At 39.9% G+C, this 576,716-nt stretch overlaps 27 protein-coding genes, 1 long non-coding RNA gene and 10 other non-coding genes across 62 annotated transcripts in view; 22 read left to right on the forward strand and 16 right to left on the reverse strand.

Moving 5' to 3' along the window:
• The first annotated feature begins 3,190 nt into the window (after window positions 1-3,190).
• eya (eya transcriptional coactivator and phosphatase 2) lies at window positions 3,191-34,330 on the forward strand. Of its 2 annotated transcripts, none has more exons than XM_030385958.2 (5): window positions 3,191-3,723; window positions 27,531-27,577; window positions 31,199-33,010; window positions 33,093-33,337; window positions 33,398-34,330. In XM_030385958.2, the coding sequence occupies exons 1-5, from the start codon at window positions 3,670-3,672 to the stop codon at window positions 33,577-33,579; spliced, it is 2,340 nt and encodes a 779-aa protein (XP_030241818.1). In that variant the 5' UTR covers window positions 3,191-3,669; the 3' UTR covers window positions 33,580-34,330. The 2 variants fall into 2 exon arrangements, with proteins under 2 accessions (XP_030241818.1, XP_030241817.1); XM_030385957.2 differs by lacking the exon at window positions 3,191-3,723 and adding an exon at window positions 21,190-21,523.
• Window positions 34,331-42,508: 8,178 nt separating this feature from the next.
• Window positions 42,509-46,005, forward strand: LOC108658811 (uncharacterized). The gene is made up of 2 exons (XM_030385959.2): window positions 42,509-43,265; window positions 43,317-46,005. Exons 1-2 carry the CDS (start codon window positions 42,610-42,612, stop codon window positions 45,010-45,012), a joined length of 2,352 nt encoding a protein of 783 aa, XP_030241819.1. The 5' UTR covers window positions 42,509-42,609; the 3' UTR covers window positions 45,013-46,005.
• A 1,485-nt stretch (window positions 46,006-47,490) lies between these two features.
• On the forward strand, window positions 47,491-94,024 carry LOC115563253 (uncharacterized). The gene is made up of 4 exons (XR_016196362.1): window positions 47,491-47,953; window positions 65,885-65,917; window positions 93,356-93,420; window positions 93,471-94,024. It is a non-coding gene; the product is annotated as an uncharacterized LOC115563253 (transcript).
• An 18,778-nt stretch (window positions 94,025-112,802) lies between these two features.
• Window positions 112,803-117,927, forward strand: LOC149091950 (uncharacterized). Its single transcript, XM_089257006.1, has 2 exons — window positions 112,803-113,498; window positions 114,936-117,927. The coding sequence occupies exons 1-2, from the start codon at window positions 113,073-113,075 to the stop codon at window positions 115,953-115,955; spliced, it is 1,446 nt and encodes a 481-aa protein (XP_089113132.1). The 5' UTR covers window positions 112,803-113,072; the 3' UTR covers window positions 115,956-117,927.
• A 1,452-nt stretch (window positions 117,928-119,379) lies between these two features.
• Hf (Helical Factor) lies at window positions 119,380-120,129 on the forward strand. Its single transcript, XM_018110618.3, has 2 exons — window positions 119,380-119,496; window positions 119,572-120,129. The coding sequence occupies exons 1-2, from the start codon at window positions 119,428-119,430 to the stop codon at window positions 120,112-120,114; spliced, it is 612 nt and encodes a 203-aa protein (XP_017966107.1). The 5' UTR covers window positions 119,380-119,427; the 3' UTR covers window positions 120,115-120,129.
• A 653-nt stretch (window positions 120,130-120,782) lies between these two features.
• Window positions 120,783-121,870, reverse strand: LOC108657959 (uncharacterized). 3 transcript variants are annotated; one of them, XM_018110620.3, is made up of 3 exons: window positions 121,725-121,870; window positions 121,264-121,662; window positions 120,783-121,188 (listed from the first exon to the last, which is right to left on the reverse strand). In XM_018110620.3, exons 1-3 carry the CDS (start codon window positions 121,797-121,799, stop codon window positions 121,141-121,143), a joined length of 522 nt encoding a protein of 173 aa, XP_017966109.1. In that variant the 5' UTR covers window positions 121,800-121,870; the 3' UTR covers window positions 120,783-121,140. The 3 variants fall into 3 exon arrangements, with proteins under 3 accessions (XP_017966109.1, XP_089114022.1, XP_017966110.1); XM_089257896.1 differs by having other exon boundaries at window positions 121,256-121,662; XM_018110621.3 differs by having other exon boundaries at window positions 120,783-121,662.
• Window positions 121,871-121,881: 11 nt separating this feature from the next.
• OS9 (Olfactory-specific 9) lies at window positions 121,882-123,898 on the forward strand. Its single transcript, XM_018110619.3, has 2 exons — window positions 121,882-122,011; window positions 123,310-123,898. Exons 1-2 carry the CDS (start codon window positions 121,970-121,972, stop codon window positions 123,847-123,849), a joined length of 582 nt encoding a protein of 193 aa, XP_017966108.1. The 5' UTR covers window positions 121,882-121,969; the 3' UTR covers window positions 123,850-123,898.
• A 1,670-nt stretch (window positions 123,899-125,568) lies between these two features.
• LOC115563255 (uncharacterized) lies at window positions 125,569-126,808 on the reverse strand. Its single transcript, XM_030385962.2, has 6 exons — window positions 126,690-126,808; window positions 126,573-126,599; window positions 126,333-126,464; window positions 126,094-126,240; window positions 125,896-126,033; window positions 125,569-125,834 (listed from the first exon to the last, which is right to left on the reverse strand). The coding sequence occupies exons 1-6, from the start codon at window positions 126,738-126,740 to the stop codon at window positions 125,634-125,636; spliced, it is 696 nt and encodes a 231-aa protein (XP_030241822.1). The 5' UTR covers window positions 126,741-126,808; the 3' UTR covers window positions 125,569-125,633.
• Window positions 126,809-127,865: 1,057 nt separating this feature from the next.
• On the reverse strand, window positions 127,866-129,119 carry LOC115563257 (uncharacterized). Its single transcript, XM_030385965.2, has 2 exons — window positions 128,835-129,119; window positions 127,866-128,776 (listed from the first exon to the last, which is right to left on the reverse strand). Exons 1-2 carry the CDS (start codon window positions 128,862-128,864, stop codon window positions 127,997-127,999), a joined length of 810 nt encoding a protein of 269 aa, XP_030241825.1. The 5' UTR covers window positions 128,865-129,119; the 3' UTR covers window positions 127,866-127,996.
• A 109-nt stretch (window positions 129,120-129,228) lies between these two features.
• On the forward strand, window positions 129,229-130,585 carry LOC115563256 (uncharacterized). Its single transcript, XM_030385964.2, has 2 exons — window positions 129,229-129,519; window positions 129,591-130,585. The coding sequence occupies exons 1-2, from the start codon at window positions 129,502-129,504 to the stop codon at window positions 130,110-130,112; spliced, it is 540 nt and encodes a 179-aa protein (XP_030241824.2). The 5' UTR covers window positions 129,229-129,501; the 3' UTR covers window positions 130,113-130,585.
• Window positions 130,586-131,359: 774 nt separating this feature from the next.
• COX4 (Cytochrome c oxidase subunit 4) lies at window positions 131,360-132,627 on the reverse strand. 3 transcript variants are annotated; one of them, XM_030385961.2, is made up of 3 exons: window positions 132,524-132,627; window positions 131,681-132,101; window positions 131,360-131,624 (listed from the first exon to the last, which is right to left on the reverse strand). In XM_030385961.2, exons 2-3 carry the CDS (start codon window positions 132,090-132,092, stop codon window positions 131,488-131,490), a joined length of 549 nt encoding a protein of 182 aa, XP_030241821.1. In that variant the 5' UTR covers window positions 132,093-132,101; window positions 132,524-132,627; the 3' UTR covers window positions 131,360-131,487. The 3 variants fall into 3 exon arrangements, with proteins under 3 accessions (XP_030241821.1, XP_089113133.1, XP_089113134.1); XM_089257007.1 differs by having other exon boundaries at window positions 132,445-132,570; XM_089257008.1 differs by having other exon boundaries at window positions 132,452-132,565.
• Window positions 132,628-133,344: 717 nt separating this feature from the next.
• Window positions 133,345-407,720, reverse strand: sick (sickie). Of its 11 annotated transcripts, none has more exons than XM_089258232.1 (17): window positions 407,209-407,720; window positions 389,233-389,478; window positions 278,182-278,352; window positions 236,660-237,039; window positions 207,689-207,819; window positions 206,097-206,202; window positions 204,441-206,015; window positions 182,960-183,558; window positions 182,756-182,900; window positions 181,611-181,913; window positions 181,434-181,460; window positions 175,321-175,724; window positions 175,000-175,151; window positions 135,436-137,378; window positions 135,104-135,359; window positions 134,404-134,883; window positions 133,345-134,342 (listed from the first exon to the last, which is right to left on the reverse strand). In XM_089258232.1, the coding sequence occupies exons 2-17, from the start codon at window positions 389,290-389,292 to the stop codon at window positions 134,223-134,225; spliced, it is 6,852 nt and encodes a 2,283-aa protein (XP_089114358.1). In that variant the 5' UTR covers window positions 389,293-389,478; window positions 407,209-407,720; the 3' UTR covers window positions 133,345-134,222. The 11 variants fall into 11 exon arrangements, with proteins under 11 accessions (XP_089114358.1, XP_089114354.1, XP_089114355.1 ...); XM_089258228.1 differs by lacking the exons at window positions 389,233-389,478; window positions 407,209-407,720 and adding exons at window positions 318,536-320,320; window positions 331,366-331,572; XM_089258229.1 differs by lacking the exons at window positions 389,233-389,478; window positions 407,209-407,720 and adding exons at window positions 318,536-320,345; window positions 331,366-331,572.
• Window positions 228,249-230,638, forward strand: LOC108649516 (solute carrier family 53 member 1). The gene is made up of 5 exons (XM_030385969.2): window positions 228,249-228,428; window positions 228,487-229,126; window positions 229,188-229,892; window positions 230,017-230,183; window positions 230,253-230,638. Exons 1-5 carry the CDS (start codon window positions 228,360-228,362, stop codon window positions 230,547-230,549), a joined length of 1,878 nt encoding a protein of 625 aa, XP_030241829.1. The 5' UTR covers window positions 228,249-228,359; the 3' UTR covers window positions 230,550-230,638.
• Window positions 230,846-233,578, forward strand: LOC115563259 (solute carrier family 53 member 1). The gene is made up of 5 exons (XM_030385968.2): window positions 230,846-231,008; window positions 231,082-231,739; window positions 232,059-232,766; window positions 232,824-232,990; window positions 233,054-233,578. Exons 1-5 carry the CDS (start codon window positions 230,940-230,942, stop codon window positions 233,396-233,398), a joined length of 1,947 nt encoding a protein of 648 aa, XP_030241828.1. The 5' UTR covers window positions 230,846-230,939; the 3' UTR covers window positions 233,399-233,578.
• Window positions 340,817-341,012, reverse strand: LOC149091951 (U2 spliceosomal RNA). The gene has a single exon (XR_016196620.1). It is a non-coding gene; the product is annotated as a U2 spliceosomal RNA (small nuclear RNA).
• On the forward strand, window positions 341,225-341,348 carry LOC149091952 (U5 spliceosomal RNA). Its single transcript, XR_016196619.1, has one exon. It is a non-coding gene; the product is annotated as a U5 spliceosomal RNA (small nuclear RNA).
• On the forward strand, window positions 342,782-343,147 carry LOC149091953 (uncharacterized). Its single transcript, XR_016196582.1, has 2 exons — window positions 342,782-342,888; window positions 342,949-343,147. It is a non-coding gene; the product is annotated as an uncharacterized LOC149091953 (long non-coding RNA).
• LOC149091954 (U2 spliceosomal RNA) lies at window positions 357,378-357,573 on the reverse strand. Its single transcript, XR_016196621.1, has one exon. It is a non-coding gene; the product is annotated as a U2 spliceosomal RNA (small nuclear RNA).
• Window positions 357,786-357,906, forward strand: LOC115563074 (U5 spliceosomal RNA). Its single transcript, XR_003980286.2, has one exon. It is a non-coding gene; the product is annotated as a U5 spliceosomal RNA (small nuclear RNA).
• Window positions 364,164-364,359, reverse strand: LOC149091955 (U2 spliceosomal RNA). The gene has a single exon (XR_016196622.1). It is a non-coding gene; the product is annotated as a U2 spliceosomal RNA (small nuclear RNA).
• Window positions 384,899-385,038, reverse strand: LOC149091956 (U4 spliceosomal RNA). The gene has a single exon (XR_016196623.1). It is a non-coding gene; the product is annotated as a U4 spliceosomal RNA (small nuclear RNA).
• On the forward strand, window positions 391,094-391,909 carry LOC115564605 (uncharacterized). Its single transcript, XM_089258533.1, has 2 exons — window positions 391,094-391,235; window positions 391,293-391,909. Exons 1-2 carry the CDS (start codon window positions 391,203-391,205, stop codon window positions 391,851-391,853), a joined length of 594 nt encoding a protein of 197 aa, XP_089114659.1. The 5' UTR covers window positions 391,094-391,202; the 3' UTR covers window positions 391,854-391,909.
• On the reverse strand, window positions 392,350-394,648 carry LOC115564604 (zinc finger BED domain-containing protein 4-like). The gene is made up of 3 exons (XM_030389141.2): window positions 394,520-394,648; window positions 392,654-394,464; window positions 392,350-392,596 (listed from the first exon to the last, which is right to left on the reverse strand). Exons 1-3 carry the CDS (start codon window positions 394,539-394,541, stop codon window positions 392,387-392,389), a joined length of 2,043 nt encoding a protein of 680 aa, XP_030245001.1. The 5' UTR covers window positions 394,542-394,648; the 3' UTR covers window positions 392,350-392,386.
• A 1,410-nt stretch (window positions 407,721-409,130) lies between the features above and the next one.
• Window positions 409,131-412,407, forward strand: fs(2)ltoPP43 (female sterile (2) ltoPP43). Of its 3 annotated transcripts, XM_030389142.2 has the most exons (4): window positions 409,131-409,449; window positions 409,530-409,978; window positions 411,768-411,943; window positions 412,010-412,407. In XM_030389142.2, the coding sequence occupies exons 1-4, from the start codon at window positions 409,261-409,263 to the stop codon at window positions 412,264-412,266; spliced, it is 1,071 nt and encodes a 356-aa protein (XP_030245002.1). In that variant the 5' UTR covers window positions 409,131-409,260; the 3' UTR covers window positions 412,267-412,407. The 3 variants fall into 3 exon arrangements, with proteins under 3 accessions (XP_030245002.1, XP_017966263.1, XP_089113111.1); XM_018110774.3 differs by lacking the exons at window positions 411,768-411,943; window positions 412,010-412,407 and adding an exon at window positions 410,272-410,731; XM_089256985.1 differs by lacking the exons at window positions 411,768-411,943; window positions 412,010-412,407 and having other exon boundaries at window positions 409,530-410,731.
• A 496-nt stretch (window positions 412,408-412,903) lies between these two features.
• Window positions 412,904-413,726, reverse strand: LOC108658222 (RNA-binding motif protein, X-linked 2). The gene has a single exon (XM_018110876.3). The coding sequence runs from the start codon at window positions 413,648-413,650 to the stop codon at window positions 413,099-413,101; it is 552 nt and encodes a 183-aa protein (XP_017966365.1). The 5' UTR covers window positions 413,651-413,726; the 3' UTR covers window positions 412,904-413,098.
• An 83-nt stretch (window positions 413,727-413,809) lies between these two features.
• Window positions 413,810-434,190, forward strand: CdGAPr (GTPase-activating protein CdGAPr). Its single transcript, XM_089256980.1, has 7 exons — window positions 413,810-413,992; window positions 427,082-427,499; window positions 427,560-428,848; window positions 428,927-430,600; window positions 430,662-430,935; window positions 431,013-433,042; window positions 433,352-434,190. The coding sequence occupies exons 2-7, from the start codon at window positions 427,116-427,118 to the stop codon at window positions 433,428-433,430; spliced, it is 5,730 nt and encodes a 1,909-aa protein (XP_089113106.1). The 5' UTR covers window positions 413,810-413,992; window positions 427,082-427,115; the 3' UTR covers window positions 433,431-434,190.
• A 2,702-nt stretch (window positions 434,191-436,892) lies between these two features.
• LOC115563196 (U5 spliceosomal RNA) lies at window positions 436,893-437,016 on the reverse strand. Its single transcript, XR_003980309.2, has one exon. It is a non-coding gene; the product is annotated as a U5 spliceosomal RNA (small nuclear RNA).
• A 212-nt stretch (window positions 437,017-437,228) lies between these two features.
• On the forward strand, window positions 437,229-437,424 carry LOC115563195 (U2 spliceosomal RNA). Its single transcript, XR_003980308.1, has one exon. It is a non-coding gene; the product is annotated as a U2 spliceosomal RNA (small nuclear RNA).
• A 10,416-nt stretch (window positions 437,425-447,840) lies between these two features.
• Window positions 447,841-451,771, forward strand: bsh (brain-specific homeobox). The gene is made up of 4 exons (XM_030385773.2): window positions 447,841-448,539; window positions 450,558-450,844; window positions 450,974-451,276; window positions 451,457-451,771. The coding sequence occupies exons 1-4, from the start codon at window positions 448,004-448,006 to the stop codon at window positions 451,705-451,707; spliced, it is 1,377 nt and encodes a 458-aa protein (XP_030241633.1). The 5' UTR covers window positions 447,841-448,003; the 3' UTR covers window positions 451,708-451,771.
• A 4,634-nt stretch (window positions 451,772-456,405) lies between these two features.
• fbp (fructose-1,6-bisphosphatase) lies at window positions 456,406-459,909 on the forward strand. Of its 2 annotated transcripts, XM_030385774.2 has the most exons (4): window positions 456,417-456,560; window positions 457,275-457,357; window positions 458,795-459,138; window positions 459,195-459,909. In XM_030385774.2, the coding sequence occupies exons 2-4, from the start codon at window positions 457,336-457,338 to the stop codon at window positions 459,858-459,860; spliced, it is 1,032 nt and encodes a 343-aa protein (XP_030241634.1). In that variant the 5' UTR covers window positions 456,417-456,560; window positions 457,275-457,335; the 3' UTR covers window positions 459,861-459,909. The 2 variants fall into 2 exon arrangements, with proteins under 2 accessions (XP_030241636.1, XP_030241634.1); XM_030385776.2 differs by lacking the exon at window positions 457,275-457,357 and having other exon boundaries at window positions 456,406-456,560.
• Window positions 459,910-460,342: 433 nt separating this feature from the next.
• On the reverse strand, window positions 460,343-462,576 carry Dus3 (Dihydrouridine synthase 3). The gene is made up of 4 exons (XM_018098576.3): window positions 462,432-462,576; window positions 462,207-462,369; window positions 461,853-462,153; window positions 460,343-461,792 (listed from the first exon to the last, which is right to left on the reverse strand). The coding sequence occupies exons 1-4, from the start codon at window positions 462,461-462,463 to the stop codon at window positions 460,444-460,446; spliced, it is 1,845 nt and encodes a 614-aa protein (XP_017954065.2). The 5' UTR covers window positions 462,464-462,576; the 3' UTR covers window positions 460,343-460,443.
• A 136-nt stretch (window positions 462,577-462,712) lies between these two features.
• On the forward strand, window positions 462,713-464,106 carry LOC108649610 (GTP-binding protein 10 homolog). Its single transcript, XM_018098580.3, has 3 exons — window positions 462,713-462,852; window positions 462,906-463,431; window positions 463,490-464,106. The coding sequence occupies exons 1-3, from the start codon at window positions 462,811-462,813 to the stop codon at window positions 464,074-464,076; spliced, it is 1,155 nt and encodes a 384-aa protein (XP_017954069.1). The 5' UTR covers window positions 462,713-462,810; the 3' UTR covers window positions 464,077-464,106.
• Window positions 464,107-464,374: 268 nt separating this feature from the next.
• Window positions 464,375-481,701, forward strand: LOC108649517 (uncharacterized). Of its 3 annotated transcripts, none has more exons than XM_089258391.1 (9): window positions 464,375-465,470; window positions 467,359-467,510; window positions 467,568-467,897; window positions 467,966-468,218; window positions 468,275-469,351; window positions 470,415-472,882; window positions 472,943-475,804; window positions 475,884-479,277; window positions 479,334-481,701. In XM_089258391.1, exons 1-9 carry the CDS (start codon window positions 464,816-464,818, stop codon window positions 479,753-479,755), a joined length of 11,613 nt encoding a protein of 3,870 aa, XP_089114517.1. In that variant the 5' UTR covers window positions 464,375-464,815; the 3' UTR covers window positions 479,756-481,701. The 3 variants fall into 3 exon arrangements, with proteins under 3 accessions (XP_089114517.1, XP_089114519.1, XP_089114518.1); XM_089258393.1 differs by lacking the exon at window positions 464,375-465,470 and adding an exon at window positions 466,017-466,035; XM_089258392.1 differs by lacking the exon at window positions 464,375-465,470 and adding an exon at window positions 466,051-466,150.
• On the reverse strand, window positions 481,563-483,037 carry Nf-YB (nuclear factor Y-box B). The gene is made up of 3 exons (XM_030385779.2): window positions 482,760-483,037; window positions 482,393-482,703; window positions 481,563-482,319 (listed from the first exon to the last, which is right to left on the reverse strand). The coding sequence occupies exons 1-3, from the start codon at window positions 482,830-482,832 to the stop codon at window positions 482,239-482,241; spliced, it is 465 nt and encodes a 154-aa protein (XP_030241639.1). The 5' UTR covers window positions 482,833-483,037; the 3' UTR covers window positions 481,563-482,238.
• Window positions 483,038-483,135: 98 nt separating this feature from the next.
• LOC108649519 (uncharacterized) lies at window positions 483,136-487,011 on the forward strand. The gene is made up of 7 exons (XM_089258394.1): window positions 483,136-483,333; window positions 483,505-483,629; window positions 483,695-483,916; window positions 484,450-484,936; window positions 485,009-485,767; window positions 485,827-486,278; window positions 486,489-487,011. The coding sequence occupies exons 1-7, from the start codon at window positions 483,231-483,233 to the stop codon at window positions 486,813-486,815; spliced, it is 2,475 nt and encodes an 824-aa protein (XP_089114520.1). The 5' UTR covers window positions 483,136-483,230; the 3' UTR covers window positions 486,816-487,011.
• Window positions 487,012-489,020: 2,009 nt separating this feature from the next.
• Window positions 489,021-576,716, reverse strand: part of Lar (tyrosine-protein phosphatase Lar) — a 160,548-nt gene continuing 72,852 nt past the window's right edge. Inside the window, exons 5-22 of one of the 5 annotated variants that reach the window (XM_030385766.2) lie at window positions 570,760-570,801; window positions 569,591-569,722; window positions 569,354-569,515; window positions 527,910-528,089; window positions 514,364-514,600; window positions 514,151-514,297; window positions 513,697-513,972; window positions 513,399-513,422; window positions 508,156-508,256; window positions 507,168-507,360; window positions 505,287-505,437; window positions 505,071-505,207; window positions 501,944-502,240; window positions 494,879-495,018; window positions 491,482-494,820; window positions 491,312-491,422; window positions 490,938-491,243; window positions 489,021-490,835 (exon numbers count right to left, since the gene is read on the reverse strand). In XM_030385766.2, the coding sequence (XP_030241626.1) occupies window positions 490,767-490,835; window positions 490,938-491,243; window positions 491,312-491,422; window positions 491,482-494,820; window positions 494,879-495,018; window positions 501,944-502,240; window positions 505,071-505,207; window positions 505,287-505,437; window positions 507,168-507,360; window positions 508,156-508,256; window positions 513,399-513,422; window positions 513,697-513,972; window positions 514,151-514,297; window positions 514,364-514,600; window positions 527,910-528,089; window positions 569,354-569,515; window positions 569,591-569,722; window positions 570,760-570,801 (6,044 nt within the window). In that variant the 3' untranslated portion in view covers window positions 489,021-490,766. Of the gene's footprint in view, window positions 490,836-490,937; window positions 491,244-491,311; window positions 491,423-491,481; window positions 494,821-494,878; window positions 495,019-501,943; window positions 502,241-505,070; window positions 505,208-505,286; window positions 505,438-507,167; window positions 507,361-508,155; window positions 508,257-513,398; window positions 513,423-513,687; window positions 513,973-514,150; window positions 514,298-514,363; window positions 514,601-527,909; window positions 528,090-569,353; window positions 569,516-569,590; window positions 569,723-570,759; window positions 570,802-576,716 lie in introns of all 5 variants that reach the window. The other 4 variants (XM_030385768.2, XM_030385769.2, XM_030385767.2 and 1 more) reach the window with 4 other exon arrangements.
• On the forward strand, window positions 514,776-516,135 carry scw (screw). The gene has a single exon (XM_018098579.2). The coding sequence runs from the start codon at window positions 514,841-514,843 to the stop codon at window positions 516,041-516,043; it is 1,203 nt and encodes a 400-aa protein (XP_017954068.1). The 5' UTR covers window positions 514,776-514,840; the 3' UTR covers window positions 516,044-516,135.
• LOC115563194 (U1 spliceosomal RNA) lies at window positions 531,097-531,262 on the reverse strand. The gene has a single exon (XR_003980307.1). It is a non-coding gene; the product is annotated as a U1 spliceosomal RNA (small nuclear RNA).

A 576,716-nucleotide genomic window follows, 5' to 3' on the forward strand; every position in this document is an offset into this window, starting at 1 on the left:
TCATAATTGTAACTTGTCAATAAATATATGAAATACTAAAAACCTCCTAAAAATAAATCTATCAAATCATATATTTTCAATGTAGATTTCCATAATCTATCCAATAGTTCCTCAATTCAGTTGTTGTTCTGTATAGTCTAGATATATATATTTTCAAAATTGTGATTCATTTCTCTTTTAATTCTCGCTCATTTCCTGCTTATACACTGAGCGAGTATTAACCAGTCTATCACACTCCACTCTGCTTTCATATTTGTTTTCCTTCTTTGGTATTTTGGTTAATAAAGTTATTGATTTGTGTTTAAGTGGCGTGGGTGAAACGCTCGGCCGGCTATGCTGTGGGTCCCCCTTTTGCGCCCTATAAGGAAGGTGCCTCAGACCCAAACAGAAACCTCGAGAACAACAACAACAACAGCAAGAAGTAGAAATTAATGTGCCGCATTTGTGGGCAATCTCTCTCGCATTTATCAGTTTATTTGTTTTATTAAATGCTGAGCTGCATTTTTGTGGAGGGCCTTAAGCTGACGTCTGTCAATTGCGACATGAGCAAGTCACGTAGGAAGGCCCCAGGCCACAGCCACCCAAACCAGCCTCTCTGCGCCCCTTTGCCCGCCCGATTTGGGGCGTGGGCGGGCGGCGCGTTTAAGTAGCTTAAACAGACGCGGTGGTCCGAGGCATAACTTTGTCTAATGACTCGGAAATCCGTCACTAATAATAAAAGCCAAGGCTATAAAAGGCAGCGAGCATTTGAGACGTCAGTGCTCGATTCTCGTTCTCCACCTCTCTCTGTCTCTCTCTGCCTCCATTTCGCTCTCCTTCTCTCTGGCTCTGGCCAGTTGCAGCAGTTGCTGATGCATTGGAGAGGGGGCTGACAGGGGCCCAGCTCAGCTCGACATTGAGCACGTGTGTCTCATAATCCTATTACCGCGAGAGCAGTTGTCGATTGTCGTTTCTCGATTTTATGAATGAACAACAACACTCGCTGCCAGCGCAGCACAGTCAGTACGAAAAGTGTGCGACTTACGAGCTGCAATGAATCAACTCAATCCACTTGGGGGCAGCACAAATATCCCTCAAGTGGAAATCGAGTCAAAAATTGAATTTGAATGTAGCTTAAACAGAGCTACTTAAGGATTACTTTCAAAATCAACTTTTTATATAAATTATTAAATATATAGGTATTTAAATATGTTCTCAAGATTTCTATAAATTATACTTTTTGCACATTTACATACATACTTCACGTGTTTGAAAATATCAAATTTATGTACTAATGTTGAGTGTAGTAAAGTAGAAAAGAATAATGTACTCTAAAATGAAAAACAATATGCAACACTACAGTTTTGTCTACCGTCAATTATTCAGAAATAAAGTGTCCTAAAAAAATAAATAAATAGATTATGAACCCTTTAATAAAAATGTAAAGCAAAAAAACTAAATTAAAATTGTGTTGTGTTCATAGCGAAAATATCAAAATAGACTTTAATATATATTTTAATTCTTTCTTAGCGCATTTCTCTTTTTTAGTTTAAGAAATTATAAATTTGAAACTATATTTTATTAATACTATACAAATAGAATATTATTGTATTATATTTACTATCTAATTAAATTATTCTTGTAGTTTAATTTTAAAAACTAATTGAAACTATTTCAAAAGCAAAATTTAATATAAATAAAAAAATAAAGCCAAAATTCCTATAAAAGCATCAGCATAGTTGCCGGTAAACAGTTAGTTCTTGATCAAAGCTTACATAGTCGTTAAATTAAAGCAATTCAATACAGCAGTTTTGCAATAAACAGAACTAGCTGCCGTTATTCATTTAAAATGAACTTAAAACTCACTTTGCAATTTTTGTTCTATGCTATATTTTCAAAAATCAACACATTGCATTACGTTAATACTAAAAAGGTAATTGCAATATCTAAATATTAGCTCGATAGCCAAAATTGAACTCTTCTCAATTTCAGTTAGGTTCATGAACTAGTTCGAAATTGCTTTCTAGAGCAATCGCACTAATTACATCAACTTTAAATTGCTTTTTATTTGAACTTTAAATTCAATTCGATTAGCGCCTGCAAGGAGTTGGGCACGCCCACACACACACACACTTTGAGTGCAACTCAATTCTTTTTTTTTATATTTGCTGCTCGCTCGTCATCTCCTTTTTATACGATTGCCTTTCGGGGGTGACCCCACGCATGCGCCTCGCCTCGCCCGCATCGCTGCTGCGGGGGTTGCAGGAGTGGTGTCTTGTTGATGGTGTTGTTGCAGTTGTTGGTTTTGTTAGTATTATTTTTTCAAAATGGCTGCTCAAATATTTGATTATCGTCTGGGCCCGATGTTGGCGCTGTTGTTAAGCCTAACTGTTACTGTCGCAATTCATTGAATTTGCAGGGCTAATTAAACACGTTAACAACTGTCGCGATGCGTTGAAGCGTGCAGGGATAACTTTTAGCCATTTGGGACGCCAGACGCCAGCAAAAAGAGCAATAAGCGCACAAAGAACAAGAAACAGAACTTTGCACAGTCTGTTGCCCTGGTTCCGTTTCATCCGTTTGCCCAGGGCTAAAGACCAGCGGCTTGGTAACTGTCTACATATTGAAACTCCTATCTGCAATATGCCGCATCGTTTGCCTAATGTGAGTGGACAGTTTGCCTGGCGCCCAATCAAGTGTTTTCAAATTGGGTTAAGCGAATGCCCCAAAAATGTATGAAACCAAGAAGAAGAAGAAAAACGAACGAACGAACAGCAGCAGCAGTCCCTTCTGCAAGCACCGTTCGTGGAAGCGAGAGGCGCTTCCTGGAAGCCGCGTTGAGTAGTGCTGCCCACTTGCTGCACAATTGCAAATGCCGTTAAGGCGATGCTAGCAGCAAGCGAGCGCAAGCAGCTGTCCTGGCGCCGCCCTAAACCAACAACAATAGCAACGCAGACAACAACAAAATGCGCTCAATTCAATTCACTCAAATGCTCACGTGCAAGAGCGAGAACGTGCGCATCAAAGGGCAAGCGAGCGGGACAACAACAAGTTTTGAGTGCATTGAAGCTTCTTACATTGTTGTTGCTGTTGCTGTAGTTGTAGTTGTTATTGTCGTTCTCGTCTGCCTCTCTCTCGCTGTTCGCCTCGTTTTCGTCGGAGTCGTCGTTGTCGTCGTTTGTTGGCTGCGCCGCAGCCGACGCTTTCCAATGGGCGATTGGGCAAATTCAGTTGACACTCAGCTTTATGTGACAATTCGTCGGGCGAGCGGATGACAGCTGAAACAATAAAACGGTAAAAGCTTTGTGCCGACGGCTATATAAAGAGGGAGAAGTAAAGTAGAAAAAGAAAGAGAAGCATAATATAAAAAATAATAATAAATTCGCAGCGTTCAAATTAATTTGGCACAAATTAATTCGCCTAACGGAACTGCTCAATTAGCACTGGCGAAAAATGTATGATTAAACGACACGCGTGCAATAAAAATTATTGAAAGAAATTAACAAAATAATTATGCACACAAATTTGTTACGTTAATCAACACTTGTTCCGTTTTATATGCATTTGTTAACACTCATTAAGTTTTAATTAATTGCCCGATTAAACGATCGTCATGTTTGCGCAAACGCAGCGGGCTTGATAAGCAACAACAACAACAACGATAACAACAAAACCAGCAACACTTGGAATATGTTGTATAATGTGCCGTGTTATCAAAACTTTTCAACGCTGGATTACTACAAGGTGAGGAACGGATTCGATTCGCTGTTTTTTTTTTATTATTAATTTGGAGTTGCTTCTCCTTTCCCTTCCTCCTTCTCAGTCGAATGGGCAACGGATTATGTTTATCTGAGTTCCTCATCTGCTTATGTCACTTATCATTACAGAATACCATTTAATAGGGTTCTACGTACACTCTTTAGATCCTTTTAGTTTAAGAGACAGAATTGATTTGTTTGCTTGTCAAGAAATAAGTTTTTTTTTCTTTATAATTTTTTTTTCTCATTTTGTTTATTGAATTTATTGAATTGTTCTCAAAAACATCAAATATATATAGTTTTGTTCATCATCCAAACTATGGAATGGATCGGACTATTGAGAAAGATTAAATACTGAATATAATTGTTGATGTATTATATAATTATTACATTCCAAATATTGCAGAAGATCTTATTTATAATATTGTATATACATTGATATATATCTCTCTGAATTTTTTATTTTTATTATTTCGAATTTCGAATAGCTTAGAAGCTTGGCTAGAATTGGCCTAAAAGGGTTTGTAATGCTTACAATATTTATATTTAACTCTAATATCAAAATGCTAATCAATATTCTCAATATTTGGCAATTTCAAGTCGAGTATTTAATTTTCTTAGACCACACATATTGCATAATGCACAGCTCTTCAGCTGTTAAGACTAACTTTTCAACTTTCCAACTTTTGCTTTAAGCCTCCAGTAATTCTGAAATTTTAATATCTTTTTTCCACATGAACTGCTCTTAATTACAAGCCTTTAAACCAAACCCTAGATCGAGTTCTAGATGCGAGAGAGATAGCCTTCAGTGAGCTGTAAGAAATCAAAAACAAAAAGGGAAAAAGGCAGAGCAGAACTGCAAATCTTTGGCTACTGAACTGAACCCAAAAGAATTGAGCCTTTAAATACTTGGGCCAGACAAAGGGCCAAGAGACAGTAGTCAAAAGGGAATTTTCAGCTTAAAAAGGGCTCACAACAAAATAAAAGGATCCTGTCGATCGAGTGAATCATTTGACCAGAAATAAAACCACAAAGGGCCAAACAAAACGAATTCGAATATGAGCGTGAATATGTGAGTGTGGATGTGAATGTGAAGACAAATACCAGAAGGCACTAGGTCAAACCGGAGCTGCAGATATGTAGATAGATGTATAGATCTGTGTAGAAATCTTTGCTGCGTTGTTGATTCATTTTTTGATTGACAGTTATTATGTGTACGCTCTCTCTCTATCTTTCTCTTTCTCTTTTTTTTTGTCTTTTGGTTTGCTATCCCTGTCAGTTGGTTGCCCGGACAGCCAGTCTCATTACTGTTAGCTTGTGCCACACCCCCAGCCACCGCCTGTAGCTGGCGTAACTTGAGCGGAGTTGTTGGAGCAAAGCAATTTGCGCTGTTGTCGCTGTTGCTGTTGTTGCTGTTGTTATTGCTATTGTTGTTGCTGTTACTGTTGGTGTTGCCAGGCGAAACAAGCAAATAGCAAAAATACACTGAGAAAATTCTCATTTAAACATGCATAAAATTGAATATCCTTTGTTTTGCAATTGTTCATAAGAAAAACTAAAATATCAATCGTTAGGTATTTATTTTACCTGCGCCGCTGCTATTCAATTATAATTTATTATATACATGACTATGTAATAATAATAATTCAGATATTCGAATGAGTTCAGTTCAAATAACATTATTCACAATTTGGGTATTCCATATCTTTCCCCATATATCAATGCAATAATAAATTTATTTCAGTTTAGTTTCTCCATAGTCCCCCTAAAATTATTTACTGTGTATATTTGGAGCAGCAACAAAATGGCGTACATCGATGGGATTTTTTGGGGCGAAGCTGGCAATGCTACCTCTGCCTCTGCGTCTGCCAGCTACGCCATTTTGTTTGTCTATTTGTCAATCTCATAAATGCAAATGCCGGAGCAACGCGAACGACGAGCTCTGCGGGCTGAGCACTCGTCCAGGCTGCTGCTGCTGCTGCTCCTGCTCCTGCTCCTGTTGAAGCCATTAGCAAATAATTTCAGCGAAATTTTTATTCAGCATTGTTGTGCTCAGACACACACTCATACATGCACACACACAGACAGACAAATGCCGTCAGGATAATTTCATTGAAATTTGAGTCGCAAAAGGAGCAGCGGCAGCAGCAGCAGAGCAACGAGGCGAAATGTACAAAAGGACGCCCTGCAGATGCCTTGCGCTTTTCGTTTTTCGCTTTTCGTTGTTGTGCGCTACGGGCTCGCCATTATAACAACAAACAATACAAACAGCAGCAGCAGTAGCAGCAGCAGTAGCAGCAGCAGGAGCAGGAGTCGTGGTCAGGGGAGTAGTGGTACGAGGAGAGTGGGGGACAGGCATATATAGCTATATCTATAGCTATAGCTGTTGTTGCCCCCGCAGCACTTGAACACTGCGGGTTTTTTAATTATACCCTGCAAGCACTCAAATTTATTTAAAAATGGGTATGTTGCGGTTGGGCAAGTGTGTGTAGTGAGCAGAAGATGCTGTAGAAGAACTGGAAAGGTATACATATCGATTTTAGATTTTGTATTGTGATATTTTATATGATTTCACTATAATCGGAAGTTATTTGAAGACGATCTCCGGTATCCATATGTCGATATATTTGGCAATCAGCAATCTCTGGCTAATGTTATCTGATAGATATTCCATTATATTCATTAGTAACGCAGCCTTTCCGATAAATATCGAACTACAATCGAATTGCAAAATTTCTCAGAACTTGTATGTTTCGGCCAACTTTAACTATATTATCTATATCAGATATTAAGCATACATATTTCTAATATATATTTACAGGGTATCTAACATCTGTACAGGATATCTACTAGTCTAATGGTAACAATTAAATTGCATTCGCTTGTTAATTCCTTATGCGTTTCTCTCTGCCCTTCGCTGCCAGCACTCTCCATTACAGCCACGCCCCTTTCGCACAGCATATAAATGTTAGTTTTATTTTTTATTTTGTTTGTGTTGGCTGGGGGAGAGAGAAGGAGAAGGAGCAGGAGAGCGTAATTATGGCAGGCTCGGCTTAATGTCCTGCGACAGTTTTACAGCATAATCTGCAATCTTTGCGCTCTTAAGCCGCTTTTTGTGCCTGGCATCGGGTCAGGGGTCGGCTTAAATGGCAAATGGTCTCGATGCTCTGCCGCTCATCGATGTATTTGCCGGGCGTGGCACAGGAAGTGTAGCCAGAGGCACGAGATGGAATCTTTGTACTTTGCACTACCTGTACTTCTTCAGCGAAAGAGATAGCAACAGAGGAAGCGACAGAGCGAAAGCGAGGGAGAGTGAGTTGGTCCCTCAAATGAACTTGTTTGTTTGTTTACACGGCTCTAACTGTGTTTGTTTTCCGCATTGAAACTGATTTCAGCAGTAGCAATAACAAAACTCTTAAATAAATAAATAATATGTGGGGCCAAAGCTCGGCAAAGACCGTCGTCATATGGGCACGGGCTGCGACTACAAATGTCTGAGGATCGAGTTTACGTCCAATGTCATTTGACGGACTTGAGATCGTGTAAAGCGCTCTCTCAGCTGTTTCAAACTACGTTGATTCTGCAAGTCTAGGTGTACAATTAGAAAATTGCTCAATCTGCAAATAATCTGTTTAAAGATGTAGAAAAGAAAAGATATTTTGATCAGATTATTGTTTTGCTGCGAATAGAAACCTTCTGTTTGTATTTATAACCTGAACCCATTGAAAATGAGGTAACATGAATGGTTTTCAATATTTAATGGGTGTTTTTTTTTTTTTAATTTATTTTAAATATTATTCATCTATTAATTACATATACAGAAACATTACCCATGTTTTCGCTATCTGAATTTATTTTCTGAAATTAATCTTGTCATTTCGTTTTGTTTTCTAGTTTATAAAGCATATAAATACTTATAAATGATATGCATAATAAGAAAATGTTCAAAATGTTCATTCTGGTATTCCGAGAAAGTATTTATGCAATTTATGAGATCAATCCAAATTTATTAGAATAAACACTTAAATACTTAGTCAACTATATTTCGATTTTAAAGTATATAAGGCATATTCGAATTTTTTAGAAACAATTAATATTAAAGGAAATATAATTTTATAATCTAGGTTAAATTGATCTTCTTCCCATCAATGCATAAATGTCGTTAACTACTATTAGTAAACGAACTTTTTAAAAGGCTTATTTCGGGTAATGGAAGAAACATTTCAAACATGTATATATACATATACATATGTATGTACATATCTCGATAAGAACATTTGTAAATTATTATTAAATCTTGCTAATATTCAGAAACTTCTTGCTTTTTCTCTAACTATATTCATATTGTCAGCTATAAAAACTATTTTTATACAGTTGTATACATATTATTTAGTATTAAATTTCCTAATATCCTATTCATATTTCATAAATTAAATTGAACGAATGTTTTTGAAAATAATTTAATAAATCACTTCTTTTTCAATTTTACTTTGCACCCTCATTTGCTACTTGTTTTGTGCAAATCGCATCCCCTACTTGCGACATTATACGGCTTATCAGACGTGAGCTGACGTCATGTTTGCTTTAAGGAAAACCACAAAATATATGCAATAAATTAGCATGCGAGTTACTTGGATTACACGAAATGCAATGTGACAGCCACTCAAATGCCACTCATTCGTCGCCAGGGAGAGCTCCTGCCGCTCATGCCCATATACTTGTGTATATGTTATAAGGACCTTCCGCATGGAGGCATTTGCATTGTGCGTTCCATTGTCCTGGTGCTGTGGCACGTAATCCGGTCGAGCTTAGCCCATCATCCTGCTTTATGTCGCCTGTCAGGCGTGCCAGGCCGAAGAAATTAGAGCAACCTGCCCGGATGCTGCATCTGCATCTACACCTGAGTGGTTTGTTTTCGTTAGATTTTAGCCCTAATGCCCGCTAATGATTGCAAATATTTGGTCAGTCGAGGATTTGCGTACCTCTGACTCATCCGGCAGTTGTTCTAAATTTAAAAGACAGCCCCGAAAATAGACCAGATCGAGAATGGAATAGACCATTAGACAAGTCGTGTCGCGGGTCTGCACGAAATCAATTGTCACATTCGACAGCATATTTTGAGCTGTACCTGTGAGATCTATAGATAGCTGCGATGGCCGCTATTTTTATATACTTTCCGGATTTTCATTTAAATCATTCAAAATAGATCTGGCTGAAAGTGTCCGATAACGCAACAGCTAGACCAGACACTAATGGGTATTTCATTGATGAAAGTTTTTGCTGAGTGTTTCAAAATATCCGAAAGAGTCCATTCAATACTCAGAACCACGGCAGAAAAGTTTCGGCTTGTCTTTCGTTGAAGAAACCTATTCCTATTCCTATTCCATTTCGTTGGATAAATTAAAAAGTATTGCAGTATTCGAAATGGCGGACTTGCAAATATAATGAGCTTCTTACTTATTACTTTGAGCATGAGTATGTTGCTTTTCTTGAAGTCCTTCCAATTTTTTAGATTCTAAAGACTTGAAAGTTAATAGAAATCCAAGAGCTTTAATTTATTATCCGAAAAACTAAGAGTTGTTTTTGTTATTTAATAATTAATATTGTGGAGTGATAGATATAGTCGCCTCCATTATAATACTATATTATGATAAATAGCACTATAATAATAATATCCTATTATTTTGAAGGAAAAGCAATCTGTGCTTTATATCACAATAAAAGTTCTCCTACTCTCGTTTGTATTTCATGTAGACAATCAAACGAATTACTTGCTTTTATAATAGACTCTACTTTTCCTACTTAAAACATTTATTTTTTTAGTCAGTTACCAATATATGTATTTTCCTATAGGTATATGCTCGTCTATTATATATAGTCTATGTAGTAGAAGAATCTATGGTTCTCCTCAAGGAACGCATCTATCTGGCTTTTGATCGACACGCCGCGATACGCAACTGTCACATCAAAAGGGCGCATATTTACAACGCACCGATAATTGGTGCTTGGTCAGGGAAGGGGCTTGACTGGTGAACAGATAGGTGTGGTGTATCGAACGGTGGGGTCGGGGGCTGCCTCTCCGTTTACAGCAATTCTCGTTAAAGCGGAACAACAGAAAAAACTATATATACGAGAGAATATATAGAATATGGGAACTAAACAAATGAGCTAAAGTACGACGAAATGAACTTGTCATAATTATTTGACAGTTTGCTTGCTGATGATGATTCGGATGATCATGATGGGGGTGATGATGATGAAGCTGCTGCTGCTGGCTGTTGGCTGTTGGGTATATAATTCCAGTTGCCTTCTTGGAAAACATGGTGCGGCACTTTGCTCGCAATTGATGTAAAACATTTTGTTGCCAAGTCAAGAATTTGACATGCGCATGCCACCCGGCCAAGGGGTATATCTACCCCATTTGGCCCCATATCTACCCCGTATAATGGTGTCTCCGCGGATCGGCACTTTGATTTTGCTCGACAGTGTCGCGGTGCGGGGCAACGAGGTCAAGTGGAGAGCAGATTGTGAAAACAAAACGCATTCGACATTTGTGCCTCATTTCCGGTTCAATCAGGTAGAGTTGTGGTACGCCGATCACGGATCCAGTTCAATAGTTCAGAGACTGGAGACTGAGGCGTTCTGTTAAGTATTATTGGACGTGTGGAGTATTATAGAATAGTGAGCTATAGAAGCTACTATTAGAAGTAAAATGAACGAGTCTAGGAGTCACAATGGACAAATCGTAGAATATAAGAGCTAACTGACTCATTGAAAAATGTTTCAATAAAAGGAGTTGATTAAAAAATATTTTTTAAATGAACTGAGACTGAGACTGAATGAATGATATAGCCAAATAAAAGCCGATTCGGAACAAGAAACATAGCAAAACAGCAAAGAAAAGTTCAATTGAACTAGTGTCTAAACTATTTATTGCATTGAAGCACCAGGAAGATGAGTTATCTCTGGGCTTACTTAGGTGTGGCTGATGTCAGTCAAAAGGCGCAGACAGGCTGTCAGGCCAGCTGGTGCGCGAGTGGAGCGACATGCAACCCTTCCGCCTTGCCAGCTCTTCCCCCTCTCTGGCTCCCTCCACTGCTGCTTGCAATTAAGCGGCTCGCGAGTTTTTCGAGACAAATTTGTCGGCAATCAGCGTGCGACCTTTGACTTGTCTGCGATCGCATTGCTCGTTAGCAGTCGTGACAGTTTATCTTAAATTCTATTTCTCCTGTTTTTTTTTTTCTTTCTGTTTTTCATAATAATTTTTACCACGAAATGGCCGACTGCCTGCCCCTACGTCGTTTTTCCGGACACTCCGCATAAAATATCAAATTTCGTGCTGCACATTTTTCCTTCGAGGCTTCGCTCGCCCTGGGAAACGGAAAAACTGCATCACGAGTCGCACAATTGGCAGCCAAAATGCCAGCAACAACAGCAAATCATTTACAGCACTCGCATTTTGCTGCCCATTGATTGGCGCGGAGGCTGAAACCCGAAATTCGATAGTACTTCGATCGCTCCCTGAAATTCTATAAAAAGGCATTTCTATATACGTTATGCATGTATGAAATCTGCGCACCTGTTCACGCCGCAAAAACTTAGGCTGGCTTGGAAAACTTGTGCTAGCCAGCAACAGTTGAGTTATGCTCATTAAATACTCTGTGCTCCGCTGTAAAGGGTATTTGCGGTTCGATATATAGTATAACTATTTTCCTAATATCGATTATTATCAATTTTTGTTACCTAGGATTATTACATAGATCTTTCTGCAATTTCTTTCAGCAAACCAATCAGCACAGGTTACTGAATTGATTTTTTGTTTCAATTCTCTGATTGCTTAAATACATGATATTACAACATATATTTACTCATTGATATGTTCCATACATCTACTAATTAACATTTATAATTATCATATATGTATATAATATATTACATTCCTGAGTCCATTAATGATGATTAGATTTGATATATGAAAGTCGATTCGCTCCCATCACTTGGTTTTTTAAATTGATTTAAACTCGATAAAAGAGTATGATTTTGTAGGTATTACTAAAATTTTAATATAATTCAGTTTTATACATTAAGCGTTCATATTCATAATTTAGTATTAAATAAAAAAATTACATATTCATACAGCATATCTCCAAGTCGTGCATGCCCACCTGCTTTCTGCCGCTGTCCTTTTTTTGGCATACTTGTAATGGGATATGGGATGGCCCAACAGCGGCCTTGCGATTTAAGTAATTAAGTCTAACGGAAATGATCAACTATTTCTATTTCTATTTTATACCTATTTATATATACATACATATATATATATCTATATATATATGTAGTGTATTCTTGCGGCACAGCCCGAGTTAATGTGGCCAAGGTCTGTGCTGAAACCGATCCCACGAATCGCTAGGGTTGCCTCGAGAGTCGTGTAATTGATAGCGACGACGACGACCATTTGTGGTATTAGATTGCCAATTCGAGTTGGCACAGTTTGTGCTACAGTTTGCTTTCAATAAAGAGAATCACATGTGACGAATGGAAGCAACTTGCTCTGCTCCAATCTGCCAACAGCAGAAATAAAGAATCCATCTATTAGCTATGCCAGGTGTATCTACGATACGCACTTAAAGGGAATAAGAAGAGCTATTGCACTAGCGATAGCCCTTGAATGATTCTCAGAATAGATGTTAGCATAATGCAGAGGGAGCCGTTACGGAGTTTCCGATTCTAATATACCGTCATCACTCACAATGAGCACAAAAACTTCAAGTATTATTTTCGATATATTTTCTATATTATATTTCTGCATAAGATATATTACTGAAATAATTGCAATCGAATAGAATTTATTTATTTTAGTATACATATGTTAATTGGTGAACTCGGCTTAGCTCTTGTTATATAATTATTGATAATAATTAATCAGCAAATATAGTATAGTATATACATATACATATGTAGTATATAAACTGCAAACTTTATTAGTTAGAATTAATCGTAAATTCAATTGGCCTTCATCTTTAGTTTTCCACAGTGTTTTAATTACCTAGACTTTTTTTTTTTTTTATTTTTTAAGCATATGATCCTTGAGTTTTCTTGCTCATTGTTTAGTTGATTACATAACTGCAAGAACGCAATTTCTTTTTCACCTTGTTTTCCCCTATTTTACAAGAAAACATTTTCAATATTTCCCTGATTATGCCTTCACATCCCACAAAGGGTTAGGACTTGCGTGCAAAGGGTTTACAATATGTTAAGAGTCATATCCAAGGGTTGTTCTCCACTTTGCCAATCAAATTTTTAATTAGCAAACAAAGAATCCGATTTCATACAATAATTTATAAAAATATATTGATTTTTTTACAAAAAAATAATGTAAGAAATATTTGCGCAATGAACCTTGACCGTGACATCTTGAGAATAGGTCAACATTGTTGTTTAATTAGTGGACAATAGCTGTCAATGGCTTGTCGGGAAAGCGGGCGCGCTCTCACGGGGGGTTGAATAACGACATAAGGCTAGATTGTGTCTGAGTGCCAGCTGTGAGCTTGAAGAAAAAGTGAGCTAAAGAACTTAAAAATTGTTTTCTACTTAATAAATAACATATATCATTTTCCGAGTTCTATATTGCCAAATGTAAGTTGCCAGGGGCGTTTCCTCCTCCTGCTTAAACTTGAACTTATTGAATGCGGTATTTTTCAAGGCTACCGTCCTTCTGGTTAACTTTAAGTATGTAGCCATTAATATGTATGTATTTTGAGATCAAGAGCATCTAAGTTATAACTAGTCTAAGCATATGTATTAAAAAATTTCATTAGTTTTTCGAAAAATTTTGAATTCAAATCAGATAGATTGTTAGCTAATATAGTTCAATGGCTCACGATTTATTTCTATTGAACAATTATGAACTCTCTCGGTAGCTCAATTGAATATGTCGGTTTAAAAGAACAACTCCTCCATGTACATTGTAAAAAACGAATCAAACACGAGTCACGAATCGTGGCTTATTAGCTGACTGAGCGGAACTATTATTGTACCATAAGAGTTCAGAAGTTCCTTTTCACGTTAACTTATTGTTAACAATAGAGTCCAACGCATAGCAAAATATCTATGTACACAAATCTTATCGCAGTCAATCTTAATGACTACTTAAAGCCACTCCGCCCCCTCAGAGAGTGCGCCCTGAACCAACAGGGGCTGAAGTGCGATTGAAGCAGCTGTTGGCACTTGGACTTTAATTGAGGCCCAGGGGTGCCATCTATATAAAAACCTCAACATTAATAAGTGTTAATAATTGTGTGTGTCGAGTGTTGAGTGTGTTTTTGTCGTAGGCTGTTTGTGACCTGACACGCCCCACCGCCTTACCGCGTCCTCCTCAGCCAATGTTCGGCTACAATTTCAGTATACTTTTGCGAAAGTCAGCGCGTAACATGGCTAGGATTACCACACAACATCCACAAATACCCCCTGGGATGACGGACTCCGGACTCCGGACTCCGGTCCCTGGACTCTGGACCCTTCTTCACTGAGCCCACAAAAAATGATTTGTTGTTGTAACTGGGCAACTTTACAAATTCAATTTGTCAGCGATGCTCGCAACGAGTCGCAGCGCGTCGCGTCGAGGGGTTGTTTTCTCTCCAGCTTTTTTCCAGTGCGCGCTGGCAAATTAAATTTCATAGGCCTAGCAACAGCTTAACAACAACAACAATAACAACAGCAGGGAGTGAAAACATATGCTGCCTACTTGCGGGCGGTGGCGCCCGGAGCTGGTGTTCACTGTACAGTGTACACACGCGCAGGGCTGCATTTGATTAGACTCGCTCGCCCAGGCGTGACTATTTAATTTGCTGCTGCTGTTGTTGTTGTTGTTGTTGCGTGTTTGACACGCGCAAGTCGAGAGCGCATAATTAAATTAATTAGAGAGTCGTTCCCACAGGTAAAACCAACCTGCCATGGATATGCAGCCAGACATTACAAATACCCTGTAATTAAGCTGTCAATATGCATTGTTTTAGTAATAGAACTATAAGGCATATTACAAATCTAAATATTGACTCGTTTCGATTGCATCTTTTCTCTATGCAAAATTCCTGATGTATTAATCTGGACTTCATTTATAATATTTAACTTATAGAAGTAGGAAAAGTATGTCGACAGGTTGAAAGCTTACACTGCCTCAGCAATCTATATAAAATCTATGTATAATGTATATAACTATAGTCGAAGAATTCACTAAGGTCAAGAATATCTACTTACATATGATACGACTATTAATGTTTTCAGCGAAATGAACTCTTAATTACTATTACATAAAGATACATATAATGTATGTATCTAATAGCTTATTAAATACATGATATTATGTTTATCATTTTTATTAGTAATAAGTCTCTGAGCTTAACATTTTAATAGACTTTAGTCGGAATCGCAGTTGGAATGATTTTTCTTAAGTAGTTAAATAGTTAAATAAAATAAAATGACGAAGCCTTGATCCCATGTGATTTAAAGTGGACCTAAGCTATTATTTTTTATTATTTATGATATTATTTTAGTTAAATCGTAAGACAGTCCTTCTTATAGTAAAATTTTTAATCATATAAACTTCTCGCTTTTCTACAGCTTTTTGTCTTAGAACTATTTCATTTGACTGATTTCACCCTCTCTTAGTATTATTTTCTCACACATTTAATCTACCCGCCTTACCAATTCCGTGCAGGGTATAGCAACCTGCTTGGTTCACCTTCCCCCCTCGGTGGGCTTTGGCATTATGCGGCGGGCGTGTTCATCGGTTTTGATGTCTATGCCAAGTGACAGCTGACACACTTCGCTGCCGAGCTCTCCAGTTCTTTGGCTCTTCAGCTCTACGGCTCGCGTTCTCTCGGGCTCTACGTGGGTGGCAAGTTGTCCGGGCAACTGGGCATCCGGGTGGCTGTTGTGTCCGTGGCGGCTTTTAATGAAAATTCCTGACCAATGTTTGTGTTTCTCTGAGGTCACCATGGCAATGCAACTCTTCACTCTCTCCTCCTCTCCCCACTCCGCTCTCTTGCGCTGTCTCTTAGCTTTGTCCCCTGCCTCTCCGCCGTAGCGGTTGCAGTTGCCGATTGGCGCGTGCCTCAAACACAAACACGGGTTCCGCATAATTTTCAGCGGAATGAAAGCATAAACGAGGCGTTCCACTGGCAACCCCGGTGGTCATTCATTCCATAGAGACTCGCAAGTGTGAATCTCGGCTCCCCTTTAGCCCGAACCCCAGCTGTGGGGTCGTCGTCTCTCTGATAAAGCGCAAATGCAATTTCTGGCACGGTTTATTTTCGGTACGTCTCAGAGGGTCCGCGCAAATAGTCCAAGTCATTGTTTCGCTTCCATTTGATTCATAAAAAAAGAACTACTGGCACATTAATATTTTGTTTTTTTATTATTTATGCACTTCCAGTTCAGCAGCCTCAAGATCTGCTTTTATAGCATATTAAGCTATACGAGTTTCTGCTTTGAAATCGTACAACAAAAATAGTTTGTTTTTCTTCTCTTGAATATATCAAAGACGCAACTGCAGCTCCCCTTCATAATGGGGAAAGAGTTAAGGAGGTCCATTAGAAATATAACTTTTATATGTATACGATTTTTATGAGCAATATAAGCATTTAAATTATTTGTCCCATATCTAGTCTCAATTTACATTGGGTTTTTGGAATCCCAAACGCTATATCAGATATATTTTAGAAGTATTAATAAATGGTATTTTATGATCTGCCTTGGAATGTCACACTTGTCTTTTATTCGAATATAAAAGCTGTAGCAAAACGCAGGATTATTAATATCATCTACATTATTATCTATCATTATCATTGTCTAAAATATATCTTCTTGTTAAGGTTTAATAATAATACTAAATTATATTGCATTTTACCTAAATTCATGTGCTTATCTTCCGCTAACCAACTTTAAGATCGCACTACTATATCAATGTATCTGCATATATATTTTTGTAATAAATTCCATTTGTGCACAAACAAAAAATTTAGCCAAATTTTTGGTGCAGTTTGTTAATTTTTATGGAAAATTAATTTATTTATTTTTAGAAATTTTCTTGCTAATTTTAAAGGCAACGTTTTATTTCTATTGCGCTAATATGCAAGCATTTATGAAAATCAGTTTTGCGATTTTCTTTTGGCTTTGCTTCTTGGCATGAAAAACGTTCAGGAATTAGCCAATTAGGCGATTGCGGTTAACAAATTCGATTTCCATGAGAAATTGTGCAAACAAAATATTGCAATTTGTTTGGGTTGTTGTTGTTGCTGCCGTTGCTAGCGCTGTTGTTGTTCTTGTTGTTGTTGTTAGCGGAAGTGCATGACACACTTCGTCGGACGTAGCGCACTTTTAACCCAACGATGGGCCGCCGGGCTTACTTTTAGTTGCTCGATTGCTGACTCGGCGCGAATGGAATCGATTCGAGTCGGGCATTAAATATGCCTTAATCGGTTTAGCACGATCGTGAGACAACATGTCGTCAATTATATCTGCGCGCGATCATCAGCCAGCGAGAGTCGAGAGGCTGGGGAGTTGGGAGTCGAGGGATGAGGGACTAGGGACGAGAGTAGCACCAAGTGCTTTCTGGCTGTCTGTAAACAAATCTGCGCACAATTTACAATTTCGCTGCGTTCGCAGATATTTTCGCTTCTTCTTTTCGCGAAGCTGCGGCCAGTCGCTGCCTCTCCTGCATGTTTGCTGAGTCGCGCACATTTGTTTGGAGCTGGACTTGGAGTTGGAGTTGCAGTTGGAGTTGGGGCCGACTCGTTCGTCGTCCGCTGTGAACGTGCTGATCGTGCGCTCGAGAGCAGGCGAGGAGGCCATGCAGCAGGCGGATGTGAAGGGGCAGGCAGCACAAAGTGTTTAAGATTTACGTTCAGTTTTGATCGGGCTGGACCTCCCCGGTGCTGTATTAATTTAATGCAGCCAGGCAGAGGTGGACCTGGGGGTCTTGGACCTGGGCGCCATTTTGCAGCGTTCAAGCGGGTTCAACACCTGAGCCACCTCACCTCTCTCGCTCTCTCTCGCTGTTTCTCGCTGTCTCTCTCTCATTTTCACTCGCACCCAAGGCGTTGCTCAACGCATTTTTACAACTTGATCTGAAGTTTGGCCTGACTCCAGCATCTAGATAAGCTCTCTCAGCCTGGGTAAAAACACAGCCAATTGCTCGTCGTTGTTGTTGTGGCTCGTTGTCATTTGTCGTTGTTTGTTTGTTTGTTGCTTGTCGTGTTAGCTCGACACTCGCGAAGAACATTGGCGATGCGTCATGCCAAGCCGAGTTTTGGCCTACAATTGGGTCAAGACGTATTCTGCTGATACACGATTATCGACGAGAGTCGCGAGTGGCGAATGTAGAGTGTGGAGTGGAGGGGAGGGGCTTTCTTCAAATGTCGCTGTCAGCGCATGCCAAAGGTCTGATTCGCAAAGGCATTTTTCAAGCTGATATAGACATCGTGCCACACGATCCTCGCCCCTTCACTCCCTTCACTCCCATCACTCCCATCACAAGCAGCCTGCACTATTCTATGCCAATTTCAGAGAAAAACCGCTGAGGCATGCGCTTCACACTACAACCAATTGCACTAACCACAAAGTCCGCACATCAAATAGAAGAGCCCAGTCGAGCCACATAGCCCAAAGGAGCCCTCTGGAATGCAACATGTCTGCACGAAGTGTAAAGTTCGCTATATTCTAGCCGTTAACATAGTTTACACAAACAAATGAATAAATTACGAAATGTGCCAGACAAGCAAATGCAGTTCCATTCAAAAAATTACAATTTATTCTGAATTGCAGTTCAGAAGGCAAGAGCGTGAGATAGAGTGAGAGCGAGAGAGACAGCCAGCTAGATAAATAATTAATAAATAGCTGATTAATGGGAGCTGTAGACGAATTGCAGTTACATAAAAAGCTAGAAACTGACTTTTGTAAGTAACTTGAATGAAATTCAAAATACTTGTCATTAAAAAAATTATGAAACTTGCATAATAATAAATATATAGTTAACTATAGCTAATTTAATAAAATATTTGTTTGCATAAGTGTGTATATGATATGTGCTAGATAATATACTGTATGTACGAATTCTTATACAGCAATCTTTCATTTTCATAGCTCATTCTACTCTGATTTACAATTTTCAATTGAATGATAATATGCGGACCATGATCATATGTGAATATATATTGTATATATCAGACTAGCTTGTTTTGAATATTTAAAAACTGAAAGCCTATATAGATATTTAATCCGTGCTCTACTATATTTGATCTTTAATCTATAAAAGTCTATATAGTTCTATGTCAATGTTTTATTAACGTTTGGTCATGAAGATGTTCAGCAACTAGAACTTCGCCAAGTGTATGTTCTTCTACAACTTTAATTCTTTAAAAGCCTTTCAACGGATTTGTCTTTGGCATTCGAACTATTTTGCTTAAAAATAATCAATAATTATGTAATAAATATATTTTATTTGTCTTGTGTGCCAGATTAAATTACCTGAGGGGCAACACGTATATACACACACACACATTATACAATATATATCTATATATGTATATTCTGTTGCGTATTGCCCCACACCCACCCACACAGGTGCTGTCTGGCATCTGTGTGGGTAAGCAGGAGAGGTAGTATGGGGGGTATGGGGGAAGTGGATTTATTAGTTAGAATTCCAGGGCATATGAATCGATTGGTCCGTCTGTGTGTGTGTGTATGTGTGTGTGTGTGAGTTCTCTGATTTTATTTATTGTCTCGTGTTGTTGTTGCTGCTGTTATTATTGTTATTATTATGAGCCTGCTTTGTTTACGTGTAATTCCATATGGCCGATAAGACAGAGTCGCCCCAACACTCGAAAGTTTACTTAGACGTTTTCATAAAATTAAGCGTTAAATAAATAAAATGGTTTATAAAATGGTTATGACTGTTTGGTCTCAGAGGCACTTTCCATCAGCTGTTCCAAACAGATTACAAAACTAAAAATAAATAAATAAATACATAATATACATATACAAGCAAGAGGCATATAAACGGCAAAGGGAATTTATTTTTAAGGAAAATTGTGTCTGCAATTACAACACCTGGTCGATTCGAACGAACTACGATATATAGACTCGAATTATTTATAAATAGATTATTAAATTACATAGTTAAGTGTATTTGTAAATAGTATTTGACTCTTACTTGGCTTACATTAGTCCAAATCGGATATGCAGGTGTTGGGTTTATACTTGGAGTTACTTCAACCCACAGTAGATATTGTAATTGAATTTGATACAAGCTATTCAATATTTTATTTCCGAATACTTTTGTATTTGATGATGAAAACCTTTATGCTTTTTATGTCACATGTGAATAGTCCATTGAAATATTTATTTTTCTAATAATCAAAATTATATGAAGTTTAAAAATTTATTTGATTTATAAAATAATTTAATATATAAAAATATCAAAATCAAAATGCAGCAAAATATAAATTGAGGAGCTAAAATATGTTTCTAAAAGTTTATACAATATTACAAATTTATTTTTAAAAAATCTTTAAATGTTATTCAAATTAAACAAATCAAATTTGAGAACGTACAGACCTACTTTTTGCCATTTATAAATCTTAAATTTCTCCTCAGTTTTACTTTTTCTTCAAATCTTTAAATTGTCGATTTTTATTCGGTATTAATCATTTGGAATCACGTGTTTGATTGCTATGAAAATTAGCAAACTTCGACCACTTATACTGGCAGAGAATTAAACTGGAATACTTAAGCACCCGCATCATTATTCTTGAACTGATTTATTCAATAAACAATATAATTTGCATAGAGATATCTATTGGTGTGCGGCTATGCTTGAAGATATTTAGATATGTATATACAGTTTGATCCAATTACGCTAATCATCGTGTTTATGAATTAAATAACATGTGTATTCAAATGCGCGTGGACCTGGACATGGCTTATAGGTAGAGCCGAGTAACTGGACAGACTTGTGCGAATTAATTTAAAATTATTTGATTAATTAATGCGCATTAATTAGATTTTTCATTTTGAAATGCCAAAAAAATATTTGATTGACATAAGCATTTGTTTTGCACTCTCATTCTTCTCTCCTTCGTTTGTTTTTGGGTAGCAATATTTTTGAATAGAAATAAAATAGATAGATGGGTACGAGCCACCCCGACTGCTTGGCTGGGCGGGGCCAAAAGGTGCGCGCACCATTGCAAAGCGTGCGAGCGAGATGGCACGCTGGTCGTGTCGCATGCCGCGTCGCTCTGGTGCACACGCTCAGGAGGAACTCGTCTCGAGCGTCGTGTGCGCTCTCTCTCTCTCTCTCTCCCTCTCCCTCTCATTCGCTCGCCCATTGCTGAGATTTTCACTCAGAATCGAAAAAACCGAACTCTTGAAGTTCACTCGAACAGTCGCCGAGCCGCTGCTTAGTTCAGTCTACTCGAGCTACTCAAGGCGTACGCAACAGAGCGCGCCGAGCGGAAGCTAATACAAAAGAAAAGAAAACTATATACAATATCTTCCATATAATACGCGCGTGCGTGTGTGTGTATGTGTGCGAGTGCTAGTGTGCGTAATATAGTACGCTTATCAAATGACAACGCATTCGATTTCAAAACAGACTTCATAAAACAAGCGACAAAAGTTCAGCACTTGCCAAATAGCTGTGAAGAAATCCTCGCAAAATGGTCACCCTAATGCCGTACAACTATGCAGCGCCCCGTTGCGGATTAATTGATAAAATGATTGAGCCAAAGGTAATCAATAAGCACTAAGCAAACAACAATAATTATGGCCTAAGCCAAATCATGCGAAGCATTCGAGAAGCTTCAAAAGTGCTGCGGTTTACGGTTAGTTTCTTCAACCCAAACTCTCAGCTCTTCGAAAATCATGCAACTTTTACGTCGAGTCTGCGGCTTTTCCGTCGGTTAACTTTATTGTTTTTTTTTTTTGTGGTTTATCTGTGGGGCTTCTCCATACACGGAGACAGTGTGACAAAGTCTAAATAGAGTTCAGGATTGGTTCAGTTTGGGGGCGAACGTACAGGAAGATGATCGGATTTGAGCCAAAAATTATACCCAACTATAAAAATATTTAATAATAAATAACAGTTATTAGAGTCGAGGAAGAAAATGATTGCTTAAGAATGGAATTGATCAGTATAATACTAAAATATTAAGCAATGGCGACTTTAGTAGTAGTAGAGAAGCCCCCTTTTGAAATATGAACTAAAAACACCTTTGGTTAGGAAAGATGTACTCAAACAATGGAATATGTACATATGTGTATGTAAAACATTATACGAATCTAGAGTATGTCTGAAACGTATTTCTAATCGAAGAATGTTGTATATACACAAATTAAATTTATTGCAGTACTCCAGTGTCAAGTATAAAGATTGTAAAGTGGATTTTATCAGACAGTTTTAATAAGAACTACATAGGTTCAAGTATATACATATATTATAATTATAATAATTTAGTGTCTTGGTAATAAAAAATTCTAGTAAACATTGAGTAACTATTAGAGTCGTAATAACACTTGCCTATATACCAACACTTGCAGTGGGACTTGTAAGGAAATTGATCTTAGAATCCGATATCTGATTCATATTAAGTAATTTTTGAAGAGTATTTTCGTTAAAGGTCCATTACTAGTTTCACAAAATATAAAATATTTGTATGCATATACATATATATGTATGGGCTTTATTCATAAACATTTTGAATTTTTAATACCGTCAGGAAGTTTCATAAGAATAATTCCGATTCCTTTACCTAATGTGAGAACATTAAGTTGAGTGGACAAATGTTAAGTTGAGTGTTCACACACGTAGCTTCGAGTTTACTTTTACCGAATTTACAGTTCGTAACTATATTTAATTTATATACAAGAAAATTCTTCAGAATTCAACAAAATTCTAACCTCAAAGTATTTTTTTATTTGTTAAAATAATTAACAAATAATTAACTATTACGCCGTTATGCACAAGAGTTCTGTTATAAATAGAATCTGTATCAAAGTCCGTAATTCATATAATATGAGCTGTATAAGATCCCATGTCCATAAATACGAGTTCCTTTCGTTGGTTAATTAGAGCAATTCGAATCTTTCATTTGACTCCCTTTAATTGAATCAATTTATTCCAATAATATGAGTAATTTCGAAGGAGCAGACTGTAGGGCAGTAAAGCTAAGCTCCAGCCTTCCCTTGACGGGACCCCAGATTTAATAGAGCCACAGACTAGCCTCAAAAGTCGAAAAGTTTTTTTATGGGTGACTCTGCGCACTTGGCTAAAACAAAGTCGAGGCAATAGCCAGGCGAGACATTGGGCCCAAGAATTTCTGCCGCAGCGTCACGAACCGCTGGAGCCAATGAGTGGGGCAAACGGGCCTTAAGACGAAATATTAATAGAGCATAAATTACGGCACTGAGCGCTGGAGTTGAGCAGCTGAACAGTTGACCAATCGAGCAGTTGATGCTGGAGCTGGTGCCTTTTCTCTTAGTGGGTTTACGACAATTTAAGGAGCTTGGCCCATACAGAAAAGGCAAACAAAAGCGAAAACAAAAGCAAAACCAAACAGAAATGATGAAGCAAAAGGCCAAAACGTGTTTGGCGACATTAATCACATTTTAATTAAGTTTAAGCCGTAATCGTAAAAATTAACACGCCATAATTCAACTGCGACAATGCGCTGCATGTAATTTATGTGCCACCAGCAAGAAAGCCAGAGAGAAAGAAAGAAAGAAAGAAAGAATCCCCTCAGATCCATCTGAGCCACTCAGCCACTCAGCCACTCAACCACTGAGCAAGCAGTCAAAATATTGATTATGGCCGCAGCGATTGACACTTGGCGATTGTCGATTGTCCCACGTAATTAACGTGCCAAAGTGTTAAGGCGCATAGGTCGTGGCCCCACAGACAACGCAGCGCACAACAACAGCAATAACAAGTAAGAAGACTCTAGTCGAGACTGTTCGACTAGGAGATACCCTGAACCCTCCAAGCTGATATTCTTATCATTCTACACTTCTTTTATGCACGCACACATACATACACATGCATCCACCCTCACGCGCCCGCGCTCTGCTAACTGCGCAGTAAGCAGCGACTGCGCTTGGGCTGCGCTGCAGTGTGGGCAATAGTATGAGAATTTATTTGATAAATAACTTTTTTTGTAGACATGCAATCTTAATGAAATTTTCAGAGCGTAATCATATGGTCAAAATGTGTGTACATTCTAAAGCACAAGTCTCTAGTACTTGAAATACGTTTTTTGCAAATTGGGGGCGGAGGGGGCGTGGTATCAAAAATCTATTGATTACAAAATGTTTGTATTCATCATATATATATACACAGTAAATCTGAAGTCTCTATGTCTAATAGTATTCCAATGAGGCTCAAAAAACAAAATCAATTTTTCGATTATTCTCGATAAGAAAGTTATCGGATGAGTTATCGAAAAAATAAAGCAAACTCGTACTGCGTATGGTATACACGAGTATGCACAAAAAATTTCAGCTCTCTAGCTCTTATATCTTCTGAGATCTCGGCGTTCATACGGACGGACGGACGGACGGACGGACGGACGGACAGACGGACAGGGCTATATCGACTCAGCTCATCGTGCTGATCAAGAATATATATACTTTGTGGGGTCTGCGATGATTCCTTCTGCCTGTTACATACTTTTACACAAAAACATTATACCCTGATTTCCCATTTTCAATGGGTTCAGGGTATAAAAACAAGTAAGAGTTGCTACAGGCCCACAGAGTGAACTGCTAGTCAATACCCTGTACCGTTGTAATAGAAACTTTGAGTCTCCGAGTCTCTCATTCAAGTAAATTTAATCGAAGATATGGGCACCCTCACTTCTATAAAATCTATAACATATTTTTTAATCGAAATAAGATGAAAAAACAGTTTATGTTTTGCTAAATATGGGTATCGATATTAATCGATGGCGATAACATTTGACGGTAGCATTTTATCGACATTATCAATGACAAATGATCATTCATAGCTAAAAATATATTTTGTGGTGCGAGTTCATAGATCGGTTTATCGATACTTATCAGTCGAAAATATACGTTCGATTGCCACAGTATCTAATGTGATTAGTTATAGGTGTATTCTAAATGAAATGAAATGCTTAACAAATATTTATCGATTGCACAAAAAACATACGTTATCTATAATAAAAAGGCATTTACAATTAATAATTCGATATATATCGGTTAGTCTAGCATTGTTATTGATAACAACTTATCAGATAAAATGAATAATATATTAAGCATAAACTGTTATTCACCTGTCGCATTTCTAGCTCCTATGACTGGGCACCCTACGTCAGTTATTGTTAATCAATACAGGGTATATCAACAATAACAATAACAACAACAATCGAAATACAAATGACAACAACGCGAGGGAGCTACAAATTTTTGTTGTTTATTTCGATGTTTATCGGTTAGGGGCTTAGTAGGGTCCGAGCCAAAGAGCCACAGAGCCATAGCCACAACTCGGGTCCAAGCGAGCGTTGCAGGCGGGCAAGTTAATAAAAAATTTGTCGCCGTCTTCGTCGTCTGTGTATGTGCGAGTGTGTGTGCATGTGTAAGCGTGTGTGTGTGTGTGGTTTGTCTGTTTTAATCTTCTTCTAAAGCAGCAGAGAGACAAAAGATTACGATCACAGGAATTTCGTTAAAGATGCTCAAAACAGGTCTTTATATAGTAACTGCCTCCTTCTCTAACAGTCTCGCTCGTCCTATAGCCCTCTCTCTCTCTCTCCCTCTCTGGCTGCCCTGTGATGAGCAGGCAGCCTCCTTGTCTCTGTGTTAATGTTTACGTTGTCAGCTTGTGCCATAAATTAGTTTAGTAAAAGGTTGCGTTGCATTCGGTTTTGCATTCGTGTCTCTCGGATTCAGTTGCTGCCTGCTCCCAAAACTAAAACCAAAGCCAGAACACAGCATCGTGCAGCACGCAAGCCCAGCCCCTACCCGTACCCATGCCCGCACCTTCAGTACCTTCAGCAGCCCCCCTGAAGAAATATGCAGCTGTGCCGCATCGCGAACGCGTCATTAAACGCTACCGTTGAAAGTCCGCTGAGAATAAATTTGCCAAAATGCAAAGCGTAAGCCTCCAAAATATGATGGACAGTGCGATCGGCGTGCGTGCGCTCTTGTGTGGCCAATGGAAGCTGCGCCCCAAAAACTGAGAAAAAAGTAAAATGAAAAATCACAAGCGGCTCACGAATGCCCCATCAAAGTCAAGATTCCAGCAGCTTTGCCTGCTGTAGGTAAGCCATCATCAGGGCAGAGCTAGTGAAGCCCTCATCCGGCTTCCGTTTCACTCTACAACTTTCCTCTGTTCGAGCATCCATGGCATTCCTCAACTTTAGTCGTGCTTTAGCTTTTCAATGATAACAAACGTTCGTTCTTCGTGTCTATTTTACTTTTGTAGACTCACGATAGTCCGCATCCTGCTTCCGTTTCATTCAAAATGTTCGATTTAATTTCTTATTCACTTTCTATAGATATTCTTTTATTTTCATTTCTACTTCTACTTTTTGTGCTTTGATAAATTTCTTCTAGCCGTCTAAAAAAATATATATAAATGCTCTTTTACTTAGAGCAATAGCAAATTATATGTGTATTTATTCTTGTTGCTATGTTTTCTCTTACTTCTCATTATCTCTTGGCATCATATATATCCCACTCTATGTCTCCACTCTATGGAATTTTTATATTTAAAGTATACCGTTATATGCACCTTTGTGAAATTTTCCAAAATTCCACTCCTTTCCTTCTGGGAAATAGGTTGGCAATAATGGTTGGAGAGTTTAATTCATGGGTATAAATACTGTTCGTGTAAAGCTTCTTTATTCCTTATATTTAAATTATGTATTCCTTTAATTTCTAATTATGTATTTAACTTTTTCATTTGAATTTTTTTGGACTGTCTTATCAACTTTCATCATCCTTAACGCAATCTGTCGTTAAGTATAGAAATCTATGAGCTCTTTCAGTGCTGTCTTTATCGGTTATCCCTTCTGGGTCTAGCTACTTATACTAATTTGGCCCACATTGTATCTATGTTCACTTCTATATACGAATACACATTTTCCTTACCTCTGTCATCATCTGTTGCCTAATGTTATTCCTTGGCCTGTCTCAATTAACTGGCATTTCGTTCGTCGGCTTAGCTTGCCTTCTGCCGCTTCTATCGTTGGGTCGCTGGAGCCATTGGGGGCCACCTGCTGGGCGCACCCTCCGAGGCAATTTGTTGGCCATTCGTCACATGGCCCCCAATGGGGCGATTGGGCAATGGCGCCGAGATTGGGAGTGTTGTCAGGCCATCGAAAACCCGGTCAAAAATATTCCCACGCACGTTAAATTCGCTGGCGCAGCTCATGCTGAATGCAAATTATGTAAAATGTGCTGTTTTTTCCCCTGTTTAGTTTTTATTATTTTTGTTATTTCATTTTTTCCTAAACTTTTTTTGTCTTGCTCTGCTTGCATTGCGTCGCAAAAGCGAGCTTTGGGCAATAAAAGTGCCCACCTCAGCGGAACCAGCGCAGCGAGGTGTTGGAGCGATCGGCATTGTTTATAAACAACAACGAAATCGCTCGAGGCTCTTGTATAATACAATACAATAATGTAAAGCCAGTGCGGATAATCCTTCTGCCAGCTTTGGCACATATATCTTTTATATATTTTATTTCATTTGCATCTTTCTGTCTCCCTCTCTCTCTCTCTTTATAGGTTAAACGTCCCAAAACAGAGCACACGGACACACATGAACGCAATCGGTAAGCTTAAATCCAGATACCTAATTGAGTAATTGACAGGATAGCACGAACTAAAGAACTAAGCTTTAGATAGAAATGGGGAATCGGGTGAAAGTTGTTTGCAATTGCAACATTTAACAAGAGGTTTTATTTAAATCAAACAACTTTAAAGTTTCTATAAGAAACCTTTGGCGAAGAGCAGTTTGAGTAAATGAGTTATCAATTGACGAATTCAAGGACTGACTAAGTAATACAAGAGTTATGCGAGTATCTTTTATTGCTTAACTCTTTATAATTATTTGATGACACTCAAACTGTGATTGACAATTCAATTTAATTTTTTACGTTGATATTTATGTCCGATTTGATGCGGACATGATATGTCAGAGAGAACCAGAGATATGGAGCATAGTATCCAAGCTCTAAATTCGGCACTAGCCCTAACTCTAATATCGAAGAGTGGTACTTGGCTTAATAGATCAGCGTTGTATGAGGGTTATATTTGTATATAAATTGCGAAAGTTTGAAACGTGAAACGTGAAAATCCATCTAGCTCACCAGGAATAATAGGTTGAAAACTCTTAGTTTTCATTCGAATTTTTTACAATCAAATGACGAATACATATATATAGCCTTTTCATAGTTTCTTCAAGCTCTTTCTTGGACTTCATTCATACTATTTCGAAGAAATCTGTTTATTTGTATATATTCAATGCAAATATCTAAAACTTCCTCAAGTCCGATTGTCTCAATTAAATGTTTTATTAGTGCTTAAGCTTAATTTTTTGTCCTAATTTATTTATTTTCTAAACATTTATTTATTCAAATACTAACTAGTATTGATCATACAATATTTATTCTTATATCAAATCTTTCACAAGCAGTTACAAAACGGATTTATTTATTTGAATTTCCTAACTATTGTGTCTAGTATAATCTTCCTCAAGTAGATACAAAATAGATACTTTTATTGAACTTCAAACTTTACTATATGCCTTAGTTTTCTATATAAAATCTTGAAATGTAAGACAAACATCGAGCTGAGATCCATTTAGTGCCTGCTGGTCCAGCTAGCACATGTTAAGGGCACTTGTTGCAGCTGCAAGCGTAGACAATTTGTTACAGTTATCTGCCACGTTTTGGGCTGAGAGCTCTCTTCACACTTGCCGCTCGCTCAACAAGTGTCCACGAAATGCGACAAATTTCAATTGCCTCGCATTTTGCCTGTGACCCTCAAGAGATCTTCAAGATCGCCCTCATCCGCCTCACATGCGCCGCTCGGAAACTGCGCAAGAATTCAAGGAATTTCTCGCATGCCTGAATCGAGCAATATATGTATATATGTATGAGAGAGACGAAGAGTGTCAGAGCACTTAACACTTGGCTGGCAGCAAAAGGGGGCGAGGGAAGCGAACCATGCCCAACTACTTAAGGGGCTTAAGGCGGCTTAGCTGGCTGCTCTTAGGGCCTATTAAATGCAGCTCCTTTTGTTGTGGCAACTGCTTAGCCACATTTTCATTTCAATTTCCATTTTCAATTTTCCATTTGCCCAAAAAGAAAAGACTTTAAATACAAATAATTTTGTATAAATATTATGGGCTGCCTGCTGCAGCGCACGCGACGCTGCTCTGCTCCCCGTTCATATTGGGCCCCCTATTTTTGGATGCTCCATGTTTTTTGGTGTCAAATTCTCGTGGAAATTGGGCACTTCATTTTACCTATCTAGTTGGAAAATTATAGGGACAAATTACGACAAATTTGATGGGAGCACATAAAATATGAAAAATGACGATGAGAAAAATAATAACGAGAAAAAATCTAAAAGGGGAAAGTTGGAAAAAGTATGATGTTCTCCATTTAAAGTAAATCTAATGTAATCCGATGCCTTATTTTTAAGCGGAGCAATTATTTCTCTTCTTGTTCGACCTTTTTATTATGATTATAATAGAAAAATTAAGATAAATTTGTGTGAGATATTGAGAGAGGACAGGACATTCTGAATTAGAGAATAGTTTTTACTATTATTACTTTTATTTATTTGTATTAAATTGCGCAAAATGCATGACTTTAAATTGAATAAGTATTTTAATGAAGAACCATTTTCCCATTAATTGCCAATCGAAATTTTGATTTTGTTTAAATACAAAATAGAAATTAATTTTGAAAAGTTCTTTAAACTAACAATTATCTAACCAGGAATTCGATTAAAATTAAACAATATGAGATCTAATAAAATACACACAGGATAGTTCAATTAACAGAGAGAGAGAGAGAGAGTCTAGATACTTGGCGTAGGCGTTCGAACAATTTGATTTAATTGCCACTGGGGCTGAAGGATTGAATTACCGAACCAAAAAAGAACTTGTATTTAAATGATTTTAGATTTTTCATTGCTTTCAATTTGATTTATTTGATTTGAATCTCAATTGGAGTTTTGTTTTTATTGAGCTCGTCTCGTACCGTCTCTCTCTCTCTCTCTCTCTCTCTCTCTCTCTCTCTCGCTTTCGGAATTAGTTTACTTAATGGGTTTGGTAATTGTTGAGCTGCAGTTGAAGAGGAGGAAGAGCAAGAAGAGGAAGAAGCTGAAGTTGTACTCAAAGTCAAAGTGGAAGCAAAGGCAGAGGCAACATTTGTGGCACACATGCTAACGCCTAAACGGGACTTTTGTTGCACGCACATGCTGCCATTGGAATGGGTTTGGGAATGGCAACTGGAATGGGAATGGGAATCGGATTTGGAATTGGGCATTATTTGTATGACGGACCAGCCACTCAAGTGGCTACGCGAAGGCCTTTCAAATGATTTCCTTCTTTTTTTTTTATTTCTGTTTAACGTAGAAAAATATTTATAACACTTGACAAGATTTTTTTTTTGAAGAGCGCGCAGGCGACACACTTGACTTTTTTTTTTTGGTTTTGGTTTTTCGTGTCGGGGGCTTCCAAGCAGACGACGACAATAACAACGACAACGTGCCGTTAATTTTATGGTTGTTTAAAGATTATTGGAAATTATTTTATGAGTTTACTTAACGAGCAAAACGTTTATGTTTCGCCCTCTCTCTTTCGGGCTCTCTGTTTTGTTCTCGCCTGAGCTCCAGTCGGTGGTTGGCTCAAGGATAAGGCAGAGGCAGGCATTAATGAAACATGCTAACCCCTTGCTTCTGCTTCTTATTCTTCTTCTTTTGACCATCGAATAGAAAGCAAGAGTAAAGGCTTCAGATGAGCATTGAAGGCAAGTCCAAGGGGCAGCGTAAGGTGCTTTCAAATTTTGTTCCGCACTTGTTAATGATGTAATCGTTGTTGTTGACTCTTAAGTCTTATCATATTGAGAAGGAGATGGTTCATTCATGATCAATCATTGAATCTATGAATCATGCTATAATAAACTAAAGTTTTATGAATAATAATTTGATATATATTGCTCATATATTGAGTAGTAAATTAGACTTCAGTCACTCAATCGTTCGGTTGCTTATCCTATCTGCGTACAAAACCAGTGAAAATTGTCTATCGATAACTGATATGCATTAGGCATTAGTTTCCACTACACTGTTCAATCAATACATCAGTCAATGTCATCAATCTTTTATGGTTTGCTTTGGAGAACTTTAACTAACTCTAGTATTATTTTGATTACTTTCAGTCTCTGCCAAAGTCAGCAGCAACAACAACAACAGCAGCAACATCAGCATCAACAACAACAACATCAGCAGCAGCAACAACAACAGCAACAACAGCAGCAACAACAACAACAAACACACTCAAACGCCGTGTTGGCCACCAGCAATGGGCCCAGCAGTGCCGGCGCCAGCGTGGGCGTTGGCATTAGCGTGGGCGTGGGCGTGGCGGGTCAGTGCAGTCCCCTAGGTATTCTGCCGCCTCAAATCCAGCCGCTGCAGCCAACAATCGGCCACTACGGCACCAGCACCAGCAGCAGCAGCAACAACAACAACAGCAACAATAGCAACAACAACAATAATCCAAATTCAAACTCTAATTCGAATCCAAATTCAAATCCAAATCCGAGCAGCTGCAGCCTCGCCTCCAGCTTCGCCCAGTCGGCCAGCAGCAGCTTCTCCACATATCAACAGCCCGCGGGCGAGGAGGTGGGCGTGGTGGGCATGTCCCACTGGACGCACGAGTCGGCGCCCGTCAAGTCCGAGTCGCGCAGCCCCAACCAGCTCCACTCGCTGGACAGCGGCCAGTCGGCGGCTGCTGCTGCCGCCGCCGCCGCCGCTGCCGCTGCCAATCTGTACGGCTGTGCCGAGAGCAGCGCCGCAGCAGCGGCGGCCGCCGTGAACAGCTCGGCGGCAGCAGCGGCCGCAGCCGCCGTCTACGACAGCAAACACGACTACTACTACTACAACAGCATGCAGCAGTACACGCCGCCGCCGTTCTACTCCGGCTACGGCACGCCGTATGCGGCGGCCAGCACGGCGGCGGCGGCTGCGCGCGGCGCCAAGATGGAGCCGAGCGCGGCGGCTGCGGCGGCAGCGGCGGCCTACCTGACGCCCAGCTATGCGAGCGCCGCCAACGGAGGCCAGGCCAGCAACAATGCGCAGCTCTACAGCAATCCGTATGCGGGCTACAACAACTTCGGGCAGCAGGACTACGGCGGATACTACAACGAGCAGTACGGCAACTACTACAATCCGGCCAACTACTCGCCGTATGCGGTCAGCTCGCCCAGCTCGAGCGCCAGCCACGGCTTCCACGTGGCCACCGCCTCGTCCAATCTGTCGGAGAGTCCCACCGACACGCACTCGACGACGCCCGTGCACGTGGCCAACCAGTCGCCGCACTCCCCGCTGCCCATCTCAATGTCGCCCAACGCGGGCGTGGGCGTCGGTGTGGGCGTGGGCGTGGCTGGAGGACCGTCCGCTGCTGTGGCCGCCACGCTCAACTCCAGCGGCGGCAGCAGCGTCGGCTCCGCATCCGCACCCAAGTCCACGCCCACGGGTAAGACGGGTCGAGCGCGCGGGCGGCGCCACCAGCAGCCGAGTCCGACGAGGAGCACGGCCTCGGACACGGGCAACAGCGAGGCTGCGAAGCCGCCGGAGCGCGTCTTCATCTGGGATCTGGACGAGACGCTGATCATCTTCCACACGCTGCTCTCGGGCAGCTACGCGAACCGCTACACCAAAGACCACAGCACGCTGATGACCATTGCGTTCCGCATGGAGGAGATGGTGTTCAACATGGCGGACACGCACTTCTTCTTCAACGAGATCGAGGAGTGCGACCAGGTGCACATCGACGACGTCAGCTCCGATGACAACGGGCAGGACTTGAGCAGCTACAACTTTGCCACCGATGGCTTCCACACCGGCACCCCGCCCGGCGCCCCGCCCAATCTCTGCCTGCCCACGGGCGTGCGCGGCGGCGTCGACTGGATGCGCAAGCTGGCCTTCCGCTACCGCAAGATCAAGGACATCTACAACAGCTACAGGGGCAAGTGAGTAACAGCGGAAGGGAAACTTCTCCGAGCGACTCTTACTGATTCGATTCTCCTCTTCCTCTTCCTCTTCCTCTTACAGTGTGGGCACTCTTCTGGGCCCGGGCAAGCGGGAGGCCTGGCTGCAGATCCGCTCGGAGATCGAGGTGGCCACCGACAACTGGGCCACGCTCGCCCTGAAGTGTCTCAGCATGATCGCCCAGCGGGAGAACTGCATCAATGTCCTCGTCACCTCCACGCAGCTGGCGCCGGCGCTGGCCAAGGTGCTGCTCTTCAACCTGGGCAGCATATTCAACATCGAGAACATCTACAGCGCACACAAGATCGGTAAGTCCCCCAGATATACGCAGGTAATCCCTCGACTCACGCTCCAACTCACTTTTCTAGGCCAGGAAACCTGCTACGAGCGCATCGTGACGCGCTTCGGCAGGAAGAGCACCTACGTGGTCATTGGGGACGGCGCCGAGGAGGAGTCCGCTGCCAAGGCCATGAACTTCCCCTTCTGGCGCATCTCCTCCCACAGCGATATTCGTGCTCTCTACACGGCCCTCGACATGGGCTTCTTATGAAAGGCTTATGGCGTTTGCAAACGCGCACAAATCGCTAGCGTTTCGCGTGCGTTTCTCGCGCAGTTTTGAGTACAAAGGAAAAAAAGGCAAAGGAAAAGTACGTTTATTTGTTGCGTTCAGAATCGAAAAAAAAAAAAAAAAAAAAAACAAAATCGAAATCGAAATCGAAATCGAAAATTAAATGAAAAGTACTTTAATTTATTTATGTATATGTGTGTGAGACAAAACTGTAAACCAGCGCAAAATAATTTAATTATTTTGTTAACAAACCAATTATTCATTAATGCCAAGACTTTATTGTATTATATAGATTCTTTAAATTTAACCAACGCAACAATTTTTCAAGCAGCAGCAAGCGGGAAATTGTTTAATTTAATAATTGATTGTATTGTAAATTAATGATTAACTTTGTCCAGACGACAAAATACCCTATGAATAACTATAAATATATACGTATCTAGCACATTAGCGTAGACAAACAATGGAATGGCAGAGAAGAGGAGGTGGGATGAAGGAGTGCGGACGGTCAGTAGATCGAAAGTAAGCGGGAGGAGATCAAAAACCGGAGCAAGCACAGCAAGAGCAAAAGCGTTGTCTAACGGTTTTTTAGTTTAAAATCAAAGAAAACAACTTAAATTTAAACAACGTAGTATTCAAATTTCAAATAACTATTATAGCTGCATATATTAAAATTATATTTAAAATATAAAAACAAATAAAAGCAACAACGCACTGTATTAAAAACAACAAATGGTATATATCTGTTTAATTTCATTGTGACTCAATTCTAATTTTTATGATTTCAAATGTACGCGCGCCGTTGATGTACTTTCGTAGCAGTCAGCTTTCGTCTAGTCTCAGTGTGCACTGCTTGACCTGCTTTGTTGGTTCGAAACCCAACTATGATCTAAATGCAGGCGCAGTCAAATTCAACTCAGTTCATATACGTTTGAATTACAATTGTCGTTAAAATACACAATATTTAGAAATAGATTTAATTTGTGAGTGTACTGCAGTAGCAGCTCTAAAATTACACCAAGAGTTATCTCAGAAATAAGTATGCAAAGTTTTTGGTTCACTTAAGCAGCAAGCAAATGGTTGAAAAATTACTAACAAAAGGAATACAGCTCAAAATTAGTTTACGCCATTTTGTGTGTAATTGAATTGATGAAGTAGCAAATGCATTGGCAATAAATCAAAGTAAATCAATAAATAAATATTGATATAAATATGTTTGGCGTTACTAATTAATGTTGTAGTAAATTTTAATGTTAAGTAGAGGAATTAAACATCTACAGTATGGTGGGATCAATCTAATACTGTTGGATTTAAAATTTTGAGCTGTTGTACGGTTAAATGAATTTGTCCTGTATCTTTCGTTGATTTTAAAAAAATTCAAAGTATATTGAATAAATGAACATGAATGAATTGTAAACTGTTGATGTGGACGAATATGTTTTTGATATTAAATACCATAAAGATTGCTTCCTGGCATTCTCTGCGCGTCACTTACCCACGCTTTTCAAAAAAATGAAGTGCAGAAAAAAAGGACAGGGACGACCCTAAATGCACTTCAAACTGAAAAGGCAATTTTCCTAGGCTCAGCCCCGCCCAATTACTAATTGGAACCTCACAGCTCAATTAGCTAGCCTCACATGGTGCCGAGGAACTTGTTGCAAGGTGTGAAAAAAAAAACAACTCGAAAGAGTTTAATTGAAAATCGTTGCAGCCCCTTCGTCCCAGCCTGTGTCTTAAATCTCTAGGCCTCAGCCTGACGAAATCTCTGGCCGAGTCGTGCGTCCAGCCGAAGAAGTCGTTAACTATGATTTGTAATCTGTGCAAAAGGCACAGCCGCTGGGGTGGGGCGCTCGCAGCTATAAATGAGGATGCGCTCGTGTTGGATAATGATAAATTTCGCATGACGCGTTCTGTTGTAAAATTTTATCGCCATCGCTCAAATCAATTTTTATTATTTTATCGTCGACGCCTGCTGAAAGCAGCTAAAAAAAACAACAACAAGAAGACAACATCTTGTATGGCCTGCGTGGAGAACCCATTGAGTCCCATCTCATAACTAAGCTCCACTGACGAGGCAATCCATTGGACAGGACTTGGCCAAGCAGGCCCAATTCTCATGCTCATCCGCATTCCGTGGCGGGGTCCTTCATAGTTCTGCCCTCCCAAGCCAGGCCAGAACAATAGACCGCAGCGTTAACAATGCACAAATCATTATCAGTAATTATGCATTGTTCGCGGCGCAGGAGGCAGGACTGTGGCGAGTCGGTGGCTATTGCATAAAGGGTTAAAGGCAAACCTTGGCTGGACTGCCTTTTGATTGATTGCTTGATTACAGTTGGTCTTGAACTGCCCTCAATCTGTATGCACATATCTCTCCATATATATGGTATTTAAGCTGCTCTCACTTAAACAATATTTGTATTCTTTGTGTACTGACTGGAAACTCTTAAATTTGCTCTCCTTTGCTTACATTGATTTTGTATTCATTACATTTTATCACCAACACCCAAATCATTGTGCTTGAGTTCTCCGAATTTTCCCATTAGTTTGCGCAATTAAATTGCTGCTAATGCAATTTGTAGATATATATATATATAATTTAGCAGAAAATCTGAAGGAGTCTAAAGGAAAGTGAACTGCAGTATTTACGAGGAAATTTACAAATTAACTGTTAGACATCCAATTCAAGGAAAGCCAAGCATACACATACATAAATCACTTGGAAATCTCTTGAGGAGAGGGACAGGGGCGGAGTGAGGTGTGCATGCAAACGGATTTTCCATTTTGATGCAATAGTTTTAGCAAGGAGCAACAAGCCAGTGGAGTTTCCCTTGAAAACTGCATACGAAAATAAATAGATGTGAAATTAATATTGAGTGAATGAACTACTAACTCTAGCAGAATGGGAAATATAATAAGAAGGAGTGATTCACTCCACTTCCATGCCCAACTGGGGAATATAAACTCTATTTACTGCGCATTGTTATACCCATTGAACCCATTGAAAATGGGAAATCAGGGCATAATTGTTTTGTTAAAATGTATGTAACAGGCAGAAGGAGGCGTGGCAGACCCCACAAAGTATATATATTCCCTATCGATTTAGCCTTGTCCGTCTGATTGTCCGTCCATCTGTCCACTTGCCCTTTTACCTAAAACAATTTTAATCTTACAAAAAATATTTTAATTTGTATGTATTTTTGAGAATTAAATATTATTATACATTGATATATTAATGAGAGCTGTCTAATGATAAGGGATGAGCTATTCGGCAATAATGAGGTATTTTTCAAATCTTTTACAGAGCCCCAGAGTAGAATTCATTTTCTGAAATATTAAAACAATTAGCGTTTCATTTAGAATATATATTCAATGAGGAGGTATCACAACTTGCGGAGCTGCCCTCGCTGTGGGGGCATTGCAATGCTCAGCGCAGTACAAGTTGCTGGCGTTGGGTCATAAATTAAACTGCATTTGGCTATTTTTGTGGTCATTAGGCGCGGCTGCAGTTTGTCTGGTTGCTGTGTTCTCTGTCAGTTGGTCCTGCTTCCTTTTGGACTACAACAACAACAACAAGAACAGCAACAGCAACAGCAACTAAGACAAAATGCAGCGCAAGTCTTAATGAAGCCTAGCTTTAAGTTCTAGCTGAGTTATGTCCGGGCTGACTTGAGAGTTCATACGGAAATGGCATTATGAGTTATGCCTGTTGCCTGTTGCTTTGCTATAGGATATGCGCCCACTCTCACTCTCTCTCTTACAATAACTCCTCTCTCTCTCTCCCCAACTCTTTGTCTTGGTCTGTCTCGTTCTGAGCGTGAGCTACAGTTCAATTAACATAATTAATGTGCGTGTCTTTCAGGCCAAGAGCGCTTTGATGCCGCTGTTTCTGGTCTTGCTGTTGTTGTTATCGCTGTTGTTGTTGTTGTTGTTGTTGTGGGCAAGTCATTCTTGCATTTAGGGCCTGCTGTCAACATGTTGCGCGTGTTATTACAAACTACACTGTTAACTGCTAAGAAGCATCACTAAAACTGTAATTATGAGGTGTAAAACACAAATTCTTACAGTGTGCAGCGTTATTGCTTTACACTACCGTTAAATTATGCAAAAACTTAATTAAAATCAGCAATTAAAATTAGCATAATTTTGAATTTGTATTAGTGCTGTCTTAGCTCTAATAATATTTTTTCGTTTATATAAATGTTTAATAATTTTGAAGCCTTATTAAAACTCGCAAAAAATTTTCCTTATTTTATAAGGGTTTGCCTGATTTCGTTTTTGTTTTAATTTTTAGTTTGAATATTTTTTAATTTTAATTAAATTTAACTTTACATAATATATTGAATGTTGTTGTTTGCATGAAGCATTCATTCACTGTGTACTTTCCTTTTTTATTTAGTGCTTCAATAAATTCATATATATAAACTTATATTTTAGTAAATTAATTTTATATATTTTTTTTTAAAGGTTAACTGAAATTTTCTTTAATTTTGATTTTCGTTGTATTTTCTATTCTCATAATATATATTTTATTTATCATATATTTATATTTTTATAATGTTCGAATTAAAAAATGTTTCTCTTTATACATGCAAATACTCATATATATATATATATATATATATATATATATATATATATATATTTATAAATACAATATTTATAATTTGAATTTAAAATCACTTCATTTTCCGATTTGGTTCATTTTAAACTAAATTTTTCTTCATAAATGTATTGTTTGTCGTATAGACAGTTGGATTTCTATTTTGATAGTTATTTACATCGATTTTTGAATATGATATATAGATAGAAATTTACCCTTTGCAATTTCCCGCAGTGCAAATTTCGCTTTTCACTCCGACAATTTGCGTTGGTTCAGTTGGTGCCACAGTTTGCACCTAAACACTACTCACGCTATGGACAATTAGCCAACACTAGACGGTATGTATAATGTCTGTATATGTATAGCATCTTCAGCCTCACTCGAGAGTGTGTAACTCTTTCGCTCATTTAACAACCGGTCCAATTGCTTGCCTGCTTAATGATTTGGCCCCAATTACAGACCAATTGTCTGGCCAGCTCGCTGGCTGGAGCATTTCTGTGTTCTTGGGAAAGCTTCGTTTGCACCAATTATGTTGGTTATGACTTCGTTTCAAGGCCAACTTGGCTCAGGTTGGCCTAATCGCACATGACACAACTGTTGCGTAACTCTTGAGCTGCTTTTCGAGGTTATATTTAAAAGGCATGCTGTAAACTCATGTTGTTAACATTTTTGTAAATTATAAAATACTAATATTTACTTTTTATTTTCAGTACAGACCAGAAGCATCAATTTAAGCTAACTGGGAAAATAATATATAAGAATTGAAGAACATATATAGTATTATATGGGAAATCAGTTTATTCACTTAATGTATAGTTTGACAACAAAATATTAATACCGATTATAAATATGAATTTTCTAATGTATAAAATGTTTATATTGCCTTAAAATACTTTACAATAAATTAGTTAAGAACTTTCTTCATTAATGTTAAATCGGCATATAAATATAAAATAAATTCACTATAGTCTATATTTGAATACCTGCCAGGCATTTATGTATTTCTTCCATTTAATTTTCCATTTGGTACTCGCCAGATATAATCTAAATTGACATCTTCATGTTACATCAGCTGATAAATATACATATTTGCTCGGGAGACATTATTTAAACTCCCAACTTCATGTTAAACCAGTTGATAAATATGCGACTGTTTTGCAAGCAGCTGACAGTAACTTATATCATTCCTTCAACTTATTCGCCTGCTCCTGTGCGCATCTGCATTGAGGTACTTATACAGTTTAATGTGTTTTCCCAAGCCACTTTACATACAGCTGGTAAGGCATAGAATTTGTGGCCACCTACTTAGGGAAGTTATTGTGGCACATGGTAAAGTTTATCCGCCGAGAGTTGTTCGAAAGTTTTGATTGAGACAGTTTAGCACTTATTTATTTACCATTTGATGACTGAGCTGCATGCAACTGGGAAAGTTTTGGTGCGGGGAATGGTTGGTGCACGAGTGCAGCAGGCACTAGAGTCTAGAGGCTACACTTGAATGCTCGAAGGCGACAATGGCAGCAGCTGAGGTGTTGACAGCTTAAGCAGCGAGCAGCCAGCAGCGAGCGGCAGAGGCATGTGTGTGAAATATGATATGCTCATTAAGGGCTGCCCTCTGCAAGTGATCCAGCCCCGCTCCCAGGCCCAAGCCCAGGGCGCTCTTTGCAATTGCCCTGGGGGTGGGAGGCAGAGTGGGGGCGCGGCTGGCAAGTCAAGTGCATAAATAAATGGTTGGCGCTCCTGCTCGCTCTCTTCCCTTTATAAGAGAGACAGAGACAGAGAGAGAGGGAGAGAGATGATGATGATTATGGCATTGCAGCGTTAAGCGGCTCGAAAACTGGCGCACAGCTGCGTCCCCGCCATCTGTGATATATCATTTTAAGGCTCGGCGTCTCTTATACCTGCGCCCCGGCGAGGACGCATGCAGCTGGCGAACGAGTGGAGGCGAGCGCAGAGTGAGAAAGTGTCGCCCAGCCGCCCACCCAGTGGCAATCAAAAGGCCACAAACCGAGCGAGAAATTAAAGCAGTAGGGCAAATGGGCAACGTGAAGCAGCTCAAAGCGAAACAAGTTAAGACGTCGCACATTCAACTAGTTTCGTTTTTGTTTTATGCAGGTCTGGCTCGTATCACTTTATGCTGCAATATCATGTTTATACACTGCCATGAGCTACTCACTTGCATGCTAAAGTCAGCAGCCAGGCTGTAAGTGCAAGAGGTGCGTTATTAAACCAGCTATTCAGCTCTATTGGTTGGACTTAAGTGCACTTCAGGTCTACATAAAACTCAAATGGGCCTATCCTAATTGAGTGGCTTACACAGCTCCAAGAGCTGGGTAATTGCATATTTCATTTGCAACCACGTTGTAAGTACTAGAAGTATCTGTTCAGCTGACTTTATGAGCATAGTTAATAGTCCACATATATTTATGTTTGGCCTACAGCTGGAATGTTTATACGCTGTTGAGTGCAACTAACACCCATGTGAAATTTGCAGCCAACTTTGAAATGAAGGCAGAATTATTAATATCTTAACACTCGATTCGGCTGTTAAGTTGTTAAATAATCTTGTTATCCTATCTTGAATATTACTGTTAGCACGGTCATCTAGTGCCTGGTTGAGCATATTGAATTTGCCATGAGTATATAAAAATAGTGCGTAATACTTGTAGCACAATACCCAAGGAAATCATATAAGATTTATACCTATATATCTTATATCATTTACTTGTACTACAATCTTTACTCAAGTACATTTCAAATGTTATCCTCTGATTGTAAATGTACCCCTAAGCCATACAAAGACATTCGTAAATATTAAGTTTATTTTTCTAATAGCACTTTAATAAATAATTGCGTTTGTTTTAAAGATAAAATGTTGGCTAAATAAAATTTTAAAATTTAGTATTTCAATGCCACAATCGCTGAAGTATAAAAAAATCGAGTCTACAACTAAATATATTGGAATATTCACAGTTAATTATCATTATTTTTAGATCGATTATTTGTATCATAAATTTCATAGAGTTCTTAGAGCATTTGCGATTCGTTGCAGCGCAGATCGTCTATGATCTCTGAAGTCTTTTTATTTATTTTGTTAAACCCGTTTGTTTTTATAGTGCGTGTCCAAGCGGCATAATAAATCACTATAACGCCCACCTATGCGAAACTCAGATCAACGATTAAGTCATCATCATCAACTGCATTCGAGCAAAGAAAGAGAGAACGAGCGAGAGATAGAGAGAGAGAGAGAGGGAGCGAGGGAGTGGGAGAGAGCCCTGGCCACGAGCCAGTGTTGGAAACAATGCGTCGTTGTCGTCGTCGTCGTTATGTTGATGTTAATAATGTTGTTGTTTTTGCTTAAGGCTAACTCGAGGTCAGCCTTGAGTTTGGGTTCGGGCTTAGGCGCCAAGCGCCATGGGGCCGAATCATTTAAAATCCAATAAAGATGTTATCTGCCAGACCAAGCAATGAAGTCATTTACAATGTAAGATTTTGTAATGTTAAGAACAGGAACCCCACTTCATTCTGCTGTGAGCTTTAAAGAAGGGAAACGCGACTGTCGGTTGCCTGGAAAACTGCAGAGAATGGAATTAATATGGAAAATGTTCAAGAGCTTATCTTCAAACAATTTTAGAATTTTCATATTATATTGAATAATGGAGGATCCATGATCCAAAAGTAATACCTTTTTTTCTTTCATTTAACGCAGATTTATAGATACACATAAAAAACTTTTTAACATAGTATATTCTGTCCACTTACAACACTGGTGTGATTACTGTGTTGGTGGATGAAGTATGATATTCGTATGCGGTGGTGAGTGAGGAAATTCATCGACATTCATGATAGATAACAGTTTATCTATATGTGAGTAAAATATGAAATTAGTATTGGGACTAGTGTGGAATAGACGAAGTCTAAATGACGTAAATCTACTACATTATTATTATGTAATGAAGTTTATGTAGCTGACTCTATGAACGTGGTCATCTAATGGGTAATGAAGGGTTGTGTAATTCATGTAGATATTGTCTTTTCGGTCTTATGGATGAGTGGTTAGTGTCAAGAGAACGGGGTTGAGCGTATGGGTTGGAGTGAGTGTCGTGCCTAATGTTTTTTGTTTAATTGAAGTGCCTTGAATGATGTTTTTGACGTGTTCCATATTGAAGTTCCCTCATTCCTGACATAGGGGTACCCTCCTACGGTTCTTCATTCAGTAAATTGCATTTTTTTATGAGCTTGCTGATGCTGTTTTGCAGAAGGACAAGGTATAATACTTTTCGAACGGGTTCAGCTTTGAGCTAAACATCAATTAGTCTTAAAAATGAGTCTTAAAAATTAATTTAACTTCACTCAAACAGAATCAGTCATTTGCCTGAAAAAATTAACGCCAAGCACAAACCAACACGAAAATGGATGATGAGGACGAAGGGGACTTCTTGCCACCGGCAAACACTAATACTTTTGCCGTACCCAGGGAGCCGGAACTACTAGTGGAATATGCGCTGTACAATCCCTCGATGGCCACCCGGCGGCTGCACAGCGAGCGTAATCGGCTGATCTACACGGAGGCCTTCATCGAGAACGAGCGCCTGGGCACGCTGTCCGATCTGTGTGTGCGAGCGCTGGCCAAACTGGGCTGTCGCTATATTCCGCCGGAAGTGCGGCGGAATCCGTTGAAGATGCGCATTTTCTACGATGCATTGGATATTAATATGCCGCTTCAGGACTGCTACTTCGTAGAGGACTTACGTTTCTGGCGTCGCGTCGTGCTCGCTAAGAGCTCGAACAAGTCGCTGCCGCTAAAGAAGATCGACGAATACGACTGGAAGGGCAATGGAGTGAGCCTCAAGTACGTGGAATTGGTTGAGGCCTGTCCGGCTGCCTATTGGCCGGAGCAGAAGATGGCGAGCCTGGGCCAGTTGGTGCGGCCCTATATGCGAACCCTGCACATCAAGCATCTGCAATCGCTTACGGACGACGCCTTCCAGCACTTCGTGGAAAGCGAATCGGAGCTGGACGTGACGTCCGAGGAGTCCGGCATGTCCGAGATATCCAGCGATGAGAGGTAAGTCGATGCCTGAGCCAAGTTGGGTTGTGTGCTAAGCATTCGCTCTAGGGACACTCCGGAGGAGGGCGAGGAGGAGGGTGAGGAGGAGGAGCAGGTGATGCCGGCACAGCCTCCAAGTAAGGCTCCAAAAGCAACTGGCTCCTCAGTGCGCATCGCTGAGAACTTCAAGGTGGCGATGATCGAGCCGAAAGACTCGTCGACTCAGGTTGGCCTCCAACAGAGGTCGCCCTCGACCATCGAGTTGGATCTGAAGCGCAAGCAAGCGCGCGCGGCACGCAATGCAGCGCGGCAGCAGCTGCGCGAGCTGCGGGCGGAGAAGCGAGCTGAGCACGAGCGGCGCAAGCGGCAGCGTTCGTTATTGCGCAAAAAGCCCGAGCCGGAGCCGAAGCCGAAGAAGAAAAAGAAGAAGGCCAAGGCAGGGCCCGTCGATGATGTCTTCAACATGGATGTGCCGCCAGAGCCGCCCGACGGCGAGGATAAAAAGCAAGATGGACGCAACATTGAGAAGCTGCTGCGACGCATGAAGCGCTACGACTACCCAGCCAAGCATTGCCATCACATTGACCTCAGCTTCGTGCGCTACTTCGATCAACTCGTCTCGCTGACCATCGAGTTCCTCGGTCCCGAGATGGGGCGCCACTACCACAAGCGGCACATGAACTTCTCCTACGACGACATGGTCCACCTGGGCAAGGGACTGCAGCAGTTGCCCCAGCTGAAAGTGTTTCGGCTGAGGAACAGTCGCATGGATCACATTAAGCTGTTGATACTGGCGCGAGTCCTCAAACAGCTGGACACGCTGGAGGTGGTGGACTTTGGCTACGATCAGCTCACCGACCAGAGTAAAGTGGCCATCGAAATGCTGCTGGAGCGGACGCACATGCTCAAGGCGCTTGAGCTGGAGTACAACAGGCTGGAGCGCACTGCCATAGTCTCTATCGGCCAGGCGCTCAAGTACCATGCTATTCAGAATCCCGATGCCGCTCCCCTGGAGTATCTGGGCCTGGCCCACAATCCGCTCAATGAGAACGGCTTCTCCTCGCTGGTCAACGACATCATCGGCACCAAGCACGTGCAGGAGCTGAACATAAATGGCATCGACACCGTTGCCGTCCGGCTGGCACCGATCATCAGCACTCTGCTGCGCAAGCACAGTCCCCTGCGTAGCCTGGACATGGCGGCCATTAAGCTCAACTCGGATGCGGGACACATTGTGATCTGCGGCCTGCAGACGAACCACAAGGTCACGCACTTCGACTGTCGCGCCTGCTGCATGGACGAGGAGCAGGAGTACGAGGCGGACATCATAGTGCGGCGCAACAACTTCGAGCTGCAGCATACGTACTTGGGCGATGAGACGCAAACGGAGGAGAGCATGCTGAAGTTTGTGGCCGGACTGCGGCATCCCATTTTAATGAAGATTGACTACGAGATGGCGAGGCGCGAAGAGTGCATCATGAATCGACGCTGTGAAACGTCCAGTGAGAAAGTCGCCACTGAAGAGCAGGGGGAGGAGCAGGTGCAGGAGGATTTCGATATTTGGACCATGTTCGGTGTCCAGAAAACTAGTGTCCACGAGAACCTCGACACCCAATCCGAGACATTCTCGAATCGCAGCGATCGCACATTCGTCTACAACTCGAATGCGTTCAATCTGCAGCAGATCCGCGAGCATCTGTATTTGCCGGGTCCCGAGAATCGATACTTCTACTTCCAAAAGCAGAAGGAAATGTTTAACAATTAGTGGAGATAGATGTGAATCGGCTATATATGGAGGTATTTAGATTTATTTAGATTTCAATATGTAGAGTCTTATGACAATATAAAGGGTCTACAGAGGGTAGAGTAGAGTAATATGACAAAATTAAGGGTGGGTTGTACAAAATTGGGATACGTATATTTCTGTAAGGGTATATAAAATATACCATGAGGAAATATAGGATCTAAATGGAATATGAAATATATATCTTGAGAATGGTATATAAAATACAGCATATAAAATATACACAAATAGCAAGTTTAATGGCAAAAGATGGTGTATGGAGTTGGGTTATGCGAGCCATAAAAATATCAATAATATATTCCCCAGATTTATCATCAAATTTCTGGCAACTAATTTTTTATTGTCGTTGAATAGGCATATCCGTTATTATAATCTTTCGGGGACAAGTCGACGTTAGATGAAGTTTCCGGACCTTCATTGGTTATAAATTATTTAACTCAACCTAACCGAATTACTGCCTGATTTGATCCACAGAGAAGGTAAGGGCGCCCTCTCTATCCCGCCTCTCTCTGCATGCTTTCTGATTACAGCTTACTCCAAGTGGTTGACAGCTCTAAGCAGCCATGACTAGGCACTTCTCGCTGGACACACCTGTTGTCGCCAGCAATCTAAGCGTGCAGTGAGCCAACATATTTGCCATATAGACTTTCCTTTGAGCCACGTTTGTCGCACTGTTTTTGAAGTGCTTCCGCTTTTGGTGATATGCGAAATCAATTGAAAATACAAATACACAAGCAAAGCAAACATAATGAGAAAGAGTAGATAGTATATACCAAATAATATATAATAGTAATAGTAATAGTAGTCGTCGTCGTAGTCAGGCAGGAAGCACCGTTAGCATACACCCACAGGCTAGACTTGCCCAAGATCGTGTGAATTTATTGCTTAATCATGCGCCTTTTAAGCCTCACTATTCGAAATGTAAATAAATGCAAACGCTGCTGCAGCTTTAAAGTCTCTGCGCTCAATGTTTCCGATTCTCGGTTCCTCGTTTCAGCCTCCAGGTTCCAGACGTGTGCTGTGGCTTTGCCCAACTGGACACATTCACTGCATGTGCGTGTATGTATGTGTGTGTGGCGGTTCGCCAGGTAGGCGTTCTCAAACTACAACTACAACTAACACCACAACTACGACTGCAACTGCGACTGCATCTCCGAGTAGCTGTTGGGCAAGTGGGTCGAAAACACAGCGAAAAATGGGGAACAACATCAAATAAATTTGAGCCAAATTTTAACATTTCTCTTATTTTCACTTTCAGCGCCTGCCTGCGTTCGAAAAAAAACTTAAAAGCTTATGGGATCCAGTTCTATATACCATATCGTATATTCATTTTCTTACCATGCATATGTAAATATTTTTAAAACCTTTTATTTATTTATTTTTAGTTCCAAATTATGTATATTATTTCAATACAGATTTAGTTTTTTATTTATCTATAATCTTAATTTTAATGAGTTTTGTAATGTCTCCTCGAAATTGAATTTTCTAAATTTCATTCGATTGCTCGAAAGTTTTCACTGTGAGCTGATGGAACTTTTGCTGTTTGTTTTAGTTGCTGCGTGGGCGGCCTTACTAGTGAAGCACTGCAATTAATACGAGACACATGCAACAGCAGCAGCAGCGGCAGCAGCAGCGGCAGCAGCAGCAACAGCTTGCTGCCACCCACCCACACGGTGGCAATAAAACCCGTTGGCAGGCATTAACTAATCCGAATTGTGCTTGGCAGATATTTCTCAATTTTGTATTTTTATTCTGCGAATGCAGCAAAGTGGAAGTGCATTTTATTAAATATATCGCACAACTGTAATGTGATTATGTTTATAATTGAATTATTCCGGAGAACTCTTCGACTCAGTTTCCTACCTGTGAAGCTCAAGGGCTGCAGTTCAACAATCACCAACGCAACTTGTTCGAAGCTTAACAGCGGCTGCTGTTAACAAGGCAAACAGCTGTTATGATAACAGTGCGGTTCTGAATGCTCATCTAGTGTGCTATTTATTCAACTAATTGGCTATTTAGAAAGAAAAGTATATATTTTGTACATTTATTATTTCAGTTTATTTAATTTCATATAAATATTTAATAATCTAATTATAATTTGATTATATATCAGTACATGTACTATAACATTTATTTGATAAGAATCTTCTTGATTAATACTATTATTGAAGTCTGGTTTGTTTTTAAATATTTATTTACATATATACATATGTTTCTTAGTCACTTTTAAATTGTAAGTAACTATTTGCTCATTCATTTGATTCTTATTGCATTCCTCGCGAGTATAGTATACAAATTCATGGTCCGATTTGAATTTACTTTCAACGAAAGCGGTTTGGCTGCCACCCCCGCTCAATTGTTAACTTGTTTTGTTGTTGTTTTGAATCGAACCGTTCGGTATGGCCTGTTCAGCTAGCCGTCTCGAGCTCTTCGAGCAGGTTGCCAGCGTGTTCGTCAGTCAACAAACGAGTCTCGACGCGCGCGGTTCACGAATCGCTTGCTCACAACTTGGCTAAAACCGAGCTGACAGCCAAAACTTGGTTCTCTGTGTTTATTTGCTGCGCTGTATTGAGTAATGCTCAAGATAATCATATAAAAATTAAAAACAAATCGTTAGTTAACATAAGAAAAGAAGTTAAGTTAAATTTTGTACTGCAAATATCTGTGCGGAAAATAAATATATATGTGTATGTGTTCGATGGGCCTATACTGAGATCGGGTGTAAGATTGCAGTGCAGTGTAAAGTGAAGTCGAAGGCGGAGTGGAAGTGGAGTGCGCTCCACATCGTTTATAGAACGTGCCAAGCGCAAACAGTTCAACAAATTCATTTGCTATAGGCCACGAAATCAACATGAATTTCCAGCTGTTGTTCAGCATGCTAATGGAGTTGTAAAAGAGAAAAGTACGTACAAATCACATGAGACTGCCCAATATACTCGTTATACGCTATGAACAGATAAAGAGAGAGCTCGACTTTATACAAATGAGGGTATTGCACAATCTACATTAATAGGAAAGTTCTTAAATATATAACTAGATTCGATTCTCTTTCAAAGTTCAAACCAATATACTCGTTTTTCAATCGTAAACAGCGTGCATAAGAGCTGTGGCAAACTGTGATAAGTCCCTGCTTAGGGTTGGAGCTTAACTCTAAGCAGATTTCATTTTCACTTGAGCCAAGAGGTGTTAAAATCTTGTGACTGCACACTTGAATGCATATGCTGCATATCTATGTATATGTACATACATATATGTACATATGTATAATGTATACTCGAATTTGAAGATTCATTCATGGATGCTAATTAATCGATTAAATATTAGCTTACTATGTTATGTGTGCATAAGTGGGTCACAAAATAATTAGCTGCAAAACTGAATGAATTCGATTTGTTTGCCAGATGCATTTAACGAGCAACAGCTGGCAAAAGTTTTGCAAGTGCTACTCCTCTTCTTCTTCTAGTTTTTTTCTTCTTCTGTGTGCATTTTTATATAGTTTTTGCAAATTTCAGCACTTAAGGTAAACACTTGAATGTTTACGAGTTTAGATTGTTTTTGCATTTTAAAGATCTGCAATTTCGACTTGATTTATGTCGAGGAGTGCGGGGTGAAAATGAGTAACGCGAGGAAATACGCTCTGAATATTCAAGATGCATAAACTGTAATGCAAGCTAAGTTATTGAACTAAATTATTGGATATTGGATCAATTGACTAATCGATGGCAAAGCTAAGCCAACTGAATTTGCATTAGATATAAAAACTTTGAAAAACGAATCTTAAATTTTCTATTTTTGCTATTAGTTGTTAGAAACTTGGAAAACTGGGAAACAGCTGTACAAGTACTTTAATTTCGAATGTAATTCGAAGTATTCATAGCCATAAAGAGAAGTTTCAAGGAATACTTTCAACATATAACTTTGTATATTTTGTAGGGTAGCCTACGTTCGATAATCCCTTTCATAATGAATTTACTGTATGCTATTCTCGGCTTCTATTTGTTTCAACGAGTCCTGCTGACTTTGTTATTTGGTATTTCGATTTTCTCTGCTGCTGCCAATGCCAATTTTCTCCTTGCTGCATTCGTGAACGGGCACAGATTTGTAATTTGTGTTTATAATTAAAAAGTTTGCTTACGTAAAAGTGTACTGGCCGCAAATGCAACAAGTTCGTTTGCTAACAACAGTTCTCTCACATCAGTCAAAAATAGTTATTACCCGCAGTGGGGCCATAAAGCTTACTACTTTATGGAGGAAGCATAGCAGCTCGGAGGCGTTGGCTGCACAGTAAACAAAAATTCGGATTTGTGGGAACAAAATCATAAAAAATATGTGAGCGATAAAAGCGAATGTTTAACTATCGTTTACATTTAAGGACTCTCAAAAAGTGTGCTAAAAAGCAGATAAATCTTCAAATGTAAAAAAAACTTTCGGAAATTGTCTCTAGCTTTTGCTTTCTTGCTCCGAGATACAGTGGGCTAGACGATTCAGCAGTTCTTTTGGAATATCAGTATTGATTTTATACTGAAGTATTTTAGAGTCGCAGAATTTGTTTACAATATGCATTTTATTTTTTTATTTTATTATTTCCAAATCTACATTCCAGCAATAATTTGACTTTAATGTAAGAAAATTTCTGTAGTTTAAATTAGTTACTTTTAGAATCAGAACTATATTATATATAATTTATAAAACCAAATTAAATTTTATTCATTATACTGGTAAATTATAAAATGAATGAGAGAAGAAGATATTATTTGTACTAATAACATTTATGAATATTATTAAAAACTATTTTCAAATTCAAATAAAATATTTTCAATTTTTTTTTCGTACTCTTTGAAATGTTTACATAATTTGCTTTCTGTTTGGGGTATTTAATATTTATTGCTATGAAATGATATTCAATAGTTTATTTTCTATTTCTATTGAATTTCGAGTGTGTATACAAATTGTTTACAGTGCATTTGTAGTTGGTTGAATTATTTATGCAACCACTGCACATTTCACACCTCTGGCTGTCTAATGCGCTCTGCGGTCAGGTTGTCAACGGTGCACCGTTCAAATTAGCCATGCAATTTGTACTTAACAATTTGCCACATTGCTGCAACAGTTGCAAGAGTTGCAGCAGGCCAGGCGGAACGCTTCTAGCCAGACTCTGGCGTGTGTGCAGAGGCGTTTTGCACGTCCGGGGCTAATAATAAAATGTACAAGGACTTAAACCCACAACAAGCCTAGCCAGACCCAGGCCCAGACGCAGGCTCAGACTCTGATGCAGATGCAGACGCAGCTGAAGACAAGCGACAAGTTTATCACTTGTTAAGCCAGAGCTGCAGACACGCAGCCAAAAGCCGCACCACGCACGAGGCATTGGCCAGAGCCAAAGCCCAGCCTACGTCTTGGATGCAGTCCGACATGCTGGCAGGCAGGCAGGCGCAGATGGGTGAGCCAGATAGTGCTGACAGCGCTGCCACAATTTGCATGGCAGCAGAGTTCAAATCGAAGCACACAACCATCAGCAGCAGCAGCTTCCACGTTAACCCTTTGAGGCCCACTGTGCTGCCAGCTGGCATAGAATCCAAATGGAGAAGCGCTGCGAAGAACATGCCGGCTGAGTGGGCGCCCACACACGTCGACTGTTAAATAATGTCTGTCAATTGTAGGCGTGACAAAGAAGCCAGGCTAAGAGTGTGACAGATGTGCAGTGGAGGAGATACCCTGTAAACAGGGAATGAACCCCAATGATGCCCTGTATCGGCTTATCAATAAGGAGATACAAAGCACCCTGTAGAAGCGAATCTCGAAGTGGGTCTGGCACGGGCCAGGAAACAAATGTCAGACCGAATGTCAACACACAAAATATTACGTATACGCAGCGTGATGTGCATCGACACAAGAGAGTTCGATTCGCTTTTGCTTTCGCTTCCGCATCATTTCAACTGGCTGTCTGCTCAATTGTTGTCTTCGATTTCGCGATGGCTCATTCAATTTCAATATGTTGCCTCAGCTGTGGCTGCTGCTGCTGCTGTTGCTGCTGCGACAGCTGCTGGCAGCTTTAAACGTCATTTCATTCGTTTTACATTTTATGACTTTAATGGCTGATGACAATTTCAATTACATAAGTGCCACTGTAGGCACAGCTGTCGCCCCCTCCCCCTTTCGGTATTTTTCAGTTTGTTGCTGTTCATTTTTGTGACAGAACTCAGCTAATTGATTTAATCTGCACTCAATGTCAGACAAGCTTCTGCCCTGATGAAGTTAGCCTGCAAATTATCTCTGTAACAGGATTTAAATGGGGATTCGTCGGGGTAATTATCTGTTGATTGTGTGTGCAAGCAGAGGCAGGTGCTTGATAGAGTTAATAATGAATTGATTAATCGATGAGGTAATAAATATTATAGATCGCCAGCCAATCGTATCGAGTCCTCGCATACCCCGCCCAGCAGCCTACTTACAGGGCATAAAAGCAATTACTTACGCTGCCTCGTGGTCTTCCCCAGTGTTTCCACATAATCGCCTTCACCAACTTAACACTGATATCTGGGAGCCAACAGCTACCAGCTTCGTACCTCGTGAATTATGTATTTAGTTGTGCAAACAAATCAGCCATCGCTCTATTGCCTCCCTCCGAATGATATGGGGCGATGTCTATCGGCTGTAGTCAACATGTGTGTTACGAGACGCCCGGCATCAGCTAATTGGCAGCAAAGGTCGCAAGGCAGCGAAGAGCGAGTAGAATGAAGTAGATGCTGCGTGCATCAATTTATTGCTCCAATTAGCCAGGGCCCGGGGCTAAGATATAAAATTCAGCGGCGAAACAGTAATTAACATTATTGAAGCACAGCGAATTGTGGAATACGTACAACCCGCTGACACACCTTGCCCACCTGCTGGGCACTTTGATTTGCAGAAAGTATCTGCCAGACACAAATGCAAAAGCTCTGCTTATAACGTTACTTTAATTAGCAAGACAAACAGCCAGCCCCCGCTTGCCACCCTGTCGAGTAAAATACTGTCGTCCTTCGCACCGCTGGACATTAGAACCAGCAGCAAAGAGAAAAGAGTGGAGCGACCAGCAGATACTCTGTATTGATTGATTTAAATGAATACTCTTATATTCCTGCTGTACATTTATAGATTAAAAATCTTATTTACAATTATTAATTATAAAGAGAATGTGCTCCTCACACAGAATGATGTAGAGTTGAGCTAAAGTAAAGGCTAAACTATACGGCTATAAATTGAATATGCTAATAACAATCGATGAACTATCGTCAACAACTTTCTGATTTACTCTCTAGTATCTACTTAAATACTTGTAATATACCCAATTTAACGTGTTTGTTCATTGTTACAGGGTATCCTGCGTTTTATGTATTAATATTTTACTAAAATTTCACAGGAGAATCAGAATATGTATAACTGGAATATACCCGATATGACGCTGCTAAAAAATACAGGGTATTATTGGCCGTAAAGAACTGTTTTGTGATGACAGATTGATTATTGTCAATTGAATCTACTAATTGGAATATACCCTATTTAACATACTTGCTCATGGCTACAGGGTATTCTTAACTGTGTTTGACAGCCGCAGCGCAAAAACAAAATTGTTCACGTACTTTTAAAAATGAATTCTAAGACTACAAATTTAATTAACATTTTTTTTGCGGGGCATTCCTAAAAGCTTCAAAGCTCAAGGATCAAAAACCATTCAATCGATAGCATAAAAAAAATATGAATTTTCGCCTCCTCAGGCATATGCTGCGTATGCGTAATTTTTGCACTAGACAGCAGCCCTTGTGTGTGTGCTTGAGTGTGTGCGTTTCATTTGAACAAAATATTTTGAGCAGCTGCTAATTGAATCTGCTTCGCTTGAAGCGACCTCAGGGCAACATCTGCCCTATCTGAAAAACTCTTTGGCCCTGCCCTGGTCTGGCCTGGCCTACCCTGGCCCAAGGACCCTCTGCTGCTGACATCCTGTGGCTGAGCCTTTTTGCACGTGTCAGGCAAATTGATAAGCCATAAATTTTCGTTATGGCCGAAGCAACAGTTGTGCCGCTTCAAGCCACATAAAAGGGCTGGCCATTCAACCGCCCAGCCTTGCCCACCCTCTCTCCCCCTGCCTGTCTGCTGCCAAGCTGCTCTAACTCTCCCCGCTACCCGCTCCTCGCTCTCCTGTTCTCCATATCTCTGTTGTATCTGTGTCTGCAACTCAAACAAAGTAGCCGAAAGTTGTCTGCTTGTACAATTCCTTGTTATGCTTCATTAATTTAATTTGGTTTCCACTTCGTTCTCCCACTTTGTTTTTCGTTTTGCTCTGCTTCGGCAAACAAAAGAACTTTTGGACACGCTTATGCTAATCCGAGGCCTTTGCATTTTTCATAAGTCCCGAGCTCTCCGTTGGCAACTGACAGAAACGTTTTCGTTGGCTTAGGGACAGGGAAGTGCTCATGCAATAGAAGGATGATCTATTTTATTGAAAACTAAATATTGTGAATTCGATAAAAGGTTTATAAGTGGTCGAAAGGGAGAGGGGATTCAAAAAGCTTTTGATTACACTTTATTATTAAAGGTTAACCTATAAAGAATTGACAAAAAGCAACAATAATACTATTTCACATTTCAGTTTTTAAGTTATTTATAAAGCATTTATATGTTTATGTCAATTGCGCAGTCGGCAGTGCGCGAGTTCTTCGAAAGGTTTAGGGAATCGAGTAGCTTAGCAGCATCGATTAGAGCGCGTTTTCTTCTTTTTTAGTTGTAATTCTAAAATTAGACTATTTAGTAATACAATGTTTTGGTTTATGTAAAGGATATTACAATAAAGTATTTAAATTTTGGTACACCACATTTAAAGTTTATTAAAAATTCATTTCAAAGAACTGTCAAATACTGCTAAGAGTCCCGGCAATAATAGCGCAAAGCATTGGCTAATGGTTCGTTTGTGGTGCTATTAGCAAATCTGCTTCTGTTGCATTTATGTTAGCTTCTTAAGTACTTTCACTCGGCTCAGCTCCTGCTGAGCCAGCCATTGAAATGGCAGCAACAGCCCATTGCACTTGCTGGCAAAAGCAAATGAAATGTGTTGGGTTAAACGACGTTGTCAAAGAAAACAAACATTGAGCACGTTGCGCTGAGCTGCTTAAAAATTTATCGAATGTACGCCAGTGAAAGAGTATTTATGCACACATACACTAATACATTTACACGCACACATACACACACACATTCACAAACAGCACTTTATTGACATAGGGCCGTGAGGTCAAACAAAGTTCTCATAGCCGAAGCAGAAGTCACGCTTTGATTGCCGCCTGTCTGTGCCTCGACTGGCTGACTATTGGTGACTGGCTTCTCGGCGGGCATTGAAGATGTTGGGACTACCAAAGGATCTATCAATTTCGTTACTTAGCTGAGCCACCTGACAGCTAGCAGCGGAATAAATATGCGACTGGCGGATACTCTATGAATAATATGAAGTGGACGGAGTTCTTTAAAATGTTTCTTATTCTTATTGTACTTGTGATGTGTGTAATGATTGACTACTGATTCATTGACTAAATGATTGCTAGACTAGATTTGAGTATGTGTCTACTTATTTAGTAAAGCACAGATTGATTGACTCAGTCATTGATTGATTGTGGATTGACTTACCTGACAATCTCAGACTTATCATTCTTTGTTCAACGACGAACTTCATTGATTGACTGAAGAAGCTGATTGAGTGATTGAATATATTCTAGAATAATATATGTATATATATATTTTCTTAACGCATTTTCAGTAGTTTTCTTCATAGTCAATCAACTCAGTCAAGCGCCAATCATTCTTTGCAGAGTGCTTTGGCAACTCGTGAGCGAGCGCTAACAAAGCTGAGTGCCTGCACTTGCAGTTCATTTGGCCAAAAGATGCGATTGCTGCCGCTGCTGCTGCTGCTGCTTGTTGGCAACGTCCAAACAATTACCCAGCAACTACAACTACAGCAACAGCAACAGCAATAGCAACAGTCAAAACTCAAATACAAAACATAGTTGGACTCTATTTTTGTCGGTTGTTATTGTTGCTGTTTGCTGTTGTATTTGTAGCTGTTGGCCAAGAACCTTTCTCCCAATGCCCATTTGGCAGATAAAAGTGCAGTCGTGCCCGTTGCCGCTCACACGTCTCGTTTAAGCCCTGGGACTGTCTGAATTACCAACTTGCAACTGGCAACTGGCAACTGGTATCTGGTATCTGGCAATGGGTCTGGGCCTGGGCCTGGGCCTGGGCACTCTAGCGGAACTGTGTGTCGCATTATGCCGTGTTGGTTGTCGTGGCTACATGGCCTACACATGTTGTTAACAATTGCTTTTCCAGCATTTGTCTCGTTTTATTTTTTGTGTGTATATGCTCATGCATAAATACAAATACACTGGAAGAAAGTGCAACTCATTACTAGCGACAATTACAAATTAAATTTAAAAAAATAAATTTATACAAACACATTGATAAAAAAAACCTTTAATTGAGTTTTCTTTATATCAAATTAAATATTAGAGCAGATAAATATAATTAAATTGAATTAAATGATAAAATTAAATGAAATGAAACATAAACGTACGTATATAAACAATCTGAAAATAAGACAATATTTTATTAATTTACAGTCTCAAAATCATGCTCCCCATACACAAATCTCAACGTGTCCAGCTACCCGCTTAAGAAATCTTCATAATACTCCATTTCATAGCTTTCACCATTCTATATTCACATTCATCTTTTATAACATCCGTCTCACTCACTTTCTTATTATCATCGTTAATTTTAACCTTTAAGAGATCTCGCATTTCTATTTTAAATGAGACCCATGTTAATTTAGTCAAAGTATATTTGTATAACTATTAATTGTCTCTTCGTTTCTCTCAGTGCATCGGGTGCAGTGGGTTCAGCTCAATGTTCTATATGGCAATGGCTCTCATTATGTTTTGTTTGCGCTTGGCTGAAGTTGCATCCACCCCCTGCTGCCCCTGCCACACCTGCTGTGCCACTACGCAGCAGGCAACCCCTGCTGCTTCTGCTGCTGCCGCTGTTCCTGCTGGTGGTTTTAATTATTTGCATGTCTTTTTTGCTTTTTATCAATAATAGATATGTTTCAATTGGCTTTTACATGTTTCATTTTTAATAGATATAAATTGCGCCCCATAATGCATACACATGCTGGTAATTCTCCATCGAATTACAGGGAATTTACAATGTGCTCAAGTAATTGACTAGATTAACCGGATTATAGCAAACTTCCATGACTGCCGTTTGCCTCTACAAATTCATATTTTATGCTGTTAACTAAGTGCTTTTTGCAAGTTATGCAAGAGTTCATTGCGGACTCGAGTTTGTTGTTGCTGTTGAGCTCTTGTAACTAATCCGCGCCTGATTAAGTTGGGCCCAATGTTGACCCACAAATATGAAGCATAGAGCAAAGTTCTTCCAGCTCTTCTCATCGAACTTTTTCAAGAATGCGCAGCCGGCATCAACTAGAAAAAGTTTGAGCCGAGTCTGAAAGTCCTCAAAGAGTCCGAGGGATTCCATGCAAGTTGAGCAACAGTTGGACTACGCTGCAACTACAAGTATATATATATATATATATATATATATGTAAATGTATACATGTATATGTGTATATATATCTCCATTCTTATCTGCCTCTGTCTCTTTTTCTATGCTAAGGTAATTGGAGACCTGACATTATATCTATTATTTTGAGCGAGGTCACATGCCTCGGGCAATTAAATGTCAAAGATTGCATTAACCGTGCTCATTAAAATAATCCAAATTTTCATTTATTAATTACAGCTAAAAGGCAACAAAAATTATCTTAGACAACTATCAAGTTCAAGGCCTCTACACATGCACACGCGCACATTTACACTCGCGTCTATGATATTGGGCAACGTTATAAAATAAAGAGCTCTGTTATGGTTAATAAAATCTATTATAATTTACCGGACTCACTGCGGGCAAGCTTAATATATTGTTGAGGCTTAGTTTATTATTTAATATATTATTTTTCGAATGATAGCTGCCAGTTGAGTGACCAGTAGTAAAATGGGTATTCACTTTTATCAGAGTCTTTCGCATTACACATTGAACAGTCAATAAATCAGTAAATTTCTTTGCTGTTCCATCAAAATATTTTTTGATCCTCAAACATCAATCGATTCTTCTCAGTCAGTCAATCAGTCAGTTAATAAGATTAAAGAGTTTGTTAAGAACTAACCTATTTGGATTTGCTAGATATTTACCATTCTATCTAGCTTCCTTTCATATGTATGTATGTATGTTAGTCCTCAATCAGTTAATCAAAGAATCTGCTGGTCAATCAGTGTGTCAATCAGATTTAAAGATCTCGTTCCATCTAAATGGCTTTCTGTATGTCGATTCTCACCGTTCACCACCGTTTTATTTCTCAAGCTAACCATCTTGTTCTGTTCTAAACTCTGATATTCTATCAGTCATTCAGTCAATCAGTTTATCAATCAATCTGATGGCAAAGATCTAGATTGCAAATATTACCTAATGTTCTATATATAATTTTTATCTGCGCCTAGGTTCACAGTGAATCCATCAATAAGTCAGTCAGGTCGAACAGGTAGTTTCTTTATTAGTTACCTGACCTTGACTATGGCCTACCTGAAGAGCTGTAAATGCTAATGCCCACGACAAACATTATAAAACTTTAACGTGTTTTTTCATGGCTCAACTGAAAAGCTCGATAATAAAATAACTTGATCGCATGGCGGTGGAGGTGTTTGTCTAAATAGGGGTAGAGCGAGACAGTCCACAAAAAAAAAAAAAAAAAAAAAAAAAAAAAAACAGCAACAGCAAAAAACTGAGAGACAGACAATCATAAATTGATGAATGAATCGTGGCCGGTGGCAGGTGCCATCCTCTGCTGGTGTGTGGCATGAAAACCTGCCCAGCTTTTATTTGGGTTAATCAAATTTGCCGCTGCCGGTGCCGCTGCCTCTGCCTCTGCCTCCGCCTCTGTAGTTGTGGTCGTTATCTTTAGCGTCATAAAACTCATGTCATGTCCATGTCGAGGGGGAGGGGAGCAATGAGCCCAGACCATTAGCCAGGCACTCAGGCACTCAGGCGGGCCGGCAGCCACCTGTGTACGCTTCTGCCTTGTATCTTGTATCTTATGGATACATTTCACATGTGTCGCGCGTAATGCTCATTAAGAGCTGGGGCTAAGCAGCGCTCTCTGTTGGCCAGACCGCTCTAACAGTAACTGTGTTGTATACCTCTCTCTCTCTCTCTCTCTTCTTTGTCTGTGTGTGTGTGTGTGTGTGTGTATCTGTATCTGTAAGGTACGCATTTCATGTTAATTACATGTCGCCGCCATGTCAGCTTTGTAATTATTTTGACAGCGCATTTTCTGTTGTTTCAGCATTTGTGAATCAACAAAGGCAACAAACACAGTTACATTCGCCAGATTTGCGTTGATATTTTTGCATAATGATGTGTGTCGATCCTGTTGCAGCAACGCGACGCTCCCCTCCTCTGGCTGTCAGTTAGGCCATCAGACAGTTCAGTTAGACTTTCAGTCAGTCAACGGCAACGTTTTGTTTAATGAGCTTTTTACGAGCGTCGCGCTCTGCGATATGAGCTACTGTGATATGAGCCAGCTATTGAGCTAAAAGCGAGTTGTGTCCTCCATCCCCCTCCGCATCCGCCTTCGCATCCACGTCCATGTCCTCGCTTATCGCAACGAAAAACAGTTAGTGTGCAGAGGCCCGGCGGCCATGCGAGAGTTGTCTTACCGGCTGAGAGGCAATTACAATTGATTTAATGATAAGTAAACAAACGAATGGAAGATGTCAATGGGGCGGGGCAGCTATCATTGAAAAGCTGTCAGATCAGATAAATGAGTCGTAATCATAAAAGAGATGTCATAATGAAGTTTAATTAATTAGTAAAGTATTCAAACTGTGCGATCTGATAAAAAACCATGAATGAAGTGATGCTAAAATCAACAGATTGAGTATTGCAATTGTAAAGAGAATAAACTGATTGATGATTAGAAAGAATAAAGAAAGATAAAGAGAAAAAAAATAAAGTAAATTATATATTTGAAAAGCTGTCATATCTGATTTATAATTGTAAATGAATTGAGAGAAGTAAAAAGATGTGATGTTAGAACAGATTAAGAATTATAAAGGACCTAAAAGGAAACTGATTAACTGTTTAAGTAAGTAAAAGTCTAATTTAACTACCAAATTTTATTTAATAAAAACTAAAATATCTTTTCGCTTTACCACTATCTAATATCAACATTTTGAGCAACTCTCGCTGGGAACTTATTTCCCTACTTCCATCCATTGCCTGCAGCGCCTCAGTGAAACAATTGCATCGATTTCGGGGCTCCGCTTCGAATTGGGTTTAGCTGGCGATCCGGTTGACCGCTGAGCTGATATGCCCGGAGCAAGAACCGCAAACAAAACAGCAACAGCTCCGGGCAGTGCGAATGCTGATGATGACAGCTGAAGCTGAGCTGAAGCAGATGTTGATGTCAGTGTTAATGCTGATGTTGGCCATGTTTGATTGACTGTTCGACTAACTTACCATGCGATAGAGCGGGCCCTCTTCCCATCGTGTTGCGACGGCTGCATCTGTTGAAATACATTTTCGCTTTCGGCAGATAAGTTTGGTTAACAGTTGCTTCGCTTTGCCGGTTTGCAATGCGTCGCATAAATACATAAAACGAGTTGAGTTATTCGAATATTTGTAAACGATTTGCATAAGCAAAGGCAACAATCCAGCAATACGAGCTATTGAAGCGTACACTTGAAGAAAGAACTAGTGCATTCTAGTGTGACAGAATTTCAATTTTAAATTCAGAATTTTCATACTCTGAATAAGAATCAGACAGAAGTCAGAGGCTTAACTTAAATATCTCGTTTCTTTTTCTGGGACTGCATCTGTGAGATATGTACTTTCAGCTTTTGTATCTATGCATGGCTCTGCACAGTAGTAGAAGATTGCTGTCTGTCTGTCTGTCTGTCTACCCGTAAGCCTTACTCTGTGTGCCATTGTACTTTGAGGTTGTTGGCATTGCGCGGAGCTGTTATGATTGCTCTTAACGCTTCGCTACGTCTTACATATCAATGCTATCGTAACCAGGCAGCAATGGATATGCTTGCAGTCGCAGACATCGATACAGCTCGCAGGGCAAAGCAACAGATAAACAGATACCGATTTTACTAGCTACATAGATGCAGATACAAATACAGATACTAGTGTACATGGAGATATTTTTAATATGAAAATGAATATCTTACAATATGGCAATACGGATAGGTGTTACGACATCTGTAGCCTTTAAAAAGTAAAATAAAATAAATATTTAAAAAACTTAATGGAAAAAAAAATAAACAAAACTAAATTATATGTATTTAAATCAAAATGTAAATAAACAATTGGGTTTCGGAGTTCAGATACATTTTAATATAATTGTTAATTAAAGTGATTAATGAAGTTTAAGTTTCTTGTCGAATATATACGCCTAATTAAACTGTAAAAGTCTTAACAAAAATACATATGTATATGTATATGTATATGTATATGTATAAATGTTTAATAAATTTATTTCAATTAGATGAACAATAGCGTGATGTGTGTTGTATAATTAGATAACTCGAGCTTCCTTGTACAGAAATGCTATTAAGTTCAATAGATTATATTATTAAATAATATAATTTACTCTTAACTTAATGAATGCTCTTAGATAAATATCAAATCAAATTAAGAGTGAAATATTCTAATTACTGTAATTAAATTTATTACATATTTCAAAATTCATAAATTAAGTTAAGAGTGAAATATATTAAAAATATATCCATTAAATAACTGACATATTTTGTAGTTGAATTTCATATTTCAATTATTAATTCGACGGTGCACCTCTTTCTCTTGCTCGTGCTCTCTCTGTCACTCTCTCTATGTGCCTCTATCTCTCCCATCGCTTAAATTCTTTGTCCACACCTCGCTCACGTAACGTGTTACTTTTCAATTTATATGTGCTTCACTCGCAGAGCTCGCGCTAGTTGCATTTCCACATTAAATATGAAAAATCAATTTCAGATTGCAAGCAACATCTAACCGCAGAATCATCGCTTCATAGCCACACACACACAAATACACCGCACTCACACACACAGAGAGACAGAGAGAGAGAGAGAGAGAGAGATTCCCGCTTAAGGGACCAACACATGGCAGTTAGCATATCCAGGGCACTTGCAGATTGCAATTGCAATGCAGCAGCCCTCGCCACATAACAGTTTATTGTCGGTGGGCAATGCTTACATACATACATACATATACCTACACATACATGCTGAATAAATGCATATGCAGAGTGATTCGATGGCAGGAGCAAATGCTAATGCTCGGTTCGGTACGACCTGCTCAATTCACATGACTATATTAGCGCTGAGGGCAGCATCGGCGAGTTTTTCTTTCTGCCGGACTTCGGGACGTCGGGGGCATTTGCATAAAATATTGTTGCGGTTCTCGAGCTGCCCTGAACATGCATCCACACAAGCTGACTACTGACTGATTGATGATTACTTTCGGAGAAATGGGCTGGCAATACTATGAAGAGTTCACAGCGAAAACATAGCTTGAATGAGTATCTATATAAATGAGAAACCAGAATTTTCAACTCATTTAAATATAATTAGATTTCAACTAACTATTCGGAAAGTCTCAGTCTGAGTGTGAGTGTGTCTTTAGGGTATGTTATCGTGCTTACTTATTATTCACCATTTTTTACTCCATTTCCAATTTCACAATTTCTTATCCAGTCATGTTTTCCTTTCTCTATTTACTTTTCAACTATCAGTCAGTTCTGTCAGTCGATGCAGATTTTCTTTAGTTTATATAGGGTATATTTGTTGGCTCACTTTGGTATTTATGACCCTTTTTTGTTAGCCTTACGCAGGCATTTTTAATGGGTTTTATTTTAGCGCCGGGGCCAAAGACGGAGTCAAATGCTGAAAGTTGGCGGCAAATTAATGAAGTTTTCTCTGGCATATGATTAAAACTTTGCTCTCAGCTGCATATGGATTTTTTTGTCTTAGTTTAATTTTATTTCCATGCATTGTACACGGTGGGTGGGTGTATAAGTGGAGGCGTGGCATTCATGGCAAAGACATTCGCTAAAGTGAGCCGCAAAACTTTTTGCCCGTTACATTTTCATTTCCATTTTCATTTGCATTTCTCTCTCTCTCTCTCTCTCTCTCCCTCTCTCTCTCTCTCTCTCTCTCTCTCTCTCTCTCTCTCTCTCTCTCTCTCTTTCTCTTGTGCTGCTGCTAAGTTCTATTACAATAAAGTCTTTTGGTTACATTTTGTGCTGGGCACACTCCATTCCATGCGCCGGCATCAAGCACAGATTTGACCCAGTTATAAAGCCCAGATCACGATTCTTTTACTTTACGATTTTACCTAGCTTTGGGCTCTTATTTTATTTTGTTGACTCCGTTTGCGTCTCTTTTAATTGTCTTTGCATGGCTTTGACTGCCCTGTGTGAGGGAAGTATTTTTCTGGCTTGAAAACAGCTAGATGAACAGCCGGATGAGCAGCCAGCGGCTGAATATATTTAAATTGTTATGTTTACTCATAATTTATTTAAAGTCATCCAGACAGCTGTTCAGCGGGGCCTTTTTTTGTAGCTTTTTTTTCATTTTGCGTTCATCCATTGTTCAGTCGTAATACTTATTTACTTTCTATTGTTGTACAAAGCGGGAGCTCACTGTGGGCATGGTTTTTATGTATGTATGTATTCAAGAGTCGAGTATTAGACCCGCAAAAGCCATCACGTGAGCTTCAAATGTGTGTGGGAATTGAATAAAAAGTTGTTCGTTAATTAATGACGGAGATTAAGGATTTATATGAATGAACCTTCCTCCACTTTGGACATCTCGGCTTCTAGCTTGTTCGTAGTTTTAATTTTAGTCGACCACGACATCAGTACAGCATACAAATATTCTTCAATATTCAATTGCCCCGTTTCTCTGTATGAATGTGTAACATTTATAATATTGAATCTAGAGCCTGTAAAATTGAAATACATATTTATGTACACATATGTATGTATGTATATGTATATAAACATATACTTATAATTTTAAGAAATGTTTACATTGTATGAGAAATTCGTGACTTCCGTCTCTTAAATGGCTCGACATACTTAGTGCATTTCTTTGCCAAGCTGTCGTGACGGTTCTAATGCCTGTACACAATAACTATTTCTTTTCTTATATAGCCCTTTATTAAATAAACAGTTAAGGGACATTATATTAAAAGGAATTAAAGGCAAAGTTTGATTTACAAAATATATTATATATTTTGAGGTCAAGCTTGCGACTAAAATACTGCATTTCTCATTTAAAATAAAACGACTTCATTTTTTAAGTAATTGCGAACGAAAAAGATTGTTATCACTTTAAAATTAATTAGGCTCATTACTTAAATTAATATCAGAGTTCACATGAGATCAGTTTTAAATGCATCTGCCGTATGAAACAATAAAATTTCATCTGAATTTTTAGGAGATTTCAAACATAGCTTAATATGAACAAGAGACTTTGAACTTACCTTCCAGATTACCAGCGAAGCAATGAAATCAGGTTAATTCTTTCATCAATTTAGTAAATGGGGCAATATCAATATCGAACAAAGGTTTCACGAGTTTTTATCGATACTATTAATGACTAATGCAGTTCTAATATGGCTAATGCATTGCTGAACATAAGCTACGAAGTGCTGCAGCTGAACCAAACTTAACTATTTTTGGAGCAACGAAATTTCGCAAGTCAATCAATCAATTACTATTTTCTTCCACCGCTACCCATTAGGTAGATCACCGTTTCCAAGGCCCACCGGTTGATAATTAATAAATATCGGTATTTTTAGAAGCATTTTCCCTTTTATTTCTTAATTCGATATTCATTCAGTGGCTGCAAATCTGTCAAAATCAGAGTGCAATTAGAGGAAATTTTAAATGAATATCTATAAAAAGTTTTGCCATGTCACTGATTTCCCTTGGCCTTTTTTGGCTTTGGCTACCCATGGGGTTCGTCCTGGGCTTATTTGCCATTTGAGTTGCAGTCGATAGTCGGATTTCTATTCAATGTATAAATCCGATTCTGGTCGCTTTGACAGCACTTTTACCGTAATTGCAATACCATTTACAGCTAATTCAGTTAATTCGCACTTGGGAAATGCATTTTCCTCGTTCATTTAACTCTGTTTTAACCGTTTTTTCAATCCAACTGGCAACAAATCGTGTCAGGCAGGCTCTGGCTCAGGGCCCGGGCCAGTCGAGACGACGGCTTTTTAATTAACAGGCTGCAAGAGAGGGCTACAAGAGAAAGAGAGAGAGGGAGAGAGAGCGAGAGCTGTGAAGCGTGGGAGGGCCCAGAGCAACAGCAACAGAAACAGCCATGGGCGATGGGAACTGGGGGAAAAAGGTCAGGCCAGGTAAAGCTAAAGGTAGAAGGGAGAAAGGAGAAGCGCAAAAAATGACTGAAAGGTCTTTCAGACAGCTGTGAGCTGGCTGCATTGGCTAACTGGCAGCTGGGCTGTTGCCTTTATGAGAGGGGGCGGCACGGGAGGGGACGATTGACTTGATTAAAGATTTCACACTTGATTAAACATTAGCTGTTGTTGTTGTTGTTGTTGCCACACAGCTCCAATTGCAAGTTTCAAGTTCGTTGCAGCAATTGATGAACGAAATTTAATTTTGTGTTTTGTTCGTTTTTCGGTTTTAATTTCCGAGGTTGGCAGCTGTGCGAGTTGGCTTTTTATGGCAGTCGCTTCATTGTCGACAATAGCATTGGCAAAAACAACAGCAACAGCAGAAGCAGAAGCAACAACAAACAAAACAAAGGCAACAGTTAGTTTTTTGTGGAGCGAAATACAGTCAGACGAAGACGATTAATGCGCACAGCCAAGCAAATAAATGTGTAGTAAGGAGCGACATAAAAAGGAAATGTGTGAAGTGAACATTGGCATTGACATTGACTTTGACATGAGGATAAATGTAAAGTTGAGCGTTCGGTTAGTGGGGAAAATTCGGTTGATAATTGCATTTTTAAGCATTTGAGTAATTAAGGAAAAACTCATAGCTATAGCTAGAAACATTAATTGATTGACTGACTGACTGATTGTTATTTATAAACTAATGTAACAATTTGAGCTTTTTGACATCATTTGATAATTCGTTTATGAGTTATATCTAAGTCAATCTGTTGACTATTGACTGCAAAACTGATTTATTGACTGATACATTTTGTGATTAATTGATTGAACATTATGTAAAAATTGAAGTTATATACAAAAGTTCTGTTGAAATTTGATAGACTGAACTACGTAGTAAGCATTAGTAAAGCTGTACTGATTGATTGAGAAGTATTGGTGAACTAGCTGCAAAGCATTTTTCGAAATTCGCCTTACATTGATTGATTAATGGACCTATAGGTGAAACAAAACCTGAAACTTAAAACTAAATTGTCAAATCCAACAACCGAAAGTAAAATCATTTATGAGTCTAAGTTTTTAGCATCTTTAATAATAGCCCGATTGATGCGCTAAACAGCGATACTAAAAGCACAGCTCAAGCGGCAAATCCAAAATAATAAATATTAAATATTCATAACAAATATGAATCACAAATGTTATTCATGAGCTTAATTTCATCATAATGGTTAAATGTAGCCTACCTCGATCCTTTTATAACATAAACAATCAGTTTTTACTGCAAATTTTTAATGACTCACATTTTTCGTTTGTTTTACAGCTGCTGTTCATTACTCGAATGCCATATTAAGAGGTAAGTGTATCTAGAGCTCACACTCGTTCGCCTTCCCCTCCTCTTTCCCCTTCCCCTTCCTCGTCTACTAGCTCTACGCATCACAAACGCCATTCAGCTATGGTTTTTCCCTGGGGCTCATCGTATCAATCTTAATTTATAACAAATTTAATATGGTTGGGACTCATTTTTTATCGGGACGTGGGGCAGAAGCAGCAACTGGAAATGGTGAGCGTATTCTCCCAGGACTTATCCAACATGACGCCTACGCGCATGGATGGAGGCCCTACCGCACATGCAAATGTGCAATATGTTCTCGAATGCGGACATGGCTTGGCTTGGTATTTGGTTACGGCCTGTGCTGTGCTCGTGTTCTCATTTTATCATACGTGGCACAGCGAATTCCTTCTGACCTTGCTGCAAGCGAATGTTGCGTATCCCATGTTGCGTGGAGGCTCGTAAATATGCTACGGTAAAAATCCACAAAAAAGGAGGTGCAGAGCACAGAGAACAGAAAACGTGTACAGCAAAACACACTTAAGTGATTTTATGGCGCCATTTAAATGGTTTTCAAATCTGCCAAACGTAGAACCTAAAGGAATATGTTAGCTCCTGCATGGCATGCCAAAGAAAGGGGACTAAGCCATAAATTTTCAGCCTGGCTTCGCCACCCAAATGTGCGCAATTCGCAGCGGATCTCAAATGTATGCAACACATCGCAGAGTGTGTTGAATAGCCTAGGTGAGTGAGTGTGTGGATGTGGGGCTGTGGTGGTTGGGTGCTTATATTCCGTTGTCTGCATATGTATGTGTCGTCAGCAACAAGTCGACGAAACACAAATATTTTGTCAGCAATCGGAAAACCTGAATAGAGCTAGATTCGAATTGGAAGATATCCTATAGTCTGATTTAAAAATGTATTGCAAATATTATATTATATATGTAAAATATTACATATTCTATATATCTTCATCATCACAACTATATAAATTCAAAAGATTATGTGAACTTACAGTTTGTAAATAGAGTTGTATGACGGCGAATAGCCTGTTAATTCAGCTTGATGACATATTAGTGACGTAAGTACAATACAACCTATTTCAAATCTGTTTGACTGGGTATGGATTGCTTCTAGACATAGAGACAAATTGGAAAGAGAGGTATACGACTAGAACATACCCTGCAGTTAATCAAAAGATTATTCTAGCAGGTAATTAAATCTAATTTTTAAACATTTCAAGGTCCTCAAATACACTGAGACAAATAATCCCTCTACTCCAGCTCAAACTGAATTCCTGTGTAGTTCAGTTTCCCTGTGTTGAGAGTCCTGTCTGCAGCTTATCAAAAACTGTCGATTCGCTGAGACTGCCTATTGAAAGGGCGGCTGATTGAACGCTTGATTGACTGCTTCTGTCAGGTGATTGAGCAGCGAGGGGTGAACGACTTTATCTCTGTTGAAGTTGGGCGCTGGGCGAACATTTTGATTGCGTTGCCTTAGATAAATTATAACGCTTAGTCGAATGAGTTGCAGAACAACATGTGATTCAGCAATATGAAGTACACCCAAATTTAATGTCTGTCTTTATTTAACCGACTCGCAGATTGATGAGCCACTTTTAGTTAGGATTTGAATAGCAGTCGACGGCTTAAAGGGAATATTTATTAAATTGCTATTTGAAAATTTTATAAAATTTATTTACAAGCATCTACCGAATGGCAAGCTGTTGATCAAACAACAGTGCGAGAGGCGACTAACATTTAGCAGCTCTTGAGTCGAGCTCCTTCAATTGTACTCATTGTGTGTTGCGTATACGCAATGTGCGCCCAGAGAATTGCTTTGTTTGCTTAGGCTTTTGACTGCTTGCCGTTGGCTGGCGGCGGCAGCAAAGGCGCTTGTCAATATTTACGCTACCAAAATAATGTATAAATAATTGCATGTCACTCGGTAACAAACAAACTCACATTTATTATAAAAATACATACAGACAAGAAAGATACGTATATAAATATGTGTATGTATGCTCCCTTTTGAGCGTTTTATTTGGCTGTTGACAGCTCTCAACACCGCAAGCTAATCGGCTGGCTCAGCTGTCAGATTCGACATTAGCATAATGACAGCCAAGTGGGCGTGGCACAGTGCTACAATGTCACACGCAATAATTACAGTTATTTACGAATATGAAAGAAGAGGAAGAGAGAGAGAGAGAGAGAGAGAGAGAGACAGAGATAGAGAAAAACTCTCAACAGACAATTTATGACATATCCCAACATGAACATGAATCTATATATGACAAAGCAATATGTCACACCCCAAATATCAACACTGTTGTGACACGTGTGTGGGCGTGGCATAAGGCATCGTGACATCGATGCGAAATTGCAGTTGACAGTGTCTCTTTAATTATGCAAGAGCTAAAAAAAAAAACAAAATAAAATAAAATAAAATATATATATTTCAATGCTTATACATATACAAATATATATGTGTGAATGTTAAAGCAGACAGCAATTACCCAAGAGTCGGTTTATTAATTAAGTGACCAGCAATTGGCAGCTCAGACAGCGGTCGTCGATGTTGGTCTCTGCGGATGCGGTGTCCGGGGACTACGAGCCCCGCCTCCTCTGGGAAATGACCCTCCATTAGGACTGCCCAGCCGACACTTATTGATATTGACAAGGGTTTAGAGCGAGCTTTTTGACACCTAAGGCATGGATTTTAACCTTTGGCTAGCAATCTGAGTGGAGCTGGGCGAGCGAATACGCTTTAAAACTTTATTTAAAAAAAAAAAAAAAAGAAGACTTCTTATATATATAGCTGATTATATAGATTAAATAGTGTATATACATCTTGACTGCACTTTAATATATATAAGAATTTTGTAGCTTATTAGAGCTGAGTATATAGAAAACATGGATATTACCTTCTATGAAAAATGAAAAATATTGTAAATTTTCTTATTAAACTTATAAGATTGTGAAAAATAAAAAATATTGTAAATTTTCTTATTAAACTTATAAGATTGTCAGTGCTTAAATTTGAAGTTATTTAATTTCATATTTCTCTATTCTATTATATATAAATAATAAGATACAGTGGCTAGCATTTATTTTTATATGTTGGTCGAGTCAACGTTAAAATACCTTGAAAACCTTAAAAAATACATTAATGAGTAAGAAGTCGAAAATTAGAGTTAGATCCATTAGATATATTTAAATAGGCAACTTCAAAAATATTTGTCACTTTTTGCCCATAAGTCTTTCAATCAGCCATGGTTCCAGTTTTGCTCGCTCTTAACTTTTTTGAATGTTTTATATTTTTAATATTTAGTCCAGAGCCCTTTAGGTTTAATCACAATGCGCTTAGGCCATCTCTCCACCAAATTTTCAACATGGGCATGAGGAAATTTGTCTCTTCATGCACCCGACACCAAAGTTCATCCATCTCTATCGTTGGGGTATTATACTTTACTTTGACGGCCCTTTTTACTTTTCACTCCACTCCATGACCATACATTTTTGAATTTCGATCCATTTCTTGACGACTTTCGCTTTGTGTTGGGTTCATTGTCCTGTTGAAACACAAGTTCTTCCACAAAATACGGACTATTCTCTAAAGATTCGGTAGATGCGTCAAGAGCTAAATGATAAACAAGTTTTTTTTTTACTATACTAGATTATTGAAAGAAATCAAGAGCTCATTACAAAAAGTGGACTTTTCTGGATAAATGCCTATATAGTCCACAGTCCATAAATTTGATTTGCAAAAATGGAAAAGTTTTAAAGAAAACTCATCCGCTGTCCCACCTTCCATGAAATCGAACAAGTTATTGGGAAATATTTTGAAATATTAAATTATAGTTGAAAACCTCGCTTAAGACAAAGATATTTGATCTGCAATCCAGGAGCTAATCATTGTAGGCATATTAGCGCAGGCAAAGCAAACTTAGCTCTAAGTTAAACACGCGTTTCCATGAAGGTTTGCTTAAGCAGCCACTCGATGGAAGCCCTCAACTTGGCTAACCCACATGCTTGCCAAACACTCCTATGTGTGCGTGGATGTGTGTGTGTGTGTGTGTGTGTGTGTGTGTGTGTGTGTGTGTGTGTGTGTGTGTGTGTGTGTGTGTGTGTGTGTGTGTGTGTGTGTGTGTGTGTGTGTGTGTGTGTGTGACATGTTGCGGTGAAATGTGAATTTTGTCGCTGTGTTGATTGTTATTGCTGTTGTTGCTGCTGCTGTTGGTTTTGCGGCTCATAAATCACACAAATTTGCGCGTGCAAAATTATTATATATAAAAGAGAATCAAAATAAAAAGTCTGATATGAAGCTGAACTCCAAGCCAAAAGCAAAACGCAATAAAAAGTTTTTGATTTTGGGTCTTTTTATTTGTGAATGTGTGTGTGTGTGCGCCCGGGTGAGCAAACAAAATTACAAAAGCCAGACGAACAGACGACGAGTTGGACATGCCAAAAAGGTGGTTGCCAGAGGGGGGCTGGGGCGGGTGTGGTCAACAGCCAGACAGCGGCGGAAACGGAAGTGCGTAATGCCATACGTGGTCAGAGTCGTGTGGCTCTTTATTTTGCAGTTCAGCGAAGGTGCAAACTGTATTTTGATTAATTGCAGACGTGAAATGGCAAAGAACCACAACGACAACAACAACAACAACGAGAACAACAAGGAGAACAACAACGAGAAGAGGTATACAGGTATATTATTGTGATTCCGCTCGGGCTGTGGCTGACTTCTTTTGTTGTTGAGCCATGAAACAAAAGCCACAGGCCGCACTAAATATAAATCTAGGCAGCCATAAAACTGCAATAAAGAAAAAAAGGTGTTTTACACTTGTATTACATTTTAATACCCACACACACAGAAACACACACGCATACACATGCACAGACTCCAAAAAGGGGTTTTTGGCCACACAATAAAAAAGCTGACTTGTTATATTTTGATAAGACGCAAAGTTCATTTGGCAGTTTGTCAAGCTTGGACTTTAGATATAAATAAATAATGGCGATTTGCGTTGGCCGGAAAATCCATTGAGTAAATATATAATGTATAGCAAGTAGGCAGCACTGAAACTACTTTTTCACGGTACAAAAACAATTTAACCCATTTATAACCTGAACCCATTGAAAATGGAAAGTCGGGCTATAATGATTTTGTGAATATATATGGAAAAGGCAGAAAGGGGCGTGGCAGACCCTACAAGTATACATAATGATGTATGGTCAGCTGATCCGATCTAGCCATATCCGGCAGTATGAACGGATATATTCGTAAATATCATACACAGTAAGAGTTTTTAATATTTTTTTCCGATGTCTCAAACCCCTATCCTTACTATAGGTAATAATCAATGTTTTGTCTGTTTGAGATAGATTATTATTATGATGTAATTACTTATGCAGATAAACATATAAACACAGATCCAGATAAAATAAATATCTTTATATCTGCATAGTACTTTTAAAATTTGAAAACAAAATAATCTCTTTTAATATATTAAAAGCCAATCATAATTTAAGTGTTGTAGACCCCACAGGCACAATTAATATTCTCTAATATCTAAATTGCTATTAGCCAAGGTTACGCAATGGCCGATTCTTTTCGGTGCGAACAACCTTTTCTGATGATAATAAATGATTATGCCAGAGATTGACCAGAAGAGCTCTCGTATACTATGTATTCATTTTTGTTTTACGAGCGAGCGTAGAGAGTTTTAATTAAAATTAATTAGAGCGGCTAAGCATTTTGAGGCTGAGCAAAGAGTTCAGCATGCGCTCATATAATTAGGAGTGTGTGCTTTTCTTTCGTTACTAAACTGACGTAATTGACCAGATGAGGGCAGAGGCAGGGGCAAGTGGGCCGAGTGAGGCGACTGCTGCAAATGTGAAAGCAGCAGTTGGCCAAATGTGCGAAAATTGCCAGCAAATTGGCGTAGAGACAGCCACGGGCTTAGAGATTTGCATACACGAGCTGAAAGTAAGGCACATTCGAATCAATTATGCCTCCCCTCGATGTCGAGCCCCCCTCAAACGATGCGCATGCCAATCAGCTAGTCATAGACTCAGTCAGCCAGAAAGTCAGAGAGTCGAAGAGTCACAGAGTCTGTGGGGCAGCTAGCATTTCATTCTCTGAGTAAGTCAGCTAGTCAATCAGCGGAAGTTTGTCTCGTCACTGAGTACATAACAATGGCAACGCACAGCTGCTCCAGTCGCAACTGCAGATACCCTGTAAACACTTAGGCAATTGAAGGATTTCCATATCATTGTTTATACATAATGAAAGAGTTGTGCATTACAGATAAGACATATAGCAACAATCAATATTCAAATTTTTTTTTCATTCATAAAAGTAAAAATAGTTTTCTATTACAATTTTTAATAGTTATACACAGCATATTCTGTACTAAGTAATTCATATTAAAAAACTCTTTTTTTGTAAATAAAAAAATAATAATAATAGTAATTAATTAATATTATTATACACACAAGAAATCGCATATATATATATATTTTTTTTCACTATTAGCTTATATACCCAAAATGCACGCTGCATATGATTACAGGGTATCATAACAATAGATCTCTGCTATTCGCTTCTCAGGTTCTACTTTCCTGACGGCCTATTGCCCTGCTGCAACAGCAACAGCAACAGCTGCTGCTGCTGCAACTCTTTCTCGCCTCACTCTGGAAGCGTCCGGCTCCCAGCTTCCCAGCTGGCTGTCTGTCTGGCTGGCAATTTTCGTGGCCAAAGTAACTGTACTTGATGTGCGGCAATTTCATTATGCAGATCGACAGCTGCGGCTGCAGCAACAGCAACAGCAGCAGCAGCAGATGAGCCTTCCAGTTAAGGCCGTCTGCGGCAGCCCTTGGTCATGGATAGCTCATGGGTAAATGTATTTTCTCTTCTGTCAGCCACACAGTTGGCTGCTTTAAGCCTTGCTTTGGTTGCCAGCCACCAGCCTCCTGCTGCCTGCTGCCTTCTGGTCTTAGCCATCTTTTTCAATTGTTTTCCATTCTTTTTTTTTTTGCGTTTGCCAAGTTTGGGTCATAAAAGCGGCGACAGCACAAAACAATTAACTTTACAAAGGACTTTTGTCTTTGGCCAGCAGCACTTGGGCATGTAATATATATATATATAAGCACAAGAACGGGCAACCAATTTCACATTCTATGCTAATTTATAATGATATCAAAAAATAATTAGGGTGCAATAAAATATGATAATTCAAGTTTCTTAATAATGTAATTAGTTAAAACAGCTTTACTTTCTGCTGGCATTATAAATTCAAGCTTTTGCTTCAGAATTTAAAAGAAGAAAATGATTAAAAACTACAAAAATTCATTAAAAAAAAAAATAATAATAATAATCAAATATATATTTCCACATTTCAATAATTTCTATATCTGATTCAATTAATTATAAACAACAAATTATTATTCACTAAATAATATTTCAGATCAGCATATGTTGTCCTTTATTTTGGTAAAACAAACAAGAAAATTTGTAAACAATTTTCGAATATACCTGGAAATTGTTTTTGTTAATTACGCGATGACTGCGCAAAGTTTAGTCGACTGCTTTCCTTTATTTTCCATGGGATTGCTTTTCTTTTCTTTTTTTTTTTTCTTCAGCTGGCATTGGGGATGGGAAATGGAGGATGGAGGATGGAGTATGGCGGATGGGCAAGTTGGTTCCAGCAATTAACGCCATTGCGTGTTGTTGGCGTGTTTTGTGTCCTCTCGGCCAACTGTTGGGCTGCCCTTGGTCGTGCCTTGTTATAAATTTGGCCAATTTGAGCGGGTCGGCTGTGTAATGGCCACACAATGCCAAATAGCATGGCAAAAATTAATTAAATTCCAAAATATATATGCATATACATATATAGAAAATATATATGTATGTATTGTATATTGTTTATGCTGCCGATATCTATCGAGCGGAGGTGTTTCCCACGCCAACACGCACCCACATCGGCCGCAAACGCACACGCAGACGCATTTCCCACAGTCCAAACCAGCAGAGGTTTCTTCTCAGTCTTCGTCCCAGTCTCAGTCCCAATCTCTACCTTCAGTCAACTGTCGCGACTATCTGGCTCTCGTTCGTGTCGCCAGCTTGGCTGCAAAACTGTTTACGAGCAAAGCCAAAGCCAAAGCCAAAGCCAAAAACCAAGACAGGAAGCCATCAGAGGCCACCCGGGCTCCACAAAAGAAGTGGGGCTCTTTTTATGGCCCCCGGCTAAGACTCATTTTTTGTTTTTAATTTTTGTTCGTCTCTTTGTCTCTGGCTCATGCAAATTGGCCTTTAAAATGCGTTGCTTTTACTTCTGCTTTTTTGTTATACATACAAATATATTTTTTTCGTTTTCATTGTTTTTCTTTTATATTTTTTTATGATTTTATTATGACTTTTTCATTGGCATAATCAAGTTGTTGCCTCTGCGCGAAAATTATGTGCGAAAAATTGTGCCTGGCAATTAAATTATTGATTAAATTATTTTTAATACGAGCCTACAGGATAATTTTTGGCCTTTTTTTGCAACCGCGAAAGGTTTCAGAGCTGGACTTTATAATAATATATTTTTATATATATATTTTTCATAATATAATATTTGTGAGTTTTCGTTTGAGAAATGTTAAATAGATACTAGGGCAAAGTATAATCACTTAAAAAATATTTTTGTTTTTTGAGGATTGAATTTTTGCAACGAATATTCTAGTTTCCTAAATTTATTAAATTTACAATATACTGAATAATAATATTAAATAATAGATTCTTTTTGAATTTTGTTATAAATTTTTAGATTTTCTTAAAGGTTCCTAGACAGTTTAATCTTTAGTAAGCTTTAGTCAATAGCAAAGTTAGTAGAATGCATGTATTATTTAAAATGAAGCAAGATAATTTCTGTTTGTTAGCCTTCTTAGTTCGGGCACTCCGATATATGAAACACAGAGACAGAAATACAAAGTGGATTGGTGTTTTATATATACTAAAGCCGAAACTACTAAACAATTTATAGTTCGTGTCAATTGACTGCCATGTCATGAGGAGACTCTGCTAGAAACCGCACATAAAAATAGAAGTGAGTAGAAGATCGGAGCTGGTTGGGTGCGCGGTCTGCTCTTGGGCAGAGAGTCAAGTGGGTTAGAAAATTCTGTCAGCATTTTGTTGAGCTGAGAGTGACGGGGCGATTGAGGGGATAGGGAGTGGCGAGCAGAGCGTGGTTGGTTTCCAATTTATTGGATTGGTGCTGCAGCATCATCTAATATGCGATTAAATTGAACGTGCCCGAGACCAGAATCGCCCAGAATCCCCCAGAATCGTGGCCCCGGTCGTGATGTAGCGGCTTAACCTGCAGACGCCCAGCTTGTTAACCCAGTTGCAGCTCACCAGCTCCAGCTGGAGCAGCAGGTCCACATGGAGGGTTTCATTTCATCAAAACGGGCAACAGGCGTTGCTCTTTTCAGTGGTTGCCCCAGAGCTGCAAAATGGATTATTATGTTAATTACTGTCATGTCACGTAACGTGAAGCTGCTCCTGGCCCATGGGGAGGGGGCGGATGGCCAGGTGGAGAGCCGCATAGCTTTGGGCGATGTCATGGCTACTCAAGGCAATGCAACGCGATGGTGCTGCATTAAAGCGCCATTCAACTGCAAATTAGCACACAAAATATGAGCCGTAGTGCAGCAACCGTAGTGTGGCAACCGCCACACCCGAGTACCCATCTCTGGCAAGTTGCTCGCTGCGTATACATAATGCACGGCTCCGCGTTATTTGGCCGGCATAATAAATTTAAATTATTTCCATTGGCACGTGCACAGCATCAGCAGCAGGAGCAGGAGCAGGAAAAGCAATTGCGCAGCGGCTTAACAATGTTGCTAAAATAATATAAATAAATAACAGTAAGTAACGGTACGCAGCGCCCATTTTAAATAGTATTTTGATTGCAGCCAGAAAATATATACAATTTAAATGAAACAATTCAATTTATCCAAATTTAATGACAGAAAAATATAAATTTAAATTTAGTTTAAAAAATTTTTATTTAAATAAATTATAAATTAACTATTAATTATTAATTATCATGAACATATATGATAGAATGAACAATTTTATTTAAAAAGAAACCAAAACAAAAATTAAAGTAAATATAAATTAATCAACGTACAAATATAGTAACATTTTACTCCAATTTTAAAAATTACAGAAATTTATTTCTACGTATATTTTTAAGATTTAACATAAAAACATAAAAAATGCTGCAGTATTTCTTTTTATTACAAAAAAATAAGTATTTCTACAAACAAAATAAAGTTAGGAAGTCTATTAACCTACAAGTCTAGTGTAATATAATAATATAACATATATAATATAATATGGTACAATATAAAAGATTATATATTATATATCTTTATAATATAATATAATAAAATCTAATATAATTTTATATGTAAACCATGTTAATGTTATCTGCTTTTATTTATTGACCGCCGATTCGATTCCTAATAAAGTCATTCGCTTCCTCAACAGAAACAAGCAATATTCTAATTTCAGCTTCATTGAGTTGAATAAAGCGGGAATTAGTTAGCATGCAAACAGCTTTGCTGAATCAAAGCCTATTGATGATTGCCTCCACACGCCCACTCATAACTTATTGAATTTTATAATACAATCAAATGTTTTTTTTTTTTTTTTTTTTTTTTTTTTTTTTTTTTGATAATTTGATAGAATATTCTAAAAAAAAAAAAAAGTTAAATTTACTGCTTGATTTAACTTTTTTTTTTTAAGCGGACATTGAAACCAAAAGTTAAACATATTAAGTAACTTGTAGATTTGCTCGTTATTAAATTAGAATTCGCGAGAAGAACAAGAAGAAGAACAGATAACAAAGCGGCGAATGAGCCAGTTTCTCTCTGGTATTTTTGTTTTATTTTTTGGCTACGTTTCTGGCGCATGGCCAAGAGCCAAGAGCCAAGAGTAAAAGCTAATGCCATAGACGTAATGGTGGCAGCCGGTTTTAATGCCCATTGAATAATGAACCAAGCGGGCATATTGAAATTGTGATATCTAAGTAAATGGCACTAAGGGAAAGCAATTATGATTCAGTGAATTTACTTTACATGAATAGACCTGACAATTTTCCAGCCATTCAAGATTAAATTAATTTTTGTTTTATATATTATGAAGAGTTCTATAGACTTGAATTTTAAGCTGAGTCCTTAGTACTCCTTAGATTATTGACAAAGTCGTATATAGATCTTCTTAATACTGATTATATTTTCCATATGGATGGTATAGTTTATTTATGAACTAATCAAATACTAATATGGTTAATTATAATTTGTATAAGTATAAATATAAATCATCGCTTGCATATTAAAGATCTCTGTATATTAGCTCCCATTCTCAGTAGAGGGTATGTTGAAGTCAAAGACTTATTGGATTTCGCCTCTGGCAAGCGTGGTTTGGTACGACGTCAAAATGTGACGTGCGCTTATCGCCGCGAGCCAAACAAGGCGCAAACAATAATCATAATACTCATGAACATAATAATAATAATAATAATCATATGAAATAATATAAAAAATTATGTAAATCGCCGCCCCGTAAAAGGTAAAAACTGGCCAAACAAGAAGTTTTTCCTTTTCAGCTTGCGTAATGCAGCTCGTGACGAAAGCCCAGGCTAAGATTTATTTAATTAGCTGCCCGACGGAGCACAGTGAGACTTGACGCGCGAACCCGCATCATAGGTCGGACTACCTTTTTCTTCTTCTTGCGCTCGTCTCTCTTCAATGAAATATGATTTCGAGCAATTTTTTAGCTTCCAGCAAAAGTATTTTCCTAATTAATTCCACTTCTTACCCGCTGTCAACTTACAAAAACTTTTCGCGCTGCTCCACTCCACCAACTGCGTTAATATGTAATTAGAATTAGAATGAGAATTTATGACCATGTTCACGCTCTAATAAGTTGTCATCCAGCTAGCTAGCGGCGCAAAACTTCGCTGCTGCAATATCTAATTAAGTATACTCTACGAAGGGCATTACAATAAATGAATGCAACTTGAGTTTATATGAATATCATTAATATCTGGAAAGCTATTTAATTCAGTTAAGTGCAACTCACATTGAAACATCAGGTATATCATTATATTTGTTCATTAATATATTAATAAGTATCAATACATCAATATACTATAATACTATATCATATATAAATGCATCCATTTATATAGAGAAAGAATTTAATATATTTAATTTTTTGAACCATAAGTTCTGCTTCCCAGTTTTATGAATGTGTGAAGAGACTAGACAAAGTCAAGAGCAGTGCGAAATATCTGCTTATTGTATAGCTTAGCTGGCTTAACTACCTCTCTTAATTACTTCCACGAATGCTTATGGGTTCTATATAATAATGCTTTCCCACGATCTGTTTAATGTGTACTTCAACTATGCACTTGTGCTCTTGATTGCCCGCTGACTTAGCAGAGCTTTTGGATCAGGCTAAGCCTTAAAATATAATAAAGTCAAGAGCGTGTCTTTGTGGAGCTGAGTAAATAGTTGATAAATATAATAATAATGATGGGGATGACGAAACGATGCGACTGTAAGGCGAGCCGAAGGCACCTACGCCAAGCATTGCGAAAATCTGGTGGAAGGGAGGGGGAGTGGAAACTGCTAAGCTTAACGTTTACGTAAAATGCATTGCAAAAAGTTTCGACAAAGAAAAACCCCAATGCCAAGTTGTTATTATCAATTATGTTTGCTAATTGCAGAGGATGGCACAACAAGACATAAATATATATATAAATAAACATATATATTCGAATAAGCCTTTATTCATGTTGCCTATTTGTGGTTAACGCATTGGCCAATTGCAACGACCGCAGTTGACAAAGGGCCACCTACCAAAACAGGTGTGCAGTAGGTGTGCGTGCAATTGTTAAAACTATTATTTATGTGTGTATTACTGCTATTGCAAAGACAACTTTTTATTTTTGTGGCTCTTATGAATTTGTGTGCGATTTGGCTTCATTTTAATGAGCCGCAAAAATTGTTGTTATTGTTGTTGTTGTTGATGTTGCGTGCTCAAGAAAGTGTTGAAAGAAATTGTCGCCAAGGCAAGTGTGTTTGTTTTGCATACCCTATCGGAAGTGGGGTAATCTAAAACAGTTTACTAAGTAAAAACGCTTTAATTCTGGAATATAATCGTATGAAATCGATAGCTGCCGGATTAGGCATACAATAGATATGCTAGAATTATAACAGAATCGATTAATACAATCGATATACAAGAATTATAACACATTTGATATTCAAATAAGATTTTATGGGAGCTATATGAAATTAAAAAGTAGCTGGTATAAATTCTTTGTAATGTTTCATTACATCCCATCTCATTCATTATTGATTAAGGTGATGTGATATGCAGATATAGGTAGTCTCTATATATGGAGATTTTGGACCTAAGTAAATATGTATATTACTAATTTCAGTCACTTTCATTCAGAGTATCAAAAATTTCCAAACACCATCCACAGGGTATCCACTAGTCTGGCTGGCTATAACTTGCTTTTTGTCCAACAATTTGTAAACTTGTGCATTGTTGAGTGTTTAATAAGCGGAAAGACCACAAGACATGACTTTGATAATGCAGCCACAGTGCGTGGAAAGTTTGCACCCAATTGTGACAGAGCCAACAAAAAGCAAAGCCAACAGCAAATCTTATTTTTGTTTTCTTTTGTAATTTGGCTTTTTTACGTTTCGTTTTCATTGTCAACGCAATTAACAGTTTATTTTGTTTTCATTTGGGTGATGTATACGGTATACCTGATGCGTGTTACGTGTCTAAAATATTTGATATAGATCTGGGGATAAATTATGAGCAGGTCTCTCTAAAAAGAACTGTAATATAATTGCTGAAGTTTTCGCCCTGCTAGCATGAAATGCGATTTTTGCTCGTCTTTGTCTCTTTCTCTCTTTCTGTCTTTCTCTGCGTTTTTTCTCTGTTCTAATTACCTGGCCAAGATGAATTCATTTTCCGTTTGCCTTCGTTCCATTGTGTGCGTTAATGAGGCAATTAGGAGCAGTTGATTGCTCACAGTGACTGGGCAGATATATTTCCTATGAATAGTGAAAGTTTCTCCCATTTAAAAATTCTTGAACTTTTTTGCCACCGACAACAAAAAGTAAGTTTTATGCTTGGCTGCTTTCCAAACACAGCTTCGCAAATTTTACGATGTCCGACAGAAATATCTGGAAGTTCTAAGTTTTCATTATAGTACTTATATGCGCCATTGAAGTTAGGCAGGGATTATTGCAATTCTGATAATTTGGATATTAATGAAAGTTGTTGAAGGATTTCAGAGAATCCCTATGCCAAGGCTATTCTGCTGCTTAATTCTAATGTTCTTAAACTAAAATAATTCCATAAGAAACTCAATAATTGGATATGTGTGTTTGTAGCTTTTTGAAATTTGTATTGTACCATATGGTTGGAAAAACTAATTGAAAATTTGAATTAGCAAATGTTAAAGCTTGAATCTGGCTCCATCTCAAGTATTTTTCAATTATTTTTAAAGTAGACAAGTTTCACTTGGGTGGGGCAGGGGCTGCTGCATTCGCGACTTTTTGTTGCAAGACTGTTGCGAGTGACATTATCGGGCCACTTCCCTCCGTGCCACTTCTCTCGTGTCATATAAATCAGAGAACGCACTTAGCACAAATTGTGAAAGTTGCAAAAGTTGATGCCACAAAAAGTGGCAGCAGCAACAGCCACAGCGTCGCAGACAGCCCTAGAATTTTCTTCTGCCGCCTTCTGCATTGGACAAACTGAGGCAAATTAAAAGATAAAAAACCACAGCCAACTGAGAGGCACAACATGGCCCAAAGGCGGCCTCCACTGACGGTTTTCCTTAGCCATTTGAGAGACCGGCTGATGGGGCCGCTGATTGCGGACGCACGCACTCGCCACACGCTGCGGCGGCCACGCAAAAGAAACAAAAAAGTTGCAGCAGCAGCAAACGAGTTCTTTTTTTGCATTTTTTTTATAGCCTTTGCCGTTTCTTGCTTTTAGGCAAAGTTAAATGTAACGTGCCGTAAAATTACGGGACAAGAAAATACAGCGGAAAAGTGAGAGAAAGAGAGCTAAGAGCAGCTAAGGCGAATACAGCATACCCTGTCAAAAACAGAAAGACACTAGTCAATACACATATTTATTTGTATTCGCATCACACATACCCACTATTCACAATGAAAACGTCAGCAGTTTTTAATACGTATTCTAATGAAACGGATGTGGAAGAGAAACATACAATGAACAATAAAGATTACAATAGTTAATAACACCACAAGCAAGTTATATGTAATTATACATGCACTTAAATATATTATATTATTATACTATATACTATTTTTTCGTTATTGTTTTACCACTTCACTCAACTGACTGGCATAGTCCAGATACCCTATGAATTGCACTTCAATTGGCATAATTATTGCGCGCTGTCGTTAGCAAACGAACCGAGGGCAGTGGGTTAACGTGCGTGGCGCCCCCTGGCGGCAGCGGCCGCAATGTCTGCAGCTGCAATACAATTGAAGTTTTGCTTCATTTCAGTTATATATTTGATTGCTTTTATTTGCCGAAAACGAGACAAAAAGCAACAGTAACAACGGCGAAGATGGAGAGAGAGGCAGAGAGGCAGAGACGCAGATGAAGATAGAGATGGAAAACCGGTTGCGTTTGCCTCTGTTTTTGTGGGTGTATTTTTGGACGTATTATGGTTGTTGTTGCTATTGCTGTAGTTGTATTTTTGTGGCGGTTATGCAATGCGTCGTGTCGCCGCTCCAAAAGCAAAATCCAAATACAAATAAGTCACAGTTGTGCAAACTTACAGTGGGACACAAAATGAAACGGCTGCTGCGCTTTGTGTTTTTGCAATGTAATTGTAGGACACCCTCTTGCTGAGACCCACACACACACACACACATACATACATGCAATCAGAAAATCACACACACATCGACTTACCTACGCAATCTGTTCTCTCTAATCAGCTAACAAATTTGTTGACATACTGGGCAAACGACTAGAAAAACAACAACAACTTACACACTTACACACACGTTTACACACATACACATACTGCGAGCACACACACACATGCAATGCGAAACCAAAACAGAAGCAGAAACAAACGCAAACCAAGTAGTAAGCAGCTTTGGCTTGACTTTGCTTTGCTCTCTGCTTTGTGCTGCGCCTACTTAACTGTTGCTGTTGTTTGTTGCCGTTGTTGTCGCTTTTGCTTTTAATGCTACGGCTTTAACAGGCTGTCTTTTGGTTTGCTCATTTTCTGCTATATATAGAGTAGAGGGCGGTGGGGAGGAATTAACGAAATGAAGAGCCAAAACGCGTCTCCTTAAGTTGCTCTGAGCTTGACCCTTTTAGCAGCCCATGAAAGTGCTGCTCGCACAGACAAAAATAGAGGTGGATGCAAAACGCATAGAAAGAGAGGAGAGAGAGAGAGAGAGAGAGAGAGAGAGAGAGAGAGAAAACAAAAAGCAAGCAAGAAAATCTTAACTTAAATTTAAGCTTTAATAAAGGACCGCATGAAAAAAAAGATATTTATATAAAAGATCATTTATTATCAATTAGCTTAAAAAAATTAAATTAAAAACATGTAAAGTTTAATGCACTTAAGTATCAACTGATTAATACGATATTATTATAGAGCTAAATTATATTACAAATAATTATCAAAGATTATTATTTAAATTATGCACTTCTGCAATTAATTGTCTCAAACTGATCTAGAAGCAATTAAATTTATATCCGTTCATCTATCAAACCAGCTGCGACTCCATCCGCAGCGATATATTGTAGAAATGTGACCTAGTTTTTGTTCTTTAATTAAAGAACTCTTGTGTCATGTCAATTAATGGACAATTGTCTGATGCAATCCCTTAAATGTACTAAACATTTTATAGCGGTAATTCGCGACACATTGCCGCAACTCCTCAATCTCCCCTCCCCCGGTTATCGTCTGCAGCTCACCTACTTACAAGCAAAATGCGCCCGAAACCTTTTTGCGCACGTCAAAGCGGCTTAGCTTCGGCTTGAGTGCACAGCGGGTGTGAAAGAGAGCGCATACGCACATCCGTTATGGGCATAACGAGCCCATTGGCATTACTCAAGCGTCTGTCTAAAAGTTACTCTGACCGCCCTCCTTCCGCTCCACTCCCCGGCTTATAGCGTACAACATACATACATACATATGTACGTAATCCCAGTGCACTTTTGACTCGTCTCGTCTGCTGCTCCATATAAAAGACAGAATCTTATTGCTTCCGCTGCTGCTGTTGTTGACATACCCTACAATTGATGACAATAGGTGAGGTATACTGGACGTGGAGTACAAATCTGTGTTGAAGAATTGTGTATACATTATCAAGTGGAACTCGGCACATATGAAAATAGAGAATTGATTTCAGATAAGAAAAATATATAAAGAAGATATTTTTCAGCTTTGCTCTCTTAACTTTGTTGTTGTATTGGGAGCTAAGTCTATCCGATTACGTGTTGCTCAGCTATTTACAGGATATTCTCTAGCCAAGCTTGTCCCTAACTTGTTTTCTACTATGCTGCTGCTGTTATCGTTATAACAGAGTCGGCTGGCTGTTGTTGCTGTTACCTGTTGCCGATGCCGGTTGCCACTGGTAGCCCCATTTCCTATGAGTGCATTAGAAGTCAAGTGAATAAACAGCAGCTGAAGCAGCTGAAGCAGCAGAAGCAACAACAACACAACAACAACAAATGACATGTTGTGGCTGGAAACCGTTGCTCGCAAGTTGCTTGACTTTTTGGTCTTGGCCTTAAAAAGCGAACCAAGCTAACTTGTTGCGCAACACACAAGAAGAAGAAGATGTTGCGAGAGTGCGGGGACCGGCAAGAGTTCCCCGGTTCGAAGAAGAAGCAGCAGCTGAATCAACGCACCCAGCAGACAACAGTCGGGGCTGGAGCTGGATATGGAGCCCGACACTGTGGCACTTGGTCGAGTGCAACGAGTTTACTTTGTTGTTGTTTTGTCTTGTTTGCTAATACCCTCAATCCATTTGATATAGCCAAGTTAAGGCATAATGGATTGCTCCACACGCTTGCAACAATCATTAAGGGAGTAAGGGATGTTATCTAGACCTTAGGTTATATAAGGTTTGGATTGAAATCAAACTTGAAATTGCGACTTGATTACTTTATTTTCATTATATCAAATTGAAAGCTAAGACTTATGCATTATCTTTTCTAATATGAAATGGAACTTAATATATTCTAATTCTAATTTGGAATATTATAAAATTTAGTAAAAATTATTATTTTTTAAGATTTACATTTTAATTGAAGTAATCCCATTATTCAAAATTAACTTCTCCATTTGTAGGGTATTTGCAAGTTCCACGCTCCCATCTAAGGCACTCTTACTTGGCTTTGGTGTGGCTTGTTGTTTTGGGGTTTAGGCAGCAGCTGTTGCCAAATGTCTTGTTGTTGCTGCTGTTCTCTTGGCCCGTTTATCGAGCCGGCTGCCTGTTGCACTTGTTCTCGTTCCCGCTCTCATTCCCGGTCTAGCTCGGCCTCCGGCTCCGACTCGGACTCGGACTCGGACTCTTGTTCTTGTTCTGCTTCTGGTTCTGGTTCGTTGAATGAGTTTTGGGCTGGTTCAGCTTAGTTGGTTTGCAAGTTTGTTTATTGTTTTATTTTTGTATTCATATGCAAATTATGTTGCTCGCCATGTACGCATCTAATACAAGTATAAAGGCAAATACCCATAAAACATCTGTGTCTGTATCATAGAATACATATGCATTTATTTGTTAGCATTTGCTAACACAGAATAGGTCGCTGATGACGTGTGTTTTTGATTAACATATAATTCAAAGTGAAGCCCCACATCTAATTATTCCATGTTAAATGACAATATAAATGGCTGAAAGAAATTTGGTCTAAGAGTCGCTCAAAATTTATTATTATTATTTAGTTTACAAATCTCACTGTCACAAAATAATGTTTCAATAGGAATATAATACTCTTTTATATAATAATTCTTTGATTCGGACAATATTTATGTAATTCTTGTATATCTGGTATCTTATTTAATACTTGAATGACAAATAATGGTGGAGGGAAAGAGTAATGAATTGTTTATATAATTTGTGATACATAATTAAAATAGAAATATTTAGGTCAAATTAGTTTAGTGACAACCTTAAAATAAATGCAAATCAAATCAAGTCAATATATATATATAAAGGTAATCTATTCAAATTTAATATGGAAAAAATATTTAGGAACATCTATATTTATAATGATAATTATGTATAATTATTGTGGGAAACCGGAAGGTGGAATATCAAATACTTATATGAACCCTGACAAACCCTCGCCTGAAAATAAATAAATATCCTTTGCAAGTTTATTTTAATATATATACATATATTCATGTTAACTGGCGTAGCTGGCGTTAATTTGTTTATTGGTATAAATATAAGCGCGTGATGAGTTCAGAAACACCCTAAGCTAGACAGTGAACACGCAGACTGAAAATACTATTCAATGTACAATTTTACAGCTTAAATCAAAACATTTATGACATAAATGCCATTGCCAGGTCATTGGGCCGTGGCGCAAATTTCGGAAATTCAATCAATACTGGGCAAATATTTGCGGCCTTTTTGTTCCACTAATTGTAGAATATTAGTAATATGTTCATTTATTGTACATTAATTATATATGTATATGCTTTCTAGAGTTTGTAGATAATTATTTGCTGCTGTATATTTTCATTTGTATATAGAACTATGGCAAATTATGAAGCAAAATTTAATTAAAGTTCACTTCATTAGATTTCAATTATTTCATCACTGTAATACATCTGGGATGAAAGTCATTCACGAAATAATTTAATAAACGTCTCTCTATCTCTCGAGTAAAACTCTCGCACTTACTCCCCCCTCGCTTCCGCTCCTCCTCCCTCGCACATCGTTAGCTCAAAAGTTCTTTAGCCGGTGTCAGTTTCGGCATCGAAAATCTTGTTCAGCAACAATTGCAGGTTGAATGAACTGTGAATATACAACAATAGCAGCTGCCCTGTACTTAATCGCAAGGTTCACAGTAGTCAAAAATCTTTAAAGTAAGAGGCAGAGAGTAAGAGATGGGGAGAGACATAGAGGGGGGGCAACAAAGTCCAACCACAAAATGTGCGATGCGATCTGTCTGGGAACCTTCTCAACAGTTCATTATTTCATTATTTCCATTTATACTCACGCAACACTCATTTATAGTTATTCATATTCACGCATTCGCATTCACATTCAGATTCTTTTCCATATTCATATTCGTATTCGTATTTATTCAATGGCTGTTGCACACGCTCTTGTTTCGTTTAGTTCTTTTTTATTGCCTTTGCCTTAATCGAAATTCTGGGCTTTTTCACCTGCTCATTCTTACCTGGTTCGTGTGTGTGTTTTTGTCACCTGTTTAAGCGACTCTTTAAAGCGGATTTCAGTTAACATTTATTTAGTAATTTCATGTGTTTTGTTATTGCCGCAGGCGTGTTTCTTAATTATTATTTTCAAGCCCTTAAAATGAAAGAGGAAAAAATGTTGGAAAACTATTTACAGATCTGGTCAAAGTTTTTAATTGCATAACTCGGTTGCCAGGGGCGTAGCCAAGGCGTTAGCTATAAAGGGAAACGGCGAGAGGCGTGGCTGCAGCCAGGTATGTTGGCCGACTTAAAAAAATAAGGAAACGAAACAAACTCTTTCAAAATAAAACAAGCTTAAGCTGGACACACTTAAGGCTTAAAGTAAATGTTTGCAAGCAAGTAAATAAATAATGAGATTTAGTCAGTCATTTAACCAACTATAACAACCGAAAATATAAATAAAAGAGAGGATGAACTTATTAATATGTTTTACATTTTCTCTAATTTTTCATGCTATTGCAGAGTAGTCAATCCTTTAAGTCCGAAACTTGAGAGCACTTAATCAAAGAAATATAAATAGTTTAGTAATTTGTTAAAGTCATGTGCTCGCCGACAACAATTGAGAAAACTAATGAGACTCTCAGTGAAGCAAAAGGGCATTCGAATAAAGCAAACTAAACAAATTCGTGTTTTGGTACGTGCCAAATGAAAATGAAACACGAGAGCGCACAAATTTAATAAATATTAAATGAGTTTGTCATAAGCACACACTCAGACACACTCAGACACACGCACACACGCACGCACACAGACTCACTCAGATACACTCGGATGCGAGAAACCCTTGTTCCCATTACAAGCATACCGGGGTTTTGGCTGCTGCAGCGCTTCGATAAGGTGCCGAAAAAGAAAATACCTCTAAGCCAGGCCCGCAAAAGCCACTGCCACAGCGCGGCCAAGCAAATAAACACGCACTTACAGGCTTACAGCTCCTCGAATACCGCAACCCCCTACCGCTTACCGCTCACCGCTCACCGACCTGCCCCAATCCCATCCCAACTATTTGCTCCAAGTCCGTCCTAGGCATTCCGGCGACATAAATAACATGTGACAAAATAAATGCCACTAAAGTAAAAGGGCCCAAAAGTCAACTCAAAGGGAAGGCACGCAAGGAACAGGTGGCCGGGTGGGCTGCGAGGGGGGCGAGGGAAGGCAACGGTAAGGTATGCGTGTCCTTGTGGCATGCAACAAATGTCGAACAAATCGATGCCGAGTAGCGACAAATACCGAAAAAAAATGTGATTATAAGCACATAAAACTGCCTGTGAAGCCTTCGTCTGCCCCTCTCCGCCGTCGCCCTCATCGCGCTCTCGCCCTGAAGGTCCTACCATTTGGTGCGTGTCGCCAAGTCCTAGTTTGGCCGTTCGCAGCGGAACTTGTTGAATAAATAAGGAAATGAAAAGCAGCCAAACACATAGAGAACTGTCACAAAGTCTCAGCTCGATTGCTACGCAGGATATCCTCTGCCACGCCCGCTGCACTGTTGCCCAGCTGGCCGCCCCTTGTTAGCTCGTCCCATTAATAGAGCCCGCATAGCGTGAAATGCCCGAATCGTAGTTATGTTCGCCCAGGGACCAGCCAGACATCTGTAATTGGTGAAAATGGACGACAGGATGCGTCGGCAGGATGACCTGTGCCGGGCCAACGATGCTGCGTCCTCCAGTTTAGATTCGCATCTCTTAAATAGCGCCAAAACTGTGCTAGCTTATATTATTATCATGTCATACTAATAATGAAGATGATGCCCATTAAGGGAGCGAGTGCAAACTTCATTAACGACTTAGAGCCAGTTCTGGACATATTGGGTTTGCTTTCTCATTGAAATCCAATTGGATTTTCGAGGAGTCAAGTTGTAGGCGAAGTGTGTTTTTATTGCTCTCCAATTGTGGATACGTATTTAGAAGGGAACTGGATGGCTTGATGAGTTAGTTTTGTACTTAGATTTAAAATTAATTGGTAATTGATTCATTCTTATTAGTTGTAGACTTTTTCAAATTACAAGTAGTATTATTATAAACGTCGACTATTTTATGATAACTTTCATTTCAATTATTATTTTTAATTACGTTTAGCATTCTACTAACACAATTCCTAATCTACATATTTACAAGAAGTAAGTCATAAAAATTTAATTACAGTTTTTAAATAAATTTAAGATATAAAAACTATCTAGAATTTTTCAAATTCAGTTCAAAACGTCGAATATACTTACATAGTATGTAATTTTATATACTCATTTCCACTTCATGTCTTATACCTTTTTAATGACACTTAACGCTCTATTAAAATGAGCTCTTAATCTATAAATTTTCCAAGAAGTAAATTCCATTTCTTTTAAATTAAATAGATATCCAATTAGCTGTCATTTTTTCGTACAGTCCCACGGCGATTAGGCAATATTTGCTTTTACAGTAAAGTAGTTGAATGCCATGGGAACTTGACGAATAATAAACGAATACGATTTTTATTTACTCAACATTCACACGATTCAAAGCGTTGGGCAAACAGCCCAAATTTGTTGGGTATGTGGATAAACAGTTCTCAACGATTCTGTTTGTACAATCTAATGGCAAATATTCACTTCACAGCTGCCAATAGAATCTAATTCTGGTGCTCATTGTGTGTGTGTGTGTGTGTTTGTGTATGCGTGTAAGTGTGTTTGTGTGTGCTAGGGAATATGCACACCTTTCGTTTGGCCCGACTTCTGGCCATAATTGGCTGCCAAACTAGGGGCTGGCCAGCAGTGTGAACGAAACGTGCTGCCATGTTTCCATAAAGTTTTATCTCCTACCTATTTACCTGCTGTATCACGGGACTTATTCTATACGCTTTAGCTGAAACTTTTTATAAGAATTCAGATGGGGTGTCAGCAGTTGTGTCCGTAAGAGATTGTACAACTTGTTCAACTGCTGTGAGGCTTGATCTACAAAGTTAGCCTAGTTAAGCTCGAATTTCAGTTTCATAACATAAGTTATCGATAAAATGATTAATAAACCCTGAATATATTTTAATATGAGGCTGAATAAACATGTAAATTTATGCCAATAAGAATAATATTTACTGTTATCTATTAAGATATGAGTATGAATGATTTGCTAACTGCTCTAATTTTTTATAATCATAAATTTGTTCCTTGTTTTTTAAACATATTTTCCATTCCGATGTAAACGCCCATGATTTGAGGTCCATAAAGACACAATAATTAAATGTTATCTGTTGCCATATTTTATAGGGCATTTCCTCTTTAACATATCTCAATCTAAGCCACTCTCACTTGTTTGCTTTCAATTTGTACACAAATTGGACACAAACAAGTAAAAATGTTACAGTCGGTCGTTCCCGACTGCATAACACTCATTCACTCATTCATTTTGAAAATTTCCCTTGCTTTAAAAGCGTCGTCATACAGACAGACGGATGGATGGACTGACATTGCACGAAACTAATATACTCATTAAACTTTCGTGAGTGAGTATTAAATGTTCTGGCTCGTTGCGTATACGCCACATTGCACGCTGTTGCGCCGTGACCCGGCATACTCCATCTGAGTTGTCATTCTTTTTTTTTGGCCAAGCTGTGCGTGCCATGTTATTATGACTGTTATTAAGTATTATTGTAGTGTCAGGTTTTGTTGTTGATATTATTTCGCTCATATTTCAATAAGTTTGCCGTTAGTCATTCTCCGTTCCGTGTTCATATCCCGGCGGAATTGCTTTTCCGTCAGCAGCAGTAACCTTGCCATAGCTGCAGCCGGTGCTCAACCCTGGCCTTAGCCTCTAAGCTTGGTTCAGCCTCAGTTCACGTCCTCGTACGCGTCCTCGTCCTCGTGTCGTTGCGTCTAGCTAGTATCCTTGAAATATGGTCGCAGGCCTCCAATTGTCCTTGCAGCTCGGCAAAAATCTTTTGTTCTTCTGCATTGAGTGCGGCTTGGCCACACAGTTGCAACTATTCCTAGATCTCTAAAGTGAACAATGCAATTGAAAGGAACACCGACAGGCGATAATCTGAAGTGCCCACCGAAAGATATCCTGTACATGTTTCTCATGATATATTATGTTTATGTTTTTGATTGAAATTAGAGAGAGATTATGGGAGCTCGAAGTGGCTTAGTTCGAGGTATTTGCAGCAGCGTATTTCGCTGAGTTCTTTATATGAGAAAAATGTCTACCGCCTCCGCTTAATAAAATTGCATTTCTCAAACCTCTTTGTACTTTGAACTGTAATCGAATATGCGTACCATGCCTTCCTCATCGATTCGCGTTTATTACAGGGTATTTGCATTTTAATACCGTTGCATACTTTGTTGCGCTGTTTGGGAATCGCTGTCGCCCGGTCTCAGTCTCAGTGGCTTATTGTGCTCGATATTTCTCGCTTGCTGCTCCATCAACTGGCGTCCCGGGCTCTACAGATTCTATTGGAATATATATTGGCTGTCCCCAAATGCATTTGCATGCTGATTGCTTTTGCTTTAGCTTTTGTCCCCCGGCTGGGCTGCCGGGATATGCAATAACTTTGATCCTGTTGCAGCGACACATAAAACTTTCGCCCAAGTGCCAAACTCTCGAAGTGGACAAGCTGGCAACTGAATTGCTTTTGACCTACGCACTCCCCACTCCGGCCTCAATGTGACGATGTCCCAGCGCTAAAAGCTTACAAATGTTGCGCAATTTGTTAGCCGTAAAGCCGGCAAACCATTGAATAACAACAACTGCCAAGTTCATGGAATTAGATTACGGGTTCTGTGTGCACTATCAAAAGAGACCGAAAGAGAGTGCGAGGCAAAGGGAAGGGGAGCGAGAGGCTGCAGAAGGAAATGCAGGACTCGTTGCCTAGACAACAGGTTTCACACGGCTGCTGGCGTGTTGCTTATGTGGAGCACCGTGTTGCATAAGGCAAAAAATATCTGTGCCCCGTCAACGCGAGTGCATGTCGCTTATGTATGCATCTATTATATGAGTAGGGATTTGTAATTCCGAAAAAGAAACAAAAGTATTTAACTACAGGTAGCCGATTTCCTGTAATATAATAGAAGCCAAGTACTATTTTTAGATTATTGTTTGTACTTTACTCATTCTAAGTTATATATTTCGACAGTCACTACTATTTCTCACTCAGTGCAGCAACTACTATCTGTACCATTTAATGGTTTTTAGTAGTAAATTACTGCTACTAAAATGTATCATTATTTTCCTTTATCCTGCATTTATAGTATGACTACTACTTCTACTATACTTTTCGTTCCTTTCTACTTCCTTTACACTAACTTTTATTACTACAGTTGCATTACTTCGCAACTTATACTATTACCACAGTTCTACTTTTACTACTACTGTTCTACTTTTACTTACTATATTTATATTACTACTATATTTTTACTACTACTACTACTACTATTATTACAGCTCTACTTTCACTACTCCTGCTACCACTAATTTACATTAACTGCAATTATAGCTAAACTTGCACTTGTACTACCACTCTTATTGCTACTACTTTATAGGAAATATAATACTATTATTACTACATCTTCTCTACTTTTACAACTTCACTACTATTACTACTATCAGTAGTAATTCCATTAATTACGATTACTATCGACAGTAATAACGCCTTTAATATGCTTTCTTATACTACTACTAAAACGAGTTTCAATACTTATTCTACAACAACTTGCACTGCGATTGATGCTAATCTACTGCTAATTAAAAATTACCAAAATTGCTTGTATATATGTATCTACTGCTACATCTGCCGAACGCATCTTCTTTCAACTATCTATCAGCTTTTATCAACTGCGACATGCCTCAATCAGTTTAATGCGAATGTCAATGCTCGAAAATGTGATTTGCCTGCAGGATACATGCAGCCATCAATACCCGATAGCATGCACTGACGAGAAATTCATGTGTTGCGCATCTCTTTTGGTTGCCATAGGATCCTTTCAATTGGCCCACACACACAAAGAGAGCTTAACAGCATTGTCCTGGGCAGAAGTAGAGACAAAACCTAATCAGATTGTTGGCTGCATTGTTGGGAGCCAGCGCCTGGGCTCGGCCCATAAATTACTTTCGGTGTCTGTTGCTGCCTCGGCACCGGCATCGACATCGGCATCGGGTCTCTGGCCAGGAAATACGCCTTTTAACTAAGTTGCGAACCGGACCCAAAAGCTGCCAGACTGCGACTGCGACTGCGAGTGCTCTGCCCTGCCCAACAGCAAGGAGCAGTTCGCAATAAATCACGAAAATTGTCGCAGCCTGTTGTTTGTTATTGCTCTTGCTCTTGCTGTTGTTGTTGTGGCTGCTGTTTGCAGTTTACTGGGAGATTTTTCATTTTATGGCAACTGGCATTGTTGTGACACTCGTTTGTTGGCGCTGTTGCCGTGGCTGTTGCTGTTTCGCTTCTGGGCAACGTCCTCCGCAAATCCTGTCATGCAAATTATGTTGAGCCTTTTGTCCAAATGCAATGGCCTGGCACATATTTTCTTTTATATTGTGCAGCCCGCTACGCATTATTATATTATTTATGTTTATTTACAGACGCCCGCGCTCGTTCGTGCTTACTGAATATGAAAAATAAATACAGCTTGCGCAAAAAATGTAAAATGAAATAAAATAATAAACTCAGAGAAATAAATATTTTTGACGCCCTGTTTGCTCAGTCTGAATTGGCAAATGAAGTGTGCTTAATCAGTGCTTAAATATTAAAAATTACATTCAACAAGCTCTATTATGACAGCAAATATTATTCTACAAATTTATGTGGCTAGAGAAACAATATACTCAAAGCTTTTTGTATTATTTCACTCCAATATTCAAGTATCACACCTGCGCTTACCTTTTGACTGCATTTAACACTCAATCAATGTGATAGCACAGCAAATTGCGTTATGCTTATACAATTTGGTTTCTTCTTTGCATTTACAGAACTTTCTTGGGGAGGCAGCTTCGCAAGCAGGAGGTGGAATCTGAGTCGACACCAAATTGAAATTGTAAGTGAACCGTTTTTATAAATCTACATTAAATTGTGCTCTGTCGCCAGCAAAGACTCAGTGGCAAAGTGCGTGTGAAATGACTTCAAGCGCGTTTTGGCGCAGCGTTAACGGTGCGTATGATTGATATGCGAACCGTTACCGCGCGCGTGCGAATCCTGTGGCTGGCTGCGAATTTAATTTGATGCCGCGGTGTTAAATAGCGCATAACTAGCCCTGAAATGTGACACGTCGCCACACAAACCCAGTGCCCAGCCCAGCCCAGCCGCCCTAACAATCCAAATACCTGACTTGAATCGCAGCTCCTGGAAAACATTTCGAATTGCAAAATTTGTGAAGTGTGGGTGAATGCTTATGGACTTCAGTTTCACATTGTCAGAGCTTGAATTATGCTAAGTTTAATTGTATTCATTCTCAGAAGGAGTTGAGCTCAGAGAAAAGGCATCTTAATTATGCTGCAAAGCAGAGATAATGAAATTGAAAACATTTTGTGACAGCGGAAAATTCTCTACACATTTTCTGCATATTTAGAAACTGGAAATATGTATTTATTTTGAAGTAAGTTCCTCATTGCTTTCTGAATTGCGATTGCCGAAATTTTTTACTACGGAATTTCGTATATATAAAGTATCAAAAATCATAGTTTACATATACAAATTGTATTTTAAGATCCTTGTAAAATATTTATGAACCATTAACTAAACCAAAATTCGTCATTCATGCAGTTTTTGCCTCTCACGAGTCCATTCAAAAGTTTTTGCAAAATAGGCTTTATCCTCTACAATGGGGACATACGTTTTAGTCGATTTCCACACCTTCCGTCCCCTCATTCTCTCAGTGTACATACATCTAACAGCATGCTGAATGCAGTTTTAATTACAAGGCCCACATCGAAATGTTTTGTCTGCATAGAACCAAACACGTACAATGCGCCGAGGCTCTACAATGGCTTATATAAGCGTCTATTGATAAGCTGGACAGAACAGAGGGTGTGGTAGATAAAGGGAAGGAAGTGACGGAGAGAGAGAGAGAGATAGGCAGATAGGCAGAGAGAGAGAGAGAGAGAGAGAGAGAGAGAGAGAGAGAAAGAGGGCGTGTGTGTGAGAGAGTTACAAGGACACAGTTTCTGTGGCTTTTGAGTTTGTACATGCTTGGAGTGCCTGTGGCTCGGCCAGGTTTAAGGGCAAAGCATTGCTGATGGCAATTGTTCTGAGAGGGCTTAATTAAGACCATGAGCAGCTAAATTGCACAATTCTACGTTGCGAATTCAGAGATTATTGGAAGCAAGGCAAGCCCAACTTAGCTCGAACAGCGAGCAAAAATATTCTGTCATTCTTTGAGCTAACTCAATATTTACCTAATTCCCTAGAAAACTATAAGCGCTTACTCACATGCTGTGCGCTCCGTTATATCCTCTTATGTTTCACATTCGCTGCGAGCTAACAACAATATTTTGTTTGATGCAACTGCGTCGAGCAATGGCTAGGGTGCTGCATCGTGTAGAACATATCACGCATACGCCCTGCTGAGCGCAAGCGAACTTCTAATTCGGTTATGTCGCTCGAGGGGCACAAGGGGCGTGGCTGCATAGACGTAGACACGTGCCAAATGCTTGAATATGTCGAGCCACCGCAGAGAATGTCAGCTACACTCTTTGACGTGTATGTGTGTGTGCGAGCTGGTGCGAACTTCGATTGACAAAGCGAATGAATTATGCAAGTTGCAAGCACTCGAAATGCGGCGTGTAGCGTGTGGTATGTGGCATGTGGCATGTGGCTGAAATCGAATTTATGCGCAGGAAACGTTTTCATTTTGTGCTCAAAGTGTTGCCTCGACTTTCAATTCAAGTGCCACATCTACGACTCGAGAGGCAGTTGCGAGAACTTCTGGGTGCGCGCCCGTCTCGCGCGCCGTCTCTAATTGTGAAAGGCCGTTGGCGGTTTAAATATTTAATATCTAGCATTGTGGGCCGCACACCACTTGTCTGCTCGACTCCGTCGCTCAAATGGTGGCCCGGAGGTCCTGTCAAATGGCCAGGGGCTGATAAAATGGCGGCCGTGCCAACTCATTTGACGCCCGACCGGGCAAAACGTGGCCCATTTCCGCAAATGTCTTTTTGCCAAGCCGAGCGAAACGTGAGAAATAAATTTTAAATGTAAAGGCACATAGCCCGCATGCCCATATAGAAACTTGAGCGGGGATGAAATACCCTGTAATCGACCACTAAAGGAAGCGAGAAGCGAGCTGCAATATAATAAAGATACGCTTTGTGAACTGCTAGGAAACGAGCTATAGAAGTGAAGTAATTCGAGTCAGCTGCAAAGAAATATATAGAAAAATTAAAATGACATCCATTGGTAGAAATTAAATTGATATATAATAATTTCTTTGATGGAATATTGACTGAATAAATTAATTTATATGAATATATTTAATTTTGATATGATCATGAAATAATTATATTACTATTAATATTGTAAATGTTATTACAACATATTTATTGCAAATACAAATGGAAAACCTTATAAAACGTGAATAAAACTTCATTTGAGAAAGAGAATATCATATCAATATATATCAATATATATCATATATTTTATTTGTCAATTAAATATTCTCTACACATCATAGCCACAAGTGCAGGGTATTTTCATAGTTAGGCTTTGAAGTTGACGCAATATAACTTGTTGAATTTGCCTGAGCTGCGTTCAAGGTAAAACATGCGAAGGACATGGACACCGAAACACGAGGCGCCACCTACGAAAAGACTGCATAAAAATCCATGACAAAATGTTACAGATTGGCCAGTGTAGGGCCAGAGCTGTGGTGTAGCCATGGCCGTAACCGTAGCCGTAGACGCAGCTGGAGACGGAGACTTAGCCAGGGCCGAGCTAGAGGCGGGCGAGGCTGTTAAACGAGCCCCGGGCAAAGCTCGTCAAGAGAGCGAACCAGCTATAAAAGCGATGAAGAGAGAGAAAGAGAGAAGATATGCACGAACGTTGATTGTTCAAATACAGAGAGAGAGAGAAAGCAAGAGAGAGGGAGAGAGACAGAAAGAGAAAGAGAGAGAATTGCATAGCCAGGCACGCCTGCATATTTAATCCTGTTGATTTTTATTTGTTTCCGTGTTGATGCTGTGGCATCAACAACAACAACAACAACAACAACAACAACAGCAACAACAGCTATAACAGTGACAGCAGCAGAAACATCTACTGCTGCAGCTACATGTTGTTCTATTTTTATGGCTTTTTATCTACCTGATGATTTTACATGCTCTTTGTTGGCAAACAGCAGCTCAGCCCTGCCTCCTGCTCAGAGCTCTCGCCGAGGCAGCACCTGGAGAGTTTTACATGTTTTGTTTGGTGTGAAGGTCGTACCGCTGCCGAGCTATCTGATTACCATACAGTATGAGCTCGCTAAAACGTACGATAAAGATAAAAGAAGTAGATAATGTATTCATAAGATAAATATTCAGAGGCAAACGTGAAAGAAATGGGGAAAATTAATATAGTTCGATGTAAAAAAATCAGATATGTATATGCATATACTGCAGATTTTTTCGGTTTTCCTTTTAAATTCACAAATATGAAGAGAGTGTTTCCTACTCCGTTCGAATTCCATAGTAATTTCTTAGCAAACTTTTGCATGTTTTAGGCATGCCGTTCATTAGTCGGGATTTCACTGTACGAATTTCTTTTTGTGTGCCGCTGTTGTGTTGTGCCAATGCAAATGATTCTGGCATCCGCACGCCCCCACAGCGTCAGCCGAATCGTCTAAATAACTTACACAGCTATTTACCATGTTTTTATTTTTGCATTATTTTCAAAAAGTATATAAAAGTGAAAAACAGACAGCGGGCGACACAGAAAGACAAATGTAGTCCCTGCGACAAGGATGACTTTTGCATCTGGGCAATGCCCAAGTTAAGTCGAAGGTTAAAGGCTTACCTGTCATTGAGAATTGATTTCTATATATATTTATATTGGATATTTATATTATTTTAGACCTAATTGGAGTACACTAAAAACTGAAATAGTTCATGAACAATTATTAGAATATAGAATATAGAATAAAGAATAGAATAGAATATAGAATATAGAATAAAAAATGTAGAATATAGAATATAGAATATAGAATATAGAATATAGAATATATAATATATAATATAGAATATAGATAATAGAATATAGAATATAGAATATTGAATATAGAAAATAGAATATAGAATATAGAATATAGAATATAGAATATAAAATATAGAATATAGAATATAGAATATAGAATATAGAATATAGAATAATATAGAATATAGAATATAGAATATAGAATATAGATATAGAATATAGAATATAGAATATAGAATATAGAATATAGAATATAGAATATAGAATATAGAATATAGAATATAGAATATAGAATATAGAATATAGAATATAGAATATAGAATATAAAATATAGAATATAGAATATAGAATATAGGACATAAATATATAATACTAAAAATATGTTTACTCTACTTAGTTAACAAAACATGTTAAATACATAAATTCATATGAGGATGACATCAGAACATATTCGAAATGGTCGTTGAGCGGCGCAAGGTCGAGTAGGGGAATAATAAAGTAAAACAAATAAACAAATAAATGAAATTCATAAACAAATGTGGCAACATTCACACAATTTTAATTCCAATGCCGCAATAAAGTAAACCTATGCTAAATAAATCAAATTACCCCTGCCCGGAGCTTCCATCAAATGGAGCTTTCGAAACTGGAACAGCAATTTGAGTGAGGGCTCATTAAAAATCAAATAGCGTAAGCACAGACAACGATTCAACCAAACAGAAGCGTGGGAATTGTTAGAGGTGTTAGCAGCGGCAAGAGGAGAGAGCAGGAAATGTTTAGAGAGCTGGGCAGGAGGCGCCGAATTGTTGACCAGAATATGGATGGCCACGCAACGAGCTAAGCGCATCAAATCGACTCGTGTGGAGTGCGCCAAACAAGCCATCAATCAAACAATCAATCAATCAGTAAGTTAATCAGATAACGTTTAAAACTGATTGATTTACTCGTGTAGTCGCTGTCATAGTGGGGCGTGCAATAAAGAGAAAAGCCAGAAAGTAGGAAGAAAGCAATAAAAAAGTACATAATACATTGCAGGCAGAGCCGAACTCTTGAGGTATTCTTACCGAATCTGACTTGTATAGCTAGCGCATTTTTTGTATTTCATAGATATAGAAGAAGTCTCTACATTAAATATTCAGTTTTCCGAAGCACACGTTGATGGAAGTTGTCGATGTTTTTGGTAACTCAGACTTAATGAATTAACAAAAGTTGAACTAAGTGATTTAGTTATAATACTATATATTAGAAGCATATTGACGCAAGGACTGGCCATAAAATGTGATATTGTTATCGTGATAACATACACATAAAGGCAAAAAAAGATGTTATACCTGTTACATGCATAATACATAAAAACATAAATATCTATTATATATGTACATACATATGTAGGTTTGCTTATCTTCTTTTTCATTTTTCTTTGTTTAAGTCTGATAGTATACAAAAAGAGGGAAAGTAAAAAAAATTAAATAAAGATTAATTATTAGGTGTACAAGTCTTACGGTATAGCGTATAATACAATTTTTGCAGTTTGCATTTTGTGCGACACTGCTGGTCATGATGATGTCGGTGAGAGTGCTGATGTGAATGTATTGTGGTTTTGTTAAATAAATATAACAACCAGGATGACCCCAGAAAGTATGTATATTTTTGACCAAGGCAACGAACTGAGTCGTTATAGCTATGTCAGTGTGGATATAAGAGTCTTAGCATGATTAAAAGGCTCGGGGGATCTCCTAGTCAAGCAATTTCAGCTCTTACATTATATTGTCTAGAATCCTTTAATATTTATTTCAATAACCATTGTATGTTTAATATATTTAACATAGATTCTGTTAACATTCTGTCAACAATATAAAAGGCAAAGTTGAGTCACTTTGTCAGCGTTTATAATTAAATGAATATACAAGTTGATGTACAATTTATTAAGGGCAGTCGGGCTCGCTAGAAAGCTGAATTAAACCAAGGATTTATTCAATTGAAACCTTACGAGTTTCAATCTAAAAAACTGAACAAGATTTATTTCGATTTGAATGTTCACGGGGGACGCATATATCCATGCGTCCTTTATTTTTATTTTTAATTAATAGAAGTTGTTAACAATAACTCAGTTATCAGGCTTTGCTCTTTTAGCTGCACAGCTACACCAATTAGTGTAGCTGCACATGCGATACATATATACGGAGATTGTACAAGTTTTCTTTTTCGAATTCAAATGCTGATTTTAGGCAGCAATAAAATAAAAAATATACATAGAACAGATCGCTATATACCGATAACATATAGTATTTTATAGAATGCTACATTCAAGAGTTTTAATAAATTCCAACTAGTCAGAGAGCGGACTGAATGTATACTGATACATACTCATATATAAATATTTGCTGCACAACGTCGTTTTTAAATAGTTAAAATATTTAAATATTTAGCTAAATTTAAAGCTTTTTAAGTGCCCACAGCTTACTCACTGAACTATTTAAGCCCCAAGCGAAACTGCAATAGGGGACTTCCCAAAGTTGGCGTCATCATCAGCATCATGATCATCATCCGCATCAGCATCAACGTAATCATTGTAGGTATCATCATGAGCATGTTAGTTAATAAAAATGCCATTTACAGCTTCAGCTTCGTCCGCTTTGAGTGCTGCAAAATAAACTTGAAAATTGTTATAGCAGTTTGTGGTGCTCTCACCCTCTCTCTCTCTCTCTCCTATTTAGCTCTCTTTTTCTTTTGCATTCTCAATTTCTTTGGTGTTCCCCTCTTGAGCAAATCGGCTTAAAGATTTTGTTTTCATGTCGACGTGATGCTTTTTCTTTCATTTAGCTGCATATTGTTTTTTTTTTTTTCTAAAATTTCATTTTGCCCTTTCTATTGCTTGTCGACTCTGTCGTTGCGGTAGAATTCTATAAATTGCTTGACCGCAACAAAACCGCAAAAATTGTGCCAGCTTGTTTTCTCGGCTCTGAGCAAACTCGCTTTTACCTAATCAGCCGAAAGCGTGGCCAACTTTTGCCATCGCGTATACGCCCTGTATGACGGCGCACAAAACTGATTCGCAATGCGGGGGTAGTGTGAACTCGCTGGCTAACTGAAATATTGTTAGCTACTTCCAAAGCAGCTGGGAGTAATCACCTGAATTAAGGTGCCAAAAGGAATCGCTTCCGCAGCAGGATGAAAGACGAAGAGGATGAAGCAGAAGAGGCCAAAGTTGAAATGTGTATCGTCATCCATAGATAAAAACAAGATGATGATGCCAATTGAGAGCCTTCAGCTGCCTACACAGAAAACAATTTTGGCGGCTTACTTTGAAAACTATGGCAACATTTGCTGATAAATATACACCTGAATGGAATGATTTTCTTTAGAAAGCTAAATATAACATATAAATAAATATTTTACATCAAATATATATATATGTAACATGTATTTAGAACTTCAATATCTTATTAGAATTAGATCCCAAATTGATATTCGCTTCCAAATATGTGTTACTCTAATTTGTCTACAAAGCAGCATAGCCTTAACTAAAATAATTTAAAATAATCAGCCGATAAAAGAATTAGTTTAGCTGTAGGTATATACATTTTGGTTATGCTCTTGAATATGCCAGCAGCAAGCTTTAAGTGTGAATAAATAATAACACATCAAAGGACATCGGCAAATGTGGTTAGCAAAAAAGGCAGCTTAAAAGGATTTCGAGCTCGGGCTAGAAAACTTTTCAGTTAATTGAAACTCAGCCAGCATCCATGAAGGCGCCTTTAGAGCTTTTCCGTTCCATTTTATTTGACGACTCGCAGCCACAAACTAAATTCAAATTTACTGCAGCAGCAGCAGCAGCAGCAAAAACATTTCCTCAACTCTGCCACCGTTTTTTTCTTTTCCTTCTTTTTTTTCTTCTTCTGTATTTTATCGATGCACTTTGTATTTCTTTTTTGGTCGTATATTTGCTTTTACTTTCCATTGATTGTTTGTGTTTTTTCTCGTTGTGGGGCACAATGAAAATGCAGTTCAATCCAAGAGCTAAGAGCTGAGTTATATGGCGAATCCAGCGTGGCTTAGATTTGCTGCCATTTAGCGGGAATGGCAGCCGCTTAAGAGTTAGGCGCGCGTAGGCGTGGCCGAGGAGTGGCCGTGCCAGGTAAGCCACTAGCCAGCTGCAGCTGCACAGTGGCCACCAAACGTATGCACACAGATAAAGACCACATGGCTGTCAAGCTGAGCCCCATTATTCGTGGCCAGTCTCGTTCCCTCGCCTTTCGAGCAGCCCCTGGTTCATGGCTTTCACGTAGCTTCGGCATTACATCGATTGACTTTTGATGGGTTCGATGGGGCTACTGGCTAAATAGTTCAGCTACCAGCCGACCAATCGGCCAGCTGACGAGCCGACCCCTCAGCTCTCAGCGTGAATGCCATGTGAAAATATCGCTCATACGCCCCCAGGCACGGCACATTCACATTTTGTAGGGCACTCACGTAAATACTTTGATCACTTTTGTAATTGTATTGTTATGGGCACAGCCATCAAATATTCATGGTCAATTAGAGCCGCAAAAAGCCGAGCACAAACTTACAAAACTATATAATAAGCGCACTCGAGGCAGGTCATATCAAAAGAATTTATTAACTTATGAGCTGAAAATCGATTCAAATTCTGCCACTCAATACTGACTGATTGAGTGATTGATTATGCACACATGTGCCGGTCTGAATAAAAAACTTTAGCGAAAAAATGAATTTAAGTGCATGCTTACCTTATTATAAACCAAAATATTTTCATAACACTGAACCAGAGATTGACTGGCTGACGAGTTGAGTGATTGATGATAGTTTGAGGAGTAAGTTGTAGAGCTCAAATCTGTTCCATATGCTTTATAATGATTATGAACTCAAAGCAAGTTGAAGCGAAGCTAATAATAATTGAATTTCAGAATTGCCAAGTTTCAAGAGGCTAACCAAATACTTAACAATAATAAATTATTCAGTAGTATATAAGAAACATTATTTATCTCTGAAAAAACTGAATTTGTAGCACAAATAAATATTTTGACGGTATTTGCAAGAACGTTTGAGACTTTTAACGATATCCTACAAATATAAATTTAAGACAACTTTTATAACACTTCCGATTGGTTCGATGCAGCTGTCTACTGGCCATTATGGAATAAATATTCATTGCTCGTTTCCTGCTCGTTTCTTTGATTGGACATCCTGTCAATCGAGTAGCGGATCCGATTTGTTCAATTGTCAATTAAGTATGCAATGCAATGCCCGAGGAAGAGGAGTGATTCGATTAGCTGTCCTTTAATTGCATCATAAATAGTTAGTACAGCCATTAGCAGAGACATGTTGGCAATTTATGCAATTAAATTGCGGCACAGAGAGCTGACTGACAGGCAGGAACTGCAGGACTCTGGCCAGGACTCGGTCGCAGGCGATGACCCAGTTCTGGCAAAGACTTTGACTGACTCTGGGTAGGTAAGCACGGAAGGAGAGAAGTACATGTATATATTTAAGTATTTATATTAAACTTAGACCATCTTTTGGGCCACGCAGTAGTATAGTTGGGCAGCGTCTAATCAAGCCTCCTCCAAGTCCACTTTAGGGCCAATTTGGGGCACATTGTGTCTGCCCATTCAGCTGCTCGTCACGTAAAGGGCAGGTGGAACGACGGAGCGAAAGAATGACGGAGGCAGCAGACAATATCTACACAGGGCGCAATCGTTTACTCAAGCTGTTTGCGTTTTCCTGTTCTGTTGTTGCACGTGCAACCAGCTGCGGCAAGGATAAGATTTGAAGTTGATGTTGATGTTGCTTTTTCTGCTGCTGTTGCTGGAAATAACTGTATTGATAAGCTTTTTGTTAGTCGCTTTGGACATGGGCAAGGTTTTGGCAAGAGATGTGAGCCAACTGTGAGTCGCGAGCAGAGCTTCAGCAAAACACTTTAAACTTACAGCAAATCATGCAATGTAAGAAATAAAGATGTTAGCTAACACTAATATCAAGTGTGGTCCTGACGAGGTTGCCAGTTGGTTGCGAAGGATGTAATTGAACGTGCTAGTGAAAAATCAGACAGTTGATTAGCAAGAGGAAGAAGGGCAACAGTGAAGGAACAAGCTGCACTCCACAAAATAGTCTAATCTGCAGAAATATCCGACATATATATTATGTAAAACTTGTGTGAATCCACATAACTCAATGCGTTCGGATACCTTAAACATCTTATTATTGCCTATTTTATGAGAGCTCAGCAATTTTGTATTTTTCTAATATTTTCTCATTACATTTTTTATTTTTGTGAATACTTTGAATGTGGAAGATAATTCGTAAGTTTTTATCTTTCTAATATTTTTAATTTAATTTATTTTAATTTTTTAATCATATATGTATATAATTATAGTTTAAGCAATATATAGATAAAAAAAAAAAAAAAGATTCAAGTACATACTTTGAATATCTAAAGAATTAAGATTTATTCAAATTCAATATATACACTTACGTGCAGTCTGAATAAATTTTAGACTAGAAGTAGACTACTTAAAGATAAGTTAATCAAATTAGTCATAAATGCGGACATTAACTTCTCTCTTGGCTCTGATCATAAGTAAATTCACTTTATGGAGATAACTTAGATATAATATTCCTCACATAAAATATATAGTAATCTCAAACATAATGTATTTTATATAAGTTTTATTTATAAGCTTCAATCCAGAAAAATGTTTCTGCTCCATTTATTAATTTTGTTATCGCTCAATTGCTTTAAGTGCTGTCCAACTAATAAATTTTGTATTCAATTCATTTATCGCTAGTTTTCAATTGTCAGCAACTAAAATTGAATCGCGCTTTAAAAAAAGAAAAGTAAAAATCCATGAAATTTTTAGTATACTCTCCGGGCATTCCTCTATTAGCCATGTAGTTAGCAGTTTTAACGTCACACGCGACAATTTCGCAACAATAAATAAACTTTTGCATGCATGTTTCTGGCATATAAAACGGCAAAAGCCATTTAGCTGTCTATATAGCTATATAGTATATGCGTATATTCGTATATAAAGCGCGGGAAATGCTAGAGCTGATATTTTTAGATATTACGAATGGCCAGATATGTTAGGTTGACAGCCGCGGTTGTGGTCAAAATCCTGGAGGGGTTTTTGTGTTTTTCGGTCTCGCAAGTGCTTGAAAGTTGTATGAGCTCTGGTCACAGCTGTGCCACCCAAACTGTGCGTCTGCTTAATTAACGAGGTGCATGTGTTTGTCCGGTCGCCTCTCCCCCTCTCTCTTGTGTTGTGGCTCGCCTTGATGTCTGTTGGTAGTCTGCTTTTAGGCACTTGTCTGCTGCAGAGCCACGCATTGGTATTTGTGCGTTAAACGTGATTTTTACACTGTTTTTTCATGCAGATAAAACAAACCGCAAGCAGACAAATACGAGTAATGTATGAGGGCAAATGAGCCCCAGCCCCAGCCCCAGTCACAGTCACAGTCACAGCCACGCCCTTTTACACCACCTGCACACCTGAACCTTTTGGTCGTCCGCTTGAAAACACGTGCATGGCGCTGACCCAGGGGCATTTGGGGCTCCAGCTCTGGCAACATGTTTGTTTACCTTGGCCAACACCAAAACACGAAAGGACACGTTTAAATGCTGTTGAATTTCAGCTATGTTTTTTTCTTTTCGTTTTTGGGCTTTTGGGGTGGACATACATCAGGCCGAAAACGCTGGCCGAGTCTCATGAATCATAAATGAGATAGCCTTGAAATTTGTGCAGCCATCCACTGCCATTCAGCTGTTGCTGTGCCTTTGCCATACCTCGGCTGGGTTCGCCAGCTGTTTAGACGCTTGGCAGGTGAAGCGATTACCAGCTCGTCTGAATCTTTGGCTGGCGTTGAACTAAAAGAACAATGAGTGGATTATCTGTCAAGTGGACAGTGCGAAAGCGTGTCAAAATGCAAATACAGACTCTAAGCTCTGCTTACTTATGTAGCATTACGGTAGTCCACTTTGCTTGAATTTACGGATAACAAGTTCAAGTTGCCATAAGCTGGAGTCACTGAGCTGGCGAAGAATTTTTCTCGTCAGCACTGGCGAGCAGTAGAGGTTTCTTAACTGAAAGCAATTTATTGTAGACTGAATTTCTAGTATCAATCAAAAGAGTTTCTATGTAATCACAGATATTAATTTATTTGTCAAGTCTTCGTACCGTCCCCAATTATCCTAGGCAATTCGATTAAAATCATAAGTTATTATTCAACTTCAACTTTCTAAAATCTATATGTACATCTCAATTTTGAACGCATGAATTCATGTTTAATCGAGAATTTTACATACAATTCGAAGCATTGTATTGCAGCTATATATACATATTAATTCTGCTGAGCTACAACATCCTCGAGATCAGTTTACCTTTGTTCCATTGAAGGACTAGACCTTTGCCAAGATTTCTTGAGGGGCTTGAAGAGCTTCTCCACTGGGTTATTTCAACGGTCAAGTACATCATTAGTTTCCTTGGTGTTTTTGACATGAAACTTTTTATCCACCATAGTAGAATTAAAATTATCCTTATGGCATTTTAATGCCACGCTAAGGCAACAGCTTTGCTAAACTAAATGAATTTCATTCGCCTTCTGACTAACATTGTTTGCATATATTTTCCGAGTATTATTGTCCAGTGGAAACACAATAGCACCAGCTGAGAGGCTTTCCTCTCCTCCACTCCTCTACTATCTGTCGGCCCGGCGAGGGGCTAAGAGGTGTGTCTCTGTATAGGTTTATGCAAAGCGCGCCTGCTCTTAGCTTTTATTGGCAGAACGTGACCGTAATAAGCCGCTTCATACGCAAAATATATGTACGAAAGTGCATTAAATATTTACTCAATCAATAACACACATATTTCTCCCATAGTGTAGCAGGTGGGGGCGGGTGTCGTGCCCCGTTTTCAATTACCTGCGTCTCGCTTCTGCTTATTATTTGACAACCTGAGCATTACTTTGTTTACCTTACAAATTTCGTATACTCGGCAACAGATTCCTTTAAAGGACACCCCCAGCTCCCCGGCAGCCCCAGCCCCTCGAGCAACCGGTATTTTTGAATAATTTATTAGATCTCTGGCAGGCAGCGCCTCGCCTCGCCCCGCCGCGGATCTCATTTCATCTCCGTCAAGGATTCTTTATATGCATCTATATATATATATATATATTTATATGTATGTATATATATAAAAATGTATTGTATACAGACAGCTGTTGTTGTTTGTTTGTTTGTAAAATTATGCGTGAGTAGCCGCATTTGATTTGATTTCGCCTGAGCCAGGAGCACTTGTTGGGCCTGTGGCATCAATAATATTTTTGCCTCTTGAAAATTAGTCGACAAGCTGAGATTGTGGGCCCCTTAAAGCCTTAAGCCAATATACTTAAGTATTTCGGCAAACGCAACAGCAAATTATCTAAATTCCCCCCAAGACGTGTTGAAACACTTGAAAAGTTTCTCTCAGACTGTGAATAGATAATGCATATTGTAATTAACCCCCTAGTTGGGTCTACATTAAGCTGATGGATCTTGGCAGCCTCCACAGTCTGACAAGAATATGAGCACTCCACACAGGCTTCCATAATTCGTTTTGCTCCCATAGTTTATATCTCTCCCACAATATGTAATTCATTTCAAGCTTGTCCCCGAACAGTTGCCAGCTTGAGTAAGGAGCAAAATTCATTATGAACCGCAACGAAATGGCCAGGCGCCAGGCGAGTTGAGTGGGGAACTCAAGAGACACAACAGCTGTTCATGTTATGGGCCCTGAAAGGACACAACATTGGGGCAAGCTACCCAGCAGCAATTTGCAATGAAAAGGGTATTACAGGCATCAAAGGTCGTCAACCTCTGCAGAGCCCATGCATAAGCAATAATGTGTAATAAATGAAAAGCATAAAAGTTCCCTAATATACTTGACTTCATGCACTATTCAACTAAAGCAATTCGACATTCGCATGAGTTTCGCGATCGCACTTGATTTGAATGTGCGATCGTATATATCCTAAAAGTAGAATACAAATTCATAATTAGAGACGGAAAAAGAATATTGAAAATTAAAGAACATTTTCTTAATGTTAAATAAGAATCGGAATCTTACAATGATTTCATAATTCAGTTCAGGTGTTTCTATACGAGAGGCAATTAGTGTAGTGACTGAATGTATTTCAATATATCAGCGTTTAACTGTGGGACTAGGGCATTATCAACTCTACCTAAAAATATTAAAAGTTTCTAGGCAAAACTTCATTTATTTAGACTTAAATAACTTGAGAAAATTAAATTCGATTTATTTCATATTTACTGCACTTTCTTAAATAATTTTGTTTGTATTATATTTATATTTAGGGAATCCTTAAAATCGAGTTTTGATCTTTGCATCTATGACTTCAGCTAAGTTGTAATGGCTAATTAACTTGTGCTAATTATGTTTTGCCTACCTGTAGACCATCTAATTAATTTAGGCTCCCGCTTCCATAGTTATATACGGAATGGTGTGCATCAGAAAGAGCAAGATATCTAAACTAAATGAAAAGTGGTTTAGGTTATATATATATATATATATATATATATATATATATATATATTATTAGGTTATATATATATAGGTATATATATATATATATATATATATATATATAGTGAAGTTGAAGCGAATTTAATTCAATTGGCTATAACAAAGCTTTTGAGAGCTGAAAACCCTTGATTGCTTAATATGCTTCAACAGTTCCCACAGCTCTCCTCCTTGCAGGGTATTTCGGATTCGGCATAGGCAGTGCTGTATTTCATCTGCTCTCATTATTAGGGGCGTGGTCGCTGTTGTTATGCAACGGCGCACAGCAAGGTGTTAAATTATATCATTAGGCTCGCTGTGAATAATTTAATTAAACTGGCCAAAGGCTCGCCCGCTTGTACTTCCCCTGCCATTGAAGCTGATCCTGTTCTTGTTCTTGCTGCTGTTTTTGTTGCTGTTGCTCGCTGAACGTTGATTGTTTTTGTCGCTGTCTGTTGGCATTGTTATTAAAATTTAATTAAAACGCTATCAAAAGCAACAGTTTGCTGAGCGACGATGGCTGGCGAAGCATTTAACGCAAAATTGATTGTCCAGCCACTTGACAATCAGTTTAATACGCACTCAATCTCCCACATAATTCCACTCATGCACAGGCATATATGTACATATGTATGTACTTGTATATATGTATGTATATATATGCATTATGCCTCGAAGTCACTTAGCTTTGACTGCATACTAGTTGGAGAGAACCAACTGCACAATATTCGCCCATCATACAAGAGAAGCTATGATAACAATTATTCGACATATGACAATAATATATAATACAGTATAATTCGACTTTTAGCGAAGGCCCCCTAAGTGGTTATCCGGGTATAACGACGCTCAAATACATATAAAATAATATATAATGCTTAAGCGTGAAAACTGTGGAAGATATAATTTAACACGATTTTATATAGTATTATGCGGTTTCCCAATATTGAATAGACTAAGAAAATAGCCTTTTAAACGACCTAGGGACGTTACCTATAAAATGTATCTCTCTTCGCATTGTGAGCGAGTATATGCCACAGCACACACATACGCGCATCCGGTGTTGTCCTTCAAAGTGCAACACGATGCAGTCCAAACTCCGGAACAGTTTAATTAATGTCAAGCATTAGGCGTGATTACGTCAAGTGGAAAAGCTGGCAAAGGCAACAGCAAAAGCAGCAACAGCTGAGCTGTTTAGGTAAGAGCTTTACACTAATTAGAGACCAAGAAGAAAAGCCAACTAGTTGTATAACAGTTGAGCTAATGCATAATCCGTAATCTGGAATCTGGCGTCAGTCAGTTGTCAGTTGGGAACAAACTGCGTGCCTGCTAATTGAGTGAAATTGAATTGTTGAGTGTAATTAAAAAAATCTTGTTAATGCAAGAGAACTTGGTCTGAGCTAAGCCAACTGCAATTTGATTGCAAAAGCCAAGTCTTCCTTTGTTTGGCAAGCAAGCGACAAGAAGCACTTCTGGGCAAAGCCGGCGAAGCAGCTCAAGCGAGGCAAACGCAGGGCAACATTTTTAACATTTTCATTTGTGATGACTCTTGGCCTTAATTTGTGCAATTCATCAGCAAGGGCGGCCACAGGCTGAGAGCCAGAGGAAGAATGGCTAAAGAGCTTCCGTTTCGATCATCACACACTAATAATGACAGCAAAGAATGCGCGGCTGGGGCAACTGGGGAATGCTGCACGAAATTGAAAACAATTAACAAATATGTTCTGGCCATGGCCAAGAGTCACGCACGAAACAGCGCGGCCTGCTCACTGTAATCACAATTGTCCGGCTGTCGCATCAAATGAAAATTGTTGAGTCTGAGCCAGCGTCTGTCCGTCCGTCTGTCTGTTTGTCGGCGCAACGATCTGCGTCGAATCCAATTGGCAACATCTTCTGCTCAATTGCCAACTCATTCATCATTTTTAATTATGACAATCGCCTCGGCTTCTAGCATGCAGCCTGGGAAAGATGTGTGCAGCCCGCTAGGAAAAGCCTGGGAGAATCATGCAGCTCACGTGCCTATTAGCTGCTAATGGCATTTGCCCACAGTTCAATGAGCAGGTCTTCTTCCTAGCTCCAAGGGCCACTCGATTGTTATGGCACCGCATTAGGAACTTGGATTTATTGCCGGCTGTCCAACGGGTTGTTTAACGCCCAATAACATTAAATGCGTTGTCTCAATTAAGTTGCCTGCGAAATCTCATTCGTGCCACGCCCTCGCAAACTAACAAACACAAAACAACGTCAAATGTGGGCGTGGGGCATTTACATATATGTAAATTTATCAGTTATATATTTATCAGTTTTCATAAGGCACAAATGAGATCACTTATATTCAAATAATTCTTATTATTTCAGAATATATCAGATTAACAATTGTGATGAACTTAACAAGTCAAATTATCAATCTTTATTAATTTAATTAATTTATAAATTGTCTCTAATCAAAGCAACCAAAGAGTATTTTGTATCAATTAGAATTTATGTATGAATTAATTTTTAATATCATACCAATTTTAAGTTGACATTAGTATTTCCATATTAATAATAGTTTTTGAAAATAATTTTAACTAGATATTATAAAGATAAAATGAATTAGTTTAATATACAAATTCTTATTTAACATTAATTTAATAATAGGTGTTATCAATTGATGAGGATTTATTTATAAGTCTAAATATATATAATTAGGTTCAAATTAATTATTTTAATAAGCAATATTGTGTAATTGTAATTTTCCTTTGATAATTCTTAATTTTTAATAGCCACGAATTAATTCGTTTTTTTTTTTTTTAAATAGTTTGAGATAGCTTATTAAAAATATACCATAAAATATACCATATAGCTTCAAAAATCGAAATGTTATTTATGTATTTATTATTTACCTTTGCTAATCGAAAGCTTTAGATAGCATTGGCTGCCCTTAAAGCGAATTAAAAAACATGAAAAAAGGAAATCAATATTAATAATTATTATTTTATGTATGTCTCTCTAGACAGAATAACTTTTATATCTAAGCAAAAGCAAAAGTTTATTTGCCTTTTGCGATTTTCCTATACTGAACTATAGGCATACCTATGTTAGATATTTGACAACGGTCTGACTGCTATAAGTGACACCTTAACAGTTATCGCACCTTTAATTTTCACATTACTTGACAATATTCCTGCTCATTGCACGGGCGTCGAGTCGCTGCGCTAATCTTCTAATCAGGCAAAGCCAAAAGTAATAAACCCCTAAATGACCGCAGAGCAACGAGCCATAAAATAGTAATGGACGTCCTTGTCGGGCCTATATCCGAATTGAAATTAGAATATGCCACACCTGAGTAAATGTGTGCCGCATTGCGTGAATGTGGGCGGGGGCGAGGATGGAAGCGGAAGTAATTAAATCATAGCGCATATAAATGAATAATTTTAATTATAATTATGATTTCCAGAAGCGGCCGACAATGCATTTAATTTGCTGAATGGCGCTTAAACGCGAATTGAACTTATGTACTACGGCCGGAGTATGCAAATAATTACCCCCGCTTTGCATAATATCGCATTTTCAGCTCTCGCTTTCGGCCAAATGTAATTTGCATGACAGCTGGCGCACGCGGCGTATGCGCAATATTTATGCCGCCATCTCACCGCATTTTAATGCGCAACACGAGCCACTGCCACGCAGCTACACAGAAATAATTACTTCAACCTGACTTCAATTCTGAGCACATTGTCCTGCTGGAAGTTAAGGTGTGCCACTGGTCTATTCTAGGTGAGTGGGCGAGGCACTGTAAGAGTGACCCATGCTGGCAGCCCTGACAAATGTGAAGAGTCGAGTCGAAGTCCGGGCACTCAAATGCAAACATGCGACGTGGCTAACTGTCAGACAGAGCTAAAACTGGTTGATTATGTACTATGACTTCCAGTATTCCAACGCACGAGTGTGGGGAATAACAATAATCAATAGCTGTGAATACTCCCGCATTAAAGTAAGAATTGAATATGATTGCTAGATTGAGCGAGATTGACCAACTCTAAAACTAACATTCAAACAAGATTGTACAACACTAAGTCTTTGCTATACTGCTTACACCAGTTTATAGGTTTGGTGAAAAGTTCGCCTTGCGTCTTAAGATCTATCAGTCAGAATGCAATCTTTTCGCAGCTGTTGAATCTAATCACTTGAAATTTGGAACATTTACTCGTACTTACCCTAGAATAATAAAGTATCAAGTTGTTCCGGTCTGTTGATTCTAGTGATTTCTAAGATATATTTTTACACTATTGAACACAACATATTATTATTTTTCCAGTCCTAGAGTTTTGACTTTTCTGTCGTTTTTACTCAGAATCATTCATTAAAATTATATTCACTGGGCTCTGCATTCGAAATAAGGAAAATAAGTTCGATTCAAAAAACATCTTCAAACTTAAAATAAATATATTTTCAACATATTTTTGTTACGTGAATTAACCATATTGACCCGAATTCGATTGGCATAATCTAGAGTTGGAGTATATATGCAGTGCCAGACTTTATATTCAAACCTAGTTAGTTGTACAGCTGTTCAAAGGTTCTCTTCTCTCCCTTGTGTCACGCATAACTACAGCTCGTTTGTCATTTTGTTGAGCTGTTGCGAACCCATTAAAAGCTTAGCTCTTTATCAATCAATTACTATTTTAACACTTGCTCAACTCCATCGATATGCGCTGCACAGAGCTGAAACACAGTCTCTGCCATAATTGAATATCCACGCAAATGTTCGCCAATCAATAAATATATAAATAATTTTTTTTTTTTTTTCATTGCAGCAGGACAACTCGTCGGATAACAATCCAGCTGCAGTCGTTGGGGCGCATGCTGGCCGTCTAGCGGTTCGCTGCCCACAGCTTACAGCCTACAACCCAGAGCTCATAGCCTTACACCCACAACAGCTCCTTGATTTTCTGCCCCGGGCCCAATGTATGCCGGCCGGGCCACGCAATTCGCAAAGAGCATCGGCAGCATGGCCTGCAGCATACAAAAACAGCCCACTCAGCCAGCGTCCACGGCTACCATGACCATGACGGCTACGACCGTGGGCATTGCAGGAGTGAGCGGAGCGACCGGAGGGGGTGGCGCCACTGTGCCCTCCACACCCAAGTCCAACAAGTCGGCGGCACAGCCGCGCGGCTCGCTGCCTACGGATGTGCATCAGCCGCCCCTAGAGTTTCAATGGCCGCCTCCGTTGCCGGTTTCCAGTCACACGAGCAACTTGCGCCTCAATATGATGAATCAGGATCCAAAGGACTTGCACACAGCACGAGCTATTATTGAAGAACTTCGCTCAAAAGTGCGCTTCCAGACGGAGCACATAATGAAGTGGCGCAAGGCGTATGCCATGCAGGTAAGCCCATGTTAATCAGGGTAAAGCGGGCTCGACCCCAAATACCAAGCTTCATATCCTTATATCTTCTACGAGTCCTCATATCGTGCTCTAAGCAAGCTCATATGCTCAAAATGGAAAATCAGAGTATAATGTTTTTGTGAAAAAGTATGTAACAGGCAGACGGAATCATCGCAGACAAGTTTGTCTTATTTTTTCGATAAACCATCCGATAACTTTTTATGGAGAACAATTGAAAAAGTGATTTAGTTTTTTCTGCCTCTCTTGAATACTATTAGACCTGGAGACTACAGATTTACTGAGTATATACATATTTATTTTAAGTATTAGAGGCTTGTGCTTCGGAACGTATATACATTTGAACAGGGTATCTTTTAGTCATTCATTGAGTCTGAACAATATCTAAAGTCATAATAGGTTAAGGGGTACAAATATTTCCAAAGACTTAAAACAAAAGAAAAATATATTATTTTAAGCTCTATTTTCCGGAAGATTTTTGAGGTTTTATTTTTTTTCATATTTTAGATTAAAGTAATTTAACAAGTAAGAAAGCTCTAGTCGAGACTGCTCGACTACGAGATTCCCTGAACCCTACAAGCAACTGATATTTCAATAATAATTGGCACACACGCACGCATACAAACAAACACACGCACACACACACACATACAAACAAACACACGCATACACACACTCACATATACAGGCAATTGCGCTTGGGTTGCGCTGTAGTGTTGGCGATATTATGAGAACTTATTTGTGGAATAATTTGATTTCTAGAGGTACGATCGTAATGATACTTTTAGAACGTAATCATAATGTTTAAATGTATGTGTATACTAAAGCACAAGTCTCCAGTATTTGATATACAACTTTTACAAAGATGATGGTGAGGGGGTGGATTTAGGGGTGGAAGGTAAATTTTAACAAAAACCGAAATTGTATAAAATTCATCTTAATATACATTTTGGAGACTCTAGCTTGAAAGATGTAGGAGATATAATTTTTTAAGTGATCTTCGATAAGGTTTTTTATCGATAAAAAAGTATCGGAATGAGTTATCGTTTTTTAGTGATATACTCGATATGCGCGATATGTCCGTATATAGCGGACATTTAAAAAAAAGTTCTTCTGAAATCGACGCGTTCATACATACGGACAGGGCCAAATCGACTCAGCTGGTCGCCCTGATCAAGAATATATACACTTTGTGGGGTCTGCCACGCCTCTTTCCCCACCTGTTACATACTTTTAACAAAACCATTTTCAATTGGTACAGGGTATAATAATAATATATACATATATTCTCCGCATCTTTCCGCATTTGTTTTTGCAGGTAACCAAGAATTTATTGTGGGGATAGTGGAAGATGATAGAAATAGAAACTCTAAGGAATTGCATTCACATCACTAACGTCACTTTCTCTTCTTGACACAGGTGCAGCAACACTATCGCTATCAGAAGGAGAAATCGGATCAGATGAATTCGCTGACGTCTCAGCTGCTGCTGCTGGAGGCGCGGCTTAAGCGCAAGCAGAAGCAAATCGCGAGTCTGTTGAGCCATCGGGAGCTGACCATACAGCGCCAGCAGAAGATCATAGATACGCTATCCACGCGCCTGGTGGACCACGGCTTGGAGAGCATCGAGGCGAGCTATGCCAATGAGCTGGACTCTCTAAACGACTCCGACTCGGCCGTGGTGCTAGAGGACATTGACTCGGACAGCAACATGACTCTGGGCACGCGTCGCAGGAGCAGCGGAGGCGGCGGACTGGGTGGCGTGCTAGCTAGTGACGGCATCACCATCGTGCGCTCCATATCGGATGCCATTGAGACGAATCTGAATAAGTATGGAGCGGCCAGGCGCAACAATTGCTATCTGCGTCGTCCGGACATACTGGAGACGGTGTACTCCGTGGAGGAGGATCCGGAGCCGACCACAGACGTGGCCGAGAAGCGCGACAAGTTCAAGAATCGATCGGACAAAGCACTCAGCTCAAGCTCCACCGAGGGACAGATCGACGGAGCGTCGGATGCCACGGACAGCAAAGCCAAAGATACTTCCATGACGGCGGCCATGGCCGTGCCGCGTCGCCAGCTGGGCGCACTGAAACGCTCACCCAGCCACGATGCCACGCCCTGCACAACACTGAGCATGAAGGTACCACAACTGCAACCCCAAAGCCCAAGCCCGAGCTCGAGCCCAATCCCAAGCACCAGCCAACTTCCGGAGCAGGTGAACGGCAAGTCGCAGGTGACGACCTACAATCGTGTCATGTCCAACCATCGATCCGTGACCAAGCCCAAGGACGTGAAGTACAAGCGCATCAACAAAGCCAAGTCCAAGAGTCTCGAGGAGCTACGCGGCCGGCTCAAGAACCTGGTGGAGCAGAGACCTGGCCTCGATGCCGGCTACACAGCCGGCATGATGCCCCAAACAGCGCAGTCGTATGCGTGACACACGGAGCAGCTCGACGACAGGCCGGTGCCATTAGCGGAGGTAGAGCCGGCAGCGGCCCTAACTGCCCAGGCCAGCTTATCTGCCGGCCATACACCGGATCAGACGACGCCGCAACGGCACAGCTGTCCCAAGCGCTCGTTGACGCTGCCTCGCATCCTGGTGCCGCAATCTGTGCTGGGGGCGTCGCACTCCGGCAGTGGGGGCGGCACTGGGCGTGGCGGTTTCTAGCAATTAAAGAAATTTTTCATACGCAATTGTGATAAAAAGTAAAATTGTTCTCTTGCATTTCTCTCTCTACCCTCTTTTCCAATCTAACTTAAAGGTACACTCAGAGAAAAAGTTAATTAATCAATTAAATTTGTGAATTTAATTAAATGAAACAGCAATGAAGCATACCTATTTTATTATTACTATAGAACATTTTGCTTCTGCACTGATTAAATATAATTCTTGTTTCTCTGAGTGTAGTTTTCTTTTGTAACATTTGTTTCCTGCGCTGTTTTTGTGTGACACTGACACTGAGATATGGCATTTAATTTAATTTAGTTTTACGCTTACTTTTATGTTCAAATGTCCTTTATAATATAATTTCACATGAATAAATACATAACGAAGCATACATCAACTCATATTCTTTTTTTTTATACTTTAAATAGCCATAAAGCTCCGATTGAATTTCAAGGAATATCAAAGCTTCAGCTGGAGCTCATAGCCGGATGATCTACACTAAAATACTTTATTTGATTGTTTTTTCTTATATATCAGACTATTACTTTCACAAGAAGCGTATGAAAAATTTCCAATAGACTACGAATGGAACAGGATCTGTGAGACATTTGCGACTTCGACGACAATACGAGAAAAGGCCGAAAAAAGTTCAAAGGGCGTGTGTTAGATGTTCTTTATTTTTGAGTATGCTGAAGAGAATTGTAGGGTATCTGGGTGAAATATAAATTTAGGTTAGGAAATTTACAAACACTTGGACTTCAGCTGTACATCAATGTATATGCCATGGACATCAAATAATATATTCTCCAAAATTGCGAATTCCTATGGCCAGTTGATTTTCCATGCTAGATATGTGTACTCGGCTTTTGCAATTTAAATACAAATCTAGTTAACTAAGATGCAAAAAATTAAATGAGAAATAATGTAACGTCATAAAAATCTAAGAGAAAATGTTGCACCTTAGGGCTGCAGATAGAATAAATACCCTTGCAAACATATACTGGTTAAATTTAAAATGATCACTAAAGCTTGTGTTAATTTCAGCGGTTTGACAGCTTAATATTAGCTAGGAATCTACGACAAGTACCATGAAGATCTACTCAACACTTGGTAGCTTTTCCCTATGGACAAAGCAGAGTCCACAGTATACTTATGTTTGTAAATAAACTATATTTTTTATTCCTTGCTCGTTCTCTGCAAGGGTATGATCAAAGAGACCCGTCTTTAAGAGCTTCAAAAATTGGTACCACTTCTCTTATATTTTTCCTTTGCCTAGCAATGGTTTATTATGCATACTTATAGATCCTCCTAGGTGTAAGCTCTACCTGATGGTATTTTGTCTACCATATCCCACAATCTATTTTCATACTAATTTACCTAAGCTATATAATCCGTGTTTCACACTCGAGATCCCTTTAGCCGTAAGCTCTACTCAATGGACTGTCTTCTAGATAACAGAATTTAGGTGCAAGAAAGCTGTACTAAGTAAACTAAATATATGGATGTATATTTTCTTACTTCAATTTGCAGCAAACTATTTTTACAAATTATAATCATAAAATTACATTAATTAGATTATACAAATGTTAAATATGGTAGAAACCTAAACTAAGAGAGTTTATTTTTGCGTTCAATTATTCCCAATTGTTTTGAAAAATTGTTAAAACAAAAAACTTTGAAGCCATGCGCTTTATAAAGTTGAAATGTCATGTGTACCTTGCAGTGATTAAGATTTAATGATTATATATACATATATATATATATATTAAAGTTAATAAAAATCACACATATATATGTAAATATGTGTGTATGTTTCGTGTTATTTAAAACTAGATATAGCTATGTATTACAAATCCTCAAATCTCAACTAAATACAACTAAAAGTACAATGCTCAAACGGCGTCAATATATAAGAATTTCAATATAGCCAGATATACATACATCTACATGAATATAAATAAATGGTATATTAACCCAGTTTCAATAAAAAGTACCTAACTAAATGATTGTTGTACCTAAAGCAAAACCTTCTCTACTCTCTATAGACATTACGCAATCAATTTCGAACAATTATGTACAATATTCAACACTTGAGATACGTAATATCAAGTCAAATCGGCTTAAGCAAATCCAATCAATTTACTAGTCAATTTGATTCGTCAGCTCGATGAGTGCAAAGGCATTCTGAATGTATTTAATGTACTCGGATATAAAGCGTATTATTCTGAATATATGTATAAGAAAAGTGCTTACAATTAATGTGAATCGTTGAGTAAATTTTAGATTAAGTATGAATATTTACAATATACATATATGATCTGCATAACTTAAGTATTTGAATGTTCAGCATATTGATTTAGATGTACGACGATATTAATTCTGCATTTTCATAGGACTTTAAGATGGGAGTAGGATTAAAAACAATTCCCAAAACTTTTTTTTTTTACTATTATTATTCTTCAAGTTTCGAAGCAGTTTTTATATAATCTCTGTGACATATGAAACTGAGAAAAATAAATGAATACATATATATTTATATAAATGTTAGTACAAAATATTCTCCATCTTCGTGCTAACTGAACTTAGCATATTATAAATAAATAAATAAATAAATAATGCTAAATATATAGACATAAATATATTTACAAGAGCATACGCTGTGCGGCTTATGCATGAACGTATATGGTATATTACAATTAATAAGAGTATTGTATTTAATATTCAACATATATGTATATGTATATATGGCAAATAATTCACTAAGCTCTTTTTCTAGTTAGCTTGATTAACTAATTAACTATTTATAAAAATAAGAACCGCAATTACTTTTGAAAATTTGCTCATTTTACAATTTTGAACTAATCAATGTAAATTGTCATTTGATTTTCTGCCTTTGCTAAAATGCCTAATAAAAGCTAAAATTTCACTAGCTCGCGGTTTCGTTATTTAGCAAAAGTCAGTTGAATTTATATATATATATATATATATATATATATATATATATATATATATATATATATATATATATATATATATATAGCTCTGCCTTGCTGAAGGTATTTGATTTTATTACCTAGCTTATAATGATATATATATATATATATATATATATATGTATATATATATATCATTATAAGCTAGGTAATAAAAATCAAATACCTTCAGCAAGGCAGAGCTATTTGCTTAATCTGTTTTCAAAATTTACTCAGCTTTGCAGCGCAGTTTCAATCTGAAGCTAAACATGAACGGCAGCATTTCAATATCTCGCCGACTGAGAGCGCTAATCTGCCTCGGGCTGCTTATCAGTGGGGTAAGTCGAGTCAAATTCCACACGCTACCTATATATTTGTATATACATATATATCATATTCGATTTCATTGTCAGAGCGCAGCTGATTTGAGTAAGGACAACGCGGCAGCCGATTTGTCTGTGAGGGAGATCGAGAGGCTCTACAATGAGGTGCTAGACTCGAGCATAAATAACTTCCGGCAGAGGATGCGTAGCACGAAGAGCAACAGCTCAATTGATAAGCAATATTTCGAGATGTTAGACAAAGCCACGAATGAGAGTTACTATAGCACGGCATACCTCATATTCTCCCTCATTCACGACGACTGGCTCAAGGGGCGCCAATCAGACGAGGTGCTACAGCAGCTGCTGCCCGAGGAGAAAGTCTCCATTCGCGCCTTCTTCTCCAAGGCCCGATGGGAGTTGGTAAAGTACTTCGAAGCCACGCACACGACGAACGAGAAGATACTGCAGTATGTTTCCCGTTGGCAGATCGAAACCGCAGATAGCATCATCGAGGCCTACATGGAATTTCCCAGCAAGCTACGAGAGACGGTGCCAGAGCTGCAGCTAATGGACTACATGGCCCAGGGGAGAATTATTATAGAGGCCGTTGCCCGAGCATTTGCCCGAGCATAAAAAATTTATATGAATTATATACTATGGAATTTGCATACATTTTCACGTATATATTTAGATATTTATTGTTCTTATATATTAACACCTGCGGTATGAAAAAGTAGTAGTAAGACATAAGAGACCTAAAAATTAAGACAATACTTGAAAACAAATTGAAACGAATATTAAAATTAATTAATTTATATGTCGATATTGATCTACCTTAGCTCTACATTTCTGAACCAATTGAAAATGGGAAATCAGGGTATACTGTTTTTGTGAAAAAGTATGTAACAGGCAGAAGTAATCATCGCAGACCCGATAAAGTATATATATTCTTGATCAGCACGACGAGCTCAGTCGATATAGCCCAGTGCGTGGTCCGTTGTCCGTCCGTCCGTCTGTCTGTATGAACGTCGAGATCTCAGAAGATATAAGAGCTACAGAGCTGAAATTTTGTGTGCAAACTCGTGTATACCATACGCAGTACGAGCTTATCATAGTTTTCGATAACTCATCCGATAACTTTTTTATCGAGAATGATCGAAAATTTGGTTTTTCTTTTTTTAGCCTCATTGGAATACCTGGAGACTGTGTATATACATATAATGAATACAAACATTTGAGGTTTTGGATACCACGCCCCTTCGCCGTCAATTTAAAAAAGAATTACTTCAAATACTAGAGAGTTGTGCTTTGGAATGTACATACATTTTCACCATATGTTTACGCTCTAAAAGTTTCGTTAAGATTGTATGTCTACAAAAGAAATTAATCAACAAATATATAGCATACTATTGCCTTATGCGTGAGTGTGGATGCATATGTATGCATGCATAAAAGAAGTGCAGAATAATTGGAATATCAGCTTGTGGGGTTCAGGGCATCTCCTAGTCGAGCAGTCTCGACTAGAGCCTTCTTACTTGTTATATTCATATTCATATTCATGAAAACGCAAAGCTATTCATATAATCTTCGGCGAGTCGAAGTCGAAGTCGACTGTCTTTACATATGTGACTGTACAAATTTTCTATCTGAGCACAGTAATTATTTATAAGTATATCTCTCAGCTGGGAGCTTTTCGATCGCGTGAATCTGCCACGAGAGAGTGTAATTACTATACAGTTATGTATTCAGTTTTTACAGCAGGAGTCGGGTCTACTGGTTCACCAATTTGTAGGCCTCTGTGTTGATCAGCCTCATGAAGTCCTCGTATTGGTGCAGCACCTCTCTCACAGCCCGCAATGCGGGCAGCAGGAGCACTTCCTCGCTGATCTTGCCCACGTAGCTGATCTCAAGGGTCTCCAACTGGGCGCGCAGGTTACTGTGGCTGCGTCTCAGCGAGCGCAAGCGGCGCTGCACATGCCGCTGTCCGCAGCGAGTGCCCTGTGGACGGCACTGATTCACGAATGCAGCCAGGTCTTGACCCAGTTGCTCCAGGGCCTGGAGCCATGAGTTGAGGTCCTCGTTGAACTGCTGCTCCTTGAGCTGTTGCTCGTCCTGTTGCTGCTGTCTGAGCAGCTTACGCAACTCCTGGAAGCTCGCTCTGCCAGGCAGCGCCACAGTCAGCTATTAAATAAACCCGACAAGTTATCAACCAAGCAAACAGGCGTGCCACATAAACAACCTACACCCATTAGCATCAGCAGCAGCAGCAGCAGCATCAGAAGCAGCGGAGCTTTGATGAATAATCGCGCACTCATCATTTCATTAGCGGAACGTTGTTATCACGTCAAGCGAATCGTATTAACTGATTATAGAGTAGCGAATATTTCACCGATCCCACGATCCTCCCATTGTGTGCGTGCCTATAAGAGGCTACGTTAGCTACGTTAGAACAATACAGTCTTCCGAGTAACGCACAACCGGTGGCAGCATGTGGCGTATCGTGCTCCTCTTCGCAGTCCTGCACTCAGCGGTAAGCCAAGCCAATCGGACAGGAGATAGTTGTTGAGTCCACTTGATCCAAGATTCAGTTGTCTAATAAACTAAACTAAATCTTTGTCTATCTAACTATCTATCTGGATTTATACCAATTAAAAGTAAACGTAACTACAACTTTTTATATTCATTCTCGAAAGTGAAATTGTCCGTCCGTCTGTCCGCAAGAACGCAGTATATTTCGGCGCTATTGAAGCTAGAGACTTGAGATTTGGATATGCCGGAAATAATGTTAGTTGAAAAAAAGCTGAAATTTGGTTTATTTAGGCATTATTGATGCTGAAATTTGGTATATATAGGCAGGTTGACCTCCCAAGTCCAACGAGCAAAAGTTTATATCTTCTACAGCTGAAGCTTCAAATTTGGATAGTTAAGTTACTATTAACCTCCTCTATCGATTCTCCAATTAATATTGATACGTCTCTTTAGGGCGTGGCTTATCGAAAAATACCCTGTAATTTTCACATTTAGGTGAAGTGAACTTTCTACGGTATTAGAGCTAAACTTGGCTACTAAATTGCTTATGGGGTGTGAATGAGTATTCCGCAGTCGGTAACGCCCGGCAACGTTTTTACTTGTTATATATAAAAGTATGTAACAGGCAGAATGAATTATCGCAGACCCCATAAAGTATATATATACGTGATCATGACGAGCTGAGTCGATATAGCTCTGTCCATTGTCCGTCCGTCTGTCTGTATGAACGCCGAGATCTCAGAAGATATCACAGCTAGAGAGCTGAAATTTTGTATGCAAACTCGTGTATACCATACGCAGTACGAGCTTATCATAGTTTTTCGATAACTCATCCGACAACTTTTTTAGCCTCATTGGAATACTATTAGACCTGGCGACTTCAGATTTACTATGTATATACATATGATGATTACAAACATTTATTTTAAGAACGTATTTCAAGTACTAGAGACTTGTGCTTTGGAATGTATACACATTTTAACCATATAATTACGCTCTCATTACGATTGTATGTCTACAAAAGAAGTTATTCGTCAAATAAATTCTCATACTATTGCCCACACTGCAGTGCAGCCCAAGCGCAGTTGCTGCTTACTGCGCAGTTAGCAGAGTGCGGGCGCGTGAGGGTGGATGCATGTGTGTATATGTATATGTGCATAAAAGTAGTGCAGAATGATTAGTATATCAGCTTGGAAGGTTCAGGGTATCTCCTAGCCGAGTAGCCTCAACTAGAGCCTTCTTACTTATTTTTTATCTTCTTTTTAAATCTAATATTGAACTCGAATTTTTTTTATGCAGTACACAAACCCAATTACATCCTGTGAAAAACTGGAGTCAAGTCTAGTGCGTGAGGCCACGACTTTCGGAAAGCGGGCATTGATCGAGTCGGTTGAGGTACTTCAGCGCATTATCGATGCTGCCGAGCGACTGGACCCCAACGAGATGGATCGGATTATATTTGATGAAATTGCCACATTCATTGAACGGGCCAGCCACAAAGTTGACTTTGAGGAGCTAAATGACTTGTTGATATGGCTAATGGATCTATTAGATCTATATTATGAAGAGCAGGAAGATGATGGCTTGGAGATAAACGGATCCGAGAGTCTTGTGGACAAGCTAATGCGTCAGTTTGGCTTCGACACATTCGAGCAGAGCCTGGAAAGGCAACTTTTCACCTTCCTGGAACGAACTGAAGATCACATTGAGGCTTATCTAAGAAGACAGAACATCAAGGACTCGGAGCTGCCAAACTGGTTTACGGCCTTCAAAGACGAAAGTGATATTGAAATTAAGTATTTGATGTTAGAAGACATTATTGAAGACTTAGAATGCTAACCTACTTCATAGAATGGTTAACTAAAATATTTTAGTTTGAGTTTCCATTAGATAAGCATGACAAGGACATATCTATTTATGATTAAGTTATATTGTTGAATACTTAATGTACTTAATTTACTTTTAATAATATATGTATGTAAAATATTTCGATGAACATATCAGCTTCAGCATATAACAAGTAAGAAGACTCTGGTCGAGACTGCTCGACTAGGAGACACACTGAACCCTCCAATCTGATATTCTAATCATTCTGTACTCTTATGCACATACACATGCACGTATAAAACGAGCTCTGCTAACTGCGCAGTAAGCAGCGACTGCGCTTGGACTGCGCTGCAATGTGGGCAATATTATGAGAATTTATTTGTTGACTAATTTTATTTCTAGACGTATGTACATCCCTAAGCATTTCTCTAGTATTTGAAATGCGTTTTTTACAAATTGGGGACGAAGGGGGCGTGGTATCCAAAATCTGTAAATTACAAAATGTTTGTACTCATCATATGTATATACACAGTAAATCTGAAGTCTTCAGCTATAATAGTGTTCAAATTAGGTTGAAAAAACAATATCAATTTTTCGATTATTCTCGATAAAAAGTTATCGGATGATTTATCGAAAAAAATAAAGCAAAGTCGTACTGCTATGGTAAACACGAGTTTGCATACAAAATTTCAGCTCTCTAGCTCTTATATCTTCTGAGATCTCGGCGATCATACGGATAGACGGACAGGCGAACAACGGACAGGGCTATATCGACTCAGCTCGTCGTGCTGATCAAGAATATAATTACTTTGTGGGGTCTGCCACACCTCCTTCTGCCTGTTACATACTTTTTACAAAACCATTATAGCTTGATTTCCCATTTTCAATGGGTTCAAGATATAATAAGTTTAATTTCTTTTGAAGATAATTTTGTCGGTATATCCTTTAGCGTATCTCTAATACTATTCTCTAATATTCAATAATGAAAATTTGGTTATAATGGATACATACCATAACTAGAACTAGAGATTTCAGACTTACCGCGTACATCTGTATACTTATTATAGAGATAATACATATTTTTGTTGAGACATGGAAGCTATAAAACTGAATAACAATACTCTAAAATGAATAGTAGAAGCTGAACGCTACGAAAAATAACCAAGGCAACTTGTATGTCAAAATGAAACTATATCCAACTTGGCAAAAGCTGAATGTTATGAAATAAAATTATATAATCTGATTGCTGTTTATCTTAAAAAAAAAATCGAATGTTATGAGAATTGTTATAAGAACAAGGCAAGGCTCACCAAAATAAGACTTTGTTTCATAATAATTATGAAACTAAACAGTAAAAGCTCAGTGTTAGAGCACTGGGCCAGTTGAATGACAAGAGCTGAATAAAGAAAAGTTTTAAGCAAAGCGATCGTATGCCAAAACCTAAATTGACAATGATAACATAAGACAAGTTGTATGAAACTAAATGGCAGATAATGTGTGTTATAGAACTGCATGAGAACAGCTAAATATTATGAAACTCTACCTAACTAATAACTTGGCAAAGTTGATAAGTTGGATCGAATTCGAAGTATTAAAATCCTAAACTATATGAATTTACTATTTTTGTCGAAGTGCGTACTTAATTTGTGCATTTCTGTGTACTTAATTTAAATAATTTATTTAATTTTGGATTTGCGCAGTCAGTATATGTGGAAATATTTTTTTAACGACTTTGAAAATATACAGCTTTTCAGTTTATTATTGAGTATTTTTAGTTATTTGATTAGAAATCTTAGTTAAAACTTCCGATTTATCATGCCGTTTCCTAGGCGACTGTCGAATACGCTTTGCTGAATGTGTGGCGGACCATTGCCATCTGAGTTGTAGCTATAAGATTCTGAGCGATAGAAATTATTGGGAAAGCCACCACCAAAGCCGGACTCTTCGAAGTTGTTAATGGGAGTAAAAAATCCATTACTCGTCGATATGCGTGGACCCTATGAAAGTATTTCGCAGCTTGATCAACTGATGAAGAAAAATTGTAGTAAGTTAACATACCATCTGCGTGCTCAAAGGCATGGGGCCAGTGAAACCAGTTTCGCCAAACACTGTTTGACCTAAACGCGAAGGACCACTGATTCTGCGACTATTAACGAAAGGGCCAGTAATCGTGCCCAATGTGGTGTCAAAATTGGGCTTTTGAAAACATATAGGAAGGAATAGGTTAAGCTATTTTTTTAGAATTCGATTTTATACCGTATTAAATCCAGCCGAAGAAGAGGGCAGGGGTGCTGGACGACTAAAGCGACTTTGTTTTGAGAATGTCGGAGCGGATGGCCATGAGCTATCCTCACGATTTCCTTCCGAGGATCCGAATCTTGGATGGGCTTCGGCCGTAGAATGCTGCAAGGATGCAACAATATAAATTTACAAATATAGATAGCTTGTATATTTATGGCGCTTAATTTGTACAGCCATGCACTTTTAATACTGACCTCTTGAAATGTGGAACGATAATTAGTGCCGTTGTTTACGGGGGGGAGACTCTCTTTAACATTGGTTGATGAAGGCTGAAGAGGCTTAAACTTGTCCGATGGTATATCACGTGTGTCCCTTTTAGTGCGTACCTAAGTATACATATAATAGAAACAAACGATGTTGAGATGATAGTGACAGAAAGACAAAGAGAGAAGGAAAGAAAGAGGAGGAACCAACTTAGCTGGGAATACGCTTACCCAATCAACTGAAGCACTTTGACAGAACTGTAAAATTTTCATAAATTCAATAAATTAGTTTATACAATAATATGTATAAATATATCTGTATATAATTATGTGTAAATATAGTATTACCACTAATCCGATGAATAGGCATCCGACAATATTACAGAGGTGACTGAACATTTTCGATGCTTCGCGCTCTCTAGCCGACTGACAACTAAACGACCTATTGATTGAGCTTCTATAGAACTGAGTAACACGTTTGACTACATTAGTACGAGGTGAGAGATGTTGAATGAGAGTATTGCTGATCAGCTATCAGGGTTATCTGCGTTACAGGCGGGAAAAGCCACGATTTGCAATGAATAGGCATTAAATACTATATAGCATGCACGCACACTCTTCATATTTCTAGTTTAGTTGCATCTCACTCATAAGAAGTCATGCATGGGGTCACCTGATTTCTTTGCTACAGATGTGACGCTTACAAAATACAATTTATATACATAACACATTCCTGATCTACACAATTAAAAAGATCTTACTACACATCATAAATTCAATAAGTCAGAACTCTTCCGCTTAGAGCAGCCTCATTTATTTATATGTCATATACATAGCTACATTACACTCACCATATTGTAAAGTTCAGACATAGAAAAAAAAGATCAATCGTGGACTCTGAAATCCCCTGAACCCTTCGAAGAATTGATATTTCACAATAATTCTTGACGTCTTTTTGCCTGTACAAAAAACACAGAAACATTGAATTGGCGCAATGTGGGCTTACCACGGAAACTTAAATGATTAATAACTTTTCTTGCTGATGGCCGTGTATTGGCCGAAGCCAAAAGTGAGGATGAGGGGTAAAGTACAACAAAAATCAAAATTATATAAAATACATTCTTATGTAGACTCTTGTCTACATTTAAATTTTGGTGACTAATGGTGTAGGAGATATAATTAAATAACTAGCTTTCGATAAGGTTTTTAATCGATAATAAAATAACTGGACGATTTTTGAGATAAACTTGATATACACGCTATATAAACGGACATTAAAAAAAATTGTCTCTAGCTCTTATATCTCCTCAGAACGACGCGCTTATACATACGGACGGACAAATAGACGGAGAGGACTAAATCGACTCAGCTCGTCGCCCTGATCAAGAATATATGTATATACTTTGTGGGGTCTGTCATGCCTCCTTCTGCCTGTTACATACTTTTAACAAAACCATTATACCCTGATTTCCCATTGAAAATGGGTTCAGGGTATACAAATATTATGTTGAATCTATAATGTGATTCATGTGAATATTCAAATGCAAGGGTATAATAAGTGCTTTGCTAAGGTAACTATAATAAATTGCTGTATTTTAATTTATTAAACACGATTCAATAAATTCAATGAAACAACACTTCATCAACAGTTCTAACTAGCGCCCGTAGCCATAGGGCGAACCAAAGCCTCCAATGTTTCTCGGATATGGATAGCTGGCTAGAAATGGTCGTCTTACCACATATACCGGGGGATAGCCAAAGTTGGGAGCTTCGGCGGTGGGCTTGCGCGCCTGTGGAGCGACCTTTGTCTTCTCCTCCTTGTTCATTTCAGAATCGACCGAATCGTCTGACTTGGGTTTGTCGGAGTTGACGGGTTTACCGTAATCGATGCCAGGTGGGAAGCCTGGGATAAAAGGTAATCGACCAGGTTGTGGATAAGGTAAGCCATATGGAGAAAAGTTGGGATACGGGTAGCCTGGGTTGTCCGGGTAATTAGCTGCGCCGGAGGGTGTCTCTGTGGACTTCCCTGGGGCGGGCTTTATCTCAGGTCTGAGATTTGGCTGGGGATAAATAAATCCATACCCGTACGGATGTGTCTGTGGATAAGCAAGGGGATTATAAGACGGGCGAAGAGGTAGGTATGGTTCCACTTGTGGATAAGCCAGTGGATGATACGGAAGAGGAGGAGACAAGTTTTCTTCCTTGTCAGCGGCAATGGTAGTCTCTGTTGTCAATGTCGTTGTAGGATTTGTCGTGTCCGGCAAGGCTGTTTCCATGGTGATCAGGGTCTCACCATCATTCGCCTTCTGCAGCCCCTCGGCCGCAAGTGGTGTTGCACTCTCTTCAGCCGTTGTTGTCGTCTCTGGCTGCTGCACATCGTCCAGTGTCTGATTGTCCTCGAAAGCCCAAGCCTTGGTGTTGGCGATCGCCAATAGCTGCTCGAAACGAAGCCTTATCACCGAGCTCGATTAGCACCTAAATATATTCACCTACCTGGGCGATCAGGAGAAGCTTCAAATGCATCTTAGATGATCTCTTACCGAGTGCTTAGCGCAGACTGCTGGTTACAGACGAGCTGGTGCTGTGTTTATATAGTCCAGAGGTGCATTGAGCAGAGGTAGGTATATATTTAAATGATTAATATTATTGGCACTGCACTACAAGAAATCTGAGTTGTTGATTTAAGAGTCATATGACATTAATCAAATAATGAAATAAAAATTAATGCAATTGAAAGATTATATTATATTGACTATGTTGATTATATTGTTAATAATTATTTTAAAATAATAACAATGACGATACTAGATGGTAAGACTTTATGGTATTTTCAAAAAATATTTAGTTTATTATGAATTTGATTAATAAAAACCTAGCTGCACAATGTAGTCGATGAACAAAGCTGTAATTATTTAATATAGATGTAAAGATTTCTCTTTTTAGAGCAACGAGAATCGGAAACTGAGAACTAGGAACAGCCCTAGCAGCGTTCTATAGGCTATTGAATGGGGAAAGGTTGGGCACAGTCATGCTCAATATTAGTTATGGCCATAAAACCCGGAAACTGTGCGAATCAATTATCAATTCGCCACTATAAAGAGGGCGAAGCTCTCTGGCGTACGATTTCTTCACAGACGACCCTTCTAGGCGAATCATTGACATGGTCAAAACCAAGCTGGTAAGATGACGGCACCCAGTGTACGGCTTAATCAGAAGAGGTTGCCTTCACATAGGGCTCGATCTTTACAGCTGTCGCTGCTCTTGCTGCTGATTGCACTCCCGCAAAGGATACAGGGGGAAAAGGACATAGATAATACATCTGAGGCGTCACAATCTTCCACAAAAAATCTAGAGATAACAACTATAAAGAACATAGAGAATACATCTGAGGCATCACAAACCGTCACAAAAAATCCAGAGATAACAACTATAAAGAACATAGAGAATACATCCGAGGCATCATCAACCGTTGCAAAGATTCCACAGACAACAACTATGGCGAACATAGAGAATGCATCCGAGACATTACCAACCACCACAAGCGTCCCCAATCATATTTCTACGGATTTAATTGATTTGATCACGTACAAGCCCTCCGAGGAGGAGATAGTGGAGAATGGCGGCCACCAAATTTCATTACCGGGTGGTAAGAATCAAGGCATCCGGCATGTACATGCCCACGATGGCTTCCACAATGTAAAGCGCGAGCGTCATTGGGCTAACTGGAACAATGCTCTCAAGAGCAAGAAGACAACGGAGCCAAGTATTTAAATACCTCGAATTACATTCAATAAAGACACCCTGTATTTTTCAACCGGCAGCGTGCAATTGTTGATTAGGCGCTCCAGGCCAAGACAAATGCAATTAGTGGGGTGGATCAAGGTAGGCCAAGCTGTGGTTATCCGGTACAGTTCTTGTGTGTGGGTGCTCGAAGTGAAAGCTGAAAGCTGAAAAATACATACGTATCTTTTTATATATTTCATTATGTGTTCGCTGGTACTGTTCTTAATAATGTCTGCCTGCTTGGCACTCGTCAGAGTCGAGGCGAAGCATTATGTGTTACGCGCCCACGACGGCTTCCATAATGTCAAGAAAGATTTGCATTGGATAAAGATACAGTCGTTGTCGTAACAAGTGCTAAAAGGGCCAGACTGGACGCATCGCCTGCACTTTTCACCCACTTCAAATTCCTATTATGTATATTCAATGAAATATATCCCACGATTTACAGAAACAATTCATAACCTATTGCTACATGGCAATAGAGGGCCGGACGTTTTGCGTTCACTTGACAACTCACAATTTTCACATATTAAATTGCCAGTAATTCAGGTCTCCTTACTTTTTACTCTCTTTTTCCAATTCTGTTATTTTTGTTCAAACTGAATGTCTTCGGGCACTGTTACTGCGCCATCTAGAGAATAAGATATTTTGCCACTGTGGTATCACTGCCACTCAACTGTTGAGTAACAGCTTTTGGTTTGTGAACCAACGAAAGCTTAATGGGAGCGCAGTCAACTTCACGCGGGTTCGAATTTATCCGCGTAACTAAATGTTGCATGCTTGTTAGTACGAATGGAACATTACTGTATAGAATTAATTAGGCGGCTAATAAACGGTTTATTTGCGCCTACTGCTATTCAAACTAAGCCCACAAGCTAATGGCTAAAAAGACGGCTCATACTGCGCACTGGTAAACTGACAACTAGGCATTACCAACTCCGCAATGCTGTTACTAAAGATATTACTGCTGTTGGTTGCTGGACATTTCTATTTCCACTGTAATGCATCAAGGAAAAGGTATGTGAGCGGCGATCGACCGTGGCATGTGCGAGCCCACAATATGCATCGACCTGCCTCTGAGTACACTAACACACCATAATTGAAAAGGACCCCTTGAATTTATGTGGAAATAAAAGCATCTGCTATGTATCCTATATCTATATTCATTTATATAATTCGAGCCTTTCAGGAGAGTTGTCTTGTGGTGTTTGTCTCGTACGGAAATGAAGTTTGCGTTGTCTTTTTTTAGGTTTGGCAGCGGCCATTATTTAATTTCAACTATTCTTTTTGTTTCTGGCCGCTTAAAAATACATAGCGCCCCTGACTTTATGCTTAATTACTTTTAAGTTGGAATTGTTTGCATTTAGTTCTTCCACTTGTTGTTCTCGTAGTCCCACTTGGAGGATAGGCCGGTGACGGGGTTTATCTCCAAGTCGATCATGCGCTTCAATTGCGCCTTCTGGTGCTCCTCATCGAAAGTGACGGGTAGTTCATCGTACACTACAAAAAGGGAATAGATTTCTCATACGATCTCTAGCAGCAAATGCAATGCTTACCGAACAGATTCATCAGCACGGCGATCCAGATGGCGGCGGCGGTAAAGATCAGGCCAACGCCCAGGTGCATTTTCCACTCGCCAGTGCCAGCTTGGACCTCAGCGATCGTCTGGCAGAAGCTGGCACGGTACAAAGCCTTGATCTCCTGTGGGCTCAGCTTCTTCCAGTCGCCCTGCTCCTTCGTGCGCAGCGCGGTGATTTCATTGTTGGCCTCGCGGAAACGCACAGCGGGCATCGGGTAATCGGCACGATCCGCATAGCATGCTGTGCCGTTCCAGCCAAAGCCGACAATCTCGCGCTTGCCGATCTTGTCCAGAGTGTGAACTGAGGCAACGCTGCCCACCTGGGCGTTGTGTGGCAACTGGGCGGCCAGCTGGCGGCGCAGAGCACTGTTGATTAGTCTAAGAGCCATAGTTCAGAGCTGCAACGACAGAGGGAGCCATGTTAGGATTGCTTGTGCTAAGTGTGAGTATCTAAAGGGGGTGCGGGTGTGACGCATCACAGGTTATGTAACAGCAGCACGGACTACGTGCATAACGAATCATATAGTTTAGCAAACATTTGCATCTCCTGCTGCAGCTGGAGTAATTTAAGAAACAGCTATATTCATTTGCAGCCTACTGCGCAAAATTTACTCTTCTTTTTTTGCTAGCGCTCGCCGTGTGGTAGCTGTTGTGTAATCTAAAACTTTTCACGGAATTTGTAATGGAGAGCGAGGCTTCAATTTAAACAGTAGTTGTATAGGGCAGTCAAAGCTTAATCACATTTTACCAACGAAATCAAAAAGGTAAAAGCAAATGCACAATAGCAACCTTTCAGTTTAAAAACTATATCACAAATTACCAATTCTGTTTTCGGCCACGGATTGTTCCCAGTAGAGTCTGTTATCGGTTTTTATGAGTTAGTCACTACCATTGAACCGAAGAGGCTAGTTCATTAGCTCACAAATAGATATCGATATATCGGCTTTAACTATCGTGTTCAAGTGCTTAAGCACATATGTATATTTGTAATATAAGTACATTATTTGGGTGACACAAAATAACAGATTCCAAGTATATTCAAATTATGTAAAAATTGTAACAATTGAATTTGTTTGGCAAGTGATGTTTGAATTGTATGGAATAAACTGAATCTACTGGTTCATTTGGGTATTTATGTACATTTCGTGACATGCCATTCTGCAGACAATCACTAGGTGGCGCTATTTAAATTTGAAATGTCTGTGTTGAGCTTCGGCTCCTCAACAATAGATGGTGCTAAAAGCATATACAGTTTGGAGACGACTCTCCTCGAGTGTTGTATCGTATTAAAACAATTAAATGAATATCGTTTATTATTATATAGTTTATTTGATTTTGATTTGAGTTCACATCTCATGAATGTACACATTTAAATTAGACAGACTGGACATATAATTTTTATTTGATATATATAAATGTATTTTAGTTCTGTTAGTGTTCTTGCTGTATTTTCTTATTATTGTTGTTTCATTAGGAGTTGTGCTTGTTAAATTTGCTATTTGTTTAGGGGATCTTTTTGGGGTCATTACGTATTTGATTTCATTTATGAGCGCATTTATGATGCTGGTGCGGCCAAGCGCTGTATATGGCATATTAATATGGTTTAAATAGTTCATCTTCTCCTGCTTCTTCTTCTCTTACTTTGTTTTTCGTTTTATAAATATGCAATATGTTTGTAACAATATTTAATGATAATTACGCAAATAATTAAACTAAAGTGAAAGCTTTTTCCATTAAATGTACATCTTGTAAATATTGGTAGTAGCAAAAACTTAGGGCTACATTTACAATAGGTTCTTCCTTTCGTTTTCCGATATCAAATTATGTTAGGGTATAAAATGGTGATACCATTGTAGAAATTGTCACTTAAATATAGTTGGGGCTGTTTTTTGGTTGTCTATGTACAAAAGAGTTTTAGTTCTTCATAGCGATTCTTTAACATTTTATGTTGGGATTTCCGTTTTGTTGTTTTCTTTTGGTATTTCATTTTTTTTTCGCTTGCGCTGAGTTTTACAAATGCCATTTATTTATGAATATTTAGTGTAATGAGCTATAGAATTCTAAATTATTATTTTTTGTTTTTATTTTGGGAAACTTGCATTTTTAACAAGTGCGCTAAAAAGTGCAATTCTACATTTTGTGGTTCTTGAAGATAGATAGATAGATAGAGAGAGAGAGAGAAAGAGAGAGGGATTAGAGGGAGGTAGTGAAAGAGTTGGATACCATGATGATACACTCTGAGAAACCCGGTGAGTGATGCGGGGCTTGGCACCAATTGTTTTCTCTTAGCTCGTCCCCATTTCTCTGAGTGTACATAAACAGTTTATTGGCTTGGTGCAAATGGAAAACTCTTGGAACTGCTTTAGAACTTGTACGCGAAAGTAGTACAAGAATATTCCTTTGTGGTGTGCGTGGATGATGGTTGTGATAGGGACTTTTAGTTACAGCGCAAGCAAAAAATGTGAAACATTTAATTTGGCATGTTAGAAGTTACGATCTGTGAGTGGAGTGGAGTCGATCTACTCGGCGCCCGCTGAGCTGTCGGGCGTCACGTTTGAGTCCAGGCTGGCGCAGTCGGATTCCTGCTCCTGTGTCTCCGAGTAGTTGGCCGCCTCCTGCAGGCGCATAAGCATGTTCAGCTGAAAGAAAGGCGCAATTAGGAATCTATATTGAAGAGGAGCAACAGTCCGAGCCGCTTACCAATGGATCCTGTTGCTCGCCGTTGCTGAGAGCCACGCCCTCTAGGCCCACATCCTCGGCATTGATCTGACGCAGCGGGGGCACCGAGTCCGGTCCGTAGGGCCAGGGATATGAGTTGCGTATAAAGGCCGACGGATCGTTCCAGGCGCCGCCCCTTCGACCATAGAGTTGCACGCCCTCGCGCACCGCCTCGATCAGGTAGGGCGACAGATGGTAGTTCCAGATGTCGGTGAACCACACCTGCGAGTCCTTCAAGTCCAGCGGGCAGGAGAGGAATAGCCGTGGTCCTATGGTCACGTCACTGGAGCTGTGCACCTCCAAGAACCGATTGATGTGCTGCCAAACGGAAGGCAGCCAGGCGAGCACCGCCGCTAGCTCAGGCTGTGCCTGCTGCGTCTGCAGCTCCAGCTGGAACTGGCGACGACGCAAGAAGCGACCCAGGAAACCCTTGACAGGCTCCATATGATTGGCTGTGAGCACCTGTCAAACGGAAGAGATTGAATGAGTGGATGACAGGACAATTGAGAACGTTTCAGTCGGGCCCCACCGACTGAACAATACTCATTTGGGGTCAAAACTCTAACCGACTTGTTTTCTTATACCCGTGCCTCCAATTTCGAGTTGGCATTCACACGGACGGAAACTGCATAGACTCATTTCACTTTGTGAAAGAGTATTGAAATATGTACGCTCGACCTACCCAGCGGAAATTGTGATGGAGTTGCAGATTGGTCGTGTTGCAGGTGGCCTGCGACATGGTGCCGATGATGCAGGGCAGCTTGGTGGCCGGCCCGGCGCTGAGCAGACAGGAGAAGACATCGCCCAGGGCGGAGGCGTGGTGCAGGTTGTCCAATATGATCACAGATGGCAGCTCCGAGGCACCGTTCGCTATGGCCGCCTGCTCGGCAATGTGGCCCAGATATTGTCGCAGATCCTTGGAGGTCTTGTGATCGACGCTAATCAGAGAGAGAGAGAGAAAGAGAGGTTGTTTAGCATGTGCCTTGCAGAGGAAAATTAGAGAGGACTACTCACTTGAATGTGGCAATGGCCTCTGAGGGATTGCCGCGGCCGGCCCGTGCCACCAGGAACTCGGCCAGGCGTCGCGCCAAATAGGACTTGCCCGTGCCGCTGGGGCCGCACAGGATCAGGCGTCGGTGCTCGGTGAGCAAACTAATGTAGCGATGCACGATGCTGCGTGGAATGAGACTGTCGAAGGCCAAGCTGCCGACGCCCTGCAGGCAGATGTAGAGGGTCTTCACGTTGCCCACGATGTAGCCGCAGGGCAGGAGCTCCGGGAAGCCCATCTCGGGGCCGCGCTTCGCCTCGCCCAGATGGTACGATGTAATGGAGTCCGTGTTCAGGCCCAGATTGGTGCCGGGATCGATGCGAGCCACGTAATCCTTGAAGGTCTTGCGCACAATGTAGTCCAGGTTCTGCCAGGTCGTCTTGCCCGAGATGTAGGTGCAGGCGATGACGAACTCATTGCCCTGACGCTCGCCCTGCTGCAGCTGCCCCGGCCCCTGCGCCTGGCCCTGGCCGTGGGCCTGCTCCGCCTCGTGGCTGGCAATGATGGCCCCGTTGGCATAGAAGTCGTCCAGCTCCAGCATCTCCTCGCAGTACTTGGCAAAGGACTCGGGCTGGCCCAGGTAGCAGGCGATGGCTATCTTCTTGCCGTCGCACACATCGGGCAGCTCCTCCACGGCGCCACAGCTGGCCATGTGCACCGGGCTGCTCAGCTGGCCAGCTTCCAGCGCTGGCGGCGGTGGCGTCAAGTCGATGTGAGTATTCGGACTCAGGGGCGCTGCGCCGTTCGGGGCGCAGGGCGCTGGCGGTGGTGGTGGCTCTGGGGCCGGTGCTGGTGGCATGCACTCCTCCTCCAGCTCCTCGCTCAGACGGGGCGGCAGCTCCATGGGAGGCCGTGCATTGCCATCCGCCAGCGAGTAGCGCCGCGAAGCGTCCGAGCCGCCGGCACCGCCTCCGAGCGAACCGTTCGGGCTGATTGCCTGGCCGAGGCTGGCCTCGGAGCCGGCGAGGGAGCGACTGGTGACCAGCTTCTGGAGCCGCTCGTTGTTCTGCTTGAGCGACATCATTTCCGCCCGCATCTTGTTCATCATGTCCTTGAGGCTCTCCAGCTGCGAGGCCGAGCTCAGCGCCTCGAGCCGTATGTCCGTCAGCACCAGGTCCTTCTCGCGCAGCTGCTTCTTCAGATCCTCCACCACGTGGTGCTCCTCCCCGTCGATGGCGTCGATGGGCTTCGCATTGTCGATCAGGGTCACCGTCTTGGCCGGGCTGCTCTGCTTGCTGGATGCATTCGCCGCGGGCAGCGGCGGCGCCGGCTGCGTGGCCAAGGCCGCCAAGCCCAAAGGCTCCCCATGGCCATGGCCATGTCCGTGTCCGTGTCCGTGCCCATTGAGCACTGATGCCTTGCTGGAGCCGTGCTCGTGCTGGTGCTGCTGATGGTGCTGGCCCGCATGGCGACTCGTCTTCGAGATCTTGGCGTTGCGGGAGAAAGCCTTGGTGAAGCTGCTGCGCAGCCAGCCCTTCTTCTTGTTGGCTTTGTTCTTGTCCTGCGCCGCCGAGCAGCCCGAGCTGATGGAGTTCAGCGAGCACATCGAGTCGGTGCTGTGTTGGCGCTGCATGCCCAATCCCGATCCCAATCCCAGTCCTAGGCCATTGCCATTGCTAGTTCCATTGCCATTTGCATTCGCATTGCCTCCGCGGCTATTCGCTGCGGGCGCCTGCGGCGGCTTCTGCTGCAGCATCAGCTCGTTCTGGGTCTGGCCCTGGGTCTGCACGCCCATGCTCTGCATGTGCGCCGTGGTCAGGCCCGCCTGAATGGACTGCTTGCGCAGCAGCTCAATCGTCTGCCGCATATCCGTCAGCTCTCCGTCCTTGCGCTCCGCCGTGGCCGTCAGCTGCTGCAGCCGATTCGTCATGTTCGTGAGCGACTGCTCGAACGCAGACACCACATGGGCCTGAGGAACACAAGAGAGAAGGAATACATTCAGTTTATGTTCTCAATTGCTTACAATTATTTAATCTGTGTTGGTAATTACTGAATGGACAAATATACTGGTAAAATAGAAAATATTCCATTTAGGCTTCAATTAGAAATTTGTTCATTATTAAAATTAAAATCATTATGAAAAATTATATCATTATGGAAATTTTGAAACGGCAAATGGTATTTAAACAAGCTCATATTACTATGACTGATGATTTGGGTAAGATTGATCGATTTTGCATATGGTCAATATGGATGTGTTGCTTTAAGTATATAAAATGCAAACCGAATGAAAATATAAATTTTCTGTTCATAAATTTAAGAGGAACACTATTTGCTGAACATTAAATTATTTTATTTAAATAAATAAACATATAAATCAGTAAATAAATAAATAAATAATTAATGAATTAATAAATGAAAAGAAAAAGGCCCTACTATTTTTATCATCTTTATCAAACCCTGAACTACACATGTTCTTAAAGTTAATAGAAGCAAAATCTGTAAATCGATTTGAATATCTTGAATTTTTCATTAAATTCTGTTGTCAGCGCTAAGTTGCAATTACATAACTGGATGATTTAATATGACATCATCATTTATAATAATATTGTGAAATATTTTAATATGAATGTTAATTTATTATTCTAATTAATATTTAGTTATTTGAAATCTCTTATTACACTACAAGTAATTATTATAGTCAGAGTAGGCTTTCAGATTAGACCTGGGCACATCACTTTTATATGAGGCTGGATTATTTAGTACGCTCAACAAATTAATAATTAATGAATGATTAATACAGCTGCCAGTTAATGGATTTAAGTTGACTTTGCGCAATGTGCAACTGGTTACAGTTGAAGGCATCAGCAAAACAACTGCGAATGAGACAGAGCTGGACTGCTAAGTGTTTGATGATCATTGATTTAATTATTTGTACGTTCAACGCATTCGCCTTGGATTTGATATAGACTGATGTCAAGCCCCAATCGTGAGTGACTCGAATGGCGATGGTCTTAGCACTCAATCAACTCAATCAACTCAGGCAAAGGTAGAGAATATGGGAATAGAGACAATGATTGCCTGCAATTTATAGTAACAATATATTTATATTATTAGACTCAGCTCTGCCAAATTATTGGGCGACTCAGACAGCCAGACAACTCTGACAAGGACTGCACAAATTATATTTATTGCCAAAGTTCAGTTAGCTTGTAGCCAAAATTTGTTTGGCCGTGTGGCAAGTGGTTGGGCTGGTAGTTGGGCTTGCGGGACATTGAGTGCTTGTTGCATCGATAATTCATCATCGCAATTGAGTGGCCCCGTCCCGGGTCCCTTAGCACTGCAACTATGCAGCCCGCACGTCACAATCGTGCATCGCATTTTAAGCCCTGATTGATATGCAAGTGGTTTCGCAGCAACAAAAGCCACAGCAACAGCAATAGCAACAACTGATGTCTGAGGACAGGGATGACTCATGTTGCATGACTCCTACTGTCTGAGCCTCTAAGCGCAGCTTTAAAAACTTCTTTCAAAACTTCTTCTTTCTTCTCTCCTGCGCCGCCTTCACAGCCCACCCCCGCTGAACGTCTCGACAGACACCTGTGTCATAAACTAGCATTAGAAGCAATGCTCCTCAGCTCCTCCAACTCCTCGTACTTCACTCAGTTGGCTGCTTTGTTGCCTGGCCACAAGTTCATGAAATATTTTTTATGATGCGACGTGACCGAGGCGCTCTCCACGGCTCTCGGCGTTGGCGGCGAGGTCACTTTGTCAGCGAAATGCAGCAACAGCTTTGAGCACATTAATTCAAGCAGAGAGAAGCTCAGAGAAGTGCAGCGTGCAGAGTGAAGAGTGAAGAGTGAAGAGGGAAGAACGAGTAGAGAAGCGCAGCAATGAGACCTTAACGACATCAACCTAATGAGCTCTAATAGTGCTGCAAAGGCAAGTCAGAAATTAGTAAACCAAAAGCTGACTGCTTAGTTCCCTCTTTCACTCTCTCTCTCTCTCTCTCTCTCTCTCTCTCAAGGGCAGAGTAGTAAAATATACTTGCAGTTATACTTTCAGTGCTTTGCAATTTAAGGAAACTTTTAGACTTTTGAGGTAACTTTGATCTGTGCTATATATCATATTATATTAAAGTCTCTCGATTCATTTGCTAAACTGATATTCCCGTTCTGCACATTCTAAGCAGAGTATAAAGTGTTTGTATGAAATGACTCAGCGCGGAAGTTGTAATTGCGATTTGCCGTCGAAGGGTAGACGATAAAAGGGAGAAAAGAGCAAAAGCAGACAGCGGGAGGAGACGGCAGGAGGAGACAACAGCAGCTAATGCTGGAGTGGCATCAATAGCTACCGAGGGAGCGAGCAAATGAATCACTGAATGGATGAGCTGAGGGAAATGCATAATGAAGCCAACTAATGACAGCCGGCTGCATCTGTAGCCTTCGACTTATTAAGTAATTGAGTTAGGGAAACAAGCTAAATGTCTTTATGCATTAGCTTCGATTGTCGCTGCAGAGATTATTTATGAAGAGTAAACAAAAGAAAGTTTCACCCAGACAAAGGCGAGTAAATGAGAGGCACTTGAGTGGTTTAAACTTCCTTAGCTAAGTTAGCCTTAGACTTGAGCCGTTTAATTTGACAGCGAGTTGATCAAGTTTCAGTTCTTCTCTATATAGATTTTCCAATAAAAACAAGAAAGCTTGAGCTGAATCTTTTCTTTGCACAAAACTGTTCCTATGAAGCTATCAACAATTTGTGACTAAGTTCGTAGATCTCTTCTAGCTGCTCTCGCGTGCAAATTTAGCTGGCTGTTAATTGACCAACATTAGCATTGGCATGTGGCTAATTCATAGGAAATTCATAATCCACGCTGCTTGCATGATATCATCGAGTCTGAGCCAACCTTTCAACTATCTGTACAGAGCTACGCCCCGCTTAGTTAATTGACTCTGTGAGCAAATCGGAATACGTTGAAGCGCAAGTGAAGCTGACTAAACGCTATCGCAGTTAGTTATTAACCAAAAGCGACTTCTGTATCGCATCGCCGCCTGCCCCCTTAACGGCTACGTGCCCATGTTTCGTTTATTGATAAGCATCTAACACGTTTCACATTTTAATTTGCGTGTCGCTTATGCAAATCGAGGCGAGTCGACACGCTCAAGCACGGCGCAAAAAAAAGCTTCTTATATAGTATAAATCAGTTAATGAAAAGCTAGAGCCGAAGCCAGAGCCAACTGAGCTCTGGGCCACTTCTCGAGCTCAGCTTGTTTACAGAGTTCAAGGACGGCGCCTAAACCGCTCGAGCTGAGCTCATTCTTAATAGTTTTTATTGCTGTTTGCTTTGCCTCGGACTCTTCCCTGCGCAGCTATCGATCCATTTTTAAAAACTGTTTGATAATTCACTTTAATTGCTTTTGCCCAGGCACAAAGCGAAATTCGGCACGAATCGCCAGCTATTGTAGAATGATATGCCATAAAATTCCATTGGAGTGTGGAGAGCTTAACTCACACAGCCAGATATGCTTATAGAGGCATATATACTCTTATAGAGCTGTGATATATCCCGTTAGGCGTCTCGTTTGTGGCCTGTGGGGCATTGTAGCGTGTCCTTGGTGGCATTACGCATACGCACCGTAATCAATTTTTATGTTTCGCCCGCATACGTGAGTCGGCTGAGTAAATGTGCAAAGTTTTTGAGCTCATGGAAGGGTTATCTAGGATGCTGTTTGGAGTCGAGTACGTGGCTTTTCAATTCAGAGCTGTTGATTGTTACGTGGGGCTGGAGGTTGGAGGCACGTTTATCGCAGAGCGTAAAGCATAATTTAATTAGTCTGGCAGCATTACTGCTAGGAACAGGATCTCCCTTTTTCCACCACGAAATGGCCCGCATACTAATTATTTTGATTATTATGTCAGCTATATGGAGCAGTGAAATGAAGGCAGAGAGTTTAAAGCTCAAGGGGCAAGTTAAAGGCGACCTCATAAGTACAACAACGATCTGGCAACCTTTCGACTCGCTGGTCACTCTTAGAAAGTTTAAAGCAATCGAAAAAATTATAAATAATTTGTGAGACAAGAGAAACGTTCGCAATTGACAATGAAAAACTACAACCGGAAGGGCATCAAATTAAGCTGAACAACAGCATTAGCAGCAGCAGCAGCAGCAGCAGCAGCAGCATCAACAGCAACGAAGAGAGACCTCTTTCAGCAACTGTTGCTGCTCAACAACATTTATATGAAGTTGCTTCCAAACTGTGCGGTTTTGTATGCAATGTTGCGATTGTTGTTTGTTGCTAATGTTGCAGTTGTAGTTGCACTTTCAGCTGTAGCTGCTTCTGGTGCTGCTGCAGTTGTTGCTGTTGTTGTTGTTGCAGCACTTCATTAGCACAACGATGGCAACGAAGCGTAAAGAAACGCGTTACGCCTCGACGGGCAATGTTAGCCAAAAAGGGAGAGGGTGACTGAGAGAGACACATAGAGAGTGGAAGAGAGAGAGAGAGAGAGAGAGAGAGAGTGAATGGCAGGCATATGGAAAGTCAGTTGTGCAGGGCACCCTCCATATGCTAAACAAGTTCAACAACAACAAACAATTGTTGCCAACTTTAATTTGGCTGTGCAAGTTGCTGGCAAGGGAGTTGCTGTTGCTGTTGCTGTTGCTGTTGCTGTTGTTGTTGTTGCAATGTTTAATTTATTGCTTGCAATTTGCAGACAGCACAACACAAAGTTCAAGTTCAATGGCAACAGCAACAATAAAAACAACAACTTGTCAACTTTGTTCTCTCTCTTTTCTCTTTTTGGTCAGCAAGTTTTCAGCTAACTAACTGCGACAAGTCGCCGGTGCTGATAGCCTTCGTATCGGCCATAGATAGCAGGCGACTTGTGATAAGCCGCAAAGTTAGTGTAGCTGCTTAAGTGGGTCGCCGGCAACAGCAACTGTTTGGTGTTGCTGGCGTGCATAAATCATGTTCATGTTGCTAGCAGCCAGCTGAGACAACCACTTGACAATTGCTGCAGACATCCGGCGAGCATGTGTTGTGCCTCACTGACAGCAACATGCCACGTAGGCGTGCGCCCTTTGACCTTTTCAAATGATTTATGCCTGGTTGAAGCAGCAGCAGTAGCAGCAACAACAATTGTAGCAGCATTAACAGCAACTGCAACTGCAACTGCAACTACACTTGACATTTGTTTGCCCAAGAACTGTAACAGTTTTCCGCTTTTCGCATGTATTATGCATGGGGCGTGGCACTGAAAATTCGCCAAGTGAAAGTTTGACGGCAAAAGTTTTCATAATTAATGATAAATGAAGGTCATCGGCTCAAGCCAAACTCTTTCCCTATTCACAGGGGGTCTAATCACTTTGACCTTGCGTCAAAGATAAAGACATCTAGCTAGTGGCTCATTTGATTGATTTCTGTTGTGAATTGTGTGCGGGAAATTGGAAAACTCTTGGACTCGAGTCTGAGAAAAATGTTCGTAAATTTATATGTGGTTTTTTTTTTTATAGGTTTACTAAAAGCGAGTTCCGTTAGATAAGTGCAGGCAGTTAATCTATAAATATATATGCATTATACACATATATGTACTTGTATCGCAATAATTATCGTGTCGCAACTGCATTAGATTAGATAAGATATTTGCGGGGCCCTAACTGATGCCTATTTAGACTTTGAGATCTTAGCACTGCATTTAGCGAATGAGAAGTGTTTTAAATACTCAAAACGATCGACAGACAGAGCTCTGAGTTCCAAGCGAGGGCGGCTTAAACGGGTTGGAATACTAGGGCGTATATTTCTTGTATTTCCAGCAAGTCAAATGGAATGGTTATGGAATAAAATGATAGACTCATATAGCTACCATCAATTTTTTTTTTTTTTTTTTTTTTTTTTTTTCAAAATATCAAAAATTTTTTAGTTATGGCAGAATCTCAAAAAAAAATTTGGTGTACCTATTATTTTCATCATGAGTATATGTATTTCGAATTTCAAGTTTCTGGCTTCTGCGGTTTACGAGATAGACGGAGAGATGGACATGGCTATATCGACTCAACTCAATGTCCGGGTGCAGAATATTTATATCGTATGGGATCAATAGCGCCTGCTTCTGACTTCATTTAAATTTTTGCAAAACCAATTCTATTTTCAAGAACTTGAGGGTATAATATAAAAATCTGATATCAAAATATATCTCTATTTTGGGGTTTCAACAAATTTAAAAACTATGTTACATTTATATGTCGGCTAATCTGCTGCTATCTTCACGTCGTCAATTTTTCAGAAACTGCCACGCAACGATATAATAATTCTGAGCTGCCTTTAATTAATATTTCATGCACTTTTGATTTGCAGATATGTAAATTGCGCGATGCTCATATCTCAATTTGTGAATTTCGCATTGATTCGCTTTGCCATTTGCCGCTCGACTTCATTTATTTGGCATTTGGGCAACGCCTCAAAAACTGTTTGCCTTTGGCTGAGCTGTCCTGACTGCCTGGGTGCCCCGCTGCTCCCCTGTCCATCTTGCCATCTGCCTGTGTGCCGGTCACGGCCAACTCAAGAGCTGATCACAACACAGTTGCCGCCACATAATAAACTGATTAACAAACTAATCCAACGCGATTGTTTACGACTGAGCTGCCGACTGTGGTCGATGCTGGGGCGACATGCGCATCGCTTCCACTTGGACGAGCCCGGCGAATCGAAGCCTTTAGCCACAGAGAGCGGGTAGAAATAGCAAATCATCATTAAGATCTTGTCCGCTGCGGTGCAGCTGAGTTCGGCGTCGGAGTTCGAGTTGGAGTTGGATTATGCTCAAAGTGAGAGAAACGGCACCACAGACACCAAGCTGGACCACAGTCGCAGTCGCAGTCGCAGTCGCAGAGGCAATCTCAGGCTCTGGCTTTGATCTCGAGCCGAACAGACGTTGGCTGGTGAAAGACTAAGATTGCAGCATCCATTATTTGCACAAGGCTTCTTCTGTGCCGTTCTCTTCGAGTCTCCACTCTCCACTCTCCATTCTCATTCCTCATTTTAGCAATTTCGTGGCTCGCTTGGCATTAGATAAATTTGCCATCTGGCTAATGCCCAACAGCAACAACTACTTACGATACCCCCAAGTGTGGCTCAAATCGATGCTGGGTCGAGACTTACCTGTAAAGATAAAGCAGAGGAGAAGCGATTGTGAGTTAATGCTGCATTTAATGCTATTTAGACATTCAATATGCATAATTTATGGCCATTTGGGGATTGGTCTTGCATCATAGATTAGATGTGCTAATGGACAATTAATAGGATAACAGAGACTGGGAATTCCATAGGATTGGAATTCCTAAAGTGTTTTCCGTAGATGCGCCTCGATAAGTATCTCTTGCAATTGACCACAAAATCTAATTCGAGAGCTCGCATGCTGGATTTCATTAACTTTCAAGTGAGTTTCGCATGTATCGTAGAGGCACCAGAAAAACAGAAATGTTTCCATTTATATTCCATATTCGGCTGCATCGTAAAATGCCCAATTTAGCCCTAATACCTGCACTCGACTCGCAGACCCCTCCATTCATTAATATACGAACTCTTCAGTTTTCCCCCTCATATTTTCCTCTTGTACGACTCTGTGCCCTTTTTCCCCCCTTTCAACCTCTGGCATGACTCGACTGTTTTTCTGTGACACGATCAATGTCCATTGAAGAGCGCGTTGTTCAGATTTCTTTAGTTTTCTGCCTGCTTTTGTTTTTCTTTTATTGATTATTCGATTTCAAGACCGGAAGCCACAAAAGACACACGTTCAGGATTACAGCCAGACGTGTGTAGGTCTCTGCATGAGTGTGTACATGCCTGTGTGTGTGTGTGCTTTAAAATGAAGATACATACTGAAACCTCGAAGAACACTCCACTGAACTGCGCCCCGCGACCAGTTTTCAATGCGTAGTTTTTTACGCCGGTTCTCGAATCGAATAAAACTTTACTCCTCTGCTTGGCAGAGGGCACCGAGCAGGAGGCGGAGCTCATTCGGTGTCTTCTGTTTGTCCATTGTTGTTTGTTTTCTGTTTTGATTCTGGCTCTTGTTGTTCTGCTTGCTCGTCTGCCTGAGTTTGCTTTCGCTTGCGCTGATTTCCTTGGGGAGGCCACCAAAGCGAGTGCGTCCTGTGGCCTGGGCAGCGCAGCCCGAACAGCTTCATCAGGCGCGCTGTCTGTCGGATCTCTGTCTCTATTAGCAGCTCAAATGAAACGAGTTTCAGCTGCTCTGCAAACAGGTTTTCGTCCAAAAACAAAAAACCAAAAGTAAATAAGCTAAGACACCTGTGAGCTGCAAAGGCGGCTCACGTGGCCCCGTTTGGTGCGCTGTTCGAAATAAATATTTATGAATTAAGCAGCTACAAATTGCATTTGTCATAAATTAAAAGGCTGCCACTGCGCCAAGGCGAAGAATTCAGAAACCATGTTCAGATAGCCAAATGCCAGAATGCAGATACCGAACGAAAAAACAGCGCATAGATCAGGTGTTGCTGTCATGTTGCCTTTGACAAAAACAAGCCGCCGAAACTAGGGGCCCAGAAAGAGAAAGAGAGGGAGAGAGAGAGAGAGAGAGAGAGGGAGATGCAGGCAGGCAGTAAGTCATTCAGTCAGTCAGTACGTCAATCACTGAGTGCTCAGCGCTCAGCGGGTTGCTTTGTGGCAATTATAACGACTATCCAAGACATACAAATGACATATATGTTCATAAAGATATATATGTACACCTTTTCACGTTGCATGTGTAGACAGGCTGTCCACAATCGCCAGATCTCGTTGATCAAGCGTTTGCTTTAATAAGCGATGCCAAGAGATAAAAGCTAACGAGTTACTTAAGCCAAGCGAGGAACTCAGCTATAAACTGGCCAATTTGTTGCTCAAAGTTCTGTTTATTAATTATGCATGCTGTTATTTCTGCGATACGATTCGAGCAACCGGAGCACCATCAGCCTGAGAAGGAAGAGCCGCCAGCAGAGCTCGACAGTTGGCTGGCAGCTTTACTGAGTCTTACAGCTAGCCTCATGCATCCGCTTCAAGGTGAACCTCATAATTAAATTTGCCAAAATAGATATCTTAGTTATAATTAATTGAGTGCGTTTTGGTTGCCTATACTCACACAAGTTGTATATGGTTCAGCTGGAAATCGACCCCCAGGCAACTCGTACTTAGTTCATATGAAACTTGTATGCCTAAAGAACTCAATGCTATACCAAGAGGCAAATGTTATTAATTAACTTTCTATACAATCTATATATCTTATTATTTAATATTATTATATTATATATATATATTATTATAGTAATTATTGCCTTATTATTCATTTGTTTTCACCCTGGGTGTTTGGGTATTTAATATCATGACAATATATATCTTTGCATATTAATGAAAGTGAAAATATATAAGTTTATTCTCAAGCACTTAAGACATATGTAGATGCCCTTTCTTTGTCGTGCATTTACATCATTCGGCATTCTTATACCCCTTTCTCCTGCACGCGCTGTCACCTAGATTTAAGTGAGATATTTAGTCAATTGATGGCGCAGTTTGTGCCTATGTATAACATGATTGATTGACCCATTGTGACCCATCCATCGATCAATCAAAATCGCATAAATCAGCTGTAGGATTCAACTTCGATGTTGGCAGACGTCAGGCTGCTAATAATTGCCAAATATGTTAATTTCTCTCTATCAATTAGCAGCAATCAACGCGTGACCTTCAACTTGAGCCAATTGAACTGCTGAACTGATCAAGCTCTGCCTGGGCGTGTGTGTGGCACAGTGCAGCTCAAACTGTAACTGCAGTCAGGCTACTGTGACGGCGATCGTTTCACACGCCCGCCGGCAATCTGGCCAGGCTATCAAGCTACCAATTTCACTTTTCATTTAAGCCAAAGCCAAAGACTCGGCTCTTCTCGTCTCGTCTCGAGTTACCAGCTCGATTGGCAGCTGTTGAGTCTCGTCGAGCGCCGCTCATAAATAAACATGAAACACTCTCCAAAAAACTGGCTAAGCCTAAAAAAACGGCATTAAAAACGCGCCAAATCAAAGGCAGCAAAATCGAAAGATATCTATATTTATTATTGGCAGCTTTATTTGCTTTTAGAGTTGACATTGATTGGACCCGCAATTGGCGATAGACATTGATATTGTTGTTGTACTTTGAGCACAATTAAAATTGGTAAAATGGGGTACATAATCGGTAATCATCGTTGCGACAGTAGCTCAGCATTATATAAAAAACTAATTCATGTTCAGCTACTGCAATAGTATGTATATAGATAAGTTACAAATGACAATATTCATTATACGCCACTAGATCTAGGGTCCATCTTGACGAAGTGCACTTTGTTTTTCAACTCTTTAGAATCAGCTTTGATTTAAAAAATATATATATATTTGCTGCCACTGCACGGAGACTCTGGGCCAAGCTCAAATATCCCATATGCTGCGCAGCTCGTTAGAAAGAGACAGCAAGCGAGACTGGGGCAGCTGCAGCTTATTTCAGCTTGGACAACATATCAATTGCGTGTTCTGCGAATCAGGTCAACAGATTTGGACATGGCCAACAGATGTTGGTTGCTGCCAGAGCCTGATCCAGAGCCAGAGCCATAGCCAGAACCAGAGCGGAAGCAGGATTAAAATCAGCAGGCCCAGTGCTGGCCAAACTGTTCGTCTGCCATGGATGTGGCCAACGTCTTGGCTCATTTATTTAATATGCTGAAGTGCTCTCTCGTCGCGCCCAAAGGCAGGCAGCAAGAAGCGCGCAGCGAGCGAGGCTCATGCAACTTTTATTAAATCAATCAGTGGGCAACGCGTCTAACGGCAACTGACAAGACAGCTGGACAGACCTGTGGACAGCCGTACAAGTGGACGTTGGCCACTCGCATAGCTTACCTTATGCGCCACTGCCTGCATTCGTAATGCCAAAGCCGGACGAGCTATGCCTGCTGCATTTCGCAAAAGAAGGAACAAGGAACAGGCCACATGGCCAAACCGTTGCCAAGTTGATGCCAACTGCGTTTCTCTTCGCCAGCCAGTCAGCCAGCTAGCTGCAGCAGTATCCATAGCCGATGCATAGCTGGCATTGTTCGAATGCAACAAATAATATGACAATCGAGTTTGAGAGCCAACGCATCTATCTTGCAAGCTAATGCGATGAACTCAATGAGACATTTCATGCACTCACGAATGGCAAAAGGTTCCTCAAGGCTTTCGAAAGCGAACGAGTGATTGAATAGAAAATATATGTGTCTGTATCTATTGTATCAATGGAATGATTAAACAAGTCAGTAAATCGCTAGAGATGCGGTTTCCCTCTGCTGTTGCTCAAATGTTCTTTTGAGATATGAGACAAATGTACATATGGAAGCAAATGTGACTACAAATAGGTATATTTTTTCTTAAGTAAAAATTGATGGATATTCATTGAAAAAGAAGAGACATTTCTCCTAATGCTTCTTATAATGCCAAGAAATTGCTCGCAACATCTATTGATGCATCACATATATTCGATGACTATCGATCAATATCAGTTTTGCTACGAACAATAAATACACTACCTTTATATTAAGGATAATACTCTAAATGATGTATGATAGTATGGTATTCTAGGCGTTATTAAAGAAGAAGAACATAGTCAATAAATCGCCAAAAAAATGCTATCGACAGACATTGATTTGGTAACAGTTATCGATCATTATTAAGGATGAACTTTAAATAGTGATATTTACTTTTCCTTAACGCTAAAATGATACATCTTAAATCTTAATATTAATTCGATACCATTTATCGATCATAGCCACATCCAATCATATTCAAATTGATCTGATATAAAGTTAGCTAGTTATGAATAATTCGAAATATTCATAGCTCTTACTCATGTTCTTCGGCTGATTTCAATTGTTAATAATCTAAGAAATATTTGTATTGATCATTAACCTCTATATGATTGGTCAGACTTGAAACTGTTATATTCGTTTCCTGCGGGTGTAAATAACGTTTTCGTTTTCTCATATCAATCATTTCAATGATCGATAGTTTTATTCACCTGATCATTCAGCTGCGGGGATGTGGGCAACGTCAGGGACGCGCCCATGGGCGGGCAGGACTGCCGCTTAAAGTCGCGCCGTATAGCTAGCTCGTACCATGGTATCAGCGGCCTGCTGCGCAGCGTCGTCTGGCAGCCGATCTTGAAGTCCAGCGGATCCATGTACTCGGGAGCCATGCGATTCAGATCGCTGACAGCCGCATCCGCGGAGGCGTAGATGTTGCCCGCCGACTTGTGGTTGCCCGGAGGCGCGGGCCAGCCGGAGTTGATGTCGTGGGTGTCCATGCTGCGGTGCAGGCCAGCCGCCATGCTCTTCACGCGCATGTGGCCGAGCGTGTGGTAGCGGCGGTCCACGGCGCTGGGCAGCATGGGCATGGCCGTGGGCACCACCAGCAGCTCGTCCTGGTCGATGGTGGCCAGGCTCTGGCTGGTGTAGGAGCGCTCCAACAGGTGGTCGGTGCTGCTGCTGCGCTGCGTCACAATGGGCAGCTCGTACAGGTTCAGCCGCTTCGTGGTGGGCGGCCGCGTGGGCGTGGCATAGATCTTTGGCTTGGCATAGAGGCTCTCGCGGCGCACGGGCGCAGGCGGCGGCAGTCCCGTGGGCGAGCCACAGCCGGACGCCTCAGTCAGCGACAGCGTCATGGGCCTCAGCCGAGCGCTGCCCGCAGAGCCCACCGAGTTGTGGCGCAGCGCGGCTCGCTGCTGCTGCTGATGCTGCTGCTGCTGGCGGCCGTCCCGCTCCTGCATGTCGAAGCTGATCTTGGGCAGCGGCGAGTAGCAGACGCGCTCCGAGCTGTCGTACGAGCTGCGCAGCCCACTGTCCAGCCGGCGCTTGGGGCTCGCCGGCGCCGTGTAGAGGAAGATGTGCTCCTCCTCGCCGGCCGTGTTGTAGTCGGGCGTCTTGGGCGTGGCGCTGCTCTGCAACGAGTCGAGCGAGAAGCGCGAGTTCTTCTTAACGCTCTGATAGTCGCAGGGCATGGAGCCGCCGCCGGAGGAGCTCGACGCATCCGAGAGAGGCCGGAAACCCGCTGCAGTTGTGGCTGCTGCTGCTGCCGATGCTGCTGCTGTTGCTGTAGCTGTGGCACTCGCATAGATCGGCTCCAGGTCCCCGATGATGGGCGTGCGCACAGGCTTGGCCCTCGCGTAGATCTCCTCCACCCCGTTGCCGCTCAGCGAGGAGCTGCGACTGTAGTTGCTCCTCAGCGAGACGGTGCGCTTGCGCTCCAGCTGCAGCTCGTGCGGCTGAGCAGCGGCCGCCGCCTCGGTGGCTTCTGCGGCGCGTATGGAGCGGGAGCGGCTGAGCCCGCGGGCCCGTATCGTGGCATAGCCATCGTAGAGGGGCGTCGAGAGCGGCGAGGAAGGTGGGCGGTTGCTGGTACTAGCCGCGGACATTGCGGGGCTCAGCTCTCGATTGGACTTTGGGCTTGTTCGAGTTGGCACTGATTTCTGTTTTCATTGGATTTTCATGTTTGTCTTCGATTTAGTCTTTCACTCGGGGCGCATTGATTAATCGAAGTTCACTTTATTTCTGTTCAGTTCGTTTCTTATGTATGTGTTTATACTGCGGCTGGGGGGTCTCATTGCTGGGGGTCGATAGAAGAGACTAAAGCTGCATCAATCATGCTTAATTGATGCCACGCATCGAGCAGCGTGCATTGAACCTGCTTCAGCTGTCACGCCCACATAATGGGCTAAGTGCAGCTCAGCTCTAAAGTCGGCTAAATACTCTTATTTTTATCGTTTCAGTTTTACGGCTTAAGCTTTTCATTAACGCCCAATTAGCATCCATTTCACATGACTGAATGCCACAGGCCTTTGATTGACGGACAGATACAAAATTACATATATATATATATATATATATATATATATATACATATACATATATGAGCGTATGTATATATGTACTTTAACAATGGAGCGTATCTAATGGATTCGAAGAGTTGTCGGATTTTGAATGGCCTGCTGAAAGCATTTCGAGCCAACACACGAAAAGGGCCAAAAGCGCGTGCTAAGAGCGTCTCAAGGCAATGTGAGTGTCAATTGTTTAACGAGGAAATAAACTAAAGCAACGAACTATTGAGCAATGGATTTATGCAAGACTTGGGAGTAGGCCCTACACTAGATATTGCTAAAGCTCCAGTTTTACTAGGTCTTAAGTGTACTCTTTATGGCCTGTTTGACATACTAAATGAGCTAACAAATGAACCTTTTTATGTGGAACTGAGTTCTTTTGAAACAAACCTGTAATGATGTGTAAAGGGCCAGTTGACTAAGTTGTACTTAGGGCATTGAAATAACAGAGATTCACATACATATACAATTCTCTCTCTATGCCTACATCAGAGGAAACTGACAAACCCAATTGCGTATTAAGAATATTACATCAATTCTAATATATATCAAGTCTATATTCGAATAATTATCAGACGAACAAATAACAAGCCTATCTTCAAGTGGAAAACATAAGTAAAAGAGAAATATCTATGGATATGCCTGAATATATTGGTCGTTCACTAATTAATTTCTTTTAATAAATACATCTGATCATATTGAATATATGTTGAATTTATATTCTGTTAAAGATCAGATAAAAAGACAAATGTATCCCCAATTGGAAACCAAAAGCAAAGCTATCAATAAATATAAATATGTAAAAAAAAAAAATCTATAAATCTTTCTTTGGATAGTAGTCTCAATTTATAAATAAAGATGGTTATATGCGAAAGCAACTTTTACTAGAGAAATAAACTTACTATATAAAAATATATCTGTAACTCTCTTCTTGAAAATTTAATCATTGTGAATCGAAGTTTAATTGGGCCTACCCCACAGATCAAGATCGTATATCGATATCGAATCTATATTGCAAGAGGAAATTGTCTTTAGCCCGTATTTCTTCTGTTCTGTTTCACTGCTCGTCTCTCAACTCTAGTATAATAACAGTCTTTGAATTATGAACCACTGCAGTTAAGGTTGTCGGAATAGTTTTTTTTTTTTTTTTTAATAACTCCATCAATGTAGAACAATTACAGCATTGGCAAAGCTGATGTATCTAACAGCAGCAACAATTAAAATAGCTCTTTATTAAAGAGAGGCAGACAGAGGTGAAGGCTGCAGGAAAGAGAGAGCAAGAGGTAAAGACAGGGAGATAAAGAGTACGAGCGAGAGAGATAGAGAGAGCGCTGTGTGAAGAACATGCAATGAACTGCAATCAAAACAATTACAGCCAATTCACGCAGTGCTAAAAAGCAACAGCAACAACAAAGGCTGGCTGGAGAGAAAAGCAATAGAAAGAGACACCCAGACAGAGAGAGAGAGAGAGAGATAGCAAGGCAATAGACTTCTGCTTATGTTGATGACATTAGAACATTGTTATTTATTGCAATTGCCAGTTGCTATTATTATTGTGGTTGTTGCTGCTGTTGATGTTGCTGTTGCTGCTGCTGCTATTGCACAACGACAACAACATGACTCGAGCCATGTCTGTCAGCAGAGTCCGCAAGTTGCGAAAGAGCCAGAACTAGAAACCGAAGCGAAGCGAAGCGAACTCGAACCCAACTGAACTGAAGCTCCCTTTCAAGTGTCAACGACTGCAGTCAAACTAACAAACCAATTGACAACAGCATGACCAGCAGCAGCAAAAGCAACAGCAGCAGCAACAACAACAAGTGGTGGGCATGTGGCATGGAATTGCGGTGCCGCCGCAGCAAAGCAGCCGCCACATGGCATCCACATTCACACAGAGACAGCGGCCGACAGAATCGTACTTATAGATACATTTTAAGTGCCTGTTCTGCCAGTCCAAGTGTCAAATGGTTGATAAAAAAAATTGAAAAAAAAAAAAAACTGAAACTCATAAAGTTGGCATACGCGATATGCGGGCTGCACTCGGGCAGAACCAGGAAGCGATTAAACCACGAGCTAGGCTCAAGGCAAAGAGAAAGCGGACTGTGCTTTACAGAGCGGCCTTGATAGCTGCTGGAGAAATCCGACTTATATAGAAGTTAGTTAGAAAATGAAAAAATTGAATGAAAAATAAAGAATATTAATATCTTATTACACTCGTTCATAGTATGAATAGAGTACGTAGGGTTGGGGAAGTATGCACATTGATGTAAATCTCTAAAGGAAGTCAAAGTATTGAGGAGCATCTACAGAGCTCATTATTTGATTTCTTAAAGGATTGCTCAAACTTAACCGTAGAATAGTTATTATTAATTTTAGTAAATCCTAAAATGTGAAAATATATTTAGTCGTTTGTGAGCGAGCATCGTGCAGTCACTTCGTATTTATTCTTGTGACTGTAGAATAGAAAACGGAATAAGTTCAATTGAGTTGTTCATTCGAAAAAACTTGTTCAGTGATGCAGTTCAATTGCAAATCAACAAAGCTCTTTACTGAGTTAATCAGTTGTTCATGAACGTTTCATTTGATTGAACTGTCCAATATGACTCTCTTACGAACGAGTAAATTGTTCATGAGCTACCAGACTGAATAAACTTGAAAATAATATAAATAATAGAGTTTGTAAATTGCAAAAAATCAACAAAAAGCCTCAACAGGGTTGGGTACAATTTGTGACCCGCAGTTTTACATGAACTTTGTCGCATTACGCTTTAGCTGCAACAGAAGATTGAGCCTTGGCAAAGCCAAGACAGCAAAGCAGAAAGAAAGAGATCTCCGCCATTATTATGTGAATCGAATAGAACAGCGCAGTGCATGCCAAACTGCGACGTGGCTAAAAATGCGCAAATGGATCAAATTAATTCTGAGCTGTCAATAGTCAAACCAACTCAAGGCCTGCCCAAATCGAAGGCGAATCTGGCATTTCGAAGCCGAGTTTATTCGACGGCTGCGAAGTCACGTAGGCGTCTAAGTGTTTTGCATTTGCATTGCGAATATTTTCGGGCAGGGTTCACTGTTTATTGTTTTATTGTGTAATGTGCACTGGCATTTAATAGCTGCTCCATTGGCATGCCTGTCTATTGTGTGGCCTGGTAAATGTCAGCTCCAAAGCGAACGAAATGAATGCAATTTCCTGCGCAGCTTCCCAATCGACAAAACTTTCGCTAACGAGTTGCAGTTTGACAGCCACTGGCCTAGGGGGCAGGGCCCGGCAGTGCTACGGCTTATCGCCGACGTCTGTCTCTAGGTTTCTCTGTGGGCCGCAGCAAAAAGAGTCTCTAGTCTAGACGTGGCAGCTTATCAGCTGCGCCAAATCTCACAAGGAAATTGCCACAAAAAGAAAAAAAGCTGAGGAAAAATGGGAAAATAAGAGCAAAAAAAGTTAAAAACAAAAACAAAATCGGCCAACGCATAAAATGACAGCGAAATGTATTCAGGAAATGAAATGAATTATGAGTTGCGACACGATTAAAGCGCTCGCCACTTCAGACTTGAGATCCGCAGACAACATGTGGCTCTAGCCGAGAAACTACAGCATTTAAGTAAGCCCCGGGCTATTTGCTGCGGCTCTTAAGCGCCTCGGCCTGTCAAATTGCTGACAAAACTCTGACGAAAACACCATCGCAAATTGATGGCAAAACAAAATGAAATTCTAAATATTCAATGTCAAAACTGGTTGAGAATTAAAGCACAACAAATGCGCAAAAATAATCAAAGCGAGGCTGTCAACTGCATTGCCAAGTAGCTTCATGTCAGATCCGCCGGGGAGGGCATCGCGCGACGCGCGGGGCAGCGCCAGCGGCATTACGAGGGAATTACGCAGGGGTTTTTATGTCTCTGACAGCTAGCCCCACTCAAGGCTGTGTCGCACTGCTTCAAGTTTCGATTCATAAAGTATGCAGCCAGAACATGACAAATGTGTTTTTATTGTATTTCAAAAACAAAACAAATCAAAAATGTATACAGAAAATGTTTTTGCACAACCTCTTATCAAGCAGATTCGCAAATATGTTAGGAGGTATGGGTATATTTTGGATGGAAATTAGTATTAGCATCTGGCATGTTCAAGTCTCTAAATTGTTGAGCCCTTTGAAAAGATTATAATATATAATTATTTTTATAGATTAAGCAAAGTCGGTGATTAATCTTAGTTATGATATTTATATTCATTATCATATATGCATGAATATAAAACATTTTGCAGAATAAATGTGAGACCTTTCGGAACTCAGTTACATTCCTTGATAAGGCATGCTTTTAAGAAAGTATTCATACGATATTTTGTCCTATTTCAAGCTAACATATTCTCAATAAAAAAAATTTCAAAATAATTATTGAAGATCTTTATCAATCTGTGATATTATAAATTCTTTCTCATATTAGTGAAGCCCTCTATAATTTACCTCTAGTTAGCTGCGTCTGCTTTGTACGAGCTCTATTAGTCCGACACAGGCGATTCTAAGCCTAATTATAACTTCGACTAGTTATTAATAACAATTGCTACTCTAATGCATTAGTTCTGTCTTATGTCTTTTGAGACAATCAATATTCTGCTTCTCAAAAGCTCAGTCAATGAGTTTCGTGTCTAAGAATAATGCTGCCTTGCTCCAATGAAGTCATTGGAAGCCACATTCGACAGCTAAAAAACAATTCTAGACAGGAACAGAAAAAAGCACTTGTAATACGTTTAGTTTTGTAGTCATTAGAGTCGTCTTGAAGACAATTTAATTGGGTCGAGTTGTTGTTTCGATTTGAATGCGTGAGTTTTTTGCTGCTGCTGCTGAAGAAGGCGCACTCAGAGCTAATGTTAATATAATTGATGTCGACTCGAGGTGTGTGCCAAGATCTCATATAAATGTAACACACACACACACACTCTAGCACATTTGTATTAGTTTACAAAGGAAAACACATTAGATGACATCATGTTAAAATAATAATAAACATTTCATGCACGTCATCAAATATATATATACTCGTAAAATCTAAATGACAATGATTTAATGTTTGTTTATAGATGAAGCTTTGGATTTTTTCGTGCTTATCAGCGAGCCTCGATCGTCGCAGAATGATGCATGAAAATATGTGTATATATATATATATTAATATTTATGTATTATGCAAAAATTCAATAAAAAGTGAAGCCAAAAGGGCGCGACTGCGACCCAAAAACTATCGAGTTTATTTTTTTTATTTTTGTGGAACTGCATTAATTAGACACGAAACCTGCTGTGAGGCGCTGCTGTTAAGCCGCTCGATCTATAGTATTTCTCTGAATTCAGCGGGTGGATGCTTTGGCAACAAAGTCAACTCGACGTAGACCCAACCAGTTTCTTAATAAAATCCAAATTGAGATCGAGATCGAGTGCGAGTGCGAGACGAAGGCTGAGGCTGATGCTGACTCTGATGCTGGGCACTTCCTTGAGTGGAAGACGAGTCGAAGTGCTGCTTGACAGCCACTGAGAATTATAAACAATTGAGTCTAATTTAGGCTTAAAGCTTGCCGCAGCAGCATTAGCTGTGCAACGTGAGCGGACGGTGCCAAGTGAATGCAACTACATCAGCGCATCACATAAAGCAGCCTTAATGCATTCAATTAAAAGGCCCAGCCCCAGTCCCAGCCCCAGCCCCAGGCCAGCTCTGTGTGGCAGTTGGAATTGAATTGCGCTCTAAATGCATCTTAAAGATTGCCAACCGGGCAGCTGGGCAATAAAAAATACGCTGCTGAAATGATATGAGGCCGCAGTTGAGTGAATGAGCGCTGGCATTTGATACACAACAAAAAACAACGGAGGACAATAAAAAACTATTGCACAACACAATTTAAATGGGGCTTCTTACTGCAAAGATATAAGTGCTTTAATGTCAGCTTCTAGTTTTTACAAACTTTGCACTGATACAGGTGAATTTCGATGTAGAAATGAGAGACGTGGATGGATAAGATACCTAATATAAATGTTTGAGTTGTTAGATATGAAGTAGCAGAAATATTTTATGGTATCGTAATATGCTAATCCCCAATATCTGACCGTGTGCATCTTCAGCTTATCTTAAAGTACTTTAGCCTTGAGCACTTAAGCCCCGTTGGTAAGCTGTTTAATGATAATAAAACATTATCGAAAATAAACTTACTTTCAGCTTATGGCAAATATCTAAGTATTATCTATCTTTTTCACACATTTTTCATACTTTTATCGTAAAGAAGAATTCGAGGAATTCATGGCATAAACAGTTTTACAAATAACTAAAAAAAAAAATCCAATTAGATTTCACACTTCTTTCTGTACAAACTTTGACTAGTTGTTCTACTTAGTCCATTGAATTTCTAGAGCGATTCTTGATCATCCATCAAACGGACAATCGATTTTCGACTTTATACGCACGCTCTACTTTACCATCAAATTTCGTTTCAGAAACAAGTCAGTTTTTGATTTACTCGAAGGAAAAATGCATTGGAAATCGCAGCACAGATATCGAGATATCAGCACATACATCAATCTATCTGTCTGCCAGGGTGTCTGCTGTGTGTGTCGGACAGCGTGTTAATCGTGTAGAAAGCATCTATCGGGTTTAAATAAACATGTGAAAAGCGACTTTGCTTTCGTTTTGCGGCGAACATAAATTTGCATATACTGAGCAGTGGCCTGGCCCCGGGCTGGCTTCGATTTGGATTGGGTCACACATATGTAAAGCAAATGGGCTAGAAATCTAATCGAAGAAGAGCCAGATCGAATTGTAATGAATCGTATCGCAGCGTATCAGAGCGGTCAGCACACAAATCACGTCAAGAAACAATTTATCAAGCTCTCGGCGCGTTGTCTCGAATGTCCACTGAATGCTTGAGATAATGAACGCAGCTGATGAACCTTTGCCCAGCTGGCCACATGTGATGCATCGAGAGGGGACAGTCCTCGAAGAGAGTCTGAACTAATTGCAGCTGCACATACCCAAATATATGCTATATAGATATTTACATTTGGACTCATCAAAGACTGCTCATCCACTTGACGGACAACAATCACAATTATTATTTCATGTCCGCCTGTGAATTTGTATATGTATGTACATATGTATAGTCTATGCAACTGCAGGCCGACTCGTCAGCAGCGCTCTCAACGTGCTGTCAGGCAGCAATCACTCGAATCTTGCGCATGTTGCATGCAACATTGCCTCAGCACAGCCTGTCACCCCCGCCAGCTCTGCAGTGCTTTGTTGATTATGCTGATGAGTTTTTGGGTCGTCTCCAGCCATGGGTCGCCCCCATATCAGCAGCCCCCCATCTCGTAACGTGGGCAATAATAATAATGAAAAACTTTTTCTCTTCTCTTTCTCCTTTTCTCTTTTTGCTGCTTTTTTCCGTTTTTATTTTGGGTAAGTGCTTAAGCCCGGCATGGGGCTAAGTGTAGGGTTAGCGGGTCGCTCGTTCGCTGTTTATGTTTCTTTAACATGCGCCTTGCATTGGGCACTGGGCACTAATAGCAAACAATGAAGGAAACAACAAGTAAAATAACAGCTGGTGTTGGCATTGTCTAATGCTTAACAACACTGGCTCCACTAAGTGTTGCATCGCTCTTAACGAGCACATGGTGCGATGAGAGTTTGACGAAATTGTAAAGCATCAAAGTGAAGCGGAAGGAAAATTAAATGAGAATCAGTTAAGTAATTGAGAGTCGTATGTAAACATTTACTTCAGATTCATGTCTGGTTTACCAACACTGGCTGGCTATATGTAGGAAAATATGAATAAGTAAACTGAAGTTACACTAAAAGAAGGACTAAAAAGGCACCATTAGTATTTCCCTTCAGAATCTATTCAATATCAGAAAGAAGGTAAGAAGAATTTTCCAATATATTTTGCATACATTATTTTACTACGTAGTATTACTATTTATAAAATCGAAGATAAAACTCTTGCCTTGCGCATATACTCCTATATACATGTATCTATGTACCGATAAGTGTCGTAAATTTCTGTAAATTAATCAACGTCAGGCTGGCGAGCAGCCGAACGAATCTAGAATCTCGAGCAGATAATATGGCATAATGATAATTAAATTTTCGAGGCGCAACCGAAGCAGCGTTTGTCTTCCACGGAAACTGAGACACTAAATGGAAGGCACGTAGATAAGAGCCGAGGCCTGTTTGTCCGCCTGACATTTTCCCAGAACTGGCGGGGAAAACGAAAATGGAGCCCAAGAAAAGTCATTAGAATGCAAGAGGGAAACTGAAGAACTGAAGAGCTGAGGAGCTGGGGAGCTGAGGAGGGGCGCCTGCAGATGCTGGAATGAAGGGCTAGCAGCTGCGCTTTCAAGTGCAACCAGTTGGCGTAATTGTCGCAGCTCAGTCAAAATATTTGCTGCAGCTGATTTGCGGCCAGGGGCACGTCTGCAATCAGCTGCGTCGATTTCCTAAACGGCGAGCCTGGCCCATTTTTTTCCTTCTTTTCGTTTTATTTAAAGGTGCGACCGCGCACATTCTATAAAGGTGAAGTGAGGAGAGTCGCTGATAATGGCTGTTTATTGAGTGGCAAAGTGAGCAGACGTCCCGGCAGCAGCTGCAGCGGCAACATGTTGCAAGCCGAAGCGCGTGGCTGAGCAGGCAGCCCATTAGTCAAACTGCAACCCTGCGCAGGTAAAATGCCAACCTTGAGACGTTTGTCGAGCTAATTAGTGTAATGCAACAGCAGGAGGCATGCACACACACACGCGCACACACACATACACACTTCGGCTCAGACACGAACGGGTTGCAGGTTTAATGTAATTATCATATCAACTCTTGAGTGCACGCCACTCATGCCTCAGCCCGGGAATTATGCACATTATCATATTGCTGGAAGACCTGTTCTGACAGCTGTTATTCATTTTCGCTAAAAGACTTCAATTGGGAGAGTTGCAAAAGAGTGTTTAGAGTAAAAGGTAATCTACTTGTAGAGAGTGAATGAATTAGTCCCTACAATTATCTTTCGTTCTTCAGCATCCTCAGAATATATATGTATATAGAGAGAGGTAAAATTGCAAAACAGTATTTAGAGTATAGGGTTATCAAGTTATAAAGAGTAAAAGAAACATTTTCTTTCTTCTAGTGCCTATCTTCTATTCCTATCTTTTCTTCTCAGCAGAATGTATACAAGGAGAGGTAAATAATCTAGTTATAGAGAGGGAATGAAACCTTTTCTTTCTTCTAGTCCTTATAAATATCTCTCTATTCTCCACCATCCTCATTAATGTATGTATGTAATATGGACAGGGAGCAAAAATGATTTATACATTCAAATTAAATTCCCTATGAGTATGAAATCGTTTTCTTCTCCTAGCTTCTCTTATATTCCTCCAGCTTCCCAGTGAAAGAGTGCAGAGACCCTTGTACTCCTCTCGCTGTATACATACTTATAATAATAGTAAATTTATCGGCCTTTTCCATTTTCCCTTTTCCTCCATCATTAGCTGCTCCATTATGCTTGCTTCTTTCTTTAACCCTAGTATTTTGCCTTGTTAATTAACATTTCATTGCATTTCATTTCATTCACTTCCTTTGGCAGACCGAGAAGAATATTGAAATATTGTTTGGGCTCTCGCCTGTTGCCGGGTTTACCTCAATTAAACACGGCCCGAAGAGGCTGCCACAGAGTTTTCCCAGCCTCAACCCAGTGCCAATCAGGTAAGAGCTGCTCTGTCGATTCGACTTCGATTTGTCGCTGGGCTTTCGGGTCATTAGCCTACGTCCGGGGCGGAGTCCAGACGGGCTCGATATGATTTTGGGACACAAAGCAATTGAGCCCCAGTGTTAAATTTGCCTATTAATTAAGTCTGCTGCCGCTTGGGCATTTCCACAGCGAAATGTGCGCGCAGGGTGCTCGCTGTTGGCTCTGGCCAAATATTTACATGTAATCTATGCAAACACACGCAGCAATGCCAAATACATGCGCTGAGCAAAGAACTCGCCCAGACAGTTGGGCTCCACTTTGAGGGGGTTTCAGTATGGAAGAGTGGGCAATCGCAGTTGACATGCAATCGAGATGTTTTCATTCCCCCTCTATATACACTCGCGTCTCTTTCTCTGCCCTTTTCTCTCACTCTGCAGCTCTTGAGCACTGCCTCATGGCAAATAAATGCTGTAAACGACAGTCGAGCAAAGTCAATCAGTGGAAAATGTTTGGGAAAAAAAAAAACAGAGAAAGCACGACTGCATTTACGAAGCAAGCTGAATACCCTAACAGCCAAATTGAAGCTTAACATTTGCTTCTCATTTATGAAATTCCTAAGTAAGCTTAGCTTAGGGACTAGATCATTGCAGATCGGATTGAGAAGAATATAAACAATTTGTAAACATTTAAATACTTTGCCCATTTACCAGTTTAAAAAAATATATAATTCAATAATTATTTTATAGTATATCTTGTCATATCTTATAAAAGTTATCTTCTCCCTGCAAACACAACGCACCACAAACCCAAAAAGCCTATGGTATTGTAAGTACTCCATTGGCAGGGTACTCCGCTTGCAGTGCCAGGGGAGCGGCACTTTAAGCGCAATTGATTTAAATGTCTGTATTTTGGGCCATAAGGAAGTGGGCTCTGCAATTTGCAAAAGGCCTTTTGTCAGCGATGCATTCGAGGAAATTGGCCGTCAAGTCTTTTGGACAGCCAGTTCAAAGCGAAAACTCATGAAAATGGCTAAACTTCAAACGCGAATTTTCTTTCGCTGGCGCAGCGACAACTTCGATTAGCTGCGCTCACACATTTAAAATTTCCATGAGGTGAAAAGCTGCGAAAGCAAAATCAATCTTCATCAAGGCGCAACGTAAAATGAGGGGGGAACAAATTAAAAATAAAAAGAAAATTAATTGCAATTTTTTCAATTAAAATACTTCAGTAAACGGTCTCCGCCTCCCTATGCACATCCCACTCGAATTTCTCACTTCAAATATTATTTATAATCCAAAAACAGTTTGGAGGCTCATAAATCTTTGCATCTCGCATCTCTCCGCATGCCTGGACGTTGTCGAGGCGCCTAACTCTAATAAGAATTTATCACAAAAGCATATTCGTTGTGAGGGTAGCTTAGGGTAGGGCAGGAGAGGGTGTGGGTAGACTGGGACGACACAGCACGGTAGGGTAGCGTAGGGTAGGGCAGCCCTCAAAATTCACACTGAGAACTTTCAGTTTTCACTTAATTGATCTGCCACTGAGGCTGAGGCTGAGGCTGAGGGTGAGACGGTAGATGAAAGCGAGCTGCTTCCGCGGAGGGTGACATTCAGGCAACACCTCCATATAGGCACAGGAACTCTCTCTCTCTCACACACACACACACACACACGGCTGTCGGTGTGGGCACACATGTGCGCAGTCTGTGAGGGTGCTGGGCATTCTGTTTCGGATTCAGTTTGTCGTTTTTTTTTTTTCCTGTACAGTCAGACCTAATTTGATTATTTCCTTTTATTTGATTCGCTTGCTGCTCTCCGTGATATATTGGCTTGTCTGCCAGAGTTTGAGCCATTAGCGAATAAAAGAGAAACAAATAAATGCCAAGCCAAAACAAAAACAAAATGCAGCTAATCGAGGAGCAACGGCGCAGAGACACATACGAACTTAGCGAATGTTGTCTATAAAGCAGGTAGCATCCATTGGGAACACAAAAAACCCGAACATCCAGGAAACAATGGAACAGCGCAGACAATTCCTTGCAGTTGAGGTGTGCACACATATACACATCTAGAGAGAAGTCAGCTCTACAATAGAGAAGGTCCGAGACTGCCATTGAGTGGACTGATACGATCGTAAAGATACGGCTTTATGGCTTGGTTAGACTCAGAGCGTTATAAACGGTGTGTACGTCCGAGTTGGTCATCCCAGAAAACAAAACACTTAAAAACACCATATAACAATGGTAAACAGATACGATCTTAACTACTTGGAGGTTTTGAGAATTATGTAATAATTTTATATCAATATTATGTTTGTCCCTGTGGGCTCGACAACTCCCTTATACGCAAGACTCTTCTATGTGAAGCCATTTCGGTTACACGATATATAACTTTGAATATATGTATATGTATGTACCGATATTTTTTGCCCCCTTTTGTCCTATATTAGCTTCTTATTTTGGAGTCTACCTCATGCCAGCTGCATTTTCGTTTTCATGGCACTTAACTTTCTTTTGTCATCTTATAAACAACTCTCATTAATGTAGCCCCCTCTTTAAGGGCGACGCCTCTGACTTATTGCACCCTTTTTTGGCAACAATTTGCGCTGCTCATTTCGACATGCTCCATTAAACAATTTGCCATTGTTGCACTTTTTCATATATTGTTGTCTGACCCCCTCTGCGACTCGGCAGCCCTCCACCTCCACCTCTGTCTGCTCGGCTTGATGGAAAACAATAACTGCGTTTCATTATGACAGCCGCATCGCTTTTCCCCTGCGCCGTTTTCAGAGCTGATGTTGCAGATTTCTACCCCGTCCCCTGGTTCATATACAATACGTATGTATTGCACCACTGTAGTCTGCAGCCCGCTGATTGTGCAAGTCGTGTGTAACTTTAGTCGAGTCACTGCCGATATATCGAATAGCCCAGCAATGGGTCCGCACTGAGGCCGTTTATTGGTTCACTTAGTTGTTAATGCACTTTGTTTGTATTTTGCTCCACTGTGCGTCGCACAGCTTCCGCATCGCCAATGTTGCGGCAACATGTTTGTTTATTTGCCTTTGATTTTATCTTATTTATCTGAAGCTTTTTCGTGGCTAATTTAAACAGTTGCTGGCAACTTTGTCGTTATCTTTCTGTGTCACATACGAGGCAGATAATTTATTTTTTGTGTTTAATTTGGGGCGGCGCTTTGCTGTTGCCTGAACTGACCAGCCGAACTTTACACCCAAAAGAACGTTTGCTGGGCGACCGGTTTGGCATTAAGTATTTACACAAAACACGTTTCCAGCCAGAGGGCTTTGATTTATTTATAGATTTAAGCTGTGCAAACACAGCAACAACAATAGGAAAAATATGCTCAATGAACCTTTCTTCACAAATCACAATCGCGGCAACACTTCGACCACGCACTCCGCCAATCAGTTGAGTAAATAAACAACACCAGGCACGATCACGCACGTAGTCGTGTATACTCTCACGTTTGGCGCGGCGAGCTAAGATACTCCGCGGCAGATACGAGCGAACGATCGACTCGAACTCGAAGTCGAAATCGAATAAAATGCGGCGCGCACGTCCACCTCACTAAGCAGTTGACGCAGTACTAACAACATGTTGAGCCAGATCAGTGGTGAGAGCCAAACGGTAATGCGAAACGGTTCAAGCGAGAGAGCGTGAGAGCGAGAGAGGGTGCTTACGATCAACGGCAAGTGAAGTGTGCTGGCAACATGTTGCTAAGCTCAGCTGCTGCTGGTATTGCGTGCGTGCCGTCGACTGCCGCATCAAACGCGGAACTGAATGTGACGCACGAATCGAAAAGAAATCCTTTGGCAGGCAACCAACAGCAGCTGCAGGCGGCCAAACGGCGACGACGGAGACGTCGACGTCTGCGTCAGCGTTGGCGGCTTGACGGCGGCGACGGCGACGGCGACGGCGACAAAACAAATAACAGCATCCACAACGGAACAAACATCGTTTTAGGGAGGGGGAGGTCGGGCAATCGAGACAAACTGTGCGGAGTCATATGGCATCAAGGATACGCTATAAATATTTTCGATTGCGTCTCAAGGATATTTATAGAGGCGACGTATATAACAGTAATATGAGAAATATATGCGACATATGTGAAGGATGTGCCAGAAAAGATTGTAAATAAGGAATTTAATGGATGCATTTAAGGCGTTATTTGTCTAAATAATGTACTGCTACCTTTAATAGGTAGATCGACGGTAATATAATAGGTGTTTAGAATTAAGTTATGATGTGCTAATTGCCAATTAACGACTTAAATGATTAGTATATTTCTAATACTTATCTGATCAATAAATTCTAGCTATCCATCAAATCAATATATCGATTGCAAATATCATTTATGGCATATTTTCCATATCTATCATTGCTAACACATCCATCATTTCTACCATAAGTGTGATACCAGGCATGTATTATAATATCTGCCATATCTATTATCTATTCACATCCCATTATATCATATCATACCTAACAGATTCGTTCCCTTTCCGTTCAACTCACTATACTAGATTTTTTGTCTAGTGCCTCAGTTTTTGAGTTCTCAAATTTCACAATAAAAGCGCCCGAAAATCTAACCCAATGCCCTACAGGGCATCACAAAGGATGCATAGCCGATTGGGTCGACGGGTCGATTGTTGCCACAGGAGCTCAGCTCTGCCGCAGACTGGCGCCAAATTGGCGGCGTTGTCGCCGTCGTCGTCGTCGTCTGCCCCAACTATTCATGGAGAGGGCGTAAAAAAAGACAGAGGCAGCTTCCTGTGTGGAAAGGACGAAACAGGATGGCGGCGATGAAGTTGCGCAGTAAAGTAACAAAAAATTGCAAATTTGTGTTTCGTAGTTAGTCCAAGGGGCACCAGCAGCAGATGCGGGCAGAGGGGAGCGCAAAGCCTGAGCAGAGAGTGGACAGAGCGGGCAGGCGGCGCTGCAGCATGTCCTGCCACTTTATGTCCTGGCGTCATTTATTTTTAGCGCGAGACGCTGCGGCGCCAAAGTCAGCGACAAAGTCCTCCCGCCAGACCGAAAATCGCAATGGAGCCAGGCAGCCACATGGGTGTGGAGAAGGGGGCAGGAGGCGGACATCAGAGCATCAACATAATAAAGTTGTAAAAAGTTTTGGGGGTTTGTTTAACGAGTCGCGGGAAGGAAGAGTGAGCGATTGAGTGGGGCAACTAAAAAATGATTGATTATCTCAAATTGAGACGCAGTTGGCCAATGGCCTGACCTGGCTGACGAAGAGGGGCTGGGCGGGGCACATGGTCTGGCTAACCAGCTTGGCCTCGACATTTGCCAAGGCAAAAAAGAAAAGATTTCACTTCGTATTTTTATTTGGCAAACGATTTGCTTTGACTTATGGAACTGTTTTTGCCGAGTCAGGCGATAGGCGAGGATTGGATGGGGATGAGGTGGGTGGGGCCAAAGGGACCCACAGCCAGTAGGGGTAAGCTTTGAGAGTCATTGACTGGCATAAGTTGAGCGCTTGAGTCGACTTATTGGCATACATATAAACGATATGGGTTATTAGCAACTGGCAGCATATCAATTGATTCCCTGATGCGGCAAAGGCTTTCAGGAATTACGAATTCAGATGGAGGATCAAGAGCTTCCTCCCACAATTTGTGCACAAAGTATTTACTTAAAGCCAAATGTTGTTCTTTGTTAACTTGCTGAGATTGTAGATGAATAAGAATTGCTTTTGGCATTATAGATATTGTTGCACGAGGTTTACACTAAGAGTTTGTCGAATGAGCAATTAGAAATTTAAAATTATTTTAGAGATTTCAGCTATTTGAGAAATTCTGAGATATATTTTAACTTATTAGATCTTTCATTATCGTTTCTATATGTATTAATCATATGTGTAACATCTATTATTCTGTATTCATTTGCATTTGTACTATTTCTAGAATATTGGATAAAAAACAATATTAAAAAAACATTTTATAAAAGCCCCACTATCACTGCCCGGGAGATATAAATCATATACAATATGAGGAAATGCTTGTGCGCAGTACATACTATATATGTATTATTCTATAAATAAGTTGCTTAAATTATTTTCTATTCCCTTCTATATGTACTTGTTTAACTAAATAAGAATAGAAGAGCAAGGTTACTTAGCGTAATCCCCACCCGCACAGGTGCCTCGAATAAATTTAAATTTAAATGCAAGAAATTTACCTTTAGGCCAGACCCATTCTCAAGTTGCCCATTTCGAGCAACACTCAGTGGATAGTCATAAGAGTACTTACCTAAAAAGAGAGAAAAGAGCAGCAGAATGGGTTTCATTAGTAAGACAATAGACAATAGTTGAACTAATTGATGATTTATAGCACACACAGTCCACACAGAGACAGACAGACGCACGTTCGGCCAGCCACTTCCCATTCGCCATTCACAACAGCTCAGCCATTTAAGAGACCATTATATCATTATTTGTATAGTTGAGCTACGCAAACGACATAAACAAATGGAATAGAATATCTCGTACGGGAATTCTTCTGTGTGCTGGGCACATGGCTGGCTTTCTGTGAAGCCAGAATCGGAGATTCGTCTAGCTCAACCCTTTTCATATTTCAAGTCGGTAAGTGTCAGCAAATATTGACAGGCGAATTGTCTTTAATCCCAAATCAATTAAAATCAACTACCATAAGTCGACCTCGTCCGTCTCTTTCCCTTGTCTTTCGTTCTCTTTCGCTGTCTTTTGCTTCGCTGTTTGCGAATCATTTGCCCAAAGACTCGGCGCGTGAGCTTCGATCCACAAAGAGTGACGAGTCTTTGTCTTATCGCTTGCCGAGGCGTGTGTAGAAGTTTACAGACTGATGAGAAGGGAGGGGCTTTGGGGGAGGGGACTTCTATCAACGGTCACTCGGGTCAATTCGGAGTGCGTGATAAATGGGCGCGTTGCGTGGCTCGAGACACGATTCAGTTGGATTTAGTGAAGTGCCTTGGTTTGTGGTTGTGGTGTGTCTAATACATACATGTCACTCATACATACATACACACACACACACGTTTATATAATATTTATGGCTCGCGATAAGATTGTGCAATTGAGGTTTCGGTCGCTCTCTCAAAAGTTGATGTAGGTTGGGAGTTTCGTAACCTCTTGGCTTTGCCTTTATTTTTAGCTATTTTGGCAAGAGTGCATCATAAGCTGCCATAAAGCTTAGCCTGATAACGGACAGAACGAGAGTGCTACGGGCGGAGTGGAAGGGTGCGAAAAAGTTTGGGGAATTATTTATGAGCTGGGGGCGTAAGCCCAGAGATTGGCGAGAATTAAATGCAACTGGAGCATAAATTAAACTATCTTCAGCAAGTTGAGGATTAAACACACGTATGTACATACTATTATATATATGTATGGGTCTATCTATATATAATAAATAATGAATACATTTACATATATGCATGTATTTGTGTACAATAAATAATAATACATTTCCTTCATATTCGACTAAGTTTGAAATATGTGATGAATTGGTTTGTTCAGTTTTTGCTCTTTATTATTTGATTTATGTAGACGCGTGAAGAAAGCAATATGTGGAATATATATTTTATATAAAATAATAAATAAAATCATCTATCTGTGAATGGGTGCCCAAAAACATGTGTATGCTATCAGATATATTTTGCAATAAATCTCAACTATCTGCTTTACCATACATCACACACAAAAGAAGTTTGAGGAATCGCAGTGTTTTAAGACTGTTTAAGTTGAATCATTATATTTTAGTACTCATTTCATTTAAGAATACCCTCTTAATTATGATACACACAATTATAATTATAATAATTGTTATATGTATTGTTAATATTATAATTCCATCATAATTTTATCCCTTTACTAGTCGTACCATCATTTAATGTTTTTCTTAAAATCAACCAAATAATTCCTTCTTTATAGTAAACAAAAATTAAATGAATAAAAATATGAATGAATAGACTCATATCTGTCGTATATTTTTTCGAGCTTCTCTCCCCTCTGTCACACTGCCACTCCCCCACTTGGGGCTTCCATCACAGACACGCAGGCATTTATCTAATGCGTCTATAACTCTTTAAGCTGCATCTGACGCCAGAGAAGACCATAAAAAACTGACAAAACGAGTGCAGATGGGCGACTGTGGCCGTTAGGGGAAAGGGTAGGGGGCTAGGGCACACTATTGTGTGAGGGGGGTGGCACCAACTATTGTGACCGCAAAGTGAAATTGCAAAGATGTCTGTCAATAAAAAAAGAAGCCAATAGCAAATAATATACTGCACAAACGTTGAATGCGGACGGTAGACAGACAGACAGAGAGGAGGGGCGGGTGAGGGGCGGTATGGAACTATGACTATGTGGCAGACGATTGGCATTTATGACGTTTATTACTCATAGCAGAAATTAATTAAGCGCCAGCACAATTGAGCCACAGACTTGACTCGACTTGACTGCGAGGCTGCGTGGCTATCATTAGGCAATTAAAAAGCTTCTCTTTTTTCTTGTTGCCTCCACCCATAGGCAGTGGGCGTGGCAGTTGTGATTGCATTAAAAACAATCAGTATTTGATGCTGACTTTTCAAGTCTGGTCGGGGGAATCTGCGTCTTGGCAAAAGTTGCAATTGTGCAACACTTGAAGTTTTCCATGCGGCAATTGGCCAAGCTAACAAAGTTGGCCAGAAGTTTGAGCAGCTGCCAAAGCCATTTGAGGGCTTAATTAAATGGATTCGAAAGAGCATTCGCCTGCATTTGAACCTACACTAGCAGAATTTTATGTCAATTTTATGTGTCAACTTAAGTTTCCTGCACTTTTCAGTTTGTGGCCATAAAAATATTCACGGGCTAAGCAAACAAGTTTTAAGCGATTAGCGCGAAAAGAAGCACAGTTCGTGCTGGCTCTGAATAGGGTAGAGGAAAGGAAAAGTTTTTTCATTTCGAATATAAACCGAAGCCGATGATGAAAGCTGCCGAAAAAATAAACATTCATTCATTTAAGTTTATTATACCCTGAACCCATTGAAAATGGGAAATTAGGGTATAATTGTTTTGTGTAAAAGTATGTAACAGGCAGAAGGAACATCGAGAACCCCACAAAGTATATATTTAACTTGATCGCACGATGAAGCTGAGTCGAATAGCCCTGTCGTCTGTCCGTCCGTCCGTACGCCGTCAGCTCCGCCGTCTGTCCGTATGAACTCGAGATCTCAGAAGATATTGAAAGCTAGAGAGCTGAAATTTTGTGTGCATACTCGTGTATACCATACGCAGTACGAGTTTGCTTTATTTTTTCGATAACTCATCCGATAACTTTTTTATCGAGAATAATCGAAAAATTGATTTTGTTTTTTGAGCCTCATTGAAGTACTATTAGATGTAGAGACTTCAGATTTACTGTGTATATATATATGATGAATACAAACATTTTGTAATCAACAGATTTTGGATACCACGCCCCCTTCGCCCCCAATTTGTAAAAAACGTATTTCAAGTACTAGAGACTTGTGCTTTGGAATGTACACATATTTTGACCATATAATTACGCCCTAAATTATTATTTCATTAAGATCGTATGTTTACAAAAGAAGTTATTCACCAAGTAAATTCTCATACTATTGTCCACACTGCAGTGCACTGCAGCGCAGCCCAAGCGCAGTCGCTGCTTACTGCGCAGTTAGCAGAGCGCGGGCGTGTGAGGGTGGATGCATGTAAATGTATGTGTGCGTGCATAAAAGAAGTGCAGAATGATAAGAATATCAGCTTGGAGGGTTCAGGGTATCTCCTAGTCGAGCAGTCTCGACTAGAGTCTTCTTACTTGTTTTACTTTGTCGTTAGGTTGGGAGCTATTCAAACCGCCCTCGAATAAATTAACTTACTAATTTTACAAGATTGAAATGAGGTATTTCAAAGTTAAATGAAGTCTGAATTACTAGTTCAGTTGATTAGTTAGACACTTTATTTAAGTTTGAAGAACTAGTTCATCAGTTACACACTTTATTTAAGTTTGTAGAACTAGTTCAGTGGATCCGTTACACACTTTAAGCCGAAGTTAAGTTTGTATAACTACTTCATTTAATTAGCTTGACTTTTTAGTTAGGAACTAGTTCAAGAGCTACTTCAGAGGATCATTAGTGATTTTTCATCGGATGAGGCCATTTCATTCATAAAGTTTAACAAAGACCCAGTTCATAGGTTCATTTGTGCCTCTCGAAATGTACCTTTGACACACTGGTATAGTTAAATTATCAGTTTATCGATGGGACATACTAGTTTATGACTTCTCAAACTATAGCTAAAACAAAAAAAAAAAAACCTATTTAAACTAAATGGTTAATTATGATTGGACCTATTAGTTCATTCTACAATACTGTACTATAGATTTCTAAGTAGTACATTCTAATATATTATATTATGTGGTTTATCGATTTCCGATTAGGATCAGTACTTTATTCTACGATACTAAACTTTTTGAATACCGTTCTCTCGAACTATGCTTCTACTTATATTAAGGACGATTACGATCTTAAGTCTGCTCGCATGATCATTTTTTATTTATTTATTAGAGATTTGAATTAATCCAAAATAAATACTAACTTAAGAATTAAGCTTTGGCAACTGAATTAGGCTTTCGGCTTAAAAAATATAAATTATATAAAATTGTACTCCACATTAGAGTGCCTTCTAGGGTTTCACCTAAGCGTTACGCACTCTTTAGCCAGTCTTCAAGTCAACTCTTTCTCAGGCTGCAGCAGAGTCGACCCACTTCGACGCAACCCACATAAATTCTCAGCTATGCACATATCATTGGCTCATCAAGCAGGCCCCCTGCCCCTTATCTCTCCCCTCTCAATGCCATAAAAGCGCAAACGCCGTACAGACATAACTCCGTTGCAATTTATTCTTCTCTTCTCGCTGACTTTGTCTCAGGCAACAAACGAACGGCGAAACGCATTTCATTGCCATTCTCTGCCTCGCATGCTCAGCTAAGTAGAACCAGTTGCTCCCGCTGCCGCCTGCTCAGATATTCTGGAGGCGTGGCAGCCTTTTCATGTTTTCCAAGATCGAATGCAGAGCTGAAGCTTTGTCGCATTTATCGATTCGCGCGTGCCGTAAATTAAGCGAGTAAGACTCTGGACGAGATACCCTGTAATTGCATATCTGTGTTTCCCTTCAATGAACTGACAAATGCCTGAAAACCCTTTCGAGCAATTTGTAGTTCAATAAAAAGACTCATTTCATATTGAGAAGCCGTCAGAGCCGTCAGGGTATCAATTTGCACGTACGCCTCGACCTTGACACTAGCTAGCCCCACCACCCCCAGCCCAATGCAATAGCTAAAGTCATGCTGCGACAGATTTATGTTGTCTGGAAAAATGTCTAATAGATGTCTGGCCCACTCTCAGTCTGTCTGGCTGGCCTCGATAAATTTGATAGCTGCGAGGTTTGGGCCCATAAAAGAATTTACGACGTAACAACACGTAAAGTAACATAAAAATCGTTGACTAACTCTTCCCCCCTCCCCCCGTCCATTGCCCACTGCTTGATGAAATGCAATTTAAAGTTTATTTCATTTGTGAGCCAAAAAATTGTTGACGAGCTATTCGAGATATGAGCGCATCCAGCAGGAGACGCAGCCAACAACAACAATGAAATCAACTGGCGCTCGGTCATATGGAGAACATTTTTCCACTGACTGAAAGTAGGCAAAACTTTTCATAAGTACTCCCCCCAACACGACGCGTCGCGAGGGCTTCTGAAGCGCAGCTCCTTGCTTGCAGTCCATTTGTCTCAGCGCCTGGGAAGTTTATCAGACTTTTGCGTGACTTTCGTTGACAACTTGAGACACAGCAACGGGCAGGGGGGGGGGGGGGGGGATGTGCGTTTGGTCTGTGGGGCGTGGCAGGCAGTGCAGACATCCTAGTTGGGAATATGATGCGAAGGCAACGTGCCGTAAAAGTTGCGCTGACAAAAATGCGACTCGACGGCGACGCCGATAAGCGTACCGAATCAACGCTGAAGTGAGCCAACATTCTCAGCAGTCGAGAGCGAAAGAGAAAGAGACAAGCAGAGGGAGAGAGGGAGCACCAGCTATGCGGCAGCAATTTAACTACCTTGCAGCAGCCGCAACATTGTTACGCAGCCCTGTTCGAGCGCATTCTTGAGGCGCGCCCCAAAGCAGGCAATGGAAATGCGGAAAATGTTGCAACAGCTGCCGCCAAGTGTTGCAGCCTTTTTACGACTGCTGCGGCAGTGGCAGCGCCAGCGGCAGCAGATGAATGTGTCCCCTGGCAATTGGCCAAGTTTGCGACAGTGTTGTAAAGGACTTGTAAAATATATGCCGATCAATTATTTATGGCCAAGCAATGAGCGTTTAAGAAAGGACTTTGGCTACCTGAGCTGCTCTAAAGGCGAGGAAAGAATGTTTTCCTTCATACTTAGTTTACAATGCCCAACTCAAGTTCGGAAATGTGAAGAAGGCAAAGATTTCCTTATGTTTGCACTCATTTATGGGTGGACCGTATACAGGACCGTATAAAATTGTTTTGGAAACCGGAGGCCTTAGTATACAGAACATGAATTTAGTCGTATATTTATAAACAAATAAAAATTCAAATATATTTGGAGAGATTCAAGTGACTTTGACTTTCTTAGGGAGGGCAAGAGAAAACATTTCATAGATTATTGAATCATGTGATTCATTTGAGCTACACGATAATTCAAATTAAAACAAGTAAGAAAGCTCTAGTCGAGACAGCTCGACTACGAGATCCCCTGAACCCTACAAGCAACTGATATTTCAATAATAATTAGCACACACGCATACAAACAAACACACGCACACACACGCATACAAAGAAACACACGCATATACACACACTCATATACAGGCGATTGCGCTTGGGTTGCGCTGCAGTGGCAATATAATGACAACTTATTTGTTGAATAATTTAATTTCTAGACGTACGATCGTAATGAAACTTTCAGAACGTAATCATAATGTTAAAATGTATGTGTATACCGAATCACAAGTCTCTAGTATTTGATATACGACTTTTACAAAGATGAGGGTGAGGGGGTGGATTTAGGGGTGGGGGGTAAATTTTAACAAAAACCGAAATTGTATAAAATATATCTTAATATACATTTTAAATTTGGAGACTCTAGCTTGAAAGATGTAGGAGATATAATTTTTAAAGTGATCTTCGATAAGGTTTTTTATCGATAAAAAAGTATCGGAATGAGTTATCATTTTTTAGTGATAAACTCGATAAGCGCGTGATATGTACGGACATTTAAAAAAAAGTTTAAGTCTCTAGCTCTTATATCTTCTGAGATCGACGCGTTCATACATACGGACGGACGGACGGACAGACAGACGGACAGGGCTAAATCGACTCAGCTTGTCGCCCTGATCAAGAATATATATACTTTGTGGGGTCTGCCACGCCTCCTTCTGCCTGTTACATACTTTTAACAAAACCATTATACCCTGATTTCCCATTTTCAATGGGTTCAGGGTATAAAAATTAATCGATGAAAAATGGTGGATTGGCTATTAATAATTTATTGTTGGAATAATCGATTTTGGTTTCAATTTTGTGATATAATTATGTGTATCATACGAATCGTCGTGCCTTTATCAATGATTCTAAAAGATAAATAAGTGTTGACTGCATTGAATGCAATTGAAACAACTTAACAATACAAGTACGACAAACTTATTGTTCTATAGGACTTTTCTCCGTTATATACCCATAATTGAGGCACGCTTTCGTATTGAGACAAAGACCTACGCAGCTAGCATTCAAAATATAATTTCCTCCTGGTCCACCTTAAAAACTTTTATGTTGTGAGGAAAACTTTATCGCATATCCCTGCATCTTTCGCAGGTTTAGCTAACGACAGTCGAGAGGCACTCAACCGTATTCGAATTTAATAGCCAAGCTTGGCAGTTGCGCTACTCACATTGGTTGACAGCTGGCTGCTCAGGCTGAGCACCTGTTCCCGTGCATCCTGCAGTTCGCGCTTCAATCGCCGTATTTCGTGCGCCTGCCGCTCCTCCGCCGAGCCATACAACGAGCTGCCGCCGGATAACAGCGAGGCGGCGCTGCCATGAACTGAAAGAGGTATAAGGAGAGGGCAGTTTAGCATTTATCCGTAGCATAAGTACAGTGAGCACTCTGTCAACGAACAGTAATCATACAAAAGCAATGCATATATCGCTGATCTCTTTTGTTCTTCTCTGTTCCTCTTAGCGAGGTCTCACTGTGGCTGCCCATAACTCACCTTCATCATTCTTTTTGGGATATGTTAGACGATGTGATGCATTGCTGCCGCCATGTCCGGCTCCTGCTGCCGCAGCTGCCACCGCTGCCAGCGCCGCTGCCGCTGTGCCATGTGTGGGCGACAGCGCACTCGCCGCCGAGGCGAAGGGGCCTCGGTTGAGGGGCGTGGGCGAGGTGGGCTGACTCCAGGCGACGGCTGCAGCTGCCGCTGTCGCAGCGCCGCCCACGCCGCTGCCCCCTTGCGACTGGGCATGAGCCTGTGCCTGAGCCTGGGCCACTGCGGCGGCCATTTGGGCGCTGAGGACTCCATTGGTGGCGCCCACCGGCAGGCAGTAGTACGGCTCTATTTCGACCTCGCCGCCGCGACTCAGCATCGAGGGATACATTTTCTCTGATTTTGTGGATCTGCGGGTAATTGCAAAAGGCCAAATCGAAATATTTGATTAGTTTTCAGATCTTGTTATGGCTGTGTGTGTGTGTGTGTGTGTGTGTGTATGGGTGGCTATTAATATGACAGAATTGCGTACGGCTCGGACATCCACATTTATAAATTTGACAACCAAATTGTGTTTACGCATAACCAAGAAGAACAGTGAAACAATACAGTTAAACAGTTAAGTTTTTGGAGAACTAGCTTAAATAAAAGACTATATATATTCTAGGATTAAAAAGTATATCCCGTGAGCCGTCATAATTAATAATGGAAGTTAATTGAATAGCATCAAGTCTTTTCAAGTGTTTAAAATTAAATATAAATATATAGAATATCGGTAAACAAAATAGATTTAAAATATTTTAAAGATTTTTTCTTTCTTCATTTTTCATCTTTCATCTCTCTTAACTCTAACAAGTAAGAAAGCTCTAGTCGAGACTGCTCGACTACGAGATCCCCTGAACCCTACAAGCAACTGATATTTCAATAATAATTAGCACCCACACACGCACTCATGCAAACAAATACACGCACACACACACACTCACATATACAGGCGATTGCGCTTGGGTTGCGCTGCAGTGTTGGCAATATTAGGAGAACTTATTTGTTGAATAATTTAATTTCTAGACGTGCGATCGTAATGAAACTTTCAGAACGTATTCATATTGTTTAAATGTATGTGTATACCGAAGCACAAGTCTCTAGTATTTGATATACGACTTTTACAAAGATGAGGGTGAGGGGGTGGATTTGGGGGTGGGGGGTAAATTTAAACAAAAACCGAAATTGTATGACATGCGTCTTAATATACATTTTAAATTTGGAGACTCTAGCTTGAAAGATGTAGGAGATATAATTTTTAAACTGATCTTCGATAAGGTTTTTTATCGATAAAAAAGTATCGGAATGAGTTATCGTTTTTTAGTGATAAACTCGATATCCGCGTGATATATACGGACATTTTAAAAAAAAGTTGAAGTCTCTAGCTCTTGTATCTTCTGAAATCGACGCGTTCAAACATACGGACGGACGGACGGACGGACGGACGGACGGACGGACGGACGGACAGACAGACGGACAGGGCTAAATCGACTCAGCTCGTCGCCCTGATCAAGAATATATATACTTTGTGGGGTCTGCCACGCCTCCTTCTGCCTGTTACATACATTTTAACAAAACCATTATACCCTGATTTCCCATTTTCAATGGGTTCAGGGTATAAAAATTTCTGCTACAGCTTAGCTAGTCCTTGCAAGAATTTAAAGAAATCATATTTAATGAATGAGTTAAATTAAATAAAATTTATTATAAATTTATTGACCCCAAAATCGTCTTTGTCATAACTGATTCGTTTTAATGAACAATAATATTTGCCTAATTGAAATTAGTCACATTAAAATCTGGAGGCTCATCTAAAATCTGCTCTAACGATTGTCGAACTGAAATTGAAGGAGTCAATACCGTTTTATCGTAATAATTTTAATGTAAATACCAAATATCAAAAAATGCTCATGTATATGTAGTTATTCATATATATAGCTCTAACAAGAATTAACATTCTTTACATTTACTGTTCAAAACAAAGACATAGCTGAGCAACTACCTTTAAAATTACGCATCATTATTTATATTTGTCGTTTCCATCTCTCAAGCTATTTACTCTTGATATGTATGTATTTATAGAATATTCCCAGTATATTGTAATATGATTAGGAAATTAATTAAATTTTCCATCAATATAGTTTGATGCATAGTTAGCAAGCCATTTCTGCCTGTGGGCCATTAACAATTTATTGTAATATAAGAAAATACAAGCAAAACAAATTATATACTAAAAAAATAATGTGCATGCATAATTGATGTTCATAGTTGAGTAATGTAGTAAGCATTAAACATGGGCTGATGACAAAAAGTTCACTTAATATGTTTAAGCACTTCAAAGGCTTTCAACATGCCATGGCAGTTTGAAGGCCGTAAAAAGTTAATAAATGGCATGCGAATAGCTCGTAATTGTAAATCAAATATAATTCAAGCTGGAATCATTGCTTTAATGAGTTCTACTCGGCTCAAGCCATGCATTGTTAATTTCCTGTATGCCAACGAGCCTTAATGCAGCTTCTTCTGCACTTGCGGTGCCGAACGCTCGCTGCTCCGATTGCCCAAAATATTTTGGCCGACACAGTTGACCACAAGATTGTTGCTATGTTCAGTGGTGTTTGGGTGTGTGTGTGTGTATGTGATCAGGTGGTTGTTGTGGCGTGTGTGTGTGTGTGTGTGTGCTTGCCAGACATTTGCAAATTTCCGTTGCGGTCTGTGCAGTTTATTAGGCCAATCTGCACGCAATCAGAGCCGCTGCATATTTTCATACTCGTCGCAAATTTCCGTTTAATTTTCGCCGGCGACAAATTGACGTGAGTTAACGAGTGTGCGTGTCTGTGTGTGTGTGTGAGTGCTGATAAGGGCATAAGTGAGACAGACACATGCCGCTCACATACAAAATCCCTCGACAAATTGTCATATAATACGTTACACTCGCCGAAAAAAAAGGGTATGGTTGTATGTGCACACAGAGAAAAATATGTAACTGCTGCCAAAATCAATTTTAATTTAAGCTACTTTTTAAACGAGTTCTATCTCCATAAAAATATATTGCACAATAATATTGTATAATAATAATTATTTTATTATAATATTTTAATATAAATATAAATAAAGTATATTATTTGCTTAAAAAATACAAAATTTAATTTGAAGAAATATTCCGAATGTGCATTTAAAGATATGTCCAACATAGCATTTCACACCTTCAGCTTTTCGCTAAGTGTACTCATAAATCTGAGGCGAATGACCACAGAATTCACACTGGACTACAAAAAAGGGATAGCTGCTGCAGCGGGCCGCAGGGCGGGCACAAGGCTGGACAAATCTGTGCTGTCCGATTTACTGGCTCAGCTTCTCTATGCCACTGCCATTGCCACTGCCACTCCTATTGCCACTGGCAGTGCTGCCCCTCTGTGCTGTGTGCTGTTAGCTGGCATTAATGGCATTTTGTCATTTCGCATGCAAATCTAATATTACGTATACGTCATGTGTGCTCGCCTGAGCTCCTCCCTGCCTGTCCGCCTGTCCTTCTGCCTGCCCTCTGTATGCTTGTTTGTTTGTTAGGGGTTTTTCTACGCTTCAGGGCGTTTACTTAACGCTCTGGGGCTTTTGGCCAACAGTTTCTGTGTGTTGGCCACGTCCTCTGCTCTGCTCTGCTCTGCTCGACTGTGGTGTAAAATTTGATAACAAACCACCAAACTGGTTGCTGCTGCTCTAGTTGCCGTCGCTGCTGCTGTTTCCACTTGCCATTTCCTCCTGCATAATTGATGCATTGAAAGCAAGAGTTCACTCCTCAACGGCTGGCATATAGTTGCCTTGGCAAACAGCAAGCCCAGCTGTGGGCGGAGTGTGAAAGAGCTGTTTCAGCAGATACTAGTCAAAGGATTGGGACATGGAGTGCGGTCCAGCGATAAAGCATTTTTCGGTTTTGCTAAATGTAACTTCATTTTTCTTCTGCCTTATATTCCCTATCAGGACTGCATCAGATGATTTAAATGTATAAATTAAACTAGTTTCACATGTGTCCAGATTATGTGGACAAATAACTAGTTTTGCAACCGACTATCAAGAAGTAAGCACTGGGAATGTGAACAACATTTCGATCAGAATAAAATTGAAAGCGAGTAAAATGAAAATATGAATCTATAGAAGATGCCTCGCCAAGCAAAATCAGATGAAAATTGCTTTAGTTTTTACAATATCAATTAAGTACGGAAGTAAGGATGTGAGTGGGAGGAGAAAGATGACAAGAAAAAAAACTTAAGATTTCACTCAAATTTATGCGAATACTATAATAAGAATAGAGCAAATCTTAAAAGTTATATTATAATAAATCATATATTATGATTCAACTCTCTCAAAATTATTCGAATTTTAGTGTTTAGGAATTGAACTAAGTACTTTGACACTCTAAAAACTTAAATTGATTAAATTCAATGTTTTTTTGTTTATTAATTTAATTAATTTTTTGTTTTCTTTTCTTCTTTTCTTTATAGGACTCGAGTGCTGCTAGCTTTTTGGAAACTTAATTTAAACAGAAGTGAATGAAATATTTTAATCTCGCTTTCGAATCTATTTGAAGTCCAGTTAAATTTGCTTTTTTCATCTCTATCTTTACCTCGTCGCATTACAACGTTGTATTTACCCTTGCTGCTTTGGAAAACTTGCTTGTTTGTTAGTTGTTGTTTTTTATCACCTTTTGCTGGGAAACAATTTTTAATGAAGCACTCGAGAGCCAACACCCAGCTGAAGGGACGACTCTCGACTCGTCGACTGCGAATTGCTGATGTGGCCAGAATAAAGTTGAAAATATTAACAACAGCTACAGCAACATCGACAACAACAACAACAACAACAACACTCAACATCGACAACGAAATGGCAGCCCCCAGGCACAACTTCAGTTCAGCTGCGGCTGTGGCCGTGGCTGTTGCATGGAAAAGTCAAAGGTTCACAAACCTATTGACATGTCAAATAATAATCTCTTTTGCCCTCTTTCCTTCCCTCTGCGACTGTCCTACGTTGTTATTTACACTTATGTGTCGGGCTTTGCCCATTTCCACTATTTCGTTTTCCATTTCGTGTTTCGTTTTCATTTTTTGCACACTTTGCAGTTTCACCCAACTTTCAAATTGTCTGTTTGCCTGCTGTGGATGCCAGCGCTTGAAGCGTTCTCCCTTTAACTAGCTGAGCGCACGGGCTGTCGCCTTTCGCTGGGCCTCACTGTAGCTTTAAAATATGCAACGCGAGACACGGCAACAGCCAGCACATGTCGAGTGCCCGTAAAAGCTAAACTATTGCAAATTGTTTGCATACTTGCAGGCGCGCACGTGAAGAACAAGCTCATTAAGCACACACACACACACACACACGAGCAAAAGTACTTACACACGCACACATACACACACGTCGGTATGCAAACTGACAGCAAAGAAATGTGCGAGAATTCAAACAAGTAGCTGAACATGTTTGTTTGTGTACTCTTTAAGGCTAGACTATATGCGATTTATAAAAAAAGCGAAAATTAAATAGGAAATTGAAGGCAATTAAGAAAATTTGTATTGAAAGGTTTCATGCATTGTATATCCCATGATTTCCCTCCTGTAACACATGATCAATTTATGTAATTATTCCACACAATATAAAGACTTAATTCCATCAGATGTGATTTCTTCCTTACCTTAAACACAAAACTAGATTAAGTAATATAATAAAGACTATATAGACAAGAAGAGTATATCGACTATACCGCCTTCGATTACTAGATCACATGGTATGGACCACATACCCGACCATATGTTAGGTTATTGGGAACCCCACGTCTGAAGCCAAACGTCTGCTACTCACAACACACACACACACACACATAGTCATCACAATCGTCCTTTTTTGGCGAAGCTGTAAAGTGTGCAAGATGCAAATGTAAATTGCAAGCGGCAAAGGCTTTTAAAGTGCGAGACAAGTGCGCCGAGTGCCGACTGAAGCTGATTGTTTGCGACGTTAATAATGGGCGTGGCACACACACAAATACACATGCATATACATAGAAGAGTGTGGATATTGTGAGGCAAAGTCACCTTGGATATGTCCGCTCTTTCAGATAGCTTTTAAAAGGAATTTAAAAGGTTTAGCAAAAAATGGAAGTTGGAAGAAAGTTAAACAGAGATAGATAAAAGACAGAGGGAAAGAGATAGAGAGAGGGCGCTAATACATGCTTCAATCAAATGCAAATTATGCTCGAAGGGGAGACTCACCTAATGCTGTTGCTGCGATTCATGCGCGGGCTCTGCACGTAGGGCGATTCGTTGCCCTGCACTGGCATTTGCCCCACTGTGCCCGAGCCGCGGTTGTGCAGCATCTTGTGTCCGTGCCGAGTCATTGCCGGCGAGCCAATCTGCATCTGGTCGATTGAGTCGCCGTCGGAGAGGCGGCTGCCCGCCGTATTGCTATGCTTCAGCCACATGGCGTACGAGCTGTACTCGGGCTTCACCTCGGCGTAGGTCTGGGTATCAGAGAGCGAGCCATCGTGACGAGTGCCGCCGCCACGAGTCGAGATTCTATGGGGTGGAGGGAAGAGCAAATAATATCATGTAAGTAAAGACATTTCACTGTTAGGATTGCATTTGATACATTGATTGACATGGATTGATGTCGGTAATAGAGAACCATTATTGACCACTACAGATATTTAAAAAATATTTGACTGTTTTATTGTTTATTCAGTCAATATGACTGAATGCCTCATAGAGTGCTCAATAGATTATTTGATTAAGAACTGAGTTTTAGATTGAATACCGTATTGACTAACTGGCTAATTGATTGACTTCTTTGAGTATTCTTCTCATTCATTAACTAGATGATTGATGCTGCATATACGTTAATTTCGTAATACTATATTTTTTCTATATATATTTACTTTATATACAATATGACTGAATTATTGATTGATGATATAAGTAGATGTAATAATATCTAGATAGTACATATTATAATTTCTGTAATTGACTGTTGGATATAATGATAGAGTAATGCATTGATTGAAGAGGTGAATTATGATTTAGTATGAATATTTAAGTGAAAGACTAACAGCATGTTCGCTCAATATCTAATTGACGGACTATATTTGTGATTGAAGATTCTACTGACTGATTTATCTATTGATTACCTGTTTTAATGATTTACTGACTGACTGCATATTGACTCAATTGAAGTAATCTTAAAGTGATTAACATAAGTGAAAAGTGTGACTGTCTGGGTGTTGATTGATTGAGTTATTGACAGTCTATATAGAGTGATGAATACTAGCTACTAAACAAGCTAACGGATTGTAAGGCGAGCCTTATCGATTTATTTCTTATACTTCCTTATACACCCTGATATACTTTCCCAACAATCTTACCTGTGCTGAAAGACGTGCAAATCGCTGCCTGGCTTGGGCAGACTGTGCGAGCCCGTGGCAAGGCGCTCCCGTATGGACTGGCTCAGCTGTGTGGCCGTCGGACCCGTCAGCGAGAAGCTGCGATGCTGCGTGTTCGGGGGCAGCTCTGAAAGGGAAAAACTCAGATGAATAAATGGGACCAAGGGGGGGCGGCTGTCCACTCACTGTTCATGTCATTGGGCAGAGTTTGAGTGCCGCCTGTCACCTTGCGGCCGCTGGCAGTGCGCGGCACCGCAGACACGTGGGCGGTGCGGCCGCAGGGCAGGCCGTTGACCATGCCCTGGCCACCGCCCACGGCCATCAGCATGGCTATGTTCTGCTGCTCCGCCGTGGAGGCGATGCTGCCATTCGCGCGCTTCACATAGCCAAAGCTGGGCGGCACGCCCTTGGTGCGCGACGAGGACGCCGACGGCGAGCTCTGCTTGGAGGAGTTGCCGCTGCCGCCGCCCATGCTGCGACGCGACGGCGACGACTTCTCCGACTTGTCCGCCTTGTGCCCGTTGAGCGGCTCTGGCATTTTGGTCCAGTTGTCGCGTCCGTTTCGTGAGCCCGGGCGGTGATGTGGACTGCCGTCCATTTTGCTGCTGCTGCTGCCGTTGTTGTTGTTGTTGTTATTATTGTTATTGTTGTTGTTGTTGATGTTGCTGCTGTTGCTGTTGCTGTGATTGGTGCTGGAGCCGCCGCTGGAGCTGGCCTGGCTGGCCGCCGAGCTGCCGTTGGCAGCAGTGCCAATGCTATCAAGCGAGCCGCGACTGCTGCGAATGCTGCACAAGAGAAAAGAGGAGAGAGAGAGAGAGAGAGAGAGAAAGAGAGTAAATTAGAGGTGTGGTGGCAGTTGGCAAGGTAAATAGGTAGATATGCTAATTTACGTATAATAATGCTCATCAATGAATTCTCTCAAAGTCTATTCCGTCAGGAAGAGGGACACAAATGATTATTGATTTTATATTGCTTATCTCAATGGTGATATTGACATACCCCATACAAATTCATGAAAACTTACTTATAATATCATGAGCATTTACTCCAAATGCCAAACTTTTTTTTTAATATTTAATTTTTGTCTCTACGCTCTAAGCGAAGTCATAACCGGATTCCACTGTATTTATATATGCATAAGGGGTTACGAAGTCAGTACTCAGTCGATCATGGCCCACAATGGCCCACTCCCATGTTCATTTACCATTTCAACTGATTCTCAGTTATATTACACGCTCGTAATGGACTCATGAATTAGGGTCAGCTGTTTCGAAAGGACTCTCAACTACAGAGGCCTAATTGTCTTGCTAAAAGAGCTGACCTCAGCTCAGCTCACACCCCAGGCCTGTGCATGTGGATGGCTGTCAATTAAAAGCGGCAATTACACAAATATGTTGGCCACGTCTGACTGCCAACAGTGCTGGCAATAAGTATGTTCCCCGCCCACCGAACACGTGCTGCGAGCCACTGCATAAATTAGTGACTAAATTAAAAATTATACAACAACAATTTTAAATAGCTCGACACGAACGCTAACAAACACCTAAAAAACAAAAATAAGCTAAAACACGCTAAAGCGCACCGCGGGCCATTTGTTTATGGCCCTTTGCAGCTCTCGTCGCCGTTGTTGTTGTTCGACCGGCCAACCAAATTACGTTCTGTGCATGAAATTAGTTTACCATTGGTCCAACTGCCGACTCGAGAGCTTTGGCCAAAACAGTAAAGGCCAACTGAACCGAAAGCCCGCCTCGAGCCGGACATGCATGGAATTTGCTGCTGCCACAGAAAAATATATTACGAATGCGTTCCTGCCAGCAGGATAATATAGTAGGACCCGAGCTGGTACTGCTCGAGGTAATGTAGAGTAAACTACTCTTAAACACAAAAGGCATAGACAGGCGAATAAAATATGGCGAAGGGTTACTGGAGCGTTCACTGAAACAGAGTGTAACCTCAATAGAATTAGTTATTCTGTTCAGCTAAAGTAAAGCCTCGCTATAAACTTGACTTTATAATGTCAATATTTGTGTATGTTTGAATGCGAGCTGCTGCATCTTATTACCTCTTTTTGTGCTCGAGCAACATATTGATCACATTTCATATCAGACATAAATATATATATAAATAAGTACATTTATATGTAAAGTGAATAATACATTTGTATACCGTGTAAATATATATAATTTAATTATTTAGTCAAGATATTTAATTATTTAAAGCTTCCTCTAAATGTGTTTTATTTCTGTTATGGCTACCGTCTGCTTTCTCCTAGCCTTCTTAACGTTTATTAATGGCATATCCCTTGCCCGCCTCCTGCTGCCTCTGATGACGTCTTCTGCTGTTTTTTCGACAGCTTTTCCAAATTTATGCGCCATTTTCTTTTTGCGTTTCGTTTTCCGCTGGGAATGGCAATTGGAATGGTCAGCTGTTAGGTTTTTGTATTGCATTTCAAATGAATTGCAGCTTAAGAGTTCAGGCGAGTTCACGCGCAAAGCCATATACATATGCGATATAGGTATGTGTGGTACACTTGGAGAAAAGCTCGAGTCTATCATAAATAATAATAGAAACTTTTGAGGCACTTCCTCATTTTACCAGAATATACCAATTGACAATATGAACTCATTTCAGTTTGTAGAAATTCTGGTTCATACGTCTTCTTCCTCAAAGTGTACATATGTTGCATATAGAAATTAATATATGTATTTGCTTTTGTTTCAATTTTCCTTTTTTCCGCTGGCAGTTGTCTGTCATCGTTTGAAAGCCATTTGGGTTGGGGCACATGTGGGTCATTTGCCAGCGCCACCAACTGACGTGGCAATCGTTATTGATTTTACCGACCTACAGCCCCCGCCTGCCCCCACCCCAACCCCTGTCTCTACACCCCTCCCTTAGCCCTTCCCTTTGCATATTGAGTGTGCGACAATTTATGAGCTTTATGTGTCACTTCTGACGCTCACTTTCACTCTCCTACACACAGATACACTCCCACACACACACACGTTAAGCAGACAGTCACGCATATTTCCAAGGGCTGCCCCTCATCCTACTCGGCTTTTGAGCACCCTTCCTGGAGTGGACGTCTCAGTTACAGCTCGTTTCTCTTTTTTTCTGTGCTGCTTCTTGTTCGCTGTTATTGCTGTGTGGTTCACCCACTCCACCGCCACTCCACTGCCGCCTCACAGAGAGCTGGCATATCTAAACGGTAATTGCTTGCCAGGGCGTAGTTGCGTTTTATGGCCCAGACAGCTGTTTTTCAGCACCCTCCGCATACCGGAGGATTCATTCACGCGCTTAAATCATAGCACACTATTCAGCGGAAATTGCAGAGCTCTTAAAGCCGCCGAGCCACCTACCACAATTATCTAATTTATCAGCCTGCCCAGTGCAATTGAATCAAAAGCGCATAGATCTAATCTCTCTCTCTCTCTCTCTCTCTCTCTCTCTCTCTCTCTCTCTCTCTCTCTCTGTCTGGAACAGGGACTGCTTTAAATTGCCTTTATTAAATTTTATGGCGAATGGTGAAAGCAAAATAACCAAGAAGAAAAGCCAAAAAAATCTGTGAGCATTTGCAGTTGGCGATTCGCGGTTTTCGCTTTTTGCATTTCGCGTGCTTGGCCAAATCAAATTTCATGGGGCAATTGAGAATATGAAACCCCATTCAACACAGCCAAATGAAGTGAAAATACTGTTGGCACTAGCAAAATAATGGAACAACAAAACACTTTGGAGCAATGCGCGAAAACTCGATTGAACAAAATCGAAATGAAAGTCTTTAAAAAATTTAATTTTTATAGAATTGAATGTGAATTCACAAATTCTATAGAGAGTTGCTCTATATTCCTTTATTTTTATGTCACAGATAAGATCGTAAATTTAAGCGAATCGATAGATATGGCATGTCAGTCACAAATTTATGCGCTGGATAATTTGGCGCACCTATCCTTTTACCAGCTCTTCCAACTCGTTCTGCTTTCTCATAATTTATTAAGCATTTGCCGAAGAGCATATTTGCCGCTCGAGGGGCCGCTGGGCCGAAGGGATGTGGATATTCAAATAAATTGTATTATTTATTATGAGAATTGGCTGGAAGGCCGACACGCCCAATTAGTTTTGATATATGGCCATTGAGAATGTTGCAGTAAGCTGCTTAGACATGAAGTTTGATTGCTGACTCAGAGCCCATTCAATACAATCCTTTTGCCTCCCTAGCTGCTGGCTCTTTGGCACTGTTGTGCTCGTCTTTTGTCATTTTAATTGAAAACGTTGCCCATTCACTTAGTCGCCCACGCCTTTGTTACGCGTGAAGAGTTGAAGCAATTGTAGTCGCTGCTTTTGGCTGGTTTATTTGGGCAACGTCTAAGCCTCTATCGGTTGGCTCCATTGTGTGTCAATTCTCAGTCTGTCTTTTTGCCTTGCTGCCCTTCAGTCGCTTTGCTCTTCTTCTTCTTCTTCTTGCTCTTCTTTTTCTCAATTGCACGCCTGTTTGCACATTCAAGATGTGCCTAGAGCCTGAAGCTTTACACTTGGCTGCCCATCTGTGTGGCACCTCACAGCTACACACAGAAACGGAACACTTATTTCTATATGTTCGCATCTACGAATTATATAACTAGGCGACAGCATCGACTGAACGACTGGCATAAATTATTTCTGCAATTAACGCCAAATAAAAACAAGTAAGAAGACTCTAGTCGAGACTGCTCGACTAGGAGATACCCTGAACCCTCCAAGCTGATATTCTTATCATTCTACACTTCTTTTATGCACGCACACATACATACACATGCATCCACCCTCACGTGCCCGCGCTCTGCTAACTGCGCAGTAAGCAGCAACTGCGCTTGGGCTGCGCTACGGTGTGGGCAATAGTATGAGAATTTACTTGGTGAATAACTTCGTTTGTAAGCATACGATCTTAATGAAATTTTCAGGGCGTAATCATATGGTCAAAATGTGTGTACATTCTAAAGCACAAGTCTCTAGTATTTGAAATACGTTTTTTGCAAATTGGGGGCGGAGGGGGCGTGGTATCCAAAATCTGTTGATTACAAAATGTTTGTATTCATCATATATATATACACAGTAAATCTGAAGTCTCTATGTCTAATAGTATTCCAATGAGGCTCAAAAAACAAAATCAATTTTTCGATTATTCTCGATAAAAAAGTTATCGGATGAGTTATCGAAAAAATAAAGCAAACTCGTACTGCGTATGGTATACACGAGTATGCACAAAAAATTTCAGCTCTCTAGCTCTTATATCTTCTGAGATCTCGGCGTTCATACGGACGGACGGACGGACGGACGAACGGACGGACGGACGGACGGACGGACAGACGGACAGGGCTATATCGACTCAGCTCATCGTGCTGATCAAGAATATATATACTTTGTGGGGTCTGCGATGATTCCTTCTGCCTGTTACATACTTTTACACAAAAACATTATACCCTGATTTCCCATTTTCAATGGGTTCAGGGTATAACAAGTAAGAAAGCTCTAGTCGAGACTGCTCGACTACGAGATCCCCTGAACCCTACAAGCAACTGATATTTCAAAAATAGTTAGCACACACACACGCACACACACACACGCATACAAACACATGCACACACACACACACACACACACACACACACACGCATACATACAAATACACGCACACACACACGCATACAAACAAACACACGCATACACACACTCACATATACAGGCGATTGCGCTTGGGTTGCGCTGCAGTGTTGGCAATATAATGAAAACTTATTTGTTGAATAATTTAATTTCTAGACGTACGATCGTGATGAAACTTTCAGAACGTAATCATGATGTTTAAATGTATGTGTATACCGAATCACAAGTCTCTAGTATTTGATATACGACTTTTTCAAAGATGAGGGTGAGGGGGTGGATTTAGGGGTGGGGGGTAAATTTTAACAAAAACCGAAATTGTATAAAATACATCTTAATATACATTTTAAATTTGGAGACTCTAGCTTGAAAGATGTAGGAGATATAATTTTTTAAGTGATCTTCGATAAGGTTTTTTATTGGTTAAAAAAATATCGGAATGAGTTATCGTTTTTTAGTAATAAACTCGATCTGCGCGTGATATATACGGACATTTTAAAAAAAAGTTGAAGTCTCTAGCTCTTGTATCTTCTGAAATCGACGCGTTCATACATACGGACGGACGGACGGACGGACGGACGGACGGACGGACGGACAGACAGACGGACAGGGCCAAATCGACTCAGCTTGTCGTCCTGATCAAGAATATATATACTTTGTGGGGTCTGCCACGCCTCCTTCTGCCTGTTACATACTTTTAACAAAACCATTATACCCTGATTTCCCATTTTCAATGGGTTCAGGGTATAATGAAGCACCGGCGCACGTGGCGTATGCGCAATATCCACAGCAACATTTTACTTCTCTGCTTCCTCTTCTTCTTCTTCGTGATGTTGTTGTTGTTGCTTTTAATGTGCTGTAATTAGCGCCCAGCTGACCAAGCCAAAGCCAGCGTCAGATTGCATCCATCATAACGCCAACATTTCGTTATGCCAGAAACAATTTGTCTCGCAAGTTGTTGAACTTAAGTTGATGTCAGAGTGACAGTGTTTCATAAATATTTAAAGCCAGTCGGAGGATTTATTCGGATAAAGTGGATCTGCAATCTGTTATAGATTACTTTCTTCTCGGAAAAAAATAAATAATCAAAAGAACCTTCAAAATATAAAAAAAAGTAAACGCTTCGAAAAATTTCGCTTGAATATGACAAGGCTATCAGAATACCCTTATTAGCATTTTGAATGGATGCGAAGCGTGTAAAATTACTGGAAAGCAAAGCCCAAGCAGAAATAAACATGCAACAACTTTTTGTTTTTTTCCTTTAGCAATTTCTAAAAGCTTTAAATGCTGCAGATGCGACTACTTTCTCTAAACTATATAGTATATTTTAAGTTGTCCTGTATGTATGTTGTATGCGCGCAATGAGAATTCTAGATTAAGAACTAAGAATTTGATCAGCGTTTATATATTTTGAGACCACTACGAATGATTAATGTTTTAATTATTTACATATGTGCATTACAATAGCTTATGATTGTGAAGCGAGTAATGTTTAAAGGGTATCCGAAGTGCAGTCTACTTTGAGCACCAGATCTTGTTACTCATTTCGTTTGCACTGCATAAGGCGATTTCGATTAACAAAGGCAGCTGCACTTCCGCATTTGATGGCCTACATGCCGCAGCGCCAGCCCGCCCTTGCGGTTGGCCAGTGTTGGTAAATGGCCGCCGCATTTCATTTATTTAAACTGTCAACAGGCGTTAAAGTAGGCTGACTTATCAGCAGCAAGGCCGGAAGCACGCACACACACAGCTAGGTGCCCGCACACGTCGCATAGCCCGACGCCTAGGCTGCTTTGTGTGCCTGATAAAATGTTATGAATGGAATTCCGACAGCTCTGTGTGTTAGGCACATTAATAAAAGTGTCGAAGCTCAGCTGGGGGTGGGAAGATGGCGAGCTGTGAACGGTACACGGAGTCTCCCACGCACGCAACCTTCAGCAGCGAGTGCTTGTCGACGCGATGTTTGGCCTTGCAACGGCCAAGCCTGAAAGCGTGCAACATGGGATAACAACAGCTTGTAGCCTTTTGGGCAACATATTTGCCACATTTGCAACACTTGCCTGCTGACTGTGTCAAGGACCGTGTCGATGGGTAGACAAGCGAGCCACCGAACGAGCGAGCGAGCGGCAGAGCGGCTAAAGATGCAGGGCTCATAATTGCGGAAAAGAATAACAATTAAGCATGCTCAACTAGCAGATACCCTGTAAGTCGGGAGGTAGGGATTGAAAGAGGCGGAGTAGAAAACTAGAGGCGCCTGTAATGATATATCACTATTGTCTACATATAAATATATGTGTGGAGGACATACAATAGCTATTGACACTAAGTTCAATTGTTGGCTAACTACAAGACATCAAGAACTATAGAGCCTGTAGATCGAGAGTGAGATTGTAAATTCAGATAGATATCATGAAATTGCAGATCAGTTCTTAAGGATTGAGAGAAAATATAAAACTCTATAGGAGATATAATTGTGATACAAAGATGATCTGTCCAGCTAAGCGATAATCTAGAAATAAGGTAAGCAAATCGAAATATATAGTATATATTTATATATATTATATTCATGAAATTGTTGACAAGAACTATAGAATTATTCTTCTGCCAGTATGATCCCTTTTTCTAATCCTCAATATACTAAATATCATTTTTACCAAAGTAAGATATGTCAGAAAAGAAATACAAAAATATAAAAGGAACTACGCGTTTATTGATAAATATACTTTTTAAAAATATTTATATAAACCTATAGCATATGTATTTGATTGCACAAAAAAAAGCAAATGTACACCGAGAGTATAAATATTTATACGAAAACAATATGCTCTCATGCAGGTATATTCAATGGGGAATGTAAAGGAAATATAAAAACTCGAATCGAGGGAAAAACAATTGGTAGAGTGAGTGAGGTATGTTTGTAGGCGCACATCAATTATACAAGTGCCGAATGAACGAGCGGCAGGACGGTGGCGAGAAGTCCTTTGGCTGCTGTCTTGTCGCAATTGTTTGCCTTTTACGACTTCCCAGCAGCCATTGACAGTGGCAATAAATTATGGTTTGGGCATAACAATGAAGCTGAAATTTTTGTCCTTCGTTTCAGCACTCTTTTATATTTCTTCTTTTTTCGTTTCGGGTGAATCGTGTGAGCAAAGTAGCCATAGAGCCATAGACAAAGCTGCAAAAGCATCTCAAATACTTGACTTAAAGCCTATAGTCAAGTCAGATACGCTGCAGCAAATACTCGACGCTCTCGCTTCAACCATTCGCGCTCTCTTTCTTTTGCTCGTGGACGCCTCCAACTTTCTGTAAAAGTTTTTCGAAATGAAAATTCCAAGATAGACAGCGTGGCATCCACTCTTTGAGCAGTCGCAAATGCAAATTAAATTAAACACCAAACTTTGCTAATATGCTAAGCCAAACTTTAGAGCAGCCCTTAACACGTAAAAACAAAAACAAATAAAACCAAAGAAAAAAAAGGTTTACCCTAATGACTAAGAGTTGCGTTTAGCACATTTAATTGAACAAGGTACAAATTACATGAAACATGAAAGCAAAGTTTCGCCAAAGCACTCGAGCAGCCAAGCTATTCGCTTGCCACTAGCGTAGAGTATGTAAAGTATCGATGCCTAAGAGTTACGTCATTACGTATTAACGTCGAATTAAAGCTCTTCAAATTTCTGTTTATAATGAGCGCGTATTAAGACAAGTAAGATAGTCTAGATATATGTATCTTTATACTCCACACATTCGTTTCACGAAAGACTGCGACAATTTGGGTATCTTGTTATAATTCCAAAAGGATTCTTAGTCCCGATAGAGGAGGGTTGTATAAGGAACTGAAATTAATTAATTAATAGCTTATGATTAATAAGGATATTTAAGGAAGAAGAGAATATGTGAGAGCTTGTGAAGGTTTTAAGATATCTGTTTAATAACTATACTGGGAATATCCTTTCAATAATTTTTTTAATGAATTTAAGCTAAGTCTAAGTCCAAGCTATGACATTTATTTAAGAATGAAATTTAAACTCATTTTCGATTTCTGAATATTGGACCTCTATCATCCAATTGTCCCAAACTTAGTTTGGGAGGTTGAGACAAGTACTTCAACAAGAGTCTGAAAAGTAAGTATTAAACTGGTAACAACGTAGTAGTGACAGAGTAGTAGAGCAGAATGGTAGATATATTGGAATAATAAAACAATAATATTAAGATACTTAAAAATTAGAACTAGAAAAATATATGATTCTGTACAATTCTAAATCTGCATGTATTGGATCTCCAATAGTACTGAAAACAGATACAGTTATTTACTCTTCTAGAATCTCCTATTGGAACGTCCCTTATGTTATTGCACAAGCAATTCAGACCTTGAGTAAATATGGTAACATTGTACTACAGTTCTATGAAACATCAAACAAGTATTTAAACTGTAAATCAACTGGATAGAAGAGGTTCCAAGTTTTTGTCTTGAATTTCGATCTATTGAAAAGTCAGGCCTCATTAGCAGTTGGAAAGTGTCGCAATATCCAGCTATAAATTGCAAAGGAGATTGCATATTGTGTTTCGTTTTAGAGTTCATTAAAGTGCAATGAACTTGTTACGTGACAAGGCTGAAGACTCGTTGGAATCGGGCATGGCCATGGCTGTGGGTTATACTCAAAGAGGGTGCACATTTTGGGGTCAGTCAGCTAGCGAGCCAGCCACCCTCTGGCTAGGTAAATGGCACTTAATTTAATGTTGAATTTATGGGAGACAGTCCGTGGCTAATAAAAACGCCTCACAACATAAAACGTCCATATATACATATATGTATGTATACAATATATGTATGTATATCGAATGAGAGATTCACACAGGACAACAGGAAAATAAACAGGCTAGAAATGGGTTAAACGAGTTGGCCCAAAAACATAAAAGTTTGCCGCAGTTGAAAGCGCCGCAGCGTAAACACTTTGCATGATTTCTGGCCATAGAAGGATTGCAATATGGAGTAGACTATATACATATATACAGACTTGTCTGGCGACTCCTTTCGGATGACTCACATACTCTACGAAGGAAGAAAGAGAGATCCGACTGCAAGCACTCTTCACACTCGAAACTCAAGACGAAAATCGATGGCGAAATGTGATTACCTAGCAGAATCGCAGAGAGAGGCGTTAGGGGGGCCTTGCGTGACGCCTTCAAAGGCGAAGCGTCGTGTGTACAAACGAGCTAAGCAACCTCTAACAAATGAGTTTATTAATGAAAAGCACAAGCAGCTGCTCCACTGCTCAGCCAGAGGTGAGACGCATGCCAGAGAGTGGGCGGCACTCATGTTGGGTTAGGGGCTTAACTAGGATAGTTCAGGCTGCAGTTTGATGAGGACATGTTAATTATACGCTCCTCGTACTCAATATGGGCTAAGCTTTTCGAATGCTCCTTAGGCATATTCTCCTTCTCTTCTAAGGAAGTGGAATTGGGTGCCCAAGCAAACTTTGTTTCAAATCGTATTATAATTACTATTTTCGGTATTTCATTAATATCACAAAGCTAAAAACTTTTAGTTCAACTTTTTTGTAAGATATGAGCAAGTATCCATACAATCTATTTTTAGTGTTCAAGTGTCTGAGAAAAGCCTCAAGTATCATCATATATGTATATCTTGATATCCTTTACAATGTGAAAATGAAAACTTTAGCACCACTAATAAAACACATGACTTTGTAAGTAGAATTCTATTTGGGACGATAGCCGAAACAATAAATATTTTGGAATATCCCAAGATAAAATTTCTGCGTTAGCTTAAGCTAAAAGTTTCACGGAGAGTTGAACTATAATGCATTCTAGATTGATCTACCAAATTTCAGCAGTTGATTATATTATTATATTAATCTTATTATATATTTGGATTCAGGTTCCCAAATCTCAGCTTGTTTCCATACTTGAATCCCGAATCATGTTTTAAGCGGTAATTACTTGGCTTAGAGTCTATTCACAAAGCGAGGAAAGCGGCTCGTGCCATGGGGCAACTTGCACCACATGCTGCCCTGTGGCGCCACAAAGGCTTAGCCCGCTTAGCCTCAGTTACATGTTGCTTACCAACTTCTCCCCTCTGACTTTCTCTCTCTCTCTCTCACTCTTTGTGTGTCACACACTCCGCTATCAACTCTCTCGCTCGCACTTGAGCAGCGAGGCGTGCGCTTAAAGCCGCTTAGCTCATTGTGAATTCAACTAAAGCTGAGCAGCGAAACAATTTAGCTAAAACCCGGCCGGAAGAGCTCCACGGCTATAGCAGGGAGACAGTCGCAATCGAGAGTTTGCAGTTGGCAGTTGGCAGTTGGCAGTTGGCAGTTGTTAACCCACCTATGACTCAGCTCCGGTCTATAAAACTGCTCTAAAATATGCACAAAATGTTGGGCACCTTCCCTCCAGCTCGACTGCCTCCGCCTGCTGTCTGCTGCCTGTTGCCTGTTGCTGGTTTATGGCAAATGTTTCCCATTTCTCGTCGTTTTCTCTTTCTCTGCTTTCTTTTTTATATGGCCACAGGACTTGACAGGCTGACAAGCACATATATGTTTAGGTGTGTGTGTGAGTGCAGGTAAAAAGATTTATGGTCAGTTCGCTTTAAAATTTGAAGCTAAGTAAAAGCATAACTGAAGAACACACTACTTAATATTATTTGTGCAATGACACAAGTAAATATATGTATATAAAAAAAAAAGAGATATTTGATGGAAATATTAGTTATTTTTCAAACTGAAATCGCAGTTACTTTAGTCAAGGCAGCCTATGGACGACCTTTCCCTATCAGGCCGTGAGCCTATGTCACCTAGCGCTGATGCATGGCACAGATGAGTGGACTGCTCTCGGATTTGTGTTTGCACGGACAGCCCTTTTGGCCCCTTGGACTGCTGTTGGCCAGCAAGCCTTTGTAAACAGCAGCTGTTGGCAGTGCAAACACAAATGTTGGCGCAAACAAAAGGCTCGGACCGGGAGTTTAATGGCCTGCAGCAGTCATTGACACAGCTCCATTTGGCGGCCATTCGAGCGGGCATCAAGTCAATGCCGAGATGCAGCTGATTGAGTTCGATTGATTACCTTTTTGCCAGTCCTAGAGCATGTTGATCACCTGCATGCCACAAAGCGCCTCAAAGTATGCCACACAAAGCACGAGCCAGAGCCAGAGCAAGAGTAAAAACAATGAGCGCGGATATCACAAAATAAATTTGAATCTTAAATTATTTATATTAATTTAAATAGTTCTTCAAGCACACAAATGATTCACTAAGCACATAAACATATTAAAAAATGTTATTATAAATTTTTTTTAAATTGAAAATGTTAAAATATTTCATTAATTTATATGTAATTAATTTAATTATATTAACATTAATAATTTTATATATGTTTCATATTCGAATTTACTTGTAGTAATTATTGCACCATTCCTTTATTATTATATATTTTATTATTTATTTATTTATAAGTATGATAAGTATTTTGTTGATTCACGCCCGCAACATTTTCTTTACTTTAGGCAGCAACCGCACCGCCCGAGCGTTGAAATGCGTTTTCTGGGGTTGCGTCGTAGACTGAAACTGAAAACGCAAGAGACGAACGAAAATGCCAGTTCGAAAAACTCGTTGAAGAGAGCGAACCAGTTCGAAAACTGAACAGCAGAGCGCGCCCCAGTCAAGAGAGGGCGTTGCAAAGAGAGCCGAACACATGGCCAAGTCGCATGCTGAAAGTAAAAGCCCGTCTGGCCTCAGGGAAACGCGAAGCCAGGAAGACGAAGCCACTGAGACAGCTGCCCACCTGGTTGGCTGTCTAGCAGCCCACCTGCCCACCTGCCCACCTGTGCGCTCGCATTGAATGAACAGAAAGAAAACTAGCTGATAGGCTCTGTTTTATTCGCAAGTCTTTGGGCGTTTTAGCCTTGTTTGTGCGGCGAGCGAGGCCTGGGCCAGGGAGAGGCACACTCGCCCAGAGCACGACTCAAATTTGAAGGAGTTCACAAAGGAGAAACATAAACTGAAACAGACACTGAAACAGAGAACTGCACTTTGTGTCTAGTTTATGAATGGAACGGTGTCTGAGAGTAGCCTCGGCAAGGTAAGTAATGTGCATCAAAACATTAACGTATTGTGTAGTAAAATGTTAGTTAAAAACTCTGGAAGGTAAATGATAACAAAGGTTCCTAAACGGAAAGTTGGCTTTAGGGAATGGGCGCTCTCCTTGTTTGGGTATAAGCGGAATTGAGGCGAGGAGAACAGGAATGGGCAAATGAAACATGGAAATACTTGTAGTTGAATTGTAAAAGAAAAGACCCTTGAGCTAAATTAATTTACTTTGGTAAAAATGGCTAAAGTCAGGGAATAGCTGCGCTTCTGTTGCTGATAGTTTTGCTTCAAGATAAGATTTTAAAGGAATGGACTAGGTGGAGTTTTGAATTAATAATATATAATAAACTTCTATATATTTTCTTAGATTATTGTTGATAAATAAAAACATAAATTATAAGCTCAAAACAGTTGTGGATTAATAAAGATATTTTTAACATTTGCTATAGGATTTTCGTAAATGGAGTAGATTTGCTGAATGCTTCGTGTATTGTCTTATATATTACAAAATTATTATCAGTTTAAGTATTAATTTTAATATTACTATTATTTGATTATGGGAATTGTTTTAGTTTAGGTTAAGTTTTTATGGTTTTAAATTTAATATTAGTATTTAATCAAATTCATTTTATGAAATTATTTATTTATTTACATAGATAGCAAATTTTTTTATTATATTATGTTTAAACTTTTTATATATTCAGTTAATGTTTTTCTTTTAGTTAAGTTTCAGTTTTGATCAATACAGCAATTTTGCTGAAATATTGTTGTATTTAATGAAATCATATATGAACATATATGTATATATGTAGCTAATATTTTTTACTAGCTTCACCCCTATCAGCAAAACAATAAGATTGTTTTAAGATTGTAAGGAAATATGCTTTACTTTGATGTATGTATGAGACTCAATTTTTAATTTATTTCAAATAGTGTGTAAGCTATTCGTGTGACTAATATCTTGATTACCGTCATTTTAATTACTATTAGTCAAAAAGAAACTGTTTAATTTGTATTTTATATTTTGCCAATATCTTTTATTAGCCTCTTCCTATCAGCTCGATTCGCATTTTAGCAGTTTTTATGTTTCGCATTTAGATTTGTGGCAACTACTTCCGCTGCCTGACAAGGCAACAATACTTATCCGGCAAATGTCGAACGTGCCCCACCCACCCACGCACGTACGCCCAACCCGCCCAGCCGTATCTCTTGCTGTGGCTGACAAGAGTTTTGTGGTGGTGGTTCCACCCAAGCAAAAGCAACAAATGGCTTTTTAAGAGAGCCAGCGCAAGGGCGTGAGTGTATTTGTGTGTGTGTGTGAGAGAGAAAGGGAGAGACTAAAGAAAGAGATGTAAACAAGTTAAGAGCGTTTCGCAATTTCGAAAAAGCGAGTAAAAAGATATTCTCTTCTGATTGCAGTCGTTCAAACTTGTTTCATGTTCGACAGCTTTTCAATTGAACGCCAAAAAGCAAACAAACAGAAAAAACAACAACAACAACATGTAGAAAAATCCAACCAAAAATTGAACCAAGGGCGGGCTCGTTCCGTCTGTGTGCTGCAATTTTCCAAAAAACTGCACGCAAGAAAATGTTTTTCGTGAGCGCCGCAATGAAAAGCGAAACTGGCCGATAACAAGTGGCACTCAGCATTGTTGTTGTTGCTGTTGTTGTTGTTGTTCTGGTTGTGGCTATTGCTGTGGTTGATTGGCCGAGCTGTTTGGCAACCCAACTAATTGGAGCCGCTTGCCAGCCACATGTGCCCCACGCGTACTGAGTAAGCGAGAGAGAGAGAGAGAGAGATCGAAACAGAGAGAGAGGGGGATACAGAAACACGCCCGTTTCTTGGCTAGCTTTAAACTCATTAATCTTAAAGGCAGCGGCACTCAATCAACGAGCAATCGAATCGCATTCCATCAAAGAAGAATCACAGATGGCACAAACTGTGCACCAACTGCAGGAAAAAAGAGATTAGCAAAGTTTTTACGTGATTTACAATAACAATTCCACATGAGTTGGCATCAAATTTAAGTTTTATGGGGCGAGGTACGAAGGGAAAACTTTAATATGAGCATAATCATCAGATATAACTTTAAGACTAAATATAATAGAATAATAAATATAAATACATATATATATATATAATATTCATTGTCTTCCATATACATTTCACATTGGCCAGTGGCCAATTTCAAGCATGGATAGTTTTTTTTTTGCTGACACTTAAATATGCCTGCTCACCTTTACAGTTCATATTAATTAACATTTTTGCAAGCTTAAATAGAAATAACTTGCGGCAAATACAAAGTTTTTGAAAAACGATTAAACAAAAATGTAGCCAAAGACATTTTGTCATGGCTCACGTCTAACGCTTGTCTATTATGTGTGTGTGTGTGTGTGTGGGCGTTGGAGCATGTCTGAGTGTTTGAGTGTGTGAGGCGTATGGCGTGTGGCATGTGGCAGCTTGTGGAAAAGGTCAGTTTTGGCTTAGAGGCTTACATTGTATGCGCGTCACATGCTTTGAGCCGCTTTTAATCGGCCCGCAATGTGGCTGCAGGTCCAGGAAATGCGGCACGCGTGGGCGGGTGTTTGGGATGGGCAGCTGCTGGCATTTATCAATTGCAATTGCAATTGCAATCGTCATTGCAGCGACTTGCATGCATCGAGATATGACTAAACAGCAACTGGTTTCTGATAAGTCAAAAACACAACTGTTGCAATTTTAATTATGGCATATGCAGAAATCCATAATAGACATTATATATTATTTTAAAAGTATATTATACTGCGAATTTCCATATATTATAATAAAATTGAAAATTCCGTTTTTTTTTTCACTGCGAGTTACGAAGCAATAAACTCTCATGTTGCTATAAAAAGCTCTTGTCCAGGTTGTGTGTCTTGGCTAAATGTGTACAAGCTAAGCTATAAAACGTACTGCAACTGCCGAGCTTTCTACATGTAAGAAAAGCTTTCTGCGATGGAAAGCTGTGCTTTTACGTGAGTTTAGAATGTTAACTTAAATCAATCTTCAAATATAAAATTATTAATTTTTTGTTTTTTGTTATAGACAATTTTAGTGAGCTCTTTTTTAATGATAAAATATTATTTATCATTAACCAGATTATTTTTAGCCAGATTTAATGGTTTAAAGACTTTTTGTACGTAAACTTCTAGAACTAATATATGTACATCTATTTTAAGCCTATCCTATAAACATTTCTTTTTTCACTTTACCTCAGTTTTCTCACTTCACGGAACACAAAACAAGGCTAATGCAATTATTGGCTTAAAACAGATTGTGTATTAAGTAAAATGAATTGAAAGTGCTTCAATTTTTACGAATCTAAGACGCTTGGCTTAAACCATTTCCTTTCGATCTCACTTTAAATCATTTTCTCATACGATTAATTCCCTCAATAAACGAAATAAGCTTTCCACTTACTCCACTCAGTCCTCAGCCATGAGGGAGGGCTGAGAGGCAGCTGCTGAGGCTGCCAGCTTAAATAAAGAATATGTTTTTAATGTGACAAGCGCAAAACAAATCAATGAATCAATTTTACGCAAAAAACGAAAGAGAAAATATTCTACCCAACGAAAAGTTTCCGCTTCATTTAATCATCGTTTGGCACTTCACTTGAAGGGGACCCTAAAAAAAAGAGGAAAATAAAAAGCGAGAAAGTGTTTCTTCAGCATGCCGAAAATTGAATACTCTTAAGTTTTGGGAGCGTGTTTAATAAATTGAATAAAGAAAACAAATAAAGCGGAGGAATAGTTAACCTCATCTTATAAAAGTTTTAGTAAACAGAAGTATTGATGATCAATTTCTGAAAAGTATACCATTTATTTAAAGTATACCATTTATCTTAACAATAATCTTATCTTCAATGATGAATTGATCAATAATCTTGATTATTATTATGGATAGTACGACTTTAATGAAAAGGTTATATATAGTTGAAAAACTGCAATAATATATATATTTTTCAGTCATTAAAATTTCCTATGCTCCTTTTATTATATCAGAGTGCGTCATCAGTCAGTACAATCATGATTGAACGACTTTATTGTTTACTCTACCTCTGAGGAATTTCGTGACGAAACGTCAAATACCCTTCGCAAGAGTATCAATATAATTGGAAAATGTGGCAAAGCTGCGTGGAAAGCTGCCGTTGGGACATCACGTAATTGAGCATTCGAACGGACAGCCGCCTTTAAATAGGTAAACTGAGGCGTCGACAGGTGGCAGGTAGAGTGAACCGCACATTATTTTGGGTCTGCAGGCAGGTTCAGTGAATTTGATAAAATTAATAAAAACAATTTGTATTTGTTATGTCGGGTCGGTTGGGTGCGAAATTTATTTTCAATTTGCCGGCGCACTGCCAATCAGAGCTGCCCACTTAGCTCCTATTTGCTTGGAAAATGAAGGTTAATAGATAATGGTATTTTGAGAATTTGAAATACTTGAATTAGAATGCGAAAATTATTTCTAATTGGTTTTTCTCATATATTATAGCGAGCTTTTTAATAAGGATTATATAATTTAAAATTGTAAGCTTTTGTAGTAAGTTAATGAATACTTTAGAGTTGTATTTGCTAGAATTCGACTTTATCGAAAAGTGCTGAAACGGCAGCGAATTCTCTAGATGCTCCTAGTCGAAGAGAATCCTCATTTATTCGATATTTTATTTATTTAGTCTTTTATTGCCTTACAAAATATTATATACAAATATACAATATACAGTCAATAGAGGTTCTTGGTACGGTTGTCGGTTTTAAATAACAGCGATTCCATATCTTCACTTTATTTACTTTTATATGCGTACAATAGCTGAATAGATGATGTATACCTCACTAAATTACTCAACAATACTACGATATTCACAGCTTTACTTATTGTGTTCTATCCACTGATATTTAGCTATTTCCCTCTAAAGCTGGCCGATTTGAGGCCAGCACTAGGGCCAACTGTTTGCCTGGTTTGCCTGGTTTGCCAGCTTGTTGAAATATGCGCCCTGCTGCATTTTGATTTACTTTTATGGCTAGACAACTGGCAGGCAGACCCAACACCAGACAGAGCTTAACGAGAGGGCAGGAGAAGTGCAGGGCAGATACAGAGAGAGGGAGGGAGAGAGAGTGGAGGAAGGATGCCAGGACATGGGCACTTGTTGGGCTTCAAGCTGATGTCCTGCAGGTGTCGGCGCCGCAGCTGATTAGCTTCAGCTTGACGCTAATGCGACGAAGGGGTCGTCGACGTCGTGCATTAAAATTCAATTACAAAACATATTTTGCAGCTGCAATACGTGACCATGGCTCAAGAGTCACAATCAAGGTTCAGCCACGGGGCCAACTAAACGACGACGATGACGACAACATCTGCTGCCGCTTCTCCTGCTGTCTATTTATGGAGCACTCGCATGGAGAGCTCCCATTTCAGCGCCTCATGGCATTGCATTAATTTCACAGATCAAAAGCGCTGATGGACCGAAGCTAATGAAAATGTGGACTCCCTCACTTGGCCCTTCCCTGCCCTCCCTGCCTTCCCAGCACTCACTCCCAAAGCCCATAAGCGCTTTTTAATGAAATGCGTGGTGAAATGTGGGCGGGAGTTTTCCCTCGACAAGTGTTTCATAAAATACACAAAATTATGATATACCACACTTCATTCTGGCAGCTGCCAAAAAAAAGCGATTTTCTCTATTTACGCCAAACAAATGGTTGGCAAATAGAGCGGCAAGAACGAAACCTAATTATAGATATTTAATGCGCCCCAGTTTGGGCGCTTATGTGTTACAAAGCAGAAAATTAGTAGATTCTCTGCTTTGTAGAAGTTTACTAAAATTTTTGTTGAGAAAATGTGTTTGAGATACATCAACATTTAATTACATACAAAAATATATTTGCTAGGATTTAATATTTAATGTATTTCCAGTCTACTGTAATGTTAACAACAATCAAATTGAAAGGTAAATACCAATTCACGATGGCTTAACTAAACCTGTTTAGTATTCTTTGGCACAAAGTTAGTTCCCAGAAACATTTACAAGAGGAAAATACTAAAAAAAAAAAGTAAAAAGCTTTAAAACAATTACTCTATAGGCATTTCAAGTCGCCAAGCCTTGCTTTGTCATAAGCTATAAACTTTCTTTCAATACTGGACCTGAAGAGGCAACTGCTTAAGGGCTTCATGTAATAAAATACCAGTTAGCCACATTTAAAGGGTTTTAATAGCTCCTATACCTTCTGCGGCACAGTTTGTATTTTATTGGCCACAAATTGGGTGCTTATTTGATAAGCAACGCCACACTCAACAAGTTTAAAGCTATGAATGCCAAGGGAAACCCATAAATCGAATATATGAACAAGCATCTATGCTCAAACATCGGATGACTCTGCAGCCCGAAAATGGAAATCTGTTTGGGTCATAGCCTCTGTGTCGCTCCTGTGCACACGTCAAATTCGCTTGTTAACAGCAATATTATTTCCATAGATACCTTTGTTAACTGAAGTGCCAAAATGGCAAGTAGCTCGGTTGGGCCCGTCGCCATGCGGAACTGCGTGGATGTATCTCAATATCCCTAGAACGGCATTTGCATGGTGCGAGAGAGAGGGGCAGAAATTGGACTGGGCAGGTGCTTTGACAGGTGAGCATTGTCAATTGTCAATTGTCAAGCTGTCGTCGCCGTCGTCTGTTTGGCTGCTGTTGACAATTTGCAAATGACATTTGACAAGCCGCCGGGGAGTGTGGAGAGCAGGAGGAGCTCACAGCCTGAAGCTGAGCCTGCTGAAGTCAGCATCGAGTGGATTTTATGCAAATTGGCAATTCGAGCGTTGGGGCATTTGATTCTCAAGAGCCAGGCGGAAGTTGTTAGGGAGCTCAAGTGGCTGCCATGACAATTAACTGCTTCAAATGATGAGTGCCTCCCTCTCTACCTTTCTCTCCCTCTCTTCATCTCTCTGTCTACTTCTTCGCGCGTCGCTGACACCAAAAGCGTGGCCAAATTGCGCGTGGTAAGCAGAGATGCAGTCAGGCCTAAAGCCCAAGTCAAAGGGAACGCCAAAGCCGGCGGTTTAAGTGCCGTTTTATGGACACCTCACAACAGGCGACAAACTTCTTGGAACCCAACGCGATATCCAAGCCCCAGTTAAATGAAACGATACGAAACGCTACTCTTCGTTGACTCATTGGTGTCAGCTGTTGGACGAGTCGCTCAGGAATGACTCACGCATTAGCAAAATACTTGGCAATGAAGGCGAACGCATTTGTATATCGCAACTGTACTCAATTTATTAAATTTATTAAAGCAACAAAGTTAAATATTCATGAGTGAAGAAAAATGTGGATCTTCTCTTGCTAAGCTGCTCACGTTAGCTTAGTATATTTCAAGATTTAAAAAATTTATATATAAAATTAATCAGTTTTAGATTAATGAGCAAAAGCAGAACTTGCTCTTAATATGAGTCTAAAAAGAGATTTTTCCAGGATGCAGGAGGCTTGGGCTATCAATTATAGATTTCATAATCTCTCAATTCTATTAAAAGGAAAGGGACAAAGGTGTTTTGATATTTATCAATAATTATCTACGTATATATGTATGAGATGAATATCCTAACATGTTGGCTTTTCCACTTTCATCGTTTTTCTATTACTAACTCGATACATCAATCAATCAGATTGATGTTCTGAGTAAAATTCTTATCGATGCTAGATGCTAGATTTTAAAATCGATTCTAGATTCCATTACATATTGAATTTCTGATATACTTTCTCTGAAGAACTTTTCAATTTAAAGAGCATTTTGTTTAGTAATAAAAGTATATGAAATGTACATATATCATATGATATGAATAATGCAGCACTTGTGTTTATATTCATTACTGTATAGTAAATATATTTGAGCTGAGTCTTTATATGTTTATATGTTCACACTTACCGCTCCTCGATGGTTGTCGGCAGCTGGGTGCGGGCCCGCATCATGCTGAGAAAGTGCTTGCCGTGCGAGACGCCGCCCGATGAGCCGGCGCCGCTGAGGCCGCTGCTGCCCTCGGAGAGGTAGCCGTTGTCGATGTCGTGATAGCGACTGGCCGAGGCTGAGCTGCCCACGCGCAGGGCATCGCCGTCGCTGCAGTAGCCCTGCCCGATGTCCGACTCGCAGAAGTCCAGGTAGGACTGATGGGGATGATGCTGCTGGCCACCGCGCGCGCCACGCGTTGGCAGCGTTACGTGCGAATTGTAGCCGCGCAGCAACGGACGCATGGGCAGCACCGAGGAGGCGGCGGAGGAGGAGCCGCCGCCAGCCGAGGAGGCGCCTGCAGTCGAGGAGGCCAGCTGCTCCTCCTTGGACTCGTATATGGTGCCCACGATCTTCGACGGAATCGTGTGGAACTTGCTGGGCGAGGCGGTGGGCGTGTTCGGCGCGGAGTTGTGCATCGGGCGCTGCATGGGCGACCGCTGCGTGGCCAGAATATGCGGGCCTGCATTGTACTCCAGCTTGCGGGGAGTGCTCAGAGCCGACTTGGGCGGCGGGAGGCGGCTGTTGCTGCCGTAGATGCCGCCGGGCTGTGGGGTGGTCGGTTCGCTCAGGTAGCCAGAGCCGGAGTGGGAGCCGTTGCCGGAGTAAATAGCTGATATGTGATTCGAGGATGTCGGCGCATTGGCGTAATAAGGGGGCGGTGGGCTCGAGGGCAGCGCCTTGAGGATATGTTGAGCAGAGCCAAGAGAGGAAGGCAGCTGCTGCTGCGGCTGCTGTTGGTGCTGGTCGTGGGATATGTTGCTGGATATGTCGCTTGTTTCACGTTTGTAGAGCTCACTGGGGCCAGGTGCTCCGCCCAGTTGGGGCAGCTTGCTGGTGCCTTTGATGGCCGCAATGGGTTTCGTCAGGCTGGGACTCTGCAGCTGCGATTGCTGCTGCTGCTGCTGCTGGCTCTTGGGCGAGCCCTTGGCATCGGACTTGGAGTGCAGCGAGGTCTTGGAAGACGTCTTCAGGGTGTTCTTCTCGGCAGAGCCGCGAGCAAGGGAGTTTTTGCCCGCTCGCCCCATCGTCGAGCTGCGCGACTCGTTGCCCGAGAGCGTGGACTCCTCCTTGTTCAGCGATCGAGCGGGACTCTTCTCCTTCTTGTCCAGCTTGCTAGGCTTGCATTGGTCCTTCTTCTGCTGGGCGGCCAGCAGCTTGGACTGCTTGGTGTTGTGCTTCTGCTGGCTCTTCTGGGCGCTGACGCTGATGCTGGGCGGCTTCAGCTGCGAGTTGTGGCCGTCGTTGAGGCTCAGGCTGGAGTCGGAGCGTTCAGAGCGGGCCGAGCTGAAGCCCGAGGAGGAGGAGGTGCGCTTTGATTGGAGTTGCGTTTGTTTGTTGGATGCAACTGCCGCGGCGGCTGCATTGGCCGCATTCTGTTGCTTCTCCTTGTTGAAGAGCTTCAGCTTGTCCAGCATCGAGTGCTTCTGCGGAGCCGTGGGCGCATTCAGGCTGCTCGGCGAGGGAATGCCGCTCTTCACACTGGGCGGACGCAGGCTGCCAAAGAGTCGAAACGGAGCAGGAGACTGAGATTAGTCACAGTTCGTTTGGACAACTTGCAGCCGGATGGCGACTTACCTGTTGTTGTTGCTCTTCAGGCTCTGGATGGTGTGATTGCTGGTGGGCGGACTGTTTGGACGGCTTGTGTTGAAGTCACTGCCGCTCTTGCCCAGACCCGGTATGGCTGTGGAGCAAGCGAAAAGAAGAAGAAGAAGAAGAAGAGTAAGTCAAAGCCAACTGCACTGTCAGTTCATTAATTCTGCGGGCTCCCACTTGAAGTTGTCCCCGTGGCTGTCAGCTATAAGCGAAGATGCCCGTCGAACAGAGGCGCAGCCAATAAATCAATGCAAGAGGCCAAACGGACAGTAAACCTAATTAATTGCTGTGGGGGGAGCTGGGACTGCAGCAGGGGGCGGCAGCGACAGCCAAGCAGCCCCACAGACACACACATGTGTGTGTGTGTGTCTGTGTGTGTGTGACTCTCACGCACTGTCACATAAATCTTGAAAAAATCAACTGCAGCTGCCAAAACATGATGAAGATGAAGAAGTGAAACGAAGACAGAGCAGGAGTTGCATTTCGACTACAGATCAACAATAAATCAAGAATACTTGTGGTGATCTGCATAGGTTCAGGTGGACTTGTATGTAAATTTACAAAAAACATTCTATTCGCAGTTGATGAAGGATTTCACATATTGTAAGATAGTGTCGATGAAATGGGACTTGATAGTTGATTTGATGACTTCTAATTTAACAATTGTAGTCATGCAGTCATTGAACAATTAAAACTGTGAAATAAGTAAATCTGATTTTTAAGAATATATATTATTTATGGGCCTTTGGCAAACATTTTACTTCCCCCTTGTATTTTACATATTTCATGTCAAAGAAGAAATTCCAAATATTCGAGATTCCCCAAAAATAAAATATATCCCAATTATTACCTACTCTAGTAGATAACTATTATTATCAAAATTCTGTCTAATCTGAAATATTAAGAATCCCCACTAAATACGTTGAGTACAGCAAAAATGTCATATATCATCTATGTAAGTGCATTAAGAGGATTATGTTAATATTCATCTTCATAAACTTGAAATATCATTTAAGATATCTAGTAATCTTTCTCTTACAAAGAGATTGTTGGGCACGCAGCCACTTGGTTGGGTTTCAGCTCCAGTTAACGTGCGCTTCATGACCGATTCCCCAAGGGCGGATGGCGTCCAGCGCGGGCCCATTTAAAACCCCAATCTCAGCCGCACGCATTAATTACTGATTGTTCGAGCTGCAAACAAATCAACTGCAACGAGGCGGTGCTTGAGTGGATAGCGCTCCACTCAAAGCCCCACAAATGTATTCCTAGGCGTGCTTTGATGATGCTCACCGAGGGGGATTGGGACACGAGCCACGTCTAGATGGCCAAACCCCTTTTAGCGACAAATCTCGGCCAGAAAGGCCAGTCGCTGGCTAAGTGCATGGCAATGCCCCGCTGGGGGTTGTTTGCCGCGCTGCGGACCCAAAAATTTGTTTGTCTCTAGTAAACAACGCAGTACAGCACGCTGAAAAAAATAAAAAGCTGTCCCCGTGAAGCCCCGGGGTAGGTTTTCCTCTGTTTGAAAAGCATTTTTAATAAATTTCCCAAACCAGCTGAGAATTTATTTCACTTACATGGCGTATGATTGGGCGTGGGAGGCAGCGGGCGCACCTTGTCCGGGGGGCAGCGACGCTGAACCATGACCGTCGCAGGGAGGGGAATGGCTGTGCCGCCATTGACCTTCGCGTAGGCGGGCGCGATTTGTCTGTAATGAGCGAGAAGTTGTTTTTTGGTACATTAATAAAGCCCTTAAAAATCGTGGAGCCACAGGCTCATCATACATGCACTTCTAAATATATACTTTATGGGGGTTCATTTATATTTTTATGCTCTTTCTTGTTTTTACGACGCACGCCCACGCGACAGCCGCGTTTACAGCTTGTCTGCGTCGTGATTTGCATGAGTTGCGGTCACAGTTTCTGTCAGTTGCATATTGCCTTGCACTTATCTTTAACAATTTATACAAACTGCAACATAAAAGCATTTCTGCGCTCGCCTGCGACGCTGATAAATGAATAAATGCACTGGACCCCTTGTCCTGGTCCTAACCGCAGAACTTGCCAATTGCAGTAAATATTTTAACAACAGTTTTACGATGCGATTGCGCGAAATCAAATAAAAGAACGAAGCGTGCCCATAAATACGCATGTCGTTGCGAAAAGATACTTTTGTATCTTTTATACATATGTATATACGTGGGCTCGTTAACGGCGTAGCTGAGTAGCTGAACAGCTGAACAGCTGAACAGCTGAGGAGTCTCCAGCTTTTTCTCTTGATTAGCCGTCAATGCGATTTCGTGCAATTAAATAAACCGCTTGCATTTTTATAGAGTCAATTAAATTTCATTAGCAATTTAATGGCATTTAAATTGGCTTTCAAACTGTTTATAAGAAATCAAAACTAATTGAACTTGATTACAAACAGTTCAATGATAATTAAACCATTGGGATTTATTAATTGTCTGACTAAATGATGCAAGATATGCATACACAAATTTAAAATATATTTATATCTTTACTAATTTTTTTGACTTTCTATTGAGATTTTAAATTTTGTAGAATTTTATAAATTGATTTAAAAAATATATATTTAGTTAATAATAATAATTATAATAAAAAAGACAAATTTTGTTTTAATATTATTAATTCCACAGTATTGAAATACTTTTACCCATTTATAAATTTAATTATATCCTCAATGAATGAAATAATTGGCAAAATAATTAGTTATGATAAGGTAAGACTTCATTAAATGAGATTTTAATAAGGAATGATGAAGTTTTGCTACATAAGGGAAACTAGAAGAATATTAATCTTTTTTCATTTCTTTTCATATAATAAAAAGTTTTTATGCAAGTAAGTATTTCCTTAATATATGCAAATCATACTACAGCTAAGCTGCTACCCAACACACACTCCCACACACACACACACACACCCATAGAGCAAGGCAAATGGCTTTTCCATTTCTTAGTCAACTTCGCTTTTTTTTGCAATTACTCCAAACGCTGATTAAAAACGCAAATAAAGTAATAAAAGAGACCGAGGTAAACTTTTAATAAGTCGCGCGCATAAAGCTTAGCAGGGGGCGCAGACAAAGCGCGGGCCGAAAGATACAATTGTGTCTTATTGTTGTTGGCCATTAATAAGACAGGCTAAGTGAAATAAAAATGAAAGAAAAACTGCGCGCAGCAATTGTATTAAAACAGCTCATAAAAAACAGCAGCCAAGCGCGACGCAGACAAATGAAGTTGGCAGCTGCGTTGACGTCGACTCTGACATTGACTCGTCTCCGGGCTCCTTCTGCCAGGATGCTTTGGGTCCTTTTTGGCTCGACAGCTCGACTGCAAATTAAATACAGCAAGACTCCGGCTAGAATCGGAGATGTTTCGGATGCTTTCATCGGGCGTCTGAAGAATTTCTCCCAAATTACTTTTCATATAATTTTATTTGCTGTTTGCATTTTATTGTTGCGACTCGCTTTGCCGCCAACTGTTTTGGCCATGTTCCACGCTGCTTGCCAAAGCAGTCGAGTTAAAAGCCAAAGCCGTATGTCTGCTGAGCTTTATTCGCTTCGACAGGGATGTCGATTGTCTGTCTGCATATGGAAAAAGCTACAAGTTCCTACAATGTGTCTATGCAAGCGTCATATGTGCACGGGCTGCTCGAAAAGTATCGAAGCGAAAGGATTTAGTAGCAAAAAGTAGTGCTAGAGCTTGAAAAGACTTTATTTCAATAGATTTTTAAATTATTAATATAAGTCAGCTGGCAGAATGTTCTAGAGCCTTTGCCTTGATTTGACTGTACTGAAAGATACACTAGTTAAACTGTCTAACAAGTAATTTATTAAATGGTTTCCAGTGAAGTGCTTCTTCTAATATTTACTTGAAAGTATATATCTATACTGTCAATAGATTTACATCCGACTTGTTACATCTCTAATCCCATTTAGATACGTCTTCTAGGAAACAGAACTTCTGTGGCGACTCTCGCTGCATGGCTAGCTGCTTGGAGCAACATCTGAGCTTGTTAACTGGCAAAATGTATTCAGAGTATCAGCAGCTTTGCATCTCCCAGTTTCAGGTGTCGCTTGCTGTCGAATGCTCTTGCAACGCTTTGTTTCTGTTGTTGTTGTTGTAGTTGTTGTTGGAGTGGCTGCTGCTGCTGTTTCTGTTTCAGTTTGCATAGAGCGCAAATTGAATTTTGCGTCTTTATTACGCATTTTTGATTTGTAGCTGTGCGCGGATTTCAATTTGTTGTGCACTGGGAAATGTCTTTGACCTTTGAGGGAGCGAGTGTGTGTGTGCGTGTATGTGTATGTGTATGTGTGTGTGCGAGGCTCATAATAGCCTGACTGCTGTTCCTGATGGCATTCACCTGTGTGGCACGGCCCACGCAGCAGTTGCCGCAGACCAGTTACTGAGAGAGGGGAGCCAACTATAAAGCGCGTCGTTGACGGCATTTGCTTGTATAAATATGAAAGAGTCGCCCCGCTCGCACTCGCACCCGCTGGGGCGCCTCCACTGGCTGCCCATTAGTTGCATTTGCGTTGCATTGGTGTTGCTTTTGTTGCCGCACAATGCGACACTCGAGTTGCATTTGTCATGCCAGCAGCAGCAGTAGCTTCTAAGAGCCAGCCACCAAATGCGTGGCAGGATCTGGCTACGGGGCCGGCCGGGGACACGGGACACGGGACTCGGGACTCGGGACTTGGGACCCGGAACCTGGTACTTGGGACCTGGAGCCTGACCATTTCGGGCTATTGCCAGTTGCCTTATTTGAGCAGCGGACAAGTTGCAACTCTTTCGCTTTTATTATGCTCCCAACATATTTACGATTTGTTGCCAACGCCGTTTATTGCTAGAAGCGGTTTCTTCTCCGCTGGGCCCTTGGCTGGGCTGCAGTTGCCTGCAGTATCTCTGGCTTTATTTGTCTTACACGCGATAAAGATTGACAGGCGATAGGAGCAAAACAAATATACCAAACGCTAGCAGAATGACGGATTTCTCTATATTTATTTTATAAAGAGCTCCGATCTAATTTAAAGGTACTTTATGATATCGAACACTTCTCCTTCTGTTCTTTAGATTATATTATACTCTGCCTTTCATTACGATTATGCTTTAAGCATGACTTCTAGTAGTTTTAAAATTTACATTTAAGATGTGAAACTTCGAAATATTGATGCGAAGCTCAAGAGATGATTGCAAGGTGAGAGCTAACAAGGAAAAAATAATGAAACCAATTTTTAATTATTAATTCTTACCATTTTATTTTTAAGAGACTTGTTTTTTTAATGAAAATTTATGTATAATATATTTCATATCTATAATTTAGAGATTCTCTTGAGCTAATTAATTCCCATCTCAAGGAAGTCTTTAGAAATCTAAAAGATAGTTCACAGCTAAGAAATATGTCTTTTCTTTCTAGAATAGTCTCTACTTTGCGCAATTCGAAATGTGGATTCGTTCATGCACTCGTGCCTTATGACATACTATATTTAGAATTTGCAATCTGGGAAAGTTTATTCGTTTTTGGTCAGCTCACTTTCACTCGTTCGGGTGTTATTTAAGCCGCGCACAGCTTAGACTGAGGTGAGTGCATTAGATAGCCAGCGAGCACCTCCAGCCACCGGCCAAAGCAATTTCCCGTCTATTGCTAACCCAAAAACCTTTTGAACCCGGCCCCAGCCGTGGTTGAGATGCAGTTTATGCCGTTAAGCTGAGAATAAATGTGTATATATTCATAAATTTAGCCACAGCGATTTTTTCAGGCTACTGCGAACGAGTCGAACGAGCTGTCAGCCGCAATAGCAAGAGACAAGAGCTGGCAGGAGCCAAGAAATTTATGTGAGGCGAAAACATGGCCGAGTCATGAGCTGACTGGCTTGGCTCGCTGGCCCAGCTTACTGGCCTAACTGCTGGCTGAAGAGTTTTCGTGAGCATTTTGAGTAGGTGTTGAATGGTTGATAATAAGCGTAATTATGTGCCATTGATATGCCCACAGGAGTGGCCAAGCAGTTGAAGATCGCTCTGGAGACAGACAAACTCAACAGCAGACATCTGCTGCTCAGGGGACTGACGGACGAGCATCAGACGTGCAGTTAGAAAAGCGCCATAAACCTGTTCGACTTCAAGAACAGACTGACATATATAAATATATATGAGCTCTGGAAGCAGAAAGATGTTGGCTAGGAGCAGGAAATTTAACTGCCAACAGAACTTGATAGGTCAATTGTATATTCTGCTCATATTTCTAGCTGAACGTTTAGCTATAAGTTTTTATACACAAGATCGGACAGGTGGTTTATTATTATTATTATTTTCACAGAAGACAAAGGATAAACCTTAATCTATAAGATGGCTAAAATCGAGTCTTCATCTCGATTTCAGTCTGCATATTTATAGTCAACAATTTCGAGTAGTTCTTATTGCTTACAGTTCGCGAGTTGGGCACGATTCTTGAATGGAAAGCAATCTTTTAGCCTGCAAGTTTGACAGCTTTGTTCACAACAACGAGCCATGTCATTAGAAATTGTAATGCGACACGCTGGCAAACGTGTTCATCTTGAAAGTCGTGTAGCCCCTCCTCTGACTCTGAGCGCGACTCCAACTTCAACTCTAATTCCTCTGTGCCAGGCACCAAGACTCGCACTCAGTCATCAGATACACACGCACACTCATACGAAACGGCTTGAGATACTTTACTAGCTGCAGCTTTGGGTATTATATTCGACTCGCATGCACATATACATATACATATACATATACATATACATATACATATTTCTTATTCCTGGCTGGCTGCTACTGCGGCTTCAAGTGCGGCATATAGTCACGATTTTCAGTTATTAGACGGGCTAAAGTTGTGGCCCCAACTTTGGCACTTCAGCTGCAGCTCAAAACAGTTGTTTCTGGCTGCTTCTGTCTGACTTTTGTCTGACTTGTGGGACGCATTCTCTCAGCTGCTGCAAGAAACAATTAATAGCGTCTGCCAACACATTCACCGCCCATGTGCCACGCCCCGCGCAAACACACGTGCAAGATGTTCCTGCTAATGGTCGTCACCGCTGTTGACAGAGGCAGAGTCAGGGACAGGGAGAGGGCTGAGAGCTGAGGGGCTAGGCAGCTGGCTAGGAGCTATGAGCTTGTCGACGACATCTTTAAATATGCAGCAGGTTGCTCCATGCCTGGCCAGAGAGCAGTAAACAACAAGCCACAGCCGCAAATGGAGAGTAGCCAAACAAACAGCAAAATAAACAAACAAAGCGGCTAAAAACAAAAACAAAGCCACATACTTTGTTGCAGCTGCTGTTTATACATCAAGTGGGCAGCTCTGGCGCTGGCAACTCGAGTAGCTGAATTCCGTTTTCAAGCTTTTAGCTGGATTACGTTTCACGCCAATACGCGAGATGAACGCGAGTAAGCTGCCAGAAGTGTGAAAGCAAAGAAAGTGCTGAGTGCAGAACACTAAACATTAGGAAGCCAGACAAAGAAAGGAGGATCTTAAGAGATCTATTGTGTATGTATATAGAAACGCCATCATATATGCTGAATATCCGCATATATTATTGAGTAATCTAGGAAATTATTATTTATATAGTAAAAGGTTGTCTATCTTCGATTGAAAATCCATCCATTCTGTATTAACATTTTGAGATTCTTTCATCTTTCTTACTCAACCTGACTTTCATTATTATTTCATATACAAATAATGTTTAAATATTTATGTCAGAAATTTCCACATTCAAAAGACTTTCAGATGTTTCTTTGCTTTGTGACAAAATGAAAGAGTGTTACAGAGTCCTTGAGCATACTTTAGATGTGGTCATATCATTATGAACAGACACTCATCTCTAAAAGCAGAAAAGTCACCCGCCCACTTTATGGGAATCGCGCTTTCCTTTAGCCTAGATATGACAGTTTGGCTTAGATCACACACACACACACACACATACATTCACTATACAGACACACGCAGAGTCTTCTTTTCACACCCAGCAGCTGACAACATTTTGCGTGTGTGTTTGTATAGTCGCAGCTCTGTGGGGGTTGGACAAATGCTCGTAAATAAGCAGGCCGGGCTGCATATTTCGGTAGTCCTGTATTGAACAAACAGAGGCGAGGGTTGACTGATAAGTAGCAGCTAGGCAGCGCGACAGCTAGGCGGGCAGCAGATTCCCAGCGAATGGATTTTCAATTATGCAACTGGGCAAATGTTTTATTTATTGACTCTGCGCGCATTTCCATCATAACTGAAAGGCTTTTAGATATGGTGGTTGATTTCAAAGCGACAAAAAACAATGCTCCAGGGGTAGTTCTTACCCAAACACATATCATAATTTCACTCTAAAGGAAACTCTACATAGAGAGAGAGAGAGAGAGAGAGACAGAGGGGGACAGAGAGTCTGGGTGGATGTAAGTTGATCACTCGATTATGAAATGAAACGGTGCAACAAACTTAGCAGCTCTGTCAGTCCCACGCGGCTCCAGTAAATTAAACTTGGCCCCAGACTGGCTGGCAGCCAACTGTGGATCTTCGGCCAAGAATTGGACGAGGCCAAGTACCCAGACCCAAAAGACGGAAGTCGATCAACAAACGCCACTCGCGTGTTTGCTCAATGTGTCGCTTTCGGCACCTAAGCACCTTGCCTGACTGACTGCAGAGGGCCAGGAGCAGAGGCAGAGAGGGAGAAATGCATTAATTATGATGCGCTTTATACGGCTAATCCAATGAAAGACTGGGAAACTTCACACTAGCCAGCCATACAGTGAGCAAAGTTGCGAAAGAAGAACAAAAATTAATTAATATACGAATATTTGAGTGTGAATAAATACTTAAAGGGCTTTTAAATTATTCGAATTACACGTTTAGTGAATAATTACTCTTAATTGAGAAATCTCTCCTCCCCCCCCTTCTCTCTCTGTGGAGACCATGTTACACTTAATGGACAGAAAACAAATACCGAGAGTAGCTAAGTAATTTATGAATAATAATAGATCAGACTGGAATCCCAAGATATATTTTAATAATATTAAATTTATAATGTAATGAAATATTACAAAAATTATCAATTAGTCTGCAAAGCCCTCCGCAATTTCTCACAGTGCACACAGTGCTCTTTCAGTAAATAATTCTGAAATTTGTTTAAGAGAAACGTAAACGCAACCACAAAATGTCATTTCCATTAGCCGCCAACTTGTTTTCATTTGCCTAAAAATAACTGCAATAGCCACTGGAGTGGGCCCGGAGAGTGCTGCTGCTCCTGCTGCTGTTGCTGCTGTACTTTAAATAGATCTCCAGTTTCTTGGGAAGATGTATCGTTGATTTCAGCAAATTCAGCTGGGCAACATTTTCGGGGTCTGATTTATTGTGCTGACATTTGGCTTCATTCAGCCATTGGCTTTTTGTATTGTTTAAAATATAATAATGGGTCTCATTAGTGACTGCTGGAAAAGCCGTCACCATTTTCCACAGAAAAACCTCCCAGTCTATATATGTATATATAGGTTACCTTCTGACATCCGGCGAGTTGGGCAGGCTGCGACATTTGCGTGAGCTTTTGCTGCCAGCGTTGCCATGTGACGAGGATGAAGCGTTGCCCATTTTGTATACTTATACTTTCACTCAAATTAACGTGTTGAGATGATAATGATAATGGTGATGATGATAATAATAGAACTTGGTTTAATTTGGCATTCGAATGCAGCTTTGGCACGTTTTAGCTGTTCATTTCAGCACTATTTGAATTCATAATTCTTCATTAAAATTTTACGCAGCTTTTACAACAATCTCTGCATTTTAGCATTTGTTGACATGTTTTTGGACTTTACAGATAATTTGGATATTGTATAAATTGGTCAAAACTGTAATAAAATTATTCGTTTTTTATATAATTTGTATTATATTGTATTACAATTTTATTTTTATTATTTTGTACCATTTATTAAAATTTTATTTTATTTTATACTTAAGAATATAACGTTTAAATTAAAGTTGAAAATTGACAAAAAGTGTTATTAAAATACTATTATATTTCTATATTAATATTATTATTTTGTATTATTACTTTAACTGTATTATATATAATATTTTTTTAAATTTTATATTGAAGTATTTTATTAAATGGTTTTATATATTTAGTTATTTTATTTTATTACTTATTTTTCATTATCTGACTGCATTCTGACTGCAAATTTGAGTCCGAGTATTTGGGAATAGTTTTAGCTTTATGTAGAAGCGAATTTCGGCTGACGAATGCTATTACAGGCTTTTAAGCCCCATTAAACGCCTTTTATGGCAACTTCTCTTTTGTTATTCCTGATCTAATTTTCGCACTCATTAAAGGCTCAGGGGCAAATCGTCCGCCCCTTGAAAATATTGTTTGCTGTGTGTAATTACTTTGTAATTAAGTGTCCTGGACCCGCCGTGACAGACGCTAAAAATTGCAGCTAATCAAACAAATGTCTGCTGCCCCAAAATACGCCCCAAGGCGAATGCCAACAAAAAGGGAAAATCTAAAGGAAAACGCCAAGGGATGACCAAAAATGTTTGCGCAGCACTTTGATCTGAAATACCGAACGCAGGAGGGCCAGTTGTTGTACCGAAAACTTAATGCAATTAAGTGAACATATTTGCAACTTCCGTGCCGCCCACACAAGAAAAGCCAGAGGACCAGAAAAACAGACATTTTTGATGTATGACTGCTGCTGCTGCTGGTGATGCGGCTAATCTGGCGAGGAACAGGACGCAGCACAGGGTGACTCGGGCAACTAACATGGGGATGCACGGTAAGTTCGAGGAAAAGGTTTCTCAGCGCAAAATCAATATCAGTTGCTTCAATTACAGAGATGCAAAGCCCTTTGGCAACACGAAAAAGCACAGTCGAAGGAAAAGAATGGCGTGTAAATAATAAACGCACGTGCGTGTGACACGTGATTGGGACTGGGACTGGAGCTGGAACTGGCACTGGTAGAACCCATGGAACGGGGCATGAGTGTGCCTTGTAGCCCACATTTTGAAGTGCCTGCTAAATGCTCTCAAAGTGGTCATATTTTTGCGTGAAACGCAGCCAAACGAGCGCGAAGGGTGCGAAGTTTATGCTTAATCAATTTGTCGTAAAAATTAATGCCATGTACTTTTATTTTTTGGGCACTGCCGAGCACTGGCTGTCCGCTGTAAGGGTTGATCAGGTCGTGCTGCTCCAGCCTCCGCGATAAATGTTGCGAGATTTTGTTCCTCTCTCGCAACACGTGGCGCAACGCGGGTGGGCTGAGACTGCGAGTGGGGTAAAAAGTCGCACTGCTCTCCTTTCTTGACTTAGGCGCAAGTTTGTCTGATTTATTACAGTGTACACGTTCTGCACTGCCTCTCGCAATTGTTTGCTTGGCGTCAGTTGCGTAATCAAACTGTCACAGCAGCAATTACCACAGCCCAGAGTCAGAGTCACTCGACTTCGATTCTGACTGCGTCTCGCCTGACTGCATAATTTTCATAAATTGTTGCAAATTGTTGTTGTCGTCTCGTTTGTCACTCGCGAACATGGAGCTGGAGCTGGAACTGGAGCTGAAGCATAATAAATGAACAGACAGTCTATGGCGAATGGCTCAAGTTGAAATGCCTGACAGATTGCTGACAATCTCTTGGCATAAGGAAACGCTTTTCCAAGAAATCTAGGAAGTGTGACTAAATCCCAGCAAAATCATTGAATAATTGATCTGGATCATACAGGAAGCAGCAGAAATTGCAATAAGAAGTCAAGACCCTTAGTGAATTTAGCAGAGTCAAGTATTATTTGATGCACTTGACTTCAACTAGTTCTATTATCAACAAAGAGAAATTCGCATAAGTGAACTATTATATTCAAGCTAGCTTTTTGCATACCCCAACTAGAACTTAGTGCAGCACCATGAACCATGACTACATGGGAAGATGTAGCTCACAAGTAGTGTAACTGGAATTTCTTGAAGAAAACTATTATTTTGTTTTTTGAGCTAGATAATTTTTCACATTAAATCATTGCAGAGCTTTAGTAAATTTTTCACTTAGATCAGCGAACGAGACAATTAAGTTCATTGAACTACCTCAAAACTGTTTTTTGTTCACATTTCATATATGTAAGTAACTCTTCTAGATTATTATTATTTTCCATACTTGGGACCTAAACACTCTCAAGCACTTCAGGCTTCAAGAATTGTGTTTTAAGAAAAGATCAAGCCCAAGCATATATTGCACAAGATAATTGTTGAAAGGTTCCCTGGAAATGTATGCAAATTGTATGCAAATTGCCGACAGAAATTACAGCCAATGTGCTCTGACTTTATTGCTGGAATGAACTGAATCAAATTTTGCTTAAAACTATTTATAAACCATTGTTGCTGTAGCAGTAAATATACGTCTTTGTTCGGCTAACAAATCGAGTGGCATTGAATAAACACTTTGTTCGACATTTAGTATTATTTTGAATACCAGCGTTTGAGAGTTTCCCATGTCCACATGCATAAACAATGAATCGTTTACTTTTTACTGTATTACATCATTTAATACATTCTATGTTTTGTGCCTAGCATCAGTGAGTCAATCAATCAATCCGTATATAAAGTAGCTTTACAATACACACAAATATCTTTAAAAAAAAAAGCTGTAAGCTCTCTAGATCATAGAGGCTATGCTGGGATCCCCTCATCAATCAATCAATTATACAATCGGGAACTACTCAACACCTTTACAGACTTCATACTTTACTTTACTCTTCAGTAACACTTTCATTGTGAGCTTTAAATTTGACTGACTAAAGCAAGTCAATCACTCAAGCTTTCAATCATTCCATCAGAGCGGCAGCTGTATAGTCCCATGCATACAATGGGCAAACAGTTGCGAATTAATGTTAAATATTGATAATACGCATTTCAATTACACAAAGCGTTGGGCTACATCAAAGCTATCTGCCGATTATGAAATATGTACATACATATATACATATTTTGTACATGTGACTGATGTCTGCGTGACTGGGGCGCACCTATCATAACCAATCTACGAGTCGAGTTTTCCATTAATTGGCTGCACACTGAAAAGGCAGATAAATAACAAGGCAAATCTAAGACTTGAAAGGGCACAGCAAAATGTCAACTTTTTTTTTTGGGCTAAGATATTTTATCTGTCTGTTTTTGTTGTATTCTGTAATTTTTGTGCGCTGTAACTCGCCGCTAAAATGCCGTGACAAATTGCTGATTTGCTTGACATATAAATAAAAGACTTTTGTCTAAAGTTTGTCGCGCTATTTCTGTTGTCTATGCGCCTTCGCCCCCCGCTCGCTTTTAAGCGGAAGCTAAAAGAGTCTTTCAAGTTGATTTCTGCTCCATAAACTTGTCTATTTTTGTATTGTATGCTGCTCACTGGAGCGCAGCGTTGTCCGGACTCTGGACCTACTGTGCGCGAGCCCACCCTTCTCGCCGATTCTCAGCTGCCTGTTCTCTGCTCGAATATTTGGAGCAGCACGTGCATTTGCACGTTTCTACCTTTATCTGTCTTATTTTGAATGGGGTATTCTCATTTCTTGATTAAATATGTAAGGTGTACGAGGAAGAACATATTTATTTTCTAAGATATTTGTTATGATCATTATAAATGTTTGTAAATTCAATAATTCGATTTGTATTATTCTTTATTTCAATCCGACAATCTATGTAATAAATTATTGTAGGTATTGCTTAAGAAAAATTCAATTTGCTTTTCTAAAGACATAAGACGGGAGACAAGAAAAACAAAGCAATTGAAAAAATTAAATTGTTCTATGTTAATATAACGTTTATAAAGACTTTATATATAGTATATACAGCCAGTTTTTGCGGTTTCCTATATAGGAGCCAAGCTTTAAAAGACCATAATTTTCATAAAACTTCCATAAATATTCACAAGGGTATATTAGCTTCGTCACGTCGTAGATAACTTTTTCTTTTCTCTTGCTGCTTCCCGGTATCCATTGTTTTCAGTGGCTGTCTTTCGTTTGTTTATATTTAGATGGAAGTATTTTCTTTATGTCAGTTTTACGGCGCATTAAAAGCCAACTTAAGAACCGGCTAAGCGAGGGGGCGTGGCAGGGGCAGGCTGTTAGAACACTAACTGAAACGGAGCTGCAACATAAATCTTGACACAAATTTATTTGCTAAACTTTCAAGCCAAAGTTCTTCTTTTTAATCTTTGTTTTCTTCGTCTTGGACTTGGACTTGCCAGGCATTTGATATGCATTGCATGTGCCCAGGCGCCCGGTGAGTAGGCGTGGCATTGTGATTGAGGCGCTGCATTGCTAGATTTACGAACATTCAACCAGGGCTCAGACATTGATCTACAGCCCGAACCTGATTGTCTAACAGCAGAAGCAAAAGAGTCCAGGCGAATCAATATTCCGTGAATTTCCTGTCAAAAACTAAAATTGCTTTTTGAAAAACTGCAAGAAATAAAGTAAAGGCGTCTCCAGCATATGCTACGTCGCATCGTATCCCCTTCTGCCCCTTCAGCTGTCCCCTTGGGCCACTTCCTTCCTGCTCCTTCTGGCTATTATCGGCACATTCTTGACTTTAACAACTCTTTGCCACTTCTGCACATTAAATAATTTTCCTTTAAGCCAACGTACGTGACTAAACGTCAATTTCCAGTTATCAGGCCCCGCTTCCTCTTGTCTGCTCGCATCGCTCGGCCCTATGCAAACTGCATTCCCGCAACGATTTTCATAAATTTTGCACAAAGTGGCCTCGGGCCTTGTGCGGCGGCATAGATAAGAGCCCCGGCAAAAGTTGCTTCTTGGGCAAAAAGTGCAATGTTCTGATAAGAACAACTCTTAACAGAGCCCAACCACACTGCTCTGAGCTGAACTGTGTGCGAAAGGCCCAGCGGCGGCTAACTGTGTCAAAAACTTTGCGGTTCAATCGACGTACGTGATATTCCATGAATTGTCCAATTAGTAAGGGCGGCGAGAGAGAGAGAGAAAGAGAGAGTGAGGGTGAGGGCTCCGAAGCGGTTCTCAAGTGAGAATTATTTTATATGCTAAGAGGCCCTCCACAGTCACTTACGAGCAGATTAATAACAGCACTTGGTCTACTCTATAATCCGATCATACAGAGCCCTATCGAAGCTAATCTTGTTTACATAGCATGGAGCACGTTATAGTGTATTCAGGAACTAGTTCAATTGAATAAGTCACTACAAAACCAGCCATTTGCATTGCCAACTTATGAAAAAGTACTAGTTCAACAACATTAATATTACTCCAACCCGATGATTTTAAAAAGTGTCAAAATTCATGTTTGTTGTATAAATTTATTAATCATTTTCTACAAGAACTAGTTCGCATTACGAATATCAACAAATGCCAAAATCTGCATGAGTTGGATTTTGGATTGAATTGAACCAGTGCAAGTAAATCAGCTCTAAATCGAATATCAATTTACATTTAATTCAGTTCGGCCTATGCATTAGCATTAGAACAAAAGACCGCGAACTAGTTCCAATTGTTCTTGCTTACAACCCTAGCGAATATTTCACATTTTTCATTGAGCTTCCACATTAACATTAACACGAAAGCCCCATAACCGTGAACCGAAACTAATAATTATCAAGAGACCCTTAGACGTATGCATAGCTGGATAGCTCGATGGCTGACACCCTATGGCCATAATATCATATTATCATAATTAAATCATTAGGTTGACGCTTCTGCTACTTATGTGAGCATAATCCGCGCTCCCTCATTCACACGCGGGACGACTGACAGACAGGCAGACAGACAGACCGACAGACAGGGGCCCCTATGAATGCTATCATTAGTCAAAGTTCGTCTCGGCTGTTACCTACGGTAAGTACTCGAATACGACCCGCTCATTTGCCCATAATCCCCTCACCCACTCCTCTCCCCTACCCCACACTCCTACTGTGCACCGCAATTGATTTTTCATTTGGCCTGTCGCTTGTTTGGTATTTTGACAGCTCGCTTTTTGATATCTCAAATTTCTGTCGTGGGCTTTGATTTGCTGCCGGGCAGGGGGCAGGGGGCAGGGGTTGCTGAACGGTTCAATGCACCCCCAGAAAGCAGATGAAGAAGAAGAAGATGATGGTGATTCTGACAGCTTGTCAGTTGCCAGGGACAGGCAGACTTGCAATTATACTTACTTTAAATTGTGAACTGAGCCGTAGTTGGTTCAGCTCGCAATTCAACTTTCCCTTGGCCGACTCACAATTAGTCAGCCCCTCAAGGATCTGATTGTAAATCCTTTTATTTGGGGCACCAGCTGCCACTTGAATAAAATTAGATTAGAAAATTCAGCTGCGGAACTCAAGCGCGAGTCAGAAATGGAGATTAATTGGAGACACACGCCGCTCGGAGTGGCTCAGAAACCGGTTAGACTTATCAGCCGCACATCTTGAGGTAGGCAAACATTGTCCAAAGAGCTGATGAGACTGCAGATTAACGCCTGGCCTCAAAGTAAGCTATGCCTAATGGGGCGGATAGTTCTAATTGCCAATGTCTGTGCTCTGTGCCTGCTTGATTAACTTGTGGCTTCCATTTAACTTTGCTGTAAACTGTCGACGCCGAGGAAGCCAGTCAAATGGAAAGTGAAAAGATCTAGGGGGCAAGGAAAATGAGTACATGAAGCAAGTCTGCACACTCCACTCCACTCTCAATAAGACCTTGATAAGAATCGAGAGTTAATAATTAACGAATTACTTAGAATGTTCTTAGCAAAACCAAATGGAAATTTTTTAATCAAACAGTCGGTAAATAAATAAAAATTAAAATAATTTAAATAAAATTTATCATTAAAGAGAACATTATTATTTTTTTATATGCTCCGAAAGTTTTAGATTCTCTGCTTTCAAATAGACCAAAATAAAGTTTTAAAAAGTTTCCAACTGAGCGACTTTTTTTTATAAACTAACAAATCCCTCAGCTACACCGCAAAACAATTTCGCTGGATTTCAACTTTGGAGGAGTATAAATAAAATACGCGCTTATCTAAAATGGAATTTGTCTGGCGGTTTGGTCCATTGAGGATGTCTGCAAAGAGTTGGCAATACATTTGGCCATGTTGCTGTTGTTGTTTGTGTCTGTATTTAAGCCTTTTAATTTGTGTGCAATGCGATAAGGCGTTAATTATGCGGAAAATCAGGAAAAAAGGAGTCAGACACAGACAGAGACAGCAGATAGTGTGGCGGAAAGGGGAGGGAGAGCTGTAGAACAGCTGCAATTCCATATAAGTGCAACATTCGCAGACACTTAATTTAAGACATTTAATATTTGCTCGAGTTTTTATTTCATTGCTTTTATATGCAAGTCTAAATGATATTATTATTGTTTAACATTTATTTAATTTAAATAATTTTTTTATACAAATATTTAATTTGTATAAGAAAATTCATTTTTTGCAGTACAGCTTAAGTAATTATATATTAATATTTTGTTTCGCTATAAAGAATATATAATTTGATAATATATTTACTAATTTTATTATTATTATTATTTTTTTTTTTTTTTTGTGTTTTGTTTGCTTGTTTTTGACTATTTGATATGTATATTTACTTGATGTATTCTATTTTAAATTGTTATTATTTTTTTATATGCATTTTGTTTTTAATTTATTATAGTTAAATATTTAGTTATTTATAAATAATTTATTATGTTATTTTTCTGTTTTTGTTGCTATTTAGTCAAACAAAAGTCAAATTTACAATTTCTTTTATTTAATGAAGACTTGTTTGCTCATATATTTATATTAATTATGATTTGATTTGCTTCATTAATTTGTTTTCATTTAATATTTGTATTTATTTTTAACAACTCAACACACTTGGCATTTTTGGCACATCTGAGAAATCGCTTCACACAGTAATTTTGTTTAACATTTTGCCGCCTATTCCGGGCACGCTTTTATTTTGAAAACAAACAAAATGAACTTAAGAATCGCCGGCGAAACACGCGCGCATTTCTCTCACACGTTCCGCACTCGACGCGTTGCGTTCGCGAACTGAATTGAGCCGAGTGCAACATGTTGGCAGCTCGGCTCTTCGAGCATGTTCGATGCGCACAGCTGGCTGTCATATGCTCGGGTGGGGGTGGGTGGTGCAACTTGTCTGTGTTGTCATTTGTGCCGGCTATAAATAGTCGCTGCACTAACTAACCTCCCTCCCTTCAATCCGGCAATCTGTTGCAGCTGAAGTTCAATGCTCAGTCGTGGGGTCAACAACAACAACAAAAACAACCACAAAAGCAACAACAGCGAAGCCAACATCAGCTACAATTAAGTTAGCCAAAAGTTATTGGCCAAACAAATCGCTATAATTGAACCACAGTTTGCTGCTCCATGGCAATTATCTCAAATTATTTGCCACTTTTTTCTGCTTCTTCCATAATATGAATTAAGAAATGTCGCCAAGGAGACGTTGCAGCAACAACAACAACAACAACAACAACAGCTGGAAAATTGTTTAATAATTGCAACTTAAGTTTCTAATGGGGCATAACTCCACTTGATTGGTTCGAAACTCGTTTAGTTTGTGTTTTCATCTGATACCCTGTACTTGCTGAAAGCCATTAGAAATCTGGGTTTACTGCATATGTGGAAAATTATAAAGAAAGGGTATATTAGAATTGTGAATTGATATGAAACTGGCAGAAGAAAGCTGAATTTTATATAAAAAACGAAGACCAATGAAGTCCAATAGCGCTGAGACTGAGACTTGATTTTATGTTTGTTGATGTATTAACGTATATTTTGCACTAATGTTTTATCAAATCTAATGTAGGTGTTTTCCGATTGAAAAATGCATCAGTATTACTTTAGTGTATTAGATTTTAGTTCGCGCACAGGGTATTTGCTAGTCCAACTTGCTTAGCTTGTCTGCTCCAACTCGATTTAAGCCGCTTTACTTGAAACGCGCGCCAGCTCGCTCGCTGGCGATTTCTTTGCACTTGCCCGATTTACTAGTTTATGGAGCTGTTTTTTTGAAGTTTATTGCCGCCTGTCGAAATATGAGTCCAATTTACGTGATAGGCAATTGGAATTAGACAAACTAGTTGTAGGCTTACACTTTATAAACTAGGCTGAAGCCTCTTGAAGGCGCGCATGGGTGGTAATGAAAGTTGCTATATCGTAGATATAGCTATGAATACATATATACTTGGTTCCAAGAAAATTAAAACTAAAACCTCAAATACTAAAATCAATTTGTAAAGTAAATCAAAATTTATCAGAAAAACTTCCAGAACCTTAAGCTAAAGTTCGCGTCCCTCATTCGCACCAACAAATCGCAGTTCATTCAGCTTCAATAGACCACGAAATACAATTACAGAATATAAGCATGAATAAGAAACAAAAATTCCAAATTTATGTGAAATTCAATTATTGTCAAGAAATAAAACAGCTTTCGTCCCTCGACAGAGTACTTTAAGGTCCGTTAAAGAGCACATTCCCGAAAAAAAGACTGGAACTAGACCCAATAAATCTTTGTTTATACAAATCCAAAAAGCATGAAAGGCTTCCGAGCTCGAGCCATTCACATGCCACAGACGCATAAAAAAAGAAAGAAGGCAAAACAAATGCTAGACGGACGGACACACATGTAACTCTCCAGCTTGCGCTGGACCGCATCTATTGCCCGGCAACTACACAAACTACTAATGCCATTAAGCACACGCTCCCGCTCCCGCTCCCGCACTCCAGCCCAACTCCAACCCCTTCAGGCAACCCTCGCACAGTGCACAGCACTAAGCATGCATTTTATTGCCTTTTGTCGTACTGGCAGCCGGCGCACTTTATCATTTCAATGGCAGAGAATGTTGCTATGTTTACTTTTCATTTTATGCAGCTCCAGCTGACACGCCCACCGCCCACTACCCACTACCCACTGCCCACTGCCCACTTTGGCTGGCAATCTACACCCGGCTGTTCACTTGGCCGCTAGTCTATCCAATTGTCCAACAGATTGTCTATGCAAATATTTTTATTTGCTTCTTTCTTTATGCTACTAAAACACACAATAGCATCCGCTGTGAGTTGAGAGTTGATGCTTAGCTAATACCCTGTAAATGGGCAAAAATAATGACTCTTTGTTGAACCATCTTAGACTTGTGACTGACACCCTATGTAGGTTCTACATTTGCGTTATGCGATACAATTATTCATTGCAATAAAAGTCATTCAATGCGTTTTGCATTTTTTAAGCAAACTTTAAAGATTGAAACTCTCTACAGAGAGACATATATATTTTTGAGGAACTATAGAGTTTGTATTTATCTTTGATATAACTCTATTGTAGTTTCTGTTGAGATAGAGGATTATTTCTCGGCTTATTACATTTGACGAACTTTTGGTATACCCTTTGCAATCACTCCCATAACTACAGGGTATCAAAATGGTTCCAGCATAGCTGACAGCAGCACGTTTTTATCCAAGCGGAAATTAAATGTAGTCGGAGTTTTATGCGCATATTGTGCACATGTTGCCAATTTTTGTCGCCCACTGCCTGTGCCAGTCAATGGCTTAAATACTGATGGGGCTCAGTCAACAGTTTAATCAGCATCTAACAGTTCTTGAAAAGCCCATCCCAGGGGAGTTAATTACTAGAGTACTTAGCATATAATTATGAAACTGTTTCACCTGGCTTTCTCGTTCCCTCTTCTCAGCTCCTTCTCGTTCTCTCTCTTTCCCTCTCTCTCTGCATCCCTTCTATGCTGGCCTAAAGCAAATGCTAACCAGGGCCAGGGAAAACTTTTACCAATTCAATTTTCCTTTACGACCATTTTTCCAGCCACAACAACAACAACAACAAATTGGAGCGGGGAAAAGTAATCATCGTTGCAATTGTTTCACATTTTTCACGTTAGTCGAGATGAATGTTCGCTTTGATGATGAGGTAGAAATCAAGCCCCTCTGGCATGCCTGTAGACGACATTTTCGCCCCTTGTTAACCACTCGAATGCCATTTTCTTTGTTTGCCACTAGAAAAATATGACTAACTGCTGCCAACTGAAATCGAATGGCGAAGCTCTGCGCGTTGATTGAGCATTCTAAGGTTTTCCTTAAAGAGTTCTTGCTTTTGGGGGCTGGATATCTCAGCAACCCTTAGTTCCCGCTCAACGCGGTTTAAAGCTCCCCTTTGCAAATTTTTCAGGAGCCAACGCACAAAATATAATGTAGCTCTACATCCACTTCAGGAGAATGCGAAAAAATGTGTATTAAAGCCCGCGACGAGGCAGGATGAAAACCAAAACCCGGAAGCGAGCGACTGTCCGCAAAAACAAAAGCGAAAATGTCAAGCAGCGGGAAATATACAAATCTGGATACTGACTGTCTAATACTCTGCTCCAGCTGGGCAAGCAACACTTTATAATCGAACTGAATTCATGGACAGAATGAAATATTTTACCGTGTGACCATTCTCTTGCTCTTGCAAACAAAAGACCTTGGAATATTTTATAAAATTTAGATAAAAAGTAAATTTCGTAATTTTTGAGCAGTGTATCAAGGAAACGACCTCGCTAAACTGCAGTCCATACAGTTGGACCAGAATGATATCGAGAGACGGGCAAGCTGACAAGAGATGGAATGAGATGCATGTGCCTGAAACTGGGGATGTATTTCGAAATCAGGGCGGGTCTTAAGTGGGCTGACGCAACAGCGCGAGCAGTTGAAGGCCATTTATGGAGTCTTATTGAAAATATGTAATATATACTAAATAGAAAATAATATAAAATCAAGATAAAAACAAAAATACCAAGGATCTAATATCTGATATGCAAATGGAAAATTGCAAAAAAAACAAAAAGAATGCATATTAAGTGTTTTTAAAAGAATTTTTACTGTTTAATTTTGGTTTAGAATCCATTTATTTAGTAATGAATTAGGTGAGTATTATATAATGTTCAGTAAATGTAAATTCTTGTGTATTATTTTATAACAACATAATTGCACAAGACACTTGGAAATAGTACCGCATTTTGTTGTAAAAACAGCAATTGAATTAAGAAATATATAACATTTTAATTTTTACAGTGGCTCGAGGTTCTTTTAACTCTTATACCATAAACAAATTCAATTCTGAATTCGAGATTATTTTTAACTGTCAATATCTTAGGTTGCTCGTCGAACAAAATAATCTCATCAGAGTAGGTGTTTAGCAAGGGAGATTTGTGTAAATTGTGTTTAAGGGAATATAATCGTAACTTTCTTAGAATTCACTGTAGAAGGACATTATGAAGTTTGGAAAGACATTTGAGAGCCATTTGACACACGAATGGCGCCAGCAATACATGGACTATGCGGTGAGCTATCTACATCAATATTGCGTATCATCTGGATATAATTATCACCCCTATATAGGAGCTAGACGCCATGATACGCGACGCGGTGGTCAACGCGCCCGATAGGCAGGTTGCACGGGGCACCAGATATGTACGCGAGCAGGATTCTTCTGTTGATCCGGCAGTTGCGGAATACTACGAAAATTTCCAGCGCAATTTCTTTGCCGTTTGCCATCAAGAGCTGAGCCGCGTTGAGGACTTTTTCGCCCAGAAGTTGGCCGAGGCGCGTCGCAAGCTGGACGAGATCAAGATCCAGCTGACCGCAGTTATACGCACCTACAATGCGCGCCACATGGGCTATGTGTGCAGCGAGTTCTACTTGAGCCTGATCATGCTCCAGAACTTCCAGAGCCTCAACTACACGGCCTTTCGCAAAATATGCAAAAAGTACGACAAGCACATCAAGTCTGACAGAGGAGCGGCCTGGTTCAAGGAGTACGTCAGCCAGGCGCCCTTCAGCAAGGAAGAGGAACTGATGAAGATGATCACCGACGTAGAGAATCTCTACACGACCCATCTGACGCACGGAGACCGCACCAAGGCCATGGAAAAGCTGCGAGTGCCACCGTTGCGCCAGGTCTCGCCGCCCGCAAGGGTATTCATGGCCGGCATGATGCTGGGCCTGTTTGTAGTCAGCGCCATCGTTGTGCTCCTCTCGAGTAGGTCCGCCCAGACATCCAGCCCCTGTACCTAACCACCTCTCTCCCCCATCTCCCGCAGTGATCTATGCGACCAACAGCACGCTGCTCTACACGTTTGGCCGCATGTACCGGGGCCTGATCACCTGGGTGCTCTGCTGCTTCTACTTGGTAATCAATGTGTACGTTTGGCAGCGGGTGGGCATCAACCATGTGCTGATCTTTGAGCTGGACGCGCGCAAGCGAGTGCTGCCGGCGACGTTTCTGGAGCTGGCCAGCGCCATCGGTTACATCTGCACTCTGTCCATGCTCATGTTTCTGCACCACAAGGAGTTCGGCGTAGACGTTCCATACCACTTCCCCTTGATCCCTTTAGGGCTGCCGTTGCTGCTACTGATCAATCCAATACCCATGCTCCACTTGAAAGCGCGAATGTGGATCTTGCGCTGCTTTGGCAGAATCCTAGCTGCTCCCTTCTTCCATGTGCAGTTCGCCGACTTCTGGATCGCCGATCAACTCCTTTCGCTGGTTCAGTGTATTGTGGACAACTACCACCTGGTGCGTTTCTATTTTCGCTACTACATGAAATTGCCCAATGCTTTCGACTTCGAGCCGGACTTTATGGTTCCGATCATATGTTGCCTGCCGCCCTGGTTCCGCTTAGCCCAGTGCCTGAGACGATATTATGATAAGCACTATAAGCCGCATTTATGTTTCCTGAATGCTTGCAAATATTTCAGTAGCATCATTGTGGTCATCTTTTCCACAGTTGTAATGGAAACGAGTGGTACGTATATCCCTGCAAAATGTCCTGTACACGATGCATGAGGGTAAGGTGGTTTTTGCCAATGATGTACAGGGTATTTCGCAGTTGTTCATTCACTTAATTCATCAATCTCTTTTCATTGCAGATGAATATAGTAGCATGTTTGATAATCCGTGGATATGGCCGTATCTACTCTCGTCTCTCGTATCCGCCATCTATTTCTCAGTCTGGGATGTGATTTATGACTTTGGTCTGTTTCAAGTTTGGAAAGGTGAAAACATATTTCTGCGCAAGCATCTCGTGTATCGTAAGGTATAGATACAGCTTTCAAGAGTCGTCCTCACCTTAAGCTAACCAACATGATCCTAACAATATCCCCAGAGCTTTTACTACTTTGCCATCATAACGAACGTTCTGATTCGTTTCATCTGGGTCCTGGAGATATGTTTTATTTACTATAACGTTCTGTTGCCCCACGATTGCAAGACGATCGCCAGTTTCCTGGAGGTGAGCAGACGATTCATCTGGAACTATTTGCGCCTGGAGAACGAGCACTTGTTCAATGTGGGCAATTTCCGTGCTCACCGTGACATTTACCTACAGCCCATCGGAAAGTTCACTGAGGAGGACTCCAGAATCGACAAGAGCGTACAGACCGGCAAGCAATCGAGTTTCTAAGGCAACATCGCAAAATCAGCTACAATGTCCAAATTTGATTTCCTTTAAACTGATTGCTTGAATATTAGCTATGTTCTATTCAGCAACGAAATAAAATATAAATATGAAATATATTTGAAACATAATTGCTTTTTAATATGCCTTCAGCAACGTTATTGCAGTGGATCTCTTTCCTTCAGTCTTCCGGTTATAGATGAATAAAGTTAATCGAACAAACTGATGGTCTCAAATGACATCTCTTAGTTTGTCAGCAAATCTTCACTATAAACTGAATTACTTACTAGTGGTCTGCGACAAGTACTTCGATAGAATATTTCTCTTTGATGTCGCATCCTTCTACAGTTGAGTTATCACTCATCACAGAAACTACGAAATACAAGTTAAATCGATATGAAGCTCGACAAAACTTTTGAGAGTCATTTAACAAGTGAATGGCGTCAGCAATATGTCAACTATGAGGTTAGTACGCAACAGCAGGACCAGCGATTAAATGATCCGATCCGTAGTTAAATGATCCGATCTGACCACACAGGAGCTGAAGGACTTCTTGCACACCGCATTGGAAAATGCGCCGAACCCAAGGGACAAGGACGCATTTGATGTCTATTGTCAAAACTTTAATGACGAGTTCTATGCAAAGCTGACCACCGAGCTGAAGCGGGTGAATGAGTTCTTCGAATACAAAATGGCTGAGGCAAGGCGTAAGCATGCCACTCTGAAGGTGAAGCTGCTCTATATAAAGGGTAGAAGCGAAGCGAATGTTACGGGTGCCGTCAAAGGGCTTCCTCCGCTGGCCGATCAACCACGAAATCTGCGCAAACTGGATCGCGCCTATGCCGAGTTCTACTTCAGTCTGGTGTTACTCAACAATTACCAGCAGCTCAATTATGCGTGCTTTTTCAAACTGAGCCAAAAGTGCAGGAAGTACTTCCCTACCTCCAATGTACCTAGGTGGGTTCAGAACACTTTGGATGTCACGCCCTTAAATATCGACGGAGTTGAGTTGCGTGAAATGATTTCCGAAGTTGAGGACCTCTTCACCCAATACATAACAGACGGTGATCGTGGCAAGGCAATGGAAAAGCTTCGAGTTCCGCCCTTGGGTCAAACCACATCGACAGGCTACGTGTTCTCAGCGGGCGTATTCATGGGTCTCTTTATAGTCTCGATTGTAGTTTGTGTTATTTCTGGTAAGAAATCAGCCCTTTGAAGTTGCACCCATCTGCTGATTGACTGATGAACTTTTGTACTGAGTGTCGGTCTGCATCAGTCCTCATCTGACTACATTTCTCATGACTGGTAGATTTTCCTTAAAGCACTAGAAAGTCCTGGTTATCCTAGTTAATAGACATGAGTCTGGTAGACTAGAAAGTTGATTAACTGACGGAGGGATTGCTTTTCCTTCATGACTGATAGCTCGATCCAAGGACCAATTGACTTTCTATAGATTCATTGAGATGAAAACATGTTTAATCTTATATTATTTACCATACTTAAACTCGTTTACAGCTTATATCTTATTTAGCAACTCGAAACAGTTTTTCATCTTTACTCGGTTGTTTCGCGGCTCGTTCATCTTGATGCTCTATGGCTTCAGCGTGGTGGCAAACGTCTATGTGTGGCAGAGTGTGGGCATTAATCACGTGCTTATCTTCGATCTGAATCCTCGCAATCAGACAGAGTGTCTCAAGCTACTCAGCACAGCCAGCTTCTTTGGGTACGTCTGTGTGCTGGCCATGCTGCTATTCATCCACCACAAGGAGTTTGGCGTGAAGGATCCTTTCTATATTCCGCTAATTGGACTGGTGCTACCCCTGGCGCTGCTCATAAATCCAGTGCATATTATGAATTTTCCGACTCGTATGTGGATCTTGCAGTGTTTCGGACGCATTTTGGCAGCTCCGTTCTGTTATGTGCATTTTGCGGACTTTTGGATAGCCGATCAGCTGGGATCCCTGGTGCAGTGCTCAGTGGACTACTATGAGTTGATTCGCTTCTATGTGCGTTACTCGATGGGTAGAGAGGATACGTTCGATTTCGAGCCAGACGCTATGGTGTCCGTGCTGCGCTGCCTGCCCTCCTGGTTCCGGATGGCCCAATGCATAAAGCGCTACTGCGATAGTCCACTTCGGCCAGCTTCATACTTGGTCAATGCTTTCGCCTACGGCTCTACACTGCTCGTTGGCATCATCTCAACCGTTCAAATGGAGACGAGCGGTAAGTGGCCCAGCCATGCTCTCAGCAGAACTTTATTATTATTATCTCCCCATGCAGACAAGTACCAAAGCATCTTTGCGAATCCCTGGACTTGGGGCTACTTAGCTAGCACCCTCGTGTCGACCATATACTGTACGGCCTGGGACTTGCTGCAAGACTACGGCCTGTTCAAGATCTGGAGGGGCAAAAATATATTCCTTCGAAAACGCTTAATTTACCCCAAGGTAGGCTCGACTTGACTGCTCTGGCAATGCGCGCTTATTCTCGTCTTTGTTTACTTGCTGTAGTGGTTTTACTACTATGCCATCCTTGCGGATCTCTCGATACGTTTCTTCTGGGCGTTCGAGGTGTACTTGGTGTACAATGATCTTCTGCTGCCCAACAATATAAAGACGTTGTACAGCATTTGTGAGATCAAGCGACGTTTCATTTGGAACATTCTTCGATTGGAGAACGAGCACTTGTATAACTGCGGCAATTTCCGAGCAACGCGCGACATATACGTCTCGGCTCTGAGCTCGCGAGATGAATTGCTAGTCAAGAAGCTTTTGGATGAGTCGAAGCGTAATTCGGAAGCGCGTCGGGATAGTAATGCGACTAAAGTGACCCACAGTGACAGTCCTCCCAGTTAATTACTGTTCGCTCTGCCACGCCCACTTTGCCAATTCCGCCTCGTTTTCGAGCGCATTGACAATTGGGAGTCAATGAAGCGTGCAACGAGTCTGGGCGTCTAACAATGCGAATACTCTGTTTTCTTTCAACCCCCGCATAGCAAATTGAATAAAATTAATCTCACATTTACGAAATTAAAACCACAAATGGAATTATAAATTCAGCATGCAGGACGTGCTCTCCGCTGCGGAAAGACCAGAGGATGCTCGCACAGACAAATACCCTGTAGACGTATACTTGATATACTAGAAAAGTGACATGCAGTGAGATACCCCACTTGGTGTTTTCAGGGCAGCGATAAACTGAAGCCCGCAGGGCAACAAAAGTTAAGCCAGACAACAAGCGGGCGTACAAGGACACAGCTTTTTGGCCAAAACGAGCTGACAACTTGTGGTGTGGCTGGTCTGTCGTGAGAAGGAGCGAGAGATCCCTTTGTAGCCAGGACAACTGCAACAGCTAACTCCCTGATGGACCGCCCCCTGCCAGACGGGTTGCCTGCTTGCGTGCCTGTTGCCAGGTTTGATTTTTGTTTGGTTTGCGTCCTGTGCCTGGTCACGCATAAATGCATGCGAATTAGAGAGAACGCACGCACGTGGGAGCTTTACCTACCCCCCATTGCCATGGGTGAGGAGGGGAGGTCACCCCTTGGTAGCAGTGGAGTTAGTCCTTCGGCTTGGCTTGAGCTTAGCTCCTTGAACGTATGCATTGGAATTCACGCCCTCAGCTGCCGCATGTCAATTATGTGACCTCCCACGTCCCGTAGCATCGGGGGTTATTTTGAAGCCATTAAACTCCCCAGCCTCTCGACCCAGAGATCCTTCTTGGCTCCGTTACAAATGTTATAAATACATTTGGGAGCACATATTGTTGCAATGTCTGGCTCGCAATTTGCAGTTATAAATGGCAGCTTTCCGGCTCTAGCTCCCGCTCCTGCTCCAGCTACGGGGTGGAAATGTCATCAGCTGTTGCTGAAGTCTTCCGCCTCGAGAACGAGTCAAACAGCTTGCTTTCTCGCAATTTTTAGTTTAATTATATGCAACATGTTGCCCTGCTGGTGGCTGGCGGCTGGTGGCAAGTGCGGAAGGCAAATCAGTGCCAGCTACAGAAAACTTGCAAACTGTTGGCACAAAGTCGTGCGCGAGGCAGCTTTATAAAACGCCGTGCACCAGCTGCTCGACTTGTCGCTTGCCGTTAAAAATGCTTTTGAATTTCAGAAGTACATAGCTTCTCCCTCCACTAGATGAGCCCCCCTCTTGAGGGGTCCCATTGCCATTCGCTAATGGTTGGCTTGACATTTTTGGGGGTTGCTTTGGTACAGCTGAAACTTCCGCAGCAAGCTGGACAGCCCAGTGTTTCAGTGTCTAGGTCGCCAGACCGCAGACATTATAAACAACGCACAATGTATTCGGGAGCAGGAGCCGAATATTACCTATGGCCGAATATTAAATACACTTGCAAGTTGTGTTTGTACAAAGTGTGTGGCTTTGAGAGATATTTCGATTCGATTGTGCTAGCCCTATTTCTCATCTCTAACTATTCCTGATTATGATGCATATGATAATCTATCTCCCCTCTCAGCTTACCAATTGTTAATTTTATTGTGCCATTGTTAGGGTATTCACAGACCACGTTCAATCCCCTTTGCAGTGAAAGTTTTATGGCATTTGGAACTTTAAATGAACTTGCCGCATTGTTGTCATCGTCCTGCCGTCCTGTCCTGTGTCCTGTAGCCCCGCTCGTGTTTTTCCCTGTTGCCTACCACAAACTAGGCGCAAGGACGACCATAAAAATCCAGTGTAATTTATTTGTCTGCTAGTCAACGCGCCCCTCAACCAAAAAATAACACTGCCAACATTTCCGTTACGCATTTAAATTTCATAGTCAGTGAAAGTCATCAACACATGGCGGCACAGAGTGGGAAGTATGGAGGCCGATTGCCAGACCTCGAAACGAGAGTTAAACGGCGAATGGTCCGTCCCCATTTCTCTATCCGCATTTTTGGTAGCACAACAAAAGCTTCCGTTTCCTGTCTGCTCTGCTGGGATTTCCCCGAGGGTTGCAAACACAAGAAAACTCCCGAGACGCAGACGACGGCAACTCTCTCTCTCTCTCTTTCTTTCTCGCACTCTCGCTTCACATGGGGCTTTCCTCGACCAAATATAAAGTTTTCTAATTTTCCATTCTCGTGTTTTGAATTTTTCAGCTTTTCAAGAGCTCATACACTCGCACACAGATTGTCCTCTTATAGTATGCCAATTTTGTTTGCTTAGTGTCTCTGCCTCGGAACGGAATTCGAAGCATGGGGCTCCTTTTTTACGACTTGGGGACAGATGTTGGCGGAGGGAGTGAGCTGAATCGCCTGTAATTTCCGGCAAACAAACCAATAAATCATATTAAACTTGCTTGGAATTTATTTTTTACCAGGTGAAGTCTTGCCGGAAGTCTTATGGCGGTGTAAGCCAAATACATCGGAAATCTGCGACATTTCCATTTGATATGAGTTCGCTTTGAGGTCGAACTACGACCAAGGATGAGCTCGCCACTGCGCGGGCAAAATGATGTTTGGCATTTCAGCAAATCCGCTATAACGGATGCACAGCTGGGGGGAATGCTATTTAATACACATATATATAATGGCATATACATATATAAGCCTAAAAGTTCAGAATTCCGTGTTTTATTGAGATTCCTTAGAATCTACGAGTTAATTTTGGCTCAAATTCGAGTATTATTCATCAGAGCCAGCATATGTATGTAAAGATATCACAGCAACGAACGCTAGGAACGGAGGCTTATCATATGTTAAGTTAGCATATGTAAAGCTTGCATAGTTTAACATTGTCTCAAATCTGTTCCAAATTTGCTGTTAAAATGTAGACAATCGACTATTTTACATAAACTAGTGAGTCCAAAAAATTTCTATTTGAAATTCCTCTCTGTAATCTTAGCAGAGCTGCTGTTAACTCAGCATTCGTTAACAGGTGGAGCAATCTTCGTTAAGTTGATAGTTGAGACACCAACCAGATGCGCTAACACTTTCGTCGAGTAGTCAACTCATTTAGCGAAGACGCAAACCGTAGCGTCGAAGCCAGACAAATACTGACTGCTATGTGGCACACTGTTAACACTGGCTGTTACATTTTGAATTTCAAACTCATAAAAATGTTACCAAAAACCAAAAATATATTAAATATGTACATATATTTATTTGCTGCACTTACCGATTCACCATCTCATTGCCGTTCTCTAAGGATTGAGCCAGCTGCTGTGGCGTTTGTTGTTGCTTGTTTTGCTGCTGCTGCTCCTGCTGTTGTTTCCTGTCCAGCGAATTGTTGGCAGTCGCTGCTCTCAGACTGCCGCCCAGGCCAATGCCCAGTACAGAGCCTCCACCAATTGAGCCAGCTGCACCACTTGCACCAACTGCGCAGCCAACACCAATGGACTTCGTCTGCTTCGCCTGCTGCTTATACCGGCTCAATGCAAAGAACAGCGCAAGGACAGCCTTGAGGCGACCCGCGCAGATGTCGTTCGTCGTGATGTTGTCCAAGCCGCCCACCGATTGACTCCGCAGCACGTGCAGGCACGAATTCACGTTGTCGTACTGCAAGCAGAGACCAAACACAAATGAGTTCAGAAGCGCCTTGAGTGGCTGCATTTAAAGCGTAAATGCAAGCGATCAACTACACTGAGAGAAATCAATTGAGCGATTCATAGACTTATAACAGATGGAAAATAAAACACAAACTAAAAGATTGCAAATAAAATATAATTAAAAAATATATATATATATACGAATATACATACGTTTATTTGCAGAAATATTTAAATATTCAGTTAACAGAAACGAATTCATTTCATTATTTCAAATGCTACAGCAATTATATATCAATTCATTATAGTCCCTGACCTCAAGTATTTGGTGCCAAACTTTGCCTCAATTGAAAAACGCTCAGTTATATTAGATTACAAGTATAATTTGAATATTAAAATTTACTTGGGTAAGAAATTTTCATTTTCTTGGAGCAATTAAATGAACCTAATTCTAGATTGATCTCTGTTTGATCGCTTTGCCTTTCGCATCCCGCTCAACTCGAAGACTGTTTTTCCCAGTGCATTTAATCCGCGCTGCAATTCGATGAGTCACAGGGCCCGCCTAAGCCCGTCTAATATATATGTAAATGCTAGTAAATCCTAGCGCCAGTTTATCTCGCTCAGCTCAGCTCTAAGCGCCATTAACGCAACGATGTCGTGATTTTTTGACAGCTCTAAACGTGGCCCGAACTTGACTTACAAATGGCTGTTTTATTGTTAATTTGCTTGAACGTCGTTTTAACTGCTTCACGCACAGCACAGCACGCACCAAGCGGAGGGACCAAACGGACCGCCCAACTCGAAGGCCGCCATCTAGTAGAACCCGAAACCCCGAACCCAAGCAGGGAACGGAAAGAATTGACATTAAGATAAAGTGCTCAGACGTCAACGACTGTAAAACTCTATGGCGCAGCTCGTGTGTCAAACCGAAAGCATGCGAAGCCAATCAAAAGTAGCGGAAGGCAATGCGCTCCCAGATGCTCTACCTAATAGATAACATGGGAAGCTGCACTCAAACGGTGTATCCATACGTAATATATGCAGAGACTTTGGTAGTTTCCAGATCAGTGTTACGGCTATGCGTTTCTGGTTGCTGTTAACTCAACAAATGATAAATAAATAACGTGGGTTGTTTTTAGTAGGGATCAGAGTTTGCAAATGAGAACACATTCATGACAGCTTCTCTTAGGAAATATTTAAGAGTGCAGATTGATTTGCCAGTCTAAGCGATAGAGATTAAACTAAGCAACTAAGTAAAATATTAAAACACAATACATTCTCCATTCAACAGTAAAATTTGACTAAAAGTGAGTATGAAACGATCACTTATTTCAGTTTACATTCATAAAATAATTTAGTAATTAATGTAACTATTATTTAGAGCTAATTCCTGTGCTATTTCAAAGCTAATATACCCCATTCACGAATTGCACATGTAGAGCATAGAAAAATCTATAAAAAATTGTCAGCACGCTCTCGCAGAGTGCACAATTTGTCTTTTGTTTGTTTTTTAGCATTTTATTATATATATATATATATGTACATATATTATTATTTATTTTGTTTTTATTTTCGTAGTCCGTCGCATTTCTTGTTGTTGTTGTTGTGGACTGCTGTCGTCGTGGACGTCGTCATAGCAGTTGTTACAATTTAAAATAACCATAAAAAAAGCAAGCAGCAGCAGCAACAAGAACAATAAGAAGTCGAAAAATCAAACTGACAACTGACATGACAGCAGACAAATGACAAACGTCTGCCCGCCTGTGTGCACTCAATTTGTTCGGCTGCATTTGCGAACTCTGCTCGAAATTCGAGTGCCCATCGAGCGGAAAAGCAGAGAAAAACTAGGAAACTTCAAGTTGGACTTAGATGACGGCAAACTTTATAATAACTATTCGCATAGATACAATTGCGAATCGGCAAAACTTTTGACTTTTGCCGATACCGTAGCCAAAGCCAAAGCCAAGTTCAAGTTCAATTTGAAGGGGGCCACCCTGAAGTGGGCGTGGCACAGCTGACAGACACATTGAACTATGCGAGCGAATGCTGTCAACGTTTATTTTTGGCAAACGCTCAATTTGCAGCATTATAAATTGAGACAATAAATTTAAATTAATTTCGTGCGGCGCGCGCGCTGCCTCCAAAGAAAGTTTTTCTGAATGGGGTCCAAAATTGTAAGGAACAAAGGAAGGGGGGAGACGACTTGTGGCAGAGTCTTGCAGTTGGCCAACAAGTTGCCAGCACACACAATCGATAGATAAATGCTGTCGAGTGCACGTTTAACAGCTGCACTGAGCGAAAACTGCAGTAAGAAAACAAAGAACTTGAAGAAATCTTGTAAATTTTTGATATAGCACTAAACTGATTTTCAGCTACAGAATAACGATTCTTCATTCATTAGCAGCATAAATACAATTTTATTGTTCTATCAATAGGAATTCTTAATGGCTTCCATAAAAGCCAAAAGACAGCGAACGTGCGGCAAACCTTTTCATATACGTAGATAAGGTGGAATCGTAGTTGCCGTTGGCTTTTCAGCAGCTAAACGCTCGGGAAGCAGCTCTTGAATGATTCTCATCAATCATTCTAAGTGTACTGAGCATTCCCACTTGACCTGGCTGAAGTTCAAATGCGTTACAAGTGTAGCTTATTATAGATAAGCGCAAAGATGGTAGAGAGATGGAAGAAAATGGAAAAAATGCTTTAAAAATAAAAAATAGTTTTCAATTAAGGTCAGCTCTGAGACTAAGGCTGAGATCTGGATATATTGTACATATAAATACACAAAGATAATATGAACAATAGATAAAGATACCCTGCTCATACATAATTTCAAATATTTATTGCTCATTAAAATTATTAACCAATAAATCTGATTTCACTTTGAATTTAATAGCGATAATGTATGAATGCCAAATATTTGCAGTAAATATACCCTGAGATTACAATTCCAACTTAGTTCAGCTATCTATATGATTAACCAAAATTATAACAATCTTCAGATTTATGGTAAGCGTATCAATACTCTTTCCACACAGTTGTTTTTGTGTATTCCTGTTTCATATTCATATTTTATTCAATGTATTTTTGGAACAAACTCCTTAGTCATGATGTATTATGCAACGCATTTGAAACTGGAAACGTTCACGACAGTGCATAATGCACGACAATTCAAGATAATGGACAAAGCCCAATCATGCATGAGCTCCAATAACCAATGAGAATATTGATTAAAGAAAAGGATACCTCGATGTGATGTGCTATGAGTGCCAAAGAAACTATCAAAAACTTATGTTTGATTATAAGCAAACATATTATTATTATATTCCTTCCGATCTATGATCATAAATCGAAGCGACAGTAGTTCACTGCGAACGAATTCGCCTAGATCGTAGTAGCAATACGATCACTAAATTACACGGAAAATGTTTCAAAGTAAGGGAAAATAATTACATTTACTTTCTTATTTGTTATTTAGTTTATTTTACTTGCATTTATTTAGTTATTATTATGTCCAGTACCTAATGCCTTCGACTTCTTTTTTGTGCTTTTGTTATTTTATGCGCATTTATTGTTGTATTAATACACACTAAACTTATTGCTCTCTTCTCTTTGAGCACCTGACTCCGTAGCTGATTGATCTCTCCGTGTTTTGTCAGCTGCTTCCAATGCAAACTGATCAAATCATTAACCTCAGTGTGTGTTGCATTCAAAATGTTTGTTTTGGCCCAGTTAATCACCCTTCTTCCCCCCACACACACTCACTCACACACACACACAGTCGATCAATCAGTGCCGCGCTGACAGCTGCAAGTGTCAAACGGAGCGCTGCACTTCATTCCCAATTCGAAAACTACACAGAGTCAACTCACACAGACATTGCAGACATTGCATTGAGCAATTGCAGTCACAACCTCCAATCACTCGGAAGAGACTGGAACAAAGAGAGAGAGAGAGAGAGAGGCAGGCTGGGAGGGTTGGGGACCATTTCGGCAAGAGCTGCGCTTACGTAATGCACAAAAGTCAAGCGGGCCACAATAGACGTCAGCCACGAGTTGCCACATATGGCACAAGACGCAAATATACAAAGCTACCAAGATACACAGATATGCAGTGACGGCGATATCAAGACACTCAGATACTCAGATACTCGCCCGCAGATACATTTGCCCAGCACTTGCGGCTCGACTTGACTCGACTCGCCTTGACTCGGCTCGAAGCGCAGCTGTTGCATCCACAGGAGCTGCGGCAACCGCAAGCCGTAAAGCGATACCAGCCGAAAAGATGCCACCAAAGCGCAAGTGAATAAATGTAACTGAATGAGGCGAAAGAAAGAAGCGCATAAGTTAATCAATTTGTATAGTTAAAAAAAAAAAAAAAAACATAAATAGTATAATATATAAATTTATATTTTTTTGATTTTTCGAATTCACTTTTAAAACAATAAATTGTATTCACATTCTAGTTTTTTATCCACCTCTATCACACGGTTCTCTAGTTGCATAATACCCTTTCTTATACAGGGAATATAGAGCATTTTCCATAGAGCAAAAGTGAAGGCTGCCAAAAATAAATATGAATTGTGAAAATAAATGCAAATAGCGTTGTTCGCTTTAACGATGTCAATTGCAATGCGAGCGCATCTTATCAATACAAGCTGCGAACAGTGTGCACAGTGGTCATACAATCGAAAGCAAACATTAAATGACCTCAATCTAAGAAATTCTTTGCATAATAATCCAAATAACTCAAATTAAGTATAACACATACCTGCGGGGGAGTAGCTAAGATTTCAAGCAAAATATTTAATATAAAGAGAAATATTATTTGATCTAGTTAGGAGTTTCCTATGAAGAATTCCTGATTGAATCTATCTATTATTCAAAATATTCAGTAATTGGGAGAGCATGATAAGGACGTTCATAATTAATTTCGAGTCTGTAGCTTTTATTGTCTAAAAGTTATCCCACATTTAAGCACTGCTGCATAAATGGAATTTCAAATCTCTGGCTTATGAGATGGAAAAGTTCATACGAACAGGCAGGCGGAGTCTGCATTCTCGGCTCAGCGCCACGCCCCAACTACCTAATACATTATGAAAAAACCCTTAGATCATGAGCTTTCATTGTGAATGAGTTTCATCTACAATAAGAAATAATATCCTGCTTTCTTTTGGCCCAGGGTTTCATTGTATTTTTAACCACGGTAACATTATGACAGCGAGCACAGGCGATTCCCACGCTCTCAGCACGAAATGAAGATAGCAAACAGCAACCGACGTTTGCAGGACACTCACAGATACACACACATGCATACACCCTATCCTTGGGGACAAGCGTAGGATGGAGCTGTGGCGCTGACGTCTCTGTCGACGTCACTGCCTTTATTGACATTCTTGTGCGAATCGCTTCGATTTTCTATCATTGTGTTTGTGTGCCAAGCGCACAGAATTTCCGAATGCTCAGCGCATTGTTGGTGGTCAGTCAGCATCCATGGCAACTGCTACACCTTACACAGCCACCCCCTTCACCCTCTTCTCCCCCTCCCCTCTTTCCATTGATGACCATTCTCATACAGGTTCTTCCATTCAGTTTAATGCGCTGCAAATTTATCGCAAATGCATTGCGCTCTCTCGTTCTGCGGCTTTTGTGCAGTGCTCGCCCCTCCCAGCGACGCCTCTGGCAGCCCGTAGGATTAAGTGCGGTCAAACAAAGAAGGCATCGAAGGACACACACGGCACACAAGGCACACGACCGAAGCTTTTGTTAATGCTGCTAAAGAGTTGACCGTGCGATCTTAGCGCATCGCCCTGGCCACATATGACATTTTATTTATGCAATGCGCTCTATATATAAATACATGTATATATATATGTGTATGCGTATATATTATTGTATATCAATTTAATTTCGTTTGATTTATAGACACTTTAAAGCAACGCCCATAAATCAACGTAGGCGTCGTCTCACCATACTTATTTTTTTGTATCGGTGTCTGGGCCAGAACCTGTGCCAAGCCTCTTTTTAATTAACCGCTGGCAGCACACCAACATAAAAGTATGATAAGAATTAAATATTTTTCGTTATTTATAAATGCGCTGCTTCAATCAGTGACAAATGCAGGTATTTATGCTCTTTTTCTGGCTCTGCGGCATGGCAGGTGTGTGAACATGAAAATTGAGACATTTTGGAATTTAAATATTAAAGATTCCTAATTATCTAACTGTTTTTTAAAAGACTTGTGATTGCCTATCTTATTATCAGCATGATTTCAATATCTTGCTGATCTCGTTGACTCACATCCCAAATAGTTCATTAAACACTTTTAAAGATCCTGAGATAAGGGAACATTTCTATACATTCATATTTTATAATTAGAGGTTTACTTTTATTATTTTTAAACTTTATTAATATTTTTTATCAAACCTTTTCAGTTATAATGTGTTATTACTATTATTATTTATTATTGTTGGTTTCTTAATTTATATTATATATTGATATTATTTAACCTTATGAAAGTTTCACAATTTTTAACATTGTAGTAAAATATAATTCAATTAATGATAAATTTCTAAAATATTTATATATTTTACATTAATTTTTTATTATTATTTACGACTTGAGGCATCTATTGCTAAGATCAATTCTTGAGAGCGCCAGATATTGGCTTTCTACGCTTCAAATGACTCTTCACATTGTTCGCATTGTGAGACGTTACCCTGGGCAACTTTTACTCTTCGCTCTTAATTAAAGGCACACGTCTGATGCATTCTCCAACAAATTAGCAACTAATTAAAAGCTCAAACCCAGACGTATGTGGGGCAGCGCAGGCAGGAGGCGAGCAAGACTCCGGCAGAGACAAGAGGCACTCACAGATGCCCTCAAGTTGTGCCTTTGAGTTTTCGCATTCGACGTGCCATTTGAAAATCAATAACCAAAATCCACAAATTCTTCAAATCACTCAAAATGAGAAAATTCCAGGGCGATAATCACAGACGAGTGCAGCAGACGTGCACAAAGGGCCAGTACTGAGGCGCATGGCAGGAAAGGCGAGTGAGCGGGAGGAGCGGCGGGAGGACCCCAACGAAATGGCAAAACAATTTCAATAATTTCAAGTGTCCTCTCGTGGCCGTGTCCGGCAGGAGCAAGTCAGTCACACAGCCAGACAATCGTCGATTGGCGAGTCACGATAAGAAATTGAAAATGCAATTGCCAAAGTCCGATTCGCAGCTCGGATGGCAATTATTAGAGAAGCGGTGCGGTAGAGCGGTGCCTGTAAATTCAATTTACGAATGGCTGCAAGTGCAACACGCGCGCTGCCCAGGCGAAAATAAAGTTGCTCCAGCAGGGCCCCAAAGAGCGGAAAAGAAACTGAAATAAGTAGAAGGAAATCGGATTTGATTGAAGCGAGGAAATGTAATTGAAAGCCTTGAGCATATGTGTGGCTAACAAGTGGAGGGAATGTCAAAAGTTTTTCAAAGAGTCCGCTCAGGCGTCAAATGGAAATATCCCGTTTGAGCACACTTTAGGTTGGAATAAGTGTCAATAGAGATATAGCCCTCCGAGCACCATATACAAAACAATTACCGTTGTACAAGTATTTCGAATCGAGAACGAAACTAAACCTGGAATGCGAAAAGTTTCTCAATGAATCCACTCGAATAGAGCGTATTGAAAGCGTATTGAAGTGTCAACTGTGAAATGAACAGTCGGAATAAACAGCTAACACTCCAAGAGTATTTATAATATTCTACTGTGTCAAATTCCTTCACATTGAATAAGTGTTGATATACATATGAATGAATAGTTAAGCAATCTATAAATCAACTTTACAATTCAATTGTTTTATGTATCTTCTGATACAACTAAGCATTCGACTGCATTTTTGACAGCTAGATTAATACAATAGAAGCTCTACAAAATTATGTTCACTTTAAAATGAAACCTTAAAGATTTCTAAAACACTAAAGATCTAAGGAATCGGCAAGAAAGTCATTTTCATTTAGTTACAAAAAAAAGCAGCCGTAAATCAAGTTTCCTGGGATGGCTTTTTGCTTTTTATTCACTCGATAAACTCAATCAATACAGGGATTGTCTGCTGCTTTACTATAGCTTCGCAGCCAGCCTATGCGCCCGCCCCCTCCGAGTGCCATTCAGATGTCGTTTCTCAGCTCTACTTTGTACTTTGTGCTACGCCGTGTCGAAATATTTAGTAAGATTTCTGCGCACACTTTGTGCTCGTAATTGTAGCTACTTTTGCAGGGGCTTCCCCGCCCTCCGCCCACTCAGGCCCTCTCGGTTGCTTTGGCAACATCCATTGGCAAAGTGCGTGCGCCGCGACGCATTAAATTGATTGCTATCAAAATTTTATTGAACGTCTTGAGGCAGACCCCAAAGCTAATGCACAATATGAAGACTTAGTTTGAGAGAGAAATGGCCCCTCCTCTTCCTCTCTCTCTCTCTCTCTCTCTCTCTCGCCCTCTCTGTGACTCTTAACTATAGCAACGGAAAGACTTATAAATACAGCAAATGAAAAGCTATAGAGAGAAATATTGATAAGGCTCCAGGGAGAGCGCCCAGTGGAAGCTCGCTGAATGGGAAGCTGCAGGGAGTCCTAATAAAAAATGCAGGCAACGACAACAGCCAGCAACAGGAGATGGCTATCAATGGCACAGGAAACGCAGTGCAGCCACGGCAAAGGGAACGGAAAAGCGCAAACACACACTCACGCACATACATACACTCACACTCGCACACACCAATGGCAATTTAAATATGTACGTATTATTATTATTATTATTTACGGGCAGAAATACCAAATGCATATAGACAGGCATTGAGCGGCAACTTAAGGTGGAAGCACTGGAGTAAAGAGGGATGTGGGGGCCCAGACTTGAACTGCACGCAGCGCCAAGTGGCTCGCTTTGCCTCCCTCTCCACAGTGCCTCCACCTAGCTTCGATTAGCTGAAGAGATAGGCAAAGGTGCCGCCGCCTTTATTATTGCCTTTGCTGTTGTTGCTGCCGTTGCCCCTTCAGCGGCGGCTGCTGCTGCTGCTGCTGCTGCTGCTCCACCTTCTGCGCCCACAGCTGCTGGGCGTGGCAGCCGAAGAAAGTGCCAAAGCAAATGCATGCCAGCAAACGTGCCATTGCCAATAATGCACTGAGCGAAAATGCCGAGTACATGGAGTTAAGCTAAAAATGAATCCCTGTATCAAAAGAAAAACCTGCATTCGTTTCAAAAGTTTCTTGAGAAAAATCTTGTACATACATATATGGTTAGTTCAAAACCATAAAACTGATTCGATTCATTTATTATAAACGAATTCTTGAGCACTCGGCATCCATGGATGCCGCTCAAGTCTAAAGCCTAAATGGCCTGCGTTAGTTCTAAAGTTGTCGAAGGAATTCGAATCTGATGCAAACAATAACTATTTCATTCTGAGTGTTCCATTGAATCAAAATTGAGCTTGATTTCGATTTCCATTTCGATTAAGCTACAGTCTCACTACATGCATAAGCAATATAGATTGAGCAATTCAGATAGATTCAATAACAAATTGATTAGTTACATCTATAAAAGTTAAACTATATATAATATAACCTCATCAAAGCTTCTCTGTGCATCTCTTAATACTCCGCATTTTCACTTACTAAAACTTCCCATTTGAGTTCATCGTAAATTAAATTTATTACACTCATAAACCTAATTTCATCTTTAAAATGCATTCTAGCCATGCCCTCGCCTCGCCCTAGCAAACCTCGACAAGCCTCAACCTATTTGCATGCACTTTTTACGTGCTGCAATCAGCTTTAAGCTGGAAATTTAATTAGCCTAAGCTGCACTTTGATTTCTTACAGTGTATTTGTGTCTCTGCGCTGGCTGCTCTTGCACACAATTGGGTTCTCTGGGCTGCCAGCATCGTTGTCGTTGTCGTTGTCGTTGCTTTAGTCACGCCTTAAGTTATGCAGTGCAAGACTCGCCCACTTTTGCCGCCCCGCTACCCTACAACATGCACTCCCGCACCCCCCACTCTCTCTCTCTATCACTATCCCTCTGCTGGCTCTAGGCTGCCCTAAGCTGTTTTCATTTTTATCCTTTGCCCCGCGATGCGAATGTTTAGATTAGGAGAAATTGCATGTTGCATCAAAATATTTGCGCCACTGCCAGAGCGCAAGCTAATATTGCGGAATGAGAGGGAGAAAGAGAGCGAGCAAATAAAATGCCAGAAATTATGGCAGCAGCGTTGCCAAACTTCGTTAGCCAAATGCAGCGTATTGAATTGAATATAAATACAAACAGAAATTAATTATAAATACACGCATGAGCCAGAACTGATTGCTCGACAGACGGACAGCCGGACAGCCGGACAGCCGGTCAGCCTGCTTGCCCAGCCAGGTCGATAAATATTTAGCACACTAATTGGCCATTGTAATCGCGGCCTCGCACAAATATTCGCATGCATCGGAAATTCCGTCTAATTAATAAGTGCATCATTTATTTTGCAGGCACTGTTGTCGCCAGTTCGCCAGGCAAATTAAATTACTGAGAGTTGTTGTTGCTGTTTTCGCACCGCTGCAATGTTTGCTTTAAGCTCGAATACAAACAATTTCAATTGTTGCTGTTTGCTTTTTAAATCACATTTTTCACATTTTTACCATGTTTCTTTTGTCTTCGTTAACGCACACTCACCTGCAATGAGAATGAGAGGGAGAGAGAGAGAGAAGGCATCAGCATATTTGTTATGTCAAAAAGGTATTTTTATTATTTTTACATATGCATAAAAGTAAATAATTGCAAATGTTTACAAAATGTAACCAGATGACAATGAAATGATATATGCTAACGAGCAGAGCGCACTCGTATCGATGACAGTCCTGACTGCGAATGAATTACAGTCGAGGGCGACTGTGTAGAAACCGATCTCAGACATTCATACATATAATTCAAGTCATATACTAGCAAAGTATTGCAGACCTATTTCTCCTAAGGTTTATGAACAATTATGTATGTTTACATAAGTAAATAGAGTATAATGAGTATCTAATTTATAACGTGTCTATGCAGTATATAAATAGAGTCACATCGAGAGAAGATTTTCTACATGTATATAAGGTACCTTTTATTAGTTCCAATGTGTATTAAATAATACACAGTAATAAGTTCTGCTTCTCTTATAGTTTGTAAACAATTCTGTATGAAACCCTTTTACAACTAATTTTAATACCATTTTCATACTAATAATTATTTTGCTTTAAAATAATTATATATTTAATAATACACTAACCAAAAATTAAACATTTGTAACTAATATAATGGAATTCTTTTCATTCACGACTATTTGATTCGAACTTCTAAGTTTTTTCGGTTCTTTGAATTCTCCGAAATTTGATAAAAAAAAATCACATTCATTTTTGCAAACTACCTGAACTTTTTGCTGCGTGTACCCATTCACAGCTCTCGATGCATTTCCAATACATAAATTCTCCGTCTATCCCATTCATCATCTATTATTTTGCCATTTCTTTTGCAGACTTGCCATAACTCTCCCACCTAAATAGCATTGAATACTGTTACTTTGCGCTTTTTTTGGGGGTATATATGTATATCTAGGCAGTCCCAACTGTTTCTTAAATTCATATCCTATACAAATTGTACAAAATATATCAACCCATTTTGCTTTGCTTCATTTTTACTGCAATGCATTTTTCAATTATTTCCTCTTCGTCCTTTTCTGTGCATTTTATTTCGATATATATACATATGTATATAGAGAGAGAGAGATATGTATAATATATATAGTTTATCATGTTCAGCCCGTTCGCACGCTTTGCACCTCCGGCTGCACACTGAGTCTCATAAGTTTACGTTCGTTTTTGGCGTTTGTTGTAACACGAAATTGATATTTTATGGCTCTGCTCATCTGCAGCTGAGCACAGAGGGAATACACTGAAGCTGAAGGGCTCTAGGCGAGGGCGGGCGGGATGGCAGCAGCTCGGCAATGAGCATACGCTTTTCGTAGTTTATGGCCCGTATATCTGTTAGATACGCTATTGTACATGCCAATTTTTTGCGTATACCCTGTAGACACGCAAAAGTGTGTGAAAATTGTATATGATGGACAAGCAAACTAAAGAGGTATCAGAAAGAAATCGTTGACTTTGTTAACATGGCTTTGTTGAACTAAATATTTCCAGAAATAATCAAAATCTCTATGAGTATTATCAGAACAGTCATTAAGTAAATAGGGTGATACTGCGTTGACTGACTACTCACAGAACTAGCCGTGATCTATACACATATCGCATATGCAAATATAGGGCATCTGTCAGTTTGTCAGCCGTCAAAGTAAACATTTTTTTCTGGTATCCGTTGTTTGAGCTTCGCCGGCTTTGTAGTTATTTATGCATTGGGTATTGTTTAAGCCACACTAACACTAAGGCTCACACATGCAAGTCTACACACACACAGTCTCACACACACAAACATTGTTTGCATGCATTTAGATGCTGCGTAGCTTTGATTTGCTCATAACGGTATCTCTATTTTTTTCTCTCTTTTCATTGTAGCATCTGCATTTTGTTGCTCCACTTTGAGCATCTGTAAAAACAGCTAAAATGGCTAAAAACTGCCATTTTTGGCCATTAGCAGAACACTATACAATAGCACATACTCTCAGGCACCGATATAGATTCCGCTGCAGGCAGAAAACATACGAAAAACGTTATTCGGCTGGGTTTATTTTATGGATTCAAATTGCTTTTCAATTGTAAATACAATGCAATAATTGAATATTCAATTTTAATTTAATTGGAAATGGCCCTAACTCTTTTTATTTAGTCAAAAACAAGTTAGGCCAAGGATATGTATGCTATATACAGTGTTAGTAGGTTATAAAGGCTACATAAGGTACTTTATAGAGTAAAGTATCTATGATTACATAGAATATATAATGTATGTATGATTATTTAGAGTGTATAGAATATAGAGACTATAGAGAGCATATACAGCACGATCATAGTATATGGCGTACAGAGATTATATCGATTATATATATAGTATAACGAGTACAGATTATATATAGAGAGATGTAAGCTGTGAATAAATGCTTAGACTTTGCTGAATATTTTCTACTCTGTTATGCGGAATATGTTTTCCTATTGTTTTTTAGTGTGTAAGAAATTGTGTTCAAGCATATCTTCTGACAATCGTAGCCGAATTGGCCATTAAGAAAACTAAACAGTTCCATGAAGCAATTCCAAGTACTGTTTTATGGCTTAAGAGATTCTCAGTTAACTTCAGCAGAAAACAGAGCTTACTTCATTGTAAAATTCAAGCTTAGGTCAAGTTATTGCACGCTTAAGTAATTAGAGGCGGAGATTATTTGGCTTTGAGCTTTACTCGCCTCTCAAGACCGGCTACCTGTACCTGTATTTTCGCGTATAGGCAAGGTTGTTGCACGGCCAATTGGCCTGACGGGCTGACAAATGAAGAGAACACGTGCCATTTGTCAGCAGGCAGCTCGTTTGACGGCTGGGTTTGTCAAAAAGATAATCATAAGCCAGAATCCGAGACGAGACTTTGTGCATGTACTTAAAATGTACTAAAGAATTCTTTCTTCCATATATTTATGATGCTCATAAATAAAGTGGCACCAACACACAAATGCCTGCGGAACGTGTGAGGCATAAAATTGGAAGAGCCCCGAAAACAGAATAAACACGCTCAAGAAAAATTTCGCTCACGTATCGCTACGCAGACAGGTAAGAATGAGGAGGAGAAGAACCCAAATGATATTTGACAAGCTATATTTGAGAATTTGATATTTCTATTAATTTATATTTGGTCTGCTGACTGCGAATGTCATTTGCGAGTGCCCATCCGTTCCCAGCGATTTTTGCTGGAAAAGCAGCCGGGCGTGAAGCGTGAATTTTGAATTTTCGCGTTGCTGGAAAATAAAACAAACAACAACAAGAACAACAACAACTGACACAGCAACGGCTACAACAACAGCAAAAAAAATAAAGTAAATAATCAAATGGACTGTGCAAGCAAATGAAATATTGAAACTAAACAAGCTGCGGAACAGGTGTCACAGTCAAAGGCAAAGGCAATGCAAGAGAGTGCTGGCGAGAGCGAGAGCGGGGGGGGACAGGGACAAGGATAGCGAAAGCGACAGCGAGTCAGGAGTCAACATTTCAACGAGGTTTCAGGTGACAAACTGAATCGTTGGGCCACACTTTATTTGCATTTCATTTAGCTCGGTTAACTGTTTGTTTTTCTGGCTGCTCGCCATACCCTGTAGAAACTGAGTGGGTATATTCTCGTGTGACAACGTTTTTATTGTTAAATGTTAAAATTATCTATAATTAGGAAATCTATATATATAGAAATATAGGAATATAGGAATTTATTTCGATTTTAATAATGTTTAAATATACACATCGATAGGGTAAAATATTTAAACTAACATTCACAGCATAATCTACAACAGATATTTATGTAATATTCGTTGCAAAGGCGCAAAGCCCTATTTGACTCCTTCTCTATATGGAATATATACAGTTAGCACTGCGACGAATATTTATTTTATAATATACAAAAATTATTATTATATTGTATGTATTTATATGTATATGTACAGGGTATTCGCTTGCTCATCACTCTCTTTAGAAGCAACTTAAAGTGTTTCTTTTTTCGGTTTTTACTCATTCTTCTCTTCTCTTTACGGTCAGCCGCAGGTGCTGCTGGCCATCAATTAGCATTCGAAATCAATCAGCAAATGGAAATGCGCAACTATTTCAATTGTTTTCAGCTTGAACTTGACACTCGCTGAGCAGCCCCTGCCACGCCCACAGCCCCCCGTTGACCAAATCGTCGTTGGTGTTGACTATAAACGAAATGCGGCTTTGATCAGCTGCGCTCGCTCCGCTCTGATGTGCATTTAAGCCCAGTTAATTAGCTGCTAATGGCAGAAGCGGAAGTCGTCATAAGGCCAGAGAAATGAAAGCTTCGCATTGAGGAAGCACTTTGCTCAAGTAGATGGGCACAGAGATTAGAAACGGTACCTGCTTAGAAGTCTAATTAGATGCCTGAACCAGTTAGCCAGCCAGAACGCAGGCCTAAATGTCCACTAACCGGGTCAACAGCTTGACGGCTGACAGCTAGAGGAAAAAGCTGAGAAGAACTTAAAATTCTAGGAATCGCTTGATACTCGATTGAAGAGTATCTACATCAGTTGTCAACTAGCTATACAAGACTTACATTGTAAATGAAAAGTACCTGAATATAAGATACAATAAATATCTAAAATAAATATAAATCAATACGTTCTAAAATATATAGATATATAATATAAAAGGTGTAGTGCGATTGCTAAAAGAAAATTTCAAGTTCATTATGTATTTTGCAATATTATTTTTAAAATACTTTTAGAAATGTATCAAAGCATATTTAAAGGTATTCCTGCTTAGTCTAGAGAAAATCTCAGTTAAGGGAGCTGAGTAGTAATGGAGCACTTTATGAATTAGTCTTACACTATAACTTCAAGTGCATTTAAGCTCTCACTAGATATACTCTAGTCTGAGACTCAAAGAGTTATACATAGTTTATCTTTAATTTATTTGATCAATAATGAATGGAACTAATAAATATCTCAATGAAATGCAATCCAAATGTTAGCTAAACTTAGCTAACTTTTTGGCAGATTCAGCTTTACTTTGACAGCCCTAGCTAAATAGCCTTGGGGCATGCGAGATCTTGAGCAGAATTGCAAACTGGGTCAACTCCTATTATTGGCTAATCAAAGGTTTTCCATCGACTCGGCTGTTGGGGGCTTCTGGTGGCAGTTGCAATCGCAATTGTGAAATAAGTGCATTGCATTTGCATTTTGAGGCGCCGCAAGCGTTGCATTCATTTTGGCACGCCAACAGTTCACGCGGCAAGACAATTTCAGCTGCTGGAGAAGGGTGTGTCAGCCAAAAGCTGGCTGGAGGCGCACGATAGAGAAACCTCTATAGATATGGCCGTGTAGCTATTTTTGGCTATATGCGGCGATCTGGATATGGATACGATGACATTTGCACAGCTCATAATTGCGCTGTCAGAGCGCGTTAGGCGTTGCCTCGGGCACCTTTAACGCCCCCTCGGAAAGAACGCCCCCTCCACGGCAACGTATTTAATTACAGGCAACATTAAACAGTGACTTTGTTGTTGTTGTTGTTGTTATGCATAATAAACTTACGCATACAAAATTAATAAAATTTACCACGCATCGCGCACAGCACAAATTTCATTTGCTTGATAGAATTTTAAAATAATCTGATTTTTTCGTTTCGTTTAACTCCAGCGCGTTTCAAAATGGAAACTGTCATAAATGCAATTTGCATAATTTAAAATTTTTGTGCAAATACAGTCATGTATACGAGCGAATTATTGTCGGATGATATTTATTTAATGCTGCAATTACGTGTGTGTGTAAAAATTTGATTAACATTTGATTAGTCGAGGTGTTTGTGCGGCTGGGCCCAAAACTCATTTACGGCCTCGAACTAATTAGAGCCAAATTGGCAAATGTGTGTCTGATAATCATAAACGGGACAAGCGTTGTGCCGAAAACAAAATGAGTGCGCAGATTTCACTAATTCCAGCAGCGTTTGCCAAGCGACTTGACTCGGAGATTAAATAATCAAAGGGAAGATTCATTTAAATTAAGTCTTGTAGAAAGAAACTTCACTGTGAAGGTGAAATGTTAAAGTTAATGGAAAAACAAAAATATTGTTTCAGTGTTTTCTGCTTAACATTGATAGTGAAAGAAGAAATAAGAATTATAAATAAATATCATAAATAAAATAGAAATAATTTAAAAACAATTTAGAAATAACTGGAAGTTATATTATAAGAAAACTTGAATACATTCCTTGTTTCTACTCATTTCTAGAATTTTATTTATCTATATTTTCTGTGTGACATCTGCCGAACAAATATCCTTTAACTATTTATTTGATTATCTCTATTTATTATTTACACTGAATAATTTAAATTTTCTATCAAAGATACTAAAAAACTTTGATAGAGTAATTAATAACAAAACCAATATACTCATTTCACTTTCATGAATGAGTCTAAGAATCTGTACACATTTACGCCGTTCATATTGATTAAAAATGGGAATTACTGTCAAACATGCTAGCGAATTTCATTACCAAGTCTATTAATCCTAAATTTCATTCCATTCATTCATTCAAACTACACTTTGCAGTAATTGTTAGTTAACTGTAGTCCTCAGTCAAGCCAATGCTCTATTAGACATCGATTCTTAAGCTCCCACGCCCCGTTTTAAAAGTGCATTAACTCGATTCGTTCATTCATTTAAATGCGATACCTCTCCTTTCATTATCTCTGTCCCTTAGTCTCTGACTGTCTCCGTCTTCCTCTCTCTCTCTCTCTCGCTCTCGTTCTGCAACTCTTCTAGTCTAGCATATTCCCAAGCCATATGTCATGGCCGAACGCATTGGATGCATCCTTGAAGCTTACATTTCTCAACTGTCAACATTTAACTTGGCTCTCTACCTTTTTTGCATATTGACTTTGACACTTGGCAGTCTGTCGTTATTGTTGTTGCTGTTGTTGTTGCTGTTGCTGCTGCTGTTAACATGTCCAACTGTCGCTCCGTCTGTCTGAGCAACGGACCCAGACCCGGACCCTGGACAATGCGGCTGGGCTTTCCTCTTGAACACACAACAGCAAAAACGCAATGTGCAATTGTCAGTGTCAAGAGTGTGGCAGCAACTGCAACGAAGCTGCTGGATCTACGTACACATGCACATACATGTATGTATATAAATTGCATGTGTGTAAGATGTGTATTCAGCTCTATATATCTGAATTATATCTGCATTCTTGCCACACATTTTACAATTTTTGGCGTGTTTTTAAAGCGGAGCAGCTCCTGCGGCCGCGTGGGCGTTGCAATTTAATGGAACTGCACGCGGGGCATATTAGCTTTGAGGTGGGACGAGACAAAATAAATGAGAGATCTGAAGATATAACGAATAAAAGAGTAAAATGAAATTTCATATTTCCAATAATATCCAGATAAAGAGCTTATTTAAGAATTTCTGATTGAATTAAAAGAATATTTTGCGACTTCTATTGACAATAACTTAATGAAATTGATAGTTAAGAAGGACTTGAGATTAAATATATGGAAAATGTAAATAATATTAAAGGCAAGTCCTTTGGATGACATTTGAAAGCAGTTTATAACCATTTACATTGATATAATTTCAAGTTGGTTAGCTGATTATGCTTCCACCAATTTATTGGCTAGCAACAAAGACTAAGCAACAACTAAGCCATTGGCAAATGCCTTTCAGAGTATCTAAAGACCACGACGATTTCTCATTCCAATTTGCAGCTTGTTATGGCAACGATTTGACAATTTTGTCTTTTTTTTCTGCTAGCTGCCAGATCGCAGCGACAAGCCTACAAATTGAGTGATGTCCCAAGTTGTTGCTGTTGCTATTGTGATGGAGTACATGACAATCTGATGTACTGAGTGAAGGACGCAGCAGCTGTCACGGACAACTTTGCACAAATTGAGAAGTTTCTGTCCAGTTGAGTTGAGTTAAACGAGGAAACAAAAACAGTGGAGCTGGCAAAAGCAGACGGAAAATTAAACAAAAATCTGTACACAATTCTTGATTTGAAAGTATTTCGTTATTTCGGCTGCTGCAATCTTTGACCGGTCACGTTGGGCATCCGATTCAAGCCTTGCCCTCTGAGCCGGAGCAAATCAGTGAGCTTCGTAAAAATTGTGCTACACGTTTCTCTGGCCATGTTGACAACTGGCAAATGCAATTAACAATTGTTCCAGCCAGTAGCTGTCCACCGCACACACACACAGCTCTCGTAGTTGTGCCGTTAGATGCGCTCTGCTATGGCTGGTGTCCTTTGGCACCTGTCGTCAACGTAATCATTGGAGAGTCGTGTGTAAATTTTGCATAGTTTGTCGTCTCACAGCCAAATTAGCCATTGTTACCGTTATCATAGTTGTTGTTGTTGTTGCTGCTGCTGCTACAGCTGCTGTTAGCCAGACCAACAACAATTTAACTGCATTATTTGCACGTAACTTCCCCGTCCCTCTCGCTCGGCATGAAACCTCTGCTGCCATTAATGCATAATTTTGCCAAACTATTGTGAGGTTTGTTTGCCTGGCAGCCAAACCGCAGTAGCTTCCTAACCGACTGTCAGTACGTCAGTACTAGCCCCTTGCCACCGCCTGCCCACCTGCTCGCCCGCCCCTTTGGCTTGCAATCCAGTAGGCCAATTTATTTGTCATGTCAATATGAACAACGTATAGTCGGAGCTGCAGTAAGAGAAGTCCTCAAGCAGACATCGACAGGCTACCTCTCTCGCTCTCTCTATTGTCTATACTCCTCTGCCCTCCCACACACATGCCTTGCGGTTTTTGGTGCTGTCAATTTGCCAACTGACAAATATTTGCTAAACATAAGAGTGGAAATTTCAGGCAAATGCTGAAAACTGAATACTGAAAATTGCCATGTAAATTTAATTAGAATTTATTGCAGAGCTTCCCAGTTCCGGATTCTGGACCTCAAGCTAATGCAGTCAACTAATTTCCATTAAAACAAATGTAGTGCTATGCAGAGCATGCAAAACCTGTTTGTGTGGCGAGTCGAGTGGAGTGGAGAGTGTGCTGGAATTATGGCAGCAATTTCTGTGAAGATATTTTATTATTCCAGCTGCTTGAATGTTATCGATAGCATAATTTTCAATTTATGCAATGCATTTGTGTGTTTTACATATGGTCAAACTGTTTTCAGCCGTTGTTAGCTATCGACATGCAAAATAAATGGGTGTGACACCAAAGCGAAGCATATACATACAAAGTTATCGAATTATCGATAACACAGAAATTACTTAAAGAACGCTCTCTCGAAAGCGCTTAAGCACTGTGAGGCATTAATATTCTCATTTTGTTCTTTATGGCTTTATTCCATGAAGTATACAGCTCTGAATAATATTTACTGTCAGATTCAGAAGAACTCAATTTATTCTAGGTTTAAACTACATAAATATTAATTTCAGCATGCATTCACTGCAATTAAACAATTAGTCAAAATTAGCTAGAAAATGTAGCGCAGCTTGTAGTTTCATATTTCGACAACTTTGAAGACAATATTGTTGCAGTCGTAGTACCCAGAAGTACGTCTCAATTAGCTGAGAATCACAAGTCAATCAGTGTACAAGGCCTCAAATCATAGTTTATGATTTCCTGTCAATCTTAATGGACGTCTCTAACTGCACTACATTCGAGTGTGATGAATGGAGGGGCTACCCCTAATAATCATAACAACAGCAACTGATTTGTCGGCAATGAAGCGTGGCTAATTGCGTAGAGTCTTGGCTGCTAATGAAGTCATGAGCGCGGCCTCTGCAGCCACGGCCAAAGCGTCACTCACTGAGCAGAGGCTAAAGGAGCCCAAAGCCCTGCCATAACAATGGCCAGGCCACGTCTTGACAACAACAGCAAAGAACCCAGCCCAAACCATGAGTCCAGGCGACTCAGCTCGTTGCCACAAACTGAGGCGCAGTCGCAACTGCTGCCATTCCTCATACGATTTTTCAACGCCTCGGCAACAAGATTTATGAACACCGAATGCGTGACTGCCCACAGAGTGGATCGCTGTGCTGGAGCTTCGAGCTTGGCACATCGCAGTTGGCACTTGGTTGGCAGTTGGCGCTGGGGCTTCTATATTTTGTATTTTGTATTACTGCGAATCGCACGCATGCGCCCAACGACTTTCTTCCTTGTACATTTCATGCGAATCGGCCATATTCCCAAGCCAGCAGAATACAATGCGGCCAATTCTCATGTTAAATGTGTTCAATCAACATTTCGATTATGCGCTATTCATTTTAATGCGCTCCTACGTGTTGCCACACCAAATGAGGCATATTAATCAGAGGGAGAGGAAGAGGGAAGGGCACAGAGGGGGAGCGACATATATGTAGTGTGAACGATTAAGCCATTGAGCGTGTAAAAGGTGGAAAGTATTGCATTTGGTATGCTTGTGCGATGCGATTGCTTATGGAGATAATTCGAATTTGATTGAAAGATGTAGATAGTTGGAGACAATTTATAAAATAGTTTGTCATCGCTGTCTATGCGAACTATTTCTTGGGCGAGAGTTCTACAACTTGAGATTGTTTCTGTATATTGATCTAAGCATGCAAAATATATTTTATTACTGTGATACAGTTCTGTTCAAGCGATTAACTCTTAAGAAACTCGGGAATGCTTTGATGGAAGAAGAATAGTCTCAAGATCTTCTTCTCTTTCAGAATATTTACATTGAATTTGAGACGGATTTTATCATTTTGGTGAGGAATTCCTAAATCGATTTATGAGTTCGTATACAAGTTATCACATCCTAAGTAATTAGTGCATATAAGGTATAAGTAATTTAAGGGTACATATTGAAGTAGTTTTTGGTTTGAAATTCTTCAAGCTCTATGAAAAGAATCTTAGTCAAGTCTTTTATTTATCATCCTACTCCGCCCTGTTTACTTCTATCTCACTCTCTTGGTATATACTCTGCATTCCACAAAAAAGATAATAACAAATCAAAACTTTACAGCAATTCGAGAACTGAGATTCCATTTTCAGCTTTTGCTATTCTCGTCTGTCTCCATCAGCTTTTACTATTCTCTTCTGCTTTCCCCCTTTCCCACTCAGAGCCTTTAATTGCTTAGCCCCATTCATTATGGTATTAAGATGATTGTTGAATGTCTCTCAAGTTCTCTGCTAAACGATTGCAAACAGCTCTCAGCTCAGACTGCTCAGCTGGCAGTCCACTCAATCAGTTTGAGTACTCGATTGCTTTCGTGGCCTCTGCAGGGAGGGGAGCTCTTCATGGCGCTCGCTAACATTAATGTTAAGTTAATGTTATATGCGGTGCTTGCTGCAGTTGCTTTGCTGATTGCTCAATGGTCATTCAGAGCGAGTTTCTCATTCATTAAACTCGCATTGACAGCCGGCCAATGGAGGCGGCTGCCGGGTGGCGGGTGGCTGAAGGCGGTGGGCGTGTCAACAAGACAGCAGGCCAACAAGCACAGCTGCAATCTGTGCAACGTGCCTTATCTTTTATCGCCTTGACTTGCTTTTTTATTGTCTGGCACTTTGGTGCGCAATGTCCGGCTGCGCTTTCTGCAAAACTCTTTCGTATATTATTCATAAAATTCGCATTCGTATTTACTTTTATTTTGGCTACGTGATGTACATTTCTCGTCGCGCTTGTCTGTTTGTGATTGAAGAGCAGCGAGACGGCGGAAATGTCAAGCAACAGCATAAACACAAACATAAATCTCAATGATCATGATGAAGAGCTTATGATAATGACGATCACAATGACGATGACGATGACGCAGACGAGGCCGCAGACGCAGACGTAGACACAAATACAGATGCAGATGCAGATGCATATGCAGTTGCAGTTGCAGTTGCAATTCCCATTGCAGCCACCCACATGCAAAGCGCAGCTGCGCGTCTCACTTTTCGCATGCATTGCAAAAGCACAAGAAATAGAGAATACGACAAAGCAAATTCTGCATTTGACAAAATGCAACGCCCACCTAAGCATAAATTGTAGATTTCGTTTCATCTATGTGGGCTTGAAATTCCCTGACTAATTGTTGAGCTGTGTCTGTGCCTGCGCCTGGGTCTCTTGTTTTTGGCTCTGTGCCCATTGAACGAGCGAGAGAAATCTTGGAATCGAGACAAAATCTGTACTAATTATGAACAATCCATTCTAGTTCTAAAGTGAATAACTGAGGGGATAACTCATTACAACATCAAAGAACAGTTTATATATAAGCAAACCAATATACATATTTATTGTGTGGTTTTTATCTTTAAGTATATGACAATCAAATGAGAATTGAGTTATTAAGAAATAAACCTATAATATATGTGTAAAGGCACCTCTCTCTTATATATATATTTAAATGTAAGTACTATCTATCAAAATTAAGCAGAGCCAAGTTCTTGTCCATGACCCCTCCGACACTCTAAGGCTGATCTAACTATATCGGCTTCTTCTCCTTAGCCCACCCCAACGGCATTCCCTTTTAAGCAATACTTTTAAATCACTTTCGATTATCCACCTCTACGCCTTTCCTCTTCATCATCTCACCTACCGTCTGTCTATTGCCCATCTTTAACTTAATGAGCCCTCCTAAGCCTTTTATAATAATACCTAATTATGCTCCAATTAATCACTTCCAAAAATCTATTGCTTCACTCCCTAGAATCACACTCGAACCATGCTACCTTTTCAAGCCTTTTGTTGCTGCTTCGCTGGAAAATCGAAACCAAAAATTCGAACAGCTACCGCTTCGATTAAATGGACTTTGATTGCCCGTTAGTTCTAGCTACCCTATAATTTATTTAGATATAATAAATTTCGCTCACGAAACTTGCGTAAATTCCTAAATGGACCGCGAGCTGCCCTTGCAGAAAAAAAATCCAACTTTTTAGTGAAGTTTGCCGCCAACAAGCCGCAAACCGCAGGCGGCAAACAAATGAAATCAAATAATTTGTTTACTTTGGTAAGAAATGTACACCACACACACACTGACACACACACACACACACACATACACTGACAAAGCAGTAAAAAATAAAGCCACAGAGCAACCAAAACTGTTTCACACAATGCAATACAAGCGAGAAGTGGACAGCGGAGCGAGCCTCGAAGTTCGCTAATTTGTAGCGCCCATTTCCGTTCTTTATGAGGCTTTCGGCTGGGCTCTGCGGATGGTGTGTGGTCCGGCGGGTGGCAGCTCCTTTGACGCCTTATTGATGCCCCACAATTAGCGGGCATCGTAAACAAAGCTTAAGCCCTAACCACACAGCGTGGACAGACGCAAAATTCGCAAACCGCAGCCAATAAACTGACCTTGAATGCAGTCCACGCAGAGTGCGGTGGCTGGGCGGCCGCGCGAAACCGGTTAAGCATTTGGCCGGCGAGTTCAAAAACCCTCGGCTGAATCTGTGATGAATTTATTTGTGTTTAATACGGTCGCGCTTCGCAGAGCCAAGAGCGCGTGCCATTGGCGTTTACATTTTCGAGAATTTACAGTGCGGCAGGACAGTTGGATTTATTATGGGCCAATCGAGGACAAAGACACAGTTGCCGCCACTCTCTGGTGCCACTTAATTATGAGATAGTATGCATGCCAGACAGTTCCCGAGAAACCCGATGGCGACGACGAGATATGCGCGCCTATCTATATAGGCCAGATCTTGTGGACATTTAATGTGGGAACTCGAAAAGTAGCTTAGATTGAGAATTTTGTCATGGGGTTTTAAGGAAATTATACAAAACTTGAAATAAATCAGGGTAAGCCATAAAGATCTATAAATACATATGTGTGTATATAGTATATAGATAACTGTGAAAATATAGAAGCTGTTGGTTGAGAAATTATTTGAAATAGGTTATGAACTAAGCCAAGAGAAGGCAAATTAAAGACAATTTCAGGTTGCTTTGACAAAGAGACATTTAATTCATTTTTACGATTATATGCAGCTTAACTTGGTTAAAGAATCTCAAATATATGTATATTTAATAACCCAAATTGTCTTATTTAAACAAGTAAGAAAGCTCTAGTCGAGACTGCTCGACTACGAGATCCCCTGAACCCTACAAGCAACTGATATTTCAATAATAAATAGCACACACACGAATACAAAAAAACAAACGCACACACATACACATACAAATAAACACACGCATACACACACACTCACATATACAGGCGATTGCGCTTGGGTTGCGGTGCAGTGTTGGCAATATTTGGAGAACTTATTTGTTGAATAATTTAATTTCTCGACGTACGATCGTAGTGAAACTTTCAGAAAGTAATCATGATGTTTAAATGTATGTGTATACCGAAGTACAAGTTTCTAGTATTTGATATACGACTTTTACAAAGATGAGGGCGAGGTGTGAATTTAGGGGTGGGGGGTAAATTTTAACAAAAACCGAAATTGTCTAAAATACATCTTAATATGCGTTTTAAATTTGGAGACTCTAGCTTGAAAGATGTAGGATATATAATTATTTAAGTGATCTTCGATAAGGTTTTTTATCGATAAAAAAGTATCGGAATAAGTTATCATTTTTTAGTGATAAACTCGATATGCGCGCTGTATTTACGGACATTTTAAAAAAAAGTTGAAGTCTCTAGCTCTTATATCTTCTGAAATCGACGCGTTCAAACATACGGACGGACGGACGGACAGACAGACGGACAGGGCTAAATCGACTCAGCTCGTCGCCCTGATCAAGAATATATATACTTTGTGGGGTCTGCCACGCCTCCTTCTACCTGTTACATACATTTCAACAAAACCATTATACCCTGATTTCCCATTTTCAATGGGCTCAGGGTATAAAAAAAGAGCAAATTAATTTTTCAAGAAGGTGCCTATCATTAGGATTAGAAGGAGTATTTCTGCTGATTATTATTCTCTCTGGTTATTTAATTCTGTAAAAATATCTTGCTGATTCGTTTTCTTAAGAATTTGAATATGCATTGGGTAAATATATTAAAATTGGATTCCTTAGAAAGGCAGAGGAAAATTTTCTTGAAATAGGAGTTTGTAAGAGAACTTTTTGCACAGTTAAAGCTCACTCTACATAAATTTATAAAGTCAGTTGAAAGAAAATAATAAATAAACAGTTAGCTACTAGCTAATATTTTAAGGGTACTCTAATTGCTTCTTAAAAGAAACAAAAATCAAGAAACTTTGTGCAGCTCGAGCTTAAAGTCTTTGGTAGCTCTCTCTAATCAAACCGCAATTCGAAAGGTAAACATTATGCTCTGGCCAAGTTGAGCTGGGCCCTGCTAATTGAGTCGACGGACGGCAACCCTACTAATTGGCAACAGAATTTATGGCATTGGGAAACACTTTCCACACCTTTTGGCGCACATGCCAAAAATAATTGGGCACAATTGAGCATTGAAAATGTTTTGTTTGCAAATTGGGCAAATGTGTTGAGGAAGTTGTTAGACAGACTGCAAAGAGAGCGAGAGGGGGAGGGAGATTGTGAAAGAAAGGAAGGGAAGACAATGCAAGAGTAGAGACAAATACCGTTGCCATTTGTCGTGCACAAATCGATTCGAAAGCCATGCAGAAAGCTTGACCAACTTTTGCCTTTGGCTTTAATGTGCGACGCAAACAGACAAATTCGCCTGGCTGATTAACAGCCGAACTAATGGAGGGATATAGAGGCAACGGCAACCATATACTGCTGAAAATGTGGGCTCTTTACAAGCTCGAATAAATGGAGTCTGATAAGATTTGGTCTGGAAATGAGAAATTGCAACTCTTTATTTTGCTTCAGCTCAGACACAGAATAAATGGAAATCGAAATGATTTAATGTGAAATTGAGATTGGAACCGTTTCAGTTCAGCTAAGACAAAGCCTTATAGACGAGAAATAAGTTAAATATCTTCAGCTAATATACCTAATAAACTACAACAGATTTTCCCCAATCATTTTACTCTCCTTCTGCTTCTAGTTCAGCTTTGGTTTACATGATATATGAATTTGATTATTGTCTACCAAAAATGTGAATTCTGAATAGACGTGGTAAACTATTAGGTAGGGCCACATCGTACTATCGTTGATTGAGCAATATCAACTCAGCCTACTATCGATGGTACCCCGCTATCTATCGTTGGCATCTAATTCTGAGTCGGAAAAGGATTCCATTTTATTTGCTTATCTCTACAAGTTAATCTGGGAATCTGGATGGAACACATTACCTAAAATTGATTTTATAGTTTCAATTAAAGCAAATAATTCTTTAAAATCATCTTGTTTTAGCCAATTAAAACCCTGCTAAGCAATGCTGTATAGGTGCATAGCATTAGACCTCATTCTGTTTACGCCACATCTTTGTCATGCTTTTCATTTTCATTTGAGGCAACAACCTTACTCAGCGCTCGCATGCCACACTCACACATCGACACACACAGCTACACCTTGTACACACAGACAGATGAGCGCACTCGAAGTCGTGACTCATCATCCACTGCAGTGGCAGCTCAATGTGCAGCAGGCGGCAAACACGGCTCGAGGCCAAAGTCCAATAACCGTTGCAACAGTCGTTCGCCCGCTTCTCGTTTCTTGCTTCTTGCTTCTCGCTTCTTGCTTGCTGCAGTTGGCTCGACGGTTGCCTGTTGGCCATATCAGCGTTTATCTGGCTAGACAAAAAGCCCAATTCTGTCTGGCCAACAGCTGACAGCTGCTGCACACCGGCAGCCCGACCCAATCCTGCCCAGCCGTCGCCGTCCGCTGAGCTACTCATCGCGGCGTTTGGCTTTGTTTGAATTAGCCAAGAAATTAAATTTAATGTGGCTCTGTGGATCTGGTGACTGGCCGCCCGCCCAGCAGCCCGACGACTGCCCGGTTGTTAAATTAATAAACAGCTAAGCTCTTTGGCAGTCGAAGTCAAGCTAAGTTTGATGCTCAATTTGCTGGAGCTGCGCTTAGCCCGACTCCCGATGCCCCTCAAGCCCCCAAGCCCCAGCCACTCGCTGTCATTGATAAATAAAAGCTCATTAGCCGCCTTGTGCAGCTGGCCTAAACGCTCGGCTTTGGCCAACTGACTGATGACCGGCTTCCAGCAGCTCAGCGGGTGAACCCCTGAACTCTCAGCTTCACAATAAACACACACACACATATGTGGATATAGCCACAGCTACTGCTCAGTTGCGAATATGGCTCAAACGCCACACAAAGTTGGCTGTGTGTGTGGCGCGGCTTATTAAGATTTGACAAGGCGTTGATAACAATGCCGCTCACAACAGGGCGCACAGTGGCCAACGGCCAACGGCTAGCGGGCATAATAATAATAATGCTAATAATAATTGTAATTATGTAATTTTGTATTTAGAGTGAGGCATTTGATCGCTTCTATCGCATGCTGGTCCATTCTCCGGGCCAACAATGGCATAAAGCGACCATAAACTGGGCACAAAGAAATCAAATGTAACGAACGGTGCACAGGCGGCTGAAATATGAAAGCCAGGGACGTAGGCGACACTCGTCAGAAAGGGGCTCATTGTGTGTGAGAGGGAGAAGTGTTGGAATAAATTTATAAGAGAAAATAGAACATCGGAATGGTCTAATATGCTAAGCTTGTCTTTTACTTAGTATTTTTGAAATATCTGAATATATAGTATAACTATTATCTAATATATAATTGAAATATAAAACATTATATATGATCTGATATAATATAATGTATTTATACACATATTATTCAGCAGATCCCTTTAGTAAGCCAGTGAGAAATTTTATATTTAATTCTATATAATATCTAACATTTCATAAATAGATTTGTATCAAATATATTATTCAACATTTCAAATTTTCTCCCTTGAACCCCCTTTGAGCTACGCCTATGTCCCTGCACAGCTGTGCTACGATTTTAACTGGAATATGGGCACGTACTTCTTTTCTTTTCTTGTTTTTTTTTTTTTTTTTTTTTTTGCCACACACACACGCCACAAAAGGCCAAGTTATGAATTGTAGGTGAGGCAAAAGGTTGACGAGGGGACAGGGTTCATTTATGAATGCCCAGGCAGGGCAGGGCAGAGCAGGGCTGGGCAACAGTGAAAGTCATGAAACAGGACATAAACACACGCACACGCCATACACACACACAAATGAAGATGTGAGGGGGGCGTGGCATATCAGTTGGACAGTTGGTGTCATGATAATTAGCCGCGACCCGCTGCCACGTCGAGGGTCTAATTTCTGTTGGCATGCGTGTTGACTTCTTTTTTATGACTCGGCCATTGTTTATGTTGATTTGATGTTAATTTCTGGCATTTTATTTGACGGAAAATTGATAAACATCTAACAGCGGCCACCAACATTTTCATTTACCTCAATTCAAGTGTTGCCACGACGTTGTTTTGTTTTACTTCGTTGGCCAAGATGGGCTACTTGACCCGCTTGTGAAGCGGCTGGAGTGCCTCCAATTGGCGCAAGGCAACTTTTTGTACAATTTCTTTTAATTGATATAATGCCTGATGAAATCAGCAGCATTTAAGGCAATCAACGCGCACAATTAAAAAAGCACAATTTTTGTTTGATATATGTACATATGTATCTCCATATGTATTATTGTGTTTGCATACAATATGTTTTCCTCCTCTTCTTTGGAATATTCTCATATGCTATTTAAGACAATTTCGCAGTCTGACGATTTGAATTGATCAATTTGCACGCAATTTCGTTTGCTTATAGCACACACACACACAGAGAGAGAATATTTGCCATCAGCTGCTTTTAATTAGCCATCAATTTTGTAAGCCAATTGTTTGCAGGCCAAACAACACGATCACGTCAAAACGCTCGCGATTTAAAACGCGCACGAAACGCGCACTCTCTACTTATGACCGACAGCAGCAACAGTTGGTTGCCGACTGAACTGAGATCGTGAACGATCGTCGTAAGAGTCACAAATGTTGATTGCCGATTGGCGACAATCATGTTCGATCGTGTTGTTGTTGTTGTTGTTGCTGTTGCTCTTGCTGCTGCTGTTCGACCAGCTGTTGGCGGGGGTGTGTTGCTGGCTAAACAGGTTTGCGTTTATGTTGCAGATGCTTTTTAGCAACATGTTGCTAAGCATTTGGCGGGATGATGACTGTAGCTAGAAACGGCTAATATAGTAGCTTTTTAATAGAGATGAATGCTTTGAAATTCTTTAGCCTTAATTTAGCTAGTAAAAGAGTAGCGAACGTAGCTCAATAGCATTTACCCGTCTTTCTAGAACATTCTTTACCAAACAAACTTTTACACAGAAAATCATATTGTTAGTAATTCCCGAGTCTTATTCCCTTGATGAACTCATGCTACGCATCTCTAGCCGCTGATGTTGCTAGACTTGAATGCTCTTTTGTTTAATTTTCCAGGTCATGTGGCTGAGCAGCACAAGATGTTTCTGGGGACAAATGTTGCTCGGTCTTGAGTGTTGCCAAAAATTGAATGTTGCTAGACTTGAGTTAATCTCTTTTTGTCTTCTCTTTTGTTTGGTTTCTTTTTTGTTTTGCTTGTTGCTTCTTCTTGTCTCAGACATAAACACAGCCGAAGTTCAATTCAGATTTTTATTTTCTTGACAGTTGATCGCACAATCTTGTGGGTGTGCATCTGATTCTGTGTGCGTGTGTGTGTGCGAGTGTGTGTGCTCTGTCTGCTGCGTCGTTCTGGGCAATGAGTAAACAATTTTTAAATGGAATTTTCAATAAGTCATCAGCCAGAAGAGGCCAGCAGCAGCCTCCGTAAGATCGTTTCTTTCTTTCTTTCATTATTTTGGATGGACTCGTAAATTGACTGACTGAAGAGTTGACAGCCCCCTGACGATCAATAAATCCCCAGCATAAATATTCATTCATTCAAAATTGGCGAGTTCAATAGTTTCATATAAATTTTAATTGCAAAAACGTGCGCCAATTACGAAATGAGATATAGAGAGGAGACAGCCGAAAGTAGGCCAAGTCTTCGTACTCTTTTGTTTTACCAGTTTGTATTTTTACAGTTGCTTACAAATGTGATTTACGGCGTGCATAAATCCAATTGGAAGATCATCTTGTCTGCCGCACAACAGCATTATGAATCTCATTATGGTGAACAGTTCATATACTCAATACGCAGTTGACATGGGGATCACGAAGTTGTTCTGCGCCAAAAGTGAAACAAAAATTCATTAAAGGAATAATATATTCCGTGGAGTCACTATCAGATACTCTATTCGGCTATTTATTGAATCAATTTTTCATAACATAAATCTGAGAAAGAAAATCCGACTTGCCTGAATGCTGATCATCAATCACTGTCATTTTGTAAATAGTAAAGTAGTTTTGATTTGATTTATACAAACTATTTTCAATATTCCATTAGTTATGAGATCATAATCATAGTAATAATTAAGTAAAGCAATTAGCGCTTTTATTTATTCATTCCAGGCGCTTTTACTTGTGCGAGTGATTCGATCCATATAAATTAAAACCGTTTTTTAATATCCTTGCAACTCAATTAGGTATTGGAGTATTTCACTTTAGCCTACAAAATTTTTGCGATCTGGCAGCCCCATCATTGTTATTTATGAGGATGACATGGAATGCGATAATCCTCATCTGATGACAAATTGCATTGAACTCTTCCAAGCAGTTGGCCTTCAGCCGCTATGCAAAACCCATAAATCTAAAAAACAAAATGTCGACCGGAGCTCAACCTGTGCACAGGGGGAACAAGTGTACACTGACTCTATATAAATATATCTATACGCTTCTATATACACACATCTAAATGTGCTCGTTGTAAAAGACTTGGGTCTGTCTAAATTTAGCGGAACATCTTGCGGGGAAGCCAAAATGAGGTCGACTGCTGGCTGTGGCGCGTGGCGCGTTTGAAGTCTTCGCCAGGTTCATTCGACTAGGTAGTCAGTAGTCATTCCGTCATTCAGTCATTCTTTCAGTCAGTCAGTCAGTGCTTTTCAGCTGCAGGCAGCTGCAATTAGAGCTGCTTCATACAATTCGATTCTGCGTACGCGTCTAATTAAGTGCGTGAATCTTGGCGCAGACTCTTCAAAAACCAAAATAGAAATTCATTTCAACACAATCGTGTTTTTCTCCTCCTTCTTCTTCTATGTGTGTGTGCCGACCAAACTTGTGCAGCTTAGTGTAATGCACTTCCGCTGTGCACCATCAACCAAAAACAACAACAACAACAGCAACAGCTACCTCATTTCTGGCTAGTTATCTGCTGCTAATACCCAGCTCTGGGTCTTTTGGCTGCCCGCTGCTGCCTTGCCCAGCATTGACAATTATCGCAGACTGTCCGGCACTTTCTGCCGCAAGCTCTAACTAGCTCCCAGTTGCGCACAAATAATCACAAACACAGACACATACACGTACACACATACACGTACACATGGGTCCTAGTTTCGTGTGGGGATTTACATTTGTAATTAGAAAGCTTTGCAAAAGTTTGACGAATGCGCAACGAGGCGGGCGAAAACGGCAACAAAAACAACAAGAAGAACAAACAACGAAAAACTGTCAAAACCTAGTGAAATGTCTGATATCCTCGACTTTGTTCCTGACAACCCATAATCTGATATCGATAAGTATCTTAAACTTTATCGATAAATTATCATTTACACTTTTTATACAACTCAAATATTTCTATATATTTTATTATATTATATAATAAATTATCCAATATTTATCGGTCAAAGCCATAGAAATCCTTATCCAATAATCTACATAATATTTAAAATATAGTAAAGCGTTTTAAATTCGAATAAATGTAAGTGAATGAGTAAGCTTGAATTAATTCAAAATAAATTAATCCAATACAATTCCACAATATTAGAAAACATTAAAAATTTAATAAAAACAATTAAAGCACTGGCAAGCTTATTTGATATGTTTTTATTATATGTAAATTAGAATTTTTCCATTCAATTTACTTTTATGAAGCTTTGTCGTTTTAATAAATATTAAATTACTTCATAAAAAATGCCTTTATATATCTCTACATAATAGCTCTAAAACGCAATATTATTTACAATAATAGAATGGTCTATGTCTCCCACTGTGGGTGGCCGTGTCATAGACAAAAAATCAGTTTGTTTTTCAGTTTTTAGAACATATTAAATTAATTAATATATGATGCAACAAAGGGAAACATCAACACTATATTATGTAATCCACAACGTATTTATTTATATTCCAAATGAGTTCTGTAACACATATACTCGCATATATCTCACCTAGTTCACAGTCCAAAGAGTAGAATGTGTAAATAATTCAGTTTTTCTGCTTGGGAATTTGTTGGTTTCTGACTATGCTGGGCATACGTGGCGGATGATTAACAAACTTAGCAATGCCCGCAACAGGAACTGCAATCGCAGCCATAAATGTGTGAACAACAGTTTTTGATACCCGCTTGCTTAGTTGGCAAATTTCGTAATTGAAAAATTGCAGCGGAAACGGAAACGGAAGCTAAACTTTAATGCGGTAACTGTACTTGAGAGTTTTGCGGGCGAGTTGCCGCTGCGGGGGCTGCACCTACTCCGGAGCTCCTACTCCTCCTGCTGCTGCTCACGTGCAACGGTTAATTTATGCAACTTGTGGCACGGCCATTGATTGGCTGCCTACCGCCCCTTTCCTCCCACGCCCTCAGAAGCCTTAATTTGTGCGCGGAATTTATGGGCACAGCACGTGCAAAAGGCCGCCCGAAAGTTTTTATCGCCTGATTTGTGGTTACAAAACTTTTTTCACGCTGCCTCCACAATTGCAACACAGCAGTTCTCTTTCTTGCTTTCCATCTTTCCCTCTGCCTTTTGTTTTTCCCGTTCTTGTGTGGCAGCTTGTGCAAGTCGAAGTCCAAGTGGCAGCAGAAATCGACTAAATTTAGCCCTAAATTGAAATGTAAACAAGCAAAAGCTCCGTTCCACTTGTAACAATGCCCGTGCAACAGTAAACTTTAATGCGGCCGTAAAAAATACGCCGTACTTATTGTTTGTGCAATTAAAATCGGCCAGAGATAACAAGCAAACGATGCTGTCGGAGGGTATAATAATGAACTGAGAGATGCCCTGCTGATGAAATAATGATATCTATATTTTCATTCCGCAGAGCCAAAGAAGAAGAGTTCGAGTTAGAATATTGAAATTTTTATTAGAAATTCTTATATAGTATCTATTTTCATCGATATGTAAGTAATAAACGATGATTACATTTTATAATATCTATATATTGTATGTCGTCTCCTTTGTCCTTCAGATTGTGTATGTATATATTATATATTTTTAAATTTTACTGCGCTATATACCCCATTTGTTGCTTCACGCCCAAAGTGTAAAACTATGTAAATTCTCAGTTGTGGTTGTTGTGTAAAAATAGCTGAGGAAACTGTTGCATTAATGAACTTCAATGTGGGCCACATGGGGCAGCTGCCCAGCTGGCCCTGCCGCAGGGCCCAAGCAGGTGGATGGGGGAGTGTGAGTGCGATTGGGTGTGTGTGTGGGGGCGGAAGGGGAAGAGTTAGTTCCATGTAAGCATAGTCTGCCTTACTGCCTGCTCTTTGCTACCTAAGCAGATTTCATTTTAGATAAAGCCAACGTCAGCTTCTGCAGCGCATATCGAACATTGCAAATGGCTGACAGGCGATAGTCCTGAGAGGAGTATCGAAAGGAAGAGAGAGAGAGAGAGAGAGAGAGAGACAGGGGGAGAGGGGGAGAGGTCTATTGTGCGATATATTATGCATGCCCCAAAGCCTCATACCAATCGCAATGAACTGAAGCTGTGCCGAGATTGCCTGCACTTGCTATGGATTGAAAATATGCAAAGGTGCCTTCATTGATAAAAACAACAAATTGAAAATTAATGGAAAGTGCAAGGAGAAGAGCCAAAGCAAACTAGAAGATTAGGGTAAAACTAAAATGTGAACAGAGGACCTAAAGCAACAAATAGTTCTTAGCTAAAAATTAAGTTAATATAATAAACATTTAATTAAAACTATTTTTTAAAAAATTGTATAAAAACTGTATATATTGTTGATACCAATTAAAAGTTATATTCACACATTTCTTAAGACATTTTAGTATTTATGAAAAAAATTAAATAAAACACTCATATCTACGGACAGACAAAAAAAAAAAAAAGAAAGACAGACGGTCAGGTCCAAATCGACACAGCTCGTCGCCCTGATCAAGTTTATCACATTTTATTCAAAAACTCATCCGATTTGATTAAAATATCAGCTGTCAGCTGGGCTAGAGCGCTTTTACTTGGTAACTAGCTACAAAAAATTTCTCTGTACTTCCATTTACCGCAAAATATATTTTAAGCATTGTGTCAATTCAAACTTTATTTTCGCTCAAAATTAAATTGATAAACTTTTTGCCTTCAGTTTGTTAACCCAGCTTCAAACTTAAGACAGCCTTTATGCTCCATCTATAGTTTGGGCCAGGCCAAAACAAGAAACGAAATAGTCTATTCAACCATGCTGAAATAACAAAACTATGGCATTCTATGGGCAAAGCACTTGAGCGCATTTAATCTGGATATTGTTTTACTTTAATTACATAATAATTGACTTGTTGTTGTTGTTCTAGTTGATTGTTTTGTTGTTGCTAATAACTGCAAACAGCTTATGGACAAAACAAGTAAAGTCCTCAATGCACAAAACAAGCAAAAGCAACAGCAACAGCGACAAAAGGCAAACGATGCAATAACCAATTTATATAAAGAACGATACACAGAGAAAAATTATTGAGTGCTTTCTTGTGATTTTTATAAAAAAAAAAAAACGAAACTGACATACAGACAGAGAGAGATGCAAATATAAGAGTATGAGGGAGAGAGAGAGTAAAGATTGAAGAGAAAGTTAGAGAAGATAGAGATAGACATAGTGATATGAGGGAAAGATAAAAGTATAAGTAGAGTAAGGGGAACGAAGCTGAAACGAGGCCGACATGCAGATAGGCAATCACAGAGAACTAGACAATCATGAGACAAAGTGAAGGAGGCATATTTTAATATAAAGAGAGAGGGAGAGAGAAAGAATGACAAATAAACAAAAAAAGGAAGATAAAGAGTTATTTATAGTTATAGATCAATGAAAGTCGTCTTTGTAACATTTTACATTAATAAATATTAATTTAAAGGTTTTATACGGCTGGGTTGCGTATTAAAACTCCATAAAATTCATTTAATTTATAATTTCAACTCCTGTTTTTGTCACTGTGCAAATGTATTTGCCTTGCAAATATCAACCTAGGGCGATAGCCTTTGCAATAGTAAATCGGGGAACAAAAGGAGCTGCCTGCAACAGAAGCAACCGACTCAAGCGGAAGAGTGGGGCAAGGCAGCTCTTCGACTCGGTTAGTTCAAGATGGCCAATTATATAAGACGCAGCCGGAGCTTATTTTGATTTAATTTCCCTTTTAAGATTTTACCTTTACTTGTGCGTTATTTACATATTTGATTGGAAAACTCTGCACATGTGTGCGTATGCGCATTTGCCAAGGCTTTCGCATTGGCTTGCCAGCACTCAAATGCTCTTTAGACATAGACAAAGGGATAGCAACAAAAAGACAGAAAATAATAGAATAGAGACATGGAGATAGAGGATGACGTAAATTGAAAGAAGGGTAGGTAGGCGTGGCAGTGGTTGTTGCCCAGGCGAAATCAAATTAGTACCGTAGTAAATTTCAATGTGAAATTTGCACAAATTGCCTTTTGTCATAGCAGCAAGGCTGGCTAATTTACCATGGACTTTGAAAGCAGGATAAATACACTTTAGAGAAATATTTCAAAAAATGCCAAAACAGATTTAGTATATATAGAATTGCAGCAAAGACTTTTACTTTACTGATTAAATATATATGTATAATTAATTAGGTCTATATTGGAGCAATATTAATATAAAAACTTTTTCTTAGCTGCATCCTAATCTATTAACTAACTTTTATGATGTCAAATTGACATTTAATTTATATGAATAATATTCAAATTAATATATTTTTTAAATTATAAATAGGTAAATACAAAATAATAATAATTGCGCTCATTATGCTAAATCCAAGGAATCATTTTGCTATATATATTCTAGCTTATGAAAAATGTGCTGAAAAATAATTATAAATGTATTTATAAATATTTGATTATTTTATACAAAGCAAGAAAGAGTATCTGCTTTGTCGCATAATAAACTAGATCAAGTAGCCATAGTTTTCTAGTTTTTCTTATAATATATTCCAAAACTATTTGGTATCTGGATATTGCCATGGCTTTTGCTTTTACTCTACGCTTTAACCAAGTGCAACCCTGACCTGGGAAGGCACTTTCCAACTCCATTTTAAAGGCCATGCACTGGGACTCTTTAATTTTGTGCGGGTCCTTTGGCAGGCATTGCCAAGTGCTGCTTTCAAAGTTGACTTTGAACACTTTTACGTTTCGCTGATTTTTCAAGAGTTGCACTTTTTTCTGCCTTTTGCCAGCCTGCTTTGGCATACGAGTTGCCATCTTGTGTGTGTGTGTGTGTGTGATTTCTTGCCCCCATTCGAGAACGGAGCTAGCTTTTTCCCATTTCTTCTTCACTCATTAGAAAAACGTTACGAAAGTGGTAAAAAATTGCACTACGTGTTGCGAAGGGGACTTTTCTCCACGAAAATAAAAACTGCATGTAAAGTTTGCTCCAAAGTAGCAAAAAAATGTGAAAAAGGAAATATAAAAGGCAAAGCTGAGCAAAAAGTTTATTACAAACTTCGTGGAGTGAAACACGCGCCAAAGAGGGAAAACGAAAACTAAGTAAAAGTTTAATATTTGATTTAAAAGTTGATCAAATTTACTTTACTCCACACTCAAACTTGGCGCTCTGCGTGCTATTTGTTTTTATTGAATTTATTTGAATGTTTCTTGCAGCATGGCCGCAGCTCCCGCTCCACTCCTATGGACGAGAGGAATGGCTTGGTTTGTGTCTCGGCTAACGCGTTGATTTTTCATTTCGTCGTGCAAATATGAAAAACAAACTGAACACCGAGCGCAACAATGGGCTCACAGCATAAAAACAAGAGCAGAAGCAGAAACCGAGGCAGAAGCTGAAGCAATAGCAAAAGGAAAAAACTGCATCACGAAAATGGGAAAATTTTCCAAATGCCTTTGTTTGTTTGCGCTGAAATGGAAAACGCGGCCAACTGCAGCAGCAGGAAAATCATTCGCCATTGTTTATAAGCCCGGCTAAAGGCTATGCAAGAGAGCATACTAATTTGGATATGAAGCATGCCCGAGCAGCAGGCGTCACAAAACATAAAAGCAAAGTTCAGACCTCAGACGGTTGACTGCTAAGCAAAGATGAAATTGGATCGCTAGAGGAAACTGCGTAATTGAATTGAATAGAGAATGTATTTATAAGAGAATTTACTATATAAATGAAGCCTTATATGAACCTGTTTCCTTTCCTTTTATTTAAATTATTCTTGGAGGTCTTTAGATTTAATCCTTCTTTCTTGTTGGCAAAGTTTAATTCTATTTTGATTTTCGGTTTAAGTATATCTATGGATAATACTTTCCTTAGCTGATAGCACACATTCTTTGAATATAGCTTTCAGCTTGAAAATCAATTTCTTGTTTTTGAAAATGGATTGCAGTAAATAGTAAAATTTAATTTTTTTCTAGAAATAACTCAGATCGCTTATAGATTTTTGGTTGGCCCAGTTGAGTAATAGAGCATTAGTATAGTCTTCATAAAAAAAAGAACATAAACCTTTGCTTACTTTTCACTCTGAAATTTCAGCTGATATTATCGCTAGTCAGAAAAACCCCTGCAGATATTTGTAAATATTCATAGAGCCTCGGGAATTATATTTGCCCCCCCCCCACACACACACACCCGCACTCGCACGCACATTGACAGACCCACACAGATCACATGCCGTTCCAGCGCGATGAAATTTGAACAAAAACATTTCGCATGCTTCCGTCTAATTTTGGCTGCAAAATTCCTCCGCAGCTATTGCCAAATTGAGTTTGCGCTTGGAGTGGCTGCCACTGAGCCCCATTACCAGAGGGCGACTCTGGCCCATTGCGCCCACCAACGCCGCTTGCTAAAATGCAGCTCAGTGCAGTGGAGCTAACTCAATTTGGCGCCCATGTCACATACGTCAACGCGTGCCACGCCCACAAAGTGGGTCGCACTGCCAATTTGTCAGGATTTGCTGCAGCACGTGCCACATCGCACGTTTAGCTTAGCTTATCATTTTCTCAAAGCGCGACTCTGCTATTCTTTCTCTCTCTCTCGCTCTCTCTCTCACTCTCTCTCTCTCTCTGTCTGTCTCTGTCTCGCTCTCGGTCTGAGTTGCTTTCCTAGACCGGGCTATTTAATATGCAAAACGTCAGTTGCCGAAAAAACTGACAAAGTTGAAATAAATTTTTATTTCATGGACTCTGTTTGCACTCCTAAATCGGCAATGAACTTGCCGCAGAGAGAAAAAAAGAAAAGCGCCTAGAGAACAGGACGAATGAGCGGCTCACACGATATCCTGTTAAGAACTGAATCTATAGCGAGGTTTATTTATTTATCGTCGGTAAATATTAGTTCTAATAATTTTTATACATTTTGAGACATATTTCCCAACACAAATCAAAGACCTCCACCAGTATATAATTTTAGCTGCACGACTTCCGTCGAATATGAACAGAAGACAAAGCCTTGCTTTTAAAGAGCTGCCTAACGTTTATTTTTCCAACTTGATAATCTTCATTGCTACTTGATCAATTTCTGACAAACAAGGCTTTGTTTATTACCAAACTTAACTCAACTCCAATATACCCTGCTCTGCTCTGTAAATTTCGTCCCTCTGCTGGGTACAAAAATATGCCAAGGCAGCAGTCGCAGCCACAGCCATCGTCCTTTCGTCTGTGTTTGTGCTCCTAACTAGGCTCGGGGCTCATGGCTATAAGACACAAGAGAGAATCAAATACATATCTATAATAAATATACACGACATATATACATATTGATAGTGTAGTTCTGTGCGTTGTCTGTGCGACTGCTTTAAAGGCCGCTCACGTAGCAGACGAAAGAAAAACGCAACGCAATTGCAGACGAGCCGAGAAAGAAAAGCCGAAAAAAGAAAGAAATTTCGCGTTTGAACGTTAATTTAAAAACGATGCACAGGCAGCTGGAAAAGTTTTTAATTTTAATTTCATAAATGCAATGAAGTGCAGCTGCGCTCGAATCCGCAAATCCTCAGCCAAATCGAATCAGCGAGAAGCAGGTGGCGTATGCTTAGTGCGCCGGAAATCATTTACGGACGTAACGCCTAAACGAATTTCCAAACGCTCTGCATAAAGTTTGTCATACGCCACGTGGTACAAGCGGGCCAAAGAGGCGAAAACAAAAATGTGTGGCCACGGCTGTGTCTGTGCTGTGCATTTAGCGTGAACTGAGCTAGACTTAGCTATTAAAAAAAATTGAAAATATGGAACTTTCTTTCCGCTGAGAGTGTCTATTTATAAACTTACAGTTGCAATTTAGCTTCTTTGGTAGCTAAAATCTAGCTTTATTTCTGCTTCTCAAAGAGTGCCAACGCTGTTTTAACCAGTCAGTCAGTCAGTCATTCACGCAGTCATTCAGCCAGTCAGTTAGGCAGTTGTACGGCTCGAGTTGACGAATGCACGAAAAACCACGTAATGACACACACAACCAAATGTGTGGCTGCTTTTCACACACACACATACAATGCGAACATATTTTCACGTTCGGATCGCATTTACATGAATCCGCCTGAAAAACAATTAACGCATTTCCCACAAAAAAGGAGTGACTCATGCGATGTTAGCTGAAAATTCAAGCGATAGAGTTTCCCACGTGCACGAATGCTTGGAAATTTTTACCTCGCACAAAATGCGGTGGTTGAAGGTGTGTTTGGGGCAAAAGTGCAGGGGTCAAACGGGAGCGTTTTAAGTCAAAGGTGAAGGCAAAGGCAATTGCAAATAGCACAAAAACTGAGCCGACAATGAGACAGGACAAACCGTTTGGGGCCGTTTGGAATAATTTAATGAAGTCAGCCAATGATATCATGCGAATCACATCATAGAGATAGGTCTGATAAAAAAAAACTACTTTAATCTGAATGCGAAAGGTTATCTAAACTCATTATAACTTGCAATTTTGTCGATTACTTTGTTCTAGGTATTGATATCTTTAAGGTTGATATCTCTCATACAGTGAGTTCTATTCAAATTTAATTGATATTTTCAAATTTTTTTTATTGTCTATCACACATTTCTTAAATTTATAAATTCATTAATTTGTAGTATTATTATTATTGACTATGAAAAAATCAAAAATGATTCTCATGACATCCAGTCGATTATTAATCTAAATTTTAGTTTTAATTTTAGAGAGAATTTTTTTTTATAAAATGCCACCTGTCTCATTTTTATTCGTTTAAGTTTAATTAAGGAAATGGAAATTAATTTCCTAAAATATTTTATATATTATACCATATTACATTTTTGAGACTTACCATTTGTTGCTGATTCTTTGGTTTCTTGACTAGATCGGGCACCTTGAAGCTGGTTACGGCCTCGATGACCTCGGCGAGGAGCAGGCCATCCCGACAGTCGGCCGAGAGATCTGTGACCTTCCGCTTCGACTTGGCACGCTCCAGATAGTAGTTCGCCCAGTCCGTGTAGATCTGCAATCGAATTAAAGTGAAGTCGAGGGCATTAAAAACGGCTTTCCAAAGATTGGACAACATTCTGCATGGCCATTGGCTGCAGCAATTAGGAATTTCAGCAATACTTTTCGCCAGCTGCAGCCAGTGCAAGGCATTCATTGGGCTGCACTGCACTCCTCGGTCTGGGCTATCAGGAAATCATTAGCAGCATAATCTCTCAGCCAGACACCATATGCCCAGAATACAAACATTTTTGACAGCCTGCAGTTGGCTATGCAAACAAATTAAACTCCGGCCATTTAGTGGCTGAAAGTATCCTTCGAAGCGAAAGTCGTTAAGGAAATCTGTGCGACAGATTTTTGCTAACCATCTGTCCGTGTTTGTATTTGTGTATGTGTGTGTGTGTATGCATAGTTATGTATGTATGTACGAGTGCCTGTATGCATATTATACAGTTCTATAGTGTAATTATAACGACAAGACTTTTGTGATTTGATAGGAGTGTGAGTGTGTGCTTAAAAGGATATGTTACGATACTTCAGCTCATGCAAGGCATGATGGTTTGGTTTAATATGAAAGATCAATATACCCTGTAGTTAGTGACTGATGCATGGTACATTGGTAGCTAAGGGAAACTGTAATACTCGAGAATAAAATCTCTGTTTGTCATAAATTTACTCGATATAGTCATCTCTGATAGGTGCGATAAATGCGAGTTAGATAAACTTGCCTGAATTATTGATATTTTTATATATTTCAATATGGTAAAAGTACTTAATTAGTTTTATAGGTGCAGAACATATAATTTTTAAATGGAATAAACTGTACCGATAAGGAAATGCGTTCGCCACAGATTTTTGTATAGACATATAAGACGAATATCTTAATAAAATAAATCAACGAAGAATATTACTTTTTCGATTAAAGCACAAGGTATCCTTAATTAAGGCATTCACTTTGCCCAGAAAAAAATTGAGATGTATCAAAATCGGTAGATCCTCGCCATAGATTGTTAGAAACGATTTTTAGTATATCGTATAGACTAGATGGGTCAATTTTCTGATTTTGTGAAGGTAAACAGGCAGGCCCTTTAACTATTTGCTAGCCAAGCTTTTCCCTCTTAAAATATTCTCTCTTCGTTTCTCTATCTTTGCAAGTTGAATTATTTAAATTATTTAAAAAATATCCAGATATTAAATTTGAGCAGACATACTTGGAATATGTTTTGTTCTTTATATTCGTAATATATTTGGTTCTTTAAATTCGTTATATCCCTAAATTCCTTATATATATATATATATTAATGTACCCATGATTTAATGCGTACTGCGAGCAAGCCGAATTAAATTATTATTGTTTTTGTTCTGCCACAAAGTAGGAAAGTTGCTTCAGTTACTGTTTGCTCGACATTGCATTTGGGGTCTGTCGCACTGTTGCTCCTGGGTAGAGCTCTTGCCGTTTGTGCACGTCGTTAGCCGCATCCTTGCGTAGTTTTTATTATAGCTCATCCTGCTAATTCTGTAGCATTGCCATTTTCCCTTTGCCAGCTTCCAGCTCTGTTCTCCATATGCATGCGACACATTTTATGTGCGCCTTGCTTGGCAATAAAAATAGCTGGCATTGTACTTTGCGTTTGGCCCGTCTGTTTGTCTATCTTTTCCTTCTTTCCGTACGACCGTACGACCGTGCGTCCGTTTGCCCATTCGCCCGTTCGTCTAGCTCTCTATTTTACGCCCAAGTTACGAGTGAGCTTTGCAGTTGCCGCGGAGGATGGAGTATATACTACTTATCAAAGGCCGGGCCTAGACTTTGGCTTGTGCATTTTTTCCTCTCTGTGTGTGTTCAGTTGTTGGCTGCAAAGGTTTTAGGCTCGGGCCTGGACTTTGGATTTGGCTTTGACTTTGGACAAAATAAAGTGAAAACTTTCCACTGCAAAATAACTGAGCAAATGCAATCGCACTGCCAGTGGCAATGGCATTCGCAATGGCAATGGCAATGGCAATGACAATGACAATGCGAGCTGTAACTGTCGCTGTCAGTGGCATTGGCTCCGGTTGCTGTTGCTGTTTCCATTTCTATGTGTGGGTCTGTTTCTGTTACTGTTTCTGGTTTTAACAACTGGCAAAAAGCCGGCTAAGCCAATGCCGCAAATATGCTGCCTGGGGTCTAACCGAATGAATGAAGGTTCACCCACAATAAATACGGCAGAGCAATCGACTGCTTGTGTGCTCGGCTCGGTCTCGTTCCCGTTCCCCGTTCTCCTTCACGTTCTGGTCCAGCTTTGTTTTTCCTCCTGCCTTGACAGTAGCCAAACAACAATAAACTGATGCAGTTGTCTTGTCTTTATAGAGCTAGCTACCAGCTGCCCAGACATACATACATATATGTATATATATAGTGCGTGTGACCACCTCTCTCTCTCTCTCTCTGTTGGTCTCTCTCTCTCTCTCCACATACACTTTATGACAGCCACTATCAAAGGCAAAATGTAACTAAAATTCAGTTAGTTCTGCAAAGCGTAAAGTGCATGCCGTCTAACAGTGTTAAACAATTTCCATTGACTAATCAATTTTACAGCTATTAATTTGCTCTCTTCTTCTTCATCTCCTCCATCTCTGTGCCATACACACCTTTGCATAGTCGCTCGTCAATATGCCGTTGATGTTATCGCAGGAGCCCTGGTAACTAACGCACCGACCCAACATCCTTGTTCCAGGATGTCAATGAAATGCAACTTGCAAATTTGCAATTTGATGAGAGAATTTAAAAGTTTTTTGCTGCTTTTTAATTGATTCACATTTTAATTTTCATTTTTTACTAATGTATATTTTCTTGCAATAAAATATTTATCTAGAATTTTTTTATAAAATTTGTTATTTTTCTATTTTTTAAATGTGTAGATTTCTATTAGTTAATTGAATATAATTAATCTAATATTTTTTTATCTTCATCTATATATTATATGCATTTATTTTCATGTATTTTTATAGAGCAATTTCTTCATAGACATAAAGTCTACGTTTATATTTATTTATTTTTTATTTTATTTATTTCACTCCTTATTGCATTACAAATTAGTGTGAATAGTATTATTTTGTCTTTATTAATGTATATATGATGCAACCTATTATTGTAATAATTCATTTATTAGTTACATTTTGTAATTTTTTGTTAATCCACTGTTTTTTAATATATTTTGTTTATTATGCTTTATTTTCCCTTAATTTATAATTTAATTGTTTCGCCAATGTTACGTTTAATATTTATTTAATTATAAACAAATACATTGTTGGTGTTTATGTGCTGAAGAATTATTTTTAGTTTAATAAATTCATTAATCGAAATTTTAAAAGATTTTTTCCTTCCATTAGACATAAGAAAATGCATTTCTTTTTTGCCCTTAATTCTATATACATATAAAGGGGGTCTTATCTGCTCAGTCTATATGAAACAGAAAAGAATTGTGTTCTTGAATAGAGCCCATTTCTTTCCTATGGAAAGAGGACTTCAGTCTCTATGCCGGAATGGAGCCCATTTCTTTTCTTATATGCTTTGCATCAGTTTAATATTATATAATATACTTTACAGCAATACTTTCGCAGCTTTAGCCATTTTCTTAGCAGCCCATTAGACAGCAATTCCTGCCCTTTACCATCCGCACCCTGGCACACACAGTTATCACATATTATGCACCTTTGTTGCTCTCATATTTACGAGGCTCTGGGCGCTTTTTAAGCCCGCATCCACAGCTAGAGCTACAGCTACATAAATATAAAATTACAACTTAAAGCGCCGGCAAGTATGCAACATTTCGCGCTCGTTTTTGTATATTTTTTTGGCAGCACCATTAAAATGTCAATTATGATAAAGTTTTATTGAAACACCGCAGCACATTACGGCTTATCAGCGGGGCCAGGCGGAGCCCCCTCCCCCGAAAAGTAGGCAATAATAATAATAAACATTAAGCGGCAGGCGGTGCTACTTTTTACCCTTTTCAACGCCAAGCACAGCTCCGGCCGGAACGTAGCCGGCCCATTTCGTGTTGTGGGTTTCGGAGGCGTTGAGCATTCGCACGCCCACTCTTTCGGGGCGAAAACTAATTGAAAATGAAAGTGAAAGCTCGAGGAGTCCAATACAACAGGTTGCGAGACCCAGCGCCCACTTCTCTCGCACTCCTTGCCCATGGATAATTGGCGTCGACACCCTTGTCAGCAAGCAGTCCGGTGCAGATTTTTGGATACATAAACAAAATTGGTTGGCCCGATAAATTCTAGTTTTGTTGGCCAACCTTCTGCGCGCTCTCAAAAGGGGTTGACAAATCGTGTTGGAAATCAATTTGGTTGTCTCTAGTAGGCGAAAAGGTCAAATGCCATTTGGTAAATGAAAAAGCGCTTGGCAAACAAAACTCTACGAGCTCAGCCACGCCCACCAACCCACAGTTCAACACCCACCGCCCACCGCCCATCGCCCAACGTTTTGCTCTTATCTCGCCCGAACGCTGGCTCTGTCTGGGGGTCTGTTTTTCTTTGGGCGTTCGCCCGCCCGAAATGTCAGTAAAATGTCAAAATAAAAGTAATGCTGATAAAAATTTTATAGCTTGTCAGAAATGCTAACGAAAAGAGAAGCTGGAAGACGGGGGCAGGGACAAAGTGCCGCAGGGGCGTTTGTTTCTCATCTGTGTTCCTTATCAAATGTCGCGACTTGGGCACTTTAGTTTATTGGAATTTGCATGAGACAGCCATCGAAAGGTGGCAAAGTAACGCGAGTTCTTAACACAACAAAATTTATGTTAAATCGAACGACAGCCAGCAGTTAAAATAAAAAGGGAAATGTCGATATTTGTATGGATGTGTATGTGCATTTGTAGGTGTATGTGTTTTATCTCTTGGTTTCCAGTTACTTAAAGCAGCTTTACAGCTTTGCAGCTTTAGATACTTTGTGCCTTAAAGCCTATTCAGGTGTGCTTAATGCAACACAGCGCAACAAACTTTGGGAAGCTATCAATCAGCGGCAATAAATTATACAGCAGATAAAATTGAAGGGATATAAACGGCTTGCAGAGTGTAAAAAGCTATTTATACATTTAACTGCAGTCTGGCCTTATGTGATGGAAAATATAGAATATAGGGAATGTGAGAGAGTAACCAATAAATAATTGTATATCAATATGTTTACATACATAGCGAAAATATGTAAATTGATATTAAAACAAACTTAAACAAATATTTTGGTGTATAATATTAAAACGATTTAAAATTATAATACAATCTGTATTGCACTGTCGATTTTATTTACATTTTATGTTATCAATCAATACAAATTATTTATATTTGATACCTTTAAATAAATAGTATATTTTTAGTCTTTTATTTGATTTATTTTCGAATTATTTAGTCCATAATAATATTTCTATAATCGATATAGTCAAACTTTCATCTTTTCTTCTTCTTCATTTCAAAGATGATTTGCAGTCGAGTGTAATCGATAAGCTTAGCGAAAGCCATTGACAACCTGTTGGGTCTGAGCCCAAAAATTTGCTTTGATGGGTTTACACAGAGTGTAAATTCACCCTCCCACATAGCTGGGCGCTACTCTCCGGGCAAGCTCATTAAATTTGATTGCATTAAAGACTTTTATCGCATTTGACCAAACGTCTCAATTCGATTTGCCTCCAGTCAAGTCAAGTCAAGTCGAGTCAGGCACAGAGCCGAGCAGCAAAATCTCAGTCAATTGACATTTGAAAGTAATGTCAAAACAATCTCTGTCACCTTTTTGCTCCATGTCTTTGATTTCATTAGGGAGCCAAGTGTGTGGACTGGCAGCAGATGGGATGGTTTGCTTTGATGCTGGGCCCGGCTGATTGGCAACGTGTTGATGTGCGCATTCAGCCAGCCCGATTGCCTCGTGCTCGTCCACTCTAGGGTGGCGATTGTCAACTGTCAACTGTCTGTGTCCCCAGCAACAACAACAACAACAACAACAACAATAATGTAGTATCAGGGGAATGTGACAAAATTCCGGCTATATCTTTGCTATAAAAGTGCTATAAAACTGAATGGATTGTATGTAAACATTCGCCCACACACCCAATGGACTATAAAAACTATTCAAAAACTTATTAAGATGTTTTCTAGATAATCCCAAAACGAAAGTTTTGCACAGAGATTCATTTTGTTTTTCATGATACATGTATTTCAAGTCTATATACAGAAATGTAGTGTATTTGCAGTGCTTTTTTAAGTAAGAAAAATCAATGAGTCTTTTAAAATCGAGCAGTTCTTTTGGAGAGTTCTTTAATATACTCTTACCATAATACTCTCCATAGTACCCTAAATGTAGTTGCATAATAATTTCAATCAATTTCAGTAAATCTAAGTGGACTTTAGCTTTAACAGTTTCAGTCTTAAAATAAAATTTATTTATCAATTTATCTCCCAACTTATTTGAATGTTGTTCCCTTTAATAAAAGATTCTTATGCCTCCCCAACTCTATCAGCAACAGATGCCATAAACTAGAGCCCAACTATAGACCCCTATTTCAGGGGCTAACCGGCGTCTGCTCCACTGGCCTTACGTAGGTGTGTCAAGTGGACAAAATGGACTAATTTATTGGTGGCACTTCAGACGCCCACAACGGCAAGTGTTGATAGTCGTCGGGAAAGGAACGAAAAGCAGAGCGAGGAGGAAAGCTCATGCGTTCGTTGTCTATTCTATTCGTTGTCTATTTCATTAATTGATAACAATTTTTGTCACAATTAATGGCAGCCACTCGTTACGCCTCATTTCGCTGAGTGCGCCATGAAGACCAGGCCCAAGTCGGGGCAGACAGCGAAAGAAAAATCTAAACGAATAATAAGCGTTGAGGGCAGGAACAAAAATTTGATATATAAATGTATATAAATAATTGTAGCTGATAAGGCTGCGAGCACACTGTCATATAAATAAAATATATAAATATACACATTTACCGTAGGCAAAAAGTTTTCCAGCCCCGCCCCCAACAGTTGCCATGACAGCCAAGTGGAGCGCGGCCCGTTTGTCGCATTTAATAATGACAACTCATCAATAATGTATATGACCTACTACTAGCTCGCCTCATCAAAGATGCCAAAACCAGGAAAAAAACCCCAAACGGAAGGAGAACTTGTTGTTGGGGGATGGCAAAATAAAACAAAAATATAGCAAAGCGAACCCAAAACACTGATCCCAGACCAAAGCGAGGCGAGAGTTGAGAAAACTTTTTCGTTCGAGCCGTTGCCGCTGGCACTTTATGGCATTTGGATAGTCCTCGGTGGGCTGTTAAAACGTTCAGGCCCAGCTGAGGCTAAGTGCTCAAATTAGTGGCGGGGCTGAGGGACAGGACTCTGAATAATTGAATCCAGCAAGCCAAAAAATCCCAACAAATAAACTAGTTCGTACACACATACACATGTAAAGAGCATTCTATAAAAATAAATAGTTCAATTTAATAAATTATACACAAGAAATGACATTGGAATTGAGCTATTTATTATATAGCTAATAATTTTAATAGTTTTGTTCAATTTTATATTTTCTCTTATCCATGTAACTCTGTGTCTGCCCCTACTGTCCACATATTAAACTTTCCTTTGCTGAACTATTGTAAAGAGTATATTCACATGATTCTATTGGGGCAGCCTCTCATATTTCTGATTCGAATAGCTTTACCGGCAATTAGAAGCTGTCATTGCCAAAGAGTCGAACGACTCTCTTTGCGTGTTTCTTTACCGCTCGCATGAATGAAGTCCTTCGACCGAGTTATTCCTATATCCTTTCAGGCTTTTAGCCTGTTGCTGCATGGGACTAATTGCCCAACGCATCAGTGGCCTGACTAATTTTGCATAAAATGTGCAGGGCAGAAAAAAAGAGGAGGCAAACCAGTTGACCAACTGACCAAAAGCCCATCGAGGCTGACCACAGGACACAGAGGACAGTTGGTCAGTGTATGTGTGTGTGTGTGTGTGTGTGTGTGTGGCCAAGTCAATGGCCGCATGGGCAATTGAGCACAGCTGCTGCCCTCGGTACGTGCGTGTGTGTGGGTGCGGGGGTCCCTGTCGTAGCAGCCTGTGCCCAGCATAATATTGAACAATTACCAGGCATAAAAGCCAGTATTTGACCGCAGCTCGTGCCAAATCGATAAGACGGCCAAAAATAGCCGGAAACCGGTCAAATTCAATTTGGGTGAAAATGAGAAAATTGACACCGAAATGCGCACGGTGGTTGGGTCAGTCAGGCATTAAATTTTCAATCAACATAGCTACAAAGGGAAAGAAACTGAAAACTGGAGCTGAAGAACAGCCAAAAGCTGAGCTTCAAACGCTGCTTGGCTAAGACCTTGCACTTTTATTTCTTCTTTGTTTCCCGAATTTTGTTTTTAATTATGTTTTCAATTAATTATGCGGCAACACATTTTCAGTCAAAAAGTTTTTAAGCGGGCCGCTCGCGCGTTTATTTAATTACCACCAAGAAATCAGGGGACGAGCGGCCTTCCATGCCGGCTTGGCCTGGTTTCAGCTCGACTTATTGTTATGCCGCACGAATGGCAGCCCGTTAACAGCTGTTAACGCTGTTTGCGTGTTTCGGCCAAGTTAACTGCCTCGTGAGTCACCTGCAATTGACGTGATGTAAGAAAGCACGAGAGTGAGAGAGAAGGGGGTGGGCACGGAGAGGGAGCGGAGAAATGAAACAATTGGCAAATGCAACCCTTTTGATGTAGGCATTACGCATACGCAATGTGCGCCGAAAGCAAAAGCAAGCTGCTCGAAACGGTTGGAAGCAATCAAAGTTTGCCACAGGCTCTTTAGTGGGCGGGACAATGGGGCGGAACTGCCGAGTTGGCGCCCTTTTTACGCAGCTTTTTTCTCGCTGTTTTATGTACTTTTTCCACGGCTCCACCTGCAAATTTATAGCGAAAAATCAAATACAAGACACAACGTGATAAAAGCTTTAAAAGGCGGAGCTGGCAAAGAAATGGGAGAGCCACCCTCTCGTCTAATGGCTTCATTTGTAGTGCTAAGTACGAAGGGGCTGGGGGTGCGAAAAAAAGGGTTTTTGGCGCCTGCTCGTGTCGCTCGTAAATTGCCACATTATGCGGCTTATATAAGAGAAATCATAAATAATTAGAGCCCGGGGCCTAAGTGAGATTTGTTGTTCAGTGCACTGGGAAAAGCCGGAAGCTCGACTCTGACCTTGAAGCTGGAGCAAAAGTGTGGCAGAAAAGGGGAGAAAAGAACAAGTAAGAAAGCTCTAGTCGAGACTGCTCGACTACGAGATCCCCTGAACCCTTCGAGCAACTGATATTTCAATAATAATTCGCACAGACACACGCGCACACACACACACACACACACACGCATACAAACAAACACACGCACACACACACACACACACACACACACGCATATACAGGCGATTGAGCTTGGGTTGCGCTGCAGTGTTGGCGATATTATGAGAACTTATTTGTGGAATAATTTAATTTCTAGACGTGCGATCGTAATGAAACTTCCAGAACGTAATCATGATGTATAAATGTATGTGTATACCGAAGCTCAAGTCTCTAGTATTTGATATACGACTTATACAAAGATGATGGTGAGGGGGTGAATTTGGGGGTGGGGGGTAAATTTTAACAAAAACCGAAATTTATAAAATACATCTTTATATACATTTTAAATTTGGAGACTTTAGCTTGAAAGATGTAGGAGATATAATTTTTTAAGTGATCTTCGATAAGGTTTTTTATCGATAAAAAAGTATCGGAATGAGTTATCGTTTTTTAGTGATAAACTCGATATGCGCGCGATATATACGGACATTTAAAAAAAAAAATTGAGGTTTCTAGCTCTTATATCTTCTGAGATCGACGCGTTCATACATACGGACAGACGGACGGACGGACGGACGGACGGACGGACGGACGGACGGACAGACAGACAGACGGACAGGGCCAAATCGACTCAGCTCGTCGTGCTGATCAAGAATATATATACTTTGTGGGGTCTGCCACGCCTCCTTCTGCCTGTTACATACATTTCAACAAAACCATTATACCCTGATTTCCCATTTTCAATGGGTTCAGGGTATAAAAAGGCAAAAAGTAATAAAATAAGAAATAAAATATAATTTATTTAATGTATTTCCACGTCTCAGAGAAATGCAAATCAAGTAGCTGCCGACTTTCAGTTAAATTTAAGAATTACATAAAACTAAATATTACATTTTGTATATTGTATATAGCTTGTGGCCAATATATATTGTAATTGACTATACTAATATAGTTCATATAATCAATATTCAAATTCATATAACTCTATATCCATATCAAGAGCTTTGACTATGTCTACCTAATGATTAGCTCCTTTTATTAAATTCTACTCTCTTTCCTCGTTATTCTTGTATATTTGACTTATCACCTCTTTCCATAATACTCAACTCTATTTCTCAGTTATACTCGCATATTATTGAATAATTTAAATTTCAATGTATGCAAATATTTTACTGAAATATCTTCATTCAATTTTGGTTAACTTTATTCAGGGCTAAAACTGCATTGAATTCTTAATTGTTTATATTGTTTAAATTGAGTATTTGCCATCACTGACTGCTAATAGTAATTAATATTATTCACAATAGAGGTTATCATTATAGCCGCGCCCGCTCTTTTGGCCCGGTCTATTAGCCCTTCCACTTGTCAGCCGCACATTCTGAATTGAATTTAATAAACACTCTATTCGTTTAACGTGATTTATTAATGACCGCAAATGCGATTTATCTCAGCATAAATTTCATTTCATATATTTTATTTATATATGTATATTTTTTTTTTTTACTTTTCATGCTTCATTTCAGCTGTTGACAAGGGTCACTGGGCGAAAAGAGAAGGGGAGGGAGAGGGGGCAGAATTGCAAGCAGCACGAAAACATTTTCAATTTTTGTGCTTGGTATTTACACTTAATTAACTGCACTTTTGAAGCACATAAATTCCACTTGATTAAACCATTGGCTGCACTATAATTTCTGCCTTTTAGATAGCGCGCAGCACGGGAACAACACAAACAAAAAGCGAAGCAATTAATTCATTAAAAGGCAATGGAAACGACGACCACGCGCATTTCTATGAACCGAACGCGCGCACACGCGATGCTGCCACAGACGGGGGCGCGCAGTGGGGCAAGCGGCAGGCGTATGTAGCACGCTTTTCTATTTTCCCATTTTCTATACGAAATGCGTACTCCCGCGTTTTCACTTGAAAAAGTCTCGACGAGCGCGCGATCAGCCACAGACTGAGCGAAGAAAATAAACTCAAGACTTTTCCTGCAGCTGCTGGCGCAGATCGCTCTCTCTCACTCTCTCGATTGCTCACTCTCCCTCTCACTCCCACTCTCTTTCTCTCTGCGTGTGCTCCTTCGGCTGATCTATTTTTGGCTAAAAATGCTTGGCAACATTTTCGATCTGGCGGGCAACATTTGCCGAGTGGACAGCCCCCAAGTCGTCTTGACTTGGCTCACTGCAAATGTTGCTGCAAATACATTTAAATAAATTAAACTGGAAATCCTGCTCGCTCATAAAGCAATGCTAGATTTTCAATTACCCAAACCCATATGGACTCTACGAAATCTGTACACAAAAAATATTTAAATTACAAAATCAACAATTAGATTTTGAAAGGGGAGCTCAACGTCTGCCAGATGCCAGCGGCAGCAACAGAGAGAAAAAAACGAAGCCCCCAAAATGAAAATAATAGAAAACAAACCCGAAACAATAAAAGGAAAGTCATGAGGAAAGCATTAACATTTACAACGGCAACCAGAACCAGAAGAAGAAGAAGCAGCAGCAGCAGCAGTAGCAGCAGCACAATGCATAGTTGTAGCGAAGAAAATGTTCTTCATATGGTGGTGCGTGGGTGGTTGGGCTGGGTGGTTGCATCTACTAAAAAAGGGGGCAGCGCACAATGGCCAACAGCAATGGCAATGGCAATGGCAACGGCATCAGCTAAATGTGAAATACAATATCAGAGTCAGTCGACGTGAAAAGTTTTCTGTTTCAGACGCAATGCAAATACGTCTTCCAAATTTAATTTACATTAAACAAAAAATAAAATACTAACTATGGACTGAGAGACAAATGGCAAGAAGTTAATGGAAATTTGAAAACTGTAGAGGGGTTGATTGATGGACTATGTACACTCTATGTATATATCATACATATAGATTGCGATTTGTTTATTGTGAATGCTCCACGCTTAAAAAATACGAAATTAAATAGAAAGTTTAACGAAAATGTTTGATAACAAATTCAGAATCCATTCATCAATATTTGGTTAGCTGCAAAAACCGAGCCGAACTTAGTTTACAATAACGGGTTTTGTGAGAGGCGGAGGGGTTCAAAGAGCCGTGGCTAACGTGGCCTGGCACTCGAATCGATACCTGAATTAAGATACTGGCTCAAATGACAAAGGCTAAACTTTCTCGCCTCTAGAACCTTCCACTGCAGCGGTGTTCCAGTCAGGTTTAAAACAGTTTTAAAGCGCCCAACTTGACCCCACACGACCCACTCGGTCAGCCCCGCTCCCTGCTGGCTCAGTCAACTGTCAAGCCAGTGTAAAATTAGCGTTGTAACCATTAGAAGTAAATATAAGGAAACAAACTCCGAGTCCAACCGAGCGACAACCACGTGCAACAATTTGCTGGCAACATGCAAAGTCATAGCAAACAGTGCAGTCGAAAATATTAGGCATGGCCTTTCAGAGGCAGGCGAACAAAAGGGGTCTAAGAATAATTATGCAATAAATCATTTATAGTTGAACCTTATAAACTTTAACCTCTTTATAAATGATATTGTTCGCCCTAAGAATATTAAAGTCTTTCCTTCTTCATCTCGAACTTTACCTGGAACTTGTTTATCTTTCTGTGGCGTCTTTCTAAGGGTATTTGTGCTCTTGTCTACACGTGCCTGGTGGAGCATGCTTGAGCTGGCTTCAAGACCAACTCGATTTGGCTGACAACTAATCCACACTGACAAGAAATGTCCATCTAGATGTATTGACTGGCAGCGCTGTCGCCCCCCTCTCGGGCTCTGCCTCTGGCTCTGCGACTAGACCAGACGCATCTACTATATCTAAATATATGCAGTGTGTTTCACAACTCCAACTAGGTTGCTATTGTTGTTGTTGTTGTTGTTGCTGATGTTGTTGCTGATGTTGTTTTATGCTATTGCCACACGCTATTTTTACAAACAATTTTGCCAGTTGACAGGCGACGGCGTCAAGCAGCTAGCCCCCCCTTTTTACCCAGACTGCGGCTGGGACGACATTGAACCACAGGAGGAGTTGCTGCGCTGAACGGACGACATGGCAACTAAGTGGCCTGAATGTCAATGTGGATGTGGATGTGGATGTGGACGTGGATGTGGCTGAAGTTCATTTTGAAGTGGTTCTGCAGGCGGAGGAGGACGATGGTTGGCATGGTCTGCGCCAGGGCTTGTTAGCTGATGATGTTTTTTTGCAATAGTTGCTTTCTTTTCACAGCTCATTTTTGTACCCTCTATGATGGGAATTTTCAGAGGGAGTTCTAGTATACTTGAACACTGCAGTGTACTAAGTGTATGTGTGTCAAGGGTACATGCTAGTCAGTCATTTTTAGTCTCTTACTATTTTTTAGTCAATGCCCAAGCAAATTGCAATTTTCTGTTGCACTTGCTGCTGTTTCTGTTGTTGTTGTTGTTGTCACGTTGACCTGATGAAGACTAATTGCAGTTAATGTGGCGTGGCAGCAGCGCCATCTAGTGCACAAAGACTGCACTATGACTATGGAGTATACAAGATAATTGCATATTACACCAAATGCTCGCCCAACCCCCGAAAACTACCCCGCAGGCATAAACAAAAGTCGGCCTGGCGCAGTTCACGCTTAATTAAGTAAACTACTCATGTTAATTAACAGCAACACAAAAGCCAAACAATATTATTTCACACAGCAAACGCGGCTCCAAAAATGAGTCGAAAGGGGGGCAGGCCTATTTATAGAGGACACCCGAAGAGGCTCTTGAGAAATTTGAAATGAATTTTGAAATAAACATCCAGCGTCTGCATTAGAAGTCAACAAACTTCAGACTAAACGAAACGGCGCAGCTATTGAAAAAGCTGAGCTAATAAACTATAAAGGGGAATTGGTGACGAAGGGCAAAGGGAGTGAAGTGAGTGAGAGAAATATAAATATAAATATGAATTTAACGACATCATTCTGGTATAATTACTCATTCTTTCAGCTAGCTTTTTTACAATTCCGCCTTATGCATATATTGTATAATTGAGTGTAAATTCTCACTCATTTCAAGCCAAGAAACTATTTCTGTTCCACCTTGAACTTTAGCTAGAAATACGCCAGAGTTTCGGGTATTCCCTGGCGGCATATTAAGGAGATGACTGTTCAAGAGTAGGCCTATACGAAAGTATATATTTATAAACAAATATGTTGTAGGGCACATGTGCGATGGCACCCAACTAGGCGTGTCTGCGGCTGTTGCTGCCTCCGCATCTTTTCACAAAATAAATTGCGTCAAGTTCAACGCCGCCAAATGTCGAATACAAAATAGGGAACATGCAACTCGCAACTCGCAACTCGCAGCTCGCAGCTCGTGACTCGCAGTGGCACTAAAAATAAATTATAAAAATTAACTTAAAAAAAATACATAGCGACAAGTTGTGCGGCACGAAAAATGTCAACGTGCCTCATAATTAATTGCAACGCGGTGTGGGCGAGGGAGAAAGTAAGGCCGAAGCGGAAAATAGAGGAAAACTCGTGGCTGATCACATGCGGAAGGAAACAGGAAAACTGTCGTGACATCAGGCAGCTACGCAAGGGAGGGTGCGCACGTAATAAACAGTCGCTCATTAGGAGTTCTTTATGATTATTTTTTTAGAGCTTTAAGGAGTCTAAAAATATGTGGAATTATAAATGAAGATATTATCTTAATTTCATATATTTATTTATTTTGAATGTTAGGGAAAACTGGTGATCTGATATCCACAGACTTTCAGCTTGCTAAAACGATATGAAAATACAAAACGAGAGAGAATGTAAGATGAAGAAAATCAAGAAGGAATAAAAGAAATTGACAATATTTAAATATTAAAAAAAAAAAATTATATATAGAACAAAACCCATAAGAAATGTTGTTCTTAATATGTATACATATATTATTATTATTCGAGTTTTTCATTCTGGCCATCAAACAAAATAAATGCTTCATTTTATCGATTAGTTTTCATTTCAGGCATTTATACCCAAGCATGAAAGTGTCGATTTCTTATGTGGTTCGCAGAAACAACGCTCAGAGATTTGTATCTTGAGTGCCAAGCACAAATCGAATGGTTATTAAATCGTTCCGGGAACACCAATAAAACACACGTTCCCGACATGGATTCAAAGTCGCAGACATCATGGAAGATTTTATCATGTCGTTAGCAACATTGTTGCCATTGATGAGAAGATGCGCGTTGACAGCAAGTCCCCAGCACCCGGGCACTCCATGACCCCAGCGGTAACCCAACTGGCGTTGCTTGTGCTTTTGGCTGTGCATATTTTAAGAGACATACAGACGTACGTACGTATATGCAGATGGATGTTCGCTTTTTATGCTCGTTTTTAACACGAACCACGCTGCATGTCACATAATTATGAGCCTCATCATGCAGCTTCGTCTGCAGCATTATTAAAGCCTTTATGCGTGAGCATGCATCAGGCATATTTCTTGTTGTTATTGTTGTTGCTGTGGTTGCTGTTGCATTTTATGATCCGCTAAGTAGGGTAGAATGTTGCCGCTTGGCGCCTGCAGCTCGACCGCTGTCTGTGCGCTGCTCATAAAGTCAATTAAATATGTATAAATTTAATGAGCATCACAGTCGAGTTTAATGGATCGCTCATATTTATAGAGATGAATCAGGTGCAAAACTCGTACAGAAAAGCCTAGCATAGCTCAAGGCGTTATATAAACATGGAAACTTATTTACGGAAGCGTATCTATTATCAGAAGGTTATATAATAAATGAATTCCTCTTACATATATTGTACTTCATCACTCAACATCTACTTAGTAGACACAACATCTATAGAAAACAAGCTCAGCATACATTGAAGGCAGAGCTATAGGGTGTAACTATTAGAGATACGATTCTGGGGGGAATTTCATAGATTTCTATGTCAAGATAGATTTAATGTCTAGTGCAGGAGCTTCATTATATTTGGGGTACATGGCTTATAGACCTAGCCAGAGTTCCGTTTAAGAGATACCTCAAATGTCTTCTATTTACTTTAATAAAAATGAAAACAATAAGTAAACAAGGAAAAAGTAAAAATTAATAAATAAACAATTATATATATATAATTCATTTTAACAAAACAAAAAATCAAAGAATAGAATAATTGAGCAAGAATAGTTGCACATAAAATGTCTTTTATATAAAAGCATCATCTGTTCATAATGGACTAGGTAAATATTGAAATTTCCAATAAGCACATTGGATTATTATTATTCCATTCACAGCAATTACTGGAGAACGCATTAAACTTGAAGTACTCTCTGGCTGAGCGCTAAGCTACTTACGACCTTATCTGAATCGCAAAGACACCACTCGATAGTTCAATGGACAAGGAAATCGTCTCGAAATCGGCTTACCTGCAATCAAAGAGAAAGAGAGAGAGAGATGAGGCATGAGGTAAAGCACATTAATATTAGATTTATGCAAACGCGGTTCGAGTACATACAAAAGCCAATTAATATTCAGCTGAATATAAAAAATAAGCTAATTAGCGAGTGAGCGAGAAATTCGAGCCACGAGCCTTTAAGTTAACAGCCCAATAAGTTAAGGGCGCTTTAGCCGGGGGCAAATATAAACAGCAATTAGCCAAAAGTTGATGGTGCTGGCCGCCTAATTGACTTAGCCAAAGTTTATTCGAGAAGCCCGAACTATATTAAGGAAAATACTTTGCATTTTATATGATAAATCTGCTTAGACAACTTAGACGTCCAGCGTGCTTGAAAATAACCTTTGTATGGGAGAGGAGAGAAATAAAAAAAACAAGCTGCAGTTGAGACTGTTATATAGATATCCTGTAAAAAGTATCGATTATGTATATACTTCTATCAATATATAATAATATCCAATAATCTTTAAAACATAACTTATGTATTATACCCCGATACCAAACATCCTATCCAGATTATCTATATTCAATTTAAAAATATCCTATACAATATCATAGGTGTGGTATATAGTGTACCCATCACTGGGTCCACTTCTATGGCTACAGGGTATCTGTTAAAAAAAAAGTCATCTGCGTGGAATGCTGGAATGGGAGTAAACCATGTCACACAGCATCCTGTCTAATACTCTAATATCCGTTTTGCTCGTTATCCTTTTGCATTTGACATGTGTAAGTGGCTGTCAAGCGTTTTAGAATGATATTTTTCCGGCTGCCATTGTTGCTGTTGTTGCTTTTGTTGTACGCTCGGCACCTTCTGCTTTTTGTCCTCTGTGTGTGTGTGTGTGTATGTCCTGCCTGGGGCTTGTCCTTTTCTTCGTTGCCATCCGCTGTTGATTTTATTTACATTTTTAGCATTTTCAACGTGACCCAAGATCTCGGCTCCGGCCACTTATGCTAATATTTTGTTGGGGCCATGTGTGCGCCCCTCTAAGGTCAGCAGGAAAAACCCAGATATTTGTTTGCATAGGACCCCAGCAAAAAGATAAAGGGAGAAAAAATGGAAATCCTAGCTGTAGGCCAACAAATTGCTAAAAACTGGCAACAAATTGCCCAAATGCCTACCTGGCTTAGGCCCCAGGCCTTGCCCACTCTTCAGATTTATCTGCTGTTAAATGCAGACAGAAAACTGATTGCCAAGTCTTTGCGAGCTAAGTCCGGAATCAGTTTAAGATGTCTCTTAACAAACTGTTGAAAGTCTTAGTTAAAGCACATTTAGCTTTGTCCCATTGTGTCTGCATATGCCTAGTCCACCACACGTGTGGGGCATGCGTCTGTTAGTCTTACCTATTCTCGCTGCTTTGCAACACTGGCCGAGAGCAAACGTCGGACTAAGCCCAAAATGCTTGAGTAAGCACAGCGATTATGGCCAAAGTTGCATTCAGTTTGGCCACAACAATAGCAGCAACTCGTGAAAGCCCGCAAATGCATTCATCTTTAAGTCTACTTGGCTCAAGAGCTGGCTTAACAAAATGTACATTATTTTCGACTAATTCTTTTTCCTTTCCTTTCTTTTTTTTGGCAAGTTTTGCATGTGGCTGGACGAAAGCCAATGGGAGGTTGCATAAACAAAAGTTTCTCATTAAAATGAAACTTTGTTGCATTACACAAAAGTTGTTTGGCTGCTGTAGTTATACCCTGTACGAAGCAAATGGAGGGGTATATCATCTGCAGTAGAAGGAAGTTAACACCTAAAGCCATTGCAAGCTGAGAAGATAACGGGAGAAATGAAAGCTTTTACTCGACTATAATAATTTACACATTTTAGCAGCAGATACAATATATATCTATGATGTCAGGTATTACATATGCACATACAATATTATAAATACACAAAACACTATGCCATTTGTGAAGATGTGGCAAGAACTGGAAGATGCTTGCATTTGAAAGGGTATTTTTTAGTTAACCCCTCTTCCCCAGACTCTTGCTGTAATTGTTGTTTGTATGGTCGCCATACACACACACTCACACACACATGTCTGGTTGCTCGCAAGTTTGCCCCCAGCGGAGCTGCGAGTGGCCTTAAACTGATAATTGGATTTAATTTTTGAGCAGCCGGAAGCAGCAGCTGAGAAGGTCCTGCAAACACCCTGTTCGGGATCCAGGCAGCCCATTCGAAATTGCATTCGCTCTCATGTGGCCATTAGAGCGTGAGCTGATAGTCACACCTAGCCCCACGCAAGGGACAAGCTCCAGCTAAGCTCGTGTCTGGCGAATCTCCTTTTGATCTGGCTGGCGGCAACCCGAACTTGTGGATGGGTCGCATGTTATGAAAATTTTGACATGTGCTTGTTATATAACAATGCCCAGCTCGGGGCTGGGCGCTCGCCCAGCTCGCACAGGCTGGAGTCCGTGGGGTAAATGTCGCATAAATATTCATTTTCTTGACTTTAACCTAAGGGGTTGGCCGCCCATCAAATGCGTGTTACATAATCCCCTCACAGCTGCCGGGGCTAATTTTTAATTTTTATGGCTCACATGCTGGAACTCTGCAGTCCCCTCAGCGAAGCTCATAAAATGAATAATTGCCACTTTTTGGCTCCAGTTGCTTTTCGGACGCTAATAAAGCGACAGCAGCGACGACGACGACGACGTCGACGGCCCTTCAACAAATGGAGATTAATTTTATTATAATGTTCGCCGGCAACGGGAGCCGCCCACAAGTCCCTCATATGAGTGGAGCTGGAGTGGATTTTGGTTAGTCCTGGCGTAACCCCACTTGAGCGTTAAATTAATTTCGGTACGGAAACAGCGAATATTTTGTTTGACCAACGATCGGCGCCAGAGTGGATACTTGATTACATCGAATGGGTACGCATATTACGTGGACGTGCAGAGCCCATTCCCGCTTCATATATTTTTGGACGCATAAACGGTACGCTTTACGTACTTGATGGCCCGGATTAACATGGGCAGCTAATCAAAGGGCTTATTATTAAATGGAACTGGATTTGCAGCTAAAGTCCTTTGGATTGGGTGTTTGATTAGGTTTGAGGATTTTTGGCAGAGAAAAGCAGCAATCGGAGATGTGGAACAATTAATTGTAGATGGAATGTATATATATGTACATACATACATATATATGTATATGCATAATTGTATATGTCAAACTGTTTGATCTTGGGCTATTGTCCTTTCTATCAGGAGTCAATTTGCATTCAGATATGAGAAGGTGAATAACATGTGAGTTGATTGAAATCGAAAGAATAATTATTTACATGAATAGATTGATTTGTAACGCTCTATAATTTAGTCTAACTGTAACATGTAGTGTTCTGCAGAACTCTCTACATATAACATAATTTCATTGTCCTTATATGACGTTCATCTTCAACCACGAAAACGCTTTATGATCTTAATCGATATAAAACTATACAATAATTAAAATAATCAAGAATATATACGCAATCTCTTGGACTCAGAATTGTCATAATAAATAAATTTCAATTTGTCTTAAAAATATCCTTTAGGTATTATATTTATCAATCTGTGGCCTATTCCGAAATTAATTCAGAATTCAACCAGCCACATATGTAAAATATATAATGTCTTGATTTAGATATAACTTTATTCTTCATAAAGTTTTCTTTAAGTGAAAGCCTGGCTAAAATCTGTGATGTAATTAAATATGCCCACAAAATATTCGCAAATACTTTTCGCACGTCAAAAAAATAAAATAAAAACAAGAAAGAAAGCTCTAGTCGAGACTGCTCGACTACGAGATCCCCTGAACCCTACAAGCAACTGATATTTCAATAATAAATAGCACACACACACACACACACACGAATACAAACAAACAAACGCACACACATACACATACAAATAAACACACGCATACACACACACTCACATATACAGGCGATTGCGCTTGGGTTGCGCTGCAGTGTGGCAATATTATGAGAGCTTATTTGTTGAATAATTTAATTTCTAGACGTACGATCGTAATGAAACTTTCAGATCGTAATCATAATGTTAAAATGTATGTGTATACCGAAGCACAAGTCTCTAGTATTTGATATACGACTTTTACAAAGATGAGGGTGAGGGGGTGGATTTAGGGGTGGGGGGTAAATTTTAACAAAAACCGAAATTGTATAAAATACATCCTAATATACATTTTAAATTTGGAGACTCTAGCTTGAAAGATGTAGGAGATATAATTTTTTAAGTGATCTTCGATAAGGTTTTTTATCGATAAAAAAGTATCGGAATGAGTTATCGTTTTTTAGTGATAAACTCGATATGCGCGTGATATATACGGACATTTTAAAAAAAAGTTGAAGTCTCTAGCTCTTATATCTTCTGAAATCGACGCGTTCATACATACGGACGGACGGACGGACGGACGGACGGACAGACAGACGGACAGGGCCAAATCGACTCAGCTTGTCGCCCTGATCAAGAATATATATACTTTGTGGGGTCTGCCTCGCCTCCTTCTGCCTGTTACATACTTTTAACAAAACCATTATACCCTGATTTCCCATTTTCAATGGGTTCAGGGTATAAAAAATAAATGGAAATGAAAACGAAAAACATCACTCTGGATTTTTATTGAAACTCATTTTTCTTTCTCCATGCGGCTACAATATTGCTGTTTATTAGAATTTCGAATATATCAATTCAGCATTTGTTTATTCAAATCAGCACTGGAAATAGCTCGGAAAGCACTTCATATGAAAATCTATTTCAATGCGCCCCCACTAAGACCCATAAATCCAGGCACTCCAAAACAATCATACGCCTGAGTCAACAGCTACATGGAGCTGTGGTCCAAAGCTTCTCTTCTTCCTCTCTCTCTCTACGTCCCCCACTCTCGCTCTCTATGCGTCTGTCTCTGTGACAGGTCCTTTGGTTAGGCTGGGTGTTTCTGTTGCATAAATCACTTTCACTTGTTTACACAAATAGGCGCTGGCAGAGAGGATGTACCCAAAATACACACTGTCCAACCTGCCGCCGCATTGAGCTTTACGAAATTTTCAGTTTTTCTTTTTTTCCGGCTTGGGCCAGAGCAGCAAAGAGCAATGGGAAAACACGCAGAGATATCGAGGAAGCAGCACTGCGATTGCACAGGATATGCCACGGTAATGGGTCAGCAGGCGGGACAATGGCAGCCAGACGGACGGATGGACGAGCGGGCAGGTTCAATTTGCCCACACGCCCACACAAATATTGAAAGGGAATAATAACAACAGTTAAACAAACAATGTGCCGCCCGTTCGGGTCACGTTCCGGGGCTTAACCCAAACGAAGAAGCAGAAGGAGAGGAAGAAGAGAGAGAGAGAGAGAGAGAAAGAGACCAATATACATATTCTCCTCTCCAGCTACTCGCAGCACATTGTCAGGTTGTATAAACAATTTAAGCGATACTCTTATTTATTATTATTTTTATGCCTGCGCCGCAAAATGTAAAATTAATATCAAAGCCTCTGCCTCTGCCTCTGCCTCATTCTCTGTCTCTGCCAACGTTGACGCACCGACTGTCTGCTGTTTGCTCACGTAGTCAATTGGCGGGCAGCACAAGAATATATTTCGCTGCATACTTGGAGGGCGAGCCCGGACGGAGTTTATAAGCCGCTTTATGCGACACACGAGCTGGGCAAATAATTAACTTCCGTATCGGGGCGAAACTTAGGCCTGCGGCCAATTATGCTGATGGCCCAATAACACATTTGGCTCAATTAAATCAACACACGAGCGTTTGCATTGAAATAAATAAACAATGAACAAATAACAAAATCAACAAAGCCAAAGGCACACCAAAAAAAAAAAATCACAACAAAAGTTTTGGGCCTCACGCAGAAAAGAAAAAACTTTGCCCAAAGTTTTCCAACTCAAACTTTTGGCTGCTATTAGCAGCGGGCGGCGCAGAAAGCCGTCAAATTATCTGGGGAAATTATTTTTCAACACGCACCAAAAACAAAGCGACAAATAGGCAAATTGTAGGCGACTCTCTGGGACTTTGAACTGATGCTTTATATTTGTTTTTCTTATTTTTTTTTTTTTTCATTTTCCCACAGTTTGCATGAGGGCATCAAGTATTTAATGGGAACTCTGGCAGAAGTTCTATTAGGGAATCACTTAGAAACTGTTTACGCTCTGCATAATTGTTGTTTAGAAAGTCGTGAGGGACTGCCCAGACTATTTGTGAAGGCATTAGTTTGTATTTTTATTGGACAAAGTTTAAAGCTGCTCAGAATGTTAGATTACATAGCACATTACAGATGGGCATGCCATAAATCTGCCTCATTTATATTGTTAAAGTGTATAGCTAACTTTTTAGCAATGCCGATATATCTGAAATCTAGTCTATATTGCATATATTCTTTACAGTATGCTTTTGTCAGTGTTCTTTATACTTATACTACTAGCGTGTCATTCTTATACCATCACTAATGCTAAAATTAAGTATCCCAACAATAATATTAAATGTTCAGAATTGAGGAACATCGCAAGTGCAAAGCAAACCTCTATAATTTATATTCTCTTCTAAAGGAAATGATCAGCTTAATAAATACTAGATTAAGCATCGCTCTCTGTCTCTTTCTCTCTCTCTCTCAGACATACTTCCTCCTTCTCTCTTCTTCCTTAGCTTTCTATTTTTCCTTCCGACAACTGTTGCTGTTAACTGGAAGCGCCATTTGCTAGAGCCGCCTTATCTAAATAGCCAAAACTTAAACATGCCAAGGCGTAACGAAAATGTTTATTTGAATAGGCATTGCCTGCCACTCGCAGAGGTGGCGAGCGAGTGGAATACCGAAAATTGTTGACTATTTGCCGTTAATTAACTAAGCCAAGGCAAGGCAAAGCAAGCCGAGTTTTTAAGTGGAGTACAGAAATATTTGCACAACAATTCGGCGGGCCGAGCAGAAACAAAGAAAGCAACGCGAGTTGGCGTTTCTCTTGGCCACAAATCAAGGCGAGCCACATAAATAGCCGACTTAAGTCGCATTTCTCGGTGACTCTTTCATAAGTTTGAGCAGTTGTTGTTGCTGCTGCTCCTGTTGCAGTAGTAGTTGGCACGCGAGGTAATTTTTCAATTTGATGCCACGCTGATGGGCATTGCACGATTTCCTGCCGACTTGACAAATCGTGCCAAAATGAAATGTAAGCCTATAAGGAAAGTTTTCTCTTTTTGCCTGTTTCTGTGTGTAGCAGGAATTACGTGCGCGTGTTAGCAACAAAGCTGAGCCGACTGAGCTGAGCCGCTAACCGGAATGGAAACGGGCACGGCAGTGAGCGCAGGAATTGGTTCATGATGATGCGGCATAAGCCGGCGACCAGTCGGCGCCCACGGGGAGCTGCACACACCTAATATGTTTAGGGTTTGCGCTTGCACTTAAGTGAAATCAACGTAAATTTAGCTGTACAAGAAACTAGAAACAGGACACACCAAACTCAGTCAAGCCGAATGCCAAATGAACTGCAAATGCTTAAAGGAGATATAAATAACCATTGCATATAATGTATTATAGTATAGTATAAAATATTATAGTAAAGTATAGGCAGTATCGAATGATTTAACATTCTCCAGAATTATTATTTACATTACAAATTCAATGAACTTTCATCATTGCATATAATCATATCTTATATAATAAGGCAATATATCGCCGTAATTCAATCATCTAAGTTCACTTTTCTCTCTCATCCATCTAGTTCTTCGAGCCGACATAAAACAAAATTCAAGAAAAACTAAATTTTTAACTTAGTTTTTTTTTCTTTTTCTTGGGAAAACATTATTTCTTTAATAGCATTCATTGCTTTTCAACTTTATCGTAACAATATTATTGAGAAATTAGTTCTGATAAATGATTTCCTTATAATGTTATATCATTGCTCGCTTAGAAGCTCCGAGGGTGACCCATACACGTGTCTTTGAATTAAACTCCATATGAAACGAGAGCAAATCTAATTTGACAGCCAACGAAGTTAAGGGCGAAACCAACCCCTGCTGAAATGGACTCAGCAGAGTTTTTAAAAACTGGAATCAAGATAGAGCAACATAATTTTAAAGAAATCTTTCACTTGGGGTTGACTGCAGTAAGATGAATCTTCAGTATTTATATTATTAAGGGGAAATAAGAAATATGAACGAATTCATGAACAGATTTGTTATATCTGAAACCGAGAACTGGCTCGCACAAGGCACTTTAGAACACTTACAGTCCGTTCATACGTAATATATGTAATGCCTTTATGCTCAGTGCCATAGCTTATGTACTGCTAGCTAAACGTACTCTTAATCGTAATCTAAAATAATGCGGCGTAGCAAGAAATCACAGCAAAAGGGCTGCCATGCACACCAATGGGCCATTCATCACGGAACGAAACCCGTGCCCCATGTGGAATGCCCTGCCCTGCGAAGGCGAAGGTGGCACCCGTAGCAGTTTTTGGCCCTTGGGTCTGAAAAAGATGAATGACTTGACAAATGCGCTGGTCATGAATCAAATATCAATTTGACAAGCGGCAAACGAAGTTTTAGCTCAGGTGCTGCGTAATTCGCCAGGATTTGCTTTGCCACTGCTTCATCATCTGCTTCTTCTGCTTCTGCTTCTGCTTCCTCTTCGACTTTGACTTTTGTATTTCAGTGCTGCCAACTTAATTCAATTTAATTGTGGCCAGCGTGTAAATGACGTTCAGTCGCCGACATTTTGATAAGCTCAAAGTTGAAGTTTTTGGCCGGGGCAAAGATTAATGAAAACTTTCCGCCGGAGCCGTTGCACTTGCAATCTAGTCCGGGTGTCGGGCTCGGTTTATTGAGTTTAGCTGCAACTTAGATTGCCTTTCAACGAGTCTGCAATTTTTGGGCGCGCTGTCACAAACTTGACGACGTTTCATTAGCAGCCCCAGCCAGGCCAGGCCAAGCCTAGCCAAGCCAGTCAGCCAGCCAGATAGACGACTCCAGGGTCGCGTCTGTATGGGATTTGCATCGTGAAGCGACGCACCCGCAGCGTGCTCCACATTAATTATAAACAAGACAGCAAGTCCTGGCTGTCTCCCAACGGGCCTCGGCACACACACTCCCGCAGTCTCTCCACCGCCCTCCCGCTAGCCCGCTGCCTCTCTAGCTGGCTGATTAATAGTTCTCAGAGATCTTCGTGTCACTGTTCACAGTTGAGCAAAAAAACGAAAACAAACAAACAATTTAGTATACAAAGCCTCACCTGCCGCTTAATACCCTGAAAAATTCCCATCCCTTGCCCTGTTTCTCTATCAATGGACGCGCAGACCCTCCAGTTCTCGGTCTAACTCATGCAAATAGTCCACTTCCTGTCTGTCACTGAACGACGCCGTCGTTCATTTTTATTACCACTGACCAAAAACGGAAGTTTCGGGCGCCGCGCCTTGCCTCGCCACTGCAATATGTTGCAAGTCGATAGCAGCTGCTGCTGCCACATCACTATCTCCCTCTCTCTCCCCTTCTCTCTCTAGGCTCTTTCTTATTGCCATGCAAATCTATGCCAAATGCAGCAACATTTATGCAATGCAAATGCCACACACACTCACACACACACACACGACTGTAATACCTTTTGACTAGTTTTTTTTATACCCTGAACCCATTGAAAATGGGAAATCAGAGTATAATGTTTTTGTGTAAAAGTATGTAACAGGCAGAAGGAATCAACGCAGACCCCATAAAGTATATATATTCTTGATCAGCACGACGAGCTGAGTCGATATAGCCCTGTCCGTCTGTCCGCCCGTCCGTTCGTCCGTCCGTCTGTCCGTATGAACGCCGAGATCTCAGAAGATATAAGAGCTAGAGAGCTGAAATTTGTGCATACTCGTGTATACCATACGCAGTACGAGTTTGCTTTATTTTTTCGATAACTCATCCGATAACTTTTTTATCGAGAATAATCGAAAAATTGATTTTGTTTTTTGAGCCTCATCGGAGTACTATTAGACGTGGATACTTCAGATTTACTGTGTATATACATATGATGAATACAAACATTTTGTAATCAACAGATTTTGGATACCACGCCCCCTTCGCCCGTAATTTGTAAAAAACGTATTTCAAGTACTAGAGACTTGTGCTTTCCATATAATTACGCCCTAAAAATTTCATTAAGATCGTATGCTTACAAACGAAGTTATTCACCAAGTAAATTCTCATACTATTGCCCACACTGCAGCGCATCCCAAGCGCAGTCGCTGCTTACTGCGCAGTTAGCAGAGCGCGGCGCGTGAGGGTGGATGCATGTGTATGTATGTGTGCGTGCATAAAAGTAGTGCAGAATGATAAGAATATCAGCTTGGAGGGTTCAGGGTATATCCTAGTCGAGCAGTCTCGACTAGAGTCTTCTTACTTGTTTCAATTTCAGTTCTTGTCTGCTATCAAAAATAATAAAAACAAAGAGAAACTTCAGCTGATGTCCACAAGACGAGGGCTACTTCTACTATTCTCAGAATTTTAACTATATTTTTAACAATAACTATTCAAATTTAATATTGTAAATGGGAATTTGTATTAAATTGTTTTATTTACAGATACTATTTATTTCTAGCTGAAAACAAAAAAATTTAAAAAATGTCTAATTGTACAGAGGGAATTCATTAGAATTCTTGTATTTTACAGATAGTCGTATAATGTTTTTTTCCTGATTTTCTTCTACATTAATATTGTACCTAAAATATATGAAGACATAATATGATGAAAATTTGTTCATGATTTTTTGTTTTTTTATTTGGCATGAAGTCTATAAACTATTATTTTCCTCTTAGACTCAGATTATAAACTTTTAATATATTTCATCCACTTTATATTTTGTTATGCCTTCTTCAACTGTGTATATGAAGCGTTTTGATTTGAAGAGATAATCATTAGACCCAAATTCAAATTCCTTAGGAAGCTACGCTTCTCTATTTCAATCATTGTAGTATTCTCAATGATACAGTAGAGATATATATATTATTAATTAATAATTCTTATATAAAATTAGGTCTACTGATAAAGTATTTAGATTTATTTTCAAAAATAATATGCAAATTCCATTTTATGTGAAATAATTACATAATATATAGAGTCACGAAACTGCTTAAGAGACCCTCGCATGGAGGCAGTTCTTTGGCTCAAGCAGCTTAAAAGCTTTTTAGGGGCATCATTTACACCGTGAACCTTTTTTTTCTCAATATTTCAAAACGGTCGCAAACGCCACAAAAAGCCAAACGAGTTGCGATGAGGCAAACGCATATATAAACTATTCAACATGTTGCAAATAGAAATGGAAATGGATTCTAGTCGGGAAGGGGAGGTGGGGAAGAAGTGAGTGCGTGTTGCATTGAGGTTAGAGTCGGTTTCTGTGTCGCACAGAGCTGAAATGTGGCCAGAGCTTAGAAGTGGGCAACGATCCGGATCTGGTTGAAATGAGGTTTTTATTATTAAAAATTCCCTCAGCTGATGCTGGGCTAGTAGGTGCTGCAGCAGCCACTCCTGCCCCTGCTGCCCCTCCTGCCACTCAGCGCTAACCACTGTTTGTGCAACTGACGCTCATTAGAGCGTTGCTGACATATTTTCTGCTTTTTATTTTTAATGGAATCCAGTTCACAGCAGTCGCTTCACCCCCCTTCCCCACTTGGCCAACAAACTCAAATATTTTACTTTGCAAAAAGCGCAAACTGCTGACAACTCTAACACGCACCAGCACCCCATTTCTCGCTCTCCTCCCTTCCCCCTCCCCTTCCCTTTCCGTAACTCACTTTGGAACTCCTCTACTTAACCATCAATTTCTAATAATGTAATTTTGTAAACGTCATTTTGTAGCAGTCAGCTCAGCCTTCTTCCCGAAAAAAAGGGCGCAGAGTGTTCGGTGGTTGAAGCAGCTGCTATCTGCACTTTCCCTCTACCCCGGCCCCTCCTACACTCCCACACGCCCGAAACACTTTCCCTCACTCTCTAACGTATCTCCTGCAAGTTTCATCACGTGCCAAACAGAAATTTGCATTGTGGCAGCACTTAAAAAAAAGCAAACTTAATAATGAGAGACCAATGAATACCCTATATTTATTGTTGTGTTGAGATATTTTACCCCACCTTTAACATATGCTGAGTATATATAATTAGACTATTCAATATCTTACTATGAAATCGTATGCTCTATACATATTTCGATTCTTCGAATTGACATGCCCTCTTTCCAACTTGCACACAGGGTATTCAAACTTAGAGAATGATAGAAAGAAATGCCCTAACGAAGCCAGTTACTCAAATATTTGCAAGTTGCAAATGCAGAAAATGCCGAAATGATGAGGCACAGGCGTAAACCATACTCAATTACTGGCCATGACACCTTGCAACAATGCCAAAAGGGAGGGCGTGCCTCCACCCATAATGCTGTCAGGGGAACAAGCATTCGCCACCCTACCAAATGCAAAGTACAAGCCAGAAACATTCGCACGCTTAGCGAGACAAGAAAAAGGTATTCAGGAGGCAGGAGGCGAGCTGGAGTTGGCAGTTGCTTGAGGGTGGGCCCATCATTTCCATGGGTGCAAGAAATTAAAATCTAATAACACAGCTCAAAGCATAAATATTTGTTATACTTTCGCACAGATCAGCCGGTGGCTTGAATGCTGATGAAGCAGCACGCCTGCAACCCCCGCAGGCCCTGACAGGCCCTGGCCGCTACCCTGCTGCATAGTTTACATTACAGGAGGCGAGCCTTCAGTAGAGCTGGGGCATAAAAACAAATTATTACACACTCCAGAGCAGCTGAGAGAATTGTGGGTAGCTGCAACGGACAGTGAGATTTTCCGTAGGCCATGGCAACCTGTGCAACATTTACCCCCAGATGCTCGCAGGCAAAGGCTTCTGTTTTCTGTTTTCAGTTCTGTGTTGCCTCTGCACCCAACAGCAACAGCAACAGCAAAAACAACTCGATTTGCTCTTTGTTGTTTAGCCTTTTGTTTGGTGGTTGCAACAGCAACAGCCACATCAACAGCAGAGGCAGCGAGGGTTGCCTTTAAAGTCAGAATCAGCATGATGGATTATGAGTGAAAAGCAAACGAATTCTTCAAGCTAATATCGATCAAGCCTTTTGATGTGCTTATGAATGTCACGTCTGCAGTTTCCTTTGATTGATTGGCAGATTAGGAAAACTCTTTCAAATAAGCATTTAGACTTGCATATAAAAGTTAATGGATATTGCGAAAAATATTGTTAGCCAAGCCCAATGACAAGTTTTTGGGCGATTTAAACTTTATGATCTTAGCTTGTTTATACGATTTATATAACATGATCTATATATAGTTACCAAGGTTACTTTCATTAATTTATCATCAATATATTTAACTCTTTTTTGTCTTTGTCTTTTGTAGGTCTCGCTTCACTCATCTATTATTATATTATATATATTTGTATCCATATATTATATCTAAAATATAAATATTACATCTATTTATTATATAGTTCTTTATATATATTTCATCTATCCGCCTTCCATCACTCTATTATCTCATATTTTTTTGTTTATTTATACTTTCATCAAATTTCTCTTTGTTTACTGTGGCATGTATTCATATATTTTTTCATGTTGCTGAATCTTACATATAATATAGCTTACAATCCATCTGCATTCGTCTACAAATCTACACATCCATTATACCTATTTATCTATTTAAATCTTAGCGCTTTTTAAAGAACTTATCTCAAGCCTTTATCCTATTCGTTTACAATTCGAGCAACTCTCTCTTGACTGGCCTTGTGCACCCCTTTTATCATTTCTGTGTTTGGCTTAGACAAAATGTTTGCTTTTCTGCAGCATCTTCAGCAGGTCCATCATCACAGGTACTACAGCAGTCAGCCAGGGGTAAGTTTTTATTACGCTTTTTGTATGAATTTCATTTCTTTTGCTTCTGAAATTCGAAATTAGGTTTAAACTAGATTCGATTATGAATAAAGTTTTATACTGAAATGTTGCATTGACAGTTACCTTTTTGTAACCTTAGCTGCACTCATACAGACAAACGTACGCGAAACCCAGATTGATGTATATTTGCAGAGAAACTCTTTGAAATTCAATATGCGTTTTATATGCAGTTCCCCCCACAGCCAGCTCGACTCTGTCCAGCCTCTGGCAGGAGGGAGCAAGGGGCGAAACCAATACAAAATCAATTATGGGAACGACGCGCCTTGCAACAGCAACAACAACAACAACAACAAGGAAATCGAACTGTATACATATATATACACATATATCATTGTGTGCGTGCGTGTAAAGCAAGTTCTAAGCCTGTGTAAAACCTCGTGTAGAATTTCCCTCCTCTGCAAAACTATAAATGGCCGACGTAGGCTTAAGTGTGTTTGACTGCGGCTAATATTTATTTCCGGCAAATAAATCCCCCAGCATGTGCACAACAACAGTTCAGGGTTCAAAGTGCACACAAAGGGATACACACTGAGAAAAAAAGAAAAAGGACAAAAAGGAGAAGAAGCAAAAAGTAGGTTATTAATTTCGCAGGACTCTCAGCTGTAAGCCCATGACATTTGGCTCCCCATACTGTGGCATTAGTTTTATGGTGCTTGTGCTTCCATCTAGGGGGTTATTGATAGGCGAGCCCGGGTCGTCACATCATAAATTCTCATGTTTGTTTTGCTCGGATAACTTTTGTCACCTGGTAACGCCGCACTCGACAAGCCGCAGCCCAAAGCCTATTTATCTAGCCAATTATTTATGTTTTTTCTGCGCTCTTATAATTAGCAAAAACTCCTCTCGTTTGCGCTGGCACTCTTTTGTGACAGCTCACAAAATATTTAATGCCATTTGCAGAACTTGAGAACTGATTCGAAAGTGCAGCCAGTGCGAAATGCAAAACTTTCTTTTGCTGCCTGCTCTAAAAATCTTTCTGTTTGTTTTCATTTTGATTTACTTTTTTTAGTAGTTTTTGTATGCTGTAAGCCGAGCTCAAAGTTATGCAAACAATATTCGATGCCCTGACCGAAAAGGTCGCCAGAAATTGTCATCAGGCTTGTCAAGAATCGAATAAAATATTCATATGCGTTAGATAAAGTTTAAATTTAGATTCTGATTTATTGATTAGCACACTTAATGTGTGAAGGATTATAATCTTTTTTACTTAAACTACTAAACTGATAAACAAAATACTTTTATTTATAATTAAACATTAATAAATAATTATATTTTTGTAAATATACATAATATGTTCTACAAGAGCTCATCCTATCTGAAATCCATTTAATAACACAGTCAGCTTGTCGTGCTTAAGGATTTTCGACATTTTATTTGAGTTGATAATAATGCCGAATTTGCTAAGGCTATAAGCTATCCATGGAATGAAATTGAGACGTTCTGTGTTAAATGAGAAAAGATTTCATCAAGTTTAATGCGGCCATCAAATATCTGCTATCCTCTCGGGGTAATTGCCAGCCTGCAAAGGGTATCTAGGCAACGTCTTATCCTCCGCTCCAGAGGCGACGCGAAACGCTTCCTTCACTCGGGCTGTCTTTTTGCTTGCTCACATTTATAAGCTGTGCGCAGCTATTCCTGCCCGGGGCTTGGAGTTTATCCCAGTTGCTCCTCGGATGCCTCGCAAGGCAAGTGCTCGATGGCATCTTTGTCTCTCTGTGGAATGGCTTCAACTTCCACTGCTCAGCGCTGATTTATTCGCCATGTTTTCTTACCTTTCAGCTGCATGCAGCGCTGCGTAAATCGTTATGGCCAAAAGAAATGCAAATAGAGAGAAATGGCCTTAAAGAATCCCTTTTAAGAAATTTCAAATGCAACAATGCAATTACTCTATGTATTTTTCTTCCTTTTCTTTGCCGCATTCAGCTTTGGCTTGAGCTACGAAATTAATTGCATATTTCGAGGCTAACGGCAGCTCATAAATACGTTGCGCCAAGCTAAAAAATAACTTTTTAATTAGTTAGTTACACAAACAACAACAAACAGCAAAATTGAGTGCAGCCGGGCGGCTGCTTTTGGCCAGTGGAGAAATTTAATAAATAAATTTGCCAATAAGCCAAAAATGCACTTTGGCCAGGCGGCAGACGACTTGCCAAGAGCAGTTTAAAATATGAATTAAGCGAGAAAAACACAACTATTCAACAGCAAGAACAACAGCAGCAGCAGCAGCAGCAGGAGAAGCTGCCGCAGCAGCAGGAAAAGCAGCAACAAGCTGGCAACATCAAAGTGCTAGAGTGGCCAGAGTGTTCAGGCATCGCTGCCTTGTTAGTGGCCAAAAATTATGACCATAATTTATCACACAGAGCAGCGGCACGGCTTGCTTAGAGAATACGTAAAGAATGCAACAGAGAGATAGAGAAAGAGCGAGAGACAAAGGGAGCATGCTTAATGGTATCGCTGCTGCAGGCTGCAGCAGCTAAGAACCACCTAAGCGCTGCGATTATATTTTAAGCGCAAACTTTTCCTCTTCTAGCGCTGACATACTGTAAATCTGTTCTGATCACAGAAAGTAATGCATGGCATGTGTTATGGTTAGTTAAGCTAGCTAGCTAGGGAAAGCTGAAAGAGTGCAGAATAATGGGTAGAGGTACTCATATACCAATTGTAAGGTGGCCTTTTTGCCCACCTTACATGTTGAATTATAGTTGTTGAGTTTATATGATATTTGTAGCAAGTAAGTTAATGAATTGAATTGAAGTGAATTATAGTCGTTAAGTTATATTATATTTTGTAGCGATTAAGTTAATGAATTGAAATGAACTGAATTGAATTTAATTGAATTGAATTGAATTGTATTTGGTTGATCTTTATAGTTGTTGAATTTGTATTATGATCATAGCGATTAAGTTGGATTGGATTGATTTTTGTAGCCATTAAGTTTATATCTTATAGTTGTTGTATATTTTTGGTAGATAGTAAGTTAGATAGTAAGCAGACTAAGCGTTAGTTTGTAAGATAGTAAGTAGATACAGGTGCCATAGCTATTAACTCTAGACAGTAAGCAAAATTCAAATTAGTGGGCGGGCACGCGATCAGCAATGCAACCGTGCGGCTTGAAAGCTCGCGGTGGTGGATTGCATTGCTGGTCGCGTGGTGAAATCTGGAGAGCGGGAGGGGAAGCTTGAAAGCTGCACGCAGATGGCAGTAAGTTTTTAGCTCTCGGTTTGAGCAGTCGGAGAAGAGAAAAGATAAGAAGAAAATAGAGAACTGATGGGCAAAGGGTAGAAGGTGTATGGTAATATATGAAATAAAATAAGAAAAATATATAGAAACAGTTGCGCATTTATTTGTAGTTAGTATGCTAACAATAATTCACTAACAATTATAACAATACTAACAGGTAGTTAGAACGAGGTCAAACCCCGTTCGCCAGAAGGTTAAAACTCTGGCATGCAAAAATCGCGTGGTCTGGAGTGAACGCCGGCGACAACGCTGGGCGTTCCTCGATCCGCGGTCTACCAATCGTAGTAGCCCCACTAATACCCCGCAATACGCCTTTGCAACCCCGACCCCAGCAATCTAGAGTGCGCTTGATCGCGCCACTCGATCGCTGCAGCCTTCCCACGTGCGAACGTGTAGGCGTGGTCGGCGAGTTCAGGGTGCGTGGCCGTTTGATACATAATAACTCCCCCACCCTCTCCTATTTCTCTAACCACGTAAAGTCCCGTATCTACTTACAAATTTCTTGTGAGTTATGGCCCTGGGCAGACTGAGACTCTGACCCCGGATGGAAAATAATGTAACCTTACACAATATCTTATACATATGTATAAGTAAGTGTAAATACAAATGACTTCGCTTATAGCGTTCGTTCGGCTATTAAAATTTAATGCTTTTTCTTGGTCAAACTCATCTGTTTATAATGTCTTCCGGGTAATATTGTATATATATTACTAAATAGCTATATATGATCAGCATTTGCTATTCAATTACATTCCATACTCCATACTCTAAACAAAACTAGAACAATGTGATATTTATGCTTGAATAATAACAATTAGTATTAATCACTATAATTATTGACTTCCTCCATTGGTTATTTTAATGAACATACCTACATCTATATATTATGTATTTAAAAGTAAATCTATCCGAGTTGCAGCTCAACTGATTATTCTCATGAATTCCATTTTACAGAAAACTACGAATTTTAAAGGAAACTTTTGTTCTATACAATATCACAAACATTCAAGTTTCAGTCTGAGGTCAGCACAAGGATCACATATACATATAAATAAATGAAGGACAGAAATGAACCAAACAAAACAGAAATGAACCAAAATGAACGTTAAGGTGTTTCTGTATAAAGCTTAATTACTTATTTCCAATGGAGAGCCGCAATCTAATAGCAATGAAAGCCTCTAATCTTTGACGTGGCAGCGGCATCAAGAGCGTGAAAGGGAGCTGGAGAATGCACCAAAAAGTAGGCAACGCCTTTCGACTGCATTCGACTACTAGGCCCTGCAGGGGTCCATTTCAGTGCGAAATTCGTTCCACAGTCTGAATATCTGTCTGTCTGTAGTCTGCCTGCGAGTCAGGCTGTTTGTCTGTCTGTCTGTCTGCCTGTTAGCAGGTTTGAGTGCTGTCTACAGCGTCTGACATGTTTTAAGCATAAGTGCAACGCATTTAGCTGTCAGAGCTGTGCGTCGACATTGGCGTTCCTCTTGGGTCTTCGCTCAACACGGCTATTGGTCTTGGCTGACTGCCCTGAGGGCCCCGGAACCAGGCGACGCACTGGACCCAGCCAGGCCTGTAGCGGACGCATTTCTGATAGTGCGCCGCAAATTGAAAACGAGTAAAAAAAGAACTTCAAGTGCAGCAAAAATGCTGAAGGACATTGTTCAGAGCGTCATTCGCCTCAGCCCCGATCTCCTCATCCTTGTCGCATGTGCATTAATAACGCTAGCATCCATTAAACGGCTCAGTTCCTGTGCCCCTCCGGCCTTGCTACCCGGAACCTCATGGCAACAGACGTTGGTAATGCGGCCCAGCTGGCCATAAAATTAACGCACAATATTAATACACACTCTCACACACACATACACACATTATTTTGTTGCAATGAAATTATTATTAAAACCAAACAACTGGCAAATGTGTGAGAGAAGAAAGCCCTGGGAGAATGAGCGAAAGCCCATGGCAAATACATTGTTGCTTATTGCAGACTCCCCAGTTTAATGCTTCGTGGGGTATATATATGTACATATATGTATATATTACATACCGATGTACATATATAGATTCCATTGACAGCTGCTGTTGCAGTCGCAGTTGCTTATCAGCTCCCATCCATCATTTCGATGCAAAAATACGCCTTTTTTTATTCATTTGACAATTCATTTAAATAGTCAGAGAAAGGGAATTAACTGTTGCACTGTGAAATTAAAATTTGTAATGAACGTTCTCCACTTAAGTGCCTATGTTAGCTAGGCTAAAGCGTTTGTAACACGCAAGAAATTTAGTTAGAATATTTTCATCTATGTTACCAATTTTCTTCAGAGACAGTCATCTGGATGAAGAGGTTTAATCTATCCATTGAGTAATTGTAGACTTATTGCATTATTATATAATTATTTATAAATAATCTATGTAGTTTAAAACTAGAGAAAGGTAGTCAACAATAATAAAATACGAATAATTATTAATATTAACGAACTTAGAGTACTTAAAGCTAACATATTTTATCTCAAAGAGTAGATTGTATCTATCATAAATATAAATATAGTAGAGCTGATGGCACACCCGATTGAATCTATTTACATTTTTGCAATATATGCCGTATTCTGTATCGTAAAAAAGGATTTTACTTAAGCAAAAGTTGATAAATTGAGTGAACTCTTAATGGGTTTTATTATCGAGAGGATAAATACAATACACTATTTTTTTTTTAAACGGATAAATTTTCATATGAATTACTATTTGAATGGATAGTTGTCTATCAAATGCATACAATCTATATCATAGATCTTTAAAGAAACAATATGTTTGTATATGAACTCCGGCAAACGCCTTAGAAGATACATACAATTATAGTATGCGACATAAATGTAGAGTGATATATACGGCCATATTAAGGTATATACGGTATATGTAGAAGTTTCTGTGTTCAGTGTGGGGTTTCATGATAATCTATAAATTCATGGAATTGCAGCGCATCGCATTCTCTCATAATGCCGTATTCACACATGCAAGCACACACACACGAACACACTTTTTGCACATTTTTCTTTTGCTGGGATTTATTCACTATAATTATGAACGATTTTGCGCACATATGGCATCGGCAGTGGCCATTTTATATCCATTCGTGCAACATCCGGCGGGAGGCACATAATTATAAAGTGCACTTGCAACATTTATTGCCAGTCATAAATCAAAAAGTTATCGAAATGGAAGCCAGAGAAGAGATAATCGCCGCGCGAGTCGGGGGCGACACTTTTTACAACTTATTGGACTAATCAGTATCAGTATACATACATATACACATATACATGTATGTATGTATACATATGTGTACATATCTGAATGTGTATGCATGTCATGTATGGCCGGGAGGGGTGATACAATCCGATAAGAGAGGGGTTACACATAAAGTAGCCCGCGACACGCGACACGCGACTTGTGCCGCATAGGAAACATTTCCAAGCGCATAAACAATGCTGTGCTGCGTGGCAACCCCCAAATACGAGAGAGGAAGAGAAGCAGCAGCAGCAGCAGCAGCAGCAGCAGCTGGAACAGCAGCCTCTGTGGTGGCAAGCCGGACCACGACTACGACTACGTCCGGCATTTGACAGCTTAGCGCCTCGCGAAGAGTTTGCCGGGTGGGGGGAAGCCGGACGAGTTGCTCGTCCAGTGTAGCACGAGAAAATTGCATGCCTCAGTGGCAGTTGCAATTTGCAATTGAGTTCTTTGGCTGGCAGGCGAACGCACATTGAGCTCTATGCGCTCCATGCTCTCCAGAGTGGGGATTACCCAATGGAGAGTGCTGGGTGCTACGCCACGGCACATTGGGCTAGGCCCGCAACAAGCACAAGGATGCGGGCGAGCGGCCGTCGAGTGGGGCGGCGGCAGTCGAATTTATGGCCAAGTGGAAGCGAGTCATGTGTCGCTTTGCATAAATTGCTCGACTTCTGTTTGGTTAGAATTAATGAGTGTGGGCGGGCCAGAGGCGGGCGGGCCAAATAGAGTGACTATAAAGTGAGACTATAAAGGAAGTGCCGCAAAGCGACGCATTTAAGCGAGTCAGAGTCGTAGAGAGTGAGACGAGATAAACAGAGAAAAGGAGAGGGTGCGGAGATTGTTGCCCAGGCACATAAACTCCACTCTTTATGTGATTCATTCTTCTTATCAAGCCATTGTAATTAATTAAATTAGAAAATCTCAAAGCCTGCACAACATTTGCAGCAGGTAAGTGGTTGATAAATGTTAAATAAATGTTTTTCATTTATATTTTCATGTATATTTTCTTATCTTCTTCGGAAATAGTTCATGAATCTTATATAAATGTTTCTCATTTACATGTTATTAAATATTTTCGTATCTTGGGAAGTAGTTAAAAAATTCTTATCATTTATATTTTCATATCTTTGAAATAGTTGATAAATTTTCCATAAATATATCCATCTATTTTATACTGACAATACTAAAGGAATATAATCTTATCTTGGAGAATTCTCAGTCGTTTTGCGCTAAAATCTTCTTTATTTTTGCCTTAAAAGCTGTCATTTGCTCAAGCCATTTTCCCATTCTTAACTCTTTTAATTGCTCGCTCAGAATTTATTCTCTTGCATATTAAAATCTTATTTATTTAAATTTTTGGTTTCCTGTCTTTTAGCTGATCCTTCTCTAGGCTTATATTTAATCTTCTTCGATTTTGTCCTCAGATACGTTACACACTCTCTTGAGTAGAGCCGCATTTGCATTTACTGTTTCATGCCGAATTTTCACCTTTTATTTCAATAATTTTCTCAAATGTTTTTAACCTTTTTTTCTCCTTTCAATTTCCATTTATATTTTCTGTCGTTGTCCCTCTCCCTCTTATCCCCCATTAGCCATGAGCCGCTAGCCACCCTCGTGGCACCGTCCCTTGACCATGTTTGACTGCCTGCATTACAAATACGAAAAGCACTGCAGTTGACACTCCGCTCCGGTTGCCCAGGTTTGTTGAGCGGCCATAAGTAGACTTCAGTGGATGCCAGAGGCCTGGTTCTGGCCTGCCTCAGTTCCGGCTCAGTTGTCGGGCAATTTTTGTTGTTTGGTGCCGAGCGCATTTCAATTTACAAATGACTCAAAATGCCTGTGGCAAGCGCATGAGGGCGAGCTCACAATGCGTTGTCAGGGCAACAATTTTTAATTCAATTCCATTAAAAGTCGCAAAAGATGCTGAGCACAGCTGTGCGAAAAGTATTTCTCTTGCTATTCGCGCTGTCTCCCACATTCTCCAGCGGAAAACTAATGAAGCGCGCAGTGCCAAAGCGAGGATTGATTGCTCCCCGGAGGCGCCGATGGCAGTGGCTGCCACTTGACGCAAAGAAAACAGTAAAATTGATGCAATCACCAGGGCCAAAAGCCAAACTCAACCCCCTGATAAATCCAAAACTAGCAACCTCCCTGCTGCCTGGCTGCACTGCTCAGCCCCGACTGCACTTTCATGGGTGTTTGATAATTTCTACTCTGTAGGATTTCCCGAACAGGACGAACCGGAGGCACTCCCCCGAAGGGAGCAGCTGCATAATAAGACTTGTTAAGTTGCCCGCTCGTTAAGATAAGTGAGCCGGCAAATGGCGACAAGTGCGAACCCGAAACATGCCACAATGATTACCAGCTTTGGATATGCGGATATGGGGTGTGCGCATGTGGCTGCCGAGGAATGAACCCTCGGGGCAGGTCTCACACATAATGTATTCTCGCTGAAGTCTCAGATAAGCTGTACTTTGAATATCTAATCGATATAAATGTGGCAGTTGAAGCGTTTAGATGTAGTAAAATCGATTGTCAGGAACTCGGGAAATATTTAGTGTCTAAAAAATGGAAGAAAATGGCACGGCTTACGATCAAGCTCTGTTATATCAGCAATAATAAATAAGAATATATGATACATAAAGTCTCAATTTAGATATATTTTAAATTCATTTGTAGAATTGGGGTACGCACGACTGCTTGCACCAAATCTATATTCTTGAATATAAACTACTTTATAATTATATATTATGCTATGGTAAGAATATCTAAATAAAAAGTGTAGCATTTTTTTCGAAATTCGAATAGTTTTCAAGGTGTTTCAGAGAAAGATACTTTAATGGAAAAATCAATTCGGGCTATCGAAAGTTATCTAATTGATCATCCATATAAATTGGTTTTTATCTAAAATTTATTTCCGGTGCAAAGAAAATGATAGTTATTATAAATATTTCAGTAGGAAAAACTATTACTAAATCTAAAAAAATGTATATAATTTTTAGATTAATTTAGATATCCTCTCACCTCAATGTACCCCTGGACGCTGTCGCACTGCTGGAGCACCAGAATGCTCGGATTAGCCTTCAGCTCGTCCGGGGAGCAAGGCGATAGGAATCCGCTGTCGGCGTCGCTGTGCGTGGAGAGCGGGCGGGGCTTACGTATCTTGTACTGGACGTGGCGGCTGGGCACGGGCCCCGGATTGAAGAGCACGTAGTTAGACTCGATAGGCACCGTGTGGGCGCGCTGATCCTTGCGCTGCTGCTGCAACAGTTTCTGCAGATGCAGCATGTGATCGGTGGTAACCAGCTCCGAGATGGCGCGCTGCTCCACTGCGGATTTCTGATTGGTCTTCTTGGCTGCAGGACGAAAGGGCGACAGATTCAGAAATGTGAGCTTCTTCTTCAGTGACTGCTGCTGCTGCTGCTGCTGCTGGGTCGCACTGGAGCTGCTGCTGGAGCTGGCCGAGTTTGTGGATGTGGAGGACTCGACAAGTGCCGTTGAGGTGGTTTCCGTGTCCTTCGACTCCTGGCTGTTGGACATGCTGGGCGCCGACTCGCACTCGTTCAGCTGCTGCTGCTGCTGCTGCTGCTGCCGCTCCAGCTTGGCATGCACGAGCTGCTCATTGCTGAATGGATTGGGTATGCCAATGTCCGGTGGGGCCGGCTCCATTTCAAAGTCCGCCGGATCGATGACAAAGTAATTGTGATGCTCAAAGCTGGGCAAGGCACAAGCGCTGCCTTCCGTCTCGGCCTCTGCCTCGCAGGACGTCTCGATGATAATCGTCTCCTCGAGCTCATCACCATCGTAAATGACCTCGGGCACCAGCTCCTCGTCCTCACACACCAAGTGCTGCCGCGAGCTGAACAGGGGATCCCGCAGTCCATGGTGCGCATTGCCAGGATAGCGCAGCGCCTTCTCATTGATGAAGTCCACCGGATCGAACAGGCAGTAGTTGTCCATGTGCGAGGTCGCCGCCTTGCGCTGGCGCACCGGCAGGTTCTTCAGCTTCTCCGTGTAATCAGCCGCGTCGTCCTCGTTGTTGTTGGCCAGCTCGGGGGCCGGCGGCGGCGGGGACAGCTCCTGGCTGAGCTGCATGTCCTGGCTGGCAGGCGCCGCCTGCAACGACTTCTGCGAGCCGCGATGCAACGTGGCAAACAGGCCGCGCGCTATGCAGTTCTTCAGCTCCGTGACACGCCCCTTGTAGGGGCTTGACTGCGCCGAGCTGCTTACGGCGAGCTCCTCGAGCCCGAGCTGTTTGCTCAGCTCCTTGCGCTCCTTTTTGCTAAGCACCACTTTGCCCCGACTGGGAGTGTTCGGCGCCGAGTGCAGCAGCCGCGACTCCCTCGACGGGATTTGCGAGAGCGGCGGCGGCGTGGGCGGAGCAGCGGGCTGCCGATATTCGTCCCGCGCCACCGCCGGCACCACCGTACTGACGGCATAGCTAACGGGCAGCTCGCTGCAGCTGTGCGCCACTTGGCTGAATTCCAGCTCCATGTAGTTGGCAGTCTTCGAGTGCAGCGTTTTCTGTGCCTTGGGTCGGGCGCCACGGTGCAGCTGTTGCAGCTGCTGGTGCTGCGGCTGCTGCTGCTGCTCCTCCTCCTCGTTGGCATTGCGATCGGAACGTCTCGACATGTTTGCTTCCACTCATTATGGGCGGGCACTCGCCCACATTGTTCACTTTTTCGCTACTCGATTTTGTTTTGCTTTTTTTTTTCCTTTAACACTTTTTAATTTGATTTTTTTGTTCACTGTTCATAAAATTAATGGTTTCATAAATCTTCAGCTCGGCTCGACCCGGTCAAAAAATATCTACACAGGCGTTAATGGGATTTAGCTGGCAGTTTGAGTATTTTTTTCAGCTTGGGCCCAGTTAAGAGCAAAAAATAAAAAAGGGCGCACGCTTTGTACATTTGTTTTGTAATTGGATTTTTGAGCTGATGCATGTCAAAGTTAAATTAAAACTGACGACTGGACTGCTCCGCCAGCCAAACAAGAGTTTTCTATTTGTTTTCTGCCCAGTTCCGCCGGAATTGTTGTTGCTGTTGCTGATGCTGATGCTGGGCAGCCCCGAGGCAAAGTCATGGTCATGAACGGAAGGCGGGGGCGTGGTTTTGTCTGTTTTTGAGTGATGCATACAAACGGCTGCCGCAGCCACTCGAGCGCTTTATAATTTGTCTACAAAAGCAATTAACAGCGAAAGGAACTGCCCAAGGAAGCGAGGCAAGCGGAGCAGGACATCCGTAAAAAGGGATTTTACTATATCATTGTATGAAGCTGAATATGATCTCTAATGTGCGAAATCAACAACCGTGAAGAGAAATGTCTTAGCGATAAGCTACCAAAGATAAGCACACATAGAAATTAATAATGTTTGCCCAATTTAATTTTAATATACACAATAAAGATAAAATACAAGGAATAAGCACATATAAATCAATTCATGAAAATTTACAACTTTCCTCAGAAACAAATTCATACTACTAACAAAACAAGTGCGTAAATATGATAAATAAACTCTCCATACATAAACTACGTCAATCAAGCCGTGTTTCATATTTTCAGATAAGTACAATAAATCCAAGAAATTTATAGAATGATAAAAAGTTGATTTAAATTTACAAAAGTAAATTCAAATACTTAAATATTCGTTTTATTTTTGTTAGACCTTCCAAAAGCACGAACTAATCCTTAGAGATTAAGCAACAAATATAACAGATAAACAAAAAGTAATAAATAAATAAAACACAATTTCCCGTTCCACAACTAAATTCTCTGAAGTATTATTTAGCGCATTTAACATTTCAAACACACATAAATCATAGTTTGTATCTCATTTTCGCTACAAATTGTGAACATTTTATTTATCCAGAAGAAAAACATTTGAATTAAACTGAAAATGCAGCTGAAGAAAAACCACAAGGCCACAAAATTTACTTAAAAGCTGTGGCTGGAAAAGCAAAAATAATTTGAATTGCAGAAATTGAAGGGAATCCAATGCAATGCAAATGCCAAAAAGGAACAATTTAAAGGCGTGTCAAAAGTTGAATATTTAATGCGAAACAGAAACGAAAATGCAGCAGGGAAATGCTGAAAAATCAATGCACTTTAAGGAATCGACAAGACTGCTAATGTCAGTCAGTCAAGCTTCTCTTTGAAGCTTGTGAGCTCAGCTCAGGACTTTGGAAGGCTTGAATATATCCTGCTGCCTTAATGATCCACAGCATCTCTGATGAAGAATTTTCACTCAAAGCCGCAACACCTTGTGGCATGCAATGTATTCCATTCATTCCTTGGCCTCTCTCTCTCTCTCTCTGGTTTCGTCTCCCTATACACAAAAAGTACAAACTGTATTTAGATGCCAAGCAATTGGAAAAACTTTCATTGCCATTAACAACAACTGCAAATTGAAGCCTGCCTCAGGTGAGAGAGGCAGTGAGCCAACGAGTTGCATAATTGCTGGCACCTGATCAAATTAAATGGCCTGCAAAAGCGTCTGGCCTCAGTGGAAAAACTGCCACGGAAATGGCGAGGTCAGTGAAGTGGTCAAAGCGAAAATTGCTCCATCCCAAGGGACTATTACTTGGTTCCAGGACTGTTTATTATTGAAGAGGCAATAAATAAGAGATAAAGGGAAGAAAACAAATATATAAAAAAGCAGATTTTAGTTGAAACAAAGCCGAAATATCTGTAGAAGATCAAGCATACCATTCAGTCTAAAATGTGGGGTATTGAAAAGGCCGGCCAACTTGCTAAAAGGCAATCTTTAAGGTTCTAAGAAGCAGTTAGACGGGTTAACAGACAGTCGAGGTATCGTTTCACCTATTAACTCTGACGATTTCAAAGGCAACCCTCGCAAAAACTATTTTCCCTTAATGCATCAAAAGTGGGCCATAAAGTATAAAAGTAGTTTGCAATTTAAATGTAAATTTTTAATTGAATTGCAAAGCAGCGAATTGAAGCAAGGCCAAGGGAATGGGAGCAGGGGCAGCGGTCGGGACTGGGACTGGGGCTAGGGCAGAGGAGACCCAGCTGCTGCAGCTACCTGCTGTAAGTGGGCCAAGAATTTGTTTATTAAGCTAATTAGAAGTTGGCGCTCGTTTGCCAGGAGCAGCTGCTGCTCCAGCTGTGGCCGGCCAACTGGCGTACTGGACCAATGGCCGACACTTTAAATACCCTAGTCACTGGCCCGGCTGCCACCTGCAGCACTTGGACAGCTGCTGGTAGAGTTGACAAAATACTTGTCGAGATCTGTCCAGTTGCTTTAGATGTAGTTGTTGTTGTAATTGCTGCGCTTCAAGTTTTGAAAGCCGCAACTCGACTGCGGCTTTTGTGAGTTCTTGCAGAAAAATCACAGACCACGACCGTGCCCCTCCCACAACTCTCTCTCTCTCTCTCTCTTTCACTCCCTTCCTCTAAGTAACTCGTGTTACGCCCCCTCTGCTCGGCTGGTCATCAAGCGGCAAACTTTACGAGTTGATAGCTGAAATAAAGTGGAGCATGCATTTGCAGTGCTCTCCACTCACTGGCTCGCCCTCTCACACCCGGCCAACAATAATAAGGACTTTAGCTAGCGACTCCAGCTCCCCCTCGCCCGCCTCCGCCACTCCCTCCCATTATTGCTACCACTTCATGACATCATTTTATTTGCACTCAATCTCAGTCGTTGCGCCGCCTGCGCAAACTTTCCCACAAAGTTGGTTAGAAATGCTTTTGATTCGGCGTTAGTTATTCACTCTCTCTCTCTTCTCTGCCTGTCTCTTTCAGTTGCAGTTCTATTATTTCTTTCTTTCTGTTTTCTGTTAGCTTTCTTTTCAGCACTCAAATGCCGCTGCGAAATGGTCGTCGAGAAGCGAGAGTTACGAGAACCATGAAAATCATTGAGATACCCTAAATGACTCAATAGCAGATTGAAGATTGAAGCTGACGGGGGAAATTATTGAATTATGATTGCTTCATGCTTGACATTGCTTAACTTTCTACATTAAGGATCTCACTTATGTTTGGATATAATTATTTATTATTTTTATTCGAATTTTCTATTCAAATCAAACGTTAAAGATAAAGAATTCATCTTATAACCCGCACTAATCTGCCTAGCTTTTTTATTTAGCAATTCTATTTCTGTTTTAATAAGTTGGAACACTAAGTTTAGGCCGAGATTCGTTCTTCAAACTGATTCATTTATTGAGATGAATATTCAATTCAGCTCGAAAAGTAAATCGAAGTCAATAGTATTGGATTCTTGTAAGGATTGAAATTGAGCCTTTACAATATTTTTATTTTTGTTATTCATATTTTTGCATTTAGCTATTAATACTCAAATTTTTTACTATTTTTATAAATTAGTTATGGTTTAACCTTAAGCTACAATCAGATGCCTCAATTATAATATAATGGCTTAGCATACATTTATTTTTACTCCCCTAGTTCTAATCTAGATTAGGCCAAAAGCCGAACAAAGCTCAGAGAAAAACCAACGTACCCATTTTTCTCTCAGTATAGTGTATAATAAAGTGGCAAAGTCTGTTGTTGTACGCGCCGAAATGTTGCAAAAGTGAGTGGAGCTGAGAGAAAGAGACAGAATGTGTGCAACTGAGATAGATAGACACATTGAGTGCGAGATGGAGGAAAAACTACGTGCGTATGACAGTTTGAAACACTTCTAAAGACTTTTGAGTTATGCCGCGAGAGGCGTCAAAATGTGGCATGTACTAAAACTTTCTGGGGTTTACTATTCTATTTTTTAGTATTTACAAAACTGGGAAAGGGATGTAAAAATTTGTCTGTGAGCGGAAAAGCGAGCAATCCTGAAACAAAAAAATCTATGTGCAATTCAATTAAAGCTCAATTTGCAAGCAGGCGTCGTATTTTTGTTAGTTAACGACCGAATCCGGGTAGACAATGTTTTGTGGGTGCGAGGGGGTGTGTAGGGAGTGTGTGTGTGCAGCCACCCCTGGGGAGGAAACGCAAGGACCGGGCTGGCTGCTGCTCGCATTTAATAAGACTCATCAGTGCAAACGGAAATCGCTTGAGGAAATTGTATGTTTTAAGCAAAAGGAAAAGCATACATAATAAACTCATATAAAAGATTGTTGCATGCTGCGAGAGGTGGAGCAAAAGACAAGAGGAGGTAGAAGGACGGGAGGAAGAGGCGAGCTATGGGACAGGACAAGCTTGCAGCCCGACACATTCACGGAGAGGGGGACATGAAGAAATAGCCCCAGGCGGACAAGACGCAGAAAGCGAATATTATTAAAAAAAAAAAAAAAAAAAGAAAGCAAAACGAAAAGGCAATGAAAAAACAAAACTGGAAAGCGACGAAGAATCCAGTCATAAAATTTATTAAATGCCCAAAAGTATGACAGCTATAGACAATTTATGGGCGGGGTAGGTGGAGGTTCTCTCGAAAATAAAAACATAGGCAAAGGAAATATGGAAATTAGTTTGCCAAGGATGCGCGTCGCAATAAGGTAGAAAAATCTGTGTGTGGATAGAACTTCAGTTGGAATATAATCAAAATCTGTGAGTTTCCCTATTGGGCGGCAGAAAGTAGAGTAAGTATACTTAAGCAGAGTAAATAAATGCTGAGCTTTTAATAAATTAAATTTGAAAGACCAATTCGTTTTCTACTAAACATTAAATATTCATGGAAAATATTCGAATAGAGAAATAAGAGTTAGCATTGCACTATGGGTAAAATTTTTTTTGGCATTTATTCAAAAAAAATTTTGTTTACAATTTAAAATTTTCTTTTATTTATTGAATATATATACTTCAACTAGATTGAATAGTATTTCTTTTTTAATTTAGGGACTACCATTAATATTTTACACATACTCAAAGTCAGCTGTTGCATAGTTGCGTTTGATATATAAAAAGCGTGGGAAATTTTGTTCAACTTGCAATTAAAGTGGAGCTTTTGTGTAAACATAAACAAAAGAAAGTGTATAATGGAAAACGTACCTAATGGTATGTACAATAAGTTATTGCTATTACTTTTTGATTGTAATTGTGTTATTGTCCAGTTGTCCAGTGTGTTGTCTATGTGTATTTTTAGCTAAAAATTAACAAATGTACTTGTGTTCCGTGGAGTATTACTTTTGTGCAGCACACCACTTCACAGAGGTTTGATATAACCGTTGTTGTGTATTATGTCCAGGTTCGGAATCTATTAACCTCGTTTTTTCCTTTTTGTTCCTTTTGGAAAAAAATTAGTTTTTGCAGTTAAAAACGAGTTTTGTCGTGCAGAGCTTGTGAAGGTATGGACCAACAACAACCGCCAAGAAGACGCGGTAAAAAACTTTATTATTGAAAAAATTAACAATAATAATATTAATAATCTAATTGATAAAAGAGTAAAGCAATTTGTAGAGTATGTAAAAAAGCATCTGCCAAAGTGCAACCGGAATTTGGAAAGGTTTGAAATGCATCATGCTAGATGGCTTGAAGGCAGGGTGATAATTGATTGTGAAGGTACTTTGGAAAGTAAAGCTGGCCGTAGAGAACTTAGCTATCTTGATGCAGGAAATCGATTAAAAAGAAAGCTAGCATCTGATCTTGCCACACAACAAAATCATTCGACCCAGTTGCTTATACATGCTGCTTCGGTATCGGCAAAAAAGTCGAAAGACAAAGACATGACATTTGTATTAAAAAAAAACATTAAGCAATGATAATATAAGCAATTTTAGAAAAAGAGTAGAAGCCAAAATGCCTTGCCCAATTAGCCCTGAAAACGCTCTGGCATTTATTATTGAAGGCGGATTTACAAAGCAGCAATATTTAAACATAAAAGCAATGAACAAACTACATGATTGTGACATTTATCCACCTTATTCAGAAGTGGCAAAAGAAAAATTGAAATGTAGGCCAAAAGATATATGTTTCTCTGAAACAAAAGCCGAAGTGCGTCTACAAAATCTGTTAAATCATACGGTTGATCGCATCCTTGATATGCAGCAAGATGTCCTAAATGTTTCTGAAACAACACATTATAAATTGATTTTGAGTTATGGATTTGATGGTTCAACAGGGCAAAGTATCTATAAGCAAAGATTTCAATCGGATAATCTTAATGCCTTGGATCAATCACTATTTGTAACAACAGTAGTTCCTTTAAAATTAGTTGATAACCAAAATCAAATAATTTGGCGCAACGTTACGCCACAATCAGTACGATACTGCCGTCCACTGAAGATTGAATTTATCAAAGAAACTACTAACCTTATATTAAAGGAAAAAAACGATTTGGACCAGCAAATACAAAATCTTTGTAATCATTTGTATGTTTTTCAAAGTAAAACCATACATATTGCATATGAACTCCATATGACGCTTATCGATGGGAAAGTTTTGAATATTTTAACTGGGACTAACTCCTGCCAATCATGTCCCTTATGTGGAGCCAAACCCATTCAACTTCTTAACACCAGTGATTTCAACTCGGAGATTTTTAGAACTTCTTCTACGAATTTGCAATATGGAGTTAGCCCTCTGCATGCTTGGATTCGATTCCTTGAGTTTGTATTGAAAATATCGTACAGAATCGAAATTAAAAAATGGCGTGTTAAGGATGTCGACAAACAAAAGGTATCATTGCGTAAACAAGAAATTCAGCGGAGGCTGTGGGATGAAATGGGTCTTCATGTGGATAAACCCAGGCCTAATGGAAGTGGAAATAGCAATGATGGGAATACAGCAAGACGAGCTTTCGGAAATGTTGATCTATTTTCATCGATTTTAAATTTCAACGCTGATATTTAAAAAAAAATTTATATAATACTTATAAGCATATCATGCGAATATAAAGTTGACTCAACAAAATTTAAAAAGTTTTGCTCTGAAACATTTAGTTTGTATATGTCAACTTATTCTTGATATCCGATGTCCCCAACTGTTCACAAAATTTTGGTGCATGGATATCAAATTATGGGCAGTTGCATAATTCCTGTTGGCTTATTAGGAGAGAACGCGTCTGAAGCCCGGAACAAGCTGTATAGAAATAATAGGAAATCTCACGCCAGGAAATGTAGCCGATTAGAGAATTTAGCTGATATATTTAATAGGGCTTTAGACTCATCTGATCCACTTCTCTCTTCACTCAGTTTAAAAAAACGCGAAAAGAAAAACAAAAAAAAAAAATTCCCAAAAGAAGTTATTGAACTTTTGGAAGATCCCAATTTTCAATTACCAGCAACATTTGAAGGCTTAATGGAGCCAACTTTAGTTGAAGAAGAAAATGAAGACGAAAATGAGGATGAGGATGAGGAAAATGAAGATCAAAACATAGATGATAAAAATTTAGAGTTAAATTTTGAATTAGATGAAGAATATGAAGACCATTCAGTTTAAAATTATATCGCATATATTTTATATATCCCTAAGAGTCTTCAAATATTAATATCTGCTTGCAGTTGAATGAAATATAATAAAAATATAATTTAAAGTTGCTAAAAGTGTACAAAAAAGTTATTAAAAATAATTTGAGCCCACAGGTAATGATTTTTAAATTTAATATAATATGTTAAAGGGGCAGAAAATTTGAATGCCACGCACAATTGTAAAAAAAAAAAATCCGAATTTTCTTTTTAATATTAATAATATATTCCTAAAATTTCAAGTTCCTAGCTCTTCATTTACAATTAATGCCAAAAAAATACCCATAGTGCATTGGGGAAACAATTATAAATGGTATATTTCAAGCTATAGAAGTTTTTACAATTTTATATTAAATAAATGGACTCTACCCGAATAATCCCAGCAATTCATGGTAGATTTGTATTATAAATTGTGCAATCTCTTCATTCCCCACTCGCACTTCATTATCACCAAACAAACTTAACAAACTAATATTCCTTATATACAAGTACATCCTCCATCATAATAATAACAGCAACAACAATTAAAGCAGCTCAACACGCGCAACACTTGTTTCTTCATTAGTGAAATGGCTTTTCTTCCCGAGTCCAGAAACTCTCCAAAATAAAAACCTTTGCATATTTATAGGTACTGCGCATAAAATTTACACTAATTTAAAAGACAATTCCCCTGTCCTGCTGGACAGTATGCCTATGCCCAAGCGAAAGGCAATTTTCTTCTCATTGTCAGGCGATTCGCCACATAATTCCTGAGTAGGGTGTGGAGTGCAGGGTATAGGGTGTCGCCGGTAGGTGGTAGGTGGTAGGGAGACAGCGACCATATGGTCACGTGTTGAGCTCATAATTCAGCGCGATCTCGTGGACTATTAAATAGAACGCGATGGGACATTTGTAAGGATTTGCCAGGTGAAGCTGGTGAAAGACGCTAGCGCAGCTGTTCCATGCCACGGAACCGTCAACTTTTTTAATTAAACAATCGCTATTTAAACTTATAAAGCACCCTCTAATCCAGACGAAAGAAATGGCGCATAATCAATCCCCAGACGAGGGAAAACAATACAATTTTCCACGAAACATTCTCTTGCGCAATTTTCCACTACATCGGATTAAAATGTGATATGTTTGGGCTTGTTTACACGAGGAGAGCACACAAAGTGGCAGAGAAAGGGAGATACAAAGTGATGGCGAGAGAGGGACAGGATCGGAAGGAGGAGGACATGTGTGGGGGTTAGACATGTGTTTGTTTACGAACTTGGCAGCTTTGTTTGGGACTCTGCAGGAGTGGGTCTTAATTTCCGCTTCGTAAGCATTTCTTCACTCTCTTCCTCTTCTTATTTTCTTTATTTTTTTGGCACAGCGTCTCCCTTTATTTGGGGAGCAGCCGTTTGTTTATTTTGGATTTGTTTGTCTTTTTTCGCTTACAGCATTTTTTTCCTTATTTCTGTTCTTTTTTTTTTGGTTCTTTGCTCGAGTACTTCCGGTTGCGCCGGATGCGAAGACACAGCAAAAGGCACACGCATGCAGCATGCGAAAAGCCGAGGCTTTAATTGTTGCGAGTGGCAAATTGAATTGCCACAGAAACATTGCACAATTGATTTACACTCGAAGGAATTTGCCAAACATATTGCCAAGACTTTAAGTTTTCTTCTTCCACGGTTCCTTAACATTTTTGACACGTTGCACCCAAAGTTTCCTACTCGCCTAAAATTGGGCAGCACGTTCTGCGCCTCGTCTTGAGCTGTGTTCTCTCTCTCTCTCTCTCTCTGCTCTCGGCGCGGCAACACTTTTCGCATATTAAGTATTCGATGGGGGAAGCCCCCACATCCACACAATATGAATTTTGGATGTGGGCGCTAGTCAAGGCGAGGGCTTGCACAGCGTGTTCTGGGTCTTATTGTGGGCGTGCACGGTAATTAATATTATACATATGTATCTTGTACAAGCCCTGTGGGAGTTCCGATTATGAGCGTAGGACCATCGCAGTGTGTACACATTTAAGGAATAAACAAACTGCACTCATATTTCGGATGTGTTAAAGGCTGGCAAGTAGCTCATGAACTTTGAGTTCTCTTTGTAAGTTTGGTTCTATTAAATACAAAATTTTACACGAGGGTTTTTGGTGTCCGTGCTTCACCTCCATTGAAACTCTTTTTCAACAAACATTACTAACATTATCTACTGAAGGGGAAGCCAAACCCCTTACAAATTATTCAAAACTCTAGCTAATTTAAGTCTTGATCCCAAATTGATTTTCATTAGAGATTAATTTTGATTTATATGTCAAAATTATTGATCAACTATAGATTAAGAGATTATTTAATACGACTTCTGTTTACAAATAATTTTGTGCTCCACTGTAATGCTTCTATATTAATAACAAATATTTTTATTACCCACTCACTGCATTTGTTTCCAAGAGAATGATTTGAAAAAGCCAAAAGCTATTAATAAACACATATCCCACAAAATACAAAATAAATTAAAATAAAATAAAATAAAAAGTAAGCTAAAATTAAAATAAAAAATCACTTTTGATAATGATATTAGTTTCAATTTTGTTATTAATATTACGATTATGATTCATAATAATTATGTGCCATTTAATAATCATATCGTTAGCTTTCATGGTTTATCTACTGTGTAATGGAACTATAAAAATCACTTCCTAATGCCTTGCTCTTGCAATAATGTTTCCCTTATTGCACACACACACACACACACACATGATTTTCCCATATCACCAAAATTATTTACCATCCGTTGAGTTCTCACACTCTGCACAGCTTCATTATGGCACATCATCTAATCTAATTTTGGGGGAAGAACCTAGCTTGTTCTTGGCCACTTTTGGGCGCTTGCAAGATTTCCGACTGATTTTTATTACCGTCAACGAGCGAAAAGCGCAATAATCGACATTCGGCACGCACCACAGGCCAAACTCAAGGAAGTTAGACAGTGAGAGAGAGGGAGCGGGGGAGGGAGAGGGAGTCCTTAAGACTGCCTTAAGCCATAAGAGTGTGCACGTTTCGGCTTAGCCAAAGAGGACAACATTACGTTTTATTATCTATTACTTCTGCTGCGCCTAAAATGCCGCCACATTAGCTCAAAAATCCACACACACAAAACAGGATGCCAGCAGCCACAGGACACGCTGGCTGCCAAACGGAAGTCGCCAGCCGCAAAACGTAAACATTAAAACAGGAAACGGAAGTCGCTTCCACACACACAAACAGGCAGACATTTGCAACGTCTACGCTGGTTATGATTATTTCGCCTCGCTGACTTCTGTGTGTGTTTGTGCCGAGTATGTCCTGTGGCATTTATTATTTGTGTTTTGAATTTCATTTTTCACATATTTTCACATTTTCACATTGTTTTCGCCATGCAACTGGGCGATTTCTTATGCACAAAGGTTGTTTCTTTTTTCGAGTTGCATATGCATTGCAAATTAGCTGCTTAAATAACTAGAAATTTCACCATTTCAATTTGTTGTCAACACTGTTTGCCACGGCAACAGGGAAGCATTCTTTATGTTAATCCACAGTTGTTAAAGAATGTCCCGTTCGCCAAGATGTCAACAAAAAATTATTTACGCGCACTAGAATTTCTAAACGAGCTACGAAAATCGTATAGACGCTGCCTTGGACGAAGAACCGCGCGCCTTGGTTGCCCAACGAGCACTGAAAAAGGACACGGCCGCCGCGTAGCATTCAACAGCGGCATTTCGGAAATTTCCCTCCTGCGATAGAAAGGACATTTCGCCGCTCACTGGAAGGCCAACAACTGCAATTGACCTTAGCCTTCGTTTTGCCGGCTTGGTTCAATGCACCAGCGTTGTTGGAGGGTTGTCCTCCCCGTATACCCCATACAAAGGACATTTCCCACAGGGGTAGTTTCCAACAGTTTCCAACCACAACCACTGAGCTCTACAGGTTCTAACAGGTTGGCGTGTGACGTCATTATCAGAGAGGAGCTAAAGGGAAATTCTTCGTTACCCCATCTTACAGAAAATTCCCTAAATAAACTGATGGAATTTGTTCTTTTCTTTCAACTTGTAAGAAATACATGTAGACAAGAAAATGCCAAATTTATATTCAAATTAAATACAAATTAAATTTATAGATATTTTAAATTACTTTTTTATGGCATGGTACTTGAGGCATTTATCTTTCTGTATTAGTTATGCCGCCTGTAAGCGGGTCTTGAGATATTCAATTCAATCTGGAATGGCTAACTTTTAATTGGTAAATTTCTGATGTTCTTAATATGCGCTCAACCATTTAAATGATGCTAAGGCCTTCATACGTAACGCCAGGTAAAATTTCAACCAGAAGAAAAAATATCCGAACCAAAGATATTTAATATATTTCAATACATAAACTATTGTTGATGTTAAAACAAGTAAAAGTATCCTCATTGTGAGTATACACGTCTGAATTCCTGCCTCAAATTGATACTGTAGAACAGAAGAGAACAGAGAACAGAATCTCTTATTGCTTATTTTCACAGCTGGACACAACACAGGCAATCTGTTTTACAAAAAACAGGAAAAATATCGTAATACCATCAAACAGCGTCAACCTCAACCAAAATGACATCAACTGGGAAAACAACGTAAAATTCTTAGGTGTAATAGTAAACATAAATAAAAATAAAATTGCACTTTGCTGATCACGTCAAATATATAATAGATAAGCTACATTCAAACATTATAAATAAGTTTTGTTCTGTTTTCCCACACATTGATTATATTATATTACATACTCAATAGAAATCAGTTTAATTACTATGATGTAGTTTTTAAGTTTTTTATTTTTTTGTAATGTTCATCTTATCCGTGAGTATGTCTAAATGAACGATTTTTATTTCGAAAAGAACTGTATATCTCCTACAGTTTAAGAGCTAAAAGCGTGAAATTTGGATAGTTGAGTTACTAGTAACCTCTATCGATAACCCAAAAATATAAGTGTAACGGCCTCTTTAGGAACGTGGCATATCGAAAAATTTTATTAATATTTGACCGTGCGCATTCAATTTTGCAGTTAGGGTACCGTTAGCTCGTTGTAAAAACTGACCAAAAAATGAAAAAAATGAAAATCGGGAAAAACTGAGTTTTCTACAGTATTAGAGCTAAACTTAGCTACTAAATTGCTTATGTGATGTGAATGAGTATTTTGCAACGAATGGAATTTATACTAATTAAATCCTTAAGAACAAAATTTGTATACGAAGTATCACGATTCGACTCTGAAGAACGTGATTTTAAATGATATTAAATATGAAATATCAGTAAAATGTCATGTGGAAATGAAAAGTAAGAAATTCTGCAATTGTTGCTTCCTTAAGCTCTATGAATAGACCAAAAGACTGAATTGAAGATGGAAAAAGCGACTCAATAAACTTGAAAAGCAAAATGAAACCAAAAGCCCATTTCACCACTTCACTTTTGTTTGAAAGCCCTTTGTGAGGGAAAACTCGTTTTGGCCATGCATCATGTTTGCCGTATTGATAAACCCGCACGGAGGGCTGCAGGCTGCCTGGATGGATGGATGGACGGACGGACGGAAGGCTTCAGCTGGCCCGCCGCGACTATAAAACAATAGAGCCGCAATTTCCATGCGCTGCGACACATGCAACAAAATAAAATGTAAATGGCATAGAAAATGGTTAAAGCCATCGAGGGAATTTCGGCAATAACTACAAAATGTCGCGTGTATGCAGTCGACCAGGGAGCGCGAGACGAAGTGGAAGGCGGGGCGCGGTGTTGCTCGGTAAGGGTTGTCGCAGCCATTCGAAAAAGGATTAAAAAACGTGGCTACAAATATACTACTATCTGAATGGAGCAATCTCAGGCCAGGGCAAGGACAAAAACCTGGACTGAAAAACTGAAATTAAGGCACAACACATACACATATAGCCACCTACACACTCACACAGATACCATCACTCAGTTTCTCTCTCTCTCTCTCTCTCTCTGTCTCTTTCTATCGCTTAAAAGGCCTCCTCGACTGCGCTTGATAAAAACAAAGTGAAAATTTATGCAAAACAGAGATAGAAGAAAAAGACAAAAAAATAAAAATTTTAGAAAACAATGCAAAAGACACATGGCTGAAAGGACAGATAGCGAGACCCTGGCTCTCGGTAAGGAAGAGGTGAGAGGGAAAATAACTAAACAGACAGTTGGGACACTTTTCCCCAGATAATATTGTTTATAAATTCTTTGAGTTACCTTTTCCCAACACGCTTTTTGCAATTAAAACAAAACTTGAAACTTGAATGAGGCAAAGGTTATAAGAAAACAAATAGGCAAAAGAAAACGGTAAAGCGCCGAAACGCGAAGGCCTAACAAAGTGAAGGATGTCTCCGAATTGATATGCGATAAAGAAATTAACTTATGTAAAAGTTAAAAAATGAAATCCAGTTGTATTTGCTTTATTCCAGAAAATGGAAGAGCAAAAACTTAATTTTTAAAAATATTATATTTGATTAATTTTACTATTCGCTGTATTTAAATGGGTAGTTTTAATAAAAATCTTCGCAAACGGAAATAAATGGATCCGATACAGTGGCTTTAAACTTCATTATATTGTAATTATCTGTCGTCCCATTTAAGCATTGAATTGCATCATCAGGAACATCCAATTGCTGATAAATGCGGAATCTGAGAAGGGTAATATCATCGGACGTCATATTTCCCGATTCCATATTATTCAGAGCAGAAGCAAAAATTAGTGCCGTCCGATTTTTTGGCATAAATCCATCTTTTTTTTCAGTATTCGCCAACTTTTTCTTATTCTCATTTAGAAAACTCCAACCGACTTAAAAACAATTTGCATAAAATTTTGGGGACATAATGTTTTAAGCATCGTCAAAGCCAGCTGATTTAGGGCTGCATGGTAAATCGAAAAATGAGCGGGAAATCATTCTCTACTTTCAACGTGTGTAAGTCTTTGGGTGTTTGAAATAATTGTTATGGAAAAGATTTAAGAAGGTATGTCAAATAAGATTCATTGTAGTAGTTTTGTGATTTATCGTCCAATTGTGCAATGTGTTGCTGTTGGGTATGTTTAGATAAAAACTAATATTCATGCGTTTCGTCAGATATAACTTTTTATCCCTCAAAGGTAGTTGAAATGTTTAAATGATAATTTGTGTGTTACTATTTGAAAACCCCAATAATAGAAAGACTTCTTGCTCATTTTTGCTCCTTCAAAAAATAATCGACATGTTGCAGTTACACACGAGTTTTGCGATTCCATGCTGCTAGAAGTGTGGAGCAGTGAATTACATCACTAAAAATATAAACAAAGAGCACATATCGGACGATCAACTTAAATCAATAGACTATAAAGTCCAAAAATTTGTTAGATTTATCAAGTACCTTTTGCCAAATGCTATCAATTGCTGGAACGCTGTAAAAAAAAAAAAAAAAAAAGACACCCGCGCTTTTTAGAGTCACCTAAAAGAGCAGGTCGGAAGCAATTAAATTATAACGATGCTGGTCCTCGACTAAAACGAAAATTTGCTTCTGAGCTGGCTTCAGATTGTGATAACTCGACGCCTCTCTTGATACATATTCCATTGATTTCGACTAAAAAATCAATGGAAAGCGATACAAAATTTGTTTTGAAAAAAGCTATGAACACCGAGCAATCAACCGAGATTAAAATAAGCTTGAAAAAAAATGAGTCTTTGACATTAACATTTGATGAAGCTTTGGTTTTCCTGATTGAAAATGGATTGACTAAGCAACAATACCTAAACATAAAGGCACTTAATAAGCAAAAAGGATTTCACAATTTTTCGCCTTACGCTTCTGATGCAGCAAGACATTCTTATAATTTCGAAATCAACGCGTTGTACATTAATGCAAAGTTACGGTTTCAACGGTTCCATAGGACAAAGCATTTATAAGTAGCGCTTTCAAGAAAATGATTTTTATCGGATTTGATCATTCCTTATTCGTCACAACAGTAATTCCATTGAAATTAGTTGATGAAAATAATCAAGTCGTTTGGTTTTGCCGGTCTTTGAAAATAGAATTTATTAAGGAAACAAATGACCTTATATTAAAAGAGAAACTAAATTTGGATGCACAAATTAAAAACCTTCAACGTCACTTGAATATTTTCGAAGAAAAAAGTATATTCATTGATTATAAACCATACATGACTAATCGACGGAATAGTTTTGAATGGTTTAACTGGAACCAATTCATGCCAAGTATGCCTCCTTATAAACTGCTGAAAACCACTGACTTTATCTCAGAAATATTTACTGTTAATTCCAAAAGCCTTCAATATGGAGTCAGCCCTCTACATGCGTGGATAAGATTTCTGGAGTTCGTACTTAAAATTTCATACAGAATAGATTTAAAAAAATGGCGTGTCAAAGGATCTGATAAGCAACTCATATATGAATGGAAACAGTACATACAAAGTAGGCTCTGGAGTGAAATGGGTCTTAATGTGGACAATCCGAAACAAAATGGCAACACAGCAATACGAGATTTTGGAAATGTTAAGCTGTTTTTAACCACTTTAAATTTTGACCCAGAATATTGATTGCAATTTCTTGCGAGCATAAGGTGAGCTTCGAGAAGTTAAAGTTCTGTGCGAGAAAACATTTAATTTGTATATGTTAAAATATTTTTGGTACACAATGTCCCCAACTACCCACAAAATTTTGGTGCATGGACATCAAATAATGGACAGCTCTATACTTCCAGTTGGGGTTTTGGGAGAACACGCGTCTGAATCTCAAAATGAAATTTATAAAAACGATCGCAAATCACATGCTGGGAAGTGCAGCCGATTGGCGATTATATGATATTTTACTTATAGATATGGACTACGCCGACATGTCAAATGTTGCTATGAGTATAGCGTTCCACCCAACTACCTTAAAAAGGCAAATTATAAAAGCGGCAATGGTGAAAATGACGAGTTGGTGATATTAACAGAATTAAATTAATAGCGTTGACTTTTTATGAAAAAAAAGCATTTTCTTTTTTGCTACTTTTTCAGCTATTTTAGAAGAAAGTTGGCTACTTTCAGCCCTGAAATAATATATTTTATAAATCGCACTGTGACAATCAAAACAAAAACTGGAAAATTTTTTCATAAATCACATTTAAGAAAATAGAAAATTATATTGTAATATTTTTCTTTTAACTTCTATAACTTCCTTACCCCACAGCATTTTACACGTGGTATATCCTTTCTAGTTACGAACATTTATAGTAATAGGAAGTTCTGGGATGCCAGAGGGAATGAAATAAATGCGCTTACATTTTTTGAATACTAAATGTATGGAACTATGAATGCTTTGAATTAACTTGACTATCGACTATTTATAATAAATTTATATTGGATAAATATCATTATATTGGACAATTTATATTGGATGAATAATGGACATATGCACCCTGATCTGCGGGACGCAGATATTTAGATGGGGAAGAGTTAAGACTATCGACAATCGAAGGAGGCTGGAGAGTCCAGTCAGACATTCAAGGGGAGGACATTCACCCTAAACGGCTACGACGTCATATCTGCTAACCATCCAAACGGCATTGCCCGCGAAGGGCCGGCAGTTATAATAAGAAGCGGTATAAAGTACGTTGAACTGCCAGCACAACAAGAGGTATGGGTACAGTGCGCCAAGATCAGAGTAATCTGCCCAACTGGTGACATACTGCCGCATTTTTTCCACCAAGACATAACATCGGACAAGGCCTATTCCAAAATCTCCTGGACAACCTTGGTCCGAAATTATAGTTGGAGGCAACATCAATGCCAAGCACACATGGTGGGGCTCTCGCACTGCGAATCCCAGAGGCAGAGCGCTGTACAAGCGCATAACAGAGAGCTCTTTCGACACCCACTCTGATGGCGAACCTACTTACTGGCTCACCGATAGTGACCAGATTCCAGATGTGCTGGACATAGCCATCTCAAAAGGAATCCCGAGACACAAAATCGTCACTGGCAACGCAATCGACTTGTGCTCTGACCACAGTGCTGTCAAACTATTGGCCAATATGCCTGCCTGCACCCGCTCCAAGAGTAGTAGACTGTTCAAACGTAACACTAATACAAACCGTGGTTACAGAACAGCTTAGTTCCAGCGGTCGCAATAACAACTAACGCCGACCTGGACTGCGCCGTCGAGAAACTCACCATTGAAATTCACAACGCCGTTTCTCACGCCACTCCCTCCAGATCCCACAATAGTGTGCCTCATAGGGACATCCAATTGGCACAACTCTCGCAACCCTAGGGATAAGACAGAGTTCAACAGAGCTGCAAAAGTACTCAAAGAGCTGCTCTATAACCTGAGAAGGCAATCCCTCAACCAGTTCCTAGAAGAAGTGAAGCTAGGTCATACCCAACACGACCTTTGGAGTGTCACCAAAAACATCAAAAGGCCAACGACCAAAAAAGAGCCAGTTAAGCGAGCAGATGGTACGTGGTGCAGATCTGACAGCGAAAGAGCAGCGGCATTTGCCAACCATCTAAACGATGCATTCACCCCTTTTACAAGGTGCTCTAACGAGGATATAAACACGTCAGTGGACTTCCTTGACATTCCCTGTCAGATGGCTCTCCCAATTCCTGCAGTCGCTGCATAAGAAGTCACCCGGATATGATGGAGTCGATGTACCTGCCATTAAAGCCCTACCGCAGTTTGGTCGAGAACTTTTCCTCAACATTATCAACAAATGTTTTCAGCTAGGACATTTCCCCACCCAGTGGAAATGCGCCGAAATCATCCTGATCCGAAAACCTGGGAAACCTGGAGCCAATCTCGTCTCATATCGCCCGATAAGTTTATTGGCGGTACTCTCTAAAGTAGTCGAGAGACTACTTTTGCCCAATACTGGAGGAGGCCAGATTGATCCCCCATTACCAGTTTGGCTTCAGGGAATGTCACGGAACACCAGAGCAATGCCACAGGATCGTTGAGAAAATACTGGAAGCATATGAAGAAAAGAAGTACAGCACAGCTGTGTTTCTGGACGTCAAACAGGCTTTTGACAGAGTCTGGCATACAGGACTGCTCTTTAAGCTCAAGACAGCTCTTCCCGCACCCTACTACATGCTCCTTAAATCTTTTGTTGTCGGCAGAAGTTGTTACGTCAAATGTGGTGACGAAAAATCCGACATCAAAGGGAAGCGTATTGGGCTCTACACCGCTAATATGCCCATCCTCCCGGACGCCAGACTACTAACCGCCACCTACGCTGATGACACAGCCTTTCTAGCCAGCGACGCATCCCCACAAACTGCTTCCAAAATACTGCACAGGCAGCTCGACCTAGTCAACACATGGTTGTGCTATCAAGCTATCCCTGAAAGCGTAACAGCAAAGTACCTCGGCATTCTTTTCGACAGAAGACTTACCTACAATAAAAAAGAAAGCAGCTGGACGAGAGGCTGAAAAAACACCTGAGCAAAAAGTCGAAGCTAAAAACAAGACTAAGGCTTCTCATATACAAGGCCATCATAAAACTCCTATGGACATATGGGATCTCGATCTGGGGCACCACTGAGGCCACCAATCGTGATATCATTCAACGCTTCGAAAGCAAAGCCCTGAGACTGATCTCAGACGGCAATATCTACACTACTAACGTGGAAGTACACGAAGTGCTTGGCGTCCCTTTTGTAGAGGACGAAGTGGCCAGACTGTCCACCAACTACCTGTCACGCCTGGACAGACACATCAATCCTCTAGCGATCAACCTACTTGATAATAGCGCCACAACCAGAAGACTGAGAAGACTCCATCCGCTAGATCTTCCGCTCATTGCTGATCAGTAATTCATAGTTCCTCGTTCCCCACACACATACGTTTTGTAATACTCTAATTTTAAGCCCCCGCCAATGCTCACTTGTTGTAATCCCCCTCTAAAGTTTGCTAAACAATGATTGTCCAAAAGGACAGATTGTAAATTAATAAATGGATATAAAAAAGAAAAAAAAAAAAACAGCAGCAAATCACTCAATGTTTGCTATACCTTGAGGCTGAGAACGCCTCCAGCCGTGCTCCTGGAGGGAGATCAAGTGTATCTCGGAGTGATACCGGAATCGCAGGCTCACCTTTTCCAAGCCCATAATGGCGATTACAATTCAGCAAATTGTCAATCACTTATAAGGTGACAATTTACAAACAGATCATTGCGCCAATATGGATATATGGGTGCCAAATCTGGGGGCTGGCTTGTGATAGCCAAATTCATCGAATCCAGGCCACCCAGAATAAACTATAAGATTGCTTAACGGCCGCGTTTCTCTGCCTATGAGCATTTCTTAAAGATAAATCTTTTTTTTTTTTAATCGTAATTCTGTTTCTGTATATTCTGAAGAGCAACTTCCATTTCACATTTTTTCGATAATATGCCTCGTTTTGCTCTCATTTTAAGCAGTTTGAACAAAACGAAGACCTACCGGCGCTTAAATCTTACCACAATTGATTTTTTAAACTATTGTCGAAGCGAAAAAAAATTCTCCAAATTTTTTTCGTCACTTTGGTTTTCAATGTGGCTTATCTGATGCTGCTGGTCTGGGTCAAATGACTTCGCAAAGACATCCACTACTTTTAATACCCTGAACCCATTCAGATCCCCTGAACCCTCTTTCAAACTTTTAACAAAACCATTATATCCTGATTTCCCATTGATAATTGGTTCACCAAAGCAGTCAGACGACTTACAATTACAATTAAAACGGTTCAGCGCTTGTTTTTGTTCTTTCGTATGTTTTTTCACTTTAATTTCAGCATTTACTTTTGAAATAAGGCAGTGTCTGCTTTCACCAACATTCCAACTTTATTCTGGAATAACAGCTGACAACAGAAACCGATATGAGTGACCGGATTTAATTTCAAATTCACCTTATAATCAGCTGCTTTTTGACATGTATTATTAAGTTGGGCCGAAATCCCGGAGGTACTGCAATACCGGGCCAACCCGCGACAGAGGTGGAGCAAGCCCCTAGCACTCCGTCTGATTCCAAAAATCAGTTTAACATTTGTTGTTCTCCAATGGAGAAACTATCAGATGTTAAGCTGATAAGAACAGATACTACACTTTGATCTTAGCCATAAGGCCGAGAAGCGATAACTCCATACACAAAAAAGTTCAGTACTCTATTGAGATACTGCTAAAACCAGTTGAGAATTGTAAACGCATGCACCTTGAACACTTTTTGCCTACCTGAGCGGACTTATTTGTGGCATACTTTAGGGGTTGCTCAGGTAATTTAGGTTTCTTGTAATTCTCAATTGGTTAACTCCAGGGAAAGGTAGAGTTAACGTGTTAGCTTGCGGTTCATCACTCTGGCTTCTCTTCAGTTGTCGAATAAATCTTTCGCCTTTTACTAAAGATTTCCGTGGAGAGGAGCACTCAAATGAGTCTAAAATGAATTTTTTGTAGTGCCTGGTGACTTTGGTTGCCGGGCCATAAGCAATAAATAATGTATTCTGATTACAAAGTGGAGTGATATTGGCTGCCCAAATCTAAGTTCTCAGGGGCTTTTATGAAGCACTATTTATTGGCTTCTCTATTCAGGGTTGCCAATTTCGCTTTTTCCCGTAAAATCTGGATGTTTTGGAAGACCGATTGCGGGATAAATTTTAAAATGGCGGGAAGCGGGTATTCTGGCTTTTTAAGAAATATATAATATAATAAGAATCATTCGACCCAGTTGCTTATACATGCTGCTTCGGTATCGGCAAAAAAGTCGAAAGACAAAGACATGACATTTGTATTAAAAAAAAACATTAAGCAATGATAATATAAGCAATTTTAGAAAAAGAGTAGAAGCCAAAATGCCTAGCCCAATTAGCCCTGAAAACGCTCTGGCATTTATTATTGAAGGCGGATTTACAAAGCAGCAATATTTAAACATAAAAGCAATGAACAAACTACATGATTGTGACATTTATCCACCTTATTCAGAAGTGGCAAAAGAAAAATTGAAATGTAGGCCAAAAGATATATGTTTCTCTGAAACAAAAGCCGAAGTGCGTCTACAAAATCTGTTAAATCATACGGTTGATCGCATCCAAAATTTAAAAAGTTTTGCTCTGAAACATTTAGTTTGTATATGTCAACTTATTCTTGGTATCCGATGTCCCCAACTGTTCACAAAATTTTGGTGCATGGATATCAATTTACGGGCACTTGCATAATTCCTATTGGCATATTAGGAGAGAACGCGTCTGAAGCCCGGAACAAACTGTATAGAAATGATGGATAGGAAATCTTACGCCAGGAAATGTAGCTGATTAGAGAATTTAACAGATATATTTAATAGGGCTTTAGACTCATCTGATCCACTTCTCTCTTCACTCAGTTTAAAAGAAAGCGAAAAGAAAAACAAGAAAAAAATATTCCCAAAAGAAGTTATTGAACTTTTGGAAGATTCCAATTTTCAATTACCAGCCACATTTAAAGGCTTAATGGAGCCAACCTTAGTTGAAGAAGAAAATGAAGACGAAAATGAGGATGAAAATGAAGACCAAAACATAGATGATAAAATCTTAGAATTAAATTTTGAATTAGATGAAGAATATGAAGTCCATTCAGTTTAAAATTATATCGCATATATTTTATATATCCCTAAGTTTCTTCAAATACAATAAATTAAAAAAAAATAAATATTTTAAAGTTGCTAAAAGTGTACAAAAAAGTTATTAAAAATAATTTGAGCCCACATGTAATGATTTTTAATTTAATATAATATGGAAAAGGGGCGGAAAATTTGAATGCCACGCCCAATTGTAAAAAAAAATCCGAATTTTCTTTTTAATATTAATAATATATTCCTAAAATTTCAAGTTCCTAGCTCTTCATTTACAATTAATGCCAAAATTACCCATAGTGTCATGGTCAAATGCAGAGATTGAACGAGTTTTTAGTCAAGTCAATCTAATAAAATCAAAGCTAAGGAATAGAATCAACCTTACCACGCTCAATAGCATTCTATGCATTAGGTAAAATTTTTTAAGAGTTCAAAGAATATTACTAATTTCATTATTTATTTACATATACAGATAAGGACTTCGACGAAGTGGGAAATGCTGCTGCAGCTACGAACTGCCTAATCATTTTCTTCGAATGATTGCTACCAATCAATCTTACAATGGGGAATCTAATGATGATGTTTTAGAGCTAGACGAAGTTATAAACTTACTTTGACAAAAAGGAAATATACTCATATTCTATATTACAATAAAAAAATATAAGAAAATCGGTGTTTTTTTTCGCTTTTTTGTGTAATTTTTTAGCTTTTTTTCAATTCATTCCCCGTCGAAAACAGCTTTTTTTATAAAAAGTTGGCAACACTGTCTCTATTTGCGTAGTAAATTATTATTTCTATTAAAGTGAAAATATGCAAATGTACGGGCTAAACATCTACATGGATTTTTTTTTTTTTTTTTATATATATATTTGTTGAATCTGTACAACTATGGTACCTTAACAACACAGTTAGATTATATTATAAAGAACCTAACCTTCTGATATATTCAGGAGGTTTTAAATAACTAAAAATATCACTAAACTAAACTTATCTAATGGTTTTGACGGAACCCAAGCGTTTTAATCGCCTTAGTGGCCTCGCAGGGAGCAGTCGTCTCGCTAGTCTGCTCCGGTGTCTAGCCAGTCTATCACTATATCGGCTAGTGTGTCTCCCAATCCGTTCCTCCACTATAAATAATTTCAGGTCTCGATCAAAAATGAATAAAGCAACGTCTTTTTTCAACAATCTAAAATCGGTGTAAACACATGGGTAAAGTGCAAGGAAAAGCTGTGTTTCGATATTTTGTGTTTGTGAGCTCAAGGCTGATTAACGATATACATATTATCAATATAGATGCTATCGATTTGCTAAATGAACATATTACTATGGGAGGGAAATCAAGTTTTGCATGATTTTAAATGTTGAAAATTGGTATTTCATTACGCTAGATCCTTTCGGTAAATATACTCCTTGGCAAGATATTTATCCTTCTCCCGAGTTATTTCTGCTGGGCTGAGTGTGAAATTTCGGTAACAAGTTTTTGAAATTCACTTTCCTCCACCATTCTCAAGGCAAGATGACTCTTGGCAATTGGCTGTCAATCTTCGGCTTGCGGACAAACGAAGTGATTTGTTTGCTGAGTATTTTCCATACCTGAGCTTTCCACGTTTTGTCGTATAACGGTTTCAATAGCTGCTATATGCTTGGCTTTCAAATGTATATTTAAATTTCCTTGTGACTTGTAGCCTAAGACAATTTGGAAAATCTTGCATTTAGCCTGTTGCATTTGCATTTCCTCAAAATGTTTCCAAATTTCGCTGTGCTTTCTTATCAAAGACATTGTAAGTTTAACGAAAAAATGAGCGAGTGATCAAAAGCCAAAAGGAGCGAGCGAGCCAAAACGAGCTAGTGAGCCAAAGTGTGCTATATTGAAGCCATTCACTTTGGCTCACTCACTCATGAGCTACCCCAGTCCCAGTGTCGACGAGATAAATGAGGTTGGTCGTGTGTATAGTGTTAATGATATGTTTTCAAGGAAAGTATTTCGCAGTAAGTTATATGTAAACATTTGCGAAATTGGCTGGTTGCATTAAAATAAGAATGCAGTAATTGTACTGTCTTAAGTGTACACATACATACATACATTTCAATTCTGCCTATTTATTTGCCAGCAATTATTGTGCCGTCAAACGCTTATGACCATGTGCACGTGCAATATACTCACATACATATGCATTTACATACAACATATGCATACATAATAATTAAAAGATTTCCAATCAAGCCAATTTGAACAGTTTTTTAATAACAACAAAATAAACAATGTATGTATACAAACATACATATGTATATGTCGGAACAGTATTATTATCGGTCATCGTTTCGCGCAGCGAGTTTCGACCGCACTTGAATCCTAGACGCAACTAACTTGTGTCTCTCAATTATTCTTTGTGCCTACTCTCGAACCTCACTCGGCGACAGCGACACAACGCTGTCGCCCCGCTAAAACGGTACTTCTTAAGCGACAACATGCAAATATTGGCTGATGCAATATGATGAAATCAATTCCTAGAACTCAGCCGAAAACTACAACCACACTCATAAGTACGAAGGCATATAGAAAAGGGAAAATATGCGAGCAGGTAGTAAGCACAATTACAGTGCGCGCCAACATATTAATACTACTTGCTTCGACATATACACTGCGCGTCATCAGGTTAGCGCCCCCCTTCACACTCATCTTCTTTTGCTTTTTTCTCTTTTCCTATTGCACGCAACTTCGTAGTTTTTGTTTTGATTTTGTTGTCAACATATGAGATGTCTCTCATAATAAAATCAAGCGCGAGAGAAGAACCGTTATATTTTATTTTCTATTCTTCTTTATTTTCGCAAAGAATGCGTGCACTTATTTTGCGTCATCAGATTAGCGCCCCCAAATGCAATTTTAGTTATCTTGCTTATTTTGCCAAGTACAGTCACCAAATTTTTTGGGAAGCTCAAAGTATTCAATATCTTTAAATAAATGTACAGTATGGGTAAAAAAACAGTTTTATCTTTTGATGAAAAATCAAAGATTGAGGCATACTTTGATTCTAGGTTATCCTTCCATAAAATTGCTGAAAAAACAGGAAGACACAGGAAAACAATTGGCAATTTTCTTAAAAATAAGGAAAACTATGGAAAAAACTATAAAGGCGGCAATAATCAAGTGATTTCACAAGCAGATAGAAGAGCAATAGTTCGGGAAGCTTCGAATTCCCATGACTCAACCACTAAGATTAGGGAAAAAACCGGTGTTAAGGCGAGCTTATCAACGGTCCAAAGAGTAATTAAGAAAGCTAATAACATAAAGAGACTGAAATTAAAAAAAAAACCACCACTCAATATGCTGAGAAAAGAAATGCGCATTAGTTTTGCCAGAGCGCACATGACGTGGTCTACCCAATGCATTGGGTACTGCAATGGCAGTATGTTGTTTTTTCAGATGAAAAAAAATTTGATTTGGAAGGACCTGATGGCTATAATTATTATTTCCATGACCTACGCAAAGAAGAACATCACTTGGACCGGTTACACAGCCGGGTGGAGGGGGTTATGGTCTGGGGAGCCATATCTTACTACGGCACATGCAAGCTTCAATTTTTGACATCGCGTATGAACGCACAGGACTATAACATCGTTTTAAAAACTGCTTTTTCACATTTCCAAAACATTTTTCAAAACATTCAGTGGACTTTCCAGCACGATAATGCCCCAATTCACACCGCCCGATCCGTGAAGTCCTGGATCCAGGGCCAAAAAGTTGATCTCATGGAGTGGCCACCATACTCACCCGACCTTAATATCATCGAAAACGTCTGGGGATGGTTGGTCAGGAAAGTATATGAGTCCGGAAGGCAATATAGTATAAGGACAGAGTTAATCAAAGGTATTAAACACGCTTGGTCAACCATATCCTTGAATTATATTGAACAACTTTGTAATTCCATTCCTAATCGAATTTTTGAAGTAATTTTAAACAATGGCGGCACTACGCACTACTAATATTACTTAAAAATAACAATAGCTTAAAATTTCGGTGTTATTTTTGGTCATTAGCTTAAATAAATTGAATTTAATGCAGGGGGCGCTAATCTGATGACCAAATTTTTGTTACATATTTTTTGTACATTTTACAAAAAAAATTATTAAAAAATAATCCTTATTGTTACAGTAGCCATTCTTTTTGTATTTTAAAGAGAAATAAATGGAGTATAATATAAAAAAATTTCAAAGATGGAGCTCTGATGGTTTAGATTTTATTTAGCTTTGAGGTTGAGTGTAAAGGGGGGCGCTAACCTGATGACGCGCAGTGTATATACAGTTAGTCCAATGGTCAATTATAAACTATGTAAAATTGCAACCACAAATATAAAAAGTTTATATAATTATCACGAGTCCTTCCAAATTTTACAGCTTTTTAGTACACTATTATGTTTTCTAGAGTACCAAGGGAAATTTGTTTCCCATTATTATTTTTGGCATAATTGCCCTTTGACTTCCCAAGTATTGTGGCCTAGTATATTTTGCAACCATTTCTATTTTCAGGACAATAAAAATGGTTATTCACTTCGTTTGGACATTTATGCTGTGTTTGGGATATAACCCATAAATTTACCCATTTTCGATTCGGAGTTGATTTCCCATTGTAAAAATTCTAAGGTAATAAATATTCACGAGCAGCCTAACACTATTTTAGTCAAGGCGCGCACAAAATGTCCTTAAGCAACTATTTTGACAAGGACATACAAGCAGGCACATATATTTCCTTTGCATGTTTAGCATATACACAGATTTCAACCCTATATTAGTCAATACGAGAACATAATTTTCTGTATTGAGCAAAACTCGTTTTTATACCTACTTAGCAGATACGCTCAACTTGTTTTAGTAAAGATTCAAACCAAGTAACTTACATTAATTCCATAGATGGCGCTTACAGGCCGTAGAAATAATTTTTAAGATGTAATATATTATTAGTCAATATTATTAGTCATTAAACAAAAAGAGTAACGTATACAAGTATATTTTCAAGCAGTATTCGGCATTTTTCATTCTATATATATATGTAGATTTCCTTTAGCCCAGCTGGTGTCAATCACTCACTTTGATCCATGTTAACCCGATTCACTCCGCTAACAGCTGATAAATAACTGTCGCGTGCTTGTCAAATTGGCCAACACACACACACTCACACACAAAACAGCTCAGACAAATTCAGTCACGACAAATGCAAAGGTGTCAATAAAGTGTTTTGATTTTCAAACTTTGAGCTGCGGGCAATCAATCCACGACGTCTCGATTGTTCCTACAGTAGACGACGACTTCATTGCTGCTTTCCTCAAGGACTCGTGAAATTCAAAGAGAATTTACCCAAACAATTAATCATTTCAATTTTCCAAACGACTTGGCGAATACGCCGACGACAAAACAATTTGCTAGCAGAACTTAGAAGGACCCTGGAACAGGGCACAGTAGTTGCAGTGTCAGCAGCTGCCATGTCCCTGTCAGTCGCCGCTTGGCATCATCCTTTGCCTACTCCGCTCTCCTCGCATTCGCAACATTGTGTACGGTGACTCGGAATTGCCTTCCACGCCCAAAATGCGAAAGAAAACAAACCGGAATTCGCCAAACGATTTGAATGCAAACTCTGAGCCAGAGAGAGGGCAACTCCTCAGTTTTCTGCTTTGAGCATTTCTATTGCACATTTTGTTTTTATTACTGTTCTTAAAGAGAGACCGCTATGCAATAAAATATGCTATTTCATATCTTCGTTTATGCATAAAGAGTACAAGAAAAATATAAAACGTACGATACAATTGACTGTTCGGTAAATTTTTTCTTCTGTTCCACCGTATGTTTCGATGTCACCTGCGACCTCGAAAAAATAGGTTTTATTGTCAGTAAGTCAAATGTATTTGCGCAACTAGCATCAAAATTTATTAGCAAACATAGTTTGGCATTGCAATTTTATTTAAAAAAATTTCACACGGAAATATTAAGGTATTTGATCATAGTGTTTCACTTAAAGTGCGTAGCTTTCGACACCGTAAAAAGGTAAATAAAAAATTTAAATAAAAGTGAATTTTAAATCTAGTTTGGAAGTTATGAAATTTTAAATATATTTTATGATTGTAGATGAGTACGAAAAACAGCGAAAAATGCAAACGGTGGAGAGAGAAAGTAAAGAATGATGAAAACTATAAATTAAACAAGTAAGAAAGCTCTAGTCGAGACTGCTCGACTACGAGATCCCCTGAACCCTTCGAGCAACTGATATTTCAATAATAATTCGCACATACACACGCACACACACATACGCAAACAAACAAACACAAGCACACACACACACAGGCGCAAACAAACACAAGCACACACACAGACGAGCACATATACAGGCGATTGCGCTTGGGTTGCGCTGCAGTGTTGGCAATATAATCAGAACTTATTTGTTGAATAATTTAATATCTAGACGTACGATCGAAATGAAACTTTCAGAACATAATTATAATGTTTAAATGTATGTATATACCAAAGCACAAGTCACTAGTATTTGATATACGACTTTTACAAAGTTGAGGTTGAGGGGTTGGATTTAGGGGTGGGGGGTAAATTTTAACAAAAACCGAAATTGTATAAAATACATCTTAATATACATTTTAAATTTGGAGACCCTAGCTTGAAAGATGTAGGAGATATAATTTTTTAAGTGATCTTCGATAAGGTTTTTTATCGATAAAAAAATATCGGAATGAGTTATCGTTTTTTAGTGATAAACTCGATATGCGCGTGATATATACGGACATTTTAAAAAAAAAGTTGAAGTCTCTAGCTCTTATATCTTCTGAGATCGACGCGTTCATACATACGGACAGACGGACGGACGGACGGACAGACAGACGGACAGGGCCAAATCGACTCAACTCGTCGCCCTGATCAAGAATATATATACTTTGTGGGGTCTGCCACGCCTCCTTCTGCCTGTTACATACATTTTAACAAAACCATTATACCCTGATTTCCCATTTTCAATGGGTTCAGGGTATAAAAACCGCGAAAGAATGCGGAATTCTACACTTAAGAGGAAATTGCTACCTGAAACAGAAAGTGTAATCGAAAAGAGGCGACAATTGAATCGTATACGACAACAAAATAGACGACAAAAACTAAAAGAACAAAATAGAGAGACATTGGAACAACTTAACCCATACTCGCCTTATCTTTGTAAGCTAAGCTTAGCCAAAGCGGTTAAAAAAGTAGAGATTGCAATGCCAAAAGATATGGAGAAAAAGCTAAAGGTTCTTGAAATTTTGATTAAAAAATATAAGCAATTTAAAGAAAATCTAAACATAAGGCAGACAAACCGTAATTTATCAGAAAGCTTAGTTAATACCGTTGTTGACTTTTATCAGAACGATAATATTAGAGTAAAACTGCCGGAAAAAAAGACACATTTATGTTAATGACCATGTCTGAGACATATGAATTATTTAAAAAACAGTGCCCAAGCGAAAAGATAGGGAAATCAACTTTTTTTTTAAATACGACCTCGCCATGTTCATTGGTTAGTAAAATGCCACACAACATGTGTGTTTGCATGTATCATGCTAATTTCTGTTATATTTTGGACAGTTGCTCGAAAAGTATTCAATGTGTATCCAGAGATTGTGAACAATTTCTGAAATCAGTTTGCTGTGATGTTCAAAATGAATATTGCATGACAAATAATTGCAAAAAGTGCCTACAAAATTTAAAATAACATAAATTAAATATATTGAAAATCATTTCTAATGCTTTTATTCATGTACATATACTAAAAAATAAAAAAAAAATAAAAAAACGTGTGGTGTAAAAAATGTCTCATTCGACACGTCACTTTCGACCCTGAATAAATCTAAAAAATAAAAAAAACTACTCAATATTTTTGAATCAAATAAAAAACATTGTAAAGATGTGCCAATTCGTAGTAATTTAAAATTACTCGTAATAAATTGTCACTTAAGGTTTCGCTAAAATCTCAGGTAGAACTGTTCATTTAAAAAGCGACTTACGTTTTTTGCAGCCTGCGAACTTCTTGGTTTTTTGTGATTATCTTGAAAACTAAAATCAGATTTAGCACCAATCATAGAGCTAATCAAGAGCTAACAGATTCACTATTCGTCAAAATAAAAAAATGTTTTGGCATTCGTTTTTTTTAAACTCAAATGCGTACGAATGTCACATTCGCCACTAGAGAATTGTCCATATACTGAATTCAAAGATTTTTTAATTTACAGATTTTGGACACCACGCCCCCTTCGCATACAATTGATATAAAACTTATTTCCATTACTAGAAACTTTGGAATGTACACACATTTTAACCAAATGATCACCCTTTGAAAGTTTCATGAAGATGGTCTGTTCACAAAAGATATTATTCAACAAATGAATTCTCATAATATTGCCCACACTGAAAAGCAGCTCAAGCGCAGTCGCTGCTTACTGCGCAGTTAGCAGAGCGCGGGCTTATGCGTGAGTGTGGATGCAAATGTATGTATGTGTGCATAAAAGATGATTAGAGCATCAGATTGGAGGATTTAGGGTATGCCCTCGTCTCATCTAGAGCCTTCTTGCTTAAATTATAGCTTAATATACAATATTTGTAATAATTGAAAATTATGAATGACACGTGGTTATCTTGCTATCTTTGCTAAACTTTTACCCATACAGTCAGTCTAAGTCTGCGAAACACTTACCCAGCAAGTTGTCCGAAGTTCTGCATTACTTCACGGTTAAAGAAGACGAAGTAATAGACATTTCGTTCAAAAAGTCTGGACCCTATAGACCACGGAAACAGAAAAGCACTTCCCATGAGATTCAGATACTATCCAAGCAGGTGAAAATGAGCTAGGGTTGTGAAGCTAAGCATTAAATGACCTCAGTATATACTGTTCGGCTGTTCATCTGTTTTTAAGTTCAATACATTACATATATAGACATATATACCGAAAACACAGTCACTTGACAAAGTGTATGTATGTAATGAAACATTTAACGAAACATAGTCAAAACTTTTTTGTTGTGAGCACGCTTGAGCACCCAACTAAAAACTGTCTGGTCCGTGTAAGAGTGTGTTGAAACGGATCTTAAAAATTTCCCTTGCATATATTTGCAACACGCATCCACGTACTAGATTTGCCAAATAGAGAGTAGACTAGTAGAGAGTAAGACTAGTAGATCACCTATAAATATGTAAATATATGGATTGATCTCGTTGGAGTTCAAGCCATCCGGTTATTTATAGTTATAGTTTGAAGATTTGCATATCGTTTTGTACAAATTGCAAATAAAAATTTAATCATTGACCAGATAACACATAGACTAGACATGTAGTACAATGCGCTCGACCGAGATGGTCAAATGTTGCATAAGAGATGTCTCTGTGCTCAATTTCTCAAATATGTATGTATATGTATGTATGCATGTGAGCACAAACAGCAGCTCAGGAAAATTGAAATTTCTTCGCAGCAAGAACCCATGTCTTCCCTTCTGTGTGAAGAGTATACCGAACTCTTGAAACCGTTTGCCAAGCTCGTACAAAATACGTATATGTGTTTTCGATATTATTTGCGAGAAGGGTATGAAAGCGTTGGTGCTCATAATAAAAATGTTTTCGCGACGAGCGTACAGTCCCTTGCTCATACATGTAGTATTTATATGCCTGTCGGCGAAGCTCGTGATTGACCATTAAAAAAAGTCGTTTTAATAGCAGGGAAGCTACTCTCTGTCATTCGATCTGAGTTCAGTTCAGAACTACAGAGAGCATCACACATTGGAAGCCAGAGCAACTTCACCATAACAACAACTGTATCATTTACCACTGCCTCCAGTATCACCAATTACACAATGGCAACTTCTACAATAAGTAGCAGATGCCATACAATAATTAATAAGGACGCAATAAACGCAAAAAGTTCTAACGCTGCCGAAAGATTGTTGAACGCACAAAATCGGCGTTCAAGCAAATGGAAAAATGACAAGCCTATGTCACCCATGCCTAGTTCAAAGCGATTGAATGCTTCTCGAACTCGGCACGCTTCCCCAAGTACAAACCGATAAGCAAACTCCAACAATAGATTTGCCACTCTTGACATGGACATCTCAAGCGATGAAGAGGAAGAGGCATATGAAGAAGCTGATGAACATCAGACACTTAATGCTCAGCCAGTAGTACCTACTACCCATAATCAACATAGGGCACCTTCGAAACCACCCCAAATAGTACTTAATGTTAGCGACTTAAATGACTTCTTTGAGTCGTTGTTAAAGCTAATCAAGGGGAAACGGCCAGAGTCTTCCCTAATTAGCGCGACACCTATAGAGCCATTGTGGATCGACTGGATACACTTGGAATAGAATTCCACACATACTAAATGCAGTCAGAAAAGCCACACCGAATCGTTGTAAGAGATGTGCACAACAGTACTCTTAATAAAGACATTATTGCCGATTTTAATAAACTGGGCTTCGAGGTTCTCCATATACATAACCCAAGCTCACGCATAAATAAGGATGAAAAGCTTAGTAATTTTTTGAATGAATTTGAGAATGCAAAAAACAACCGAAATCGCACAATGTTGTCGATGCCAAGATTACGGCCATGCGGCTAAATACTGCCGCCGACAACCCAATTGTGCCCGATGTGGTGAAAATCATCAAACAATGCAATGCATATGTCCTTCAGATGCACAGCCCAAATGCATACACTGCTCTGGCAGCCACATGGCTAGCTATAGAGGATGTGAATGGTATCAGGAATTTCTTCGCCGATCTATGAGGCCTGCAAGGAGGGAAAATAATCCGAATAGGCCAAGACACATTAACTTAAATGCACAGAATGATTGTGCTTACCCTTCCGCACTTTCTACAGCGAATCAGCAATTCCCCACCTTGAGGTCTGATCGTAAACAAAGGGCTAACAGACAGACAACTCAGCAACAGCCGCAGCTAACTCCACATCAGCCAACGGCAGGCACTGGAAGGAATTCAGCAGTCTCTTATGCTGCAATGGTCAAAAGAGATCCACAAACCAGGATAGCCTAAGGATGACCCAGAATCGTACCGCCCAATAAGTCTGCTGTCGTCACTATCCAAAGTGTGCGAGAGACTTATTGCCAATCGTCTTGGCAATATCATCAGTGAACGTCACATCTTACCGGACCATCAGTTTGGTTTTAGAGAAGGACACGGGACTGTGGAGCAGGTTCACAGGCTCACGAGGCACATCTTTCAGGCATTTGATGACATGGAATACTGCAACGCAGTTTTTGTCGATATGCAGCAAGCATTTGATAGGGTCTGGCATACAGGGCTCCTCAGCAAAGTCAAAAACCTCTTCCTTACTTCGGGATTCTACGATCGTATCTGGAGGGTCGGCAATTTATTGTCAGAGTACGGAACACATACTCGACTTGCCAGATGAGAGCTGGAGTTCCTCAGGGCAGCGTATTAGGGCCGCTGCTTTACTCCATTTACACGGCCGACCTACCCTCCCCTAGCGTGCGCCACATGGAGAATCCTGGCAAAGCCCTTCCGATATAGCGGTGCTCTACAGCTCAAAATGTCCCACCGAGGCTGCGAATGGAGTGGAGAACTACCTAAACACACTAGTAGCATGGTGCAAAAGATGTAACATGAAGATAAACCCACGCAAGACCACCAACACTTGTTTCATCCTGAAACATTAGCCACACCCCGCCTATACGTTTAGATGGCGAACCACTTGACCAAGCTTCGCAGACAGGCGTCTAACATTTGGTCCTCATCTTAAGGCAGTGGCTAAGAGATGTGGCCAACGCATACAACAACTGCGGTGACTGGTCAACAGACGCAGCCCCATGTCATTAAGAGCTAAGAGACCGGTCTATGTGCACTGTGTAGACCCAATTTGGCTCTACGGTTTGCAGATATGGGGAATATGCGCAAAATCAAACTGTAAACGCAAACAGGTCCTGCAAAATAGAGTATTGCGACAAATTACAAACTGCCCATGGTATGTGCGCGGCTCAACCCTACATCGAGATCTGAAACTGTTTACAGTGGAGGAACAGATTGGGAGACACACTAGTCGATATAGTGACAGACTGGCTAGACACCGGAGCAGAGTAGCGAGAAGATTGCTTCCTGCGAGACCACTAAGGCGATTAAAACGCTTGGGTTTTGCCAAAAATATTAGATAAGTTCAGTTTAGGGATATTTGTAAATATACATTTCCTCCTGAATACATCAGAAGGTTAGGTTCTATATAAATAATCTAATTGTGTTGTTAAGGTACTATACTTGCATTGTACAGATTCAGCGCTTAAAATAAACATACAAAAAAAAAAAAAAAAAAAAAACTTATGTTAATCCTGCCAAACTTTACATCAACTCAAACTACCTATTGATGTATTATTCTTAAATTTCTTTTACTTATAATTATTTCTAATTAAAATTAAGACAAACTGATTATTAATAAATTTTCTATGCTCAAAACAAGGGTGGGTGAGAGAAAACAATTCAGTATATAAAGATTTTGCTGTAGCGTGCACGCAGTACAGAAAAATTTTCTCTTTAATACGTGGAATATATGGTATATGGCCTTCAACTTGAGATATTTGTTTGCATAATGAGAATATTTATTGAGTATCAAATACTCAGAAGAACACTGCATTTCATTTAATGATTTAAGAAGATTTGTACATGCTTCACAATATGTTTTTTGCAACAGCTTGTGCAGAAGATAGCCATCAAAATATCGCAATGCATTTTCATTAAAAGCATTTTGTATATTAGCAATCGTGGCATCTAATGACAATTCTATTTCCAAATCAGCACTAGGTTCAATATCTGTAGCAATATGACGTGAATTAGTTGAGACCCACTATCTTCTATGATATTGGCCAACATGAGGTCTTCATCTGAAATGCTATTTTGCTATTGCAGAAGCAGATGTTAACATTTTCATAGATAACATTTTGGACATAATAGCATTAAATTTAAAAATGCTGGGACTGGTATTTGTTGCTCCCCGACTTCTAATTAAATAAAATAAATTCTCTAATGGGTCTTGGTGCAATTTCGATGTCGCAACAAAGAAAACATCATTGTTTTCCCTCCAAATATTTTCTACCTAAGCAATTACCAATGAGAATGTAATAATCATCCCATCAATGCAAAACACTTTGTGTGCATAATGCAGATTTTGTAAATTTGTCCTCCCTAAGAGCACATCTATAAGGATTGCTATCAAATAGCACATGATTATTTAAGCAATCAAAGAGATTATTCATTTTTTCAATAAATATTGCAGTTGGAAGTGCACTGTCTTTGCAATCAGCCAACCCACCTGAATATACAAAAGTGCGTATCGCAGAAGCTACACTATGGCTAAAAATTTGTATGGCAAATTCAACTTTCATTTTTTCAAAACAATGGGACTGACGTGTTTTAAGACATGTTTTAATTTCGGACACAAACGAGTTAAATTTTTCGTCTGCTTCGTATAATGAAACTGTGCCATCAGGTGTTAAAATATTATTCTTTAAAATAATATTTCGAAGAGATTTTACTAGATTCGGTGCATCAAATAACGCAAAAACTTCTTCACCATCTTCATGCATCAAATAACGCAAAAACTTCTTCACCATTAACTTTAAAGGTAGAATTATTTAAATCAATACCCCATCTATTATAAACTGCTTTATTACCCCGATGCTTGCGATAGTCCAATATTTTCTTACCCTTTTTTAAGATCAGTATGATTTATGCCTCGAGCTGAAACCGTATAGCTTAAAACATACTTCCAGTTCTCAGAGACCCCTAACAAGAAAAACACAGACTTGATGTCCTAAAAACTTACTCCTTTTAACAGAAATCCCTGTATCTCGTCAAGAGATGAATTCTACTGAAGCCCTCTTTTTACTTTGAGCTCATCGCAAACTAATACGGCATATATTCTTTGGCGCTCATTTTCTCAACCAGCCCTGCAGATTTTCTAATAAGTCTGGATTAAATCCAGGAACTAAATTTTTCAAAATCGCTTATCGATTTAAAGATTTATAAATTAAGAACATCCCTAAGATAATCATATGTCCTAGCTGAATAAAAATTAATATTATGGGCACTTGCCCTTTCAGCACTATTATAGACATGATTATTTTTCAAAAGCATTCTACATAATACTTATGAATTTTCAGAAACATGAGGTAAATTGTTATTGTCGTGAAGACATTAACATGCTTATTTACCTTTCTGATTCTATAATAAATGTTTCTGTGTCTAGAGGCATTTCTTAAAGATAAATATCTTTTTTTTTTTTTAATCGTAATTCTGTTTCTGTATATTCTGAAGAGCAACTTCCATTTCACATTTTTTCGATAATATACCTTGTTTTGCTCTCATTTTAAGCAGTTTGAACAAAACGAAGACCTACCGGCGCTTAAATCTTGCCACAATTGATTTTTTAAACTATTGTCGAAGCGAAAAAAATTCTCCAAATTTTCTTCGTAACTTTGGTTTTCAATGTGGCTTATCTGATGCTGCTGTTCTGGGTCAAATGAACCCATTCAGATCCCCTGAACCCTCTTACAAACTTTTAACAAAACCATTATAAAACATTATAAACCATTATAAACAAAACCCTGATTTCCCATTGATAATTGGTTCACCAAAGCAGTCAGACGACTTACAATTAAAATTAAAACGATTCAGCGCTTGTTTTTGTTCTTTCGTATGTTTTTTCACTTTAATTTCAGCATTTACTTTTGAAATAAGGCAGTGCCTGCCTTTTACAAACATTCCCAACTTTATTCTGGAATAACAGCTGACAACAGAAACCCATATGAGGACCGGTTATAATTACTAATTCACCTTATTATCAGCTACTTTTTGACATGTATTATTAAGTTGGGCCGAAATCCCGGCGGTACTGCAATACCGGGCCAACCCGCGACAGAGGTGGAGCAAGCCCCTAGCACTCCGTCTGATTCCAAAAATCAGTTTAACATTTGTTGTTCTCCAATGGAGAAACTATCAGATGTTAAGCTGATAAGAACAGATACTACACTTTGATCTTAGCCATAAGGCCGAGAAGCGATAACTGCATACAGAAAGATATGCAGTACTCTATTGAGATACTGCTAGAACCAGTTGAGAATTGTAAATGCATTCACCTTGAACACATTTTGCCTACCTAAGCCGACTTACTTGTGGCATACTTTAAGGGTTGCTCTGGTAAAGTAGGTTTCTTGTAATTCTCAATTGGTTAACTCCAGGGAAAGGTAGAGTCAACGTGTTAACTTGCGGTTCATCACTCTGGCTTCTCTTCAGTTGTCGAATAAATCTTTCGCCTTTTACTAAAGATTTCCGTGGAGAGGAGCACTCTAATGAGTCTAAAATGAATTTTTAGTAGAGCCTGTCAACTTCGGTTGCCGGGCCATAAGCAAATAAATAATGTATTCTGATCAGTGTGTGAAAAGCTGACAGTCACAGCAGTAACAGTCGTAAAATTTTGTCTGTGCTGTGCTTCTGTAGCCAACAGTTTTCGCAATTCCGTTATTGCTAGAACTGTTGCTGTGAGTAGAGCTGGGAAACCATCGATACTATCGATGGACTTTAATTTTTATGATACATCGATGGACTCTTGTCGATATCGATATATCGATATATATATCAAACAAATTTTCTTTTGTAACAAAATAATATTTATTTTTTGCGTGCTTGATCCATTCTTTTGAAATTTAATAAATAGTTGACAAGCATAGCATACGGACATTGAGAAACATTGGTAGTTCCTCTTTAACATGGACAAGAAAAAACTGTCAATCAATTGATTTTTTTGAACAAAAATGAATGGCTGTTCCCTGAAAACAACGAGACTAATTAATATTTTAGTATTATTTTACTTTAGTAAATATTGAATATTTACTATATCTTTATTAATTTGTTATATTTTTATTTTTTAATTTGTCGAAAGAAGAAGAAAAGTTATCTTTAAAATCGTTATGTTGAATTTGTGTTATGTTTTGGAAATGAAAATTTAATGAATTAAACTTTTATATTTTCTCTATATTTGTCTATATTCTTTATTCTTATTCTGTAAATATGTACAAGGAAAAGTATGAAATTACAAGAGCATTATTTACATTTATTTCTATGATGAAAAGTACGACTTTTATACTAAAAAAGTTTAAAATTTAAAAGAAAAACTTTTTCGATGGAACCATCGATATAATCGATTATTTTTTCCATCGATGGGAAAACCATCGATGGAGCCGTCCATCGATGGTTTCCCAGCTCTAGCTGCGAGCATTTTCGACAGTCGCAATCGCTGCAAAAGCAAAAACATTTCTTGATCAGCAACGCAGCGCTTCGGGAATCGACAGCGTCGGCAGTTCCGTTATTGCTAGAACTGTTGCTGCGAGCATTTTCGACAGTCGCAGTCGCAGCTAGAGTAAAAAATTTCGACTGCCGAAAAGCACAGCAGACAGCTTCCACAGTTTTTGCTTTGCTTTGTTTTGGTAACTTTTGTAACTGTAATTGCCGAAGTCACTTGCGGCATACTTTGTAGCAATGAAACAAAAAAAAAAAAAAAATCCAAAACTTGGGATTCGAGAAAGAAAAAAAAAAAAAAGTTAATTATTAAAAAGTATATTTTTGGCTTTTATATATTTGAACTTTTTGGTCTCTTTTGGAGTCTGGGCGCCTTTGGCGTACGTTGTTTTTCCAAATGATATTTAGAAATGGATGACGCAAGATCACTGAATTCTGGCTCTTTCGTGGACGTCGAGGCGTTGGATGATTCAGATTCAATGAACGGTATATCTGATGATGACACTGATATGCTTTATATGAATAACATTGAAGCTATTGAGGCTAGTCAGCACTCAAAAGCAGTCACTAAAGTCAAGCAAATACTCAATCAGGCATTAGTCTGTCAAAATGATAATCAAATGAGGACAAAAGCAACAAAGCGCCCAGCAAAAAAGGGCTCTAGCCCAAAATCTGCCAAAGTTAGATCTAATGATGTTGCATCAGATGGAAATATTGGCAATCATTTAAATAACCTTGATTCAGATGATGAAGAATTCTCTGACATTAATTGCAATGCTAAAACCAAAATAAGTGATTCAGCTATGAATGAGTCAGCTATTGCCAATAAGGAAAGTTCAAGGCCACCTTCCATTTTTATTCCGGATGTTCCTATAATCATTCCATTTATTCAAGGAATCAATAAAGTTATTGATCAAAAAACTTATTTTATCAAAACTACATCGGGACGTGGATCGCGCATTCAGTGCCTAAATATTGACTCCTACAGGAAGCTTATTCATCATTTTCAAGATATAAATCTAGAATCTCATACTTTTCAAATCAAGTCTGAGCGTGGGTTTAGAATTCTTATCAGACATTTACATCGAAGTACGCCAACTGAGTGGATCAAAGAGGAGTTTGCTAAATTGGGGCATACAGTTCGTTATGCAAATAACATCAAAAAAAGGTTTCTTGGTCAACCACTTGACTTATTTGAAGTTGAAATTGAGGCTAAACCTAACAATAGTAGTATATTAGATACTACCTTGCTGGGTCATCAGAAGATTAAGATAGAGAAATCACATAGATGCTGTACAGTGTCATCGTTGTCAGAAGTTTGGACACACGAAAAATTATTGCCGCAGACCTTTTGTTTGCGTGAAGTATGGAATGAACCATCCTTCAACGGATTGCCCACGTCAAAAAGGCAGCTTGAGCCAACCGCCAAAATGTGCAAATTGCCTTGGGGAGCACGTTGCCATCTATAAAGGTTGCAAGTCCTTTAAGGAAGCTTGCAAGGTTAAAGAATCTACAAAAATGAGGCAAACAAATACGTCAAAATATTGTTGGCAATAATGCTGCTATTGCTAAAGTAGTAAATAAGCATATTACCAAGTCGAAGCCAAGTAATTCTGCTCAATTGCCAAACCAATCAACTATACAGCAAGTGCTGAGAAGTCATGAAGCTCATGTGCAGAAACAAAAACATACTCATGAGCCATCAAAGAAAGCTGGAGATTTACTTGAGCAAGCACAGCAGCAGGTAAACAAAAAGATCACTGGTCTTAAAAAAGGGTCTAGTTATGCTGATGCGCTGAAAATGGGCGTGCAACGGGATCAATTGCAAAATATTCCTGGTCAGCGGCTAGTGCAGCGTCAGCAACAGATTAAGCCATTGCCTTTAGTTCCGAATAATCGGGAACAGCGGCTACCTCGGCGATTAAGTGATAGTCATGAACATGTTGATGATCATCATGTCAGTCAAAGTCTAAGAAACCGTAGCCGTAGTAACGTTCGGTTACCGGTCAATAATGATAATGGTATCAAGTCATTATATGATAAATTGGACAAATTGATCAGCTTAATGCTTGGTGAACGTAAGCGGCCAATTCCTGTAGATGACAGCAACCTTGATAAACTCAATGAAAAATTGGATATTTTAGTCAATAAGCTTACCATGCTAACTAGGTTCATGATGGCAAAGTATATCAATGACACATCTGTTAATGGATAATTCTACTGTGCACTCTAACTCATTAAGTATTCTAGTTTGGAATGCAGCTGGCCTACATAACAAGCTGGGAAATTTAATTCAGTATGTCAAGCAAAATGAGGTTGATATAATATTAATTTCAGAAACACGCTTAAATAGTAATGATTTACTTGAGATACATAAATGGATATCATACTTACTTAGCAATTCATTTGTCAAACAGACGTAAAGGAGGAGCTGCCTTAATTATTAAACATGGTATTCGACACAACCCTTCTGTGAAAATCAATACTGAGCTTGTTCAATGCGTTACAGCCACTATCTTTCTGCCAAATAATTTTCTAATTTAATTTGTCCTCTTTGTATTGTCCACCTCAACAATCCTGGCAATACGATGATTTCAGTAACCTTTTACAAAATAATGGCAACATATTCCTTGCAGCTGGTGATTGGAATGCAAAAAGTAGCTGGTGGGGTAATGCCAGATCATGTGCTAGAGGAAGTACTTTGCTAAAAGTTATTCAAGAGAGTAAATATAATCTACTGGCTACAGGCTCGTCAACTCATTTCCCGTATGATATGCGATCATCACCATCCGCTATTGACTTTGCTATCTATGCAGGAATTAATTCTGACTTATTAAGTATACAAGTTGCTGGTGCAGATGAGTTAATGTCTGATCATCTACCACTCTTGATAAAATTAGCTCTGGACAAGACACAAATCCTAAGCAGAAGAAAAGGCAACTATCTTCTTCCGAAGAATGCTAATATTCCTACGTTTCAAAAAAGATTAAATGATTGCATTCTGCTGAATACTGAAATCAGGAATAGTGAGGATGTTGAAGATGCTGCTGCAATATTTGAGCAAAATGTCATTGATGCTGCTATGCATGCAGCTAATATGATTCCGAGTGCTAGGCATGACCGTGGACACATCAGTAGCAACGGCAATAATTTAAGCTATTATGTCCTAGTTATGATCAAGGGGAGAAAACTTATAAAAAGATATCTGAAATTTCATCGTGATCGGGCTGCTAAACTGGTGCTTAACAGATTAACCAGAGCAATCAAAATTGCCATTAAGGAAGCTAAAAACAGAAATATAGATAGGTTAATTAATCATATTGATCCTAATGATAAATATTGCATGAAGAAGTTATGGCGAGTCACAAATTTGGTGAAAAAGCAACCGATTACTGATTTACCGCTTAAAAGATTTGTTGATGTAGATCACACAGCTGTGAATTACACAAACGAAAGTCATGCCATTTGGTGCAAAACCTCTGAAGAGAAAGCGGAATCTTTTGCTTATCATCTTGAAGGACGGTTCCGGCCTAACATAACCTGCAGCCAAGAGGATAAAGAGGACATTGAATCTCAATGCTTGCCAGATTTGCACAGTGGTAGCTTGTCTCCTGTGCAGTTTCGACCTATACTTGTTATGACCATAATTAATGATCTTCAAATTAAGAAGTCTCCTGGGTTAGATTTCATTGATAATTGGGCACTCAAAGCACTTCCTCTAAAGGCACTGTTATATTTAACCCTTATATTTAACAGTGCGGTCAGATTTGGTCACTTTCCCAACCGATGGAAATGCGCAAGAGTCAGAATGATAGTTAAACCTGGTAAGCCAGCCCATGAGCTGACTTCCTACAGGCCAATCAGCTTACTCTCAGGGTTATCCAAAATTCTTGAGAAGTTAATTATGAATAGGCTATTTGAGGTGGAAGCGTTTTGTAAGGCAATGCCTAATCATCAATTTGGCTTTCGTAGTCGGCATTCTACAGAGCAGCAACTTGGTCGTGTCACACAATTCATTATGGAAGCTTTTGAGGATGGTTATTTTTGCTCAGCTGTCTATCTGGACATTTCTGAAGCCTTTGATCGTGTCTGGCACCCAGGGCTTCTATACAAGTTAAAGAAGTTACTACCAAATGTTCTATTTAACATTCTGCATAGTTATCTTAGTAATAGAACATTTGTAGTGGAGTGTTTTGATGGCACAAGATCAAACATAAAACAGATCGCTGCTGGTGTTCCACAAGGAGGTGTTTTGAGCCCAATTCTATATAATTTTTATACTGCGGACATGCCACTACCAGCCATATCCAGCGTTAGACGCCCAGCTGCACGCATGATGCTCGGAACATATGCTGATGACACTGCAATTCTCTCGAGCAACATCAGTTTGACACATGCTGTTCAACACCTTAATCACTATCTCAACGCATTTCATGAATGGACCAAAAAATGGTGTATCAAACTCAACTATTCCAAAACAGTTAATGTGGTACATTCAATTCGGCAAGTGCAGCATGATCATCAAAGTATTGTCACTATTGCGGGTAATAATATAATATAACAAACTCTTGTTAAAAACTCATGTTAATAATATAATCGGCAAGCTTAGAACCAGAACTAAGGAATTAAAGTGGATAATTGGAGCTAGAAGTAAGCTGCCACTAAAACTTAAAGTATTGCTATATAAGATGCTTATTGCGCCAATTTGGCAATATGCTCTACCTATATGGGGCGCGCTGATATGCGAGACCAGATTTAATAAGCTGCAAATAGCACAGAATAAAATACTTAGAGAAATAACGGGTACACCGTGGTATGTCAGTAATGACACACTTCATATAAATCTGCAAGTAGACACTGTTGAAAGCATCTATAATAAACTGTGTTATAAATATGTGAGCCGGCTTCTTGCTCATCCCAATCCTGAAGCAAGACGAATTGGAAATTACCCGTGCATTCGAGCAACAGCAAAAATGTCGCGTAATAAACAATGTGATGTTTGGAAATATTTTGATACCAATAAGGAAGAGGACTTTGCTACATGTAAAACATGCAAAAGCAAACTTAAAACCAATCGAATTTCTAATTTAAAAGCTCATGTTGTCAATGTACATCATTTCCAGTCAGATGACTTATATTTAAAATTACAAACCACGATTCTGCTTGTTTTTGTTCTTTCGTATGTTTTTTTTTTTTTCACTTTTATTTCAGCATTTACTTTTGAAATAAGGCAGTGTCTGCTTTCACCAACACTCCAACTTTATTCTGGAATAACAGCTGACAACAGAAACCGATATGAGTGACCGGCCTTAATTCCTAATTCACCTTATTCTCAGCTGCTTTTTGACATGTATTATTAAGTTGGGCCGAAATCCCGGCGGTACTGCAATACCGGGCCAACCCGCGACAGAGGTGGAGCAAGCCCCTAGCACTCCGTCTGATTCCAAAAATCAGTTTAACATTTGTTGTTCTCCAATGGAGAAACTATCAGATGTTAAGCTGATAAGAACAGATACTACACTTTGATCTTAGCCATAAGGCCGAGAAGCGATAACTCCATACAGAAAGATATGCAGTACTCTATTGAGATACTGCTAAAACCAGTTGAGAATTGTAAATGCATTCATCTTGAACACATTTTGCCTACCTAAGCCGACTTACTTGTGGCATACTTTAAGGGTTGCTCTGGTAAAGTAGGTTTCTTGTAATTCTCAATTGGTTAAGGTAGAGTCAACGTGTTAGCTTGTGGTTTATCTCTCTGTCTTCTCTTCAGTTGTCGAATAAATCTTTCGCCTTTTACTAAAGAGAGTGATCATCTTTTATGCTAGGAATATAGTTAAAAATATATCAAGCTGCTTGAGCGTCAGGAAAATAAGAGGATCAGCCGTGTTTAGGTCAGTGCTGCCAATTTAGCTATTTTCCAACTAAATCTAGTGGGTTGCAACAGGGAAATGCGGGATAAATTGTGAACTAGCGGCTAGCGGGAATTATAGCTATTTTTCAAGAAAAACTTGCCTTAATTTATGTCTATGAAACATCTGGTAACTAGTGTATTTTTAAGCTCAATAATGCCAAATTTTCATACGAATAGTATTTTTTCGTTTGAATGGCAAAACATATCGATAAGCCAAACGAGCATTCAATCTTATCGATGATGTGAAGTCTACCGACGCGGGTTTTATGCCATCGCTAAGAGGGAATTTCACAAGTTTTAGAGCGCGAGCGACAAGTTGTTAATAATGCCAAAAATTTATAAGCAAAAACCGCGTATGATATGGATGCAAGATCCTGCATTTAAAGATTGGTTGACTTTAGATACAGCTGATGAGGGCAAATGTTATTGCAAATACTGCAAATCCAGCATAAATGCTAAGCTTTCAGACTTGCACGCACATGCCAAGACTGCTAAACACAAGTAAACTTCAGGGGCTTTCGCACAGCCTAACAAACTACCATTTGTTTCTTCAATTTCATTGAAAACTTGCGATCAAGAAGCGGGACTGTGTTTGTATATTGCAACACATTGTGCAATCAAAGCTGTGGACCATTTAGGATTGCTGCCACGATTACAAATTACCAGCAGCATGCTTGAGAAAGATAGGGACCAATGTAACCTACATAAACGAAGAGGACAAAGATGAAATCATTGATGAAATCTTATAAAATATTGAAATAAACCAAAAAAATATATATATATATATTCTAACGGTTTTTTTTTAGCTACGAAGAAATATTTCTAGCTTTTTTCAAAGGCTGATTTAGCGTTTTCATGCAACGAAATGATGGCAGCACTGGTTTAGGTACAAATCATTAAGCTCCATTGTTGTTTATTCAGTTCGATTGTTTGATTCAGAATTTCAGGATCTATTTCTGCAATATCTCTTCCTAACAGAAAGCTGTCTAATTTTAGAAAATATTAATTTGTGTTTGATCAAATTTGAATCGGCTAGGACTTCATATGATCGTTTAGTGAGCAAAAGATCTAGAAGCTTATTGGATTTGAAAACGCCTACAACCAATTGTGATTCGCACATTGATCGGGCGTTTTCAAATCTATCTCATGAATATATACTGCTACAAATTTTGAAACAGTTTAAGGTTGCCACTGTGATATTTCGGTAAGTATTCAGGATAGGGAAATTTAGTATATGTATATGTTCATAGCAACAACACCTTAAAATGCAAAGTCATTTCTTTTATCTGTTTTCATTTTAATTGAACTATATTTATCGTTTATCTGCGCGTTGCTATCGAACTTTCATTGAGTAATCGTAATAAAAAAATAAAATAAAACAAAATATACAAACCAAAATAAAACAGCAGCAAAGTAACGCCCGTTCTAAAAATATAATTTGCTGATAAGCGGCTGCAAGTTTGCTCCTGCTAAGCAGCAAAAGATCTTGCCTCCAGACGACGATGACAACATCTTAGCACTAATCCACGATTACCGAAGAGAAGAAATGAAAGTTCTCCAGCTTTAGTGCGAAAAATCATGGCTATAGACGAACCTTCGACATCTAAACGAGCCAACCACTTTGCCCTATTAGCAGACTCAGAAGTTGACAACAACAAAACTAGATGAAGAAATGGAAACCGACAAGCCAACACCTGAAAAACCACCTTCCATTTTCGTGTCCAATGTCAATGATATAAATGGATTGCTGAAGTACCTCGATTCATACCTTGATGCTACTGAATTTACTTACAAAACACAGCGAGACGGTCATATTCGAATCATGATAAAAAGCATTGAAAAATATAGGGATATAATTACAGTTTTAAAGGCTGATAAAGTAAATTACCATACATTTCAGCTTAAACAAGAAGGGGCATTTAGAGATTACCAAAAGAAAATCTGGTGTACTGAATAACAGGCCAACTACCTCTGCTTTTCGTGATCGACTGTCTGCAACAGCTACTATACAAGCAAGTCATGCACAAGCACTACGAGGTGAGACAGTTACACAAGAAAAATAAGCACTGGATAGAATCGAGCAACTACTAGTAAAACAGTCTGAGCTTACAACTAATCTACTTAACATGATAATGATGTTAGTGAACAAGCTATGCAAGTAGATCTTCGAATAGCCATATGGAATGCCAATGGGCTTTCCCACCATCGAAACGAAATAGAAGTATTTATAAAAACCAACAACATTGACATATTTCTAATATCAGAAACGCACTTCACAAAGAAAACTTATATAAATATCAAAGGGTACGATGTTATAAATTCCAATCATCCATCAGGTAGAGCACAGGGTGGAAGTGCCATTATTATTAAAGGTACTCTTAAATACAAAATATTGGACAGCTTGGCTGGTAAACCCAAAAGGTGCCGAGCTATATAAATGTACACAAAATAACAACTATTCAACATTATCTACCGGAAAGCCCACATACTGGCCTAGTGATCTGAATAAAATCCTAGATTTAGAGGAGAATTTCGATCTGAGATCTGATCATTCACCAATTATTGCGACCTACGGCTCTACAGTTTGTTTCATCCTTATAGGATCATTAATGCAAAAACAAATATAGATGCATTTCAGAACTGGCTTGAAGAACGAACTAGTCTAGACATATCACTAAAGTCAGGGGGTGAAATTGAATCTGTGATTGAAAAACTCATTAACTCAATTCACGTGGCTGGATGCAAATTTTCATCAGCAAACTTTTCTGCCACTAGTACTAAGAGCACAAATAGCTGCAAAAAGAAGACCTCCGAAAATATGGCAATCAACTCGAAGCCCGATTGACAGGAACAGATTCAACAAGGCTGCCAAAGACCTAAACAGGAGACTTTGGGAAATAAAAAATCAGAATATCTAAGGAATCTTGAACCATATACGAAATATTTGACGAGACCGGCCAGAAGAATGACCACAATTGTCGACAGCAGGGGCCAACGCTGCAGACATAATGCTGAGAAGGCTGAAGCTCGGTTTTTAAGCCCAATGATGATGATGATACTCAAACCGTAGAAATGGTAGAAAATTTTTTAGAATTACCTTGTCAAATGAGTCTACCGATCAGTGTTGCCGTTTTGTCCTTTTCGCGGACAGATCTATCCTTTTTATACCCTGAACCCATTGAAAATGGGAAATCAGGGTATAATGGTTTTGTTGAAATGTATGTAACAGGCAGAAGGAGGCGTGGCAAACCCCACAAAGTATATATATTCTTGACCAGGGCGACAAGCTGAGTCGATTTGGCCCTGTCCGTCTGTCTGTCCGTCTGTCCGGACTCATAATTAAAAATATTTTGGCCCCGCACTTCGAGGATGAGCTAAAAAATTATATAGGGGAAAGCAAATATAGCTTATTAATAGACAAGCCAACTGATGTTTGCATTATTAGGATGCTAGGTAAGAAGCCATCTTTAGTACTTAAACTATTCAGGTGTCGACATAATTTATTATAGCCATCAACGTATGGACATAACATCAACATTGTTGTCGTTGATTCCACTTGAAAATGGAGACGCGGTCACTATATAAAACTGTGTATTGGCAGAATTGTGTAAACGGAAACTCCCAATAAAAAACTTGATTGGAATCGGTACAGACAATGCAAACGTCATGGTGGGCAAGAAAAAAAGTGTTTATATGGAGTTAAGGAAGACCGTACCGTCCTTAATTTTAATAAAGTCCGTGTGCCATTCAGTGCAATTGGCGGTTAATGCAGCTTGTAAGAGAACATTGCCAGAATTGAATTCATAATAAGTGAAACCCACTCATGGTTTTCAAAGAGTTCAAGTAGACAGATGGCTTATAAAAGTTTATATCAGGTCATAAACAGTGATGAGGTAGAGTAAAGTAGTCGTTTTGTGGTTTACATACATAACATTATTCTTCCAGATTATTAATTTGTGTGTTTGTGTTACATTTTAACCACGTACTAAAGGTATATGTTGTCCTGAAACTTGTCCCAAGTAAATGTTTTATTTTAATTTTATATTTGGGATTTATATTTGGGATAAGAGTTCGAGTCACATTTGAAAAGTAAAAAAAATTAAATCGAATATAATTATTTTCAGATTGCCAGATAACTTTAAAATTTTGAAAAAAATAGATGCATTTTCTGTTCAAAATATATTGCGAGCAAATAAAAGTCCAATAATTCAAATATTGGAGTTGTTTGCAGTCAATGCCGAAGAAATTGAGAAAATTGTATATCAATATAATACAGTTGACCTTGTCCAATGGAAAAATCAAGAGGAACCGTATCGTTTTGGACTGAGGTCAATAAGCATATGGATTCTGCGGGCAACAAACAATTTTAAAGTTTTTCTTTATTTGCAATAAATTTACTCTCGTTGCCATGATCGAACGCCGAAGTCGACCGGGTGTTTAGCCAAGTTAATTTGGTCAAAACAACGCTAAGAAACAGGCTTCATAATGATACATTAAATTCGATTTTGACAGTTAGGTAAGTTTTTATTTGTTAAAAAATATTTTTGTACATTGATGTATATTATAATAAAATTACAATTTCTTTTTGTATTCAGGTTCGGATTACGTAGACGTGGCACATGTTGCCAAAATTATCAACTTCCCGATAGATATTTGCGTATGATCGGAACAAATATTTATGAGACGGATGTTGATAACGAAAGTTTTGACTCAGTTTTATATAATTTAAATGAAAAATATAAAAAAATTTATTGAACCTCTTTTGATTTTTTTTTTTTTATTGTTTGTCCGGTTTTTTTGTCCTTTTTTAAAAATTCTGTCGGTTTTTTGTCTTTTTTTCAGGGCTCAACCGTCCTTTTTTTGTGTAGAGGCGCCGGCAACACTGCTACCGATATACCAAACGACTCTTTCTGAAGTATAAGAGAAAATAAGAAACCTAAATAGGAAAAAGTCCCCAGGATACGACAAAATCGGCGCGACTACAATTAGGTATCTCCCGAGAAAATGCATTCGTCTGCTCACATATATATTTAATGCGATGCTCAGATTGGAATACTTTCCAAGTCAGTGGAAATGCGCGGAAGAAGTAATGATTGCTAAGCCCAACAAGCCGGAGGCTGCACATCGTCCTACCGTCCCATTAGTTTGCTGGTGACGAACACCAGTTTGGGTTTAGAAGAGGACACGGTGCGATAGAGCAATGCCATCGCATCACAAATATAATTATAAATGCGTTTGAATCAAAAAAGTATTGCACAGGAAGTGTGGCATGCAGGTCTACTGTATAAAATTAGGAAATGGTAAGTCCTATCTGGAAAACAGGAGTTTTTACGTCCAAGAGCAGGGTGAATCGTCCAGTATACGCACTGCAAACGCTGGAGTCCCTCAAGGCAGTGTATTAGGCCCAGTCCTCTATACTGTTTTTACAGCCGGCTTGCCTTCTACCAATGCTGTAGAACTAGCAACATATGCTGACGACACCGCAGTCGTTGCTACCAGCACTGACCCAACATTTGCATCCAATCTTATTCAAGAGGAACTTGGTCTGATTGAAGCTTGGCTGAACAAATGGAGAATTGTGGTGAACGACCAAAAGTAACTGTGCAAGTAACATTCGCTCTCAGACCCGTACTGGCTATTAGGACCGCGCTCGCAGCTAAACCTTGAAAACAAAATACGGCTATATAAAGCTGTTTTAAAACCAATATGGACCTACGCCAGTAAATCAAACATTGAAATTCTTCAGAGCTACCAGTCTAAAACACTGTTATTGACAGGTGCTTCATGGTATATGACAAACTTTGACATCCGTAAAGACCTCAAACTTCCTCTTATCAAAGAGGCAATACAAAAAACCGTAGAGAGGTATTTAAATAAGCTACATGACCACTGCAATGCTCTAGCTTCTGGGCTCCTCGACAACACAAATAACAGGGAACGGCGCTTAAAAAGATTCCACGTATTAGATTTGCCAAATAGAGAATAGACTAGTAGAGAGTTAAACTAGTAGATTAGCTATAAATATGTAAATATATGGATTGATCTCGTTGGAGTTCAAACCATCCGGTTATTTATAGTTATAGTTTAAAGATTTGCTTATTGTTTTGTACAAGACAGATTGCATATAAAATAAATATATGCATACAAAAAAAAAAGTTTATTAGCTTTGTTCGTTTCCCTATTTCGATTTCATCAATATTTTTGCATAAATAACGCATAAATTAGATGAACGAATCCCGGAGGATATTCAAGGATATTCTTAGACAAGCAAATCTGGGCGACACTTACTACATGACCCGAATGCAAACTAGACCTTGGCAGCCAAAAAATGAAATATGTTGGTTGCCGCTTAGGGACTTACAGCCAAATCCAAGTCGAAGTCTAAGTGAGTGGCCGGTGCTTGATTTACATTTGTGCCAGCCCATAAGCTCACTCAAGTTTGACCAAAATATTGCGCTTGCTTGCCTACCAAACAGATAGAGAATAGACAACTAAAAACGAATCTCAATAGCTTTACCTTTTTGTACCACGTATTCATTATGTTGCCAAAGAGCAACATATTTCTGCGGCAAGTATTTTTAAGAGACAGTATACATTCCATTTGGTATTCCAAATTCTGACTTCATAAATTTGATAATAATAAAATATCAAATGGAAACTGAAGTATGAGGCTATAAGTACATTACGGCATGTATACAGGGTAACACATAGTCTGGCAACGTATTTAGCTATGCTTTGATTACGTCGGTTTCCTTGCTTTTACCATTTTTAGCGCACAAAAAGGCTCCAGTTTTTCCCAGCTAAACTAGCAGTACGTAAATTTCCATGGGAGCCAAACTTTATATTTGTTTGTCTCTTTTTTTGGTGTGCTCTTCCGTACCCCAAAACGTCGAACTTGAACTATAAAAATGCGACGGCCGCAAAACTTTCGAGTCACATAAACAGAAAATGCGGCCGTTATTTTCGGTCAGGTTACCGAGCCGAAACGGGGCGGAATTGGAGTTGGAATTGAAGTTGAGGAAGAGGAATGCACCAATGTTTTCAATGTCTCTGTGACGTTGTCCGTTATTGTAATTGGGTCTAAATGCGCATATGCGATACATACATATGTTTTCTGGAGCAGGTTAAAACTGATTGGTTATGCTCAATTCAATTTATTTCTGAACAAAAGTACTGATGTGTTTTAAGTCTCTTGGTAAGCTAAAAATAAAATATATGAATCAATAAAATGGACAATCCAATGGATAATCTTTTCAGGTGTTGTAATTAATTATTTTAGTTCCCATCGAGAGTTAATGTTATCCAAATTTTTATCTCTTGTCTCACTTGAGGTAGGAGATTCGGCCGAAGAGCAAAATTTTACCCGCACCCGAAAGCTACAAAATTTTTGCAACACACAAGTAGTAACATAACGAGATTCGCACTTGACAATCTTGTGCGTCTTTTATTTAATATTTGAGCGGCGTAACCCGCAACCGCCCGCACCCAACCCGAAACTCGACTTTCCAGCCCATACCCACGGGTGCCCGAAAAAAACCCAGCCTACGCCCATAGCTGACAGCCTCCGTCGCGCGGTTAAAAGATTGGGACTAGATACTATGAAGTTATTTGGAATCGGTACAGGCAACGCTAGCGAATGGTTGGCTCAAAGCAAAGCGTATTCAGAATTTAAAAAGGACGTACCATCTTTAATATTAATCAAGTGCGTATGCTATTAAGTGCAATTAGCAGTGAATTTGGCTTGTACAAAGGTTCTGCCTGAATCTTTAGAGTATATTGTTTACGAAAGCTTTAACTGATTCTCGAAAAGCAGTAAGCGGATTATAAAAAAAATGATGAGTTAATCAATATTCAGAAACTGACAGTAATAGTTGTAGTCCTTCTAAATGAGTATAGTCTCTGTCTCTTTTTCACATAATTTTAGGTGCAGTAAGTGACAGCATGGCATTACCATTTTTATACCCTGAACCCATTGAAAATGGGAAATCAGGGTATAATGTTTTTGTGAAAAAGTATGTAACAGGCAGAAGGAATCATCGCAGACCCCATAAAGTATATATATTCTTGATCAGCATGACGAATTGAGTTGATATAGCCCTGTCCGTCGGTCCGTCCGTATTAACGCCGAGATCTCAGAAGATATAAGAGCTAGAGAGCTGAAATTTTGCGTGCATACTCGTGTATACCATACGCAGTACGATACAAAAAACAAAATCAATTTTTCGATTATTCTCGATAAAAAAGTTATCGGATGAGTTATCGAAAAAATAAAGCAAAAAATCAAGTAATTAAGAAAGATTTTCTATTTTTCAGTGGACTTTTGTCCATTTTTCTCTTATTAGATACCCTAACTTCACGCCAGCAAGGGTCACCTTGAAAAACGGAGGTTAGGGTACGAATAGCCGGCAAAGCAGCATAACGCCTAAGCGACGGGGGAGAGGAAGGGCATTTTCAATGGGTTCAGGGTATAAAAATGAATCCACACACAGTTAATACCCTATAATGAAAACTTGAAGAGAGAAAAAAAAATTTTTCAAAATTTTAATATAAAAATAACAAGAAAAAAAAATATTTTTTAAATACAACAATGAATAAAAATTTGGGTTTCTTGCGTTTTTCTATTTTTGTATATTATTATATTATTTCTGTGAATTGATTTGTTTTTTTTTTTATGCAGCAAATATAAACATAAATGTAAAGAAACAAAAATTTTAATTACACTGAAAAAAAAAAAATAATTTTAATTAGATTCAATAAATAAATAAATAATAAGTAGTACTATAATAAATAAAATTAATAATGCTAGAAAAAAATTTTTATAATAATAAAAGATAAAAATAAAAAAATAAAAAAAATAAAACATTTAAAAGTTTTTAAATTAAATTTAACAAAATAAATTTATAAACAAATGTATATATAGAAAAATTTTTTTTTGTAAATCAAAAATTAAAAATAAATCAATAAGTATTAGACAAAGAGAAAAGAAGAAAAGAGAAATAATGTTTTCGATAAATAAACACAGCAGAAAAATAGTAAGCGTATAATTGTAAAATTTTTGAGTCTGCGTACTCAACAATAAATTTGAAAAAAAAAAAAAAAAAAAAAATGAATTCAACAAGTTACATCAGTTATTGAGAAAGAATCATGCAATTTTAAAAGTCAAGTAAATTTGGTTATATAATGGGGTAGGAAGTCGTCCGATTTTCTCGTTAAGGGTTTTTGACAATTTTAAATAAAAAAACCGTGGTAGGGTTGGGTGGAGAAGCGGGTGCTATTCATCACCTAAGGCCTCGCCTCTTCATATTTTTTTTTGTCTGGTATATGTACAAACTCTGTGTTCGTCTTCCCCCCCTTTCCCATCACTTCGGTCATGTGGACCATCTTTAGGGATCTTAACAATTAAAATTTGTGTTCGGAGGTTTGAGAGGGAACAAAGAACCCTCCTACACTCCCGAATGAGCTAAGGGACCAGGAGATCCTGCCCGTTATCTCTAAATATATGGCTAGCTCTATGCATTATATGAATGTTGGCGCCCGACCAGGGACAGGGAATGCATAGAGCCAAAGCAGTGCTTTAGTAGCAGCATATACAGCACTCGTCGGCCTACACACCACCAATCACTGCATGATATAGGGTTAGAGCCTTAGATTTTTAATAATGGAAGGCAACAAACGTAACGACACGTCTTTAACATGTAATTAACCGTATACAATTTTATTTTTTTTTTTTTTTCTTGTGGTCTGAACTCATTGAAAATGGGAAATCAGGGTACATTGATTTTGTTAAAAGTATGTAACAGGCAGAAGGAGACTTGGCTCAAGTGTATATATTCTTTTTCAGAGAGACAAGATGAGTCGATTTAGCCCTGTCCGTCCGTATGTATGGACGCGTCGATCCCAGAAGATTTATTATCGATTGCTTCCAAATTTTAAATTTAGACTTATGTGTATTTTATATAATTTCGGTTGTTGTTATAATTTATCCCCCAACTCTATACCCACCCCCTCACCTTCACCTTGCAAAAAGCGTATTTCAAATACTAGAGACTTGTGACTTCGTAATATACATACACTTAAACATTATGATTAGTTTCTGAAAGTTTCATTAAGATTGTACGTCTAGAAATTTAATTATTCAACAAAAAAATTCTCTCCTTCTTCCTTGTTTAAATTATAGCTTAATATACAATACTTATAATTAATTGAAAATTTGGAATGACAGAAATATATAAGTGGATTATACTCCCACACTAGAGTATAATATACGTGGATATAAAAGTTTCGAAATCCGCTGCGAGACAGTTACCCAGCAAGTTGTCTGAAATGCTTTATTACTTCGCGGTCCCCAAAATAATGGTTACAGACAATGAATGAGCACTTCTGTGCTCTATAGTTTTGAATTATTTGGCATCTCTTGATATCCAGCTGTACTATACTCCAACACAAATAAAAAACGTTGTTAACGAACAAATAGAGTGATTCCATTCAAACTTTTTGGAAATATTTAGATGCTTAATATAACAACATTCAAAATACCCTCGCATGGAATTAGTAAATATTTCGGTAGATCGATACACTCTGTTACAAAAAGAAACCAGCAGACATATTCTTCAACATAACTTCTAGGATTAATAATCAAGACTTGAATGTTTTACACAAATGGTACATGATAAAAGGAATAATCAAATAATGACAAAAATGTCCTGGTCGAGCAGTCTCGTCTAGAGTGCAAAAATAAAAAGAGAACTATATGCACTTCAATGAAGGAGACGAACTATATATGAGAAAAAATCAAATTAAGACTGAGAACAAATAAACAAAAAAAGATTGACCAAAGACGAAGTAATAGAAACTCGCAATGTGACAATCGAAATAAAAACTGGTATACTTTTTCAAAAATCGCACCTAAGAAAGTAAGTAAGAAAGAAAGCAAGGGTTGCATATTTCTCCACAACTATATCGTACTAAAAATAATCCAGATATGTCTTAAGCGTCGCCTCAGCATTTTTCACGTGGTATAACCTTCCTATAGTCTTCCGAACATTGATGGCAACCCTATTGCCATCCGAGATGTCAGAGGGAATGAAATAAATGGGCTTGCAACATTGGATCAAGACTATCGACAATCTAAGGAGGCTAGAGAGTCCACTCAGTCATTCAAGAGCAGCACCCAACCAGTAGAACTGATATAGCTCAGTTCATATTCGGACGAGAAAGAGCTTAGACCTATTGTTACTAACTTACGATACATATAAAACATTACATTACAAAAAGAAAAATTTTACATTTCTGGAGCTATTTCAAGAGGTCAGAGGACCAAATTCTTGTGGCTCGTGGTCACATTCCAGTCTTATTTCGTCCAAAAAGTCTGGGACCTATAGACCACGGATACTATCCAAACAGATGAAAATGAGCTAGGGCTCATCTGGTTTTGAGTTCGATATTTTACTGTAGACATATATACCGAAAACACAGTCACTTTGTCAAGTGACATACATATACACTGCTGGTCTTAGGTTAGACGCACCCATTTTTTTGGTATAAAAATGGTTTTATATATTTATTCGGCATGTCTTGGCTGTTAAAATCTTTTAGATAATTGTGCAATCGAAGACTGTTCTAAGAAAAAACATAGCTTTTTGGTTGGTCAATGAATTACGCGCTCATCAGTTTTCTAAGTTTTATGTTAAAAATTTCAGCTTTTTTGATTGGGTAAAAACTAAAAAATAATAATTCAATCCTTTTTAAGTGAAAATTAAAAAAAAAAATGGAAAAAGCTTCTATATATATAAGTTTATTGGAACGTCAAAATGTAGACTTCTTCCACTCCCAGGGACTATCTAACAGAAATATTGCCAAAAAATAAAAATAAAACGCAGCTCCAGAATTGTTGACAGATACTTGAAAGATCCAGAGGCATATGGAACACACTTCAAAAGGCGAAAACGAGCACTTCCTGCTTGAGATGAGCGAAAAATTGTCAATATTGCTTCCGAATTATCATCACCAAAATTAAGAAATCATCCTGTGTAAACGCTAGCCTTTCAACTGTCCCGCGTACTATTAGAAATGCAAAACATCCATAGTGTCTGAAAATTATGAAAACCCGACCTCTAAATGTTATATGTAAACAAAATCGGCTCCAATATGCGAGAGAATACATGTTATGGGCAGTTCAATCTCAGTAATCGACAGGGTTGCTTCTGTGTGCAGTCGCGTTTACCTAGTGCTCCGCAAAAATTAATTATTTATCTGAACGCCGACACCAGAATTATCTGGAAACGGCACAGCCAATTTTTGCGTGGACGCCGCGCATCATACCTTGATAGTGAGCCGCAGACATTAAAAGAAAAACGCTATTGTGAAAAATAAATTTTTTCTCAGCGCACGTGCGCGTGTGTTTTGTTTTGGTTATTGCCAAACAAAACAAAAACTTTAGCTTACTCTTAGGCTGCCAATTTTATACTCAAGGCATACTCTTAGGCCTAGTAATATAAAAAAAAAAAATCCTGTGTGCGACTGCATTAATACAATATGCCCAACACCGCTACAAACAAAGAAGCTTTCGGTTCCTCAACCCTGCAAGCAGACATACAAGCCCGGTTTGAAGCCAATATGGCTAAAAGAGTGGCACCCCAAATCCCAAAGCTGAATACCGCATCCGCAGATCTGGCTGACGCCTCTGCAAAGGCGCCATTAAATTTTTAAGATCAACTCAAGCAGTTTATGGCTCAGAAAACAAATACATCAGCCAAATTAGATGTTGCGTCAGTGCAAACCCCAAGAAACGCGACCACGAAAAGGAAACGCATAGCTACTTCTCCAAAACCAACGAAGAAAAAGATAATGGTAGATGAAGCACAAGCAAAGCGGCTATGACTCAAAATCGTTTCGCACTGCTACAAGCGGATGAAGATGCTGACGAAATTGAAGATATGCAGATGAATGATGCTGCTCCAACGGAGAAACCAAAACCTCGCCCGCCCCCTATTTGGTGTCCAAATATCAATTCGGTGGCTAACTTACACCTGTTGATCGAGCAATGCATCAGCAGAAACTCGTACGACATTAAGGCAAGACGAAGTGACGTTGGAGTTCTCACACGAAACTGCGATGATTACCGTGCTGTCGTGAAGCACTTCACTGAGCAAGGACTGGAGTTCCATTGCTACCAGTTAAAAGAGGACAAACCATATCGAGTTTGCCTCAAAGGGCTTCATCACAGCACTGATGTTCAATGCATTAAAGAGGACCTTGAGACAAAGGGGCACAAAATAAAAAACGTGTACAACCCAGTCGGCCGCATCGACAAATCGCCGCTCAATATATTCTTTGTTGACTTGACCCAGGCACCGAACAACAAACAAATTCTGGACTTACGTGTTATCTGTAGACAGCGATGTACGGTTGAACTGCCACGAAAGTTCAATGACTTAACTCAATGCTATCAATGCCAGGAGTTTGGGCACACGCAGAGATACTGTCGCAAAGCACCTAGGTGTGTAAAATGCGCAGAGGATCACGACTCCAAAAGCTGCACCAAAGAGAAGTCTCAGGCCACAATCCCAGACCGGCTGCAGCACAAAACAGCTCATTTATGAGAAGTGCTCTTCCTGTTGGTGGCGTATCTTATGCCCAAGCCTTGCGCAGAGAGGGCAACAGTCCAATCCAGCCAACAAATGAGAACTTCCTCGCTGAACTTCTGCAAAAACAACAGGCTCAGTTCGATGAAATCCGGGCTGACCTCAAAAGGATGAACGAGATGTATGTACAGCAACAAACCATACTACAGAGCCTAATGGTTATTGTTTCGAATTTAACTTTGAAATAATGACTTTACGAGTGTGTATTTGGAACGCTAATGGCCTCAGAAGCAAAACTGAGGAACTAGCTGTATTTCTGGCAAGCAAGCAGATCGACATAATGCTAATTGCAGAAACACATGAATGCCCTCACGTCAAAATACTCGGATATGAGCATTACCAGGCCAACGGTGGAGGAGCAAACAGGTTTGGTGGATCGTCAGTACTCGTAAGATCGTCGCTCAAACATTCACCTTTACCCCCTACATCCAACCCAACAATGCAAGTTGCAGCCATTCGGCTATCTACGTCTATCGGAGAGCTAGAGATTGCATCGGTTTATTGCCCGCCGAATGCTAGACTCTGCGAAAATGACGTAAGAGACCTCCTGGAACGGAGGCTAGACAAAACTCTCATCGGAGGAGATTGGAATAGCTGGCATCCATTCTGGGGAAGCAACAGCACAAACGCACGAGGAGAAGCTACCTTCGAGGCCATAGATGCTATGCGGTACAATATACTTGCAACCGGAGCCCCAACGCTGTATCCTTTAAATGGACACAACCCATCAGCTATCGACTTTGCTGTCTACAAAGGTATCGCCGACCGCCAGATTGCTATAGAAGAGTGCTTCGATCTATCTTCAGACCACCTTCCCCTCATACTAACAGTGCATGCACAGCCTCAGCCCTTCCCTACCAGACAACGACTTCTGCCGCCAGGATCCGATCTCGGTGCCTTCAGACGCCATCTGAGCTCTTCGCTACACCCTGAAATGGAACTAAACTCAGCCGAAGATGTAGACTATACAGCAAATAGGCTGCAAGAAACAATAGTCGAAGCCGCACTCCTAGCTGTTCCGCCCCCCCGACGCCGACCAGAACGCCCTTAGCACAACATCGCACTTCCGTTGGAAATACAAAATCTCCTCACGTTCAAAAGGGCAAGACGACGTTGGATGATCTCAAGAACGCCAATGGACAAAATGAGGTACAATGAAGCCACTAGGCAGCTCAAAGCTGCTCTTAGTGAGCTTCAACAGAGACGCATAAGCGATGCTCTAGAACGGCCGGACTCCCCGTCTGATGCTGAATTTCACCTGTGGAAGCTTACCCGAAGCATTAAGAGGCAACCAATGCGTCGTCACCCTATCCGCAGCACATCTGGTGCTTGGTTAACGGGTGATGGACCACAAGCCGAAGCTTTTGCCCTCCACCTGCAGCAGCAGTTTACGCCCTTGATCAGTGCCGAGCCTAACGAAGTAGAAGACACAGCAAACAACATATCCTCTCCACTCACAGCGGACGACGGGATTAGGACTTGCACCAAAGAGGAAGTCGTCGACGGAATCAGCCGGATCAAGAAAAATAAAGCGCCTGGACACGACTTGATAAACAGAAGAGTCCTGAGTTCGCTGCCCGACTCGACTATAGAGTACATCACTATGCTGTACAACGCCATTTTTCGCATCCGGCACTTTCCAGCTTGCTGGAAGCGGGCTGTGATTGTGATGATCCCCAAGCCAGTAGGCGAAATTGGCTCGTACAGACCAATTAGCCTGTTGCCTGTACTCGCTAAAATATTCAAAAGAATATTCTTAGCTAGAGTACAGCCGCATCTGGAATGCAGGGAGATTGTACCAAATCATCAATTCGGCTTCCGGAGGCATCACGGAACACCGGCACAAGTACACAGGGTTGTACACCACATCCTAGGCACCTTCGAACAGAAGATGTACTGCTCTGTACTGTATGGCACTTAGGATTGTTGCAAAAAGCAAAGGCAAGCCTCCCAGCGTCTATTTTTATGCTGCTGTCATCCTACATCACTGACAGAAGCTTTCAAGTGTCTAAGGGACAGGCTATATCGTCGGCAAGACCTATCAAGGCTGGAGTCCCTCAAGGCAGTGTACTGGGGCCTACACTGTACACACTGTATACAGCTGATATGCCACTTCCACTGGACAGCTACGGAACTGCAGACCCGGAAGTGTTAATTGCAACCTACGCAGATGACACAGCCATCCTCTCGCGATCGCACTCTGCGCAAGAAGCTTCCGAAAGCCTCCAGAGGTACCTTGACGCATTTGGGCGTTGGGCAAAACGGTGGTGCATAACCATCAATGCACAGAAGTTAGGCCACGTATGCTTTGCAACGCGAAGAGGAGACTGCCCTGGTGTAACTCTGGGAGCGCAAATACCAAAACTTAACAAAGTAAAATATCTTGGCGTTACACTGGACAAAAAACTGACCTATAGTGCGCACATCACGCAGGCAGTAAACAGCGCCAGACACAAAATCAAAAAACTGGATTGGATGTTGAGACCCTCCAGCAAGTTGTCGCTATGGAGCAAAATTAGAATTTTTAATGCCATCGTGGTCCCAACGCTTACTTACGCTATCCCTATTTGGGGTACCGCAGCGAGGACACACATAAAAAAAGTGCAAACCCTGCAAAACAAGGCGTTACGGCGACTCACAGGTGCCAGCTGGTATGTTCGCAATTCTGTACTGCACAGCGATCTAAAAATGCCAACAATCGCTGAGCTGATTGGACGTCACTCTTCGAGGTACGCGGACAGGCTCTTGGCGCACCCTAATCCACTGGCTGCAGACCTGGTAGTCAACAACAACAGGCGACGACTTAAAAGGCTTCACCCATTAGACAACAGATATTGAACATTGTAAATATTTATAAATAGTAAATAATGTAAATAGTGTAAATACTGGCTTCTAGCCCATAATTTAAGTTAGGGTTTAACGATGACTGCGCTATATAGTCGAAGACAGAAGCCGCAATAAATAAATTAAAAAAAAAAAAAAAAAAAAAAAAAAAAAAAACAAGGACATTGGTGGCGCCAAGTTCAGTTTACTTTTGGACGAGTCAACCGATGTCAGCGTCACTAAATTACTGGGTGAGATATTGTAGTAATATTCAAATATATTTGTTTATTATATTGAATGTTTTAAGAGTCGTTCGCTTATGTTTATAAATATTTTAATTATTTAAAATTAATATATAGGTGTGGTTATTAACTACTTTTCTGTTGAACGGGGAGTTGTAGTTTCTACATTTTTAAGCTTAGTTCAGCTCGAAGGTGGAGATCCATTGACAATCGCAGATGGCCTAAGACATGAATTAAAACGCCTAAAACTTGACATAAAGAATTTAATCGGAATTGGAGCTGATAATGCAAGTGTGATGATTGGAAGCAAGAACAGTGTTTACCAACAACTCAATAAAGATTGCGACTAGTAATTCCACATACACCAATGCAACAGCAGCTACTGCAGCAGTCTGCTGCGTGAGCCCTAGTGGATGCACGGCTAACCTTGAAACTGGCTCTATCCAACGTTCCGCTGATGCTGTCGCTCCAATATGCAACGATGCTACTAAAATTAGCAATCCTGTACTAAGTGGAGCTGCAATAAAATTGGTGACTGCCCAAAGAAACTTAAAAAATAAAAGGAAGACTTCTTCGTCTCCTTACAATGGCCTTCAGAGGTCGAAACTAGACTCGACCCCAATAACAACCAGCACAATAAACTCTAGCCTTACTAGACATGGACATTGATGCACCCAATGAAATCCACGATGACGAAACTCCTACATTTTCTAATGAAGGAAATAATAGCTCTTCTGATGCTGCTCCCCTGAATACTCTTAATATGAGCCCTAACGACACGGACAATAGCCCAGCATAATACTTCTAATGCTAGCAAGCTTAGTTCCCCAAAGCCACCGCAAATAGTGGTTAGTATTACTGACCTTAATGATCTCTTTGAACTCATCAAAGAGGTAACTAGCCCAGATAACGTGTCCATCAAAGTCAATCAAGGTGAAACAGCTCGAATATTTCCCAAAGACAGTGATACATATAGAGCCATTGTAAACTATTTTGATGCTATTGGGATTGAGTTTCACACTTATCAACTAAAGGAAGATAAACCCTGCAGGATAGTTGTTAAGGGGCTACACCACAGTTCGTTGAACAACGAAATTATTGAAGATTTTAAAAAACATGGATTAGCTGCTCTGCAGGTGCATAACTTAAGAGCTAGGGCTTCCAGCGACGAAAAACTCAACAAATTCTTCATTAATATAAGACCATGTCCAAAAATTAATGAAATATACAACATCAAGACACTGTGTAGACAGAAGGTGAGGGTAGAGAGGATGCGCAAGACATCCGAAATCGCCCAATGCATAAGATGTCAGGATTACGGCCATACAGCCAAATACTGCCGCCGTCATCCCAACTGTGCCCGATGTGGTGAAGACCATCTCACCAAGCTATGTGCACGTTCCTTAGAAGAACAGCCCACTTGTATTCACTGTAGAGGTAACCATATGGCAAGCTACAAAGGCTGCCAGTGGTATCAAGAGTTTAGTCGACGAGCAACAGGCTCTCTGGTATGGCAACACTCTGAGACACTACCGCCTAGACAGACTAGCAAGAATTAAAAACAGGCGAAATCGCAGCAGCCACAAGTACAACAGAGACAACGGCAGCAAACTCAACAAACCTTCAACCCTAGAGTCGATCCTGGAGGTAAATCCTATGCTGCAATAGTCCGTCGCGGCAATGCACCTCCCCAGCGTCTAATTCAAGAGCCACAAAAACAAATCAATTCATATGCGCCAAAAGGTAACAGTTACCAACAGCATCATCCAGTTGACATCCAGTCATTACTGGACCCACAGCAACAGCAATTTCTGAAACGGCAACAACAGTTGCAATTACAGCAGCAGCAGCAATTCCTCTTGTGGCTCCAAGAGCAACAAAGTGAAAAACAACAACAAAATAAGCAAAACAGCTAACGATTAGAACGACTTGACTTGAACGACTTCACGACATGGCCAACATGATAAGACAATGGACTGGAAATACATGGAATTACCAGCTTCACAATAACGCCTCAACCTCACACTGATCCTTATTTGGAATGCCAATGACATTGCAAGTAAAGCCAGAGAAATTGAACTCTTTGCTCACAACAACAACGTGGACATTCTGCTGCTAAGCGAGATAAGACTAAACAGAGGGAATAATAAATATCTATGGATATACTTTCTATCCAGCATACAAACCCTCTAATCACAATCATGGCGTTGGAGGAGCAGCGGTATACGTCAGGAGTTCTCTTCGCCATTTTCCCCAAAGAACCCTGGAAACGCAATCCGTACAAATGTCGTCAATAAAAGTTGCCACAGGTCTGGGAGATATGGAATTCAGCGCAATTTACTATCCGCCAAGAAATAGACTTGAAGAAAGACACTTCAATCACATACTTGCCTCCTGCGGCCAAAGATATCTGGTTGGTGGAGATTGGAATCCGCGACACTGGCTGTGGGGAGACACGTATGACTCACCCAGGGGCCGAGAGTTAGCTGAAGCTATTTCAGCAAGAGGAGCTTGCATTCTCGCTACGGGATCACCAACCAGATATCCATATGTGTCGAGTCACACACCTAGCTGCATCGATTTTGCTTTATATCATGGGATACCAGAGTCACAAGCTACTATACACCAAACCTGGGACTTGGATTCTGACCACATAGCCCTCGTTGTAAACTTGCAAGTTAATGGCTCCAAAATCAGACCAAGCCCACGGTTGATCAACAACCGCACTAACATCACGGAGTTCAGACAACGCCTTGAATCTGCCATCGATCTGAACTCCACCATGGACTCTGGAGACAACATTGAGAGGGCTGTTGATTCGCTGTTCCTTTCACAATTTACAAGAACAATTGTAATGGAAGTACCGTTTGTTTTCGTTTATGCTTTCTGCTCTTCCTCGTTGTTCGAAGGCTGCTGCGTTCGTTCGTTGAGCAAGTTGAGTGAAGTTTTGAAGCAGAAAACAAACGTAAATATTAACACATACATGCAATTACAACAAAATTTTAACAAATTAAAATATTGAAAAGCCATAATTTAGATCGGGGTCCTTGTAGAAGCTTCTTCCGAGCAGACTGCCACTATAAAAGGACTTACAAAGCAGCACGGACAAGGACAAAAAGTGGCTAAACAATTTCTTATCCAGGCCGTAGAAGCCCTTAAGAAAATAAATACGGAAATAAACAACACAAACCGAGAGCTTCATGTTAGTATAAACACAGTTTCAATTGTTTCTTAAATCCCAATTCATACTTTGTTTACGGATTGATGCGATTAGGATCCATATTATGGCTGGGGGGATTTTGAAAAACCTTAAAAATCTTATGGCTAATCCAGTTGTGTTAGCCTACAATGTATGTACATGGCGTTCAAGGCAAAGCTGCCAAACTGATGATTTAATATAGCCGATTCTAGCAGATTTGGAAAGGCTAAATTTAGCTCTCTTATAGTTATTTAGATGTATTTATAATGTGCCCTTTCAGGCTTCCAAAAATTGCCGTAGTGGACGGTATTTCACGTCCCCATGGCGGGGTATTGGTTAAAGTTTTCAACTAGCAATAATCGCACCTCAGTAGAACTTCATTGGTTACGATATCGCCTCTGCGCAAAGATAACCCTAACTGGCCAACCAGCAGGGCTTCCATCAAACGAAAACCTAAACCAGTTGCGAATTATAAGCAGAAAAAATGATAAAAATTAAGTGAAATTGCTGCATACTTATCAGCGCAACATGTGCACATATGCATATCAGGTAAAAAGACGGCCGCAAATGAAGCTGTCTGCGAAAAATGGAAAGGGATGAATCGTTGGAAACAAACTAATATTTAAATATATGAGAAATTATTAAGTTATATTATAATAATCAATTTGTGTTTATATACTAGAATAATATTTCATCAAATACTGTTTAAATTAATATGAATATCGTTTATTACAGAAATTATGTCGAATTCAGCAAATAAATACTTAAATTGCGACAATTAGCAGTTATGTTAATCCAAGCCCATTATTTCAGACCCTCTAAGGCTTCATTAATTCATTAAATAAGCTGGCCCATAGGCACTTTGACTATTTTAGACATATAAGCTCGATTATCCTCCCCATCTGCCAGTCTATTAACTGCCGACGCTTTCAAACTGCCGCCAAAGTGTCGCATTGTTAACCATTTAGGCAGCAAACTAATTTAGCCCGAGGACAGCTTGAGATAGTGTGGCTTCCACCCCTCGTTGGGCCATCTCATTAACTATTATCATTGTGGAACTTCGTGTCATATTTATTATTCGATGCTGGGAGACCGGGCGAGGGCGTTGATTAAAATTCCCAGCGCTTGAGCAATCTAATGAAATTAATGAAAAATTCATGGATCAAATAAAATGGCTGCCAACATGAATAAAGAGGGGCTGCTCGGGCTGGTCTGCGGGCTTCAAGGGTCGCCTATTCTAAAATGCTAAATAGCCACTTTTGCGTCAGGGCAGATCCAGCAACAACAATTTTTTGTTTTTGAGCACGAGTCTTTTGTCATAAAAGATTGAACAAGTTGTTGCAAGCAGAAGGGCCAAGACGAGCCTGGCACATGCCACCAAAGTCAAAGCTCAGAGAAAACAACAAGCGATAAGAAATGGGAGAATACAGATTCACTTAACCCGACTTGACAATGCCCTGTATTCTTCACTGCATATATGCATATCTGCATGTATTTTATCATACTTGCAATGAAAATAATTTTGCAATAGCTACGGGGTATTAGAAGAGTACTCATCTACAGTTCCTAACTCATACCCTGTGCAGCAAAGTTGTGACGCTCGCAGTACCGGAAATCCGTTTCATGACAAATGCCGCGCATTGTCGTGCCGGAGTGTTAAGCGCGAACAAGACGATGGATGGAGAGAAAGAGAGAGAGAGAGAGGGTGTAAAGAGGTGGTGGTGGATGAGGGCACAACTAAGCCGGCAAACAGGCAATGAAATTCCGTCAATGGCAGCACGTGACTTTGCCAGCAGCGGCTAGCGAAAAAGGGAGCCCACAAAAGCAGAGAGCACAATGCCGCGACATTGACATTGAGAGAGCGACTCTCAGTGAGAGTGTGTGAGAGAGAGAGCGAGAGAGAGAGTGAGAGAGCGCCTGCGCTACTTTCAATAGCCAGACCCGGCAATCACGACGTGCCGGCAGCTGAGGCCGAGCTCCTTTTTGGCATAACTTTGGCATTTTAATGAGAAATCCATATTTATGTTGTTTGTTTTGCCAAAAAGAGAAAAACTTTTGGTTGTTGCAAACAAAACAACAAGAAGAAGACTTCGATACGAAGGTTACGGACAGCATATGCGGCGAAAAGTGAATTTACGGAACGAACTAAAGCAGAAGGGCAGCAAACCAATCTTGTTGCTAGAGACACTTACCGAGAGCTGTGTAGCGGCATTTTGTAATTGTTTTTAATAGGCCGTGCCATATGGCACTAATACATATACATATACATTATTATTTGTTAATAAATATGTCCCTTTAGACCCGTCTTATCGATAAGCAATACGCAGACAGATTATAATTCATTAAAAAATGTTTATGATTCGGTTACCATTTTTAACATATACCATATATTCATAAAAACTGATCAATTTAAAAACAATTGAATTATTAAACTAAACTTAACTTAAACTAAAATTATACATGTGTATCCTTGGTCAGTATAAATATCGTATTTGCTCCATCAAGCCCCTTTACATTTGCATCTGTCCGTATTTATGCACACATAAGATGCAAAATATTGCGGCTTGGATATTTGGCGAAATATTATCATAACTTATTTGCAATTTTGTTAAGAAACACATAGTCGTCACTGTCAACCTCCAGTTCTCAAAGAATTTGCGGAACGTATGTATATGTAAATTTCTTTATTTTCTGTATATACATATATTGTACTGATTCCCCAAGCAGACATTAAAAATGGTTTTAACAACTGAAATTTCGCGACACAAATGATATTTACAGATTGGGGTCCAGTTGCATTTTAGAAAACCCTATCTAAACTATTAGTCAAAGGCTCTATACGACAATAAACAAAGAATCTACTAGCGGAAGCAATATTTCTAATGTATATTCAATATTTATATCTCTGAGCTGCAAAACCTACATGCCTAGCCAGAGAGAGAATTTAGTCTCCCGAAATATTTTTTGGCCAACTCTTGGAAGTAGGGATCAGCATCATATTTTAAGCAGTTGAGTTTTAATCCAGTTTTGATGAAACAGAGTATAAATGCATTGCATAGGGCATTTATTAGTCGCGCACTTCGAACCAGACGATTCCTGCTAGTCTGCCGAAATATAAATGGACTTTTAACTGTGGCACGTCGGCGCCGTGTCACAATAGAGTCATAACGCCATCAGTCCGACAAAAGCCATAAAAATAGCGGCTTAAATGGCAAACAGCATGTCTGGCATTCCCTTGGAGCGACGTCCTGCAGTCGAAGCATCTTTACAAAAAGAGTCTACTTCACACTTTTTGCAACATCGCTTTTTGCCTGGCTTTAATAAACGAGCAGCAACAGCAGCAACAATTTTGTGCTTTTATTGTGCAAATAAAGACACGCGGAAACTACTTAATCAAGTTCCATATACATATACATATACATATACATATATATGTTTTTGTGTACATATATTTGTGTGTGTGTGTGTGTATATAGATACAGCAAACGATTCTAGACCTTGTCTCCGGCCTTGCGGAAGCGCCGTTTTTATATGCAACAGAAAGCAAAAACAAAGCACAGCAAACTTTGTCGACGCTTTCTCGTTGTTGTGATTAAGAGCGCCAAAAGCAGCAACAAGAACAACAATAAAAGCAAAGAGTGTTCATGGGAAAGCCAAAAGCTGAGACAACAAGGAAAAAACCAGGAGCTAAACGATTTTTAAATGCCCTGCAATGCCGCAGAACGAAACTGGTGTAACACCCCTTGACAATTGTTGGAAAATGAGAACTGGAATTTTATAGTACTATGCTACTGCAATTGAATAGTACTTGATACCGTATAAAAAATATGTTGTTTCTTTCTGATCTTAACTTCCCTATATCTACTTATTTTGTTTATTGATAATAACTATCTTAAATTGAGTTCTTGCAGGAAGATATTTTCAAATTTTAAGATATCTTAGATAATGTGTATATCTCTATCCCATGTGAATTTACTCGGTTATATGTAATATATTGAGAGCACTTTTGCAAATCTTTTTCCACAAACTTTTAACTTCTATGACTTGAATAAAGCTTCACTTCAAGTTCGTATTTCACCCTTTTTAGCATACTTGAATTGCTTTTCACACGTCTATTACACCCCATTTGGGCATTAATCCAACCGCCACAGTCATCCAACGAATGTTTATTTCGAACTAGAGCTCAAATTTATGACAGCAATTAGTGGGTAGCATGGGCGTGGCCGTAACAGCCCCCCCCAAAGAACACAAAACTCTTCAATTAATTTGTTGAGCTGCTCAGACAACAAAACGCGCACATCAATCAAGACGAGGTCAAAAGTGGAAGAAGTGATGGAGAGTTAGGCTCTAGTCTTGCCTGTGGGTGTAAAAAGTCGACCGACGGCAGAAGGAAAAGAATGTGGGGCTGGACAGCCAGTTCAGGTCGCGTGCCACTTGGGGCGGAAGCTAGTAAATAAACGTCTTATTTTTAATTAGCACACTCAAGTTGCATTTCAAATGGTCAACGAATTGGTTATGTATCCATATAGAACGAAGATATATATGTATTTAAATTTGTATATATTTTCGTGTATTTACATGTATAATTTGACTGGGGCACTTACCTGTATCGTTTCCGTTGCGGAATATTTCCGATTGTAGTCGACATGATGAAGGTTCGGCATGCTGGCCCCGCTGCTGACTGATAATGACTGTCGATAAGGATGTTTAACACGTGTCCATGTCCTTGGGGTTGCTCAAAGGCTCTGTGCAGTTGGCATTTCCTCTCGGGTAGTCTGCATCGAGATATGTCACTTTATGATACATTTGTGTTAATTTTTGTTGCCCTCGCAGCGAATGGTTTAATTTGACTGCAGAGTAGAGGCGGAGAGGAAAGTAAATATCAAAATGAGTTCGAGCAAAAGTTCAAGTTGAAAAAGTGTAAATTACTTTCACTCCCCCAGTTAGCTGCAAATAGCTAACCCCAGGGCTTGTTTACCCATGTCGATATTGTTGATACGCCACGTGTAACACAGCGGGCGCAAAGCGAGAGAGGGTATGGGGCGTGAGTCAGAGAGGGGGAAGCATTGGCACGGACGGTTGGGTTTTCCGGATTTATTGCCAAGTTTACGGTACGTGCTCTGACTAAATTTATAAGTCAAACGCACACTAACAGAAAACGCAATATTCCGAGCCAGACAAATCTGCAAAACAATGGCGCTCAGTTGATTACAATCATTTCTATATTACCAAAAACCTGAAGAATTCAAATTTTCATATATGTGACTATTTTTATTGAGTACATAATTACTTTTTAATTTTATTATTCATTTTAATTAAAATTTAAATATAAGTAATTTTTAATTTTATGTTCTAAAGTTTATGCATAAATCTTCTTCAATATATACCTTAGTAGCCCAAAGACTTTTTTTCAGCCTAATCCAACTTAAGAGAATTTTGGTTCTATCGCCATGACCTCCAATGTGCTCTAGGCTTCTTATATTAATGAATTTGATGCCTTTTCAGCTTATTATTTGCTTATCGAAGTCTCATATAATGTAGCCAAATCTTTTTGCTAACTGTTGCAGCTTGTGCTTATATATCTTATATAAACAGCCAACAGCCTTTTCAAGCCGTGTCCAATTCTGTTCCTTAAATTATTTAGTACACAAATATTTCATTGACAGGTCTCAACTGCTCTTGCCCACATTGCCATTTGGTTATAACACTATGTATCTGTGCACGTACCAACTGCTTAGGCATTCATCAACATGTTTTAGACGCTTCAACTAATTAGGCAACAATTTAATTCCAGCGATGCTGCCTGCATGTCAACGAGAGAATACAGAGAGAGCGAGAGATAGAGATAGAGGGAGAGAGAGAGAGAGAGAGAGAGGAGAGAGAGAGAGAGAGAGAGAGAGAGAGAGAGAGAGAGAGAGAGAGGAGAGAGACAGAAATCGGCCTCAGGCAACATAAAACAACGCCTGCAAAGAGGGGGTGAACCTCTTCAATGTTTACCAAGGCTAATTGACTTTTGTAGCTGTCATAAATGTTGACATACATAAAACGCAAGCCGCAGAGGCGGCTGCCAACGGCAACCAATAAATGGCAAGCAACAGCTGCCGCAACGAGCGCAATTTAAAGCGCTTATTACACTTTACGCGTAGACATTTTGCAGTCTAAATTATTACGAACTTTACTACGATTCAAGAAAAAAATATTTCCCAGCTGGTCTACAATATATTGCATTCCTTTCTTACTAGTCCGGAAACGTAAGTTGCCTGGCACTGCTAAAAATTGATTTTAATCTCATTCTATCTGGGAAACCTGATTCTAGATAAGTCTGACTCAGATCATTTTCGTTATAAAAGAAAGCTGTATTTTAAACGTCGAGTGTGCATTATACGCTAAGTATCTGAATTTACATATATGTGTGTCACTATATGTATATATTGAATATATTCTATACATGGTTGACCACTTCAGAAAAATACATCAGCTAGCATTGAATTAAGATAGACAGATGACAGTTAAATTTTCTTAAAACATAATTTAGAATTTTTTCATATTTTCACAATTGAAATTTTATTCAAAAATGCGTTTTATTGCGCTCAGTCTAGCTTTGCTGGTATGAATGGACACAGTATATATTATTCGTAAATCTCTAATCTTGAACCCGTTTTAGAGCTTTGTCAGTGCCGCATTCTTGCCTGGCAAGCTCAAAGGAAATCTCGCACAAGGTGCTCGAAATACTAAGAAACTCATACAACAGGAAAAGGTAAAATTCTACCTTTCATTGGGCCAATTAATTGTTAGTTCAGATGTTGTGAATAAAGAGGAACTTGAAAAATGGAAACACTTTATCATCGAGTGGACTCCACAAGCGTCCACTTTAGTAGAAGATTACGCCGCACTTCAAAAGTTTATCGCACAGAAGGAAATATTGCTGATCGGCAAAGATGATGACTTACTCAACCAATATACCAAGGGTGAATTTCAGAGACTAAAGAGCAGTCATACGAATACCTGTAATAGACTGTACATTGCTTTCAAGTTTGCGGCTCGCAAAGTGATACGAGAGTCAACGGACTCCCCAGGACATTCAAATTTTATTGTTCGATACTTCAATACGTTTGCCAGATCAACACCTAACGTTCGCGAATATCACTTTGAAAATTTGTTCAACTTGCTGACCTTAGAAGGCGTCGAGCTAGACGAATGGTTAGCCATTCAATACTTGGTGTAGATACATATGTAGATGTGTGAAAATTACAGTGATTCAAATTGTATGTAATATTTTTAATCACGACTAAAAAAACAAAATTTATGAATTACAGAAAATCTCTATCTTCCTAAAGGAAGCTTAAAATTATTTTTTAGTCATTGAAGATTTCCACAGTAACCACATTCTTCCCTTTTGAAGTATCAACCTGTAAACTTTGGAGATACATACACGTCTTTGCGGCTTTTGTCAACTCGCGTAGCATTTCTTAGCAAACGGAAATATCACTTCTCGATTTACCACATACTTTCAATATTATAAATTTAGTCGAACCTTTATTGCTAAAATTTAACGTGAATTCAATAACGAGCAACGCTCAGTTCGTCCGCTGCAATGATTAAACCGAATGTGGCTTGAATGGTAGAGCGTCATCTATAAAATCTAAACTAAAATTGTTTTTAAGCTATGAAAATTTGTAACGTATACTATTCACTGTACTTTTATTGAATTTTTTTATGGTATTTATATATACTATGTTCATAAAATTACTTAATTTATTAATCGAGAGCTTTGTATTTTGACTTAATCCAAAGATTTTGATTCAAAAACAATAGAACATTTAAGTTTTCTTCTTTAGGCCTTGTTCTTCCGTCAGATGCAATTTGCTCCGCCTTTCTGAGAAGCCTCTCCGACTCTACAGACGTTGCGGGGATGCATAAATACTTAAAAAGCAAAGGTTTTAGAAATGGCAATTCCATCTGGGAAGCCTGCAATGAAATTTACTGTAAAGACTGATGTTTTGACCATTGATAGCAGATGTTTACCTTCATCCATAAAAATGGATCCGTTTTTTGGGGGACTAAGGGTGTCTCCAGATACTTCCTCTTTATAACAAATGCATCAGATTTTTCGTTTTCCTGTTTACTGATGACTGGTTGATTCAAGAAATCTAAAAGTGAATCCTCAGTTTTTCTATTCGATTCCCAATTTAAGTTAATGGGGGTATCTCTATTGGTGAAATTCGCCAACTCGTGTTGCAAAAATATTGTAGCTTTTTCAGCATTCGTATTTAACTGAAACCCATTTTTCTTGAAACGCGGATCTAATATTGTCGCCATTCTTGTCACTGTCCGTTGCTCATATGTAGACAAACGTTTTGTTATGGACTTTAATATAGTATATTTCATTCTTTCTCCTACCGAAGTTTGTAACTGCGATGAAAGATCTTGAACTTTGAGGAAAAGACCATATGCTACAGGGATTACTAATGACACATAATTTTCACCAGATATTTTGTCGCTTGCTTTCTGAAAAAGTGACAATATTATTTCTACGTCTTTTAATATATTGATTTCTTCTAAACTCAATGTCAGCGGTGCACTTGTTATGGGCAACAAAACTGCATTAATGGCTTCATGAGTTTCTAATATGCGCTCTATCATAAAGTGGAAGCTGTTCCATCTTGAAGGAGATTCTTCTAATAAAATAGAGGCCAAATTTTCTTGAACCTTTTTAAATTTGTTATTCGATATTGAACTTTGTTTAAAAAATTTTACTATCGTCTTACACTTTGCGAATAAAGCTTTTATTGCATCGTCTTCGAGTTTTAGCCCATCTTGTACCACCAAATTTAAGGTGTGAGCAAAGCATGGATGATTTTGTATCTTTAATATTTCACATGCCTCTAACATTGAGCTTGAATTTTTTGTGACAGCACAAACAGTTTTATCAAGGATGTTCCAAAAACTCAATATGTCTTGCAAGGTGTTTGCAATATTTTGAGCAGAGTGATCTGTAGAATCTATTAATTTTTGTCTTGCTAAACATACTGTTTTCGGGCTATAATCAAGAACGAAGTGGCCTGTGACGCTTAAGAAGCTAACGTTAGTACTTGAAGTCCACAAGTCGCACGTAATCGCAATATCCGGAACATTCTCCAAAATCACGGCCAGTTTAGCCGATGTTTCTTTAAACAAGTGGAGCATCAACACATCTCTTAAATGTGTGCTACTTGGAAGCTTGTATCTAGGATCTAATACATGAGTGTATTTTATAAAGCCTTCATTTTCAGCGATGGTATATGGCAGCATATCCTTGACAATCATCTCAGTTAAAGCTCTATCAATGCCCCTCTTTCGCTTTGATTTTGTGTCATATAATAAAGCTCTTTCAACACACGACTCCACTGAACTCATGGATCTACAGCTGCCGCTTGAAGACGCGATCTTGTCGTAGCCGTTGCCATTTTCGTCTTGGTTGTCGTTTTTGTCATTGTTGCTATCAGTTTTGACGTCGTTGTCGTCGGTATCATCGTTGTCGTCATTGTTGTCATTGGTGTCCTTGTTGTTACCGTTATTCACTGAAGCTTCTGCAGTGAGTGTGCTGCACTTAAGCACAGATACATTTGAGTGGAATCTTTTTAAATGGTCACGTATATTAGATGTATTTCCGCTCGTTTTATAAAGTTTACCGCAGCATAGACATCTAGCAAATAGTCTGTCATCAGACTTCTTAAAATATTTCCAAACCTCTGAGATCCTTTTTTTTTTCTTTGGTATTGGCTTTTCGACCGTAGAATTCTTATCAGAATCCGTGAAGCTGCTATCACAAGCCTGCGTCGAATTGAGACGTTTACCTTAAATTAAAGTCGGTTTGGTTAAAATACTTTCCGGTTGCGGTATGATTATTACCTTTTAGAAGAGATCTATCCATTGTTTCTGTTGTGTGAATTTAAAGAGTATTAATAATGCGAATAAATACAAAAATCTCCAATCTTGGCTCTCAGATACAGAAAAACGCAAAGGTGATGTGCAAGCGGTACTATTGGTGGCACCATCGAACATTTCAGCAGTGCTTTTAACTATCGATGGCACTATCGAAAGTAAAATAGTAAGAGGTGTCAGATTATCGATGGTGTAAGCAATCGATAGTAAAGCGGAAACAATCGGCAGTTGTTCAATTTATTTTTTATTTATTTCACTTGATCCACAAAAAGTGGAAAGTTTGTCTGATCAACCTACAAGGAAATTTAATACAGAAATCTAATGTCTGAATAAAAACTGGATTTTTATTCTACCTTAAACAGCTTGTTGAACATTCGTTTCACATTTGCTAATTTATTGACAACAGACCTTTTGAAATATTTTTAAGCCTTTACATATTTTCAGATGTGTTGCTGTTCTGAGTTCGCAATATATTTATTGTATTTTTAGCACTGATTTATGATTATACTTTTTCAAGGAACGTCTTAAGCAAAAAGCGCGCGCAAATGTATTATGGCGATATTCAAAACAAACTATCGATGTACTATCGGCCCAATTGACTTCTCGATAGTTAACAACATCGAGAGTGCCCTGCCATCGATAGAGACATCGATGGCTTTCAACCACTGCAGCCGAGAGTTGATTTTTCTTTCTCTCTCTCTCTCTCTCTCTCTCTCTCTGCTTTCTCAAATACATGTTTACGTATGTGTGTATGTAGGCACAAGTCGCACGATTGCGTGGAACTGTGACGTCACAACAACAGCGCAACCTACTGGGCTTTTTAACGGCGCACCAAAATTGAATTTGTTCGCTTTAAGATCCCATTTCTGGCCTTCGGAGCGGCTTTGCAATGCTCACGCAAAATGTTAGCCTTTGTACGACTATTTGTGGGAAGAATAGTGAAGAATATGATTTCGTGACGAGGATGCACACACACACACTTGGACTCCCTTGCTACACGTACGAGCATTTACATAAGTGTCTGTATGGGAAACTCATGTTGCGAATCCCAATTAAAGCTGGTCGATCTTGTAAAGGCCTTACACACACTTGCGTATGCAACATACGTAGATACATATGTATGTATTATGTGTGCGTGTATAGTTTTCCAGTTTGGTTTGAACATTTTTGCTTGCTTTTGCTAGAAGTTAAGGAAACAAACATTTTCGTCTTACTGTTTTTGCCAGCAAGTTTCTGGATATGTTTCAACCACATAGATCATAAAAAGGAAACTCTTATAAAACGCTCCGTTTTTACATCGTTTTTATCGTGTTGTTTAGTGTGGGCCAAATTAATGACGCATTTCATTGGCAGCTTTAATAAATTTCAGATGAGTTGCTGCCGCCACAGCCGTAACACTAATTAAGTACAACGATAAGAGGACCAAGAGCCGGAGCCACTTCTCCTGAAAACAACAGTAACACACTTTATGCCCTGCAGGCGGGTGGCAGCGGGAGTAGTCCAGGGAGGTCTTTCTGCTCGCCATATGCTAAAGTCCTACAATTTATGAGCACTCTATGTATGTATGCGTGTTCGTGTGGTTGTGTGGAATCTCTTGTAAATCTCAACTGGACTGGCCATAAATGAAATGGTCGAATAATTGAGTTAGTGCCGCACTTCGGGCCAATTCCAATTGACCCGCAGCGCTTAAAGTGCTGTTGGACTTATGCAAATGCAAGCCTACGTATGAAGGAGGATATCAATCGCATCGAATTGCAGTTGATTTAAGAGTCCTGCCACGCACTGTGGCAGCAGACAGACGTCTCATGGCACGCCATGCCACGCTATGTGCCATTTGCCATGTGGCAAGTGGCAGTCGACTTGCGGCGTCGGTGGTGGTGGCACAAAAAAGCCAACTGCAACTAAGCAGTCATAAATTATGCAGCGACATTGTCAAAGGACACCAAGAACCAGCCAAGCAGCTATCCAGCCAGCTATACTAACAACGGCAGCAAGCAACAAGGACATGCACTCCATGCATTGCCAAGCCATTGCTCCCAGCTGGCCCCACACGCCTCCTGCCGCTCTTCTTGCTATATTAACTCCAAATGGCTCAGCAGTTAATAGGAACAAGTGCAACGTCGGGATTGGGGCATATGCAACATGGTAGTTGCTGCAGCAGTTGCGAGTTATGACAAACTGCAACAGACAACAAAACTTGCAGCTACCATGGCAAATGCATAGGCAAAAACCATGCAAAGCATTACAAATAAAACTTTAATGGGAAGGGGAATATGCTTATGATGATGACATCTTGCCTAAGAATTCCTACTACTAATTAAATTTATATCGGCAAGGGAAGAGTCAGCCGGCCCCAAGAGAAAGAGTTTGTGTTCCACGTGTCCTTGCTTTTATAAGATAATAAAACTCATTAGCAGATCGGAGATCAGAGCTTCAGTTCAAAACAAAAAATCAATATTTTTTAACACATTCATTAAAATAATTTGAAGATTCCAAATGTAAAGAATATGTACATATGTATGTAAATACATATGTATGTGTGTAATATAACAATAACTATCGATTATTTTGGACAAACTATTCTGCATGTGACATTATTTATCAAAAATACTATATACACTCTAAGGCCTCATATACGTCCATCTGCCCTTTACAGAGATTTTACTAAGGTATATTAAATTGATATGTGCAATATACATATCTCTATATTTAGAGGTAATCGAACCATGTTTATAATGATTTTCATTTATATGATAATATTCGTTAACATATTAATAATTGGAAGGCATTCAAATTTATAAACTTGTAATCCACTACAAAGGGATTGATGCCAATGGCATTACTTTAAACGATTCGAAGCTAATCCGCTTATATTTCACGTGGCATATTCGTTGAATCTAATCGGATTAAATCAAACAATTTAAATTAAAGACTCTTAATGGCTTTAAAGTGCTCACACATACGCATAAATCTATATTTGTATATGTATATACGTACATATCTGAAAGTTGAAAGATCTAATTCGAGTGCTTCTTGTGGCCCATTGTACTTGTAAGTCCTTTAACTGATTATAGTAAATGTTTCTATTCCATTTCTTGGCAGCAAAAACTTTGTCTAGAGAGGCAGCTCCGGGAAAAACTGTGCAACAGACTTTCGTACCAGAAAGTTTTGTTGAAGTAGAAAACACAACAGGTTAAGGGCAAACCCAGCTGCCGACTCGAAGCTAATTGCAACTACAGCAACGACAACAATAACTTTAAACAGCTCCATAGTTATGACAATTTCGAGACTGAAGCTGTGTCTCAGCTTCCAGGACATCGTTCGGGGACATTAGCTTGGCTCATTGTTCATGAAGACAACAGATGGGAAACTTAATGGAGTTTACTTTTACTATGTAGCAATTTAATTAGTTCAAATGAAGTTTCTCGTCTCGACAGCAACAGCAACAGCAACTGGCGAAAAATGAAAACATTTGACAAAGTTCAAAACATTTGTTGGCCAAAAAGTTTTTGCCGAATTCTAGCAGAGAGAAAAGAAGTCAGAAATCAATATACATATAAGACAGAGCTAAACCACATTTCGAAAGAGAAATCCGCTAGAAAAAAGAAATGTATAAACCACATTTCGAAAGAGAAATCCGCTAGAAAAAAGAAATGTATATAAAAAAGAAAAAGGAGAAATACCAACACAACTGTAACCGAAACATAAACAACAAACAAAAAAGCGAAAGGCGAGCGGAACAACAATAAAAATTTATTGTTATCCTCAAAAACAAGCGAAACAATCAGCAATAAAAACGGAAAAGCTGAGAGGTTTTCCAAGTGCCGAATACTTAATACTCTTGAAAAGAAATATATTTTGATACAAATATAATTTAATTGCCTGAATAAAAAACGAAGTAAATTCTATTCGATTGCATTGTACAACATGCTGATAGCGTGCTTAAAGTGAGTTACTTGAGTTGATCTACTGATTGACTTCATTAATAATTGACTGACTCAATAACTGAATGGTTATTTCCCAGGCTACGGAAATATCAACTGAATCAAAAGCAAGGCTGAACAATATTCCAATATTCAAGTTTCATGCTTCTATATTGTATATGACACCGTGTATATAGATAATACATTCTAACTTTTCCATTGTTCCAAGTTCTTCGAAAAGTTGAAGTACTCTCTGTTCATAAAAGCAGACACACACAGTTGCCAAGAAAAACTTGAAGAAAAATCAGCAGATATCAGCAGCGGCTGCAGAAGATGCTATAACGGCGTATGTTAAGTAATTTAGGCCTCGAATATTTTGCGGCCGCAAAATGCGTGCAAATACTTCTTGAACGGCGCTCGAGCCTAAGTCTCGTCAGGACTTAGCGCGGCTGTTAGGTGTATTAAGCGGCTGATGGGGGAGAGTGGGGGCGCGAGTGAAGCAAGGCTGTGTTTAAACCTGGCCGAAATCGAACCCCGCCATCTGCGATTTTCAATTGGAGTTGGCGAAATACAGCCAAGAGCACAGCACACCCCAAAAAGAACAAAAATGCGATTCGAGCAACTCGAAAGGAAAACACTTGAACATTGAAGTGGAAGCGATACAAGAGCTGGCCATGTTACCCACTTGTTTACGCTTGTAGTTTTTTGATTGAATTTTCGGCTACGTCGATGCAGAGGGGAGAGGAGCGACGGGCGCCAGCTTTAGAAGCAACAATTTTCCACACACATAGACAGTTGGAAATTATGGGCACGTTGCAGACAGTGCTGCAGCAAATCTAATAAAAAATTAACCAAGCTACAGACACAACAACACAAAACGTGTACATATAGCTGGCCACTTGCAACAGCCGCTAGCTGACAGGCTACCTGGACCAGCGTGGACGACACCAAGTGGAGGACACCCCAATCGCCACATGAATTGCTATGCACAGAAGGCTAAAATCGAAAAAGCGCGCAAAATGCAGGCCAAATGGGGTTACCAAACAGCGCCAGCCACTCCCGAGGGACAGCAGAATGAGTGGCACAGTGGCACTGAGAAGACGAATACATACCGCTATATAAATCATTGAGTCTAATTAGAATCGGGCGCGGAAATCAATACTTATTTAGTTAGTAATTAGTAAGTAATCCACATTTATATTAAATTGATTAAATCATTTATATACAAACACGTACTGTAGTAGAGTTACACTTAATTTATAACATACATATATTTTTTCTAAATAAACTAAGTGGAATGTTGTATATATCGTTCCAAGCTGAAAACCAATTAAATGTATGTCTGTGGAGAATGTGAGTAACGTGAGTAACCTATGTGACTCGTCGTCAGAACAAAGAGATATAGGAAATAAATTCTAAGTTTAACAGCGAAATGTTGCATAAAATGGAACGCATAAATAATAATGAGAGTCATCTTTTAATTATTTATCAGGAAAAGGATTTCTCTACCAAGGCATCTAATTGTATTATTATTGGTCATCTGTTCGTCTTCAATATCTCTATGATTTTCCTTTTAATGTATATTAGATTTTCTTGTTACAGTAGAGTGATGAAACTATCTATCCCAGATAACTTCTAGGAGTTATGATAATAGATATATAGTTAATATTTGGTATTTAATGTATTTATAACTATAGCTACAACTAGATCACATCAAATAAATACATTTTTTAAATTGTTATTAAATGTTTAGCAATAAATTCTACAGCATATATTACATAAAGCACTCTATTTTTTGCAACATTGATATAATTTTTTTGTATCACCACTGTGCGCTAGGCATGTTAAAGGGCGGGCTAACGGGTCGCTTCAAATGACAGCAACTGAAATTGAAGTTGGCAAGCGTTTTGTCGAGGGTTGATTTTAAAATGCAAACACCCAAACCCAGACACTGCCACAGGACACAGAACGTAGCTAGTCGGGCGGGTGGAGGTCGTTACAGTTGGCGTGGCTCCTGGGCCTTTGGCACATAGCGTTACACGCAGCACGTGTCCTGATACGCCGTTGTCCTCGATTCCCTGTCAATGCCTCGGCCCAAGTTCAACTTATGTTTATCATTTCTCGTTCTAAACGATAACCAAAACAAAGCGCGTTTATCTCAATGCGGCTAAATCAAGCCGAAAACAAGCCAAGTCCTTTGCGTGTCAGCAAATCAAGCGAGCCCTTTCGAAAGTCAAGCAGGCACAGCCAGCGCCGGCTAAACAATACAATAGCGGAAATAATTTTATGCGACTTTTCGGGCGTATTTGCATCAGCAAACAGCCATAAAGACGTCTGCTAAAGAGCTTTCCACTTGCCTGCTTAGTGGCCTCAATAAAAGACATTACGAGTGCTAATGAGCAGGCGGCTCTAAAGGACATTCCTTTTATTTTTTTCGTATTTTCGAATAGACCAGAGAAGTGGAGAGGCTAAATCGTAACAAGCATTACACTTGAAGCCGAAGTGGAGGAAAGAGTTGGGCCAAATATTTCCATACAAATAAATTAAAGTCTTAACAACTAGATAATTATCTTTTGATGGCATTGTTGTAGATGCCGGGGAGATAATTTTCATAAGTTTCATACAGCTTAAAGTTCAATTATTTATGATTGTTTACTTGCTTATTTCTTTATTAGACTGGGAACACTAAACAAATAAGTAGAGAATACGTCTGAACAAATTATGTAGATATTATTCTTGATGACCCAATTTTAAGCAAGATTCACAATGAATTTTCGGACTCCTTAATACGTTAAATGGTCTAACCAATAATGGATAAATCCATAAATAGCAGTAATATGTATAATTCTTATAGATAACAACCATATCCTTTTGGAAATCTCTTTTTTCTCAGAGTATATTCCCTTTAACTTGATTTTTCTCTCATCTGGCATTAAATAGTCGGACAACTTCCCCATTTCAAATTTCAACTGATTTTATTAAAATATTGTATAATGAGTTCATGATAAAAGAGCTCTGACATGCATTCTCGAACAACTTCTGTTTCTCTTCCATACAATGCAACAATCCAAATGTCTAGCAAATATCGTCGCATGAAGGATATAGCATCTCTCAGTAGACACATATTCATCTCTTAATAGACATTCATCGCCGAGCTACATACATACACACCTCTGTCTATGCCTGAACAGATAAATGACACTCTGTGATTTTCTTATCTCATCTATATGCCCTCCTCAATTAGCAAGAATAATGTTCTCCTTTGCTGAGCAGCATATGACAAATGTTTTTTTTTTTTTTTTTGGCTTCATTCTTGTTGCAGCTGTCCTAAATGCCTGGCCAAATGCACATGACAATTTCTGTGTATTTTTCACGTATAGAGCGCTTAGGTGTGCGCTCAATTATGTATTAGAGTCAATGGCTGGGCAGAGAGAAAGGGCAGAGCGTGTTGGATGTGTATCCTGGACCAACACGTCAATTACAAAAGCAAATAGAGCACGCACACGCACACGCACACATACACACTCACAGGGACATTCCAATATTGAAAAAAGGCGTTGCACCCCTCGCACAAATCACATTAAATTTGCTCTCGTGCTCATTAGGGAAGAGCTGCTGGTCGCATTTCCACTTTCACTCTGCTTTATGCCGGCCAACCCCCGGTCGATGTCGATGCAGAGTGCAGAATGCGAGGAACCACCCCCGCGGCTGCCAGCCCCATCGTTATAGCCAGTCTAATATCATTTTGCAATTTGCACTTGGCAAATAGAAGGAGTGCGATGCTGCGGCAGATAAAAACGTTTCTCTTCGTTTTTCTTTGTTCTAGCCCTGGTTCGAGCTTCAAGCGCTTACGTCTCAATAGCCAGGACCAGCCAAGGGCAACAGCAGCCGGGCCGAAGGTTCGTCGCCCACACATTGTTAAATAAATTATCGCCTACATTGGAAGCCATCGATAAATCGTACGTTTCTGCAGTCGTATACCCCGTGGAGCAGGCCAATCGGGGAGTCTGATAAAGTGCATATCTCTAAAATTGCCAAAAACAAATTAATTATGACGGCTCCGAAATTCGAAATCTTTTCTATGCATTTTGATCTTCAGAAAAGGTGGGCACAAAAGTGGGCAACAGTACTTAATCTAGATTTCCATTTAAGGGATAGAACAAATGGGCCTAGATGTAGATTACATATATGGAAATGATATATGTATATCTTACGAAGTAAAACGGTTTCATTTTCCATTACTTGAATTCAGCATAAAATGAATTCAAATAAACTTTTATTTAATATTTTACACTTTAAAAACCTTTTCACTTTCACATCTGAAACTTGATTTGAATTGAGAAGTGGGACTTATATATGAATAAATAACATACAGATAATAAATTATTTAAAAATAATTTCATTAGGTATGAATACATCTAAATGTATGAATACAAAAATCGAAACTTGAAGGTTTAATGATTTCTTTCGAAATGTCTGTTTGTATATTCTTGAGTAAATACCTATGTCAATTACAGGGTATCTTTGAGCATACTTCAGCGAGCTTGTTGTGGCTGAATGGCTTAAGGCTAGAGCTCAACCCTTGGCTCCCGGCAGGCACTTGCTCTTGTGGCTTGATTGACATGCTCCACGATGGCATCCCGTGCCATTTCCCTTTCAACTGGCACTGCGATTTGGCAGTGGTTCGGTGACAAGAACAGCTGATTGCGTGTGCATCTGCCGTGTGGCATGATTTATGTTCACAATTGAATTTCTTGACTTTTTGCTCGACACGTGTATGTGTCCGTCGCCAAGGAGCTGGAATTCGAGTAAATTAGCTCATTTGCCGCTACACTTGGCTCACGTGCTTGCCGAGAGGTCATTGACATGGACCCAAAGGGCAGCAGCAGCTGTTTGCATTTGCACAACATTTTGCTCAAGTTCTTCTGCAAGTTTTTCCTGGAGTCTGGCTTGGCTCTCTTATCAATAGTTGGCCAGTTGCTTGGGTAGCTCGTGTCACGTACTCTGCAGCTGATTGCCTCAAATTGTTTTCGGCCATTTTTTCTGCACATTTGGCTAGGCGTTAACCCTCGACAAATGCCGTTAGGGTTGCTATTTAACAGCGAATTAATATGAGTGTCAGCCTCACTGACAGTCGAGCATTTAGTCAAGCTATTTGACAGTCAGTCTGTCATTCTGCCAGTCATTCCCATTTATTGAGCAACTGCTGGCACTTCAGCTTTAAGTCGCTTCCTTAAAAAAGAAACTTTTCCTTTTCTTCACATGTGCCTCCGACTGGACTTCTGGCAGTTGCCTAGCAGTTTATCTCCTTGTTGACAGTCGCCCAAAGGGAATTAGTTATCAAAAGACGCATAAATCCATTGCAGCAAAACGCTTTGCTGAACTCAACTCAACTCAACTCCGCACAGCTCGATTCTCGCTGTCTGTGTCTTATTTTCTCTCGTTTTACACTTTCGCTTAAATAAAATATGAGCCCAATTGAGGACTTAAGAGTAGTTAAGTGTGGAGCACTTTAAACTTTAAGATAAGAACGTTCAGATTGTTAAGATGTCAATATTTAATGGTGAGGTGATTAATGGGTCGCCTGTCTCCTGCTAATATTTGGAGTTAGGAGATTTGGAACACAAATAGACAGCAGGTCGATATGTTCAGATATTAGCTATTGGTCTTGAATCGCTAGTAAAACAGAGATAAATCTGGAGATTTTACTCTTAGAGAAATTACTCATTTATAAACAAAAGGAACATAGTGATATGATATGTTTGAGCAACGAATTTATTTCATTCTCAGCCAATACAGCAAAATTTAATGAGCAGACCGAAATAGGGTATGGAATAAGAAAACTAATATAATTAAATTTAATATGTATACAAATAACATATGTTTATGTTAGCTTTAAATAATTAAACTACCTTTTAATACTCCAGCGATAACAAATCATATGCTAATAATGTATGCACGTGTCACGCAAAAATAGTCAAGATCCTTCCCAAAAAGTTTATCATCCAGCAGCATTTACTGCGAAAATTAAAATGAAAAACAAAGACTGTCAGAAAGTAATAATAATAATAATAATAACCTAGAATATCTGGCCAACGTGTTGCAGATATGTATGTATGTGAAAGGAAGCACTTAAATGCTCCCAGAGAAGACCAAATCTCTTTACTTTACTTAAGAACGCAAGGATATTTATGTCAGATATTTTTAAATCAGACTGGGCACCAAATACATAAAGTGGGAAAATTGTGCCAGGTACTTAACCACCAAAGTAGTCAAAAGACTATTTAAGGACTCAATCATCATTACCTTTAACTTACTAACTAGTGATCTAATACTTGAGTATAAAAGGTTAATTTTAAAATGAGTGAAATAAATAAAATAATCATATTAAATATATCTTAATAATTGGAAAACAATATAATCATTTAAATAATATGAATTTTGTGACTAGCCATAATACATAAGGATATCCCTTTAGTCTCCCCTCCATTGTTCAGGTCATGACTCTTGTTCTCTGTCATTACTCAAACTCATAACGACGATGATAAAGATGACTATGAGGTTGATGAATTAGTTATTGAGCTGACCAACACACAATAAACTGACCGAGCGACAACTTGTCTCGAACAAAATGCATTATAATGATTTATGAACATGAGAGGGCACAAAGCAGGTACAAGTTGAAGCAAACAAGCAGCTACCCTTAGACAAATTAACAAGGATATATGATGCTGCTGCCAAAAACCTATCGGTTAAGTAGCCAAACGCCCCCGTCACAAAAACAAAGGCTGTCAAAGCCACAAAGAGACACTCGACCCGGGTAGAAGGCCTGAGGTGTTTCTGTCAAGTTTAAACAAAAATTAAAGCATCCCCAGCCTTAGCCTCAGCCTCAGCGCCAGCTCCAGCCCCTTTGCACACACACACACACGCACCCTTAAACTTTGAGCTAATCAAAAATGTTTCAAAGTATAGCTGCAGAACGAAAGAATTACTATAGAAAGGTAGTGAGCGATGCCGTCATTTAGATACTCTATAAGCGAAACTTAAACCTCGTTCGTAAGAAGTTTTTTTTTAATTATTGGAACCATTAAAGAAATCGTAGCTAAAACGGTAAAAAGATTTGGTGAAATTCAACTTTTAATAAAATACATTTCGAGCAAACATTTAAAAAACACTTTGATTTGATGTAGGTATTAATAAATTTCATATTTAAGAATTTTTGAGAATAGCCAGATGGCTCGAGTTGCAGTGAGCTCAAACCATGTATGTATGTATGTAGAAATGAACTAACTTTGTAATCAAATTTACCATGTTGTTGCTTAACATTCTACTTAACAGCTTGAAATAACATAACAAGCTGTGTGACAAAGTGTTGATTGCTTCATAGGGCAACTTCTCATGCTAAAAAAGAAACCCAACTTGTCTAAGTGGAAAGCGCAAAAGTTTCTCAAGATGATTTTTTTTGCTACCACCAAAATAAAGAAAAAAATGTTAGGGACACAGCGGTTGCGTGTGGCATATCCTTGTAGAAGCTGCTGCTGCCGCTGCTTTAGTTGTTGTTGCCGCAGCAACATTGTTTGTGTGATTAGCATTTTATCAGCAGCTTCTGTGCCCATCATGAGACAACAGCGTGAACCAGAATATTTATGTTAATCTTTCGAGCTTAGCGGCTGCTGCTGTGAAAACAGCTGACGTCGTTGCAACAACTTCCATCTGCCCCAGTCATAACTGGTGCGCGAAAGTCATGTGAGAGGCTGTAATCAAACAAACGGCCGCAAAAAGGACCTGCGCGTATGGGGCGCTTTTTATGTGGCAGGCCCATTAATTTATTGCCACAACGGCTGAGAGACACCTCACAACAAAAGGCGACATTATTATTTCATTATTATGCCAAGCGCATCCAGTTCAAATCCTCCACGCACGCACACACACACACACACACACGCGCACACACGCACTCACTTGTAAGCTTTACAGACGCGTCTCATATTACGCATTGGGGGCAGGCGCAATGATTCATGCGCTGGCAAATTTTTAGATGCCCCGCCACTGATCATAAGCCAAGGAAGAGTGCACTACTGGGAAGGTGCCCGACGAGCAGATGCCCTGTAGTAAAAACCCTGCGAGTATATCAAAAAATCTTAGCACTCATCAAGTTTCATATTTACTATACAGTAGAATCCGGTTAAAAATACTCCGCTAATAGCGTAGTACGGTTAAATTGTACAAAAATTCGGGCTCCCAAACAAACTTTTATGACCAACCTTATATGGTTATAGCGTCTTCCGGGTATAACGGTCGCTTGAGCGCCGTTAAAACCCGATTCTAAAGGGTATTAAGCTCGATTTATTTGAAAGCTCTGATCAAAATCATAAACACTATAAAATTATTGAAATTAAATTTCTCATATATATACACCCCATTCCACCCCTCATTCCTACAGGATATAAATATATTTACTGGGTATACAAACATCTTTTTTATAATATTTAATGCTGACTAAAAGAGGACAACGAACGGGATTTTTCGCATACCTACAGGGTATACCAAAAAAAGTGTGCCCAAACATATGTTTTTTTTACGGCGTGGCATCTCCCTTGTAGAGCATATTTGCTCGTAAATATTTTTATAGTCTGTGGGCCGTTGTGCATGCGGGATTAGTTCGAATTCAATTTACTTTTGAGATGCTGCCCAGGTGAGTAACAGCTAAAGGGGTGGGGAGTTGACACTCACCTGTCGCAAAGGGCTGCAGCTAATCCCGTTGTGTGTAAACCATTTAACGACAATTAAAACATAATTGCGGCAAGCGTTGATAGCAATCAAACGGTAAATCATTTGGGTGCAAATTGCAGCACATACACAGATACACACACACACACACTCAGATTAACACAATACACCGGCAGCCAAATTGCGCGCGCGAATGCGAGACAATGTGAAAAGCGACAAACACATACACGAACAGGCACAAGCACATACACAAATGCAGGAAGCCAATTCACTCACAGGGTGATGCTGGCGGGCTTTAAAATTTTTTTAAGCACAATTTAATTTATGGCACTTGAGAGAGAGGGACAGAGAGATAGCGAGAGACCCAGCGATACTAACAGCTTTGGCACATTCAAATATTTGCTTGCTGTTGCTCCTGCCGGCGCACGTAAATGCTAACGGTAAATTTTGCAATATGCCAACGCTCACACCCGAAACATAAACACAACTGAACCCCGGCGCGTACACAAACCGACTAATTCACATTCCCTTTTTCGTTGTATGCCTTGCATACTTTTTGGGAGCACAATGTTAGCGAGAGAGCGTGCCTCTGTTAACTAACAGTCGAAGTTAACCGTTGCTCACTAAACTAAGATGTTCCGGCTTACAGCAACAATTTGATTTCATTTTGTGGCGTTAATCATATTAAAAATGTTTTTAAAAATTTTTAAACAAGTACTTTTATTTTTAGCAAATATAGTTTAAACGTTGAAAGATCATCGAATATTTCGTCATTTTTATACCCTGAACCCATTGAAAATGGGAAATCAGGGTATAATGGTTTTGTGTAAAAGTATGTAACGGGCAGAAGGAATCATCGCAGACCCCATAAAGTATATTTATTCTTGATCAGGACGACAAGCTGAGTCGATAAAGCCCCGTCCGTCTGTCCGTCCGTCCGTCTGTATGAGTGCGTCGATCTCAGAAGATACAAAATCTAGAGAGCTGAAATTTTGTGTGCATACTCATGCATACCATACGCAGTACGAGTTTGCTTCATTTGTTCGATAAAGAATCGTACAACTTTTTTATCGAGAATAATCGAATAATTGATTTTGTATTTCAGCCTCATTTGAACACTATTAGACCTGGAAACTTCAGATTTACTGTGTATATACATATGATTAATACAAACATTTTGTAATTTACAGATTTTGGATACGCCCCCTTCGCCCCTAATTTGTAAAAAACGCATTTCAAATACTAGAGACTTGTGCTTTGGAACGATCATACATTTGAACATTATGATTGTGTTCTAGAAATTTCATTATAAAATGGATTAATCAAAAAATTAATTCTCATAATATTGCCAACACTGCAGCGCAGCCCAAGCGCAGCCCAAGCGCAGTCGCTGCTTACTGCTGTTACTGCGCAGTTAGCAGAGCGCGTTTTTATACGTGCGTGCAGATGCATGTGTATGAATGAATATGTGCATAAAAGAAGTACAGAATGATTAGAATATCTGATTGGAGGGCTCAGGGTATCTCCTAGTCGAGCAGCCACATTAGAGCCTTCTTACTTGTTTTTTCATCTAAGTTTTCGAATATTTTAAATTTTATTAACTGCATCATAAAGTTAGAAATATATATACGCTCGATAAGACCTTATTACCAATTTAAGTAGCTCCCAAAAAAAAATTTTTTTATATTAAATGAATCTCTTTTTTATAGTTTTACGATATGTATACATGGCCAATAACGCATATGATTTAGTTATTGGTCATATTTTATAATTGTTTTTTTTTTTTCTACACAAATTTTCTCTTTGAGATTCAAATTGTGTAACAGGAACTTATCGATATGTTTTTAGCATTTAAATACCAAAACTATTTAATACCACTGTTTGTTCAGTGTTAATACTCTCAGTGTGGTATTTTGAACATTTCAACTTTCAGTATTTTAGTGCTTGCTATTTACGACCCCGATTTTATCAGCACATTTTTAGTTGTGTCGCAAGCGTCATAAATATATATTTGTTTAAAAATTTCGAGAAAGTAAACAATTCGAATCATTGAATATGCCCGCTGTGGTGCGCATTAAGCGCCGCATTGACGAAGAGCCTCATTCGGCATTCCTATTAAATGGCAAACGGCGTCGTCTGCTCAATGATGAGCACGCGCCCGCTGCGTCGGCGGAGCCAATTGCCGAAAACAAAGAGGCACAAAATCAAGTACTTTTAAAGTTTGCCGGCACGCTGGAAAGGCAGGTGAGCGGGTGGGCAGAGCATGTGCACAACAGGCGTGAGAGCTGGACCAGGCATAGATCATTGAAATCTCTTTGTTTTAGGACGACTGCGCCACCAGGCAATTTGCTGCAGCTCGTATGAACAAAACCATTGCCAAGGAGCTAGTGAGTCAGACTAGTGATCCAGCCAAAGCCAGCACGCTGCGTCGAGATAAACAGCGGCAGGAGCAACAGCAATTGACCAGGGAGCGACGATATCGAGTGGTCAATTGCCTGCGCACTACTTTGAACGACGTAGAGGAGGAGCAGGAGGAGGAGAATGGAGGAACAGCAGCCGGTTGCAGCAACAGCAACCAGGTTCAAAGCAAGACTGACAGCAGGCAGATAACAATTGTGGATATCGAGTCCCAGCAGAGGGAACAGGAACCGCATCTTCCTCTGCTGGACCAGCAGCCCGTTGACTCGGATGTGGGCTATGTGTACGATTTATATGTGCCGGAGAATGAGCTACAGGCTCAATATGTTGATATGTTCGATGACAACTACTTAAGGTTCGTCCTAAACACAAATGAAGAACAACAATTGTTGCAACTTACAAATTTCTTTATGTAAACCACACAAACCACATTATCTTTTGGCTAGTCGTCAATCAATTGAATCTATCTATAACAATATATACACACACCCACACACACGCATACGCACACATGCATATAAATAGATATATCTATACCTTAATGTTGTCCTACCTTGTCCCTTGTTTACTTGTAATCATCCGAAATCAGATTGTAAATCTTTCAATAATTTATTTGTTATTGTTAATTCGTCTGATTCTCTATATAAGGTTGTATTATCCGTTTAATTACTACAACAACTGCTACTGGTAACACAGCAACAGCAACAGCACCAAGACCATCACTGCTGATGCACCGGATCGATGTGCCACGCCCAGCAGTCCAAACGCCCCCACTTCGCACCCACACAAACGCAATCAAAATCAATCAATCTAAACGTCGCACGGCATGCAGCTCTTCCTTCAGAAAAGCAACAATATCAACTTAATTAGCTTTTAGTTTCTTTCTTTTGCTTTTTGCACCTCACAAACACAAACACACATACACATACATATACTTTGTGTATATTTTGTTCATTCAGTCCCAATTTGTTGCCAGTTGCCTGTTTTTAAGTTTCTTATTAGGTTTCAATGTAAGTCATTCCACAAATCGTGTGCTAAAGTCTAATTAAGTGCTTAGTTTTAGTTTAGCGCGAAAATCAAATAAAATATATATGTTAATGCCAATTTATAGCAGTCGTTGCCCGGCTTTGTGCGGCACACGTGTTTTTCTTCAATACAAGCTTTTGACAGCTTTTCAAGGGCTCATTAATCTGAATAAGCTTTGCAGTCTTAATTATTTCGAGGTTCTGTCGATGGAAATACTTTCAAGTGTCTAATGGACTACAATAGATTCCAATTTTACTGTATGATATTTTCCCTTTTGCCCTATTGAGGGTAGCTCTCTCCTTCAGTTATTCTCCAGTATTCCTCTAGATCTTATACTATCCGTTGTGTGTCGATCGTCGTATATTCGGCTAGCTACTAATAAGTCAATCAGTCAATCGTACGATTTGTGGGTTTATTCATCAGTCAGTCGTTTTATGCGTCAATCACTTAGTTCACCATTTAATTAACCCGCCATCATCAACTCAAATGAAACAATCAATTGATTCATTATTCAAATAATCTTAGTCCCCCATCATCTCTCATCAATCAAATCATCACAGTCAGTCCATCAAATATCAAAATATGAAAGGGGCAGTCCTGTAACCATTAATCATTAATGAATTCATCTGAATACAATCATCTGTATAATAATCCAATTATTAATATAAATGTCTAATCATTTGACTCTATAGAATAAGCTAGGCACGAATGCTACTCTTAATAAATGTATATATGACAAAATTCATTTGAAAAGTTTTATCTTTCAATCCACTAGTATCAGTATCCTAAGTATCTTAATTGACTGAATGAAAATTAACCGAATAATACAATTCAAATTACTCAGTTAATTAAAATTTGTTTAGTTTTCGAGTTAGAGCTAACTAGCTAATTTAATCGATATCATTTAGTTAATTTCAACTAAAACTGACTAATTTAACTTAACTGAATAATTAAAATTAACTGAATAATAGAATTGCTGTGATTCAGTTAAATTAAATAATTGAATAATTGAATTGGTGTTATTCAGTTAATCCCTGATTTTATTTCCGTTAAAGCCATCAGTCAATCATTCAGTCAATATTTAAATCACAATGGAACGCTCTCCTTTTCCTTTTCAGTCTTCGGCCCGTTAACGAGGTTTTCTACGAGGATTGCTACAACGATGATGAGGACTACGACTCGGAGGACTCGAACCAGGAGAACTACTATACGAACGACTATCCGGATGATGATGATGCCGGCGCAATGGGCTCCGACGAAGAGCTGTGCCAACAAATGAATCGGTTTATGTTCGGTAAAGATCATATGCCAAACTAAATATGTTTCCCCATAAAGTTAACCTAAACTTTTTCACTTGCAGATGATGATGATGATGAATTCGCCAGTGGCTCGAGCGATGCGGAGGACCACAATGAGTATTATGATCCCTATGTTCATACCATAGACACGGAATCAGCGAGCTTCGTGGATGACGTCGACTTCTTTAATGCAGAGCGTGGGAGCGCCTACGAGCGCTATAAACGTAGAATCCTGCGGGAGGCCGAAGGGCTTGCATCCTCCTCGGAAGACTCGGATGCCGATGAAGCGGATGCCTACTATGAGACCGCAAGCGAATAGGACGCGGAAAGCGATTGAGCACCATCTTTATAAATAAGATAAGATATAATAAGATTTCTTTTAAAAGTGAAACTTTTTAAAAATATTCGAATGGATGTATTTCAATCAATTTAGATGAGCTCTTCAAAGCAAATATACATATACATATATATTCAATTAATATGTGCTATGTCGAGTTTCTGTATATTCCTCAACGCTGCTTCCTTTGAGTCGTGCTTGCGAGGCTTGACAAAACATTGCCCATCTGCTTTAAATATACAAATCTCTGCGGCTAACGGTAGTTTTAGACGTTTGCACACCCATCAACTGAAGTTTGTCAATTGTCGATTAATCGCATGCTCGATACACGCTTCTTGTGGAATGTTTCCATGTGGGGGCAAATTGTGTTCTCTTATCCACAAGGACAAACAAATCAAAAGAAGCAAATTTAGTCAGGAATTTTATCCTCAACGATGATAGCAACATCAGTCGTCTCCAATATGGAGTCACGACGTCATTCCATTCAAGTCGCTAATCATTTCTTAAAAAATATGCTGTTCTCGTTGGCTTGGTGATATATTTGAGTATTCATTCACCTATGGGTTTTTGGAACTGATGTCCATAAAGCGATCTGAAGAACATAAGCGTGCGCTAGGAGTTAAGTTAAGTTTCCTTTATTCCAATATAATCTGCACTAAAAGTATCTTTAAGCCTAGACTTGAGTTTTATAATCTATAGAATCTATTAATCTGACTTTATGGATGACTAATTTATAAATATAAAAAATGTGAACATATATTCTCTTTAAGGCATTACCTATTTTGGCCGCTACTATATGTCCTACATTCTAAATCTATTCGGAACTTTTCCTGCGCTTTTTATGCTTTTTCTCCTTGGAACTCTTGTTGCGTTTCTGCTTCTCCTGCTTTATAGCCTCAGATAACTTTAACTCAGGCTGTGGCTCTCTGGCTGCAGGATTAGGCTTAATCACAGGCTTCGGCGCGCATCCTTCCATATAAAGTCGCAGCGTTTCTTCGTCTAGTTTCTCATTATCTTTGGGTGGTTTATAGTCTGCCACATGATCAACTCGCAGCGTGCGATCGATAATTTTGATGCCATTCAGATTATCCACGGCGAGCACTGTGGAGCGTTGATCCTCGTAGCACAAGAAACAGAATCCTTTTGATTTTCCCGTTTTGCTGTCGCGAACCAAATTTATGTTCACAACTTCCCCATATTGGGAGAACACGCAGATGATGTCGCCCTCTGAAAGGGTGTATGGAAACCCAGCGATAAATATCCAAGCGGAGTCCCGGTACATGTCATGCCAGCTCTTGCCACTAGGGTTTTTAAGCTCCTGCTCGCTTAATTTGAGTACATTTCGCATATTTGTTAGCGGATTCATTTTAATATTTACAACTGAAGTAACACAGAAACAGTGTGCCCGTAGGAGGAGATGTTGGTAAAAATATACTACTATCGCACATTATACTATCGATGACTTAATCGAGTTTGTTGTGCAACACTATACGAACGAGTAGGTATCGTTTAGTGGAACTTGGTCACACCACGGTCAGTAGTACTTTTTAGTTGGTCGTCGTCGGTTCGGTGGTCGTTCATGCGTGCGCCGCAATTTTTGTTTTCGCGTTTCCAATCGAAAAGCCTGCAAAATTTTTGCTAGTGAAAACTGCTTGAGATGTTGTAATCTAATTACAATTATATGCAAGTGCTTCAATGTACAAATAAGGTGTGTTTAATGTTTGTTCAATTTATCAAATAAGCCGTCGTTGAACTAGCATGTCTGCCAATATGTGTATGAGTCCGTAAGTGTGAGTGGGTTTGTGCGCTTGGCCCCTGTACTTGTGTGCGAGTGTATGTATGTGCGTTTGTGCCAGTGTGAGTGTGTGAAAAGCAAAAGAAAAAAGATATGCTGCTCACAGCAGCAGCAGAAATGTATTTCTTCTTCTATTTAAAAATGTGTGTCAGTGTATGTGTATTACTAAAGAAGGCATAATAAATAATAGACGCTTGTTTTTCTGCTACTCTCAAGCATTTCAAAACGCTGTCTGGATTAATTGTGTTATTGTTTTAATTTTCCCATCAGTGCGAATTGTGTGTCAAATACAGCAAAAACAAAATGAAGCAAATAACCGTTACAGAGTATTACAACAACGCCCCATTTTAAGGAGGGTCAACATCTTCCCTCCCCCCCACAGCTTCTGTGTGCGCTTTCGTCATACGTTTTTGTCGCCTCTTACTCTCACTCTCTCTCCCTATATATCTGTCTCTCTGTGTGTCTCCTATTCCCACGCATGGATCGCCGCTCGCATAATGTACGCATTTTGCCTTTTGCTTTTATTTCTGCTGCTGCTGCTGGTATGTAAAAGGGCAAATATACTTGTGTATATAGATGATGATGTGTGTGTGTTTGTACGCGTATTATTTTGTTGCTGTTACACTACATTTATGTCACCCCGCTGGTCACACTTACACTCACACCTGAGACAACTCCACCATATGCCTGCTGCCTGCTGGCCTGTCTGCCCCCTCCTCCTCGTTCCTCCTCTAGCGCTGTCTGTCTTTCTATCTGTTTTAACACATTCCACCCCATTTCGCGCTGTAAATGCCGCCCGACTGCTTGCTCCTTCTCCTCCTCATGCATGTTGTTCATTCCACTGTTTTTTGTTTTTGTTTTAGCTTTTACTTGTTTTCGAGGCTTTGGCTTAGGTGTGGCCATACTTTAGTTAGTTGTGGGTTTCCTTTACACAACGCCGCGGAAGTAGTCATAAAACAATCATATAAAAAAAGAAAACTGCGTGACATTGAATTCACCAGCAGCTCCAGTTGCGCCAACCGTTGTCCTCCTTTCCTCTCTTTTCATCGTCTCTGTCTGTGCACAGCAAGTCACCGCGTTACTTTCCCAAAATAAAGAAAACAAATACAATAAAAAAAATCCAGCTCCTGTTGCAAAGCCTTTCCTCTTTGTGGCAAGAGTTACTTTACTTTTACACTAAAAAATTTACCGGATCTTTGTGGACATATTCTTTGCGCAGGGATTAAGATGGAATAAGTTGTTTCTTATAACTTTCAACCCCTTTCAAAAACTTGTTTAACCCTGCAGACTGTACAATAATTATTGCATATAAGCAAAAAATCGAATCAGTTGAAGATCGTCACAGGGTGCAAGATAAAAGAAAATGCCCTTAAAGAGTATTTGCCGTTCGTCAGTGCTCAACTTTTGTTTCTCTTCGATTTCTAATTGTGCTGTCTTATTTTTTCCCCATTTTCTTTTATACTATTTACATATACATAAATATATATAGTTTTTTTGGGCAAGCTTTCTCATTATGCTGTATTTGTGTTATATGTTATATACGATATAACGTATAACAAGTACTGTTATTATTATGTGCCTCACGTCTGCTCGAGCCAAAGATTCGCGCTGCGACTGCGCACGATTATGGCACATTTTTATAGCTGCCACAGCGATGAAAACTGCCTTCAGACCGAAACGTGTCAAGTTGCCAGATAACTACAGATGCAACATATATGTATATACATATATATATATAAATATATATGTGCGTGTGTGTGCTTGGCTCGTGTTTGAAGCATAACGTGCGCATAGGGTTCGATTAATTCCGTTGCGCCTCGGTAGCTGTGCACTCAACTCAAACATCCGCTCACACACTCACACATACACGCCCACACTTACTACTATTTGCTGCTGTTGTTGTGTTTTGGCTGGCATCGAATAACCCTTGCTTTAGGCCAATAACTGACCAACTGGCTGTTGCTGCCGCTGCTGCTGCTGGCGGTGCTCTGGGTAACATCTGTTTCGTTGTGGCTTACAAAAAAGCAGAAAACAACAACCAAAGAAGCAGCAGCAGAAAAAACTACAGTCAAAACAAGTAAGAGTTGGTGCGAGTAAGCTCGACTTAAGCATACCCTAGAGTGTGAAATGAGGTAATATAAGAGAACATTAAAAAAGGGAATAAATAATGTGCATTAAAATTTCACTTTGCTAAATAAATAAATAAATATTGTTTATAAGATTTTATTCAAATTTATAAAATTAATTGAGATTATTAATTTTTTCATACCCTCCCCTAAAGTGATCTATTTATTGCATTCTTAGTATCAAACTTCATTGTTTCAAAAATAATATTGAATTGCATTATCAACCGGAAACTTTTAATGATTGGTTTCCATTTCTGAAATTCTCTTATACGATTATTTCTCTTTTGCACTTTATGCCATGTATACCCCATTTAATATATCTTACAGGATATATAACAAGCAAGTGCAAAAAATGACTTTACACCCGTTTTTTGCTGCTGTTATTGTTGTTGTTGCTGTTGTGGGTCTTGTCTTGTTGCCAAGTTTGCTGTTGTTGTTGTTGTTGTTTTTGTTTACACCTGTGCCTCGCATTGCGCGATTTTGCATATTATTTACTGTTTACAGCATGTAAATTCTAGCTCTGGCCACGCCCACATTCTAAAACATTTTCGAGGGCCACATACCAGCTAAGCCCACACACACACATACACACCAACAAGCGCACACACAGACGCCACATATGAAAACAGAAACTAGCGGCGCGCGGGGTTTTTCATCTGCGTATCAAATAATTGAGCTCAATTGACTTAAATTGAAACTGACAACTGCTGTTTGTTTATTCTTGTTGCTGTTGTTGTCAGCAGTCATATGAAACAAAAAACGAATAACATAATATTTATTGTTGCTGATGATCGAGCTGACGAGTTTTTGTGTGTTGTTTGATGAACTGCGCCCTAGAAACAAAGTGCTGAAATTTCAATTTCGAATTCCAGAATTGTAAACTACAGTACCTACAAATGTTTAGTATATCGAAATAAATGAATATTTATATTTAAATTATTTAATATGAATTTGATTGCAAATAACGTCTTATATCACTCAGACAGTTTAAAAATTTTGGTAACAATCTTTCGGAAATACTTTGTGTAAAATTTTAAATTTTACTCATTAAAAAAAGTAAGAATAATATTGAACAAAAATATGACATTAATAAGTTTGTTAATAAAAAAATAAAAGTAAGCATGAATTATTAAATACAATCAATATAAATAAATAAGAAATCCCAAATAAATATAAAATTGTTTTTAAAATAAGAATTTCAAATAAATTTGACATATAAACATTTTATTCCTTCAGTATTTATTTATTATATTTAATAGTTACAAGTCAATTACTATCGATAATAATGTGAGCCTTTTATAATTCGCTTACATAACATCTCATTCACTTTCTAAACCTAGTTCAGTTTCAGAAATTTCGCTAGTGATTAGTGATAAAAATTACTGGTATACTTTATCTATAGACTCCATACAATCACGTATTATTGAGATGTTTGCAGAGCCTACAAATGTGAACCTCATTTATCAGCTTATTTGCCTTGCATGCCAAATAAGCACTATAATGCATTCAATATATATAATATATTCTATATCTCTAAGCATATGCTACCTACTGCGAGCTACATTTTTGGCATTCAGTTCAGGTTTTCACCATGACTCATTGCATGTGACACACTATCTACACTTTTCTTTGATAAACTAATCAGCATTTACAAGTGAATCACGCATAGCGCTTTGATATTCAATAAAGATTGAAATCTGATAGATATGACCCTCCATTTACAAAGGAAACTAAATAATTTGAAGATTTTGAATTAAGAAGCATAAATATTATATATAGAATTTGCATATTTGAAGCCACGAAAAATCATTTGACTGATAAATCAGTTTATCTAGATATTATTTTTCTTTCAAGTTGATTCCTATCTATATTAATTCTTAGAACCGAATTATTGCATGAAAAAACATGTTTTTTATAGGGATGAAATTTATAGAATCATCAAGATCATCCCTATATGATCAGATTGCTGTTCACCTGTTTCTCAACAGCCCTGAAATTTTATGTAAGATTTCTTATATTTTCTTTAGAATGGAAATAAACCCTTTTCCCAAACGCATTTCAACCTGTAAATGCGGTGTGTAAACTCAGCGTATAAGAGTACGCAGTTCTATTTTTGTAAATTCCTGTCTAAAGTTCGTATTGACAGATATCTAAACATAGCATCCACTGAAATGCCAGCAACAAATAAACGGCAAATGGCGAAAACAAATGAAACTGAAATTTCTCGTACGAATTATTGAAATATTTATGCCTACATATATGTATATGTGCATATATATTTATATCTAGAGTCTAAAGTATAGTGTGCCTGAATAAACAGGGCATTTGATACAACCATAAGGCATGGCTCAACTTTCATTCATTCGTATTGGCATTCGCATTCGCATTCGCATTCGCATTGTTTTATTTAATTTCCTGCGCGTTCTATTCAACTTTGTTTAAAAAGAAATGCAAATGTTTGCTGTCGTTTGTTTCTAAATATATTTTGGTTCACGCATTAGTCCAGCAGCTGTTTCGCATATTTGTTAATGTGCAGTTTTATTGTACACTTAATTTGTTGTTTATTTATTTTCATTTTCATTATTGGCCTGCTGGCGCTAAAAGCTCCAATAAAAACCAAAAACCCGAAAAATACAAAATATATAAAAATGCAAATGCAAATAAAAACTATTTAGATATGCGGCATGTGTGCTGGGCAATTTTTTTTTTTTTTTTTTTTTTTTTTTTTGTATTTATATGCTTTTTTTAGACACTGGCTTCGCGCAAAAACTTTCACTTCCATTAAAAAGTCTTGTGTGTACCTGTGCGCTCGGCTGAAGCCGCGCCAAATGTCGGCGCTGACGCGAGCAGCGACTGCGACTGCGACGGCAGCGACGACGTCAGCGTCGTTAAATGACATTAGGTTAGGTTTTATGGCTCAAAGCGCTTAGCCTAGCTTTTAGAGCCCCGGCGAAATTCTGCATAAAATGTCAACGTCTGAAGATTAACATGAAAAACATAACGATTTCGCTTTTAGTCTTACATTTCTATATAGCAGGCGGAGAAATATGTACATATGTAAAAATGCTGTACAATGAAATTTTTATTAGTACAAATACTTGAGAATATCTAATATGTAGCTATTTTGTAGAGTAGATATTCTTAACTATTTTTATTGATAAAATATTCTATTTTATTTTATTTTTATATGCATCTCTATGAATGACAATTTTTTCCAAAAAAAATTAAGGTTTTTTAAATTCTGCTCAATTAGTTCAGGATCAATATGTTAGCATATTTTGGGTTTTGAAATCTTTGATATCATTCAATAAACTGCTTCGCCAAATCGTTTTCACATAAACTGTTGTTTTACATGTATTATTTGGGATTTACATATTTATGTATATTCCAATCAGCGAATTTGCTTATAACAGATCTCGGATATTAATTAAAATTAGTAAACAATAGGAATGGCCTACTTGTTTCTCTATCATTGTTGATCAGATAAAATTTGAATCATATGCTCAAAGTTCACAATTTGAATAGAAGATTTCACGCATATTAATATCGTATTTGTTCATATTCATAATCCATAAATAGCTAATGAGGTTCACATTCAAAACTATGTATTTTCGCAGCAGAAAATCATAAACTCTTGCCTGTAACTGTTGCTGCAATTGAGTATGTCAGTGAGCAAGGGCATGCAACGTTCGTTGTTTGAAGCAGTAGTTTGGGGCTTTCAATTCAAACGATTTGCGGCTGCACCTGTGTTATGTGACCGGAAGTCGAAAGCTGCGCAATTACGAGGTATGTCTGTAATGAGAGAGTTGGCTAAAGTGTTGGTTGACTGCTTGCCTGGTTGGGTCGCTGGCTGGCTGGGCGGGCGGCCACAACTAAAAATAAACGCAACGAAAGCGATTGCCAGTGTTGACTAATGTGCAGCTACATTTAAACTAATTACAGGGCATGCCCCCTCCCCGGCCGCAGCCTTTGGCGGGCTTATGGGTGAGTCAGCCCGTCAAAGAGCTGGAGGGGGCACGACACAAAAGCTCCCTCGGAAAAGGCTGAGGCTGATATGTAAACAAATGCACAAATGTGAGTCAGTAAGAGACAATCAGATCAGATTTCGCGACTGGCAAGTGCCGCGACTCGAGTCTCGGGTCTCAGGTCTCAGGTCTCAATTCTCGGATCTCCACTCTGTCAACTGCTGAGCAGATTCATGCGACTCAGCGCCGAGCGAGTTGCAAAAGAGAGATAAGCAACCAGTAGCTCGGCAATGGAACCGGAATTAAAGCAGCCTTGGAGCAACAATTCGGCTTTCAGTGGGTTGCAAGACATAGTTGGCCCATAGGCAAGACATACTTAGCCATATAAATAGTATGTATATAGTGTAGTCATTGAAGTTGGTCAGTTTAATGACTTTTTATGCGCACTCATTAGTCATTGTCCATGAGAAATTTGAAATTCGCATTGTATTCAATTGTAATGCTGTGGCAGAGCATATAGTTTGTATAAATATAATTTTAATTGGCCGTTGTGTGAATCATTTACTGAAGCCATCAGTCATCGCTTGGCTAGTGTTAATATATACATACATACATACGTATTTATAGCAACGGGCATAATTACGCCATATTGTGCGGCAATTAAAGTAATTGTAATAAAGTCCGCTCGAAATGCGACTGAGATCTTCATCATGGTTCTATTATTAATTATTATCAAAGGGTATAATAAACCAACTAAACCGAGCATTAAATAAAAGACTAAGGCTCAGCTACTCCATTGATCATTATATTACCTAATCATGCCGAATAACGAAATATAAAATGGGTTACCTTCATAGGCCCGGACTTTATTGACCCGTTGATCTAAAATTTCGAAGACAAGGTTTCACTTCTCAATATTATTTGGAGCTCTCTCTAACACTTAAGACTTATATAGTTAGTTAATAAATTATGGATTTATGACTTTTATATACCTCAGGATCTTATATTGTTGAGATGTTGGACAGAAATATATTTAGATTATTTTGAACTCTCTCTAACCTAAATTTTAGAATACATTTATGCTCTTTAAACAAAATACTTGATAATATCATTTATACTTTTCATTTAGTTTATTTAAGATCTTTAAGGTAAGTTAGACTTTCTTCTCAAGATCTTTTTAAGCTATATGGCTAATATTCCGCAAAAAATTTACATAAAGTGTAAGCAATATAAAATGAAAACCGAAAAGTTAACAATGTTATCAGCTTATTAGTTTCAGCTTTCGTTTAATCAGCGGCTGTTTATTTCTCACGCTGTGCAGATCTTAGTATGTGCTCTTGTTTTTTGCTGCTCCGTTTCCTAGAAGCCATTAACACTTAATGCACTAGAATCACAGCGCCGCATTTCCCCTAGCTCTAATCTGCTGGGATGTGGTTTCGACTCCTCCCACTTCCTCTGGGAGGAGCTGCTCTTCCATTGTGTTGCACTTGTTGAGCTTGTCAGGGACTCAGCAGCCAGATGAGCCGTCGACCGACTAACTGACTGACAACCAAGTTGGGCACGTTATGCATGCCATCGACACTATATACTACATACATGTATGTGTGCTAGTCTTTTATGGTTCGCAACATCATTTGTTAGTCCATCTGTCTGTCTGTATGTCTGTCTGTCTATCTGTTCTCGCTCTAGAAACGCCAACAGAGGCAGTTGTGACCCAGTTAGTGTCATAAATTAGCACAAGCCTCTGTCTGCAACAGACAATATGTGTTTGTGTGTGTGTGTGTGTGTGTGTGCAATGTGCATTTATTAAATGCGAGCCTAGGTATCTCAACACACTTAGATACACTCGCACGCACAGCAGCTCAGCTTGATTCAATTGAGTTTAGTCCAGCAGCCAAAGCGGTTTTCATGCGCGTATACCCTGTAGAAGGTAAGCACTAACGGGCTATACTAGCTTATTGTTTTATTTTTTAGTATACCCTGCAATCAGTAAGTACTATTTAGAAACCAAATAAGTTTCTAGAGTAGACAACACTAAAGAGTTCCCAGATTATTATTAAAGGATATTTCATAGTCAGCCTATTAAATTTAAAGCTGGCTTACTATAAGAAGCACCAATGAAGACTATCCAGCTTACAGCTAAACGGTAAATGCTGGTTTCATCTAGATCTGTGCTGGAACTGGATAATTAATGGCATTATTGAGTACATAGGGTATATATTCCATATAGAAAAATTATCTCTAAAAGAAACATTATTTAATTTGTGTGTGATACTTGATAAGGGTGGTATTAAAGCAAATTCTTGTCTCTATTTATTATTATTAATTAATTTTTCAAAATTCTCCTGATTCTGATCTAATTTTGGATACTGTGATTTTTTCAGCTAATACTTATAGTTGTAACGTTTATAATTACAGAGTATCTGTCAGGCAACTCTTGTAATCTGATGCATTTCTACTTGTCTCAATTGGGTCAGTCGTGAGAGATAAAAAAAAAAAAGTAAAAACCTGACTATTAAAAAGCCATCAACTATTGTTCAATATTAAGTTATTTCATAGCTTTAATTAGTCTACAGAGGCTGCAGGCCGATTGATATCAAAAACACAGAGAGAGAGAGAGATACAGACACAGATACAGATACACAGCGAGTGTACATGGGGCTTAATTGATTGGAGAAAGTGAGGTACATGATTCGGCTGACCATTGGCCAATTGGGTTCGTTTTTCGATGCGGTCTTTTGCCTGGGAAAATGTCTTCATCTTTGCAGCTAAAGCTTAGCTGCAACTGCCGATTGCAACATCCCAAACAACAACAACTGCAACAGCTAATCAAGCGCAACATTGCCAAGGCGAGTCATAAAATTCATTTGATATATATGCATGAAATAACTGAAAAAAAACCGATTATGACAATTGCAGCAATACAAATTGTGAATTGAAAGACAGAAAAACATTTGAGGAAACGAAAAACAGTTGGTCGAGCATATTGAATATCGTAAGGCACATGCAGTTGATATAATATTTCTAGCCATATGTATTTATATCTTACGTACATATACAATTTTAATGTAGGATTTTTAACTTTAACTGAATTTTTACCACTAGGATTTATTAATTATGAACTGTACTTACAGTTCAGCCGATCATGACCAACTTTTATTGGTCAAGATCAATGAACTGAAAATCTTACGAGCAGTTGAACAATCTGTGTGCTGATGGCTTTTTATAGGCCATTTATTGGAGAATAAATCATCATAGATCAGATATCCACGTAAATCAAATATAAACAACCATAACGATCCTGTGAAAACACCATATAAATAATCTAAGGTCTATTTGTTAATATTACTTAAGTTTTTCAATTTATTTATTATGATTTATTCTGTATACGAATATGAAATGTATATGTAAACATTTCATTGAAAAATTACAAAAAATAAATACATATGCATATGTATTTTTCATTATACTACTATACATTATATGTATTTGTGTATATTAGTGTATTTAACTTTGATTTAACAATCACCCAATTATTATTCCAATACGAACACCGTTACATCATAGTAAGTCTTTATAAAGCAATAAAACATCTTATGTCGACGATAGCATATTATAAAAGATACATAAGATTCTATATGTATATCAATATAAAGATCCCTCCCCGATTCACTCATTCTACTATTCAATGGGGCTACTTAAGTTCATTAGAGATTAGCGCAGAACGACCCTAAATGGTATCAGAAACAATCAAACCGTATAGTGTACAATGGGCTGAATGAGATATCATTAATAATGCTTAATCTAACGTGCTTATTCATGATTTTATCCCATATCCCGTTTTTTTACAGCTACATTTGACCGCATTGATCGATGCTCATTTCTTGTGTTTTCATTTTGTCTCTTTTTGTCTGCGCTGCTTTTTGCTTCTTTTTTTCGTTGTTTCCAATTTCCCAGCTCGTTTCGCCGTTTGTTTTTACCAAATTGTTTATTTCGTTTAACGACATTTTATGTGCACACGTTGTGGTTGTTGTTGTCCATTTTGTATTTCTTTATGTGCTGCATTTTCGGACCGTTAGCGTCAACGATTTTAATAGTTTGTTGCATTTGATAAACCAAGCCGGCCCCCCCACTCAATGCCTCTCTTTCACACACACAGCCATGCAGCTGCAGTCCGATGTCCACTGCCAGGCGCCGCACCGACCCCCTTCGATCCACTGCTCAAACTCGTTTCCGTCTCGCTCTGCTGCTGCGATTTCGCCGCCTCTAGTCTTTGTATGCCCATCTCTCTCTCTTAGACTCTAGCTCTCTCTCTCTTTTTCTATCTCTCGTTCAGTTTTGCGTGCGTCTCAGAGTCAGTCGCAGACACCGAGTGCAGTACTCTCTGCCTCGCCCCGCCGCACCATTCTGCCAGCTTTATTTATGAAAGTTTAAATGCATGCATTTGGTGTCGCCTGTAAATCAGAACTGCCGCTAGGCGGCGCTGCCAACTGGTTGCTTATAAATATTTATCGTATCTGCTTATAGATGGGATATACTCTCAAATATATATATATCTCAATTAGATACAATATATATATATATATATATATATATATATATATATATATATATAAATATGGGTGTGCGAGTGAGTGTGCTACATCCTTAAGTCTGAGCCAATGGCCTTATTCCAAATAAAGGAATTCCAGACACGGCTCACAGCATTTGCCCATAGAGAGTTTTGAAAGTAGAACACGGCTTGCGGTAATTGATAAAATATATACATATATACACGCATATACATACACATATTCGTATTCGTAAATACGTGCGTGTTGTTAGAAAGTAAACGCCAACAGCCGCTCATAGCTTACAGTGTCACAAATTACGCAAACATTCGCACAAAAACTTGATTAAATTCAGATAAGTCAAAGTTTTTGTGCCAGTTCTAATATATGTATGTATATGTAGGATTATCCATTAACTTTAAATTATTTCCTATAAATAGTATACCACACTTTTATACGACTATTCGCAATGAAGTATAATATCAGAATGAATGAAATAAAACAGAATATACATATATAATAATATACATTAGAAAAATATTCAAAATAAATTCAATTGAATTAAATGTGCTCAGCATGCAGTAAGCCAAGCATTCAAACGCAAGATTTTAAAAAAATATTTTATTTATTTATTCAACAACTTTCTATGAATATTCTTAGGCAGCTTTTTTTTTAAGAAACTGCAATATTATTTTTAACAGTGTAAAACAGTCTGCACACTATACAAAAGCTCTTTGGGTAGCTGTTGAGTTGAGAGTCATGCAAGTATTCTATGAGGGTCCACCTTCGACGGTTTCCGTCATTATTTTTATACAATAACAATTCTTACACATGTACCTTTGTATATCTATGCGTGTACATGTATGTGTGTGTGTGCCCCTATAAAATAGCTCGGAAATCTCAATGAGTAATTGGAAATTTATTGCCGGAGTGTCATGTGTGAAGGGAGCAGGGCCGGGCCATAGGCTAGCCAAAGCCACATTCGACTTGAGGTCATAAGAGTTGTTTATTAACTTAGCTCTGTTAATTATTAGAAATCGTTTAACTTTCAAAATTATGTAAAACTAGTTAAACGTAGCAGATAACTTGTTTAACATAAAACAAGTAAGAAAGCTCTAGTCGAGACTGCTCGACTACGAGATCCCCTGAACCCTACAAGCAACTGATATTTCAAAAATTATTAGCAAACACACACGCACACACACACACACACGCATACATACAAATACACGCACACACACACGCATACAAACAAACACACGCATACACACACTCACATATACAGGCGATTGCGCTTGGGTTGCGCTGCAGTGTTGGCAATATAATGAAAACTTATTTGTTGAATAATTTAATTTCTAGACGTACGATCGTAATGAAACTTTCAGAACGTAATCATAATGTTAAAATGTATGTGTATACCGAAGCTCAAGTCTCTAGTATTTGATATACGACTTTTACAAAGATGAGGGTGAGGGGGTGAATTTAGGTGTGGGGGGTAAATTTTAACAAAAACCGAAATTGTATAAAATTCATCTTAATATACATTTTAAATTTGGAGACTCTAGCTTGAAAGATGTAGGAGATATAATTATTTAAGTGATCTTCGATAAGGTTTTTTATCGATAAAAAAATATCGGAATGAGTTATCGTTTTTTAGTGATAAACTCGATCTGCGCGTGATATATACGGACATTTTAAAAAAAAGTTGAAGTCTCTAGCTCTTATATCTTCTGAAATCGACGCGTTCATACATGCGGACGGACGGACGGACAGACAGACGGACAGGGCCAAATCGACTCAGCTTGTCGTCCTGATCAAGAATATATATACTTTGTGGGGTCTGCCACGCCTCCTTCTGCCTGTTACATACTTTTAACAAAACCATTATACCCTTATTTCCCATTTTCAATGGGTTCAGGGTATAAAAATCATATATTCAAACATAATATATGTAAAGTTGAGAATAATGAGCAAAATGGTTGAGTTAGAATTTTTTCAATTTTAAAATTCAGATCAATAGATGTAAAGTATTTGCATATTGAAGAACTTGCATTTGCAATATATGTATATTCCAAGTAACTTAATAGCATATGAACCGAGTTAATATTTAAACTGAATATAAATGAGAAATGACGTCTAAATGTGAAACTTATATTTCATATTGCTATATATATTAAATTCATCAGACTAACCATACAGGAGAGAGAGTTGAGATGAAAAGTCAAATTGTACATAAAGATGAAATCATGAAGCTAAGCAAACGACTGTGAAATGTGTGATAACCTCTATATATATCTCAATTGGTCGCCAACTTGTAGTTTTATCATTGTTAACGAATTCTTTATGTTTCATGCATTGCAGATGACGAAATCCGTGTAGTCCGTCAGCAAGAGCCATGTCAGAGAAGGTTAGCGGCGCTCTAGCTGCGCAGCTGCATGCGCATTCGCATTCGCTTGCGCTGGCCAACAGCTCCAGCTCCAGCGCCAGCGCCTCCGCTGAGCTGCAGCAGCAGTCATTGATTGGCTCCCGGGAGGCGGTGCTGCCCTTCGAGACAGATGCACCGGCAGCTGCGATCAGTGCGCAGCTGAATTTTAAGATTGTGCCCGTGGACAGCCTGATGGCGAGTGGCATGCCCCTGGGCCTGGGCAGCAGCCAGGAGATGTTCGGCTCAATGAACACATCACAAATCTCAAATGCCTCCACAGAGTCCAGCTGCAGTCCGCCAACAGCCGCGCCTCCCAAGCCCAGCAGGCACATGGCCGTGCAGCCCTTGAACAGCGTAAGAGAAACAGTTAATCAAAGGAAATTCATGCTATAGCCTGCTCCATTTGTTTTGCAGAAATCGTGTCGCTTTCCCAAGCTGGAGGAGTGCGCCCACTTTCATTACGAGCGCGTGCAGTTGGGCGCCCTCTCGGTGCAGCTGCTGGATGACAAGTCGGAGCAGCAGCTGGGCAGCAGCATTGCCTCACAGTCGATTGGTGGGGAGCTGGCACACAGCTCAATGCGGTCTGCTGCGTTCACGCCTGAGAACTGTTGGTTCATCATACGCGTCTGTCCGCAGGGCTGCGAGCCATTTCTGATCAAACGCAGCTTCGAGAATATGCAAATGCTGGACGAGATGCTGCATCGCTGTGTCTACGATCGCAAGATAAGCGGATTGCGCAATATGAGCGAGCTGGGTGCAGACGAGGATCTCCAGTCGGAGCTGGATGTGGAATATGCAGTGGCCAAGTACTTGGAGCGCTTCTCGAAAATCGCATCCGACTCGCTGACCTGTGGCACCATACTCACCTGGCTTCAGCTGGACAACAAGGGCCGACGACTGCCCCTCGCCGATGGCGAAACGCAGAGGACAATAAACACGCCCGCTGTGGGCGCTGCTTATGGCGTGCGTCGCTACCAGGCGCAGGCACCGGATGAGATTAACATTGAGGTGGGCGACATGATATCCGTCATCGACATGCCCAGTCCGGCGGAGTCGATTTGGTGGCGTGGCAAGAAGTCGCACCTGCAAAAGTCGCTCTACGAAGTGGGATTCTTCCCGCAGTCGTGTGTAGCCACGATTGGCGACAAGGTGCCAAGGAATTTTCCAATGCCGGCTCCACTGGTGGGCCACTTGGATGCCTCGCCCACGAAGCCGGTTCTGCGCAAGCACGGAAAGTTGATTGCCTTCTTCCGTTCGTTCATCTTGTCGCGTCCATCGCGACGACGCCTCAAGCAGAGCGGCATCTACAGGGAGCGAGTGTTTTCCTGCGATCTGTCGGAGCATCTGCTGAACAGTGGCCAGGACATTCCCATGGTGTTGAGGTCCTGCGCTGAATTCATTGAGAACTATGGCGTCATTGATGGCATCTATCGCCTCTCGGGCATCACGTCGAATATACAGCGTTTACGGCGCGCCTTCGATGAGGAGCGCGTTCCAGATCTAGGCAACCCGGAGATGAAGCAGGACATTCATGCGGTCAGCTCTCTATTGAAAATGTATTTTCGCGAGCTGCCCAACCCGCTCTGCACCTATCAGCTGTACGACAACTTCGTAGAGGCTATCCAGGTGAAGGCCGACGAGGCGGACGAGCGACTGCGTCTGATGAAGGAGACGGTGCTAAAGCTACCTCCGCCGCACTATAGGTAACCGTTTTTTCAGGATTTCGAGGGAATCATGCTTAGTTGAGAATACCATTAATAACAACATCTTTCACATTACAGGACTTTGAAGTACTTGTCGGAGCACTTGCACAAGGTATCGCAGCATCACGAACGGACTGGGATGACGGACAAGAATCTGGCAATCGTTTGGGCGCCCAATTTGCTGCGCTCGCCGGCCCTCGAATCGGGAGGCGTGGCAGCACTGCGTGGCGTGGGCGTACAGGCTGTGGTCACCGAGTACCTGATACGCAACTGTCACAACATCTTCGATGCGCTCGAGGATCACAATGCCCGGCTAAGCATCGTGGGCAACGCAGCAGCAGCGGCAGCTGCCGCAGCGACTGCTGCACCGAGCGAGCTGCGCATGGAGTCGCTGACGGACTGCGAGAGTCTGCTGGTGGAACAGCGCGAACAGGACCAGTCGCTGGGGCTGATGGAGCGGCCCAAGAGCCTCAGCACAGGCGGTGCGAAGCTGATCAGTTTGGAGGAGGCGCAGGAGCGGCATTCGCGCATCGAGTGCGGCACAGACCTGAAGCAGTCGCTGCCAATCAACATGATAATGAGCAACAGCACTGCAGCCGCCTCCAACATCGGGTCCTACATTGAAGTGGGCGGCGGTCCGTCCAGCCTGCCGGACAAGTATCATACGGTGCTGTCTGTGCCGCGCAGCTGGCAGAAGCGCAAGCCGGACAAAACTCCTTCTTGGAAGTCGATATTCACGCGCAGCCAGCGCCAGGGCAACGAACCAGGCCATAAGCTGATCATCGATGGCGGGGCAAGCAGCAAGGATGCAAATGTCTCCACGCGCGTCTGCTTTGTGCAGGCATCCCATTCCCACGCTAGCAAGGAGCTCTCCAAGCACGACAAGCCCAAGTCCATTGAACTGCTGGAGACGACGCGCGATGCACGCCGCGACTCGGCGCTGGGCATCATCGGCAAGCCGATGGAGCTGTGCATACGCTCCAATTCGATTGATAGTCTGCGCACAGTTGGCCATTCGCGCAGCGTCTCGCACGACTCTTACTTCGATCTGCTGCAGTCGCCGCAGCGTGGCCACATGACCACCTGCCCGTCGCGTGAACTCTCCGAGCTGGGCCTGAACTTCGATCGCGAAGAGCCCGAGATGCGCATTTTCTCTGAGAGCGAATCGCTGGTTAGCTCGCCGCGGGTGGGCAAGGAGAATGTGCCGCCTGCAACGGGCTGTGCAACGCGTCGCATAATGCGCGCGCGCCCTGAAGAATTCTCCAGTCAGACGAACAGCGTTAATCCCAGCCCCAAGAAGCAGCCGCGTCTCAACCTCTTGTCGCCCAGTGCAGCGCGCACGTTGCCTCAGTCTGTGGCTCCACAGCAGCAACAGCAGCAGCAACAACAACAGCAGCAGCAGGGAGGAGGCTGTGGCCATGAGCCCGCGGGTGCCGAGAACTGCTGCAAGCGCTATAAGCTTGAGGATCAGCTCTCGGATATACAATTCATCGACTGCGGCACACCGGAGCATCCGCAGCAGCAATTCGCCAGCGCCGAGGTGCATCAGCCGCCGCCACCTCCAAAGCCAGCGCGTGCGCAGCCGTTGCCCTCGCCCACGGCCGCCTCGACTGCTGTGCGCTACAGCTATCCCTCAGTGCAGCTGGGTGCGAAGCGGAAGGAGCAGCTGGCGGCGAAGGAGCGCTTCAGCTACCAAGGCACCTTCACGCAGCAGGGCGCAAAGCCGGAGGCCACAGCAAGCAGAACTATGCAGTGAGTTGCTAGCTCTATTAATAGGGAATTGTTATTGAGCATTCTCTCTAATCTCTTACAGGAATGGCAGCAAGCTGCCTGTGCCCACGCCCACGACGCCTTCGCATAGTCCACGCTACTCACTGCTGCTGTGCGACACGGAGAGCTCCGAGAATAGCTCGGCCGTCAACACGCCTCAATACGATATGGAGCCGCTGATGGTGAACTCCGTAATGTCGGGCATATCGGGCGTCTCTTCCAACTTGCAGCAGCAGCAGCAGCCCTTGCTGCTGGGAGTAGATGCGGCCAGCTATCTGGGCAGCTCGCATGAGAGCCTGGGTCAGCAGCAGCAGCAGGTAAGATCCAATGGAAATTTAGAGACATTCCGGATGCTCACTCTCTCTCTCCTTATTTCTCTCTATCTCTCTTGCAGTTTCAGCCGGAGCAGCGCGATATGCATGCCTTGAAACGTGAGCTTTCGCTCGACTTGCAGCCGCAGCAGCAGCCGCGCAGAGGTGCTACACTGCCCGTCAAGGAGCTGCTGCAGGCTGCCAGCTCGCCGAACAACTCGAATCTCACAGACAACACTAGTCAATCGGTGACTCCCAGCGAGTTTGGCTACCAGCATTTGCAGCGACACCTGAGCATGCACTCGCTGCTGGCCACCGAAGAGAGCTCGCCCCTCTACGAGGACTTTGAGCAGACGCCCAGCAACGCGCTGTCGCCCGCCAAGCCTCTGCCGGCGGCTTCCGTCAGCAGCCCTATCAAGTCGACTATTAGCATAACGTACAAGTCGCCAGAGAAGGAGAAGCCGCCGACTAAGCCCGCGCTGCTGTTGGAAACAAATTTCGATGAGAATATTGTGTACGAGCAGGTGAAGCTGTTCAGGAACTCGGTGACGGAGGTCAATCAGATGCTGAACGAGCGACACGGTCAGAGCCTGAAGCAGATTGAAGAGGAGGATGGCAGCGCGCAAATGGCGCAGCAGCTGTTGCAGCTGCAAAAGGAACAAGAGGATGAGGATGAGGGGCAGCGGGACCAGGAGCAGCTTCTGTATGAGAACATTGAGCTGCGCAAGCCGAAAACAGTGTACGAGAATCTACGCGGCGAGGAAATGAAACTCAACGTAGCAAGCGACGACGTACTGGAGCTCGAGACGGGTTCGAGTTTGAATTCGGAGTCAGTTGCGAAACATCAGCCCAGTTGTGATCGCATTGAGCTAGACAGTTTGGACAGTTTGCCAAGTGTCGAGCACAATATGGAGCACGAAAAGCAAGAGCAGCTGGAGCACTCGGAGCAGCTGCCGCCTAGCAAATCGCCGTCGTTCAGCGTGAAGGAGTTGGCAACCAAATTTGAAAGTTCGCCCGTTGAACAATTGCCAAATTTTGACTTCAGCCAGCGCGGCGGCTCGATGAAAAAGCCCAATAATGAGCTCAGCCTGCCGCCCGTGGCAATGCCGCCAAAGCCGTTGCTGATGCCCGTGCCGCTCAAGAAACGCAATGCGAACGCACAGAAGATAACGCGTTCGCTGGATGAGAATGCCTTCGTACGCGAGTTCGGTGGCAAGCAGCTGCAGGATCTGACTGCATGCAACCAGCAGCAGCAGCAGCAGCAACTGCAACAGCAACAGCAGCAGCCACAGCTGCCAATGTCAGAGCTGGACAATCGGCGCAAGAGCTTTGATTTCACGCGCCCGAAAACGCTGAATCCGCCCAAGCGTTTGCCAGGAATGAGCATCACCGAGGAGATATGCCAGAAGCGCAACAATGAGTCGGCCGATCAGCAGATCACCACGCCCACCACTGAGAATCGCATTTCGCTGATACAACAGAACAATGTGCCACTGAATCCGCCAACAAGCAACGGACGCAAGAGCGTCTTGACTGGTGTGATCCTCGATCGGGAGCGCATCGACAAGATTAAGGAGGAGCGCCGCCAGCAGCTGACCCAAAAGTATTACGGAGACAGCATCAAGTCTCGCTCGAAAACCGAACTCAACTCGGCGGACGACAACTTCCAAGCATCCGAATCGCTGCGCGTCAAGTCAAAGTCTCGCGGCGATATGCATTCGCTGCAAAAGGACATGGATATGAATCTGAAGCAGCTGGCACGCGCTGGCGCTGGCTCCGAGAGCACGCTGCATCAGCAGATCGACTACAGCACCCAGCATCGTGTGCGCAGCATCTCAGACGAGAAAAATCAGAATTGTGATACCAACACCAACACTAACACCACCAACAGCAGCAGCAGTGCCAGCAACACCAATGGAGGCGCGGCCAATCAATCCAATTCGGTCAAGTCGGTTGCCCAGAAATATGCGCAGAACAATGCGCCCGTTATCACAGCGATCACCACATCAACGATGCCTGGAAAGTTCGAGCGGGGCATCGGGAATCGCGAACGTCTCTCTAGGAACTCCATGCCCCATCCCATAGCATCTACAGAGAGCAATGCGAGTGTCAAGTAAGTAGCTGAAATTGGGTTGTTAATAGATGTTAGTAATAAATGTTAATTTTAACAGATGCTAACTTGATAGCTGTTAGCAGATGTAAGATAATAGATTTTTGTTCATATTGAAGATCAGAAAAGTTAATAGGGGAAACACAATTTCTATTGTGCTCATGGTAACATATACAAATATTTATATCAGCTGATCAAATTGCAAGTATAATGTTCACATAATTAAATTTAAAATGAATACCATTTAATGAATAGTTATAGTTATGTCCTTTTTCAATTATTAACTCGCCTTTACTACTTTTCTATTTGCAGCAACAGAGAAAAGATCTCACCACAATTCTCAATACGCGATGTGACTGCGATGTTCGAATCTCGTTCACAAAACCAATAGACATGTTGGCAACATCGAATTCAGAATAACTATGTATAATCATATATAGTTATATATATATATAGATAGAAGAGCAGAAGAGAAGAAGCTGAAGAAGTATGAAATGGAGAAAAGGAGCGGCCGCGTTATATAGATTATTTAGTTTGTATAATTCTATATATATATTGGAAAGGCATTCCCAAATATGCATCCATCTATATATACGTATATTAATATACCTATAGAGATATATGTATATTGGATAATGGACCAAGCGGCACCAAAGACATGCAGCAAAAAAATCGCCGCTGGATATGATATATATATAGACTACATATACAGAGCAGAGCAAAATTCAATTTTGTTTTTCTTTCGAGATGAATATGACTAAAAAAAGACCCAGATCCTAGGCGTTAAGTTTATCTATATATAGTATAGAGAGCATTATATTTAATCATTTATTTGTGTAATTATTGCATTTCATTTGACTTGATTTTATTTTATTATATTCGGTTTATTGTGTGTGATTTGTTTCGTAAATGTTAAAAAAAATTTTACAAGAAAAAAATGAAAAATTTAAGTGTAAATTGAGAGCGCAGAGTTTTTATTCTGAAATCCTGAATTAATTTAGGTTTTTGCATTTCGACGCAACTTTGAGCGAGTTGTCTTAAGTATATTATTATTATTATTATGACTATTTTTATAATAGTATGCAGTTAATTTATTTAGATTTTTAAACTAAATCACAAAGCTTAAAAATAAATTACAAATTCAATTTTAATTATGAACTATTTTTATTTGTACCTAAGCACTTGTAAATACTCTACGCTTGCTTATACTAAATGCAGCTTACACAAAACATGGCGAACAAACAAGATTATACAAACTAAATATTTTGTAAGTGTACAAGGAACTGGACTTAACAAATCTGTCTTAACAATTAAAATACAAAAGATATGCAAATGAATTTCAACAGAAACTTTTATTCCCCATTCTATTCCAACTATTTTGTAAAGATATATACATAGTATATGTCTGTGTAGAACCTGGTAGCATAACACTTTGCAAACATAATGGTTGTCTATAGGCTAATTATGGTTACAGTTCGCTACGAAGAGAACAATAGTGTAAACAAGTAAGAAAGCTCTAGTCGAGACTGCTCGACTACGAGATCCCCTGAACCCTACAAGCAACTGATATTTCAATAATAATTAGCATCCACACACGCACTCATGCAAACAAATACACGCACACACACACTCACATATATGTACAGGTGATTGCGCTTGGGTTGCGCTGCAGTGTTGTCAATATTAGGAGAACTTATTTGTTGAATAATTTAATTTCTAGACGTACGATCGTAATGAAACTTTCAGAACGTATTCATATTGTTTAAATGTATGTGTATACCGAAGCACAAGTCTCTAATATTTGATATACGACTTTTACAAAGATGAGGGTGAGGGGATGGATTTGGGGGTGGGGGGTAAATTTTAACAAAAACCGAAATTTTATAAAATTCATCTTAATATACATTTTAAATTTGGAGACTCTAGCTTGAAAGATGTAGGAGATAAAATTTTTTTAGTGATCTTCGATAAGGTTTTTTATCGATAAAAAAGTATCGGAATGAGTTATCGTTTTTTAGTGATAAACTCGATATCCGCGTGATATATACGGACATTTTAAAAAAAAAGTTGAAGTCTCTAGCTTTTGTATCTTCTGAAATCGACGCGTTCAAACATACGGACAGACGGACGGACGGACGGACGGACGGACGGACGGACGGACAGACGGACGGACGGACGGACAGACAGACGGACAGGGCTAAATCGACTCAGCTCGTCGCCCTGATCAAGAATATATATACTTTGTGGGGTCTGCCACGCCTCCTTCTGCCTGTTACATACATTTTAACAAAACCATTATACCCTGATTTCCCATTTTCAATGGGTTCAGGGTATAAAAAATTTAGGAATCGCTCTGTGAGTCGTTCATTTGTAAAGATTACAAAAAATAAACTGGTTTGTTGAAATCCGTACATCTCCAATGGCAAGTTTGTTAAGTCCCGCTTAAGGCATGCGAATTTACATATACATATGTAAGCTGCCCTATAAATAAATATATATTTATATATTGATAGAGACCAATAAAAACTAAATCAAACATGAACAGTACTAAACGCTATAACATTAATTAAAATACGTACGCTCTATAATCCGCTCGCGTATGTCTTCAAATTTTATCTACTAGTGAAATTTCAGCTATATAAAGTTTTTATTAAAGAGTTTGCAAAAATCTTTTCCTTTAGTCTCGAGCCAGCTGCCAAATTTTTTACAAAAATTGAAAATGATCAAAAAGAAGAAAGCAAAAATAGAAAACGAATTGTAATACAAACAATAACTAAATAAAAAGCTTTAACATAAAAATAAAACAAAAAAGTTAGCATTTGATATATTTTGATAAATGAAAAGTAATAATATTAAACAACAATGATAAATCCACAACTTAGTTATAAACAATTGTATTTTATAATGACTGACAGCTAAATCGCAGAAACAGTTGCGAAATGCATTACATTACATACATACATATACGCATTACCTATATACAAATACATAATTACACACACAAATATATTTATTACAATGTATTTGACTAACATCAATCAACTCGGCTGCTGCAGTGCAGGCTAAATGTGCAATCTGCAATCTAAAATCTGCAGTCTGCAGCAGAAACATGATTCTAAAGCAGAAAACGCAAGAAAGCAACAATAACAATAAACTAACGATGTAATGCAGACACTTAAACAAATATAAATATATATATATATACATACATAAATATACAACTTTTTACTCATGGTGAATTGCGGGCATGTCATATTTATAATTAATATTATTTATATACATATATACAGCTGCGAAAAATAAAATAGCACCACTTGCAAATGCAAGGTCTAAGAAGTTCTCCTCGATATATTTATCAATGTATAGATCTACTTATTTTTGTTTATAAAAGGAGATAACAATTAGTTATTGTAACCAATAAAAATTATCACAAAAATACATATTTAACGTGCTATTTTATTTTTCGCAGCTGTATATAGCAATAGATTCGAAAGCGATTTATTTATTTTACTTGGATATACAAATATGTGGCCTTAGATCTATAAGATATGATGTAATATGTATATAACCATCTAGAAAAAGCATTTTTTAATATTGAACGCAAAAATTATTAGTTTTTGATAATTTGATGCACTTCAATCGGAAGAATCTCTTACAAATTCATAGTGAAAAGTATATATATGTATACATAGTCTAAGATGCAGTTTACTTTATAGTTGGGCTAATTTGGAATTATCAATCAATTATGTAGGTCTTGATTAAATGTGTAAAGGCGTTATCATAGTCGTATAAGTTCACCAATATAAAAACTCATCTACTCGGTTCACACAATTATATTTATTATCAAATGGCCCGGCAACCAAAGTCACCAGGCACTACAAAAAATTCATTTTAGACTCATTAGAGTGCTCCTCTCCACGGAAATCTTTAGTAAAAGGCGAAAGATTTATTCGACAACTGAAGAGAAGCCAGAGTGATGAAACACAAGCTAACACGCTGAGTCTACCTTTCCCTGGAGTTAACCAATTGAGAATTACAAGAAACCTAAATTACCTGAGCAATCCCTAAAGTATGCCACAAATAAGTCCGCTCAGGTAGGCAAAATGTGTTCAAGGCAAATTCATTTATAATTCTCAACTGGTTTTAGCAGTATCTCAATAGAGTACTGCGCCTTTTACTGTATACAGTTATCGCTTCTCGGCCTTATGGCTAAGATCAAAGTGTAGTATCTGTTCTTATCAGCTTAACATCTGATAGTTTCTCCATTGGAGAACAACAAATGTTAAACTGATTTTTGGAATCAGACGGAGTGCTAGGGGCTTGCTCCACCTCTGTCGCGGGTTGGCCCGGTATTGCAGTACCGCCGGGATTTCGGCCCAACTAAGTAATAAATGTAAAACAAGAATTCTGGATAGGAGATACCCTGAACATTCCATTCATGGTGCCAAGTCGAAATTTGAGAATTACGTAGCCAGGCTCCGTAGCACAATTTTGTTGAAATTCCTAGATCTACGTACTTTTTTTTTTAAAGTTTAAAAACAATAAAAAAAAATTATAAACCATTCCATTTTTAAACTAACTATAATACTTCGTTATTAATTTCATTTGCCGTTTTAGAAAGCAAATTACATTGTTCAAATTATACATATTAATTAATGTAAGTTTTACAAAACTTTATACATGTTTTGATTAAAATATTTTAGGTGTTTGTCAGAAGGCTCTAAGTTTTCGTAAACATATCAAAAACGGAATTTAGTGCTGCTAAGCCAATATAAATCATATCATCTTTTATGTTTAAAAAATTTTTAGTTTTTAGGGTATTTTGCAATATTCTATAAAAGTACGTAGTCTTAGTCTCATCACACGTAGGCACGTAGATCTTTAAAATACGGAGATGTACGTGAAAAGACGGAGGGTTGGCATCCCTGACTCCATTATTCACTTCTCTTATGCACATACACATGCATCCACACGTACGCATAGCTCTCGCTCTGCTAACTGCGCAGTAAGCAGCTATAATGTGCAGTGTTGCCGAATTTTTTTCAGCAAAAGTAGCAAAACCGAGGGCTAAAAGTAGCGAATTTTTATCTAAAATAGCTGAAAAAGTAGCAAAATTTAAAACAGTGCTGTTTTTTTGTTGTTCCGGCGTGCCGTGGCCTTGTCACTCTCTCTGCCATCTTCCCTAGCGCCGAGAGTAGGCTGATTGGACGAAATCCTTCAACTTACGTGTGGTTTTTCTAATAGTGTTGTGAAAAAACGAAAATTCTCGATGAAAATTATATCGGATGACTTATCGAAAAAATACTGTACTGCTTATGGTTTTTTTTTTTCCTAACAGGACCATAACAACACAGGGAGGTAAATTAATGAATGATCCGAACCCCATACCGAGCTATGGGGATTTTAAGATGTGGAGGTTTTACTATTATCCAATAGTTTCGGCAAATCCTTGCCGCTAGAGTCTTCGTAGAGGTCTGGCAGGTAATAGACCTCTTGCAACTAGGTTTCGGTGCCTTGGAAGTCTATCACTGTACCTGCTCTTCGACAGTATGCAGCTTTAAATCTTTATGTAGTGCGGATCCTCGTACATACCAGGGACAGTTAGTTATCTGACGAAGTACTCTATTCTGCAGTACTTGTATTCGCTTGTAGTTGGATTTGGCAGCGATCCCCCAAATCTGCACTCCATAAAGCCATATAGGCAAAATGCAATGAACATAAACCGCTCGCTTGCATCTCAACGACAATGTGCTCTTCTTGTTGTATAGGCACCGCAATTGCAGCAGTCTATGACGACATTTCTTGGCTGTAGCTTTGAGGTGTGGCCCAAAGGTGAGGCACTTGTCCAAAATGATGCCAGGGTATTTGACTTGTGACGGCTGCTTCAGGGCAACACCCTTTAGGTGAATTGGAGGGGTCTGCATTGCTTTTTTAAGAGTAGAACATGGGTTTGTGGTTTTGGGCTATGCTGATCAAGAATATATATACTTTAAATATATGTCGGATATTTCTGCAGATTAAACAATTTTATGGAGTGCAGCGTGTTCTTGCACTGCCGCCTGCTTCCTCTTTCAAGTCCGTTTTTTCACTAGCACGTTTAATCACATCCATCGACAAATCGATAAGATATTCTATTCGAATAATTCTATCATCTCCGACATATGTATGTATACTTAATGCTGAAATAGAATGAGGCTACATTTAAAAGTGGAGGAAGAAAACATACGAAAGGAATAATATAAGTTGAAATGAATATACATATACGAAGGTATTTTCAATTTGGAGAACCTTTTTTCTGCATTTCTGCCAAGCATATCTGAAATTCAGGTATATTTTACCATTCACAAATAAAAAGTTTTTCTTAATTTCCTATAAGGTTGGAATTCCCACATTCCGCAATTTCAAAATTTGTTCAGCAATCAGAATGAGCGAGATCTGGCCGAAAGTGTGCCAAAACGGAGCACTTATATTCTATATTCATTTGGTTTTGTGTAATGTCCGTCTTGTCTGTGCGTATGAACACAATTTTTTCGGCGCTATCAAAGCTAGCGAGTGCTAACATTATCCCGATCCGCCCTCTAGGGGCGTGGCAAATCCGAAAATGCATTTTCCGATATGCCACAAATCATATTGTTTGAGGGCTATAAGCTTAAAATATGGATAGTTAAGTTATCTGTCGATTCGCCAAATAATACTATTACGCCTCTTTCGGAGCGTGGCATATCAAAAAATACCCTGTAATTTCCACATTTTTGGAGTGTAAGTATCCAAGTTTTGCAGCTAGGTTACGGTTAACTTGTTCCATGAGTTGGCCAAAAATGAAGCGTCTATAGTATTAGAACAAAACTTAGCGACTACATTGCGGATGGGATGTGAATGAGTATTCCGCAGTCGGTAACGCCCGACTGCAACGTTCTTACTTGTTAGTGTTCATTTCAATTGCTTATATCTACTATTCTATATCTATTCCCATTGTAGACATGGCAGATTGGATTGGTGTAGGATTGGAGAAGTATCTTCAACAGCTTCACAGCTAGAAATTCAAAATGTAAAACGAGTAAATAACTGCTCATCTGAACTGAATTCTTAAAAATGATGTATTTTGTGATTGCATACGGCTTTGTTAGCAAGGATTCAACAGCTAGCGCATTCAGCTGAGGTATTGAGGTAATATTTTCAGATCTCTAAAACTAATTTTGGCCTCTTTCCTTCCGACACCAATGGGCTTTTTAGAAAGAAATAGGACCACCTTTGCCATCAGTTATTGCGGCTTTGAAGTATAGCGCAAATTCCCGTTCAACTAAGTCATGAGGCTATGCTCAATAATATGCAGAGGCATTGTTCTTGTCCTTGTTCATAAAGGGATTTTGCGCTCTCTGTTATTTTTTGATTAACTGGTCTGCCTGCTGTGAGGGGGGCGGTGGGCGATGGAGATGGGATAAAAAGGACAACACGTGAGAAAACTAATTTGATTAAATTGCCACAGAAACGCACAGCGTGAGACGCGCTGCCTCAATGACAATGACAATGCGACGGGGCACAGAGGCGAGCTCTTATCGCCTTAGAAGCATCGGCCAGACGAAGGCAGCCTCTATTTAGCAATCTGGCTACTTAGGACGTGAACAACCACCCGGACAGGTAGCACAGCACATGTATGTGTATAAACATTGTTTATGAATATACTCATACATATACATGCGGGTTGTTTTGAATGCACTAAGCGCTGTGCATAAGTGTGAAAACGTTTGCATCCTGCAGAGAGCCGTGTCCTGCCCCCGACCCAGGCACTCTCTGTTTGGTTGATTGACGCTGATAGGGCACGTGTTGGCAATTATTTGAGAATAAACATGAAAAGCTTCTGCTGGTCAAATCAAATGACTTCTTGTTGAGCACGCCAAACAGGCTGTCAGGCAGTCAGACTGTAAGTGGAATGCCTTAACGTTTTCGCATCATTAAAATTTGATGAATGAAACGTTTAGTGAATGATTTTGTTAAGTAGAAGCTTTGGTGCTTCCTCAAGATACACAAATCAACACTTAAAATGAACTTTCGGTTTTCATTGGATTTAAGCGCTTAATTTTGTTTACTTACAAGTTTATTTTTCGAATATTTGTTGAACCTAATGAACATGGGAATAAGCATTTAATATGAAAGTTTTTTTTTTAAGTCAAAATTATAATCATTCACGCTCTAAGAAGATAATATAATGATTTGAGTAATAAATGGTTTGTTACGGACGGATAACAAAACAGTCATTATTCATTTCATAATATACGCCTCTTATCTTTCACTATCCACAGATATACATTTCTAATTGATTGACCTGATATTTGTTGGGGGCGCAGCAAATATAAGCTCTACTAGGTCAGCTAGAAATTATTTCAAATAATTTAAATTTTCAACGAAAAATGATTTATTTCGTTATACACAAATATTTGTTTTTATTTTATTTTATAAAGTCTTAAAGTCGATTTATATATATTTATTTTTTTATATATATTTATATTTATTTACTGCAATTAGTGTCAGTGTTGTCATTATTCATTTTATCCGTCAGATCTTGAAGGAATAAATCGAAAAAACCAGATTAGGAAATCTAGCCTTTTTGGTAGTTCTATATATGTAGCTTTCTTTTAGGTTTTTTTTTTTTTTTTAATTTATTTGCTAGCTTATTGGTTAGCAATAAATCACTTCCTAAAGTTTTTCCAAGTTTTGAGTGTTTTTTTTTTTACCTTTAGTAAAATTACCAGATTATCTAACAGCAATTGCATAAGAAATGTATGCGCAAAAAAGCCAATAAGTATACAGATGTACTGTGGACCACTTTTATGTTTTTATACCCTAAACCCATTGAAAATGGGAAATCAGGGTATAATGGTTTTGTTAAAAGTATGTAACAGGCAGAAGGAGGCTTGGCAGACCCCACAAAGTATATATATTCTTGATCAGCACGACGAGCTAAGTTGATTTAGCCCTGTCCGTCCGTCCGTCCGTATGTATGAACGCGATCTCAGAAGATATAAGAGCTAGAGACTTGAAATTTTTTTTCCTAGGTCCGTGTGTGTCACGCGCATATCGAGTTTATCACTAAAAATCGATAACAACTCCCGATATTGTATTATCGATTAAAAACCTTATCGAAAGCTAGTTTTTTAATTATATCTTCTACACCTTTAGAGCATTTAAGCTAGAGCTTGAATGTAGACTTGTGTATTTTATAAAATTTCGATTTTTGTTAAAACTTGCCCCCCACCCCTAAATCCACCCCCTCCCCCTCATCCTTGTAAAAGGTGTATTTCAAGTAGTAGAGACTTGTGCTTTGGAATGTACATACATTTGAACATTATGATCAAGCTCTGAGTTTCATTAAGATTGGACGGCTAGAAATTAAATTATTCAACAAATAAATTCGTATTATATTGCCCACCCTGCAGCGCAGCCCAAGCGCAGTCGCTGCTTACTGCGCAGTTAGCAGAGCGCGTTCTAATACGTGCGTGTGTATGTATGTGTGCGAAGTGTAGAGTGAGTAGAATATCAGATTGGAGGGTTCAGGGTATCCCCTACTCGAGCAGTCTCGACTAGAGTTTTTTTACTTGTTTTTTTTTTTTTGTTTTTTTTTTTTTTTTTTTTTTGTTATTATTATTATTTATAAACTGCCTATTAAACATGGTTGACATGTCTAATAATTGAGTTTTTAGGAAGCTTGTTTTTTATTCAAAATTTTCAATGTTGTGCAGCTAAAACTCTTTTAAGCAGTTTCATATCATATTGTATTTCGAAAAATGTAATTTTACAGAAGCTTTTTTTTTTTAATTTTTATTATTATATGTCAGTATACATACATACCTTAAATTAAAATTGATTTTTATCGAAACTTTTGCAAGTATGTGAGACATACGTTTTATAAACGTTCTCTTTAATAAAATCTCAAGTTCGCAAAAGATCAACAAACGATATGACGATGTGATGTTATGATTAATAGGTATGTATATTGTTTTCAGATTTTACATCATTTATCATAAGATAGCTCTGTACTTTTTACTGTTATTAATAATGCGTAATCGAGTGGAAACGATCGTCAAAAAGATCAACAAATAGTCAGGATTTCGTACTGCGACTTTCGTGTCATGGTTACCTTTAACTAGGAAATATGTCGAATAAATGTCATGGGTTACGCCCACTTTATTCGGTGCCGCCCTTCTGTTCGCGAACCCCTTTAATTTGACAATAAGAAACATTTTTGTAAATCTAATTTTATGACAATTATCCGCGGCAAATTAAATCATAGCAATAAATAGCTGCAAATCAAACAAATGTATCAAAATAACAAAATATATATGTGTGTATATATCTATGTGTGTGTGTGTGTGTGTGTAAGTTCAGGCTGATGATAAAATCATTTAGAAAATGCCAGCAAATTACAAACTGCCCCGCCCACCTCGTTCTCCCGGCCGTTGGAGGGTGCCCACCCGGACCAGGACCCGCACCCGGACCCGTTTCCAGCCTCGTGTGCACATATTTCGATGTAATTTAATATGTGGCACGCGTTTGGTAAACTTTTTTTTTTTTTGTTGCTTGCAGGACGAGCAGGATATGCTCTGCGGCTCAATTGTTGCCAATGAGAGCAATTGTGTTGCTGCCGAGAGAGGGCCGTGGAGGCAGGCTCTGCAGCACGGAGGGACCAGACAGAAGGGAGGGCGGGCGCTAGGGCAAGGGCTTTGTGAGGGGTAATTGCATTTGTTAGCGCTCTAATTGTTTGGGCGAGCGAAAGGTTACTCTATGCCTAGGATAACAACAAGAGGCTTTTAATAAGCATAACCCCGTTGGCCGACCAGGGCCTGACACTGAAAAGTGCCTCGGAACGTGGGTAGAAGCTTCGCAAACGTGGGCGTGCCAATGGACCAACCCGAATCCTCTGCTTTGAGAGAGCCTACAATTAGGAATATGTGAAATTAATGGCCGTGAACCTGTGTCCGTGTATAATATAATTAAAGTGAATTGACATTTAATTAGACTGTTAGAGCTGAATCAAATCTACGTGAGCCATGGATCCACAAAAATAATCTAATATGTTAACAGTTGATAATTAATGTTTGTGATTTTGCAAATATTCCAAATGATTCCCTTTGATATTGTGATTACAATCATAAACTTCTAAAACTGATTTTTGTTCCGATGATAAAACAGACCAAGAGAAAATAAGTATTTGTAACTATGCATTCATGACAATGAATAAACAGTTCAGTAAAGACGACTTTGCAAAGTTAATATATGAATGGCATATATATACATACATATATACTATCTTTACAAATTATACTATTATAAAATAATACATTTATCGTCTTTTGCTGAACTGTTTCTCAATCGTCTTAGAGACCTGAGGTAATTAGTTACAACAAATCACAATCTGTATCTAGATCTGAGGTAATTTGGATTAATAACCGAACATTAATGCTCTTTCCCACGCCGCCTGTCTGGTTCTTCTCACTTATTCGTTTCCTTCATCAATGTGAGAAACATATATATATATATATATATATATATATAAGGGGCTTATAAAAAAGAGTTTAAAGTTACACAAGATATAGATAAATCTGATATTAAGCGAAATTGATTAATATATATTAAAAGTCTATTCCCAATAAAATAGAATGTTTTATCAGACAATTTGCTTTGAATATGGTAGATAGCTCGATGTAGTTACATATAAGCAAATAAATACAATATCTGAAGACTCTTAAGCATACCCTGTTTGCGTTTTTTATCATAAAGGAACCGCCGCCTTTGACCCCAAAGGATGTTGGCACTTGAAGCAAGACCTTTTTGTGGCACTCGCATAAACAAAGTACCCCTAGCTAACTGAGCCGAATCGGAAGGTTTCTGTTGCTCGTTTCAGAAGTTAATTTACCGAGAATCAAAACTCAATTGCGGATGCAGCAATCGAGCGGCGTCTGAGAAGGCCGCCGCTCGTAACCTGATCTTACCCACACTCCAACCTTGATTTCAGGGAATTATGTTAAAAAAAAACAATGAGAAGACGTCGCATCACAAAAGGATTTGCCATGCAAACTGACACAAAATGTTGTAATTGCCCGTAGAGAGATCAGCACCCGGCTTTCTCTCTCTCTCTCTCTCTCTATCTCTTCCACTCACTATCTCCTTCCCTCGCTGTTAACCGCAAGAAGCATTTGCAATTTGATGCCAGGTTTTTATTATTATAAAAATTAGGCTTAGCACGTCTGATGGGCACGTGCATCGTCCATCGATTCAAATGAAGTTAAGCAAAATGTTCCCACACCGCCATTTCATTAATAATAATAGCTCTCGCTTTATTTCTATTTCTGTCCCTCTCACTCTATATATTTAGCACATGCTCCAGGCTCTTCCGCACGTTCATGTCAAATGAAGAAAAAACAATAAAAGAAAACAATGGCACCGACCCGCTGAAGCTGTCAGTTCCGGGGCGCGGTTTAAGTGCTCGCGACAATCAGCTTGTGTCAGTTACTAAGGACCTCGGCAGCAGACAGCTTACGCCCAGCCCCATTTGCAATCGCAGTTGAAGCTACCTATACCTGAGAAAAAATGGCAGAGATTTCAGCTAAAGCGACTTAATTGCATGTCACAATTACACTGAACGAAATTTGACGAGTGCTTCAAAAATTTTATAATTTTTGTGAAGTTTTGTTATGTTTTTTATTTTATATTATATAAGGATATACTTCATACTTGTCAAATTTTATTTTTATTCAACTCAATTTTGTTCAAGCAAAATTTTGTTTCAATCAGTTCAGATGCAGCTGCTAATGAATCAGCGAAGAACAAAACAATCATCCTAGTCTTTTGTTTATAATTTAATCTGATGTATTCAGCTGTATTTTACATTTCAATGAAGCCGTTATTAAATAACATTTACAGTCTCACCTTCTTGCTGTCAGTGTAGCTGCCTGCACAGACCCTACTTCATATGTATACACACACACATACTCAAATGAGTGTGAATCTGTGTGTGTGTGTACATCTAATGCGCCCGCTTTAGGGCTTTAACCTAATAATGATGTTCGACTTACTTTGCGTGACTTATTTTATTAATAAAACGAGCAAATTTGTCTTGCTTTTTGGTCGCAGCCATCTCTCAAGCACACACACACACACACCTACACACGTCAATATGCAGAGAGAGTATCCTTTGCCAGCTCGCGGTCGACTTCCTCTACATACCCAAGTCTGCTGCCGTGTGCGTGCGACAAGGACAAATAGCTGCTCGCTGCGGCAACCCCAAAGCTCAGAGCGCACTGATTGGCTGCAGCAGAATGCCAGGACACACCCCCGGCGAGCTGGCCGACTGATGGGCTGCCTGCCAGGACGGGCTGAGTTGGGCTGGGTAAAGCTATGCCAAACGATCGAATTACGGCCAAGTTTTTTCCTTTACGTCTTTTGCCTAATTGCCAGAGCTTAGAGACGGTCGTCAGGCGAGTGGGAAAGGGAGAGGGCGTGGGAGAGTTAGCGAGAGGGACGGAGGCAGGTATAGCTGACAGCTCAGGCTGATGCGTATTATGGGTACGTTAGACAGATACAAGTGGATGGTGGTGGTACAGTTGTGCATGCATGCAAACAGTTGTCACCCACATTACGCATACGCACCGCCTGCCAGACAAAAGCTCTGCCCGCACGTCCGCCCGCCTGTCTGTCTGTCTGTCTGTGTGTCTGTCTAGGCAGCCATCAATCAATAATTTAATTACAATAATTGTGGCATTTAATGTATTTAATGCATGCACAACACAATGGCGGCCATGACACGTTAATTATGGGGGCAAAATGGCGGCAGCAGTCGCAGTCGCAGTCGCAGTTGCCGTCAGCGTCAGCTTCATCATCAGCGTCAGCGCCGACCACAACTGCGATCAAGTTATTTGCGGTTAACATGAACCAATTAAACTTAGTAACTACTATGGGCACACAGAAAAACAAAATAGTACTATATATTAATCTTAAGAAATATTATTGGAATTAGTAAAATGTGAGTTTGATGTAAAAATATATGAAATTATATATGAGTTTTTATTTCTTAACGTCTTTTCCGGTGAGCTTACATTTATTTAATTATTTATAAATAATTTTCATTATGTACTGATTTTTAATTTAAAATAATTTATTGTATATATTTATAATCGATATTGTATATTTTTATGTATTATCAGTATAAAATATATATTATAATGTGAGAATGAATTTATATGTATATCAATAATATATATTTATTTATTTGTTTTAAAACTATTCAACATGCAAAAATAAAAATTGTTCAATGGAATTATGGGACTGTTTGGTATATAATAGTTCATAGAAGTATATCCAAGTATATCCATATCTTGCAATTTTTCATTTTCAGGGATTAAAGAGACATAGTATTTCCAGCTCTAAAAATTAAAAAAAAAAACAAATTTGTATCACATAAATGACATATAGAAATGTAAACCAAGTCATTTTTGGCTGTGCACAATCAACAAATCCGACGACTTTATAAATATATACATACATGCATATCATATACATACATATATAGTTCCTATACATAAACATACACAGCTGTATAGATAAAATGCCAGCATTATAGGGCCGAAATCAAGCGGTGCAAATGGCTAAATTGCATTCGGCCGTAATGCTGTTGTGGTGCTAGAGAGAGACAACCATATATGCTACACATGCAAATGGGGGTGTGTTCACAAATACAGCGAAACGCTGCCTGCCTGTGTGTGGGTGTGCGTGTGTATTTTTGGGTGTCTGAGCAGCGAACCGCAAGTGCATTGCCTGCTTTTGGGGGTGGGCTGCTGTGCCGTGGCTCAAACGGGGACATCGCTTAGAGCGATTTGCTGGTTGATGTGCGGTGATTGCCGCAAACTCAACGCGACCGTCAACGAGCAAACAACATAAGCGCGACGGCCAGGACTCGAGCAGGAGCAGGACATGATGTCAGCGCTAAATGAGAACAGCCTCAGCCCAGTTGCAACTGCAACTGCAACTGCGGCTGCAACGGCGACGGCAACAGCAACAGCAACAGCAACTGCAACTGCGGCAGCGGCAGCTGCTGCAGCTGCGGCTGCAACTATTGCCACAAGCAAGTGCTCTGCCGCAACGACCACAATGCTAACCACAAAAACGCCATTTTCCATCGAACACATATTATTTCAAAACTTGAACAACAATAGCAACAGCAACAGCAACAATAGCAATCAAAAGTGCAACAAATATTCAGTGAAAAGTGCCAGGAGCAATACGAGCGCCAGCTCCATATCCAACGTGTCAAACACCCTATCAAGTGGCAGTGCCAGTGCCAATGTTAATGCTAATGCTAATACTAATACCAATGCGAGTGCATTTGACAATAACAGATACCCTGTAATGCCAACAGGCACGGCGTCGACACGTCACACCAGCAGTCCTCAGCACTCGGCAGCAATTTATAACAGCGAGGATTACGTCAAGTCCATGCACAGCCAACGGTAAGTGCAATGGATGCCTCACATGCCACATATATGAGGGACTTTCGATTAAATAATGTAAATAAGTACAATTTATAAATCAACTCAGTTTGTGAGCGATACTCCTAGAATACACGCGAAAGAGTTGCCCTAAAAGTTCATTGTGAAATTCCATGAAATTAATTTTGAAAGAAATCTTTAAAATATTTTATTCAGATATAAATATTTCGTAAATAATTAACGAATGACAATTAAAATAACTGCATTGCAGGCAACGAATTGCAAGTTTAAGCTTTGAGTTAGTTAATTGCTGTTTTCAATTGTCATTCTGAGAGGGAGTCAGCCATGACATAATTCAGTTGATTGCACTGATTATTAAATGAAATGAAAAAAAAAAAATGAATATATTCCGTCATGTTTACTTTCGAAACAGGTTATAAATTTAAATTCTTGAATTTTATTACAAAGAATTTGAGTGATTCATATTAAAAAGATTTCTGAAGATTTACAGTCGACTCTCGTTATTTCGAAATTCAAGGGACTCTTAAAATATTTCGAATTATGGAATGTTTGAAATATTAAATGGTTCGAAATTTTAAGAGAAAATAAATAAAACTTCGAATTATCAAGGGGTTTTATTTAACGTAATGTACATATGCTCAAATTAATTAGGTTTTATAGAACTCATTTTAAAATTTCCCCGTCAGTTAGGGATCCTGAAACAGCAACATTATCACCCACTTGAACATAGTCAGAAAAACTCACACCGCTGATGTCAACAACTGGTATCATTGATGATTCTTCATCATCCATAATTCTTTTGCAACATCGTTTTCTTCTCACCTCCTTCTACTTTTCCAATTAGTTTCGTCTTTCTAACACACCAAGAAACTTCGCAAATTAAAATTGTCGAGTGTTTAACCATATGAGTACGAATTACTGCGTCTTAGCAATGATTTTTTAGTTCGAATTACTGAGTGAATAAAAATGTATGGACTTAATTCGAAATATAAAGAGATTTTGTAGGGAATAAATGAGAGGTTCGAACTAACGCAGGTTTGTAATAACAGGAGCCGACTGTACTTAAATTGTTCTCATTTAAATGAATTCCACAACTATACAGTGAAAATCCTTATCAAAAGAAAGTAATATAAAATTAGAGTTTAAAAACTAACTATTCCAAATATTTCTATATATTTATATATACATATATGAATAAGTATATTGAAAATATAATATTTCGTTATATCAGGAAGAAAAACATGTTTAGAGTCCCTGAGGTGCCTAGGGTATATAGCGATCTATGCTGCATCCCGCATAATATATTTAGTGCCGCGAATTCCCAGTTTGTTTTCTCTGTCTCTATGCACGATCTTTTTGATGTTTGGAATAATCGCAAGTTCCACAGTCAGAAATCACAATGCCAAAAAATTCCATTCATATAATAAATAAATAATAACAACAAAATAATTCTATAAAGCTGAATTGGCCTCAAGGATTTTATTTGCAATTCATTATAAGTATTAGAAGCGTTGAACTGTTCTTTATGAATTGTTTCTAGATCCACACCGATTCAAGAGTCCCAAAGTTCAATTTCTCGTCAGACGACTCATTTAACATATGTATACTTTAAAAGCTTTAATGCGCTTTCGATAACTTGAAACAACTTTCCTTAAGTATCATAATATTAGACAATATGTATGTAATATATAAAATTATCCAACTAATCAAAAAACTATTGAATTTGTATAATACACAATATTTAAGTAAAAATTTTAATATGTATGTATATTGTAGGTCATATTCGAAAATAGAAATTATGCTTGCAACTTTAAAAATGTTCTCAGATATTACCGTAACTCAAATATCATTGTGTGGGATTGGGAGTTGCGTATGCTCTAACATTTCCGTTTGTCAATTAAGACAGTTAGCATTCCGCACGATTCCGATGTTCTCAAATCCATTTTAAAAGAAATTAGCTTTTTAGACATCATACCTCATACCCGATCTAGCTCTTAACTTACGACTTCCACCCGCAGAGCACACCAGCAAAGGTCGGCAGCCGCCCACTACGGGCACTCTAATGCGGGGCCAGCGGCAGAGCCGAGTGTGCAACAGATGACAGCAGCAGCAGCGGCGGCGGCGGCGGCGGCGACTGCAGCACCACCTGCGCCGCCTCCGCCTCCGCCAGCAGCAGGTGCCCCCAATAGTGTGCTTTATCCAAACACTGGGTACGGCGATCATGGCTTCTTGCAGATGACCCTCGGCTATCTGTCGCCGTCGTCGGGCACGTACAAGTCGGTGGATCCCTACTTTCTGTCCCAAGGTATGTCTGCTGTTGCTCTGCGTGTCGATGGCCATTAGCGACACCCGAATATCCCAAAAGTTGTGCCCGGCACAAAGGACTCTATGTCAGCATGTAATGCAATTAATGTGTGCCACCCACTTCTTGCAGCCAGCCTGTTCGGAGGAGCGCCCTTCTTCGGCGCGCCCGGCTGTGTGCCGGAGCTGGCCCTCGGCCTTGGCATGGGCGTGAATGCGCTGAGGCACTGCCGGCGCCGTAAGGCGCGCACCGTCTTCAGCGACCCGCAGCTGTCGGGGCTGGAGAAACGCTTCGAGGCGCAACGGTATCTGTCGACGCCAGAGCGCGTAGAGCTGGCCACAGCTCTGGGGCTGAGCGAGACGCAGGTCAAGACCTGGTTCCAGAATCGTCGCATGAAGCACAAGAAACAGCTGCGACGACGCGACACTGCCAATGGTGAGTGAATAAGAAGAAGACAAAGTCGAGGTCTCTTAGTCTTAGGACCAACTTTTGGCCTTTCTGGAAGTTTCTTTGGCCAATTAGCCTGGAGCTCCTTTTGACGAAACTTTTCCTCAAGTTTTATTTGGCCCCTAATCAAATTAGTTGTAAAATTTTTGGAAATTATCTGGCCCACAGAACCCGTTGACTTCTCACGCACCGACTCAGGCGGCAAGCAGCAGGGCGATCCCCACAGCCCCCCAGCAGCAGCCACGGATACCAAGCCCAAGCTGAGCCAGACATCAAGTCAGCAGCAGTTGCAAATGTGCTTCCTGCAGCATGGCTACTCCACGGATGACTACTCCGACCTGGAGGCGGATAGCGAGGTTGATGATAATTCCAGCGATGTGGATATTGTGGGCGACACGAAACTCTATCAGCTCACATAGGACGTAGGCGTGTAAAGAGTTGTCCATTCATAGACTTAACGTGTGCGAAAAATACCAGAATATTACAAGATAGAAAATGAAGATCTGCCAATACCTTTTTATTATTTTTGCTATTTTTATGGTTTCTTCTTGGAATTTTTGTTCAATTATTAAACATTTTCTCGCTATGTTCCTGGAATACAAAAAAAATATATATAAAAAAAAACAATTGTTAAAAACTACTAAAAACAAAAAATTACCAGATTATGTCCGGATTTTGAGAAATTCTTCTTTCATATCTTATTGAATTTATTGCGTTTATTCGTTCAATACTTCATCTTATCATATTTGTATATAAATGTTTTTTTTTTTTTACAGAATCTTCTTTGCTTTAATTGTTGTTGTTGTTAAACATCACGTTAAGTACTACCAGCATCAATTTGATTTTCAAATTTACAAACTAATGATTTATTTTAGGCCTTTTACCTGGAATTTCGGTATTTGGGAATTTTTTGCACATTAAACAATCCATATCGAGTCTATACAACTTTCAAGTTATCAAACTCTGTAAATAGCAATCACAATAAGGATTTTCCAATTGAGTGCGAGTCTAGTCACAGTTAAATTTAAGCAAATTATACACATACACATATATTACAGTATCACCAAATACAGATAGTGATTTTATTCGAGTACTTCTATTTAAGATCTGTCTCTCTCTCTCTCTCTCTCTCTTTTTCTCTTACACACACGCTGTCTTTCCCAGAGTATATAACTCTCTTTGTAGATGTATATTTATGTGCTAGACGGCTTAGATTTAACGCTTTAAATAAAAACTCATGTGAAAAAAAAATTTAAAAAAAAAGTTTCTCGAGTTCCGACGGGTAATCAAATCTAATTGACGTCCAACAACAAAAAGTAGGCACTAATCAGGTTAAACAGTGACATTTTCATAGGGTTGAAGTCACGGGCACGCCCACAGAGTGCCCACATCCTGCCCCCACTTGGCCCTGTTTCCTGGGGGTGAAATATGTTGAAGTGCTCTCAACAATGGCAAAATAATTGCGGGTTATTAGCAAGCCATTTAGGGAAACACTTTGTTGCGACTCGGCAGCTCAAACAGTGAAATACTTTTTGAATACTTTCAATTGAGCTGTGATTGCATGAGCAACCAGAGAGAACCAGCTCCCGGAGTGAACACCCCATATGCTTGGCGTTAAGGTAAGTAGATTTGAATAGCTTGTCATCCGCCTACGATTAACTGGGATGATAACCGCTGAAGTTTTTCCCCCTTTATATTACTTACTTATCTGAAATGGAAAGGCATAAATAATACTCAGAATATATGAAAACTATTTTCACGAACACAGCTATATACCTTATAGTATTTTAACATACTTACATACATATAATTTTTTCAGCTATGTTTGCAAAACATATTCTAATTTAAAGTCTTTTCAAAATATTGTATTTAACATTAAAGTTTTGTATTTCACTATTAATTGTATGTCCAGAATCGTATAGAGGACTTATTATCCCTTAAAGTTGACAACCTAGCGAATTGATCAGCTTTTATTTCTTTCTGAAATTCATATTCCTTCCATAACACAAGTGTACATTACGTTTGCCTGTCGTAAAAGTAACAAAGTACACTACATTATAAAATTCAATTATATTTATGCTAAATAGTTTCATAACAAAGTTGCACGTGTTTTAATTTACTTTTATTATCATGTCTATTTTGAACTGTTTATAATCAATTCCATACAAACTAAAATCGAGAGTTATTCATGCTCATATCAGTGCAAAGTACAGTCAAGTCTCGATAATTTATACCCCACAGAATAAAAAAGTTCTATAAATCAAAATAAAATCCTAACCCCTTGAATAAATTCTTTCTCGATAATTTAAAATTCTGTGTAAATCGAAAAAAAACTTGGTCCCCTGGCCATTTTGAATTATCGGGACTGGACTGTATAAAAACGAGGAAAGGTCGTTGCAATGACAAAGAGGGCAACACATTCATATGTACATACATACATGTGTACATATGCAAGGAAGCCAAACCTAATGTATGCGTGTATCTATATACATACGTACATATATACATACATATATGGGGAATTTACGCTATCTCTAAATATGGCTGTAATCTAAAGCGTTATGGTATGATTGGAAAACAACAAAATAGAAGTCGAGCCTCCACTCAAATTAGCTTGCGGTAATAAAAAACTGATTTCTGGATGTATTGTATTCGTAAATACTGATTTATAAAGGTCTATAAATATATTTTATATTATTGGATTTGTGCTAAATCTGGCAATGTCTATCTATATTTTTATACTCATTCACGAAAGTGAGATGAGTATTTTGGATTTGTCCGTCTGTCCGTATGAACGCAGTTTATTTCTACGCTGTTGAAGCTAGAGACTTGAAATTTGGAACACATACTCGTGTATATCTCCGATTTATAAGGTGTTATGCCCATTGGAGGCGTGGCAAATCGGATAAAACTGTATCTCCTAGATTTTTTAAGGTATAACGTTTAAATTTTGCACGTGAGTTAATGCTTGCATTCTATGAAGATTAATGAAAAAATGTCTACGCTCACCAGGGGCTTGGCAAATCGGACCTGAAGATATAGTGATTTTTCAAATACTGCTATATTTTGAGCGCTAAAGACCTCAAATTTAGTATATATACTCGGGCTAATCTCCCAAGACGAAAAAACTTTAATGGATATATGTCCGCCACCAGGGGGCGCGGCAAACCGCAAAAGTTTATATCACCTAAAGTATAAGAGCTAGAAGTTTGGATAGTTAAGTTACTAGTAACCTCCTCTATCAATTCCCAAAAAAAAAAAAATCTCTGTACATTTTTAAGCATAACCATCCAAAATTTTCTGCTAGACTATCATTAGTTTTTTCTATGAGCTGGCTAAAAATGAAAAATGAAACAAGTAAGAAAGCTCTAGTCGAGACTGCTCGACTACGAGATCCCCTGAACCCTACAAGCAACTGATATTTCAATAATAATTAGAAAACACACACGCACACACACACACTCGCATATACAGGCGATTGCGCTTGGGTTGCATTGCAATGTTGGCAATATAATGATAACTTATTTGTTGAATAATTTAATTTCTAGACGTACGATCGTAATGAAACTTTCAGAACGTAATCATGATGTTTGAATGTATGTGTATACCGAAGCACAAGTCTCTAGTATTTGATATACGACTTTTACAAAGATGAAGGTGAGGGTGGATTTAGGGGTGAGGGGATAAATTTTAACAAAAACCGAAATTGTCTAAAATACATCTTAATATACATTTTAAATTTGGAGACTCTAGCTTAAAAGATGTAGGAGATATAATTTTTTAAGTGATCTTCGATAAGGTTTTTTATCGATAAAAAAGTATTGGAATGAGTTATCGTTTTTTAGTGATAAACTCGATATGCGCGCGCTATGTATGGACATTTAAAAAAAATTGAAGTGTCTAGCTCTTATATCTTCTGAAATCGACGCATTCAAACATACGGACAGACAGACGAACAGATCGCCCTGATCAAGAATATACTATATACTTTGTGGGGTCTGCCACGCCTCCTTCTGCCTGTTACATACATTTCAAGAAAACCATTATATGCTGATTTCCCATTTTCAATGGGTTCATGGTATAAAAAATGAGCTGGAAAAATATTGAAAACGGAATTTTCTACAGTATTAAAACAAAACTTAGCTACTAATTGCTGAAAGGGTGTGAATGAGTATTCCGCAGTCGGTAACGCCCGACTGCAACTATCTTACTTGTTATGAATATTTTAGTTAATCGCAAGAGTTATTATACATAATAAATGGTTGACGAATACCAATTTATCTAAAAAGTTAATGTATAGTTTTTGACATTAAATTCAAACAAAGTTAGAAATCAATTGAAATATTCTTTATTATACAGTATTGCATGCTACATGCGCGACTTTGGAAAATGACTTTTTTAATTAAAACATTATTTCATTTTTGCGCCGGCAATAGCGACTGATAACAGCGGGTCTTAAGTAAAAAAGTTGTCTAAATAAAAATTCGCTTCCAGCTTTTGCTAAGCAAATACATACATATGTATGACTTGAATGTATTGAGTGTATTTCAGTATGTCTCCAGTTATGCTCTGTGTCGTCGTGTTCATTCGCGCCCTCTTTGCGTTGGACAACTCTGTTCATTAGCTCAATCAGCATGCACCCAATACATACATATGTACATATGTATGCATGCATATATACATATGTATTTCTGTAAGCTGTTCCCTTTTCGCCGTTCTCTCTCCTCTCTTTTCGCTCTTTCGCTCTCACTCTCTCACAGTCTGACTCTATTTAAGCGTACGTTGACGTGTTATCTGTTTACGACACAATTCAGCTGGAAAGCATACGAAAAAGGGAGATTTATCATATATATGTTCGTGTACACTATTTTTCAATTTTAACATGCTTGTACAGACTTGCTATAAAACGCTATATTACTCCATGCTATAAAAGGTCAAGCCGAAGTTCCCAATTGTGAGTGCTCGATTTGTAAGTTAGTTTTAATTTTTATATTAATTCTGATGCATACAAAATAAATAAATAAAATAACAAAATAATATACATATATAATCAACTACAGGGTATTTCCGGTCTCGCACACGCACTGCTTATTTTCTTGTATTTTTTGTTACACTGCAATCGCTGCCCATTCCTATTCTCGCACCTAGTGCCAGCAGAAAGGCGACGTCTCTCAGTCTCTGCAGCACAGCCATCGAGTGCGGTTCTTTGACTGTCTCTTCGCATCTTCATTCGTCTTCTGTTTTGATCGCTACGTTTATTGTTGTCTGTGCTGTAAGTGAAAGTTCTATCCCACATAATGCGTAAAATATAACTATATACATATATATATATACATATATGCATATGTATGTGTATGTATATAAATATATATATTTGTATATATACATATGTGTGTATATACATATACATATGCACATGATTATATATGTACATACTTGAGGAAGCACTACAAATTTTTGGCTTTGCCGGCATTGGAAAGGGTCAAAGCAAAGTTATAGCCAAGTGGGCGATACTGCGTATGTAGCAACATATACATACATATGTATATAGAATATACATATATGTGTATAGCAACATATGCCATAGCTAAATCAAATCATGTGTTTTTGCGACACTATTGCTAAATTTAAATTAGGGGCACGTGTCCCAGCTCTCAGAAATCGCCAAAAAAATCGAAAGAAAAAGACTTTTTGCTTGTTCCGGTTCTGTTCGAGCATATCAGACTACATACATACTTACATATATTTATCATTAAGCAAATACATATGTATATAGACGTGCATGTAGACCAAAAAGTTCAAACAGGTTATCAGTGCTAGCCGAAACAAATAATCACATCGGGCGAGTCTGACAAGTTTTTGATGAGTTTTCACCCAAGCTTCCCAATCTCTCGTATTTTTACTGAGCTCCCATTTGACCTTGACACTTTTATTTTGGTCTGGCATTAAATTTTTGTATACGACATTGTTGTTGTTGTTTTTAAAGAACCACAGGAACCGCATCAGATATTGTATACACACATAGATACACTATATACGACCCAACCATGGCGGCCAGCAACGGTGATTGTAAGTGGAAAAATTAAGAGACTCGCACTGCTTTCCTCTACCAACAGCAGCACCAGCACCAGCACCAGCACCAGCACCAGTTCCTCTTTCGCTCCTTTGCCTCCTGCCGCCTGCCTGCCTATTGACTGTTTACCCTCTTAATTGCACCACAAGTTTTCAATTATTATAACTTACATAACTAGTACCCCAACTCAATCCAACTAACTAGCTAGCTGTGAAATTTATGATTCGAAGTTAGTCCTGTACTCTATGAATTTTGCTATCTATTCTAGAGCATGTCCACAAAAACGTAACCTTTAACTCTTAATAGATTATAAAGCAGATAATTCCATATTTATTTACTCTATGTTATTACCACAATTTGATTTTCAAACTAATTATATATGCTTGTGCTTATATAACAATTTTATGCATGTATTTCTTGATCTTTAATCAAGGCTTGAGTAATAGCAATTAATCTTATACAAATAAATGAATAAATTTATTTACATAAGTTTGCTAATATTTGCCAAAGCACAGTTCTCTAGTATTTGAAATACGCTTTTTACAGGGTGAGAGGGTGAATATAAGCACTAACCAGAGATATAAGGGAGGTATTGTATAAGGGGATTCAAATTATTAAATTATATCAAAAATCGAAATTGTATAAATATATTTTTAAATATATACTCAGATGGATGAATATATATTTAAAATTTGAGGACTCTAGCTTCAGATATAATTAAATTACTGATTTTCGATAAGGTTTTCATCGATAAAAATAGCGGGATCGATATCGATAAACTCAATATCTGCGCTATATATGTATATGGACATTCTAAAAAAAGTTTAAGTCTCTAGCTCGTATATCTTTTGAGATGGACGCGTTCAAGCATACGGACGGACGGACAGACAGACGGACAGGGCTAAATCGACTCAGCTCGTCGCCCTGATCAAGAATATATATACTTTTCGGGATCTGCCTTCTGTTACATACACTTCAACAAAGCCATTATATCCTCGTTTCCCATTGAAAATGGTTTCAGATTGCTTAAAAAAAAGAATAGTGTTCCATATAAATAAAAAATATATATTTTTAGCATGTATAACACAAATAGTAAACGTTAATCATTAGCCAGTTCTCCAGATTTGTCAATAAGTCTATTCATTATTCTTTATAGCTATAATATATTTTTCGTTTGTTTTCGGTAACGTTTGTCTCTTCTACTTCTATATTTATTGTAATGTCACAAATTAATTAATTTGAATACGTAGATCATATCAAAACTATGCATCATACTAGAACCAGAGTATTTCATTAGCTAGCTCAGCCTGGTAGAAATTCCTTAACTAAATTGCAAAGTTAATACTTGTAAATACATGTTGCTATTGCTCGATTCTTAGCGGAAGAGAATTTCGCTTAACATCTATTTTATCAATTTCTCCGACTTCCGGCAGCCAAAATGACGCAGCAGGGACCCGCCTTCGACTCGAATGCGATGACGCTGACGCGTTTCGTGCTCCAGGAACAGCGTAAGTTCAAGGAAGCGACTGGAGATCTGTCCCAGCTGCTGAATTGCATACAGACGGCCATCAAGGCGACTGCATCTGCAGTGCGGAAGGCTGGCATAGCCAAGCTGCACGGTATCGCTGGCGATGTCAATGTACAGGGAGAGGAGGTAAAGAAGTTGGATGTGCTGTCGAATGAGCTGTTCATCAACATGCTCAAGTCGTCCTACACCACGTGCCTTATGGTCTCCGAGGAGAACGAGAATGTGATCGAGGTGGAAACGGAACGACAGGTAAGTGAGCTACATTTCTCTAGAGGATTTAATAACTTGATCGCATTCGTTGACAGGGAAAGTATATAGTCTGCTTTGATCCGCTGGATGGTTCCTCCAATATTGACTGCCTCGTGTCGATTGGCTCCATCTTCGCCATTTATCGGAAGAAGAGCACGGGAGTGCCCACTGTCCAGGATGCACTGCAGCCGGGCAACCAGCTCGTTGCTGCCGGCTATGCGCTCTACGGCTCTGCGACAGCCATTGTCCTGGGTCTGGGCAGCAGTGTGAACGGCTTCACCTACGATCCGGCCATTGGCGAGTTCATTCTGACTGACCCCAATATGCGTGTGCCCAACAAGGGCAAGATCTATTCTATCAATGAAGGCTATGCCTCCGACTGGGATGAGGGCGTTTACAACTACATTGCTGCAAAGAAGGATCCCGCCAAAGGCAAGCCGTACGGCGCTCGCTACGTCGGCTCCATGGTGGCCGATGTGCACCGCACTATCAAATACGGCGGCATCTTCATCTATCCGGCCACCAAGTCGTCGCCCAATGGCAAGCTCCGTCTGCTCTATGAATGCAATCCCATGGCTTATCTCATGATCCTGGCTGGCGGTCTGGCCAGCAATGGCAAGATCAGCATACTGGATATTGTCCCACAGAAAATTCACGAGCGCAGCCCAATATTCCTAGGCTCCAAGGCTGATGTGGAGGAGGCGCTTAGCTACTTGAAGTGATTGTCCTTTTTTTTTATTGTGTCTGAATAAATCTTTTTTAAATCTTGTATTCTAAGCAAACAGAGGGGATTGGATAGGTTATGCTACATACCAACTGGGATTGACAGATCTTCAGAGCAAATCTGATGTATAAGTATATGGTAGGGTGTTAGTATACAACTTTGTATATAAGTAATCATCTTACCCACTATGAAGTGGCGTGAAGTACGTATGTTGGGAAAATTGGAAAAGTATGGTCAGCCAGAACTCCATTAAAGCTATAAGTACTCGTAGCTCTATCGAAAATTCCACTCATATTTATAATTTTAAACGGTAGACTAGTGTTAATTGTCGTCTAAATCAGCAAGTGTTAAAAACACAGTTCAAATAGTCGATCGATGTATTACCAAACATTTTTATATTAACAAATCTCATACCACGAGTTCAACCAGTTATATCAGTGGGCATTCAATGTCATTCATCTAAAATTGTAAAAGGAGTAGTTTTACATGGTATAGCTAAACGCTTTATTACATAATGTAACACATATGCAGGTATATATAATACGAGTAGCAAAAATGAATAGTCAACAACGGATCGGGAATTAGAAAGCATTCGCCTTGTGCTTGGGTACAAAGGTAAATCCTTGAGGTACCGGGCCGAGCAGCATTTCACTGAGTCGCACCCAGTCGGAGGCGTTGCCGGAGCTCATCAGTGATTCCATTTCATCGCGTCCGCGATACTTTTGTGGCCTGGCATTGATTTTCTGTGGCGGCGACAGCTGCAGCTCCTCTGGTATGTAGCGGTATAGGAACGATTGCCATTCGAGCAGAAAGCGCCGAGTGCTCTCCACGCCCTTAGTATCTGAGCCCCAGTGCTCCAATCCGTAGTTGCAATAGCGACGCAACATTTCAAACCGTTGCGTCGAGCTGGGTGAGCACGCTTTTTGCTCTTTGATCTCCTGGAAGATCCAAGGTTTGATTAACGCACCGCGTCCAATCATGACAGAGCTAACGTGTGGAGCCAAAGCTCGTCGCTCTACGTAGTCCTCATAGCTCAGAATGTCGCCATTCCCAATCACGGGTATATGCTTGGCTTGTTTGGCGCACTCCTCGATATACGTCCAGTTGGCTTGGCGCGTGTATCGCTGCTCCCTGGAACGTCCATGCAAGGTAACAGCCGAGGCGCCCCATTCCTCTACCAGAGGCAGCAGTTCGTGGGCCACACTCTTATCCGCATAGACACCTGTGCGCATTTTCACAGTGAAAGGCAGCCGCTCGGACAGCGCCGAGCAGCTGCGCACAGTCAGTTCCAGGATATTGGTGCGGCGCATTAGTGCACTACCTCCGCCCTGTTGATAGATGAGGTCAATCGGACAGCCTATATTAAGATCAATGAAGTCCACCCGCGATGTTTCGTGCAACACTTGCGCCGCCTGGCTAATCACATTCGGGTTGTTGCCACACAGCTGCACGCCAAACACGTTCTCGCTTTGATGACGCTTGGTCAGCGCCCATTCCTGCCCGAGACCCTTGAGCAGCGGGACAGCGCATGCCATCTCTCCACAGGTGATGTCTGCCCCGAACTCCTTGCAGATGCGACGAAATGGCAAATTTCCCACTGTTGTCAACGGGGAGAGCAGCAGCTTCTCTCGAAAATCGATGACAGGCTTTCGGTGCGCATCGCGTCCATTTGTTTCTTCATCTATAGCACTACCAATGGGCTTCCTCACCGATGACTGGTCCTCTGTCGCTTCTTCTTTCTCTATAGGTGCCACATCTTGCTGCTGGCGTTCTTTCCTGCCCTCCTGTTCCTCTTTGTCTAGGTTCTGAACCTCCAACTCCTTTGGCTGCTGATCCTTCTTCCTTTCATCTCTGCGCTTTTCCGCCTTCTTGATCAACTCTTTGCTACGACTAAAGTCGTAATCATGCTTGCGCAGACGCACTTGTAGCTCTGCTTAAACAATATATATCATTACAATCGTTTACTTTTTTCACTTAAATTTCACTTTACCTGAGCTGATGCCATTGTACGTAGTCTGCGCGGCTTTTTCATCGTAATTTGGCTTCTTCATATTTCGTCCGTTCTCATCTGTGTGGGCTTTGGCAAAACGGCATGTGATGCCACGTGCACAATATCCCTTGGTGTCATACACGTAGCATTGCTCACCCAAATCCGCACCTTTGGCTGCTATAAACGCGTTCAGATCATGCACATAACGGCAATTTGGCAGAGTGCAGGGCTCGCCACCAGCGCCATCTACCAACGAGTGGCACAAATGAGAGTAGCGCTCATCTTTGAACACGGGTCGATTCTAATAGAAAACTCTTTTATACAACGAAAACTAAAGGTGAAATAAATATTTACTTTATTTTGGCCACGTTTCCGCTCTTTTTTGCCACTTCCACGCTTGCTTTGTCGCTCGTTTGTAGTTTCCTCATTCTCCAGGTGTTTTCTTTTGTTTGTTTCTCCATCAGTGGATGGTTTTACTTCCCAGTTGTGGGCACCATTAGGTTCTGCCAACAAATACCTATTTTAATACAAAATCTAACATATACTTAAGGCTTGAAAATCCATACATATATCACTTACTCAGGCTTAATGTAGCAAATCCCCGGTTCCATTTCACAACACGCGTGAGTGTTCTAAAAATGAAATATAAGAAATACTTTAATACCAACTAGAGATGCGCGAATCGTGTTGCAGTTGGTCAACCAAAACAACAAGCAAACATGTGCTCAATCAGCTGCTTTTATCGATGACTCTTAGAAAAATATATCGCTTACAGTTGATGCTCAACAAGTGAAATGTTATTTTTTTAAGACACAAAACATAATTAAGTGAAAATGTAATTTAATTGCCTACCTGTGGTGTTGTGGTGTAGTACAAACAATTGCAATTATTGTAACTTATTCCAGCATTGTTACTGCTACCAGCATACTAGTCCACACTTACTGATCAGCTGTTCGCGATGGTGCAACTGTTCAAGTTCCTGCTGAAATCCACAAAAACGGTTTGTAGTTAAATATTAAATTAAAATGCAATTAATGATAATTAATTTTACAGCCTGCGCGAGCACATTTTCGTTGCAACTTCTTGGACACTTTGCGGTTGACGGTACGTGGCGGACATGGTGGAAATGGCTTACCCAAATATGGAGGAGTTGGTGGCCAGGGCGGCTGCGTCTACTTCGTGGCCAAGGAGGGACTAACATTACGGAAAGTGGCACAAAATCTAAGAGAAAAACGCGTTCAGGCGACCAGTGGCGAGGACAGCAGCAAAGTGAACATATATGGAAAACGCGGCATGGACCAAAGAATAGAGGTACCACTGGGAGTTCAGGTGTACGATGAGCAACAGCAGAAATTGTTGGCGGATCTCAATGAACCCGATTCCAGCTGCATTGTAGCGGGCGGCGGCACAGGCGGCTGTATAGGCAACAATTTCATCGGTCGGCCCGGAGAAAGTCGTACGGTGCAGCTAGATCTGAAATTAATAGCAGACGTGGGTTTGGTTGGGTTTCCCAATGCAGGCAAGAGCACGCTGCTGAAAGCTATATCTAATGCGAAACCCAAGATAGCAGCGTATCCATGTATGTATGTATATATATCTACAGCTTCAATTGTTAAATCATTTGCTTCTCTTTGCAGTCACCACGATTCGGCCACAAGTCGGAACCGTGGAGTACGCTGACCTACGCTCAATAACTATTGCCGATCTTCCTGGTCTGATAGAAGGGGCACATGCAAACTTTGGTATGGGTCACAAGTTTCTGAAGCATATTGAGCGCACTCGTCTGCTGCTTTTCATGGTGGATATTTTCGGCTTTCAACTGAGTCAACGCCACGAACATCGCGACTGCCTGAGCAACATTTATGCACTCAACAAGGAACTGGAGCTATACGATCCTGAGTTATTAGAGAAGCCCTGCGTGTTGTTGATCAACAAAATGGACAAGGAAGGGGCTCAGGAGTTGCTAGCAAATATAAAGCCGTTTCTTACGGACTTGAACAGCAATCTATCCGCCTGTCCAGATGAACTGCGTCCAAATAGAGTGATCAAATTTAAGCACATATTACCTATATCAGCGAAAAACTCTGGGCGCATTAATGAAGTAAAGCAAAAGCTGCGTGGCACCCTCGATAAGCTGGCTGAAGAACAACTGGTCACAGACTCCAAACTACTCAAAGAGCAATTGCAACAACGAGTGGGCGTTATAGGTCCTAAAATAACATAATGAAGGCCAAGTTTGTAGTTCAGCGAAAAATATATTTAAAAAATCATTTTCATTGTTTCCACTAGTAGACTCTAATCTTATGAAGTATCTATATAATATTGACATTTAAAGTACATATTTTGTTTGGGACGATATCTACTTGATACTAAACGATTACAATATTTTTATGTCAAAAAAGTTTAATTCAAATATACGTTGCATGAACTTTATTTTGATTTTTGTTCATATCGATACCACTGCGCAAGAGAAAACATCGAAGATTACTGCGCCACCTAGCGATTATCACATCACTACGGTAACCACACACACTTGCAAATATACGCACATGCATGCACGCAGGAGTTTGTTGTGTCGCGTCGCGCTAAATCTACGAAACGAACGAAAAAAGTGTTGAAAGTTTCGGTTCTCGCGCTCAATGTAATAATTTCCAATTGGTTATCAATCGCTAAATAGTAAAAAATATGTCCAATTGACTTGAGATCGACTTGTGAATAAATAAATTGACATTTCGATACATACCCAAACACATATATACATGCAAACATCTCTGCGAAGGGGGCAGAACACTGAAAAACTGGTATATAAAAGACGACGCCAAATGAAAAAGACAGCGCGCGCGAGCGAGAGAGATGAAACAGTAGTAGTATACTTCGGGTGTTTTTTTTTTTGCTAATAGCCAATTGCATAGGTGAAACGAAAATTTGCCCAAAATCAAAGATACGACTAAATCTCTAACGTAATGTCACAACACAATAATCAACCGCATTCGCATCAGCATCAACAACAACATCTCCACTACTACCAGCAGCAACAGCAGCAGCAGCATCATCTACAGCAACAACAGCAACAGCACCAGCAGCATCAGCATTTACAACATAAACAAATACAGCAGCAGCACAGTTGGTACTCACATGTTGCTTCCTACCCGCCCCAACAGCCGCACCCGTATGCGACACCCTGCAAGAGCGGCACCAACAACAATCACAACAACAACAACAATAGCATTATGAATGCATACGGAGCGGGTGGGACGCACTATTACGGGGCTGCTTCTGCTACTGCTGCTGCGGGGGTGGGATATAACCTTGAAGCTAATACTGTGGCCTATGCGCACAACCAGCTGCTGCAATACCAGCAAGAACAACAACAGCAGCAACATCAACAACAGCAGCAGCAACAGCACCTCAGTCAACGTTCGTATATGCCGCACAGCATAGTGCACAGCTCCTATCCATATATTAAGAGCGAACCATTGGAGCTTCCCGATGAAAGACAACGCCATCAACAACATCAACAGCAGCACCTACAACATTTTCAAAATCCAATGGCACCGCCTCCAGCGCCCGTCTCCAATCGCCACTCGCTTGATGCTAGCGGCGAAATGATAATAAAATGTAAGTATCGAGCTTTAGGGATATCGATATCCACATACGCACACAGTAATGCAAATATACTAGCTGCAATAAGCAATTGGTTCTAGATTGGGGTATAGAGATGAGATCATATTTGATATTTATGTCACGACACGAAACATAAGAAGAAATTTCAATTGCATTTGATTTGGTATTATAAATATTGTGAAAAGGAAAATTAGATTATTGAATCAATTTGGGATATCAGTAAAAATATCAACTATTAACTAAGAAGTAAAAAGTATGTTTCAACAGAGAAATTTGATTTTCTTATGGCAATTCATCAATTTATTCGGCTACGAAAACAATATATTTTTAGTATATGTATGTAAGAGTCATTCGGAGCGAGCAAATTATTAAAATCGTGCTTCGTGCTCGTAAATGTGCATACCACCATATCTGATTGGTACAGACGCACTCATATAGTCTGAGCGTAACAAAAACAAGGCTGAGAGTGTAAGTGATTGAGTGTGAATAGGAGAGAGAGGGAGAGAGAGTGCGCTCCCAGTTACTGTTACTTGGGCGCCCATATATTTTGTCGTATAGCGTAAGTAGCAGTAATTTCAGCTCCGCTTTTGGCGTCGCCGAATCAATAAAGCGTTTTGTTACAGAGTAGAGTTACGCTGAGACTTTTAGCGGTTGTTTCGGTCGGTTGTTTTTCGGTAGGTTCGCTAGGTTTTCCATATTCGGTTTTGTTTTGTTCGCCTCCGTATCTGTACCTTTGTTTCGGAGTGCTCTGTGTATGTATCTATCTCGTCGATATATGTATATTTAAGGAACCTACAATATATATGTACATACATATACCATCGTCATATAAGCTCAGCTGGATACGTTGTACCCTGTCTGGGTAATCCAAAATTAATAGACTTTATATTGGTTGTGTGTGCGTTAATGTATATTTGTTAATTCTCACTTTTAAGTCTCGAACATTATGTAACTGTTAGGTTCCCAAATATATGTATATATTAACGCATAGATGCCCAATAGGGCGGGGTCTCAAGAAGAATAAATAAAAATGTTAATTCAAATTCTTTATTTCCATTTTGCTAAACACATTTCTGGAAAACTAAGAAATATTTGCTCATATGTGAATAGATTTACGTGTATAGGGAAGATACAAGAGAAAATTCTCGTTTCTGTTATCTCTGCATTCATGCTTATCAAAGAAGCGAGAACAATTGAAACAAACTAACAAAATGTATGCACACGTAAAACCATAGAAACTGTAAAGCTAAAGTTTTCTAAAAGATATTCATTACATGCACATGAAGGCAAACATATCTACATATGTATATTTTCGTTGGTTAAATGAAGATATACTCTCATTAACTCAATTTTTATTATAGCTTAATTTTTTAAACGTCTATTAATTATGCAAATTATTGTTGTTGTACAATTCATTTGACATATGTCTTACTATTTTTAGCAATATATGCTACATAAATTATACAATATGAAAACAATCTCCAAGACATTTTTCTGTATCTTAATAGTGAATTTTTCAATCCTACTTCATTCAAATACCACAACCTTCTTTTTTTTCCAAGATATTAAAAATAAAAATTTGTTTATAGAATATAAGTAAGGTACAATATAAGAATAATCTCTGAAGAACTGCCGTTTGAAAATATAATATTGAATATTGAATGGAGCTTTAGGAATTATTATATTTTTTCCATTTTCTATTTTGCACATACAATTTGTGCCGATTAACTTGTAAAAATAGATTTCTAAAATTAAAATACATTTTATTTTATTAAAGCACAGCAAAGTCAGCAGACGGAAATTAGTTTGATAAAGAGCTGAGATAATAAATGTATTCAATATATTAATAAAAAATTGTTTATATTCATTTTGTTTTTGACAGCGGAACCCACTGACGAACATGCTTTCAAGTCCAACTATATTGATGACAATACGCCCTTTGCCGATTTTAGCAAATTTCCCGAATTTGGTGACGAAATGCTGAGTCCAAAGGTGGAGTTAACTGTAAAGGATGATGCCTATGGCAACCAAAAGGTGAGCTCCGAAAGACTAAATTGTTATATTATTATAAAGTTTTCTTTTGTATTGTAGAATCCGCTCAGCTTTCCTCGCCGTAAGCTGCAAACGGAACGTTCCTCGGAGAGTCTGCCCATCTGCCAACGCTGCAAGGAGGTGTTCTTTAAGAAGCAAATCTATTTGCGACATGTGGCCGAGAGTAGTTGCACGATCCAAGAGTACGACTACAAGTGCAACATCTGCCCCATGTCCTTCATGGGTGGCGAGGACCTGCAGAAGCACAAGCAACTGCACCGCGCTGATAAGTTCTTCTGTCACAAGTACTGTGGCAAGTACTTTGACAATATTGCCGATTGCGAATCGCACGAATACATGCAACACGACTACGACAGCTTTGTGTGCAATGTAAGAAGAGGGAAATTTATAATTTCTATACGAGAAAGGCTATACTAATTACAATTTATCATTTGCAGATGTGCTCAATGGCATTTCCTACGCGTGAACAGCTTTACGCCCATTTGCCGCTGCACAAATTTCAGCAGCGCTTCGATTGCCCGATTTGCCGCTTATGGTATCAAACCGCGCTGGAGTTGCACGAGCATCGCCTAGCGGCCCCTTACTTTTGCGGCAAGTACTATGCAGCAGCACATCAGCAACAGCAACACCAGCAGCTGTCGGAGCAGAGTAACTATAAATTGCAGGATTGCCACATGGGCACGATAGAGAGTAAGTCTTGGTTACTCCGACTGATTTGCGCTTATAATAATGCTCTCTCTTTGCAGTGACTGCGTCTCAGCACAAAGCAAATGCGTTGCCTGCTACGGCGGCGCTTAGTTCCTTGCTACAGCAGCGTCAAGCGAACGCTGATGGTGGCGCCTCCCTCTTTGCCTCATCCTTAAAGAACGAGCCGAGTATTAAGCTGGAGCGAAGCTACAGCAACTCGACCAGCGAGTCCGGATATAGCCTGCACGAGAACAGCGGCTACAACAATTCTTATGGGAGCGACAACTCGCTGCATACGAGCGGCGTTGTAATTGGTGGACCGCAGGCACATTCCTCCACGCTGGATGAATCGGAAGATGCGCTGTGCTGCGTGCCATTGTGTGGAGTGCGCAAGAGCACCAGCCCCACTCTGCAGTTCTTCACGTTTCCCAAGGACGAGAAGTATCTGCATCAATGGCTGCACAATCTCAAAATGTTTCACATACCTGCGTCCAGCTATGCCAGCTTTCGCATTTGTAGCATGCATTTCCCGAAGCGTTGCATAAATCGCTACTCGCTCTGCTATTGGGCAGTGCCCACGTTCAACCTGGGCCACGACGATGTCGCCAATTTGTATCAGAATCGAGAGTTAACCAACACATTTACCACGGGCGAGGTAGCTCGCTGCAGCATGCCCAATTGCACGAGCCAGCGCGGTGAGAGCAATCTCAAGTTTTACAATTTTCCGAAGGATATCAAGAGTCTGATCAAATGGTGCCAGAACGCACGTCTGCCTGTGCAGGCCAAAGAGCCGCGTCACTTCTGCAGTCGGCACTTCGAGGAGCGTTGCATTGGCAAATTCCGACTGAAACCCTGGGCTGTACCTACACTTCATTTGGGTGCCCAGTATGGCAAGATTCATGACAATCCGAAGAATCTGTATGTTGAGGAGAAACGTTGCTGCCTGAACTTTTGTCGCCGCAGTCGCTCCTCGGACTTCAACATGTCGCTTTACCGGTTCCCCAGAGATGAGGTATTGTTGCGTCGTTGGTGCTATAACTTAAGGCTCGATCCGGCAGTGTATCGTGGAAAAAATCACAAAATATGCAGCGCTCACTTTATTAAGGAAGCCCTCGGCTTACGGAAATTGTCGCCGGGTAAGCAATTAATTATGAAATTATGTATATGCAGGGGATGACTCACTGAAATATCATTTACCTTTGAGTTGTTTTACAACATGAGCAAGATCATTAATTAATTTTGGAAAATTACAATAAGAAAATTACAATTAACAAGTAAGAAAGCTCTAGTCGAGACTGCTCGACTACGAGATCCCCTGAACCCCACAAGGAACTGATATTTCAATAATAATTAGCACACACACACACGCATACAAACAAACAGACGCACACACATACACATACAAATAAACACACGCACACACACACGCATATATAGGCGATTGCGCTTGGGTTGCGCTGCAGTGTGGCAATAATAGGAGAACTTATTTGATGAATAATTTAATTTCTAGACGTACGATCGTAATGAAACTTTCAGAACGTAATCATGATGTTTAAATGTATGTGTATACCGAAGCACAAGTCTCTAGTATTTGATATACGACTTTTACAAAGATGAGGGTGAGGGGGTGGATTTAGGGGTGGGGGGTAAATTTTAACAAAAACCGAAATTGTATAAAATTCATCTTAATATACATTTTAAATTTGGAGACTCTAGCTTGAAAGATGTAGGAGATATCATTTTTTAAGTGATCTTCGATAAGGTTTTTTATCGATAAAAAAGTATCGGAATGAGTTATCGTTTTTTAGTGATAAACTCGATATGCGCGTAATATATACGGACATTTTTAAAAAAAGTTGAAGTCTCTAGCTCTTATATCTTCTGAAATCGACGCGTTCATACATACGGACGGACGGACGGACGGACAGACAGACGGACAGGGCTAAATCAACTCAGCTCGTCGCCCTGATCAACAATATATATACTTTGTGGGGCTGCCACGCGTCCTTCTGCCTGTTACATACTTTTAACAAAACCATTATACCCTGATTTCCCATTTTCAATGGGTTAAGGGTATAAAAAGTACACAGTTTAAGCGGACACGGTCCGTTAATTATCTGAAATTTCTATTTAATCCTGGTATTATTTGTAGATTTTATATTTAAATTGGCATTTAAAGTAATATATTTACGTTTACAGGCGCTGTGCCAACTCTACACCTGGGCCACAATGACACCTTCAACATCTACGAAAATGAACTGTGGCCTCCGCCCAATGCTTCGACGCCCACCCATCATAATCATCATCAGCAACAGCCGCTGCAACAGCACCACATGCAGCAGCATCAACAGCAGTTGCCGCAGCAACAGAGTAATCACAAATATCAGAGGCACTCTGCTGCATCCACTTCCTCGTCGGCCAGCTCAACATCCCACTATGTAGATCCGGAGCTAAGTGCCTCCTACATGGCCATGGGCATGAGCTCTGGCAACTCATCCTCTGGGCTACTGAATGTGAGCGACAGCATGGACGTCTGCTGTGTGCCCAGCTGCGAAAGCAAGCGACACAACAATGAGAACATCACATTCCATACGATACCTAGGCGCCCGGAGCAGATGCGCAAATGGTGTCACAATCTGCGTATACCCGAGGACAAGATGCACAAGGGCATGCGCATATGCAGCCTGCATTTCGAGCCCTATTGCATTGGCGGTTGCATGCGTCCGTTCGCGGTGCCCACGCTGCATTTGGGCCACGACGAAGAGGACATTCATCGCAATCCGGATGTAATCAAGAAACTGAACATACGCGAGACCTGTTGCGTGGCAGTGTGCAAACGCAATCGGGATCGCGACCACGCCAATCTGCATCGTTTTCCCAGCAATGTGGCGCTGCTAACCAAATGGTGTGCCAATTTGCAGCGCACCGTTCCGGATGGGATCAAACTCTTCAACGATGCTATCTGCGAGGTGCATTTCGAGGAACGCTGCTTACGTAACAAGCGGCTGGAGAAGTGGGCAGTGCCCACTCTTATGCTCGGCCACGATAACATTCCCTATCCCCTTCCGACTCCAGAGCAGGTGGCCGAGTTCTATGCTCGACCAAGTGCTCCAAATAATGGTGAGGAGCAGGGTGAATGCTGTGTGGAGACCTGCAAGCGCAATCCCAGCGTGGATGACATCAAGCTCTATCGACCGCCAGAGGAGTCCCAAGTGCTGACCAAATGGGCGCACAATCTGCAGATAGACATCGCTCAGCTGCCTTCCATGCGCATCTGCAATCTACACTTCGAAGCCCATTGCATAGGCAAGCGAATGCGGCCGTGGGCCATACCTACGCTCAATCTTGCCACGAACATAGAGAATCTCTTTGAGAATCCCGAGCAGCAGATGCTGTACAAGCGTCGCACCTCTCATCTCAGCGTGCAAAGAGAAGGAAGTGATGGAAGCATTACCAAACCCACCTGGGTGCCACGCTGCTGTCTGCCCCACTGCCGCAAGGTGCGCTCTCTGCACAACGTCCAATTATATCGGTTTCCCAAACTCAATCGCGCTACGTTGGCAAAGTGGGCGCACAACCTGCAAGTTCCGATGGTTGGAAGTGCTCAGCGGCGTCTGTGCTCCGCGCACTTTGAGCCGCACGTCCTCAGCAAGAAGTGCCCAGTGCCGCTAGCGGTGCCGACGCTCGATCTCAATACTCCACCCGGCTACAAGATCTACCAGAACCCAGCCAAGATCAAAGCAAACAAGCTGTGCATGCAGCGCGTCTGCATTGTGGAGAGCTGTCGTCGGCAGCGGGGCCAGGGAGTCCAGCTCTTCCGGCTGCCCCACAACCCCACTCAGCTGCGCAAGTGGATGCACAACATACGCATGCGACCGCGCGGTGCCATGCGACAGCAGTACCGCATCTGCTCGCGGCACTTTGAGACACACTCGTTCAATGGCAAGCGCTTGAGCACTGGCGCCATTCCGACTCTCGAGCTGGGCCATCAGGACGACGATATCTATCCGAATGAGGCGCAGTCGTTTGTCGAGGAGCACTGCGCTATCGAGGGCTGTGACGCCTCAAAGGATCAGCCGGATGTGCGGCTCTTCCGGTTCCCCAACGACGACGAGGATCTGCTTTGGAAGTGGTGCAACAATCTCAAGATGAACCCAATTGATTGCATTGGCATGCGCATCTGCAATAGGCACTTCGAGCCCGATTGTATCGGCTCCAAGCATCTCTACAAGTGGGCTATTCCCACACTGATGCTTGGGCACGACGATGTCCAGATTGAGCTGATATCGAATCCGAAGCCGGAGGCTCGCTACGTAGACCCAGTGTTTAAGTGCTGCGTTCCCACCTGTGGCAAGACTCGCAAGTTCGATGAGGTGCAGATGAACAGCTTTCCTAAAGATCCGGCCCTCTTCGAGCGCTGGCGCCACAATCTTCGACTCGAGCACCTCAATTTCAAGGAGCGCGAGCGCTATAAGATTTGTAATGCTCATTTCGAAGACATATGCATCGGCAAGACGCGCCTCAACTTGGGCTCCATACCCACATTGGAGTTGGGTCACGACGAGACGGAAGACCTATACCGTGTGAATCCCGATGAGCTGCAGAGCAATATGTTTGGACGGCACCAGCGCGTGGGCATTAAACAGGAAGAGCACTTTACTAGACAGGTGAGTAGCTCAGCGCAGACTGTGTATTCACTTTAATGCCAAATTTATATATCTATCCAGGTCAAGTTCAAGCGATCCACGCCGCAACTCACGTGCTGTGTTCGCAGCTGTCCACGCAACAAAAGGGTAGAAAGTGGAGCCCGTTTGTTTCCGTTTCCGACGGGAAAACAACAGCAAAACAAGTGGCGTCATAATCTCCGACTCAAAGCTGGCGAAGTGAATAGGACGACGCGTGTTTGCAGCGCCCATTTCAATCGCCGCTGCATTGATGGCAAACAGTTGAGGGGATGGGCAATGCCCACCTTACAACTGGGCCACCAGGAGACGAACATCTATGAGAATCCAAAGAACATCCCGGGCTTCTTTACTCCCACTTGTGCGTTGGCCCATTGCCGCAAAAGGCGGAGCATTGACAACGACTTGCGCACCTATCGCTACCCGCGCAATGAGGAGCTGCTTGAGAAGTGGCGTGTGAATCTCCGCCTTGCACCAGATCAATGTCGCGGTCGCATATGTGCGGATCACTTTGAGCCCATGGTGCGTGGAAAGCTGAAACTAAAGATGGGAGCAGTGCCTACGCTGAAACTGGGCCACGATGAGGGCGTAGTCTTTGACAACGAGGCTATTAAGGCAGGCCTGCAGCAGGAGGAGGAGGAGGAGCCTGAAAGCGGAGAGCGGGCGAACAGCTTCGACTCGCTTGTTAAGGTGAAGAATGAGCTGAATGAAGAGGATCAATCAATGGCAAACGACGAGCAGACGGAAGAACAGGATGATGACGACGAGGAGCAGACGAATCATCAATCAGATGAAGAGGAGCAGCAAGAGCACGGCTACTTTGATCCCTTGGAGCTTGTAGAAACGTTTGCAGAGCAGCACAGCGAAGATGAACAGCTCTACAATAACGAAGATGACAATCCCGACGACAATATGGATGAGGAGGATATACCTGGCAACGATGATGAGCTGTTGCTCCCCGATACTCTGCCTATTCAAGTGGCTCTTCCTCCGAGACGCGAGAAAAGAACCGTGAATAATGTGACGCCCATATGCTGCCTCAAGCACTGCCGTAAGGAGCGCACTGCTACCCATCAGCTAAGCACCTTTGGCTTTCCCAAGGATCCGCAGCAACTGTTTAAATGGAGCGCAAACCTGCAAATAGATCTAGCCGATTGTGTTGGGCGTGTTTGCATTGAGCACTTCGAGGCGGAGATGTTAGGCACGCGCAAGCTGAAGCAAAACGCGGTGCCCACCTTGAATTTGGGCCACGACACACCCCTTAGCTATCGTTGCAATGGCCAAGCTGCAGACATCCATGATGCGCAATCACAGCAAAATTCGGTTTTTCGGCTTTGGAGCCTGAAACACTGTCGCAAAAGGAAAGATCCGCTGACGATGACGCCAGCGACGTCAACGACGCCAGCGACAACAACGAGGCCAGCGACGCCAACGCCAACGACGACGACGACGACGACAATGACAGAAATTTCGCCAACGACAACGACAACGGCGACGACGACGACGACAGCGAATCTAGCAGTGATGCAGACTAAGCGAGTCTGCTGCGTGCCCAGTTGTGAAAAGGAATTGTTTCTGCATGCCGCTCACATGCGACGCATGCCAAGAGATCGTTTGTTGCTGCGCAAGTGGCTGCACAATTTAAAGCTTCCTGACAACTTGAACCTCAACCAGACGTATGTGTGCGAGGACCACTTTGAGGATGAGGCAATGTTGCCCACCTTGCGCCTAGGCCATACGGATAGTAATATTTATCGTAGCCACAACTCGATCGGTGGCATTGGCTGCCTGGTTCCCAACTGTCCATGTGCTCGTCTCTATCGTGGCTACGCCCTGCCCGAGCATCCCCAAGTGCGAGAGGCGTGGCTGCAGTGGCTGCAACTACCACCTCGATCCCCCCAATCGTCGAACCACGAGCAGCTGTGCGTCATGCACTATATGCAGCTGTTCGAGCAGGTGCCGTTGCCGGAGCCGTTGCCTGAGATAGTGCTGTGCGAGCTAAGGGAAACGTACGAGCTCATCGCCTCATCCACCATTGCCATGGGGCTACGCTGCTCAGTGCCCGGCTGCCAAAGTAAATTCACAGACAACGTGCATCTCACCAGACTTCCATCATGCCAACGTACCCGCGCCAAATGGCTGCACAATACGAAAATTGACTACGATCCGGAGCGCGAGCGCGCCTATCGCATCTGCTTACGGCACTTCGAGCCCCATGCCCTGGGTGCAGTGCGTCCTAGGCTAGGAGCGGTTCCTACACTGCATCTCAACCACAACGACCCGGATATTTATCAGAATCTCAAGCTGGAAGACAACGCTGATGGCGCACTAGCCCAGCAAGGTGTGCCTCTTGAAATGCCGCTACGAATCAAGACGGAGTTACCTCTTTACCTCTCCGTCAGTCCGACGGCCAGCGCGAGCGCAAGTCCAAGTCCCCGGGGTAAACTGCGCACCTGTTGCATTGCCAGTTGTGGACAGCAGGAGAATGCTCTCACCCATCTGTTTCGTTTTCCCACTATCGAGACTGCGCTGCGCAAGTGGCTGGTGAACACGCAGCAGCAGCCGCGTCTCGTGGATACACAGCATCTGTTTGTGTGTCAGGAACACTTCGAGCCGGACGCCATTTACAAGAGGCATTTGCGTAGCTGGGCGGTGCCGACGCTGAAGCTTGGTCACGATGGTCATATCATACCCAATGCTCGGCACAATGGCAACATTGCTGACAGCAAGGAGGAGAGGCAGGCGCTGCAGTACATCTATACAAACTTCTGCTCCGTTCTCACCTGCTTCCAGCAGCGCAGCGACCAACTGCCCCTCTTTCCCTACCCGACAGATCGGCCCACCCTGCGCCGGTGGGCTGCCAACTGCAAGCATCGGTCCATGCAGGCCAGTAGCGATGGATTTCAGGTATGCTTTTATTAGTCTTTCAGTCAGCTTGAAGTTGGACTTGTGTAGGAAACAATCTGACGGATCTTACGTTTCGCAGGTGTGCCGGTCTCATTTCGCAGACGACTGCTTCGACCCTGAGTCTGGACAACTGAAGGAGGATGCTGTGCCCACTCTTGAACTGAGTCGACCCGTCTACGAGATGCGCTGCTTAGTCAATGGCTGCGTTAACGAGGCGGGTGCAAGGCGTCCTCGCTTATTTAAAATGCCTAAACGGACATCACAGATGGAGGATTGGTGTCACAACTTGCGCATCGATGCGGCGTCTTTAGTGGGCCAGGAGCCGCATGTCTGTGAGCGACACTTCGAAGCGCACTGCTTCAATGCGGACAAGCTGTTACGCCAAGCTGCGCGACCCACACTTCATTTGGGCCACGATGACCTGCTAGACGTGTTGCCCAATCCGGCCAGCTGGGAAGAGGAAGCCCACGTATGCGTTGTGCCCAGCTGTGGACGCTCGAAGGATGCGGACAACGTGCAGTTGTTCGGGCTTCCAAAGGCTAAGTTTCTTCTAGAGAAATGGCTGCAGAATTTCCGCCTCGATCCCACCAAAGTGCAAGTGAAGGGGCGTCGCATATGTAGCGTGCACTTCGAGCCCAGCTGCATAGACGGTGACCGTCTTCATATAGGCGCCGTGCCTACACTTCACCTGGGCCACGATGAGACGGGTAACATACACGAAAGCATCAAAGAGCTCCCAATCACTGCTCGGAACGGACGTGTGCGTATCCACTGCGACTGTTGCTATCCCCATTGCATGGAACTGCAAAAAGGCTTTCAAAAAGTCAACTACGACTTGCCACAAGGACTGCCGCTGCGTGAAATGTGGCTGTCGTATATGGGATTGGAGGAATTCGATCAGCAGCAGCCGCTCAAGCTCTGCCCGCTGCACTTTGTCATGCTGTACGAGGAGTTCCCTGAGCAGTGTGCGGAGGAGGAGCTTCTAACATTCAACTACGAGGCTGCTCGCAACAGTGTGCGCATTCGCATCGCCAGCTGCGCTGTGCGTGGCTGCAGGACTCTAAAGCCAAGAGATGAGCACTCCCTGCACTTGCCGCCTACGCGCCGTGATGTGCTCCTGCTGTGGCTGGACAACATGCAGATAGCTTACAATGATAATGCGCATTACAAGTTTCGGGTGTGCGGCAAGCACTTCGAGTCCAATTGCCTAGTGGAGAAGGCGCGACGGCTAAAGCCGTGGAGCGTGCCTACGTTGGAGCTGCCAGAGCCACCAGTGCATCAGAATCCCACGGAGGAGCAGTGGCAACGCATGAATGAGCAATTATCGGCACTGCAGGCGTTGGAAGTTAGTGTTGAGCTGAATGATGCGCAGAAGCAGAGGGAAATGCGGAATATCAAATACGCGATGCAGAAGCACGACAACGATCAGGGGCAGAAGGACGAGGAGCAGGAGGCGTCACAAATCAAACTAGAATCACAACTCAAGCAGGAGCCGCTCCCTGTGTACGAAGAGGATTATTATGGACAGCAGCCGCAAGAAATGCAGGAGCTGGAGGTGCTACTCGAGGTGGGGCACGTAGAGAAGTGCACCACCTATGAGCAGATGGACACACAGCCCTCCATAAGCTATGCCGAAGAGCCGTCGCATAATCCTTCAGGTCCGTCAAACCCACTGAGTAGCGGATCAGTAAACGGCAGTAACTCTCGCTACAGCGCGAGGCATTGCAGCGTGCGAGGCTGCGGTGTGACGGTGCTTGATGTCGACGGCAATCTGAAGCTGCACAAGTTTCCCACATCGATAGATGCTATGGAGAAGTGGATGCACAATACCCAGGTGGATGTAGACATCAACTTCGCGTGGCGCTTCCGCATTTGCAGCCATCATTTTGTCGCTGAGTGCTTCAATGGATCGCGCATTAGACGTGGAGCCATGCCCACGTTGCGTTTGGGCTCCCGACGTCCTGCGCGTATCTATGATAACGAATTCAATGTTCAGCAGGAACAAGCGACAGTGAATCCAGTGGAAGAGCAGTCTCTACTGCCTGCTGGGGACTCCAAGGTTGACATTAAAGTGCGCCTGCCCTGTCCCGCTCCGCCCCGCAAATCAAGCAAGTTCTGTCAGATCGACGGCTGCTCAAATCATCTGACCAGTGAAAATTTGACTCTTCACAAGTTCCCACACTCGGCGGACATGTGCGCCAAGTGGCAGCATAACACGCAGGTGCCCTTCGATCCAGAGTATCGTTGGCGCTATCGCATCTGCAGCGCGCACTTTGAGCCCATCTGCCTGGGCAACATGCGACTCATGCATGGCAGTGTGCCCACCCTGAAGCTGGGTCCCCGCGCGCCCAAGCAACTTTTTGACAATGACTTTTCGGTTCCTGGCGTGTGCTCGGATAAGGATATGCTTAGCAAACAAAATTTCACTGTAAAGCATGAGCAAGTGCAGCCATTCGAGGAGGATGATTCGCTGCTGGCACAGGAGCAGGAGGCGGGACAGGAGCAGGAACAGGACTTAAGTATGCTAGAGCCACAACTCCAGTTGCATGAAGGTCAGGAAGAGGAGGAACATGAGGGCAATTATTTGAACTGCAATAACAATTGGAATGAGCGCAGTATTAAGCAGGAGAAGTGCAGCGACAACAGCTACTATAATCCGGTCAAGTCGGGCTATGACAAGTGCTCCCTAATCCACTGTCAGCGCCAGCGCTCACAGCATGGCGTGCACATCTATAAATTTCCACGTTCCCGCCAGCTACAGCAACACTGGATGCACAATTTGCGTATTCGATACGACGAACGGCGTCCATGGAAGACCATGATATGCAGCGCTCACTTTGAGCCGCGATGCATACGACTAAGGAAGCTCCGTCCCTGGGCAGTGCCAACTTTGGAGCTGGGCGAAAATGTGCCTGAGCAACTGTACACGAATGAGCAAAGCCAGCAGCAGATGGAGTTAGGCAGCGAAGGTGAGGCTGACGGTTATGATTATGATATGGACGATACTATGTTGGAGGACTACAACGATGATTACGAAGACAATGGGTCGGAGCAACTGCCTGCGGAACCACAGATGAAACGAGAACGTACTTCCCACTGCGATCCCTGCCCTCCTGGCCAGTTGCAGCCATGGAAAATCAAGCAATGCTGTTTACCCCACTGTCGCAGGCCACGAGGCGATGGCATCAAACTCTTCCGACTGCCCAACAACATTGGCGCCATACGTAAATGGGAGCAGGCGACAGGCATGCGCTTTTTTCCGTCGCAGCGCAACACTAAGCTCATCTGTAGCCGTCATTTCGACCCGCAACTGATTGGCGTTCGTCGCCTATTCACCAATGCCGTGCCGACAAGGAATCTTGGTCCAAATATTAAAGAGCCGGAGCTGCCTCAGTTACCGGAAAGTACTCCACGCTGCTGCATCACTGACTGCGAACACAATGGACTAGTCAAGCTGCATAAGTTTCCAAGTGGTAAGCCATAGAGATAACAGTATGTATAATTTTCTAACGTGATTATTTTGTTACAGATCCTTTGCTGCTTCATCAATGGTGTCAAGCCCTGGATTTGCCGGAGGTACAACGCTACTCTGGTAAACACATTTGTGCAGTCCATCTACCTGCTAAGGCTTTCAGTTGCCTCATCTGTGGCGTCGAGGATGTGCAGCTGCCCATGCACGACTTCCCCGACAACCGCAATCAGAGAGTCAAATGGTGCTATAATCTTAAAATCGAACCCATTGCCAAGTGGGACAACACGAAACACATCTGCTCTAAACACTTTGAGAGTTATTGCTTTATAGAGCCGGGTCGTCTGCTCTCGGACGCAATGCCTACATTGCACTTGAGGCACAATGATAAAAACATATTTCTCAACGAGTATGCTTTAAACAACCCCAAAATGCTCTGTATCAAGGATGAGCCCCTGGAGAGTGACGATCTGATGCTATAACAGTAGCAGTCTAGGCCGGAAATATAATTTTATTAACCTTGTCAAAAAGGTCATAACATGAGGTCATTTTGATTTTGTGCAAATTATGTGAAACCACAAATTATAAACCCATTTAGTATATATTTACCTGATTAACACGACGAGCTGTGTCGATCAAGTTGGCTCCGTCTGCATAAACCTTTGATCTTGGCAACTGTTTTTATAGGCGAAATATCAAAATGCCATTGTTATCACCTTAATACTTATACAAACTGTACTTCGGCATGTCTTCAAGAGACATAGATGTTTGTTAAATTCTGCTGGTTCAACCAATACGCATTTTTTATACCCTGAACCCATTGAAAATGGGAAAACAGGGTATAATGGTTTTGTTGAAATGTATGTAACAGGCAGAAGGAGGCGTGGCAGACCCCACAGAGTATATATATTCTTAATCAGCACGACGAGCTGAGTCGATTTGGCCCTGTCCGTCTGTCTGTCCGTCCGTCTGTCCGTATGTATGAACGCGTCGATCTCAGAAGATATAAGAGCTAGAGACTTCAACTTTTTTTAAAATGTCCGTATATATCGCGCGCATATCGAGTTTATCACTAAAAAACGATAACTCATTCCGATTTTTTTTATCGATAAAAAACCTTATCGAAGATCACTTAAAAAATGATATCTCCTACATCTTTCAAGCTAGAGTCTCCAAATTTAAAATGTATATTAAGATTCATTTTATACAATTTCGGTTTTTGTTAAAATTTACCCCTCACCCCTAAATTCACCCCCTCACCCTCATCTTTGTAAAAGTCGTATATCAAGTACTAGAGACTTGTGCTTCGGTATACACATACATTTTAACATTATGATTACGTTCTGAATGTTTCATTACGATCGTACGTCTAGAATTTAAGTTATTCAACAAATAAGTTCTCTTTATATTGCCAACATTGCAGCACAACCCAAGCGCAATCGCGAGTGTGTATGTGCGCGTGTGTTTGTTTGTATGTATGTGTGTGTGTATTTGTTTGTATGAGTGCGTGTGGGTGTGCCAATTATTATTGAAATATCAGTTGCTTGTTGGGTTCAGGGGATCTCGTAGTCGAGCAGTCTCGACTAGAGCTTTCTTACTTGTTTTTAATATTTTACTTTTGGAACAATTTGGGTACAATCCGAACGGTGCTTAAAAACAGCTCGTAGTGGAATTTAGGATGTCTATCTAATAGTCCGGAATCTCCGAGTAGATTGCTCTTAGTTGTTTGGAGTAGAAGTTAAACATCCCAATGTCTATAAGCCACTTCATTTTAACTTAGTGTTAGTCTCAAATAATTTAAAAATATTTAATATATATATTTAATCACTAAGTATCTCTATCAATGTATTTATGAAAGAAGTACCACGTCTCCCCAAACTAATCTTAAGTAGAAACCAAACGCCCTTTCCACTCCTAATCGTAATGTAACGGACTAGCTAATCCACATATATATGTTTTACATACATAATATAGTCGTCTAATTGGTAATCGAGTGATTTTAAAACCTTATGGCCATATGATTTAACTTTTACATAGACACAATGTTCCTTGTTTAGTATTTTATTTAATTACATTTTTAAATTGTTTTACTATTATTGTAGTATTATTGTAATAAGTAAATCACAGCTCTTCATACCCTAAAGGCTAAAAGATAACTGTGAGGGATATATCCTTAAATATTAAATGTTAGTATTGACCAGTGGAAATGATCAACAGCTACAATGTTTCCGTCTCTACTGGCAGCTAAAACTAAACTATCTCCTTAAGGATTGCATCAAACAATATGACTATCAACCTATCGTACTCTTTTTAATATCAAATAAACATATATATATAAATATATATATGTAAACCTGTAGCATATACAAAAGTACTTGGTGTCTTATAAAATATACATAATAAATGAAACTCTTATATTACTAAGAAACTTGCCATACAAATTACACTTGATTTTGACCTTATATACAATACATTACATAATAGAAACTATATATATATATATATATATATATATATATATATATATATATATATATATATATATATATATGTCTATGTATATATATAGACAATTTTTAATCTATCGTCGCGTGGCTGACTTCAATCAAACATGCGAAATATATACCAACTTTAAATGTCTTCAAGAGTGACAAAGCTTGTCAGTTCTCGAGCTTGATGTAAATAGATCTATAAGACGATAGCTTACACATCTGGCCGTCAAGTCTGGAGCAAGGTAGGAAAGAAAAGAAATCGTGTCTTAAAATATACTCATATTGAAGCTGAAGATTTGAGACATGGGTGTATCGTGAAATGGAATAGACCTATTCCGAAGTTGACATGCGAATAGCGTAAGAATTCCGAAATTAATGCGAATATAAATGGGAGAAAAAAATTTTAATTCAGACTACCTTTTAAAACATTATATCTTAAGTTTGAATAAATAAAACACCCATAATTTAGGATGCTACTGCTTCCCCGACTCACTGGCATCCTCGCTTTGCATATAGCTGCTGTCCAAAAATAAATTGCGATCCGATTTGTTTGACTAGGTGGAAAAGAGAAGACAATCAAATATGCATAAATATTATATCTTCCATAAGGGTAAGCCACGGACTTACCTCGCGATATTTTTGCAAGTAAATGGAGAGAGGCTCTACGTAGTTATCGAAGCCCAAATTGCTGAATGCCACCAGTAAATCGTCACCATTCACCGTTTTTCGATTTTCTGCGACACTGCGCTCGATGGCCTCGCTGCTGATGAAGGATATGAATTCGGAGACACACTCCTGTATGCACTCTCGGGCATCCTTGGCTATTTTGCCATTTTGCGGTACGGGCACCTTCATTATTTTAATAATATTGCAAATGGGCAAAAAACGATCCTGTTCACGCAGCATGATGCCGTGTCCATCATGTCTGTCTGATTCGTCTGCAGCAACATAAATTTATTAAGCGAACTATATATATAATTGATTGACTGCTCACCTCCCGATGCCTCATCCTCTTCTTTGACCATCATATCATTTAGATATTGTTGTGAGTCCTCGCTATTGCTCATCTTAATTTTTGTTTATGCTCGCCAATAATTATACCATTTATTATCCCAATTTATATATCAATTTTGGTAAGTGGGTCCCTTGTTGTTTAGTTCACTAATGTACATTAATAAATGCTAATTCTATTAATCTTTAAGTAATTTGCAATTTAAAAATAAACCATTTGTTTGCTTTTTGTGTTTTTCTTTTTTTCTAGCAGTATTTCTCGTGCTGTTACAGTTCAGTGTACAATATCGTAGGGGTGATAAGCTATCGATATGAAGCTATCGTTAATTCTAAGCAATGTACATATATCGCAAGCCAAGCGTTGTGTATTCGATATTCTTTCAAAGAGCAGTCGATAGCAGCTACTGATCGCAGCGGTACTTTTTTTTGCGCACTTTTTCTACGCCACAAAGCGATGCAGGAACAAATTGTGATAAAAAAAGAGGAGCTTGTTATTGATGATACCAAGATAAAGCTTGAGTTAGATGAAGATGCACCCCAGTTGGAGCTGCCGTGTGGTAAATATTGTCCGTTTTTGCATATGCAGTATGATATTGTATGAGTATGTGTGTTTGTATGCGTGCGCATGGTTGTAATTTTGCATGTGTTGTGTCTATTTTTACTACGCACTATACCGTTAGCTTTGTCATAATAAATGTATTTGTGTTAAATTTTCTTATACTTTGCAGCGACCCGCTTTATTAATATCATAGAGGAGAAGCCTAATATGATAACGGTGCCAGTGCATGACTACAAATCCGAGGACGAGCAAAAGTTTATTGAGAGTCTCCGCACGCTCGATCAGCAGCACAAGGCAGGCCCTAACCTTAGCACACGAACACATACGAACATGCTTTTAAGTTCTCTTCTACATTACAGTTATTTGTGACATCATCCTGTGAAAATGATAGCACACTTGCATGCAACATTTGCAGTTATAGGTGTGAAAATCGTCTGGCGCTGGCCTCGCATCAGATCAACCACCAGTTAAATCGACATTTTTGCTGTTATGGCTGTGGAGTTTGGTGCGACATGTTGGAGGAAATTCTGGAGCATGAATTTCGTCAGCATGCGGGCGGTATTAGTGGATCTAACTGCAGGGTAATGTAATGTTGTATTGAAAACAAAATTATATTAATAATAGTGATAAAAGTAAGAAGTGTCCAAGTTTACGCTCAACACTTTTGTGCCTTATATGTATGATATAATTAACGACATTTCCTATGAATTATAATAAAATTATACATACATACGCAGTGCCAAAGCAGAAATATATGTATGTATTTGTGTTAGATAATGCAGTTCTTTTTTCGATTGCCAAAATATATTTCAAGAATTAATTATGGATAAATTCACGATCTAAAGAATGGTCCGTGTGTCTGTTGCTCTGCCAACTTCTCTTCGGATTACATACATTAATTATATTGCTAATACACATTTAACGATTTGGGTTGAAAATATTTAAATTTTATAAATATCTAATTAATAGGATCACAAAAATGCATTACATTGTTGCATAATTAACGATTTGATCTTTATTGAAAAATGATTCATTGAGTCTTTTGCATAAATATTGAAAGTATTTGAAGAAAGTAACATTTTCAGGTTTATTTAATAAGTATGAATCCTTTCAGATTTGTCTGTTGGAATGTAGCGATGCTGCCAGCCTGGCTAAGCACCTAAGCAGTCACTATTTTGTTCGCCGCTTTGTTTGCGCAATATGTCGCAGGCACTTTGAGACGAATCCGGGTCTGCAGCTGCATTGGCAGCACAGCAAGGAGCTATGCGGACAAGTGGAGTATGCAGATATGCATGCTAATTTGGGTCAACTAGTGGCGGTTAATAAGTTGGACACAAGCTTCGACGTCCAAATCAAAACAGAACCGTTGGATGCAGCAGATGAGCAAACAGAGCAGGACGTAGAAATGTCTGATGTCCTTATCAAAACAGAACCACAGATTAAAGAAGAAAAAGAAGAAGAGTCAAAGTCTGACCGTGAGCCAAGCTGGGCAAGTGATAACAGTCTAGCAGGAAAATTGCGCGGCAAATTGCGCCTGCCAGCCATAAAGAAACCTGTGAACGTGCAAACTGCTAAAACTCCCATGTTTCCAACCATACAACGTAAGCCGAGCTTCAAAACTACAAGAAATATCGCACAAAATGAATTAATCATTATTAATTCCTCATTTGCAGTTGTACCATCTGACCAATTGAAGTCCGTACAATTATCCATCTCTGAGCCAAAGCTGTTGACTAACATTTTGACTGCAAGAAAAGGCTCCGTAAATCAACCTAAAGTCGTACAACCCGTAAAGGATAAGCCCCACATAGCAGGTAACATCTTGAAGGTGCTTCCCAGCAACTGTATGCTGTTCAAATTGCCACCAAATACAAAAATCGTCAAGATATCGCCTAGCTCGGGCAGCGCAAGCACAACTAATTGCTCCACAGGCAGCAAAGCTGTAACACCGCCAAGTGCCATGTCGATAAGTTCGGCTTCACAGCCGAGCAGTAGCCCAGCCGTTGCAAAGGCACCTAGTGCAGGTGCATCACAAAAGCCCCCGTTGAATCGCAATGCCTACTTCAATGCCTTAAGTTTGTTTGAGAGCCTGCCCGAATCTCGCAAGATCATCGCTGAGTTCCAGAATCAAATACGCAGCATAGAGGAAACACTTCCGATGCCCGGGAGCGTCCTGCAAATGCCAAAGAAAAACAATAAACCGGTGGCGCAAACGGAATTGGAGGTGCTTAGGATGCCGCTCACCAAAGAGAGCCACTCGAAAGTCCGCCAGTTGCGTTTCACCTATCCTAATCATCGTTTCCACTGGGAGTGTCCAAAATGTGCGCGTTGCTATGAACTATATTTGGCATTCTGCAATCACTTGACGCAGGTGCATGGCATTGCGGACGCGGAGTTTGAACAGATAGAGGTGGAAGTAAAAATGTATAAGAGTGAGTACAAGTTGCTTTTGTCACTTTAAGGTTTTGAATAATAAATTATATTCTTTTAGAATCGAATGAGTCTAAGAACTTGCAAGCTACAAGTACTACATCGACGCCTGTTGCGGAAGCCGCAGCATCACATGAAAAAGTAGCAGCAGCTGTGAAAGCATATTCTGTTGCACCAGAAGCATCCGCTCCAGTATCCGCATCCGCTCCTGTCAACTACCCAGCAGTGGCTGCTCCTGCCGTATCATGTCTAAAGCCATCTTCTGAAGATTCTTCTTTTCCACCCATCTCTGCTAAGTCAGCACGACCAGGACCCATCGTTCGTCCCGCTCAGTATCAATGCGACGATTGCGCCAAATGCTTTACCACAGTAGGCGCCTTGCGCATTCATAAGATGATTCACACCGGCGAGCTGCCGCATAAATGCAACTTCTGTGAGAAACGCTTTCGGACGCCCGGTCAGGTACGCGTCCATCAACGCAGGCATACGGGTGAAAAACCATTCAAATGCAAGGTAAGAATGCTGATGTATACAATGAAATATCTACGATTCTCTTCAAGCAGAAGCTGACTTTTGAGTATTGATATCAATCTCGATTATAGCGTATTAATAATCAATGTAGTAGCACATATACTGCTAGGCTATGATTTTTCGTATCCTAATAATTAAGCTGTTCGTTAACTGATATTTTACTATATCTTCCGATAATGTTCTTTTCTGCAGGTCTGTTCGCTGGATTTCACACATCGGGAGACGCTGATCTCGCATCTATCACGTCACATTGGTATGAAGCGCTACAAGTGCTATGGATGTGATAAGAATTTTGTAGTGGTCAGTGGCTTGCGCGCACATCGCCGGCTACGCCCAGATACGTGCGGCAAAGTTAAGTTCACGGCTCGTGCGCACGGTCCACGTGTGCGTGTGATACGCGGCGAGGTGGTTTTCGAATCCCATCCCGAGCACAATGGTTATTTGCGCAGCGAGGATCCAATAAATATCATTTCCGAGATTAAGCAGGCCTCTGTTACTAAAGAGTCTAAGTCAAGTTAACGCATTAAGATATTTCTTTTTTTTTATTGATTTCGCTTTATCTGTAATCTATATATTTTGAACATTGTAATTTTTTCGTAGAGAAATCACAAAAGTAATATTATCTACCCCAGTTGAGGGTATTAAAATACTTTCACATTTCTTGGATGTGAAGCAAAACCCATTTTCAATAAAGTATTCTGATCTGTTAACTCGGCGTGCCAGTTTGCATATCAGCCTAATTGTGAAGTTTATTTTGCTATATTTAGTAATCTTGTCAGGAATTTTCGGGGGCCGTCCGGATCCACAATATGTATCAAAAAACTATATTTTTATATGAAACACAATTTTCCGACACGGAACAAACGCATTACATATATGTATATTCTGTAAAAGTTATTGTTAGATAATGCTCATGTGGGTACAGGCTGGAAATCTTAATTTCGAGCTAGGGGATGGAATCTAGCAACGTAACTGCCAAGATACGAGGAAGTAAACTGAAACATTGCAAACAAGTAAGTAAGCTCTAGTCGAGACTGCTCGCCTACAATATCTCCTGAACCTTTCTAAGAATTGACATGTATTTCGTAATAATTCTTCACTCTTTCTGCTTACACAAGAGACACAAACACTCTCACACAGAAGAACATAGGAATGCAAGCATAAACACGCATTGTCTTACTATGTATGAGTGCTTACTATGTAAACCTAATTGCTTAATAACTTTTTTGTTGCTGAACTATATGCCAAAGCACAAGTCTCAACGACGATGGAACAAAAACTAGCTTCATTTAAGAATGACTGCCTATGACAGAAAATGTTACTTAAATAACTTTTCGTTCAAGACAGGTTATGGAAAATACAGTTTATCCTGTCGGCATTTTTGTCGAAGAAGCGTCTGAATTGCATAACCAGGTTCATACATAACGCATGGAAGTATAGCAGAATCCATAATTTCGCTGATACTTGAAATAAAGCAATGGATACCTCTGATCAGACCATTTTTTTTCGGCAAATCTTTAGAAACGAGTTAGACATCATAAAGGTCGCTGTCTAATGAAGTTGTACGTCTTTTATGATGTAAAGTCGATAATTAAATCAGTTGAAGAGCCCGAGGTTTTTTTTCGCGTATCAATATTTTTGGCATTTCTGGAACTCGAATCTGAAGACTATCAATTTCGATTATGTAAAGCTCGATTTTTGTTAAGAACTATTATTTTAAAGTATTAACAAGCAAAATTCTTTTACAAAAATTGTGTTTATTATGCCGAATAGTGTACATTAATCGTACATCAGTAATTATATGTTCGAATACGAATTTTATATTGGTTCATGAATAGTAGTAGTGCCAAAATAGAACGTTAAAATTTGAAACTGATTCTCATATGCACATATGTAAATTATAAGATTTTTTGATACTTCTGTGAGAAATTATTATAGTATTTGACTCGTAAGTACTATTCAGAGAACAAGTAATTTCTGCCGGAGTTTTCGATCTATGATTCCAACATTTGACAAGTAATCTTTACATTTTATGGAGAAAACAAAACAAAACAATAATATATCAGGTATTTTTGCTGTAAAGAATTGACATGAAGTTTTTCTTTTTTCGTAATATGTATTTTTATTTCGTCTTTTAATATTCATGTTCATGGATTTTTCCGCATTCGAAAATTATATATATATTATATATCTGATACATATAGTCATATGATAAGGTTTAACATCATGTGTTTCTTACATAAAGGTTGCTTTGTATGCAATACAATTGCTTGACTCTAGCTTGATTAATTTTTAGGGCTTTTCTGTGTATATCGTTAAAATTGTTTTATTTCTGACTAATTGGTAAAATATATGTATGCATGTATGTATATATTTTTATATATTAAACAATTTAATATAATATTAACAAAACTTGACAAGCCGACCAATTTTCTTGTAATATACAATATAAATTTTTGTAATGCATTTATATAGAAGTATGCTAAATATGCTCGCAACGCTGTGGTGTGATAACCATTATCTATTAGACATCTATTGTTCCTAATCATACATGCTATAATTTGTATTTACTTTATTTCACTTTATATATACTCCAAATATTAATTTACTTTTCGAGTGCTGGCATTTCGCCAACTTGTCAATTTCCTAGATCCTCCAATACTTTAGTGGGCCACGAGCTAAATTTGTTGTATAACAGTTACTTATGAGAGTATGCTAGTGTAGTTATGTATATAATGCATTATGCACAATGCGTTCATATTTACGTGTATATCTCTGTTGTGTACATACGTATTACCTCTATTGTTCTTTAACATGTGGCTAAATAGTTGTCTAATACTTAATTTTGCTTTGCTTTTATGTATTGGCTTGCTAACGATTCCGTATATAAATACTTCGGCCGACTGAGCAGCATATCAAATATGTATATACACCGTAATAGTTCTTAGTTCATAATGCCATGCGGATGTAGCTTTATAGTAGATATAAATAGGGTGCGATTTATATTAATATATAGACGTATTTTGCGATTTATATATGTTAAGTATTCTACAATATATATCTACAGTTATCTTATTACTCGTCTATCCCTTTAATAGGCTGGGTGTATTCTCTATGCTGCCTCGTTCATATACGTTAGGTACCATAATTTCTAGCTGTAGGATCCTATTTACTTAGACAGATATAGCTGCAGGGTTTTGCGGTATATACAGGAATATAATTATAAAAGGAATTTAAAAAGGATGCACCTATGATTAGAATAGGGTTGGAATATCAAATGAACATTCAAATGCACTTATTAAATAAAATTTATATAAATCAATCAAATAAAATTAAAACACATTTATAAAGTACAAAGACATAGGGTTTTGATCGTTACTATTTGACAAATAGCGCTCTTTAGCTATATAGCTGCAGATGGGGAATGTCAGAAAGGAGGAAAGTTACCCGCTAATTAAAGTTAATCTTTAAACTAATTTAAACTAGGCGTCCTAACAGATATGCACTACGCAAGACTTTTTACTAATTGCACGGTTTACATTTCCTTTGCTTCATATAAATATAGTAGCGGACTGTTTAAGTATGTCAAGTATAAAAACATATGAAACATATTTGATTGTTGTACACACAGACACAAATACATGTAAATATATATACTATATGTATATATAAATGTTATGATGATTGGATTTCGGACTACATTGCTCTACCTTCGGCTCTAGCCGACTTTCAACTTAGGTTGTTTTCATTTCTTGTCATTCAATTTATCGTTTCTTTTCTTGAGATTCGTTTAGGCGGTAAGGGTTTAAAAGCTACCAAGTCCTTAGTTCAAATATGTATAAGTTAATCAGCGAGCGGGCTGCCCCGCTGCACCACAACAAGTTGATTGACTACTTTGATTAGTTCGAGCAAAAACTGTATGCACACACAAGATATACATATATATGTATATATCTGGATGTGTAGGGATATACATATATGCAGTAAGTATAAATTACTGATAATTAAACTTTTAACAGTCTTCTTGAGTTTCCATTTTATAACAAAATCAAAAGCCGGGAGCGATAAGAGGTGCTAAAAACTAATCAAAAATAGGTTTCATGAAATAGGTATTAAAATTTATATAAGTGAGGGTCCTATGAAAACTTTTCCGATTCTATATTCTATTCATTTAAATAACATTTTATTTTACTACCCTCCTATCTTAAGATCGGAAATGCCTCAGACTACCCTCGCACTATGCATAGTACTTAGGTAAGTAATTTGTGGGCAGTATCTGGCTATAATACTTTAAAGTTAAGGTATCCGTGTTTATCGTAAATGCGTATTTATGCGTACAATTGAAAACAACGAACATGCAACATTTAACATGAACATGGAGTTGACACTGTTGTTTCTGCTCTGTAGCCCGGACTTTAACTCCAGCTCCTACTTATTTTCCTGCTACTGTTTCAGCTTCTGCTTGGTTCTTCAGTTTGCATAGTTGTCGAACGAGCCCAAGTACTCTAAGGCAGCGCGATAGCAAAAGTGATATTGATCCTGCAAAAAAGAAATTAGTTTCAGTCATCATATTCTCAAAATATTCTGTGCCAAGATAGAGCTGAGATATGCCGATCTCCGGCACCATTTGGGGCTACTCACTTCCGTCTGCACCATGGCGGGTCGCTGAGATCGCAAAATGCGCACCGTTTGGAAAACATCGAGCACACCTTCGTATTGCATGCGCTCGAGCACAATGCTGAGTGTGATAAAGACGCCCGTGCGGCCCACGCCGGCTGAGCAGTGGACCGTGATGGGACCATCTTGCCCGAATTGCTCTTTGGTCTTGTGGACCTGCCCGATGAAATCGATGAAGCCCTCGCCAGACTTTGGAACACCCTGCTCTGGCCAGTCTATGAACTGGAACTGGCGAACGGTGCGGGAAGAACCATCACGAGCGTCGGTAACCTGGGGGTAAACCGGGAGGAAGATATAGAGAGATATAGGTATAGGAAATGTGAAATGGTATGACCTACCTTAAACTCTCGCAGTTTGTATTGCGGCATATTATACTCGGCGATGGGATCCACAACGTAATACTGATAACGTACGGAGCGCTCGTGAGGCCAATATTGGAAGCACTTCTCCTGCAAAAGACAATACAGATTAGACTATATCCAATATAAGTGCAGCATGTTTAGCTAACCCTGCCCATTTCCTTGAGCTTTGTTAACATAACAACTATGGTGGAGTTGTGCTCCCAGAGCATACGCCAGAAGTCCTCGGCGGTGTCCTGAACTGGTCCCTGAGCCGCAATGTAGGCCGAGCGATACCGGTAGCCATCGATAAAACTGGCATTGACATAGTCGCTGCCCTCGATTCCATGGATGGGCGTCAAATAAACGCGACTCGATTCATAGGGCAGAATGTGAACTAGACGATTCTTATGCTTGTTGCAGGCCAAGTTAGCGGTTACAAATTTGGAGGAGTCCATCTTGACATTCGAGAGTTTCTTGAATTCCACCTCCATCCCCGAAATGCTCTCGCCTGGCTCGGTGGTGAGCAGCTTCTGCAAATGGCTATGCAAGTTGCGTGCGGCTACCTCTGTCGATCCACATATAATGGCTTCCAGGATCGCATCGTGAATGAAGATATACTGGTCTTCCGTTTGCACCATGTAGTTGCGCTGGGCGCGCAAGCATGTCACATGGCCATAGATATCGATGATCTTCTCGTGCTTCATCCGCTCTAGCATCGAGTCAATGACAATATAACAGCCAGTGCGACCCACACCCGCTGAGCAGTGAACCACAACTGGCCCGGACTCGGGTGGAGTGAGGGCGCGACAGCGACGCAGGAACTGCAGGAAGGGAGCAGGATGATCGGGCACACCGTGATCCGGCCAAGCCGTGAACTGCAGCTGCTTTATCTCGCGGCGATCGTTGAAGCCCTGACGGCACAGTTGGAACGTGCGAATGCTGTAGGTGGCCAGCTCCTGGGTCTCGGTGATGGTGACAAAGATCTGGCCGTAAGTCTCGGTTCCACGGGAGGGCCAATACTGATCGCACTTGATGCGTGTGCGCTCCTCCAGCCGGGTCATCATCACAATCGTCGCCGTCTTCAGCTCCCAGCACATGCGCCAGAAATCGGCGAAGGTCTCCTGCAAAGGTCCCTGGGTGGCTACATAGGCATTATGCTTGCGATACCCGTCACAGTAGTTGGCATTGATGTAGTCCGAGCCGAGGACGCCCTCCTGGGCGGGCAGCTGGACACGTGAATGGTCGTAGGCGGTGACATTGGCATACCGGTTCTTGGACTTATTGTGCTCGTAGTTGGAATTGTCCCAGGTGAATTGCTGGCCAGGCTCGATGCTCTCGTACTCCTGCGAGAATTTCTGATTGTCATTGGCCTTAAGTCTCTCAATGTGATTGGCAAACTCTGAGATGGGTATGGGCGGATGTGAGATCATGCCAGGCGTCTGGAAGTTTAGTCGGCGCATATCAACCGGATCGCTGGGCGTTGGGCCAGCCCCCAAATCAGCGGCCATCAGAGGACGCGTAACAGCTGCCTGATCAGGGGTTTTGCAGGGTTGCCTGCGACGCTTAACCACATACAGCACGATCAGTGTGGTTGAGACAACAAAGGCAGTGATCAGGGGTAGCACCACCCACAGTATCTCCGGCTCATCTTTGTTGCGATTAACGGAAACCTCCGGCTCTGAGGGCCAGTTGGGGTCAGGACGATGGGGACGTTCGCCGGGCGGCGCCTCGCGCATGTCAAGTGATAAGAACTCGGAGAAGGGACTGGATGTATACAGATGCTTTTGGGGGGTATCTACGACGGCGCGCACAAAGATGCGATAGCGCTTCTCTCTCTCCAGCTTCCGATTGGTGAAATTGTGATAGTCATCGCCTGAGCCAAGATGGAAGGTGAAGGGTATCGAGCGCTGTGGAAACTTAGCAGCTATATATGGTGCATTGGGGCGCTCTGGCTTATTACGACCGGGCAGCAGATCGTCGGTGAGGAATTGATCGGGGTTCTTGTGCAGATTTGACTTATCCTCGGGTACCACAACTAAGTAGTAGTGCGAGATGGGGCCATACTCCTCGGATGCCTGCGGCAGTATAACCAATATCTCCTCGCCATTTACCACGCCGTAGAAATCGGGCTTGACCATGGGCTGTGGGGCAGCCATTTGAGTGGTCACCGTTATCTTCGTCGGCGGTCTGTAGGAGTAATCCGAGGGAATGGCGCTCACATTTACGTTGTATGTGGTAAAAGGGCTCAGCTCGTTGATCGTGTGCGTCTTCACGAAGTGCTTTAGAATTATTTCACGCTTCTGCACACTTTGTGTTTGAGAGAAGCCTTGCGAGTCCACAAACACCTTCATCGCATCGAAGCTGATCTTGTAGTTGACGGGATTAAGGCGTATGGGTGGTGACCAGGAGAGAGTCATGGAATGTGTGCTGACGTCGTGAGCACGCAGATTGAGTGGGACATCCTCTGGCTTGATGCGCACCGTAACCTTCTCACTAAGACGTCCCAGTCCATTCTTAAACCTGGCCGCGATGGCCACGGCATATTGGGCAAACTTCTCTAGATTGACCAGATCGGCCGATTCGGTTAGACCTACGGTCTTCGTTTGCCAATCATCTAGATCCTCGACGGCCGTCATGGTGTAAAAGATCTTATAGCCTAGTAGCTTGCCACGACTTGGCACCGGCTCCCACCAGATTTCCGCTGTCTGCTCGGAGGTGGCCACCGCCTGTACAGACATTGGAGCTCGTCCCATGTCCCGCTCCGTTCCTATAATCATCTTCTCACTAAATGGGCCGGCGCCCTGTTTCGTGTACGCCCGCACGCGAAAAACGTACTCGGTGTTCTCCTCCAGGTTGGTGAAAACCGCCTTGCGCTGCGTCATATTTCGCTCTGAGCCCAGCCCATGGTCGATTTTCTTATGGAACTGCACATCATAGCGTGTGATGATTCCATTGCGATGGTCGCGGGTTGGTGGGTCCCAAGTGACGCAAAGCACATCGGGGGTTTGGAAGCGTTTGGTTATGTTCGCCGGTGGTCCGCCAGGTGTTCCCTCAGGAGTCTGGAAGATCTTGACTGTTTCCTGCCCAATGCCAATATGATTGCTGCCTGCTACACGAAACTCGTACTCTACGCCGCGTTCAAGATCGTTGAATCGTTTTTTGGTCATCTGTGGTCCGGAGAGCATCTCCTCCTTCAGTGGTTGATCCTTGACGCCCCAGCGCAGGCGATAGCCACGCAGTTCGCCGTATGTTTGTGCCGGTCGTTCCCATTCCAGTTCAATGGAGACTATTGGTTCGCGTTCCATAATTTTAAGACTTACTGTCGGTCGTACAGGCACTCCTCCGGGGGTTTTTACAATCACCGCAGTGCTACGATCGCCGTCACCCTTGCGCGTCAGAGCTGCGACTTGAATCGAGTATTTAGTGTCGGGTTGCAGGCCGGTCACACTGTATTCCAGCGTGTCGACCACATCGAACTTGAAAGGTTCGTTGAGAAAGCCCTTTCCCTAAGTGCGAGCAATAAATGAGAATGTAGTTTATTCCCCATATGCCACCCTAACTCACCTCATCTCGCATTTCCTGCACGTGGATATGATAGCCGCGTATGATGCCATTCCGATCTTTTTCAAGTGGCGGTTTCCAGCTCACATGTATGGATGTTGAGTTTAGGGGCGTAGCTTTGACATCCTGCGGATCTCCGGGCACTAGAGACGACGACGAGGAAACGATAGATTAGCTTGGGGTAAGCACAAGTTACGTCTTTGCATGGAACTGTTCGAATACTTAAGTTTACTTAGCAGCTAACTTAGATTATTGTACAGACACTGTTCGATTTTGGGGTTCTTAAGACTAAGTTGCTTAGATGTAAGACATAGATGAAACTAGAGACAGTAAACACTAAGTGCTAAGGTTGCCTTAGACCCTAGGAGCAATATACAAAAACCAGAACGAACTTAGCTCCAAGTCAACCATGTCACCACATCACAGTTAGAAAAACAAAATATATTATGTCGAAATTGTAAAGTTGTAAAAAGTTTTAAAGAAAGTGCTGCTTAGGTGCTATATGTAAGGTATAGAGTTATAGTTATAGTTTCGGTAGGTATATATAAATAAATAAATAAATACAGGTTGCGCAGTAGTAGAAGGTGCACAAAAAGTGAATAACAAGTGCATCGATACCTTGCTAATGTATATAATACTTATTGAATAGTTTCAAAAAATGTACACAAAAACTTGACAATCGAAGCAAGATCGAATCAGAGCATCGGATCAGCTCTTGTTCAACTCGACTTTGACTGGCCAAAAACAAACATGTAGGCATTCAAAATATGTGTTTTTTTTATTACTGTTTGTGTGCAAAACATGTAGTTAAAATCAAAAATATATATTTTTTGTAAATATACATATGTACGTGTATATTAGATCAGTAGATGTTTGTGGCGGCTCTTGGAGTTAAAAGACAAGAGCCCTATTGCAAAATCCTCGCTGACATTTTGGCATTAAAAATGTGTTTTGGTTTGAAATAGAAAAAACATGTCAAAAAACAAAAAAAGATTCGATTCTTTAGTGATTGGTCAACAATATTTGGGACCAGTACAAAAAGAAAATTTCAAATATTTAACTTTAGATATATAAATGTATGTATAGGGCATTCTTAAACATTATAGTCAAACCATTTAAAAAATACTCACTCTTTTTCTCTAAATAGATTTAAAATGTATTTTTATATTTGTATTTTTTAATATTTAACCACCATCCATTAAAGGGTTGCGTTCAAAAATCAAATTTCGCAATATGTTTTTTTTTTTTTTTTTTTTTTTTTTTTGTTTTAGTTTTGTATTCAGACATCAAAAAAGTTTTCAAAAATGTTTGTTATACAGTTTTCCATTTCGAGTTTGCATTCAAAAAAAGGTGCACGAAACAGAGCAAGTAGAGTGCAAGGTGCGAGTGGCCAAGCAAAGATATATTTGGTATTTTTTAGTGTGTTTATATATGAAAAAAGATATAAGATATAGCTCTTTAGTTTACAGTATACAAAAAGTATTTAGTGCATATTAAAAGGGGGATTATTGGGACATTAAGTGAGAAGAAGGAACTAAAGAGATTTCTTTGATGATATAAAGATTGTTGAAATAAAGGAGGATAAATACTTGATACATGTATGAATATTTGATATAAAATGTACATATTTGTTGGCACACCCGCTTTGATACTCTATTTAATTGTCGAAAAATATGATGTGGTATTTTGTAGAGCTTAAAACAAGCCTAGGACTTAAAGCTAAGCTAAATATACTTATTGGGATAGACTATTCACATAAATTATTTAATTTCTTTTTACACGTGTATATAGTTTCTAGTTTCCATATAGAGCTTGTTCACTTCATTAAAAATTTGTCGACTGTATACTAGAAATTATTCAAATGCGTCTCGCGGCACAAATGTTAAATTATGCTTCATTAGTGTCCTCCTGCACAGTGGGGCAAGAGTAATAAAGGGCTGAGGGCTGAGGGCTCAGAGCAGAGACCTATGTCAACTGTATCACTTTGCATCAGCTTTGTCTCTCTCTTGTCATTTCTCATGCATTCACAAATACCCAAACACACTCACTATATGAGTATATAAAATAATTAAAATGCTAGGAGGTCTTCTCTATATAAGTATACATGTTTTTGTTCTTCATTTTATTGCGCTGCTGAATAGAAGGAATAAAGGTACGTGCTAGTGCCAGGCTAAGCTACAACATTTTTGAACTGCTATTTTTTACAGCTCTTACTGGTTTGTATACCCTGTAAAGTAAATAAATTTGGGGAAGGCAGATTGTCAAGAATGTATAGAGGGTCTTAGTTAAGTTTGCAATCATTTTAAAGATCTGAAATCAATATTTGATTTTTTTTCTTATATGGTATCGCATCGGTTGTTATCTAAAATATTAAAAGAAAAACAAATATTTTCTTAGACACCGATTTCTTTGAAATATAGTCGATTTTTTTGAGTCAAGCCTTTTCAGATGTAGCCGAATATCCTCACAAATATCAGCGCATGCAGGCTGAGCATATCCTTAACTCTCTTCTTCTTATGCTATAATCCAGTTTTTTCGGTTCTTTTCCGTTCTGCATACAACGTGTTTGAATGTGTGCGTTTGAGTCTACTCTAGCACACACAAAAGGCGAGCTGACTGCATTAGGAACTGACACCGCAGGGGGTATGGCGGGAAATACAGAGCGGGGGAGGAACGTAGCAAGTGCCCAGCTTTGGGGCAGGTGCTATTTGCATTTCGCATTGAAAGCAAAGCGCAACGAAGCTAACGAGCGAAATATGTGAGCGAAAAAACAAAAATTAAGAAAATAAAACACACACACATATATATAAATACATATATATGTATATAGATATTATATACATATATATGCATATACAAATACATCACAAATGGTATACAAAATACTGTAGCATACTTATGCGCGGATCCTTTAACTGTGAAATGCTGCAGCCGCAGGGATATCAATGGAAACCATACATATTCACACATGCACACGCACACACACACACACGCACACACACACACACGCCGCTTTGATTGTGCTAAATTGAGTACAATTAAAATTATATATATACATGTGTATGGTAGACGACACTGACAGAGAATAGAGAGCTGTGCAGAAGAATAATGTGCTGACTAGACACGTTGAAGTGCTTGAGGTGCAGTGCCATAAAATATAATATAATATACAATCATGATTCGTCCAACTCTAAATGGGAAAAAGTAGCCAGTGTGGACTACAGCATATCTATGCAAGTGCATGTCCTTTGAACCCACATTCTTTTTGTGCTGAGTGCATTTGGTGTGCCATTGCTTTTTTTCGAGTGCTTTTACAGGTAAATTGCCGTGTGCTTAACGGTTAACTTAGTTACGATTACTTGACTAGGTGCTTAGCATTAACTAAAATTACAATTCATTGTGCTTAGCCAAATCAAATCAAACTAAGTGAGTGCCAACACTTTGCCTCATCATCTTTGTATCTTGATCCTCAACTGTGTGTTGAAATAACTTAACAGGTACTCGGTAAATCAGGATGGTTAATTTAACAAGCAGTTCGACTTATCAGCTAACAAGCAAGTTCATGAGCGAGAGCGAAAAGCGTTTGTAAACCAAAGAGGGAAAATATTGAGAGTGTGAAAAAATGTGGGATTGCAACAATGTAAACTCAGTTTCAAGTTATAGCTAGAAGGTATTTAGACTTGCCAATGTTGAATAGCAAACTCGAAATATAGTATATACTTGATTGAGGAGTGCAAAATAAATGAAATGGAAAATAAATCAAAACAGAGGAAGCTTAGCGATTCCTCATTTAAGCTAAGATTAATTTTGAAGTTCGATTCAAAAACGATCAATATATGCTTCTAAATTACATTTTTGTTATCTATTTGCGTAATCTTCTGTAAATTGATTATCTTCTGAGCATTAGGCTCCAATTATAGCAGAATTAGTTCTCCCTTTCTTAGAAAAGGCAAACGTCTAAAATACTTTACACTTCTTAGTATTTCTAATCAGTTCTTGACTTGCTTAAAAGAATACCTTTACAATTTTGAATATTCACATAAGAAATAAGAGTTACATATTCGTCTACATTTTTTATTTATCCTGCTCTTAATTCTATACTCATTATTTTGTATTGTTATCGGAAAATATATTGTTCGTCGTTCCAATTACCGCTATTTGACATGCAAATTTTGTCGCTTTTCATTGTGTGCACTGCAGATTAATTATCTCTCACAAATGCTCAAAAACTATATAAACTGTTAAATCTATTGGCTCAGCTGTCAAGTCTATACTTAGAACAAATAATAAACAATTAGTTTGAGCAAGAGAAAAAACGGTTTTACATTGTTGCTTTAACAAATGGGCAGATTAACTGCTCGAAAAAAATATATAAAGATGGAGAGGGATAGATGATGTAGGTATAATCGAGGAGTGAGAGAGGGTATGGGTAAACAGATGCCAATGTGTTAACTCGGCAAACATGCAGGTGATGGCAAATAAAACTTAATCAAATGTGTCAACAGAATACAAATTAAATACAAAAATCAAATAATTTTTATGCGAAAATCAATTTAAGGATTTTCGCCATGTATTCGCGCATTTGCATAGCGATAAACAACAACGAAAAAAGCCACATATGTATATTAAGGGGCGTGGGGTTCAAAGTGCAAAAGGTTTGCCCACAATTGAAAAAAAAAAGAAAATGCAAACATCAAAAAACCAAAACCAAACTCAGAAGCAGTCCAAAAAATATTGCAACGATTTGCTGCAAAAAGTTATTAAACATGTAAATATATAAATATATACAAGCATATATTTATATATATACAATATGTGTGTGGGTACAATTAAAAACAACAAAAAACAAGTAAGAACGTTGCAGTCGGTCTTTACCGGCTCCGGAATACTCATTCACAAGCCTTAACGATTTAGCCCTGTCTGTCAGTCCGTCCGTATTCTTCCGATTTGCCACGCCTCTAAAAGGCGTACACATATAATTTTTTCATCAATCTTTATAGAATCATAACATTAGCAAAATTGTAATTAATTTAGCTTAAAAACTCTAGAGATACAGTTTTATCCGATTTTCTACAGGCGTAGATATTTCCGCCATAGCACGTACGTGCGAATCTACATTCGAAATTTCAGCTTTCTAGCTCTTTAACTAATATGATTTCTGGTATATCGGAAAATGCATTCTTCGATTTGCCACGCCACTAATTTTAACACTTTATAAATCGAAGATATACACGAGTATGTGTTCCGAATTTCAAGTCTCTAGCTTCAATAGCGCCGAAATAAACTGCGTTCATACGGATAGACGGTCGGACAGCAAGACGGACATTGCACAAAACCAATATGCTCATTTCACTTTCGTGAATGAGTATAATAAATATACTTGTGTTCGTGTGTGTAAATAAATGCAGCAAAACGTTTTGCATTATTTGCCTTAGGTAAACCACAATAAAAGAGCTTGTGCACAGAGAGTCGGGAGGAAATCGAGGGTATTGCAGGGTATCGGGCAGGAGGCTTACACTTTCATTATGCACAACTAGGCCGTATTTAGGCATATTTATCGCGGGCTGGGTACTTGTTTACATTTATAATTGCATAAATTTAATTATGTAAATAAATCTATTTAATATTTTATACGGCTCTTTTGGTGGTTCGTTTTGCAAAAAAAAAAAAACAAAAAAAAAAAAAAGAAACCAACAACAAACAAACCAACGAAATTCACGAAAATCATAAATTTGTGTATGTTTAGATAAAATTGATGTTTGTTTAAGATAAGTGTTTGTTTATAGGTATTCAGTATCTGGTGCGCTTACAAAAACACAGAGCTCTTATTATTTTTGTGCTATACAAATTACCACAAAAAGTTGATGCAATATATCATAAAAAAGTATCGTATATATATATATTTATAATATTTAACCAATTCAGTTTTTGTTTTTTCTTTTATTTTTTTGTATTTGCAAATACAGATTTGATATTCAATTAAATAACAAAAATTCGTTCTTGCATATAGTACACAATATAGGAGTTGTGCTAAAAAAGAGTTTCGATTGCATTTTTATTTGATAGAGATACGAGTGCAAAAAGTTGTCAAAAATTGCGCCAAAAAATATGCAATTTTATAGTACCAATAAAATTTTAAAATTTTCAAATTCTCAATTTGTAAGCAAAAAAAAAAAAAAAAAAAAAAAAAAAAACGATTAAATGGGCTTCAAATCAAATGCTCAATATGGAAATAACTTAATTTTTAACTTAAAAATCTGTAGGAAAAACATGTAGTTGAGATAAAATGAATGCTCATTTAAGAAATATAAAAAAGTGAAAACATAAATTTGTTGGGGATGAAAGTAAGTATATTTTTGAAGTATTCGTTAGAATATTAGGTGAACATTTTGAAACTATAGAAGACAAAGTTGAGTTTTGTTAAAAGTGGAGTTAATTCTTTAGGATTGAGACAGAAATAATTGCGAAAAAATTTGAAAGGAGATGAGAATTATAACAATATGTATTATCTTGATAAAAACATAAATATATTAAAAACTGGATTGAAAACAACTATAAATATAAATATAGAGTCTACAAAGAAAGAGAGGATATGAATTATAGCTGCATTCAAAAATAAATGAATGTTGCAGCTTTTTTTTACACATGTACGATATATGATATATGATAGATGAGTATGGCATGTGTATGTGGCATTGGTATTTATTGCTAGTCATGTTACACATACACATACGCATACTAATATGGTTATACTTTGAGTTTTACTTTGCTGATCAAAAAGAAAATCAAAAACAAAACGCTCCATTGCGGCGTTTCCGGCAGCTCCTGCATTGGGGATGCTCGATATCAAAATTCAAAAATCGTATAAAAATTAATTCGTTTTTTGATTAATTAGTTAGGTTTGATAACGTTTGATGCAAATAAACTAAAAATATTATAAATTAAATGTAAAATATGATTATGAAAATTAAGTGTAAATGAGAATCTTATAAATAATAAATGTGAACAAAGAAAGAAAGAGGGTTAGAGAGACTTACGCATAGGTAAGATTGTCATTGGCATACATACCATCCTCTAGGGTGCGTGTTATGATCGGGTGGGAGCGCGGACCATCGCCTACAGAGGTGCCGGCTAGCACCCAGATCTTGTATTCGGTCCAGCGCTTGAGCTCGTCAAGCACAATCTGGGTCATGTTCAGGGTCAGAGTGGACGCCTCGTCGTCCGCCCGGCCCACCTCGACGAACAGCACCTTATAGTATATGATCCGGCCGTTGGAGCGCTCCGCGGGCGGAGGCAGCCAGCTTAGCGCGATCGTTGTCGAGCTGTTCGCTATCGCCGTGATATTGCGTGGCGGAGCACCTGGTACTAATTACACAATATAGATGGGAACGTGTGGTTTTTGTTTTTTGGTTTTTTTTGTGCATTGAAAATTTGGTTGCGTTATAGCCAGAGAGATATGTTTCATAGCGTTCAGCGATTAGCGTTAAAACCAAAACGAAAATAGTTTTCAAATCAAAAACATGTAACGAAAAAAAGCACCAAAATAATGTTGAAATAAATGACATAATGTTAGACGTTATATTAAAATCATAAGCTCGAAACTCAAATACAAGACATAAAAACTCTTTTTGATCGATCCAATGGTTTATGCAAATAATATAGCGTTGCTTCTCTTTTCTTTTTTGGAGAAGTTTTTCTTCTCGCTTAACTTAAATTGTGCATATTTTTTGGTAACGATTTTGAGCTGAAAGACTAACTACACACACTGAGAAAAATTCATAGTATATAATAGATGAATGACATAATATAGATAGAATTTAAAGTCGCAAAAGCATGCACTAAACAAGCTCTACGAATATTTTATATAAATTATAGAAGATGATACAAATATTTAAAGCGAGCTTAAGCTAATTGTACAGGTCACATACATACACGCACGCACACATACGCACACACGCACACATTTACAATTAAATTTGCATAAACCATGTGGCTGTGGGTTTTTAATTTGTTTTTATTTCTTACATAAAACATGAAACTAATAGCCAGAACATGAAGCCAGAAACAAACATTTATTCAAATATACATACACGTATATACATTTCAGCATATTGTCGGTGCTATCTCAAGTGCACTAAAATTGTTCAAGCTTGCATGGCAATAACAGTGTTATGCTTAATTGAAACGCAATCACTACTACTAATTGATATATAGCAAAAACCCAAATTGCAAACCCATTTCAAATAACGTGCATGACAAACTGCAAGGAATAAGTCAATGTGCACCACTAAGTAGTAATCCGCATGCCAAACTCATATCTCGTTTGGTTAATTCTTTCTCACTCAGTCAGTCTCTCTCTCTCTATCGCACTCCCTATTCGGCAGCCACAAAACAATTGTTAAGCCAGAGAACCACTGGAACCACTTAAACTTTAATTATGCGCCAAATCAAGCTAACAGTATGCAAAACGTGCAAATATGAAAACCAAAAGTGATGCAATGCAAATAAAGAATAAACACACACACACATACACATATGTAGCTATATATATCTCAATATGTATGCATAACTAATATAATAATATTGTATGTAGTGCATTGAGGCATACTTAGCTGTACTCAAGCTCTGACAAACATTTGTCTTGGTGCGTTCTCTATTAAAACGCATTTCAAAATCAATTACGAACTACAATTGCAAGAGATAGTGAGCGAGAGAGAGGCAGAGTGAGAGGGTGAGTAAGAGTGAAAGGTAGTGCAAATCAGAAGAGAGCGACAAAGTTTATTGTCTCGATATTTTCGTTTGTGGCTTTTTGCAGTTGCCTTCAAGTTTGGGCATGCGAAGGCTAGGCAAGAGATGCAGACACTTTTACCCATAATTTGCATAAATCAAGACTTGAAATCAAATTACATACAAATACACATTCTCGATATAAACTTAAATATATATGTATAATATACTATATATCTCATTGTTTTTTTGAGTATAAATATCATTTGCAATCAAAATAATCTTTCGTTTAAATTTACTGTTGGTCTTCTTTTTGTTTTTAGTTTTTTCTGTACTGAAGTTTGTGATGTGGTGTTGTTTATAGTGTTGGCTAGTGTTCTTTTTTAGGTTATGCTTCATCAATAGAGCGAAGTGTACTTAAAAGGAATTTATAATTCATTTGGATCAGACGTCGAATTCACAAAAATACACGCAATTAAATTTTTTATATTCAAAAGAGGGAGAACAAATGTTTAGCTTTTCAGAACTTAATTATAGATTTTAAAAAGAAGAAATATAAATAAAACAAAACCATTATACCCTGATTTCCCATTTTCAATGGGTTCAGGGTATAAAAATAAATATAAATCACGTAATCATATAATAAGTGAGAAAAGAAAGGATAATTTTGCTCGTGATGTCAATGCCTGTGAATGATTACATCATTCCTCGTTCTATTGACGAAGCATTACTAATTGTTATAAGCCCCGCCTTTGGCAACTCAGTATCAGAATAGACATGGGCTTATACATACATATGTAGGTGTTCGTATGCCTAACTAACCTGTTGGTTGTATGTATGTTATATGTATTAACTAAGCTAGGATAACTTGGATGTATATGTATTTAGGAGTAGTCTAGTGTTTATAAATGTATAAATGTGTTAAGTATATGGAATGTAGATAAACTGAACTATAAGTATTTGATAATTGATATTAGATAAACTTGCAGCTAACTAGAAACAATCACATATCATACAATATATAACTTATTAAGGCAGAAAAGTGCAACTCAGAACATACAACACACACACACATACGTACACACACTCACACACACACTTAATTGTTACCTGTATCCTTGCGAATGCCATAACACACAGTGGAACACACACACACACACACGCGCGAGCGCGCTCCTGCACACATACTTTATCAATAAACGTTATTTGAACTGAATAATCAACTACATTTATAGGCGTCGAATATGACATATGTATATGTAAGTAGTTATATATTTATGTATATTGTATATTTTTATAGTTAAATGGAACGAAATTTATGTTTAGAGTTTTTGAAAATTTGTATTTTTGTATTTGTACTTAAGCTAGAGAAACTCGTACTACGGCTTAGTTGAGTTTTATTTCTGTTTCTGTTTTTTAGCGGATATCCGCTTGCTTAACTTAGGATCAAAGAGTCTCAGCCACTTACCATATTGCTTGGTGCGAACGGGGATGGGCGGTGTCGTTGCGCCCTCGCCGCGCTGCGAACGTGCCGCCAGCCAGATGTAGTAGAGGGTATCGGGATACAAACCATCAAGCGTGTAAGACTCGGAGTTCGAGATTCGCCTGCAGGAGTAGAGCTCGGTTATGCATATCTGATACCTTAATAAGCATGTACATTCATAGATGTATGCATGTAACTCACTTGTGATGATCCTGATTGGCGTATGTGTCATTCCAGTAGAGCTCGTAGTGCACAATGTTCTCGCTGGAATGAGTCGGCTTGGACCACTGCAATGTGACTGCGGTCTCGCCGATATCAGTGGCCCGGAAATTGCTCGGTTGTGATGGCACACCTGCACACAGAGGCATACAAACACATTACATACAAATACATACACGCATAGATGTATCAAATTGTAGATATATGTACATATATTTATATATGTGTTCGCATTCACGTAGGCACATATTTGGTTTTCGGTTTTCGGTTACGGTTTCGGTTGGTTCGGTAATAATGAAACGGAAATTACGGAAATTAAATAAAATACACAAACAAATCAATGCGGCATTTATTTATATATGTATATACGGGAACATGCGCCCATTCAGATATTATGATTCAGATACACTCGGGAGACATGCAAACCGTCTGGCCAGCCACATGAACATGTAGCGCACCTGAAGCCTACAAAATTGATTGAATTATTTGCTACAACCAAATATTGAAATGCAAACGTGCCTGGCCATTGCCAAAACGAAGACCAGTCCCATTTTTTGTTGCTGGCATATTTACATGGATCTAATAAAGTAATACAATTTCATGTGACTCCCCACATTTCATTTGTGAATAATGCGTAAACGGTAACTGCTTATTCCGTCTGCAAATTATGATTACCTAACTGAGGCCACCTGGTGGCATATAACTAACTAGATATCGTATTTAAATAGGGGCGATCCGTTATACATTTTACACCAATATAATCCATGATGCTAAGTAGTCCGATCCAACAACGGTATAAGAAATTCAAAAGTTTTCAATTTATCTTCTTTTTGCAATCTTTCATCTGATACATAAAGGAATCTATTTACGTTGCGTAAATTTTCTGCTGGAAATTCTCAGTTGGAGCCGTAGGAAGGGCTTACTGTCAGAGAGGTTGGCCCAAAACGAAGCTAAGCGCATTAGGCAACACAACTGGCAATGCAACAAATTCAGAGTCACACTATTAGACTGCCACGCCCCCTAGCACACCGTGTGTCGTTCCGGCTGCCAGTCGAAGACCTCGGAAGCCACAAAGCTGCATATCAAAGTATGGCAAATGCAATTGCTTCAGCAGTCAAATTTAATGAATATTTGCAGCACACCAGAATGCACAAGCATAACACACGCATACACACACGTACAAACACACACACCCAGAGGCACGCACGTACACACATATAAAAGCACATCATGTAAGTAGAAGTAAATGTTATAAATGGATTTGATCTGGAATCAACTTGGCATTCAGCTAGAAGAAAGAAAGAAAATTCTGCTGCTCCAGCGTGGTCAGAGTCAGCAAGTATTTTAAATTTAAAGCAGTCTGCCATGCAGAATAAGCTAGACACTAAAACATGCGTTGCCAGATGGTAAGAAATCTCTTTAAATAAATAATAGCAACCATGACAATCCCAAAATTCAGATACAAAATAGTCCTCATCTGTCAAATTAAATAGAGTAACATAATTACATTTTCTTTTATTCTCTAAACTAACTTCGAGTTGAGAGCAAATCAGTCCATATTGACAGCGAATAATATCTGTTAACTACCAAATCATGCCACTCGATAGCCAATTAAACATTGCTAAACAAACAAGTGGAAGGCTCTGCCTAGTTAATGCTCTCAGCGTTGCCAGACTGTTAGAAATTATTAATTATCTGCATTGAGCACATTTCGAGTCTTAATTAAATAATTGGTGTAATCTATATCTATGCAGGTTGATTTAAGCAGTCAAGTTAACTGCGCACTTCGCAATTAATTGCACATGATTTGCCACCCACATGATGGTGGACGTAGAGCGTAGGCCGTGGGCTGTTGGCACTCACCTTGCTGTGTCTTCACCTGCACAGGGGTGGACATAGGACCGGCTCCCATTGAGGTGTACGCCTGCACACGGACTGTGTAGATGGCATGAGGCGTTAATTCCGAGACCGTTGTCAATTCGCTATTGTCAATCATTTGGGAGTTCCAGGAGGCTTCCGGCTGATTCGGGTTAGTCGTGTAGTACACCTTGTAGCCCTATAGAGATTGTGGTTTAGGAAGAGAGAGCGATGCAAAGAGGATTATTAATATTAATTTCATGAAAACATAAGACTATGAAGTTCCTCGAAAACAAGGAGGAGCTGATGACTTAGGAAACTTCTTACTTAGCCACAAGTTAACTGTTCTCTAAAACCACCTTCACGTATAGCTCAATTAAAAGTCGCATCTCTTGGAACCTTTTGCTGACCATAAATTGCTGGTTCGAATGAAATATGGCTTGTGGTCTCAGATTTGCGTAGTTTATAATTTTCGCCTTGTGGCGAGAGCAGTGTTTGCAGCTGCAGCTGCAGCACGACGTGCCACGAGCCATGCTGCAGAAGCAGCAACAGAGGCAATGGAGACCGACCACAACAATTGCGGCCTAGCACTTGACTCGATCAAACTGCAGCCAGACAAGGCGAGGAGGAGGCAGCCAGGATCTGACTTGGGGCACACAAACTACAAGCTACAAGCTACAAGCTACAAGCTACAAGCTGCAAGCCAACTGCTGGCTAACTGGCTAACTATGTGGCTTTGATTTCATTCGCACATTTGCATTTAACCGCTTGTCTTGCGCCCCTTGCTCCGCCGCCTGCTTGTCGGCTGTTCTCTGTCTGCGTTTTAATGCCAAACACGGCTAACGTCATTTCGTGCCGTTTCCCTGCCGCCCCGGGATCTCTGGTCGTTCGACGTGACAAAGTGTCGACCCCTGGCTTGGTCTGCCGTGCAGCTATGGCCGGACTCTGTGTTCGTTCTCTTGTTTAATATGCGTACTCAATGCCAGGTACTTACGGTCACTTGTCCATTGGGCGTCTCTGGTGGCTCCCAAGTAATAACCATCGTTGAGGAGCTCAACGGCCGCACTTGCACATTACGTGGCGCACTTTCCATTTCTGAAAAGAGATAAGTAGAGAGTGAAAGAATGAGACACCAAACAAGAGAAAGAGAGAGATAGAAAGAGAGTATGAGATAAAAAGGGATTATTATTATTGTAAACACATTTAAAAAACAAGTAAGAAAGCTTTAGTCGAGACTGCTCGACTAGGAGATACCCTGAACCCTCCAAGCTGATATTCTAATCATTTTCCACTTCCTTCATGAACACGCACACATAAGCCCACGCTCTGCTTACTGCGCAGTAAGCAGTGACTGTGCTTGGGCTGCGCTGTGGTGTGGACAATATTATGAGAGCTTATTAGTTGTACAATTTCTTTCATAGTGGGACTATTTTTATGAAACTATCAGAGCAATGTGTGTACATTCCAAAGCACAAGTCTCTAGTACTTGAAATACATTTTTTGAAAATTGAGAGCGAAAGGGGGCGTGGTAACCAAAATCTGTAAATTACAAAATCTTCGAATTCATCAAATGTATTTATACAGTAAATCTGAAGCCTCAAGGTGTAAAAGTGCTTAAATTAGGCTGAAAAAAACAATATAAAATTATCGATTATTCTCGAAAAAATCGGATGAGTTATCGAAAAAATACGATAAACTCGTACTGCGCATGCCTGCCAGATTTCAGCTCACTATATACCTTCTGGGGTCTGCGATGCATACTGCCTGTTACATACTTTTTCACAAAAACAATATACCCTACCTTCCCATTTTCAAGGGGTTCAGGGTATAATAGAAGCAAATAAGTTCATCTTCTAAATTCTGAAAATGCATGAGAGAGAAAGACAGAGAGAGAGAAGCAGATCCGAAGGGAGACCATCAAGAAAATTGTCTACAATCTAAAGACAATCCCAATGAATATCAATTTAATTCATGTTCATTCAATATGAATATTCCATGATAATTAAGAGATACCGCATCCAATTGGCATGTTAACTAAAGTAATTTACTTTTCGAATAGGTTTTAATCAATTAGAAATGCAGTTTAAATACAACTACGAAAATGCCAGAGCCTAAGCAGACAGGCAGACAGACTGTCAGCCAATTGCTGCGTTTCTGCTAAATGAAATTTTTGGCATTTGCAGCAGGATTTAAAACCGAATGCAGGGCCAGGTCAAAAATAGGCAGCAACATGGCTGCAGCACCGGAGAATGGAAGGAAGAGAGAGAGAGACAGAGAGAGATAAATGTTTTATAACGCAAACAATCATCCATCACAATCGCTGGGAATGAAGTTCTGCTAAATGCACGTCCGTCTGCCGGACTCCCATAGTAAACATATTTTTGGGCTGCACTGCCTCGGCGCATTATAGTGCGAATTTCGCATTTATAATGTGCAACGCAATGCTGCAAAAACAGGCATAGTTCGACGTTTAACGCACACATACACGCACACATTAACTGATTTTCGAGATATAAAATACAATGCCTAGCAACTGCAGCAAAAATCAGTTGGTTTTCCAAAAACTGTCTATTGCCCTAGGCTTTTATTATTTAGTGGTGTTGAGTCTGTATAACCGATAATAATAATGAAAATCTAGTACAACACAATTTACCGATGCCTAATGTAATAATTCTGTTTACAAATTAAAACTTGTAAGTGCAAGTAAAAAGTTTAAAAATAAATATTGGATCTTTTCTCCGTTTCTAGCACATTATGATTACATAGTCATAGCCGAATTAAATATACAAAATAATCAGATTATAAGTATTTTTAAGGGATTGTGGTTATACCGGAAGACGCTATAGCCAGATAGGTTGGACTGGCTAGTAGAATTCACGTCGCAATAACCGGACGGAAGATATAAGCGGAGACGTATTAATATATAAATATATCAGATGATCAATCTGAAAATATGTCTATCTATCCGTACGGGAAAGCTGATACTTTGCGATAATTTTATTTTCAGCTATTTCAGCTGTAATCTTTTTAAGGAGAGGATATTGTCACAAATCCAACATAAAGTTTATTAATAATGCGCATTTTTCGCTAGATTTCAGATTCCTACAATCGATTTCAGTTAAGTTTACTTGAAATGCATTTCAACTGTTTATTGGGTATACTGGGTTGTAACCGCATTCGCACATGTTTGGAATGTATTTGCGAGGCGTGAAATTGGTGAACAACTGAAATAGCAGCAGAAGTTGTGGTTGGCATTGGAAATAGGTAGAGGGAACAGCAGCTAACGCCAGGCTCCACTAATTAGTGGCCAACAGCAGCAGTGGATCTCGCCTTGCAATTGCTGCTCCATGTAGGATAGGGAGCGGATGTATGGGTGTGTGGGTGTGTATATGTGCTGTAACATTTCCTTTTCTTGTGCTCCTCAATTGGTTAATGGCCAATCAATAAATTCCAATTCTCACAATTTTACTGCAATATCTTGTACATGGGGTGCCACTGCAGCGTTTTACCCACAATTTATATCGCAACCATCTCATCTGTTACACAAGTGTGTGTGTGTGTGCGCGCGTTTGCTATAGATAGAACGAGCTGCCATTGCCATTTGCCGGGTCTAGGCTAAGATTTGCATGCACAGCACATGGGGCACTCAAAAATTGCAATAGCTTTGCCTCCGCCACCTTCTGGCTGCCTGGATGCCTAGCTGCTGGCTTCCTCGTTACCCTGGCAGTTATCCTGGCGGCTCCTTCTGCTCCATGTGTGCGGGAGCGTCACGTAAGCTGCATTTAAGAGCATATACATTACATACGGATACGCTCCATTAATATGTATCCCTTGCATGCCTGCTCACGCCTACTGCTTTATGCTTAGAGCACACAGCACTAAATTCTTAGCAGCCACCCACACTCACACACACCCACATGCCCGTATGCACACAGTCACTCATGCAAAGACATCGGAAGCAGGACCCATGACCTATTATTTGACGAAAGGAGCTGTTAAAGAGTTGCCAACACACTTCTGGGTGCATGCGTGTGTGTGTGAGCATCAAACTTAAATGTATTAGACCATATTAGTTGTATACATTATAGCTAAATTGCAATACAAGGCATCAGCCACTTCAAAAGCTTGAATGCAGACAATCGATCAAAGGATTAGAGAGAGTGCGAAAGAGACAGACAGAGCGAGAGAGAAAGAGAGAGAGAGATGAAGTTCTTGAGTACCTGCTGCATGTACATTTATAATTGATGCAAATTGAGGCAGCAACAGCTTTCCGGCTAGCGTGAAAATCATCAAGTTTCTGATATGCTGCAGCCAGGCAAAGCCTCAGTTGAGAATTAATGAAAAGCATAAATTACTGATTCTAATCTGTGCAATATTAACCAAAATAGATGACAATATGACCTAGCGGAAGTAGGTAATGATTTGGGGCAGCTTGAAATGTAAGAGCCAAAGCTACATGAATTTATATTTAATGGACGAAGATGAGCCGATGTTTGCCGTTTATCGATCTGCGCAGAAATGTATGAAAATGCAAAAACAGTATTTGAATGTTAAGTGTACAGCAATGTTATTAACAGAGCACAAATAGTGAACGAAATTGTGTATGAGCGAAAGAGGGAGGAAGGCAAGAGTTGCCAGTCGATGTAAAGAAAAGAGTAAACATAATAGTGAGCAGGTCGGCCGATGTAAAGAAAAGAGTAAACATAATAGTGAGCAGGTCGGCTACAGACAAATTATATTATTAGGTGAGCGCTGGCAGTGCACAACATTTTGTAAAAGCGTGTAGATAGGCTTACATATGCAGATGATTATAAGCAGATTAACTACAGCGATATACAGCTGTTTCATTCGCACTTATGATGCCTCGTTATGAGCAGATCAGCTACAGTCATATGCATCCATTCTATTCGCACTTATCATTTTTCATATATACGCATACTGTACTAAAAGGAGTGAAGAGGATGAGTGATTGAGAGAGTCGCCGAATACTGGGCTCACAGAAATAAGTTAACTACAGAGCGGCAATAGCTGATTGGTCACTGAAAACAGACCATGGTTACCGACAGCAGCCATTAATTAAATTGGCTTTGACGCGATTCATAGAAAATCGACAATAGTGTATATAATATGTGTGTGATTAACTTAGCTATGCGAAAACATTTTACTATATAGCACAGAGTTTGTGAGTGGATTAATGAAGTAATTCATTAGGGTAAGAAACAGATACGCATGCTTCAAATAACATACATTACATTTGAGCTTGATTCAAGAAACGAAACTCTAATCATCACATCGTAATCCAGTATAGCTACGACTCAGGTAGTTTCCATCGTGACCGTTTAAGCTGCCTGGTGTTTATGGCACTCGATTGTTGCACTTGCAGACCGTAAATTCGACCACCTCAGCTGCTACCTAAGCGCCACTGACACGTGTCAATATCTAATGCGTGCGACCTGCTGCTGAATTCTCAAGCAAATTTTTTGCTAGTTTTTCTATATTTTCTATTCCCTTCTTTGAGGTCTGGCTGTAAACGGCGCCATCGAAATAATATTTCGAAACGATACTGGGCAAGCGATAAGCATAATTGTGGCAATAAAAGTTTTCAACTTTTATACGACGAGCTACAACAAATTCCTAAAAAATGTGAGACAGGCTAGAAGAAGAGCAGCAGCAACAGCAGCAGGAGCTGAGAGAAGAGCGGCGCGCAGCAAGCGGAACGCAGTTGTGAGCACCGCTTGCTTACGCGCAATTGCCGTGGCTAAATCGCCCCATACACACCCAGACACATGCATAGATGCGAGCACACACGCATACAAATGCAAGGCACTTGCAAGCAGAAAACGACATTGATGCGCATTCATATGAACGCATAACAATGCAAAGTTTATGCGTTTCCAAGCACATTTCGAATGGTGGCGGGCACTAGGCGACGTGAGCCAGCTGCCTCTCAGCACACACACACACATACATCAGACGAGTGTGTGTGTGAGATTGAGCAGTTGCGTATGCAGCTGGCTTTCGTTTTTAACCATTGCAGTTACCTTTGATTTCAAGCGAGTGGAAGAGGTGAGCGCTCGTAGAGCAGAGGTTCAGAGGGGGCTGAGTTGAAGGAGGGGGCTCGGTGCCACAGGGGGCTGATGTCATGTGAAAGCCTCTCAGGAATTGTTATTGAACTTGTTTTTGCCGTAAAATTTTGTTGGCATAGAAGAAGAAGAAGCAAATGCTAAGGATACTTACTTGTCCCACCGAATGAGAAATCGCCTATGATGCAGAGAGCGAAAGGAGAAGAAAATGTAAAAGAGAAGATATAATGGGAAACGGGTAAGTACTGCACTTTACATAAACATTTACGAAAAAAAAATAAAATTTAAAAACTCAACACGAAAATAAGAAGCAAACACAAGTTGTTGAAAATCCTGGCAGCGTTTGTTCAAAATGTATGAAGTAGACAGAAGAAAATATGGAAAAACAGTTAGTGGGTTTATCTCTTGTAATGTTAAAATTGCGGTACGGGCGGGATACTCACTTGTCTCACCCGTGGTGCAAGTCGCTGGCGCCGAGGGCGGACCACGCCCAATGTTGTTAACAGCTATCACATAGAACTCGTACTCCGTATACGGGCTCAGGGCGCGCACCACATAGTACATGGTTATAATGCCGCTGATCTCGCTGAAGGCTTGATTCGCATTCTTCGGCTTGTACTGAATGACATAATACTGCAGATCTTCGGGTCCCTTGTACGACCACTCCAGACGCACCGACGTTGCGGTCACTTCGGATATTTGCACATCCGTCGGCGCCGTTGGCAGTGCTGCGCAAAGGGAAAGAGACAGTGAAAGAGAGAGAATACAGTCAATAATATAAACATAAAATTGTCCTTTAAACTTTAACCAATCTTATCATAAATCCATAACTTATCTATAAAGAAATGTTCTTGTGGAGTGCTGGCTTACAGGGTATTTGGGGCATAATTTTCAACTTCTACTTACATTGCACTTTGACCACGGATACTGCATCGATCTGGCCGAGCGAGGAGGCAGCTATGCAGGTGAAGTTCGCGCTCTCCTGTATATTAGTTAACTGTAAAACATTCCGACCTATGGGTATATCGTTCTCCGGTGTCAGATCTTGTGCTCCTATATATGATAAATGGAGAGAGCTTAAATTAGCTCAGTTTCTTTTTTAATTTGATTAATTTTTACCCTTCATCCACTTAACGTGCGGCATGGGTGACCCGACAGCTACGCATGATAGATTCAGATTGGAACCCAGCATCACCTCACTTATGTGCTCTGGCGGGCGGGAGAAAGTAGGCGGGACGCGACGAACCTTTACATACAAATTGGTTGCCTTCGAGTGCTCCGTGCCAATCGAGTTCTCTGCCACGCACTCGTATTTTCCCTGATCCTCCTCGCTGCTGTTGTTGATTTGTAATACACCTGAAAGAGAGAGAGAGAGACAGAGCGAGAGAAAAGATTAGATTACGTAGAGCATCGCATAACTAGGACTAGCTAAAGGGCAAAGATTATTCTGCATCCATACCCCTAGGGTAGGTGAAAGGCTTAAGTTCTACACTACCTAACTGGAATGATATTCCCAGCTACCTGGCTACGCAGGTATATAATTTGCACCTTGACCAGGACTTGGCTCAGTTGCTTATTGTCCACTTAAGGAGAACAATGCTTCGATTACTACGGTTCTTATTGCTCTGCTGCTCTCACAGGGTCGTCCTGGCCACGAGCTACGTAACGGTTGATGGTCCTGTGCAGCCTGCACTTACCGAGCAGCTTGAGATGATTGACTTGCTGGATTTGGGTGACAGACCCAGACGTATGGCCAAGACCACCGAGCTCCACAACTCTGCCTCCAAGTTTCTGCTGGAAGTTTACAATGAGATCAGTGAGGAGCAGGAGCCGCAGGAGGTGCTGCAGCAGCGACACAAACGCTCGCTGGACGATGACATCCTGCTCACTCGCGAGGATCGCCAGGAGATGGCCAGCTGCAATAGCATACTGACCTTCTCCAGCCGTGCCCCGCCCAGCTCCTCCGAGCTTGACCAGCTGGATATGCACATCAGCTTCAACGCGAAAGATGTGCCCATAGACCTTATGCTGATGCAGGCAACGCTGCGCATCTACAAGCAGCCCAGCGTGTTGGAGAAGCGCCAAAATCTGACTGTCTCCGTTTACAGGACGATTCACAGTCATCAGCCGGGCATAGATGCGCCTCCTGTGTATCGCATTCTAAGTTCTGTGAACACCACGGCCCACTACAAAGGCTGGCTAGAGTTCAATCTGACGCGGACGCTGCGCACCTGGCTGCTCAGCAGGAGTCCGCAACGACACGAGCTGCGCGTCTCGCTGGGGGAGGAGGCGCCGCTTACTGCTTGGCATGCGGGTCTGGTGGCTCCGCAGGACATACAGTCCAATCTGCAGCCCTTCATTGTGGGCTACTTTAAAGGACCCGAGCTGCTGGTGAAAGTGCAAAAACTGCGCTTCAAGCGGGATCTACAGAAGCGGAAGGCATCCCAGCCACGCCCGCCCCCTCCAGCTGACCTCTACAAGCCGCCACAGTCCTGCGAGCGTCTCAATTTCACGGTGGACTTCAAGGAGCTGCAAATGCACAACTGGGTCATTGCGCCCAAGAAGTTCGAGGCGTACTTCTGCGGCGGCGGCTGTAATTTTCCGCTGGGCACCAAAATGAATGCCACGAATCACGCGATTGTTCAGACTCTGATGCATCTCAAGCAGCCGCATCTACCCAAGCCCTGCTGTGTGCCCACTGCTCTGGGCGCCATCACCATCCTGCGATACATCAACGAGGATATTATAGACTTGACCAAGTATCAAAAGACGGTTGCCAAGGAGTGCGGATGCCACTAATCGGTTCCCTAATTAATTTAACTTACTTTTAGTACTTTTGTTTTGCTTCTTAAGCTCAATAAAATAATAAATATGTTTACTCTTGGCCAAAATAGTTGATCACTGATTGAATGGACCACAAATCGATGCTAAAGACATTCCAAAAGAAAGTTGGAATCCGATATAGACGTGGTTTGAGAAAGTCTTAAGTTCAGTGTAAAGCAAGTAGTGATAGCACGATATATCAAATAATACACCATCATCGATAGTTCTGCTTCTATTGGCGATTATTTCAAAAAATAATCGCGTTAGACTCTAGAGAATTTTCGCGGAGTAACAGACTGACCCCCGAACATTCTTAGAATTTAGAATTCTATATTTCATAAATCAATATTTACAAACATTTTTCAAGTATTTAATAAATTTTTTTATACAATGTATACAAATATTTTTAATGCATTTCAGTTTCATATTGATACTAATCAAGACTACATTTTCATTTCAAATACATAATCTCAATAGCTGTTTGAAATATAAATGGCTGTCTTGACGCCGTTTCAAGATGGTCCTTTCGACAGTTTGGTATACCAAAAATAGATACAGCAACATTGCTAGAAGTAGAAACTCTTTGAGGCGATAGAAATTGATGAATGTTTTTAGTGTACCCAAGCCATAAATTCCGGCTAACTCATCATTTAAGTACAACTTCTATAAGTAATAAGAAGGTAAGCAAAAAGCTTTAATGATTTGTAGCCAAAAGGAAAGGCATGTGTTAGAAGTGCTTAGATCTTAGATTTATAATATAAATTTGAGAGTCAACGTGCGGGCCATAATTTCCCTTTATTTTAACGGGCGAACCCACATGATACTCATTGTAGCCATAAAATGGCCAAAATTTACCTTTTTATGGGAAATGAGGAGAGAGAGTGGGACAGGGGCAGGGACAGGCAGCAACACATGAAAATTAACACAATTTTTTTTTATATGTATATGATTTTAAAGGCCGCATAAAAGTTATGACAGTGCAATCTGCCATGGGGGTCTATTAAATATCGAGCGCACTTTTCCGGCATATTAAGCTAATACGAATGACACATATAAAGCGCCATAAACTCGGTGCGGGAAGACCCTCGCATTATATTTATATGACCAATAAACAGGGCGAATCCGCACGCCAAACAAGCTAATTTCGAGACACATTGAATAAAACTCCCACTCAACAGTTTGTTATGCATAAATGCAGAAGGTAAGTGCTTGGCTTTTGAATTGAAAATATCAATTTGATGTATTCAAATGATCTACTCTTCACAAAACGACTTTGCTGAGCTTATAGCGCGATTCAATTTGCGTGCTGGCCTCGGCCACCGATTAATCTCCCGTCTTAGTTTCGGTTATTTTCCAATACGAATTTATTTGCGAGTCAATTTGAGAGATATTTATGCGAAATGCGAGCATGAAATATGCATGATATATGAAAACAATTCATTTGAACAGATTTCCACATTTCCACATAGCCATATTTCCACATGCATGTATATCAAATATTTTATTTGTGTGTGAAATATTCGCAGATTTTAATCGTTTCATTATTTATAGAGCGAATTTTTATGCGGTAAAAATTGTCGCGGTGCTTCATGTAGTGCGACCAGATTTTATAGCAACCTCTTCTTTTTTTAATAACAGTTTTTCATACTTTTTATGCGAAGGTGCTGTGAATGGCATTGACCGAATAGGTGTTACCCTAGAATGTGCGGTGAAGCCATTAAATAAATCTCTATCATCCAACAAAGACAAGTCGGTGGAAGTCGTTCAATATTCTTAATATCTCAAATACATTTGATGCCCTCTCGATTTCGGCTCACATTTAACCTCTTGGCTTAGGACAGTTGTAAAAAAAATATGGTAAACTGTAGAATAAATAATTCAATTGCGCATTGCATATACAACATATATGTATGTGTAAACATACATTTTTCATTATATAAACGAAAATTCATACAAATATAAATAAGTAAATGAATCAAGCTTTATTTAACGCAAGTTTAACTTTTGTAATTTTTCTGGTTTGAAAAAGATTGCTTGATTGATTTTAATGCCGCCGCGAGTGCGCAGTCAATGGTAAATATAATTTATTTCCTTAAATAATGTTATTTTGAATAGACATCTTTAGATATACTCATTAATTAGCGGTGAACATTTAACATTTTTAATTGATTTACATTGTAAACTATAACTGTTTAAAGAACAGTTGCTTGATAGAGAATGTAGCACTGAATTTGACACATGGCGATGATTGAGAGTGCGAGCGAGATCGAGCGATTGTTTAAGCATATGTTGCTCGACATTAAATGCAACACCACCATTGGCTAAGACCAGGTAGGACAGTTATCCGTACTGGACTTCTTTCTTACAGATTTTACGAATTTGGATAATATGCTGTGTGTTTATATGGATGGCAAATCAGGGATTAGAGAGATGCCAGAATATAAATACCCAGTCATTTAGCATGAGCTATAACAAAAATCTAAAATGCGGTGTGGTATTTAGTAGTTCTGAATATTCAATGTAGTTAAACTGTTAGATGGATACTAAATTGAAGTACCAACTAACTATATGTCACAAATCAGTATTATTATTACTTTATTTGATAAAATATTAACTATTGTAAAATTAAAGATAGTATAAAACTTTAAAGGGTTAGAGAATGTAAATAAAATTCATTGAATTCGACAAATAGTTTCACGATTTGAAATGTCAACTATAAATGTGATTTTTCCTTTTCCATATTTTGTATTTTTTTTTTAATAAACTGAAAATAGTGGAAAATGTTGGAATGTTTCTAATGCAAATAAAGTATTCATTGCTCCTGATTTTGCACTTTTATTTGACTAGATGAATGTTTGTTGCCTGCATTGTTGTTCGCCAACTAATGAAAATGTGCTACATGCCTTGCCCCTTGCTCCGCTGCCAAAAAACGCGTAAAAACAAACAGCGAAATGGAAAATCAACCACAGCGAAAGGAAATGCAACAATACCAGGCGTGGCGCACGCCCACGTCCACACCCACACCCACAGCCACACATCCTAAATACAGTTGAGTGAATCATTTTAATGACTCGTGTTGCCTTTGTCCCTCCCCTACAGTCACGCCCATTCTCTGCCCTTTCCCCGTCGCCACTGTCGCCCTGCGCCTAGCAAGTATCTGTATATAAATTGTGGGAATGTCGAGCCGCGCTAAATGTTGCAAAATTGTTCCACTACTCGTGTGTCGTACAATAGGTAACAAATAAAATACAAATAAAAATAATCATAAAAAAGCGAAACAACTAAAAATGATGACGTCTGCTGCTGCTGCTCCTGCTCCTGCTCTTGCTGCGGCTATTGCTGTGTTGATGATTGCAGTGCGCTTTTATTTTGCCTCACTGTGCAAAAGTCCTCCCTTTTTTGTGCTTTAGCATTTATATGTGTCTGTGTACGTGTTCACCTACATGCATCAAAGTTGATTGTTTCGAAATTTATTGCATACTTTTTGGCTGCACATTTATTACGCTTGTTGCGCTTTCCGGGCCGCGCTGCTGTGTAGTAGCTGTTATTGTTTTTGTTGTTGTTTAGGAATCGCTGAACCATTCAAACAACCATTAAATGCCACTGCATTTTAAATATTGCTATGCTTTCTTTTTTGTTTTGGGTGTGTGTGGGTGTGTGCACACATCAACTTTTTACCCACTGTCCCCCTCTTTCTCTTTCTCTCTCTCTCGCTCAATGTTTCTCTGAGCATTTGCATATGCTCTGCAGGTGGAATCTTTTGCACCCAAAAAAGAAGAAATGTGATTAAAATTTATGGCAAGTAACTTTCATTAAAATTGCTCGCAAGCTGGCAAAACATTAACATAAGCCACACCAACACACCCACATACTCATACACATACACAGGCTAGGAAAGTGTGTGAGTGTGTGCGTGCAAGGGTTTCGGCTCTGCAATAAAAATTAAGCTATGAAGCAACTGAGAGTACAGCCTGACTGTCCCCTGTGTGTGAGTGTGTGTGTGTGAGCGTAGTATATAACTCTTATGGAAATTAAAAATTCTTTTAAGCATCGTAAAAGTAAAGAAATGGCTAACGCAGCGAATGCTCTGCAAAATTGGCTGAAATGGCAACCGCTTAACATCAAATGCAGAAAGTTAACATTGTATTTTTTTTACAGTTTTATTTTGGGTAATTCTGCAGAGCTTAAAGCCCTGAACTGAGTTAGCTAAAATTCTGTTGGTAACAATAATGTTGGAAATATGGTTGGTTTCCTAAAGGGACTAACACCATGCTTATAAATCTTTTTCAACTCCTAACCATACCGCTAGCTATGGACGGAAATCATTTAACAAAATAATGAAAGAAATATTTCGGAATGCGGAAACAAGGGATTCTATTAGGGTCGATTGATTAATAGCTGACAGCAACCAGATCTGATTTAATAATTATCGCCAACTCCATAAATTAGAGCACTCGGTGAATGCTATTATGATTCGATTCGACTTAAGAGCTAAGCCAAATCACGTAATTGGCATGCTTTCACTTGCACTTGCTATTCGAACTGGCAATCCGTTCCCTGCTGAAATTCCCTCTGAACGAATTTCTATAGTGCAGGAGGCTGCGTAACCACTTAGACAATACCGAATGAGAATAGCCTGCATCATTCTGTAGCTGGCGCTCAATTTGCTGGCGCTTTTAATGGCCGCAACGACCATTTAAGCCAAGTCAATCACAGAAGAGCAGGCCGCCTGCCTGGGCTGCACAGGCCGACGGCAGCAGGAGGCGGGAGCAGAACTCTGACTGGTTTGTCGTCTTTTGTGGCCGTGTTGCCATTAACAACAGCGGCGAGACAATGCCGCCTCCTGCCAATACGTACGATGAGGTCCTGTGCCCCAGCCTGAATGTGTTTGGCTGCGCCCTAATCCCGCTTTCAACTGTCTCTGCCCCGCCCTATTCAGCTGTGGATATGACTATGGCTACACGGCACACATGTGGCATGCCACAACTGCACTTCCGCTTGCGCAGTCATTTTCATATTTTGCAACTTCCGTTGCCACACACACACGCACGCACACAGAGTGGAGCGGGGAGATTGAAGGAGAGGCAAAAGTTATCGCCTGGCTGAATCCCACAGCCGCTAAGGAGTGTGGCACACAGCGCGTGGCCAAATGGGATTATTAATTAAATTATGCTTTAATTTAAGTAGTCCACATCTTTGGGCCACAATATGAGACAGACAAGAAAGAGAACGAGAGGGTGGAAGTGAGTGAGAGGGGAGTAGCTGAAAATAGTCGTTGAAAGTTTTCAATTTTGCAGTTAGGCGACTGATCGCCAGAAAAACTTGACTAGCCTCGCCTCGAAGCAACATCCCCGGCACGCCCCCTTGTCCCGTTGGTCGGTGGCCAACCCTTGGCAAGTGCCAAGTGCCAAGTGCTCAGAGTCATGCACATTTTTGGCCAATTACTGTCTCATTTTCAACAAAAGTGACTGTCAACTGGAACGAGACGAGAAGGAAGGAGTTGGCAGTGAGAGAGAGAGAGAGAGGGAACACGGCGGAGTAGACGGGGTGGGGGTAGAGCTCATAATTTAAGCATTAAACTTTCTCAAATGCTTTCAAGTTGACTTGGTCTTAACTACACTTTTACAGCTCAAGTAAATAATTGCGAACGAGCGTCCCAAAGGAGGGCGCCTGGCCACGACAAGTGGGCCAGCCAGTCCAAAAGGGGGCGTGGCCTGTAGTGATGGGCATAGCAATTAAAGTTATAGTCGCATGGTTATTTTTGACGGGTCTGCTAGTGTAAGTGGGGACTGGAGAGTGGAGAGGAGGATGCCAGGGTCTGCGCCTGTTTTAAAGAGGCTGCACAGCTGTGGCCATAAGCTTTGTAGTTGAAGTTTAACAGCGACTTGAACAAGAAAGAGCACATAAAAATGCCAAAAACAATGCAGACAGAAGATAGGACGCGAGGGAGAGGGAGGCGGCAATAGAGGTGGGTGCGTGTGTGCACAACAAATGGTCAGAGTGAAGAGACTGCGACAAGGTGTATTCTTTTACGACAATGGCCAAACATAAAGCTGAAATAGTTCCATAGAAGCTTACGACATGGGCATTACGTACTTAACATTGAATCGACGTTGTTAGGATTTAACAGTTAACTACCTCCGAGACAGGGTAGTAGCCTAAAATAGATCCATGTAATCAGGGTAAACAGTCAAGAGCGAAATTCATTGAAATTTATGTGGAATAAACAAAGGCGTTTAATCAGAGTAAACACAGAAAAACAATTTACATTTTATATTTCCCTAAATAGACTAATTGATGCATAAAAACTGTTGAAACTCATAAGAAGAGCAACAAAATTTACTTTGATATTTCTATTCATATGTTAGTTTTGCTTTCTGTATATAAGAACTAAATTTTATTCATATAGAAACTATTAGCGTGAGCAACAATATTTCATTTATATTTATTATATAAATAATTAATATTGAAACAAGAGTTATAGCAGCCGCAACGGTATATTTTGTATTCTTCCTTACACACCTGGGGATTGGAAAATAATATTATATTAATATTTCGACTTTAACTTTCTTTTATATATGGGTCTCTCTCTCCCCCTAAGCGACTGCTATCAAATCTCATAACATTCGCAAGACTACCCCTAATGTTTCACAGTGGCTTTAACTTGTGCATTATATCTCTCAATTATTTAGCCTATGCGAATGTTTTCTTTCTGCATCTCAACCCTTGCCAACAGCCTCCATTTGCTGCCGTGCTTCATCTGAAGTAATTCCACTTTGCGCTCCAGTTAAGGACTCTCCCTCTCAATTCCCTGGCTTGTCATACAAATCATTAAGTGCTTGCGACTTGCCACTTGTCGCATTCATTTCGTGGAAGAGAAAGCCCCGTGACAAGGTATTACTCCGTGCTAGCTGCTCTCTGCGAGCCCCGTAAGCTTATTGGCCATTCCACGTGCTGGCCATTAAGACAATTGGCCAAGCAAAACCAATTTCTGATAAGCCTCTTTTGCTTAAAAGCCAAATTATGGTATTTGAAAAATATTCGCTATACCTTTGCTCACCCTTTCCTTCGCTTTTTTTCTTGCCTCTTTTACTTCTGCCTCTCGTGTTGTTTTCACAATAAGCAGCCCGCAGCCCGCAGCTCACAGCCCATAGCCCCCGCCCAGCACTTCGGTTATAAAGTAATTTCCCCAGACGCATCGAACCCTTCTAAAAAGAATAGGAAGAAACAGCTGCAACTGGAGCGGGAGGGGCATTGGGATCTGGAGTGGAACATGGTCAACACAACACAGGCACAGTTGAGGTGCCTGGCTTTCTCAATATTATTACTGTTGTTGTTGTCTTTTTTTATTGAGCAAATGCCCTCTGGGACTATTTGGCGGGCCATTGAAAAAAATAAAGGTATTATGCTCAATATTATTATCGGACTTTGGTCTGTCCGTCCGTCTGTCTGTCTGTGGGACTGCTGCTCGACTGGCCGCGTGCAGACGAGCCTCTGCCAGAGCATGGACAAAATTAACTATCAACGGCAATGCGGCAATGCCCCGAAGTAATTTTAAATAAAATATTTATAAACGTATTTGCGCATTGAAGCGCGACCGATGTCATTTCCTAGAGCATAGAAAGAAGTGACAAACCCGATGCAGATCCACTCAGTAGTTTATACCCCTTTTGCAGGGACTTTTGTTAAGGGACTTGGCTCTAAAAACTGCCATTGAGTGCTCAGCAATGCAAATGGCGCGCAATTGTTATAAATTTTTATATTCGATTCGAAATTATCAATCAGCGCAATCGGAAATTGACTTCAGAGAGTGTTTTGCCCCTCCCAATCTCCCTCTCTTATCATTCCCTTTTTTGGTTTCACTGACAGCTGATAGATTTAAAAACACGCTTCCCCCGAGAGTTGTTGCCTCGAATGATATTCATTCCTTCAATTTCGGTTTTATCTCTCTCTCTCTCTCTCTGTGCTTTGTGCCAAGGCTTGGGACAATTAATAATTGCCTTTCACATTGCGTATGCATTAACCGTCTGAGAAAAAGGATCCGCAGTAATCATATTAACGAGTCTTAAAGCAAATGGGGCGTGACCGAAGGCGTAAAATGATTGCAACTATGACAAAGACAACAGAGAACATGGCAAAGGCAAAACCAAGTGAAGGCAGCCCGTGGGGTTTTATTAAAATAATAAAGTTCTAATTTAATTATGAAGCAGCAAGCACAAAGCACAGAGACACTGAGTCGACTGGGTAGGGGGAAGAGCGAAGCGGGAGAGGGGCAAGTTACATACTTTTCATTTTGATAACTCACGTACCCCTCCCGAGGGCCCTAATTAGCAGGCGACGGCCGTATAACCGAAAAATCAAGGCGCCCTCAAGCTGTTCGGCTTCGGATAGGGGTTTGTCGGGTTTGCGGCGGACGGAGTGGTTTGCGAAATAAAGGACCATAAAGTGCTAATTGAATAAAATGGCACATGACTTGCATAACTTATTATCAAAGATACGTATATATATTATATATGTATAGACGATATTCCCGCTGGCCCGTCATTCCTATGCAGGTCAGAGCTGAGCAAGAGCAAGAGAAGCAAAAATCCAACTCGTCCGCGCCTCAAGCATAAATTTATTTCATTTTCATAAATTTAAAGCGTAATTTAAGACAAAAGCAGGTTGCCTGAATATATATAGATGTGTATACGTGTGTGTGTGTCAGCAGAAGGCGCCACTTAGAGAGCTTAAGGGCGCCCAAAAGGATATTTAGCTGGCGGAAACATTTTTACGTTTCGTTTAACGTGCCAAAGATGGCAACCAGGCAACCACCAGGCGACCAGCCAAAAGCCCAGCTATCTCCTAGCCAACAACGCCCGCCCACCTGCTATCAAACGTCTGTGGGCAAAAGTTGAGCGGCCCACGTAAAACTAATTTAACCCGCAACGTCCCACGGACACTTTTGTTCGTGTTACGCTAAATTAGTCGAAAGAAAAAAATGGAAAAGAAAAATAAATGAATACAAAGGCGAAAAACGAAAATTTTCTGTTTCGGCTGAAATAGAAATACGAATAACAACAACAACAAGAACCGCAACGGCGAGCGGAACATACTCTACTAATACCATAAAAAATTATTTTACCTTGGGGAAATTTTTGCAACAGTTTTTAATTTGTAATGCGCTACGGCCACTAAAAGAAAGTGGTTAGTTCTTAGTGGGTAATTGCAACTGCCCATGGATGTAGGGTATATCAATTGATAATGAAGAGTTGTCACGACTCGCTGCCATTCGGATAATCTATCTTCGAAGTTTTGAAAACCTCTAGGCTACAGAAATGAACTAGATGAGTGACAGAATATTCTAAGAATTGCTCATATGAATAAGCAGAGGCAGTTGAAAAAAAAACTACAAGAGAAGGATAGAGGGGAATTCTGTGAAATGACAACGATTAGGTAAATGAAGAACAGAAGAAGAGATATGGATGATAGCTATACGAATCTGGTAGAGGACTCTACGACATCTAGATTTAGTCGATTCCCCAGAGCTAAAAGATCAACTTGATAATTAAAGAAATATTTCTTTCTACACTTTCTCATATGAGAAAGAAGATAAAATGTTGGGAAATGAAAAAGATTACTTAAATGAAGAACAATAAAAAGAATATTATATATTTGGATAGTGGAAGAGACCAGAGAACAGTAGAATAGAATCCTTCTAGAAGAAGGAATAAAGCGATTAGGTACGAAAACTATTCTAATACTAATTCAACAATTAGTTTACCGGTCCACTTACTGAAACGTCTGCTTAGTCGACCTATTCAGCTGCCATATCAGGGTATTTAGCTTTTGGTGAAAGCTGGCCGAGGGATTCTGCGTGTCGACGACGAGTCAATTGTTTAGTGGGCTGTCATTAAGCGAGCGTCCATTTCATTAGCATTGCGGCCAGGTTTGCGCCGACGGGCCACTGCAGCCCCATACTCCTCCACCCCCTACAATTTTTACTATGCCCAACACGTTTTGAATTGTTAAAGCGGCTGCCGCAGACCGGACCTATCCGGAGCTCGGCTTCCGGCTGTGGCGCCGTGTCCGGGTCAGGGCCAGCAGTTGGACTCTGATCGGTTGGACGCGCTGTCAAGAGCATTTGCAATTAAAACGCGAAGAGTTAGGCCACGCCCACCCTTCTGCTGCCCCTGCTTGCAAATACAATCATTGTTATCGAGGCTGTCAGAGCGTCAGTCGCGGCCATTGATGTCATTTTAAAAGGACTCTCTTTAATGCATATTAATGTCAATATTAATGCCAATATTTGCGCTTCTAATGAGCGTCCATGCAGTGGCTGCCGTTGACAGCTTTGTTAGTTTTTCAATGCCGTTTGATGTGTCCGCTTTATCGAGAGCGCCGGCCGTCGTAATTAGAAATACCTGCCCCGAGAGAGAGAGAGAGAGAGGGAGAGAGAGAGAGAGAGAGAGAACTGAAACCTGAAGCGTCGCCTGATTAAAGGTCCTGGCGACATTCTGTTGACATTCGTAAAGTTTTCTACCTAATAAGATCTCAACTAGCTGGCTCATAAAACAGCCGCAGCTGCCCTGGCACCGAGGGCTGAACAGCTCCTGGAATCGCCTTAAAGGACCAACTTTGCCATTGGCAGCCAGCTTAGAGAGAGCAACAGAGAGAGAGAGATAGAGAGGGCGAATCGGAGGCTCAGGTACGCAGCAGCTGCCAAAAGTCAAACGTTAACTAAGCGCCGAAAAACTTGTGACACAAAATGCGCCCAGGCATAAGTAAACTCCTAAGAAATTCAAATGAGCGTAAGCGCAAAATACTAAAAAAAGTTGGAGAGAGTGAATGAAAGAGATAGAGGGAGTGCGAGGGCAGGCAAAAAATGTGGAGGCCGAGGCTAGAATTTAAATAAATGAAGTCGCTCTACAGCGAAAAATAACTTGAAAAATATCCTGGCAACGGAATCCCTTTTTTTCACGCACTCCTTCTAAACACATCAAAGAGATGGCCGAAAACGAATATATACATATGACATACGGGAGCGAATAAGCAAGTTCTGTTTTTAGAATAGAAAAGGTTGGGGCAGTTTATAACGGCCATAACTGGCATAAAAATGAATTCACGCCAAATGGCAAAAACTACAAGCGAGTAATTAATAAATTGATATACTTTAGAAATTATTTTAGGTATATATTAATATATAATAAAAAATGTTCGAGAAATGAAGAAGAGCGTCAAAAAATAAATTTGTTATAGCATGCTTGTAATCGCACTCTCCTGTTTTAGCATAGGAAGCGTAAGTAAGCTCTTCGAAGCATCCAAATGGACAGTATGATGAAGTCCAGACCAAAATGAGCAACGAAAAAATAATTCCAAAAGAAGGAATACGGAATTTTATAGAGAGCATAACTCTTCGAAGCCCTGTAATTTTTATCTGTTGCTTTATTTTATTTATTAAGAACAAACTTTTGAACCAAAAAGATCTAAATTTGCGTGCGTGGTTTAATTTGTATGCCTAATTAAAGTGAATAGTTGTGAGCATACACTAATTATTTTATACACTAAGACTACCATCTTATGTATGTATGTAATTTTTGAAAATTCACCGAATTGGTTGCAAGCATTTTTTTATTTTATTTATTTTTTTTGATTATTTTATTTTGTGAAACTATTTGAATTATTGCAGTTTAATTTATGTCTCAATCTCTCATTCAGCTCGAATAAACTTTTTCTTATTAGTTCCCTGCTTCATTTTATTATTTCTTTCAGTTTATTTTTCCTTCTGCAGCAAAAAGTTTGCAGGTGTAATCTAATCAGTTTTAATTCTTGTTTAATGCTCTTATAGAACTGTTCGACTTACCATTGTTAATGACATATCGAGGATTGGTCATGTCCACCTTGGTCTGGTTGATGATCCAGTAGATGGTGGGCGGCGGATTGCCAATGGCTTTGCATTGCATTTGGACGGTGTGGCCCACCTCGATGACGCGTGTGCCCGGGCCCTGCGTTATAACCGGAAAGCCTGCGGGTGTTTTATCGCCTGCAACGAGAAAAGAACAAAACAGAAAATTTAGTAAATGTTGTATAGCTAAAAAAAAAAAACATAGTACAAAGAACCGGATTTAAAAATTATGTTGCATAGTGAAAAATAACAATAAATGTGTGTGTGTGTGTTAGTGTGTGGGCCATGTGAAGAGTTTGCTAGCGCAGCTATTGGAGTTTTTCAAAAACAATATGCCACAAATATACACGGGCACCCACAAATACTAGCCCACCCACACACCATACACACACAAAGTATTGTTTTACATGAAGCTCTTATAAGCGGAAGTTGGCGTTTTTTATATATACATACATATGTACATATACATTTGTATATATATATATATTTTTTTTTTCTTTAAAAGCTTGCCTCGTTGCTTGGCTGCTTTTGTTGCCGCTTTCTACACCATTTTGTAAGTCAAACAATGGCGTTCACCACACACGTGTGTGTGTGTGTGTGTGTGTGTGTGTGTGTGTGTGTGTGTGTGTGTGTGTGTGTGTGTGTGTGTGAGCGGGGGTCAGCATTTTCCCTTGTGACAATTTCTTTTGTGCGGCACACTTTAAGGGCTTGGCATTCACATTCGTAGTCGCTGCTGCATTCGCATTCCCATCCGCATTGTTTGGGCAGTGGGCGGGGCACAGTTTAAAGCAAATCCACAACTGCCAGCCAAGTGGCGGCTGTTTCCACTCTTCTCGACTGCATCTTTCAAATGAACAAAGCTCATTTACATTTTCCAATTAAATCCACCAGCCAAGCAGCCAGGCAACAGCGGCGTCCTGCACACCAGCCCCCCAGCCACGCCCACGTCGTCGCTTTTAACAGCCAACTCCGGCAGCTGGCATTGCACATCTGCCGGATGCTGTTAGCGCTCCCACGCTCAGCCGCACCCCGAGGGGCACAGCTGTGGGCGCCATAGGGTATGCCAACTATTTAATAAGCTATGTAAATCACATAAATATCTCGCATCGATCAGCCATATGCAAATTATATAATAATGCGAGCTTAAATCCGCAAAACTTTCATAATTTGCACAATTTCTCACTACGCAGATTGTCTGAATCGAATAAGAATTTATAACCTAGAATACATCTATTCTAATGCTGAAAATGTGCAAGGCACAAAATCCCTTAAGTCTTTTAAGTTAATTGAGCTATACTAAAAGTAATAGCAACATGATTGATAATTAATTAATTATTTATTTATTATTAACAGTTTGTATTTCAATGACAGCGTTCAATGTCAGAACAGCCTGCATATTTATGATATTAGTCTGGTTAATCAAGACTTGTAAGTGGCAGCTTGATGGAATTTTCTTTATATTTATAACAATCTTAGCTATCGTTAACGATTCTCTATATATACAGCGTAAAATTGATCTATTTCAGTGACGCCAGTGGTTTAATATCTAAATAATATTAATACAATAATTAAATAAATTCAAATCCCCAATCGTTAGTCTAGCATTTCGTATTTAGCTGCGTTTCGATCTCTATTTTTCGCAGTTATCAGCTCTTGGAGAGTATGCAAATTCGTTGAGTTCATTCTTTTGATTCGACTTGTTGTTATTATTATTGTTTTCATTTGCGCTAAAAACATTTAACAGATGCAACATCTACAATAAACAGCACACGAGCTAGCTGCAGCTCTCTGTCAGTTCTGTCCCTCCTCTCTCACTCTCCTCCATCTCGCTCATCTCCTGCATTCCTTCAACCCCTTATCCAGAGCATTTTCTTACCAACAGACTGATTTTCGTTGTTGTGTGTTTGTGTTTTCAGCGTGAAATTAAAATTTAACAGAGGGACAAAAAACGCAACTCCGCATATGTATGCACTATAATGCACACACACTGCATATATACATATGCATAAATGCAAAAACAAGAAGAAGAAGCGCAACAATGGCAACATCAGCCACACCAACAACAACAACAATAACATTGATGTTGACATTTGACGTCGGCTCTCAGCGTTCTCTTTTATCCGTTAGAGTCTCTCAGTGTTGGCATTTGCAGCCGTTTTTCCTGCCTCTGTCCAATGCCATGCCCCCTCTTTCGTTGGGATTTTCTTTTTCGGACGCTTTATTTATTATTGCAGTGTCGCTGCTTTCCAACTGCATAGCGAAAAACAACAACAATAACAAACCTGACTGAAAACTGTGTCAAAATTAACAAATAAAACTTTTTATTAAACAAATGCACAAAAGTGTATTCTGCTTGTTTAGCCAGTGTGTGTGCGCGTCTGCATGCGTGTGTGTGTGTGGTTGGTTTTGTTGTGGGATACAAGAGAATATGACAAACAGACAGACAGACGAACAAACAACATACAAAGTACAAAAGCTGAACGTAAATATGAAGTTGCATTGCTAGACAGAAAGAGAGAGAGAAACAGAGTAGGGGATGGAGGGAGAAATACCAGATTTTTTCACCAGGGCAAAAGGGTTATAAAATTTTAGTGGAATCGTAAACCCATGTAAAATACACACCCACATATATGGAATATACAACAGTTTCATCATAAAATATATGTTCTATTATAAAACTTTATGGGGCGTCGCGGAGGGAAAGGGTCAAACGAGTACGATTTGAAGTGCATTTTTATTTTTTGACTAATTTAAGCTCTGTGCAAAGTGATATATAAAAAGTGGTTTACCAATCATTCAAAGCTTTGAATTATTAAATACATTTTTCCCTTGGTTCAGTATTAAGAGTGAGAGCGAAAGAGATGGAATACATATTAACATTAATATTTAATCTTTTTTTGAGACACTAATTAGTGATGCAGAAACACAGTGCCGATCGTTTGAAAAACAATCGAATTTTTGCTAAAGCCCAACCAACATGCTTCAGCATATCAACATTTAATATTTTTTGTCATCACTAGCCGTAAATTGCAATACGCTATATTTCTATAAACTGAGTTCAACACTTTTCCTACACTTGCAAATCAGATGATTCACTACTTGCTTTAGCTCCTTCCATTCGATTCACACTCCAACAATTATTAATGTCGGGACGGCGCGAACGCCATTCCCGGCTACCAAAAATTACACGCACGAGTTATTCACATTAGGAATAATCGCAGAGGTCAACTCAGCCGAAAGTGCAATGACCAAGCCTCACTCCGGAGGAACCGCCTTCGTGATCACGGTTAACCTCTACGCCAGGTAAGTATGCTTAATTCAGCATAGACCTAGCGTTACCTTATGCGACCAACTAAAACCGTTTGGGAATTATAAGAATCTTGCATGAACATCTTGCGCCCTGTGCTAGGCAATACTTTTTAATACGACTATGGTTCATAGCAGCCTACGACATTTTGGTTTAATATGATGAATGTTCTAATTATATTTTTGAACTAAAAATAATTTATTATGAATTGCTGAAGAAATACTATTAGTAGCGAAGACATTCTTTATTGCTTCTTTAAGTTATAGTAAGACTTTTCAAGGCAAATATCTTAAAACGTATAAGCGATTAGCAATATTATTTCATGAAAATAATAGAATAGCAAGAGTAAATTTTGAAATATACCATATATATGTATCTGCTTTATTTTGCATCATATTCTTTCTATATGTGAATACTTTACAGTTTTGCTTTAAAGCGTGCATAGTATTATTTTTATTTGCTTGCATCTCCTTTTTAAGCGCTATTCAAGTATTATGCTTGTGCAAATATTTGCCATTGTTCTAAACTAAAAATATGCACTTTTTCAGCGGCTCTCAGATGCGGGCCACATGCAGCACGGCCAACATTGACACCATCGATAAAGCCAGCCAGCAAAAGCTACCACAACTACAACAATACCACACGCTGGTTTAACGACATTTCAGTTAAAGACTAAAGTTGTTGATTTTGATGTTGTTGTTGTTTTTAGTGACTAGCCGTTGGGGACATTGTTGTTGCTGTTGTTGTTGTTGTTGTTGACTATGCGTTGCCAATTTTGAAAATGCAATGAAAAATTCTAAAAGCGAAGGACAGAGCCTGGCCAACTGGCGAACACTTCATTTACAGCATTACGAGAAGGCGTCAAGCGACAAGAGGGAGACAAAGAGAGAGAGTGAGAGAGGTAGTGCAGACAGCAGCCAACGCATCGCTGACCAAACGCAACGCGTCAGTGCGTGTTGTGTGTGCGTGTGCATTTATTATAAAGCCAAGCGGCCATAGAGCGTGCGAGTGAGAGAGATGACGAGAGAGAGAGAGAGAGAGACAAAGAGAAAGAAACGGCTGCTGCTGTCGTTGACTGCCAAATTCATGTGGCTTTTCATGCATTTCAATTAAGCTGCTGCTAGTTGGTGGGGGCTGCTGCGAAAAGTGTTGGAAAATGTGCGAACAATGTATGCAGCAGCAGCAGCAGACATCACGATGTAGCAAGGTGAGAGCGAGAAAGAGACAGACTGAGGGTGAGGGAGGCAGACAGCCAATCCTGTCGCTTTTAATGAATTAGCTAAGTCGTCTCTTGACTTGTGTCGAGTGCCTGCACCTGGTCACACTTTGCTTTCATTTCGTTTTATTGGGATCAAACACACTCACTCACACACAAACACACACACACACCCCTCGATAGACTGTCTTGGCGGCGATAAACATCATTAGACGGCACAAAAGCGACGGCACATAAAGCGCTTTATTTGCATGTTGTCTGCTTTTAGATGCCACTGACCCCCACCAGTCGCACAATAAACAGCCGAAGGCCAAGGGGCAGAGTTGGGCAGGCGGAGAGCCAGTTGTACAAAGCATACGCCCAGGTGCCAGGTGTTTGCATTATTGAGTCACTTTGAAAGGCGCATTTTCACGCCGCATTTTTTTTTTCTTACAGTTTTACTCTGATAAATATGCTGTTTACCCAGGCTTGCCAGAAGGCTCGCACAGAGGTGGAGGGAAATGCTTGCAATACCCTACCGACGGCGATTCACACATTTGCTGGCTAGCTTTAAAACATAGATGCGAATAGAAACCCATTATTCTAGTTTATTTATTATATAATTGGCAAAATTAACGGACAATTTATGGATGCTATATATATTTAAAAAAAAATAGCTCTATATAGAGCAGAAAAAGAATCGATATATAAAAACTCAGCATTGCTGAGTTGAAGATAAGAAATATATCAACAAAACATTGATAAAGCACTATGAGTATAAGTCTACAAGAATTATAATATAGCATTTATGGAATAAGTTTAAGTATTCCATTCAGGTGATAATGAATCATTCGCTGTGGCCTGTTATACCTAGGGATACCAAATAAAATTGATTCATCGATTATTGAATCATAAGCTACTCGAATCTTAATTTCAATGATTCGCCGTAATATAATTGATTAATGATAATTCAAATGATTTTTTCATATAGTTTTGTAGTGCTCATTGTGTTCCTCTTTTCTTGATTTTGGTGATTATGGTTAAAATTAATCGAATAATCGATAAATCATGCCATCATCACTAAATCTATCATTGAGTTGCAGTAGAACATTTTGCACCCAAATAGCTGAGTAATTAAATTTCAAGATAATTTTAATGCACTGAAAAAAAGCGACATAGTTATATGTAGACAAACATCGAGCACCGCAGCTGTAAGAGCATTTCGTAATCGGCTTTACGTATTATACCAAAGGCATTCCTTTATGCTCGAGCTGACTTCGTTGTGTTGGCAAATATTTTAGAGACGCCGAAAGCGAAAGGCAACAACTACATCAACAGCAAACGCAACAGCAACAAAAATTGCTCTGAAGTCAGTTTAAAGAGACTTTGTGACTTTCTGACTTTGGGCTTGGGCTTGGGCTTGGGTTTGGGTCTTCGTCCTAGTGGCGGTTCCCATTCCAGAGCTGGGCTGGCCGAGCTGTGCCTTTAAGGCAGCCAGCAACTAGCCACAAGTAAATTTACATATTTTAATTATTCATGCATTTTTAAGATTGATAAGAGGCGCCCTTTTTTACCACTCGAACAGAGCTTGTGGCAAGGGTCGGTGGCGGCTGGCTGCCTCGACTTGAGTGGCAACTTGGCTAGAAACGCCATTTTTGCCTCAAGTCAGCATCTGAGAGCATTAGCTGGACTCTTAAGACATTTGCATCGAGTTGTTGCCATTGCTAAATTATTAAATAGCTGAAGTGGCAAAAGTATGGATTGTAATTTGTGAAAGACAAATTCCAGGCGAACAATGCGGCATTAAATCAAAAAGTTGCCAAGGTGTTGAGCCAAGTTAATTGATAAAATATTTGTACATGCCTGAAACAAAAATGATGCTCAGCAAGGGGAATGTACTCTGCTTAATGACAAATGGATTATACACTTGTAATTGTTACACTCTTGTCCTTGGCACATGTAATACGCTCGCTTGACATTTCCTTGGCTGCTGAGTGGTGGAAGCCATTTGCTGTTTAAACATGCTTTCTATTCACTCGCAAACTTGGCGGCAACTTTTCTGTGGTCCGATTATGCAGAAAACTTTCTGGGACCAGCAATTGAAAAGAAATCAAAGCCAGCCAAGCCAAACCGAGCCAGCGCAGTCAACAATTGTCGCGCTGTTCAAATGTATTTATAGGCCTCGTCGAAGCCTCTTGAGCAAACAGAAACGCTGCCAGCTTAGCAAAGTTTCAAACCCAAAGAAGTATCTGTGACAAATTCCAAACAAAACATGCTTCAAAATTGAGTGTTTATTGTGTTAAGTACACACACACACACACACACACACACACACACACACACACACACACACGTAAAGAAAGAGATAGAGGAAGCTGTCGGATAGAGTGAGAAGAGTCGCCTGTGGCAGCAGAGTAAATAAGCAGTTTTTTTTTCTTTGCTGTTTTTTTTAGTGGTTGCTGCCGGAAAAAAGGCAACTGGCTGAAGATGTTAGACAATGCCAACAATAAAGCCGCAGGCACGACAAAAAAAGGGAGAGACAAACCAACAGAGAGGGAGATGGAGCATAAGGAGAAGATATAACAAAGTTGCATCCGCAAGACGCCAGACAGACATTTGTGGGCAGTCAACACTTCCTGCGAGCACACTCTCTCCATCTCTCTTTCTCTCTCTCTCTCTCTCTCTCTCTCTCTCTCTCGCTGTCTATCTCAGTCAGTGTCTCTTAATCTGCCTGTCCTTATCTGCTGTCTAGGCGTGACATCAAGCAGCCCATTGATCGGCCTAATGAAGGGCCAACGTTTGCCTAATTGCTGTCGCTTCCAACTCCTCCTGGGCGAGAGCAAAGAGATATGTATATACTACACATCTTATACTGCACTTGGGCGAGCACTTCGTTTGCAGCACAATGGAGGAGTCGAGTGAGTGAGTGGGCCTCAAGGACTGCCCAAGTAGTCCCTAATGATAGCAGTTAATAGTTATGTCTGCGACCAAATTGATTGTGAATAAGCGAAGATGGGGCATGAGGCGATTTACAATAGATGTAGAACTTAGCACAATGTGAGCTGAATTCGAGTGGCTCATAAACAGGAGTTGGCTTTCATGTGTGTTAAAGTGGCGAAAGGGACTCGCTATTGAATGCGGCGGCTATTCAGCAAACAATAGCTAAATATATTTCATGTACTATGCTTAACAGACATGGGACACTTGGCTTTAATTAGACTGTGCTCAAAGCCGATCATCGAATAAGTAATTGCAAGTGAAGCCGATGTAAAACAGACCTCTCATATATAGCAGCTCTACATATGTATGATGCTAAGGCTAGAAGTACTTCATAATGATCTTGAAGATCGTCTACCTTACAGATGCAATGATGCTTTTTTTCATTTCGAAAAAGATTTGATGCATTCGTCTAGCCAGAGGCAAGCTTAAAGCGCGTTCACACTGCGCGCTGTATATACATATATATATTTGAAATATATATATTTGATGCAGTACCCACATCATGTTGTCTAATACAAAATGCAGTACAGTTGCGACCATAAAATGTTTACTGATTACAGTTATAGGGCAAGAGCTTGGCAGGGGTAACAAATTTTGCTGACTCGCTCACTATGGCCCTGTCTCCCTCTGTCTGGCTGTCTGTCAGTCAGTCAGTATCTCCCTCTCCTCTTCCGCTCTCTCTAGCTCTGTGTGATAACTGACGGCCAAGCTGACGAAAGTGGATGTATGTATGGCAATGGCTTCTTCTGCTGCTACACAGTTTGTCTAACTGTCAGTGCATTCGTGATAGTTGCATGTGTATCCACTGACAGGCGACATGCAGCACAGTGTGCGAGCGAGAGAGAGTCAGAGAGAAGAGCGAGAGAGTGAGAAGGTGGCTTACATCTTATTAAGTTTGCATTACGAAGCGGCTGTCCGGATGCTGGTCTGGTCGTCGTCTTCTTAGATGCCAGAGTTTCAATTTCGCTGTCCAGGCCATGCGCCTGTCGAAGACGATTTTAACATATATAGAAATGCAGCAAACTCTCATCTTCTATTACAATCTGCCTTGCTTTCTCCTCCTTCTTCTCCTCCGCCCCTCTGACTACTCAGTACAATTTAATTTAATTTTTTTTTTTTTTTGCTTGTCGTAGACATTTGATAATGCTGCTCCTGCTGCTGCTGCTCGTCTGACTGACTGGGCAGTAAAATGTTGCCGGAGAGAATCTAGTAAGGCAAATGGCATGGAGCCACGCCTACTTTTTGCCCCCAGTTGTCTGGCCGTTATGCGCTAGCGCACTTTTATAAATTTTTAAACTTATGACTCATTTTTATGCATTTCCAGTGACTGCACACTGAAACAAATGTCTGCAAGCGCTGCGGAGGAGGCGAAACCCATCTACCCGCACGCCTCCCTCCCACTGGCTGCTGCTACTGCTGCTGTTGCTCCTCCTGGCAGTCTTTGCCTAATGCGTTCTAATGCAACAATAAATCATTGGAAATCCATTTATATTGTCAACACAAGCCTGACAACCGGCGACTCGCATGCTCGAGGACCATTAAACGCCTGCTGGCATGCAATAAAAATGAAAACAAGCAAAACAAGTTAAGACAGCATGGACCGGGCATAACACCTCCGTCTTGTTGCTGACCTTATTAATGAGCCAACGAAATAAGGCAGAAAGTTAAAGCCAAGCGGACAAGCAACCCGACATACAAATAGCCAAACCCTATTCAGGATACTCTAGAGACAACATCAAGTTTGCCAAGCAATAAAATACTTGAAGAAATTAATTTGTTCAACATTTAATTCTGCTACGTTGAGAGAATTTATTGAATAGCATAAATATTACAATAGCTTGAGGTAGGCTCATTGCCGATTTTAGTATATCTTATATTCCATCAAATCGAATTTTCAAATAATAAATAATGCTGAGAATATGTGTATTAAAACATCATTTATAATTAAGAAAATTCAATTTAATAGAATTAAAAATATAGTATGAATATTGTATATGTATATATAATATATGCTGTATATATGTACATTGTGTATGGGTATACATATATTTATATACTTATACAGCTAGTTTATTTCCATATATTCATATATTTCCCTGCAGCTTGTAATAGCTCTTTTGTGGTTTCCTAAGACTAAGCTGCTTTTCGGGAATATTTTGAAGAACAGAGTTCCATGCGAGCACACATATACATACTCTACTTATTTGTATATATACCTATAGATAATATATAGGAAGTGAGCGATATAGATTGATAGAGAGGGAGAGAGAGAGAAAGAGAGATAGTCAGTGGAGCAGACAGACAAAACAAAACAGAGGCTGAAATTAATAAATAAATTAATAAATTACAAATAATTTATCACGAAACACACGCGTATTGGCAGGCAGTTGCTGTATAGGTATTTGTGTGTGTGTGTGTATTTGTTTGTGTGTTTCTTAATAAGTCTATTAGAGAAATGAAAATAAATTGCGTGCTTTCAGTCGACTGCCAGTTGGCAACGGCCAGGACACAGCAGGGCAGGGAAGGGGAGGGTACGGCGGAGCGCATAGCAGAAACCTAGCGACCCATCGATTGCCAGAGCTGCCAACGTGGACAGACAGCGTCAAAACAACAACAACAACAACAACAATAGCAACAACAATGGCAACAACAAAAGCCAAATTCAATTATAAATGCGTGTAACAGGCATTGACTCGGTGTGTGCGTATGTATGCATGTGTATGAGCATGTATATGTGCGTGTGTGCCTACTACTAAGTGCAAGTGATTAATTTTTGACAGGCTCATTTGTTGTGCGATATTGAAAACAATCAATGCGAAATGCATGGACACGCCCCCTAAATGGCCATAGATACACACACACACACACACATATACATATGTATATAGTTACATGTAATATATTGATTGACTCTCGCATAAAATATGTATAAATGCTGCGTGTTTTGGCCGCAAGTCAAGAAATTGATAAACAATTAGTATAAATATAGCATAAATACATGTAGATGGATATGGGCCAATAAAATGCGGCAAGCATCTGTCGAACATGGCTGCAAATGTAGTCAAAAATAACAAATAAGAAAAGTGTGTTTGTTTCTTTTGGGAATAGGCAGCTGCTCAATATGCCTCGGAGAGGAAACCGTGGGACATTTGCATATTTGAATAACAATCAACGAATAGAAACATCACATTGAATATATATTTATAAAAGGGCAAGGGCATTTTGAGTTGAGAGAAGGGGTGGCAGAAGGAGTCGCACCAGGACAGTTAAAAGCCAAGCGGAGAGGAGTAGAAATTTTCAGCTAAATGTGGATTACTCAATTACATTCAGCAGCAATATTATCGGCTAATTTGCTTTTTTCAGTGTAGCCTGTCAGCTAGTTTTGTTTTTAGACAAATTTAACAGCTGTCGAGTCGAGTTCTAAGTGCAACTGTCAACATGGTCTACGTATTCCATTATTGAGCAGACTTAAGTGCAGCTGACAATGCGTTCGCTCCTCCTCTGCAGCTGCAGTTGAGAGAGACTGCCAACTTGTTTAAATAGTTTCTCTTGGCAGGCTCGAGTGGAGCTGCCAACTTGAGTCGGCTTATAATTGAAAACTAACTTGCTTAACAGGTTATCTGTGGCACCAACTGGCATAAGCCTACTCAAGTGGAGCTGCCAAAATGTCTTGCCAAGGACGCACTCTCAACTCAAATTTTACGTATTTGCAGAACTATGCAAAGTGCCTCAAACTGTGTTTTCGCAGAGGTGCCAACTTGTTGTGTTCTCAGTGAGCCTTGGCAACTGAAGCTGTAAACTTGTGTGCTTTGTTTTCGTGCAATGAAATAAGGTCAAACAAATAGTTTTCCACTGTCAACAGAAAAACCCACTTGCTCTTAATCAATGTGGATGGATAGTGGAACTGCCAATTCGACCCGAATGCTGTCAGTGTAAAATAAGTGAAGCGAGTGAGTTGAAAAGCTAAAGTGAGATAAAGAACTGAATACAATCGGATAAGATTATGATTCAAATTTCCAGCGAATAGGCAGAGCAGCTTCAAGAAAGGAAATATATGTACGTTTCTTTTTTTTTTTTTTAATTCCTTAAGGCTTTGTAATATATTCTTATAAATTGTTGATATTTAGCTCTAAAAATACTTTTACTTTTTTACTTAAATTCAGCTAAAGTCTGAGTAATTATATCTTCTCTTCAAAAGCAACCGCCACGTTTACCTTGACCTCTACTTCCTATAGTTCCATCATCACCTTTCCCAGTCTCGTATCTCTCATAACCGGTCTCCCTTGTTATTTAGATATTTCACGCATAAATCGCTGTATTTAATGCCTCAAAACCCACTAAATCGTTCGCCTGCTTCGCACTGCCATTCATCCAGCTGCTGATTTCTGTTTTTTTCCAATTTTTTTTTCATCATGCAGCACGTTTTTACGAGTATCTTTCGTGGCCCAAAAAGCTGAAATGTGCGTTTTGGGTAAAATTATGCCATAAGCCACGTGCTGCGTACAAAGCAGCAGCAACTGTAGCGGCAGGAAAAAAAAAAAAAAAAAACAACCGAAAAATACCAAAAATTATATCGCTGGCTGTGCCCAAAACAAAGCACAGTGAAGCCTCTAGAAACCGCCGCGGCACGGCTATAATGCAAATTTATGATCAGAATTCAATTATGTGCTTATTGGAACGCAGCTGCTGTGCTGTGGTGTACTGTGGGTCCCTCCGCTGCTCCTACCTGTGAGCAGGCTGTGTCCTGCTGGGCGGAAAAGGCAGTTAATGCTGCGCAGTTTAACGCTTAAAGCCAAAATGCTATGATTTACACGCACACACACACGTACACACACAGATAGACAGACACGCAAAAGCAATTGCATTTGTGGCTTAAAGTGCGTGGCTCGCATTTTACGAGCCGCCCACACACCTCGAATAGGCGTGGCACTGGCGTCATTAAACCAGTTAACAAATAAATACTTTGCGGCCTCTCGTCACAGCCAAAGGGCCAAAAGGCGCTGCTCTTTGCGACTTTACGACCTTGTAACGCTCCACAATTTTATGCCCTACACCAGGGAGTGCTGATGCAGCATGGGCAGCCGAGAACGTAGCATATTAGCTGCGGCAGGGCATGCATGGCCCACAATCAAGGCTTAAGCTGAGGTAATGTTGCAGATAAAGGCAGGTAATATATAGGGAATATGCCAGCGCAGGAGTCGGAAAATACAATCTTACAATTACAACGGAAATACTTAGAGAATGTGCGGAATATGTAACTCAACAGCAGAACATGAAAACGAAATATTCTGACTAAAATATAGAAGGAAATAAAATAATTAACAGAATTATAATATAGAATTTAAAAAAATAAAAAACAGCTCGAAATAAAAAAAAAAAATTTTGGGAGTTCTTCCCTATGATTACCAATTTGCCCGTGCGAATGATTTGCAAACGAGAATATGTAGTTTTACATAAAGACAGAAAAAATGCAAATAAAATAGCAGAACAATAGCAGAACATACAAGGAAGATAAAACAGATAAAAAGGACTTTGGAAAGGTTATAGAAGAAATCATAAGAAAAAAAAAAAAGACCACTTTTTAAATATGAGATGAAAAATTAAATGAATTTGAATTATAAATAATTTTTAATTCTATAATATCCATAAAAAATAATATGAAGGACAGATAATCTTTTCACAATCAACAAACAAACTACAATTAAGAGGCAAGGAAGGCGCAGGAGATTGAAGAACATGCAGATCAAGGATTCAGCATAGATACACCTTTCAAGATAAACTTCTAAATTCAACAATGGAAATACATATATGCTTGAAAATGGCTTATACAATTTGTATTTTTATAATATCTATAAGTAGATGTATAAGTATAAGTAGATGTAAAGCGCTTGAGACATGCAGATAAAGCTTTAGCATAGATGAACTTCTCAATGGAATAAATTCGTCTCACTTGTCGCGATGCATGGGTGGACTATATGAATTCCTGTCAACTTGGACAATTTTCAACTTGTTTTTGCCTTCTGTGCAGGGCATCTAGGAGGCGAGTTTGAGGAAACTGCTGTGACTGTGACTATTTGCTTTGTTTTATTGGCTGTCTTGTTTTGTGCGCTGGACCCTTTGGTCGGCCTTTAATTGAGCAGAACGCATAGTGCGAACACAACTCAGCCCAGACTGGCTAAAAGTTTTCCCATAGTTGATTTCATTTGTTGGCTCAGTTTTTACGGGGCAACACGCGTCCATGTATAAATAATTTGAAATTAATTACATGTAACATGTTACTCTCTCTGTCTGGCCATTGCTGTGTTTGTTATTTCGTGTCGTGTTTGTTCTACTCCTTTGAATTGTTGCTGTCTTCTTTTTTGTTCGGAGAGTTATAAAATATATACGACTATACGACTGACTATATATGCGTTATGCGAGCACGAATGGGCAAAAACTGGCCATGCCAGCTGCCAGTTGCCAGAGCGAGTTTGAGGTTGACGACGACTGCTGCACACAGATTTATGGCATGCAATTAACAATGCTGGACATTAAGAGCAAATACAACAAGAGTCTCATATTGAGTAGAAAGCGAGAAGGTGTTAAGGACTACGAGTTATCCTTTACCCAATCAGATTGCCATTGCCGGTTCGTAGTCTAGTAGTCTAGATACGGTCTAATGCCGTTTTTAGTTCAGAGGAACATTATATTCTAACTAGTATATACTCATTTCTTGAGAGTATAAGGACACAATAAATGGGAATATTTACTCAATTTGATGCTGGATGAAGTATACTTGAAATACATTAGCAAATTGTCAATAAAAGTATATCTTAGCTATTTAGCCATTTTCTTTTTTTAATAAAATATATTACATCCAGTTTCTGCTCAGCTGAATACCAATGCTCGATTTTAAAGTAAACTACTTTATATCAGTTATCATAATAAAATATTTTATATCAATTATATACGTATCTCGGAAATATTAATATTAAATATCTCATAAGAATATATAAAATATATCTTACTTCATATAAGAACAGTTCGTCTTATTTTCATAACATATATACAATTTACTGTCGCTTACTTACTTTACTTTGCTTTGTTCATAATTAATTAGTAATTCATTAGTTACTCTCGTTTATTCTTCACAATAATATACAAGTTTACTTCCCTTTCCCTGATCCATGTCAGCTGGATCTCTTTTTATCTCTTTTACAGGGTATCACAAGCAGTTACAGTTTACAAAGCCAATACATTGACAGCTAACGGAATGGACACGCGTGTACACACGCATACACAGACACAGACACTTTATAGCATACTTTTATGGGCAACAGGAGTTTTTATGCGTTTTTGCATTCGCATTGGGCTTAAATGTTTTTGAATTTAAAGTTATAATTAAAAAACTTTGGGTGCGCACGCTGTTGGTCATTTAATTGGCTCTTTGTTACGCTTGCTGTATGCTCCCCTCCCATGCCCTGGGTTGGGACCCTGCCCGCTCATGTGCTCCTGCAATTGCTATTCAATGCTGCGCTGCCATTAAATCTTTCATATGTAAATGACATGTTAAACATTCAAATAGACTTGCATAAAGTTGCATAATTGCAATTTTACGTTAAGCGCGAACCACAATTTTTGCTGGCCATATAATTAAGTGGCAGCCCTTTGCTCATTTTTGGTACCTCCCATACTATCTAAAAGAGTGCGTGCTGTGTGTGCGTGAATTATTTATGGGAAATATGCTCATTAAATGTAGAGCTGGCAGGCAACACAGTAAAGTGCATATTGCATTAGTCGGACGCCACAAAAGTATCCTATGAAATATTATTAAGTGTCATCAAAACAAATGGCATTTATTTAGGAATGCTCTATAGAAATGATACAGCTCGATAAATATTTTAATATTTCATAAACATACTTTACGACACACACAAAAAGTAATAATGGTTTTGAAAAGTCATTTCTTCATAAAATTTGATTCATAAATTTCTACCTTTTTCATAGTTTAAATCTCTTTTATTTTGCTGATAATTTGCTGTATTCGCAAACATCAATTCTTTGATTTGTATTGCATTAAAGAGTCAAGAGTTACTATAAACCATTTGCATTTGTTCGGTGTTCGCAGCGTATTTTGGTTTATTGTTGTTTTAATTAACCGCTGCAAGTTAAATTAAGACAGTAACATGACAATAGCAATAAAACAAAAAACAAAAAATAAATAAATAAAAAACCAGCCTTGATTCAGACACACAAACCCAGACACAGACACACATGTAGCAGAGGGCATAAACCCACGCACACACACACGCGGACCATAAAAAATGCCGGAAATGCCGTTGAAAAAAACTAATAACCAAACGGAAATGCAGAAATGCACAGTTACATACATTCCTCTTCGGCGCTCTGCCGCTCTCGCTCACTCACTGGCTATAGCTGTCTCGCTCTGAAGGTAACAGCCATAAAGCTGCGACATTAAATGCATAACGCGAGCTGACAATCCGCAAAAAATTTAATTAATTTCATATGCACGTCGAGTTTTCAGTTGCTTTCTCTCTCCCTCTATCTCTCTCTCTCTCTCTCTGTCTCACTGTTTCTCTCTCTCGTTGTACAGGTCATAGTTCTCTTCTTTTTTTTTTAATATACATATAATATCCCAAGAATATTATTTTGGTGGGGTTTATTTGTTATTTTGCTGTTTTGGCATTCGCATTCACATTTCCATTTCTGCTTGACATATATTAAATTTTTACTTGTTTGTATCATTCAATGTTCAGCTGCTGCCCTTACCTATTTCTCTCTTTCTTTCTCTCTTTGTCTCTACCTGTTTTCGCCCTCACGAACCTTTGGTTATTTTTATAGTCTCACATTTACATAATTAAATTAAAAACATTATTGGTCGCGTGCTTTTAGCTTTATTAATTTTTGTGCTCCATTTTGTAGCATATGTCAGCATTAGGGCAGCATTCTTCCCTCCGTTCCTTTCCGTTCCGTTCCAACATGTTAATTACATTGCCTGCTAGTTCATTTGATTAATATACTACTTTACGGCAGAAAATAGACAACAATAGACAGCAGACACAACAGCTGAATCAATGGGGAATTCATCAGTTGTCGATCAGATTTCTATGCCCTCTGCTGTGTCCGTCCTTCGAGTCCACATTTCATTAATGCATTTGCTAATGTACTTTCCGTAGACCTTTTTAATTTGTCTTAATTATATATTGAGAAAAGAATATGGTCAATTTAGCTTCCTTATACTGAGGGTGAGGCTAACTATTAAAGCAAAAGTTTTTTTTTTTATTAAATTGCTTTGCTCTATTAGCTCACTTGTTAAGTTTCTAAACTTATATCATGAACAACAATCTATTGCTTATATATCTATCTCAAAATTTGTTTGATAAAGGAACTCAGGATTGCTTTCAATAATCCAGCCTTCTTATATCAGCTTAACAATAAGCTTATATAAGCTTATAAATGGCCCTTAAATAATTTGGAGTGCATTTTGCATCGATTTTTTTTTGCGCTTGCATTATGCTACGTACTTTATAGCCTCGAATGAAAGTTAACATAAATTTCGAGTTGTCAAGTGCTTCTGAACAAGGCTTTAAATATTATCTCATCATTTTTTACCCTATTTATTTATTTGTTTTTGTATAGATTCAGCTACGCAGCTCTTGAAAATAAATATGAATTAAAAAGCTGCATTCATTTTATGCATTTTAAAGTGTGTTCTGCTCTGCCTTGTTCTCTGCTCATTGGGCAGTGGGCGGGGCAGTTGCCTAGCACTGAGCTTCCACTTCAAGCGCTGATTTGCGATTAAATGCGCTTTTTTATTTTTTATTTTCATTTATTTTTTTTGCTCTTGCTGTTGATGCTGCTGCTCCTGCTGCTGCTGATGCGCACTTGGCGGATGAACAACTTGGCAAGTGGCATACAATTAATTGAAAATGTGGGCGCGGATGTCGGGTGTGGGTGGGTTTGGGTGTGGGGGTAGATATGACAACAACATTAAGCTCTTCGCAAAACGAATGCTAAGCAATCAAAGCTTGGAAAAGTCGTTTTTTGTTTTTTAATATTAATTATAGACTAATTAACAAAATGCTCACTCAACGCTCCGTCCAGTCGTGCATGTGTGCGTGTCCGCTGCAGTGACAGCTGCAAGCATCAACATCAGCATCAGCAGCATCAGCAGCAGCAGCAGCGGAAGCAGAAAAGAAACGAAAGTCACTCGCCAAGTCTATATTTAATTGCTTGCTTTTGCTGAGCGGAACAAAGTTGTTCGGATTGTTGTCGTTGTTGCTGTGCTTGTTTGTGATATGGACATCAAGCGAATGCGTAAATAAATGCTAAGAAAACTTTATAATTATGCTAATTGTGGCCACAAAGACAGTCGACAGTCGACAGTCGACAGTGGGAGTTCGCCAAGGCGGCCGAGTTTGATGTTTGGCAAAAAACTTCTTGTTTTTAGGGAAATAGCTGCAACCCGGGCAGTTTTCAGCCCAGCCGGGCATCCCTCAACCCCTTTAACTACTCTACTACGGCGTGTGGGTCTGTCGCTCTTGGACCATAGATATGCAAATGTAATTAGTTGCATGCCACAGCGGACGCACCGGACATGCAGGCGGTTACACGGCGCCAGCTATACGATGCAGCGAAACAATTTATAGTGAACATAGAATTAAAACCACAAAAGCAAAACATGCTAAACAAAACGACACAACAGCGGCACAGAGAAAATAAAGAATAGAATAAGAACAAACATAGAGCAAGAAAAGAAGAAAGCGATAGAAAAATGTATAAAACTGAAGAAAAATGCAAACTGCCAGACTGGCGGGAGTGGCGCACGGGCAGCGGAGCGGAGCGGAGTCGCTCGGCTAAACCAAGATTTATATGCAACAAAAGAATTAACTTAAACAATGCTCCCAACTCGCGCTTGGGCAACTTAGGGATACCCTACACAGAGCACAGAATATAGCTAAAATGTGCTTAATATTAGCAACAATATTCACCAAATGAAAAAAAAAAAAAAAAAAAAAAAACTGGGTAATGGTCATTTATTACGAATCAATTAAAGTATTGATGCGACATAGCTTTTATTTACTTCATTAGGGAGCATATCTCGTGCGATAGCACTACAGTGGTTACGATATTTAACGTTAAGTGAGTTGGCTAGCGCCATAAATAAATTAAGTCGCGCCATCTAACGGTCGGTTTTTGTATAGCACCTTTTCTCAATAAATTCTATTAAATAAAAGTATGTTTACCATGAAAATTAAATATAAATTCATAGATATAATATTTGTATTACTAAAATACCTAATCAAGAATATGGGTATCTTGAACAGCAACAAGCTGCATAGATACTGCTTAGTCTAGCATATATCACACATATAAAGCATGCGGGGTGTAGCTACAAAAAAGGCCAACATAATAAAGACGTAGTGGAAGGGACTCACGAGCAGAAGGCCAAGCGGCTAAAAAAATGTGCATAGATTTGGCCACAATGGCAGGCACACGACAGGAACCAGCGAGAATAACGTGGCCGAGAACAACAACAATAACAACAACGAATACAAATTGCAACAAAGAGTGCTAGCCAAGCACGACGCGTATAAATTTGTAATTCTTGATGCAACCGCAACGTTTATTAATTTAAAATTCAATTTAACATGGTCAAGAGTCCGCCCCTTAGAAGGGCGTGACTCTATGTTTGTGAGCATGTGAGTGTGGGTGTGTAAATGGGTGGACTGTGTGTGTGGGCAGAATCAATAGATTAATGCAACAGCAATTAGTGTGATCGAGCGTCTAATTGTTTTTGCCACGGCAAAAGAAATTTAAATTGTTTGCTCAGGCTAAGGTCGAGGCATTATTAATCTAATGCCAGCCACAGCTACAGCCACAGACACAGACACAGATAGGACCATAAAAAGCAGCAGCAACAGCAGCAGTAACAGTAAAAAAGGACCCGCCATCAACTGCAACTGGACACTCAAGTGGGGAGAGAAAAGCAAAAAACTCATGTTAAGAATGATGGTTGCTGTAGACGATGATATAGGGACAAGCACTTGATTGCGTTTACGAGTTTATGGAGCAGAATAGCTGCATAGCTGAGGAGGCGCGGGGCGAGGCAGTGGGGTCGACTGGACGGAATTTAAGCTAACATTAAGTGAACAAAATAAAATAAGAAGCTAACTTACAAAATATATCAAATAACAGATCTACTATTATCAGATGCACTGCTTTTCTTATTTAGATTATTTTTCTTGAACGACAGAATATTCGATACGGCATACAATCTAATAATTCATATATTGTTGCTGCTCCAGCTAGCAAGTAATTTAATGGGTTCTTAGTTTCCATCAAGGCAGAAAGATATTGCACTAAACGAATAAATTCTTAATGTACGATATAAATTTGTATATGTATATATTTGTATATGCTTCGCGAGAGTCGAGAATTCCTTGAATAATACATATGTTAAATAAAATCAATTTCATTTAAAGGATATAATATGTCATAAAATTGGTTTAATGGCAACTTCTCTTTTAGCATATTCAATAAGCAATGCTCGACAAAACTTTTATAGCGGCGACAGGACATTAAGAAGAGGATGTTAAGTGGATCCCATCTAGTTTTATCTCTTAGCAGTTGATCTAAAACTCGCTCACAACAATTTCGATAATGTTCTGGCCCAACTCCTCAATATATATATTTTTTTAGCTGGAGGGAAAACTGCAGTTTTAAGCTACAACAAACTGAAAGTGAGAAGTGGCAAAAAACTCACAAGAAAAGCAACTGCTGCAACAGCGCCAACAACAAAAAGAAGAAGAAGCAGAAGAAAGAGAAGGCATGCGACGGGCTGCACATTAAACACAACTGACAGCTGCAACATACGTCACGTGGTGTTGTCGTAAAGTTGCCACGAGACGAACCCCTGAAGGGGCGAATGCAAAGAAGAAGAAGCCGTTGCTAGCACAGTGTATGTGCCACACACACACATACATGTAAGCGCACGGCTAGGACACATCGATGACTGTGGGGCATTTTTAATGGAAACTCATTTTTGAGGTTAATTGTAAGCAAAAGATGGCGTCGAGGAGGAAGCGAGAGGGCAGAGAAGGGGAAAAGAGCGGAGAAGAGCGGGTTGCCAGCGACAGTTGCACATGTTGCCACAGAGAGGGGGCGCGGCGGGGCACTGCAGCTGGCTCAAGGCTAGAGCTGCGTTCATTGTACAAAAATATGAAAAGCACAACGTGTGGTAAACGTTGGCTGCTGCCCCGCCTGGTTGGCTGGCTGGCTGGCTGGATGGCTGGCTGCATGCCACAGAGCTGCCTGCTGTGGGGCAACTGCGAGGCATGCCACAGCAGCAGGAGAAACAGCGGCAGCTGAGGTTGATGTGCGGCACTGCGTTTTATAATGAGCGGAAGGTTTTAAAGCGGCTTGCGTTGTGTTCCATACGCTGTTGTTGGTGTTGCAGCTGTTGTTGTTGCTGTTATTGTTGCAGCTGTTGTTGCCACTGCTCAGTTGGCCGGGCAAAACGCTTGCCATAAGTTGGGCTCCGTTATAATCGGGAAAGTATGGTAATGTAGAGCACTCAAACTGTGCGCCGTTCTCGACTCGGGTCGAGTTGAATGTAAAAGAGACTCTAGCGGCATTTGAAAAAGTAAATTCGCTTTTTTCTGTTTGCCGTTGGCTGGGTGTTGAAAAAGTTAAAAGCTGGCTTAAGCCGTGAAAAATAATTGTTGTGAAATGCCATAAAGGGCGGCGAGCGCGCGGTGTCAGAGTGCTTAAATTTGGTATACAAATCAAATGCAGCTTAGGCGTTGAGTAGTCTATATGGTTTAATGAAAGAGTGGCTTACAATTTTCGCTTTGTGGCGGTGTTCAAGGAGCCGAGTGCTGCTGGCTGATTTTGAAACAAAAGGAACAACATTTATTTACGGAATATGCATTTCGGTAATGGGGCAACATAAAGCTAATCTCTCAAAAGAATGAACGCATTAGAGTGCTTAATAGATAAATCCAGTTGCAAAGGCGATCAAAGGTATTAGACAGAAGTCAGTGAAATCTAAGCGAATGCAGGGCAAAGAAGAGGAAGAAGATAAGCCAGTGCTGACTAAAGAGTATATGTGAGATTTGAAGATATACATACATACATATGTATATCAAAATATAGATAAGACAAGTAAGAAAGCTCTAGTCGAGACTGCTCGACTACGAGATCCCCTGAACCCTACAAGCAACTGATATTTCAATATAATTAGCACCCACACACGCACTCATGCAAACAAATACACGCACACACACACACTCACATATACAGGCGATTGCGCTTGGGTTGCGCTGCAGTGTTGGCAATATTAGGATAAATTATTTGTTGAATAATTTAATTTCTAGACGTACGATCGTAATGAAACTTTCAGAACGTATTCATATTGTTTAAATGTATGTGTATACCGAAGCACAGTCTCTAGTATTTGATATAAGACTTTTACAAAGATTAGGGTGAGGGGGTGGATTTGGGGGTGGGGGGTAAATTTTAACAAAAACCGAAATTGTATGACATGCGTCTTAATATACATTTTAAATTTGGAGACTCTAGCTTGAAAGATGTAGGAGATAAAATTTTTTTAGTGATCTTCGATAAGGTTTTTTATCGATAAAAAAGTATCGGAATGAGTTATCGTTTTTTAGTGATAAACTCGATATGCGCGTGATAAATACGGACATTTTAAAAAAAAGTTGAAGTCTCTAGCTCTTGTATCTTCTGAAATCGACGCGTTCAAACATACGGACAGACGGACGGACGGACGGACAGACAGACGGACAGGGCTAAATCGACTCAGCTCGTCGCCCTGATCAAGAATATATATACTTTGTGGGGTCTGCCACGCCTCCTTCTGCCTGTTACATACATTTTAACAAAACCATTATACCCTGATTTCCCATTTTCAATGGGTTCAGGGTATAAAAATTGGTTTGGGTAGCTTCTGTGATCGACGCAACTGCTCTGCCGTGCCACCTTCTGCCCGTCACATACATTTTAACAAAACCATTATACCCCGATTGCACCTTTTGCAATGGGTTCAGGGTATACAAAAAAATGGAAAATCAATTAAGCTCGTTAGCTGAACAACCATGTTTATTTCTAGTTCTCGCTCAGCTCTCTTGGAATTAAGCCGTAAGTTGCTCGCCCTTTGAAATGGAATGTGAATGATTACCTTTTCATGAATAACACTCATTAGCTGCGGCACACTCAAACGATATTCAAAGCGCTGGCTAGGAATGCGCTAACAGCAAGAGCTAACAATGCTTACTGCTGACTGGGCCAAAAGCAAACACCACTTTGCTCCCTCCTTCTCTATGCTGGCAATCATTATCATCATCATTATCATTATCAACGTCATCAGAGCTTGAAGTTTTGCCTTTAAGCGGCTTTAATTAGCTTCAAAGAGCAAGAATTCAAGTTCAGGCCAAAGTTAGCTGACTCCGGCTGCCTTGAGTGGTTGGCTGACTAGCTGACTGGCTGGCAAGTGCTTAACATTTTTGTGCTGCCTGCGCATAAATGGCTTAATTGCAGGCTTAATGACAAACTACAACAGCAACAACAACAGCGGCAATAGTTAACAACAACTCGAAGGAGCAACAACAAAAGCTGAAATTCCTTTTGCCAGCTGCGCAATTATTTTAATTGTCCCTCGCATTTCGCTTGGTGTTGGAAATTGCAAATATTTATTGGTATTTATAAGCGCACAGCACACTCACACACACATACACACACAGATGCGCCATTGCTTTTGTTGTCGTTTATGACAATGCGTAGAGCGCAAAATTGTTGACATTTTTGTCATTTGTTTTTAGATTCTCGTGGCAATGACACACTGCCAGAGTTGTCGCTGTTCTTGTCACACACTTACACAAACACAAATACACACACACTTCTGCATAGCCATATGGCAAATGTTATTTATAAAAATGACAGACACTTCTATTTCGCCACATGCCACATTGCAGGTCCTTGTCATTGCCCACCCACCTTGCCCCGCCCATCAACAGCCCTCTAACATCTTTGCGCCACCCCACCATCGTCCCGCTGCTCCGGTCGCTCACTCACTTTTAAGCCATATGCAGAACGGAATGCTGGTGAAAAATGGCAACTGTGTCACGTCGCATGCACATCGTGAGTTTGTCACACATACCACACTAGATTAAATTATAATCGAGCTGCAGGATATACTTATGTATGGGTATCTGGGGCTTATAGGGGTAGCTCCCAGTGACAGAGTGAGAGACCGCTAGATGTCCTGTATTTGAAGATATGATATAAAAACAACCTGGGCTACATATATATTTTAATATATATAAAAGTCGACAAAAAGAAAAACGGAATCTATGGAGCTATGCTGACCTACGGTGGTAATATTTTAACATAGGGCTTTCATCGCATTGTTTTTGCTTGTAAAATGTGACTGTAGAATCAGAATCTATATAAATTATGCCGTTAATATATAAAATTAGATTGGAACAGATTTATGATCATAACCATTTGTCATTATTTGGCAAATTTTTAATTTGTTAGCTTATTTTGTAACTTTAATTACTATCGGAAAATTTCTAAGGTCGACGTTAGTTATCTCATAAGTAGGTAAAACAAACAAAATTTATAAGTGTTCACTAGTCTTAGAGCTCCGTTACAGGGTATGTGGAAAGCCCTAGCAGTTGTCAGCCTGCCCTGCAGTCCGCCCGCTGTGGGTCTCTGTTCTTTTAGCCATTTGCATCTACAGCTGCGTCTGAGATTTGCGCAATTGACTGTGTAAGTGTTGGCATAGCTGTCTTTCCCACTCCCTCTGTCTGTTTCCCTCTTTCATTTTTTTTTTTTTTTTTTTTTTTTTGGAGTTTCGTTTATACAATTTTTTTTTTATATTTTAATGAAATGTCAGCCAAGCATTTGAGCCATTTTTCATCTGGCAGAAGCAACAACAACAACAACTGATTAACTTTTAACAGCCGCCGCTTAGTTTCGCTTTGTGCATTGCATTATATTAAAAAGAATGTGGAGAAAAGCGTAGCATACTTTTGTGCGTCGACATTTTTTGCCGTTTTGATAGAGCATCGTAAATCATACGAGGGCAAGCCACGCACCGCTCGACACCCCGCTGATGTGCTGTCAACCCTTTTGACATTTGCGCCACGAATGCAAGTTTGACATTTTGCTTTAGTTTATGCGATATTTCATATGTGATAAGGGCAACAAAAGCAACAACAACAACAACAACAACGAAATGACGACAACTAGCTGACATTTGCCTTTTGTTGTCCGTTTTATGGCCGTTGCTGTTGCTGTTGTCCAGTGTTGGTCAGCGCGTGTTGTACCTTTTTCGCAGCTCATTTAACACTGTTTAATCAGGCAAACGCATCAGCCGCAAATATATATATATCTACAAATATGCTGAACCAAGCAGCTGATAAATTGAACCATTTCTTCGCATTAACCGCACAAAATTTTTACTCTCACTGATAAGTTCGTCTTTTTTTGTTCGTATTTTTCGGCCAATTCAGCAAGATAAATGCATTTTTTCTTATCAAGAGAGCGAAAGTTGCAGAGGGATTTCTGAGCAGGAGAAGGGAATGCAGAATGAGGTGAAGGCTACTAAAACTCTTTGGTAATTTCTTTGTTCAAGCTTGCAAAGTTTTTCTTGAGATTTACTGAAGGATGTGACTTTTAGACTTTTCTGAGAATTTGATTAAAGACAAAGTGAAAGTGCAAGACACAGGGTTAAAGAAAAAAGTAATATGAGTACGAAAATTTTAGGCTAATTGAAATAATACAATTTTCACTTTCAAAATATTTATTCAAGGCTTTCATGTTTCTGTGAATATTCGACTTAACAATGCGCAAAATATATCACCCATTTTTATTTGCAGCATGTTCGTAGGAACAGTGGATGTCTGTCCAGTATATAAATCGATATAAATGTATAACAAATTTATATAAATTTATTTGAAGATTCTGTTCACCAGATTCCCTTTGAAATAAATAACCATTTCAAGGAAACATATTTACATATTTTCATTTTGAGGCAGTCTTACATTTGCATCAATCCTAAAATATTGTCAAATATGTTGCAATATTTTATTGGAATTTGGGTCGCCATAAAGCGTGTGCGATTGGCAACACCTTTCAATTTTTTATGTCACATGTCAACTGGCTGACAGGATGACCCCGCATAGCCCCGAGGCACAACCCTTAGCAAACGCAGACAGGCAGGCAGGCAGGCAGACAGGCAGGCACACTTGTGAGATAAGTAAAAACTCAAATACACAAACATGAGAATGAAAAAACATACATTTGTGACTTTTTTAATGCCAGAGAACAAGGCTCAAAGCAAATGCAAAACTTTGTTACACATGTAATGAAAAAAATAAATAAATAAATAAATAAACAACCACAATATGCGTGCGAGATATCATGTGACGAGCCCTCAACCCCAACCCCAGCCCCAACGAATCCGCCGCTGAGTGAATTGCTCCGATTTACAATGCGATGGCTGTCGCTAAGCCGCACGCCAAGTTGAGATATCAAAAGGCAAACAGAGAGACGAAACAAATAAGCAAACAGCAAAGAAAACAAAAGGACAAACAACAACAGCAAATGTGAAGAGTATGAAACAAAGACATATCTCTCAAGTGGCATCGTATGTCAGGGCGAATGCTGGCATGTCAAGTGCACGAGGTGTGGGTAGGTAAGCCAAGTCAACCTTCATATGCCCACAGCCCACCGCTCAGAGCAACAGCACCACCACCACCGCCAGCAACCCACAGCCATCCGTCAATCTAATTTGCCTGTGAGGCAGCGTAGCGTGTGTGGCATGCAACAATGGTAATATCTTTGATAAACTTGTAGACATTTCCGACTTCCTCTCGCCCTGCCCCTCTCGCTCTCTCTCGTTCTGTTAAAATTGCAAAATATATATCAAACAATTCTCCCCTCCACACACACAGAGCGTATACTTAATTTTAAACTCTGCTGCGTCGAGCATTTATTATTTAGAAATCGGCAAAATAAGCGCAGAAACCTCTGCTCTGGCTGCTGTGTCATTGTGTGCATGTGTCTGTGTATGTGTGCGTTTGTGTGTATTGCATAACAACAAAGGCTACTCGCCAATGCAGTTGGCAAACAAAGCATCTAAAAATGAGTAAGGCCAAAGCCAAAGCACAAGCTGAACCCAAACAATAGAAGGCGCGCCCACAAAAGTATGCTTTAAGAATTTGTCCAAAAACTATGGCACATCCATAACCAGCAAATCTCTCTCTCTCTCTCTCTCTCTCTTCCTCTTGATGTGTGTGTGTGCATTTCTGCCTGAGCTGGCATTATATGCACAATGAGCTGCATCTCCTGCATAAGCCCAGTATTTTGCCAACAGGGCGAACCCAGCCAGGCAGACCGCATTGGGCTTTAGCTTTAATAAGAAAGCAAAATATTAGATAAAAGCACTACAGGATATTTCCTGACGTTACAAATCTCCCATATGAGCTGGAAACTATACGAATTGGCTAGGGTATTATATCTGGCGATGGCAAACAAAAATTTGTAAATCGATTATTAATTTCAATTAATCGTCATAAAATCATAATTCAAAAGATTTATTTTTTTTTTATCGGTCATTATATATTCATTAAATCTAGATATATAATACAATAACTTCGAAAGATCATTTTGTTAAATTTTTCAGTACATCTTTTCTTCTGCCATACCAAAAAATATCAAAATTAAAACTCTTTATTAAAATCTTACTCTATTAAGTACATCTTCTTGCAACTCAGCTCAAAAAGTATTTTGTTCTATTTTGGAAAAGCTCTCGTTTATTTATTTATTTTTGTATGACTGATTTCGCCTACATATAACAAGTGCAAATTTTTTTTGAATGTGAGATGGAGTAGAAATATGTGTCGTTAGACTGGGCTGATAAAGTTAGTAGATTAAACATTTTACTACAATAATTTTATGATTCTGCCAGAGAGCAGTAAACTAAGAGAGAAGCCCTATTTAAACTAGCTATATATATATAATTTCAAGTAGGCTTTACAGCGCTGGATCACATTCAGAGCGCAGCGTAGAGCAAGGTCCAGCCTAGAGAAAATTACAACCGCTGCTCGGAGAGTCCTAAATTGTTTCAATTTATTGTTAAGCGCATGGATCAAGTCTAAGTTCTAATGCCAACTATTTAGCGGCAAATGCCATGCGGCCCTCGTGATATTCTATCCTTCTCCCGTTCTGTCTCACTCGCTCAGTCGTTTACTCTCACTCTCTGTGTGTGTAACGCCCTTAGCGCTATCTAAACGCCCGGGCATAGACATCAAATCCATTCTGGTGGCCACACTGCAATGCGTCAAAAACGTTTCTCATGCGAGTTTCGTGGCTGCACTTGCAGCGCATCGTTGGCTGTTATGATGATGGACTCCATTCAAAAAGGGAATGGGGGTAGGGGGGCTGATGAAATATTGCATGTGGCGAATGTAAAACATGGCTCATGACTCCTTAAACTATGCGCATGCAAGCTAGATACCCTATTCACAAACTAAGAGAGAGACAGAGAGGGAGAGAGAGATAGAGAGAGAGAGAATGAGAGCGAGTGAAAAATGTAATTTCACTTTTTTTGGAAGCCAATAAAAGTTCAATTTTTTGAAGTCGCTTCCAATTTTATTTAACGTCGTTACATCTGAAACTTTAATACCGAAAAGAAAACTTTGCACTTGTTTGCCGGCCCAAAGCTGAGCAGCAAGACAGACAGAGAGAGGGAGAGGGAGAGACAACATGAGTCATGAGTCGGTTACAAGGGGGAGGTATATTGAGTGTCTATTGAAGGGCAGGCGGCTGTCATATGAGTAATTGGGACCACGTTGAATATGAAATGCTCTCTAGCCCAGCTAAAGGTACAAAAATTGATCAAGATAAAATAGATTTCATGAAATTTAAAAGATTGGATTTCTAGCAACATCAGACGAGGAAGCCCGATTGCCCATCAATATTTTATGCAATCGAGTTATTAAAGAACACCCATACTTTAACGCTAAAGAGAGCGAGCTTTTTAAAGCTTCTCGCTGCATTTCATTATCATCAGCCCCAAGTTCAATTACAATTTGCAATTTTTTGATTCGCTGCAATTGGCAGTCGAAGGTAGGGCATGGGCATTCGCTGCGACTGCTGCATGCTCTGGTTTTTTTTTTTTTTTTGCGTGCTATCAATTTTTCAATTTGGCTTGTAACAATTTTCTGGGCAAGTTTTTCGTGCCCCTTCGTCCGCTCTCAGCTAGCTGCTGCATATTTCTCTCTATGGTAGCGACTCCACTTACTTACTCAATTGAAGACGTTGGCTGGCGACGAAGTCGCTTTGATATAGTTACGTGCGGCTACACACGCGAGACAGCAAACCCCATTCGTACCACCAGCACCACCCACCCACCTAACCACCCAGCCACACACAGCTCGTTCGCTCAACCACACGCCAGCAAGTCAGAGCTTAGTTATTGCTACACTCATATTATACTTACGTAGCTTCAGCTACAATATTTCGACTATATATTTGACATTTATATATGTGCTCTCCTTGGCTGGCACTTGAACTTCCTTCTGTTGGCACAAGTCAAATGAAATTTAAGTGAGCAACTAATGAATTTCGCATTACGCATAATATACGAACTGTTGAATAGTAATTCATTTTTATGGCACATAATAGCTATGCGTCCTGATATACAACAGAGCTCTATGGAAATTTCCTTAATTATCTATGACAAACGTCTTCCCCGGCTTTGCTTTACCTGGTTTACATAGTGAAGGTTTCAGCTCTAACAACATTTGTAATATCTGAATAAATGTTTTGTAATTTCTGCTCTGTAAGCGTTACGTTGGGATGCAAAAAATAACCTGAATCCATTGAACACGGGAAACTAGGGTATAGTGGTTTTCTTGAAATGTATGTAACAGGCAAAAGGAAGCGAGGCAGACTCCATTCAAGTATATATATTCCTGTGTAGTATGTTGTATGATATACATATAAGCATATGCTCACAGTATAGTAGTGTACACAATATATGATTTTACATATGCCCGTAATATGATCGGTCACTTATGTATAGACCGGCCTGCAGCGTGGGATTTGCAACGTAAGCATTGCTACGCCGCAGTTTAAACGCTAAAATGTATATGCCTTCTGCTATATGCTATATACTCCCATTCTGCCGCTGCTTTTAGCGACAGAATTCTTTATTACCAGTCTCGTCGCGACTGCAGACAAGCGTACAGCTAATCCAAAGAGCGTCTTGTGATTTTTGTTAAATCGTCAAATAAAAACTGAACCAAGGCCACGTTTGTGGCAAATAACTATTGCAGTGTCTTTTTAAAGACACGGTGAACACAATAATACAAAGCACTTCGCAAATTAATTGTTAAAGTGAAACTCGTAATTTCGGCTCTGGCCGCCTGCCAGCGTCCACGTGTCAAAACAGCTGACCGCTGGTTGGTGTCCACGGCTGGTTGTTGTCCTAGGAAGGGTAACAATCAGTATTGCATACTCTTGGGCAGTTGCCCATAATGGATGGAGACTCATCGAATCAACCACAACATAATATCAAGCAGGACAAGTTTGAGATGATGAAGAAATTAGCTGGTGCGTCGCCTGTAGAGCTGCGCATCCTACTGGGCGAACAACAATTGAATAAAACTCTTGCGGCAAAAAATGTAGTGGGTTTGGTCGCTACAAGCACAAGCACCATTACGACGAGCACCCTAACTTTTTCTAATGTTAGCTGCACTGCTAGCTATTCTACTGGGAGCATATGCTCTACTACCCTTGTTTCCAGCGCTGCATCTTATTGCGCAAATGTGGCTGCTAGCCCTTCACAAAAAAAGGACTGTACTTTCCAATCTTCTAAGCTAGGTATCTGGAAAAAGCAAAAAAAAGCACACAAACTGTCAAAAACAATCCTCAAAATGAAGCCAAATCGCGGACACCGACTATGATATACGCACATCTAAAACTGGAATATCGCGTATTTATACAAAGAATTCAAACGCATTTAGATCTGTCGTTGACATATTATCCAAGCAAAATTGTCAATTTTGGCATCACCAACTGAGAGAAAATGCACCATATAGAGTGGTCATTAAAGACTTACACCCCAACGTCTCAAAACAGCGAATTGAACGTACTTTTACTGATCTGAACCTCACAGTACTGAACATCTACTGTCCCAGGAAACGAGACTGGCGCAATATTGAGATCAATAAAGATGATGATGATCAATTGATAGATGCTAAAACAAGACAAAGCATGTTCTTTGTTAATTTACAAAAGACGCCAAACGTTGCAGAGGCCTTAAAAATAACTCATATCGGAACGCACAGAGTTACAGTATTAAAGGCAAAACCCAACAGGGAAATAGTACAGTGCTACAGATGTCAAGACTTCGGACACACGAAAAATTATTGCCTTAAAAGCCCAGTATGTGGTAAGTGCTCAGGTGAACATTTTACTGGCGCCGAGATTTGCCATCTTAAGTCTAGTGAGACATCCATATGTGCCAATTGTGGAGACAACCACAGTTCCAGCTTTAAAGGCTGCACAGTCAGAGTGAAGCTAAACAGAAAGCTAAAGCCTGAGGCAAGATTGCCCAAGGACGGTCTGACAAACAATAACAGCCATGCAGACATTCAGGGTTCTAGAGCGCAGTTTATTTCAAACGCCACTGTTCAGAGAGGCTTCTCTTATGCGGATAATTTTAGGCCCAAAGTAAACCAGTCAAATAATCCCAGTTCACAAGTGTCCAGGTCGAACGACAATGCCGATGACCGAGAATTCAGAAGCAAATTTAATCTTTTGGAAAAGGCAATATCTGATCTAAATGCAAGAATGGATCAAATGTTCAAACTTATCCAGGAAACAATGGAAGCAAACAAAGCCTTTCGTGACCTGGTTCAGAAGCTCATTTCAAAATGAACAATTCGATTTTAAAAATCGGATTGTGGAACGCAAGAGGATTGGTTAAAAGCAATAACGAGCTGAGACTTTTCCTTGATGCTAAATCAATTGATGTGATGTTGATCACAGAGACACACATGCGCTCAGGCCTTAAAATTTTTACACCTGGCTACGACCAATACTACGCTAATCACCCCAGTGGTAAGGCGGATCTGCTATCCTGATTAAATCTAACATTGTTCATGACGCCAATGAACCTATTTCAAATAATAATATTCAATCGGCTAATTTGAGTTTGATGACAAACATCGGATGCGTCAAAATAGCATCAATCTATCTTCCTCCTAACGAGCCCTGGAGTGAGAATGACTTTAAGGTACTACTTCGCTCCCTGGGAAACCGGTTCATTGCAGGAGGAGACTTTAATGCAAAACACCAATGGTGGGGTAATTTGCGGAGTTGTTGTCGTGGAAAGCGGCTGCAAGAGGCCATTGCAAGTGGTACGTGGCAAATCCTAGCAACGGGAAAACCAACTTTTTATTCATTCAACACCCTGCTTACTTCCTCTGCACTCGACTTTTTCATATTTAATGGGTTCGCTGCTAACAAGCTATCTGTCCAGCTGCATCACGAGCTTTCGTCGGATCATTTGCCGGTCGTAGCGATCTTGCATCAATCACCTCAGCTTAGACCTACGAGGCAATACATCCTTACACCTGGAACTCGCATCAATGAATTTAGGACAAACCTAGAGAGCAGAATTCATCTAAACACTCAAATAGATAGCGCGGCTGACGTAGAAGATGCTATTGCATTGTTTATGCGAAACATATCTGAGGCTGCATCACACGCGACACCAGAATATGTACGTCATGCACGACAGCACCCCCAGAATTTGCTGCCCCCAAACGCTACCGCATTACTGCGAATGAAGAGAAGGTTGAGAAAAGAGTATGTGAGAACGGGAGATATACGCGTCCACCAAATTTATAAAAGAATCTCCAATCGCGTACAAAAAGTCCTCGCTAAAATTAAGCAACGCAATATTGATCAAATGCTGGAAAATGCTGGCCCGGATGCATCTTCTAACTACTCCCTTTGGAAGCTTACAAGCCGTTTTAAAAAGATTGCAGCTCCAAAAGTACCGATTAAGGATATGACTGGTAGATGGTGCTATTCCAGCCAGCAAAAAGCAGACAGCCTACAACAGCGATTCATGCCGTTCAACTACACAGACAATGCTACGCTGAGAACTGTTGAACTGCAGCTGGATATGCCGTTCCAGATGACGCTGCCTGTTCGGCCTGTCACACTGGAAGAGGTAACGATTATTATTAAAAATCTGAGAGTTAAAAAATCTCCTGGAGAGGATAGGCTGGATAACAGAACACTTAAGCTCTTACCCAAAAAAGCTCTCCTGTTTATAGTGCTGATTCTAAACAGTATGCTCAGGCTGGGACACTTCCCAAATATCTGGAAGACAGCGCTGATAAAAATGATCCCAAAGCCTGGAAAGAGTCTTAGTGAAGTTGATGGGTATAGGCCAATAAGTCTTCTTCCTGCCTTAGGAAAGATGGCCGAAAGAGTAATCCTCGACCGGATCCTGCAACTTGAAGCTGTCAAGCAAAAAATCCCAAACTGGCAATTTGGATTCAGGAGAGGTCATGGTACTCCGGAGCAGCTTCACCGCGTTGTAAATTTTATTCTGGATGCTTTTGAGCGCAAGAAGTATGCCGTTGCTGTCTTTATGGACATAAAGCAAGCGTTCGACCGAGTCTGGCATGACGGATTGCTTTTCAAACTTAGAAGTGTTCTCCCTCCACAACTGCACCAGATGGTCAACAGCTTTCTGATAGATAGAAGCTTTAGGGTTGACGTTGATGGTGTACAATCGTCAAAAAGGCCAATATGTGCAGGCGTGCCTCAAGGCAGCGTTCTCGGCCCTACCTTGTACACTCTGTTCACAGCCGATATGCCCTCACATAGCGACATCACAGGTGTGAACCGGAAAAATGGACTGGTAGCCACGTATGCTGATGATACAGCCATACTATTAAGTAGTAGCTGCATTAACAAGGCTACAGACTCATTGCAGCAATATGTGAGCAGTTTTGAAGCCTGGGCCCGCAGATGGAACATTGGGATTAACGGGAGCAAATGCGTAAATGTTACGTTTGCAATAAGGCGTGAAAACTGTGGTCCCATTAGAATGCTGGGTTCAACACTACCGCACAAAAGATGCCACAAATATCTGGGCGTAATGTTAGACAGAAGGCTTACGTTTAATATGCACACCACGATGGTTAAAAAGTCTGTAATGACCAAAAGCGCTAAGATGGCATGGCTACTAAAGCCGTCCAATAAATTGTCACTTTACAGTAAAGTGACAATTTATAAAGCAATTCTCAGTCCCATATGGAAATATGCGCTTCAAGTTTATGGAATTGCGGCAAAAGCAAACTTAAACAAAATAAGAGTTGTGCAAGCGAAAATCCTCCGGCAAATTTGCAATGCTCCCTGGTACATGCGCACCAGAGACATTGAAAAAGATCTCAAGATCCCCAAAGTTGGAGACGTATTGCAAAAGGTAGCTGCTAGCTACCTTGCAAGACTTGAAGGCCACCCAAACCCTTTGGCGAGAAGGCTCAACAAAGAAGCCAGGAAAAGAAGACTGAGGAAGTGCCATCCACAGGACCTCCCTGCGAGGTTCCTATAGAATAATGTTTTATAAAAAATTGAATGTGATTTAATTAACTATTTGTTACTGATATTTATGTAAATTGTTATTGTTGTTGATGTTTATGTTAATTGTTATTGTAAATTCTGTAGTGTCCTACTGTAAATAATCGTGCCTTTATGTCCAACTCGTTAAGCTGCCAACTAGGTAGTAGAAAGCCTGTTTAAATAAAATAATACATATTTTTACCAAAAAAAAAAAAATATATGAATAAAGATTAGGAATTCTTTATGTAAACTTTATGTATTTAGGCTAAGACAAAGCCTTTTCGAATTCAATAAAGCATTCGCTCGATGAACACCAAACATATCAGTTCCTTTTATTCTTTTATTATTACACCTGACCACTGGCAGAAACTTGACTTTTGACCCGTCCGTCGGTCTTTCTGTCTGTTCGTATGTTTGATAGCACCGATCTCAGAAGTTATAAAAGCTCGAGATTTGGCATTTATTTCATTAGTCGGTATATTCAGTGCGCACATCGCTTCGCATATCAATCTTATACCGATATTTTTAGAATCTCCGGGACTGGCATATATCTGCAATATTCAGGGCCCTTGCATAAATGAATAAATATTTAAATCTTTCAGGAGTTCTAGCTAAGGTCCATAGCATTTACCACTTGAACCCAGCGAGCTTTCAGTTTTATTTTGAGCATTTTTCTGGCTGTCAGCTTTAAATTGTGCTGTGCATGCAACAAATTTGCAACAAATTCCAGGCCGTTATCATAATGTTGTTCGACTCGAAAGGGGCATACACACACATATATATCTATATTATTAGCATAACTTTGTTTAACTTCGTGTTGCGGGCTTTACTTTAAGTTTAACGGCATTTCTGTACCCTCCTGACCTGGCCTGCTCCACATCATATATACATATATATGTATATATACAAAAAGAGCGCAAAGCGCTCTAAGCCCAATAACTTTCATGCACACACACTTCATTGTACAGAATCTCTAACCCCTCTGCTCTCTCTCTCTCTCTCTCTCTCTCGCTTTTCCGTTAGGCCAGGACTGCATTGCTGCAGGGCTGGACTCTGCAGCGACTTGCCTGCAATATTTCCCATTTAAACTTTTCGCTACTGTACAATTTTCATTATTAATATGACTTTTTGGGCAGCCCGCAAACGGCAAACGGCAAACGGCGCCAAGTGGCTACCAGGCCCGGGTCCTGGGAGATGGGAGCTGGGTACTGCACCAGGATTTGGCCAGCTCGTTGGCCAGTTAAACGCGCCCAGTGTATTGTCAATGTTTGTCTGTGACCAAGCGAGTATCGCAACGGGCGGTCCACAGAAAATGCCAAGGATAAAGTTTTTCGCTTGGCTCCTAACTGAGCGACTTGCCCGTTTGACTTGGCAACAAGTGCACCGGGCAAACATGCAGAGAGAGAGAGAGAGAGAGAGAGAGAGAGAGAGAGAGAGAGAGAGTGGCGGAGAGAGAGGGACAGCGGAGCAGAAACAGCAGCCGTGTCCAAGCGGCCTTTTTAATCAAGCCCAACTAATGGCTGCGAGCCTAGACCCACCCAGAGAGAGGGAGAGAGGGGGACTGCAGCACACCAAACCCATACCCAAGCGTAGCCTAACCGTAACCACCAAAGCCGCTTATTACTATAAAGTGAGATTAATGAATCTCAGGGAAGACGTCGAAGCCGGCCTGTCCGCCTGCTTTGCTTTTCATATTGTATTATTATTATTTTGGCTGGCAATTAATGAAATTTATTTGCCATATTGCTGCTGGTGGGCGTGGTTGCGCGCTGTGGTGCGCTCTGATGGTGCTGCCTTTGAACGCAGATTTAAGAGCAAATTGTTTGGCTTTTATGGCCAAGCCGCAGATTGCCGCAAATGATGCAATTTATAGCCAGCAATGGTCGAGCTTGAGCCTGTCTAGACGGTTTTATAGACCAGATTTCAAAAGAAATCAAATTGATAAGTCTTCACAAATTGTGTTAAAAGAAAAAACGTTTTAAAGCAAGAAACAGAATGAAAAATTAACTTTGAAATGAAGATAAGAAAGTGTGAAAAAGTTATTCATTTATTTAAGAATAGATTCTTCGAGATGCCGTAAGGAGTTGCCCATCAAAATGATCCGCAATGTATTTATATATTTATTAAATAGATTATTATATGGGTAAAAAGTCTGCCAACGACGTTAATTGAAAAACTAATAAGTTTATCCTATCTTCTGACCACAAAGCATTTCCCATTTGACATTTAAACATTTCAGCAGCTATAAGGGCAACATCAGTCGCTTCTCTCTGGCTTTCCTATATCAAGTCTTAGCTATTATTTTATGTACTTAATTAAAATTTGAAGTCAAAAGTGTTGTCTGGCAAATCAGAAGAGGTGGCAGTGCGCGTCCCTTTCGCACATATTGCGAAGCTGTATTTCGCTTTTATGGCAGTAATACAAATATAATATTGCAGCACGGCTGGCGTTATAATAAATACGCAGTATATAGATAGAGGGGGGAAGGAGGGCGTTGGGCTGAAGGGGAAAAAATAAATATAGCATGCAATAAATTCAGCAAAGCGCAAGCAATCAGCCAACAAATTGTAAACAGTAAATTTCACGCTAGACAAGAGAAAGGGCGCAGAAGGCGGTGCCCGTAGGAGGGGCTAGGTGTAAGAGCTGAGAGTGGAAGATACTGCTCGCTTACACATTAGCACTAAATCGCAGCGACTAAGCGCCGCCAGTTAGTTAAACGTTTCTCATATAAATACGCACACAGACTTACGCCCGCAAGCTGTGCGAGGGCAGCGCCACGCCCACTAACGAAATTTATCTGCAGTGCTGCGAAAAATCCTGTGCACGCTGCAACGATATGCAAACTAATCTTTATTTCGATATTTGCATAAAGTGCAAAAGAAAAAATTTTAAATATGAAAAAAAAGCAACGGAATGTCAAAAAATTGCAAAACGTCGTCAGTAAGTGTTGCTGGTGGGTTTGGTGGTTTTGTCTATATACCCTGTACAGGTGTGCCGTAAAGAGAGTATGCTAATACAGAGCGAGTAGGAGAAATCTTGGAATCAAACTAAAAATGTACTCAAATATTACATCTTATAAAGAGAGGTCTGGTATCCTTATTGGGTCAGATCAAGCAAATAATCTCTTAATTTACCTACCAGCTTTCAACTAGTAGTCTACAGGATATTCGCCGTTCGGCTCAATATTTAGATAATATGCGTATTTGTTTTAGTTTCTTCTTTATTTTTATTTTTTATTGTTTTTTGTGTTTCGAGTAGTGCATAAAATAGCAAGGCAAAGGATTTACTGCAGCTGCCACGCCCACAGCGGCTGGCAGAGATATTGCCGAGCTGCCGAGGCCGGAGTCACGTTATTTGCAGGTGTTGCAATCTATCCGACAACTCCGACGTCTCCAGCGGTGTGTGCGTGTGTGTGTGTGTGCTCACAAGGTGGCAATGGCGGCTTTGTGGTGAGTTGTAATAAGAGCAGCAGCACATACGCACACACGCACATATACACCTGTTCCCACACACTCACACACACACACAGACACTTCTCGCTGCAAGTGTTTTTGATCTCGCGCTGCTTTAGCCTGTTGGGAATTTTGATTAAAAATGCTTCCACGTGAAGCTCAAACGTGCTTGGCACCGAGTAGCCGGATCTGGAAACTCTTCACACATACACACACACACACACACACACACACACACACACTTTCTCCCGTGCTCGCTCAGTTTGTCTGCACACATGGCTGAATGGGCGTTGGTGGGCGTGTCAGTGTGCCTTTATTGGCATTGGCGCGTTTATTTTAACGCGTTGCTGCTTGCCTGCCTGCCGACTGTATGTGTGTGTGTGTGTGTTTGTGTGCTTGCAAATTTTTACATTGAGATTTATCACACCAAAAACTTTAACCCAACGAGCGAAAGCGAAATAAGAAATGTGCAGTGAGTAAAACATGTTGAGTCAGGCAAGTCGACGTACAAATAGCCTAACCAGAAACAATATCTAAAGAAGTTTCGATGAAACTTTTTATAACTAATATAAATAAATAAATGTATATTATATTATATACATATATATTCATATATATCACGCTGAACCATATGATACACAATAATCGATTATTTGGCCATTGGCGATTTATCCATTAGCGATTTATATTTATCGCAAAATGGACTGCGATTAATTCAAACCTTAATCGATTATTTAAAAAGTAATCGCGAAAAGAGGAACACAATTCTAGACTTAATGAATAAATAAAGTAATATATTTTAAAGAATTTGTTTACAATACCAAATCTAAAAAAAAACTAATGAAGAACTTCTTTTGATTAATAATTAATCGATTAATTCCCGTCGATATATTGAATATACTAATTGCGTAGCTTCAATTCCTTTAATCAATCATTTTTGCCATGTTATAAATATAATATTCACAAATAACAGTTAACGTATCTGAATGATGAAGAGCAAAATATTTTTTGGATATTACGTAAATTTAGTTTTTAGGAAATTACAAAATTGCTTTAAAATACAAGTTATCATTTCAAATATATTTGATTTTCTGCTAATATACCTTCCTTCCCGAACTGTGGCTTCTCGTACTCCTTAATAAATACTGCAATTTCAGCTGACATTGCCAAGAGATAAACTGTTTCGCCCACAGTAAGTCAACCAGAAGAAGGTAACCATTTAGCCATTTATCTTCTGCATCGGCAAGCTGCACCGCACAGCTCTTATGCCCTTTGTTTTAGTGTATAAAGATGATGTAAATATCACAATATGCCGCATCCTTTTGCAACGGCAACATAAAGCAATTAATTGTTAAGGCTGCTGGCGCTTGTGCAGCTGCAGGTGAGTTATACGAGATATATACATTATTCCACACACACACACACCCAGAGATATATATTTATATATGCACACCTAGATGATGGATATACACAATGCTAAATGCGGGCCCTAGCAGCCGGAAAAAAGGAGAAAACTTTGTGATGATATATTCGCGACAATAAGCGTACCGAATTGCATCGCATCAAAAGCAGAGTAAGATGCTAGAATAAGAGATATATTGTATATATGTTATGTATGTATATATATTATGATAGATTTTCGTGTGTTTCTGTATAACTAAAAATTTAGAAACTGAAGTGTTGTCTGTTCAGGTCACATGACAAACGAGCGGCGTGTTAATCCCAACTTTCGCCAACAGCAGGCTTGTAGTCCCCGCTAAACTACACTAATTACTTCCCCTCGTTTCGTACGGCCGGCTCTAAAAGCCAACTGCGAACAGCTAAAGCCACAAGCCCTACGAGGAGACGATTTGGGGCTCCATCAAGGAGCGTTACAAGCGACCACAAATCAAATGCACACCAATTACCTGGCGCCAGGGCGCACAAAGCATAATCAACTGGCATAATTAACAGCTAAAAATGCAAAAGAGCGGTGTGTGCGAGTGTTTGTGTGGGCGCTAGAGTGTGTATCAACAAAAATATGCTTTGCACCTGGCCCGGCCCTCTGCAATTTTCACACATTTTGCGGTGCTGCTCCGGGCTGAGCACCCCTACCGACATCTCTCGCCTCGCTATAAACAACAATAGCAACAAACAACAAGTCGCAAACAACCAGTAGACAGTGGTAAATTATAAGTTGCAGAGTCTCGCCATAAAGTACAGCACATTACTCATACGCCACGTGCATAAATTTCCACCTTTTACCTACCTTGCCTGATAATTATTTTCCGTTTACAAAATGGCTGCCATATCGGAAAAACAGCCGAGCAACGGCCATAATAAACAATCGCCCAAATATATAATAATATCGAGCATTTTTCTGTACACAAATATTTTGCCAATATTTAAGTTATTTTAGGGAATTTTAAATTAAGTTGATTGAAATGAAGCCCTAGTATTTTTAGGGATTATTTTAAGTAAATCTCGATTTAATCTGGGGATATTGGATTTTTTGTTTATTAACCTTTGCTTTTATTTCAAGAACTGAAAATGGGTTACTTCTCGTCTTTATATATTTGAAATTTATTTGTGATTAGTTCTTTTATTATTATTATTTTATTATTATTTTATTATTATATATGTAGATCTCTAACTTTTATATTTTTGCTGTGTACAAAATTTGGATTTCAAAGACCACAGCAATTGCTCGCTTGGATCAAAATATCGCCATGACTCTGGGTATTCAAATAAATTCATGGCCAATTTTATAGCTCGCCCTCTGTTTATAGCATAATAAATATATTTATATACCACTTATGCGGCCTACTCCATAAATTTTGCCTCCCAACTATAACTTGAGCATAACTTTGATAAACTTTACTCGATGCACAATAAATACAAGTTGATGTTTGATCAAATTTGAGTAGAGTTTCAAGCTCTTTTTGCTGATTTCTGGTGTGGAGTAAATTATACAAGTTTATGGCTGCTAAATTAGTTTAGCGATAAATCAACAACTCAATCGATATAATACCTTTAGAGTATATATGTATATATGTGTATATATCTATATACAAATTTAACTTTTCAAGTTTGGTTACTCTCCAGTTAAAACGATTAATTTTTATGGCTTTACTGCACACTTAATTAGACGCAGGCTGCTTAAAGCTCATTAAAAATTTACCAGAGTCGGAGCGAAAAGTTATGAACCGCCTCCACCGCTCTCCACTGCTTCCACTTCCTTCTGGTTATTGATTTGCGCAGAGAGCAATACAAAAACGAAACTTTTAGCTGTTTATAATTTAGTGTAAAATTATAAATACTTTTCGGGCGCTCGGTTTAAGCAAATTAGTTCAATTGCCGGGGTAAGTAAAGGAGCAGCTGCCCCTCTCTCTCTCTCCTCCTCGCCCTTCTGTGTGCAGACTTGATTAGGCTTAGGCCAAAAAACTTTATCCTCTGCACAGTTGTAAATAAGCAAAAGTAAATTTTGGCAAGTAATTTAAGCCACACAAACAAGCTGGCAAACAAGTTTGGAGCGGGTGGCGCCAGTTGGCCCTCCCACTGCCCGCATGCCTGCCAGGGGTGTAGTTGGCAAGGGGCTTCGATTTGCGAAGAGGTCCTCCAGCCCACCCCCGTTGCCCGATCCCGGGAAGCTATCATGCCACAGCATGTAAAGTTCTTTAACCAGTTTTAATTCAAAATCAATGTATGAACTTTGCTTACATTACGCCAAAACTTTGCGCTCTGCAGCTTCAATTAGGGATATATACGGATGGTTTGTCGCACTCACCTTCATATATGGTTAAAGTTGCATCTGCGGATACGGCGTCGCCCACGCCGTTCTCGGCGACGCATTCGTATGGTGCATCGTCCCGTCCCGCTCGCACCGGCTCGATGCGCAGTATGGAAACGCCGCCCGGTTGCTCCAGCACCGTGTAACGGGATTGAGTGCCTGTGTTGGGTAGCGGTTGAATGCGGAATTAGTCAATTGACTGGCCCAAGTGTTGGCTAATGCCGCTCCACTTACCTGATACTTTTTTGCCGTTCTTGCGCCACACTATGGAGGGTGGCGGATCCCCGCGTGCCGCGCAGTAGAAGCTGGCCACGCCCCCAACGCGCACGCCCTGATTCTGCGGCTTCTTGATGATCTCCGGCGGATCTGTGAAGGTGCAAAAGAACAGCAGGTGGCATTGAGTATCGATTTACTTGGGATTAATATGAAGAGCTCGCTCAATGGGGCAAAGGAGTTTCTTGACATTCGATGCGCTGCATCCATATACTGGATGGTTAGTATTCGAAATTGGTACGGAATTAAGGAAAGTTTAGTTGAAATATAGTGATAGTCTGCTCTGATAGAACTCACAGCTGTGAGCTGAGTTAAACGATGAAAAATATTTCATGAAAGCAAAGCATATATCATTTATATATCCTTGTATGTGAGTCATTTCTTAAACGAGGAAAACGGCAATCGTGATAAAAATGCAATACGGCTGACAATACGGAACAGCCAGTGAAAGAAGTGCATTTAAATAAAACGAAGCTTTTTGCCATATCAGGGCAGATATGCTGTAATTGTTGTCCTCACAACAGCAACTGTTGCTATATCGTTTTTTTGTGTTGCTGTTTTGTTTTTGTTTCTCGTGCTCCTTCTCTTTTTTTAAAGCCCTTTGCCTTTTGCTTTAGCAGCGAATTCGATTTATTTCTGCGCTTGTGTGTTTTGCACACAATCTTTCTTTTTTACATATTTGTCACAATATGCTGTCAATACAACGACGCATGTTGTTTGTGACAGAAAGAAGCCGAAAGAACGAGACAGAGGTATAGAGATAGATAGAGAGAGAAATAACTGCGTACGTGCTGCACACATAGCAAGAGATACAAACAGGAACCAGGCACAGCTTGCCGCTGCCGCTGCCTCTGCCTCTGCGTGTGGCATTAAAAATCTGGCAAAAATCACGAAACGTTAAACAAGCAGCAATAATATTGTCATGTGCATCGTTTGTGCAGCTCCTCCCCCTGCCCCATCGACGCAGCCCCTGCAATTGTCCTGTAAAGCAGTTTGCCCAACATATCAATTCGATTTATGCATTTTACTTAACTTAAATGTTAAATTCTCTTACATAAATATAAATTTATAAGTGAATTACTCTTGTATTATCTGAACTTCTGAACTGTGCTGCAGCACATAAAACTTACGTGTCAGATATTGTATATAAGGAAAATCCGAAAAATTTGCATCTGGAAATTTGATGTGGAGTTTAATATTAACGATTCATTTAGCGCGGCGAAACGAGTCGAAGTTTGTTTTGTTTTTTTTTTTTTCTTAGCTCTTTATATTTTATTTTTAACGTGTTTATTATTATTGTTATTATTCTTATTATCATTATCATTATTATAATCATTATTATATGTATTGACATAAATGTTATACTGTCTTCAAGTTGTTAAATAGTTTTAGACTTAAAATTAGACAAAAATGTCTAACAGATACTTAAATACATAGCTTTGGTTTGTATACATAGAAATATTTTATTTAAACACACAAAGTAGTTAAAAAACTTAAAACTTTCTAAATAATTATTGAAACATATTCATTCTGCAGATTGCATAACAAACTCGAAGTACATATTTTTAAATTAAGTCAATTTTTTTTTTTTTTAATAACTCCAACTAAAGCACAGCTCCAGTTGAATATATGTATGTATATACAAAATATTGAAATACAAATTCAATAAATAAGTTAATAATTTTAAGGAATTCATGGAAATATTCAAAGAAGTAAATTTTATTGAAGGGATTTAGATATACAAGAGACATTCTCTCTCGCCCTCTCTCTCTCTCTTTCTTTCTTTTTCTGGACTCTGAGTGGGGCATTAAAACTTTTTTGGCTTTCTGTGATCAGATTTTGAAAGTCTGTTGTAAACTTGACGACCAGGCGGTAGACGGCAACAAGCGAAAGCAAATGCCGCAGGTTGGATAAGTAAATATATAAATAAATATAAGAATGTAGAAATAATATTTGCCGCTGAGATAGAGAAATAATAACAGAGTGAAAGAAAGCGGGAGAGAGTGAGAAAGAGACCTAAAGTGTGTGAGTGAACTGCATTGTTGTCGTGGACACGAATCTGAGGACTTTGTATAATGTACAAGAATTGTAAATAATTTAAAGTTTGCCACAAGGCGTTCACAGCCAAAAACATGCAGACCATTTGCTGGGTAATGCGCTGCCATTGAGCCAGCTGCCAGCATTGTTGTTGCTCTTGTTGTAGTTGTTGTTGTTGATGTTCGTGTTGTTACGAATACTTGGTATCATTTGGCAAGTTTGTGTTAAACTTTTGCCTCGACAACTTGCCGGCCAGAGTTTTGCATGTGGAAAATACGACTACATATACTAAGCACACACGCCACACACCAGCCAGAAAGCAGGAAAATTAAAAAGGAGGAGAAGAGTCCACACACTGCAATGTATGTGTGTATGTATGGCAAACCACAGTCGAGCTCACAGTCAGAAAAGCTGTTGGCCAGGCCAATTTCGCATGTCTACCTCGAATTTCACGAAACTCGCAAAATTATTTCAAATGTGACACTTTGAAAGCTCAAAGTGTGGTCACCAAATTAACTCGATTGCTAATCTGAGTGCCTGCGCACTTTAGTCGAGTTTCGAAAGGCAAAGAGGGTGTATTCAAAGTGCATTCACTAAATTTTAGTGAACCATAAGTGAATAGTGCTTGAAAGCAACGCCAAAACATCTCTTCTTAGCGATGACAAATATGAGTTATTGATCGATTATTGAATCATATTATTAATTTAAGCAAAACGATATTTTATTTTTATTAATCGACAAACTAATCGATTGATTGATCAAATATCTATTTTTTTAATTGCTTTTTAAGTGTTGTATAATGCCATAATGCAAAAAAGTGAAAAATTAAGAACAATCACGTCTTTCTCATTAACAGTTGCACCCGATTTAGAAAAGAAGCCTTTTGCTGGCATTAAAGTGCCTAAAACTCCCACATTTTAACTTGCGTTGGTGAGATGGTTAGTATTTTTGTTGTCCTTCTCAGCGAATGTATATATTTTATATCGTCAATGGAAGCAAGGCAATTGATGGTCTATCATATGATTAAGCATGCCATCCCAATTTCTTCTACCTAAAATTCTTCAACACTAATTGCTTTTATAAGTTGAATAAATAAATAAGTTGAATATCTGTGAGTATCGTACTCTATTTACGTATCGTATCACATTTTATTAAATAGTAGTCAGTTTGATTTTTCATATTTCATTTATAGTTCACTTGAATTTGAATTTAAATTTCGATTCGTATGAAAAACATTTCCAGGAACAATTTTCAGTGCAACTAAATTTCCTATTGCTCATTATGAAACGCCCAATGGAGTTTTCTCATGCGATCTCTCTCACTCGCACTCGCTGTCTCTTGCTCTCCCTCTGGTTGCCTTTATGTGTGTCGTCGCCTCATTCTCTTAGACCGCGAAGCGTTGCTGGATTTGCGAAGCACTTGAAAGCATTTTACGCTTACGTTAACAGTTTTTATAGCCCGAGCAGCAATAAGCATATTGGTTTGTGGCTGTAATGAGCTACAGCATCCGCAGCCAGAGCTCTTTTCGCTCACTCCTCCCACCTCCCACCCTCCCTGCTTCACTCCTCTCCCCTTCCACTAAATCAATGCTCAAGCTCAAGATGGCAAAGCAAATTTACAGCGATTTTTTCTTCGTTATATATATGTATATATATACATATAGATATATATCTTCTTTATTTTTTTGCAGCGACGCCTTCGCAGCGCGCATTTGTAAAGTTTTATGTTTGCTTTAACAATTTGATTGCGTGCTGAGAGTGGGAAAGGAATGGCGAGAAGTGCAGACAGAGAAGGCGATAGAGTATCTGCCGTGACGAGTCATAAAAATCGTGTCATTATAGCCATAAAACTGGGATTTCGGTGTATTTGCGGTTTTTGCGAACATTTTTGCTTGTTGCTTGGATTCGACTAAAAATTTAAATAAATTTAATTATATTTGCTTCGGGGGATGGGGCGTGGAGGCGTGGAGGATCCGTTACAAAGATTAAAGGCATACATAATGAAATTCGCAGATGGCATAGAAGATACCACCCAGTGCGAGATCCCGCTGAATTGGATTGGTTTGTGTACGGATTGCGGGCTTTACAGTTTAAACTACAGCCAAGTCTGCAGCACAACCCCAACCCCCAGACCACATCATCCTGTCCCTCTCCCTCTGCTGATTTTTCATTTCGCACGTTTGACTGGCGCTGGGGATTAAATGGGAACGAGACAGTGAGACTAAGAGAGTGCGTGAGTGAGAGAGAGAGGGAGAATGGGGGAGAGGTATAGGCGGAGCTTCATAGAGCAAACAATTTCGTTGTTGATATGTGCAAATTGATTTCAACGTTTCAAATGCACAGTTATAGATGCATACACACACATGCACACACATTCAGAGAAATGGGATTAGTAACACTGGCGAACGGGCAATTTATATGGAAATTAATACCAACATTTTTACTATAACGCGAAAAAATAAGAAATAAAATATATATTTGTACATATATATATTTTTTACATATAAAAATCGAATTGATTTTTTGAAAATGTATGCGGAAATCGTTTTAACAGACCATGGACGTAGCTTAATAACTGAAAAATGGAAGGGTGATGTGAAAGCCAATCTTGTTCCAGTTGTTTAAAACAAACACACATACCCTTGCTATAGACATTTATTTTCAACTTTATCTATAATGCTCCCTCTATATATATGAATATTCTTCTTCTTTACAAAGCTTTAAGAACACTGCAAAATCAACTAGAATTTATTCAGTATATTTCTACCTTATGCCAAGCTCTGTGAATATCTAAATTTGGCAACGTTCATCCACTTAACGTTCGCTCTCAATTGAACTGACTGGCAGTGCTAATAGACAAAAAGCCCTCTTGCGCAACCCCTACCAAGTGCAGCCTCTGCTTTTGAAACATTGTTCAAATATGCCCATAAGTTTTGGCCTTGTTTTTCAATATGCCAAAATGCTCATAAAAATTGACCCCGTGTGGCACAAGGCATGGGCTGAGGCTAAGGTAGGGCCGCAGGAGGCGCAGGAGGGGGATCCGAGAGCATATAAAATCAGCATATGCTCAGCGCCGTAAAGTATGCAGCTGCTTTTTATGGCCCTAACCCTAGTTCGAGCAAGTTAGGCCTCCAAATGCCTGGCCTGGCAATTTATGGCCGCCTTCCGTCCCCCGTTTCCCGTCTCCCGCATCCGCTTGCCGCTTGCCGCTTTCCCGGCCGTCTCCTTCATCAACCACTTGCTAACAAGGTTTTTCTATTTCATCTGTACGAGTTTTTAATAAGTGCAAAGTGCGGGCAGAAGTTTCTGCAAAAATTTCAACATTTAAGGGTTATTGTGAAAGGGGGTACTGGCAGGGGCTGAAGTGGGGGCTGCTGGGTTTTGGGTTTGCTGCTGATGTTGCCAAACTTTGTGTGTGAGTGTGTGTGTGTTGAGGACAAATCATTTGCCAGCAAAAACTAGCTACGAACAAGATATGAACGAAATGAAGCATCAGAGGAATATCCTTTGCCTCGCTAGAAGCCCCATTGCTCCACATCCACATCCACAGCCCTCCCTCTCTCCCCATTTGCTGACTGACAGCTGCAATTCACCTGTCAGCAACAGCAGCAGCAGCAGCACATTTCGTTTTACTGAATCGCATTGAAATACGATGCTAAATTTAACGATTCATTGCATTTGCTGTTATCCAACACTTGCCCCAGCAAATTGCAACTCTGTTGAAATGCCCCGCCCCCATGCTCAGCCCTCGCTCCGACTATCTGTGACCCCCTTTTCGCTCAGCAGCCGCGCGTTGTGTATTTTTAATGCACCAACTTTGGCATAGAATTGCTAAATCTGCTGAGTCTAAGAAACAGAACGCCTTAGCTCCGGCTCCGACTCTGATGCTGGCTCTGGCTCTGGTTCCGTTTTCTGTAAAACTCTGCAAATAAAATATAAAGTGCAGCATAGTTTTACGCCAGGGGTTTTTATAGCCAGCGTCGAGCAGCTAAATTTTAATGTTACTTCAAAGGGTAATAAAAATAAACTTTACGCAAGTTGAGAACAAGCTGCGATGCTCGCCCCGGAACAAAAGGCGCCCGTGATTATATCCCATGGCCGACTGCAACTATGCAATGTACAATTTTAATTAAATTGCACAACAAGCTGGCGATGAGATGGCTGCGACTATGTCAAAGATTCGCAGCACAAGTGCAGTGAGCAGGGCGGCTCAGGTCTCATTTGCAAATTGTCTCAGGAAGCGAAAAAGTGTCAGCGAAATCCCATTAAACAATTCATCAAATCAGCAAATCGATCGATGAATTTGGAGCCCGGGCCCAAAGTTTTAGGACAGGACAGGACAGAGCGACAGGCATATAAATGATGTGGGCATATTCCTCTCAGACAATCATTAATCAAAATTAAAAGTGTGACCGCAGCTGGACTCCTCCAACTTGTTCCATTCCAAGCTCACTTTCACTTTAAGCAACTAAGCTCCTCTTAAAGTACGATTCTATATATTGGGGCCCAGACAGCTGCGCTCCTGACTTCCTATGCCCATGCTCCTACCCGTTCCATGTCCCAGGCCCGTTCCCATGCCCAGTGACCCTTCACATTTGGCATTTCGGCTAAATGAACCGATAAAAAGGTAAGCCATTAAGTCGAGCTACGTCCCATTTTACAGATCTCTCAATCAGCTGTCAACTGTCGAGCATAACAAATGCCAATTTGAAACAGCAGCAATCTGCAAGTCAATAGAAGCCTTATAGAACGGGGGCCCAAAATGGAACGGAGCTGGTTGACTTTGTGCATCCGACTATAAATTGATCATTAATTATACAACAGCTTGGCCAGAGCTGGGTTAAGGGATTTGTTGAGGTATTCCGTATTAAGTTTTAATTACAAACTTATCTGACAATCTCAAAATATTTCAAGTATCCCTTGGATACTCTCATGTTGATGGTTAAATTCTATAATCGAAACAGATATACACTGATTTGCTATTCATTCTTTGGTTACTTGCACGACTCAAATCAAAATAATTTGAATACCATCTAGTCGTTTGCCTACAA

Source organism: Drosophila navojoa, chromosome 3, assembly GCF_054131105.1.
Source record: "Drosophila navojoa isolate 15081-1374.11 chromosome 3, UAZ_NAV_1.0, whole genome shotgun sequence".
In the NCBI taxonomy this organism is placed as follows: Eukaryota; Metazoa; Arthropoda; class Insecta; order Diptera; family Drosophilidae; genus Drosophila; species Drosophila navojoa.

Coding starts and splice junctions, on each gene's coding strand:
- LOC108649519 (XM_089258394.1), top strand. CDS start 483,231: ATGCAGGAACAAATTGTGATAAAAAAAGAGGAGCTTGTTATTGATGAT. Junction 483,334..483,504: donor CCAGTTGGAGCTGCCGTGTG/GTAAATATTGTC, acceptor TATACTTTGCAG/CGACCCGCTTTATTAATATC. Junction 485,768..485,826: donor GGAAGTAAAAATGTATAAGA/GTGAGTACAAGT, acceptor ATATTCTTTTAG/AATCGAATGAGTCTAAGAAC.
- Dus3 (XM_018098576.3), bottom strand. CDS start 462,463: ATGGAACCGGGGATTTGCTACATTAAGCCTGA. Junction 462,370..462,431: donor ATTTGCTACATTAAGCCTGA/GTAAGTGATATA, acceptor GTATTAAAATAG/GTATTTGTTGGCAGAACCTA. Junction 462,154..462,206: donor GGAAACGTGGCCAAAATAAA/GTAAATATTTAT, acceptor GTTTTCTATTAG/AATCGACCCGTGTTCAAAGA.
- COX4 (XM_030385961.2), bottom strand. CDS start 132,092: ATGGCTCTTAGACTAATCAACAGTGCTCTGCGCCGCCAGCTGGCCGCC. Junction 131,625..131,680: donor CGTGCTGATGAATCTGTTCG/GTAAGCATTGCA, acceptor CCCTTTTTGTAG/TGTACGATGAACTACCCGTC.
- sick (XM_089258228.1), bottom strand. CDS start 320,143: ATGTCGAGACGTTCCGATCGCAATGCCAACGAGGAGGAGGAGCAGCAG. Junction 278,353..318,535: donor GCGTCCAGGGGTACATTGAG/GTGAGAGGATAT, acceptor ATTCGATTGCAG/ATCTACACGGACTGGGCGAA. Junction 135,360..135,435: donor GAGGCCATTGCCACATTCAA/GTGAGTAGTCCT, acceptor CTCTCTGATTAG/CGTCGATCACAAGACCTCCA.
- LOC115564605 (XM_089258533.1), top strand. CDS start 391,203: ATGCGTTTTATTGCGCTCAGTCTAGCTTTGCTG. Junction 391,236..391,292: donor CGCTCAGTCTAGCTTTGCTG/GTATGAATGGAC, acceptor AACCCGTTTTAG/AGCTTTGTCAGTGCCGCATT.
- eya (XM_030385957.2), top strand. CDS start 21,452: ATGGTCACCCTAATGCCGTACAACTATGCAGCGCCCCGTTGCGGATTA. Junction 21,524..27,530: donor ATAAAATGATTGAGCCAAAG/GTAATCAATAAG, acceptor CTCTCTTTATAG/GTTAAACGTCCCAAAACAGA. Junction 33,338..33,397: donor CTACAGCGCACACAAGATCG/GTAAGTCCCCCA, acceptor TCACTTTTCTAG/GCCAGGAAACCTGCTACGAG.
- LOC115563257 (XM_030385965.2), bottom strand. CDS start 128,864: ATGCATTTGAAGCTTCTCCTGATCGCCCAG. Junction 128,777..128,834: donor AGCTTCTCCTGATCGCCCAG/GTAGGTGAATAT, acceptor CGTTTCGAGCAG/CTATTGGCGATCGCCAACAC.
- fbp (XM_030385774.2), top strand. CDS start 457,336: ATGGCGGCCAGCAACGGTGATT. Junction 457,358..458,794: donor GGCGGCCAGCAACGGTGATT/GTAAGTGGAAAA, acceptor GACTTCCGGCAG/CCAAAATGACGCAGCAGGGA. Junction 459,139..459,194: donor AGGTGGAAACGGAACGACAG/GTAAGTGAGCTA, acceptor ATTCGTTGACAG/GGAAAGTATATAGTCTGCTT.
- Hf (XM_018110618.3), top strand. CDS start 119,428: ATGAACGGCAGCATTTCAATATCTCGCCGACTGAGAGCGCTAATCTGC. Junction 119,497..119,571: donor TCGGGCTGCTTATCAGTGGG/GTAAGTCGAGTC, acceptor TTTCATTGTCAG/AGCGCAGCTGATTTGAGTAA.
- LOC115563255 (XM_030385962.2), bottom strand. CDS start 126,740: ATGTTCAGTCACCTCTGTAATATTGTCGGATGCCTATTCATCGGATTA. Junction 126,241..126,332: donor ATCGTTCCACATTTCAAGAG/GTCAGTATTAAA, acceptor GCATCCTTGCAG/CATTCTACGGCCGAAGCCCA. Junction 126,034..126,093: donor CTTCGGCTGGATTTAATACG/GTATAAAATCGA, acceptor TGTTTTCAAAAG/CCCAATTTTGACACCACATT.
- LOC108649516 (XM_030385969.2), top strand. CDS start 228,360: ATGAAGTTTGGAAAGACATTTGAGAGCCATTTGACACACGAATGGCGC. Junction 228,429..228,486: donor AGCAATACATGGACTATGCG/GTGAGCTATCTA, acceptor ACCCCTATATAG/GAGCTAGACGCCATGATACG. Junction 229,127..229,187: donor CATCGTTGTGCTCCTCTCGA/GTAGGTCCGCCC, acceptor CATCTCCCGCAG/TGATCTATGCGACCAACAGC.
- CdGAPr (XM_089256980.1), top strand. CDS start 427,116: ATGTCAGAGAAGGTTAGCGGCGCTCTAGCTGCGCAGCTGCATGCGCAT. Junction 430,601..430,661: donor ACAGCAAGCAGAACTATGCA/GTGAGTTGCTAG, acceptor AATCTCTTACAG/GAATGGCAGCAAGCTGCCTG. Junction 433,043..433,351: donor GAGAGCAATGCGAGTGTCAA/GTAAGTAGCTGA, acceptor TTCTATTTGCAG/CAACAGAGAAAAGATCTCAC.
- LOC108657959 (XM_089257896.1), bottom strand. CDS start 121,799: ATGATGAGTGCGCGATTATTCATCAAAGCTCCGCTGCTTCTGATGCTG. Junction 121,663..121,724: donor TGCTGCTGATGCTAATGGGT/GTAGGTTGTTTA, acceptor TTTATTTAATAG/CTGACTGTGGCGCTGCCTGG. Junction 121,189..121,255: donor GCCTACAAATTGGTGAACCA/GTAGACCCGACT, acceptor CTCTCGTGGCAG/ATTCACGCGATCGAAAAGCT.
- LOC108658222 (XM_018110876.3), bottom strand. CDS start 413,650: ATGAATCCGCTAACAAATATGCGAAATGTACTCAAATTAAGCGAGCAG.
- scw (XM_018098579.2), top strand. CDS start 514,841: ATGCTTCGATTACTACGGTTCTTATTGCTCTGCTGCTCTCACAGGGTC.
- Nf-YB (XM_030385779.2), bottom strand. CDS start 482,832: ATGAGCAATAGCGAGGACTCACAACAATATCTAAATGATATGATGGTC. Junction 482,704..482,759: donor AGAGGATGAGGCATCGGGAG/GTGAGCAGTCAA, acceptor ATGTTGCTGCAG/ACGAATCAGACAGACATGAT. Junction 482,320..482,392: donor ACTTGCAAAAATATCGCGAG/GTAAGTCCGTGG, acceptor TTTTCCACCTAG/TCAAACAAATCGGATCGCAA.
- OS9 (XM_018110619.3), top strand. CDS start 121,970: ATGTGGCGTATCGTGCTCCTCTTCGCAGTCCTGCACTCAGCG. Junction 122,012..123,309: donor TCGCAGTCCTGCACTCAGCG/GTAAGCCAAGCC, acceptor TTTTTTATGCAG/TACACAAACCCAATTACATC.
- LOC115564604 (XM_030389141.2), bottom strand. CDS start 394,541: ATGGATAGATCTCTTCTAAAAG. Junction 394,465..394,519: donor GGATAGATCTCTTCTAAAAG/GTAATAATCATA, acceptor CTTTAATTTAAG/GTAAACGTCTCAATTCGACG. Junction 392,597..392,653: donor ATCCATTTTTATGGATGAAG/GTAAACATCTGC, acceptor ATTTCATTGCAG/GCTTCCCAGATGGAATTGCC.
- bsh (XM_030385773.2), top strand. CDS start 448,004: ATGATGTCAGCGCTAAATGAGAACAGCCTCAGCCCAGTTGCAACTGCA. Junction 450,845..450,973: donor TCCCTACTTTCTGTCCCAAG/GTATGTCTGCTG, acceptor CACTTCTTGCAG/CCAGCCTGTTCGGAGGAGCG. Junction 451,277..451,456: donor ACGACGCGACACTGCCAATG/GTGAGTGAATAA, acceptor TCTGGCCCACAG/AACCCGTTGACTTCTCACGC.
- LOC108658811 (XM_030385959.2), top strand. CDS start 42,610: ATGGATGATGAGGACGAAGGGGACTTCTTGCCACCGGCAAACACTAAT. Junction 43,266..43,316: donor GAGATATCCAGCGATGAGAG/GTAAGTCGATGC, acceptor CATTCGCTCTAG/GGACACTCCGGAGGAGGGCG.
- LOC108649517 (XM_089258391.1), top strand. CDS start 464,816: ATGTCACAACACAATAATCAACCGCATTCGCATCAGCATCAACAACAA. Junction 468,219..468,274: donor CCACATGGGCACGATAGAGA/GTAAGTCTTGGT, acceptor CTCTCTTTGCAG/TGACTGCGTCTCAGCACAAA. Junction 472,883..472,942: donor AAGAGCACTTTACTAGACAG/GTGAGTAGCTCA, acceptor ATATCTATCCAG/GTCAAGTTCAAGCGATCCAC.
- LOC115563259 (XM_030385968.2), top strand. CDS start 230,940: ATGAAGCTCGACAAAACTTTTGAGAGTCATTTAACAAGTGAATGGCGT. Junction 231,740..232,058: donor TGTAGTTTGTGTTATTTCTG/GTAAGAAATCAG, acceptor ACTCGTTTACAG/CTTATATCTTATTTAGCAAC. Junction 232,767..232,823: donor CGTTCAAATGGAGACGAGCG/GTAAGTGGCCCA, acceptor CTCCCCATGCAG/ACAAGTACCAAAGCATCTTT.
- LOC149091950 (XM_089257006.1), top strand. CDS start 113,073: ATGTATGCCGGCCGGGCCACGCAATTCGCAAAGAGCATCGGCAGCATG. Junction 113,499..114,935: donor GCAAGGCGTATGCCATGCAG/GTAAGCCCATGT, acceptor TTCTTGACACAG/GTGCAGCAACACTATCGCTA.
- LOC108649610 (XM_018098580.3), top strand. CDS start 462,811: ATGGTGCAACTGTTCAAGTTCCTGCTGAAATCCACAAAAACG. Junction 462,853..462,905: donor TGCTGAAATCCACAAAAACG/GTTTGTAGTTAA, acceptor TTAATTTTACAG/CCTGCGCGAGCACATTTTCG. Junction 463,432..463,489: donor CAAGATAGCAGCGTATCCAT/GTATGTATGTAT, acceptor TTCTCTTTGCAG/TCACCACGATTCGGCCACAA.